Genomic DNA, 576,716 nt, shown 5'->3' on the forward strand with positions numbered 1-576,716 from the left:
CTAATCAGTATCCTAACAGCTGCATCAGCTCCTACCACTAAAAGATTTCTTTACTGAATCTTTTTTTAAAGATGTATTTATTTTTATTGGAATGACAGATTTACAGAGAGAAGGAGAAACAGAGAGAGTTTCCATCCGCTGATTCATTCCCTAAATGGTTGCAATGGCCAGAAGCCAGAAGCTCCCTCCAGGTCTCCCACATGGGTACAGGATCCCAAGGCTTTGTGTCACCCTCGACTGCTTTCCCAGGCCACAGGCAGGGAGCTGGATGGGAAGTGGAACAGCTGGGACATGAACTGGTGCCCATATGAGATCCCAGCATATGCAAAGTGAGGATTTAGCCACTGAACTTTTGCGCTGGGTCCTTTTTTTTTTACTGAATCTTGATGCTAAACCAATGCCTAGCATATAACAGTCATTCAATCTACACTTGTTGATGAATTGAATGCCTGCTAAGCACTGGGGAATGAGATGAGGAAGAAATGTTCCCTTGTCTCAAAATGCTCCGTCAATGGAAGATCTAAACCTGAGTGATTAGGAGATGTGATTCTAGGAGTCTGCTCCCCACTCCTGCATATGTGGCAGACATGCAAGTGCTGAAACACACCCCTGACCTAGTCAGTCAGATCTCTTGGGGATGAAGCCAGCAAGATGTGTATCCACAACTGCTCTGGGTAGATCTGAGAGCCGCTGACATAGAAACTATAAGGTGAGTAACCACCAAAAACTGGGAGAACCAAGGGGCCACAGGCAGGTGGCTACGGCTATGGGAACTCATGCTGGGCCAGGCTTCCTGCTGGGGGTCATCCACCGCTGCTAGGCTGGGGGAGGGGCCAGGGCTTGTGGGTAGCCAGTGTGCCAACCGGCACCTGGCTGCACCTGCTGCCACCCAGCAGTGAGCTCTGGAGTCTTGGGAGTATGGAATTACTGCCTATGGACATCCACGAATAAGACTACTGTGCATGTAGGTGAGGAATGAATCCTGAGGGACTCCCAACAACTGGGCCACTGTACTTCTAGGTAAGTGAGACTGAGATCTGGTGATTTGGAGGGGAGAGACCTGAAGATCTTTATGAGCCAGACTGATGCACCAGCCCACATGAAAGACCTGAGTAGGGCTTGTTAATGTGGAACATGGCTGACCAGCACACGCCAGCACACATGCAAGCTGTGGATGGGGGCGTGTCTGGTAGGGCTAGATCCCAGTGAATGTCGAATTCACATTAGACTGGGCCATGAGACCAACTAGCATGCAAGAGAACCAGGTCTGGGCTTGGATTCTGTGAGGGATTCATGGGTCAAACCCTAAGGAACTACAAGTTCCCTCTGATTAGCTTGAGAGTTAGGATGGTGATGGGCTGAGCTAGGCATGACCATGGAACTCACCTATGCTCACTGGTGCTGGGGCTGGGAACAAGTGGGACAGGTCCAGGCTGCAGCACCTGTATGAGCACCCTAAAATGGTGTGGGGCGGGCCAGGCCACACCAGCTCATACAAAGGCCAGGATGAATGGGGCAGGCCATGCTCGGTAAGGGCCAAGCACCCACTGTCATGTGTGAGATCTGGGTTTGGCAGTGGCCTGAATGGGGGAAGTTGGAAAACTCCCCTAGTGGATCATAGCTCCCACTAATGAACACGCAGTCCAGACCTGGATATTGGGCAGGATGTGTAGGGTAGCTCTGTCTATTGGCAAGTTTGTGAGTTGGTTTTGGAAGGAGGCAGACCAGGAGGGCCCAGCAAACTATAGCCCACTGGCAAGTGCAGAAACCAGGATGGAGTGCAGGTCATGCTGGGCTACACTGCCATACCTACTGGTTTGCATGAGCCAGGGATGAGAACAGACTGAGCAGGACCAGGTTCCAGCACCCACCAGTAAGTGAGGACTGGAGACCAGCTGGGTCAGGCCAGGCTGCAGCATCTGAAGGCAAAGGCCAGGACAGGTGAGGGACTATGCCAAGCTAGGTCAGAGCAACCACTGGTATGTATGAGATCTGTGGCTGGGATGAGGCCTGGTTGGGGAGCTAAAAGGACACCCTGGCTGGGTTGTGGTTCCCACTGGTAAGCACAGGGGCCCGAAGTAAGGGCTGTGGTCTGATCTGGACATGGCTGCAGTCTCCCTCGGCATGAGTATGGAGTGTGCCAGACTGGGCTAGACTCTAGCACCCATTGGTGCTCATGAGAACCATGGTAGGTGTAGGACAGGCTGAGCTAGGTCTCTGTCCCTGCTGAGCCATGTGTGAGCTGTGTCTGAGGACTAGGCTTGGCTGAGCTGTAGCACCCAACATAAAAACAGGAATAGGGCCAGTCAGGAAAGGCTACTGTTCCTGCTAGGACAGGAGGTGGACTTAGTGGGGTTTGCTCATGGACCCACTGGTGTGCGTGAGATCTGGCATTGGGAGAGGTTCTGATGGGGGAGCTTGGGAAACTCCTCTGTCCAGACACAGTGCTTGCAGGTGAGTGCAACAAGCATAGTAGGGAGCAGCGCAGTTCAGGCCAAGGAATGGCACCACGGGCTTACCTTTGGCTCAAGTCTGGAGCGAGCCAGGGTGGTCCAGTTCATATCACCCATTGGCAAATCCGAGAGCTAGAATGGTGTGTAAGTCACGCCAGGTTGGGCCACAATACCAGCCAGTTCACATTAGAGCCAGGACCAGGGGCTGCTGGGCTGGCTAGGCTGTAGTCTATACCAGTATGAGCTGGAACTGAGGGTGGGCCAGGCCAGGCCAGGCTACAGCACCCACTGGCAAATGCCGAGGTGAGGCGGGCCATGCCAGATGGCTGCAGCACCCAACCAGCAGGGGCCTGCAGGGTCTCTTTAGGACACAGGCTGCTCTCCGAGGTAACTCAAAACCAGGGAGAGAGGGGGTGGCAGTGTGAGGGCTGATGCTGGGGTCCCTGGGGACTGCTGATGTCGTGGTCCCCAACAGGCACGGACATCACTTGAATGTGTTTACTTGGCATTTCAGGACCACTCTGAGCACCACGGGTGCAGCATCCCTAGCCCATAACCACCAAATGCCATTTTTAAAATTATTTTATTTTTATTGGAAAGGCAGATTTACAGAAAGGAGAGACAGAAAGATTTACCATCTGCTGGTTTATTTCCCAGGCGGCTGCAATGGCCAGAAGCCAGATGCTTCCTCCAGTTCTCCCATGTGGATTGCAGGGTGAGGATTTAGCCACTAGGTTATCATGCTGGGCCCACCAAATGCCATTTGAAACATCCAGAAATTCTGCCAACACAATGTTCCTTGGGGAGTCTGGATGGTGACTGCAGGGGATGGGGGACAGTATGTCATCCTCACGGCTGCACCTCTCACTGCGACAGGTTAGCTAGGCTCAGCTGGGACACCCCAGCGACCAAGAAGCCCTCTGAGACACACTTGCTGTCAGGAACCCGCCTTCCCCCGCCCCACCATGAATTGCCCTCATTCCCATCACCCATGCCTGGTCTGAAACACAGGCCTCTTTGTGTCTTGTCCCCTCCCACGTGAACGCCCTTCAGGCCCTGAAAGTAACCATTGTGTCCCTGTGGCCCCGTGACAGCCTCCTGCCGCTCCCGGACACGCACCGGGGCTGCGCATGGGTTAGCGCCTGTGCAGCGCCTACATTTCCTCATTTAAGCTCCACACCCGGGAGCAGCGACTGTCACTCCCAGTCCCAACTTTAACTACTTCCTCCAGGCTGCACTAGTGGGGCCCACGTGGGGGTCTATTTCTTCAGATCTGGACTCAACAGCTTCCAGAGTTTTCACTGAATTGTATCCACTCCCCCCTTCAATGTCTCCTCTTCCTCCACAGCGCTCTTGTCTCCTAGGGCAGTGTGGGCAGTGGCCCAGTTTTCACCCTTTCCCATATTCACATCCTTTACCAAATAGCCTTGTCATTTCCTGCCTACAACAGGTGAAATGTTTCTACAGTTTGAGCATTTGCCGCATAGATGGAGGAACGGAAGTGGCTTTGAACCAGTTCTAACAAGTGGCCCCAAGAAGCTGCTGTGTTTCCACTTGCTTCACTCCCAAACACAGGGCAGACCAGGTCAGCTGCGCACAGACTCGGCTGAAGAAATCATTGGTTCAGTTCTTGTACCTGGGGGACATGTCATACAGTGGTTCCTGGGTCATATATGTTTCCAGCGTTCAGGAAACAGACTTGGCCCACTGTGTTCCCTACTTGAAAGCCCTGTCTTGGCCTTCTGCTGACTCCACAAACTACTGCCTGCCTCCCCAAGGGGTGTCATTCCCATCTCCTGAGCCAGGAAGATACTGCAGGAGCCCAAGCAAGAGGTGACGCTGCCCTTGGGGCAGCAAGACCACAAGAAGTCATCCTCTCCGTGCAAATCTGGAGTTTTGTTTTTGGATTCGGGCACACTTTTTTTTTTAATCGTTATTAAATCTGACTATGGCTGGATTTGGCTCAGGACTGCACCTGTAAGGCTGCTTGGCGGCTGTATTCTAGCTGCTGAAGTGCAGCTCTATGTGCCTCAGCGGTGTTAACAATGCCATCCTTCTATCCCAGATAAGCCAGGGACCCTGCAGGCACCTCACGGGACGAGCCGTTACTTGTTTTGGCCACCAGAGGGCCGCACACCCCAGAAACCGAGGCAGTCGCCGCTTGGAAATCAAGAGAAACAGGAGCTTGGCTAGATTCCAGGGTCCTGGAATTGGAGGGCGAAAGGACTGGCAGGGGAGAGTAACCACGGGGCTGGGAGGCCTTGGGGACACGGCTGAGGAGCAAAAGCGAGCCACAGGGACTGTCTTTCGCAGTGGAGTGACCCATCCACCTTAAAGTGGTCCCCTACGTGGAGCCCGGAGCCCTGTGCCCAGCGCTCAGCTGGGGGACCCAAAGGTGTGGGCTGGTCTTTGGCATCCTACAGCGATCTCTCTCAAGTCCTCCCCCAGACCCTTTCCAGCAGTGGCCTGAACTGCAGTGTCCCAGGTAACTTCCGCTCTCGATGCACTGCGTGGCCACACGGGTCACGCCAGGTCAAGCCCTTCAGACTGCAGAGGACTCAAGGTCCTCTGGATCCAAACGCTCCCTCTCGCAAACTCACCCGGCACGGGTCCGCGGGGAGGTCCTGGGCCTGTTGACCCTGCGCCTGCCTCGTGTCTGGTACTCACTCTGCCCGTGATCCGCACCACCTCCACCATGGCCCAGGAGTGTAAAGTGCTGAGCCTGGACTCCGCTCCATCTGGGGAAGACTTGGCTGAGAGGCAGCACTTAGCAGCGGGCGCAGTGCGTCCCTTAACTTTCATTTTTGTAAGATGTTCAGAGAAAAGAGGCCACTCAGCTAAGAAAGTACATGGCTCTCAGTTTCGTCCCCAAATCACTCCTGCAGGGGCCCGGAGTTGACCCCCCAACAACCAGGACTTAGGAGGCAATGGAGGGCAGCCCCCAGGCCTCTCTGATCGTCAGGGTGAGCAGGCCTTGCACCTTGCCTGTTACCAGAAATGCCGGTGGGTTCTTAGTAGAGAAATAAAAAGCCAGGAATCTGTTGCAGACAGAAAAGTTTATTTGTGAAGGGACCAGGTGAGCAGGGAAGAGGAAATCACCTCCGAAGAGAAAGCCAGGAGGTGGGGTGCCTCTCGAAAGAGGAGGGAGAGAGAGACGCCGAAGGTTGGAGGAAGGGTCTTGGGATTTTAAGCATTCCCTGACCCCTCCTTGTTGGGCGGGGAACCAACAGGGAAGATGTTCCCCATTCGTGGTCTCTTAATTAATTATGAAATGGGTGGGCAATGCTGGTGCCACCCACCTGGAGGTGTGGCCAAGACCTCAGTGGGCCTGGATGGTCACATCACCCTGATGGAGGCTTGTGTCTGGTGTAGACGCCACATGCACCTACAAGTACCCTCCAGCTGGGGGCAAGCCGAGACCCTGGCCAGCTCCACAGGCTGCACACGGCACCTTGGACTGACATCTTTGTCAATTACCCGCAGGGAAACATTGTGGGCAGCACGTGTCCTTCTGGGTGTCCACAGGGGTGAAGCATCAAGAAGCGAGGGAGGCTGGGCCCACGGCTACCTCCAGGGAGAAGGGGATTGGGGAATGGGAACTGAAGCCACCAATCAGAGGGGCATGCCGTGGACGGGACGCTCCGATTGGCCAGGCCGCCTCCAGCCTCGTGTGGGGCTGGGCGGGCGTGCGGCCGTGTGGCCTTGTGCCCATGCCGCCGTGTGGCCGTGCCGACGTGCTCCCGTGTGGCCGTGTGGCCGTGTGGCCGTGTGGCCGTGTGCCCATGCCGCCGTGTGGCCGTGCTCCCGTGTGGCCGTGCTCCCGTGTGGCCGTGTGGCCTTGTGTGGCCGCGCGGCCCGTGCAGTCCTGCTTCTGAGCCTGTGAGGTGGAAACGGAGGTAGGTGACTCCCCGGCCTCCTCAGAGCCGGCGCGGGAGGCCCCTGGGAAGCAGGTCCCAGAGTTGGCCAGAAATTTCCCTTTCTGTGAAGGCCCGCGGTGTGTGTCCCCAGTCACCGACTCCGGCCTGGGCAGTGAGGCCCCGAGCCTCCAGCCACGGGGAGGGAACGCTCTGGCCTTATCAAGGCCATTTTAAACGCCGGGGCCCAGGACGTCACACATCCCGCCGCTGGCTGCTTCGCCAGCCCCGCGCTGCCCCGGGGCAGGCCTGGCACCCGCGGTCTCCTCGCTGGGGCGGCTCAACGCCACGTGGCAGGGGCCTCGCTCCCGGGTGTACGGGCTTCTCTGAGTGGGCCGGCCGGGGTCGCAGGCCCGGGGCTCCGAGGAGCGCTTCTCAGGACGAAAACCGAGACCAGCCACACCTGAGCAGGCGGGCCGGCATCAGGGCGAGTGCAGGGTGCTGCTGAAGGAAGACTCGACTGCTTAAGGATGTTGGTTCCACACAAGAAACCTCTAGGGTGCGGGCAGAAGTGGCGTTTGAGGGCTTGTGGGCAGGGAAGGAAGGAAATAGAGCAAAGTCACGGGGTGGGCTGGGGAGGGGCAGGTTGGGTTGGGGCACCTCCAGGCAGCATGGGGCACAGGGTGCCTGGTGGAGAGATGCAGGTGCAGTTGTGTGGCAGTGTGAAGAATGAGTCACTTGGCCATTTGTGGTCCTCACACAGCACTTCCTGCCCGCAAGTAGTTGGGCATCTTGAAGAAAACAGATGCCATTGCCCAGCGTGAGCTGGGAGCCTGTATCAGGCATAGCAGCCCTCAGCGGGGTGGGAGTGCTGGGAGATTGGAGGTGAGGACTTTGGGCTTGATCTTGAGGGTCAAGGAAGGTGTTGGGAGAAGAGCCGAATGGGGACAATCAAGGCCCTGATAAAAGGTGACTCTGGACGTGGGTAGGGTGCTCATATGACAGGTGCACTGATGGGGAGAGTGGCTCCCAGAGGTGACAGGCCAAGGAAGACTCCCACTCGGCCTCCTGGGTCTCTGGTGTGACCAATGAGGGGGACAGCTGAGGCGTCGCAGTAGCGAGAGAAGGAAACCAGTCGGCTTTGGACTGGGTGTCTGTGTGAGCCTGCGGGACTTGCAGGGTGGTCTCCGGAGGGATGGGGTTGGGAGTTAGTGGCCCATATGCAGGTCTGGACATCGGGCTGTCCTGGGAGAGGCAGTCTGGTTACCCGGTGTGAGGACCAGGGGATGTGAAGGAGAGGGAAATGATAATGAGGCGGGTGTAGTGACTAGAGGCCTTCTCTGTCACCTGCAGCTTAGGTGGCCCCGAGGCCTCCAGGGGCCCAGGAAAGAGCATTGTCACTGGAAGTGGGAGGACACTGAGGGGTGCAGTGCGTTGTGGGGTACCCTGGAGGTGAGGTGGCATAGCCCATTGGTGTCGTAAATTGGAATTTCTCTCTGAAGGGTCTTTGTGTCCCAGAGAGATGTGGCGTCAGGGCCAGAGGAAGTGTGGCTGTGATGTCCCACATGCGCGGAGAGAAGGCAGAGGGTCCCCTGGGTGCATGGCTCTGAGCAGTGATGCCCGTGGGAGGCTATGCCCCATGTCCGGGGACAGAGGTCCCCCTGAGCCTTCTGCCACACTCAGTTCCCAGGTCCAGCTCCCAGGCCTTGCCCTGGACCTCTGACAGGCGCCATTCCTGTCACACCCTCCCTTACTTTCCACATGAGACACAGCAGTGCTGTCTGGAGATGTACTGGGTAGCTGTGGGGATGGGTGGGGAGGGGAGAACAGCTTGGTTCCCTGACTGTCACATGCATCAGTACGTGGGTTTAGGAATGTTCATGGCTGCTGCCTCAGCATATGGACACACCCTGCCAAAGAATGAAACCACCCACAGTGGCAGGAGAGTCAGAGAGAACTCTGGTGATGTGGTTGGAGTCCCTGAATCCTGCCATGCCTGATGCACAAGCATGCCCTTGCACGTGCACAATCACACACACCACACATAGACACATACGCACTTTCACTTAGTCTAACTTGAGCTGTGTTCCTACTACTTGTGACAAAAGGGCCTGGTTAACCCAGGCTCTTTCTAGACCGGTCATCTAGTGGTCTTGAATAAAAAGAAGAGATTAACTATGCATGGGCTGTAAAAGATGAGAGAGAGAAAAAAAAAAAAGACTGTGGCTGGACAGGGTGCCGTGGTCAGGTGTTGAGTTTTCCGACCCAGGGCTGTGGGGGTGGCGGGATGGCAGAGCAGGAAAGACGGTGCTGGAGAAAGAGCAGTGAAGCTCTTAGACTCTGTGGGCCTCTTTTAAGAAGGCGCTTGGTCCCCAAGGCCAAGACAGCTGGGCCTCTCCTGGTGCTGTCAGCCACTCAGTCCAGTAGGGAGGAGATGATGCAGGGCGCTGGCAGAGCAGGCAGTGTGCTAAGGGCACCAGTTCCCCAGCAGATACTCAGAAGCTAGAGCTGCTTTCTAAAGTGGTGAAGTAGAAGGGGTTTAGGGTTGAGGGCCTACAAGCCAATGGAAAATACACAAGGAAATCAGCTAGTGGCTGGGACGTTTCTTAGAGCCTGTCCCAGCAGCACTGCCCTGGCCACAGCACAGGTGTGCCGCGCCCTGTGATCCCTTGTCCATCACTCCTGATGGACAGTCTGCTTTTGTGCAGGCAGTTTCCTTGGGGCATCAGAGCATGGAAGCAAGGAGGAGCCAGTGTGAGTCTGAGAGATGCAGACAAGCAAGCTGTGGAGCAGGGGCTGCAAATAGAAGGCCTTGCCCTGGACCAAGCTAGAGGCTGCAGCGAGGACAGGCCCCTGATCAGTTCCCTAAGGGCCAGGAATGTAAGCCAGATCTGGGCCATGGCCCAATGACCCGGGAGGTGGCTCACAATCACAGATGCAAGGTGCAGAAGCCTCCCTGGGGGCTGGGGTTTGCCGAGTTGTCTGCACCCTGGGCACCCTCTCTGTGAGAACCCTGTGAAAGGCGTGGTTTTCCAGTAACCCTGACCGGCTCAGACTCTCCTCCTGGGGCTGGATATTCCCCAGGAGAGGAGCTTCTGACGCAGAGCCTTCCTGGGAAGAGGGCAGGCACCCTGTCCCTACAGGGACACAGGCTGTGCCGAGTAGAGCTAGGGCCAGGTTCTGAGCTCCCTAATGCTGAGGGCCTGCCAGGAACTCCTTGCCTACACCTCTGTCTTACTGGCCAGCTCCTGCTGAAGCAGGTCATGCATGGCAAGTTGACAACTAAATAAAGCCGCTGTTCAGAAATGGTCATTAGCCAAGGTGAAGGGCACGCCTGCTGCTGCCAGACGCCAGGCGGCTACAGGCGCGCCCTCCGTCTTCCTCCCACACCCTGGGCAGCACAGAGTCCCATTCATCCAGGCAGGGCAGGTCCCGGCCCCATGAATGTCACGCTCAGTGCCCTCGGCCACAGAAGGAACAACAGTGAGCAGTCAGGGCCTCGGCCTCTCGCCTGGCAGTCCTGGGATTAATTGCAGAAGCCCAGCCTGTCCTGAAAGGGCCTCCTGGGGACAGGGCTCTGGGGGCACAGCCAGCCCCTGGCCTGAGGTCCAACCAGCCTGTGTCCTAGTGGCTTTTTTTTTTTTTTTTAAAGATTTATTTATTTTTATTGCAAAGTCAGATATATATAAAGAGAGAGGGAGAGATAGAGAGATCTTCCATCCAATGATTCACTCCACAAGTGACTGCAACGGCTGCAGCTATGCCGATCTGAAGCCAGGAGCTCTTCCGGGTCTCCCATGTGGGTGCAGGGTTCCAAGGTTTTGGGCCGTCCTTTACTAATTTCCCAGATCACAAGCAGGGAGCTGGATGGGAAGTAGGGCTGCCGGGATTAGAACTGGTGTCCATATGGGATCCTGGTGCATTCAAGGTGAGGACTTTAGCTGCTAGGCCACCAGGTCAGGTCCATCTTTTTTTGTTTTAAAGCTTTGTCAACCTAGTCTTTGCGGGATAACAGGGCCATCATGTATCTGAAGGACCAGCCACTGACCCGGATGGCCAGCTCTGGGCCCAAGGGACACATGCCCAGAACGCCGTGGTCAGCATTAATGTGAGGACCCTCAGAAATTCTGTTGCCCAGCAGACACTCCTGATGAATTGAAGTGGGAAGCAGCAGGGGATCACCTCTAGGCAGCACCTCTGGCTCATGCCTCTTCAGTTGCAATCATTTGTCCCTCTGATGTCTCAGGACCAGACAGCAGGCACCAAAAACAGGTTAGCTGGGGCCTCAGCACCTGGCATTCCTTCTCTCTACCTCCTCCCCACAGGATGAACTCCAGAGACTTCCTGCTCAGACATTCAGGTGTTCATGTACCCTCCTGCCCGGAGATCAGCCACCTTAATAACTGGCATGGCCTCAACTCAGCATTCAAGGCTTCCTCCCTTCCTACCCCTTCCACATGTGCACATGTCATCTACACAGAGCACACCCTCTGGAATTTTCTAGCCATGTCATGCCACATGCCCCCGTGCCTCTCACACTGCAGTGAGATAGTCATTCTTTCTAACCCCTCCCCCCGCACACAGTACCCACTCAGCCAGGCCACATCACATCATACACTTTACCACTCTGATTCCAACACCATCCACATTGCGCTGGTCCTCTTCCACCAAAGTCCATTTCATTTACTGAACATGCGCCTCTCACAAGGAGACATTGTTCAGAAGGAAGTGGGTGCAGGTCTTTGAGGTGGGCAGGCCCAGAAAGGGGGCAGGTCAGCACTCCCAGCACTCCCCAGCAGTAACATGGCTCCTACTCATGTGACCATGAATTAAGGCTGAGGCAGAGTCCCAGGCAGCCAGGTTGTCACACACCTACCAGTGCCGGCCCTCTGTCAGCTTTTCCCTTCGGGGGCTGAGGGAGTCTGTGTGCCCTTCCTTGCCGCCCAGACCCACTGTCATTGCAGAGGATACATCCCAGCTCCCCCAACTCCACAAGTCTACTGTGCAATGTCACGCACGTTCTGTCACTCAGATCCATCCTTAACCGGAACAGGATGAGGACAGCCGATGTTGAATGAATACACGATTGGTTTTATTACATATGTGCTGGTTCCTTTTAAGTGGTAAATTTCAGTAGAACTAAAGCTAGATGGTCTTGATTTTTTGTAACCTTTCCCTAAAGGTTATATCATTCTGGTCTGTCACAATTTGTTTTCCCAAATCTTGGGATCACAGCACTTCCACACGGATGGCCCAGAGGGTGGTGACTAAATTATGCATGATGAATTAATTCACAGTACAGGGGCTGTGACTGTGTGTATGTGACACACTCTTCTCCCCAAGGAGAGGGAGGGAAGGAGGAGTTGGCCCTGGCTGGAACTGGAGTCACATTCTTTGCCAACTTCAGCAGTGCGTCCACGCCAAGCACACCGCACACCTGAGGAGTGTGACCTGCGGGATCAGCTGGCTCCATGTTAGCTGCTCAGGGAATCTGAGCTGAAACTGCCATCAACTGTGACAAAAGATGAGAAAACAGAGCAGGCGCAGAGCTGCCATCTACAAGTGCTGGCGGTGGACACATTGCTGCGTGTGGCAGAGAGCATCACAAGCGAAGGCCCTCTAATGCTGCATGCGTGCCCTTTACTCCTCAGACCCCCACTGGAGTACCTCAGCCCCTGAGTGAATCTGACCTCTCCGTCAGCATTTGCGATTGCCTTTCTTGCTGGGAGCCATGAGATGAAGTGTCTGCCCCAGGACACCTGGAGGGGCAGCGACCAGGCTTGCACCCTGGTTTCCATACTTGAGATTCTGACGTCAGACCTGGTCCCAGAACCTGCCTTGGCTGCTAACTCTTTCATCAGGACGGCCTAAAGCTTTGGGACCCTGCACCCATGTGGGAGACCTGGAAGAGGCTCCTGGCTTCGGATAGGCATAGCATCAGCTGTTGCGCTCACTTGTGGAGTGAATCATCGGACGGAAGATCTTCCTCTCTGTCTCTCTTCTCTGTATATCCACCTTTCCAATAAAAATAATAATAATAATAATAATTATAAAAACCTTCCTTCCAGAACACATGAGAAAAGATGGTGCCAGTTCGCATCAGATACACAGGGTTCTTGTAGGTAAAAAAAAAAAGAGAGAGAGACAAAAGCTTAATTGCTTCTAATGTTTACAGAGCAGCAAGGTGTGTGGATGTATTTAGAGACACCAGCCTACCTGTGTTCTCCAGCTCCTGGCGACAGTCGCAACGTTCACGTCTCACGTGATTTCCAATAAGACAGCTCACAGTGACTTTCTTTATGGGAGCAGCACAGGAAACTAGCGTGGCCAGTGACGGGAGCTCTCGGGAGAACACAGCCCCCTCAGCTGGCATGGAGTATTGCTCCCTCGGAGCCATCTCAGGAGTGAGAATCAGGAGGCTGCAGGTCAGGAATATGCGCGAGGGGCATGTGGCACCGGCTTTTCCTCCAAAAGCCGATGCCTGGCATGAGCAAAGAGAGTACTGTGACCTCAGTCGCTGCTGGCCTCCACCAGGACTGCACACTCTAGGCAGCAGCCGACATGGCGACGGGACTGTTGGCACCCTGGCCTCCCCCTGCAGGGTGAGGGTGTGAAAGGCCTAGACCTGAGCCTCTGGCAACAAACGGTTTGGAGCCAGCATGCCCCAAGCCAGGTGGGGCTTTGTGAAAGCGTGGAGCCGTGGCATCCTCGCGGGTGACATGGCGAGGACTCCTGGCTGTGCCCGGCGGGGGCGCCCAGTCAGTGGATGTGGATGGGAACATCATACTGGACCCTGAGCGCTGGCCTGAGCAGTCCTTCCCATGGCCTGGGGCTTTCCCTGTTTGGGGCAGTGGAAAGAATGCACTCCAGGTACAGCAAGGGAACCCCCAAAATGGAGAGGGTAGCTTTGTTTAGAGGTGTACTTTTGAAAAAGCCTATTAAATATGACCTTTTCAAAATTTAATTCCCTACAATATCTACAGTGATCTGTGTGCAAACACTTTTAGACTGTAAATTCTTGCCTCCCCCTCGTCCATTAGTGAGCTACAAATTTCTATCAAAACATAGCCCCAGCTACTTCAGTCATTGCACCCAAGGCTCCATTTTTGTTTGCTTTTATTTTTTGACAGGTATTGAACTAGGATATAGGGTTGCTAGGAAAAGACCTAATTTAAGCCCAGAGGAAATAAAATAAGAGTTTATTTTAATCAAAAAAGAATTAAAACAAGGCCATATTTTCCAGTGGAAAACATGTGTCCTGTGGTGGGGTGTAATGGTATTAACTGACCAATTAAATTCCTAATGGTTATTTCACCTTTCTTTTTAAACAGTTACATTTGCCTCCTTTCATCACAATCTAGGGGGCTGGGGCGATCAGGGACGTGGCCTCCGCCAGGTCACAGGATTGCTGCGGACCCTCCTGTGTGGGGTGAGGTGGGCCCTAGCCAGGGCGCAGCAGTAGCACAGGCCAGTGCCCCAGCTCAAGGGGAGACAGATGTGTCACCAGCTAATTCCTCAGATCGGGGCAGTGATCCTGGGGTACACATTTCTTATCTTTGGGCAGAGGAATTTCTGGCTGAAGAAAAAGAGCACAGAACTCAAGAATTGTAAAAAGTGATAATTCCTGTGGCCGGCCATAACTCTTGAGTTGGAAATATATTCATAAGAACTGGAGATAGCAGCTAGGACTTTCATATCTTGTAAACATAACTTTAAATTCCATTTTACACACTTGATGTCTTCTGAAAAGAAACCATGGCATTTCAAAACTTTGTTTCTTTTGGTCCAATGCCTTAAGAAATTCTACTCAGTCTTTAATAATCTCACTGGGCAAGAGAATATTTGGAACTGAGGTTGTTTAGGTTTTCCTGCCTTTTCACTTATGATTCGATGAACAATTATGGAATGACAACGTGTTAGTTGAAGAACAATACTTTCCAGTTACCTGCGAATTCTTTTCACACACTATACATTTCCCCTTCCAAGAGTGAGCTCTCTCTGTTGACCAAAGAGCCCCTGCAGCAGCCCTCTGGAGCCAGGGTGTGTGCCAGCCGGGTGATGCCTCCCTCCCCACGTGGGGCTCCTGCCTGTGGAAGCTCCCAGGGAAGGTGCCACAGAGTGCTGCCTGCTGCAGGTTGGGATGCACCTGCTTGCTGCTCTCCGTTGACACAGCTGTCGTCCTCTGTGCCCTTGTCGGGCCTCCTCGTGCTGCTCTGCTGCTCCCAGGCCAGCATGGCTGCGAGTGCAGTGCACGGCAGGTGTCAAATGAAAGGTGTGCTCAGGAGACAGAGCAGCAAGGAGTCTGAGCTAAGAGGAGGGCATTGCTGCCACAGGTAGTTAGGGAGCACTTATTTTGGTCAGACAGCATTAGGCAGGGACCAAGATGATGATGATGATGACTGACAACATTAACCCTGCCTTCTGGGGTGTTCTGTGCCTAAAGAGATCCGAGGGTGGACAGGCAGAAGGGATTTGTACCTCCCAGCCTGCCCCGTGGACTCAGGTGCCTGTGACTTGGGTGGCTGTGGTGACTGAGGGCTTAGCTCTTCAAGTTAAAATCGCTTTCATCAATGTCTAATGGCTCTGGTTTCATAGAAATAATCACAGACTTGATTAGAATGAATATATTATTCTAGATTAATGGTTTCCATTCAAATGTTTATACTCCATCTACCCTGAACAATTAATTAATTGAGAAAAACTGGCACCTCCACAGTCTTCCCCAGAATGATGTGACATGACGAAAGAAGCCCTACAGCATTGGACGAAGGAGTTGATGACTGTGGCGGTGGTGGCGGCAGCAGTGACATGACCTTCACGGGGCTGTTCTCTTCAAGTCGCGGATCTGTTTAATCAGGTAGTTCTTCTCGTCGGTGAACTGCTCGTCGTCTGTCCTCTCCTTCTGGAAGCTGCTCAGAAACTCAATGAGTTTGGGTTGGTTTTTTAATAGAATTTCCACGATAGGCTGTGTTTTGTGAGGACTGGCCACAAACACCTGAAACAAAGAAATAAACACTCAGCCAGGAACACACCCCAGGGGCCACAGGGATCCTTCCTATATTTCCTGGATCACTTGTGTTTGTGTGTGTGTTTAAGACTTATTTATTTATTTGAAAGGCAGAGCTGCAGGAAGAGGGAGATCTTCCATCTGCTTGTTTACTCTGCAATTGGCTGCCATGGCCAGAGTTCAGCCTGGAGTTTAGAATTCAATCCAGGACTCAAATGGGAGCCCATACTGGATGTGGGTGTCGCTGGTGGAAGCTGAGCGTGCAGTGTCACAGCAAGGACTGTACCCCCACCTCGCCCCCCAGCTGCTGACAGACAGAAACCTCCAGTCATCCTTCCTCACTGAAGAAGCAGCAAGTCACCTTTCTCGCCATTCTCCTTGCTGGCTTGTGTGAGCACCTAAGTTATCTCGACCATTCCACTTTTTTTAACTTAATTTTTTTCATTTATTTTCACCTTACTTGCAAGGTAGAAAAGATTATTTCCCATCTACTGGTGCACAGCCATATGTCTCCCAGCCCACAGCCTCATCCAGTCTCCCCTGGGGGTGGCAGAAATAAATTACTTGGGCCCGGCGTGGTGGCGCAGTGGTTAAGGTCCTCACCTTGCATGCCCGGGATCCCATATGGGCGCCAGTTCTATCCCGGCAGGCCCACTTCCCATCCAGCTCCCTGCCTGTGGCCCGGGAAAGCAGTCGAGGACGGCCTAAAGCTTTGGGACCCTGCACCCACGTGGGAGACCTGGAAGAGGCTCCTGGCTTCGGATTGGCATAGTATCGGCTATTGCGCTCACTTGGGGAGTGAATCATCGGACGGAAGATCTTCCTCTCTGTCTCTCTTCTCTGTATATCTGCCTTTCCAATAAAAAAATAATAAAAATAAATCTTTAAAAAAAATAAAATAAAATAAATTACTTGAGAGGGAGTTCCCAGGTACTGGTTTACTTCCCAAAAGTGGGCAACAGCCCCTGGCTAGGGTTTAAGCTGGGTCTCCTACATGGTTGTTAGGAACCCAACTGGTTAAGCCATCACCGCTGTCTCCCAGGGTCTATACCACCAGGAAGCTGAAGTCAGGAGCCAGAGCTGGGACTCAAACACAGGACCTGGGTATACTAGCCACTAGGCTACTCGCCTACCCTGTGCTCTGCTTTACACGATTGGCAGTACAGGGCTGTTCATATCAGCATCACCAGGCCAGAGGAATTTTTTTGTCACTGTGATGATCTCAGACTACTGGCTGCATGTGGCCCGCTGCTGACCAAGACGTCAGGAAGTGGTGCCTGACGTGATGTCACACTGGGACATGGACACGATCTCCTTGACACAGCACCCAGGATAGGCAGAGCCACGGAGCCGGAAGGCAGGTTTGCTGTAGCCAAAGGCCAAGGGGCAATGATGACTAGCCCAGGACTTCTTTTAGGAAAATGCTCTGGGACTAAACAGTGGTGCTGGTTGCACAACACCGTAAAGATAGCTAATGTCACGGGGTTGTGTACTTTACAGTGGCTAAAATGGTACATTTTATGTTCTTTTTACTAGAAAAAGCTGCAGTTGTTGTTTCCCAAAAACAAGATATTTCAGGGTTGTTTACGCTGTCACCCAGAATGCCTGACATTTATATACCACCTGCTAGTAGTCAGGAAATCACTTACTGGGCCCAAAATATTTGTCTCTCTGGTTACCATTTGTTTACCAGGGGGTTGCTGTGAAGTTCTCCCTAAAAACTGCCTGGCATCCTGTGGTAGCTACATAAATAACTCAAAATTATCTTCCTTAAGAAGAAAAAAGGGATGAAATATATTGGGCAAATAAAACTTCTGTTTCAAGAATGTAGCTGGACCTGCAGACAGGCCTCTCCTTGGATCAGCTCCATGGAATCCACATGCTGCAGTATAAATGTTAAGAAGATTGCTTTCAAATTAAAAGCTGGCCTTTGTGTTAATGGTTTACAGCTCCCTAGCTATGCTGCCTCTAAAGGCAGCTGCTGATTGAGTCCAGAGGGCAACCAGGATGCCAAAGAGCTTCTCCACAGCTTGGGATGAAGTAATTTTTCCTTCTGTGTTTCCCTCTCCCCCTCCCTCCTTCCCTTCTAGATTTTCTTGTTTATGTGAAAGGCAGGGTGATACAGAGAGAACAGAGGAGACAGATATCTTCCATCTGCTAGGTCACTCCCCAAACGGCCACCATGTCTGGGATTGAGCCAGTCTGGAGTCAGGAGACAGTAATTCCATCCAGGTCTCCCATTTGGGTGGCAGGGGCCCCACGTGCCTGGGCCATTGTCTGCTCTTCTCCCAGGCGCATTAGGGAGCTGGCTCAGAAAGGGAGCAGCTGGAATCAAAGGGGTGCTCTTAAAGGGGACACAAGCAGTGCAGTCTGCAGCTCAGCCCGCTGCACCACAATACCAAATCTTCTTTCTATTACATAGATTACAAATTTCTTGGTGCTTTCTCTGTTTTCTTCAGTTTTTCAATGTTATTATTAAAGCACTCTAAAGAGAAGAAAAAAAAAAACACCTCAACTCCCTTTTTAATTTTACTAGTTAATTTTTTATTTTTCTGAAAACTAAGAGGCCTCAGAGAGATCTTGCATCCACTAGTTCACTCCCCAAACACATGGCAATGGCAAAGGTTTGGCCAGGGCTCAAGTCAGGATCTAGGAACTCAACCCAGGTCTCCCACCTGGCGGCAGCGACCCAATTACCTGAGTCACAGCCCACTGCCTTCCACAGCAGCAGGAGGCTAAAGCAGGAAGCAGAGCTGGGACTCGCCCTAGGCACTGTGATGTGGGCTGTGGGCATCCTCAGCAGCAGCTTAAAAACTGCCAGGGCCCGGCGCGGTGGCGCAAGGGGTTAAGGTCCTCACCTTGCACGCCCGGGAGCCCATATGGGCGCCGGTTCTAATCCCGGCAGCCCCGCTTCCCTTCCAGCTCCCTGCCTGTGGCCTGGGAAAGCAGTCGAGGACGGCCCAAAGCTTTGGGACCCTGCACCCGCGTGGGAGACCCAGAAGAGGCTCCTGGCTTCGGATCGGCATAGTATCGGCCCGTTGTGCTCACTTGGGGAGTGAATCATCGGACGGAAGACCTTCCTCTCTGTCTCTCCTCTCTGTATATCCGCCTTTCCAATAAAAAAAATAAATAAATAAAATAAAATAAATCTTAAAAAAAAAAACCTGTGCTAAACGCCCACACAAACTTATTTTTTTAGAATGTAGTATTCCTTAGTTTACATACCATGTCTCAGCAATGTGATTGATGGATTCTCAAGCACAGTGAGACACACAAGTATCATAACAATTCAAATGCTTTTTAGCTTAATGCAGAAATTTTTTGCTCTGAATTCTAAATTTTTAAATGATTTTTTAAAAAGTTTTTATTGCAAAGTCAGATATACAGAGAGAAGAAGAGACAGAGAGGAAGATCTTCCATCTGATGATTCACTCCCCAAGTGACTGCAATAACTGGAGCCGAGCCAATTCGAAGCCAGGAGCTTCTTCCTGGTCTCCCACTAGGGTGCAGGATCCCACCACTTTGGGTCATACTTGAATGCTTTTCCAGGTCACAAGCAGGGAGCTGGATGGGCAGCGGGCCCAATGGGATTTTAACCGTAACTTATTTGGGATTCCGGCATGTTCAAGGTGAGGATTTTAGCCGTTAGGCTGCCATGCTGGGTCCTGAATTATAAATTTTAATGATGTTTATGAAAAAACTCAGCATATGTCTAGGGGTGAGGTTTTAGCACAATCATTAATATGCCAACTGTGACACTGGCATCTGGTATCACACAATCTGGCTGGATTGAGTCCTGGCTCTGCCCCTGACCTGTTGATGAGGGTGCACAGGTAGCGGGGAAGGCAGCAGATGATGGCTCATTTAGCAGGGTCCCCGTACCACCCATATTTGAGGCCCAGAGCCAGTTCTACAGTCCTGGTTGTTGTGAGCATCCAAGGAGAGAACCAGGAGATGGGAGAGCAAGCTTGCTATCTTTCTCCCTGTTTCTTCTCTGTGCCTTTCAAATACATAAATAAAAAAATTTAAAAGGCACAGTTAAAAATAAATCACTAATGTAATCCCTCCATGAAAAGGTAGTCACTGTGAATATGTGCTGTAAGTCCTTCCATAGGTTTTTTTTTTTCTGTACATACAGTTATATGTAACTACTGCACTTGTACTACAGACATAATGGTTTGTACTCTGTTCTTTTACTTAATAATGTGGTTAAATTTTTAAAAATTCATTTGAGATGCAGACAGATACAGAGAAGGAGACTGAGGAAAGGAGAGTCTGCTGGCTTACTCCCCAAATGCTGGCCCAGGCTGGCCTGCACCTGCTTCAAGGCCTGGAAACAACTAGCACCTGCTGCCTCGCAGGGTCTACTTCAGCAGGAAGTTGCAAATAGGAGCTAGAGCCAGGAATTGAATCTAGAAACTTGGATGTGGACATTTTAATCATTAAGCCAAAACCCTTCCTCTGGAATAGTGTTTTGTTTTGCTCTGTGGTCACGGGGCTGCTAGGTAGTTCATATGTATTTGCTTCTGTAAGTCCTCAGGTGGGTTCTGGATTCCCAGAGAATGATATTGTTTGCCCCACTTGCTAGGCGAGGCTTAGGGAAGTCACACTAAGACTGCTGGCTCCCATACTGTGGAGCATGTGCTGGCAGAGCTGTGTGTGGTATTCCTGGTAGGAAATGACTTGCTGCCACCAGCCCTGCCATCTCCATTTACTCATTGGTCCAACTGTTCTTTAATGCTTGCTTATCTGAACGTGAGGAAAGGCAAGAGTAGAAACAGGTATGGGTGAAGCTGTAATTCCATACTTCCCACCTTTAAAACTTGTAAGTAAACTAATGGGTCAAAAGCTTTTCTCAGCGTTTTCACATGGCCTTTCAACACTAAAACATAACAAATAGCTGCAAACTTTCTCAGGGGGAAAGACTAAACAGTTGGAGTTTCACAGGTGGTTTTTTTGGAGGAGTGTAGCCTAGCAGTGACTTACGACTCTAAGACAACGTGACTGAGACAGATTCCCTTATCACAGAGTGAATCCACACACAGTGTTCAGTCCTAGAGCTTCTAGTATCAGAGGGTTTTGCAATTGTCACCTCGGTTTTGGAATATTTTTTTTGTAACCCCAGAAAGAACCCAGTCCCCATTAGTCATTCTTGATCTTGGCTCCTGACTCCCAGCAGCCACTGACCTATCTTCTACCTCCCAAGAGGAGCCTGTTCTGAAGATTTCAGGCCCTGGATTCATTCCAAATGCAGCTGAGCGTCACTGGAGTCTTTCATTTAGTGTAACATTTTAAAGGTCCTCCTGTGCATTGGCAGGTGTCAGTACCACATCCTTTTTATGGTCAAAACTTCAATTTTTTTAAAAAAAGATTTTATCTATATCGAAAGGCAGAGTTAGACAAAGAGAGAAGTAGAGACAGTGTGTGTTTTCATTCAATCGTTCACTCCCCACATGGCTATAACTGCCAGGACTAGGACAGGCCAATGCCAGGAGCCAGAGACTTCCTCTGCGTCTCCCCACTTGGGCCCTCTTTGCTGCCCTCCTAGGCATATTAACAAGGAGCTGGATGGCAAGTAGAGCACCTAAGACTAGAACTGGCACCCATGTGGGATGCCGGTGTTGTAGTCACTGGTTTTATCAGATACACCACAGCACTGCCCTTAGCTGTGTTTTTTTTTTTTCTCCCAAAGATTTATTTTTACTTCAAAGAGTTAGAGACAAAAAGAGAAAAAGAGAGATCTTCTATTTGCTGATTCACTTCCCAAATATCCTCAAATCTTCATACCTCTCACTATTTCAACTAAACAGTATTTGCCAAACTTCTTGTCAATTTTTAAAAAAGATTTATTTATCTTTATCAGAAAGTCAGATATACAGAGAAGAGAAGAGACAGAGAGGAAGATCTTCCGGGCCCTTCTTGTCAGATTTGTTTTTTTAAAACAACCTGGTATGAAACCCAGGACCATGTTTTTGCCCAGTTTTTGAAAACTGATGTGATCATGAGTCCCTCCAGTTCAGGGTCATCACAATTAGAAAAGGAGAGCTTGCATCAATCTGAATTTCAGGTTAGCAGTGACTTTTCTGTACGTGGATGTCCCCTGCAGTGCTGTTTGTGTTCACGTGAAAGTCGCACTGAACTGGGTGCCCTGTGTGCCACCTGGCACAGAAGCTGTCGGCTCTCTTCCTGTAGCGACATCTACATTAATTCAACTACTCGGTCAATAGGTAAATATTTAATACCATATATCAGGGACCCTTCTAGATGCCAGGAACTACAACCTAGGAAAAACCCGTGACGCCGAGTTTCCTGCTGTCAGAAGTTCCCTGTAGAAGTCTAGAAGAGGCATTCCCATTTCAGCAGTTGCAGTGCCCCAAGTATCTGTGGAGATGCACAGAAGACAGATACCGGGGTCAGCTACGGAGGTTGTGAGGTCTGTGCAAGCTCAGCCTTGCACTGAGATCTCCTGGGGGCCTGTTTGTTTTCTCCACTTTGAAATGAGGACAACACACTTGTCTGATGTCACACATGTGGGAAAGAGCCAATGGAATCATGATGGAAAGCACTCTGAATTATAGTATATCAAATTACAGTATAGAATTAGAGTATATCAAAGTAAGGCTATTGGGCCTAGTGGCTAAAGCCCTCACTTTGCATGTGCTAGGATCCTTTATAGGCACCAGTTCATGTTTCAGCTAATTAATTTCCCATCCAGCTCCTTGCTTGTGGCCTGGAAAGGCAGTCTAGGACGGCCCAAAGCCTTGGGACCCGGCACCCATGTAGGAGACCTGTAAGAGACTCTTGGCTCCTGGCTTCAAATCAGCTCAGTGCCAGCCACTGTGGCCACTTGGGGAGTGAACCAGTAGATGGAAGATCTTTCTCTCTGTCTCTGCTCCTATCTGTAAGTCTGTCTTTTCAATAAAAATAAAGCTTAAAAAAAAAAAACGTAAGTTAGACTATTGTTGCAGTAGCTGCTTTGGTGACTGAGAATTTAAGTCTTGGCCATCTACAAATTCCACATAATTGTGGAAATTATGTAGGTTATACATTTATTCTAAAATTATTTGGAAAGCAACTTAAAGTCCTTTATTATTCCAGATAGTATTAACAAATATCAACTACACATCTAGTTTTCCTTGTATACCACTGAAAGGAATACTCTTAAGTAGGTAATTACATTATAATTAGCAGCTGAGACTATAAACATTGCCATAAGTAGTCTGGTGAAATGCTAAAGTTCATCAGAAACACCCACTGCAAATCCTTCAATGGATAAACAATTGATTGACTGATTTTAAAAGAAAGTATTTTCAAACATGGAAAAGACTTATGAAGCTTGAATTATGGCTTTCCTTTTTTCTACTTTGCCTCTTTACTAAAAAAGCACAAAATGCCCAAAAAAGAGATCAAATAAGGATATTAAAAAATTCAGCATTCTATGCTAGTTAAAAGTAGCCAGGTTTGAACCAGTGCTTAAGCTGCCTGTTAAGATGCCTGCATCCAGGGGCTGGCATGATGGCTCAACTGGTTAATCCCTGTCTTTTAAGCACCAGCATCCCATATGAGCACCCATTTGTGACCTGGCTGCCCCACTTCCCATCCAGTTTCCTGCTTATGGCCTTGGAAAGCAGCAGAGGAAGACCCAAAGCGTTGGGATCCAGTACCCACAAAGGAGATCTGGGAAAAGCTCCTGGCCCCTTGCTTTGGATGGGCTCAGTTCTGGCTGTTGTAGTTGTTTAGGGAGTGAACCAGCAGATGGAAGATCTTTCTGTCTGTATAAAATCTGCCTTTCCAATTAAAGAAAAAAAAAAAAAAAGATGGCCTGCATCCCATATAACAGTGCCTGGATTGCAGTTCTGGCTCTACTCCTGATTCCAGCTCACTGCTGATATAATCCCTGGGAGACAACAGCTGATGGCCCAGGTAGCTGGGGGGGCGGGGGGAGGGGTTCCTGTCACCCATGTGGGAGACCAGGATGGAGTTCCTGGATCTTGTTTTAGCCTGGGACCAGCCCTGGGCATATAGGCATTTTTGAAGAGTAAGCCAGCATGTGACATCTGTCTTTTTCTGTTTTTTTTGCTTCTTCAGTAAGTAAAATTTATGAAAATGAATTGACAAAATTAAGTTGGCAGTTGAAACATCATTACTACTTGTAAGAAAGTTGAGCTTTGGTTTTGCCCAATTTTTGGGTTCAGTTGGTCTGCAAGCCTTCATCCTTGGGTATACTATGAGCACAGCTTGTCAGCACAGTAATCCCTAAGGAAGTAAGGAATTCTTGGTGAGTTTCGTAAATTCATCTGTAACTCTGTGTTCTTTCCTCAGACTACATAGATATTATTCTCAGGACATTTATCTTGTTCTATGTATTTGTTTTCAGCTGAACTGTCAAGCTGGCTCTAGTGTTTTAGGATCATTTGAACAGAGCTTCCTATTTTCGTGGAAATGGCTGCTGCGCCAAATGCTGCAATCTGAGTGATGGAGTGGGACACTCGGGGCCGTGTCTGGCAATGCTCATGCCCAAGTTCCAACAGCTCTGAGACGAGCCAAATGACACAGGCTGCTCTTTAACCCAGTCTGGTGCCAGGGAAGGAGGAGGCATGACCTTAGTTATTGAGGAGGTTAATAGTCAAAGGGAAAGGAAACAGAGAGGAACACACAAGTGGATCCTGAATTCAGCTCTGGGAGAGCCTCGCAGACACAAGCCCCTTGAGAACTAGACTTCTGACTGCACTTAACCCTTCATTTTGCAAGTGAAAAATCTCAGCCAGAACAGACCCCCATCCTCTGGGTTGTCACCCAGGAAGTGCTCACCATGCCATCTGCTGCTGGTCAGTACTCGGGAGTAGGGGTGGCATCTCACCTGAGTCCTTGAACTTGTAAGCAAGCCAATGAAACTTAGCCACCCTTAACCTGGCAAGACCAATGCTGTGTTCCACATTTTCTGTACCTTGTGAAAGGCGCTTTGGGGAAAAAAACCCAAAATAATTGGGGCGGGCGGGGGGAAAGACTTCCAGGACTCAGCTGGTAATTTTTCTAAACAACAAAATATTATTTTTGGCAAGTAAACAATCTTCTACTTCAACAAGAGGAATAAACTTAGGGGAGGGGATAGGTCCAATTATGTACCTACAAGTAAACAAGTGGCCGACTATTTTTAAATGTACCTGCTCTGACCAATGGTTAGCCAAATTCTGATCTTCCCAGAGGACAAGAGTTGGCTATTTCTGTCTTGCTACCCACTGAATCCTGCTATAACACTGCTTTTTTGAACTAAATTATATGGAGCCTGTTCTCACCTAGGCAGCAGATTTCACATTCTGGGGCAGCTGAGTGACGGGCATGGAATCTCTACCATCCCTAGGATTGCAAGGGGCTTTGAGGACCTGCAGTTGTACATGGAGGCTTTTCTGAATGTGATAGCACTGTGTTTCACTTCAAAACATTATTTTAGGGCCCAGCGTGGAAGCGTAGTGGTTAAAGTCCTCGCCTTGAATGCACTGGGATCCCATATGGGTGCCAGTTCTAATCCCGGCAGTCTCACTTCCCATCCAGCTTCCTACTTGTGCCCTGGGAAAGCAGTCAAGGATGGCCCAAAGCCTTGGGACCCTGCACTCGTGTGGGAGACCCGGAAAAAGCTCCTGGTTCCTGGCTTCGAATTGGCTCAGTTCCAGCTGTTGCAGCCGCTTGGAGAGTGAATCATCGGATGGAAGATCTTCCTCTCTGTCTCTCCTCCTCTCTCTATATCTGCCTTTCCAATAAAAATAAAAAATCTTATATAAAAAAACCATTATTTTATTTGACAGAGAGAGCTCCCATCTTCTAGTTCACCCCAGGTGCCTGTAACAGCCAAAGCTGGGCAGGCTGAAGCCAGGAGCTAGATCAACACCCGACCCATCACCTTCTGCCTCCTAGGGTCTGTGTTCACAAGAAGCCAGACTCAGGAGCTGGAAGCTGAGATACGGGTGCGCTGACTGCCTTCTTACCCACAAGTCCAAACACCTGCCCTCAGTTTGTCTGTTTTTTCTTTAACAGCTGTAACAGCATGAGGGTTACAGGAAATAAATGGCCTATTAGGTATCATATTCCACCATTAGCTTTAACAGGATCTAACATCTTGTCATATCTGCCTGCAAACTTTTTAAATAAAATCAAACACTGCAGATACTTCTAAAGGGCATTCCACACTTATCCATGATCTCCTCCATCTTCCCTGCTGCCTGACCTCGGCAGCAGTGTGCCCTAACACTCTTGGGTGATAACCGCATGTGAATGAATCCATACTTGCTATTGTTTTTCAAGCTTTCTGATCTTAAATAAATGGCATTTTAAAAAATAAAGATTTATTTATTTTCATTGGAAAGGCAGATTTAAAAAAGGAGACATAGAAAGATCTTCCATCTTCTGGTTCATTCTCCAGATGGCCACAATGGCTGGAAATGCGCTGATTTGAAGCCAGAAGCCTCCTTCCGGCCTCCCATGTGGATATAGGGTCCCAAATTTTGGGTCTTCCTCTGTTGCTTCTCCAGGCCATATGCAGAGAGGTTAATGGGAAAAGGAGCAGCTGGGACACAAAATGGTCCTTATATAGGATGCCAGCATTTCAAAGCAGAGGATTAGCCAGTTGAGCTATTGTGTCAGACCCTAAATGGCATGTTATATATACATATATATATATATAAACATATATTTATTCCACTTAATAACATGTTTCTGAGAGGCAGGAACATCTCAAGTTAATATCCAGTAGAGTGGATTCTGTTAAGATTTTTGAATAGAATGGAATTTATAAATTGCCATGTCTCCCATTTATGGATTTAAAAATTCTAATATTTAATTACAAAGTGTATATTATATAAGTATTCTAAAATATATAATTTTATATTATAAATACATATTATAAAGACAAAAAAAATTCTGGAGCTCTCTTAACCTTTAATTCTACTGTAGGGCCTGGTGCAGTGTATTAGGCTAACTCTGTATGTTGGCATCCAATATGGATGCGGGTTCAACTCCTGGATGCACCATTTCCCAGCAAGCTCCCTGCTTGTGGCCTGGGAAATGGCAGAGTGTGGCCCAAGTTCTTGGGCCCTTGCATCCATATGGGAGGCCCAGAAGAAGTTCCTGGCTCCTGGCTTCAGATCAGCTCAGCTCTGGCTGTTGCAGCCAGTTTGGAAGATGAACCAGCATATGGAAGATCTTCCTCTCTCCTTCTCTCTGTACCTTTGCCTTTAAAAAAAAATTGAATCTTTAAAAATTCTACTCTAGATATATAAGATGATAATCCTACATATAGAAAATTCTAGATTTTATAAATAAGCATTGCAAAATTACTTACATTATCAAAAAATGGAAATAATCTAAATGACACAGGACTAGTTAAGCAAGTTCGAATAAACCCAATCATTTGATTAAAGAAAAACTATGCCTTGCAGATATTTTTCTATTAAAATAAAATGTATTATAATCAGTCTTTCTATGCTGTTAAGGAGTACATGGGTGTTTCTTCAGAGTTTCATGTATGATTCAAAGAAAGCGCTTGATAAAAGCAAAACATTCAGAGAATTCAGGGTCTAGCTCAGTTCCTGGTTATTTTACTAACTTCTGGGAAATAGGATCACTTATTTTCTAGTGGGAAAAAATATTTAGAGAAGTGGATTGGTTAGCATCTTTTTCTTTCTTTTTTTTTTTTTTTTTACAAGCGAAAGGTTATTCATTAAAATAACATGTTGTTTAAATTACCCTACTAGAAAAACTGTCTATTCACTTTTCTCTGTAGTACACAGGGAAAGGGAAAAGCAGGAGTCCGTGGTTTGGAAGTAGATGCAAACCCCATGCATTCACATTGATGTACCTAAAGAATGAGGATGCAGGTTTGGCTTTCTGACACAGCAGGTTGACCACCTATGAGGTCAACATCCCACTTGGGTGCCAGTTTGAATCCTGGCTTTTCTACTTCCTAATCAGCTCCCTTATATTGCACACAGGAAAGCAATGGAAAATGGCTCCTGCTACCCACGTGCGAGATCTGGATGGAGTCCTGGAGTTCCAGGCTGAGGCTTTGTCCTGGCTCAGCCCTGGCCATTGTAGCTGATTGGGGAGTAAAACAGCAGCTGGAGGGTCTCCCCTCTGCCCCACTGTCCTGTAGCTCTGTTGTTTTTTAAAAGTTTTCTTGGGTGACCTGAAAACTTATCCATAGTGGATGGACTCATTCTAAAAGCTTTGGATAAATAAACCTTGTTTGATTTACCAAAATGCAAAACAAACACAAAAACAGACTAAAACAAACAAACAAAAAATGCCTACCCTAATATTTTCATGGTTTAACTTTTACCTTGAAGACATGAAAGGCTTCAAACTGGATGTTGGGGCTTTTGTCCCGCAGCAGGTTCATCATGAGCTTCAGGTTCTCCGGCTTGCTGATGTACTTGGTCATGATGGTGAAGTTGTGGCGGTCCAGGATGAGCTCACCTAGCAGCTGCATGAAAAGACAAAATCAAGGCTACCACCTGACAGTCACCTTATTCAAAACATCTATCACTTTTTCTGACAAAATCCACATGTAAGAATGATGACATTAAAAAAAAAAGAGAGAGAGTGAAATGTAACTTAAAGAACAAGCATAAAAACAGGAGTTATTTCAAACTTTTCACAGTTTGCTAATGTCAGTAAAGTTCACTAACAAATAGCCAGAAATTTGTTATTCTTTTTTAAAAATATTTTTTTTATTTGAAAGGCAGATTTACAGAGAGAGAAGGAGAGATCTTCCAATCACTAGTTCACTCGCTAAGTGGCCTCAATGGCTGGACTTAAACCGATCTGAAGCCAGGAGCCTGGAGTGGATCTCCAATTATTAGAAGTTTCTACTCTTTCCCCAAAACTAAGATGACCATTCCATTTAGATCTTAACATATATTCAGTAAATCCTACAAGGAGGGGCTAAAACAACATGTGGGTGTGCTCTGTCTGTGGAGTTATGTGCTCTTTGTTACTTTTTAAGGCTCTTTTTTTTTTACAGAGTGATAGAGATCTGTTGGTTTAGGGTTGGGTCAGGCCAGTCTGGGTCTCCCAAGTGGGTGGGAGATACCCAAGCACTTGGCCATTGCCTACAGCTTTCACATGTGCATCAGCAAGGAGCTGGATTGAAATCAGCAGCCAGGACTTGAACTAGTGCTCATGTGGGATGCCTGCTTTGCAGGCAATGGTTCACTGTGCTATATACTGCAACACCCCATCTTTAACACCTTCTGTGATTAAAAAAAAAATCCTCTTGCTTTCACATTGTGGCTCAAAAACCGGTTTCTTTCTCTGAAGCCAAGGACAACTTCTGAGGCTGTGAGGGTGCACATAGGGCCCCCAGCTGTCCAGTACCAATTCCATTAATAAAATGAATAAGCATTCCTGCAGCATGCCCCCATGCATTTTTTTCCCTACTTCAGAAACACTGGTTTTCCAGACACTGGTGGTAGTTTCTAAAGCTCTAGAGGGAAGCTGAGGCACACTGTAACACATCTTCACATTTAAGACGGGCTTAGTTTCCTATTTGTTTACTGCACTCCTTCTGGGAGCCTCAGGATGGTCACACATTGAATAAGTGGTAAAAGGAACCATGGATGTGGGCAGAAAGTACATCAGATTAGGGGCCGTCATTTTGTCTATTGTTTTTTTAAAATTTCATTTTCATTTATTTGAAAGGAACAATTACAGAGAAGTGGGGTTGGCGAGACAGAGATCTTATCTGTTGATTCAATCCCAAGAAAGCTACAAAGACTAGCTGGGGTTGGGTCGGCCTGAAGCTAGAAGTGTCAGCTAGGTCCCCTACATGGGTACCCATGGAATTAAGGGAAAAGTTTGATTCCTTAGGCTAACCTTCAAAGTCCTTAGGAAGGGGAGTGATTTCCACTGCTTCCTTTCCCTGGATCCCTAGCTCAGGTGTCCTCACCCTCTTGCCTGTGGGCTTAACTCCTTTGGCTCAAGTTTAGAAGGAACGTTCTAGTCTCCTGTCTTTCTAGTCACACAGTTGCCACCCTTCCATGATGGACTCAGACACTGTGTCTGAGAGCCCCTCCCTGACTCCCCAGTGAACTCTCCTCTGCCTGTCCCTTTGCCCAGGTGCCCTCCCTTCTGTCTTGAGGTGTGTGGAGGCTGCTGGGGAATCAGTTTTCTACAAAGAGAGCACTTCACAAAAGGCAGAAAGAAGCAAAGCAAGCATGGTCTTTTATTTTTATCCAAGAAGCATATTCAGAACACAGTGCTGTAGAGATTGTGAAGATGTAAAATTCTACCCTGTTCATACAGCCAAGAGGCTACCATCCATCACACGCAGGACTCAGGGGTGAAGGGTCAGCTGGCCTGGGAAAGGGACTCACACCACCCTTTGTGTGTGTGACTTCAGAGTGCACCATCAGTACAGCTGGCAGCCGAGGCAGCCATTTATTACAGCAATTTGCCTTTACCTGAATAAAACAATCCCTGCTGCTATCTTTTTGACAAACACATAGGAAAAGCTTCAGCTAAACTCCATGGTAACAGGAGAGGACAGTGCTATCTTCTTCTTTTTGCATTTCATGATATGGATTTTGGAGTGTAGTTACACTTATTTTTACCCTCTCTCCCACCCACATGCTCCACCCTCCCTCCTTCCTTATTTCTTTATGCCTAATATTTACAGTGGCATATTTTTTATTTCACTTCACAATCACAGGCTCAACACTCCACTAGGTAAAAGACAACAGCCTGTAGTAAGAAGAAAAAAACCTATTCCTTAGGAGTATATATAAAGGCTGTGAACAATAATTAAATCCCAGAATGTCAATCATGTAGATTACATTTTTTTATACCCTGCATATTATTACAGATCAGGAGAGAAAACATAGGATATTTGTCTTTTTAAAATTGACTCCTTTCACTAAGCATAATGGTTTCTAGTTGCATCCATTTGTTTTTACAGAAGACAAGATTTCATTTTTTTTTTTTTTTACAGCTGAGTAGTATTTTGTAGTATACATAAAGCACATTTTCTTTATCCAGTCATCATTGATGGGCATCTGAGTTGATTTCTAATCATAGCTATTGTGAATCGAGCTGCTTTAACAAGGGGATACAGATAATTCTCTCATATGCTGTTTGCATTGTGTTTGGCTAAATGCCTAGGAGTGGGATGGTGGGTTTTAGTAGACCTATTCAGATATTTGAGTAATCTCCACACTGTCTTCCATTTGGCTCTACTAGTTTATATTCCCAACAACAGGAGATTAGGGTACCTTTTCCCACACATCCACACCAGCATTTATTATTTTCTGATTTCTTTATGATAGTCTTCCTAACTGGGGTGAGGTGAAACCTCATTGTGGTTTTTAGCTGCAATTTTCTGATGGCTAGTTATGCTGAGCATTTTTGTCTGTTGGCCATTTGTACCTCATCCTTTGAAAAATGTACGGCCATTTCCTAACTGGACTGGTTTGTTTTGTTCAATTTCTTGAGCTCTTTATAGATCCTGTATATTAATCCTCTGTCAGTTGCAGAGTTTACAAATATTTTCTCCCACTCTGTTGGCTGCCTCCCTCACATTGCTGAGTTTCCTTTGCAGAAGCTTACTAGCTTGATGTAATCCCATTTGTTTCTTTGCTTTAATTGCCGTGCTTGTGGAGCCTTTTCCAAGAAGCATGCCTAAGCTTGTGTCCTGCAGAGGTCCCCAATGTTTTCCTCTAGTAGTTTCATGGTATCAGGTTGAAGATTTAGATCCTTGATCCGTTATGATTTGATTTTTGTGTAAGGTAGGAGGTCTTGTCTCATACTCTGCACACTATAGGTTCACTTTTCCCAGCATCCTTTGTTGAAAGAATCCTTTTTCCCTGAATTAATTTTGGTTCATTTGTCAAAGGAATTAGCTGGCTGTAGGTGTATAGGTTCATTTTTGAGATTTTTTCCTATTCCATTGATCTTGAAGTCTGTTTTTGTACCAGTACCAGGCTGTCTTGAATATAACTGCCCTGCAGTACATCCTGAGGTCTGGTATTATGATGCCAGCTTTGTTTTTGTTGTTTCAAGATTGCTTTAGCTATTTGGGGTCTTTTGTGTTTCCATGTGAAATTTACTATCATTTTTTTTTTCTGTATCTTAAAAGAATTTTTTAGGTATTTCGATTGGGTTGGCATTGAATCTATAAATTTCTTTTGGTATTGTGGATATTTTGATTATATTAGTTCTACCACTAAATTAAAATGGAAGGTTAATCCATGTTTTGGCATCTTCTATCTTTTTCATTAGTGTTTTGTAATTTTAATTATAGAAATCCTTCGCACCTTGGTTAAAATATTCCAAGGTAAATACAATTGCAATTATTATGAATGTGACTAATTTTTCAAATTCATTCTCAGCCACAGAATTGTTTGTGTATACAAAGGCTTCTGATTTTGTGTATTGATTTTTATATCCTGCAACATTGCCAAGCTCTCTTATGAATTCCAGTGGTCTCTTAGTAGAGTCTTTTGGTTCTCCTAGAGAATCATGTCATCTGCAAACAGGATGGCGCCTGACTTCTGCTTTCCAGTTTGCATCCCTTTGACTTCTTTGTCTTGCTTAATGGCTCTGAGTATACTGAATAAGAGTTACGAGAGTGGGTATCTTTGCTTAGTTCTGGATCTCAGTGGAAATGCATCTAATGGTCTTCCACTCATTATTATGCTAGTTATTTTTTTTTCCATAAATTACCTTGAATGTGTTGAAGAATGTGCCTTTCATACCCAAGTCAAGATTTTTATAAAGAAAGGATGATTTGGGGCCCGGTGCGGTGGCGCAGTAGTTAGGTCCTCGCCTTGCACGCCCGGGATACCATATGGGCGCCGGTTCTAATTCCGGCAGCCCCGCTTCCCTTCCAGCTCCCTGCCTGTGGCCTGGGAAAGCAGTCGAGAACGGCCCAAGCTTTGGGACCCTGCACCCGCGTGGGAGACCCGGAAGAGGCTCCTGGCTTCGGATCCGGCATAGCATTGGCCATTGCGTTCACTTGGGGAGTGAATTATCGGAGGGAAGATCTTCCTCTCTGTCTCTCCTCTCTGTATATCTGCCTTTCCAATAATAAAAATAAATCTTTAAAAAAAGAAAGGATGATTTGGCATGCTATCCTGGTGTGATAGCGTAGTGCTTAAAGAAAGGATGATTGTGTATACTGACCTACCCCTGCATATCTCAGATAAATTTTATTTGGTCTTAGTGTATGATCTTTCTGATGTGTTGTTGGATTTGATTATCTAGTATTTTGTTGAAGGTCTTTGCATCTATCTTCATCAGGGATGTTGGTCTATAGTTCTCTGTTGTATTGTTTTTTAGGTTATGGAATTAAGATGATGCTGGCCTTGAAGAAGGAGTTTGCAAGTAGTTGCTTTGGATAGTTTGAGAAGAACTGGAATTAGCTCTTCTGCTTATTATTATTTTTTAAAGAGTTATTTATTTTTATTGGAAAGTCAGATTTACAGAGAGAAGGAAAGACAGACAGAAAGATCTTCTGACTGTTGGTTCACTCCCTAAGTAGCCACAATTACTGGAGCTGAGCTGATCTGAAGTCAGGAGCCAGCACTGTTCCAGGATTCCAATGCAGGTGCAGGGTCCCAGGCTTTGAGCCATCCTTGACTGCTTTCTCCGGCCACAAGCAGGGAGCTGGATGGGCAGTGGGTCCTCCAGGATAAAAACTGGTGCCCAGATGCAATCCCGGCACATGCAAGGATAGGACTTTAGCTACTAGGCTACAGTGCCGGGCCTTGGCAATTAGTTTGTATTGATATTAGGAATCTCAGAGCCTTAAGATAGTTCAGGAGATATTAAAATATGATTAACAAAAAGCAGCAGTGGCACCTATTTTCCAACCAGAAACAGCCTAGGACTTAAGACAATGGGTGACATAGGAAGTCATTTAGGATTGCAGTAGTCTGACTTCTGCATATGTAAATGTGGTTATATCAAAACCACATTGAATTTCCCCCAAAAGGAAATACCCAAATCACATCAGCAGAGCTCCCCAGAAAAGTTTTCTTACCAAAGAAAAGAGCAAACAATAACTACTTAGTGAACTTGTTTATATAGGAACCCAATTTCACAGTCATCTACCTGTTTGTATTTTCAGTAAGGTGATACGAGACTGTTTTAGAAATATCTTTGCCTATAATCTAGCATTCAAAAGAAACCAATTATTCAGAAGCCATTACAGTAGTTTCTGCATTCTGACAGATTTTATCTATCTTTTTACCTTTTTTTGTTTTAAGTTTTTTAAAGACAGAACAACTTCACTGGAGAAGGGAGCCCTTTCAGAGGCAGTGACATGATTTCAGGTTGAGTTGGGTCAAGATAGGTGAAAATGCAACGAGAGTGTGAGATAGTGGGGAAGAAATGCAGAACTAGGGCACGGAAGGAGACATTTGGATATACAAAAGTTACTCTCACCTCTGTGACTCAGTTTAAGGTCCTGAAGATTCATTCAGAAATTGTCACACACAGAAAATAGTTCTGACCATAGCTGAAAAGGGTACAAGGACATTTTCTTCCTCCCAGTCTGGCTCATATCTGATGGGTTCCCATTAGGGAGAGATTTGTATGATTCGTGAGTGCATTCCCACATGCTGGGCCTTCAGAGCATCGTCACATCTCTTCCACGGACTTTGTTCTAACATGGGCAGGCTTCGGGCTGTCCTGGTTAAAGCCCTTCATGAGGAATTCTACTCTCCTGGAGCTGTGGAGGCATTGCTGCTGCCGTATCTCAAAGCCCTTCCCAAGCTCTCCGCCTGCGGGAAAGCACATCGTGGAGGCCCTGCCTTTGCCCGCAAGTTGGCTCCAGCAGCAACCACAGACTTCTGTCCTCGACAGGTCATTTTGTGTGGGTTCTACGCCAAGGGGAAACTCCATCAGGAGTGCTGAGTGACAGGCTGAAAACTGGCCTGCTGACTAACCAGGAAAGCTGGAGCAAGCAGGCAGTAACACAGGGAAAGACAAGTCATGGCTGATTGCCAAGCTGGTTTACAAAAACTTGGCACTGCCTGATTTAAGCCTTCATCCACTGTTCAAAAACAAATGCATGAATCTATGCATGTCCCTCATCCTGACAAACAAAAATAATATAACTGTTACATTTAGCTTGTCTGTGTCCTACAAAGTGCCTAAATGGTTCATATTACTGTCTGCCCAGGAACACTCCTGTGATTATCTGATGGGATCAGAGGGCAGAGCTGCAGCTTCAGCTCAGGCCACACCCATCATGTGCTAGGCCTCCTGCCTTGGGCCCCATGGCTATCTCCAGACACCTTTGTACTAAGGGAAGACCAGCCTCAAGAGGGTAAGGGGCTGGACTCCCTGGTATCTCCATGGGCATTTTATAAGACATAAGATTTCAAATAGCAAATGTTTATTTTTATATGCACACTCCTTATTCAGAATCATTTTGATTTTTAACTGATTAGCACCACTGCTCTGGGGTAGGCTTGTGGTACAGTGGTTAAGTCCCCAGTTATAATGCCCACATCTCATTAACAGAGGGCCTGGGTTTGAGTATGGGCTCATCTACTTCTGACTCATCTTCCTGCTAATGTGTACCTGCTAGTAGGTGATGGCCCATCTACTAGTTGGACCCCTGCCACTGATGTGGGAGATCCAGATGGAGTTCAGGGCCCTTGGCTTTGGCCTTGGTCAACCCTGGCTGTGGCAGACATTTGGGAATAAACCAGCAGACAGAAGCACTCTGTCTCTCTGCCTTTCAAATACAATTAGTTTTTGAAAACACCTTTGCTTAAAAGTCAGTTTTTATTAGAGTCTTGTTGACACTCTAATTTCTATCTCATATACAGAAATGCGCATACACATTCCCCTGCTAAAATTAGTTATCGCTATCTCTTTTACATTGCTTCAGTTTTTGTTATAGTGCTTTAAAAAATCAAACAATTCTATATTTGTCTATCATCTGTTCTTTCTCAACAGAAGGAGACTTCCCGACAGCTGTTCTAGGATGTCCCCCTGTGTCTACGGTATGAGAAGGTAGGCATCTGTTGATTGAATAAACTGATTATCTTCCTACACTCAACAATTCATCCAACTGAGCTATTTAGGAATAAAGACAATTGAATTTATTCTTGATAGCACCACCATAGTTTAACCTCTGTAGATTTCTGTGTTAGTGCAGTCTCAGAATTTTTTTTTTTAAGAAAAAATCAAGCTTTGTATATTTGGCCATATAATCTTCTCATGTTGGTTTTTTTGAACTGTTTTTTTGAAAATATTTTTCTTTTAGTTCCTAAGTAATTACTTTTTATAATTCAAAATAAACATAAGTGAAGCAGGTCATATCATGGAGAAGCTACAGAACATGTAAGTAGCCTACAGACCAACACTGGTTGACTCAGAATAGGACATGGCGATGAATGCTAGTAAAATATTCTTTAGGAAAATATGTTACAAGTCTGGGAGATATAACCAATAAGACAGAACTTACTTACATTTCTAGTCTTTTTACTATTTCATAGTAAAATGTTGTTTTTCCTCCCAAACTAAAGATATAAAGAATTTATCAATTATTTGTACAACTCTAGTTTACATAGAAACATTTGAGACACAAGATCATTTCTTCCTGCCTATTCTGGTTCAAGATAAACTGAAATATAAGAGCCTCCGGATGCTTCCTTATAATCTATAATTCCTATCTTCCTTTCATTCTATGAGTAATTTCTTTCCATCCCCAGGAAATATCCTCTAAGAGAGAATTATAGTTCTACTTAAGTCAGCATAGGTGTGGTTTTCTTTTTGAGAGCAAGTATTCTAACATGCACTTATTATTTATATGGTGATTTCCAAAAGGTATCTGAAGCAGGACAGTTAAGCTATTTTTCACAGTACAATCATAACATAAAACATACTTTTCAAAAGTTATTCAAAGCAGGATACTTAAATTATTCTGTATTTACTAGTCCACTAAAAGGATATCAACTTATAGGAACTTGAACTTAAATTTTATATTACCTTTAAAGATTGTCTCTTAGTCACGTAATTCTCAGACTGAAGCAATTTCTCATAGTCTTCGAAAATCTAATGAAAAGAAAATACATGTGAGAGAGTGGAAAAGAGGCAGGTTTAGGACTGCCTGCTCCCTTCTGCACACCCGGCCTGCTGCTTTGCTCGCGCCTGTGTATTAAGGGGCTGATGAGCACCACCTAAAGGGGCACTTGGCACTTCTGCTTGGAAGATACTGTGCAGGCAGAAGCCAAGTGGACACAAGCCTCTCTTTCTTCTCTCTTCTACATATTAGTTTTAAAACTGGAAGCTGTCTCCTTAGTATTCCCTTTAGCCCTTGTAACTTTTTACCCTAATCAACAATGTAAAGATTGCCAAAATATAATTTTTTTAAAAATTCAAAAAAAAAAAAAAGAAAAGAAAAGAAAATTCCCCGTACAGGTTTACTTTGCAGGTGGACACTGCTTGTTGTCCTCCCAATAGTGTGATATTCTCAGGCAGCATGTCTGCTGTTCAATCTTTCTAATCCATGTGTTGGACATGAACCTCCATGGAATCCTACATAGGTTATTTTATATGGCAGATAAGAGGAGCTCTACAAAGACAGACTACCTTGGACCACAATCTTGGCCAATATTAAACTTAACATTAAAAAATAAATAAATAAATAAAAGTGGAAGCTGAAGTGAAAACTGGAATCATTTTGAGTTCTGTTAGTAAATCGTTTTGAATAATGAAAAATGGACTCCCCTCTCCTCTTAGCTTCTGTTCTCTGAACTGTTTGTGTATTATCCTTAAAAGAAATGTGTCACTGCACACTACACACTCACTCTAATGCAAAGACAAGGAGCTACTACAACAGACTTTGCCAAGTGCTTTTTAGTTTTCTATTTGCATTTATCATAATGGCTAATGAATCTTTCCTTAACTTACATCTAGCACACATAGTTACTGAATAAACAAACTAGCATAACAGTTCATTACTTAAATTAAAAAAAATCTGGTCACTTTCCTTTAGTATTGATGCTTCTAGAGGCCTCTGACAAGAGCAGTTATCTTCTCATGTTATATATTTGCTTCAAAGTATTCCCAATAATTGCAGATATTTGTTGATCATTTTAGGATATGATTATTACCTCGGATTCCATGATTATATTGTTTTTTAATATGCAAAGGAATATCAGTAAACAATTTATGAATAAGAGGCAAAAAGTTTTGTGATTTAGAAATATAAGGATCTATTATTGATAGGTAGGAGTTTGCAAATATATCCAGCACCTAGAAATGGTTCAGGAACATCTTAGAGGTAATCATTAGTATCAGTTGGTCTTAGGCCTATGATGTGCCCCAAGCTCTGTGAAGGCTAGCTATAGGGAAGGCATAAATTCATCACCAAAAAGTATACCTGGTAATTATATAATATTTAATTCTCTACCAATTATTCCAACCAGCAAATAGGATATTTTACTTAATTTCTTCATTACTACCATAAATACTACATACAAGAAATCCTCAAAAAGTTTAATGGAAAATATGTATTATTAAAAAAGAATGCATGAATTTCAGAAAATTTTGCACCAAAACAATTAGCTTTTTATTTCATGTTTTCCATATTCATGAAATAACTCGTTGCTTTCACTCCAAAAATCCACTAACCATAACACATAAATAAACATTTAAAATTTCAGAAGTATCAGAATCACTCAAGTAACACCCTTGGAACATTCTTCCCCACATTGGGGCCTCAAAGGCATCATCACATGACCATCGCCCATCCCAGGGTGCTGATGTAGTTTGAAATCAAGGAGCAGCCTCCTCCCTTCCCCCCACAGCAGACACAGGAGAAAAATCAGGAAAAACAAAAAACAAAAACTGAAACTCCGGTCCTACCCATCTTCCTCCATACCTCAATCCTCCCTACCCTAATTGCAGGCCCACATGGGTGTGTATCCCTCTCAACCATGTAAACTTTTTGAGAGCAGATGGCTTTGCTGTTGATAGGTGCCAGACACTATGCTGGGAATAGGGACACAGAGTAATGACATTAATGGACATGGTATAAAATACTTAGAATCCCAGCAAGAAATAACTTGGGTAGTTGCCACTGTCACAACTGAGGATGACCAATTCCCCCTCCTCAGAGTCCCACTCCGGACCTGTGCTCTGCGACAGGCGGCGGGGCTGTAGGTGGTTACAGAGCACATGAGAGGAGACTACTTCAATTGGGATGTGCTGTAAGTGTGAAATACACAGCACAGCTTGAAGATGCAGCACAAAAATGACATAAAATAACTCAGTTTGATTAAACATTAAAGGAACATTTTAATAAGCTGGGTTAAACATATATTACTGAAATTAATTTCATTTATTTTTGTATTTTCAAGTGGCTTGCATTTGTAACTTGCATTGTAACTAGATGGTGCTGGGCTATCTAGGATAGCTAAACCAACCAGAACAGAACTTGTGAGGTTTTGCTTGTGGATTTGTGCCATGTTGTATTTCATTCATGCTGCTTTTATTGCTCATGTATTTAGCAAAACTGCAGCTGCTCTTAGATGGGTCTGTTGATTCAGTATTTAGTGTTTCAGTATTCACTTAGCTTACCGAACACATAGCACCAAGTTAGGTATTACAAGTATCTACAGCAATGACAAAAACTAAGTATTTGCCATGGAGACTGCAATAAAATTTTACGTCTTGTCAAATTTCCACCACAAACCTACAAGGTAAGTAATACAGACTGAACATTCCTAATCCAAAAATCTGAAATCTGAATTGCTCTAAATGCTGATATTAAGTGCTGACATGATGTCAACAGTGGAAAATTACACACTTGATTTCATGTGATGAACTGCAATCAGAATGTAGGTACACTAAAAATCACATAAAACTACTCTCAGGCTATATATGTAAGGCATATACATGAATCTACACAGGAGATATACATGAGTTTTGTTTTAAGACTTGAGTCCTCTCCAAAGATTTCTCAGTATGTATATACAAATATTCCAAAATCCTAAAAAAATCTAAAACCAAAAACATTTCCTGTGCAAAGCATTTCAGGTAGGGGACACTTCACCGGTATTACTGTCATTGTATAGCAAGCACAGTGATTTGCCTATGATCATGGAGTTAGTGAGCACACAGAAACAAGGCTTGAAGCAAAGCAAGCAAGCAGACTTTTAATCTCTGTACTGTATCTTGAACTCCTGTGCACAGATAAGGTCCATGCCTGTGGGAGCTGAAGCGCCAGCCAGAAAGATGCAGACACACAATAATACAATGTGTTATATGAGACAGAATGAACGTGTTTACTTGGGGACAGCTTCATTAGAAGAGTGGCATTTCCACTTAATCTCAAACAGACAGGTCAGATTTACTGTTAGTAAAAGCAGCTAGAGGACGGCTAGTAAGTAGAATGAATTACCTATCATGTAAAGAGGGTGAGGAGCTCTCCCATTCGGAGTTCCCTAGGCCACGGAAGAACAATGTGAGCACTCTTAATTCAAGGTCAGAGCCAGCAGATGTTAGTTCTTTCTTAGAGCTCCAAGAGCACAACAGGAAGACATACAAATAGAACGCCTGGGACTCCTATCTCCTATTTTCCATAAAATCTTGGCTAATGATCTATTCCAGGTGAATACATAAACCACACCTATGGTTGATTTCACTTGTGGATAATACATAAGGGTGACTGCTCATAGCTCCAAGTCATGGGGGAGTAGAAGACAGAAAGAAGTAATCTTTTTTTTTTTTTAAATTGATTACATTGCATTATGTGACACTGTTTCATAGACACTGGGATTCCCCCAACCCCTTCCCGTACCCTCCCCCTGTGGTGGATTCCTCTACCTTGGTGCAGTATCACAGTTCAAATTCAGTCAAGATTCAGAAAGAAGTAATCTTAAAAATTATTTCTACTTACTGTGTCATAATTTTGTTCTAAGAAGTCTGCCACCAACACTTTGTGTCTGGTTAGTAAGTCCTAGGAAGAGAACAATCAAGTAAAACAAAGTTATACCTAATACACTTAAATGACTTATTTTTTCCCACTGAGATTTTATAAATCATTTGAAACATATTAAAGTTGCAAAATATCAATTTATACCACAAGAATATTTCTGTCCTACCTTAGTTTATGATGGTGTTTCATATTTCAAAAGTCAAAGACGTATAGAGCTAAAGCTAGTGCTTTGCATTCATGTCACTGTTAGATTTTACAATGGAAATATTAATGGCACCAAAGAGATGTCCTTACAGCATTTCTTCAAGCTACTAACTGTTGTCATTATGAGTCAGTAAAAGTTCAAATATAGTTTATAATCTTTTTCAAATGTCACTAGTGACTTTTTAGGCTTTTTAGGCTTTATTCATATATACCTATATATTTACTTACTATTTTTTTCTTGGCTTTATTTACTTTTGTATAAGAGAGAGAAAGAGGAACACAGAAAGAACCCTCTTCTAGTTCACTCCCCAAATGCTGGTGATGGCCAGGGCTGGGAGCCAGAGGACTGATCCAGGTTTCACACCTGAGAGGCAGGTTTTTCATTAGCAGGAAGCTGGCACCAGGAGCCACAGTTGGGAATTGAACCCAGGTATGGTAAGGAAGTGTAAATCCATAGGATTGTTTTCTCAACAACCCAAATGTCAATCCCTTGCCTAAAACTGTATCCCACAAATGAATCTAACATTTTCAAGGATTTTAACTTTACATCTTTTTTTTGTTTTTCCTCTCTCTTAACCTCTAAAATGGTCATCATCAGTGTAAATCAGCAGCCTTGCCCAGCTCAGGCTGCGGGCACTATGCCTATTTCTAACATGTTGGATCCCTTCAAAGTCAAAGGCAAGAATCTCCAACTTATTACAGCTATCAGCTTGCAAAAAACTCCATGGACTAGAGGGGAAATTAATAAGGGAAGGAAGGGGACTTGGGGAGGGGGAGTGGGGAGATCCCAGAGCCTATGGAATTATATCATAAAATAACAATTTTTTTTAAAAGGAAGCATAAAAAACTCATTTGAAAAATGAGGGAACATCTGACTATTCAACCACACCTAAATTACATCCTGGCTTCCCCTTAACTGTGGAAAGAAAACAAATCTGACCTAATCCCTTTTCTAAGCTTACAGGCTAAATGCCCTTCCCAGGGGCCATGCAAAATTTAATTAAAACCGTATCAAGGGTTTAAAGTTTTCCAAAAATAAACCTTTATTCTTTAATACATACTTAATTAAAACTTCCTAAAAGCATATGGAAGACAGACAACCCAGCCTCACCCAGAGAAGGAAGGAGTAGCAACGGCAAAACCTATATAGCTTTAATTGGTTTTTCATGAAGAATAAAGTATTTGAAACACTGGTGCACTACTCAAATTCAAAAACAATGGAACCAGCTCTTTTTAAAATTTTTACTTTACAGAAAGCAGGACACACACACACCACAAATCTTCCACTGGCTGGTTCACTCCCCAAATGACCGTAATGGCCAGAGCTCAGTTGATCCAAAGCCAGGAGCTTCTTCTATGTCTCCCTTTTTGGTGCAGGAGCCCAATAACTTGAGCCATTCCCCACTGGATTCCCAGGCCATAAACAGGGAGCTGGATCAGAAGTAGAGCAACTGGGACACCAACTGGCACTCACATGGGATGCTGGCACTCTAAGCAGAAATTGAGCCTATTACACCATGGTGCAGACCCACAGAACTTGTTCTTAATTCCCTATTATTTTCCATCTCACAACCTGACTAACCACTAGTGGGAATGTGGTGTCTTTCTCCCAGGGGATTGGAGCACTCAGTGGTCTTTGGCAGCTGGAGTCACAGAGTGGGAAAACCCTCCATGGGGTTCCATTCTTGGCTCCTCTGAGGTCTTGATCTGTACCAGTTCTGAGCTAGGGGCCCCTACAGGTATATTTTGGAGGTCTGTTTTGCAGTCTTCCCCATGTCCCTAGTCTTGTAGGGAGCCCCAGAGCAGGACCAAGGATTGACTCAGCTAACTCAGGGTGGAAGGAGTTGCTTTATGGGCTGCAGCACGCCCAATAAATTGCTTCCATCATGGCAGTACTCTGCCTGTCACGACTGTCACCCTTGAGGCTGCAAACTGAGCCCCATGTGTGCATCCAGGGCAACAGCTGAGCATGGTGCACATCGCTGCTGCTGGGAGAAGTCTGTGTTTCATGCTCACAGTAACTCAAAGTGTGGGAACTCAGGAGGAAGTGCTGCTAGAACCAGAGCCTTCGGAATCCAAGGAGAGGAGGAGACTGAAAGATGTTTTAAAATCAAGTAATAGGAAAATATCTTCGGCTAGAATTCTTCCAGCATAAACATGATGAACAGAGCCCCTAAATGATGTGCTGACTCACACATATATTTATGCTTGAGTCTGAGAATAAGATCTGTACGTAGATATACCCTCAAATTTCTGTTGAAACAAATGATAGGCACATAACTGGAAGACTATATCATGCATACATATACATTACAAACATAGGACACTACACAAATCTAATGGCCACATTACAGAGGACTGGCAGTGTGGCACAGTTTGCAATGCAAGCATCCCCTATGAGAGCAGCTGTGTGTGTCATACAGCTGGCAATGGGCCTGGGAAGGCAACATAAGATGGCCCAAGTTCATGGACCTGAGCCATCCATATGACTGACCTGGATGGCTGTGGCATTAGCGTGGGCACGCTCTGGCTGTCCCACATTTTGGCAGTGAACCAGTAGTACACCTCCCCTACTCTGTTTGCCTTTCAAATATTTGAGACCCCCCCCAAAAAACACGCCACATTGGCTACATATTTGTAGGTGATATACATGAATGTTGGGGTGGGAGAGGAACTGGCTAGGAGCCTATCCAAAGAGAAAAAACGAAAACAGACAAAAAATGGTCAGGTTTTGAAGAACTGAAGATTCTCAAGTATTATTTAAAATAGTATACTCTTTCACCCACCTAATCTGCTATGCCAGGGCTAAATTTTGCATGATCAAAGTACTATGGTAAAAATCAATCTGATGTTGACATTTCTAGTAGATTCTGCCTGTGACAAACTCAGGGTGAAGTGACAGTGACATTCAACTGAGGGGACAGAGGCAGTTGCCACTTACTGAGGACTTTTGTGCCAGGAAGTATGCCAAGCCCTTCGCACTCTCCCTATATGTTTATATCTACACACACACACACACACACACACACATTTATTTGTTTGTTTGTTTGTTTGTTTGAAAGGCAGAAAGAGACAGGTACAGGGAGTGACCTTGCATCTGTTGCTTTACTCCTCAAATGCCTGAAACGGTCAGAACTAGCCCAGGCTGAAACTCGCAGTGGGGAACACAAACAGGATTTCTCAGCTAGGTGGCAGAGATCCAAGTTCTTGAGCCACCACCGGTTGCCTCTTAGGCTGCAGCATTAGCAGGATATTGGAGTCAGAAGCTGAGCCAGAAGACTAGAGTGCAACACCCACCAGCAAGAATTGGGACTGGGCCTGCCGCGGTAGCCTAGTGGCTAAAAGTCCTCTCCTTAAATGTGTCAGGATGCCATATGGATGCGAGTTCTAATCCCAGCAGTCCCACTTCCCATCCAGCTATCTGCTTATGGCCTGGGAAGGCAGTCAAGGATAGCCCAGGGCCTTGGGACTCTGTACCCGCATGGGAGATCTGGAGAAGGCCCCTGGCTCCTGGCTTTAGATCGGCTCAGTTCTGGCCGTTGCAGTCACTTGGGGAGTGAATCATTGGACGGGAGATCTTCCTTTCTGTCTCTCTTACTCTATGTATATCTGACGTTGCAATAAACATAAATAAATCTTAAAAAAAATTGGGACTGGTGGTGAACCAAGATAGGTCAGAGCAACCATTGGTACATGCAAGATCTCTGGCTGGAGCAGGCCTGGTCAGGGAGCTAAAGGGATACCCTAGCTGGGCCGAGGTCCCCACTTTTGATCATGACAGCTGGAATAAGGGTAGTAAACTAGGCTAGATAAACTGTAGCAACCCTTGGCATAGGTGTGGACTGGGTCTAAGGGTGTGCCAGACTAGGTTAGACTCCAGTACCCACTGGCGCTCATGAGAGTCAGAGAGGGTGCAGCATAGACTGAATGAGGTCTCGACATCCACTGACGCCCGAGAGAACTGGGTCTGTGGGTAGAACAAGTCGGGTTGGGTTGTAGCACACACTGGTAAGAGCCCCGCCCCTTCCTCTCTGCTCCTCAAGTCTGTCTTCCTTCACAAGGCCCCCCCCCCTTTTTTTTTTAATTATTATATTATGATACAATTCAAAATGCTCTTGGATTTCCCCTATCCCTTTCCAAATCCCCTACCCCGACAGATTTCCCCTTTAGTATTGTGATGGATAGTCCTTCATGAACAGTCATAAGTCCATCATTCCACTCTTGTAGGCATGGACAATGTCAGAGAGTCCATCCCACTGTCTGTATATTCAGCAGTTGCCCTGGGAGTCTATCCTTGATCTAGATGCAGAGATGCATACTGCACTATGTCTTCATGTCTGGACATGCCAGTCTCTGTTGCACTTCTACTATACCTCCATTTTAATACAGAGCCAAAAAACAAAAATCTACAACAGGGAGAAAAATAAAATTCTACAGGGAGAAAAACAAAATTTACAGCAATATCAAGTTAAACAACATGCTACAGAATGACCAATGTGTTGCTAGTGTGATGAAAAAGGAAATCAAAAAACCTTCTTGAGGAAAATGAAGCTACTGCATGATCCATATGGCACTGAAGAGATTAATAAGAGAAAGAAGAAAAAACTTTTTGAAGAAATGACAATAAAAACAAAAATATTAATGCCTATGAGATATAGCAAAAACAGTATTGAAAGGGATATTTACAACATCAGGATCTTACAATCAAAATGTCTGAGGGGTAAAACTTCCAGCAGCCTCTTGGCTGCTGACGGGTTCCAGGCCGGGTCCGACTCCCATGCTTGGAGCCCTGAATCCAGCCACCGCGAACACGTGGTGAGCTGGCCGCTCAGTGGCAGGCTCTGGGGTTTTGGGGCTATAAATTGCTGCCTAGGTACCTCCAGGCTGAGCCCACTGTGCTTCCGGGTTACAAATCAATCCTGAACACTCCCAGTGAGAGAGTAACTTTTCCTTTGAAGGTAAGCGAGGGTATTGAGACCTGGTAGTTTGGAGGAGAGGGACCAGATGATCTTTATGAGTCAGACTGATATACCAGCCTCCTTTGAGTCCTGTGTAGAACTTATCATTGAACAATGCTGACTACCATACAAAAGCTAAGGCTTGGGGTTTGTCTAGCAGGACCATATCCTAGTACCTGACAGAATGATGGATCAGGAGATGAGTCTCATTAGGCAGGGCATGACATTAACCAGCACACGAGAGAACCATTTCTGGGGGTAGATTCTGTGGGGGATGTGTGAGCCAAACCCTGTGGAAATACTAGCCCCACTGCTGGTTAGCCTGCCATCACTCATGGGTAAAGGAACTGACAACAATCTGGGCTGGTCAAGGCAGCAGCACCCAAATGTGTATCCTAAATAGAGTGTGGGGTGGGCTGGGCTGCAAGTTCACCAGCTCATACAAGGCCAAAATGGAAAGGCAGCCTATATGGGGCACTGGCCTAACACCCACTGGCATGTATGAGAACTGGGTCTGGGAGTGGGTCAAGTGGAAGAACTTGGGAAACTCCTCTGATGTGTCATAGCTCCTGCTGGTGAACACATGGTCCAGGCCTGGGAGTCGGACAAGCTGGGCAAAGTAGTTCCAATGGCTGGCTAATGTGTGGGTTGGTAATGGAATGGGGTGGACTGGGCAGGGCTGAGTAAACCTTAGCTCACAAGCAAAAATAGAAATCAGGATGGAGCACAGGTCATGCTGAATTGAGTTCTTATAGCTACTTATGCAGATGCATAAGCCAGGGACGCTAAGCCACAGCATCTAAGGCAAAAGCCAAGACAGGTGAGGGGCTGTGCCAAGCTGAGTCAGAGCAACCACTGGCATGTGTGCAATCTATGGCTGGGAACAGGCCCAGCTGGGGAGCTAGAGGACACCCTAGCTGGGTTGGGGTTCACACCAAGGAACGTGGGGGCAGGAGTGGGGGTTGCATTATGGTCTGGATATGGCTGCAGTCTCCCTTGGCACAGTGTGGACTGGGACTGGACGCACCAAGCAGGGCTAGACTCCAGCACGATCTGGTGCTCTGGAAGACTGGGGTAGATGTAGGATGGACTAGGCTAGGTCTCTGCCCATATTGAGCCATGTCTGAGCTGTGTTTGGGTATGGATGAGCCTTGGCTGGGCTGAAATATCCAACAGTAAGAACCAGATTGGGTTGAAGGCCAGTCAGGAAAGGCCAATGTTCCTTCTAGAACAAGAGGTGGACTGAGTAGGGCTGGCTCACGGACCCAATGGTATGCACGAAATATGGCAATGGGAGAGGTTCTGATGGAGGAGCCTGGGCAACTCCTCTGGCAGGACACAGTCCTTGCAGATGAGCACAAGAAGCATGATAAGGAACAGCCCAGACCAGGCCAGGGAAAGCTACCTACTGGCATACATTTGGCACAGGTCAGGGGCCGACCAGGCTGAACCAATTCACATCATCTGCTGGCATATCCGAGCACCAGAACAGTGTGGGCCAGGCCAGGAATGGTCACAATACATACCAGTCCACATTACAGCTGGGATAGGGTACATGCTGGACTGGGCTAGACTGTAACCCTCCAGCTGGAACTGGGGGTGGGCCGGGCTGGGCCAGGCTGGAACACCCACTGACAAACACTGAAGTAAGGTGGGCCATGCCAGACTGGGCTGCAGTGCTAGTAGGAACCAGGGAGGGGGTAAAGCTGGTAGGGGGAATGTGGAGGGCTCCCCTGCTGGAACACCTCACCCATTGGAGAGCATGAATTGGGATGGGGGCAGACCAGACCAGGCAGGGCTACAACACCTGTGGGCCTCATGTGAGCCCTATCACAGAACAACAAAGCTTGGTTGACTGCCCCTACTGGTGCAAACAAAGCACAATGGGTGAAGGTTGTTTGGGCTTTGCTGCACCATCAGATAGCAGTTGCTGGCACTGGGGGCTAATCTGTCAAGTTAAACTCCAGAACCATCCAGAAAGTGCATGATTGGGAGTGAGAATGGCCTAGGAGAGAAATAGTGGGCATCTCCCTCTTGGGTTACCACTCCCACTGGAGAGCAAGAAAACCAGGACGGGGGCAGGGGTGGCTGGACAGAACAGCACCCGCCAGCATGTGTGTGAGCTGGATAGTGGAGCTGGTTGGGTTGAACTAGGCTTCAATGCCCATTGACATGTAGGAGAGCTGAATGGGATGTGGGACAGACTGGACTAGTCTGCTCTACATACTGGCAAGTACCGGAACCAGGGCCAGGGGCAGGCCTGGTGGGGGTTATTGTGGATTGCTCTGACTAGGCTGCAGCTCCAGCTGGTTTATGTGAGGGCTGAATGTGTGCTGGGCAGAATCAGGCTGGACTGTAACACCCATTGGTTTGCTGAACCGATGAAAACAGAACAGAGCTGAAAACAGAACCGACCCAGCAATTGCAACCACCAGCTGATTGGGCAACGGACTATGGCAGGCCTTATACTTGCAAGTACACTCAAGAGTCTAGTCTGGGATCAGCTCAGACAAAGTTTCTTTTGGGATCTCCCCAGTCGAACTGTCGGACTCAGAACCCTAAATATGAAGAGAAGTGTAGGTTCCATGGTCTGCCATGGAGTGCAAGTGCCAGAGCCGAGCCTCCTTAGAGGCTCAGAAGGAGCAGTGGACAGTATAACCAGGTGCACATGGAGGATATGGCAGTCCTATCGGGACCTGCAGTGGATACCTGGCACCACAGGGGGACAGAACCAATCAATCAACTACCCCAGCCATATGTTGGCAGTGGAAAATTGGGCAGAGACTCTAAGGTGGACTATGTCAGCCAGTGGATTCTGGAGAGATTTCATTGGATATGGAATGGTGAGATTGGCAGCAATTCAGAACTGTTGAACTATCAAAAGCACTTGAGCAAGACCCTCGGAACATGCCCTACATCAGGGACCTGGGATGGGTGGGAGGCTGGGTGGGGCTTCTCCCTGTATTTCCCATTTTACCCCAGATACAGGAAAAAACAATGTGGAAATAATAGTCTTACCCACTTTCCTGTAGTCCTTGAACCTTTGTGTCCTAATTAACTTTGTAAAGATTGTCAAAAATAAAAGAAAAAGATGGGAATAAAATTATTTATTAATGAGTCTCAAGGACTTACTGAGAAAGAAAAAGAATAGGAAATGCAAAAAGGTTAAGTTCACAGCAAAAATAAATGATTTGGAGCCCGGCATGGTAGCCTAGTAGCTAAAGTCCTCACTTCGCATGTACCAGGATCATATATGGGCACCAGTTCGTATCCCGGCTGCTGTACTTCCCTTTCAGTTCCCTGCGTGTGGCCCGGGAAAACAGCAGAGGACAACCCAAGACCTTGGGACCCTGCACCTGTGTGGGAGACCTGGAAGAAGCTCCTGGCTCCTGGCTTTGGATTGGCTCAGCTCCAGCCATTGTGGCCACTTGAGTGAATCAGCAGATAGAAGATCTTTCTCTTTGTGTCTCCTTCTCTGTAAATCTGACTTTCCAATAAAATGATAATAAATCTTTTTAAAAATGGATTTGAAACCAAAAAACTATAAATTGAAACAAGAAAGAGCTATTCCCTAAGAAGATGAACAAAACATCTCAGTCATATTAACAGAGTATACAAGGTAACAACCACTTAAAATTAGAGATGAAAATGACTCCAATTATCTGTTGTTTACGTAGGTCGTGACACTGCTGGCATAGGAAATGGTAGAAATTGTAATTTTTTGTTATCTAGGTATATTTAGAAGTTTCCTTGGGTCCCTATTTTAAGCTCTCCATCTTCCCTTCTCATGCTAATTTTTTCTGTCTCCCCAGAGTTTCAGCATGGGTTCTTCTACTCCCCCTTGGTATGCAAACAAAAACCTAGAGGACAGGCAGGCTGAATGGAGCCATGAATGGAGCCATGAATGGGCTAAGGCTGGCCTCTCTCTAAAGCGCATGCTCGGACCATCCTCAGTGTGTACTGTACCCCTGCCCAAGGCTTTGGGGAGTTATGGTTGTCCTACAGCAACTCTCCTCTGTAAGCTGCTGGCAATTCAGTGCTGGCTCCAAGCCTGCAGACCCTGTTTTTACTAAAAAATAAATAAATAAATAAATAAATAAATAAATAAAAATGGGCTCATCCTCCTGCTAGGCAGCTGGAACAACCAGCTGTTGCCCCTAAATTTATTATGCCCTCAGATCTGTCTTGGAATCTACCTTATGTGGATTCTCTCTGAGAGCAACTGATTTTCCCATCTCATCACATATCCAGGACTGTGTCCTGAGCAAATGCCCAGACTTGCCTCTCCTTAAACCAGGCTTATTCAAAGTGCAGTCTACAGGGCTAAGGCCCTTCACCTCCATCCCAAGCAAGAGTGTGTCCTTGTGCAGCCTGCAACAGCCCTCCTCCAAACTCCATCTTATTCCTCCCTCACTCCTTTTCCTGCTCCATGCAGACCTCTGGCCCCTTAGCGGGTCTTAGTGCGCCTGGATATTCCCACTTCCTACTCCCACATAACTAATATACTTGTTTTAAATAATGCATACATGTCTACTTAATTTTTTAGAGGACAATTTGTCAGCCCTTGAAGACCATGTGTTTTACATAGGCTAGGGTGGAGCCCATGGGGGTGACACCAGCGTGTTTAATTGGGATGGTTGGTGTCTGTCTCTTGCGGATTCACAAAATTGATTTCCAACCATCTGTCTGTGTATGGTGCAAGTCACACAGTAATACAACTTCACATACAGTTTGGGAAGAACATAGGTGTCAAAGGCGCTATTTCAGCCTCTGCCACATTTCAAGTGACAAATTTTTGGGAGGCTTTTTCCTTGGGCGCACACAGAACAGTCAGCACAGGAAACAGACTGCATGTCGCTGTGGCTCTTTGGGGCATAGCCATTGTTCCTTCTTTACTTTATTATCTTGAAATTAGGACCCCAAAGAGCAACTAGTATACCTTTTTAAAAATAGTTTTAGGGCACTTTCTCAGAAAAGGATGGGTGAATTTCCAGTCTGCAATAAACAGGTATTATTCAGTATAGCAACCACTGCATTCCCCTTTTCCACCTCTGTAAAACCTATTTACCTGTTCGTTTTGTCACTAAAATGGTAGACAGTGGAATTCATTATATGTGAACCTGTGGCAGGTTAACTGTCTACAGTGTGACAGCTCGGTCTCATAGGTTGTATTCTATTTACAGATACCTCTTAGGATCCACGTCTCATATGGCTGGTTACACTCAGGCATAAGGAATGGGATTTTTAGCTTTCTAAAATTAAATTTGCCCCTTAGGAGACCAAGTGACTTCAACTAAAAGGGGAAAGATTACCTTAAAAGTAGCAAAGGCATCAGAAGCAATATCAAATGTTGACAACTCCACGTACTTAAAGAAATCTCTGAATTGATTAGAAAAGAGGATGATTTTGGCAAGTGGTTCATGTCGAATGCATTCTCTCAGCATAATCCCACAACGTAAGGCAATCTGTGGGGCTTCATATCTATAGCACAAACAAAAGAGAAAGAGAGCTCTGTTACCTAGTAACCAAATAACATTAAAGGTAGCAAGAGGACTGCTGTTGCTGAAAACACTGATATCATCTGTCACAGCTCACTTTAACACCAGTGATTCAATACCTTCTGAATACCTGCTAGGTGTGTAGCACTATTCCAGATGCTGAGGACACAAAAATACACAGGATGAGATTGAGTCTTGATGTCAGAGTGAGAGCATGTCTGATGGAGAGAGGAAGGAGAATATAACAATGATAAGACAGTTCATTAATCGAAAAGTGTTGTGAAAACCGAAGACAGTAAAACAGATAGTATTACAGAGTGTGACTACTTAATTCCGTGCGTATATGAGAGAGAGAGACTTTAAATTGGGGAAGGGACAATGTTTCAGGCAAAGGCAGCTTAGCTTGCAGAGGCTCTGGGAAGAACAAGCTTGGTGTGTTAAAGGGGCAGGAATTAAGTCAGTGTGCTTGCAATGCACAAAGAGGCAAGCATGGAGACAAAGGCAATAGTCAGTTCAAATACAGCCTTGTAGACAAACAGAAGCAGTTTGGTTTTATTTCTATTTGAGAAAGGGAGTGCAAGAGAGAGTGTGTGTACCTAGCTGCTGACTCATTACCTACATGCCCACAACACTGGAGAGTATGCCAGTGTTGAAGTACAAGAGGATGGCAGACCCAAATAACGTGGCAGCATCACCTGCTGCCTCCCCCAGCCTGCATTAAAAGGAAGATGGTGAAGAAGAGTTGGGAATCCATCTCAGATATGGGATACAGGCATTTTAATCATTAGGCTAAATGTCCACTCAGGTTTGGTTTTTATTTTAATGCACTGTGAAGTCTTTGGAGAGTTTAAAGTAAAAAATTAACATGGAATTGATGCTCTAAAAATGGATACACTAGTAGAGGAGTAGGTTAAATGAAGAGTTTTCAACCGACTGTTAACTGTGAGTTGGCTAATAGTTGAGTAGAGAATGCTTGCAAATAGTCAGAGATGAACCTGACTGAAGCCAGAAGCTCAGAATTCTATTCATCTAGGTTTCCCATGTGGGTGGCAGGGAACCAAAGTACTTGAGCCATCATTTGCAGCCTTCCAGGGTACACAAGTAACAGGATGCTGAATGGGGAGTAGAGGAGCCAGAGCTCAAGCCTAGGCACCCTAATAGTGCAGGTCTCTCAAGTGGGCAATTAACTGCAGTTCAGATGTCTGCTCCTAGGGCTCAGCACAATGGCTCAATTGGCTAATCCTCCCTTTTCAAGTGCTTGGATCACATATGGGTACCAGTATGTGTCCTGGCTGCTCCATTTCCAATTCAGGCTCCTGGCTTCTGGCTTTGGATTGACTCAGCACTGGCCATTACAGCTACTTGGAGAGTGAACCAGCAGATGGAAGATTTTTCTGTCTCTCCTTCTCTCTATAAATCTGCCTTTCCAATTGAAAAAAAAATGCTAATAATATATCTGCCCCTAAAACCTAGCCCTATTAGTAACTTTTATTGTCAGCATATCCTTGGGCTCTGTACCCCATAGGTTCAACTAACCAGGCATTAAAAAATAACTGAAGAAAAATCCTGTATCTAGACTGAACACATGGACATTTCCCCATCATTATTCCCTAAGCAATAAACAACTGTCGGAATATATCCAACAGGATAGCTGGGACAGCGGAGGCCTGTGGAATCCTGTTAAGAAGCTCCAGGAAAGAGGAAGCGGAGGGCCTCTCACCCAGAGCGCACTCTTGACCCCAGTGAGTCCTTGGATGTGCTTTAGTGCTTCCCTGATACATGGTGAACCTCTGTGCTTAGTTAGCCAATTATCTTAGATCAAAGTAGTGCTTCTTATCAATATCTCACAGCAATGCTGCTTTGATCCAGGTGCCTTATTAGCTCTTCTGAAACTCCCTGCTTACATACATATGACACAAGTTGTGTATTAAACCTGATCATTGTAACTGATGTCTGAGCTGAACTATGAAGTGTTGCTTTGCTAAATGTATATAAACTGGAACTCTGCAAATAAACTTTGTCAGTTGCTCAAGAGAGGACCCCCACTTCTTTTCAGTTGCATCTCCTCCCCAGGAACTTGCAAGATAAACTTGTAACAGCTATCTATATAGCATTTGCATTAAATTAGGTATTGAAAGTAATCTAGAGATGATTGAAAGGGTGAGGGAAGATGTGTGTAGGTTATATGCAAACATTAGGCCATAACATAAAAGAACATCTACAGGGCCCAGGGTGGTAGCCTAGTAGCTAAGGTCCTTGCCTTGCACATGCTAGAATCCCAGATGGGCACCTGTTATAATCCCGGCTGCTCAATTTCCCATCTAGCTCCCTGCTTGTGGCCTGGGAAAGCAGTCGAGGATGGCCCAAGGTTTTGGGACCTGCATCCTGCGCGGGAAACACAGAAGAAGCTCCTAGCTCCTGGCTTCGGATTGGCTCAGCTCTAGCTATTGAGGCCACTTGGGGAGTGAACCAGCAGATGGAAGATCTTTTCTCTGTATATCTGCCTTTCCAATTAAAGAGAAAGAGAGAGAGAGAGAGAGAGAGAGAGAGAGAGAGAAAGAGAGAGAGAGACAGCAACCACAGATGTTGGTGACTGTGGGTCAGAGGGTCCTGGAACTATTCGGGACAGATACCAAGGGTCAACTGAAGTGTTAGTTTCACAGTTTGGCCCTAACCCAATTATTTAACTTCCCTTCTCATCACATTTTTCAATTCCCTGTGGTACACTATTCCCTCAACAGGAATGCCTTCTCATGTTCCCAACATTAAGACTCATCTTGTAAGCTTTAGTTCAAATGCCATCTCCTCCTTGAAGTCATTCCTAAATATCCACCATTCAGATTACCCTTTCTCCCCTTCACACTCCTACAACATCTTGGTAATTTCTCTTTAGCCCTTTTTTCATTCTGTAGTAAATTGTTACGAATTTATTTTCTCCACCTCATGACAAACAAGCTCACTGCCGAGGGTGTTGACTTTCTCCCTTGCCTTCTCTTCTACCAAAATCTCCATTAGTGACTATCTCTTATTTAATGTTACTCTTCCTTATCCCACGTGAAGCTCCAAAGAGTGCTGGACAAAACATTTCTCACCAAGTAGGCATATAGTGAACTTAATGGACCTCAAACGAGCTTACATTTCATAATACTAGAGAGTTCTAATGGCTGTCACACTTTGGAGAGTCAAGAAGCTGTATAAACTCTAGCCAGCATTTTCTCATTTTTAAATTCCATTTGCAAATTGAGACCTTCTATAAAAAAAGTTTCCATTCCAACGTTTGGGTAAAATTAATTCTCTTATTTCCTTTCATTTGGTGAGGTTTATTAGAACCATCTGTGCAATGAGATGATTTATTCTTGAGAACCAAGAGAACATTTTAAAAGATCATCCTCTGGGGTGAGACATTTGTCATTTCATGCCAAGAGTTTGTCCTCAGTAGTGGAAATGCCATTCCATGAAATGACAACATGCTGAAGTTACGAATAATGCACTGGGATATAACAAAGAATTCCTAATTTCCTTAGTACTCTTTATAAGATCTGTAATTCAAACACATCATTTCAGCATGACTGCTTTCTATAATGTTGACTTTGCGAGATGAATGCTTTTACACAAGTGCTCCTTTAGTTAAGCCTTTCTTAAGATTTAAATCTCACTAACATTGCAAGCCTTTACTTAACCTAGTGTATTTTTGAACAAGATTCCTGATGACCAAGACCATGACTAATCACCTTGTGTTTCCCACCATGACCAACCTAGGGCAGGCTAAGCTAGCCAATGCTGAATTGCTGTTTGTTACAAGTGAATCATGTCTTCCTTCCTGACGTGTAATCTGGACCATATCGTCTGGGCTATAATCAACTGTGTCAGAATGGAGAAGGCACACTCTCATAAGGAGGGCATAGTTACACATCTCTCACATTGAATGAAAACCAAAATGTAACAAAAATTGCCTCTATTAGCAGAGAGCCATTATAGAGAAAATAGCTAGAAAAAAAGATTTATGCAAGAATGTCTCAATTTAAAAATAAAGATTATATTATGTAAAGGGGAAATTACTTTTGTTATTATTCCTGGGAAGAAAACAATGACAGGCAGTTCCTGGAAAACTTTTGTAAAATGCCATTCAACACTATGTAGTCAAAACAATTTACTTTAAAATAAAAAGGTATTTATTTGAATGACAGAGTTGGAGATGGAGGGACAGACAGAAATCCTCCATCCCTTAGTTCACTCCCCAAATGGGTGCAATGCCAGGGCTGTGACATGCCGAAGCCAGGAGCCAGAAGCTCCCTCTGCTCCAAGTGCTTGGGCTGTCCACTGCTTTCCCAGCTTGCATTACCAGGGAGGTGGGTTCGAAGTGGAGCAGCAGGGTCATGAGCCAGTGCCTATATATGGTGCAACATGACAGGTGGTAGCTTTATGTGCTATGCCACAATGCCAGACCTGACAATTTACTTCTAATTTAGAAAACGTTGCTACCTTTAGAAATAATGAACAAACTGTGTTCATGGAATAGGTCTAGAAGAAATAACCCAATATCAACAAGCACCTGAAGTATCTAAATTATAGTTTCTAAGAACCATTTTTCATTCAAAAGAACCAGGTCTCTGGGAGAAATTCTAGGCCCATGTGGCACAATGTTAATTGTCAAGATTGTTACATTTTAAAACTAACAAAAAGATAAGCTTAGCCCAGAAAGATTAAAACAGAAAGACAGCCTTAAGACAGAAAGACAGCCCAGGTGTGTGTCATGAGTTGGGCATGGTCCATCGTTTTACATAGGAAAGCAGACATTCTCATACCCAGAAGGGGCCCCAGAAGGTCACTGAGTGCTAATAAGGAAAATGGGTGTAACCAAATATAGGAAGCACTGGGGCACAGTGCGTTAAGCCTTTACTTGTGACACCAGCATCCCATGCAGAGTACTGGTTGGAGTTCCAACTATGCTGCTTCCTGCTAACGTACCTGGGAACAAGCAGAAGATGGACCAAATACTGTCGCCCAAATGGAATAACCAGATGGAGTTTCTGGCTCCTGGCTTCAGCAGGGTCCAGTCTTGGCTGGTGTGGGCATATGGGAAGTAAAACAGTGGATGGAAGGTCCCCATCTCAAACCCTGTCTCTTGTGTATGGTGGGGGGTTTTGCTCTGCCTTTCAAATAAGTAAAAAAAAAAAAAATTAAAAAGAGCTATTCTCTATAAATAATCATGTCATCCTATAAAACCTAAATAATGACAAAATTTGAAAAATGGTAACCCTTTTTCTAACTACTAATGAAATGACAAATGGATGGTAAAACAAGTAAATATGATGTTGGGAAACTTAGAGCATCACCATCTGAACCCACTGCTCAATTCTAACACTATTAGAAGTATAACTCCAGTCCTGATGCAGTAACTTAGTGGCTAAAGTCCCTGCCTTGCACACACTGGGATACCACATGGATGCCAGTTCTAATCCCGGCTGTTCCGCATCCCATCCAGCTCCCTGCTTGTGGCCTGGGAAAGCAGTCAAGGATGGCCCAAAGCCTTGGGACCCTGCACTCATGTGGGAGACCCAGAGGAGGCTCCAGGCTCCTGGCGTCAGATCAGCTGAGCTCTGGCCATTGTGGCCACTTGGCGAGTGAATTGATGGATGGAAGATTTTCTTCTCTGTCTCTCTTCCTCTCTGTGCATCTGACTTTCCAATAAATCTTAAAACGAAAAAAAAAAAAGTATATCTCCCAGCCAGTGAAGTGGGTTAAGCTGTGATTTGTGATGCGGGCATCCTACTTAAGCACACATTTGAGTCCTGGCTGCTCCACTTCTAACACAGGTCCCTGCAAGGACATCTGGGAAAGCAGCACAAGAAGGCCAAAATCTTTGACCCCTGGTACCCATGTAGGAGACCTGGATAGAGTTCCAGGTTCCTGATTCCAACCTGGCCCAGGTTTGGTGATTGAAGCCTTTTAGGGACCAAACATGCAGCTGGAAGATGTCTGTCTTCCTGTCTGTCACTCTGTCTTCCAAATAAACACATTTTTTTAAAAAGTATATCTCCTATCCTCACTAAAGACTATCAGTACGGGCACCAAGGGCTATATCCCAACTGCCAAGGAGACCACGGGGAACTAGACTGCCCTTGTAGGCCAAGAACTCTAAGATCATCCGCTCCCTTTCAGATCTCCCACATGGGATGGAAGATGCCCAGATCCTTCCTCACATCTCTGGAATTGCATGTCACATTAGAGAATGGTAACAGGAAAAACTGGTGATGGCACAGCTGCTCCAGGTGGGGATATGTGCCCCCTGCCTTGTCCTCAGGAGCATGACAGTTCCATTTCCCTTCACATCTGAAGAATCCTACAGTCTTTTTAAGGATATGTCAATGGTAAAAACATGGCATTCAGAATTGGAACATAACTGAGAACTTGGCTCTGTCACATGTTAGCTATACAACCTTAACTAGTATCCTTATTCTTTCTGGGTTTCAATTTTCTTGTTTGTAAAACGGTAAGAATACTACCAGTCCTCAGAGTATTATTGCAATGATTAGGTTTAACTCAAGGCACAATACCAGGCACATGGCAAGAATTCAGGAAATGGTATGGGGGCAGGTCTTCAGCTAGCAGTTAAGACACTCTGTAGCATGCTCACTTCATACACTGAACAGCTGGATTTGACTCCCAGCTCCAGCACCTGACTCCAGCTTCCTGCAGATGTACAACCTAGGAGGCAGCAATGATGGCTCAAGTAACTGGGTTTCTGTCATTCATGTAGGAGATTTGGATTGTGTTCTGGCTGCCAGTGTTGGCCTGATCCAGCCTGGGCCAGTGTTGGCATCTGGGGGCGTGAACCAGTAGATGGGAAAAGCTCTTTCCCTCTGCCTCTTAAATAACTACATTTAATACACAAAACAGGTTATGAAGAAATAATGTAAAAGTTGTGATTAAAAAATAGAAGAGGGCTGGGTGTTTGGGGGTAACGGTTAAATACTACTTGTGGACAGTCACATTCAATATTGCAGTGCTTGGGTTCAAGTCTTGGCCTTGTTTCTGATTCTAGTTTCTTGCTTCTATATACTGTGCAAGGCAGTAGTGATGGCTCAAGTACTTGGTTCCTTGTCACCCATGTGGGAGACCCAGACTGACATTCAGGTCCCTGGCTTGAGGCAGTCATGTCTATTAGGGGCATTGGGAAATGAACTAGTACTTTGGGGATGGGTGTGAAGGAGAGGTGTTTTGTTCTCTCTCTCCTTCCCTTTCCTTCCCTTCGGCCTTTTAAACAAATAAATAATTTAAAAATTTTTTAAAATGATAAATATAATAGAGGATAAAAACCAAAGGAATAGTCCTGCATTTGTTGATAATGGTTTCTATGGAAGCGATTATGCAAAGTACTCAATTTTTTAATTACATATTTTTAAAATAGTTAAATCTTAAAATGATCATACATACTATGTTTGTATCAGAAAAAAATGGAAATATTTTAAAAATATTCACCCTCTTCATTCCCACTGAAGTTCTGACCCTAATTATCTCTTCTTTGACCCCTGCAGCCCCAGTCCCCGTCCCCCTGCAATCCACAGAATTCCTCCTGTGTCCCCAGTGACTCCCTGCTAAGGATGACCATCCAGCTGTTTGCACGGCAGGCACGGGAGGCTCCGTATAACCTGGACTCAGCCTTTGCATCCCACTCCTTCCTCTGATCACACCAGGCTCCAGTACCCCAGACTTATGGTCATTTTTCAAACACATAATTTCTTATGTACCTTCACCGTCCTGTGGGCTGAACTGGCAGTGAACCAAGTGAAGCTAGGTAGCACATGTTGAAGACGCCCTGGTGCCCCCGCCCCCGCCACATATGACTTACCTTGAGGGAGAGCCACTCCATTGGGGGTCTATTGATTACAGACATTTAACGTCTCCTACCCAACATGAAATATATATTTCCATTTCCAAAGCTGAGAGATACAATTCTCCAGCAGAAAACTTTCTTTTGTATCATAAACCAAGGTGATCGTACCACACTGTTCTACTTAGCAATAAATGATAACTACATGGTCAAATAAGCTAATTGGGATTATGGATAAACTCAGACACCATAAAAAAGAATAGTGGGAGGATATAGGGAAGGAGATGGATTAATGGTGGTAATAAGAGAAAAAAGCTAAATTATTATCTAGCCCATCTAATCAAAGACAACTTAAAATAAATCAAAAATTAGTATAAGCCCATTGTGTGTAACACAAAGGCAAATCTATGATTTTTAAACAGGCAAACAAGCAAAAACGAATGAAAGCAGTTATCTCTGAACAACAGGAGTAAGGAATGGAGAAGACAGAAAGATGATTCCAAGTTTTAAAGTGCATGTTAATGCAGAAGAGAAGAATTAGGCACAGGTAGGAGGATAGAAAGAAAGAATGGAACTGGAAACAGGAACTCAAAGCCATGCTGAGATGGTGCGGTAGAAAGGTCGGCAAGGAGCAGGAGAAGAACACCTTCCATCCCCAGATCTCCAGGCTTTAACGTCTAGAATAGCTTCAAAATGCCAAGAAATGTTTGTAACTGAGAATATAGAAAAGATAATAATCCAAGGACTCTACTAACTAGCTTGACTTCAGGTTTATTTTGGTTATCTTATGGGCTAATACACACACAGTAATATTGATCCCACCTCTATACAGAAAACATACTTTGGCAGTTCACAGGTACTTGAAGAATTCTTATTCCTAAATTTGAGTCCTCAGAACCAGAATGCAGAATACATACTTGTGTATATGTGTGTATGTCTGTGTGTGTGTTGTATGTGCATAGTGAAAGCATTCAGTCTCATACAAGCAAGAAAAGCGTAACTGGGAAGCTTGGAAGAGGGCAGATGAAGAAAAACACAAAGCAGTACCTAATCAGTAACAGGAGACAGGAAGACGGGAGGTGTGAGAAGAGAAGTAGTAAATGGAAAGGCAACGTTTAGAAACACAAAGTGCCAGGACAGGACTGCACTGTTGCCTAAGTAGCCAGAGATAATACTTCTTTGGAGGGCTGACCCTCTAGCATGGCAGACGCCTTTCCTGCAGCTCCAAAAGGGAAGCCAAATGCATGTGAGTGCACATGTGAGAGCAGCTGTAACTTTGACCCTACTCTGAAGGCAGCCAGGCACCCACCCTTTGAGGAGCGTGAACAGGATGTGAGGGTGAGCGCTAATGTACTCCACCGTAGGGCTCCGAGTGCCAATCTGTCTTCTCAGGATGTTGTTAAATATCTGGGTCACATCTTTTTTCCCCTGTGAAGTAGATAAACATTAAATTATATACTTAAATTGGGTGAATGGATATTATATGAAACATATATAAATATACAATATAGGACATATGCTATATATATATAATACACAGAAGCAAAAATAATTCTTTTATAAGTATTATGTCAGTATGAGGATACTTCAAAACCTCATGGAAAACATTTAATATGTAACAACTAAACATGAATTTCACAAATATGTTATGCCAAAATAAGTTGATCATTTAATTCCATTTCCCCATGAATTTTTTTTAATTGGACAATCAGATAAACACAGAGGAGGAGAGACAGAGAGGAAGAGCCTCCATTTGATGAGTCACTGCCCAAGTGGCCACAACAGCTGGAGCTGAGCTGATCCGGAGCCAGGAGCCCAGAGCCTCTTTTGGGTTTCCCATGCAGGTACAGGGTCCCAAGGCCCTGGGATGACCTCCACTGCCTTCTCGGGCCACAAGCAGGGAGCTGGACAGGAAGTGGGGCTGTCAGGATTAAAACTGGGGCCCACATGGGATCTTAGCATGTGCAAGGCGAGGACTTTAGCCACTAGGCTACTGTGCCGGGCTCTCCCCCACGAACTTTTGCAAGTAATCATATAATGTGCATCAGTTTACTTTTTTGGCGTGTCTCTAAGAAGCTGTAATTAGGATGCAGCTGCTTCTCACAGGATCTGCTCTGTGGAAAACGGGATCAAAAGGAAGTCTGTGTCCCATAGCAGGAGCTCATAATACAGGAGTGACTATGGGCAGAACTGAATTTTTTACATTTTGTCACTTTTTGGCTTTATTCACATAGAAATTATGATTCACATTTTAAATCTTCATTAATTAAAATAAAACAGATCAAGAAAATAAAGTTAAGAATTTAGTAAGATGTAGATTAGAATCAAATTCCTTTTTCTTGCAGCTGGTGCTGCATGTAAAGCTGTAGTATATTGACATCCCATTTAGGCACTGGTTGGAATCCTGGCTACTCAACTTCCAGTTCAACTCCCTGTAAATGTGCCTGGGGGAGTATGTGGGCCCCTGCACCCACCTGGGAGATGTGGAAGAGGCTTTGGGCTCCTGACTTTGAACCAGCCCAGGGCCAGCCACTGTGGCCATTTGGGGATGGAATTTCTCTTTTTCCCTCTTTATCTGTATTTTTAAAATAAATGACTATATAAATCCTTTAAAAGTTCCTTTTTCTTAGATCCGCTTTGTGGCAATCTTTTGCTTTATTCACCCTTCTTATGTCCTGGTGGCTTAATTAAAACAAACCAAAAAATCAGTTTCCACTGGATGGATATATTTGTTGATCCTAGGTGATCTCAACGAGCCTGGAGGAACAAATGGGAGCATTCAGTCCCACTGGCCTCAGGTAGAGGAGCTGCAGCCCCTGCAGACTTGGACAAGACTTTCACTCTCCCGCCCTACAAACGTGAGTCTAGTGGCTTCCACCAAAGCAGCTCTGGACTAGACTGCAGTGTGTTACAACAAGAAGGGCAAGTTGGACACTGTAATTTCCATCTCTATGGCCTTGGTTCTAGAATTCTTTCAACTCAACTGTGAAAGAGCTTCTTCCAGCCATTCCGTCTGCTTTGAAGCATCCTCCCAGAAGGGCAACAGGGACCCAAGTACTTAAGCCATTACCTGCTGCCTTTCAGGATATACATTAGCAGGGAGCTGAAATTGCAAGTGGAGCTGGGACTTGAACCTAGACACTCTGGTATGGGGTGCAAATGTCTCAAACAGCATCTTTACTGCTGTGCCAACAGCCCACCCCTGCATGAATTTAGTTCATGCAGATGTTGAAGTGTATACTTGTTGCATAGAAGGAATGCCATGAATATACATGTTTAAATGAAAGAAATCATTTGTATTGTTCAAAAGTTATCTGAACTCTGCAGAATAACAGTGCAACCAATACTTCTTTATAAAAGGTCATAAGACTGTTTCCATCAGCATTCCAGTGAATAGTGGAAACCAAGCCCCCTCAGAATACAACATTCATCTAGGTCACAACCAAATGTGTGCTAAGGCAGGGGAATCCCTTGTGCATAACAAAAGAATATTTTGCTCCTAGGAACTACTTCCCAAAACAGAGGAAAGGATTAGAATGGAAAGGCTTCCACTCTGGAACAGTTCCAAGATGTGAATATCTTTACAGCTATACAGTGATCTCACTAAACCTGACAGGAACGAGACTGTAGCCATTTCAAAATCCGTCTTCTCCAATCCTCAGCCTGCTAGATCCCAAGCTCTAAATCTCTAAGGGTAGCTGGGGTGGGGGTGGGGGGCAATGAGAGAGAGGGAAAGGAGTACAGTCTTTCAAACATCTTTGATAATATAAGGAAGATCCAGAAATGGCCAAAAAATACTCCAAATTAGCAAACAATTCTAATTTTATTGCATATATTAGATTACATAAAGTTCATAGAGGAGTTGATGTTGTGGTGCAGGAGATAAGCCATCATGTACAACATATGCAGCCCTGGTTTGAGTCTTAACTGCTCCGCTTCTAATTCAGCTTCCTGCGGGTATGACCTGAGTGGCAGCAGGAAAGGGTTCAAGTACAGGATGGAGTTCCTGTCTGACCACTAACTGTTGAGGCCATTTGGGCAGTGATCCAGAGAATGGAAATATCTCTCTCTCTCTCTCTCTCTCTCTCTCTCTCTCTCTCTCTCTCTCTCTCTCTCTCTCTCTGTCACTCCCACTGTGTTGTTTTGCCAGATAGATAGATAGATAGATAGATAGATAGATAGATAGATAGATAGATTTTAAAGGAGTTCATGGAGAAAGCACATCATGAAAGAGCTATGCATGAATTTCAAATTTTTTTTGCATCAGATTAAAAACTTTTTTAATCTATATTTTTTCATGAACTGTTTAAAGCTCCCTCATATAAATGTAACTTATCAAATCCCAAACATTAATAAGTATTTGCTAGCTGATAAATTAAAAAAAAATGTCAGCCCTAACTTGTGAGGCTCAATAATTAGTTGCTGAATCAATGATTGGACCAAACAAAAGTATCCACTGAAATTAGTCAATAAAAGGGAGTGAGTGCTCAGACCAGTTGTTAAGATGTTCGTATTCCACCTCAGGATACCTGGCTTTACTTCCTGGTTCCAGCTCTTGGTTGCTGTTTCCAACTAATGAAGACCCCTGGCCCGTCATTGAGTCCCTGTCCCACACATGGGAGACTTGGACTGTGTCCTGAGCTCTGACTGCTGAAGGCATTTTGGAAGTGAATCACAGCATGAGTGTTCTGTATGTCCATCTCTCTGACTTTCAAATGAAATTAAAAGAGAAAGAGAAGGAAGAAAGAGGTAGTCAGGGCAATCAGAAGAAACTGTTAGTATAGAATATTCCTCGTTAACAGCAGAAATGAGAAAAGCAAGTTAGAAAAAAGAGTGCCTCTTTAGAAAGCACCTACAATGAAATAGTAGTCACTGACTTGGGTCCAGTATATAAATAATTCTCAAAATTCAACAACTACTTATAAGGAGGCAAAAAAGACAAAAAGATACTTCATAAAAGAAGATATATTGTGACAAACACATGAAAAGCTACTCAACAACATCAGTCATTAGGGACACACAAATTCAAACCACAATGAGTTTACACAAATACTCCCTAGAATGGCTTTTTTAAAAAGTTAATATTACCCAAGCAAAATGAAAACTTGAGTTCACATGAAAACTGTACACAAATGGTTATAGCAGCTTTACCGGTAACTACTAAAAAGCTGGAACTACACCACTCTCCAGTGGGGAATGGATAAACAGTGGTCCATCTATGCAATGAACTCAACAATAAAAAGGAGTAAATGTTGATATGTGGTAACAGCATGGATGAACCTCACGGGCCTGACGTTAAGTGAAAAGAAGCCAGGCTTCAAAGGCTGCCTACTGAATGATTTTGCCCACATCTTTCCATAAAGGCAAAAATGAAGGGGTAAGAAACATCAGTGGTTGCCAGAGACAGTAAAAGGAGCTGATTGCAGAGGGGAAGGAGAGAATTGTTGCGGGTGATGGTGTTGTATAGTAAAAACAAAAAAAAAAACAAAACACAAGTGGGTGCTGCTATTTGTCAATTATGAGAACTTTAAACTGTGGGCACTGTGGTATTAACCTGCATTTTTGTTGGGCTATATGTTTGTGTAGGCAGGGACAGGGAGTGAGGCTGCTCAATTTCAGTAAGAAACCTACAGGAGCAAAATAATCAGCAGAGTTGGATGGTCACTGTATGGATTATCAAAGGTTTTTTTTTTTTGCTGATGACTTACATTCAAATTAAATTAATTCATACATATTGGAAAAGATTTAGAGGACCTAGGCAGACTGGGCAGGGCTGGGCAACAGCACCCACCAGCAAGAATTGGGACTGGGAGTAGGCCAGGCCAGACTAGATGCAACATCTGATGGCAAAGTCAAAACGGGGGATGGTCTATGCTGTGAGTAACCATTGGCATGTGCAAGATCTGTGGCTGAGAACAGGCCTGGTCAGGGAGCTAAGAGGATGCTCTGGCTAGATTGTGGTTCCCTCTGGTGAACAGAAGAACCAGAATGGGGGTGGCAAACTGTGCTGGACATGACTGCAGTGTCCCTCGGCATGGGTGTGCACTGGGTCTGGGGTGGGCAGGATGGGGCTAGACTCCAGCACTGATAGGTGCTCACAAGAGCCAGGGTGGGTATAGGATGGGCTAGATAACCACTGAATCTCACAAGAGCTGGGTCTGTGGAGTGGACCAGGTGCAGCTGGGAAACAGTAAGAGCCAGAATGAGGGTGGGCTATCTGGGCATGGTTATTGTTCCTGCCAGGACATGAGTTGGGCCAAGTCAGGCTGGGCCAAGGACCTATTGGTGCATATGAGATCTGCCACTGGGAGGTGACCTGATAAAGGAGCTTGGGGAACTCCTTGGTAATCCCTACAGGTCAGTGCAAGAACCAAGGCTGGGAACAGCTTAGACCAGGCCAGGTTACAATGTCTACCAGCATACATATGGTTCAGATCTGGGGGTGGGCCAGTTCATAACACTCACTGGCAGATCAGAACAAAACCAGGTGCAGCACAGGCCAGGTTGAACCACAACATCAGCCAGCTCACAGAAGGGCCAGGACTGGGAGCTGGCTGGGCTGGGCTAGGCTGCCACACCCACCAGCAAGAGCTGGAACTGGGGAAGGCAAGCTGGGCCAAGCTCAACTTCAGCACCAACTGGCAAATGCCGAGGTGTAGTGAGCTATGCCACACTGGGAAGCAGCACTTACCAGCACACATAAGACCTGGGGAGTGGGAGAACGAGCCCAATAGTGGGTAGCAAGGATTCCCATAATGGGTCACTGTTCCTTTTTGTGAGCGTGAGAGCTGGGACTGGGGACAGATCACGCTAGGCAGGGCTACAAAATTCATTGGCCTGCATGTGAGCTGGGATGGAGGAGAGCCAGACTGGGCTAAACAACCATATACGCTGGATAAGCTATAATAAGTGCAGACTGCTCAGAATTTGCCACAGCATCAGCTGGCAAGGGCTGGGACTGGGGGCAAGTCCTGTCAGGCCAAACTGCAGAACCACCTGGAAAGTATAAGATTCAGGGCTGAGTTATTAGGCCTTGTGGGGAAACTGTGGGCACCCCTCTGATGGCTGCAGCTCCCACTGATGAACATGAGAACAGGGGCTGATGGTGGCCTGGCTGGGCAAATGGTGACACCTGCTGACATGAGTGTGGGCTAGATATTGGGGTCAGTTGGGCTGAGGTAGGCCACAGCACCTATTGGTTTGTACGCTGAATGGAATGCAGGACATACTGGATCAGTCTGTTGCACACACTGGCATGTACAAGAACTAGGGCAGGTGCCTGCCTGGTGGGAGTGATAGGGATTGCTCTGACTAGGCTGTGTTCCCACTGGTATAAATGAGGGCTGAATGTGTGGTGGGCAGGGTTGGGCTGGGCCACAGCATCCATTGGTTTGCATAAGAGAGGTGGTGGAAAATAGAATTGACCCGGCAGTTGCAACCATCAGTATGTGTAGGCAGATGTGGGTGACAGACTGAACCAGACTCTGTACTGGCTAGCAAACACAGGAGTCAGAAACCTCAGGCGAAGTTTCTTTGGGGCTCCCTCCCTTACTTCCCCCACCTGGATCACTGGACTCAGAACCACTGGAAAATTGCAGGATTTGTGGTCTGTATGTGGAACGTATGTGTCAGAACTGGGTCTCCTTGGTTGCTGAGGGTTGTGCAATGAATGGCATGCCCAGATGCACATGAGGAATAACCAGTTCATTGAAGCCTATAGAGGACATCTAGTATCATGGAGGGTAGAAAAAATTGGACAGCTCTCCTGGCGAAGTTTTGTAAGTGAGTATCTTGGTGAAGGTAGACTCTAAGGTGGACTACGTCAGCCAGTGAACCATGGAAGTATTTACTCATCTTTGGAGCAATGAAATCAACAGCATTTCAGAACTATCAGAACATTTGAGCAGAACCCTCAGAGCATGCCCCACATTGGGGATCCTGAGATGACATCAGGTAGCCATTCCCCATCCCCCAGTACTGATGCAGCTAGGGTATTGGGTGCGGCTTCTCCCCTTATCTCTCCCCTTTCCCCAGATATAGGGAGAAAAACAAAATTGGAAACAATGGTCTCATCCCACTTCCTTGACCCTTCCCACTAATTGGTGGTCCACACAGGCATGTATCCTTCTCAACTATATAAACATCATCAAAAATAAAATTTTAAAAATTGCTAAAGGTGGGAAGTGCAGCCAGCATTTTGTATCTCAAGGCTTTATATTCTGCCTGCTTTTAGTAAAGGACTACTCAAGTTAGCTCTAGGCAACAGAAAAAGATCTTCAAGAGATATAATTTTTAAATACTTAGTACTATAAAATGGTTTATTGAGACTCAAGCTGATTCTTAATCATTAGAGATTAAGTTACCACAGTAAAAAGTTTTCTTGCCTTTGAGCTGCTTTTTTTCTTAACCCAGGCAGTCAACTTTGAATCCACCCAGGTTTTGCAAGGCACACCTGCCTTTAAAATGAATGCCTCTGCTCTTGGATGCCACAGTTTTTCATCCTTTGATTTCTTATCACATTGTGTTTCAAAACATCAAAGAGTCTGAAGCTGTTTCTTGAAGAAGTTCCAAACCACAAAAACATAGCTCTGAGTGTGATGTGAGCCCACACAATCAGAAGCCTTGCAATCTCAGCCCCAAGCCATTAAAAGAAAAAAAGAAGCCCTCGTAATCATATGCCAACATGGTTCTTTTCTGTTAGCAATTAAAAAGCTTAAAGGATTAGATTAAAATTTATGGCTAGGTAATGAGTTGTTGTTTTTTTTTAAAACAAGTTCGGAGGTCTATCTCCTAACCAGCCATTATCCACACGATAGTAGGGTCTTCCATTATTGTCACCACCTCATTGGGTCACAATTCTCTGGAATTCCTGAAGGAGAAATGGCTCTGTCACAAAGATCCCAGAGTTAGCCCCTGCTGCCCTGTCAAAATCATTGCCTTCTGTTGACTTCACCACTTCCTAGCTCCCAGTTCAAATCCCTCCTTCATGATAAATGCACATGAGGGCATTTAGCAAATTTTTGTTGCTTTACTCTGTAAAAGGAATCCAGTACAATCTTTTTCTGCTAGCGTTTTTGTTGCAAATATTATTTAGAAATTCCAACCTCAAAAAAAAAAAAAAAGAAAAAACAGAAAAGAAAACTCAACTTCTTGCAGATGTCCTCTAAACAAAGTGCACTTTTATTCTGTGAGGAATGTTTGATCCTGGTAGGTTATCTGGCAAAGCTCCAGTCCATCCCGAAAATTTTAATTTTTTTTTTTCTTGTTGCAAAAGCAAACCAGAAATGTTATAGTCAAATGACTCTTCAAGAAACAGCCTTAAGAGAAGATTGACTTGTTAAAACAACATGATCACTACTCCAAGTAATATGAATGCCTTCTGGAGAATTTACTAATTCCACAAGAAATGAGGAAAAATTCAAGCTGTCACTAGCATGCATGGATATTTTGGGCCTGAGAAAGTTTCCGCCCGATGGGTTGATCATCCAGGTCTCCAAGTCATAGAGATAACACAGCACCTTTCTGCAGGTGGGCCAAAGATGCTATAATGCTGCCTCCTTTGAAAGTGCCACATGCAGTTGGTGATTGGTGGAATGTGTAAAGAGTTGTAACTGCCACTCATCCATTCAATCAGGAGGCATTTGTCTACTATGATGAGCTGGAGGACAGGAATGATTGCATCAACAGTTACACATTCACCTGCTATTAAACCCTAGGCCTGTGTTCCCTCAGTTGAATAAACAAAGATAAGGACTGTTGTCTTATTATCACAATGATCTTCATAATGATACTTCAAGTCATCAGTAAGTGCTTTACTTTATCTAGTATAGTATTCTGGAGGGGAGACAAGTGTATAATGCATTTTATTTTGAAAAGCCAAAGTAGAATTAACTCCATTTGAAGAATTCTCAACTATACAGAAAATATAAATATTCAAAAAGATAATTCTTTGCTCTAAGGAGTAAAGAAAATAACTTTACCTGGCTGATAATATACAAGTCAATTTTTTAAAAGAACTGAGTGTGTTAATCTGGAAATAATTTATAAATACTAAAACTTACTATTTTCAGTAATTCATGTAAAAGGGATACTTGCATAAATTTCTTACTGTACATTTATCTAAGCCAATGCTAAAAAACTGTAAGATTTGCAATGTTTTCTGAGACTACCTCTTCCTGTCCCCTCACCTTTCAGAGAGGTCTTTGAGCCTGTGCAGTTCTGTAGCTATTCAAGGCTTCTCTAAGTCACTGCACCTAACATCCCATCTCCAGCTTATTCACCAAAACGTGCCCACCCTTTGGAGTCCTCCCCAGCACTCCATCCCAGCAAACCGGGCTTAATCTTAACAATTAACGCAAGTGGACACAGCAATTAATGACAACAGTAGCCTAGGGCTTGCTGTTCTCAGGGGAATGTATACAACAGTACATTCCTAGAAATGTACCAGCAATCCTAGAAGGAGAGAATCTTTTGCTTCTAGATGGTCACTGACTATAAAACTAGTAAAAATCAAGAGGTATAACAAAAACAAACCAACTTGCATTTCTCCTCAGTTCTTTAGTTTGCAAAGAGAGGAAGTGAAAATACTACTCCCTGAGTTTCACACATAGCTTGTGAGTGTATTTCATGCTCTTATTGAAAACATTTATGTACATGTTTGTATTTAGTTTAATATTTAAGACAATGCCATAAACTCATTCTCTTCCTGTTTTATAAATGAAAACACTTAAGTTTAAAGAGGTTAAGATACTGAATATGGAACAGCAGAGTTGGGACAAACTCTAAAGCAATTCTAATTCAGTGTTTTTCTCCATGCTACACCAGCTGCAAATGTTCCTTATATCTTATTTTACAATAACTGAAACGGAATAGGAAACTACATAAACACAGTAAGACTACAATTTAATTTCACAGATAGCCAGTTTAGGGAGCAGATGGGAAAGTAAGCAAATCATGTGGGAGGAAAAAGAGAAAACAGGCTGAACGTCAAAGGCGGAGAAACAAAGAGAAGATCAGACGGACAGACAGGTGCATGTGAAAGGAAGGATGAGTTGTCACCTGGACACTCCAGGCGCCTCACTGGGTCTTGAATCCTCCCAGCAGACTGGCTCTGCATTCTTCCTCCTCCATCCAATCAGACAAAACCTTCCCTATCGAAGCTGCTGAGCAGACTGTGGACTCATATTTCCACAGACTCCCCAGAGCCCTGACAGAATCTCGGCCTAATCAGTCATTACTGTTCTTGTACTTGCTCAAAAACACAGCTAAGCACAGTTCACTTAAGAAATGTGTGCACTGCTCCAGCTCTCAGTCTTAATGGACACCCAAGCACTTGTCTGACACCACCAAAAGCATCATGGCAGAAACAAGGCTGCAAATAAAACAGATCTAGGACTTCATCATCTCAGCAGCCAATGCCCAGACTGGCCCTACTGACAGTTTTCACTGAAAAAATCAGTATTTTAAGCTAAGCATGTTGTTATTTTTTTTTTAATGTTCATTAAAAAAAGTTAGGATTAAAAAAATTATTAATATTGAAAGCAGTATCTTTTCTCTAAAAAAAATTCTTTCAGCGTTACAAAGAGAAAGGAAAAATAGAGATACCTCCCAATTACTAGCTGCACTGGCCAGGCCAGAGCCAGGAGCCAGCCATTTCTTCTGAGGCTTCCATATGGGTGACGGAACCCAAATATTTGGACTATGTTCTGCTGTTTCCCCAGACACATTAGCAGGAAGTAGGTTTAGAATGGAGCCATCAGGACTTGAACCAGCACCCATATGGGATGCTGACCCTGAAAGAAATGTCTTTTAATCCTGTTTACCATAAACTTTAGAGGTATCCTTGTATAATAAATTTTAATAAGCACATACACATACTCAAGATTTATTTCTGTTTTATTTAGCTTACTATTTAAGCTACATACAATTTCTTTCCAAGTGAGAACAATATCCTATATTACTAGCATATAACAAACTTCCCAACTTGCTGGAAAAATGTAATGAAAAGGACTTGGTAGAGACGGAGTTTGAATCCTGGCTTATGTTCTTACTAACCTAATGACTTAAGGCAAATTATTTAATATACTTGAACCCTAGGCCCTTCACCTATAACATGAAACAAAAAAAAATACAGCATTAACCAAAAAAGTAGTTTTAAAAGTCAAATGAGTTTAATGGTAGCTGGAATTTAGTAAGCACTCAACAAAGTGCTTTTTCTCATTAGTCATTGACCTTGCTGCTGAGCTACATAAAACTCAACTGTGACATACATTTCTGCTTGGTTTTAGTTTTATAAAACTAAAGCTTTTCTAAAATTATATTTATTTATTTGAAAGAGTTACAGAAAGAGAAAGAGAAGTAGAGACAGATATTCCATCCTCTGATTCACTCCTCAGATGACTTCAACAGCTAGGGTTGGAACAGGTTGAAATCAAGGGCCAGGAGCTTTCTCCAGGTCTCCCACAGGGGTGGCAGAAGTCTAAACATTTGGGCCATTTTCTGCTGCTTTTCTCACACAATTAAACAGGGAGCTGGATTGGAAGTAGAACATCCCGGGAATGAGCTAGTACCCTATGAGACAGTGCCATAAAAATGAAGCAAAATTAAACAAATGAACAAACAACAAAAAACATGCTACTGAATGACCAAAAAAAAAAAAATTCTAGGCTCCTGATCTCAGCCTGTCCCATCCCAGATATTGCAGGCATTTTGGTAATTAGGTAGTGATGGAAGAGCTCTCTGTGTCTGTATCTTTCTCTGCCTTTCAAATAAAATAATTGAACAAAACTTTATAACTCCACACCCCACCCCCCAACACACAAGAAAGGATAGTCAAATATCGATAGTCACATATACCAAAACTGAAAGCACAGCTCCCATCCTGTTGCAGCTTACCTCAAAGTCTATGAGCTGCAGGTCAGCGATCAGGGTCACCAGCAGCCCACTGTGGTAGAGCTCCTGGGCTAGCTGGGCCACTGCTTCTGTGGGGGGTTCCTTGTCATTTGTGCCACACAGAATTTCCTTCATGGCTTGCAGTGACTTTGACACTTCTTCTGAAGCCTTGTATGTCAACAGACAACAAGAATAAAAACTTGGCAGGTCAAAAGCAGACAAAAAAAAAGTCCTATTTCTTGGATACTATTCATTTATACCCAAAGATCATTGCTTAGTTGTAAAAAAGCAAAAACAAAACAAAACAAAACAAAACTTGGAAGCTGCATTTTCTTATCTTGCAAACCATTACTAAAATTTATATTACAAAGACATTTAATGAATGCACTGAAATAATCTTTCTTCAGTCATAAGCTAATTTTGTTAGAAATTAAATATAAATTTTACCCTTGAAAACTGAACCGACTTCACTTTCAAGACTTATCTGAAGCTATTATGTTTCATTCATTGTGTTGAGGTTTTTCAATCAATTCCTATTCTCTTGATCTTTCAGTGAAAAAAAGTATAAGGGCGATCAGAATTCAAACTTTGTCAAGCCATTTATCCTTCAGTCATAATGTCTTTTTGCTCTCTGTGAAACTTAAAATTAGTTCATTATACTGTAGTAATACATGGCGGGCGTTCGGCCTCACAGTTACAACATCCATCTTCCACATCAGAGTACCTGGGTCCAGTGCTTGCCTGCAGTCTCCTGCTAATGCAGAGCCTGGGAGACAGCAGGTGATGGTAATTAGGCACTGTCATCCATGTGGGAGACCTCGATTGCGTTCTGGTTCTGGCTGAGGCACTGACCCACCTCTGGCTGTTGCAGGCACGTGGGGAGTGGATTGAAGCTTATTCTCAGTCTGTCTCCCTGCTTCTCAAAATAATAATAATAATAATAATAATAACGTAAAAAGAACAGCAGGCAAATCTATAGAGGTAGAAAGTAGACTGATGGACATTAGGACCTGGAGGGTGGGGGATTTAAGACAGCAGGCTATTCCACATCGCCCAACAGGTGGTAGGAACCCAGCAACTATAGCCATCACTGCTGCCTCCCTGGGTCTGCATTATAGGAAAGCTGGAATCAGGAGGGGATGTAGGTGCCTGTCAGTCAAACACTAAGCCTGTCAGTTAATCCTTAAATAACATGTGCTATCTTTCTTATGAGAATAACATGATACACTAACAGAACTTCTTAAATCTCTGAGCTCAAAGGTCTGCAGGGATTCAGGGTTGGCCAGAGTAGTGAACTGTGAGTTCCAGACAAGAGACTAGCAATAATTGGTTACATAAAACCTGAAAATGATGTAAATGTATTTTGAGAGACTCTATGTGCATATCATGTATCATAAATGGGATTCTTCATTAGGCTTTTAGGCTTGGGCCTTGGATAAAACAATAATATTACTGCTTTAACTCATACCTTTTCTGTCTTTTTGTCTTGTTTTTCCAAAATCGCCATGTTTTCTTTCAAAATTTTCACAATTTCTGCTGGATTCTTCTGTGATTTACTAAACAAAGGCATTTTTTTCACGTATAAAAATCTCTTCTTCCAATATGGAATGCTAAAAAAAAAAGGCCAATAAAAATCATGACTTTTTTCAGGCTTAAATTACATAGCATTGTATCTCATGAGCTTTCAATAACAACAATCAGATAAATTAAAAATAAAGGATGATCAAACTAAAGTGAGCTTCAAAAATTTAAATATGTAGAAGATATATATATATAAGATATGTAGAAGATATATGTATATATGTAGATATATATGTACAAGATATATATATATCTTCTACATGTTTAAATTTTTGAGGCTCACTTTAGTTTGATCATCTATATATATTTTATTTAAAGAATTATTTATTTGAAAGTCAGGGTCATACAGGGGAGGGAAAGAAAGAGAATATCCATTCACTGCATTACCCTGCTAGCTGCCTGGCCAGGACAGGGCCAGGAGCTTCCTCCAGGTCTCCTTTATGAATGGCCGATGCCCAAACACTTGGGCCAACCTTCACTGCTGTCCCTAGACCACGAGTAGGGAGCTTGATTGAAAATGGACCTCTAGGACACACACTGGCACACCCACATGGAACTCTGGCACTGCAGGTGGTAGCTTTACCTCCTACAACATAATATAGGCCCCTGCAGGAAATATTTTGAGAAAGATATTGTAAAAGTTTTATCTAAAAGTTTGACTCAAAGTCTAAAAATATTTTCTTCATTTTAAATATAAGAATTATGCAAGGTTGAGGAAAATAATACTTTGAGAGAATAAGCTATATTTAAAATTAGCTTATTATCACTGCAAAAAATGATGAAAATAATAAGAATAAAAATGTAAAACAAAAGTGGAGTTAAGATTTATATATTGGCATAAAACAATGTTGAAAACCATAACAGTACTACTCTATGGCAATCACAACATTGCAATAAGAAACTATTTAGAATCCATAATTTATTTACTTTTCAAATATTATGTTGGAGACATCCACTGGTGAAAAAGTTTCCTGTGTCTCTCTACCACTGGAAGGTGAGGGAAATGGGGAAAAACAACATCAGTTCTGGTAGAGAACATCTTTCATGGAGCAAAGGAAGCCAAAAACAGCTGACACTACCCTACTATTTTTTTTTTTACATTTTTTATATATTTATTACTCACATCAAAATTACCAAACTGATACATTAAAAAATCACTACGGGGCCCAGCGCTGTGGCCTAGCAGCTAAAACTCTTCGCGTTGAACACACTGGGATCCCATATGGGTGCCAGTTCTAATCCTGGCAGTTCCACTTCCCATCCAGCTCCCTCTTGTGGCCTGGGAAGGCAGTAGAGGACGGCCCAAAACCTTGGGATCCTGCACCCAGATGGGAGACCAGGAAGAGTTTCTGGCTTGTGGCTTTGGATCGGCAGAGCATCGGCCTTTCCACTCACTTGGGGAGTGAATCATCAGACGGAAGATCCTCCTCTCTGTCTCTCCTCCTCTCTGTATATCTGATGTTGTAATAAAAATAATTAAATCTTTAAAAAGTATATAAAAAAAGAATCACTATGAATTTTATGGGACTATATAAAAATCACCTTATAATTATTAAAATCCCTAACCCCTAAGATCAAATATTTTTTAAAACATATTTCTTACTAACAAAAATATCTGGAGCCAGAACACTGATCATAAAAGGAGTGGGAGTTTTTGCTTGATTCAGTAACATCATAGCATCCTTTCCTTTGTGTGTGTTCCTTCTTTGTTACCTCTTACTAAAAATTAAGATTACATGATTGTTTTGAATTATTTTCACTTCTTACTATATTCTTTTTTAAAATTTTACTTCTTTTTATTATTATCATTTTATGATACCATTCTATAGGTCCTAGGATTTCTCTTATCCCATCCCCAATTCCCTCCTCCCTTACTGAGTTCACCTATATCATTACTATAGTGTAGTTCTTCATACACAGTCATATGTCCATCACTGCAGGCATGAACAACGGCAGAGAGTTTAGCATCCAATTGTCAAGATATAGTAAACAATTTCATTGGGAGTCCAACTTTAGCCTGCAAGTAGAGATGCATACTGCATTGCATCCTCACATCTGGATATGACAGTCTCCATTACTCAGTTACTGTACATCCCCTTAAATGAAAAGCCACAATACAAATCAACAACAGGAAGTAAAACAGAAATGTGCAACACCATGAAGTTAAATAACATGCTACTACTAGATATGATAGTCTCCATTACACAGTTACTATATATCCCCTTAAATGAAAAGCCATACAAAAAAATCAACAACAAATAAAAAAAAAGAAATTAACAACACCATGAAGTTAAATAACTTGCTACTAGATAGGATAGTCTCCATTACACAGTTACTATACATCCCCTTAATGAATAGCCACAAAACAAAACCAACAACAAGAAGAAAAAAGAAATCAACAACACCATGAAGTTAAATAACATGCTACTGAATGACTAATGTGTCGCTGAAGAAATGAAAATCAAGAACCTTTTGAAGGAAAATGATGCTACCGTATGATCTGAGTCACTGAAGAATTTAATCAAAAGAAAGTGTTTTGAAGAGATGAAACTAACAAAAAAAATCCATGAGATACAGTTTCCTCTAATCTTATTGGTGAAATGTGTCTCCTGTAGGCAACAAATAAATGGGCTTTGTTTTTAAATCCAGTATGCTAATCCATGACATTTGATTGATGAGTTTAAACCATTTACATTCAGGGTTAATATGAATGGATGGTAATTTGTCCTGTCATTTCAGCAATGGGTTGTTCATTGATTTAGTCTTCTGTTGTCACCTTATTGGGATGTTCTTCGCATTTGCCTTTGGTTTGGGTGGTTCTATTCCTTTTCTCTGTCAAGAGAACATCTTTAAGTATCATTCATAGGGCAGGTTTGGAAGAGGCATATTCTTTTAACTTTTTTTTACTGTGGAAGAATTTTATTTCATTTTCAAAAACAAAGGAAAGTTTTGCTGGGTACGTTATCCTAGGTCGACAAGTTTTTGCTTTTAGAAAATATTTAATACTTATGTGAACAAGGAAATACAAAATGAGTAAGGCTCAAAGGGTTTAAGGTAGTAGCAGATGCAGGCACACAAAGGGTTTGTCCAAGGAAGGTTGAAACAGTAAATTAGGGCCCGGTGTGATGGCGCAGTGGGTAAGGTCCTCGCCTTGCATGACTGGGATCCCATATGGATGCCAGTTCTAATCCTGGCAGCCCCGCTTCCCATCCAGCTCCCTGCCTGTGGCCCTGGAAAGCAGCCGAGGATGGCCCAAAGCTTTGGGACCCTGCACCCGCATGGGAGACCTGGAAGAGGCTCCTGGCTTTGGATTGGCTCAGCTCCAGCAGTTGTGGCCGCCTGGGGAGTGAATCATCGGACAGAAGATCTTCCTCTCTGTTTCTCTGTTATATCCGCCTTTCCAATAAAAATAAAATAAATCTTAAAAAAAAAAAAGGAACAGTAAATTAATGGAGAAAAGATACAGTGCATAGAGTTTTGTATCTTTAGATCTTCATCAGCATTTTGGAGCATTGTAGAGAAAATAAAGAGCCATCCCATGCCAACTATTACTACAAGAATAAGAATGGAATGGGCATGAATATTAAGAAAGGAAATTAAAAATGGACCCAAACCAATAAAAAAAAGACATAATAGTTTAAGCAGAAGAAAGATCTAAAACTGGTCTTTCAAAAGGTTTTTCAAGGAGAGATTAATGATGAGACCCAAAATTCAGTGTGTTTTGTGGCTTCTTTTAAAGCAAAAATTCCTTTCTCAAAGCACATTCCTATATTGACCTTAAAAAAAAAACAAAAGGCACACAAATTGGGAGAAGACCTCCACAGTTTAGCTTGGAGAAGGAAGTCATGGCCAACTTACCACTTAAGTATAAACAGATTGGGTATTCTTATGGAAAATTTAACAATGAGATGGAATTAAGCCCACAAACAGCTCACTAAAATTAATTCCAAAATATACAAAATAGCTTTTGAAATGGGACTTTATTGCTGGCAAGGCACATAGTAAGGTGACAATCTACAGTATCATTCATTCACAGAGAAATAAAGACAAGTATTCAATTAAAGAAGCAGAAGAAAAAACTGGATCCAAAATCTCTATGAAAAAGGTGGAAATGACAATGACAGATGAAGAAATAATGGCCTTAAATTAAAATACAAAGAAAGAAACCACTGGGGGCCCGGTGGCGTGGCTTTGCGGCTGAGGTCCTGGCTTTGAGTGCGTCAGGATCCCATGTGGGCACTGGTTCTGGTCCCAGCTGCTCCAGTTCCCATCCAGCTCCCTGCTTGTGGCCTGGGAGAGCAGTTGAGGATGGCCCGAGGCTTTGGGACCCTGCACCCATGTGGGAGACCTGGAATGGTTCCCAGCTTCAGGCCGGCGCAGTACCAGCCGGTGCACTCACTTGGGAAGTGAATCACCGGGCCGAAGATCTTCCTCTCTGTCTCTCTTCCTCTCTGTATATCTGACTTTGTAATAAAAATAAAGAATAAATAAATCTTAAAAAAAAAAAAAAAGAATGAATGAATGAAACTACTGGAAGCGATTTGGTTCCCATTTCTTGTGATGGATTGGTCTACCATATATCCCCAGGCCATCCCACCAAGAATACGGATGAGGCATGACCAGGTTATTCCAGCAACTGGACCACAAATGAATTGTATAAGCTAAACAATATTTAATAATTTTTTTAAAAAATGATGAAACTGTTGCTAGAAAACTCCTGTATAATGTTGAGAGAAAAGTAAACAGCACTGTTGTTATGGGAGTATTTCAAAACATTGAGACCAAACTACTCTACAACACAATTCTCCCCCAAGGGGGTGGATTTCCAAAGGAACTGAAGTGTGTGGAAGGTGAGCAGTTAGCAGAGGCTGAATGTGTGTTGTGGGGGAGGGGACGAGAAAGATGGCCGATCAAAGCATGCAGAGTTCCAGACAGGAGTGGCTGTGAGGTCTACTGCACAATGCACTTCAAAACAATGTGTACATTTCCAATGTCTCAAAACGACAGATAAGCCATCACTCATCTTGCTTTAATCATCCTTAGCAGGAAGTGGGATTGGAACCAGGGCTTTGGCCTGGCTCAGCCCTGACTATTGTGGCCATTTGGGGAGCACATCAGCAGACAGAAGATCTCTATCTCTGTCTCTGCCCCTCCTTCTCTACAGCTCTTTCAAATAAATAAAATAAATCTTAAAGTTATTTTGGATATAAATAGTTTTTCTCATTTCAAAAATGTTGAAATAAGTTTAACAGAGAGACCAATCCTAGTCAATATAAATATGCCACAAGCACAGAAATGAATAAAACAGTAGCAAATAAAAATTATAGGAAAACAACAAAGCAGACTATTTTTAATGTGAATATAGAAGATGAGGGTGATAATATAAAAGATCACCTCATTAATATGAATAAGAAAACTATTACAGAGAGGATATATAGATGACGGAAAACAACAAAGGAGGAAATACCGCCAACAATCACGTAGGCAACATTTAACCATTCTCTTTAAGCAACAAACGTGCCAACTCAAAGTGAAAGCCACTTTCGACATTTCTATCACAGATTTCTGTTGTTTTGACAAATCTCCATTCTGTTGCTAATACACTATATCAGCTCTCTTATTTCTGACTGGAAGCAATGAAAATTGGACAGTAATTTGGTCAGATGGACCTAGAGCCTTAAAATGTTCACAAACCCGTCTTAGTATTCATTTCACTTTTGGTACATTGAAGTGATAAACTATTAAGTGTGGTACAGATTTAAAACTGTGGAAGTTCAAAAAAATTTTTTAAAGATTTATTTGTTTTTATTGCAAAGTCAAATATACAGAGAGGAGGAGAGACAGAGAGGAAGATCTTCCATCCAATGATTCACTTCCCAAGTGAGTGGAAAGGTCAGTGCTGTGCCGATCTGAAGCCAGGATCCAGGAACTTCCTCCAGGTCTCCCACACAGGTGCAGGGTCCCAAAGTTTTGGGCCGTCCTCAACTGCTTTCCCAGGCCACAACAGGGAGCTGGATGGGAAGTGGAGCTGCCAGGATTACAACCGGTGCCCATTTGGGATCCCGGTGCACTCAAGGCAAGGACTTTAGCCACTAGGCTATTGTGCCAGGCCCCAAGATTTTTTTAAATGTTAACATCTCTGAAACTTAGTATTGACTTATCGGTTGAAGGGACCTGGCACTAACTGGCAGTTTGCTTAATTTTTGTTACAAAAAATAGCTACATGCCTCACAACCAATGGCTTCTTCTTGATAAAAGCATTCTATATATTGTAAAACATAGCCAGAACTCTGTGTAGCAAATGCAAACACAAAATCTATACATAGAAAAAATTTTACAGAATGTCAACAGTGAGTGATTGCCTCTGGATAGTGAAATCAGAAAAAGGGTGTTTGATTTTCTTCTTTCTTCAAATAATTTTTTTCTAACTTTGTATACTACATCATGCAAATGCTTTGATAAGAGAAATAACTTCTCTTAAATATTACATTTAATGAATTTTTAAAATTCCATTTTTAAAAAAAGTCCAAACTGTGAACTATCGATTCATTATGTCTTTTCAAAGCATTCATTAAATATGATTTCTTTGGCTATGAATTTTCGTAAAACGTAGTACTTGGCTCAGACTTGGGAGAGCAAGCCAAAAAAGATGGCTCAACTGCTCCCAGGAAACTGAAGCCCTGAGGATTCTGTAGTCTGTTTTGGCACTGTCAGTAAAACTTCATTTTCCTCACTCATGGGTGAGCACCACTGAAGGTGGCCCAAAGTCAGTCACTCAAAGGAGTCATGTGACTACGTCCAATGACTGAAGAGGAGAGGAGTGAGGGCAGGGAGAAGGAGGAACACTGAGAGAACATTCTAGGCATGGAGTACCCTGGCTGTTATCCCACTGGAATACTTCAAGGGGAATAAATATCTGTGGGTGGCTGATGTACAGGCCTTTACATCTAACCTCCAGCTGTCTGTTCACTGACAGTTCTACTTTAAAGGTTTTGCAAGAAAATTTAAGAGTGGGAAATTTATTTCTGAAGAAAATGAAGAAAAAAGAAAAGAAAAAAAAAAGTCAAGATTTCCACAAGCAAAACTATAAACAGTACCCATGGAACAAAACTGCTAATCCACTATAAGAAAGCTCAAAAGCAAACCTCGTCTTTCATGTAAGTTTATTTTATAATCAACAGTGAGAGAGATTTATCTCCTATGTTCTCAGAGCTTTTGAATTTAAACTTAAGGCACAGCACCTCGTCTCAAACCAAAAAGTTAAACCTTACTGCCATAAATCTTAAACATGTCATAAAGGTTCATGTTTTATAATTTTGGAAATCTCTATTCATCAGCAATATATGCAATCCAAAGTGTATCTACAGCAAGTAACAGAGCATGTAGGATTCACTTAATTCAGTGAGATGAAGGTTACCCAGCCACATGCACTGTCAATGCTAATTATTTTCTTAAAAGGAGTTCATTTACATGCAAATTATAAATTTACAAAGTACACTTGACAGTTGTTTAGTATTTGATATACCCAAGAAGTCTCCCTCCTCTTCCTAAAAAACTTCTTACTTTTAGGACTGCATTCACAGAGATAATAACGTATAAAAGCACAACATTATTATAATATATCACAATACCAAGTCCACTATAAAGCATGTTACAGATGTCAAAGTATATTTCAATCAGTACTCTCTACCCTTCAAATTTTCCTTTTTAATTATGGTCCTAAATGCAACTAGAAGCCACAAAGGCTGAACTTGGCATTTTTAAACCTACAGAAATAAGTGAAAATCAACAGATGATAAAGCATGAATAATGATTCTCACCAATCCTTTTCTCAGCTAAAAATAAGTAAGAAGGGCCTTGCTTTCATAAGTTATTTCACTAATGGAGCCCTAGGGAGAGACATTTTCTAAAAATTTACAACTGACACAGAAGCCAAAATTTCTAAGAAGCTTTACCTTGCTCCCCTGAAAGCCTGGATAGATTTATATCTAGAAAAAACAAACAAAAACAACCACCTTTATAAGCCAAAGTTAGGAAGGTATGTCCCTTAATAATTATTTGTTAATTATAATCTCCTGTGAAACTGAAATAAATTGTACGATATAATTACCATACAAAGTTAGGAAGTTATAAAGTTACTGATATATTTATTGTGATAAGGACTCTACTAGATCCTGGCTGTTCTAAAATAGGCTAGTAACTTCACTCATTTGGTTCCTGGCAGTGTTTCTGTGGAGAGTTCCAGTCATTTGTGGTAGTTAAAATTTTCTACACTGATTAGCTAGTACTGGTTGTCAATTCTAACTTTATATTAGAATTTCCCAGTCTTGATTATAGCAGAGCTCTGAGGCTAGGTGAGTATCTCCCAAAAACTAGGAACTAGAATCAAAGCATCATATCTCAGTGAAATTCACAATGGTTATTTTTGACAGCAGAATTATCAAGGGAAACTCCCAATTCATTGTTTTTCTTCTTTTCTAGAAGCACACATTACATATAGCATCAAATCTTGGTTAGATACTGTCACTGGCATTACGACAAGGTTTATAGATTGCCATTAACATTGAACAGTTTCAGTAAGCCCCTGGGCCAGCTATGAAACATAAGCCCATGAAATGAAAGTGATTTAGCTGAAATTTTCTTTTATTCTATGGACATAGAGAGTTGGTTCCAAGATTTTTTAAGTTCGGAAATTTAATATAATCTTTCATCCTTCCAGAGTTGGAAGAGACTAACTAGAAAGCTTCTGCAGTATGACATATAAGTCACAAAACCAGAATGTATATCATCTCATTTAGAAGTACTAAGGATTTCAGTTTAAACTAATTATTTCCATTACCAACAGAATACTAAACATAATCATAACAGATTTGCTAGTATAATTTTAGTAGATTTGCCTTTGTTAAGGAAATAGCTAAATGTTTTCTTAAGCCACATTATGTAAATACATACGCCCATGCACAAGTACCACTGGAAAACTGTCCAAATCTTTTTAATTGACTCAGCAAATATTTACTAAGAGTTTATTGTATGTCATTTAGGATTACTCAAAGTCATTATTCTTTCTATGTAATTTGAAATTGAATAATGAGTTATAATCAATTGGAGGTTTTTTTTTCCTTCCAGTAAAAGCAATCTGAGGTAAGTGTAACCTGTATCTATTTTACTATTTATTACATGAATTTATTTATTACTAATTTTTAGATTTTATGTACTGACATCCTAGAGAAATTCTCAGAGCCAGTATAACCGCATTAACTGGGAGACATCTAATCTTAGTTTTTCAAAGAGGCTACAGGTCTTTATTTGGGTCCTGGTAAGCATATGAAACAAGAGTTAAAGTTGACACCTGACTTCAGAATGTGCCACGTACTCAAGACACCTAGCTTGTCAACCAACCCCTTTTTCACAGCTCTACCCACCCAACACCACTGCCAAATTACACTCTGTCCTGGTCTCTTCCCAGAAGAGTTAGGCCTATTCTGCCCTACTTTTGCTTGGTTCACTGTTAACAATTCAATCAAGTCTTATCAAGCCATCTAATGACAAAGGTATGCTCTAAATCCCTCTACCTTTATGGATACTGTGAGAAAAATGACTGTTTCTATCTTCTGAACCAAAGTATCAAGTTTGGTGATAATTACTATCAGCTGCCTACTATGTGCCATACTATGATAGGCTGCAGAAATGATGGATAAACCTAAGAACAACCAGTAATATCCCAGTATTGAGGAAAAGAGAAATCATGGATTCCAACTTCAGATTCGCTCTCATAAACAATGCATATAAATTTGGACGCTCATGAAAGTATGTAAAAATCATATTTATAAGCATCCTCCCTAAAAATCATTTATCTCTTTTTAAACTTTCTTTCCTCCAGCGTTAATATTTAGGATAAATAAAAATAATCTCTTAGTTAACACATATACTTTCTATCTTCTTTCATCACTAGAACTGATTTTCTACCATCTGTCTGATTTTCTATTTTATTCAGTGTGTGAATAAAATACATTCTTGGCTATAATAAAAGCCCAATAGCTTTCAAACTGCTAGGCTGTTTCCCAAGGAAGATGGGTTCCAAATCTGTAGCAACTTGTTCACAAATAAACTTCTGAAATACAAACTATTTGTAAACTGGGGATGACTTACTTATTCTTTATGTCTGTATTTACATTCCTTGGGCTTAAGACACAGTGCTGTCACTAGGGTAATACCACTGAATGACTAGTTTAAAATAAAAAAATTATTCTGAACACTGTGAAGGACTATGCAAACTGCCCATCAGTCTAACAAGGAATGACTGTGGGAAATTCTCTGAAGGAAAAGGTGGCTTGTGAAATCATCCCTGCTATGTTTACTTTTGATTTTAAGTGCAAGATATTGGTCCAGAAGAGATTTCTACAGAGCAGCTGAGTTACTTTTTACACACAGGTCAACGGGCTAAAAAAGAAAAACCACAAAACAAAACCTGCTCAACAGGCTTCTATACACAGACAGGAAATTAATTAGAGAAAGTACAGCCATTTTACATTGGATATTGGGGAACAAACCGTCTGCAATGTGTCGGCTGATATCTGCACACGGTTTCCCTTCAGCTAAGCAGTTTGCCTTGAGGAACTAACCAGAAGCAATGATTATGGAGATACATAATGTTCAAGGCTCACAGAGAATAGGTTAGAAACTTGGCTCAGAAAGGTACATCGTTATTCAGTGACTCAGTTTAGCAGTTGGCAGTTCACTCACATTTCCTTCCTCGAACAGAAGAATGATTATATGCTTGCCACCCTTGTGTTTAAAAAAAAGTATGTATAGATATATAATTAGCACATATTCCCCTATTTTGAGATTATCCAAATGAAGGTTTTATTGCAGTGTCACTAGATATTTTTTTTCCTTTCTTTGCTCTATTACTTAGATACACACACATACACACCTGATTATAATAGTTCTCCAACAAAATAAGACTGTATGACATTTTTGTAACTGTGTTATATCTCAACTTAGAAATTCATGTGCATTCATTTTATATGAAATCATAAAATTATCTGATTTTTATTTTCATTTAAAAACTTAGGAAAAAAACAGCTGTCATTTGTCCTAATAGAAGCATTTAACATTTAAAATATATACCCACCAACAATTTTTAACTAGGAGGGAATGCTAGAATTTGTAATATCAAAGATCTTAAAGGTAATTTTAAATTTATTGACAACAGGCATAAAGTGATAATTTTGAATTTTTACACAGCTTAAATAAAAACACAAAAATGGTATACTAATTTGGACACTATTTTAGTTTTGAAATTCTTTGTAAATAAAATGTCATACCCAAAATAAGATATTCCATGGACACAGTTGGTAATGGTTCAAGAGCCTTAGGCAACAGAGAAGTATTGTTTTGTAGATGTTGTTTTAAAACCTCTCCTAGTAACAGCAGTTCATCATGCACAGATAAACAACAGCGAGATTTTAAAAATGAGTTTACAAGCCCTAACCACAGGAGTAGCCCAGCTTAAAGTTTGCCCTGTTAATCCCATTTCTAGGAACTAATAGAGATAACCCTGCTGATACTCACCCAGCACTAGAGAAACACCCAGGCTTGTCTAAGCAACAAAAAGTAGATACATGGTGAGGTGCTGAAGACAGCTCTTGCTGGAGCGTAAAGCACTTTACACGGAGGATCCTTTATCTTCCATTTAACAGAGGTTGCCTCCTATTACCAAAATGTGACCGAGAAGTTTCCACAATTCCGTCTTGACTTTCTGTCCCTCTTTGAAGAGTCACAGTTACCACCGGAAAAGGTTAGCAGAAAATGATCACTTGAACACTCACATGGAACAGCTGTAAATTTCCACTCTGCTTGCTCTCAGATTCCAAGCCTTGCTTGTCTCTTAATCTGTCACAGGCAGTTCTGTTTCTGGTCAAACCAGCTTGCTTATGTGTCCTCTCCCTCTCCAACGCACTTTTAGATACACACCACACAGTCACGGCTCCTTTTTCTCCCTCTCCGATTGTGTAATGTCACAAGAATGCATGTAAAGTAATTAGGCTGAAGCAAAATTAATTCTTGGGCCAACAGAAAAAAACAAAGTCTAGGGATTAACACAGTTTTTCCTCCTCCTTACTTTTTCATAAACTTGTTCATGCCTGGGGATTTGTCAACTGATTAAACTATCCTGACCATTGTATTTAAAAAGACATGTTGATAGTAATGATAGTTATCCCCAGGGAGGATGCTATTTCCAGTCATAGCAAGAAAGAGGAGCAAATTAATGCACAATGATTATGATGCTCATCTTGAGATTTAAAATGCAAGATTTGAGAGTTTTTGTCCTTTTAAAGCACAGCCTGATGGGATTGTAATGTATTTTTAATTATATATTTTAAAACTCAAACTAACATTTATAGCTATAAAAAAGAAAGAACTGAAAAATGTTGACACCTAAAACAATAATGAGAAAGCTGGGCTCTCTGATATTGTCCATGCCTACAATGTTGGAAGCGATGAACTGTTCATGAAGGACTACCCATTTGATATTAAAAGAGAAATCAGTAGAGAAAGGGACTTGGGGAGGGAGACGGGAAACCCCGGAGCCTATGGAACTGCAGCATAAAAAATATTTCTTAAAAATATTACTTAGAACAACTTAACCATTTATGTGCAAATCAGACATAGTGCCTTTATGGAGAAATAGTGTTTCACTTCTAAGCATTACTCGACAGGATGCCTAATAGTACTCCAATGAGAATTACAAAGGCTGGAAGCTACAATAAATATTTTGAAAAATTACTATACAAATAGAGTAAAATATCTTGAAACTGTGGATCTCTGAAAGGTCCGGGAATGAGGAATAAACTGGAAGCCAGAATCAGATGATCACTTATGGCTTAGATGAACTACACGGGATTCTACAGCATTAGGAGGGCAGGTACCCACTCGTAATGCATGCTGGCCACAAAGGAATGCCACTCAAGTCTGCTTTGGAGTTCTCTTTCAGTTCTTTGGCCCAACAGTTTATAAAGTCTCCAGGTCCTATTAGCTGTTTCCAGCCAAGTCCTGGGCTCTTGTACTGATAGATCAGAAGACAGAGCTGACAGAGTTGTTACCTCACATAATAAGTAACATGGGAATATAAAAGATCTCTAAGCACACTAGTTTTCAAATGCAAAAGTAATAAGTGTTTGTTTATATACCTTAAGAAAAACAAGAAAATAATACCTTAAAATACAGTTTTCTTTAAGATTTATTTATTTAAATGTCAGAGCTACGGAGAGAAAGGGAGAGACAAGGAGAAAGAGAGATCTTCCACCTGCTGGTTCAACCTCAAGATGGCCACAAAGGCCGACAGGGCCAGGGACTCCCATGTAGGCGTAGGTATCCCAGCACTTGGGCCATCCTCTCCTGCTTTCCCAGGTCATCAGCAGGGAGCTGAATCAGAAGAGGAGCACCCAGGACAACAAGCAGCAACCACAGGGTATAGCCAGACCTGCTGGCCACAAGATTGAACCTCATAGATTTTAAAATTTGATTCATTTAAAATGTGCTTTTAAAATTTAAATATACAATATGGTAATTTGGCTTATTTGTTAACACCTCAGAAATAAGCATCAACAACAACTACAGCTCAATCTGCTAATGAGTTTTTCAATCAGCAATTTCAAAAAATTTTTGTGGAGTTTTATTTTCTATTTTGAAATGTTAAGTAGAATTTATGCCAGGTCACCAAGGAGTATTAGTGCTTTTCATCCTGGATTGCTTTCAAAAGGTTCCAGTAAAATTGAAGAATTTCAGAATCTGTTAAATTAGTTCTTAGACTAATCATAAGATTAACCATTTGTTTCTAATGTGACTTAGAATTGGGAGCCTGATTGAGCTCTCAGCTCCTGAGCTCAGCCTGGCCTGCCCTGGCTGCTATGGGCATCTGGATCATGATCCAGCTGCTGGGAGGGATCTGTCTGGACTGCCATTCGTTCTGAATATAATTTAAACATTAAATGGAGAAACTTTATATCAACCTACCTTGAATTCAAAGGCACAGAATGAACTTAAAATATGTAACTGACAATCCTGACAACATATAAGTATACATATACTTGATTCTCACTAAACACCACTTTGCAACATGCCCACCAAGAAGTCATAAAATGTGACCTTATCAAGTCATAGATCTATTTATTATCTCAAAGGGAGAAACAGTACAAACTATGTCCTGTGACCACAGCAGGAGTTATTTTTAAATGTTTTAGTAAGCAAATACTCTTTTTAAAGTGAGTTTTATTTATTTATTTACTTGGAAGGCAGAGTTAGAGAGAGAGAAAAAGAGGGAGAGAATCTTCTATATACTGATTTACTCCTCAAATGGACACAAAAGCCATGTCTGGGTAGGCAGAAGCCAGGAGCCTGTAATCCACCTGAGTATCCCATGTGGGCACAAGGACCCAAGAATTTAGGCCATCTTCTGCTGCTTTCTCAGTCAGATCAGCAAGGAATTGGACTGGAAGTGAGAACCACCAGGACTCAAACCTATACCCATATGGGATGCCAGCACTGCAGGTGGTAGCATAACGCACAATGCCACAACTATGGTCTCACAAATGTTCTTCTAAAAACTCCATTAATACTTGAAAATAAAACAATAAAGAAAAATTATTGTTCTAAAGAAATTATTTGGGCAGAGACTAATTAAAAACACATTTTAAAGTATTTGTGCTTCAGGATATGACAGAGTCTTGGGTCAAATTTGACACTCTTGTGTTTCACATAACTAAAAAACTGAGCAAAATATGTAAAACAATGGTTTTTCAGACACTGGATAGAAGGCAGTTCAGTTGGGTAATCCCTGACAGAAAGGAAACCAACAAGGAAAGCCTTAACAATTGCCCCAAGCTGCAGAGCAGGGACCAGAACTGAACCTCACACACATAGCCATCTCCCTTAGCCCAAGACTCAGAGTTCAGAAATTTAGGAGGCCTAGGGGACCTGAAGTCACAGAATGAGTACCAGCGCGCACAGAAGCAGAGGGAGAGAGCACGCCCAGGAGATAGGACAAGGGTTCCTAAGGAACCTGCAGCTGAGAGCTGACTGTCACATGTGTGCGAGGAAACCCTCCAAGATGAGCTGAAGAACAACCAGAAAGCAACAGGCAGAAAAAAACCCCAGCGATTACACAAACCAGGACAAGCAGCTCAGGTGTGACAGCAGGAATCAAGCAACTGCAAGACAGGGGAGTGGTGAGCCCTCCGCAAGACAGGGCCTTCCCAAGGGAGCACACCAGCTCTACATTTACGGCTGCACCAGCTTTCCTGTGGGATCTGAACAGTAGGCCTTCTCAGCACAGGCTTCCTGCTCACACCCAAATAACTGCATCCTGGGGTAGGGTTCAAACATATTTACAAAGATTTTAAGTAATCTAGTACACGGCAACACAAAATTCACAGTATCTGGCATTTGATCAAAAATTATGATGCATGCAAAGAAGCAGGAAAAATCAGTGTAAAGTATAAGGAAGATAAGAATGTTTAGAAGGGATATTAAAAGATCCAAAACAAATATCTAGCAATTAAAACTAGAATTTCTGAAATGAAAACTACACCAAATGAGATAAACAAGAGACTGCAATGGCAGAAGATATAATTAATAAACTGAAGAAGCAGCAATAGGAAGTGATTGAAATAAAACACAGAGTGGGGGAAAAGATAAAAAATAAAGGTGAATGCGGCTTTTGTGACCTGTGGAAAAACAACCACAGCCATGGTACTTGAAAAGGCTCACGGAGAAATGAAATTACTTTGATTTGATTTGAACGGCAGACAGAGAGATGTCCCACCCACTGGTTCACTCCCGAAAGGCCCTCCTCCTAGGCTGTGTGGTAGCAGGAAGCTGAGTCGGAAGTGGAGCTGGGACTCAAACCACATCATCCTAAATGGGTACTGATTCAACTTCCGGCGGCTGCACTTACCATCCAGCTCCCTGCTTGTGACCTAGGAAAGCAGTGGAGGGATGGGCCAAGACCTTGGCCACCTGTACCCATGGGGAAAACCTAGAGGAAGCTCCTGGTTTCTAGCTTCAGATCAGCTCAGCTTTGGCTGTTGAAGCCATTTTGGGGAGTAAACCAGTGAATGGAAGATCTTTCTCTCGCTGCATTTCAACTAAAAATAAAAGAAATGTTAACAAATAAATGAATTTATTTTGATGCAAAAATGAAATCCACACATAGTACTAATTTTCCATGAACTTGTTGAAAACTTCTTGTATGCATGGATTTCAAAATTTTTGGATCAAAATAACCTTACTTATTTCCATATTAAAAAGATTTATTGAAACACATAGTTACAGAAAGAAAGAGGCAGCGAGATCTTTCATGCACCACTTCACTTCTCAAATGGTCACAACAGCTGGGCTGAGTCGGGCAGACCAGGAGCCAAAACCATCACTTCAGCTGGCCGCAGGATCCAGGGCACCAGGAGATAGGGATTTGAGAACTTGGCCATCCTTGCTGCATTCTGAAGCACATTAGCAGGGAGCGCATTGGAAGTGGAAGCAGAGAATTAATTTGCTACACCATTGTGCCAGCCACAAGAATAAGAATTTTTAAAGGCATATTATTAAATTGATTAGTTCAGTACTGAATACCTTGGCCCCCTGCACCTGCACCCATGTGAGAGACCTTGAAGAAGCTCCTGGCTCCTGGCTCCAGATCAGATTAGCTCCAGCTATTAGGCCACCTGGGGAGTGAACCAGCAGATGGAAGATTTTTCCTTTTCTCTCTCTCTTTTTTTAAGATTTATTTATTTATTTTTTTATTGCAAAGTCAGATATTCAGAGAAGAGACAGAGAGGAAAATCTTTCGTCCAATGATTCATTCCCAAGTGACTGCAATGGTTGGTGCTGAGCTGATCCGAAGCCAGGAGCCAGGAGATTCTTCCAGGTCTCCCATTGCAGGTACAGGGTGCCAAGGCTTTGGGCCGTCCTCGACTGCTTTTCCAGGCCACAAGAGGGAGCTGGATGGGAAGTGGAGCTGCCGGGATTAGAACCTGCACCCATATGAAATCCTGATGCATTCAAGGCAAGGACTTTAGCCATTAGACCACTCCACCGGGCCCTAGAAGGTTTTTCTTTTTCTCCTTTTCCCCATAAATCTGCCTTTCCAATAAAAAGTAAATACTAAAAAAGGAAAAAGAATTATCCACATTTAATTTTAAATCTTTTCTATCTAAACATATAACTGTAATAAAAAAAATCCTAATCAAAACTCTTTGGAACATAAATGACTTTCTCAATGCAAAAAGGTAATTCAAAGGCGATGTAATCAGAAAGAATAGGATCAGAGCAGTGCTTCTCAGCTGGGAAAGGTTTGCCTCCCTATCTCCTGGGTCCTGGCAGGATGCTTGTTCATGACTGAGGGTGCTTTGGGTCGTCACACTTGATAGTCTACTATTGGAAAACAGTGGGAAAAAGTTGCAGCTTTTGCTGAACATGCAACAGTCAGAAACCCTACAGGTGGCAGAAGGGCCCAGTAGGGTTCAGTTTATGAGGCCTTAGAGAAGAGCACGAAAGAGTACCTCGAAGTCTTCTGAAGCTTACTCCCAGGCATGAACAAATTGTTGGATGGGATTACCTGCATTATAATTAAACAGTAAGGAATGTATCGCTGAATTTGCACAGTGGCACTTCTGTGTTCAATATTACCATGCCACATTCCTACCTGGTTGCTTAGCATCCATATTCTTTTTCTACTTACATATTCAACATGGTTGTGGGCCAGATGTGGTAGCCTAGTGGCTAAAGTTCTCGCCTTGCATGCGTAAGGATCCCATATGGGTGCGGGTTCATATCCTGGCTGCTCTACTTCCCATGCAGCTCCCTGCTTGTGGCCTGGGAAAACAGTCGAGGACGGCCCAAACCCTTGGGACCCTGCACCCATGTGGGAGACCTGAAAGAAGCTCCTGGCTCCTGGCTTCGGATCAGCTCAGCACCAGCCATTGCGGCCACTTGTGGAGTAACCAGTGGATGGAAGATCTTTCTGTCTCTTCTCCTCTCTGTAACTCTGACTTTCCAATTTAAAAAAAAAATAAAATCACATCTAACAGGGCACTTACTGTTGCTTAAACTAATTTACCTGTTGCATCCAGGTCCAAGATCTTTGTTAGCTATATGAGTTTTTTTTTTTTAACGATTTATTTATTTTTATTGGAAAGTCAAATATAAAGAGGAGAAACAGAAGATCTTCCATCCGACAGTTCACTCCTCAAGTGGCTGCAATGGCCAGTACAAGCTGACCCAAAGCCAGACCTCTTCCGGATTTCACATGTAGGTGCAGAATCCCAAGGCTTTGGGCCATCCTCGACTGCTTTCCCAGGTCACAAGCAGGGAGCTGGATGGGAAGCAGGGTTGCCAGGACACAAACCAGTACCCATATGGGATCCCATCATGAATAAGGTGAGGACTTTACCTACTAGGACACCACAATGGGCCCATGCTTTTTTTTTAAAAGAATTTCTTTATTTATTTCTTATTTCTTTATTTAGGCAGATTTACAAAGAGAAGGAGATATATAGAGAAAGATCTTCTGTCTGATGGTTCACTCCCCAAGTGGCTGCAACAGCTGGAGCTGAGCTGATCTGAAGCCAGGAGCCAGAAACTTCTTCCACATCTCCAATGCTGTATAGGGTCCCAAGGCTTTGGTCCATTCTTACTGCCTTCCTGGGACACAAGCAGGGACTTGGCTGCAACGTGCAGCAGCCAGAATACAAATCCTTGCATATAAGGCAAGGATTTAGATACTGAGTTATCTCACGGGGCCTTGTTAGTTATCTGCTTTTATGTCCTAATATCACATATTGGTCCTTATTGGTTCTCTTGTTCTTTGAAGTAATTTCTTAGTCTAGAATCCTACAGTTCAATTATAAATGTAACAAAACCCTACATCTCAATTCTCAGTATGACTCCCTGAACCCTGCATGCAATCAGCAAGGACATCAGCATTTACTGCTCCCACATGGAAAAGAACAGCTGAAGAATCATCCAGTGTATCATAATAATGGCTGGACTGGAAGGGAAGGGAAATGAGATCCTTGGGTACCAAACTGGTTGCCACTGTCCCTGCTCTCAAGGAGACTCTCCTCAACCAAATGGCCTCGAAAGTCAGAGGGCAGTGTGGATGCTTCCTGCCTGGAAGCCTGCCTGGTAAAACAATCCACATATGCTAGGAATGTTTCAGGGACCTCCACAAGATTCCACAATAAACAGACACAGCCTCGCTAAGACCCTGTAGGTGCTAGCCTGTCAATACTGTTTATCAACCTGCTGGCCAGTTTTCCAGGTCACCATCTTTGCAATGAGGGATGGCCAGGTTTGAAAGAGAGCTGGTTGTACATAAACACTGTTTCTACAAAGTGCAAATAATTAAATGAGGGGGCTTCTGAAAGTTCAAGAATGTACATTGTCTTTAATTCTATTTGTCCATGAACTGTTTGAAGCACTTTATTGCTTCTAAGAAAAGGAAATCAATATTAAAGATAGGTTTATTTTGGTATTAAATAGTTTTCTCAAAATACGCATTTTTTCATGAACTATGTGAAGACCCCTCATTCATGTGCATGGATTTAATTTTTCTTACATCAAAATAAACAGCTTAAGCCCATTTTCCAAGAACTTTAAAAAGCATCCTCATACTTCCAAGACTAAGAGGAATCACAGTGAAAGAAGTCTTAATACTTGTTACTAAGAAAGGATTAAATACTAGTTATTGTTGTACTCACGAAACAAAAATCCTCTAGTACACACTGGAGTTATAAGTCCTTTCAGTGGGCGGATCCATTAGAGAAGTCACAAGTAGTATATAATCAGCATCATTTACTAAATACTTAGTGCATACAAAGGGTTCTCCGAGGTTTTCCAGAGAGACATATATCAGCATACCAAGAAAACATTAATTATATGTTTGAGGAGTTTTGAATTCATACTATACCTGCAGGCTAAAGCATACCATTAGAAGAAGTGTTATTATAGATTTTATATATATATAAATACAGGACACATGTGCAGACTGCTGTTTTTAATCTGGCCTCACTATTTGCACACCATGTGCCCTAGGAGAAATCCATCAACCTCTTCAGGCTTTGGCTTCCACATAGTTCCCTCTCTCTCTTTCTTCTTCTTCTTTTTCTTAAATAAGAAAGATTTACAGAGAGGAGGAGAGACAGAGATAAAGATCTTTCATCCACTGGTTTACTCCCCAAGTGGCTGCAATGGCTAGAGATGAGCCAGTCCAAAGCTAGGAGCCAGGAGCCTCCTCCAGATCTCCCACATGGGTGCAGCATCCCAAGGCTCTGGGCCATTCTCGGCTGCATTCTCAGGCCACAGCCAGGAGCTGCATGGAAAGAGGGGTTGCCGGGAAATGAACTGGTGTCCATGCGATCCTTGGCACATGCAAGGTGAGGACTTTAGCAACTAGGCTAGTGCATCAGGTCCTTTTTTTAAAGATTTATTTTTATTTTTTATTGGAAAGGCAGATATACAGAGAAGGAGAGACAGAAAGAAAGATCTTCCATCTGCTGATTAACTCCCCAAGTGGCTATAGTGACTGGAGCTGTGCTGATCTGAAGCCAAGAGCCACAAACATTCTTTTAAAAAAAAATTTATTTGAGTTACACAGAGAAATAGGGAGAGAAAGACAGACAGACAGAGAGATATCAGTTTTTTTTTAAAGATTTATTTTATTTTTATTGGAAAGGTGGATATACAGAGAGGAGAGACAGGGAGGAGGATCTTCCCTCCAATGATTCACTCCCAAAGTGAGCGCAACGGCCGATGCAGAGCCGATCCAAAGCCAGGAGCCTCTTCCGGGTCTCCCACGTGGGTGCAGGTTCCCAAAGCCTTGGGCCGTCCTCCACTGCTTTCCCAGGCCACAAGCAGGGAGCTGGATGGGAAGCGGGGATGCCGGGATTAGAACCGGCGCCCATATGGGATCCCGGGCGTGCAAGGGGAGGACCTTAACCACTGACCCACCGCGCCGGCCCCGAGAGATCATTTTTCTATCCACTTATCCACTCCCCGCTGTTGTCCACAACAGCCAGGGATAGACCAGGTCAAAGCCAGGAGCCAGGAGCTTCTTCAGAGTCTCAAAGATTGGTGACAGTGGCATCCTCCACTGATTCCCCAGGCCTTTAGCATGCAGCTGGAGCAGGAATGAAGCAGCCAGTCTCCATAGTGATTGCTGGCCTCACAAGCAGTGGCTTTACCAACTGAGCCACTATGCCACAGCAAATATGTCATGTATCCCATATAGGAATATAGAAGCTTTCCATATATATGTATATCCACACACATAGATACACCAGTAGATGAGTAAAAAGAGAATATATATATATATATTTTCTGACTTAATTCTCAAACCAAAAAGATAAAAAGTATGCCTTATATCAAAATCTCCTAACCAAAGGTTGACATAGGGAGAAAATAAATGAAAATTTTAACTGCTTGTCTAAGCCAAAAATTATAAGCAATTGCAAATGTTCTAGAAGTGGCTAAAGGGTTTTTTAATGTTTATGGAGTTGACATTAATAGTAAAGCACCAAAGAATTTGTGCATTAATAATGCTTTATCTTACACTCCATTAGTCATGTTGTTCATTCCAATAAACAGCTATTAGAAAGAAAACTTCTTTGTTACAGAAAGCAGATTTCATAATGAACTTTAATAAATGCTGTCAAGACTTTCAGAGCTGTTGCTAGTAAACGTGGTGTTTTGGACAGATAGAATCTTACAGGCATATGGACTAACCAGCAAATAGTGCTCCTGGGGAAACAAAACAGTACCTTTTCCTCCAGACATAAGCAGCCCTGTGCCAGCCCAGCACAAGGACTGACAGGAGAGGGAAGATTAGCTGATTTCATCACCCCCTAACTCCTATAGACTGGACCATGCACATAAATATAGTGGCCCTAAACACTGAACAATGGCATGGCGTTAAAATTTCCTCAGCCCTTCAATGTATAGGATTCGTTCATCCAAACACGCAATCATCGTCTGACAACCATCTACTCTTTGAGGACAGAGGGAACAACTAGGACTTCATATTCTGAGGATATATGATATGTACCAGAGTAAGTATGTACAAGGCACAAAAGAATCCTAAAAGAAGACCAAAGGAAACAGCATAAAAATTCTGAAGAGCCAATAAATACTTCTTGAAGACTCAAGGATTTCATAAAGAAGGTGGCATCAGAGCTCAGTCGTGAGGACTGGGAAGTACCAAATGAATGACAGTAGTGAAAACAAGACCAAACAAAACAGGATCAGAGCATAGAAAGCCTTAACAGGCTAATGAATAAACTAATTTCTGGCAAAGAATTTATGGCATGATCAAAATCTCATGAATATGAAATTTGCGGTTTGTTAAGCAGAATCAATGAGTGGAGGGACAGTAGGTGATGAAAATAAAGGCAGTTGCAGTAGATGAGGAATACTAGGCAGTTGGAAGGAGAAGGCTCTGACTATCAGATTTGTCAACTGAAGACAAGTGGATGGTAAACGAGGTAACAGTCAAGATAACAGGTTCTATGGCTGTGCAAAAGGGCAGATGGATGACATTTTTAATCTAATTGAGGACCACAGGAAGAAAATTTTACAAAGTTACCAGTTGATTGGTAACAAGTCTGAGGTGACAGCAAGACTTCTGCATATCGATATTCACAGGCAGTTGAATACAGAGTACTAGATTCAACAGAAAATAGAGCTGGAGTAATTTGTGTGGACGTTGCCCTTTCCAGCAGTGGAGAATGAGAGGCCAAAAACAGGTGTGTAGTATAGGAAAAATAGCGACGGAAGAAACAGTGGTTGGGGGCAGAGAGGAGAAACAGAAAAGTGTGCTGTCTCCAATACCTAAAAGATAGACCTCAAGGAGTGTTCATGAACATTGACTAATTAATATATGAGCCTCCTGCCTAATCCTGTAATCTCATTCCTGCAGCTCAATCTTAATGCTCCCAAAGCAAATGCATTAGAGGCAAAGAGGCCTTTAGAAACCCACTCAGCATAACAGATCGGTCCAGAATTCATATTCCTTCTAGAAGACACAGGCTGAAAGACAAAAGCTAGGTTGGGACACCCAGAGCACATTGTAAAATACCGCATCTGAAGCAAGTCAAGGACTTCGTGCCTTCTGATCCAGTGGCATGGATCTGCCATATCATGCCCAGAACATTCCATGAGAGTGGACAAGGAGTGTGCAAAAAAAAATACTAGGTCTGCACAAAACTGTAAAAGGTTCAGGTTGAGGTAATGGAGCCATGAGCATATACCACCATGTGTTATCATTTCCAAATGCTGGATAAGAAATGGAAGGACAGCTACAATGACTAATCAAAGGGGATTCTGCTTGCCTTTTTTCCTTTGAATTCTTAGAAGACAAATGGGACAGATGTGATGAAGACACAAGATGAGCAAGGGCTAATTAATCAGTCAGAAAAGATTCTTAAGTCCACATGGAAGGGATAATAAATGAAAAGGTCAATTTTCTAGGGGAATAATACATATATGTTGTTTTTACAGATGAAAAGAAAGTGCAAGTTTACAGACTATCCAGGGGCTTGGCACTGTTTTGTCCAGGTATGCTGCCACCTGCTACACCAACATTTCATATGGGAGCCAGTCCAAATCCTAATTGTTCCACTTCCCATCCATCCAAGTCCCTACAAATATGCCTGGGAAAGCAGGAGGCGGCTCAAATACTTGGGTCCCTGCTACCCATGTGGGAGACAAAACCCAGATGAACGTCTAGGTTCCTGGCTTTAGTAAGATAAACCTCAGACACTGTGGCCATATGGTGAGTGAAGCAGCAGACAGAAGACCTGTGTGTATGTATGTATGTGTGTGTCTTTGCTTCTCTCAGTGTAACTCTGTCTTACAAATAAAATAAGTAAGTCATAAAAGAAAAAACCTTCCAAGTAAAGAAGAATGAAATAAGGAAGTGGATATTCACTTCCATTTTCTCAGAAACGCAGGACTCAAGGTCAACTGAAGAGAAATATGATAGGATAAGTAAATGTGTATTTAAATGAAGTGAAATTTGGTGTTATCAAACAGACAAACCAAAAAACCCTCAAACATATGAACAGAGTCAGAAGAAAAGCTGAAATGTGTATAATTCATGCACATTGAATCCTAAGCTTAGTAGTTAGAATTCCACATACATTTACCCCACATCACAGCACCAAGTGAAATATATCTTATGGTTGTCTACCAATTCCCCAATTTAAGGAATAAGAAAAAATGATGGTAAGAATTAGATCATGGACAGAGTCTGGACCACTGGCTTCAAAACTCTATCTATGAGGGCAATTACAGGATCTGTGGTCTGCCCGTGATGTGCCCATGTCAGGACTGGGTTTCCTCAGTGGTTGAAGCCTGTGCAGTGGACTGCATGCCCCCCAGCGTGGCGGACATGACACTCAGTTCACAGAGGCTTGTGGAGGACATCTAGTACCACGCAGTGCAGAACAAACTGGACAGCTTTCCCAGCAAAGCTTAGACAGCAAGTATCTGGGCAAACTGACTCTAAGGTTGACTGTCAGCCAATGGACCTTAGTAGGATTTCCTCATCCTTGGAGCAACAAAGTCAACAGCATTTCAAAACTAGGAAACCACTTTAGCAGTGTCCTCAGACTATGCTCCACATTGGGGACCTTGGGATATCAGGTGCCTGTCCCCCATCCAAGGGCAGCTGGGCTGCTGGGAGCAGCCCTCTCTCCGTTTTCCCCAGATACATGAACAGAAGGAGACTGAAAACAGTTGTCTTACCAACTTTCCTCCATTCCTCCACCCTCCCCACCCTAATTAGTGGTCCTCATGGGCATGCATTCTTAACCATGCAAACATCACCAAAACTGTATAACTACATTAAAAAAAATTAGGTAATGGAATTCTGAGATATAATCTATGGAGGAATTTCAAAAATGAGGAAAAACACAATTGAAAGATAAGCTTACTTTGGTGCAATAAAATTTTGAAATCCTTGTATTTATTTCATAACACACATTTCCACAAACATTCTAAAGACTGTTCATATACTTGGATTTCAAATATTTTGCAACAAAAAAACATTTTAATTCTATTTTCATGAAATTTTTAACCTTTCTCATGTACGTAGCAACATGCTAGAACCATGGGGGAATGGTAATGATTCTTATCTTTCCCACCATTTTTTGCTGGATCTGCTTTTTTTTTTTCCCTCTGCAGTAAGTTACTTTTATGAAAAGTTCTTGCTGAATCAGGAACACAAGATACCTTTTAGTAAAGGAACAATTCCCACCCTGTTCAAGGACTGACATACATTCTCTTTTTATAAGGTGTATCACACTCTGATTTTCCAAGCTTTTACAAACTTACACTTTTCTACAACAAACAAATGTTTTGTTGGGAAACCCTACTATAACTGCCATAACCCTTTGCAAGTACAGTTTGTGTGATGGTGCTCTGGAGCGAAGAAGGAAAACAGGATCTAAGAAGAACACAGAAAGGACAAAGAAAGACAGAGGCCGAGTGAAGGGGCAGAAAACCTTGAGTTATAAATAACCCAGCTGAAAATGTCAAGGGAAGCTGGTCTCTTAAGCAGCTCCTTCTGTGTGGTTATGAAGCCAGTTAATAATGAAAGTACTTTAGACTATATTTAATTTTCAGATTAAACAAAGCCATTTATGGCAAACAAACATGTAGCATTTGTAATAAAACATGCAGCCACTTTATTGAATGGAAAAAATTTCCATGGAATTAGTTCAGCAATTATAGTGGATTTCATGAACATTATAAAACACATTTTATCAGAACTCTGACAATTAGAAAATAGGCTCTAGAGTAGGAAAGATGATTATAATGTTTCAGTAACTATTAAATACAGAAAGATATCTTTAACAAATGCAAACAGAATGGCATCTTGTTTTACTAACTAAAAACATGATTCTAAAATATGTATTTTGAATTTTAATATCAAAATAAGTGCTCATTTTAGAAAAGCTAGCTGGGAGAACAGGCAGGCATTGAGACGACTGCAGGGCACCTGGGTTTGCCCTGCAGCACCAGTTCTTGGTCCCAGCTGCCTGCCCACGCACCCTAGGAGCCAGCACCGATTGCATACGCACTGGGTTGCTGCCACCCTCAAGGAGGAACTGGATTTGATTCCCAGCTCTGGGTATTGCTGACATTTGAAGAATGAACCAATAGATTGAATCTGTGTCAAATAAATAATGTATTTTATCAAACTGATTTCTTATGTTACACACTTCCCTCTTAGAACATTTCTTGCTTTTCTTTCTAATTGCATTCTGAGAGTTAGCAGTGGTTAACTGCAAACAGTTTAGAGCCTATTTTAGAGCATAAACACACATAGGTTTATTTGAAAACACAAAGAACAGTTATTTTTGTATGTTTGAAAGATTGATTTATCTTTATTGGAAAGAAGAGAAAAGCAGAGAAACAAACATTTTCCCTCTGCTGGCTTATGCCCCAAATGACCAAGCTGATCCAAAGCTTCCTCTGGGTCTCCCATGTGGGTGCAGGGTCTCAAGGCTTTGGGCCATCCTCAACTGCTTTCCCAGAGCTGGATGGGAAGTAGAGCAGCTGGGATACAAATTGACACCCATGGGCCCGGCGCGGTGGTGCAGTGGTTAAGGTCCTCGCCTTGCACGCCTGGGATCCCATATGGGCGCCGGTTCTAATCCTGGTGGCCCCGCTTCCCATCCAGCTCCCTGCTTGTGGCCTGGGAAAGCAGTTGGGGACGACAGCCCAAAGCTTTGGGACCCTGCACCCGCGTAGGAGACCCGGAAGAGGCTCCTGGCTTTGGATTGGCTTAGGATCGGCATAGCATCGGCCCTTGCACTCACTTGGGGAGTGAATCATCGGACGGAAGATCTTCCTCTCTGTCTCTCTTCTCTGTACATCCGCCTTTCCAATAAAAATAAAATAAATCTTTAAAAAAAAATTGACACCCATACGGGATGCTAGCACATGCAAGATGGAGGATCAGCCATTTGAGGTATCACACCAGCCCCAGAACGTTTTTAAAACAGGATGATATGGTAATTTACTTCTTTATATCAGATTCTTGTTTTCTTTATATGTATTTCATTCTTACTTTTTTTTTTAAACTGACAGGCAAAGAGACAGGATCTCCAATGTCGTTCCTTAAGATGGTGCTAGGCTAAAGCCAACACTAGGAACGGAATTCAGGTCTCTTACCTGTGTGACAGGAACCAAAAATCTCAGTGTCTGCATTAGCACTAAGCTGGAGTTAGGAGGTATTTCAATACAGGATACTGTGGCATCTTAACCATCTCAATCACTAGGCCTAATGCCTGCCGCTGCTACTTCCCTCTTTTTAAAGAGCTGCATGGCGTCCCGTAATATTGTTGTACAACAGTTTGTTTAACCATTTCTCTGTATGTAGATGTTGAAGCTATTGTTGCTATGGGTTTTCTTTTTGTCATTTTATCTACTTAATGATTTTCAAGATTCATATGGTTCCTTAAGCAGCAGAGTGACAGAGAAGGAAAGAGAAAGAGAGCTCCTTCATCTGCTGGTTAACTCCCCAAATTACTCAAACCAGTATTCCCATGTGGAATGCCAGGCGTAACAAGTGGGGGCGTAAGCCCCTGTGCCACAACCCCAGCACCCTAGCAGTAAGAAGTTATGGAGCTCTTCTGCACAGCAGGGTGACAAAAGATAAAAATAACATCCTGCATATTGCTCTTCCAAGAAAAGAAATTACAAGAATTTTGAATGGTTTTACCATGAAGAATATCTACAGTTTGTGTCAGTTAAAAATATATACAGCAGGTACTTCTTTAGTAGTGAAGAACCCTATAGAATGCCTGTATTTTGGGGTGGCTGGATTCAGGCACCCACATAGGAGACCTGGAAGCAGGTTCCAGCTCTCGGCTTCAAACCAACCCAGTTCTGGTTGTTGTAGCAATTTGGCAAGTGAACCAGTGGATGGAAGACCCCTCTGCTTCTCCTCTCTCTGTAATTTTGCCTTCTAAATAAAATAAATAGATCTTTAAAAAAAAAACAGATTTCCTGCTCTGCCTTCTGATTTCAACTACCTGCTAACACAGACCCTGGGTGTCTGGGTGCTGGCTTGAGTGGTTCAGCCCTTGCCAGGGGAGGCCCGAATCAATTTCTCACCCTGGTTCCAGCCCTGGCCTGGCTCCAGTTGTTGCAGGCACTGGGGGAGTAAGTTTGTATAAGGGAGCTCTTGCTTTCTGCACTTCTAAATACACTTTTAAAATAAGAACCTTCCACTATAGAATTTCAGAAATCGTGGAAATAGCAGAAATATAGGTCCCAAATTGAAGTGACTATGAGCTAGTAACCAGAAATAATAAGAGATTTTAACTCTACTACCTCCGGCTCTGCTCCCGTCCAGATACACAGCTCCTGTGCCAACAGAGACCCGCAGTCTCCCCAAAGCACATGCTCATTTCTGTTCATGTTTACCTACAGGATATACTGACTCTGTTTCTAGGTCCAGAACAATTTTCATTATTACAATTTAATACCTTCTTTTCAAAACCTATTTTTATACCAGATCTTGTTTCTCACATGTTAGGTGTAGGGCAGGAATCATGACTTCATCTACCCGTTCTGGGATTTCATTATCATGTATGGCTATGGTAGAGTTTTTTGTTATTGTTACTTTTTATTATTATTTTCTCCTTGCTGTGTGTTGATAACTTTACCTAACGCAGTGCTAAACACGTGCTTAAGAACTCAAAAGTATGCTATTGCAAAAACTGGAGAAAAAAAAAAAAGAAAAAAGAAGGAAAGAGGAGGGTGGGTGTGGCTTACCTTGGAAGTTGTGTATCATCTGCTAACTTGTTTCAGCGTTTTGAAACTTCACCAACCACTGATCAATACAGCCTCTGTCAAAAAGAAATATTTCACAATTAATCTTCAAAATCCTTATAGAAAATGCAACATATTTTCTTTTTTAAAGATTTACCTGTTTTTGGGCTGGTGCCTTAGCCTAACAGCTAAAGTCCGCACCTTGCATCAGGCAGTGGCATCCCATAAGGGTACCAGTTCTTATCCTGGCAGCCGCATTTCCTGTTCAACTCCCTGCTTGTGGCCTGGGAAAGCAGTAGAGGACAGTCCAAAGCCCTGGGACACTTCACCCGCGTGGGAGACCCAGAGAAGGCTCTGGGCTCCTGACTTTTGGATCGGCTGAGCTTCAGCCACTGTGGTCACTTGGAGAGTGAATCAGTGGATGGAAGATCTTCCTCTCTGTCTCTCCTCCTGTCTGTATATCTGATTTTCCAATTAAACTTAATAATAGACCTTTTAAAAATTTTTTGTTTTTATTGGAGAGGCAGTTCTAACAACAGAGGCAGATGCAGAAAGATCTTCTGTCTCCTGGTTCACTCCCTGCGTGGTTACATGTCCAGAGCAAAGCCGATTCAAAGCCAGGATCCAGGAATCTCTTCCAGGTCTCCCACTTGGGTGCAGGATCCTAAAGCTTTAGGCCATCCTCTACTGTTTTCCCAGACCACAAGCAGGGAGGTGAATGGGAAACAGAGCAGCCTGGACGCAAACCAGGTCCAATATGTGATCATAGAGCATGCAAGGCAAGGAATTAGCCACTAGGCTATTGTGCTGGGCTGAACATATTTTCTTACTGCTGTTAAGTATATACAGTCAGAATTAATTTTTCATCATAATGAAACACAGATAAATCAAAAGAGGAGAATGCAGGGAGGGCAATTGGCACAGGGGTCAAGACATGACTTGGTGTACACACAGCCCCTGTCAAGGAATCCTGATCATGCACACCCTGGGAGGCAGTGATGATGGCTGCCACCCATATGGGAGACTGAGACTATTACACACATCTGGGGAGGAAGCTCACATACAGAAGATCTCTACGTAGGTCTGTCTCTGTCTCTCCGCCTTTCACATAATTGAAAATGCAGGACAAAAACAGGACAACTCCCTTATCCCAGTTACTTTAGATGGTTGACCCTGTAAATATAGTATTTAGGAGCTGGTATTGTGTCACAGTGCGTTAAGTCACTACATCAGCATCCCACTTCCAATCCAATTTCCGCTAATGTGCCTGAGAAAGCAGAGGAGGATGTCCCAAGTGCCAGGGTCCCTGCCCACCCCCCATGGGAGACCTGGCTGCAGCCTGGCCCAGCCCCAGCTGTTGTGGCCTTTGGAGTGAAGAGTAAAGCAACAGGTGAAAGATCTCTCTGTCTCTGTCCCTGTCCGGGCTCCTTTCTGTGTATAACTCTGCCTTTCAAATGAATAGAATAAATAGATCTTTATTTTTTGGTAAGATTTATTTTATTTGTATTGGAAAGGCAGATATACAGAGAGGAGGAGAGACAGAGAGGAAGATTTCCTGTCAGTTGATTCACTCCCTAAGCAGCTGCAATCACCAAACCTGAGCTGATCCAAACCTGGAGCCTGGAGCCTCTTCCAGGTCCCCCACATTGGTGCAGGGTCCCAAGGCTTTGGGCTGTCCTCGACTGCTTTCCCAGGCCACAAGCTGGGAGCTGGATGGGAAGCGGCGCCCATATAGGATTAGGATTAGTACTGGAGCCCATACAGGATGCCAGCAGATGCAAGGTAAGGATTGCTAGGCTACCATGCCGGGCCCAAGATATTCATTTTAAAATATCAGTATTTAATAGAATGAATGATATTTTTATCAACAAGGGAAACTGTAGATATATGAAGGACTGGCTTGGAGAAGGGCCCTGAGCACCTCTGAAGGGCCCCCAGCCTCCATCTCCAACAGGGAGAATCCCACCTTACTGCAGCTAAGATATTCAAGGCCCAGGATTACAAAACAGCTATGAAAAGACCCTCCTGACTTAATGATGCTGTCTATCCATGTTTGGTAAAGTTTTAGCTCTTTGAGCATCCTACAGTTTAATGGCATCAAATGTAAAAGTTTTAATGCATCACAAAATCTTTGAAGGGTTTCTGCAATTAATAACATCATGAAAACCCATGAGCAGTAGGTACTTTTTCAGTGTACTTTCAGTTTCCACTGTTTACTAATGTCAGTCATGACAACATTCGTGAAATTCGCCTGCAACATCAATGTAACTCTACGAAGGTGTGTTTTTACCACTTCCCTGCTCCCACCTGAAGGAAGAAAATACTTACACTTCTCTCTTTTAGTTTCTTGCTCTCGGGTGAAGAACATATAAACCACTGATTCTGAGTCTCCATCTTCATTTTCTCAGCAGTGACTGTAGGTGTAAGTAGGACACTTTGCATCTGATGGTCTTTCTTCTCAATGTTTGATGAACTCCCTGTAATAATGAAGCAGAGAAAGCAAATGTTTTCATGCTCTATAGACTGGGTTTCAGTCTCAATCCTGTGCTAAGCAATTGGCTGTACTGACGCGAACTGCTGAGCCACTGTGACCCAGCGGGGAGATCACATCACGATTCTCAGCTTGTAACTGCAAGATCCAGAGGCCGCAGCACACGTAGAGACAGCATGAGCTGTCACACAGCACACGCTCCAACCCATTAGTTCTGCATGATTCTGAACTTTCATTTTACTTAATCTGTCAAAGGACTTTTTCAAACAATTTTTTAAATATTTTTTTGTTTTTATGGGAAAGTCAGATATACAGATTGGAGGAAAGACAGAGAAAGATCCTCCATCCACTGATTCACTTCTAAAGCAGCCACAATGGCCAGAGCTGCACCAAATTGAAGCCAGGAGCCATGAGCCTCTACCAGGTCTCCCACGCAGGTGCAGGGTCCCAAGGCTTTGGACTATCCTCAACTGATTTCCCAGGCCACAAGCAGGGAGCTGGATGGGAAGTGGAGCTGCTGGGATTAGAACCTGCACCCATATGGGATCCTGGCACGTGAAAGGCAAGGACGTCAGCCACTAGGCTACTCCTGGTCCCAAATGAAATTTTCTTAAGTCATAGCCTTGATACACTTCTATGGGATTTTGTCCCAACATTTTTCAACATTTCACAACAGAATTTATTCAATAATATATGTAACTTGTTTTCAAAACAGTAACAGACCAAGGATAATACTCCTAATTATATCCCAGTAAGAAGGAAAAGTCCAAAATATATATTCTAAAGTCACTAAAAATTGTCACTTTTCTATTGTGGTTATGCTATCAAAATGTTATTCGAATAGTTATAATTGTATAAATTTGTTGCAGTTCCTTTTCTGGCTTTTTTTTCTCATTACTTAATTCCCTTATTTATTTTTTGAATAGGTAAAATATACATGACCCTAATGACAAAACTAGTTAGAAAAACCTTGCTCCCAGTACAGATCACTGTAAATACCACTCTATCATGTTTCACTTTATAATATATTCTGCACATTATCTGTGTTCATATGTGAAGAATTTATGCATTCTTTTTTTCATGAACTCTGGGGAAAGATGATGAACTAGAAAGGGCCCCAAATACTTGGAGATTGTTCTACTGTTCCTATTTTCTGTAGTGCAGCCTGTCATTGTTTCCAAGCTTTGCTAATACAAAAACTGCCAGGATAACGTGATACAAATGCCAGTTTATATTTTATTTCCATGTGTCTTCAGATAACTTTTTGAAAGCTAAATGTGTGTGACAAACAGATGTATATGTAATTTTTACTCATTTCCTCAAGTTATCTGCTGTGTGCAAAGCGCAATAAAGGGCCTATTTTCCCCATAGTCTCTGTGTAACCTTTGTAATTGGGTGAGAAATTTTTTACCACAGATTTAGAATTCTTATTTCTGTTTGTATAACTCACAATGGAGTATCTCATACATCTGTACTCTGTTTTCTCTCTGTTGATTCTGTTTTCATATCTTTGGCCCATTTTTCCATTGATTTGATGGCCTTGCTTGGATTTTTAAGTTTTGTTTTCATTAGGGAGATCAGCTCTTTGAGGTGTTAATTCCAATAATTTTTCTTATTCCATTTATTTTTTGATGTTTTCCATTGCATTGTCCATTACATACCTTTCTAAATAAATACACAGACACACATAGACTAGGACTGATTAAGATATTGTTTTGTCTTTTCTGTAAGTTAGTCATAAATCCGAGGTGAAACCAAAATCCGTAGTTCCCATTTCATAGTTTAAATACATGATTCCATGGCTGTTTGGTTCTGAATGATACCTCTTCTTTCTGCCTGGAAGCACAGAGGAATTTTTCTTCATTATCTTGAAAGTCCAACAATTTTACTAGGACATGACTTGGAACTGACCACTGGGGATCAATTTTCCCAACACACAAAGAGGCTTTCAATATGTGGTTCTGAGACTTCTCATATTTTTAGAGTGTTTTTCATGGGCTCAAGTTTAAATATTAGATGTATTATATTTTCTCCTTAGAAACTGCTATCATCTACATTAATGACTTTCTACTTCCTTCTTGCAATTATCTACTTAATGTTCAGTCTCTTGGGTATCTTTGTACCTTTTTCATGTGTCCCTTATATTCAGCCAATGTCTTTGTTTTATTTTTATTTTTTAACTATTATTTATTGGAAAGGTAGATATACAGAGAAAGCTCTTCCATCTGCTAGCTCCCTCCCCAAGTGGCTGCAACAGCTGGAGCTCAGCTGATCCAAAGCCAGGAGCCTGGAGCTTCTTTCAGGTCGCCCAGGGGGTGCAGGGTCCCAAGGCTTTGGGTCATCCTCTGCTGCCTTCCCAGGCAGGGAGCTAGATGAGAAGTGAGCGGCCAGTATTATAACCAGTGCTCATATGGGATCCTGGCTCGTGCAAGGTGAGGACTTTAGCCACCAGGCCACCACATTGGGCTCCTTTGCTTTATTTTAAAAAATTATTTTTCTTTCTCTTCATTTCATTCTTTGCCTTCATCTCCTCCAGAGTTCAGCAGATTAACTAACCGCATCTGTCTCCCTTGACCTGCTTGCTTTTAGGTTCTGAATTTTGAATTAGGACATTTTCTCTCTGTTAATGCTTGTTTAAGGAAATTTAATTCAAGTATGGATGTTGTACTGTAGTTGCTTTTAGTTCTGTAATTAAAGGTTTGGTGGAGATCTTTCATAAGCTGAATGTTTTGACTCTCATTTTGTTTCTGTGCTCCAAAGTAATTTTATATGGATGTTGCCTGCCACCTGCTGTTCATTTTGGTGTGTTTGACTTTTTGGACTTTTTAGTTCATAACTACCTATTTTTAAAAAGGTTTCCCCTATCAATCTCTTCTTCTCTTCCCCTCTCACATCTCTTCTTGTTAGATTCCTAGACCCAGTGGGCATCTCTCTAAGAATTACTTTATCTGAGTTCTGCTGCCCTCTAGGATCTGTTCTTCACTACTTTAAACAAAGTCTCCAGTTATCTGCATGGGCTCCACAGCTGGCTCTGCTGCACTTCAATGCAGGATTACTTACAAACCCATGAATTCCCAGTATGCCAGGAAGGCAAAGGTGATGGTGTTTCATTTGCTCTTCTTACTAATCTGCATGGAATTTACGGATTTCCTGAAGTAAGCATAGGGACATCCTGATTTACTGTTCCCACTTCCTTCTAAAACCTGAGGTCAGCCTTTATTTTTATGAAGTAATTTTCTACATTTTCTGCAAGAAATCATAATTTAAATTCAGTATTTTCTTTTCTTGAACTTAAACCTTCTTTGTGATTTAACATATAATTTTTTTATTGAAAGCCAGATATACAAAGAGGAAGAGAGACAGAGAGGAAGATCTTTCATCTGCTGATTTACTCCCTGAACAGACATAACAGCCAGAGCTGTGCCGATCCAAAGCCAGGAGCCCAGAGCCTCTTCTGGGTCTCCCATGCGGGTACAGGGTCTCAAAGCTTTGGGCTGTCCTTTACTGCTTTCCCGGACCATAAGTAGGCAGCTGGATAGGAAGTGGGGCTGCCAGGATTAGAACCAGCACCTATATGCGATCCTGATGTTTGTAAGGCGAGGACTTTAGCCACTAGACTACCGTGCTAGACCCAAAAACACATATTTTTTGTGAATGGATTTATATTTTGATATATGTGTAAGAGCTCTATAATTCTATGACTATTTTATCTTTTATCTGTTTACTCTGACTTAATTTCAGAACATGTATTAAAATATCCTATTATTAGCTTATTTTATGCTCCTTATATATCTTGTAAATTTGTAACTTTGCTTTGGTAAAGTTTAAAAAAATTTTATAGGAATTGTAACCTCTTATTTTGCTATAAAAAGAACATGATTACATTTTCAATACATAACTTCTATACAAACAAAAACTAAAACACCACAGTAAAACACAAAAGAAAAAATTATTTTTCATTGGTAATGCATGATAAGATATTACCATACTTTGAATCAGAGAATAACTCTTAGAAATTATAACTAAGAGTAGCCTTTAGCTTATACTTTCCATCACAATGGTATGTGGTCTAAAATCTGAAATGTATTATCAACATGCAGGATAATAATTTTTTTAAAAGGTTTATTTTGTATTGGAAAATTGGATTTATAGAGAGAAGGATACCCTTCCATCCGTTGACTCACTACCCAAGTGGCCACAGCAACAGGAGCTGAGCTAATCTGAAGCCAGGACTCAGGAGCTTCTTCCAGGTCTCCCATACAGGTGCAGGGTCCCAAGGTTTTGGGCCGTCCTCGACTGCTTTCCCAGGCCACAAGTAGGGAGCTGGATGGGAAGTGGAGCAGTTGGGACATGAACCAGTGCCAATATAGATCCCAGTGCTTGTAATGTGAGGATTTAGCTATTGAGCCATTGCACTGGGCTTACAGCCATAGTTTTTGCTTGTTTGTTTGTTACAAATTTATTTATTTTTATTGGACAGGCCTGCAGCTGTGCCTTTTATATTTAGAAATCTGAAATCTTTTTTTTTGTTAAGCTGGACATATTAACCTTATTGACTGTTTCATCTTTGCACTCACAAATACTTCCAACACAAAATGTGACTAATTTTCTCACATTAATCAATTCTACAATTCTAAGAGCATCAATTAAATGTCCTACCATTTATTTATGATTTATTTACTAACTTGAGTGAACATAGACCTCACAAGACTGTCTGCAACATTTAGATATTGGTTGCAACACGCTGTAACAAATTATAACCCCGAATTTTCACCAACCCAGTACAAAGTAGAGTCCAACAACCCTTTCTGTGGTTCCAGTAATTCCCTAGAACAGCTTGCCAAACTCATGACTGCATGTTACTTACTATTATCAGTTTTAGGTAGCTATTCAGAAGACAACTTAGGATCAATCAAGGGTAATGATGCACAGAGCAAGGTTTGCAGTTGAGTCTGCGGAGCTTCCAAGTTCCCTGTAGGTGCCTTACCCTCCTGGTACTTCAATGTTCAAACCAACTGGGAAGCTCTCACCACAGTGCTGGCTCCTGTGGCTACATATAGGGATACAAATATACATGGCCATTTTTCTCTCCTCCATTTGGTGGGCTATTCCTTTGTGTGTGTGTTGTTGTTGTTGTTGGAAAGTCAGGTATACAGAGAGGAGGAGAGACAAAGATCTTCTGTCTACTGATTCACTCCCCAAGTGACCACAATGGCTGGAGCTGAGCCAATCCAAAGCCAGCAGCCAGGAGCTTCTTCTGGGTCTCCCACATAGGTGCAGGGTCCCAAGGTCCTGGGCTGTCCTCAACTGCCATCCCAGGCCACAAGCAGGGAAGGGAGCTGGATGGGAAGCAGGGATGTCGGAATTAGAACTGGCGCCCACATGGGATCCTGGCGCGTTCAAGGCAAGGACTTTAACTACTACGTTATCATGCCAGGCCCGAAATAATTTTAAGAAAGACATTTCTGAGGCTAGATAAGGAATGTATGAAGAACAAAGGGTTACTCAAGGTTGCTGTGAACAGCTGAGATGCTATATGCTCACCACCCAAGTCAGACTGACATGACATGATCATGCCTCCTGAGGCCCAGCGCAGTAGCTTACTAGCTAAATTCCTTGATTTGCATCTGCTAGGATCCCATATGGGTGTTGTCCCACTTCCTACCCAGCTCCTTGCTCGTGGCCTGGGAAAGCAGTTAAGGACGGCCCAAAACCTAGGGACTCTGTACATGTTGGGAGACCTAGAAGAGGTTACAGGCTTTCAGCTCAGCTCAGCTCCAGCTATTAGGGACACTTGGGGAATGAATCAACGGACAGAAGATCTTCCTCTCTCTGTGTCCTCCTTTCTGTATATCTAATTTTGCAATAAAAATAAATAAATCTTAAAAAAAAAATCAGTAGGTCTTAGCTTCCACTAACCTAGAGCCCATCCTTTTGGCCAAGTAATGCCTGCTGGTACATTTTATGATGAAATAATATTTCCTGTCAGAGAATACCTATACTCTAACTAGCACTGTACCACTTTGGAAAGCTTTCCAAGAATCATTAGAAGTTGCTGGGGGTATGGTGGGTATCCTAGTGACTACAGTCTTCACCTTGCATCCACGGGGTTGCCACATGGGCATTGCTTCGTGTCCCAACTGCTCCACTTCCCATCCAGCTCCCTTCTTGTGGCCTGGGAAAGCAGTTGAGGACGGCCCAAAGCCCTAGGATCCTGCACCCGCATGGGAGACCTGGAAGAGACTCCTGGCTCCTGGTTTCGGATGGGATTGGCACAGTTCAGCCCGTTGTGGCCATTTAGGGAGTGAATCATCGGACAGAAAATCTTCCTCTTTGTCTCTCCTCCTCTCTGTATATCTGACTTTCAAATTAAAAATAAATAAATCTTAAAAAAAAAAAAAAGAAAATGAATTTCTTTTTGTTTCCTCACACCGGAAAAAGAGGGCAGAAGGGGCGTTCCCATACATGAGCCTCCACAAGGAGCAACCATACTATAGTCGACAGAGTTGCACACATTTCAATAAGCTGAAACCAAAACAACAAGATTCTTCCTTTATGTCCCTGCTTTCCGTTACGTTTTTAGTGTTCAGAAAAATACCGCAGGAGCCAGCAGCACTGGGCAGGCTGGTACCCCTGCTCAGTGCAGGCTGAGCTGTTTCCTATCCAGCTGCCTGGCTATCAAGCTCCAGACAAAGCCAGAGGATCAGGTCCCTGCCACCCATGTGGGACACTGGGATGTTGTTCCTGGATTCCATCTGGCTGTGGAGGCCACGGGGAAGTGAAGGTCTCTCTAGGTCTGCCTCTCAAGAGATTAAACCTTGAAAAGCTAGGAGGAGACGGAACGCGATAAAGGAGGAGGGACGGAGAAAGGGGGTAGGAGAATAAAGCAGTAGCTGGTCGCTGGATAACAAAGAGAAGGAACAGGATCCCAAGTACGGCGGGGAGGTTCCTCTGTCAATCAGCCCATCAGCCAGCTGAGCATTGAGGGGGACCGCGGTCACTGTCTTTCCCAGACGCAAACTGCTGCAAGAGCCCTCCGGAACCCACAACTCAATGTCAAGGCATACACGCCTTCTCTAATCTCATGATCGATACAATAAATGGAGCCAGTAACCACTACCTTTCCTCGCTCTCCCTAAATCAAGAATGAGACCCGGTCCCAGGGTGTGTTCCCTTTTCGACAAAAGGGAAGTCGCCGGATTCCCTTCAGGTCCCTCCCCCGTCCCACTGCTCCCCTGGCACCCGCTCTGCAAACTCCAACCACCACCCCAGCTGTTTTCGATTCCCGAAAAGCCCACTTGTAGCCACACACAAGATGGCAGCCACAGACCTACCCTCAGGAACAGCGGAGCCACCACACCAGCGATGCCGGTCTCTAAACTGCGGATCGCCTCATTGGCCCAGCGAGAGAGCGCGAGACAAGCCGAGAGTGTAGATGGCCAATCAGGAGCCTGCGCGCCTCAGGCAGCGCCGCGAGGGTGTGAGGTCCGTGCGCGGAGCGGCTGAGGCGTGCGCCCGCCGGAAAAGCCGACCAATGGGATCCCGGCCAGGCGGCGGGGGCTTCCAGCGTTCGCCTCCTGCCATGTAGTGATCGCTTTAAGGAGCCAGGATGGTATAGAGGTCTCGCGCTCCTCACTTTCCGTGCTGGTGCCAGGCGACACAGTGGTTGGGTTAGTAAATGGTGAATGTTATACTTGCCGGCCGGAAGGCATATCTGCGGCCTCGGGCTTTGGGCGGCGTGGGGACACTAGCCGGTCCTCGTGAGGAACCCCTCCCCGGGGACAGCGGCGCCCTCACGACTGCCTAGCCACGAGTAGCCGAGCCACTGCTGTGTGGGGGTCTCAGCCGGTCCCTTCGGAGCCGCGGGAGGACGCGGGGTCGCCGCGGGGCCCTGGGCCCCTGCCACCGCCTCCTGGTGCACACAGGCGCGGTCGCGAGCTGGGGCGAGGGGGCCCCCCGAGTGCTCAGCCCTGGGCCCGCCGCCGCGCCCCCATCATTTGGTGTTGTAAAGAAAGGATTCCTGCGGTGATCCCGGAGCCGCGGGGCTTTGGAGGGTGCCGGACCTGGCCTGCCAAGTAACGTCCAGCCGCAGAAAGAGAAGGGTTAACCACTGACTTTCCACAGGTAAGGCTGCCTGACACGCGCCCCGAAAAGGTGAGGTCAGCAATCCCACATCACCGAGTTGTCTCCGTGTCACGCCTGGCGAGGGGGCGACAGCAGCCAGAGAAAGCAATGGAAGGAGTGGGCATGCAAGCACCTGGGGTGTGTGGAAATGCGGCGTGGGTGAGGCCCCGGAGGTGCGGAGCGATGGAGTGGACAGAACGTGGGCTTGGTGGCGAACGTTTCCTCTGACCTGCCCTCGCTTCGTCTCACGTGGGTGCTTGTGCGGATTCACGAAGAACGCGGCAAGTACTCAGCAGGCTTGCCAGGCACTACTCTAGAAACATGCTTTCCCGGGCAGGGGCGGTGGTAACGCTGTCTTAGCACCTCTGGGCCAATGTCTTAAATGTAGGACGTCCTTAAAAACTCAAGTTGAGCACTAAATACTGGTAGTGGAAACTTTGAAATTGATACTGTGTTTGCGGAGGTGACAGCCTGGAACTTCACCGGGTTAGGGGATGTTAAAACAAAAGGACAAGCTTGGCTTGAAGAGCAGCAGGTGGATTTAATTGTCCTCTGCCAAGTGGAAAAAAAAAATGAAAAAAGTGAGGGAAGTCTCTGTCAGTCATTCTGAAATATTAACAGCGGCTCAGCTCTCTTTAATACACTTCATTTTCCAGATTTCCTTCAGTGAACCCAGTGTGTGTGCAGGGCAGGTGAGGGCTTTTTAAGCTTTGTGGCCCGGTGAGGTAGCCGAAGGCTAAAATCCTCACCTTGCACACGTTGGGATCCCATGTGGGCATCCGGTCTAACCCCAGCCGCTTCACTTCCCATCCAGCTCCCTGCCTGTGGCCCGGGAGGGCAGTCGAGGACGGCCCAATGCTTTGGGACCCTGCACCCGCGTGGGAGACCCGGAAGAGGCTCCTGGCTTCCGATTGGCACAGCTCCGGCCATTGCAGGCACTTGGGGAGTGAATCTCTGGATGGAAGATCTTCCTCTTTGTATATCTGACTTTCCAATCTTTAAAAATCTTTAAAAAGGAAAAAAAGAATAAAGCTTTGAGGGAGCGCTTGGGTCAGAGTGTCCGTGGAAACACTGGAAGGCTTGTTGGTAATTGTTGTAAATGGCTTTTTTAAAGGAGCAATTCGTTTTTTAAAATTATACTCTTAACTTTCTAAATTAAATACTCTTTGATGGCTACCATGGTAACCGAGAAGGACGGAGTTTGCCTCCAACCAAACCCAGAACAGATGGCAGAATTCTGGCGGGCCCCTCAGGCAGTGAGACCACCTTTGCACCAATGAGGGGCACAGACCTATATCCCCCTAACTATAAGGACCGAAGCGACCTCCGTCTTGGTCTTGGCTTCCGTGTCAAGGAGAGTTTAAAAGGTCCCCTTCCCTGTTTCTTCTGCGCTCTTCTTCCTCTGCAGCCCACTCCTTCACGCCCGTGACCGTGGCTCCCTGAAATAAAGGCCACCTAAATTCTTTTCATATATTCGGCTGAGTTATCCTTTCCCTGGCGAGTGCCAAATCTAACACTGTTTTGTATCCTACTTTTACAAAGTTAGAACTCACAGATAGAACTTAATACAGTTCCCTAGTTGCACCCCGACACAACAATTTCTGTGTCCCCACAACAGCCTTTGGATCTGAGCCTTCAGGTTTTTGATATGCCTTCACAGCCTTTGTTGATGCTTATAAGGGGCTTAAAAACAAATGGGAGAACAAAATAGCATTCTGTAGCGGTGTGTCACCTGAACATATTTTCTTAAGGTATGCATGTTTTTCATAGCATCTTATTTGGTCATTCCTCTCACCTGTTACATACAATGATCGAACTCTATAATTGCAGCACAGCTTCTAGTAAATTACTTCAATTCCTAATCTTTCACAGTCCTCTCTGTTTGTCTGTTGGATGTTTTAGATGCTATGGAACTTTATCTCAAACTCTGTGTGCTGCTGCTTTGTTTATGGAAAGTGCTTTATCAAAACAAAAATTGTGCAGTAGTAAAGAGTTACACCCAACTTCTGTTATCAACATACTAATATGATATTTTGGGTGTGTTTCTGTTCTGTCAGGTGTAAAATACTTTCCTCTTTTCTTTGATTTTCATATTAGACACTTAATGTTTCTTATATTTACTATAATGTTTCTTATATTTACTGGTGTGTCTTTTCACATTCTTACATTTTAATCTTTTTTTTTTTTAACACTGTGATGCTGTTATTGATTCTAATTTAAAAATATTCTTGCTGGTCTTTGCTTAATCCAGTCTGAGAGTCTGTCCTTCAATAGGTAGAATTGGCACATCTGGCTTTACTATGATTATTAACATATTTGTCCTTACTGTTTCATTTATCATGCTTCTCTTTGTTATTTTTCTATTTCTCTTTTTAATTGAGGTTGACTCTAAATTGACTTTTTTCAGTTTTCTCTCAAGTTATCTTTACATTGTGTTTGAAAGAGTTCTTTTTTTTTTTTTTTCCTTTTTTTAATTGGAAAGGCAGATCAGGTTTACAGAAAGATCTTCTATTTACTGGTTTGCTCTCCAAATGGCCTCAACAGCTAGGGCTGAGCTGATATGCAGCCAGGAGCTAGGAGTTTCTTTGGGTTTGTCACAAGGGTGCAGGACCCCAAAGCTTTGGGCCATCCTCTACTACTCTCCCAGGCCATAAGCAGGGAGCTGGATAGGACTAGTGGAACAGCTTGGACACAAACCATTGCCCAAATGGGATCCCGGAGCTTGCAAGGCAAAGATTTAACCATTGAGCTATCATGCTGGGTACTTACCTTTACATTTTCAACATAGTTCTTAAATTTAATGAAATCTAAATTCAACCAATATTAGTGTCCCCTTTGGATGAACTTAGCATGCTTCTACTTTTACTTTGTCTCAGCTCCAAATATTGTTTTCCTGTCTTCCTCTGCTATAGGGACATAATCTGTGGTGGTAATATCTTTTTATTTTATGACTGACATCCATGTTTAGTGTACATTTGTTAATTAATGTGCTTATTTGCTGACTATTGCTTTTTGTAACTCAGTACTTCTAGATCTGGTTTTTTTTTTTTTTTTTTTTTTTTGCAACAAGTACTTCCTTATTTCTTTCAGAGTCCAAGTGTCAGCATATCTGTTAAGTCTTAGTTTTCTCAATCTCAGGACCAAAAGATATGTGGCTGAAAATAGAGCTCTGGGTTCATACTTACCTGCCTGTGATATTTGATTATGGTACTTCCATTGAGAAGTCTCATTATGCAGTTTGATGATAACATTGCTTTCAGAAAATCTAGGTTTTCTGGAAGCTTCTAAGATTTTGTCTTTATTTTTGATATTCTGAAGCTTACCATATTTGTTTGTGGTAAAAGTATTTTAGTAGTTTGTATTGCGAATTTTGTTCTGCTCGATACTCAGTGGACTTGCATGTAATTCTGAGAAATTCTCTCTTGTTGTTGCCTCATCTCTGTTCTCTTTTTTGCTCTATTTTTTTTTCGTTCTCTTTGCTTTATGCTTTTATTTGTTTCTTGTCCATATTCTCTTCCAGCTTACTACTTGGCTCTTTGTATGAATCTGCTGTTAATTATTCAATCATCTAATGAGTTTCTTTCAGTGATTTTTCTTATCATGTCATTTCATAGATGAGGATTCCTTCTTCAGCTGTTTGAGGATGTTCAATACATTATCTGTGTTAGAGTGATCTTTCGGGTGCTCTTGGGTTCTGCTGTTGAATGGATGTTCATCAGTCTAGGGGCCTGATGACGTCCTTTTTGTGGCCTTCAGGTGGCTGCAGGCTCTTGTCTGTGCAGGTTCCTGCTAGTCCCCTTTGTGTCGTAGTTGTTTTGCATGTTTCTTCTCCCCAAAGGAGCCTCACAGATTTGACCCACAGGGAGTTTGCATTTCATTTTCAGTATGGCTGAAACTTTTTTTTTAAGATCTTGTAATAAGTTTGCAAGTTTAGTGTAGCAGTGGCAGAAGAATTTCCAATGTGTTGACTAACATCTTGAGGATGAAAATTGTTGATCCATTCCACCCCTAATTATAAATCCTAAAGAAAAAGAGTTAATATATAAAGTATAGTTATTCCAGCATTGTGTCAAAAATTAATCTAGAAAATAATATAAATGTGTGGTACAGTTTATTTACATCAATTAAGAATATATTAAAATTTAACTTTATAGTAGTATTTGATGTTTTTGAATTTTTCATTAGTTATTTCTATTTTATTTGAAAGGTAGAGAGACACAAAGTCCTTCCATCTGTTGGTTCGTCTCCAAAATGCTCCAAGAACCAGGGTTGGGCTAGGAGGAAGCCAAGAGCTCAGAACGTTGTCTGGGTCTTCCACATGGGACAGGGGGTTACCTGCTGCCTCCAGCAGCGTGTATTCATAGGAAGCTGAATTGGAAGTCCTGGAGCCAAGACTTGAATCAGCCACAATAGCATAAGATACACAAGTCCCAAGCAGCAAGTTAACCACTGTGTCAAATGCTCACACTTAAATTCTTAACCAGAGTATATTATGCAGCCACTTAGTCATTAAAAAATGTTAATAGTGGAGAGAGTACAAGCAGTGTTATTAATGAAATATTATTAAAAATCATACTAAAATATTAGGTTTTTTTGAAAAACTGAGTACGTAATAGTAACCATTGCTGACATTTATTAAATAATTCATATGGGTAATGCTATTCTAAATGATTAAGTGCTATTCTCACAGCACTTAATACTTTTCATTAATATCCCCATTTAAACATTTTTAATAAGGCATGAGATGAGGGTAGTTTAATTACTAATAACGTGGTGTGTTATATAACAACTTTATGGTTAATAGCATTATAAGAGATTCTTAATTTCTTTGTAATTTTAGTATTTTTGGTTTTTTACTCATTTTTCCCAGTTAACATGTATTTTGGTAATGATTGTTTAAAAGACAAGCCATATTGAACCTAGCACAATGGCCCAACGGCTAAAATCCTCGCCTTGAACACATCAGGATCCCATATGGGCGCCAATTCTAATCCCAGCAGCCCCACTTCCCATCCAGCTTCCTGCTTGTGGCCTGGGAAAGCAGTCGAGGACGGCCCAAAGCCTTGGGACCCTGCACCTGCGCAGGAGACCTGGAAGAACCTCCAGGCTCCTGGCTTTGAACTGGTGCAGCTCTGGCCATTTTGGCTACTTGGGGAGTGAATCATGGGACAGAAGATTCTTCCTGTCTGTCTTTCCTCCTCTCTCTATATATGACTTTGTAATAAAAATAAATAAATCTCTTTTTAAAAATTAAGCCATGTTACAAGAATATCATTTTTCCTGTTTTGTCATTACAGATATACAACGTTCTTTCCTGGTTTCCTTACAGATTTTTCATTCATGTGTGGACACAAAAGATGGAGTTGGCTTTTATTTTTAAGAAGATACTGTTGGTGCTCTATTGCTATTGAAAAGATTGTCTTGTGAAGATGCACGGACTTCTCTTTCAGTTGGACTAGCAGTCATTTTGGAACATTGCTGCAGCCATAGTCTCTATTTGAAAATTCAAGTATCAAAGAATATTAGATTTAAGATGGTATAAAATCAGATCTTGTCTGAGAAGTGCAGATTTGGTGAGACCTCAGTTGCAGTCCAGCTGTATTCTCCAGCCAGAGTGATTCACTACCATTCAGTCCTTTGCTAAACCTAAACTAGAAGACTTAATAGACGGTGCTGAAAGATGGGAGAAAAAAACGGTAGGTTGAAGAACACTTCGGTAAACTTCTTTGTATTTTATGGGATCCTCCCCGCCCCCGTTCCCGAGGTTGTTGTCTGATGTTTTTCTCATGAGTTTACTGGGAGGAAGATCACAGGCAGAAGTGACATCTTCATCATGTAATGTCAAAGGTATGTGTTATCAAGACATTCCTGTGTTGGTATTGTCCTGGTATATGACTCCTTTAGGGAGAGATAGTTGATTTCTCCACTGCTTTCCGCCCCCCCCCCCCCCCCCCCGGCTCCTTCGCCCATTAGCTGTTTTTTAGAAGTCACTATGTGTGGCCCACATTAAAGCGGTGAAGATTTGGAGCAATCTTCAGTTTGGCAACTGAAGTTACTAAGCTGCCTGTCTCTTATCAGCCTGCTAGGGTTTGGGTCTTGACTTGATTTCTGATCAAGCTAATGCTCTAGGAGGCAGCAGGTCAAAGCTCAAATGCTTGATTCCCTGCCAAACATATGGAAAACAAACATTGGAGTCTGGGTTCCTGGTTTTGGCCTAATCTTGCCCCGGCTGTTGCAGATATTTGCCAAGTGAACCAACAGCTGAAGATGTGTTTGTCTCTGTCCCTTCCAGCTTTCAAAGAACAAAAAAAAAAAGGAGGTGGGGGTGGATTGTGTTTCCTCTTGAGTTGAATTTCTACATGAATTATTTGATATTCTTTTAAATGAGTTTTGGGGTTTTTTGTTTCTATGCTTGTTTTCCTTTTTTTGAGTTTTTTTTCTTTTTCTTTGTAAAGGGAGATCTATGGAGAGAAGGAGAGACAGAAAGAGGTCTTTCATCTGCTGGTTCATTCTCCAAATGGCCACAGTGGCCAGAGCTGAGCTGATCCAAAGCCAGGAACCTGCTCTGGGCCTCCCATGTGGATGGAGGAGCCAAGGACCTGAGCCATCTTCTGCTGCATTCTTAGACCACAGGCAGGGAATTGGATTGGAATTGGAGCCACCAGGACATGAACTGGCACCCAAATGTGATTCCAATGCTGTGAGGTGGAAAATAAGCTTGTTATACCACTGTGCACACTCCTGCATGAGAGATTTATTTCTTCCTCCCCTGTTTACTCAATCATTTATATTCATAAAACCTCATGGATACTTTCAACACTTTGGCTTGTAATCTACTATCTGTTCTGTTGCTAAAATTGTGCCAGGTTTGACTATTGAGAACCTTCCAGTTGGCTTTAATGCTCCTTTGACACAACCCTATCAGTGTAGGTGGTGTGTTATGTTTTTGTTTTTGTGCTTTGTTTGTTTCTTCGTTGCTTAACACTTTTTGTTTTCCCCAGATTGATGTTGTATCTTTTTTGCCCTGGTCCTAGAATCACTTCTTGTATGTGTTCTGGTTCTTTTTATTGGAGAATGATAGCGGAAACCAAGATCATAAATGTACTTAGTGTTATAGGAGTGTCTTGCTAATAGAGCCACTTAGTTGACCATACAAGGAAATACTTTTGTCTGTTAACATACGCATATGTACCCATGGCTAGAAATGCTTTTATGTATAACCATCTGTGTCTACAGTAAGCTAAATATGAATGTACATTTATTGTTTTCAACTCTAATCCATTACCATAAGATCCATTCTAGTGTCTTCCCCACTCCTAAAATCAGAAACTGGACTTCTGTTACTTTGCTTCTAGTTACTTAATTGTTTGACAGTCAAATGGTAAGTCCCACCTGGGAAAATGTCACTTAGTGTGCAGTGTACACATGCAGTTCCATTTGCTTTAGATCTTACCAGTTCTACTCATATGCAAAGTCACTTAAGTAAGCAGTTGCACATTCAGTGACGTTGTTTGTACATTGGTAATATAGTTAAATTCTCCTCAGTTCATATGCTTGCTGGGATCCCTAACCTCCTAAATGATTTTTCAAAATTGCATATAAAAAGGATTACTCTTTGTTTTTGAAAATCCTACAGGTTTTGACAAATATATTTGTCATATACTTGCCATTTCAATATGATACAGAGTAGTTTCTCTGCCATGCATTTATATAGGTCACAGTACTGATTTCATCAGACCATGTCACCAGCCAATGAGTCTGAGGCTTTTTTAGTCTTCTGGCCCCTCTATGTTCTTAAGAATATTTAACGTCTGAGTAATATCTATTGATATTTATTGTATTTGAAATTGAAACTGAAAAGTTTCACAAATATTAACTGACTTATTAGTAACATAAGACCAACATGCTAAAAATGTGAAAATTAATTTCTAAAACAAAAATTACTAGTACAAAGCATAACATTATTTTGCATTATTACAAATATCCTTGGCTTAATAGAAAAGAGATTCTCATCTCTACATTTACAAATCTGCAATGCTTGTTGCTTTCGTGAAAAGGTATAACGACTATGAAACTTAGCACAGAAATTAGAAAAGTGTCCTACTTGCATTTCAAATAGTGGTGGATATTTCTTTTTTATAACCCCAACACTCAGAAATCATCATTCCTTGAAGGTAGTTTGCAGTCTGGGTCTGAACTCTTTTATCAGTTATTTTTTAAATACATGGTTACCTTAAAATTTATTGGTCTGTTTTGCCATTTGAATGAGTAGACCTTTTTACCTACATGATTTTCCTATATCATAAAATGGCCTCTTGAAAAATATGGGTTCAGTGAATCATGGTGTTTTTCTACATCTTATTGCATTTAATCATATAATATAAAAATCATATGTTAATATTTCAGTTGATCTTGTTTAAAGCATGGTTCATTATTGATAAACCTTCAGGCTTGCTCTGGCAGATGTGGTTTCCAAAACTAATTTTCACCCTGTAGCTTGAATCTTATCATTAGCAACAAATATTGTTGGTTTTGTCCTTTAAGGCATAGATTTACTTTTTCATTTCCAAGAAACTGTTTTCTCAACAAACAAGTCTGGAAAATCAGTCTTGTCAATTGCTCCTTTAACTAAGATGATTTTCTAAGTAGTACAACAGTAATGCTTTTTCCCATGCCTTTTGCTGATGAGGCAGCTTTTTCTTTGACAGGTAGGGTCGCATAATTAAGTGGCAGTCCTGGGATTCAAACCCAAATACCTCTGAACAAAGCCTAGATTGCTGCTCAGTCTTCCTCTTCCTCTGACTCCTGAGTTACTGCTCTTTTGGGTTTCCCTTCCACCTTCTCGGTTTCTATAGTTTCTTTTCCTTTTGTTGATTGCCTATGTCTTAATATCCTTCAGAAAACTCTTCCTTCCATTCATTTGCCCTAAGGAGTCTTGTCTCTGTTGCTTCAAGAGTTATGTGCAGTTGACTCCAAATATTGTACTTAGATCTTACTCTGAAGCCTCTGCATCTAGTTACCTAATGGGCATCTTCCTACTTGAATTTCCCACCTGGGACCGACCCTGCACCTGTGTGGGAGACCTGGATTACTGATTACTCATTTCGGATTTGATCAGCTCTGGTTATTGCAGTCACTTGGGGAGTGAATCATTGGACAGAAGAGCTTGCTCTCTGTCTCTCCTCCCTCCCCCCCCTCTCTCTCTATATATATATATACTTTACAATATAAATAAATAAATCTTTAAAAAAATTTAAATAGAAATGTGAGAAAAGCAGGTATGAGAAACTGACAAAAGCCAGATCTTGCACTTGTACCACATTTAAAAGTAACAAAAATGCCCATAAGAATTGCAACGAATAAAGATCACTTGTGATGCTATTATAAATTAATGAACAGAGAGCCAGGTTTACCAAAAACACATTTTTTTTCTTAATAAAAAGTAAACCCAGAACCTCCAAGTTTGGCAAAGGAAGATAAGAGACTTGGGTCCCAAAGGAGACCTCTGGGTAGTTAGGGCTGCTGCTCCCATGCAGCCTTAGGAGAGATGTTGTTTCCCTAGTAACTTGTGACATGATCATACTGCAGAAGATGTCCACTTCTAAATGCTGCAACAGCCAGGTCTGGGCCAGGCCACAAGCAAGAGCCTGAACTTTATCTATGTGTCCCATGCGGTTGCATTGGCCCAAGAAATTGGGCTAGCTTCTGCTGCTTTCCCAGGTGTATTAACAGGGAGCTGGATTAGAAATGGAATGGCAGACTCAAATCATGATCATATGGGATGCTGTTGGCACAAGCTGTAGGTTCACCCACTGTTCCCATAGTGCAGGCCCTCTCAGTGTACCTTCTAAATTAGCAGAACTTGGGAATATACCTAAGTCATATTGTTTGTTTCTAGTCCTTTTTAAGGAACATGAACAAAATCTTTCGCCTCAAGGAAATGATAGCTCTATTGGATCTTCATTTAGAAACCAAATTGATTTTTCAGTAACACACGTTATGAATATTGCATTTTGTTTCTGTTATATGCTTAGGATATTGTTACGGTTCTAGGTGATGCAAAAGCTTTCTGGATGGAGCTGAAAGATTGTGGAAAAGTGGACTTTATATTTGAACAAGTGCAAAATGTGCTGCAGTCACTGAAACAAAAGATCAAAGATGAGTCTGCCACAAATAAAGGTTTGATGCAATATACACTTTAAATGCATTTAGTATTGAATATTTTCTACAGCCAATATGTTCTATTTCCAATATTATGGTTTGTTTGTAATATCTATTGGTTTTTTGATGTTCTATTAAGTTTTTCTTTTATCAGTCTATAAACATTTTGTAAAAGTGAGTGAATGTGATTATGAATAACAACTATTTTTTATCTTTTTTATCTTCTCCCCTTGCCCTGCTTTTAGCCTTTGTGTCATTGGGAGGAATGTTAAAATAAGAAGGGTTTTGAAAAACCATATCTGTTCAGCATATGCTATTCAGCAAATATAAGAAACTAACAAAGAAAGTTTGTTTAGAAATCATCATTAAAAATTAGTCTTCTCAAAACAAAATTTGTTTTCTATATAGGTAGTCATTTCAGCCATCAAGGTTTTTTTTTTTTTTTTCAACTCTGATTGTAAAAACATAAATGTGAAAACCTCCTTCCTTTAGTGCATCAGGATGCCTGGGAATTTGATTTACTGTATTTGCTTTTAAAGTTTGTTTCCATTTTAGTGAAAGGCAGAAAGCTAGACAGATTTTTCTGTTCTGGTTTATTCCCCAAATGCTTGCCAGGCAGAAGCTGGAAGCTGGAAACTCCATGTGGTTCTCCCACATGGCAGGCAAGGATCCAAGTTACCCTTGGTGATTAGCTTGAACCATCAGCTGTCTCTGAGGCTGTGCATTTGCAGGAGGCTGGATCAGAAGCAAAGTAGCTGAGGTTCGAGCCAGGCACTCCAATGTCGATGCAGGCTTCCCAGGTATCACCTTAATCGCTGTACCCAACAGCTGCCTTAAGATATATATCCAGATTTAAATCAAAGATTTCCCCAAATTATTCTTAATGTTATGACCTTAATCTATTATGTATTTCTTCCAAAAAACTTGTACTGTTTTTTATTTTTGTATTTTTTTGTAAATTTTTCATGAATCTGAAATGTCTAGATGTAAATCTAGTTCTATCACTTACAGCTACATCACTGGAAATAAATAGCTTGATCTCTGAGCCTTCATTTCCTTGTCTGTAATGCAGATAATGGTAGGAACTTCCCAGCTAGTTGTAACAATTAAATGTGAGAAAATATACAAATTGTTTAGTGTGATGCTCATGCTGACTGCTTTTGTTATGCTTTTTTTTCTTTCCTTGACAGAATACATCCAAGCAATGGTCCTAGTGAATGAAGCAACTCTGAGTAACAATTTGGCATTGATAAAAGGTATGTTCAATCCCAATCTAGAACATTCTCTGGTATTTTCTTACCGGGTGGCATGCCAGCTTTAATAGGTCAGATTAATTAAATTAGGAGATAATTTAAAATGAAATGTGGAATCCACACTGCTAAGCTCTATAAATGTTACTTTTCTATAGTTAAGTGGAAAGTCCTGCTCTTGCGGAAGTAATAAATGTATGATCTACCAAGTCTCCTAAGGATGGGATGAACAAATGTGTGTTTACTTCAAAACATCTTCTGATGTGAAGAAGACAAATAGAATTCTGAGTCTGAAACCTATCTTCCATGAAGAACACAACTATAGTGATGTCTCTCATTTCTACCTTTTTTAAGCCATTAATCTTCCAAATTTTAAATGAACTCAGTATAGAAGAATTAGAGATAACATACTTTAGAAAAAAAAAACCCTATTTTTTCATAGTGTTTCTGATATGAAATATGTGGACTTTCCACATCAGATAATTTTCTGGTTTTCTGTGGATACCAACTGAACATCAGTTCTGATTTAGTTCAGACCTCCCAGGCTAGGGATCATTCCCACAAGACTAACCCCCTCCCTCAGAGTACAGTCAGAAGTCCCAGGCCTTCACTTCACCAACTCGGCTGTCAACTGATGAGTCTCACAATACCCTGCTCTACTTTAATAATTTGAACAGGGGCTTGTAGCACTGAAGAAACACTTTACTTACTCTTTCAGGCCTTTTTTTTTTTTAAGGCTCATTTTAAAGAGCCAGGCGGAGGAGTTCAAGGGGTTCCTTGATGAATGAAGGAGGTTCTGCACTGAGAGTTTTGGGGGTTAGTCTCAGCATGTAGATGTGTTCACCAACCAGTAAATTCTCTGAACATCATTATTTAGGGAACACGTGGAGATCTCATTACAAGGACACTGATGATTAAACTGCTGACCATTGATGAGATTTTGAGATATGTGTCTTATTTTTTTGAAACAATGTTTTGATTTACATTATGGTCAAAGGCTTATTGTTTCACTAAATTTTAAAAATTGTCACTTGTAATAAGCTTGGCTTCCTACCCTGCTCTACTCCTTGGAATAAAAGTTCCTACCCTTTAATTGGATTTTGTGGTGTCTAATCCATCCTGAAACTGACTAGGGACCCCAGTTTCCAATTTTTTCATTAGCATACAGGAGACTTCTCACTCTGGATATTCAAAAGCTCTTAGAAGTTCTTGTGTCAGAAGGCTGGGGCTAAGACCAAATGTAATAGAAAACATCCTTGCTACCCCTTCACTCAGGAGAATATCATAGATTTAGGAAACTTGTGTTGGGAATTGGGGCAGAAACCCAATATATATTTCTTATAGTGTTACATGTGTCAAAACTAGAAAATGATAAAATGTTTTGATTGGCATCACCATTTCACAGTATAAATCTTTCAAAAATTTGCTAAGCACTAATGAAGTACTTATTAGATTATATTTAATCCTGTTGAATATTGCAACAAATTATAATTTTGTCTTGCTGTCATAATTTAGAGCCTTAAATCTTTGAAAAGACTTAAAAACTTTCTGTGAAGAAGCATTTGCTGTTCAAAGGTATTCTGACTTTTAATACCTCAAGTATACTTTAGAAGCAGATTCTAGTCTCCCTTTCACAGTATCCTTAGAATTGTAGAAGACAGAAAAGCTTTTTTCTGTCCTTTGGCTGGGGTTAGGAGCCGTGAATTAACCTGACAAAAGAAAGATTAACAACAAGAAAGATCAGTTTTGTTGCAAATATGGTTTTGTAAAACTTGGTTTTGTACCTTTGTCAAAACAATGGTTATGCTACCACAGATTTGATGATCTGTGATTACTTTAAAATTTCCTATGTATAGGTGAAATGGTCATTTTTATACAAATATCAGTTTATTAACTTAATTTTATATACATGGGAGCTACACAGCAGTTAATACCCCAAGTAGCATTGTGAAATGTGAGAACTTGTTAGCACATCTTTATAGAAGGCACAAGTCAGATGGTGGCTTCTGGAAACACTAATGACTTCTGAGAAATAAATGGACCCTGAGGAGCACAGATGGGAGATAGGACAGTTCAGTGACATGTTTTTATGCTGCCAGCTTCCTGTGCTCTCCTGTGACAGGAGTCATCCCCCTTGGTTGATGAAATTCCCTAAGGGGAGGAGAGTTACGGCAATTTGGCTCTTTTTTGGGGGAGGATTTTGTTTTAGACCAATAAAGGATGTTCAGAGAAAGTTTTTTCTTTGTTTGTTGATTCTCAAGTGTATTCAGCTCAGAATAACCCTTATACTACGGTGGCACATTCTGAACCTGAGCAGAATCAGCACACCCTTAAGGGACTGCAAGAAAGGAGGCTTTTAAATAGGAGAGTTGGTTTAAACAAAACAAATCATGCTAAAAGGTGTCTTGGAGGTTACTCCTTCTGAGACAATTTATTTCTTATTAAGAGTAAGTTGAGTTTTGAAACTTTTAAATCAGTAGTTTTGTCAATAGAAATATATAGTATTAAAAATTTTATTTTTTTATGAAGTTTATGTGAAATGTAACAGATTTATCAACATAAAAATATATACTAGTCTTACAGATATTTAAAATAGTTGGAGGATTATAAAATTGGCATTGTGGGCAAATCTGAGTATACAGATTAAAAATTTCTAATCATTAAGTTTTATGGTAGCGTTTATTCTAAAAAAAAAAAATATTGAGACTGAGTAAAACAAAAGGAATTAGTGTTGAGATTAGGAGAAGACATCTGGATTCAGCCTGGATTTCTCAAGCTGTGATTGAAGCATTAATTGCTTTTATCATCCTTGCTTATGTTTAAATGTTTGCTGTATCCCGATTCAAAAGATTGAATATTATTTTATTGAAAGGAATTATTTCCCATCATCACTTTTCTAGTGGTTACTTTTACATATGGCTATTTTTCACAAATCTTGTTTCTTTTCTAATGTTTTTAAAAAGATTTTTTGTGCTAAGAGTTAAGAGGAAGACAGAGAGAGAGCTTCTGTGCGTCTCCTGGTTCATTCCCCAGATGATCACAATGGCCAGGGCTGAGCCTGCTCCATGTGGGTAGCAGGCGCCAGACACTTGAGCTGTCTTTCACTGCTTTTCCCAGGGAGCTGGGTTGAAAATGGAACAGCCAGATATGAACTGGCTCCCACATACGATGCTGCTGTGACAGCAGCATTACTGGCTACACCACAATGCCAGCCTCACTAAATCTTATTTTTCACTACTGTGGACATTTTTTCTTTGTTTATGTTAATATAGATTTATATGATTCATTCAAACAGATTAGCTAGGAAAAAAGTATCAAAACTTAATTTTCTAAAAGTTATTGCAACGCTCTTCAGCTATCACATTTTAACCTTCCTTTAACTGGATAATTAAAGAGGAATATTTGCTTACCTGTTACTAAGAAAGCTTTGGCTTGTAACTTAAAATATAGCCTTTTATTTGGCTGATCATGTTGTTATCTTTAACAAGATAACCTAGTCTGCACTAAGGGACTTTGCTGGACTAAAGGCAGGCTCTAAAATCTTTTCTTTCGTCATCTGAGCAGGAATCATGCTAAGTTAAACAGCCTCCCTACTACCTCCTCCATGTGTGATCCATTAGTTCCTTCCCAAATGCAGCCAGAGCTTCGCTGGTCAAAAGCCAGGTGCCTGAGTCTCCCACGTGGTTGGAGGTGCCTAAGCACCTCGGCCATCCTCTGCTGCCCTCTGAGGCACATTAGGAGGGAGCTGGATAGGAAACTGAGAGGCTGGGATTCAGGCCTGTGCCCATGTGGGATGCTGGTGCCGAGGCAGCATTTCATCCACTAGGCCACATAGATGACCTCCCTCTTCCCACCCCTGTATCTGATCACCTTCAGTATGTGAGTGGATTGCTGATCATCCTCAAGGTTGTCTAATTATCCTGGCCCGTCTTCTGCAACAATCCTGTCATATCGGCTTAGCCAAAATTCCTGTTACCTGATACTGATCATTTTTATCTACTGACACCTCACCCTGTTTATTGGCTATAAATTCTCACCTGTGCATGCTTTATTCAAAATTCAGTGCAACCTCCCTACTTCACAGAAAAATCCCATTGCAGTGGTCATGAACAAACTACCTTATTGTACTTCAACAATTTAATTTTCTTTTAACAGCAATAGTATACGGCAAGATTAGAATCACAGTTTTGTTTTTTCTCAACATCCCTCAATACATTAGACAAAGTCAACACATTAAGAAAACTCAGGGATTTTGAATTTTTACTTTTTCAAAAATTATGTTTCAAAAGTAAACGGAAGCAGAAACAGATAGAGGTCTTCATCCATTAGTTCAAAGACAGAGTTCTTCGAGCATCGTTGCCTTCCAGCTTGCATATTAGGAGGAAGCTGGATCAGGAGTGCAAGAGTCCAGAGCTTGAAGCAGGCACTCTGACACAGAACGCAGGTATCCTACACAGTGATACAAATACCCACCCAAGAAAATGCATTTTTTTGTTAGATTTATTTATTATTTGAAAGGCAGAGTTACAGAGAGAGAGAGAAAGGTTTTACACCCACTGGTTTACTTCGCAGATGGCTAAAAAGCCCAGGGCTGTGCCAAGCTAAAGCCAGGAGCCAGAAACTCCACCTGGCCTCACACATGGGTGGTAGGGGTCCAAGTGGGCATCTTCTACTCCTTCCACATACACGTTAGTAGGGAGCAGGACGGGAAGTAGCACAGCCGTGAAATACCTGGCACTCAAATGGGATGGTGATATGGCAGATGGGTGGCTTAACCTTGTTGCTCACATTTTTATTCCTTTTGCGTAGGTCATACACCTGTGATTCATAATGAAAAGAAAAACGAACAGCAAACCTTTCCTTCTTCGTCCTACGGAAACTCCTTTCCAGAAGACTCTACAGTTCTGTATGTATATCAAACAATCTGATTTTAGAGTAAATAGAATATAACAGATTCTTCCTCAATGAAGTTTTTTTTTTAAGTTTTTTATTTTAAGATTTATCTATTTTATTGGAAAGTCAGGTTTACAAAGAGACAGAGAAAGATCTTTTATGTGCTGGTTCACTCCCCAAGTAGCTGCAGTGACCTGGGCTGTACTGATCCAAAGCCAGGAGCCAGGAGCTTCTTTGGGGTCTCCTGCACGGGTGCTGGGTACCAAGACTTTGACCTGTCCACAGCTGCTTTCCTAGGCCACAAGCAGGGAGCAGGAAGAAAAGTAGAGCAGCTGGGATATGAATGAGTGCCCATGTGGAATCCTGACAGGTGCAAGGCAAGGACTTTAGCCACTAGGCTACTGCACTGGACCCTCATTTTAAAAGTTGTAAATTCAGTATTTTATATAGATGAAACTTTGAGTCCCTTTACAGGTTATTGATTTGTTAATATTCCAAGGGAATCAAGCTTGCTTTTTAATTTAGTTTAAATTTCTTCCTGTATATTATTGATATACTGAAATCTACCAAGTTGTCTTGAGTTTTTTTCCAGTAACATTATTTGGAGGACTCAGTGGGTCAATACCTCAGTATTACTTCATTTTTAAAATGCTTAGCAATTTTAAAATAGTGTTACAGGGACTGTGGGTGGGGGCTAACCTGTGGTGTAGCAGCTAAGGCTGTCACCTGCGTCCCCTATGGACATTGGTTCCAGACTGGCTGTTCTACTTCCAGTCTATCTCCCTGCTAATGTGCCTGGGAAACCAGCAGAAGATAGCCCAATTGATTGGGCATGAGATCCTGCAAGAAGACCTAGATTCCTGTCTTCAGCATAGCCCATTTCTAGCCATTGTAGCCATCTGGGAATTGAACTGCAGGTTGATGATCTCTCCCTCTGTCTTATCTCTCCCTCTCTGTAACTCTACCTTTCAAATAAAAATATAAATCTTTATAAAAGCAAAGAGAATATGGGAATATTACAGGCTTAATTTTTTTCTGGCCTTCTCTTTCTCCTTTTATTAATTTGTCTGTGCAAAGGCTCACAGTATGAAAGAGAACTGTCCCAGAAACCCTTGAGACTCTGGCATTTAGACTTTTTTTCTTTTAGTATTATTATCATTTTCCATGATACAGTTTTGTAGTATACAGACTTCTCCCTCTGCTCCAACTTTCACTTTCCCTTCTCTCCACTCGTACTTCCTTTTTCTCCATTTTCTCCTCTCCCTATTTTCTCTCATGTTATTAAAATAATATAGTCCTTTAGTAGCAATTACAGGTTTTAACATTTGGCTATTTAAGAGTATCATGACATTGTAGGTTTAGGGAAAGGTAGGAAATCCAATATGATATTGTCAAGGTATATTTAACTGATTCATTGAGAGTCCTTTTTTTTTTTAAGATTTATTATTTTCATTGAAAGGTGGATTTATAGAGAAGGAGAGAGAGAAAATATCTTCCATTCACTGGTTAACTCCCCAAATGGCCACATCAGCTGGAGAAGAGCTGATCTGATGCAGGAGCTTCTTCTGGGTCTCCCAAGCGGGGGCAGGGTTCCAAGGCTTTGAGCTGTCCTCTTCTGCTTTCTCAGGCCACAAGCAGGGAGCGGGGTGGGAAGTAGAGCAGCCAGGACTAGAACGGGTGCTCATAAGGGATCCCAGTGCTTGGAGGTAGAGGATTAGCCAGTTGAACCATTGAACTGATCCTGAGAGTCCTCCTTTAATTCAGGAGCAGAGATGCATACCGTAGTGTATCTTCATTTCCTTGTATGCTAGTCTCAATTATATAGTTCATCACTGAGACTATAGATATACACTTGTTTCCCCATATAGCTGTTTGTTTTGTATTTTGCATGACGGTTGTCTTAACAGAGAGAACATATAATATTTGTCCTTTGGGACTGGCTTATTTCAGTGAGCATAATAGTCTCCAATTGGGACCATTTTGTTGCAAATAGTAGAATTTATTTTAGTGGCTGTGTAGTATTCCGTGGAGTAGATGTACCACAGTTTCTTTATCTGTTCCTGTTTTGACATGCCGTTCTGGGTTGTTTAAGTCTTTGCTATTGTAGATTGTTCTGCTGTATATATAGGGTTGCAGGTCGCTTTCTCATATGCACATTTCACTTTATTTTGATATGTTTCAAGTACTGGAATAACTGGGTCATTTGGTGGATCAATTTTCAGTTGCCTAGCACTTTCCATACTGACTTCCATAATGGCTGCGCTAGTCTACACGCCCATCTTTTCCTGTGGAAGATTCTTGTAACTCTCAGGGGGACAGAGGAAGGTTTAATACTATAAACTGCTTGAAATAAATAGTATGAGAAAAAGAAGGTTGAGCTACCTGTTGTCCGTCAACAGAGATTGACTAGAACATTGACTATTCTGGTGTTATTTCTTGGGCAAGCATCATAGGAAGAGGCTGCAGCCTTAGCTTTTGCCAGAAACCATGCCAGGGCTCAAAATGCTAAGTTTTGTAGGTCTCTTATCCATATGCAGATTCATTGTAGTCTCTTTTTTAATGAGAAAAATACAGTGTAAGTATTAAGGTTTTTTTTTTTAAGTGCATAGTCCTTTTGACCTATCACTGCTTAAAGCTGTGTATCCCAAGGTAATAATCAGGAATTTGGACGATTTATATAAAACTGCTCATCAAAGTATTAACACAATTGGAAATTAATATTTTCAACATTGAAAGATTTATTAAAAAAACTTTAGTATATCTTTTCAAGTGATTCTCAAAATTTAGACACATCAAGATCTACTTGGTTTCTAAACAACATTAAAAATAAAATTTTATTGCACACTATAATAAAAGATCCACTTGGTGAAGCTGAAAATGCAGTTGGTACAGCTGTGGAAAGCAGGCAGCATAAAGGAGTGTTGATTTTTGGCTATCCTTTACTGTTAGTTTTTGCTGTTGTTTTGTTTTGCTTTTTGTATTTTTAATCCTTACTGTATTTATTAAACATTTATTTGGAAGGCAGAGTGTAGAGGCATAGAGCTCCCATCCACTAGTTTACTCCCCAAATGGCTACAGTAGCTGGGGTTAGTCCAGCCAAGACCAGTTGCTTGGACATCCGTGTTGGTTTCCCATGTGGGTTTCAGGAACTCAAATTCTTGGCCTATAATCCACTATTTCCCAGGCACATTTGTAGTAAGTTAGAATGGAAGCAAAATAACCTTAAACAACATTTCAATATAACATGTTATTGTCTTAAGTGGCTGCTTAATCTTGTGTGTCACAACTACCCTGTAACCATTGCTGCATTTATGTAAGCAAAAAGCTTGAAATAAATATGCCGGAAATAACTCTTAGTGAGTGCATATTCTAAATGAAATCTGTATTTGCTAAATTAAATGCCTAGCTAACTATCTATGTCATGGCTTCCTAGAGTGTTCCAAGTCAAGTGTCACCTTTATATGGCTGTAGAGCATACTAAAACATTTTCCTAAGCATCTTTCTGGCGGGCCTGGTATGGTACCATAGTAGTTAGAGTCCTTTCCTTGCATGCGCCAGGATCCCATATGGGCTCCAGTTCATGTCCCAGCAGCTGCACTTCCCTTCTAGCTCCCTGCTTGTGGCCTGGAAAAGCAGTTGAGGACAGCCCAGGACCTTGGAATCCTGCACATATGTGGGAGACCCGGAGGAATCTCCTGACTCCTGGTTTCTGGTTGGCTCAGCTCTGGCTGGTAGGGAGTGAACCAGTGGATGTAATATCTTAAAAAAAAATCTGGCTGGGTTACTTTAGTGTTGCTTTAGGAAAAGACAGTAAGAATTAATAAAGTGTATAGTGTTTTTGAAAGTGGGGAATTGAGGGGCTGGCATTATAATATAGTAGGAAAAGCATCTCATAGGGGCACCAGTTTGAGCCCAGCTGTTTGACTTGCGATTCAGCTTTCTGCTAATGGCCGGGAAAGCAGCAGAAGATGGCACTAGTGCTTAGGGCCCTGTGTCCATATGGGAGGCCCAGAGGAAGCTCCTGGCTCCTGACTTTGGTCTGATGCTATCCTGGCCACTGTGGGCCTTTAGAGAGTGAACCAGTGGATGGAAGTACTATCTGTGTCTCTCTCTGTCTCCCTCTCTTCCTCTCACTCTCCAACTCTGCCTTTTAGAAAACAAACAAAAAAAAGTGGAGAATTTAATATAATCTTTGAGATACTAATAAATAATTCATTTTAATAGATCTACAGAGAACAAAGAAATTCTTCCTCTGGAAAATAAAATTGTGAACTTGAATACAAGAACACCGTCTTTGAATTTGTCTTACCAAAGTCATCATTGCTCTGGTGCCTGTCTGATGAAAATGTCAACCTTCAAGGGGGGAAACCCTCTGCAGCTCCCAATCAAATGTCACTTCCAAAGGTTCCATGCGAAGACAAACTCGCGTTCAGCAGTACTCCACGTGAGTTACAAAGCTCCTTGTGGAAGGAGTCTGCGAAACATGGAGGAAGTTTATCGTTACCTGCTTGAGACAGAGTGTAACTTTTTATTTCCAGATAACTTTTCTTTCAATACCTATGTTCAGTTGACTCGGAATTACCCAAAGCAAGAAGCAATTGTGTCTGATGTGGATATTAGCAATGGAGTGGAGTCAGTACCCATTTCTTTCTGTAACGAAATTGACAGTAGAAAGCTTCCACAGTTTAAGTACAGAAAGACTATGTGGCCACGAACTTATTATCTGAACAGCTTTTCCAACATGTTTACTGATGCATGTGACTGTTCTGAGGGCTGCATAGACATGTGAGTAGAAAAATGTGACATTTGAAAAAATCTTCTGAATATAGGGATATGTTTTAACAAGTCTTGTGTATTAGTCTGTCTGTCTGTCTGTCTAAAACCTGTACACTAAGAATCTGAAAAATGGGAACTAGGCATTTGGTACTGCTGTTAAGGCACTGCTTGGGACACCTACATTCCACATGAGAGTGACGGGGTTCAAGTTCCAGCGCCTCTTCTGAGTCTGCTTTCTAAGGTGTACCATAGAAGGTAGCAATGATGGTCCCAATCTCCCATATGAGGAACTTGAATTGAGTCTGTCCAGCTCCTAGCTTTCGACTGGCTTCAGCTGCTGAGAGCATTTAGGAAAGATAGATTGATCAGTCTCATGGATCCCTGGCTTTCAAGTAAGTGGAGATTTTAAGAAGAGTGTTGAGAATTATAGCATAATGGGTTAAGCTGCCAGTTGTTATCAAGTCCTGCTTCTTCCTCTAATCTAGCTTTCTACTGATGTACCCAAGTAGGCATCAGATGGTTCTTACCACGCACATGGGAGACCTAGCAAGAATTTCTGACTCCTGGCTTCAGGCTGGCCCAGCTATGGCTGTAGCAGGCATTTGGGAAGTGAAAAAGTGCATGGCAGATCTCTTTGTCCCTTCTATCACTCTTTATTCCAAATAAAAAATCTTTAAAAATTGTAAATGGAGGGATGTACTCTATTAATCTGAAGAGGTGTTAGAAAGTTATATGAAAATTGTTTCTCCAAAGATGAATTTCATGTGTCATCTGGTACCATAACCATAATACATTATAAGAAATATCATTAATAATGCCAGTTACTGTCAAGCATTTTACTTACATTTCCTTATTTAATCTTCAGAAAAACTCCATAGCTTGGTAATACAGATGAGTAAACAGTCTCAGATAAGGCACTTTAACGATCACCTTGAAGAAAATGATAGAGCTACTGTTTAAACCTATAGTCCTAACTGCTATTTTACTTGTGGTGTATTATTTTACAAATAACTTAAAAGTAATATTTTGGCTAATTTTTAGAAACTCAGTGGTGCTTCTAAATTGATGCTCTCTTGATCACAGTATTGACATTGTATGCAAAGATGAAAAAAATGTTCTGGTTTGACCTTGAAAAACATTTTGTGTAAAAGTATACTACATTATCTGCATGTGTTTGTAGGAATTCTGATAGAGTGCAAATTGCATTACGTGTACATTGACTTGGGGGGAGTCAAGTTGGCAGAATAGGGTAAGGACACCTTTAAACAGATGGAGAGATATTAGCCAGTGTAAAGCAGAAAGGGCACAGTCCAGGAAATAGGAAAGGACAGAACACAGCAGAAGAACACCTGGAGACTGACAGACACAGGAAAGCAGTGGACACAACCATGTGGTGTTGCAGTGACTGATACCCCAGTGGCATTCAGCAAACGGTGATCTGATTTGTATCAGCTGCCAGAACTCTACCAGCAACAAGGTGGGAAGGGACTTTCACTGGGAGCTCAGGAGGTGAACCCAGACAAAAAATGGCCCATCCTGCTGGTCTGTTTGATTTGACCAGCAGCAGAGAGAGTGGCAGATCCCAGACAGGCAGTGTGGGAAAAGGGTAGATTTTACAACCCAGTCCACCTCCTAGAACCAAATCAGGTACCATTTTGTTTAAGGGGCAAAGACTATGGGATGGGATAGGACTGCATATGCACTGAGCTGGGAATGAACTCATTTCTGGCTCAGAGAACTGCAACATGGCATCCTACAGGTTCCACCCAAGACAGGTCTGGGTAGCCCTCAGATCTGGGTAGGCCAGCAGATCAAGAACTCTAAGAGTGGCACATCAGGCACCATTTCGTACAGTGTGGCAAGGAATTTAAGACTGCAGGGACAACAGTGAGCTGCACTGAAATGTGCTGAGCTTGGCGAAAACTCACTGAGCTCAGTGCATTGGACTGGTCCCACAGGAAAATAATACCGACTTTGGCATCTGACAACTCAAAATAGGTCCGTAGGTCCGTGTGGCCCTCAGACCTAATGACCGACAGGTTCCACCAAGATCAGCACCAACAACAACCTAGCTATAGAGGACACCTGGTGTCTCCCTAATCCTAGGACCTGCTCCAACCGGAAGTGGGAGAAAGGTTGTACAGACAGTGGTGGAGATCTAACATAAGAACCCAGACCTGGAATTTGCTGGAGGGAGTGGCACAAGTGACTACAAACAAAGAGCAGTGTACCAACTGCAGTAAGCAAACTCAAACTGTAGACCTGTGGGTGACACAACTTAGAAACCTGTGCCCCAAGGAAAAGAATCTGGTAACCAGAAGTACAATGACCAAGAGCAAAAGCGGAAAAGGCACAATAAATATATCTGAAGACTCCCCTGCAAAGGATCAAAAGCCTTTGCCAACCTCATAGTTAACTGAGGAAGAAAATAGGGAATACAGAATTCAGAAAACTCATTATAAATCTTCTAATCAACAATGAGAAAGAAGCACATGAAGCAGACATGTACATTGACTTGACTACAAATGTAGCTACCTCTACTGGACTAAAGGGAAAGATGAGAAGAGGAATAATTTAAATGTAGACTCCCCCCCCCCTTATCCAAGAATGTATGTATTAAAACCTCCATTGTATGCCTGAAATAGCATATATTACCAAACCCTATATATATATATATATTCCATTTTAATAAGTCTTTTCTTATTCTGTGTTTATCTCGGTGACCTACTACAAGAGTGTAGATAACAATGTCCACCATCCTCTCAGTTGGCATGTGAAAGAATTGTAAATCTGCATCACTTTAGTTTGGCTCCATTCTTTTAGGCTCCTCATAGAACAAACTTATCGCTGTCCTAAGTCTTAATGTGAGTTTTAAGTATTTTATTTTTTAATCATTGGCTGCAACTATAACTCAGATATTTCGTCTGGGAAGTTAGCTCTCTTGGGGGATAAAAACTAGTACCTGCACCGAACTGGGAGTTTGGCTAGTAATTCACTGGACCTGGTTATCATTAGCAAACCGCATGGTCACAGCCACAGCCTGGGTAAAGCACTCAATCTAGAGGAACACTGAGGAATGACCTCTACAGAAGGGGTTTGTACTGCACACAAACGTCTACAGTACACATATCTGCTTAGCACCACCAAGGCAGCTAAAGTCCTGTCAAGTTCCAAAAGGTTCAGACACAGGAATAGAATTCGATTTAAAGGGATTTTTAAATGGGAATATTTAAAATGTCCAGAGAGATGCAATAAGGAAAAGTTACAGAGGGGGAGTGCTGTGGCATATTCAGTTAAGCTGCTGCCTGCAGTGCTACCCTCCAATATGGGTTCTGATCACATCCTGGGTCTTCTACTTCCAGTGCAGCTCCCTGCTAATGGCTGGGAAAGCAGCAGATGATGACCCAATTTTTGGCTTCTATACCCAGGGATACCTGAAAAAAGCTCCAGGCTCCTGATTTGAAGCCATTTAGAGAACATGTCAGTGGGTAGAAGACTTCTCTCTTTCTCTGCCTCTCCCCCCCTCTCTGTAACTCTGACTTTTAAAATAAAATAAATAAATAAATAAATAAAACCTTTTTTTAAAAGATTATAAAAGACAGTTGATATATATAAAAAGGAACCATTTGGTTCCTTTGAGATAAAACCATTGAGATAAAAATTAACCATTTGGCTATACAATAAAATAATCATTGAGATAAAAATTAAGCAGATGGACTGATAGACTAGCTGACAAAAGCTAGTAAATTGTAAGTCAAAAGCAATAAGATCTCTCAGAAAGCAAATGTGTCAAGACATAGGGGAAAATAGCTTCCAGATTTTTTAATAAATGGAATCTAAAATGAGAAAATATTCATACATAAAATGAGAGAAAAAATGGGAAGGATGTTTTACTAAGAAAATTACTGAGATTTTCCAGAGTGATGAGATTAAAAGAGCCAGACTCTGCACAGTATACTAGCAGGTCAAGTCCTCACCTTGTACACATTAAGATCCCGTATGGGCACCTGTTCGTGTCTTGGTGGCCCCACTTCCCATCTAGCTCCCTGCTTGTGCTCTGGGAAAGCAGTGGGGGATGGCCCGTAGCCTTGGGACCCTGCTAAGGTCCCGAGAGGCACCATCTGGCTCAAGATTGGCTCAACTCTGGCCATTGAGCTCACTTGGGGGGTGACTCATCGAACGGAAGATCTTCTCTGTCCTCCTCTCTGTAAATTTGACTTTCCAATAAAAATAAATGTTTAAAAAAAAATTAGGGCCCGGCAGCCTGGCCTAGTGGCTAAAGTCCTTACCTTAAACTTGCCCGGGATCCCAAATGGGCACTGGTTCTAATCCTGGCAGCTCAACTTCCCATCCAGCTCCCTGCTTGTGGCCTGGGAAAGCAGTTGAGGACAGCCCAAAGCTTTGGGACCCTGCACCCGTGTGGGAGACTCGGAAGAAGTTCCTGGATCCTGGCTTCGGATTGGCATAGCACCGGCCGTTGTGCTCACTTGGGGAGTGAATCATCGGACAGAAGATCTTCCTCCCTGTCTCCTCCTATCTGTATATCTGACTTTGCAATAAGAATAAGTCTTTTTAAAAAAATTAAAAGAGCCTACTGTGTAGGAAAAGAAATATCTACATGTAAATATGTTATGCATTATGCAACTTTAAAAATATTTATACACCTACACAGAGGCACCTATATATGTACCTAACCCAGGTCATGAGAATGGTGTGCTTCTTACTATGTGTCATAGTCAAAAACATGGTACTACATTAGAGAGGCTTACGATATATAAGGATAGATTTAGGATGTTTATTGCAACGATGCTTAGTATATTGAAAAATGTAGATAATGCAATTGTATGTCAGGAAGGCAGTAGTTAAACACTATAGAAAACTTGGGATTAGCCAGGCCTATAGATAGCACAGGTGGTTTCAAAACATATTAAACTGATAAAGTTGTACAATAACAAATTATAATAATTTTTTAAATTTACTTCAGAGGCAGAAAATTTCCATTAGCTCAGTCCAGCTCTCCCCATAAGTGGCAGTAGCCCAGATATTTGAACCATCACCTGTTAACCTCCAAGGAACTGCATTAGCAAGAGACAGGAGACAGGTCCCAAAGCCAGGTAAGTACCCAGGTACTCTAATGTGGGATGCATTGTCTGAACTGCGAGGCTAAATGCCTGCCCCAGCAAAAAAAAAAAAAAAAATTTTGACATTTAAGAGAATGTATTGATTGTAAATATGTGTGTGTATAAATGAATGTAAAAGGGATACCACTGAAATTCTTTTTTATTTACTTGGAAGGCAAAGTTACAAATGAGGGAAAGACAGATAGATGGGTCTTCCACCCATTGGTTCTCTTCAGAAGTCCACAAGAGCCATGGTCAGACCAGGCTGAAGCTAAGAGCCAGGAGCATCTCTGGTTCTCCCGTGTGGGACTTGGGGGCTGTCTTCTGTTGCTTCCTCAGGCACATTTTCAGGGAGTTGGGTTACAAGTGGAACAGCTGTACTTGAACTGGCATATTAAAGATTTAATTATTTCTTTGAAAGTCAGAGTTTAAAAGAGAGAGAGAAACAGAATGGTATCTTCTATCTGCTGCTTCATTCCCTAAATGGTCACCATGGCCAGGGTGTGAGTGGCAGGGAACCAGGTACCCTTATTGCTTTGCTGAAGTAGAGCATCTGGAACTCATAGGATGCTAGTGGCATAGGCCGTAGCTGAAGATGCTGCACCATAATGTCCCTTGTAATGCTTTGCTTAAAAAAAATTTTTTTAAAACATGTATAAAGTGTCCTTGCATAATATATAAGCAAAAAGCAGGACAAAATACTGAGAACTAGTTTTGGAGATGGTAATATGATATATATTATTATTCTGTACTTCTTAAACTTCGCAAATGAAATTATATGGGAATCAGCTGTGCATTTTTAATTATACATCTGTGAACCAAATGCAAATTAATGAATTTGCTCAGTTTTTTTTTCTATTGCAAGCAACAGCCACCACTGACATGTATTGTGTATTCCCCCAAAATACTGGCAATTATCATAGAGGAAAAAACCTTAAAGTTACTTGTTCTACTAGGAGACTAAACCCAAGTGTTGCAACCAGGTTATCAGTAGTCATATGGCTAATTATAGTTGGGATGTCCAGGCTCCTTATTCCCTGTGGAGTTAAAGGGGAAAGTATGTAGATTAGATTTCGTAGTTATAATATTCCTATCTGGGAGCAATGTGAGAAAAGATTTCTAGTAGTGGGAAGGCCAGCATCAGTGTCCCCATTTTATGTTGCTGGAGTGAGAGAGAACTTCAGACATCCACGCCACTGTGCTTTGTGTGATGACCACACAGTTTATCCACAGTGGGAGAGCAGAGGGAACAGAATGTTACCAAAGAAGCTTGGACTGAAAAGAAGCAAAAATCATTCTGAAAACTTACAGGAAGCTAATATAGTTAAATATTTCTTTATTTCGTGAGAAAATAAATACTTGATAATTACTAACAATCATTTGATAATTGTCTTTGAAAGTGGTCCATTCTGTTTAGGAAAGAAGTTTATTGTGTCTGTGAAGTTCAAACAACTTCTAAGTACAGTTACGTCCTCTGTTGAATCAGGTACATGTTTTTTTTTCACTTGGTTTTTTTAAATTGACTTTTCTGTCCATTGTTTTCCTTTTAGAACAAAATGTGCTTGTCTTCAGCTGACAGCAAGAAATGCTAAAATTTGTCATTTGTCAACTAATCAAATAGTGACTGGATATAAATATAAAAGACTACAGAGACAAGTACCTACTGGGTAAGATACCTTGAGGACTTGTTAGAGGGTGTTTGTATTTTTTAGAAGGATGCTTTCCTATTGTGGTCCACAGTTCTATAGATGCTGTTAAATCTTGGTTTCTATGAATAAAATCCAACTTACCAAGGAATTAGTAAAGCATGTTGTTCATGGAAGTGGGAATCGGGACCTTACGGAGTTGGTAGAGTGCACCTGAACACTCCCCTCTCCCGAGGCTGGCTCTTCCTCCATTTTAAGCCTACTTTGGACAGCAGCGGGTAAATGTGGGAACTCTGATAGGAACGCAGAAAGACTGGCACCAAGAGCTTGCCCGCTCAGTCTTGTGTCTCTCATCAGTGCATTTCAAGTAGCAAAATAAACTGCCTTTTACTTTTTTAGACTATCTGTATTTCTCTTCTGCATTTTATTGACAGCATTTATGAATGCAGCCTTCTGTGTAAGTGTAATCGACAGATGTGTCAAAACCGAGTTGTCCAGCATGGTCCTCAACTACGACTGCAGGTTTACAAAACAGAGAAGAAAGGATGGGGTGTCCGCTGCCTAGATGACATTGACAGAGGAACATTTGTTTGCATTTACTCAGGTAAAGCAGAGACTTGTTTTTGTATAATTTCTGTAGTAGGATATGTATTTCTGATATTCATTTTCCTAATCAGGGCCACTGAGATCGTATAGTTGGATGGTATGTTGGATGTACAAGTGGGAACTTAAACACTGAAGGTATGAGATGCTCAGAAAGTACCAAATGTTCCAGAAAGGAAGTGCTTAAAGATAAAACTTAGGTTATAAAATGAGGACCTGTCATACAGGAAACAATTGTCTTTTTTTGTTTTTTTCTTTCTTGTTTCTCCTTCTGTTTCCTCCCTGGCTAAGAAGCTTTGGTATAAAAGAAGAAAGCTTTCTAATTTTTATTTTCTGATTGTTACAGTAGGGGAGACAGACAGAGCTCCTATCCCGTAGTTCACTATGCAAATGCCTGTAATGTCTGGGACTGTATAGGGTCAGAGCAAGGATGTGGGAACAGTCCAGGCCTCCCTCAAGGAGGCAGAAGTTCTGTCACTCCAGCCATCACTGATGCGTCCCAGGGTCTGCACTAGCAGGAAGCTAGAGTAGGCATCAAAGATGGGACTAATGTAAGTATTACAACATGGGAAATAGGCATCTTATCCACTAGGCCAGATAGTTGCTCCGAAGAAAACATTTCTTTTTTTTTTTTTTTTAAGATTTATTTATTATTTATAGGTAGTCAGATATACAGAGAGGAGGAGAGACAGAGAGGAAGATCTTCCGTCCAATCATTCACTCCCCAAGTGAGCACAATGGCTGATGCTATGCCGATCCGAAGCCAGGATCCAGGAACTTCTTCCAGGTCTCCCACACGGGTGCAGGGTCCCAAAGCATTGGGCCGTTCTCAACTGCTTTCCCAGGCCACAAGCAGGGAGCTGGATGGGAAGTTGAGCTGCCAGGATTAGAACCAGCGCCCATATGGGATCCCGGGCAAGTTCAAGACAAGGACCTTTGCCACTAGGCCACGCCGCTAGGCCCAAGAAAACATTGCTAAACCAAGAAAACTAAACACCTAACTTGCTAAAGTAAAGATTATCCAACAAAGACTCTTTTCACTGCTTTGAGCTTTTATAGAATTTATCATTAGTTTTTCATTTTATTGACTTTTTGTTATTATTGTTATCGTTTTGTGATACTATGTTCCAGCAGCCCTGGGATTTCTCTTACCCGCTCCCCAAATTCCCTACTCCTTCATTGAGTTCCCCTATATTATTACTCTGTAATATAGTTCTTCATAAATGATCATATGTCCATCAATGTGGGCATGGACAATGACAAAGACTCCAGCATCCTATTGTCAAAATAGAGTTAACAGTTTCATTGGGAGTCCATCGATGATCTGGAAGTAGAAATGCATAGTGCATTGTAGCCTCACATCTGGATATGATAGTCTCCATTCTACAGTTACTATACATCTTGATATGATAGTCTGTATTACACAGATACTATATGCAACCTTAAATGAAAAGATACAATACTTTCAACAACCTCATCGTGTTTGGAGAGGTGTGATTGGCAGCAATTTCAAAACTGGTGAACTATTGAAGCCACTTGAGTCAGTATCTCAGAGCATGCCCCACATGCGGGACTTGGGGTGGGTGGGAAACCGGGTGGGGCTTCTCCCTCAATATCCTCCTTTACCTCAGATACAAGAAGGAAACAATATGGAAATAATAGTCTCACCCACTTTCCTGTAGCCCTTGACCCTTTTTATCCAAATTAACTATGTAAAGATTGTCCAAAATAAATTAAAAACAAAATTAATAGTGAAAAAAAAATTTTAAACAAACAAACAAAAAAAAGATACAAAATGAACAACAGAAAAAAAAAACAGAAATTCACAACACCATGAAGTTAAATAATGACATGTTACTGGATATGATAGTCTCATTAAACAGTTACTGTACATCTCATTAAATGAAAAGATATAAAATAAAATCAACAATGGGAAGAAAAGATGAAATTAAAAATGCCATGAAGTTAAATAACATGCTACTAAATGACTCATGTGTCACTGAAGAAATGAAAAAGAAAATCAAGAACCTTTTTAAGAAAATGATGCTACTATATTATTTATGAGTCATTTAAGAATTTAATCAGTAGGTGTTTCGAAGAAATGAAACTAACATTAAAAAATCATAATGCATGAGATATAGCTTCTGCTGATTTTTGTTGGTGAGATATGTCTTCTGTAGGCAACAAATAGATGGGTTTTGTTTTATTAATCCAGCCTACTAATCTATGATTGGTTGATGAGTTAATCAATTTACATTCGGGGATCATATGAATGGGTGGTAATTTGGTCCTGTAATTTTAGCAATGGGTTGTTCATTGATTTAGTCTCCTTTTGTTAATTTACTGGGATGTTCTTCACATTTGCCTTTGGTTTTGGTGGGTACTATTCCTCTTCTCTATCAAGAGAACATCTTTAAATATTCTAATTAGGGCAGGTTGGGAAGAGGCCTATTCTTTTAACTTTTCTTTAGTATAGAAGAATTTTATTTCATTTTCAAAGACGGGAAAACTTTCCTGGGTACGTTATCCCGGGCCGACAATCTTTTGCTTTCTGAATCTGGAATATGTTGGTCAGTTCTCTTCGGGTCTGGAGAGTTTCCTGTGAGAGATCTCCTGTGAGTTTAATTGGCATTCCTTTATACATCAATTGATTTTTTTTTTAATGTGCACATTTAAGGATCTTTTCCTAATGTTAGATTGAAGAGAGCTTGATTATCATGTGTCTTGACACGTATTGCTTTTTTTTTTTATTTAAAGATTTATTTTTATTATTTTTTATTGGAAAGGTGGATATACAGAGAGGAAGATCTTCCGTCCGATGATTCACTCCCCAAGTGAGCGCAACGGGCCGATACTATGCCGATCCGAAGCCAGGAGCTTCTTCCAGGTCTCCCACGCGGGTGCAGGGTCCCAAAGCTTTGGGCCGTCCCCGACTGCTCTCCCAGGCCACAGGCAGGGAGCTGGAAGGGAAGCGGGGCTGCCGGGATTAGAACCAGTGCCCATATGGGATCCCGGGCGTGCAAGGCGAGGACCTTAACCACTTGCGCCACCGCACTGGGCCCGACACGTATTGCTTTTGTTCAAGCCTGTTCAGAGTTCTGTGCCATTCCTGGATGTTGTTTCCCAAATTTTTTCTAATTAGAAATTTTCTTTTATTATTTCATTGAAGACACCTTTAATCCCAGCTTTTGTTTCTGCACCTTCTGGGACTCCCATAATTCTTATATTTGGCCTTTAAATACTGTCTTAAATCTTGAGTACGTTTTTTCACATGACCCAGTTCTGCTTTCAGCTCTTTTATTGTTTCCCCTGGGTGACAGGAAATATCTTTCAATTCTGAGATTCTTTCTTCTGCTTGCTTCATTCTATTTTGATGACTCCCCACTGTACTTTTAAGCTGCTCCACTGTATTCTTCATTTCTGATATATCAGCTTTAATTTTATTCATTTCCAGTGTGACATATTCTTCAAATTCCTTAAACTCTTGTATTACATGCTTCTTGTTGTTGATCAGAAGATTTATAACGGTGTTTTGAATTCTGTATCCCCTATTTTTCTATGTAATTTTCAGTTAACTATGAGGTTAGCAAAGGCTTTTGCTCCTTTGCAGGGGAGTCTTCAGTAATATTCATTGTGCCTTTTCCTCTTGCTCTTGGTCATTGTACTTCTGGTTACCAGATTCTTTTCCTTGGGGCACAGGTTTCTAAGCTGTGTCACCCACAGGTCTACAGTTTGAGTTTGCTTACTGCAGTTGGTACACTGCTCTTTGTTTGTAGTCACTTGTGCCACTCCCTCCAGCAAATTCCAGGTCTGGGTTCTTATGTTAGATCTCCACCACTGTCTGTACAACCTTTCTCCCACTTCCGGTTGGAGCAGGTCCTAGGATTAGGGAGACACCAGGTGTCCTCTATAGCTAGGTTGTTGTTGGTGCTGATCTTGGTGGAACCTGTCGGTCATTAGGTCTGAGAGCCACACAGACCTACGGACCTATTTTGAGTTTTCAGATGCCAAAGTCGGTATTATTTTCCTGTGGGACCAGTCCAATGCACTGAGCTCAGTGAGTTTTCGCCAAGCTCAGCACATTTCAGTGCAGCTCACTGTTGTCCCTGCAGTCTTAAATTCCTTGCCACACTGTACGAAATGGTGCCTGATGTGCCACTCTTAGAGTTCTTGATCTGCTGGCCTACCCAGATCTGAGGGCTACCCAGACCTGTCTTGGGTGGAACCTGTAGGATGCCATGTTGCAGTTCTCTGAGCCAGAAATGAGTTCATTCCCAGCTCAGTGCATATGCAGTCCTATCCCATCCCATAGTCTTTGCCCCTTAAACAAAATGGTACCTGATTTGGTTCTAGGAGGTGGACTGGGTTGTAAAATCTACCCTTTTCCCACACTGCCTGTCTGGGATCTGCCACTCTCTCTGCTGCTGGTCAAATCAAACAGACCAGCAGGATGGGCCATTTTTTGTCTGGGTTCACCTCCTGAGCTCCCAGTGAAAGTCCCTTCCCACCTTGTTGCTGGTAGAGTTCTGGCAGCTGATACAAATCAGATCACCGTTTGCTGAATGCCACTGGGGTATCAGTCACTGCAACACCACATGGTTGTGTCCACTGCTTTCCTGTGTCTGTCAGTCTCCAGGTGTTCTTCTGCTGTGTTCTGTCCTTTCCTATTTCCTGGACTGTGCCCTTTCTGCTTTACACTGGCTAATATCTCTCCATCTGTTTAAAGGTGTCCATATTATACTATGCCATCTTAGTTCTCATTTATCATTAGTTTTGTAATTAACGTCTGCATATGATTATTTAAGCAGTTCATCTTAATGATGGGACTCCACAGGTATCCATTCTGAGGAGCACAGCTTCCCAAGTAGGGTTTTATAGTTGTGTAGTTCCTGATTCTTGCCATAATCCCCTAACCAAACATGCCAATCTCTGGTAGTCTCTTTCATTTACCCCCACATGTCTGGCCAAAGGTCTTCATTCTGGGGATCAGTGTTATGGCATAGAGGATTTTGCCACCAGCTATAGCCTGGCATCCCATATGAGCAGCTAGTTCAAATCCCAGTTGCTCCGCTCTGATCCAGCTCCCTACTGATAACCTGGGAAAAGCAGTGGAAGATGGCCCAAGTACTTGGACCACACTTCCCCTGAGGGAGACCTAGATGAATCTTCTGACTTCAGGCTTTGGCCTGGTATAGCCCTGGCCAATTCAGACTTTTATGTGGTGAACCAGTAATGGAAGATGCACTTTTTTTCACTGTCTCCTCTTTGAAACTCTGCCTTTTAAATAGAATAGACTTCTTTTTTTTAAAGATTTATTTTTTATTATTTTTGTATTGGAAAGGCGGATATACAGAGAGGAGAGACAGAGAGGAAGATCTTCCGTCCGATGATTCACTCCCCCAGTGAGCGCAACGGGCCGATACTATGCCGGTCCAAAGCCAGGAGCCTCTTCCGGGTCTCCCACGCGGGTGCAGGGTCCCAAAGCTTTGGGCCGTCCTCGACTGCTTTCCCAGGCCACAGGCAGGGAGCTGGAAGGGAAGCGGGGCTGCCGGGATTAGAACCGGCGCCCATATGGGATCCCGGGCGTGCAAGGTGAGGACCTTTAACCACTTGCGCCACCGCGCCGGGCCCAGAATAGACTTCGTAAAAAGCTCCTTTTCGCTGCTCAATATTACATGGAATGTTTTAGAAATACGATGTTAGAGTCAGTATGAAAGAAATATGGTGGGCTGTGCAATTCTCATTTCAGATCTGAGGTTCCCTTCAGGGAAGTTAAGCTCAGAAAGTTCTCAGAATACATAGTAGTTACACTTGGATCTGACCACACGGCACTTAAAGACCAACATACCAACATGCTGCCTCAACATTGACTTTATCTTCATTGCTAGAAAAGTCATCAATGAAATTTTCTTTTCTTGTAGACATGGTGAGAATATCTAGTTGTTGCCCATAGTGGTAGCTTAGTGGCTCAAGTCCTCATCTTACACGCACCAGGATGCCATAGGAGTACTGGTTCTGATCCCAGCAGCCGTGCTTCCCATCCAATTCCCTGCTTGTGACCTGGGTAAAGCAGTCAAGGATGGCCCAAAGCTTTGGGACCCTGCATCCGTGTGTGAGACCCAGACGCGGCTCCTGGCTCCTGGCTTCAGATCAGCACAGCTTCAGCCAGTGTGGCCACTTAGTGAATCATCAGTTTGAAGATCTTTCTGTCTCTTTTCCTCTCTATATATCTGCCTTTCCAACAAAAATAAATAGATCTTAAAATAAAAAAAGAATATCTAGCTGTAGTTCTGAGCTCACTAAAAAACAATACATAAACTTTAAATCTTTCTCAAAGCCTTTTTAACCACACACAAAAGCTCCAATTTTGAAACTTGAATTTTTCTAATTTTCTTGAATTCTTTATGATCCTACTTTTATGTTACTGTAACTAAATGTATGGCCTTTCATTTTATATCAAAACAAATGGTTCTTTTAGATACCCTCTTTTTTTTTTTCCTGCAAATTGGAAAATACGAACCCGTTATTGGCTTTCTACTAATGTTTTCTGGAGTGAGGAACTTAGTTCATTTATTCCAGAAATGGAAGTATCCAGCAGAATGCTGTTCAGTCATGGAGCATAAGTAGAAATTTGTAGCATATTAGTTTCTATCTCACTTAAACTCCTTATTTTTTAGGAAGACTGCTAAGCAGAGCTAACCCTGAGAAGCCTAATGCGGATAATGAAAATGAGAAAGAAGAGACTGTTATGAAAAGTATGTTATCAAAAAAGAGGAAAATAGAAGTTTCCTGTTCAGATTGTGAGGTTGAAGTTATTCCAACAGAACTGGAAGCACATCATAGAAGGGAGAATTGTTCACCTAAACTCAGTAAGACTCTCAGCGAGTCTGTTCTGTAAGTAAGATCTTTGGGGCTTTCCTGGTGTTAATTACGTTATCATTGATCAAAAATGGTTCTGACTTGTTTCTCACTTGCTTGCCTGCCTCCTCTTCCCGCTTTGTCCCACGTGAATCATCATGCTTCATGGTTGTAAATGCTTGGAGCACTTTGAAGCTATGACCAATGGCTTTTCTCAGTGTTCCCTTACTACAGCGTTACCTTGTATGACTTGAATTCTTTGTAAGTTTTACTGTTTTTTAAATTTTGTCATTATCGTTTGCATAGGTTGTCTTCATTTTTGACATATATTTCTTACATTTATTTCTAAAATAATAGATATTTATCTAATATTCACAGTCAATTAAAAAATTACTAGTGATGTACAACTTTACTTTTTTTCTCTTTTTCAGGGAAACAAAATGTAACATCATTTCAAGAATCAAGTACCATTCAGTTATCAAAAGCTCTAAATCTAAGATAGCCATTTTTCAACACGATGAGGAAAAGATGGTAAAAACTGGGAAATGAAATTGGGCTTAACTGAGAACATTTACTATTATCTCACCTATCTATCTTATAATTAGTTCAACATGTTAATATTACTTAATAGTCTGTAGGATTTCTTTTATTTTTTTCTAATAGCTGAATAGTTGGTAGACCATGTTTTACTTAGAATTGTCCATGGTGCTTGGTGTGTTTCCGCTACGGATGTATAAGAACGTGGGTAATGATTTTAGCATGTGTACCTTAGCCCAAGAGCTACCCAGTTCTGAGAGTTCTTGGGAGATGCTGCAGTATTTGAGAATTAATAATGATCTGTTAGAAAAGTGATCGATTAATATAGGTGAAGGGGAAGTGAAGGGATATAGGAGAGAGTAAAAGATATAGCTTGATGAAACAATCATCCACACAGCAGTATTTCCTGTGGTTGTTTCTGAGGGTATACTTTGCAGTCGGAACTGAGTAATAAGATACTAATAGGAATGGAGAAGGATACGGAAGTTACCAGGCAGATATAATGAAAACTCACAGAAAAGGTGGTTGATGAAAAACAAAAACCTGGCTCTTGGGGTCCTGCAAATAACCTATTAATAATAGTTTCCTCTCCAGTATCACCCAATTATGAAAGTATTGGTCTATGTGATTACATAGTCTGATATTTAAGCTCTAAATCGGCTTGCTAGCTGGGCACTATCTTCTTGCATGCAGTCTTGTCTGTAAGGTTATACTATCTGTCAGAGCCATGAAGATTCAATGAGGCAAGCATTTCAAACTTTACTCTGCATAATATTTGGCAGTCAATTAAGTGCCTATTAAATAATGATCATTATTTAAGGTTTTGGTTTTTTAACAATGACCATTGATCAGTTTAGGTGTGCTAAGCATATACTCCAGATCTCCCACACTTGTGCAGGGTTCCAAGGTTTTGGGCCATCCTTCACTGCTTTCCCAGGCCACAAGCAGGGCCACTGGGATTAGAACAGGCACCTACATGGGGTCCCGGCACGTTCAAGGCAGGGACTTTATCTGCTAGGCCACAGCACTGAGCCCACATATACTCCCCTTTGCAAATTGTAATTATGGAAAAGGTTGGCATTATCTGCAGCACATGGAGACATGAAAATTCTTCAACCTTTGAAGTAGGAGCTAGACAGTGAGTAGTTTCATCATTGTACAACTTAACAGTTGAAATGTATAATCCATTATCAACACTTTCACAGTACTGAGGATGATTACATTTGAGGGATACAGGTAGATGGATTTCCATATGAATGCCCTAAGTATCTCTTTGACAGTGTCTGAAGCTGTGGCTTAATAAAGGTCCCAGAAATAGAAAACAGTCAAAATGGGTGACACATGTTAGGTTCATTTGCTTAAAACAATTCTCATGATATCAGCAGCTTTGGAGGTTTTCAAAACTAATCTAGAACATACAGCCAATGAAGATTGACGCTTGATAAAAAGATGTATAACTGTTAAATTTCCCTCACCTAACAGAAGATATCTTCCTTGTTTTTTTTAAGGGATTTATTTCCTTGGAATCTGACACCTCAGAAGGTGATGGTGAATTTAAACCAAAAGAAGAATATCTCAACTCAAGAGTCAAGAGAATGCCAAGTAGGCTTTCTTTCCCTCTGATAGCCTTCTTCTGATGTTTATCTCCCCTAATTCAATACCTGAGACTCATATTCTCCGATTCTATTACCAGTATGCTCATTGTTCATAAAATACAGCTTGTCTAGATCAGAGATTGGCCAACTATGATTTGTGGGCCAACTCTAGCCCAAGGTCAGAGCAGCACTGTTGAATAGTCATGACAGAACTACATGGCCAGCAAATCCTGGATTATTGTGTGGATTTTTTAGTGGACATTTTCTGACCTCCAGTTAGTTGCCAACAATCACTTGATACATGCCAGAAGGATGTATCTGACTTGACTTGCCCACAGGTGTTATCTGTGCTCTTGGAAGCTTTAGAAAGCAGCTACTCTACTATTTTTTGGACTTAAAGATAAATCATTCTGTCAGCATTACTGACAAAGGGCTACAGTAACTCTTCCCCCAGTACTTGCCTTTCAGAGTCCAGTCTCCATTGTAGTGAATATTACAACTGGACAAGCCTGGTTTTTAGCACTTTTGCATTTCAGGGAGATACTGCTTAGAGAAGTTACTTTTTGTGTGGCCAGCCAATGTTTTCTTTCTTTGCCTTTATCCTTCTATAATCTGCCTGATAGAGAATGGCAATTGGGTGAGAGATGGCAGCTCTAGGACAGACAAGATGTCTCAAGCAAGGGTGTTTTATGTGTTACTTTATTTTTAAAGTTTTTAAAGATGTATTTATTTTTATCGGAAAAGCAGATTTACAGAGAAAAGGAGAGAGAGAAAAATCTTCCATCTGTTGGTTCACTCTCAAATGGCTGCAACAGTATTTCATGCTGACCTTTGAGCAGTTATGTGTGTGCTAAGCATATCCAAAGCCAGGAGCAGGAGCTTCCTCCAGGTCTCCCATCTGGGTACAGAATCCCAAGGTCTTGGGCCATCTTCCCACTGCCTTCCTACACCATAAGCAGGGAGCTGGATGGGAAGTAGAGCAACTGAGATACAAAACAGCTCCCATATGTGATCCTGGCACTTACAATGGGAAGATTAGTGAGCCATTGCACTGGGCTGTTAGTATTACATATAATGTTTATGAGCCGTAATGAGTTCTGTTGCTTGTAGTTCTTTGGCCATTTTCATTGAATGCTACAGTGAATATAGTAGGTACTTTTAAAAAATCATAGTTATGGGCCCAGTGTGGTTGCCTAGCAGCTAAAGTCCTCAGCTTGAATGCACTGGGATTCCATAAGAGTGCTGCTTCTAATCCTGGCAGCCCCACTTCCCATCCAGCTCCCTACCTGTGGCCTGGGAAAGCAGTGGAGGATGGCCCAAAGCCTTGGGACCCTGCATTTACATGGGAGACCCTTAGGAGACTCCTAGTTCCTGGCTTCAGATAGGCTTAGCTCTGGCTGTTGCGGTCATTTGGGGAGTGAATCATAGGACAGAAGATCTTTCTCTTTGTCTTTTTTCCTCCTGTATCTCCGACTTTGCAATAATCATAAGGAAATCTTTTTTGAAAGATCATAGTTGTGTACTGTTATGGTTTCCAAAGCCGATAAACATAATGATTGAATGAAGAGTCTTTTAGAGAGACATAATTTCTTTCCTTTCATACTTCCTTTCTCTCTTGCTATTGCTCTTGTTCTCTTTATTTTCTTTTTTCTTTCTTCTTTTTTTTTTTTAAGATTCACTTATTTTTATTGGAAAGGCTGGAGAATAGGAAAGACAGAAAGATCTCCCGTGCATTGGTTCAGTCCCCAAGTGACTGCAAAGGCCAGAGCTGAGCAGATTCGAAGCCAGCAGCCAAGAGCTTCTTCTGAGTCTCCCACATGGGTGCAGAGTCCCAAGTCTTTGGGCCTTCTTCCACTACCTTCCAAAGCCATAATCAGGGAGCTTGATGGGAATTGGAGCAACCAGGATACTAACCAGCTCCCATATGGGATCCTGACAGATGCAAGGCAAGGATTTAGCCATTAAACTATCATGTCGTGCCTTAAAATAAATTTTTAAAAAGAGGGAAATAATGAAGTTAGAGGAAGTAACATATAGATTCAAAAAAGTATTGCTCTGCATAGAAAAAGGCAAAAAACCCCAACATTTATAGATTTATTACTTTAGTTTTCATTATTATTAGTCATACAAATCTCCAACCCCTCAGAGACTCAATGTTTTCATTTGTGAAATTAAAATGATACTGCCAAATAACATTGTGAAGATTAATAATTAAGGCAACTAAAAGCTAATTAGTACTAGCACATCTTATCACTATTGCTCAGCCAAGTATATTGTCTTATAATTCCTTCTAATATGTCTATTAGGGGAGTCAAGTTCAAGCCATGTTGAAGATTCTGAAGACAAACAACTAACTGAGTTAGATGTGATAAATATAGCTAAATGTAGAGAAGAAACTCCACCACAGGACAAATGTATCCAACCAACCACTCTGAATAACCAAAATATTAAAAAAACTCAAACACAGAAGCACCAAAAGAAAAATTGTACAGCATGTCAAAATCGGCAGGTCTTTTGTGATGATGAGTTGTCAAGTGAAACCACGAGTACTTCATCTGATTCTCCAGCAAAGTCCAAATCAGAGCATATGTTTCTATTGGATGCCACAAAGGAAGGAAACGTAGGCCGCTTCCTTAATGTAAGTATGGGGGCTAAGGTTCACATCTCTCTGCAACCTTCTATTCTATTCTTCTTAACAAAACCATGAGAAAATAGGATTAACATGCTCAGAATGTATTATTAACATACACCTGAATATGAGTTCTGGGACCCCCTCCATGTGGATAAATGTGCCTCTTAATTTCTCATTTGACTCCTGGGTAATGTGGGGTTGTAACTATCTCAGGATGTTGTGAAAATCAAAATAATTTTAAGTGCTTAAAATAGTGCCTAATAAATAGTAGGCATTTGATTTACAAAATTGCAAGGGTGCAGGCCGTTGACACAATTGTTAAGCTGCTTCTTGGCATTCCGACAACCCATGATGAAGTGGTTCAATTCATAGCACCATTTCAGTCTCAGCTTCCTGCTAATGTGCACACTGGGAAGCAACAGGTGATGGTGGCTCAGGGCCTTGCCATCCACGTGGGAGACCTAGAGGAGTTCTGGGCTACTGGTTCCTAGACCTTGTCTGTGGTAGGCATTTGGGGAATATTTGGTATCTTTTTCTCATGTGTATATGTGTATGTATCCACATTAAATTTAAGCTTCAAAGACATCTATAAAGAATAATTTCTAAAAATAGGTGTTAAAACATTTTCAAAATCACCTGGAAAAAATTGTATAAAGAAAGGAAGTATTGAAATTAAATGGTTGGCCTGGTTCGATAGCGTAGCAGCTAAAATGCTCACCTTGAATATGCTGGGATTTCATATGGGTACCGGTTCTAATCATGGCAGCACCACTTCCCATCCAACTTCCTGCTTGTGGCCTGGGAAAGCAGTCGAGAACGGCCCAAAGCCTTGGGACCCTGCACCCGTGTGGGAGACTGGGAGGAGGCTCCTGGCTTTGGATTGGCTCAGCTCAAGCTGTTGCTGCTGCTTGAGGAGTGAACCATCAGATGGAAAATCTTGCTGTCTGTATATCTGACTTTGCAATAAAAATAAATAAATCTAAAAAAAATTAAACGGTGGCAGAAATTTTCAAGTATTATGAGTCCTGGTTTTTTTTTTAAGATTTATTTATTTTTATTGAAAGACAGATTTACAGAGAGGAGAGGAGACAAAGAGGAAGGTCTTCCGTCCGATGATTCACTCCCCAAGCAGCCACAACGGATGGAGCTGAGCCGATCTGAAGCCAGGATCCTAGAACCTCTTCTAGGTCTCCCACGCGGGTGCAGAAACCTAAGCCATTGTACCATCCTCAATTGCTTTCCCAGACCACAAGCAGGGAGCTGGATGGGAAGCAGGGCTGCCCAGATTAGAATTGTCACCCATATGGGATCCTGCCACATGCAAGGCGAGAACTTTAGCAACACAATGCTGTGTTTATTTAATTGAGGAATCAGCTGATTAAACATGTCTCTAGTTCACAGGGTCAATTTTTTATCATTTTGTGAAAACCAGAGAGTTGTGAACATTCTTCAGATTATACTTTTCTTGGAAAATTTTGTTTTAAGAGTCCTGCCTGGGCCCGGTGCGATGCTGTAGTAGTTAAGGTCCTCGCTTTGCACAAGCTGGGATCCCATATGGGCATCAGTTCTAATCCTGGCTGCTCCATTTCCTATCCAGCTCCCTGCTTGTAGCCTGGGGAAGCAGCAGAGGATGGCCCAAAGCCTTAGGACCCTGCACCCGCTTCGGAGGCCCGGAAGAGGCTCCGGGCTTCAGATTGGCACAGCTCCAGCCGTTGTGGCCTCTTGGGGAGTGAATCATTGGATAGAAGTTCTTCCTCTCTGTCTCTTCTCTCTGTATATCTGCCTTTCCAATAAAAATAAAATAAATCTAAAAAAAAAAGAGTCCTGCCTTTGAAAAGTGCTCTTCTCCTATGCATCCTGCCCTACTCTGTGTGCTATAGATAATCATTTTTGTTACTTTTCTTTTGTGTCTTTCTAATTCTATAGTCTGTAGATTTAAATAAAGATAAATATCTCTTATTTTTCCACTTTTTTAATATAAAGGTATATTTTATTAACTAGCATACATTAATAGTATATCCTAGAGATCTTTCCATATTAGTACATAAATGGCTCATTTTTGTGTATGCATGTATTTTTGTTTATAACTGCACAGAACCCATTGTATGGGTACACCAAAGTTTATTTAATCATACTTCTATAAACATGTTAAAGTAACAGAACTGACATAGATATTTTATATATTAAATAGAAAGCAAAACCAATGAGATGTGTTAGAAACAGAATGGTATTCTAATGCTTAAAGCAAAAGATATAAATTTTTATGCTATAGCTAACCTTTGTGTTCAACTTTTTTTTCACAGCATAGTTGCTGCCCAAATCTCTGGGTACAGAATGTTTTTGTGGAAACACATGACAGGAATTTTCCATTGGTAGCATTCTTCACCAACAGGTATGAAGCTGATTTAACTTAGATGATTTGATTCTGGGGCCTGGCGTGATTGCCTAGTGGCTAAATCCTCGCCTTGCATCCCTCCAGGATTCCATAAGGACACTGGTTTGTATCTTGGCTGCTGTACTTCCCATTTACTCCTGCAAGCTGTTGAAGCCATTTGGGGAGTGAACCAGGGGATGGAAGATCTTTCTCTCTGAAAATCTGCCTTTCCAACTAAAAAAGCAGAAATGATTTAATTCTGAAATTATGACCTTAAAAGTAAAAATAGGTATATATTTGACCTAATAGTTAAAATGTTGATTATAGTATGCACATCCCTCAGCAGTTTAACTCTCAGCTCTGGCTTCTGAGTTCAGCTTGCAGTTAGTGCAGATTCTGAGAAGTTGTAGTGGTGACTTAAATAACAGTTTCTACCAGCTACCCAGGAGACTTCCTGGCTCCTGAAGATGAGAGGTCCGTGTCTCTCAGCATCTCAGATAAATACATTTATACACACATATATACATATATGTTTATGAGGATATAACAATGAAGTATTTGCAAGGCCCAATACCCTAGAATATTTAGTTATCCTCAAATATTATATGCCAGTAAAACTGTGTACAATAAGAATTTCAGTTCATATTATTAAAAATCTGTGGCTGCAAAATACACTGCCTCGTGCATATTGACAGTTTCCTAGAATTTTGGTAGATTTGAAATAAAATGCAAATGACTATTCTTAGCCCTTTGTAGCCTATTGTCCAATGTGTAGGACAGTTAGATTTAAATTGAGTAATAAATACACCACTTACAGGAACTTTGAAATACATATTCTGTCAGTGAAATATTCACAGAATTAAAACCTTGAGACAGTGAGTTAATAAAAGATTATTCCTAACTATTGAGCATGGGGTGGAAAGAAAAGTTCATCTTTCTGATGATAGCTAATAATAGTAACATGAAAATTGATAAAATCAAATATATTTTATTTGCTTGTTTTTTTAAGATAAATGTGATTCCTTTTTAATTTCTACTTTCTAGGCATGTGAAAGCAAGAACAGAACTAACCTGGGATTATGGTTATGAAGCTGGAACTGTGCCTGAGAAGGAGATCATCTGCCAATGTGGAGTTAACAAGTGTAGAAAAAAAATATTGTAAAGGTGTAGCTAATATCTATTCATGAAATTGCCTAGTCAGGCTAACTGAAGCCAGCCAAAAGAACTCTTCGTACCAGTGGGATTCATTTAAACTAAAGTCCACCAACATGTATCCTCTCTGATAACTCTATTCAAAGGATTCATATTGTATTTCTAATTTTATTTGTATGACTTAGAACTGCCAGGAGCAAAATAAGGACCTTTTTATATGCATAGGGTATTTCTAGTTATTTCTGCTGTTGAAATTTACATGAGTAAAATGCAAGTGTATATTTTATGATACTGCTGTATAATCTTTAATTTATTTATAAATTATGTATTAAGAAAACAAAAGGCACAGTAGAATGCAGCTTTTTCTCATTGCTTTTGTGATTCTTATCTCTTAGTTCTTGCCCCAGAGTCAAATTTTTAACATCTTCACTTACAAATGTGATGTTAAATTTTTGACACACCCATTATCATTATTATTATCAGCTACAAAGTAGTCAGAGCCTGAGTAATGTGTAAGAACTCATTTTATCCATATATTCCCACGTAATTTAACATGTGTTGGGGAAGCCACTGCTGGCTCCCTTAAACACTGTTCAGTCTACTGTTCAGCAAAGTCATTTGAAATGCATTTTCTTTTCTACAATATCCAGTCTCTGCTCCTTCTATACAAATAGCAGAAGAGGGAATAGAAATCTAGAGGAAGTAGAATATTTTGTTCTAGATATAAGAAAAGAAAACTCAGAAGCTAATAAGACTTGGCTTCTTTAGGCCGGAAGGAATTGTGTTGGGCAAAATGTCACTAAAGAAATGGAAAATCACATGACAAATGCAAGCGTCCAAATTTGAAAAACACTCTTAATGTTTCTTGAGCATGATTTGTAAATAGTTTTTCTAGAGAAACAGGGAGTCATCACTTTGCCATAGGGTACCTAGTACCATAACCCACAGCATAAACAGGGTTAGAGAGGGAGGCGACATGCAAATGAGAAAATAAAAAGTGAGACAGACACAAGACAAAGAGTATGACAGTGAGGCAGTGAGAGGAAGGAGGTCTACTCAGAAGGCTTGGTTGCTTTAACCTTTGAGCTGCAAGGGGAGTCAAATTACAGGAATTGATGGAGTACACACTCTGATAGCTGCATCCCTTACTGATGTTAACCTGCCAGTACTTGCTGGTTAGGAAGCATCAGTATGACCCAAGTAGCACGCATGAGTGTCTCATGGATATGTTACAGCACACAATTCTTTGGCCTTGGACCATTGCCCAACTGCAGACCCTCAGTTGACCTTGGTCTTGACCTTTTGCCCACTGCAAATCTGCTTCCTGCAAAGTTTGACCTGGGTCTCCCGCACCAGCAGTCTGTGACTTCAAGATTCCAGAGTTTGCCCTGTTCTTCTGTAGCAAGTCACACTTAATGCTTGCTAATTGCTTGCAGCCCTGTAACCCTGATCAGCTAGTGGAAAAGGGGATTGAGAAGCTGCAGAAGTCAAAGTCTACCCTTACAAGTACTGAACATTTAACCGCAAATAAATTCCCCCTCAGAATGATTGGAATGATAGCTTGAATGAAGTTATCAAAAGTAATTCTAGTTTTTGTACAGTTACATATTTTTGTATTTAGACTTGAGTTAGTTTCAGGTTAGTTACCTTTCCAACAAAAATCTGTTCCAAATTTGGACATAATTTTTTAAAAATAGTAAATTAGGTGAAAACCTCAAGTTGTTTTAGAGAACAAAAACGAAATTGTAGCTCTACAAACAGCGTGTAGACAGATGATGATGCTTGAAAAGTCCATCTACTCCCAGGAACGATGAAGGACCATTAGGCAGTGTGCTACGGTAAAATGAAGAAACTTGGTTTGTGCAGAGGGCTTTGTGCTGTAACAGCCAGCATCTCCTTGCGATCTGCCTTCAGAGTCGCTAACATCCAGAAGCAGGAGGTATTCTCTCAGTTTCATCCTCTTAGATATTTCCCTGGAATTCTCTAACTGCTTCAGTCTGGACTGGTTCACAACCATCATTTTCCACAAGATCAGAGTCCCTTTGCCTCATACCACACTGTTTCCAGTTAAACTCAATTCATTCCCATGGTTTATTCTCATGAGTTGGGGAAGCATGTCCTCCAGTAGCATTTACAAAGGAAAACTGAAGTAAATGTTTTTGAGATTCTGCGTGGTTTAAAATCTTTGTTTTACCCTTATATTTGATTGCTATTTTGGCAGAGTACAGAATTATGTCTTTTGAAGCATATACATTTTTTCTTTGTCCCAACCTACTGTACCTGGCTGGTAAGGGCCTGTTTTTATCCTGGTGGGATCTTTTCATCTGGAAACTTTTTCCTTCAGGGAAATATTCTTGAACTATATTTCTCAGTGATTTTCTCTCCCCGGAATTCTTGTATCCAGACCTGCAAGATTGCCCTATCTTAATTCCCAGTCTTTTCCTGCTGTTTTTTTTTTTTTTCTAAGCCGCTTCCTCCTTGAATTCAGCTGTTGGCAGTTTATTCTAGTCCCACACGTGTAGTTCCTAATAGCTGTCTGAGCTTTCTTTTACTTACCAGCATTCTGTGTTGGGTCCAGGGTTGTGGTATATTAGCTCTTTCAAATATATGCGTATCTGTGCACACGTATTCACACCCATGTGTCTTGTTTGTTTTTGCTGCATCTTGTGTATCCTGCCATGTTTCTTGGTTGGTCCTAAATGCATGTGTTTTGCCTGTCTTTCACGTAACAGCCTGTCCTCTGCGAGGGCTCTTGGCTGTGTACCTGCATGAGTGTGGAGAAAAGCTCCTGGCCAGGCTTACCGTGGACTGCTCCAGCTACCTGGCCGAGGATTCTGCCCTTGCCAGCTTCCTGTGCTTTGTTTTGTTTTGATTTTGTTGTTGTTGTTTTGGTCAAGGAGTGCTCTTCCGCCCCTCTACCCAGAGGACAGAAGCTTGGGTGCTCTTTACCCCCTCGTGCAGCCACCCCCTCTTGCTTCCCAGCCAGTTCGTATTTGTCAAGAATATCCACGTGGCCCTTTTTAGTCTTAATATTGTCTCGCGTTTCTGCTATCCACAATCTTTCTGCCTCCATTCAGAATCTCCTCAAAGTGCAAGACCTCCACAGATTCTCAGCAAACGACCAATGATAATGTGAACTTTGTTTTAACTTTAGGTCTCTCTATATTTGTTACATGCACTGAAAACCTCACCTTGTATGGTGCTCTCCGTACCCCATGGGTGCTAAATAAAGTGCTACTGGCAACTGGATTTGGGGTCGGTTTAATTAGTCGCCAAAAGTGGGTGTAGTGAACCAATGGTGAGGACAAACACGTGGAGGAGCGCTGATTTCTCCAGCTGAGCCCTGGGCGGGGCCTGGGGGAAGCGTGGGGGTGGAGATCATTAGTTTACAGAAGCTCCTGGAAGACGCATCCAGCGAGGGCGCGCCTGAGGACGGCCTCGCGCGCTGCGCCGCCTTCCCGGCTGCGAACTTGCCCGACGCGGGGCGTTGCTGCCGTTTCCTACAAGACACCGCCCGACGGCGCTAGGCGTTTCCGGGAGCGCGGCCGTCGGGCGGCAACAGCATGGACCGGGCGCCTTCGCCATGGCTCGAGGAGGGGCCCACGCGCGGCGCGTTCCCCAACTCCACGAGTGAGTACGCAGCGGGGCTCCGGGGAGTGGGGAGGCCGCGGCCCGGGTCCTGAGAGGATGGCCCGCTCGGCTCGCGGCTGCCTGGGGTCTCCGAGCTGACCCGCCTCCGGGGTCCGGACCCAACGGGGCGAACCTCGACTCTGCATTGGCGCCCCCGCCCCCCGAGGGTCCCGAGCTGCCGTGCTGCGCCCGTGGCCGGTTCAAGGCGACGCGGGGGTGGGGGGGGGTGGGATCTGGGTTCCACTTTCGTCTTCCCCTCCCGGTGCGTGCGCCTGGCTGCTTACTGCTTTGAAGCGCTCTTCTGGTGTAAAGCTCTCCCACCTGCCCGAATTCCTGCCATCCTCAAAGCCCCAGGGAAGAGCTGCACGGCAAGCAGGGCAGCCCGCCGGCCCCGAAGTCTCCGAGGTTTCGGTTGGTCCAGCCCTCCTGCGCTTGAGCTGGGCTTTGGGTTTTGGGGTTGCTGTTCCCCCGCTTTTTTCTCTCTGTGGAGCTCGCACTCGTGGCAGGCCCAGACTGGGTCCTGGGTCAGCAAAGCTGGGTTAGGCCGACCCTCTCCGCCGTGAGAATCTGTCAGATATTTCTGTAGTGGTCAGAATCACACGGGCAGCGATAAAGGGCCTCCCAGCCCTGCTCGGTGCTCAGGGGGAACTTTCTGGTAAGAGAGGGTGTCTGCTGTTAGTTTCAGAGCGCTGAAGATGAGCCAGTTGAGAGGCAGAGTAGATGAGGGTCCACGTCGCTAGGTGGACCACAAACCAAGCGGTGCAGTACTTTTTACGATTACTGCATTGCAAGCGCCACAAAGTGAGAAATCAAGGGCGATGAGGATGCGTTCTGACATTTCCCTCCGATTTCTGTGTCCGCAATAATCTCAGATAAATCTCAAAGAAAACCGGTAGTTTGCCCAGCTATGGCCACAGAGTGGACTTCTCAGCTGCCTGTCCTCCCTGTTGGCCTGAGAGCCTCCTCAGGACCTCTGGCTCCTCCCACTGTGCTTGTGAAATCATGTCTCACCATCTTCATTATTCACCCAAATCCCCCGGGTTCCTGGTTTCTATTTCCCCATGTTCTGTGCAAGGCTAAAATTAGCTTTGTTTTTTTTTTAAAAAAAAAGGAAAAAATAGTGTGATTTATTACTGACAGAATAATCCCTTTAAAAATATTTTTATTGGAAAGGCAGATATACAAAAAGGAGGAGAGACAAAGAGGAAGATCTTCTGTCCAATGATTCACTCCCCAAGTGGTTGCAACAGCTGGAGCTGAGCCAATCTGAAGCCAGGAGCCAGGAGCTTGCTCTTCCGGGTCCCTCACGCGGGTACAGGGTCCCAAGGCTTTGGCCTGTTCTCCACGGCTTTCCCAGGCCACAAGCAGGGAGCTGGAAGGGACGCAGGGTGCTGGGATTAGAACCGGCGATCGTTGGGATCCTGGCGCATTCAAGGCGAGGACTTTAACTGCTAGTCTATCGTGCTGGGCCCAAATAATCCTTTTTAAAAATATTTAATTTTTATTGCAAAGTCAGTTATACAGAGAGGAGTACAGACAGAGGAAGAGCCTCTGTCCACTGATTCACTCCCCAAGTGACCACACCGGCCAGAGCTGTGTCAATCTGAAGCCAGGAGCCCAGAGCCTCTTCTGGGTCTCCCACATGGGTGCAGGGAGCTAGCTTGATGGGAAGCTGGCCGCTGGGATAAGAACCGGTGCCCATATGCGATCCCGGCGCATGCTAGGTGAGGACTTTAACAGCTAGGCTGTCGCGCTGGGCCCCAGAATAATCTCTTGACCTCACCTGAGTTCAGCCCATATCCCATCTGATTTCACTCATGCCCATCTTAATGCATGCCACCCGTCCTTCCCTAAGGGTCTTTTCTAGTTCTTGGGGAGGAATACTCCCCCTCACCTTGTCTGACTTGTGTTTCTCTCAGCTTAGGTACTTCTCTGTCTTGTCTGCCATTCCTGGCTTCTGTTATCTCCTCTTGCTTTGTTTCTGTCTGTGACACTTGTTACTACCTGGGGTGGGTGGGGGGCACCAGCATGGTTGTCCCCTGGAAGGTGAGCTCCACGGTTCTCTTCCGCTCACCCAAAACGGCTTGCTTGGTGGTTGTAAGACCTGGTAGAGCCTTGTTAAAGGTGATTAGGCTTTAACTAATAAAGACCTGGTGAGTCCTTACCACATACTTGCTGAGGAGCATGGCTGCTCTCCTGGAGTGTGCGGGAGGATGCTGGTGTACATTTTAGAGCACTGAAGTAAGCTGCAGAGTGAGGGGGTTGTACAGAGGAAGCAGCGGTAGGGCAGGAAGTTACCGCATCAGCTGGCTGACGCTGTGGGCATCTTCCCTGTTTATGCCAGAAAGTACACATGAGTTCCCATGAAGGTGTACACACACACACACACACACACACACACACACACACACACGTACGTTTTGGTACTTCCATTGTGACATCATTACTTGCCAGGTACAAAGAGTACAGAAACCAGTACCTCCAAATTCGATGAAACTGGGTCCAGATAATCAAAAGGCAGATGGAATTGTCACTGCTCCGCCCCTCGCTCTGGGCATTCCAACACCTTGTAAATCTCACCAGTGAGTCCTTGTGCACCTCTCCCACTCACCCACCTTATTAGGGCCCACGTGGCACTCAACATCACCATGACTTCCTCCACCAAGCAGCTTCAGAAGGGACTCTGCCCACTGCCTGGGCACAAGAAGCCTGCCCTCCGTGGGGCGGTCTGAGCCCTCCCTCGTCATGCACCTATCCTGTTGTCCCTTCTAAAATAAAACCTTTTCTGCCTCCCCAGTCTCTGTACTTCCTCAAACCTTAAAATCCTAAAATGTAACAGTTACTGGTAAGCAGGGAGGCCAGACTCAGATCTCCAGGGCACAGCTGCTGTAGCACTTCCCAGAAGGGGCCAGAAAGAGGACCCAAGATGCCACCGTAAGCCTGACAGCATCCCCTTGTCTCTCATTTATGCATCTTTCAGCATGTCTGCTTTGTTCTTTCTTTCCTTAATAATGGGATAGAAGATGGCTATCTTCAGAGCCCTTTTTTTTTTAAAGCTGTCTACTTTTTACATCTTTTTAAGAAACCAGCTTATTCCAAACTAAAATCTTCATTTCTGAATTCTTTAAGTTGGTGAGGGAGACAGCTCAAACCTCTGAAACTGTCAGCTGTGGTTAGGGAAATGGAATCACCTGGTATAGACAGGCCCAGTGGGGGTTACTTGCATATCAGTGTGGTACACAGACACCCTCAGGGGGTCCTCGTCCCACTTTCCCTTCTCTGCAGCATACACATCTTTATTTATATTTATTCATTCTTACTTTTACAGATTAATTTACTTATTTGAAAGGCAGAACACAAAGGGAGACAAAGAAATCTTATGTACGCTGATTCACTTCCCAGATGACAGCAGCCAGGGCTGGGCCAGGCTGCAGCCAGGAGTTAGGCACTCCATATGGTCAGTACTTGGGTAGCAGTGGCTAAAGTACCCAGGCTGTGCCCTGCTGCCCTCCACGGTGCAGAACTCAAACCAGCACTCCACTGCAGAATGCTGCTACTGTGAGTACTGACTTAACTGTGACACAACACCAGCTCTATATTCATTCTGAAGATGTTTTCCTAACATACTATGTCTCCTCTAAATCATTCTGACCATCCCAAATTCAGATGCACTGGTACTTGTACCAAAGTTTCCAGGAATGTCATCTGAAAACAAGTCATTGTCTGCCACGCTTCTTTTGTGGTGTTTATACAGCTCAGGTAAGCAATCACTAAGCTTAGTGATGAAAGTGACTTCTCTTACATGCGATGGAAGAGATAGTAAGCTGCAATAAAAATGATAAATAAATAAAAATCCAGTGCTGTAGCCTAGCAGCTACAGTCCTCACCTTGAACTTGCTGGGATCCCATTTTGGCTCCGGTTCTTATCCTGGCAGCCCTGCTTCCCATCCAGTTCCTTGCTTGTGATCTGGGAAGCAGTGGAAGATGGCCCAAAGCCTTGAGACCCTGTACTCATATGGGATACCTGGAAAAAGCTCCTAGCTTTGGATCAGCTCAGCTGCAGCTGTTTAGGCCACTTGGGGAGTGAACCAGCAGATGGAACATCTTCCTGTATCTCCTTTCTATAAATCCTTTCCAATCAAAATAAAATTTTTTGAAATAAATAATATATTCTAAAGCATCAGAAATGTTCAAGTGTGGCATTGGTGGGAAAAGTATGAAGAGAAGCCCAAATCTCTAATAATCCTGTGAAAAGGAGACTTTAAATCTGTGGATAACCATGAATGGATATGAGTTAGATCCCCAGTCGCTGCTTTACACTATTCTTATTGCTGCATTAATTAGCACTTTTAAAAACATTGTAATATTCTAGATAAGAAATGATTATTTCAGGATATCTCTTCACCCAAGGGAAGAAACCATAAATTAAAATAGCTATAGTTTTCTCGAATGAAATTTAAACATTCTGTAACACACAGAACATCAAAAGCTAACCATGTATAGGACTAAAGGGAACTTCCAAGCAAATGGTGATTCAGTGGAAGAGTGAGCTGACATCGGGGCCAGAGGAGGAATGTAAATGCTGCCTTGTGTTAAATCCGTTAGTGTAAATCCGGATCCACTTGTGTCTTCACCTGGTGTTCTTTCCAAGGGCTCAGTCCCTGGAACTTCTGTGTCTGTATAATGTTTGTATATCCAGAAGGAGCTTTCCCCACAGTGTATTGAACTTCTTCCAGGTCTCCCACATAGATGCAGGGTCCCAAGGCTTTGGGCCGTCCTCGACTGCTTCCCCAGGCCACAAGCAGGGAGCTGGACGGGAAGTGGGGCTGCCAGGTTTAGAACCAGCGCCCATATGGGATCCCGGCGTGTTCAAGGCGAGGACTTTTAGCCATGAGGCCACCATGCTGAGCCCACAAATTTCACATTTGCAGTACAGATTTAGAAGTTTGCAGATTGTTCCTGCCTTGCTCTACCCACCAGCCCACATTCCCCACCCAGCCTCCTCTTTATTCCCCCCCCTAGTTTTTACAATAGTATACTTTCATTTTATTTTGCAATTATAGGTTTAACATTCCATTAAATAAAGATATTAACACATCCTGTAAAATATTAATGGCAAGTAAAAAAAAGAACACCAAACACCCACTATTCCTTGGTGTATGAACAAAGGCTGTTCACAATAATCAGATCCCAGACTGTCACTCTTGTACCTGTAGATTGCATTTTTATACTGTATGATTTATCAGAGTAGGGAAGACATGTTATTTTGAGACTGGCTTATTTTACTAAGCATACTGGTTTCCAATTGTGCCCATTTAGTTGCAAAAGACACAAATTTCACTCTCTTTAGGAAAAAAAAAAGACACGAGACAGATGAATAGTACCCTATAACCATTTTAAGGTATTAGTAGTTGGTTATATATAAACTAAGATTGAGATGTCAATGAACTAGTTGCAGGATGTGGTTTAAAACTTGCATTTCTAACACATTGGTCACTCAGTACCATGTCAATTGACTTCATGATGTTGTAAATTTCCATGTTTCTGCCTGTTGTTGAATTTGTGTTATTGCTTTTCATTGGAGGGGATGATATTCTGCCAGCTCTGCTTTCAGACCAAGGATGGTCTCCCCAAGAAACTGTTGAGTTTATCTGTACAATAAGGTGCTGGACTCCCTGCATAGTCCATGCCCGCAATGAAGGAATCATGACTGGTTATGAGCTGTACTACTGTAATAATATGGAGGAAATTAATATGGGGGGAGGGCTTGGGGAGATGTTGGGGGAATCCCAGAGCTATGGAACTGTGTCATAACGTGAAATTTTTTTCTAAAAATTCACTCTTTTTAGTGGCTGTGTAGTATTTCCATCCTGTATGCTCCACATTTTCCTTATCTAGTCATAAGTTATGAGCATCTGGATTGATTTCACGTCTTAGTTATTATACTATAAACTTTATGTGGATGGAGATGACTCTCATATGTTTATTTCGTTTCATTTGGATAAGTCCCAGGCTGTGGGATGAGTGGTTCCTGTAGTACATCTATTTTCAGATATCTGAGGAGTCTGCATAATGGTTTTTTCAGTCTACAGTCCCACCAACACTGGGATAGAGGACCTTTTTCTCCACACCTTCAGCAACATGTACTGTTTTATTTTCAGATGATAGGTGAGACCTTACTGTAGTTTTATTTGTGTTGTCTTGAGGGCTAGTGAAGCTGAGCATTTTTTCATATGTCTGTTGTCCACCAGAATTTCATCATGTGAGAAATGCCTGTTCCTATCCTTTTCCCTTTTTAAACTGGATTATTTGTTTGTTGTTGAGTTTCTTGAGCTCTTTAAGAGCCCAGATACAATCCTCAGTTGGTTGTGTAGTTGTGTTATCACCAGGCAGTTAACTGAATGGGAGAAGATTTGCTTTGCGTGCAGAAGCTGCTTAGCTCGATGTAATCCTATTTGTTTAGTTTTGCTTTAATTCTTGTGCTTCTGGGAATTTTCCCCGTGAGGTCTTTGCCTGTGCCTATGGTTTCCAGGGTTTCCCCCAATGTTTTCCTCTAGCCATTTGACGGCATCGAGTCATAGATTTAGATCTTTGATCCATTTCGAGTTGGTTTTTGTACCAGTTATAAGGTAGCGGTCTTATTTCATATTTCTGAATGCATATGTCTGGTTTTCTTGGCACCATTTGTTGAAGAGACCGTTCTTTTTGTCTGGATTGATAATCAGATATTTGTTGAATGTAGACATATGGGTTCATGTCTGGGATTTCTTTTCCATTGATCTTCAAATCTGTGTTTGTGCTAATACCAGGCTATTTTGATTACAACTGCCTTGTAATATGTCTTTAAGTCTGGAATTGTGATAACCTCCCTGGTTGTTTTTATTGCTTAAGCTTGCTTTAGCTCTTCAGGTCTCTTGTGTTTCCATATAAATTTTAGCATCATTTCTTTCTAGATCTGAGAAGAATGTCATAAAGTTTCGATTGGGATTGCATTAGTGGATAGGAAGCAAAGCAGGCTGGACTCAAACTGGCTCCCATATAGGCTGCCAGCAATGCCAGCCGCTGCTTGTATGATCTTATAAATAATAACTTTCTTCCGATTCTTTAGAATAACTTTCTAGATTAGTAGTTGAAATTATATTAACTCTAAATGTTACTTGTAATATTTGTGATATCACTGTGTGATCCAGCCTCCCTGTCAAAGATCACAGTATTTCTCTCCATCTGTGGAGATAGTTTCATTTAAAAAAATTGTTTATTGATAAAGTAGAGTGACAGAAACAGCAAGGAAGTGAGAGTGGAAGGTCTCCCATCAGCATGCTGATAACACTCCTAATGACTGCAGTGGCCAGGGCTGGGCCAGGGTGAAGCCAAGACCCCAGAAATCCATCTAGGTCTGTCACATGGGTGGCAGGGACCAGGGACCAGGTACCTGAACCATGAACAGACAACCACATCATGATGTTCTTCTGCCCAAAAATCTTTCCTGGCAGACTCCCACCATGTGTTTCTTGAATCCTCTGCCATCCTGCACTGTTTCTACCCCTCACCCTGGCTTCGGGCTCCCTCTCTTACTCTTGTTCTTTACCCACATGGCTGCTTCTCTTCCCCTCCCCGCCCTCCTAGTTGTACCAGCTCAAGACTCATGCCCTGGGACCCAGCACAATGGCTCGGTTGACTTAAACATCACCTTGCAAGTGCCAGGATCCCATGTGGGCGCCAGATTGTGTCCTAGCTACGCCACTTCCCATCCAGCTCCCTGCTTGTGGCTTGGGAAAGCAGTGGGGAATGGTCCACTGCCTGGGGACCCTTCAACCATGTGGAAGACTCAGAAGAAACTCCTGGCTCCTGGCTTCAGATCAGCTCAGCTTGGGCCTTTGCAACCATTTGGGGAGTAAATCAGCAGATGGAGGAGCTGTCTCTGACTCTCCTCTCTGTAAATCTGATCTGCCTTTCCAATAAAAATAAATAAATCTAAAAAAAAAAAAAACAAGGACTCGTGTCCTCAGCAACACCTCTTCCCACAACAACTCCCCTTCTTTCACATTAATTAGTAATATAATGGTTCATTTGACAATTAACATTACACATTTACTCTGCTATCTTCCTAATTGCAGGTTAGTCTTTGTTGAGGACTCCTAGTAATAAGGAAATCATTACTTTTTGCTAAGGATTTTCCCATTATTATCAATTTCCTTATTATCAGGTCCCCTACATGGTCAGTCTGCCTTTTCTCTCCTCTCTTCTCCCCTCCTCTGTTCTCCTTTATCCCCTCCTCTCCTCTCTTCTCCCCTCCCCTCCTTTCCCCTCCTCTCCTCTCTGCTCCCCTCCCGTCCCCTCCTCTCCCCTCCCGTCCCCTCCTCTCCCCTCCTGTGTTCTTCTTTCTCCTCTCTTCTCCTGTCCCCTCTCCTTTCTTCTCCCCTCCCCTCCCGGACCCTCTTCTCCTCTCTTCTCCCCTCCCCTTCCTTCCTCTCCTCTCCCGTCCTCTTCTTTCCCCTCCTCTGCTTCCCCTCTTCTCCTCTCCTCTCCCTTCCTCTCCTCTCTCCTCCCCTTCCCTCCTTTCCTCTCCTCTCCTCCTCACCTCTCCCTCCCCTCCTCTCCCCTCTTCTCCTATCTCCCATCCCCTCCTCCACTCTTCTCTCTCCAACCACTCCACTCCTCTTTCTTTGTTTTCTTTTTTATTTATTTATTTGAAAGGCAAAGCTCTAGAGATAAAAAAGCAACATCTTACATGCACTGGTTCACTTCCTAAATGGTCACAACTGCCGAGGCTGGGACAGAATGAAACCTAGAGCCATGAGCTACATTCAGGTTTCCCAAATGAGTGGTGCATTGGTCATCCTTATTCCTTTCCCAAGCGCATTAGCAAGAAGCTGGATTGGAAGTGGAGCAGCTGGGACTCGAACCAGCACCCGTATGTGATTCCGGTGCTGCAGGTGGCAGCATAATGCACTACAGCACAGTGCCAGGCCACCTCATTTATTCTGAAAGCTTTTCAGGTAACAGTTCTATTTCTCATTTTTTCATTTCCTCTACTTTGCTGTTGAGCAGTCCCTCCTGTATGTGTCTGTTGAGCACTTAAACTGTGGCATGTCCCCTTGTTGATGGTCTGTAAGCACAGAAAAACCACTGATTTCCAAGACTGAACAATTCTTACATTAATTAAATATTGATGTGTTTTGGTGATATTTGGTGAATAAAGTGCATCATCACAATTAATTTAGTAATTCCACTGGTTTCTTCATCATCATCGTCGTCATTATTATTATTATTATATTGGAAAGTCAGATATACAGAGAGGATGAGCTTCATCCTTTGATTCATCCCCCAAGTGGCTGCAATGACCAGGCTGAGGTGATCTGAAGCCAGGAGCCTCTTCCAGGTCCCACATGCAGGTGCAAAGTTCCAAGGATTTGGGCCATCCTCGACTGCTTTCCCAGGCCACAAGCAGGAAACTGGATGGGAAGCAGGGCTGCCAGGATTAGAACCGGCGCCAATATGGGATCCCAGTGCGTTCAAGGCGAGAATTTTGGCCACTAGGGTACTGTACTGGGCCCCTCTGCTTTTGAAATGTTTCTTAGGATAAGTTAAATTGCAGGGGAAGCTGAGACATAGGTCTTCGGCTTAATAGATGGACTTCAGGATAATGACCATTTGTTCCTCTTGGGGTTACAATGGACTTGTGATTTGCTATTTCTAATGGACCCTGTTATCACCAAGCTTGGCTAATAAAGATTCCTTAATAGGGCCTGGCGTGGTAGCCTAGCAGCTAAAGTCCTGGCCTTGAACGCGCCAGGATTCCATATGAGCACTCGTTTGTGTCCTGGCTGCCATGCTTCCCATTCAGCTCCCTGCTTGTGACCTAGGAAAGCAGTTGAGGACAGCCCAAAGTCTTGGGGCCCTGCACCCACGTGTGAGACCCAGGAGAGGCTCTGTGCTCCTGACTTCAGGTTGGCTCAGCTCTGGCCATTGCAGCTGCTTCGGGAGTGAATTATCGGACAGAGGATCTCCCACTCTGTCTCTCCTACTCTATATCTGCCTTTCCAATAAAAATAAGTATTTCTAAAATATTTCTTAATAAACCTTAAAAAATATTTTTTTAAAAAAATATTAAAACATGGGGCCTGGCACAATAGTTCAATTAGCTAATCCTCCCTTTACAAGCGCTGGAATCCCACAGGAGCACTGTTCATGTTCGGGTGGCCCCACTTCCATTCCAGCTCCCTACTTGTGGCCTGGGAAGGCAGTCAAGGAAGGCCCAGAGCACTGTCACCCTGCCCCTGCGTGGGAGACCCAGAAGAGCTGGCTCCTGGCTTTGGATTGATTCAGCTCTGGTCATGGTGACTGTTTGGGGAGTAAACCAGTGAAAGAAAGATCTTTCTCTGCAAATCTGACTTTCTATTAAAACTAAATAAATCTTCTGGGCCCGGCGCCATGGCGCAGTGGTTAAGGTCCTAGCCTTGCACGCCCTAGGATCCCATATGGGCGCTGGTTCTAATCCCGGCGGCCCCACTTCCCATCCAGCTCCCTGCTTGTGGCCCGGGAAAGCAGTCGAGGATGGGCCACAGCTTTGGGACCCTGCACCCGCATGGGAGACCCGGAAGAGGCTCCTGGCTTCGGATCAGCATAGCATCGGCCGTTGTGGCTCACTTGGGGAATGAATCATTGGATGGAAGATCTTCCTCTCTGTCTCTCCTCTCTGTATATCCGCCTTTCCAATAAAAATAAAATAAATTTTAAAAAAAAACTAAATCTTTTAAAAAATAAAGCTTTGAAAAATTAAAACACACGTATTAAAAATAAGAGCTGCTTTCTGTTATAGAAAACCAAAGATATAAGAGAATATTACAAAGGGCAAAGAAACAAAAATTAGGCTTATGGCTAAATTAATAGCAAATTAACCACCTGCCAATCCCGCCTCTGCCGGCGTGCAGTGGGGTGTTCCTGAGAGCTGCCTTTCCCTGCCTCCTTTAGGTTCCTTCTGTCTGCTCTCCTTTTAGAAATGATTCCCTGTCATTTCATTATCACTACTCTAGGACGATAATGAATCTAAAGCACTTTTAAGATACGTATTTCATTCTTTCAGTGCTAGAATTTTACTTTTTAGTTTCATGTGTTTTTAGCTTCTTTTCAGTTTTACAGTTGTTCAGGTATAGGGCTTCCTCTTTCCCTTCCCTCTCTTCGCTCCCCATCGCCCCCTGTGCTTGATAGTGAAACAGTCCTGCAGTTGTAGTCTGTCACCGGCACCCTGCTCCCTCTGTGCACCGGGACATTATTGGTATAAGCGGTGTCAGAGAGTCTTAGCATTTTGTTGTCTGGGTGTATTTGGAGATTTCATAGTGAGCCTCCCTTTGTGCAGAAATACAGATGCAGTCTGTCAGTTTCGTTTGATTCCTGGTACTCTGGTCTCCATGACATCCTTTGTGAGATTGCTGTTTACCATGATTTCATTTGGTTTGCAATGTGGGTAAAAGTTACCTTACATCATAGCAAGTGTATGCTATTTATCCTTTTGGAACTGGTTGATTTCGCTGAGCATAATGGTCTCCAATTGGGACCACCTGGTTACAAACAGCAGAATTTCACTTTTTTAAATAGCTGAGTAGTATTACAGAGAATACATGTACCACAGTTTTTTCAGCCAGTCCTCTTTCAATGTGTATCTAGGTTGTTTCCATATTTTTTGTAATTGTTGGGTTTGTTGCTTTGAATACAGGGATGCGGGTTGCTTCCTCATATGTATGTATCAGTTCTTTTGGAGCGGGATTGCTGGGTCATATGGTGAATGTTCAGTTGCCTGAGTATTTCCCACACTGATTCCCACAATGACTGCACCAGAACTTACTATTAACTATACCAGGGGATAAGGGTTTTGTTTCGTTTTGTTTTGCTATATGGACAGTTAGAGTACAATTTATTAAGTTCATCACTGTCTCCTGTCTATTTGTAATGATAGTTAAGCCTGCCTACTGCAAGCTTGCTATAGGCAGAGTCTTCAGAACTTTGTACTTAAATTTCTGGTTGCCTTAAAAACAAAACATTTTGCTCATTTTTTAACATTTTTAAAATAATTTTTGTTATTTTTCATCAACCAATTTTTAAAAAATTTATTTTTTTATTACAAAGTCAGATATACAGAGGAGGAGAGACAGAGAGGAAGATCTTCTGTCCGATCATTCACTCCCCAAGTGAGCCACAACGGCCTGTGCTGTGCCGATCCGAAGCCAGGAACCAGGAACTTCTTCTGGGTCTCCCACGCAGGTGCAGAGTCCCAAAGCTTTGGGCCATTCTCAACTGCTTTCCCAGGCCACAGGCAGGGAGCTGGATGGGAAGTGGAGCTGCTGGGATTAAAACCAGCGCCCATATGGGATCCCGGTGCGTGCAAGGCAAGGACTGTAGCCTCTAGGCCATGGCGCCGGGCTCTCATCAACCAATTTTTAAAAATTCAAGTTCAGTTGCCTTTCCACTTGGGTTTCCTATTTTTTCTTTTTTCCTTTCTGGGAACTGAGATGTGCCCCTCCTAGATGTGCCCCTCCTTCTGTGATGAGTGAAATTAGACTGAGGACTGCCACGATTCCATTCTAACCAGAGATATTACTTCCAGGTACCTTTCAGGTTGCAGAAAAGATGACAAAAAGGACGTGTGCGCTCTGCCCCAGTGGTGCCGATTACAGCGTCCTGTACTTCGCCCACTCGGAGAACATCGCTGCTCATGAGAACTGTCTGGTAAGTTCCCCCAGAGTGCAGCACATCAGTCCCGTAGGTTGGGACATCTTGAGCAGGTGTATGGTACTTGAGATACAAAGAACAGGAGGTTGGTTATGTATGGGCTCCAAATGAAGATTGGGAAGCTTATTTTCCTTTGACTTTTTTTTTTTTAAATACTTATTTTCATTTCAAAGTCAGATATACAGAGAAGAGGAGAGACAGAAAGGAAGATCTTCCGTCCGATGATTCACTCCCCAAGTGAGTGTGACAGCCGATGCTATGCCGATCCAAAGCCAGGAGCCAGGAACCTCCTCCAGGTCTCCCACACGGGTGCAGGGTCCCAAAGCTTTGGGCCGTCCTCGACTGCTTTCCCAGGTCACAAGCAGGGAGCTGGATGGGAAGTAGAGCAGCCGGGATTAGAACGGCATCCATATGGGATCCTGGTGTGCTGAGGGCAAGGACTTTAGCTGCTAGGCCATGGCGCCAGCCCCAAGGGAGGCTTATTTTCCAATATGGAACAGCTCCAAATCTTACCACCTTAGAGTTAATTTTACGTGTAACTGGGCAGACACAGAGAATTCTAGTAAAGAAGCATTGTTGAAGTTATTTAATAACATTTCAAATAGTTTCCACCATATGCAATTTTTGAAGATTTATTTATTTATATGAGAAGTGGAGTTAGAGACGGAGAGACAGAGATCTTTTGTCCACTGGTTTTCTTTCCAGATGGCTGCAGTAAGTAGGGCTGGGCCAGGCCAAACCAAAGAATTTCCATTCTCATGTAGATGCGGGGGCCCAAGCACTTGGGCCATTCTGCACAGTCGCAGGGAGCTGCATCAGAACCAGTGCCCACGTGAGTTGCCAGCATTGCAGGCAATGACTTAACCTCTGATCCAATTCTTATCAAACTCCACATTTGTGATAATTACCAAAGTCTTTCATTTTGAAGATTTCTAGTGGGCCCAATACAGTGGCTCAATGGCTAAGTCCTCAAGCATGTGCTGGGATCCCATGTGAGCACCGGTCCCAGCTGGTCTGCTTCCCATCCAGCTCCCTGCTTGTGGCCTAGGAAAGCGGTAGAGGACAGCCCTAAGCCTTGGGACCCTGCTCCCACGTGGGAGACCTGGAAGAGGCTCCTGGCTCCTGACTTCGGATGGGCTAAGCTTATGCCATTGCAGCCTGGGGAGTGCACCAATGGATGGAAGATATTTCTATCTCTCCTTCTCTGTATAAATCTGATCTGCCTTTCTAATAGGAATAAATTAATCTGCTAAAAAAAGATATTTATAGTATCCCATTTCATTTCAGTATCACCATTTAACTATTTCCATACAGGAAGACATTCAGATGTTTCCAGTTCAAACTATGACTAGCAAATTGTCATAAACAGTCCTGTTTAGATTTCCTCTCTGTTGTCCTGGTCTAATCTGGATAACTAAGGCAGGCTTGCTGGGCACAGAGGGGGCGTTTAAACTTCACTACATCTCCCAAATTGTCCCCCAGAGAGATCATACCAAGTCTGCTGTTGTTTCTGAGTATCTTTGTCTTCATCTTTGTAAACCATAGTAAGGGTTGAATTTTTTTTCCCTCTGGCACGGATGTGAAAGGGTGTGTCATTTTCAGTTTCATTTCCCCGAGTACTAGTGAGATTATGCAACCGTGGGTGTACTTGTGTGCCTCTTGGGTTATTCATATGATTCATAGGATTGAAATTTTTTCTTTAAGATGCTTGGTTTTCCTTTCATGTGTATATTCTTATGTAAACAGATTCTAATGCTTTCTTTTGTATGGGCTTTTAAACTTACTGGTGTTTTTTCTGTCAGTCACGCATGTGCTTGAAATGTGGCTACATTCATTATTTTCCTTTGCAGTTAGATTTTTTCCCCCATAAATACTTTTTTCTGTAATAAGTTTTTATCTGTTGCTTCTCAAACCTTAGAATTTGGTTTTCTGATTTAGTTTATTGTAACTAGAATTCTATGCTAATTTAGATTTCAATTAATCAATTTTAGTTTAAAACAAACCTAGTTTTATTTTTCTGTGCATTTTCTCTGTATTTTCATAGACTTATAATTATGTTAATGATAACTATCATTATTTAGTGTATATTATGCAAAGTAAGATTCTTGGAGTTAGCTTTAAATTTAAGGGTTTTTTTTTTTAAGATTTATTTTATTTTTATTGGAAAGTCAGATATACAGGCAGGGACAGAGACAGAAAGGAAGATCATCCATCTGCTGATTGACTACCCAAGCAACCACAACAGCTGGAGCTGCACTGATCTGAAGCCAGGAGCCTGGAGCTTTCCCAGGCCACAGACAGGGAGCTGGGCAGGAAACAGCGCCACCAGGATTAGAAACAATGCCTGTATGGGATCCCGGTGGTGCAAGACGAGGAATTTAGCTGTTAGCCTACTGTGTTGGGCCCAAATTTAAGTTTATTTTTTTCTTTTTAAAGATTTATTTATTTTTATTATAAAGGCAGATATACAGAGAGGAGGAGAATCAGAGAAAGATCTTCCGTCCAGTGAGTTACTCCTCAAGTGGCCACAATGGCCAGAGCTGAGCCAGTCCGAAGCCAGGAGACCACAGCCTCTTCCGGGACTCCCATGTGGGTGCAGGGTCCCAAGATTTTGAGCTGTCCTCAACTGCTTTCCCAGGCCACAAGGAGGGAGCTGGATGGGAATAGAGCAGCTGGGATATGAACCGCTGTTCATAGAATCTTGGTGCTTGCAAGGGGAGGAATTAGTTAATGAAGCCATTCGGCCAAGTCCATCTTAAGTGATCATTGTTTGTTCATTTCCTAAATGCCTGCAACAGCCAGTGTTGGTTCAGGCCGAAGCCAGAAGCCAGGAACGTCATCCAGGTCTCCCATGTGGGTGGCAAGAATCCAGGTACTTGAGCCATGACCTGCTGCCTCCCATGTGCATTAACAGGAAGCTAGATCAGGAGGACTCAGTCCCAGACATTCGACATGTCATGTGGTCACCCCAAGCAGCAGGTTATCCCACGGCACCACAACACCTATCCTTTTTTTTCTTTCACACTTGTTATGAGTTTTTTGTCAAATATATATATTTTGTTAATATTTTCTCAAATCCGCCTTGCCTTTTTGTTTTAATTTTTAAAATTTAATAAAATGCTTATTTTTGATGATGTTTACATACTTAAGAAGGATGCATACCCATGGAGACCACTGATTAGAGTAGGGAGGGTCGAGGCATGGGACAAAGTGGAAGAAACAGCTGTTTCTGATCTCCTTTTTTCTTCCTGTACCTGGGAAAGTGGGGAGAGAAGGAGAGCGGGCCACTCCCAGCACCCCAAACACATTAGTATCATGGATGGGGACAGCCCCCCGATGTTATCCCAGGGTCCCTAAAGTGAAGCATGTTTCAAGCGAACTGCTTAAGTGGTTTTGATAGTTCTGCGATGCTGGTAATTTTATGTTCCAAAGTTGAGAAAACCCTTCCCAGATCCATCAGTTGACATAGTCCACCTTGGTCTCCACTCGCCCAGATGCTTGCTGTCAAAGCTTGGCCAGGAGAGCTGTCCGATTTGTTCTGCTCTCCGTGGTAGTAGATGTCCTCTGCAGTCCTCAGTGAACTGGTAGTCATGTCTGCCATGTACATCTGGGCATGCCATCTGCTGCACGGGCTTCAACAACCAAGGAGACCCAGTTCTGTCACATACATTCCATGGTCAGACTACACATCTAGTGTTTTTCCCCGTGGTTGGAGTTGTGAGGGCAGTGATCCACTAACGGAGGCCCCAAAGAAACTTCACCAGAGGTGTCCCCAGGCCTGACTCCTGTGTGCCAAATAGTGTGGGGTCCAGCTTATTTCATCATCCATATCAGCCTATACACACACTAGTGCTTACAATTGCTGGGTCAGTTCTGTCCCCAACCTCATCTGATATGCAAACCAACAGATGCTGTGGCCCATGCTAACCCTGCCCACCACACACTGGGCCCTCGAACACACCAGTGGGTACTGCAGCCTGATTGGAGCGACCCCCATAATCCCCATCAGGCTTGCCCGCAGCCCTGGTTCTCATGCATGCCAGTGTGTGCAGCAGACTGGTCCAGGCTGTTCCACATCCCGTTCAGCTCTCATATATATCAGTGAGTGTTGGAGCCTAGCTCAGCTTGACCAGCCCCACTATCCAGCCCACACTCATGTCAGCAGTTACTACCATCTGTTCAGCCAGGCCACTGCAGCCCTGGTTCCCCTGCTCACAGTGGGAGCTGCAGCTCATCAGAGGAGTGCCCACAGTTTCCCTACTAGGCCACTCCCAGCCCTAGATCTTGTGCTTTCCAGGTGGTTCTACAGTCTGGCCTGACGGGACTTTGCCCCACTCCCAGCACTTGCCAGCTGATGCTGTGGCAAATTCCAAATAGCCTGCACATACTCTTGTTCATTCATGCACCAGTGCATATGATCACCTAGCCGAGCCTGGCTCTCCCCCTAACCGAGCTCACATGGATTATAAAGCCCTGCCCAGCCTGGTCTGCCTGGATCCCAGCTCGCACACTAACCAGCAGGAGCAGTGATCCAGCATGTGAGTTCTCACAGCCCCACTACCAGGCTTGATCCCCCAACATTCTCTCTTCCTGCTGAATCTTAACGTGTGCTGGTGGATGCTGCATCTCAGTCTGGCATGTCTTACCTCACCTTGGCATTTGCCAGTGAGTGCTGTAGCCTGGCTTAGCCTCATCTGCCTCAGTCCCAGCTCATCCTGGTAGGTGCTGCAGCCTGGACCAGCCTAGAATGCCCCAGTCCTAGCTTTAATGTGAATTGGCTGCTGTTATGGCCCAACTCGGCCTGTCCTGCACCCTGCTCTGGTTCTCACATCTGCCAGTGGGTATTATGAACTGGCCCAGCCCAATCTATCCCCAGACCTAACTCATGCATATGCCAGCAGGTACTGTAACCTGGCCTGGTCTGGGCTGCTCCTAGTCTTGGTTCCTGAGCTCACCTGCAGGGACTGTTCCTGATAGGGGAGTTCCCCAAGTTTCCTCTGTCAGGTCACCTTCCAGTGGCAGATGTCACACACACCAGTGGGTCCTTGGCCCAGCATGGCTTGGCCCACCTTTCCTGGCAGGAACAGTGGACTTGCCTGGGCAGCCCATACCCATTCTGGTTCGTACTGTTTAGCGCTACAGCCCATCCCTGCCTGGCCCACCCCCACACCCAGCTCTCCCATTCAGGGAGGGCAGAGACCAAGCCCAACCTGTCCTACACACACCCTGGTTCCTGTAAGCTCCAGTGGGTACTGGAGCCTAGCCCAGTCTGGCACGCCCCAGACCTAGTTATCACCCATGCCGAGGGATGCTGCAGCCATGTGCAGTTCAGTTCGCTGCCCCCATTCCAGTGTGCATGCTTACTGGTGAGAGCTGCAGCCTAGCTGAGGTGTCCCCTTAGCTCTTAACCAGGCCCATTTCTAGACGTAGATCTTGCATGTACCAGTGGCTGCCCTGACCCAGCCCAACATAACCCATCACCCAGCTTGGCCTTTGCCATCAGATGCTGTAGCCCGGTGTGGCCCACCCCCAGTCCCAGCTTTTGTTGGTGGGTGTATTAGCATAGTCCTGGACACTTTGCCCCCATGGCTAGCTTTCATGCAAATCAGTAGGTGTGATAGTTTAGCCTAACCCAGAATGACCTGCACTCCATCCTTGCTCCTGCCCATGCTAGTGTACTACAGTTTGTCCTGCTTCTGCCCTGTTGACTTTGCCCACCCCACTCCACAAGTCAACCCACACATCTTCTGACAAGTGAGGCAGCCCTGCCTGGCATGACCACAATACCCAACTGACTTACATACTCATGCAGGAGCTGCAGCCCACCAGAAGAGTTCCCTAAGTTTTCCTCAACCAGGTCTACTCCCAGACTCAGATCTCACACATGCCAGTGGGTGTTAAACTCTTACCTAGCACAATCTGCCCCAGCCCCTGAGTCAAGGCCTTTTTGTGTACTGGTATATGTTGTGGCCCAGCCTGCCCCACACCCAATTCTTGGGTACACCTGTGGGTGCTGCAGCCTGGATCAGCCCAATCTGTTGCCAACTCCAGCACCCATGAGTATTGCTGAGTTCATGATCATGCCTAGTTTGGTCCATCACCACTCCCAGCCCTCGAGCAAACCAGCTGGTGTGGCAGTCCCACAGGGGTGAGCCCATGAACCCCCACAGAATCTACTCCCAAACCCAGTTTTGTCATGAGCTGGTTAGTGTCATGCCCAGCCTTACATAGTCCACCCCCTGACACCCCGGCACTCACTGGCGGGTACTATGTTCAAGCCCTGCCAGACAGACCTCTCATCTGTGGCATTCATGTGCGCCGATAAGCAGTAGTTGATACCAACAATCCCAGCTCAAGTGTCCCATGTTGGCAGGTGTATTGGTTTAGCCCCAGAAGGTCCTCTGGTTTTTCTCTAGACCACTTGGTCTCAACTCTCTCATTTACCTGCATGTGCAATAGCCTGGTTGGTAGAAGTCCCCCAGACGTCACTCCTCACCTGCCACGTTTTTCATCAGCAGTCCTGCCTCCCACACATCCCCAGAACAGTCCATAGCAGTCCTCCCACCGCCGTGCCTGCTGGTGGGTAGGTCCCCAAGACCGGTCCTCCGATGGTGTGTCCTATGGCCTTGGGGCCCTGCGCACGTGCCTAGGGCCCAGGCATGCTTGGTTGCTGGTCCCCAGATCCTGTCTGCCACCATGCTGGTGTCTGTCCCTTCCCCCACAACTTAATAAAAATGGGCAACTATGCAGACACACTGGTATAACTAACACAAACTTTAGTGTTAACCAGGCCCAGAATGCCTTGCAGCTATTAGCTACTCTTCTCCCAGCAGTGTAACACTTGCCTAGGTACAAAGAAACCTAGACAGTTACCTATAGCTGGGGGTGGCCTTTTTATTCCTTTTTATTTTCTTAGCAATGTCTTTTTTTAAAAATACTTTTTATTGAAAAGTCTGATTTTACAGAGAGAAGGAGAGACAAAGATCTTCTGTCCACTAGTTCACTCCCAAGTGGCTACAATGGCTAGTGCTGAGCCAATCGGAAACCAGGAGCCTCTAACCTCGAGCCTCCTCTGAGTCTCCCACATGGGTGCAGAGTCCCAAGGCCTTGGGCCATCCTCTACTGCTTTCCCAGGCCACAATTAGGGAACTGGAAGGAAAGTGGAGCAGCTGGAATGTGAACTAGTACCCATGTGGGATACTGGTGCATGCGAGGTGAGGATTTTAGCCACTAGGTTATTGCACTGGGCCCAGCAATGTCTTTCAAATGGCAAAGCTATTTGGTCTTGCTGTGTCTAACTTTTGATGGTTTCTACTTTTTATAAGATACCCTTAGCTATGTTACTGTCACAGAAAATGTATGTTTTTATACCCTTGGTTTTTGGAGTATGTGTTTAATGTTCAGCTATAAAATAGGTTGGATTATTGTGTTGGTTTGTAGCACCTAGAAGTTGGAACTGATCTAAGGCCAGAGGAGTTGCGATACGCATTTCACAGCTCCTGAAGGCAAGCATGGAAGCAGATGTAAGCCACGGCAGCTGGAAAGCCATCAGGAATCCCCCGTGTGGCCCTCACTCTGCTCTTTGTCCTTCGTAGGTAGCTCAGCTTACTCTGACAGCATGGCTTCAGCTATTAACCCGAGGCTGTTCTACACTGCTAGGATTAGGGAAACCGTTTTCCAGCTTCATGTCAGGGGGCCATTTGCTGATTTGTCATTCTAACTAATCCTTTGTTCATGTTTTCTCCCTGATCTGTAGCTGTTTTCCTCGGGGCTTGTGGAATGTGAGGATCATGATCTGGGTAACCGTGATAGAAATTTTGATGTGGAATCAGTAAAGAAAGAAATCCAGAGAGGAAGGAAGTTGGTAAGTACAAGTGATTTTATTTATTCACATAAGAATGACTGTGCCTTTGGGGAGGGAGTGCATTCAAGTGAAAGTCTGAGTGATAAAGCAGGATTAGAGGAACATTATAAGTTCGGACATGTATTAGAAACTTGGATTCAACTGGGCTTTTGATGTTGTAAAGATGCTTCACCAGTAAGGTACACAGGAGCTGATAAGCTCCTGGCTGTAAGAAGAGCAAACCACAGAGGAGGGTTATTGCCCTACCTCCAGGTTGGGGGGTTCATTGTGTCAGTGAGTCCTCAGGGGTTTGGGTTCTCTGTGCTCCCGGTCCCAACGTCACCTGGTCCCCTGTGCTGACGCCATGGCTCACTGTGCATCTCAAAGATCAGGCTTTCTGGGTCACAGTGAAAAAAAATGGGAATTTTTGTTTTTATATGGTCAGATCTGTCTTTTTCATTGTGGGTTCTGCGTTTCCTGCCTTCAGGAACATCCTCGCCTCAGTGCCATCCGTTTGTGCTTTCTCCTGCATTTCTCAGGTTCTGTGGAAGTTTGTTCCCAGTGGTCCTTCCCTCTCACCCCCACAAGCGTGATTTCACTTTCAATGACTGTAGTCACTCATTGTCAGCTATGGCTTGAACACATTAAATGGAAAATTAAGAAATAAGCAGTTTTTTAAAATTGTCGTTGTATTTTACTCTTGTAGTCCTTCTATTTTATTAATGGGTATTAATATCTTACTATGTCTAGTTTATAAATAACTTTATCATAGGTATATGGGTATAGGAAAAAATAAGGGATGAATATATGTAGCGTTCTTTATTATCCAAAATTTTACACATCCATGGGGTTTCCAGAATATATTCACTGTGTACAATGGGGGGCAACTATTGTTTATAGTCAGAATTTTTTAAAGTGTTTATTTATTTTGAAAGGTAAGAGTTACAGAGATAGGGAGAGTGAGCTATTCCACGTGCTGCCTCATTCTCCAAGTAATTTTAGTTGCTGGGACAGAGAGGAGCTTCTTCTTGGTCTCCCACAAGGGTGGCAGGGACCCAAACACTCTGGTCAAGTTGAATTGCTTTTCCCAGATCATTAGCAGCGAGCTGGATTGTGCCCAGTTTTGCAGTTGGCAACGTCAGCCCCTATATTTAGAATTTTCATCTATCCAGAGTGTATTTGGGTATATATTGGAAGGTGGGGATATTTACCTTTCTCCCAACACATACAAATTAAATGATCATCATGTATACAGATTTGGAATTATATCATAACCTTATTTCTTCCTAATAGGAAATTTTTCTCAGATGTTTATATGCTTTCTCTTACTTACCTTGGAATATTATGTGATTTACCTCCTGTTTTATTGTGCTTGGATGTCATTCCATCAAAATGTGATTATCATCAGCCGTGGTCATGGCTGGAATCCCCTAACTTGGTTAGATTTCCTTGACTACACGTAACCTGCCTAGCGTACCTCTATATCATTTCATATAGAAAATAGCCAGATAGGTAGGTAGAAAAAAGGAAAAGAACAAAGAGAGGGTTGGAGGGAGGGCGGAAAGGAAGACACGAAGACATCTGTGCTAGCATTGTGCTGCCTCAGGACCAGCTGCTGCTTGAGATGCCGGCATCCCGTAGTTGACCAGGTCTAGTCCTGGATACTCTGCTTTCACTGCTTTCTCCCGATGATGCACCTGGGAGGGCAACATGACATCCCGGGTGCTGCAGTCCCTGCCGTTCATGTGAGAGAACCCAGTGCAATTCCACACTCCTGCTTTTGGTATGACCCAGACTTGGCTGCCTACACCATTTGGGGAGAGGATAAACAGATGTCAGATTTCCCTCTCATTATTCAGAAAGACAAAATATGGAGAAGATATGCTAATTTTAACCATGGAAGGACCATCTTCCCAGAGGAGAATCAGAGATTTTCAGTGGAAAACTTACAGAACAAAACAGAGACACCGTGGAACAACAAGGACAGTGTACAAACGTGCAGACACTGGCATTGTGCTGCTAGTGACTGCAGTGGCAAGGGACAGTAATGCCATCTTCCCAGAGCAAGGTGGAAGGAGGCCAGAGACCCACATGCTAGTGGTGGTTTTGTCTGAAAATGCTGCAGTCCCCACTGACCTTGAGTCTGGCCTAGAAAGGTGGTGGGAGGCAGGGCAGCTACTGTGTCGTGGAGGGAGGCCGTGTCGCCTCTCGGCCCTCCCACCACTAAAGCACAGGCAGCGTGCTGAGGCAGAGCAAGTTGACCGTTACTCAGGAAGGGGACAGCTCACAGGGCAGAAAATGGATCTGCTACACCCTGGGACTGGAAATCCTGTGACTGTGAGTTCTGCCTGGCTTGCAAAATTGAATGGAAGGGTGTGGAGTATGCCTGGCTCTGGGCACTTGCTTGATCTAACTCCAGAGATGCAAAACTCCTGTAGGGGGCTTGGCACTCACACAGCAGAGGGCATAGGTGATCGGTGAGGAATGCAGGTACCACAGCCTTGTCCCACACAGTGAATCCGTTCACCTTGACACCAGAAAGGGCTGAGGCTATGAACACATCTCAGCATGATTATCCCATCCCCTCCTGACAGCAGAGACCTGCCACACCCACCTGGGTGTCAGTAACAAATGATTGAGAAAGAACTTGTAATATCAGTACCATTCACAAAGCTCCAAATAAAAACTTAAAGACCTTCAGAACAGTGAAAATTATACAACATTAAGAAATGAAATAGATTAGCACACAAAATTGGAAAAATCTTCCATGTTCATGGATTGGAAGAATTAATATCATCAAAATGTCTATATTACCTAAGCAACTTACGTATTCAGTGCAATAACAATATAAAAAGGACATCCATGTAAGATTTAGAAAAAACTATCCATAATTTCATATGGAAACATAAGAGACCCTAAATAACTAAATTTTAAACAACAGGAACCAAGCTGGGGGCCTGACACCATAGTCTAGTGGCTAAAATCCTCGCCTTGCAACTGCCAGGATCCCATATGGATGCTGGTTCATATCCTGGCAGCCCCGCTTCCCATCCAGCTCCCTGCTTGTGGCCTGGGAAAGCAGTCAGGGATGTTCCAAAGCCTTGAAACGCTGCACCCGCGTGGGAGACCTAGAAGAGGCTCCAGGCTCCTGCCTTTAGATTGGGTGCAACTCAGGCCATTGCAGCCACTTGGGGACTGAATCAATAGAGCAAAGGTCTTCCTCTCTGTCTGTCTTCCTCTCTATATGTGACTTTCCAATGAAAGTAAATAAATCTTTTTTTAAAAAAAATGTATCTGTGAGCTACTTGAAATCTCTTTATATTAATAAACAATTAAAAATTCTCTCTCTCCATTTTGCCTTTGAAATGCATATTTTTCTAAGGAGGTTTTCCTTCCATTCTCTCCTGTTACCCTCAGCAGCAACTCTGTAGGCAGGCAGTCCTTCCCCTGGGTGAAATAAGTGACTGTTTGCTGTTAGTCAGCTCTGCTTCTCAAAAATCTTTTAAAGGAATGAAAGGAGATTTTTTTTTATATAAGTAAAATGTAAACTTTTACTCTATCTGTTGCACAAGAGTCCAGGTGAAGGCTTCTGATTACCTGGGATCTTGTTGAAGTGTCCAGATGAGTGAGCAAAAACACGTATAGCTGAGGGTGGAGTTGTGTTGCTGATGTCCAGGATGAAAACAGGGATAGGATGCTGGATTTACATTAGATCCAATGCTTATTTTAAGTTTTAACAAAAATTATGAAAACCAGGTACTTATTAATATCTGTTCTTTTGCAGAAATGTACACTTTGTCATAAGCGAGGGGCCACTGCTGGATGTGATTTAAAATCATGTAGCAAGAATTACCACTTTTTCTGTGCCAAGATGGACAACGCCTTTGCACAATATGATGGAGTTCGAGGAATTTATAAGTATGTAATAAACTCATCTTTTAAAAAGATTTATTTTTATTGCAAAGTCAGATATACAGAGAGAAGAGAGACAGAAAGATCTTGCATCCGATCATTCACTCCTCAGGTGACCACAATGGCCAGTACTGCGCCAATCCGAATCCGAAGCCAGGAGCCAGGAGCTCTTCCAGGTCTCCCATGCAGGTGCAGGGTCCCAAGCCTTTGGGCCATCCTTGACTGCTTTCCCAGGTCCTAAGCAGGAAGTTTGATGGGAAACAGGGCCGCTGGGAATAGAACTGGTGCCTATATGGGATCCCGAGACGTTCAAGGCGAGGAGGAGTTTAGCTGCTAGGCCACCGTGCCGGGCCCAATAAACTCATTTTCAAATCACATCTGGGTGACTGGGATAAGGAATGGTTAATTTAAGACAAAGGCTCTTTGAAAGCTAATTATGTAGAGAGCTTCCAGAGGACAGCATGGTTTTGGAGATGCCCACGTGGGATCCTGACTACACATCTTCTCTAAACATTAGAAAAAGGAAATCATGCCAAGTTGTGTTTTTGGCTTTGAAACTTGATCGATTTCTTCCTGGTAGGATCATTGTTTGTCACAGTGGCAGGAACAAATGCAAAGGTGAGACAGACAGGAACTTGTGTGGGTCTGTTCATTCCTGTAACGTGGGTGATGACATCCTTACTTACGTAGCCCTCATTTTATCTGTGGAATAAATATAATTTCCTACCACAAACTGATAAAAAGATGATTATCACCACCCCAATCTTGCCTAAATGTGATAAACTTTGCAGCAAACAGTAATTAATGATTAAGTACATAAATCTTAGATTGCTTGGGCCCAGCACGTAGCCTAGTGGCTAAAGTCCTCACCTTGGCATGCACCGGCATCCCAATATGGGCTCCAGTTTGTGTCTTGGCTGCTCCACTTCCCATCCAGCTGCTTTCTGTGTCCTGGGAAAGCAGTAGGAGATGGCCCAAAGCCTTAGGACTCTGCACACTCATGGGAGACCTAGAAGAAGCTCCTGGCTGCAGATGAGCTTAACTCTCTCTGGCCATTGTGGTCCCTTGGGGACTGAATTAGTGGATGGAAGATCTTTCTCTTTGTATCTCTGCCTTTCCAATAAAAAGAAATCTTAAAAAAAAAAACTTTGAATGCTTGAATTGCCTTTTAAAATTTTCCTTTGTCAGTGTATGCATTGTAAATTACGTTATACAAAGTTGAAGGAACAATCTGCCTTAGGAACACTGTGAGTCCTTCTGAAGTTTTAAGATGGATAAAACAGGAAGTAGTAGTCTGGAGTTGAAGAGACAGGCCAATGCTTCTCACTTCTTCTAAGTTTCAGTGAAATATATTTATTTGGAGCTCAATGTACTGCATGTTAGATCATTATTAGGAAAGCATTTTTGACATTTTTTTGTATAATTTATTACCTTCTTAATGGCCTTTCAAATTATATTTGTAATTTCATTTGGGAAGCAGAAATACAGAGTTGCAGTCAGAGTTCCCATCTACTGGGTCACTTCCCAGACACCTGTAGTACTCAGGGCTGGGCCAGGCACGCAGGCCAGGTCTGCTGCACAGGAGCCAGGGATCCAGCTGTTTGAGCCTTACCCGTTACTTCCCAGGTGACACTGGCTGGAAGCTTGAGTTGGGAGCAGACGCAGGACTTGAGCCCACATACTCTATTATGGAATGTGGAAGTCTCAATGACAACTTCACTATTAGGCCAAACACCCACTCCAAAATGATTGTTTAAAATTCCATGTACAGGTTAAATCTGTTTCTTCCTTAAAGGCATCGCCTCCCCCCACCACCAGTTTTATCCAAGTGTTCTAAGCATTATTTTATTAACATTTGACGGCAATAGGTCTAAGTGTCTTACAAATGTTAACTTATTTAATCTTCACACAGCCCAGTGAGGTGGAGATTATTGTTGTGTTACAGAAGAGGAAACTGAGGCGCTGAACCACAAAGTAACTTGTCCCTAAGTCATGGGTAGCTGATGAGCAGTGGGGCTGGCCCACAGGATTTCTGAGTCATGCTGACTTAGGGACAAATACCCTAAAACAAAGTGGCATGCCCATCATTTTTTTTTAAGATTAGTTTTTTATTGGAAAGGCAGATATACAAAGAGATGGAGATACAGAGAGGAAGATCTTCCCTCAGCTGGTTCACTTCCCATGTGACTGTAACAGCCAGAGCTGAGCCAGTCAGAAACCAGGAGCCTCTTCCAGGTCTCCCACGGGGTGCAGGCCACAAGCAAGGACCTGGATGGGAAGTGTAAGAGCCGGACACAAACCAGCACCCATATGGGATCCCAGCAAACACAAGGTGAGGATTTAGCCTCTAGGCCATTGAGCCAGGCCTGTATGCCTACCATTAAGAGGAGTTTGCAAAATAATTTTTGAATTTAGTTTTGAACATGCTCCATATTTTGTTGCCTGAAACATTGAGCACTGTATAAACATGTGATTTTTATACTTTGCTGCTCTCTGATTTGCTAGGATTTGCCTTCCAGGGAGTTCATGTTGCTGTGACTGGGGCAGCTGTCTGCTTGCGTGAGCCAGTACTGCTCATCAGCAGGGCTCGCAGTAACGCCTCCTCCCACGGCCCGGACCTGATGCGCTTCCCTGTGAACCTGATGTGGATCAGTCAGCAGCTTTACACAGTGTCAGCCAGGGATCACGGTTAGGACCCTTGGAAATGACTGGTCAATAGGCTAGACATTGAAAACTATAAATAACCTATGAAATTGTCTATTTTCAGAGTCTTATGCCAGCAACATGCTCCTAAAGCACAGGCTGTCACTCAAAGTGGTAAGTTTCTCAAATTTCAGTACTGAGGAAAGCTCAGTAAGTCTGATTTTCTGCAACATTTTGAGTTAAATGTATAAATACCTATAAGGTTACCAGTTTCTCCATGCAGTTCATAACTTCACTGAATCTTATTCTTGGTTAATAGATGTCTTTTTCTCAGCTGGTCTCTGGTTTCTTCCATCCTCCACATTTCAAGAGCCAAACTCAGACATTTGTAAGAAGCTGTGATTTCTGTGAGTGTTCCTGTTCTAACAGGAGTTTCAGAAGATGAAATTAATCAAGTGCTACCTATTCCCCAATGACAATGTCCCGGGCTTGCTGGTTAGCCTCTCAGTCCTGAGGCAGATTGGTCCTGGCCCCTGGCGCTGTGTGATGGGCACCCGGCCAGCACCTCCGCGGGGCTCCCACACAGCAGCGGCTCACCCACGCTGCCTCTGCGCAGCTCACGGCGCTGCGCTCTGGGCCTGTTTGGGAAAGGCAGCCCTGGAGTGGACCAAGTGCATTTTCTGGCAGTTAATCCCACCCTCATTTGTCACTCTGCTAGCATTTCAGGTCTTCAGGAAATATGACAACAGACTGTTCTCAGTGTATCTTTATTGACAAGGAAAGAGGACAATATGTGTTTGTTGTTTGGTTGAAGTGTCCTAAAATGAATCCTTTCCCCATGGGAAACTGTGGCTCCTGTTAAGTTCCTCTAAAAGCAGCCTGTGTATAATCATACCTGCTCCAGTGCTCTGCTTTTAAAACCTGCTACGTTATGGAGCTGCTTTCACATCAGCATAAATGGGATCCACCTCATGTTCTGAAGGCTGCGTGATGTCCCATTACTGTAACAGTTACTGTGGCTTGATGGACACTTAGGTTCTTTCCAGTTCTATGTGTTAAAGCTAAACCTCAGCTAACACCTCCTGTCTCTTTGTGCTTTGCTATAAACATAAGCCGAAATTCCCGCTAAGTAGAATTGTTGTTTTGGATGATAGGGACACTGGAGCCTTGGCCCCCGGAGAGGCTGCACAGTGATCGAGGCCCCTCAGAGCGTTGTGAACATTGCCTGGCACACGGCCAGCCGTCTGATGGATGAACTCCCTCTCTTTTGAATATCTTTAGAGTAGAACTGAATGCATTCCCATCCCTCTTCACCAGTGGCATTTGTTGTCACATGACCTACTTCATCATTGTGCCCTGATAATTCCCAGCTATTTGCCTACTTTTCTACTGTTTTTTTTTTTTCACCTTTCTCCTATTGACTTACAAAGATCTTTTTTCTACATTGAAAATTGACTGTTGTATGTGCTGCAAACATCTAGTGTAAGTTTACATTATCTTTGTAAGAACTTTTGGCATATAAAGGGTTTTTAATCTGTAGTTAAACGGTAATCTTACCTATTAGTTCCATTTTTCCATTTTTAGCTGCTTTTCGAAGGAAGAGAGGAAGGAAGAAACATCTCTCAGTGGATAATCATGAACTGGTAATTTAATTATTTTTTCAATATGCTTGATTAACATGTGGCTCTTGTATATTTTTATGGGGTACAGTGTAATGTTTGAACAGACATCCAGCCGGAGCTGACCCACTCGCTCCCCTCTTCCAGCTCCTCATCTTACAGCACACACATGATGGTGACACAGCTACCCCAGCAAGGAACACTACAACTTACTGATCCTACTTTTTGGTTTTTTCATTAGCCTTCTTTATTTTCACTACTTGAAAGATGTCATTTTTGACCAATTTGGTGACATTTGACTGTTAGACATGTTTCTCACTTAAGCATTATAGAACTTAATATTTGTGACTGTATCTTGGGACCTGATATGTAACCTCTCTCTGTCCCCCGCCTTTCCTCTTTCCCTGCGTATAGTAATTACGATTTGAGTTCAGATCTAAAATCAGCCTTTTTTTTTTTAAGGTTTATATATATGAGAGAACATGCAGTGTTTGACCTTCTGTGACTGGCTGATTTCACTTAATATAGTGACCTGTTCCATCCATTTTGCTGCAAATGTCAGGATTTTTTTTTTTTTAAGATTTAGTTATTTTTATTGAAAAGTCAGATACACACAAAGAAGGAGAGACAGAAAGGTCTTCCATCTGCTGGTTCACTCCCCAAGTGGCCACCGCAGCGATAGCTGAGCCATTCTGAAGCCAGGAGCTTCTTCTGGGTCTCCCATGCCGGTATAAGGTCCCAAGACTTTGGGCCATCCTCTACTGCTTTCCCAGGCCATGAGCAGGAGTTAGACAGGAAGTGGAGCAGCCAGGAAAGAAACTGGTACCCACATGGGATGCTGTCACATGCAAGAAGAGGATTTTAGCCACTAGTTTGGTGCACCAGGCCCAGGATTGCAGTCTTTTTTATGGCTGAATAATATTCCATCACAATAATACTATTTATATATAACCTATAATCTATGTATGTTTATATATACATGTATACACAATTTTCTTTCTCTATAATCAATCCATGGACACTTAAGTTGATTCCATATCTTCAGTATTGTGAATAATGCTGCACTAAATGTGGTAATACAGATATCTCCTTCATATGCTGGTATTTCTATCAGCTAAATGCCTAGAAGTGTAAGATCTATGTAATATGATAGGTATAATTTTAGTTTTTTTATGCAATTCCCATTGTATTGTCTACACTGGATGTACCAATTCTATTCCCAGAGTAGAAAGGATCTTTTTCCACATCCTCACCAATATGTGTTATTTTAATACACAGCATTCTAACTGGATTGAGATGGCTCCAGTCTTGATTTGCATGTTCCTGCTGGATAATGGCAGTATCTTGGGGGTGTATTTGTTGACCATTTCTTTGTACTGTTTTTGGGAGATACCTGTTCAGATTCTTGGCCCACTACGTAACTGGATTTTGTTGGATTTTAGTTCCATTTTTATTCTGATTAAACCTTTGTCACAGAAGTAGTTGGTAAATGGTTTCTCCTGTCAGTTGTCTCTTCGCTCTGTTGACTGCTTGTGGTGTAGAAGCATCTGAGTTTGTTCTAATCCCACTTGTCAGTATGCTGTGCTTGCTCTGTGTCCTTGTCCAAAACATCACTGCCTAAGCAGTTGTTGGAACGTTTTTGCTATGCTTTCTTCCAGTAGTTCAGTTGCTTCCAGTCTTTTAGTTACATCTTCAATGCGTTTTGTGTTGTCTTTTCTGGATAGGATTACAGGATGGGATGAGGAGTTAATGTCAGTTTTAGGCCCTTTTGTCAAGAATCAGTTGGCTGCAGATGCATGAATTTGTTTTGGGAATCTCTGTTCTGGTCCTAGTCCATTGGTCTGTTTTTATGCAAGTGCCATGCTGTTTTGAGAACTGTGGCCTGATAATAAGCCTTAAGATCTGGTGTTTTGTTCATTTGCTTGATTGGTTTGGCTATGTGGAGTCCTCTGGAATTTTCTAGGTATATGAAAAATGTTATTGGTATTTTGATAGGGATTGCATTAAATCTCTAAATCACTTTATGTTATGGATATTTTATTAACTTCCAGTTCATGAACATGGGAGATCTTTCCACTGTATATGTGTGCTCAATCTCTGGTGTTGGTGCTTTATAATTTTTTTTTAAAGATTTATTTATTCAAAAGTCAGATACACAGAGGAGAGAGGAGACAGAGAGGAAGATCTTCTGTTCAATGATTCACTCCCCAAGTGAGCCCAATGGCCAATGCTATGCTGATCCGAAGCAAGGATCCAGGAACTTCTTCCAGGTCTCCCACATGGGTGCAGGGTCCCAAAGCTTTGGGCTGTCCTCGACTGCTTTCCCAGGCCACAAGCAGAGAGCTGGATAGGAAGTGGAGCTGCCGGGATTAGAACCATATGGGATCCTGGGACATTCAAGGTGAGGATTTTAGCCGCTAGGCCATGCTGCCGGGTCCTATAAATTTTTTTTAAATTTATTTATTTTTATTGCAAACCCAGATATATAGAGAGGAGAGAGACGAGAAGATCTTTATCTGATGATTTACTCCCTAAGTGATCGCAACGACTGGTGCTGCACTGATCCAAAACCAGGAGGCAGGAGCTCTTCTGGGTCTCCTGCATGGGTGCAAGATCCCAAGGCTTTGGGCCATGCTTGACTGCTTTCCCAGGCCATAAGCAGGGAGTTGGTTGGGATTAGAACTGGCACCCATATGGGATCCCAGCACTTACAAGGCAAGGACTTTTGCTGTTAGGCCACCGCACCGGTCACATGTAATTTTTTTTTAAGATTTATTTACTTTTATTGGAAAAGCAGATCAGATTTACAGAGAGAAGGAGAAAGATCTTCCACACACTGATTCTCTCTCCAAATTGCCCCAACAGCTGTAGCTGAGATCTGAAGCGAGGAGCCAAAAGCTTCTTCCGGGTCTCCAGTGTGAGCACAGGGTCCCAAAGACTTGGGCTTTCCCAGGACACAAGCAGGGAACTGAGTGGGAAGTGGAGTTGCCGTGACATGAACCAGCACCCATATGGGATCCCAGCACTTGCAGGGTGAGGATTTGGCTGGTTGAACCATCGTGCTTTGTAATTTTAATGTAGAGGTCTCTCACATCCTCAGCTGAATTTATTCCGAGGTTTTTTTGGGTTTGGGGGAACAGAGGGGCTGGAGGTATTATGAAAGGTATGGCTCTTATAACTTCTTCCGTGGGGCCAGCATTGACATGTGAGCAGTTAGCTGCCACCTGCAGTGCTGACATCCTATAGCATGCCAGTTCATGTTCCAGCTGCTCCACTTCCAATCCAGATCCCTGTTGATGCACCAGGGTCTCTACACCCATGTGGGAGACCCAGCTGAAGCTCCTGGCTTCAGTGTGGCACAGCTCTGGTCATTCCAGCCATCTGGGAGTAAACCAGTGGATGAAGGATCTGCCTCTCTTTTCCTGTAATTCTGCCTTACAAATAACTGGTGAACAACAAAAAAATAAATAAATAACCTTTTTCATAGTTCATTATTGGTATGTAAAAATGCTGATAATGTTGGGTGTTGATTTCGTTTCCTACAACTTTACTAAATTTTATCAGTAGTAATAGTCTCTTGGTACAGTCTAGTTTTATCTGTATATAGTGTCATATCATCTGTAAAGCAAGATATATAACTTCTTCCTTTCCTATTTTCTTTCTCTTACTTAACTACCATGGCCAAATTTTCCATACCATTTAAAACTTGTTTATATAAAGGGAACAGATTTCAGGTATTCTATATACAGTTATAAAAGCATTAAGATACTTTCCAGTCTATCCTTCTTCACTCCCACCCTCTCTCCTCCTTGCTTTCTTGTTTTTCTTTTTACAATAACAAAGTTTCAACTTACTTTATAATCACAAACCTAGGCCTATAATAAAAAAAAAAAAAAATCAACAAGTATAAAACCAGTTGTTGGGCCCGGCACGGTGGCGCAGTGGTTAAGGTCCTCGCCTTGCACACCCGGGATCCCATATGGGCGCCAGTTCTAATCCCGGCAGCCCCGCTTCCCATCCAGCTCCCTGCCTGTGGCCCGGGAAAGCAGTCGAGGACAGCCCAAAGCTTTGGGACCCTGCGCCCGCGTGGGAGACCCAGAAGAGGCTCCTGGCTTCGGACCGGCATAGCATCAGCCGTTGCGCTCACTTGGGGAGTGAATCATCGGACGGAAGATCTTCCTCTCTGTCTCTCCTCTCTGTATATCTGCCTTTCCAATAAAAAAATAATAAAAATAAAAATCTTAAAAAAAAACAGTTGTTACTCAGGAGTATAGGAAAGGGTTATAAATGATAAATCTCAAAGTGTCAGTTTTATCCATCTATGTTACATTTTTTGAGATTTATTTATTTTGAAAGTCGGAGTTAGGGGTTGGGGAGAGCATTTCCATCTGCTGATTCACTCCCCAGATGTCTGTAATACTCAGCACAGGGCCCGGTCAAAGCCAGGGCTTCGACCACATATCCCACAACTGGGCCATCCATCATTGCTTTCCCAGGCCATTAACAGAGAGCTAGGGCTAAGTGGGACAACAGGAACAGAACCAGTGCCCACATTGGATGCCACATCACAGTAGTAGCCTAACTTGCTATGCAATGATGCTGGTCCCATTACATTTTTTCGTGCTCTGTACATGATAAATACACGTTTGTGTATCGTGGTTTCTTTACCCAGTCATCACTTGATGGATGTCTGGATTGATTTAATATCTTAGCTATTGTAAATTGAGTTGCTATAAACCTGATTGCATTTCCTGTGGGTAAATTCCCAGGAGTAAATTGGCTGGGTCTTATGGTAGAATTATTTTCAGATTTCTGATTCTCTCCATCCTATCTTCCATAATGTCTATACTAGTTTCCATTCCCACCAGCAGTTTATTGCACTACTTTTGTGCCGCATCCTTGCTGGCACTTCTTAATTTTGATGTTTGAATGGCAGCCATTCTAACTGGAGTAAGTGAAACCTTGTTTGTATTTCCCTGATGGCTAGTGATCCCGAGCATCTTCTCATGTTTCCATTGGCCATTTGTATTTCATCCAAAGAAAAAGGGAGGGCTGCCTGCAGTGCCAGCGTCCCATGTAAGTGTCTGTTTAAGAACTTTCGCACCACTTCTGCTCAGACTCCATGCTAATGCACCTGGGAAAGCTATGGAGGATAGATGAAGTGCTTGGGCCCCTGTGCCCACGTGAGAGATCTGTTAGAAGCCCCTGCCATTGTGGCCATTTGGGTAGTGAGCCAGCAGACTGCATGAAGCTTTCTCTTGCTCAGTCTCATCCTTCTCTTTGTGTAACATCCTTTCAAATAAATAAATAAATCTTTAAAAAATGCTTGTTCATATCCTTAGCCCATATGTTACTTGGATTGTTGCTGAGTCTCTGGAACTCCTGTATTCTGGATATTAATACTTGATCAGATGTGTAGCTTGCAAATGATTTCTCTCATTCTCTCCAGTTGTCTCTTTGTTGAGTGTTTCCTTTGCTGTACTGAAGCTACTTAGCTTGATGTAGCCCCTTTTGTCTAGTTTTGCCTTTATTGCCTATGTTTTTGGGGTATTACCTAAGAAATCTGCTTGTGTTGGTATCTTTCAGAATTTCCTCCATGTCTTCCTCTAAGATTTGGTGTTTTCAAGTCTTACGTGTAGATTGCTGATCCATTGTGAGTTGATTTTTTCCATAGGGTATATAGAAGGTTAGGGAGTGGTCTCGTTTTAGCTTTTGCACGCAGAAGTCAGTTTTCCCAACACTGGTTATTGAAGGGACTGTCCTTTCTCCAGGCAGTGATTTTAGCTCATTTGTCAGAGACATTGGTTGCAGATGTGTGGATTGGTTTCTGGGGTCTCTAATCTTTTCCACTGGTCCACATGCCTGTTCTGCCAGTGCCAGGCTGTTTTGAATGTAAATGACTTGTAATAGGTCTTGAAATCTGGCACCGTGATGCCTTCTGCTTTGTTTTTATTGCTTAAGATTGTTTTAGCTATTTGGGATCTCTTGTGTTATCTCTGAATTTTAGGGTTTTTCTTGATTTTTGGTATTTTGATTGAAATTGCATTCAATCTATATATTGCTTTGGGTAATGTGGACATTTGGTGATATTCTTCCAATCCATGAACATGGGAAAATTTTCTGTTTGTGTGTGTGTGTCTTTCCTTAATGTTTTGTCATTTGCACTGTAGAGATAGTTCCATGTCCTTGGATAAATTTTTCCAAGTTATCTAAACTGTGTAGCTATTGTAAATGTGACCTTTTTAGTGAAAATTTTACTGATATTTACAATAGATTATATTCCATAGATCCAATCCCAAGAAAAACCACTTCCCTCACTCCTGTGTTTCTCCCCCATTAATTTTTACTATGACATTATTTTAAGCAAGGGTTAAAAATGACCTTCATGTCCCAAGTTGACCATTTTCATTCCTATGCATATTTCGTATTATATCTTAATTGCCACATGTCAGAAGAAACTAGTTTTTTCACCCATACCATACTGAATACACAGAGTAGATGTCTACTCTCTCTGCTTTTATAGATCTTAAAAGAAATGTTCCCAACTTTTCTCACAGCCTATGACTGTGGGTTTGTCATTTGTAGTCCTTTTTATGTTCCTTTTATTTGGAATTTTGTTTGAAGCTTGCTTTTTATTATGAATGTTGACTTTTTAAAAATGTTTATGTGCATGCAGAGAGCGCTCCCATTCACAGGTTCCTTCCCTAAAAGCCTGAGGCAGCAGGTGGCTCTCAGCATCACTGCTGCCTCCAGGGGTTTGCTTTGGTGGGAAGCTGGACACATCTGCAGCAGGATGAAGATGGCTTTATTAGAATGAATACCTGCGCCTAGACATTGAATTTTATCATAAGCTTTCTCTCCCTCTGCTGATATGTTCATGGGATTTTCATCCTTCATCCTGATTATGTAATATTTATTTGTATGTGTTGAACATCTATTCCTTCCTGGGATAAATTACACATGGTCATTATGATTTTTTGTGCATTGTTGGATTCAATTGGTAAGGCTTTGTTGAGAATGTTGGCACTTAATGTTCATTGAGGATGTTGTTCTATAGTTTTTTGTGACTGGTTTTGGAAGGTAATGTTGAACTCCTAAGTAAAAAGTTACGTTTTTCAGTTAATAACTGACATTTTTCCTTCAAAGTTCAGTAGAATGTAGGTGTGAGACTCTCTGATCTTGGGCTTTGCTTGTTGGGATAATTCTGATTCATTTTCATGCCTCACACATCTGTGTAGGTGTTTATTTCATGTGGGTTTTCTAATTTATCGGTACATGTTTATAATCTCCCTAAAAATCCTTTTTAGTTCTATCAGTTGTAATATCTTTTCATCTTGTTTATTATGGTTGCTTTCAAAGAACTAGATATTTTTTGTTTTCTCTGAGCTCTAAGATGTTTTATTTATTTGAAAGGTGGAGTAATAGAGAAAGATTTCCCTTAGCTGGTTCATTCTGCAAATAGCCACTGTAGTTAGGGCTTAGACTGGGTCAGGCTGAACCTAGAAGCCTGGACTCCATCCAGGTTTCCCAAGTGGGTGCAAGGGCCCAAATACCTGAGCCATCTTCCTGTGCCTTCCTAGGACATGAACAGGGAGCTGGATCAGAAGTGGAGCAGCTAGGACCCCAATATGGGGTATTGCACAAGCAGCTGTGTGTCCCTTACCAGCCCCTCCTCAGCTCTGTGTCTTCTACTACTTTGGTTTGTTTTTCCAAGTCCTTGAGGATTATTACCTTTTAATTGTCTTTCAGGCTTATTTCATCTAATTGTAGCTATTCCTGCTCACTTTGTTTCCAGTAGCATAGAATGTCTCTTCTTCATCATTTGGTTTTCAGTATCTGGGTTTCTTTACCACTGAACCAAGTGTCTTCGTAGGCAGCGTATCACTGGGTGTTTTTAATTTTTATTTGTAAGGAGGAGAGCCAAATCTCCCATCCACTGGTTCACCCCCACCCCACAGCTAGAGTTGGTCCAGGCTGAAGCCAGGAGCCAGAAACGAATCCAGGTCACAGATGTGGGTGAGAACACAACACTTGTGGCCTGCCAGAGTGTACATTATTAGCAGGAAGTTGGAATAGAAGTAGAGCCAAGATTTGAAATTTAACCACTGTGCCAAATAGTCACTCCAGTGTATTTTATTGTTGTTTTTATCCATTCTGCTATTCTATTCTTTTTTTTGAAAGACACATTTATAGAGAAAAAGATCTTCTCTCTGGGGGTTCACTCCCCATGTGGTTGCAACAGCCAATGCTGAGCCCATCTGAAGCCAGGAACTTCCTCCGGGTCTCCCATGCAGATGCAGGGGCCCAAGGTTTTGGGCTGTCCTCTAATGCTTTCCTAAGCCATAAGCAGGGAACAGGATGGGAAGTGGAGTGGCTGGGCCCCGAACTGGTACCCATATGGGATTTTAGCACTTCCAGTGGGAGGATTAGCCAATTAAGACATGGCACCAGGCCCAGTCTATACGTATAGTACTTTAAGCATGTTCTAAGTAATGCCTTAGTCCCATTTTTTTTAAAGATTTATTATTTTTTATTGGAAAGGCGGATATACAGAGATTTATTTTTATTGCAAAGTCAGATATACAGAGAGGAAGATCTTCCATCCGATGAATCACTCCCCAAGTGAGCTCAATGGCCGCTGCTGATCCGATCCGAAGCCAGGAGCTTCCTCCAGGTTTCCCATTAGTCCCATTTCTTAAAATCCTATTTAAAAGGCAGAATAACAAGGAGACCAATATCTGCTACTTCACTCATGAATGGTATGACCCCAATACCTGGGGCATCTTCCACTGCCTTCCAATGTGCATTAGAAGGAAACTGGACTGGAAGCAGAAACTACAGGACTGAAAGGAGCACTCTGATGTAGGATGCCAGCATCATAAGTGACAGCCTAACTTGCTGTGCCACAATATCAGTGCCAGATTCGTTTTTAAGATTTATGGGAGGGCCCGGCGGTGCCGTGGCCTAGCAGCTAAAGTCCTCACCTTGAACGCCCCGGGATCCCATATGGATGCCGGTTCTAATCCCGGCAGCTCCACTTCCCTTCCAGCTCCCTGCCTGTGGCCTGGGAAAGCAGTTGAGGACAGCCCAAAGCTTTGGGACCCTGCACCCGCGTGGGAGACCTGGAAGAGGCTCCTGGCTTGGGATGGGCATAGCATAGGCCGTTGCGCTCACTTGGGGAGTGAATCATCGGACGGAAGATCTTCCTCCCTGTCTCTCCTCCTCTCTCGGTATCTGATTTTCCAATAAATAAATAAATCTTAAAAAAGAAAAAAGATTTATAGGACTGGCGTGAAAGCCGAGTGGCTAAAATCCTCGCTTTGCATGAGCTGGGATCCCATATGGGTACTGGTTTTAACCCTGGCTGCCCCACTTCCCATCCAGCTCCCTGCTTGTAGCCTGGGAAAGCAGTTGAGGATGGCCCAAAGCCTTGGAACCCTGCACCCTTGTGGGAGACCTGGAAGAGGCTCCTGGGTCCTGGCTTCAGATTGGCTCAGCTCCAGCTGCTGTGGCCGCTTGGGAGTGAACCAGTGGATGGAAGAACTTCCTGTCTCTCCTCCTCTCTGTATATCTGACTTACCAGTGCTGTGTACTGGTAATTGACTTCCCTTCATAGAGTCCTTCCTTAAACCATTCTAAATTTTATGAGAAATATACCTTCCCAATCATTTCAACAGATGCATCCAGCTTACAATCTTTGTATTCCTTGCTAGATGGAGCTGAAGTTGCTCCTGAGGATGCTTTTTGGGGAAGAATCCTACAGAACCATGGCAGGATTAGCAAAGAGCTTCTGGAATTTCCAGACGCAGAACTATCAGGAGGCCGCATTCCCACAGCTCCTGTAAAGCAACCTCCGGGTGCCAGGATGGTGAGAGCATGGGACCTATGGCATGCCTTAGGACTGAAGACGTGCAGTGGGTGGAGGCAGGCAGCTACACAGTCCCTGGCTCCCGGCTCAACCCCAGACCCAGTTCACAACTCATCACCTTCTAGGTTATTATACATAAAATATTTTGGGGATTTGAAATGGTTTGCATGAGTTCATTTAAGTTAATCTTTTACCTCTTGCTGTTTACAAAAAGGGATGCTTCTCAGACAACTTGGAGAATAGTCTGACAGTCACATCTATACCTGAGTTTAGAGTGGGATTTTCACTGTTGGCCTATCATTTGAGTACACATAGCAAAGACTGAGTTTGTACTGATGGCATTTATGGTTACGTAAAACCAATCAACATAAAGTAATCCTGATTTCCTTTCCTTCCAGACACGTGAAATACCAACATCCAGTAGACAGATAATGGAAGAATCCCACAGAGACACAGGTGTGCCACTGAGTAGTGTCTGACATACACAGCCTCCAGCAGTTCTAAGTTGGTGTCAGGTTTTGTTACTGTTACTGCAACTGAAATGGGGGAGAAGTTCCTTGGGAGGATTACTGTGGGGCAAGAAGGCAGTCCCCACTGGTCGGACATTAAGAGGGCACCGGATGGTGGCCCCTGTGTGGAGGCGCAGGTGTGTTCTTTCCTGATACGGCCACCCTGAGTCAGCGTACATGCTTCACCCCAAGTCAGTTGCACCTGTCAAGGGCCCCGCCTTCCAAAGCTGTGCTGGAGTTACGTTTCCACCCTTTCTATCTTTCAGCCATTAACAAAAGCCCCACTTTGACACCATAATTAGATTATTTCCACTCTCAATCCTTTAGCCATCACCGTAAGATGGACCAAAACCACTATTTAAACCACAGCAGCATTCGGTTTTGCCCTTTTAAACTGTTACTGAGTATAATCCTTATCCTACATCCTTGCTATGTCATAACAGCATGTCAAAATAACTTAGGTTGAAATGGCCTGTTGCCCTTTAGCATTCTGAAAAGATACACATCTTAGTGCAGCCAGCCCAAGCTCAGGACCCAATCTGGTACCCCCAGAATTGTGGCTTTCTCTGTAAGGAAAGACACACTGCATAACACCACAGACCTGTCAAAAAAGACAAACCGACATCTTAAACACTTAAAATTAAATTCTAGAAAATTCTTTCTAGTTTTTGTAACACTGAACTGGAAGGAAAATGCTGAAATTGCAATGAATGCTAAAGGTACATTTATGCATGACTTTACTGATGGTTCTCACCAAGCTGGTCAAGGCTCAATGAGTAACCAAGTGACTTATGATTAGCTGCCCTCAGGCCATTTCCTTCTAAAATGTTTTTTTCTTTTTCAGATGCAGTTGTAAAAGCTGATTTTCTTAAGAAATGTAAGGAAGCAGGACTTCTCAATGAGTTATTTGAAGAACTATTGGACAAACTGTATTTGGCTCAAGCAAAACTCATGGATAACAATACTTCAGAATCAGGTACTGAAATTACTCAGATCTGTGCAGAACCAAAATGAACAGAAAACACTTTCTGCCTGTGCTATTTTTGCCTTTTTCTTTTTAGGATTTTTTTTTTAATTGGAAAGGCCCTACTCTTACATAGAGAGAAAGATCTTACATCTGCTGGTTCACTCTACAAGCAGCCACAGTGGCTGCAGCTGAATATGAAGCCAGGAGTTTCTTTCAGGTCTCCCATGTGGATGCAGGGTTCCAAGGCTTTGGGCCGTCCTCGACTGCTTCCCAAGACACAAGCAGGGAGCTGGATGGAAGTGGAGCTGCCAGGAATGCAGCACGCATATGGGATCCTGGCAGATGTAAGGCGAGGATTTAACCAGTAGGCTACTGCACCAGGCCCTTGTCCTCATTCATTAATAACGGTACCTGTATGCTCCTCAGGGAACAGGGTGTGGGTAGCCCACAGGGTCTTGATGCCGAAAGCAGGCAGCAGCCAATGCCACCAGCCAACACAGTCTGAGGTGGCTATGGCACTCACCTGAACCCACCCATGCCCTCGCTGCAGGGCCCGAGAAGAGTGCTGACAATCTATTCGATTCTGTCTGTTCCCTATAGAATCTTTTTTAAAATAATGTTAACTAGGGAAAAAAGTATAGCAGACACAGCTGTAATCTGTTGATCAATGTTTGGTTTGAACTTTGATTTTTCAGTCTTCCATATTTGAAAGTCAGTGACAGAGAGACAGGCAGAGAGCAAGCATCCATCTGCTGGTTCTCTCCCCAGATGGCCAGGCTGAAGCCAGGAGCTTGACCTGGGTCTCCCCATGTGGAGACAGGGGCCCCAAACACTTGAGCCATCCATATTCTGCTGCTTTTCCCAAGCCATTAGCAGAGCGCTCAGACATGAACCAGGCACTCATACTAGATTGCATGGCAGGTGGCAGTTTTATTAAGCCACCATGCCAAACCCAAGTTTCTCTGTGTGTGCCGTCCTATGGCTACTTAGCCTTACAGTCTCTAGCATAAACAGAGGTATCATAAATGTCTCAGACAAGGGAACTTGGCAGTCCAGAGTGCAGACCACCATGTAAAATGTGTGTCTGGAAAGGAACGGTTTTCTGTAGGACAAGAAAGCTACCTAAGGACAGTAAGTGGTTCTGAAAGCTCCTACTTACCTTCTCCTGTCATCTGATACTCCAAGCGCTTCTCTAGCTGGAGTGTGCCTGTCACCGCGTGGGGCGTCCCTGCTGGAGGTTCTGGTCCCACGTTGCCACTTCTGCATGTGACACTGCAGTGCCAGGGGAGATGAGCGCCTTTCACTTTCCGTGTTGTGGGCTGTTTGTTGAAATGTCTGTCTAGACAGATTTATACTGAAAATATTTCTCTCCCTCCAGAATATGAGAACATTGGGACTTCACTCTTAGACTGTGGATTTTTTGAAGACACAATTTTAAATTTTGCAGCAGGTATGAGTTATAGAACAAGCAGCACAATTTAGAAATAGTTGTCACTCTAGGTTAAAATATTTTAGAAGAATGCTCATTACATAAAAAGCCTGTCACCAAAACGGTTATTACTCCTACATATAGACCACAGAGGAAACAAAACCTAAATACACAGGGACACCGCACCCACTGTACCCTACGGAAATAGTAGTGGGCTGGATTTATAATTGTTTTTTTAGTGCCTGTATTATTCAGATTTCCTGCATAATACAGATGCTTTGTTTCTACTTTATGACTTTTCTGACACATATAAAAGTTCCAAGCTAGGGCTATTTTGTACCCACACGGGCAGACAGGAGCTGGCGAGGCCAGGGCTGGTTGCCTCCCCGTACTCTGGGGAGATGGTGAAATCTCATTCTCCCAAAGTTCATTGGGGATGGTGGGGAGAATAACCTAGACATTTCTGTGGAGGAAGAAAACCCGGTGTTACAAGGGAGGGAGGCCACTTTTGGGTAATGTGTCAATCATCTATTGAATCCTCAATCAAGGCAAGGCAAATGGCCTCTTAGGAGCCTGATGTGACTTGTCAAGGCTGCCACCCCCAGAGGGCTGCCTGTGCCCTGGCCTTCGCTGCATGAGAGGCAACCACCCCGTTCACCAGGAGTGGCTCTCCCGGTGTCTCCCAGCACCTGCTCGCCCTTCCCTCACACGAGGGTGTGTGTCAGTAGGTTATCCCTGTCTGAGCATACACACACTGCTTCTATCACACATCCGTTTGAATTCTATGTTACATTATCCAAAAAGACATTCTAAAAAATTTGCCAAATGAATCTTTTAAGAGTCTCTTGAACATGGTTGCTAGTGAGAATTACCATGTTCTTAAAAATTAGTCTTCAATGTCTTTCTAGAAAGCTTTGCTTTTTGGAGATACTCCTCTGCTGATCACATAAAAGTTGCATCTTTAGGACATGTCACACATAGCACTAGTGGTTTTAAAGCTTCCTTGTAAGCTTTTCCCGAAAGTCACAGTCACTGAATGCTACTCACAAACCCCAACTAAAGTTAACTTCTAAGTTTCCACAAGTCTTCCGATTTCTGAATTACACCGGAAGCTATTACAAATCAGATGTACATCTGTTGAGAGACGGACCCTGTCCTTGGCACTTCAGCCACATTCTTTCCAAACTTCATCTCAGCCAATGAGACAGTGTTCAATTCTCAGAGATGCTCTAAACGTATACGGAGTCCTAAGGATTTAATGGCTGCTTTAGGTGTGATAAATGTTAGAATCTGGTGAAGCAGGAGAGGAAGTAAACGTGTAAAAGAACCATTTTGTGTTCATAAGAGATGATTTTAAGACAAGCATCCCAAGCACTATGCACTTGCAAGGAAAGTGTGGCAAAAATAGTATATTCTTTCTAATAGAACCACTGAAGATCTAAAATCACTTTTTTCTTTTCAAAGCAATAGAGAAGAAAATCGATGAATCTGAAGAAAGACAGCAGCAGCTAAAGAAGGAGATTGAACTACTCAAGGGCTTAAAACAAAGCGTGTGCTGTTCTCCAGACAATACAGACCTTATATCAAGTTCCACTTCGATGTCATCCCTGTCTTCTTGAGGACTGCCATTTCCTCAGCTAGAAGCCAGCAAGTTCAAAACCACACAGCACTGTGAAAGCCTCACATCTTTGGGACCAGTCTTTGTTTGCTGAGCCATAAACAGCAACACCTACTGCCTGCCACCTGTTCTTACAGAATTGGTATTTCATGCCCTCCTACCTCTCCAATAAAATCTTTTTCAGATTCTGCTCAAGTACTTTGGATTCCATCTCCAACCCCACTCGGTGTGTGCGCTCGGGACCCTCTGGGTGAATCCCTGCTGGTGCGCTCCTCCCCCGCCCCTCCGTGATTTAAGGTGATTTAAGTAGAAGTGCTCCTAACCCCAGGGTCCGTAGTGTAAACCTTTTGGACTTTTTCAAGACCAGTTCAAGCCTGGAATCACACTAGGCAGAACAGACATGAACATATTGCTGCTACATGCACCCATTTTCTTACCTCTGCTTTTTAAAGATGTTTCAGTTGGGCTCAGCGTGGCAGCCTAGTGGCTAAAGTCCTTACCTTGCACACACCAGGATCCCATACAGGTGCCAGTTTTAATCCCAGAGGTCCTGCTTCCCATCCAGCTCCCTGCTTGTGGCCTGGGAAAGCAGTCGAGGACTGCCCAAAGCCTTGGAACCCTGCACCGTGTGGGAGACAGCAATTGCGGCCACTTGGGGAGTGAATCAGCAGATGGAAAAATCTTCATGTCTGTATATCTGGCTTTCCAATAAAAATAAATAAATCTTTTAAACACATACACATCCATTTTCAAAATCAACACCTAAATTTGAAAAGCTAGACCCTTAGAAACATTAGTGGGAACGTAAAAGGGTGAAAAAGATGTGTTCGTATCACCCAGGCAGACCCTTAGGAACATTCCCAATTCTCATTTCCCCCCTTGGCAGTGCGCAGTAACGCGTGGGGTTCACCCGAGTCCGGTGTGGCGTCTGGCATGTAGTACGCACTCAGCATGTCTGCAAAAGGAAGGGCTTGTAACTGTTTCTATGATGAAATGCCAGAGAAAATTTACTTTTTGAAGAGGTTGATTTTGACGCTCAGTCCTGGAGGGTCAGATCAAGATGAGGCTCCAAAGTTGAAGTGTCCAGTCAGGAGTGGCCTTGCTGGTAGTCACATGACAAGAGAACACACAAGCAGCTCTTAAAGAGCCACCAGGATTTGAGATGGGGGATCCACTGGCACCCAGGGCCTCACCTTGAAACATCATAATTGGGTTGTTTTTCCTAGTTACAATAGCTATAACCTCATGAGGTCAAGTTTACTACCAATAAAGATGACTGGAGAAATAGAAAAAAAAAAAATAGCTGTAACCTCAGCTTCCTATTATGTCTTGGAACGAAGCTTATGTAGTAGTACTGAGGTGATTATTTTTACTATAAAATTAACTTTTAATAAAAATCCTCTACTATCACTTAAGGTAGATAATATGTCAGTGGGGCACACCTTAGGAGTCCTAAAAGTAAGCAAATCCCAGGCAAACTACTGTCACAGACCTGGGATTTGTGCTTTAGCTGTGTCCCTACTGGAGAGCTTTAATTACTTATCTACTCTAGCCTATTTTTGCCTAATTTAGACACTATAATATGAACACTGTGGATACACACATACACATACTCTCTCTGGCTCTCTCTCTCTCTCTCCCCCTCTCCCTTGTTGCAGACACTGGCTTAATCCTTGCCAGACTTATGGCAATTTCTAGAAGGCTTATCAGCTCCCATCTTTATGGCCGTCTCTACCTGCCACTTACCTGTTGGAGATGAGCTGAAGAACACGTTACCTGCTCTCCACTCCCATGTCTCATACGGTCTTAACTGGTCAGGTCGAGTGAAAGCTGTTCATAAGTGCCTTCGTGAGTTCATTCTTAACCATATTCTCCTTGAGGATAGGAACCATCTTCCCTTCATTTGTAATAATTACCTCCAAAGGATCCAGACAGGTCTTTCTGCTGCCTCCCAGGATGAACAGTAGCAGGAAGCTGGAGTTGTAGTACAGCTGGAACTTGAACTCGGGAATGCACTTGGGCATGAAGTGCAGGCAACCCAAGTGGCATCTCAGCCACTGCACCCAATGCCCATCCCAAACCCAGAGACTGAGAACCAACTGGTGACGTGGTCCTGATCATGCCCATTTTTAGCCAGATACCTTCCAATAATAATAGTACTGACTTTTCAGAACCCATCAAAAGAAAATAAAACTTAACTCAACCACTTTTAAACTGTACACCTTATAGCCATTGAGTAGGTTCACACTGCTGGGCAACAGTCACCACCATTCAAAAGGCCTTGCATCTTGCAAAATTGAAATTACCCATCACTCTTCCCAGCCTCTGGTCACCTCCATTTCTACTTTTTATGTCTATCAGTCATCAAGCAGCTACCTCACATAAGAGGAATCGCATGCTATTTCTCTTCATGACTGGCTTATTTCACTTCGCACAACTCATCATAGTCCATCCATGAAGTACCAAGTGTCAGCATCATCCCCTTCCTGTTACAGAGAATACTGACACTACCAACTCTAAGAAACACTCTACATGCTTGTTTTAACAGCGTATTTATTAGTATGTCATTCTTAACATTACATAAATACAGCTTACATACTAGAATATCAAACATTGTTCCAGTAAGAAGTTCAAGAGCACATCATGGGTGGTTTTGAGAAATGTAAATACTTTGGCTTCCATTATTATATCAGATGAAAAAAAGCCAATTCAAGCAATAGTTTTTATTTCCTATGATCAACAACAAAACCAAGTAGAAAAATAAAAACTTTAAAAAAAGATCCTCAAGTACTTTTGGAAGGTCTAACTCTCCTCATTTCCCTGCATGCAGGTTTCTCAGTGACCTAATGAGAAGTGGTTCTTGATCTATGTCAGAAACTTAGTAGATGCTGCATGGATCAATGAATCTGCCTCTACTACTTCAATTTGTGCTTTTTTTTTTTTTTAAAGATTTCTCAAGAGCAATAGCACACACACTGAAGTTCTCCTTTTGTTCAGATCATAAGCCTAAGGAGCAGTGATGTTGCAAATACTATCTCTAAACACTGCCAGTAATCTGGGTGATGTGCATTCAACCCAGGAAGAAAACTGCGCCCATGCTGCAGAGCTAATTCTAGCCCAGTGATTCACTAGGCGTGGGTGATGTGATCAAGAAAAAGAGGCTGGGACTTGCAGCTTCTGACTTCTGTCACCACCAATGAATTCCACACACGCATTCGAATACATGGTGGAGAATGACAGCAAGCAGCGTGGCTTCAAGCCCTTTATTAATTTGGCTCTGAGAAAGCCGGTGGGCTCCATGTTCAGAAGGGAGTCCCTGCAGGGGGAAAACGAGATCCAAGAAGGGAGCTCACACGAGGGTGGACCAGACTCAGCAGCCAGATGCTCCTGGAGCCCTCGGCCGCCGTGCTCCGTAACCAGGCCAAAAAGACAGATGTTTTTTAAATAGGATCTTGTCATGAAGATCAAAGTTTCAGCCTTTAAAGTTAAACTGTGCTAAGTATTCTACCAAACACAATTTAGAAGTAGAACAAAATGCAAAGTAGGGAAGTTTCAAATGGGCACATCTATGAGGATATTTGGTCAAGAGAAAATAAAACAAATTCCATTAAGTCCTGGAAGAAAGCTGGCTGTAAGAACCACTTCAAGTCATACATAGCTAGTGACAACCTGGCAGCCACGCGCTGTTGTGTCATATACCTCCCAGGAGTAAGCATTTATAGGGCAAAGGGTAGGGGTGGGGCGGCAGTCTACTTGAGTTTATAAAGTAACAAAACGAAACCTTATTGTTTAAGTAATGGATGAGTAGTGGAGCTTCTAATTCATTATCAGCTTTGTGACAGTTCTAAAAACTACTCCTTATGCACTTAAATCTGAAGAAGTCTTGGCTAACCTAGAAATTTATCTTTACGTAATTGTTTCAATAAGTTTAACCCATGTTAAATGTTTTGTTTTGTTTTTTTTGCTACACCTTGAGTTTAAGAAGCCATCAATACACAAGCACACAAACAGCCTCTCACACCCCACTACGGCCAGGCTACCATCAACCTAGCACCAGCCACCAGCCAGGGATTCCACACGCCCTACCCTCAGGGGCTGGCCCCCACCTGCGGTGCAGGAGGAGGGGCCTCTCCTCACAACACATCTCCAGTATCCAAGCCAGGATGCTACAGGAGCTGGAACTGCTGTCACTAAGGTCCCTTTTCAAGTTCAGAAGTTCCTCTGGCCAAAACGGAGAATGGAGACAGCAAATGGAAATCGTTTTCCCAGGGTCCCAGCCCAAATCTAAGAAAGGTTGCATTTAAAATATACACGTTTCTAACAGCTCAGGGAAGCTGGGCATCCTTCCTGTAATCCCTACAGAGGTGGGAGGAAACACGGCCTCGTGGTGTTTTTACCTGCAGCATCACATCACCCGAAGAGCACAAACCGGACACGCCTACCGCACCCCTGAGCACGCACACAAAACCCCGCAGCCTGGCGCTTCAGTTCTTAAAGGCTCCACATTTACTGGCTTTAGCAATGAACTCCTTTAGCAGGGGGCCATCCATTTGCCAAAATGCTGCAGTCTGCGTGACTTCTGTCAAATGATTGATGCAAAACTTAAAGCAGAATTCTTCTAAATCCTGGACACACAACAAAAATAAAAACAAGAAGAGGCCATTTTTTATTAGCTGTGATTGAATTAACTCCTCTCCAACCCCCTCACCCCAAATCTTGGGCCCTCCCCCAGAAATAATATTTGAGAGGCCAGTTACTTCAAACCAGGCAAACACAAGGCCACGGGTCAAGGTCAAACACTAGTCACAAACCAGCGAGTGCAGCAGCTCCCTCCACTCGTGCGCACCCGTGCTGAGGTCTTCCGTCACACGATGGAAGAGCCTGCCTAAGCTCCAAGATGTTTTTCTACAGAAAACCAAATGTCACACCAGTCCTTCTCATGTGACTCTTCATATTCAAGAAACTAGCATCAAGACACGAGCTGAGTTTAAGGAAGAGGAAAATTAAGACATAGAAAAGGGATGATCAGACAGGCGGTCAAACTAATCTGACATCAGTTCATTTTTGTCTTTAATAAAGATGACTTCATATTTAAAGCCACAGAACGCCACTTCCAACACTCTCATTTCTCAGAGTCGGGCCTGCAGAAACGTGGATGGAGCACAGGTTCCAGCCGCATGAATGGAGCTTGCCAGCCACCAACAAGCACAAGGCAAGCACAGGCACAAGGGGGACGCCACAGCAATGTGTAAACACCTTTTTCTGTCTATACAAACGTATCCTTTCATCTCCCACAAACCTAACAGTCTGTCCCCCCAAATCCTGGAGTGCATATTTGTTAAATCAACAAGGTACTGGGCATGTACTCAAAATGCCCACACACTCAAAATGTACACACACACAAAAGCACAGCCCATTAAACACCGTCAAACAGCTGAACTGGGAGCACTGGCGGCCAGGCAAGTACCACAGTGAAGGTCAACAGTCAGGCTTCTGCCAACCAGGAACTCAGTGGTGTTCCCACTGCGGGGTCCTGATGGCTCCAATCTGGGCCTGGCAATGTGGGAGTGCAAAGTAGAGGGGACAGGGCCCATACCAACAGAGACCCCCGACTCACACTCACAGTGCACAGGCCTGCCAGCAGTGATGGGCTCCTGTCCTAGGTGATGCTGCCCCCGCCCCCCATCACCTTTGAGAGAAACCATAGCCAGTCTGAGCGGGCCTGCTGCCGCCCCACTTCTGTTTTCCTGAGCCTTCCATGCACACTGAAGATGTTAGCAGCTTCTAAATTCTGTTTTTCAAGAGATTCAGTGAACTAAATGTGCAACTGAATGCTGTGTTTATGACAAGCTAAAACATAAACTCTAACAGGGGAATAAAAAAGCAACTACAGCTGGTACTAACATCTACTAGGTAAACAGCTCTCAGGACACAATGACATGTCAGAGATGTAACAATCCCATTTCAATCATTTAGTTATCACAGATCACGGTCTACACTTAGGAAGAAGTGGCCCGCCATGAGCATAGGACGTTCTTCCACCACGGATCAGGTGAGGACCTTTTAATATGAACATTTAATTATGTCATTTCCACTACAAGAGAAGAGTGAATCAAACTCACACATCAAAAAGCCTTACTACTTCATGCTACTAATTTATAATTTAGGATGTTTTTAGTGTATAGTAAGTAAATATAGAGTATTAAACTAATTTTTTAAAAAAGCTTTATCTGTTTTTATTGGAAAGTCAGATTTAGAGAGGAGAAACAGATCATCTGTCTGCTGGTTCACTCTCCAAGCAGCCTCAACAACCGCAGCTGTGCCATTCTGAACTCAGGAGCCAGGAGCTTCTTCCAGGTCTCCCACATGGGTGCAGGGTCACTTTCCCAAGCCAGAAGCAGAGAGCTGGATAGGAAGTGGACAGCCAGGACATGAACTGTTGTCCATAAGGGATCCTGGTGCATGTAAAGCAAGGACTTTAGCCACTAGAATACCGCACTGGGCCCTCAACTCACTAATTGTACAGAAGTTGCCTTAATTTTTTTTTTAAAGATTTATTTAAAGGGCATAGGGTAGAGTGGGAAAGAAAAGAGAGATTCCCTAGCCACTGGTTCACTCCCCAAATGCCCACAAAAGCCAAGGCTAGATCAGACTGATGCCAGGAGCCTGAAACAATCCAGGTCCCCTATGCGAGTGACAGGCGCCCAGTACATGAACCATCCCCCACTGCCTTCCCAGGCCACTGGCAGAGAGCGAGGTCAGGAGCAGAGCACCCTGGCTTGGGGTGCCAGTGCCTGCTCTCCACAACACTAGCTCTGAGGAGAAACTTTAAGAACTTTTAAGCTGGCAGAGATCTACAAAAGCAGTACTTCCAATTAGAATCTACTTCATAACTTAACAATAGCCCTATCCAGCTCCCTCCTCCTCCTCTCCTGTTCATCAGAATTGGTGAAAGAGCTTCTCATTCAACAAATGTTGAACAGTTTTAAGCACGAAAAGACAAACTTGGAGAATACTGAAAACAATCTCAATTTGGTTGTGTAAAGAATTAGTTGAATCCTGGTGAAGGTGGATCCGCGTAAGGGGCAGGAGCGGATGTGCCTGGGCAGATGGAACCTGGCAAGCCGACGTAAAAGAAGCAGAACATGCCAACCCAGCAGGCCAACCCGGCAGCCGGGGAGCCGAGGCGGCCAGCCCCTGCCGAGCACGTGGGACCGCTCCCCGGGACTAGCCCTCTCTAGTAGCTGAAGCATCTCCGTGACTTTTCACTCATTCTGCAGCCACCGAGAAAGTGCAACTCTGCCCAACGAAATGAAGCGATTCCTCTGACCAGTAAATAACAAAAATCTCATACAAAATAAGAGTTTCGAAGCCTGCGAATCAGGACATGTTTATGGGGTAACGCAGAGGGATCTAATACAGCCTTTCTGCAGTGGAACTACTATCCAATGGTTCTGAGGCAAAACTATCAAATCCACGCAATGCGTAAGGGAGACCAGAACATAAATCACTGCTCCGATGGATATATTCACTACCAATCTACGCACGGAAGTTATTCCAATTAGTAAACACACCTGGAAAATAGGCTAATACTCCTTTCACAAATACTCATCAGCAACAAAGTGAAACAGGGTTGTGGTTTTAGCAGTCTTATTTTTCAAAATGTGAACACAGCAATCCCCTCCCTAATTTTTATCCCATCCTAGCTCGCAAAGCTAACACAGACACCAATATTTGCAAGACTCCCTTGGCTGGAGTCAGACAGGTAGCCTGGGGTCACAGCCACCCATCAGACTCATGTCAGATGGCAGAGGTCACAACCCAGACCTAGCTCTGCCAGCCCTGCTCACAGGTAGTTACAGGTAAGACCCCCACGGTCTGTAAGTCTGCAATCCATCTGATTAAAAAGCAGAAAAAGTACTTTAGATCAAAGTGGCTTTGGGTTTTATCTTCCAGAACATATTACAACGTCCTAGCATTTGAGAAAATAAAGGGCGCTTTTCTCTTACTATATACAAAGACAAAAAGAAAAAAAATCTACCCTACTAATTACAGAAAATTTTTAATTTGGCCCGCTGGAGGGAAAAAAAAATGATTCTCTGCCCTTGGCACGAAGCCTTCTAATATTAATTACATCCAAAAGCAACTTCAGAGTCAGATTCCTGGAATCACAGGAATTGCTTCCCACCAACAGCAAAAATTGTGACATGTAAATAGCTAGGTAGGTTTGCTTGAAAAATCCTTTATCCCAGGGAAATAAACACTCAACTTTTTCTTCTAATGCTACAATATACTAAGAAAACAAAAGTGATCTGAGAGGAAATCAGTGTCAACGGAAGCGTTCCCAAGCATGCCCGGTGTGGCTCCACCCCAGAATGTGGGAGCCCGTCACCGGCGCCCCACTTGGCGTCAATGCTCTTCCTGTAGGACAGGAAGTTCAACCTTCACAGCACGGGCTCCATCACCGTCAGCACACTTCCCAACTCCTCGAAGCCCTGAGGCTATGCATCCATGCTGTTTGGAGGTGTACATGCTTGTTTCCATATTGCCTTGTCAAAATGGGGTATGGAAGATCCTCGGTCACTTTTATAGAAATGAGAAGATACACAAGCAACAGGCAGTCATTTCCTTCCTAGCATTCTGACCCACAGAATGGGGGCAGAGCCCTATGAGGGTGCTTCGAAAAATTGTTTGGAAAAGAAAATTATACTTATTAGGGGTGAAAAAAAGACCGTAAATCCATGCCTAAATGTTTCATAATATGCATTTCCCACAAACTTTATGAAGACCACTGGTATGCATAAACTTTTGTTATTTTTTTTAAATCAGGCATACAGAAGAGAGAGAGAGAGGAAGATCTTCTGTCCACTGATTCACTCCCCACGTGACCGCAACAGCTAGAGTTGAGTCAATAGAAGCCAGGATCCCAGAGCTCTTCTGGGTCTCCCACATAATGTAGGGTCCCATGGGCCATCCTCAGCTGCTTTCTCAGGCCAAAGAAGGGAGCTGGACGGGAAGTGGTGCTGCTGGGATTAGAACCGACGCCCATATGGGATCCTGGCACGTGAGGGCTTTAGCTGCTAGACTACCGCGCGAGGCTGCATGCATGAACTTTAAAGCTTCTTCACAAAAATTAACTCACTCCTCCATTCCATCTTTCCATGAACCCTTACCCCTCACTGGTCTTCTGAAAGTAGTTTTTACAATTCATTTCCAATCTGATTCCTCAGCAGTGTCTAACCAATTACCAGATACAGCATATGGGGTTTATTATCAAAAAAATATTTTTTTACTACATCCCTTCATCAAAGACATAAAAGAGTACAGTAGTCAATGAAATCGCCTGTATCAGTACCTTAAAACAGTCCCTGGAAAGAGTGTCTTTTCCTACATTCAATCTGTAACACTTGTGAGATTTAGGTGCACTAAAGTCTTAAAAACGAAACTTCCCGGTGAGGTGTTCAACTACACTCATTAGGCCACTGCACTCAGCATCGGGTGCCTCTCTGCGGTGGTTTTCAATGTGTTTATGTCAGTGAGAAAAAGAGCCAACTGACACGCCGGTATCGTCAGAGGCACCATGAGGCTTTACAGCAAACCCCAGGGTGCACCTTCGCTAAACGTAAGGAAGAGACTCCCAGCACCCAGAGCCAAGGAGTCGGCCTCCACCAGGCAGTTCTGTGTGGGGATGAGGAGGATACCGGCAACAAGGTATAACTCAGCCTGGAACTCATCAACAACAGGGCAAGGAAGCAGGGGTTGGCATCCAGAAGATTCTGGAATCAATCACTAAATGGAGAGAAAAGGCATCAGCCCAATTTAAAAACCACTGGGTGGATAGGAAATCTTCCAACAGAGACACTTATGGTGCCCCAGGAAGGGTAAGGGAGGAGACGGAGAAAAATCAATACCACTGTTTTCTATTTCTATTGCAAATGATTTACTGACCTTCCTTCCATCTGCTTATTGTGCTACAAGGTCAGCTATGCTTGACCTTGTCAAATAGGTATATTCATAACACAACCTCAAAAACAAGACACATTTTAAATATTTAAGATGTAATGGCCCACTCCAATCCCTACATGTGATTCAGGGGAGGTCTGTCCTCACGACACCTCAGAGGCCATGGCCACAGAGCTTTGCAAGTGGTCGATAAATCCTATTGCCAGGTATTCCGCCAAGTCACATGATGACAATGCAGTAAGGGGAGGCTCGCTAGGTTCACTGAACGTGCAGACCTTCGTGGAAGGAAGGAACCCTTCGTGGAAGGAAGGAACTTCGTACCAGGAACCCTCGGGGCTTGGGATGTTCTATGGATTTGTAAGCCAGCTCCTCACAGCAGCCTCTAGGCGAGTCACACTCCTCCACACACCCTGTTGGTGGCACTATCTCCACTCGGTGCAGCACCCTCACGTGCCTACTTCCGCCCAGCCCTGCGGGCACACCCAGAAGCTTACAGGCCGACTCCTTGGTTTTTAGCTCTAAGAAAATACACAGAAATGTCAAAGTTCTGATTTCCAAAAGCCCAGAGATTTCAGACTCTCTAGAGATCCATGAAGGCCAGGATTAAGAACTCAATCCAGTACAGAAATGAGACAAAAAATAGTCCACAGGAAGTTCTTACACATGTGGAACTGCAAGTTACATTAAAGTCAGGGTAGGAGTGCAGAGCACACACAGACACAAAACACACAGCATCCTGGGCTCCTACAAGGGCAGAGTCAGCGAGACAAGCAGCGTGCATCTCGAAGCAGATGCTCACGTCCAGAAAGATCAGAATGAGCTCAGTCCACTCAGGCCCGGCATTTATGGTCCAACCTGCAGTGCAGCTGCTGGCAACTCAGCGTGTACTAGTTAATAACATAAGTGGCAGAACTACTGGTTTTGAAAACACAAGCACAGGATACAGAAGCAAGGCTGGACATCACATCCTAAGGGTAGCGGGCTCACTAATTGCCTAGACAGAAGTGCAGTCACTCATGGCGCTCCCCGTCTCCTGGACGACAAGGGGACAGGATCGCGTGAGGCGTTACGGGGAGATGTGGTGTCTGGTGGCTGCTTTAGGTTACCTCCGCATCGTATCGGACCGCAGCAGAGAATAAGGAAAAGGCGTTCTCCACAGTAATCCCGCGCTTGATGATGTGCTGACAAAGCTTCTTCAGTCGGTTTTCACAGTAAGACGTCGCCAAATCCAGGAGGCCTGAAAGGAGAAAGCGGGGAAGCTTTGAGCGAGCTGAGAGCGACCTACCGTAACTTGCAGTTCAGAGAGCAGCTGCGAGGCTAAGTCAGCAGAAAGATCTCGATACTGTTGATGCAAGCATGCAAACGCCTTGACGCTCACCTTCTGCCATCTCTCCAAACACATCTCTTCTGGTAACCTCTTGATCCAGTTTCTTCTACAGTACAAAGGAAAAGGAAGTAGAGAGCCCTGCCCCCAATTCTGTTGCAAAATGTTGCATCCATTGGCTGCTTATGCTTTAATATTAACAAAATGTGGCCCAAAACTATGTCCGTTATTACTAATCGTGACAATGACACAACAGCATTTTAAAGACATCGAAAAGCCATGCACAAGCCAAGCGCTCTGAAATTTTCGACATTTCGGCACCCTAGGAACACGAGGAGCCCAGGGTGGCTGAGGTACCTATGGCGTCCTCAGGAGGCAGATCCACTGTGTCTGTGTAGAGGTACTGCAGAAAGGCACGGTACACAGGGTAAGAGAACTGGTCTATTTCTATCACTTCCTTCATGTCCTCATTCCAATAAGACTGGAACATGGATCGAAAGTGCTCACACCTGCCAATGGAAAAGCCAAAGTTATACACCAAACTGAGCAGACAGTCACGTGAGCCGCTCACTGCCGTATGGGGGCCCACGGGAGCCAGGTCACCCTGAGGGCACTGCAGCATGGGTGCCTGCACTCGTGCCTTCTTGCCCGCACGTAGTCTCTTTTCCGACAGCTCCTCTCCAACACTCCGCACAGCTCGTCCACCCCAGAGGTCATCCCACACCAGCAACAATGTCCATTCCCACTGGACTTTATGAGTAAATTTTCATTTTTTGCTCACTTGTTTTCTTTCTAGAACAGGCACAGAATGAGCTTTTTAAAATGAAATGAAATTCAGAAATGAGAGGTCACAACTTCTTTCCATAGATTAATATGTAAATATCTCCTTTGGTATGGTCTGTAATGTGATCTGTGGATTCTTGTGACCACAGGCAGTGCTGGCTGCCTGACAGCGGGCTCTGGGTGGGAAACATCCGGTCCGCAGGCCTGCAGAAGGTCCTGCCAAGGCAACTGCAGGAGGGACTTGAAAATCAGAAAGCCCAGAGCAGGCTCATTGTTCAGGTGATCATTGTGGACAGCCTGTGAATGCTAGAGATATCCAAACGACCACCAGTAACGGCTGCTCGGCCCTGCTCAGCCCGCACGCTGTTCCATCATCTGGCAACAAACCTCTTCCTGCTTTTCTGATACGTTTAAGGCAGTCACAACTCCAGTTTTATTTCTTGGTTGCCTTTTCCCTGTTCTCTCCTCAAGCCTCCTAACAGACTGATTTATAAACCCCTCGCACCAGAAGAGCCACGTGTTGGAAGAAAACCTAAGCGATCTCTCTGTGCTACATGGATGTGTACAAATCCACGTGCTGGTGTTGTGGTGTAGCAGGTATCACCTGCAATACAGGCATCCCACATGGGTGCTAACCAGTGTCCCAGCTGCTCTACTTCTAATCCAGCTCCCTGCTAATGGCTTGGGAAAAGCAGCAGATTGCCCAAGTGCCTGGCCCCATGCTGCCCATGTGGGAGCCTGGATGAACTCCTGGCATTGGTCTGGTCCAGTCCTTGCTATTGTGCCTATCTGGGGAGTGGGCCAGTGGGTGGAAGCTGTGTCTGTCCCTCTTTCTGTAACTCTTTCAAATAAATAAATACAAAAGTGGCGGGTGGAGATGGGTAATTATCTAAAAAAGGGATAGACTGGCTTCCTACGGTTTCACAAACACATTCCAGATTCATCTTCCCTGTTAACACCACAATCCAGATGTTGAGTTCTTATATGGAGAATAACATCGACTTCTTAGTTCTTATCAAATGAATTATTTTGCAAATAGAATTTTAGTCAAATTTTCAAAGATATAAATGGCCAACCAATGCTCTGAAGTTAATTCTGTCTCTGTAATAATCTCAGAGTGAACATTAAGATATTAATAAATGCACAGTTCCTCCCCACATTTACACAAAAGACTGTGTACCTATAAAAGTGTTCTTCAACTGGGCATTATGTCCTTCAGAGCCAGAAGCCCAGCAAGCTCACCATCAAAGTTTCCGACTAAGGGACGACAACTCTTTGGAGTGGTAGAGGGTCGTAAGTATTTAGTCCGGCCATTAAGATGCTGTGTCCTGTGTTAGGGTACCAGGATTTAATACCCGGCTCAGTTCCTGACCTCAGCTTCCTGCTAAGGCAGACTTGGGAGGCAGCAGGGATGACTGAAGGAACTGGGTTTTTCTTGCCTCACAGGACACCTGGGCTGAGACCCTGACCCCCGCTCTCAGCTCAGCCCAGGCATGCGAGGGGTTCAGCGCGTGAGCTCCACTGTTTGTCCATGTCTCAGATAAACAAATATAAGAATAAAGAACACACACTTGCATTCACTTAACAATCTTTCCTATATTTTTTAACCATGTAAATTTTCTAGCAAAACTAGGTATCTACAAGGTCCTCAATTTAACAAACAATGTAGACAAATATTTACAGACCTTTGTTAACACTTTTTTAAAAAGAAGCATGAGAACACATGCAAAATGCTTTTAAGTAAGAGCTATCAGCCAAAGTATTAAGTTGTGAGATTTGTACTGTCAAGGCTATTTATCACTAGTATGTATTTCACGGAATAACAAACAAGTGGAAACTGCAAACGGAAGGGAAGTTTACTGATGTCTTTGAGCTCATGCAGAAGTACCTGATTTTCAAAACAGCTTTATGGACATGAATGTATTTCCCATCAATTCGAAACTTCAGGTCGGCAGTTTCTGGACTATCAAATTCTTTCTTCAGTGACTCCGCCACGGTTAAAAAGTCTTCATGCTCTGAAGGCAACAAACACGCCATGAACATGGAGAACCAGGACAGACTCGGGTCTGAGAGGCTTAAATGAGATCATCAGCATGTTCATTTCATTTTTCTTTTTCAAGAGAGTCTATGCATTATTTGGCAAGTTAACTTCGTTACTGAAACTACCAAAAATAAAGGCCAAATACTAGTCTTACATGCTTAGCCAGGTAATAGAAGTGTGTATTAAAAAAAAAAGTCTTTTTTAAATATTATTTTTCATGATACAATTCCTTAGGCTCAGGGATTTCTCCTTCCACCCACTCCCTCCCTTCTCTGCCGCACACTGCTTCTCACTGTATCGTGACAATAGTCACAAGTCCATTATTCTGCTGTTTAAGTGTATCTTAACATTGTAGGTATGGAGAATGCTGTAAAGTCCAGCGTTCTAGTGTCAAGATATACTTAACAGTCTCATCGGGAGTCCACATTTTATCTACAAGTATAGGAAGTATACTGCAATGTATCTCCACTTCATGTATACTTGCCTCCATCACACAGACCCTCTAGTAAATATATGTATGTACATGCCTACCTATACATCTGTGATCTTGTATTTTGCATGAAGGTTGACATTATATCAGGGAGAACATATGATATTTGTCCTTTTGGTTTTCGTTTATTTCACTGGGCATTAAGTCTCTAGTTGAGACCATTTTGTTGCAAATGGTAGAATTTCATTCTTTTTAAAGACTGAGTAGTATTCCATAGAGTAGATACACCACAATTTAAAGCTTGTCTTAAGGGTTGGCTGTCACTTTAAACCTATGCTCTTGAAATCTGAGGGGTTTGTTTTCAGGACTAAGAATCAAGGAATTTTCCTTTACTGAAACACAAGCTGCTACTTTGCTCTGTTTTGGCAGTAGCTGCAAGGGTGGACATGTTCAACTGAATGAGGCTCAGCAAACAGACTTGCAACCCACATGGGAATGTTGGACAATTAGAACCATAAGCAGAGAAGCTGCTTCATGAGTATATGAAACCCAAAGATTCCTTTAGCCTTAAATATCAACATACAAAATATAACCCACTACCAGCTAGAAGGAGAGATTTACTTAGGGACAGCACTTAGCAAAGTGAACATACGCTCACATCACCTTGTAGGAAAACTGCTGTTGGGATTAAAGGCAAGAAGAACTGTGCTACACAGAGGCAAGACATTTGTACAAATTAACCATGCAACACTTTTTAGTGGAAGAAGGGGGAGAAGTGGAAGGTGCTAGCAGGGAACTCATGAAGCCCCAGAGTGTCAGGAGCCGTGTACTATAGCCACACTGAAGCCATTTTGAATATAGAACTATGGGCCAGTGGAAAATCCCCAGCTGGCTAGATGCTTGGGAAAGAAGTTATGAAACTAATCACACGCTTAGCTTCAATTGTTTGTAGCAACTGTTTTAGAATGTGATTTATGCTGTACCTGCCAACATCTTGTTATTGATTACCTATGCTATTGTTAATATGCTGGTTACTATTGTTGATATGGTGACTGCTCAAGAACAATCGGTCTGGAGACCATGGCTTGCATCCTAGTTTCTCCTTTCCTCCCTGAGCCTTAGTTACTGAAGAGTATAAAAACTCTCAATTAAAATCAATAAACTGACAGCTTGATCAGACATCCTGTCTTGCTGTCCATTCTTCGTGTCTCTTGTCCCCCAATCTCTCCTAGGTGGTTGCGACCCCCGTTGACTGTCCTGCTGGACAGGACAATTTGGCGTCCAACGTGGCTGGTGTGCAGACCACCGACAGGGAGATCGCCACGCAAAAGGAAAGGCCTCTCGAAGTGGTGTTGAATAGAACACCAGCTGAGCAGTTTCACGGTTGACCCGCCGGAAGTTGTGCTCAGGGAAATTCGTGGCTCAAATCTTACGGAGTTAAGGTAAGATGGGACAAGCATTATCACAGCAAGAACTATTCTTGCAAGGTCTTATAGACTCATTCAAGACACGAGGAATTCGGGTGAAAAAGAAAGACCTCAAAACCTTTTTGGATTTTGTTGGTCAGATTTGTCCCCGGTATCCCCAGGAAGGTTCAATTAATGAGAAAACTTGGTGTAGAGTAGGTGATTGTTTTAAAGATTATTATGAGGTTTTCGGGCCTGAAAAAATTCCTGTTACTGCCTTTAATTACTGGACTTTGATTTATGATATCTTAAAGATGAAGTCTCAGCATCCAGATTTACAGAATCCGGCTTCTGAGGGAGAATGATCTCTTCAGGAAAACTGTTCTCAGCTGTCCGCCCCACCCCCCGCCTTCCCCTGGGTCTCGACCTTCTGTCATTATAGACACTGAGGCAGAATCCAATGCCAAATCGCTTCATCAATCCGCCCCAGAAACTGTACGCTCTCAGATTGATAGCCAATCACAACGCCTCCATCCATCTCTCACAACAGTTCGCAGTTCTCCCCATGACAATCCTTTCCCCTCTGAGGAGGCTGCCTTAGAAGGTGAAGCGGCCAAAAATGAGTTTGATCCCCTCCATGACCTACCAAAATTATCTCACACCTCCCTACCAAGTGCCCCAGGAGAAAGGGAGATGCCTTTGTTCTCTCTCCCACCACCTTATAATCAACCTCTTGTCAGTTCTGAGCTACGAGAGATAGTAGATGGACTCACTGCTTTGCGCCAAATGGCTAAGCAAGAGCAGGTTGAGCTCATGAAACAGTTGCAAGTCTTAGAAAGTAGATTAACTGGTCTTAAATTTAAACCAGAAGGCAATGCCACTCCAAAAGTTTTAGCCTTTCCCTTATCTCTCCGTAGTGGCGCTAGAGTCCCTAGAGACTCTTCCCCTCCTCCCAGAGAACAAAGTCCACCTAGAAGTATAGAGGAAAAAAGTGAGGGCGGCATTAAGGATGAAATTCAGTCAGAAGGCCATGAGTCGGATACCCACCAAGACATTGAGACTGGAGATCAGCGACCCCGAGTTCCGATGCACGGGCATTTACCCCGTTCACCTTATATTTACCAACCCTTAGATGCAAAAATTTTAGAAAGGTTAAAAGCAGCAGTCACTACCTATGGCCCAGTTGCCCCCTTTACTTTAGCGCTATTAGAATCATACACTGAAGGCTGGTTAACACCAAGAGAATTTACTCACCTAGCTAAAGCCTCCCTCTCTGGAGGAGATTTTGTGTTGTGGAAATCCAAGGCAGCTGATGCAGCCCAAGAAATAGAGGCAAAAAATCGTCAACGTCCTGAATCCCGAGATTGGACAGCTAGACGAATCTTAGGGAAAGAACCTTTTAACACCTTAGAAGCACAAATGCAGTACCCTACCGGTTTGCTCTCCCAAGTCCGTCAGGTTTGCCTTACGGCTTGGAAGCGACTGCCAGATAAGGTGGGTTCATCATCTAAACTTACTATAATCATACAAGACCCAGAGGAACCCTACAGCTCCTTTATTAATCGCCTGACAGAGGCAGCAGAGCATTTATTCGGTCCACAAGAATTAGCCCATTTCTTAAACAACTTGCTTTTGAAAATGCTAATGTCACTTGCCAAGATTTATTAATGCACCATCACAGTAAAACTCTGGCGGAATACTCCGTCTCTGTTCTGGAGCTGTTACTCCTCGCCTTGCTGTAGGCACAGCTCTGCAAAGAACAGACGCTACCAACACTTGCTATTACTGCAAGCAGCCTGGCCATTTTCTAAGGGATTGTCCTCAGATAAGAGGCCCTATCAGGTCCCAAGCACCCCCTCAGACAGCCCCTCAAAAACAACCATCCACTTTATGCCCACGCTGCCGTAGAGGCCGCCATTGGGCTAGTATTTGCCGCTCCTGCACTGATATTTGTGCACGTCATCGCTTTCCCTTCCGTTCGGGAAACTTCCAACGGGGGCAGCTCCCCGCCCCCTTGCCTCGGATGAACCCCGGGGGTGTGAGGTTCATCCCATCCCAAACTGCCTCCCCACCACAGCCAGTAACTCAGACAAAAAATGCATTTCCCAATTATGGAGAGCCACAAACGAAAGCCCAGGATTGGACCTCTGTTCCTCCTCCAGTACAATATTAAAGCCAGAAGATGGTGTACAAGCTATACCCACAGGTGTTTTTGGCCCTCTTCCTCCCAATACATTTGGATTAATAGTGGGCCGATTTACATTAGCTAATAAGGGCCTTCACATAATTCCTACCCCAATTGAACCAACATTTAAATTGAAAGTTCTCGCCAGAATTTTTGAAGGTGCTTTAGCTATCACCCCATGCTTCCCGTTAGCACAGTTAATTCTTTTACCAGCTTTCCCAAAACTTTCCAATCCTTGCTATCAATCTTCTCGAAAGATTAATGAAACAGGTGTAGCTGAGGTTTTTTGGGCACATAAAATTTCTCCTCATACTCGGCCAACCCTGACTCTTAAGTTAAATGGCAAAGCTTTTACAGGCTTCCTTGACTCTGGCGCTGATGCTACAGTTATTTCTTCAAAGTTCTGGCCAAAGGCCTGGCCCTTGAAAAATTCAGTCACTCATCTTCAAGGCATAGGGCAGGCTAATAGCCCCCTAGTTAAGTTCCCAAGCCTTGACCTGGACTGACCCAGAAGGGAACACAGGTATTGTAACACCATATGTTGTTTCAGAATTGCCTGTTAATCTCTGGGGGAGAGATATCCTCTCTCAAATGAATGTTATCATGTGTAGCCCTAACGAAGCTATTACAAAACAGATGCTTAGAGAAGGTTTTCTCCCTGGTCAAGGCTTGGGTAAACAGTCTCAAGGAATCAAACAGCCCATACAGGTTACACAAAAATCTGATAAGACAGGTTTAGGCTTTTCAGCTTCACCCAATGAAAACGTACAAAATTTTCCCTAGCGACCACTGTTCGTCCTGCCCCATCCAGACATGCTGACAAGATCTCATGGAATACTAGTGTGCCTCTTTGGGTTGATCAGTGGCCGCTGAACCAAGAGAAACTTGTCGTGGCTAGGGAGCTGGTGCAGGAACAGCTCTCCGCAGGACACATTGAGCCCCCCTCTTCCCCCTGGAATACTCCCATATTTGTCATTAAGAAAAAATCCGGGAAGTGGAGATTATTACAAGATTTAAGAATGGTTAATAAAGCCATGGTGCCTATGGGAGCCTTACAACCTGGCCTCCCGGCCCCCGTAGCAATACCTAGTAATCTATTCAAGATAGTTATTGACCTTAAAAATTGTTTCTTTAGCATCCGCTTGCATCCGGATGATTGCTTACATTTTGCCTTTAGCCTCCCTCAGATAAACTTCCAGGGACCCATGGACCGCTATCAGTGGTGAGTCCTTCCTCAAGGAATGGCAAACAGCCCTACCCTAGCCCAAAAATATGTTGCTCTAACCCTTAAACCTGTAAGAAATAAGTGGCCTGAAATTTATATTCTGCATTATACGGATGATATCTTGATTGCAGCGCCCACCTAGGCAACCGCCTTTTCCTGCTTTGAACAGATGCTGCATGTTCTTCAAAGCAATGGATTACTGATAGCTCCTGAAAAAGTCCAAGTCAAAGATCCTTATAATTTTTTAGGATATCAATTAAATCAAGAAAGAGTTTATACACCCAAAATTAGTCTTGATTTGTCTACCCTAAAAACCCTCCATGATTTTCAATCTCTTTTAGGCAATTTGCAGTTCTTAAGGCCATATTTAAAGATAGCACCTGAAACTCTCGTGCCCCTTCAGGACTTATTGACTGGAAACCCTCATCCCTTTTCATCTCGTACCCTTACTTCAGCAGCGAGAGAGTCAATTAAAACAATAAGTGATGCCATTTCTTCCCAAGCTATTTTCCAGTATGACCGTCTTCTTCCCTTAAGTTTTATTGTGTGTGAGACGGCACATGCCCCTTTAGGAGTTTTCTGGCAAAAAGGAATGAACAAGTCCCCCTCAGGACATCCCCTAATGTGGGTGCCCTTACGGTCAAAACCAGCCAAGATCCTTGCCACCTACTTTTCCCTCGTAGCCGCCTTAATTTTAAAAGCAAGAAAATTAGCCATACAATATTTTGGAAAAGATCCAGATATTATAATTGTGCCTTACACCTCGGAACAAGTAGACTGGTAACTCCAAGTTAATAATGATTGGGGTGTTGGCTGTGCGTCCTTTGTTGGTGTCATAGATAATCATTACCCAAATGACCCCTTAATACAATTTATGAGAAATCATTCCTTTGTTTTCCCCAAAGTTACTTCTCATAGCCCCCTGAAAGAAGGGATTACAATTTTTACAGATGGTTCCTCAAGTGGAACGGCTGCTTACGTCGTTCAAGGCCAATCTTTTCCAATAAAATCCCCTTATATGTCTGCTCAATTAGTTGAACTGTTTGCTGTGCTTCAGGTTTTTAAAAATTTTCCAACAGCCGCTTTTAATTTGTATACAGATAGTGTTTATATAGCCCACTCCGTTCCTTTATTAGAGACAGTTCCATATATTAAGACCACCTCCACAGCTTTTCAGCTTTTTGTTCAGATACAATCCTTGATTAGAGAAAGAAGAGCCCCCTTTTTTATAGGACATTTGAGAGCCCATACAGGACTCAAGGGACCCTTGGCTGAAGGAAACGCCCAGGCCGAAGCTGCCACACGGCTAGCTTTCCTAACCCTGGATCCCTCTGTATCCGAGGCCCACCGAGCACATGCCTTACATCACTTAAACGCGCTCACACTTCGCCAGATGTTCAAGATCACCAGAGAACAGGCTAGAGAAATTGTTAAAAGTTGTAACTCCTGTGCTCAGTTTTCTCCAGTACCTCATTTAGGAGTCAACCCCCGAGGCTTAATCCCAAATGATAGATGGCAAATGGATGTCACACACTTTCCATCCTTTGGTAGACTCAAATATATCCATGCAACAGTGGATACTTATAGTGGGTTTATTTATGCCACAGCGCTAACTGGAGAGGCTTCCAAGGATGTTATTACTCACACGCTACAAAGCATGTCAGTTATGGGCAAACCTAACAGCATTAAAACTGATAATGGCCCAGGATACACAGGAGCTAAATTCTGGCAGTTTTGCTCTCAACTAAAAGTTAAACATATTACTGGCATCCCTTATAACCCACAAGGACAAGGAATTATTGAAAGGACACATCAGACCTTAAAAAATATGCTGAAGAAGTTAGAACTCTCCACGGATTTATCTATGACACCTACTCCCAGGAATAGATTGAATCATGCCCTTTTCATTATAAATTTCTTAACCCTAGATAATAATAATCAATCTGCAGCTGATCGACATTGGCATCCCACAACTCAGGATTCACATGTCTTAGCCATGTGGAAAGATCCTCTCACAGGAGCTTGGAAAGGACCAGATCCAGTGCTTATCTGGGGACGAGGCTCTGCCTGCGTGTATGACAGAGAAAATGCAGAATCACGCTGGCTGCCAGAGTGGCTTCTTAGAGCCGTTAACTCACCACTGTCCAGAAAGGAGGCCAACCCCCTCTCTGAGACATCTTCCTCTCCTTTTCCAGATGCTGCTAATTCTACAAACATGATTGACGGTGATCCTTTACAACCTCTGGGTCTTGTGGATTCTGAACCAATGGGCACCGATGACTGCTATTGGCCTCGGACCACAACCCCATAATCCACACCAACCATGGAACTACACCTGGGTCGTGCTGTCCGAGCGGCGTGATATCATTTGGTCAACATCTCGGATCACCCCTCGTGTGGCCAGAAGTCTTAACCCCGGACTTATGTAAGCTTGCTCTTAGGGCTGCCAACTCTTGGGGACTTAATACTCTCTTCGGACTTTCTGTAGCACCTGAACTGCCTGACCAATCCTATGACCCAGGATGTGCTGATACTCGACAACGAGTTCTCCTCTGAGCCACCGATTTTTATGTGTGTCCCGGAAGCCACCGTGATCGTCACCTTCTTCATAAATGCGGTGGCTCTGCTGACTATTTCTGTGCCTCTTGGGGATGTGAAACTACAGGCACTGCTTACTGGGTTCAAGACTCAGAGAATAAAGACCTGATTACAGTCAGACGCAACTTCAGCTACCCAACTACAGCAGCAGTCTATGGCCTCACTTTCCTTTCCTCCTATTATGACGACACCGCTGCATGCAGTCCCAATCATCCTGACACAAAGGGTTGGTGTACCCCTTTAGAAATCCGGTTCACCTCTAGAGGGCACACCAACCAAGAAGAGACTTGGATGAGAGGCCGTGATTGGGGACTTAGATTGTACCAGTCAGGGAAAGACACGGGCGTATTATTTCCCATCAAATTGTTAAAAGAACCTGTTAATGCTACATATCCTGCTAATATTGGACCTAATAATGTTATTGCATATAAGCCTCCTTTACCTCGACCACCTATCCGATCTCCCATTCCTTCCCAACCCCTCAATCTCTCCCATCTTCTATCAATGCTCGCTCCCCGCCTCCCTCACCATCTCCTCCTTTACACCTCAATCTCCCTGCCCTCCCTTCCTGACAATCTTATTTTGACCTTGGTTAACCAAACCGCCTTAACAGTCAATGAATCTTCACCTGAATTTATGAATGACTGTTGGCTTTGTACAAATGCCCGTCCCCCATTTTATGAAGGTATTGCCTTAATTGATGTTTTTTTACTATTCCAATTCTTCCTCCTCTTGTAGGTGGACCAGCAGCGACTGGTCTGGTATGTCTTTAACCCAGGTTGTTGGTCTAGGTCTCTGCTTGACTACCTCCCATAGATTCCCCCCATTTAGGTTCCTTCTCTTACTTGTGTAATTCTACCATTATTCCAGCAGCCCATTCTCAATACCTTCTTCCCCCTAGTGATGCTTGGTGGGCCTGCACTGGCGGCCTCACCCCTTGCCTTTCCTATCAGGTTTTTTCACTTCATAAGGAATTTTGTATTTTAGTCCAGTTAGTTCCTCATTTGTCCTATTATGCCTCTGAGGAATTCTTACAACTATGGGAGTCCAATCCCACTTCCCTCTCCCGTTCAAAACGTGAGCCTATCACCGCCCTTACCATTTCTGTTCTGCTGGGACTTGGCGCTGTCGGCGCTGGCACTGGCATTTCCTCTCTCATTCTTTCCCAGAATCGGTATGCCGAGCTGCGTTCCACCATTGATGAAGATATACAACGTTTACAACAAGGCACTGATGATTTAACTGATTCTCTCTCCTCCCTAGCTGAGGTAGTGTTACAAAATCACCGTGGCTTAGATCTATTGTTCTTGCAGCAACGAGGCCTAAGCGCTGCCCCTAAAGAGGAATGTTGCTTTTATGTAGATAATACAGGTGTTGTAAAGGAGAGCATGAAAAAGATTTGCGAAAGTCTTAAAAAACGACAACTACAAAGCGAAAAGGAGGAAAGCTGGTATAAAAATTGGTTTTCTCCATCCCCCTGGCTCACTACCTTATTACCCACTATATTGGGGCCCCTAGTTGGATTATTGCTTTTGATTTCCTTTGGTCCCTGGGCATTCACTAAACTCACTAACTTGGTAAAACAACAAATTGAAAATTTAGCTGCAAAACCCATTCAAGCATATTGCCACCGCTTAGTTCTAGAAGACAGATTGTGTTCAGAGAGCCCTGACTCGAGAAGTGAACCCCCACGTTGTAATGCACGGCTCCAGTCTTCTGATCGGTTCGCCTAAGGTAATGTGGCCGTTTACAGTAGGGGCGGTGTTTTCCTGGCAGGACTGTCATTAATGGCAGCGTTGCCAGGGAATACATGCTCCAGCTATGAAATGCTACATGGCCCTTTTCTAGGAAGTGTGTAGCACCTTTCTGATACCCCACCAACCTAAGACAGGGAGCCCTGGATGACTGGCAGGGCTGCCCAAAGACGGGTAAGAGCTGAGGGTCCCTCAGAATGAACCTAAGACAGGCAGCGCTTATCTTGCCAACAAACCTTTTTGTTTTTTCTTTTCGCTGCTTTCATTGACATATAGAAAAGAGGGGGAGATGTAAGGAGCCGTATACTATAGCCACACTGAAGCCATTTTGAATATAGAACTATGGGCCAGTGGAAAATCCCCGGCTGGCTAGATGCTTGGGAAAGAAGTTATGAAACAAATCACACGCTTAGCTTCAATTGTTTGTAGCAACTGTTTTAGAATGTGATTTATGCTGTACCTGCCGACATCCTGTTATTGATTACCTATGCTATTGTTAATATGCTGGTTACTATTGTTGATATGGTGACTGCTCAAGAACAATCGGTCTGGAGACCATGGCTTGCGTCCTAGCTTTTCCTTTCCTCCCTGAGCCTTAGTTACTGAAGAGTATAAAAACCCTCAATTAAAATCAATAAACTGACAGCTTGATCAGACATCCTGTCTTGCTGTCCATTCTTCGTGTCTCTTGTCCCCCAATCTCTCCTAGGTGGTTGCGACCCCCGTTGACTGTCCTGCTGGATGGGACACCAGAGATCCTCATGGAGGCCTGCCTGCCCACGGTAGGGAACGGCAACTTCCCGGCACTGACCCAGCCTGGACAGAAGTTATGTGGCTCACTGTAGTGAAATCCTGGCCTATCTTCGTTCATTTCATTAGCATGCCCTCCCAAGGAAGCATCATTTGACTAAGCCCATGACCTTAACCCCCAGTTAACCTTCAACCCCACACCGTACGGAACTCTTGTGCCTATGGAGGAAGGTAGAGACTTTCTCAAAAGGAGGCTTTTCCTGACCCTGTAACTCTGGATCATTGGTGAATAACAGTGAGCATGACCAAGATGGGCAAAGTGCCCAAAGGGCAGGCCTGTGACCTCTCTCCCATCTGACAAACAGTTCTTCGGTCAACTTTCCTCTCCATGCAAGCGGCTGCAAATGACCTCACCCCCTCCTCTGGCCGCTTCTGGTGACAAGCATCCCACCTCCTTTCAGAAACAGTCCTCAGAGGTGTGACTTCACCTGACTTTCTAACACAGCTGAGATTACAAGTAGAGGAAGAACACACTTTTGACTTTGAGCAGGTGCAAGGGACAGATCTAGGAGACACAGTCAATGACAAGTTTTTTCTAAAGTTTTTTTTTTTAATGTTCAAAATACTAGGACAAAGTTCTGGCAGGGAACTCTCTGCCCCTGCAAGATGCAAAAAGCTGAGGAAAACTTAACACCAGGCCCAGGTTGGTATGCAGAAGTCTGAAAATAAGAGCAGATGTGCCTTGGCTATGCATGATGTGTGTGTGTGTGTGTGTGTGTGTGTGTGTGTGTGTGTGTGTATACAGCTACACAGTCCTATGCAATGAACTGAAGTCTTCCTAACTCTGATTATTCACTGGAAAAAAAAATTGTATTACAGCTTAAAAAAAATTCCAGCAAACTGAATTTAGAGGCAATTTAACTTAACTCTCTTTGAACACACTTTGGTCTCTGTCACTATATCTGATGGTGCCCACGCACACATAAGAAGGCCACTGATGAGCAAGTCGAATGCCCTGTCAAGAACTACATCATGACCCACCTGCTCCCCCGCTTACAAACAGAATAACTTAGAAGAAACACACTGCGAAAAAACAGGAATGAACTAGAAACAGAATATTGAGGTCATCCTGTTTATGGCTACTCAGCTTCAGAACATTTAAGGCATCTTCACATTTTTAATTAATCAGGGACCCTGAAGACAATATTCACCCAACACAAATGAGTGTCTGTAACAATGAAATAGACCAAGTGCACTCTAAGGAGGTGTTAGAGCATCAGCGAGTCACAAAAGCAAATACAGTCCTGACTGCCGGCACAGCGTGCACGTGCCTCGGGGAAAGCAGCCGGCCACGAGACGGCGGCTCCTGCCGGATTCCACCCAGCCACCCTATCCAGGGCAAGAAACGCTCAGAACAGAGAGCGGGACTGCGGAACCGAGCGCAGCGGAGGATCAAAGTGATTTGGAACGTGACACAAAACAGTTGTGCAATACGGTGAATTCACTAAATTGAACATTCTAAATTTTATGTTCTATGAATTTGGGCTCAATTAAAATAAAAGCACTTAGGGAGAAAATTATCAATCTGTGGGAATATCTCATTACCTATGACTGCACCTGAGTACACACAACTGATCTGGGTTATCATATCTAAGCCAGTGGAGAGTAAGATGTTCCAGAACCCAAAGAGCCCACAGGCAGCCAGTGTGTAGGAAAGCCAGTCAGGGAACAGTAGTCTCCCTGAGCATTCTCACCCACAGAGAGCAGGCGCCAGGAGACGGCGGGCGTGGCGAAGCAGGCGAAGACGTCGTCGGTGCAGGAGAAGTGGGTGAGGTGAGGCAGGATCACCGACTGGCCCCGGCACTGGCCCCACATGTACACGTGCCCGCCCTGGGTCTTGGCGGCGGACGTGTGCGCAGAGTGGCAGGCTGCGATCTCCACTACCCTGAAATTGTAAGAATACAGGTCAGTTTTTACAATGACAGCATACAATGCAAGGTAATTAAAAAGTTCAGGCTTGCAACATCTCAAACTATCACTATCTCTCTCTCTTTCCAGGACCCAAAGACATGAGCTACCAAGGCATACTGACCAAATCACATAAGATTAAGGCACCCAGATTACCCTCACTTCCATGCCAGGTGCTATTGGGGACAACTTGGGAAAACAGAACAGAAACCAAGGTAAGGGAGGACAGTGGCAACTGACAAAACATTGACTGTTCTGGAGGCTTAAATGGCAGCAAGAAACACTAGGGCTGTCCTCATCATTCCATTTCTTCATCCAAACTCTCTCTCCTCCCCTACCAGCACTCAGAACACTGGTCTAGGGTCATGGAGCCTGAACGTTGCTCTCTGAAGGCAAGCTTACCCCAACTCCCTGCTTTCTTCACTTTGCTTCTTAGGGTCCCAAATCAGATGTCAACACTCCAGGACTTGGTAAAAAAAAACATTACTGTCTGGGCATCTCTTTCAATAATATGCATTAAGCCAGTCACAGCTACACAGAAAATGCCCTTTTCAGAGCAGATTTTAGATAATAGGTCTTTCAGCAGGCTCCAAGGCAAGTGTGTACCACACTGTGAACTTCAGCATGGTCAGAGACCCAGACTGACTTCCTACTAGGGAGGGCAGCACCAGATCTGCTGGAATTATGCCATGACATGTTTGTGCCTCCTGCCCATAGGCGGGCAATGCCCAATACTGCCCAGCTCACAGTTTCATGTTCCTTATGGTTAGTACTCAAATTCTCTGGTTCAAACAGAGCACATCAATAAAACACAATGGTCACAACACCCAGTCCCCAGTCCACAGCTCAGCCACGTTACCTTTCCTTCTCCACCATGATGTGTGCTGGGCTTAGCAGGTTATTTTTATTGCCAGTTCCCAGCTGCCCATACGTGTTAGCTCCCCAGGCATAGAGCAAGCCCTCGTCTGTTAGTGCTAGGGTATGTGCATAGCCGCAGACAATCTGCAAGTAAACACAAATGGTTACCGTTACCAAGAAGACAGGAAAGGCAGAGAGGGCAACACCTAACAGAGTACAGCCAGCTTCTGCAGGAGACTCAGTTCTCACCAGGCAGGGGCTAACACTTGCCAGAACGTTAACAACAGCATCAGGAAAGCCTACAGCTTGGAGGCCTGGATTTACTCATCAAACCTGGTGTGCAACCACCAGGGGCTACCGCCCACTTCTCTTGGGCAGTGGGGGAAGACAGGCACAGTACTAACTGTGGATGCAAAGGCACAGGCTGCTATGACGAGACTGCTGGAGGAGTTACTCTCCAGGACATCGGAGTCAACACAGGACAGACAGACGGGGCTCAGCTAGCCAAAAGGCCACCACACGTACCTGGTTCACACACACGCTGTGCAGAGCTGCCACACGCACAGGTGTCAGCTGATTGCCATTGTTGCCCAAGCCCAGCTGACCGTTGCCATTGTAGCCCCAAGCATACACCTTAGAAGAGAAAGGGAGAAAACCAAAGTTGACAACACAGCCCCTCCAAACAAACCAGACAATTCCAACACAAACACACTACTAGTACACAGGATCCTACAAACGATCTCCCAACAGGAGGTATTTTCAGCAAGGATCCCATAAATTGGGGCCACTTCCTACTCTGCAATTTAGTAGCTGGATATCCTTGGGCAAGTCATATTCACTCTGTTTTCTTACCTGAAGAAGCAAGCAGAGGTACCCCAGCAGTTATTAAGCACTTACTGTACACACCAGGACTCCATGAGAGATGCTAGGAAGAGTCTGCCCACAGTTTAACAGGGGAAAGGGACATTGGCAAATCGGCAAGTGCTGTGATGCAGATATAACCAAGGTAGCCCAGAAACAGTGAGGAAGAGGGATTTAGTTCTAGTAGCAATACTTAGATCTGAGTTGGAGGATGAGCATGGGTAATGGGCTACAGAAGATACGGAAGGTAAGGAGGGTACCTAGCACACACATCGGGAGCACAGCAAGCAAAGCGGCAAGGGCCAGGGCCAGGGGACACAGGGACAAAACATTTGGGAAGAGTGAACCCCATCTATGAATTTTACACTGAGACATTTCAAACCAGACACACATTAATTATATTCACATTTCTGAAAGGCCCTGTTGGCTGAGTTCTGAAGGACAGGGACATACACACAGACTAGAGGTGGGAAAGCCAGCGTAGGTGACAACACCTCCCATCAGCACACAGGCAAGTGTTGACGAGGTGCTAAGCTTAGGAAGACCTGTGGGTCAGGAGAGGGGATGACAGCCAAGGGGTTCCGTGGAAAGTCACAGAATGAGGTGCTGCCGGGTACTGTTCTGGACCATCCGCTCAAAGTGATAGAGCTGGTGTAGTTTTCACATGTGGAAGGTTTCTGGGAGACACAGAGGAAGTATGGACCAGGAAGAAACAAGCCAGACTACTTCAGATGAGAAATCTGAACCTGTGGAGGATCGCAAACAGCGGGGCAAAGATCTCCTAGTGAGAGATGGGAGAAAAAAGTCTAACAGGCAAGAACTTTTTGGAGAAAAATTTGGCAAGTCTTATCAACTTTAAATGGCATAGTTCTTGACCCAGAAATTCTATTTCTGGAGATTCAATCAGTAGACATATTTGCATAAGTTACAAGAATAAACAGAATAACACCAGATCAGCACAACATTGTTCACCAAAGTAAGAAAAAAAATTAAACGACTGAAACGTCCATCAGTGGGGTCCTGGATGTGGGTCAGAGGAATTAAACTAAAGAACCTTTGTGGCAACACCACATGAATTTTTAATGAATGTTTAAGAACAGATGCAGACAGAAAATGAACTGTCAAGTGGGGGAGGCGGAAGCAAGTTGCAGAACAGCAGAGAACAGTCTGATCAGCCCAGGTTTATAGAACAGTGAATGATATCCAGCCCTACAGAACTGTTCACAGGGGGAGAAAGTCCAGAAGATTCTGTATCAAACTAATAACAAGACTGGCGTAAAGGTATTCACTTTTTACTATATGCTTGTTTTTTAAGGATTTGCATAATGTAGTGGTTATTATGTTGGCTCACACACAAAAGATACCTGGTTCAAAACCAGCCCAAAACTTGCTTTTTAAAAATAAAGGAAGGGGACCAGCATTGAGACCTAACAGCACCAGCACTGACCCCAGCATCCCATTCTACTTCTGATCCAGCTCCCCGCCAATGGCCTGGAACAAGCAGTAGAATAAGGTCTAAGTGTCTGGGCCTAGGCCACTCATGTGGCAGAAAAGCCAGCTGAGGCTCACAGCTTTACCTGGCCCACCACTAACCACTGCAGCTATCTAGAGAATGAAAAAGTGGATGAAAGATCTCTTCATCCTTCTTACTCTTTCAAAATAATTAAAAAAAAATTAGAATGTGGGGCACGGCGGCATGGCCTAGTGGCTAAAGTCCTCACCTTGAATGCGCTGGGGTCCCATAAGGGCACCGGTTCTAATCCTGGCAGCTCCGCTTCCCATCCAGCTCCCTGCTTGTGGCCTGGGAAAGCAGTCGAGGACAGCCCAATGCTTTGGGACCCTGCACCCGTGTGGGATACCTGGAAGAGGCTCCTGGTTCCTGGCTTTGGATCAGCATAGCAGCGGCCGTTGGGCTCACTTGGGGAGTGAATCATTAGATGGAAGATCTTCCTCTCTGTCTCTCCTCCTCTCTGTATATATCTGACTTTCCAATAAATAAATAAATCTTTTTTAAAAAATTAGAATGCGAAAACAATAGATGAGTAATCCAAGAAATTCTGGAGTAACCCAGGATGCTATTACAGCAGATTGAACAAACAAGCTATCATGGATGAGCACTCACAGGATGTCACAGCATCCTGGTACCCCACTGCAGGATGCCAGAGCATCAGTGGCCAGAGAGATAACTTTAACTTCCTCGCACTAAGACATGCATGGGTGCTAATAAACCTATTTTAGTACAAACTGCAACTGGAAGTAATTTTAGACAAATAAACATCAGTTTAAAGGGGATCACAGTAGATGGTTAATTTAGGGTTTTGCTGTTGTTGTTCTAATGTAATTAACAATCATGACAAACGAAAAATTATTTTGCAAGTTCCTCTTATTCCCATAAACAATTATTTAAGACACAGGGTGGGGATGAAGGTGAAGGGCTGGTGTTGTGGCACAGTGGGTTAAACTGTGGCCTACAATGCCAGCATCTTACATTGGAGTGCTGGTCCTCTTCCAGGGTTGCTTCACTTCCAACCCAGATCCCAGCTGACGCACCTGGGAAGGAGTAAGGGATGGCCAAAAGTAGCTGGAGCCCCGCATCCACACAGGAGATGTGGATGGAGATTCAGTCTCCTGGCCTTGCTGCACCTCCTGGGCCAGACTTGCTGGGGAGCAAACGAGCGGATAAAGGTCTCCCCATCTCTCTAACTACTCTGCTTTCGGAAGAAATGAATCTTAGAAAAAAAAATTGACCATGACACAAGTAGTTTTACAAAGATGTCAACAGCTGACTTGAAAGAACACACAGCTTTTTCCTGGGATGAAAAAATTAATATCAAACTCTGTAATTCATTATATTAGATCCCCAATACCCGACCAGTTATCGAATGAAAGTTTAATAAGCTGCCACCTGCAATACTGGCATCTCATAAGGGTACCAGTTTGAGTCCCAGCTGTTCTTTTTTTTTTTTTTTATGCAATTCCCTGCTAGTAGACACAGGAAAGAAATAGAGACTGGCCCAAGTGCTTGGGCCTCTGCACCCACATGGTAAACCAGAGAAAATTCCTGGCTTCAGACCTGCTGGGTCCAGGCCACTGTGGCCATTTAGAGTGACCTTCTCAGAGGATGGAAGGTCTCTCCCTCTTTAACTCTGCCTTTCAAATAAATGAATCTTAAAAAAAAGAAAGCCATCCTAATGAGCAGTGACCAACTAACCACGGATGGGGTTAGCAAGGCAAAGCCCTCCTTCCACAAAGTGAGAAAGTGCATACACCCCCTCCCGTGAAAAAACTGAACTTTCACCAAAAAAAGGAGGCAGCCAGGGAGAGGGGCAATACATGGAAAGAACACTCACCTCTCCATTGTCCAGAACAGCCATGGAGGAAGTCTGACCACAGGCAATGCCGACTACCCGCTTGATGTGTAAACAGTTGGTGACTTTGCGAGGAGTTGGCTGATTGGCTGTGGACCCTGACCCCACCTGGCCACAGTTGTTGTAGCCCCAGGCAAATACCTGCACAAAAGAAGGGGGAAAGAACTGTTAGGGTGAAAATTCTATCTCTGAAACAAGCAAGCAAGCCAAAAAAAAAAACTCACTCAATAGGTACTTAACAATGCTTCTGATGGATTAACGAAGGCAATGTTAAGCAAGCATTCAGGAGACACCATCGCAGCAAGTCATACGGTCCTTTCTAAAGAAGCAGTACTTATGCACAATTTTCACGCACAAATCAAGCATAAGTAAGCTTCAACACACTGGACGTAGAAATCACAACCAAAAAATATTTCAGAGAAATGAACATCAGGTCAAAGGTAAATGGTTCTCAAAGCTGCATGTATATTCACTAACCTACTCAACCCTCACAGTAATCCTACGGGGTAGTTCATATCATCCCTTTCACATACAGAAACTGAAAGGCAGAGGTCAAGTGCTCCACAGTTAGCAAGTAGTAAACTTAAACCCATGGATCTAGCAGCATCTTTCACTGCTACACTGCAGCGTGTAGCCATGGCAACTGAGAGCCTTTCACCAAGCTCACCTGAAAATCACATTATGAAAAAACTATGCATAGATTTTTTTCATAACTTTATGTCACAAAAAAATTTTCACTCTTTTTTCCCATGACCTTTCTGAGGTACTCACTTGGAAATTTTTTATTCTGGGAACAGCAGGAAATAAAGCACGTATCACTTTATATGTAAGTGACAAAATCTTTTCAATGTTTCAGGCACAAATACACATTGTTTTTCATAGAGGTATCTCTAAGCATCTTCTGCTTGTGCCCATCTTACTCTGCAACCCCTGGGCAATGTAGAACCTTTGCCAATTTCAGTATCTTATCAATCAACCCCAGTCCTGGCAATGCTGGGGAGACATTATGTCCCCACAGAAACAACACTGGATCAGTTCTCCTCTGCTGCCTGTCAGCATCAAACAGTTCCCTCATCTGCACTTACACCTGCTTTTCTTTTGTTATCTCCCATACCCCAAGAGCAGACTTCTCACGGACGGACGGATGGATGCACACTCAACTCAGCTGAAAACTTAACCAAGAGATGAAAACTGGAAAACCAAACACTACTCCTGGTTAATCAAACTGATTTTCTTGAACAGGAGCATAACCAGCGAAGAACCAGGGTGGAGCGTTGGCAATGGAGGAAGTAGGTCTCCAACACGAGGAGGATTTGCAAGGTCCCACCCCGACCGCTGGCCTCACACTTGCCCATTCCTCATTCATCCTAAGGGTGGCCTCCATATTTCCCTTCCTCTATCAGCACAGAGGTTACATGTCTGATCCTGCACAGAGCAGAAACAAAATAAACAAATGATGTCTTAAAACAAGACAGGCCCTGGAAACCTTTACAAAATCCATAAACGAGAGGCTTCTCACAGTTACGAAAGAAATAATATTCAACAATTTCTCAGTACATTCATATGAATATTTAGTCTAATGCACAAATTTAGCACAACTATCAAAATTAGTACATGCCTTAGGCTGAAATGAAGCAACAAACCAAATTACACAAATTAGCAAATTCTAATTTCAACAGTCACTTTTCTAGCATTTCTTCTCAAATATCCCAGATTCCCTCGCAACGCTGCTGCCTTTTATTTAAAAATGGGTACTGTAGGCCCAGTGCGATGGCGTAGTGGCTAAAGTCCTCCCCGTGAATGCACCAGTACCCAATATGGGCACTGATTCATATTCTGGCTGTTCTGCTTCCCTTCCAGCATTCTTCCTGTGGCCTGGAAGAGCAGTGGAGGATGGCCCAAAGCCTTGGGACCCTGTACTCACGTCACCCATGTGGGAGACCTACAGGAGGTTCCAATCTCCTGGCTTCAGATCAGCTTAGCTCTGGCCATTGCAGCCACTCAGGGAGTACATCTGTTGATGAAAGATCTTTTTCCCTGTATCTCCTTCTCTCTGTATATCTGCCTTTCCAATAATAGAAATAAATCTTAAAAACAAAAATGGGAACTGTAGGGACCAATGTTGTGGCACAGAGTTAAGCTGCCAGCTGCAATGCCAGCAAAACCATGTGGGAACTAGTTCATATCCTGGCTGTTTTCATTTCCAACCCAGCTCCCTGCTAATGCACTTGGGAAAGCAGCCTATGATGAACCAACTCGCATCCCCTGTAGTCACATGGGAGACCTGGATAGAGTTCCAGGCTCTCCGCTTTGCCTGAGCCAGCACGAGCCTTTGTAGCCATCTGGGGAGCCAACCAGCAGAGGAACGACCTATCACTCCCTCTGTAATGCTTTCAAGCAATCTTTTAAAATTAATAACTACATAGGGACTGTACAGGGCTAGTGCTTAGCCTACAAGGTAAGTCTCAAGTTAAGAGGCCGGCATCCCATATTTGAGTGCTAGGATGGATCCCCTCTCTGGAGAACAATGCAGATGCTCAGGTAACGGGGCTAGGAGGTGCTCCTGGTTCCTGGCTTCAGCACATCTGGGGCTGGGAATATCTGGAGAGTGAATCAGTTGAAGAAAGTGCTGTCCCTTAAAGATTTAAAAAAATAAAAACAAAGGGAGACCATAGTTATACTAGCAGAGAGTGGATTCAGGGCATGAGGCCTGTGTGTGCACTAGGCCTGGCCCCACCTCATTCCACCCAGGAGATCCCAATACTTCTGGACACTCTGTTTCTTCATCTATCACTTGTCTTCCTTAGCCAATTAACCATATCACACTGAAGACTTTAAGCAGGGGTACAATACAATCTAATCACACTTTAGAAATCATCTGGGGTACGAAGAGACCTGGAAGAAGCTCCAGGCTCCTGGCTTCAGAACTGCTCAGCTCCAGCTGTTACAGCCACTTGAGTGAATCAGTGGACAGAAGATCTTCCTCTCTCTCTCTCCTTGTCTCTGTATTTCCGCCTTTCCAATAAAAATAAACCTTTCAAAAAAAAAAAAAAAGAAGAAGAAAAATCATCTCAGGGCCAAGCATGATGGCTGATGGAACAGTGGCTAAATCTCAGCCTTGCAAGTGCTGGCATCCCATATGGGTGCCAGTTCACGTCCCAGCTGCTCCACTTCCAGCTCCCTGCCTGTGGCCTGGGAAAATAGTAGAGGACGGCCCAAAGTCATGAGACCCTGTACCCATGTGGGAGACCCAGAACAAACTCCTTCCTCCTGGCTTCAGATTGACTCAGCTTTGGCCATTGTGGCCACACTGGGAGTGAAGCAGCTGATGGAATATTTCTCTCTGTATCCCCTTCTCTCTGTAAATCTGCATTTTCAGTAAAAATAAGTTTTTAACAAAAAGAGAAAGAGAGAGAGAGAGAGATAGGGAAAAGAAGGGATGGAAAAGGAAAAAATCATGAGCAAAGGGACAGCCTGGTCTTGTGGCTGTCTAATCCTCCACCTGTGGAGCAGGCAACCCACAGAGGCACCAGCTTGTGTCCTGGCTGCTCCACTTCCCATCCAGCTCCCTGCTTGTGGCCTGGGAAAGCAGTCGAGGATGGCCCAAAGCTTTGGGATCCTGCACCCACATGGGAGACCTGGAAGAGGCTCCTGGTTCCTGGCTCTACATTGTTGCAGCTCTGGCCATTGCAATGACTTGGGGAGTCAATCATCACATGGATGATCTTCCTCTCTGTCTCTCCTCCTCTCTCTATGTATCTGACTTTCTAATAAAAATAAATAAGTATCTAAGAAAATGCAATTCAGTGCCCATCAATGAAAGAATGGACAAAATGGAGACTACATGCAATTGGACAGCAATCAGCCTTAAAAAGAAAGCAGATCATGTCACACACTATAGCATGGATGGACCTTGAAGAGATCAGTCTAAGTGAAATAAGCCACTTATCAGAAGATAAACACTGTATGATTCCACTCAGCTGGTATCTAGAGTCATTAAACTCTACTACCATCAGAACAAAGTAGACTGCAGGTTGCCAGGGGCTAGTGAGAAGACAGACTGGAAAGCTGGTGCTTCATAGGTGCAGAATCTCACTTGTACAAGACGGAGTGGGTTCTGTGGATGCAATGGTTCTGGCTGTACAACAATGTTCTAATATCACTTACCCACAGATAAACCATGGATTATTTGTGTTTTACCACACTAACAATAACAAAGGGTAAAAGCATCACACTTACCTCTCCATCAGCTGCCAGAACCATTGAATGATGTGAGCCACAGGCTACTTCAACCACTTGCTTGATCAAAAGATTGGTACAGACTTGGATGGGAGCAATGCCTTGGTTGGTGGTCCCATTCCCCAGCTGGCTGTATCCATTGTGGCCCCAGGCATAAACCACTCCATCTGGACACACAAGGCACACAGAATGAGCTCCAACAAGAACTAACCTTATTTTCTTCCTAGACTTTGCATAACCTTCATTCAGCTCACAATGTCCCCTCATCTTTAAACAATAACCACTGATGGGGAATGAGGCGAGATGGAACAGAGAGCAAGATAGAGGCAAAAATTTGAGCAAAAGGACTTAGGAATAATGTAGAAGGAAGATTAGCTTTCGGTTCAAAAGTTCACAGTGGGTCAACAAGCAGACCACACAGCAAAGCACAACACTGATGTGTACCATTACTGTACCGGGCATGTCTCAGGGAACCCAAGGCACCTGTGTGAGTGAGGGTGTGTCACTCATGCAGTATAGAAGAAAGGCGTACATTGTTTGCAAGCAAAACAAAAGTTGGAGCACCTTTTAGGCAAACTAAGCAGCATAATCTGGCTGAATTCACTGTTTCCCATAAACCAACCATTTCTTCCACTATGCTTACTTATTCCAGAGTACAGCAAAGATGCTTATCCTTGCTTTACGACTTTTTTGATTTCTGGATGACTCAGTGGCCAGCATCTTCCATCAAGTGGCAGCTTCACTACCCTACTGTGGCTAGCTTTGGAAAATGTAACCAGGTCATTATAACGGATGCACAGTGAAACAGGACAGTGAAACACATAAGGTGCACGTGGCAAGGGGGGGGGTGGGCAAAGCATCCATGCTCTTATGTGGCCTGCCACCCTTGCAAGACTTCATGGACCCAGAAATCCCTCTGACCATTGTTAATCAACAGCTTTGAGGGATTCCAACAGGGGAACTTTCATGTTATGCACTTATTCCCACAGGATGCCTAGAAAAGAGCGCGAGTCTTCCTGAACCAATCTTCTCACTTTCCCCATGGGAACAAAGCATCCTGACCTGTTAGGAACAATCTAGATCTGGCAGCAAGGCCACCCCAGCACCACAGTGGACATCTGAGGGCTGTGGTCAGGCTGCTGGCTTGCTGGCGAGCGTCCCGAGCCTCAGCAGCTCTGCAGATCTGCTCCAAAAGATGACAGGCCAGGAAGACACAGGCACATCTAGGGAGCTGCTGACGGGTGTCTCGCCTGGTGCCCCACCAGAGGAAATTACACAAAGCATCACTAGGAAACTGCACGCTAGCACAGATGAGGTTAAAAGAGTACATAGATCATTATGTTAAAGTTACAGGAGGGTAAAGAGATGTTCAAACCTATGTAGATTTGTAAGCTTTTCAAACAATAGCAATAAAATGCTTCAAGTTACTTTGCGTCGTGACTCACTGGGAAGAAACAACGAAGAGGAGGAGCCTACCTTGAAGGCTCAACAGGCTAATTCCCCCCCTCAAAGTGCCAGCATTCCATATGGGCACCAGTTTGTGTCCCAGCTGTTCTACTTCCTAACTAGCTCCCTGCTTGTGGCATGGGAAAGTAGCAGAGGACGGCCCAAAGCCTTGGGGCCATGCACCCATGTGGGAGACCTGGAGGAAGAAACTCCTGGCTTCAGATTGGCTCAGCTCTGACCACTGAGGGAGTGAACCAGTAAGTGGAGAATCTTTTTCTGTCTCTTCTCTCTGTAAAATCTAACTTCCCAATAAAAATAAATTTCAAAGAAAAAATCAAGAGGAAAATCCTATTTTAAAAAAAAGACAACTAAGGGCCCGGCAGCATGGCCTAACGGCTACAGTCCTCACCTTGAATGTCGCAGGATCCCATATGGGTGCCGGTTCTAATCCTGGCAGCTCCACTTCCCATCCAGCTCCCTGCTTGTGGCCTGGGAAAGCAGTTGAGGACAGCCCAAAGCTTTGGGACCCTGCACCCGCGTGGGATACCCAGAAGAAGTTCCTGGCTCCTGGCTTTGGATCGGCGCAGTACCGGCCATTGTGCTCACTTGGGGACTGAATCATTGGACGAAGATATTCCTCCCTGTCTCTCCTCCTCTCTGTATATCTGACTTTCCAACAAAAATAAATAAATCTTAAAAAAAAAAAAAAACAACTAGCTTCAAAAATTAAGCCAGTGGGAAGTTTCTAACATTACTAATAGAATACGGACAGACAGTTCAGCCAGTCAATGGAAAGGAATGCTAACCCATGATGTAGGCCAATTGCATAGGAAAAGGAAACCTGCGACAGCTGATGGGAGAGGGACTCCCTACAAGTTTCAGGGAGATACCTGAACAGTCGGACTGAAGTCAGATTCATTCCTCTTACTGTACACTGTAAAAACTACTCACAGAGGGCCAGGCGCAGTAGCCTAGCAGCTAAAGTCCTCGCCTTGCATGCCCGGGATCCCATATGGTCACCAGTTCTAATCCCAGCAACCTGCTTCCCATCCAGCTCCCTGCTTGTGGCCTGGGAAAGCAGTCAAGGATGGCCCAAAGGCTTGGGACCCTGCACCAGCATGGGAGACCCGGAAAAGGCTCCTGACTTCAGATCAGCACTGGCCATTGTGGTCACTTGGGGAGAAAATGAGTAGGTGGAAGATCTCCCTCTCTGTGTCTCTCTTCCTCATTGATTTTCCAATAAAAATAAACAAATCTTTAAAAAAAAAACTATTCATAGAAACAAACTGAAAAAGGTATAAATATAAAGTCAGATTGGAACTATAAGACTATGTGACTTCTTTAATAATACAGGCATAGGGAAACCTTTCCCTATCTAAAAATTCAAAAGCAATAGTTAGACAAATCTAGTTACACTAAAATACACATGCATGTATTTATATACACATCTCACATGGAGGGGGGAAAAGGCCACCATGCACAAAGAAAAACTAAATACTGAGGAAAACATTTGTCATTTATAACACCAAGAGATAATCTCCCAAAAATAAGAGCAGTTCCTAAAAACAAACAAACAAAAAAACAAAAAAACCCAAGATTCTTACAGAATCATGAATTGACAGTTGGCACACAACCAGCTGTCAACTGGGGCCAGCAAGATGGTACAGCAAGTAAAGCTATGCCCATGACACCGGCATGCCATCATGGGTGCCATTTCAAACCCTGCTGCTCTACTTGCAACCCAGCTCCCTGTCAATGTGCCCAGGAAAGCAGAAGAGGGTCAAGTGCTGGGGCCCCTGCACCATGTGGAGCACCTAGAAGTTGTTCCTGGCTTCACACCCAGCCCAGCTCCAGCCACTGTGGCCATTTGGGGAGTGCACCAATGGACAGATGATTTGTCTCTTCCTGTCTACCATATAACTCTTTCAATTAAATAAATCTTTAAAAAGGAGAGGAGGAGCTTTTAGTCATATGAAAAGATGCTCAATCTCAACTTTTTTAAAATTCAGTTTTATTTTTAAAAGGAAAATTTACACAGAGGAGAGACATCACCATTCTACTGGCTCACTCCCTAAATGACCACATGAGCCAGAGCTGGGCTGACCCAAAGTCAGGAGTCAGGAGCTTCTTGCAGGTCTCCCACATGAGTACAAGGGCCCAAGAACTTGAACCATCCTCTGTTGCTTTCCGAGACCATAAGCAAGGAGCTGGATTGGAAACGGAGCAGCTGGGACTCAAACCAGGACTCATACAAGACGCTAGGACTCATACAAGATGCCAGCACTGCATGAGAGACTTAACCTAGCATACCACAGCGCTAGCCCCTCAACCTTAATGAGAAAAACACAAGTATCTTAACGTTACACAAGCCTGGGCTCCTCTCACTGAGACTGATCCAGTTACAACCAATGCTGAATGTCCACCTCATTAGTAAAACACCAATGCCCTGTTCCTCAAGCAGAACCACCAGCCACTTGGCACTGTGCTGGTTACAACGGACCTGTCCCATACAGGAAAGAGCAGCCATTGCGGAGGGCAAGGGAAGGGAGAATCTCCCAACCATTTGTTCACTCCCCATATGATCACAACACCAAGGGCTGAGCTGGGCCAGAGCCAGGATCCAGAACTCCACCCAGATCATGCACGTGGATGGCAGAGAACCAAGCTTTGAGCTACTACCTGCTGCTCCTCAGGACGCATTAACAGGGAGCTCATGGCAATATGGGACTCCAATCAGCACTCTGCAGTGAGATGCCGGTATCACAATCAACGGCTTAACCTTCTGTGCTACAACACCCACCCCCACAAACTTTAAGTGCCCTCACATAGGATACACATGAATACATGCATTATGCACATATAGCATGTTTAATGTCATAAAATGATCAAAGTTGATTTAAACACAAAGAAAAATATTCCCACAAAAAAGCTACTTAACACTTAAGATATTTTAAACTGAAAATTAACTCAAAAATATGTATTGTGTCTCCTCTCTGTAAATCTGCCTATCCAAGAAAAAATAAATCTTTAAAAAAATCATTACTTAAGGTCTCCACTGTGAAGAAAACCTGGAATTTATAGATACATTTTAGTGTTTCATTCTCTGACACACACACATTCACCTCTGTATTTTATGGCCCACAGTCAAGAAGTAGCTGAAGTAGCCATGTGATGAAAACCTTGAGTCCGCAGTCCCCAGCTGATGACAGCTGAGCCAGGAAGCAATGCAGCCTCAGTGTGAAAGAACCAGCACAACGCCAAAGGCATGACTGCACCACCCAAGCTCAACCAGTCAGGCTGCTACAAGGTAACCCCCCCTGCATCTGGCCTTCTCGGCTGAGACACAGGAGAACTTGGAATGGACTCAGACAGAAGTTGTGGCCAAGAGAAAAGCCAGATGGCCCAAGAGGCAGGTGAAGAACTTGGAATGGACTCAGATAGGAGTTGTGGCCAAGTGAAAAGCCAGACGCAGAGGTTTATGGACCAGGGTCCAGACACAGAAAGCCAGAGACACAGCAATGCTAGACAATACCCATCAGGCTGCTCTGTGAAAGCAAGTGCCAGAGCTCTCGCGCCTGAATCACAAAGGGAACAACTGGAGTTATGCACAGCCAACTTTCAAAGTGCTGGGGGCCCACAGTGCAAATCACATACCAAAGGAAACATGTCCACTTTCCCCAGCAGTGACGCCGGCAGAGAAAGGAGGACAAGAATCTCTCCATCTACATCCCCCCTTCCTTCCCAAGTGGCACCGACGTGAGGGCCAGGGCATTAACTAAGTTTTCTCAATTCAAGGCTCAGAAAGCACCAAAAGAAAGGAACACCAGTATTACCTGTATTCATAAAAGTGCCCCACAGAAACCTCCAGAGTTGCCAGACAACCACAAATCCACTGGGATACAGGGCGGGAAAAGACACTGCACCCCATCTTCCCAGTGCTGGTGTAGGACCTCGGCAGGCTGCCTACTTTGTAGGACCTCCCACGGGCTCAGCTGGATGGGTTTAGCTTCACCTGCCGTGAGTATTGCTCTTGGAAATGACCACCTGAAGTGAATTTTTCCATCTGCCCTCCTGCCCCTTCTAGCCTGGAACTGCCTGCTCCACTGGCCACGACCTGGAAGGCTGGATCTGCTTACCTTCGGTGCTGAGAAGAACGTGCGGCCCACTCCCATAACTAAGGCTTTTAATCTTCTTCCCACACAAGGCTTCCAGCTTCTTGGGTACAAGGGTACTCTGATTATCTCCAGTTCCTAGACAGTTACTGTAATTCAGTCCAAATACAAAGACCTGGAAAACAAGCAGTTTTGTCTGACTTGTTGGGCCTAAAACTCCATTAACAGATCTCTTCCCTGCTCTGAAAATAAGACTCACTTAAGGTTAAACTGATACTTTGGCAGGTAAGGGGCTGATGAAGCTGATAAAAGAGCAGCCTCTGCTCACCATTGCAGAACACTGACCTACCCAAAGAAACCTCAAACAGTACTAAGGGGCAAGATGCTGTGAACAGAGACCGAGAGAGAAGGTGTGCCACAGGCAGAGTTTTCTTAAACTTGGGATTCCCCTTTTCTCAGCCCAGCTCCAAAATAATGCCTCACCCCCACAGGCTCACCTCATCGTTGTCAGTGACGTACAAGGCTTCATTGGCAGAGGTGCCAAAGACACATGCTTTCCGGATCGAGGCGATCTCTTGAGGGGACAGCAGAGTGAAGATGGGCCACTTTCCCACATCCACCATGACTCTGGCTTCAAGCAAGTCCTACAAGTCAGCCAACATTTCTGCTGCAACAGAGAGTGCAGAGAAAACAGTTACACAGCCACAAGATTGACAATAAAGCAACTTCTTAATAAAAGCTAACAGAAAGGGCTGGCGCAACGGCTGAACTGGCTAATGCTCTGCCTGCAAGTGTCAGCATCCATATGGACACTGGTTCGTGTCGCAGATGCTATACTTCCTATCTAGCTCCTTGTTTATAGCCTGGGAAAGCAGTGGAAGATGGTCCAAAGCTTTGGGACCCCATACCCATATGGGAGACCTGGAGGTAGTTCTGGTTAATGCAGCCATTGACAGAGTGAACTAGAAGATGAAGATCTTCTCTCTCTTTCCTTTAACTCTGTAAAACTGACTTTCAAATAAAAATAAACACTTTAAGAAAGAAGCTAACCTTGGAACAAACCAACTACCTTTTGGCTAAATGGATCACGTACCTTCCCAAGCAATGGATCTAATCCTGCTTCCAGTCCTGGGCTTTGCCTGTAACAAGAGAACAAACAGCTAGAGCCAGTTTTCTGTCTTGCTCTCAGGCTAGTCAGTGCTGGTCTGCTACACCTATGCTCACATACAACACAACACAGAGAAGGGAGAGAAGGAGAGCTACCATGATACAAGCAGGGGCTCAAAGGTTTTTAGATGAAGGTCAAGGTGACAATACTTAGGCAGCCACACCCCAGCTAATGCTCAGCTAGGAATACATGTGTTTACCTCTGCTGACAGCTTTACAACACTTCCCCACACAATGAAACCTAAGCATATTATCAGGGCAAGAGGCTCTCAGTAAGTCGCAAGCATCAGAACCCACACTCTTTGCCACCACCTCGAGGACACACTCCAGTGGAAAATCACTGCCACACCAAGTCACCGGCAGTCAGCACAAGACAGGTCACAAAGAGTATGAACATCAAATTGACACCAGATTTTTCAATGGCAACAGTTTATGTAAGAAAACAACAGAACTATGTTTTTAAAATATTAAAAGAGAAAAATCACAGCTGTGTCCTTGTATCTAGCTCATCATTCAAAAACAAGGGCTTCACCTAGAAAGATATTTTATCGGACACAGAAGTCCTGATTTTTGACACAGACGCTGGAAACTGATTTTGAAACGGGCACAAGTGTGGACAGGATAGTGGAGCTGGGTGGGTTGAACTAGGCTTCAATGCTCATTGACATGTACGAGAGCTGAATGGGATGCATATTGGCAAGCACTGGAACCAGGGTAGGAGGCAGGCCTGGTGGGGGTTATTGCAGGCTGATCTGACTAGGCTGCAGCTCCCACTGGTTTATGTGAGGGCAGGTGTGTGCTGGGCAGAAATCAGGCTGGATTGCACCACCCATTGTTTCCTGTGGAAGATAAGGCTGGAAATAGAACTGACCCAGCAATTGCAACCACCAGCATATGCATAAACTGACTGGGCAACGGATTGTGCCAGACCCTGTACACAAACAAGCACATACAAGAATCTGGTCTGGGATCACATCAGACAACGTTTCTTTGGGGATCCCCCCAACTGAACTGCTGGAGTCAGCACCCCAACCATGAAGAGTAATGCAGGTTCCATGGTCTGACCATGGAGTGCATGTGTCAATGCCCAGCCTCCTCAGAGGCTCAGACAGAGCAGTGGACAGCATATCCAGGCGCACATGGAGGATATGAAAGACCACAGGAACCTGCAGAGGACACCCAGTACCACAACAGATGGAGGACAGAACAAATCAATCAACTATCCCAGCCATGTGTTGGCAGTGAAATCTGGGCAAACGGAGACTCAAAGGTAGCCTGTGTCAGCCAGTGGATTCTGGAGAGATTTCAACGTGCCTGGAATAGCAAGACTGGCAGCAATTCAGAATTGCTGAACTATCAAAACCACTTGAGCAGGATCCTCGGAGCATGCTTGTCCCACATCGGGGACCCCAGACACAGGAAGGAAAAAAGAGAATGTGGAAACAATGGTCTCAACCACTTTCCTGTAGCTCTTGACCCTTTGTGCCCAAATCAAGCATGTAAAGATTATCAAAATAAATAAGTTTCAGATAATATGAAAGGAAAAGCCAGCATTGTTGTATAGTAGGTTAAGCTACAATTCAGAATGACAGTACTCCATATGAGCACCAGTTTGAGCCCCAGATGTTCCATTTTCACTTGAGCTAAAGTGCCAGGGGGAAAGCAGTAGAAGACGGTCTAAGCATTTGAGTCCCTGCCACCCACCTGGGAGACCCAGATGGAGTTACTTGAATCCTGGCTTCAGCCTGGCTAAGCCACAGCCATTGAATCCATTTGGAAGTGATCCAGCAGATGAAAGCTCTAATTCTGCATAAAAAGCAAGTCTCCTCTTCATCTCTCTGATCTTCCCCTCAAAGGCCTTTTTTTTTTTTTAAGATTTGTTTATTTGTATTGGAAAGTTAGATTTTCAGAGCAGAGACATAAAGATCTTCCATCTACTGGTTCACTTCCCAAATGACTACAATGGCCAGAGTTGAGGTGACTCAAAGACAGGAACTTCTTCCACGTCTGACACAGGTACAGGGTGCCAAGACTTTGAGACATCCTCTGTTTTTCCCAGCTGTAAGCAGGGAGTTGGAAGGGAAGTGGAGCCGCTTATATGAGATCGTGGTGTTTGCAAGGTGAGGATTTAGCCATTGAGCCATTGCAGTGGGCCCAATGCCTTGGGAGCCTGCATCCCCGTGGGAGACCCAGAAGAAGCTACTTTGTTTGGATTAGCTCTGCTCCAGCCATTTTGGCTATTTGGGGAGTGGACCAAAGGATGGAAGACTTCTTTGTTTCTCTCCTCCTAACTCTGCCCTTCAAATAAAAATCAATCAATCTTGGGGGAAAAAAAGATAAAATCCACTCACATGGGCAGACATCATGGCACAGAGTTAATTCACTCCCTGGGTGGCTTGTTTAAGTCCCAGTTTCTCTGCATTTGATCCAGCTTCCTGCCTATCAATGCACATCTCGGAAGGCAGCAGATGATGGCCCAAGTATGGTTCTTGCCACCCAAATGGAGGCTCAGATGAGTTCCTGGCTCCTGGCTATGGCCTGACCCAGCTCCAGCTGTTCCAGGCATTCAGCAGATAATGAGCCAGCAGATGGAAGACTTCTTTGTCATTTTGTCTTTCAAATAAAAACCTTTACATGGAAGCTTTGTTCTCCTCTGTAACAATATACCATGGAAATAATTCTATAACAGCACATGTAGGCCTACTTCATTTGTTTCGGTGGTACCAGGGGATTGCATTATATCCATTTAACAACTGTTTCTTATCAAGAAATACCTAAGTCATTTCCAAGCTTTTGTTGGGACAATATTTCAATTATTGTTACATGTATTATGGTAGATGCAAGTCTTATCCTACATATAAATTCCTAAAATACATTCCTAAACATAGAACTGCTGGGTCAAAAATCTAATAGCTATCCTACCTTCAACAGCTATTTCAAACTGTCTTTCAATAAGGCAGCACCCACATATAAAACTGCCATTCCTGAACACCTGCTTGGCCACACTGAGCTGGCCCTGTGATGTAATATACTAAGCTTTGTCCTGCACCTTCAGCAACCCATCTGGGCTCCACACTGGATCCCAGCTGCTCCACTTCTGATTGGGGTCCCTGCGTTGTGGCCTTGAAAGAGCAGCAGAGGATGGCCCAAGTCCTTGGGACCCTGCATCCACATGGGAGACACGGGAAAAGCTCCTGTTCCGGATTTGCCCAGGCCCAAGCACTGCAGCCATTTGGGGAGTGATCCTTCAGCAGCAAGATTTGTCTGACTCCCCTATCTAACTCTACCTTTAAATGAAAAGAAAGTAAACCTTAAGGGGGAAAAAAAAAATCACAACTCACAGCACTGTCATAAATACATGCACACTTATCAATTCTTTCATCTCACTTCAGCATAAGGAAACGGAAAGACTGTCAGCTCAGACTGAAGTGACACCGCCAGGAAGTGAATGCAGGCAGCTGCCCAGTCCGCACTTCCACGCCTGGTCTCAGATGCTTAAGACACAACTCTACATGTACAGGAAACTTCAAAAATCTCATGGCAAATGGAATTTGGAATCCCATACCCAAATTCTTCCCTATAAACTTTCTAAAGTTTGATTTCAGAATTCTTAGGCCAAAATAAACTTCCTTTTCATTCCAATTCTGTCAACTTTTTGAAGTTCTCAAAATGAGTCCGACTTTTGTGAAAAATATCTATTTCTCCTTTGGAGATCACTGCCCTTGTTAATTTATAAATGTTCTTTGTACAGTAAGTTTAACTTAAATGCTTTCAGAAGTTTAGAAAAAAAAAAAGATGCTTCTCAAATACCCTGTTTTATGCCTCTTTAGACCACAGATAGGAAAGAAGATAACAAATGCCTGTAAGCAGGTTGAGAAACTAAAGTCTAGAAGCATATTTCCCTAGCAAATGAATCAGGGATTGGCACTCCACAGTGCTAAAGCTACCACCTGCAACATGGCATCCATCTCAGAGTACCAGTTCAAGCCCTGGCTGCTCTACTTCCGGCCCAACTTCCTGTTAATGAATGTAAGGAAGGCAGTGGAAGATGGCCCGAGTACCTGGGCCTCTGCCAAACATATGGGAAACCCAGATAGAGCTCCATGCTCCTGGCTTTAGCCTGAGCCAGTCCCAGCCATTGCAGCTACTGGAGAGTGAACCAGCACGTGAAAATCTCTCTCTCCCTCTTTATTATTCTACAACACAAAACAGATATTGCCATCCAAAACCATGTAACTTCCTGTCAGCAGTACAACTACTCTGAAATCGGTCCTTAAAGACAGAAACCCTGCCCCAAGGGTTTGGCGATATATGGTAAGATCAAGCAAACTGTTATAATGACAAGGTACAACGAATGGAGCTGACCCATGGCTAAAGCACTAGTCCTATTTTACAAACTTGTTTCTTCAAAGGCTTGTAATGTAAAAGTCAATATAAAAAAGTAAATGTATCTTGCATATCCACACACAAAGAGAAAAGCATCCTCAATAGTATTGGTATGGCAGAGGGCGGGGTCTAAAGCCTGTGCTTTAGGCCCAGGCTGGCTTTTTTTTTTAAGATTTATTTATTTTTATGGGAAAGGCAGATATACAGAGAGGAGGAGATACAGAGAGGAAGATCTTCTATCCACTTATTCACTCCTGAAGTGGCCACAGTAACCAGAGCTGAGCCAATCCAAAGCTAGGAGTTTCCCCTGGGTCTCCCACATGGGTGCAGGGTCCCAAGGCTTTGGGCTATCATCTACTGCTTTCCCAGGCAACAAGCAGGGAGCTGGATTGGAAGCGGGGCCACTGGGTTAACATCTGTGCCAATATGGGATCCCAGCTCATTCAAGATGAGGACTTTAGCCACTCCGCTATCCTGCCACCCACCCCCTCCAGGGCTGACTTTTAAAGGTTTGACTTTTTAAAGGTTTTACTTCCCCTTTTGGGCCCAAAACACCTGCTCCAGCTTTTAAAATTCATGATTTTATGTTGCAGATACAATGAGAAGTATGAGAACTTTCTGGAATGCATGCAAACAGCAGAGACAGTAATCTGAACCAAACAAGCAACTTTTCAACAATATACTCAGGAAAAGGAAATGAAAAACAGGAAGGAAGAAACTAACAACTGTCAAGAACCTGCCTCCTTGGGGTGGGTGCTGGCACTTGGTGAAGCTGCCCAGGATGCCCCCAGCCCTGCCAGCATGCCTGGGTGCCAGGCCCAGCTTGGCTCGCCTCTCTGGCTTCCTACTCATGCATACCCTGAGAGGCAGCACGTGACGGCCCAAGCCCTGGGGTCCCTGTCACCAGTGTGGAAGCTCAGACTGAGTTCCTGCATAAAACCTGGCCAGGCCCTGGCTATCATGGACACACAGAGAATTAGCAGATGAAATATCTTTTATCTACCTCTGGCTTTCAAATAAAGATGAAAATAAATTTAGGCCCAGCACGCTGGCCCGGTGGCTAAAGTCCTCACCTTGCACAAGCTGGGATCCCATATTGGCATCAGTTTTAATCCTGGCTGCTCCATTTCCTAGCCAGCTCCCTGCTTGTGGCCTGGGGAAGCAGCAGAGGATGGCCCAAAGCCTTGGGACCCTGCAACCGCATGGGAGACCTGGAAGAGGCTCCTGGCTTTGGATGGCTCAGCTCTTATTGTTGCGACAACTTGGGGAGTAAATCATCGGATGTAAGATCTCTCTCTCCTCTCCAAAATCTGCCTTTCCAATAAAAATAAAACTTTTTAAAAAAAGGAAAATAAATTTAAGAGTGAGCCTTGTTGGAGACACTGGCAAGCAGCTACATATTCATTATGTCATTCGGTCTTTATGATAATCTTACAAGGAAGAAAGGATAATCCATTCCTGGCAGACGAGGACCACGACTCTCACATGATATTCACCAAGGTCACATGGCAGTGACTGACATAGATAGAGTTCGCCCTCCCTCATGCCCCAGGGGCTGTTGGTACAGTGGCTCAACTGGCTAATCCTCTACCTACAAATGCCAGCATCTCATATGGGCACTGGTTCTAGTCTGGCTGCTCCATTCTGCATCCGGTTCTCTGCTTGTGGCCTGGGAGAACAGCAGAGGATGGCCCAGAGCCTTGGGACTCTGCACCGGTGTGGAAGACCTGGAAGAGGCTCCTGGCTCCAGATTGGCTCTGTACCGGCCATTGTGGCCATGTTGATAGTGAATCTTGTTCTCCCTGTAAAATCAGTCTTTCCAATAAAAATCTAAAAAAGAACTCATTCACATGCTTTAAGGTTTTTTTTTTTTAAGATTTAATATTTTTTATTGGAAAGTCAGATCTACAGAGACAAGGAGATACAGAGAGGAAGATCTTCCATCTGCTGATTCACTCCCCACACGGCTGAAAAGGCCCCAGCTAAACTGATCTGAAAACAGGAGCCAGGAACCTCCTCTGGGTCTCCCACACTGGTGCAGGATCCCAACGTTTTGGGCCGTTCTCCACTGCCCTCCAAGGCCACAAGCAGGAGCCAGAAGGGAAGTGGAGCAGCCAGGACACAAACCAGTGCCCATATGGGATCCCAGTGCATGCAAGGTGAGGACTTGAGCCACCAGGTTACTGTGCCAGGCCCCATCCACACTTTCTGTTCCTCTCACAGAAAACATCAGTCCTGAAACCTCACTGGATTAAACTTCCCCAGTTTATTTCCATCTGAATTATCACTAAATACTAGTGTCTGCTTTAAAATGTTTCAAATGGAAAAAACGCTCAAAAACATTTTTTTGTATATATATTATATATACACATATACTTATGGCAGGGCTTGGACGTGACCTCTGTCCTCAGAGAACTCCCATCAGTTCATGGTGCAAGCTGCCCAGGATGCCCCCAGCCCTGCCAGCATGCCTACAGAACACCAAGGCACAAACCAAGTCTCCCGTGCAGCTGCCAGCAGGAACAGGTGTTCTCAGACTTCCGAAAAGGTTTTGAGCAGTTTTATGGAGGAACTCAAAATCTAAACGTGGGAAGAGCAGCTGGCCCAGCAGTTTGGACACCCACACACCCAGTCCTGGAGGAGCCGGGCTCAGGGTCTTCCTCCCAGCTCCTAACACAGATCCTGGGCACAGCAGGTAGGACTTCAGTTCACTGCCACCCACAGTGAAGACTGGGCTTCTCTTCCTGGGCCAATGGGACCAAAGGGATATTTTTAATGAAAATGACTGTTTAATTATTCGAATTAGGTTTTACCCCTAAAGTTGTTGAAAGATATATAAGGTGGCTTAGAGTCAAACCCTGAAGTGACAAGATTTTCAGACATAAAAGCCATAAAATGAGTATTTAATGCAAATCTAAACAGAGGAAGGAAGGTAAGATGGCTTAGCCTCTGTGGGAAACAATGAGACGTTTCCTCAAAAAACTAAGTTACCAGATAGCACAGCAATTCTACCAATATATACCCTCAACCCCTCAGGCAAGCAACAGTAAACATGTATGCCAACGGTCACAGCAGCATGATTCGCAACACCCAGACTGTGGACACAACTCAAATCTCAAATGGGAGGATAAACGAGATGTGACCTACAACTGATTACTATTCAGCCTTAGGAAGGAAACTGGTTAAGTGCCAACACAGATGGATTTAAAAGGCATTACGCTAATGTGAAATAAGCTAGGCACAAAAGAAATACTGAATGATTCCACTTAGATGAAAAACCTACAATAGCCAAATTCATACAGACAGTGAGATGCTGGCTGCCAGGTGTGAAGGGGAGGTGGGGATGGCAAGGTATAGTTTAACAGGAGCACAGCTTCAACTTGCAAGGAGGAGGAGGTCCTTGGGATGAAAAGTGGTGATGGCTGCACAACAATGGGAACGAACCTACATCTCTTTGCTGGTCAAAATGCTTGGCTTTGTTCGGCATATTTTACCATGAATTTAAAAACAGCAACCAATCTTACCATGAGCTTGCAGCAAACCTCCACTAATAAAATTTACTTTAAGAATATGGCCAAGTGAAGAAAGTTTTGGTCCTTAAAAAATTGCTTTTGGAAAAACACAATGAAGCTTCCGGAACTCTGGCTTGGGCTCAACATGTTCAGATCAGGAACATTCTGAATGGAACATTTTAAAAAGAAAGGCCAGCATGGCCTCCTTGGAACTTTCCAATACATGCACCAATTCCACTGAACCAAGTGACTGTGGAGATGACAGCTCATTCCAGATAGCACTTGATTGCTCATATTAAATAGTTACTTCTAAAGTAATTCATTAAGAGTCATTTTTGCATCCTTTTGTGATTCATAAGCATGATTGTGTTTTCACACCATTGTCTGCTCTTGATTCCAGTGTCCTGCAGGTTATGACTCAAGTTGCTGTGCCCTGGCCACTCAAGTGGGAGACTGGCTCCTGGCTCAGGTGTGGCACACCCCTGCCGAGACAAGCATCTGAGGAGGGAACCAGCTGAGGTAGCTATCTGTCTCACAACTGAATTCTTACATTTGTAAGGGACACTTTTTAAAAGTAGAAAACCTATCTCGTATTCTATTGGATTTTCCTGAGTAGTTCCCTAGCCCTGCATATCAATCTCCCCACTCCCCAGGCTAGCCTTCCCTAGCTACTGGCACCATCTGTAGGAGAGCCCCAGCTTGGGGAAGTAAAGGTTACTTCATTTCACATAGAAAAAAACAAAAAGCAAATCCAGCCAGCAGGACAAACACAGACCTTCCAATTTTAGAAACCTACATTTAGAGCTGGAGGGCTAAAAGCGGTAGCAACCACGCTTTTCATTGTTCTAATAGCCATCTATTTTGCTTTATTCTTGGAACCCAATATTACAGGAGGGTGGGAAGGATTTCATTTAGCTGACTCAGCAAAAACATATCTGAACATATCTACAGAGTTTGAAAATCAACAGGAAATAGGGAAAAGTGGTCCAGGAAAACTTTTTGATTACGTAAGGGTCTCAACATCAAATAGTACTAAGAACTCAGGGTTGGCCCTCAGCCTGCGGTTCCAGGAAGGCCTTGTATGCCCAGACCCACTCTAATCAGAATGTATTTGGCCTCCAGTAAGACTTTTTACCTCCGGACTTATCCTTAGCAGGTTTTAGATTAGTAAATGGCAAACATGCCAGGACAAAGTTCACAAGCTTTTCTAACTGGCAGCACCTAAAAAGGGCCTTCTCTCCTGCTGTCATTCTTCTGTGATTCTTTAACCTAGGAGCAGATTCTCCAAGGAAACCAGGATTCTGAATGCTGAACAAGCCATCTAAAACAGCCTACACACGCTTCAGGACACAAGCTACAGTCAGGTTCCGACTGCTCGAGACAGAATGCCAAATATGTACAATAATTTTTAACTCACAAGACATATTTAACAAAAGTCAGTACAGAAACAGAGGTTTCTCTATTTTCACAAACCAGATTTAAGTGGCTAGTCTGCTGCCTTACAATGCCAGTTTATTTATAGTTGGTGTGCTATTGATAGAAAACCCTCTACTGTATGACATTATGAAAACAATAATAGCCTATGTTAATAATTCTTCCACAGTGGCTCCAGTGACCAAGTCACCAAGGACACAACAAAGCAATGCAATCATGCCTGTTACCTCCAAAAGGCTGAATTTCTCCCAGGAAGTAGAGGCCTAGAGTGCAAACACCAGTGGAGTAGTTCAGCTAAGGATGGGTTCCAATAAAGTCTACACCATGAAGCACTCATTCATCTGTTCAAAGCGGGGAGCAAAATCATGACACTACATTGAAATTCCATATGCCAGAAACCCATTGTATGAAACCTCAAAGTTCTCCTTTCTCTAGCATATGGTAAAACATTTGGCAAGGACAATCAGCCAAGCCTTCTTGTTTTTCAACCAAGGGAGGCTCCCACTGGAGCACAAAGGACTCAAAGATGTAGCCATCTTTTCCCTATTTTGGGTATACACATAAGAAAACTACAGGGCCCGGAACAGTGGCTCAGTGGCTAAATCCTTGCCTTGCACATCCCGGGACGTGGGTACCAATTCATGGCCCGGTTCCTCCACTTCCCATCCAGCTCCCTGCCTGTGGCCTGGGAAGCAGCAGAGGACAGCCCAAAGCCATAGCACCCTGCACCCATGTGAGAGACCCAGAAGAAGCTCCTGGCTCCTGGCTTCAGATCAGCTCAGCTGCGGCCACTGCAGCTACTTGGGGAGTTAATCAGTGGACAGAAGATATTTTTCTCTGTATCTCCTCTTTATGGATATGACTTTCTTAAAAAAATCTTAAAGAAAAACGAAAAGAAAACTGTAAAATAAAAAAAAAAAGTTGCAGGGTTGGGATAAAATTTTTGTTCTTCCTATGTCATCCACCTATGCCACAGTAAAATCAACTCAAAACTCTAAGAGCAGTGCAATGTTACTCTTGACAGTTTCTTCCTAATTTATGCTGGCCTTTTGAGACCAAGCAGATTTTATAGCTCAGATTTTAACACTAAATGTATTTCCTGGATCCAGATATATCCCTAAGATGACAGTCTTATTTTAAAGTAAAAACAATACGGCTTACTTTACCCACTTTAACGGCTGCAAGTAAGAGGCAACGTGCATCTCAGAGATGTGCTGAGACACTGGCCCAGCTGCTAGAACAGCAGTCACCCACTTCTATCTTCTACCACAAAATTGTAAGAATGAAAGGGAAAGAACACCCTAAATCCCTGACATATTCCCCGGGGTTTAAGACTGCAGCTGTCTCCACATCAGCCTGTCATCCTCCTAAAAGATGCAGCTGAAGCCACCTCCCCAAGTCGGGCAGCGGAATCCTCCCCCCTCATTTAAATAATAGCATCACTGCTCCAGACTTCCCCAGCACTGATTGTCACTGCCCTTCATCTCAGTTTTGTTTATTTCCCATTCATGATGGGGAAAACTGCAGCAAGGGCCTAGGACTGTCACCTCCCAATCACCAAACAGATATGCAACCTGAAGCATGGCGTTGGTACCAGCATGGGGAGGTGTCCCTTTAGCCCCATCATCCAATCGGGGTTGTTTTAATTTCATGGCACAGAAGCTTCTGGCAATTCTAAGAAGGGAATCAACTCTCTGTAAATGAAGAGGTAATTTTACTGAAGCCAGGCATACACAGGTTAGAAGAAGCAAACAACCTAAAAGGTAACAGTGTCAATGGCCAATCATCATAATAGTATCAGTGCGGTGAGAGGCTTAGTGTCCTCTCACCAATGTGTCACTTTTATGAGATACCTTCATTTTCTAAAGCAAACTAGGGTTATTTTTCTGAGTGTTCAGGTGTAGTGGATTAAGCAGCTGATTGGAACCTCCACATTTCATACCAGTGTGCCAGGGAAGTCCCAGTTACATAGCTTCTACATCAACTCCTTGCTAATGCACACTGGGAGGCAGGTAACAGCTCAAGTGCTTGAGACACTATAACCTGACCCCGGTGGAAAACCTGGATGGAATGATGGAGTATACATACATACATACACACACACACACACACCATTTTTCTGCTGTCCTCTCTTCATATCACTGAACACATTAATACTTCATTTTGTTTTCCCACAAGCTCAAGGCTGGGACAGAAGGTCAAGTTTAAACCTTTTTACCTATTCATGACCCTTTTCTACACAAGTATCCCAAACATCATCTCATTGACTCCTCTCTGGCTGTATGAAAGGTGTCAACTACACCAGCAAGGAGGTCAAACCAAAGTCAAAACTCCAGCAGGGAGCAGGCAGAGGCACACTATTCATTGAGGAATGCTTCTTGGGTGGCCTTGGGTAAGCAAACACGGACCCCCAACACTACTACCCTGGGCGCAGCACACACAGGGGAGGAGGGGCCAGTCCTCAAATAAGGAGCACCAACACTGGGAAATGTGCTTCTGCTGAGAGGAAACACCAACAATAGCAAGCAGGATCTGGGGCAAAGGTCTGCTGAGGGGGCCAAAGGAGGCCAGCATGGCTGCAGCCAACAGCTCAACCTTTATCCTAAGAGCAACCGCCATTGGGCAATCCCCAAACCTTTATCCTAAGAGCAATTGCCAATGGGCAATCCCCAAAGGGTCTCCCACAGGAAGCGATCCAGTCAGATGCATGTCTGTGAAGGGTTCCTCTCGCTGAAAGCAGGACTAGATGAGGGGGAGGAAAGAGTAACCCAGGAAAGGCAGCGAGTGCTGGCACCACTGAAAGAAGAGCAGTGGACAAGGGAGACTCGGGAGGATGGTGGTTTGCTGAATCCAAGGAGCAATGGGATATGAAAAGACACCACATGCTCACTACAACACAGGGCATGGCATAGCAGGTACCAGGGGATGAGGTGGCCTGCTCTGCACAGGAGCAGTCAGGGCCTGGAGCATGTCACATTCCAGAGATTCACACATCTGAAACTTGAGAAAGAGATCTCTTTGGAGATTTGGAAATGTGACATGAGATCACTCAGAGAAAGTGGACAAATGAAAGAGAGCAAAGCAGGGGGCAGGCGCGATGGCTCATTTGCCTAACCCTCCATTTGCAAGCACTGGGATCCCATATGGGTGCCATAAAGTGCGTTGGCTGCTCCATTTCACAACCAGTTCCCTGCTTAAGGCCTGGGAAAGCAGGGGAGGATGGCGCAAAGCCTTGGGAGACCTGGAAGAAGCTCCTGGCTCCTAGCTTTGGATCGTAGGTGGACAGATGTCTAAGAAACTCCAAGAGTAAAGCGACAGGGAACATCACATAGAAGAGACTGTGAAGAGAAAGGAAGATAATCAGGAGAGCCTGGGGCATGGTCAGGCCCAGCGGAGCAGGGCTGGAGACCAGAGGTAAGGGCTGAGCCATGTCCCCTTGGGTTCAACAGGTAGAATTCCCAGTGACCTTTGCAAGAGTCCTACAAGGTCATGGGTGGAAGAGGACGGATTGCAGCAGGCTGAAGAATGTGAAAGGTGAAGAACAGGAAACAGTCAACATGAACTGCTTGTTCAAGAAGCTAAACTAAAGGAAAAAAGAGCCAGGGTATTTATATAGAAAAAGCTCAAGTAAAGCAGCACTTTGTGGTAGCATCATCATTTCAAACACACTGGAGACCTGAGCCTGTTTATATGCCACTGGGAAGTGACAAAGTAGAAAGGCAAAGCAACAGAAGAGGATGAAGCAGCTGAGGCTCTGTAGATTTAAGTCAGGAAAGCAGAACTCGGGGATGGAGTAAGAATCAAACACAAGACAGGGACGAGGGGAGAAGACAGAAGGATAGGAACGCCACTGTGTTCTTAGAATCAGATTTCATCTGTTAAATATTGATTCAAAATATTCAACTATTTAGAAACGCTTTACAAACTGCCAAAAGAGGAAGTCCTGTCTCCACAAGGAGTGAAGGTAAGTACCAGATGACAGGGAATCTAAAGATTGCAATAGATGTGTGATGTGTATTCAGGCCCACTCTCTCGCAGCCAGGCCAGTCACATTCTGCATGCTCACCAGCAATGCCAAGGCGTCCGCTTCCTCATAACCTCACCACCCCTAGTTCTCACTGTTACGGCCATCTTAGGCAGTAGATGCCATCACCATGTAGTTCGCTTTTGGAGACATTCTGAGATCACTTGTCTTTCTTTGTGAAGAGTCAAGGCATTCATAACAAGGAGGATGGAACAGTTTAAAGGCAGGTAAAGCCTGAATCAGCACCAGTGAGGACGGGAAAGAGCCATGACCAAAAAACCCTAGCAGGATGATCAGCAGAGCTGAAGGGAAGAGGGGCCCATCAATCTCTTAAGTTGCCCATGCACTCCTGTAAGATTTTCAAGGGAAAAATTGGGCATTTTTTTGTTTTGCTTGTTTTCCTTAATGATGACCTAACCAGAATTTAAACAGAAATCCACACACTTTGAAAGACTTTCTCTTTCAAAGGCAATGGCAGACGTTCTCTTAAAGACCATCAGACATTCTCTAAAGACCATCATTGTGTTTAAACACCTTCTGTAACACACACATTAGAATTAACACTAGACTCATCCTCCGACCTGTGCATGACAAAGCCATTCACAGGTGTTCAAGGCACATCTCCCATCCCTCTTATGAAGATGTGACAACGGTCATAGCGCAAACTTCATCAACACTACACATGTGCCATCTCACTAATGGGCAGTTTCTTCAAAAATACTTTCAACAATCATATCACAAAGTGTATTTAGAAACATATCACATGACCAACCAAGGACACAAAAGAAAATTTTTTACTTAGCCAGCTATCTTGAAGAGTATGAAACAGAGCCACAGTGTGGTTTAACTAATTCCGTAAGTACATTCCTACAGAACAGGAAATGAAGGTTTCGTTAGAGACTTAGCATTAAGGCATGCTACTGCATATGCTGATCATAATTTTGTACTCAGGGTTCACGTCTTACAACAAATTTATATGTAGCCCAGAGGTATACCAAGGGTCTCGTGGGCAAGAGGTGATGATAGCATTTCTGTCCTCTACTGCAGAGTAACATAGCGGCTCAAAACTTCAAAACTGCCATTTAAAACAACAGCCATTCATTTCTCCCAGCTGGGGTTACTTGTGAGGTTGCCAGCACTCCTAGTTTCAATCAGGACTAGAGCAAGCCTCATGCACACACTGAGACAACTCAAGTGGTCTTCCTCCACACAGTGTGGCCTAATCATCTCCTTTACATCCTACTGGCTTCCAGGAGAGTGACTTTTAGTCACGACACCTCTGGAGAAGCAGGCACAGAACTAGCGCAGTATCGCCTTTACCACTGTCATTGGTCAAAGAGGTCAGGAGCCAGTCTACAGACTCCAGTGGAGCAGAAATAGACTCCATCTCTTAATAGGAGATGACAGTCAAGAACGTAGATGGGAGGAACTGTTGGCCGCCTGCTCTGGAACAACACACCACAGCCGTGAACACCACCACGGAATGTTTCCTCCACACAGCTTAACTTTTGAGATTCGAACACCTGTCTATTTCCAAAACAAGAACTTTCTTAAACTTCAAAAGCAACATCCTTTCAAAGAGCTGCCCATGTGGAATACTAATCTCAGGAAAGCCACTCCAGGTGGCAAGGACAAACACCCTCCACTTTGGGAACGGTCCATATGTAGTGGATGAAATTCATCACTTCCTGAAGTCTTTTCACCTGTTACTGCTAATGCACCTAGGGCTGAGGTAGCCACTGGCGAGTGATCCAGCAAACTGATCTCCTGGCTGTCTCTCCTCCTCTTTGTCTTTCAAATAAACACTTTTTTGAAAAAAAAATTTTAAACACTTCAAAATACATCCCCTTGCTATCCAAACTACATACAGTCACATAACACAGATTTGGATAAAGTTCTCACTTTCAAAACTCTGGCTACTGATTCATCTTAATTACATTTGGTTATCACAATATTGCAATCTGAACTCACTTCAGAATTAAGCAACCCAATATGTTTGTACAGAAAAGAAGTGCTGGGCCCGGCAGCATGGCCTAGCAGCTAAAGTCCTTGCCTTGAACGCCTCAGGATCCCATATGGGCGCCGGTTCTAATCCCGGCTGCTCCACTTCCCATCCAGCTCCCTGCTTGTGGCTTGGGAAAGCAGTCGAGGATGGCCCAATGCTTTGAGACCCTGCACCCGCGTGGGAGACCTGGAAGAAGTTCCTGGTTCCTGGCTTTGGATTGGCATAGCATCGGCCGTCGCACTCACTTGGGGAGTGAATCATCGGATGGAAGATCTTCCTCTCTCTCTTTCTCTCTGTATATCTGACTTTCCAATAAATAAATCTTTTAAAAAAAAGTTCCTATACCCCAAAATATTAACTGTCATATTCAGAAAATATAATCACAAGATACGCACAATATACATAGACATGTTCAATATTTTCATCTCTGAAAAGATAATTAAAAGTCTACATTGTGGTTAAAATGTACCTTGAAATGCTTTGTGTTCATTAAATAACTACTCAAGAAACTTTCTCTAGGAAGCTTAGTTCTGTTAAACTTAACCATCATACCCTTCCATGCTTTCCTTAACATGGATACAATGTTAACACTTTCCATTTTTTAAATCACAGAATATAAGAAAATGTGTCCTATGTTTCGTGTAGCACACAAACAGGGAAAGATCATCATCCTCATCCTCACCCCGCCACCTTTTCAACTTTCACTTTCATCCTCCCCCACAATGACTCAGATAAAGGGAGACACTGGCTCAGCCCTCCAGCTCCTGATCATTAACACGGGCCCAATTCCCGCTGCAACACACAAGGGGCTCTTACATTAGGGACAACGTGCAAGAACGCCCCTGCAAGCTACCCATTTGACAGCTTCTGTTTGCAACACCATTCATTTTCTTAAGTCCCCAGAAACCAATCATCTGGCACACACACACACAAAGAACACGCGCAGGAGGAAATCTCTGCAAAGATTAACACGCTTCCTCTTTCAGAGAAACAAACTAGAGGACCCACATGGCAGTATTAACAATAGGCTGGTAATTACCAAATGGATTAGTGGATTACAACCCATCCCACAAATTAACTGCTACATTAATTGCATCTGAACACAGTCACTCAAGCCCGACTGCATCTCGGAGGGGTGCAACTCACCCCAGTGCTCCCTTCAAATCCTGAAGTGGAAAGCCTACACACGGAACGCCTGGCTGTCGGGGCTCCGTCCGTGTTCCGCTCCTCGCAGCACTCACCTTGCACACTTGGGCGTATTTATGTCGTTAGCTCACAACACACACCCATTTCAGAACACGGTTGCTACCCTCCATCCCGTCCCCACCCCAAACAGGGCAGGGGCCAGTGTGGGTCCCGAATCCGCTTGGCTAAGAGCGTCATTCACTACAAGATCGCTTTATAAAATCGTCAGCCCCAGCTGCAAAGAGTTCTGTAGCAGGCAGCGGACTCCACCGCGTCTTCGCAAACAAAGCCCGGAGGAGAGCAGATTCAATGGGCATCTTCAGTAAAATGGAGCACATCAGGAGGCAGGACGCAGGAAAACGTCCCTTGCTTGGGTCCCCGTCATCCCCTCGGTGGCTTCCGCGGGTGGGCAAAGGCACACAGTCGGGTACGTGGCTTGTGACACACTCGACGCCAACGAGTAGATGCCAAGTCCCCTGCCAGGGCCGCGCGAAGATGGGCAGTGCCCGAGCGGACGCTCGCTCCCCCTCTCCCAGCACAACAGCGGGCAGAGCCTGCGACTCCCGTTCCGCCGGCACCACCGCGTCCGCAGCCCGCAAGGACGGGGAGCCGGGGAAACTTTTCCCTCCCCTCTCCTCACCCTGCCCTCTTCCTCCTCGGCGCCGAGGTGCCAGCGCCCCCCGCGCGCCCGGGCTGGCTGAGGGAGGCGGGCAGGGCAGGCCGGGCCGCGGGCAGGGAGAAGGGCGCGCGCGGCCTCCCGCACCCACACGCTACCTGCCAGGCCGCCGTCGCCGCCGCACCTGGAGCCCCGGGCTGCCGCGGGGATCTCTTGAGCTCCGCCGGTAGCTCGAGCCGGAGCCCGGCGGCGGAGGGGGAGGAGCCCCGGGCGGAGCGTGAGGGCGCCGGGCCCGCCGGTCACGTGACCCCGCTGCCTCACGTGACCCCGGGCGCCCGCCCGGCCCGGGCCCTGAACCCTTGCACCGTGAACCCTGCGGCCTGCCCCGAGGCCTTGCGGCGTGGCTTGGCATAGGGACAGCTACCTCGCTGTACTGGCTTTTGTCTCTCTCAGAACCAGCACTAGGTAGGGGCGGCCGCTGTCCTCCCGCGATGGATTAGCTGTGGGGGACGGCATGCTCTCCTTTTTGTCCCAGGGCACCCGGAACCAGCAACAACAACAACAAACACTTTTCTTCTACCCGCCTTCCCCCCACAACTACTTGGTAGGCGTCTGAGCTTGAGGCGCTGCCTAGGATAAATGGCTGCAAAGAGGGAAGATTTGTTTCACCTGCACACCTGCCCTGCCTCTCCTCCCCCTTCGGATTGGAAGCACCTACAGCTGATGGGGGGAAGGAGGTAGGGACGAGATGGAGCCCAGGCGTGGAAGGCAGGCAGCGGATTGGAAGCACCTACAGCTGATGGGGGGAAGCAGGTAGGGACGAGATGGAGCCCAGGCGTGGAAGGCAGGCAGCGGCATCTCCGAAGCAGACTGCCCTTACTATGAATACAAGTGGGTAAACTGAGGCACGAGATGTGCTGCTTCCTGAGGCTTCACTATCACCTCAGGTTCATAAAATAGCTTTGCAGCTCTCAGCCCGCCGCCCCCCCCCCGGGGGGGAGGGGTCTGCAGGATTCAGCCCTCACCTGCCACGCATAGATTTACACCTTTCCCACGTGAACTCCGGTGAGCAATCAGAAAACCCTTTATTCTCCAAATATCCCCCAACTGCTCCACTGGTGAAAAGAAACCTGCTTTAACTCACCTGCTCCTTCCACACTCACTCTAGGCTCAGGCTGCAGCGGATTCCTGGTTTCTGGTAACTTTCTCCAGATTCTTCCTTATTCATTAAACTTCTTTTATTTCTTTTCAGGATCACCCCACTCCCCACCCCCGTCCTTTTACCCTATTTGAAATATCCTGAATCAGGGCCCGGTGCGACGGTGCGACAGCGTAGAGGTTAAAAGCCCTCACCTTGAACACACTGGGATCCCATATGGGCGCCAGTTTTAATCCCGGCAGCCCCGCTTCCCATCCAGCTCCCTGCCTGTGGCCTGGGAAAGCAGTCGAGGACGGCCCAAAGCTTTAGGACCCTGCGTGGGAGACCCAGAAGAAGCTCCTGGATCCTGGCTTCGGATCAGCTCAGCACCAACCGTTGTGGTCACTTGGGGAGTGAATCATCGGAGGGAAGATCTTCCTAACTGTCTCTCCTCCTCTCTGTATATCTGCCTTTCCAATAAAAATGAATAAATCTTAAAAAAAAAAAAGAAGAAGAAGAAATATCCTGACTCATTACACTTTCTGTAAGGAAGGATTCTGAGGACTCTGTCACGTGAACTGGCCTCTATATCCTTTATGTAATTCCTCCATGTTGCCTCTTACTGGCTCTCTGAATCCAGACACATTCCGGGATCATAACCATCCTTGTTTGGAAGGATGGAAGGAGGCTGCTATATCCAGGCTTTCTTCCATGTCTAACCTAAACCCATTCTTCATTCTGCCATCTGGCCTTTGTCCCTCTCCTCCCTTTCATCCACCTCTGACTATGGGCCTCTCGTTTGCTCTCCTCACTGTGGATCTGAGCTGCCACATCGCCTCTTCAGACCCCGACTTGGATTGCTTGTGAAGGAAACCTCTCATAGCCTCTCAGCCATGGCTGACCCCATGTACCACTCCAAGTAGAGTAAACGCAGCCTACTAGTCGCCGCAGGAGGTGGGGGGAGTGTAACCCCTTCCGCTCAATAGGTTCTCCTCCATGCTTTGGCTCTCATAATTTTATCCTCTATGAAAATCTGAGGTTGCACTAATCCCACCACCTTGGACTCTGGGCATTCCAGCCAGGCTGCAGAGTTCAAGCCAACTTACAGAGTCGCCATTTGGCTGCCTCCTCAAAATTTCAAAATTCTCAGACCTCTAGCCATACCAACTAAGTTTCTCCTGCAATGTGGTTTGCACTAGACACAAATGAGCCAATGACTGAATCTGACCTCCAAATTCTCCGTGATCTCGATAACCTCTGTCACCGCAATGGCGAACAATCAGAGATTTCTTTGGGCAAGCCTTCTTTGTCTCCATTCTCCCTCTCAAGTTCTTCTGGCACACTCTGATCCCTCCAACCTCTTAACTCACTCTTTCCCTAGTGAGATTAACTCCATTCACCCCAGGAACAATCCACCTTTCCTCCCAACCCAGCAGCCTCAGGTTAAACTCTGTCTCTCCCCTTCCACAGCAACAGTCTCCTGTCCTCCGAAGCCACCCCCCCTACAGCTGCTGCATATCCAAGGTTATTTTCACTTTTTATTCCTTCTCTCTTTGTCAAGTCCCCCCTCCCTTTTGCCAAGAGGGGGGATTAAACAGGATCCATAGATTATCTAACCTCTTATGCCATTAGAAAATGTTTGTACATGATTAAATATAACTCTTAAAGTAGTCTCCAAAAAGGTAACATTACATCAAAATAATCTGGTATAAAAGTTAAATCTAATCCATTGTCACATTAAGATTGTAAAAGAAAGTTTATGTATGATATAATTGATTATACGCCTTAAAGTATCATTTGGAGCATTTTCTAACTATCATTGATATATGGAATTAAAATCTAACCCTCTGTTGAAACAACAAAGTTTTAAAAACACATGTTATTGTAACATCTTTTTTTTTAAAGATGTATTTATTTTTATTGCAAAGTCAGATATACAGAGAGGAGGAGAGACAGAGAGGAAGATCTTCCGTCTGATGATTCACTCCCCAAGTGAGCGCAATGACTAGTACTGCGCCAATCCGAAGCCAGGAACCAGGAACCTCTTCCGGGTATCCCACATGGGTGCAGGGTCCCAAAGCATTGGGCCGTCCTCGACTGCTTTCCCAGACCACAAACAGGGAGCTGGATGGAAAGTGAAGCTGCCGGGATTAGAACCAGCGCCCATATGGAATCCTGGGGCGTGTTCAAGGTGAGGACTTTAGCCTCTGGGCCATGCCACTTGGCCCTGTAACATCTTTTAAATGGTTTTCATCTGATTAATGACTAAATTTTCTAGTTAGCTCCAGTAAATTTTATATATGACACTGTTGAATTGCCTCAGAATATGTGATAAGCCGATGTACTATCTCCCTCTCTTTTTTTATAGGAAAATTAGCCTTCCAGTTTTTCCACCAACACTTTGACCCACGCACTCCCTCAAAGCTTTATTCTTTTTTTCTTTTTTTAAGATCTATTTTATTATTTTTATTGGAAAGGCGGATATACAGAGAGGAGAGACAGAGAGGAAGATCTTCCGTCCGATGATTCACCCCCAAGTGAGCGCAACGGCCGATGCTATGCTGATCCGAAGCCAGGAGCCTCTTCTGGGTCTCCCACGCGGGTGCAGGGTCCCAAAGCTTTGGGCCGTCCTCGACTGCTTTCCCAGGCCACAGGCAGGGAGCTGGATGGGATCCAGGGCTGCTTTGATTAGAACCGGCACCCATATGGGATCCTGGGTGTGCAAGGTGAGGACCTTAACCACTTGCGCCACCGCGCTGGGTGGGCCCAATTCTTTTTTTCTTTTTAAAGATTTTTTTTAATTGGAAAGTTCAGATATACAAAGAGGGAGTTCTTCTATCCGATGATTCACTCCCCAGGTAGCCACAATGGCCAGAGCTGTGCCAATACAAAGTCTGGAGCCTGGAGTCTCTTCTGAGTCTCTCATGTGGGTGCAGGGTCCCAAAGGTTTGGGCCATCCTTGACTGCTTTCCCAGGCCACAAGCAGGGAGCTGGATGGGAAGCAGGACCACCGCAATTAGAACCAGTGCCCAAATGGAATCCCAGCAAGTGCAAGGTAAGAGGACTTTAGCCACTAGGCTACTAAGCTGGGTCCAATGTACTATTTCTTATCTGCAAATATTTTTAAATGAAGGTAATCTTTGCGTTCTCTCCTTTCATTAGGTTCTTATTGCTTAAGATCAGCAAAGTCATGTACTTGTTTTAAAGGTGTTTCAGTAATCGTTTTGTCAATAATTAATCTGATCTGTATTGTGTCATGTAAAGAGATTCTATTTCAACCAGATATTTTAAGCCTTCTTGGCATCCTTGACAGATATTCAAAAGCCTCAAATGTTTCAAATTCTGGCACTTTGGTATCTGTAGTGAGGCCTCCTGCAAATATCAAAGGATTTACCTCTCATTTTGTAGAGACAACAAGTGATTAGGCTGTTTGGACCATATGAAAAATTTTGTCAAGGTGCAAAGCAGTGCAAAATTTTATCACATTAAAATGTCTAGTTATACAAGTCTAATGACTTATTTTGCATTGCCAGTCATAATTGTTATCTCAATTCAAAATGTTTAAAAATTACATCTCTCTGTAAAATTCTGTATGTGCTTCCTAAGACAAGCAAACAGATGCCTCGTCAATTATGAATGTTATGGTTCCAGTCATACCTGTGTGAAAACTCTTTAAAATCTGTTTACTTATATTTGTAAACCATCCAAAAAGGGGTGGCAAACTCATGTTACTACAAACAGGTAATTCTAACCAACTGATTGTAATTTTTAAAGTGTCTAAAGATCTTAAATCATTACTGCAACTAACTTATCATTCTATTCTGAACTAAGATTGCTTGACCAACACAAAAAAAATCTTCTTGGTTCACATTACTTAAATCTCAGACTGTTTTTTGAAAGCATTTTTAAGTCATTTGACATGTTCTTGCTCAAGTTCGCTGATCAACCAAGTTACTCATGTTATTCTCATTGTTTTCTGTAATGTACAATGTAAGTTCATTGTAAACCTGTACGCTTATCTCACATTTATAGCAGACATCAAACTTTATAAATGTATTCTAGAGCTTTTATTTGGTAGTTTTCACTTGCTATTGTTAGTGTAATCAATCTGGTAATCCTGACTTCTTCACTTCTCTACTTTCTCTCTAAAAGACTCTCCAGACCTTATGAAGGGATGAATAACAAGAAACCAAGAAGCCTAACTATATCATGGGCATTGCCTTACTTCACATAAAGACGGTCAGAATGTGTCTGTAACTACCAATCTCTAGCTCAGTCCATTAAAGATTTAGAGATAAAACAGAGCTTCCCGAATGGCTAACATCCCGAAGGCTGCCTCTGTGTCCACTCTAGCAGAGTCCCAGGAGGGAAGAACAGAGAGCTCGGCAGCAGGAGGCCCATTCATGCAGCTTTATACAGTGACTTGTTCTCAAGGAGACCCAGCAAGGCCAGTCCACCCTGAGGCAGGCAGCACCTGCTTGCAATGTGGGAAGCCAGGAGATTGGGCAAACAGCTGCCTATGATGCAAGCAGCTTTGAAAGAACACTGTTGGCTCTGCCAAGAGCCAGGCCACTGGAAATGGAACTGCCTTGGGGGTCAAAAAATTCCTAGGTCAGAATCATGGTAGGCCACAAGCCAGAGAGCCCTTCACTCTGCCCAGCTCCCAAAGCATCCATTGCTACGATGGCCTAGGGTCAACGACATCACAGGTAAAGCTGTGTATTTTTATCCAGAGACACTGTCTGTCCTGTACCAGCCTTGTATTCAGGCCAGCTCTCCTTTCTGTGCAGCCTGGCAACTGTGGTCAATGAGATGTCTCCTCCCTAAAGGGTTTCACACCTCCTTTCTGATGTCTCTACCCCACATGAAAAGATCAGTGGGCCTCACATATACCTCCCCAGGCCTTAATACCCACCTAATTATCAAACCCTTCCTGTTAACTTCTATTTGCATCTCAGAAAAACCTACAGATTTGGTTATAGCAGAGCTTTCCTGGGTACTCTACTAACTGTCCCCTGGGACCTCATGTATTTAACTTACTTGTTAGATATGCCTCCTCCAGAGTTAAAACTCAAGTGCCAGGGCCAAGCATGGTAGCCTAGCAGCTAAAGTCCTCGCCTTGCATGGGCTGGAATCCCATATGAGCACCGGTTCTAATCCCGGCAGCCCTGCTTCCCATCCAGCTCCCTGCTTGTGGCCTGGGAAGGCAGTGGAGGACAGCCCAAAGCCTTGGGACCCTGCATCCACATGGGAGGCCTGAAAGAGGATCCAGGCTCCTGTCTTCGGATCAGCTTTGCTCTTGCCATTGTGGCTGTTGGGGAGTGAATCAACACACAGAAGATCTTCCAAACTCCTCCTGTCTGTATATCTGACTTTCCAATAAAAATAAAAAATAAATCTTTAAAAAACACAAGTGCCCATGTGTGTAAGTTTCTACTAGCTGGCATTGAAGCCCTCATGGCCCCCTCTGTCAGAGCCCTGGCTTTACCACAGGTCCCTCCTTTGCCAAAATGGAGGGAGGAAACGAGAGAGCACAGGACTAGAAGCAGGCCAGACCATCTCCATCCCATGTTGTTCCCTCTACACCTTGTTTCTCAAGGCCTCACTAGACAATTTTTTAATTAGACAAATTTTTAAAATTTATTGCAAAGTCAGATATACAGAGAGGAAGAGAGACAGAAGATCTTTTATCCAATGATTCACTTCCCAAGTGGATGCAACAGCCGGAGCTGAGCCAATCTGAAGCCAGGAGCCAGAAGCCTCTTCCAGGTCTCCCACATGGTGCAGGGTCCCATGGGTTTGGGCCATCCTCGACTGCTTTCCCAGGACACAAACAGGGAGTTGGATGGGAAACAGAGCTGCTGGGATTAGAATCGGTGCCCATATGGGATCCCAGCACGTGCAAGGACTTTATCTGCTAGGCGAGTGCACTGGACCCTCTGCTCTCACTTTCTCCCTACACCATGCTAGCTCCCTCACTGAAATAAAGGCCGCTCGTGTGGCTTGCCTGCTATGTGGCATCTTGGGTTTGTGGAAAAAAAAACTAACACTTCCTTCCTGGGAACTGGAGCCAGACAGGAAAGAAGTGAAGCCAAATTTCGTTGAGACAATATTACAATACAGAAATTAAACTCAATTGTATTTGCTCCTGTCTCTTACCCTGTTATAATAACTTCTAAATGAAACCTGTCTTTCATCTCATTCATGGTTTGGCTTTGTTTTAACAACCCCGTACTGGCTGGATGCTTGCCTGAGAAAAGCTCTTCATGAAGGAAGGCTTTTTCCAACTCACAGTTTTAAAGGTTTGCAGTCAAAAATGAAGCTGGCAGTGGTGGACAGTGTGCCTGTGAAGGGGACATCGCATTGGCAGCCCAGGAGCAGAGAAGGTGGCTAGGCCAGCAGTAGGTGTTTATAACCATCTGAAGTCCTGCCTTCCCACATTCCATCCAGAAACCTAAGGGCCTCCCTCCAGGCCCGCCCCCTCAACCCCACTGGGGAACAGTTCTCACCCTCTCAGCACCCCTAACTTGTGACTCTGGTGATCAAACAGCTGCATCAATTAGGAGCCAGATCTTGTTCGAGCACCAGCAACCCTCAAAGTACACACTGGTCTCCTACTCCTCTTTCAAAATCCAGGTCAGACACCACCTACTCTTCCTTGTAGTCCGTCCCTGCTTCTGTCTCCTTAATTCAGCAGCTGCGAGACTGCACGTTGAAGCAGCATCACCTGCAGCTTTGTCCTTGATCCCCAGAAAAACTGCCCTGCCCAGCGATGTGCCATCCATGCTCTTCACAAAGCAACTGTCCGTTGGCTGCCTTCCCTCCTGGATTCTGAACTCTTTTAAAAACAGTTCTCTGGGTTACTATGGTCCCTAGCATGTTGTAGATCCTCAAACTCCACTGAATAAAGTAGTTTACCCAAACTAGTTCAGTGGGTTCACAAAAAGAGCCCTATTTTGTTCAAAAAACCCCAAATCAAGGTTGTTATTTTTGGGGGTGGGGGTCTATAATCTGACAAAACAACTTCTGAGAAAAATGTGTTTGAGAAAAAAGGGCTTGAGGTAAGAGTTATTAAATATTTCCTGAGCAATCACATCTTATTAAGTGTTAGATATCATCCCCAAAGCATCTTGGAGGATAAACAGATAAATGAGACACATTTTTGCTCCCTTCCACAAGTTGCTAACCATAAGTAATGGTAATCTGGTTCTTTAGTCCAGTGCAGGGAGTAATAACTGTGTTATTCCTCAGGAAAAGGAAACAGCTCGGATTGTTGGATTTGGTGATTTCATTTATCTATGGGACAAAGAAAGCGTTACTAAGTTTTACCTACTTGACAAAGTAACGTATTTATGAGTATTTGCATTTATTGCCCAGTAACTCTCCACTGGACAGACTTGGCACTTCCCCTGAAATCCACCTGGACAAATGGCCACGTGAGTTATTAACCTTGTTTTCTCCAGCTCTGAAAGCATTCTATGATTATCATCTAAATAATATCCAACTTCCTTGCTCCAAAGCAGCTTATTTTAGAACACTTTGAACTTTGCATACAGGGCAAAAGATTCCAAATTACAGGGGCCCACCTGGCGCGGTGGCGCAGTGGTTAAGGTCCTCACCTTGCACGCCTGGGATCCCATATGGATGCCATTTCTATCCCGGCAGCCCCGCTTCCCTTCCAGCTCCCTGCCTGTGGCCCGAGAAAGCAGTCAAGGACGGCCCAAGGCTTTGGGACCCTGCACCTGTGTGGGAGACCCGGAAGAGTCTCCTGGCTTTGGATGGGCATAGCATCGACCGTTGTGCTCACTTGGGGAGTGAATCATCGGACGGAAGATCTTCCTCTCTGTCTCTCCTCTCTGTATATCCGCCTTTCCAATAAAAAATAATAATAAAAATAAAAATAAATCTTTTTTTAAAAAAAAGATTCCAAATTACAAGTCGTCCATTAGGGAAGAAACTGGACTCTGCTTGCACTGTGGCCGTGAGGGGCTGCTCCTCCAGCCAGCTTGTGATCACACAGGTAAATAAATCATGTCGCGAATCAGACAGAGCCACGTAGGGTTGAAGATGAAGCAGAACCTAGGAATACCTACCATCCTTATCACTCCTAGGGACTTCAGAGTGTCGTTCCCACAGTAAACTCAAGTTAGCGTCTCCTCTCTTAACACTCTTTTTCCTGCCCTGAGCTTCTCTGCTGTGTTATTTGGGCAAAACAGAATCAACCGATTCAGCCCCAGTTCCTTCAGCTGGCTCAGCTTGGTCAAGGAACTCTTCTCAAGGAGCCTTAAGAACACCTCTGTTTTTCACGGGCCATGGGAAATGCTTCATATCAGGCAAACAGGCAGAAGTGAAAAGACTTCGGGTTACTTCCTCAACAACCAGAGGATTAGATCTGAGAAAATGAAAACGGAGGTACACAGATCTCTCCACTTTTCCACGTCTCTTCCCTTCTTCCTCTTGGGGTTAGCCAAGACCGAGAGCAGCAAGCCGGAGGGCCCCTCAGTCCCTCTTGAGGTAGATAAGTAGAGAACGTTTAGGTCCCTGTGTAAGACCACTTGCCTGTTTACATGCCACACAATCAGGAAATCTGACAGTCTCAAAATGGAAGATGACACTTAGAACTTACCAGAAGGCGACTCTACCTTGAGTTTCAATTAGCAAACAGGGTAAATAGCATCCATCACAATGGCTTCCACATCCTTCATCATGTTAAACTGCTATGGTGACAAAGTCCTGCCTTTACACTATACATCACCTAAAGCAGAAAAAAAAAAAAAGAATTGAGGAAAGAGGTAACAGGGAATGGGGCAGGGGGACAGAAATCATTGTTCTAGGTTATTTTTCCCTCACCCCAAGAACTAGATGAAGTTCCTTTGCTCATCATATAAACACATTAAATAAACAAATAGGTATCTCTTAGCCTGGCTAAATTAGACCATGCAGCTGACTCATATCATCACCTGCACCGAGGCCGATCTTGTGCTGAGCAGGTGGCATCAACAGATAAACCTACACTGCTTCCTAGCTCATGACTGGCTAGATCACTCCCATGCAGTGACCTCTATTGCATAAAAGGGTCTTGAGATGCTCTTTCTCTTGACCTTTGTCAGGCACAAGAGGTTTTCCAAAACGTATTTTATTTCTCTAATAGGCAGAGAGAGATTTCCTACCCACTGGTTTACTCCCTAAATGCTTATATTTACAATAGCCAAAGCCAGGGTCAAGCTAAGGCCTGGGATTAGAAACCCAATCCGGTGTCCCACGTGGCTGACCTGAACTACCTCAGTCACTCCTTGCTGCCTCCCAGAGAACATATTGGCAAGAAGCTGGAACTGAGAGTGCAGGTTGGACGTGAACCCAGACACACTTTTTTATGGGTAGATGTGTGTTCCAGATGGCATTCTAAGCTCTACACAAAACACTTGTCCCCAAGACCTTCGTTTTTTTTTAAAGATTAATTTTTTTTTTAAAGGCAGAATTATACAGAAAGGAAAGGCAGAGACGGAAATCTTCCATCTGCTGACTCACTCTCTAAACGATCACCTTGGCCAAAGCTAAGCTGACCCAAAGACAGCCAGGAGCCAAGAGCCGGGAGCTACTTCTGGGTTTCCCATATAGATACAGGGTCACAATGGCTTTGTGGCCATTTCTCTGCTGCCCTCCCAGGCTATAAGCAGGGAGCTGAATAGGAGATAGATTAGCCAGGATATGAACCAGTGCCTATATGGGATCCTGGAAATTGCAGGAAAATCAGCCAATTGGGCCATGGTGTTGGGCCTGAAGAAAAAAAAAAATTTTTTTTAATGAAAGTTGTAATATAATGGGCCCCACACGATCGTTCAACAGCTAAATCCTCACCTTGCAAGCACTGGGATCCCATATGGGTGCCGGTGCATGTCCCATCTTCTCCTTTCCCTTCTAGATCCCTGCTTGTGGCCTGGGAAAGCAGTCAAAGCGTTGGGACCCTGCACCTGTGTGGGAGACCCAGCAGAAGCTCCTGGCTTTGGATCGGCATAGCATCGGCTATTGCGCTCACTTGGGGAGTGAATCATCGGACGGAAGATCTTCCTCTCTGTCTCTCCTCTCTGTATATCTGCCTTTCCAATAAAAAAAAATAATAAAAATAAATCTTTAAAAAGTATATTTAAAAAAAATTGAATTACAAACTTTCAGAATGCCATAAAATAGCTATAATTGTTTACTTCCTCCTTTCCCACAATAACAGAATATGAGCCAGTTAATAGAATAACAATGACTTTATATTAGCTACATCAGAGATTAGAACCCGAGATTAAAACCAGAGTCCAGGGCCTGCTATGGTGGCCTAGTTGCTAGTCCTCGCCTTGAACATGTTGGGATCCCATATGGGTGCCGGTTCATATCCTGGAAGCCCAGCTTCCCATCCAGCTCCCTGTTTGTGGCCTTGGAAAGCAGTCGAGGATGGTCCAAACCCTTGGGATCCTGTACCTGCGTTGGAGACCTGGAAGAGCTCCTGGCTCCTGGCTTCAAATTGGCTCAACTCCAGCCATTGTGGTTACTTGGGGAGTGAATCAGTGGACAGAAGATCTTCCTCTCTTTCTCTCTTCCTCTCTGTTTATCTGACTTTGCAATAAAAATAAGTCTTAAAAAAAAAAAAAAACAGTGCCCATATGGGATCCCAGTTAGTGCAAAGCGAGGACTTTAGCCCCTAGGGTCCATGCCAGGCCCAAATAAATATTTTTAAAAATGAAATTAAAAAAAAAAAAAACCACCCAGCCCCATACATAATCAACTTGTCTTGTGCATCACCACCTGCTTTTAGATTTTCACTCCAATCTAAACCCCACAGTGTACTAGGCAAGATAGTGGCTAGAGAAAAGATCAGCAGGACAGCCGGTCATGTGTCAGCTTATGAAGACATTGGGCAGTTTAAAAACCCAACTTAGATTTTTTTTCTTGAAAAGGAGTGAGTTACATACATGGGTGTTACAGGACAAGGAGTAAGACTGCACTAGAGCTAACTAATCCTCCTTTGTCCTCCTCCTCCTCCTCTGTCTTGCTCCTCTCCGCCCTGACTCCCTTCCGGAGGCAGCAGGCTTCCCTTAGCGTGGTCTGCAGCCACCTGCTTGTTCTGTTGTTCATCTCTTAGCTACCATCCCTCTGGCTGCCTGCCCTCAGGGCAGGGCTATTCCGCCACTTGCCCAGCGTTCTCTGCAAAATCAGCAAAGCACAAGTCCCGTTATTTCCCCAGGATGTGGGCCTTAAATCTCAGCAGGGAACAGGGGAAAAGCAGGAGGAAGCCTACTGGCGGTACTGCAGCCTTTTTATTTCTCTTTTGCTTCCCCTTGAAGGAGGAATATCAGCCTTCTGTTTCTCTTTCACAAGCCCCTTGTTAGTCATCTTCAAATTTTCCTTTCCTGCTAACAGCTGTGCTCTCCCCCACTGGCTCCAGCAGTTTCTTAGGCAACTGTGGGAAGTTAACAGAAGCATCTTGGGCTCCTACCCCACCCTCTTTGCACAAGGAACGTGTGTGGGCCATTCTGCCTGCTGGCTCCTTGCCTTGGCCTTCGCCCCTGTCCCCGGGGAGGCACGGGGCTGCCTGGGGCTGCCTGGGGCTGCCTGGGGCTCTGGCTTGCCTGGCACTGTCGATGGGAGAACTCCTCACACACAGGCTTGTCCTGAAGACTTCCTGGAAGGGGCCCAGGTGGTGCTCTGCAGGTGCGAGGGATGTCAAATGTCGGCGTTCAGATTAAGTGGTGCTTTACTCAAATTTATGGATGAGTGGATACATTGGATAGGAACTAGATATTAGGCAACATTAAGAAGTTGTTGTTAGCTGTGATGTTGAGAACATCCTTACTTTTAGGAGGTAAGTACCACAGAATTCGACGAGAATGTAATGAGGTCTGCAAATTGCACATCAAACAATTAATAAAGACAGAGCAAATAGGACAAGATGTTAACTACTGGGGCTGGAATTGTGGCATAGTACATTAGGCCTCTGCCTTCAATGCTAGCATCCGATATGGGTGCCAGTTCAAGTTCAAGCTGTTCCACTTTTGATCCAGCTCCCTGCTAATGCACCTAGAAAAGCAGCTAAAGAGGACCCAAGTCAATGGGCTCCTGCACCCATGTGGAAGACCTGGAAGAAAGTCTGAGTTACTGACTTAGACCTGGGTCAGCTCTGGCTGTTGTAGTCACTTGGGGAGTGAACCAGAAGATGAAATAGTCTGATGTCTCTCTTTCTCTCTATATAAGTTTACCTTTCAAATAAATAAAACTTAAATCTGTAACACACACACATTTAAAAAGCACCTGATAGGGCCTGGTGCCATGGCCTAGCAACTAAAATTCTCTCCTTGAACACATCGGGATCCCATATGGGCGCTGGTTCTAATCCCAGCAGACCTGCTTCCCATCCAGCTTTCTGCTTGTGGCCTGGGGAAGCAGCAGAGGATGGCCCAAAGCCTTGGGACCCTGCAACTGCATGGGAGACCCAGAAGAGCTCCTGATTCCTGGCTCCTGGCTTCAGATCGGCTTAGCTCCACCTGTTGTGGTCACTTGGGGAGTGAATAATTGGACAGAAAATATTTCTGTCTCTCTTCCTCTCTGTATATCTGATTTTGCCATAAAAATAAACAAATCTTTAAAAAAAAAAAGCAACTTATAGAGCCCAGCACAATGATTCAATGGATAAATCCTCACCTTGCAAGCACCGGGATCCAATACAAGTGTGGGTTTATGTCCCAGCTACTTCTCTTCCCTTCCAGCTTGCTGCTTATGGCCTGCGAAAGCAGTCAAGGACAGCATCCGCAAGGGAGACCCAAAAGAAGCTCCTGGCTCCTGGCTTAGATCGACTCAGCTGTGGCTGTTGTGGTTATTTGGGGAGTGAACCAGTAGATGGAAGATCTTTATCTCTGCTTCTTTCCAGAAGTCTGATCTTCCTTTCCAATGAAAATAAAGAAATCTGGGGGGGGAAAAAAGCAATTGTTAAATTTAGGTATATTCCTGTACTCCTTGAACTCCAAAGTTTTCATAGTAAAATGTTGGAAGATGAGCTAAGATATGACCTTTTTACACCAAACCAAAACAACAGGACATTTTAGTGATTTATTCAAGAGGACCTTTTGAATGTGAAGCTCTGAGTATTAACAGGTGACTAAAACAGCAACAGGCTCTTTCCAATCAATAAAATCTTTAAAATAAAAAAGTAAATATCAAGTGTTCAACTATTAGCACCATCAGAAACCATTGCTGAGAAGGAAAATAGCCTTGTTCCTGGAAGACACCTCCCAGCCACTCATGGCATGCTGAGCGTATTGGAAGAGGAAGCCATTCCTTGCAACAGGAATAGGTGGGTATCCTTTTTTATGGCTTTTCCTGCCCACAAAAAGTCAGCCCCCATGACTCTCTAGAGATTTATATTACATTTGCTCTTCTAACATGGCACTGCACATATTCTCAGCTCAAGGAACCCATGTTATAGAAGCAGGATGGAGCAGCCGGCATATGACCGTGAAATGCACTGCACCTGTCAGAGGATATGCCACGCAGAAGCTATTGACCTCATGGGCAATGGAGCCAACTATTGAAAACTTGGCTCAAGTGCCAGCTTGGAAAGCATGTCCTGTGAGAATAAAGTGCTGCCCTCTAGCACCAGCCAGGGCCCCAAATCAACCACCAGTGCCCAGTGCCAATACACAGAAAACAGTTCTCATTTCAACATGGACTATAAAATGCTAACTTTGCCTCTTCTATCTCCCAATGCTAATTAACTGTCTATAAAAAAGTTTATGAGAGCTATTATTATAAAACTGCTATTATCATTATAAAACTGTTAAAGATAGATTCAAAGCAGTAGAGGAGGGTCAATTATTTAATGATTAAGATACTAATTAGGTGCCCACATCATATACCAGAGTACCAGGGTTCTATTCCTTGCTCTGTTTCTTACACCAGCTTCCTGATATTGCAAACCCCCCAAGGCAGCAGGTGATGGCTAAAATAAGAGAGATCTACCATCCACATGGGAAGCTTGGGTTGAGTTCCTGACTCCCAGCTTGGCCCAGTCTATTCTCAGGTATCATGGGCATTTGGGTTATGAACAACTTTGATAGTTTGATAGTTCTATGTGTGTGTGTGTTTACTGCTCAAACATTTTTTTTAATGTCAAGGAAATTTCATGTGCCCAGGACTTCTAAACAAGTGAGTCAATAATCAATAACTTTGTATAAAACGCTACTATCTTAAATGAGACAAAAAAAAGTGTAGTGCCTGTAGTTAGGGAATTTCCAATCTGAATAGGTCTCCCACGTGGGTGCAGAATCCTAAGGCTTTGGGCCATCCTCGACTGCTTTCCCAGGCCACAAGCAGGGAGCTGGATGGGAAGTGGAGCTGCCGGGATTAGAACTGGCAACCATATGGGATCCCGGTGCGTTCAAGGAGAGGACTTTAGCTGCTAGGCCATCGCATCGGGCTCATGTCAGCCTTTGTAAAGTTACCTTCCTAAACAATCTGGCTTCATGAGTTAAATCCAGGAATTTCTCCAAGATGGGTTTCCCTGGTCTTTATAGCCTGGGAAGGAAGTACTACAGAGTAAGCCTGCCACCGTGTGGCTGGGGCCAGAATCGAATATCTGTCAAATGGCTTCTTCCCATTTACTTTGTTTTCCTGAGTTTATTTCCTAACCAATCTAGATTGGACAATGCCTACAATGCTTATCAAGCTATGTTACACATTCTATAGGCTTACATGGTATATGATTTCAAGGTTCAGTTCTTCACCCAGGTCTGAAATTACTGCCCTGTTTCTCAACCCAATGCAGGAGGAACCAGGGTTTACAATGTGATCCATGGGCATGACTTTCTGGCTTCCTGTAAGGAAATACACTTGACAATGAGTAGTGTGCAACTTAGTCCACTCAAAAGCTAAGCAACAAGCCTGAATGAAAAGGCAGACTTCTGGGACAGCACATTGACTCAACTGGCTAATTGTCCACCTGTAAGTGCCAGGTTCCCATATTGGTGCCAGTTCATATCCTGGCTGTTCCATTTCCCATCCAGCTCCCTGCTTGTGGCCTGGAAAACCAGTGGATGATGGCCTAAAGTCTTGGGACTCTGCACTCTTGTGGGAGATCTGCAAGAAGCTCCTGGCTCCTGGCTTCAGATCAGATCAACTTTGACTGTTGTGGTCATTAAGGGAGTGAACCAGCAGATTTTTCTCCCTCTATCTCCTTCTCTCTGTAAGTCTGTATTTTCAATAAAAAAAAATATGAAAATTTTAAGGCCGCTTTCCCAGGCACACATAGTGATAACACAAAGGACAGTTCAACAATGGACAAACACCCTTGCTGAGGGAAACCAGAACTCAAGCAGACATGGCTCACCATTTCTTATAGTTTTAGCAATCTATAGGTGTATCATGTTCAAAGACCTGGCAGACATCACCCAGCCCTTTCCCCACATCAAGCAAAAAGAACGCTGGAAGTTGTTTTAGAGGCAATAGATGCAGCAGGTAGCTGGACTGCTTTTAACCCTTGTACCACTAAGGCAGCAGGGTTCATCTCTGGATCCAGCTTTTTAAAAAGATGTCTTTTTTTTTTTTTGCATTTGAAAGGCAGATATTACAGACAGAGGGAAATATAGAGAAGGTCTTCCATCCACTGATTCACTCCCCACGTGGTTAGGATGGCCAGAGCTGAGCTGAGATGAGCTGATCTGATCTCAGGAGCTAGGAGCTAGGAGCTTGTTCTAGGTCCCTCACATGGGTGCAGGGTCCCAAGGTCTTGAGTCATCCTCCACTGCTTTCCCAGGCCACACCAGGGAGCTGGATGGGAAGTGGAGCAGGATATGACCCAGAACCCATAGGGGATGCTAACAGCGCAGCGCAGCGCAGAGGATTGGTCTGCTGTGCCAATATGCTGACTCCGGATTCAGACGTTAAATATCCCTCCTTGGCTGGCATTGTGGCTTAGTGGGTGAAGCCACCACCTGTGATGCTGGCATCCCACATAGGCAGCGATTTGTGTCCCAGTTGCTCCATTTCTGATCCAGCTCTCTGCTTGTGGCCTGGGTATAGTATCAGAAGACTGAAGCACTTGGACTCCTGCCACCCAACTGGGAGCCCTGGATGACATGTCAGGCTTCTGACTTTGGCCTGGTAATTGAGGCCATCTAGGCAGTGAACCAGTGAATGGGAGACCTCTCTCTTCACATCTCTCTTTCTCTCTCTGTAATCCTAACAATCAAATAAATAGATAAAAATATAAAAGAAATAATTTAGATAAAAATCTAAAAGAAATAGGACCCCCATCAGTTCTGTTACTACTTTTCCCCCCTACCACTTCAAATTCTGAAATACCCAATTCACATAACATTCTAAAGTTAAATCACCTGATAGCACTGGGGCAAGCAAGGAATAGAGGGAAAAGTTCTTAATGTTTTCAGAAGAAGCAAAAAAAAAAATTCATAAATATAAACCCACACATTATATATAAGCTTGTTATTCCCATGTAACCGGTCTGGGAACATCCCTTGTATGCAGTAGCAGTAAATAAATAGAAAAGAAGTGCCAATGGAAACTCAAGTTTCTTTACATACTGGCTTTAGCCATCACCTTTTCCACGGTCCACTTCTTGCCGTGGGCCAAGGTAAAGAACACCATGTGGACCGTGGGTCGTAGGAGACACAAGCGCAGGACTAAGCTTCTGCAGTGTAGCACTCTTTGGGGAATGTTGAAGAGCAGTGTGTTAGAATTTCACACCCAACCAAGCTACCCATCCATTCTAAAGGTGAAATGAAAACACTCCAGAGATACAACGTTTCCCAAAAAACTCTCTTCTCACACATTGAAGAAGCTCCGAAAGATGTGTTGGCTAACATGACAAAGTGAACCACAGAAGAGAAAAATCCTGGGATCCAGCAGGAGAGGATCCGAGAAGGGGTGCGTTGTGGGAGGAGTCCAGAGTATCTCAACAGACAGAAACACATTTGATGTGAAGAGCAACCAATTTACACAAAAGTATTGTCACCTACAGAGATAAGCAGGGATGGTTATTGCTGTGCTCTCCAGTCCAGATCAGCTGAGAACCCATCCCACCAGCACACACACACCCCAAGAAGTATTCAGATTTGCCCCTTCATGACCCTGGGGCTAAGCTCTGTGGTGGGAGCACACAGCCCAGTCACCACCTAGCTCACTCTGAAGGCTTGCCAGTTCCCCAAACCATGGTGAGTCCTGCTGGAGATGCTCCTGGCCATGCCCACAGAACCTCCGCAAGGGGCCCTGGTAAAACCCCAAGGAGGCAACGGAGGCGTTGCCTCCAGGGAGCCTTCTCACGCAGCACGGTCGCTGTTTCTTAGTTACGCCTGAGCTTATTTTTCAGTCTTTCTACTGATCCCTTTCCACACTGATATTTATAAGAAACCATTGTTGACAACATGATGGACTGTTCAAGAACTCTAAATACTAGAATAGGCAAGTTCCTTCCTTTCCTTTAGCCCCAGGTTCGACATCTATAAATGTCAGTCAAAATATTTTCTCTCAGAGAGGTGAGAGAAACCAAGACATTACAGTGTAACACAGGGCACGGGTCAGGGACTTACCCAGTGACTCTTTGTTAAAGCACAAGGAGATGGTGGCTTTGGGGTGGGTACATGGGTTGGGGCTCTATATCCAAAATGTAGTAACTGCAGATCAGTAGAGCACAGGTGTGCCCATGGCTGCCAAGGGGCTTGAAGGTGTCCAGAGAAGATGGCTTTGCAGTTCTTGTAAAAGAGATGCAAACTGGGACCTGCAAGGTGGCACGACGGGCTAAGCCCCCACCTGCAGCACCACCATCCCTTATGGGTGCTAGGTTGAGCCCTGGCTGCTCCTTTTCAAATTCAGTTCGCTGCTAATGCATCTGGGAAACAAGCAGAAATGGTCCAAGTCCTTGGGCTTCTGCCACCCACATGGGAGAGCCAGAGGAAGCTCCTACCTCCTGACTTTGGACCAGTCAGTTCTGGTCATTGTAACCATTTGGGGAATGAACGAGCAGATTCAAGATCTCTGTCTCTTCTTTCTGTAACTCTGCGTTTCCAATAAAAACAAAAAGAGGAAGAAGGAGAAGGGGAAGCAGCCAGAGTAGAAGAAGAAGAGATGCCGGATGTGACCCAAAAACCCAGGAACCCTGGGTGCTCTGCAGAACCTAAAATGTGACCTGGAATCATCTATGCCTCTTTTAGGCTTTTGTATTTTAATTTGGAAAATTTCAAATGCACGCAACATGGACAGACTCATACGGTATCCCTGCATCTACCCAGCTTCAGTAATGATCTGTGCATGGCCAATTTTGTTATGTTTCTATCCCAAGCTACATTTCCATTATCAGATTACTTATGAGCCAAGCTCGCAATCATTCCATCAATAAACATTTTAGTACTGGCTCTTCCAGTATTATCTGGTAGTCATCTCAGTATTGTCACATTGTTTTTTGTTTTGTTTTGTTTTGCTTTATTGGAAAGTCAGATATACAGAGAGGAGGAGAGATAGAGAGGAAGATCTTCCATCCATTGATTCACTCCCCAAGTAGCTGCAATGGCCAGAGCTGCACTGATCCAAAGACAGGAGCCAGGAGCTTCTTCCGGGTCTCCCGTACAGATGCAGGTTTCCAAGGCTTTGGGCCATCCTCTACTGCCTTCCCAAGCCACAACCAGGGAACTGGATGAGAAATGGAGCAGTTGGGTTTAGAACCAGCGCCCATATAGGATCCTGTTGCATGCCTAAAGCAAGGATCTTAGCCTCTAGGTTACCACGCCAGACCAGTTGTCATAATTTACCAGAAGTGCCGGGGCACACTAAAATAACAGACTGATGGAATTATGACTCCTTACGAAGGACTATAATATTGTAGCAACACGGTGAAAATCTTTTGGTAGTTTGGGCAGGAATCCCAATCTATACAAATTGTAGCATAAAATTCAAAATAAAAATTTAGCAACAACAACAAACAACGTGATAGGGTCCAATGCAATAACCTAGCAGCTAAAGTCCTTGCCTTGCACATGCCAGGATCCCATTTGGGCACTGGTTCATGTACCTGCACTCATGTGGGAGACCCAGAAGTAGTTCTGGGCTCCTGGCTTTGGATCAGCTCAGCTCTGTAGTAGCCACTTGAGGAGTGAACCAGCAGAGGGAAGAGCTTTGTCTCTCCTCTCTCTGTAAATCTGACTGTCCAATAAAAATAAATAACTCTTAGAAAAAATAAGACAACAAAAGTTAAAAAAGACTCATGTGAACAAAATAGATTGCGTGGACACATTGCTAAACAAACCAGTGACACATCACAATTATGTTCTGAAAGACCGAAATCAGAACAGACTCAGAAAGATACATGTGTTGCAAGATATGAAATGATATCATAGACGACTGTTAAAATGTGTACCCAACTATTGATTCTGATCATGACGATGTAAGTATGCTTAGGACTGCTCCCTGTAGACTTTCATGTTGTGACTCTTTTAGCTTTGTTTTAAAAGCAGAGAGACACACACAGAGGTCTTCCCCTCATTAGCTTACTCTTAAATCTCACAACAGCTGGGCTGGGCCAGGCCCAAGCCAGGCTCTGGAACTAACCCATGCTTCCCACATGAGTAACAGGGACGCAAGTACTTCCAGCTGTCACCTGCTGCTTCCCAGCCTGAACAGGAAGCTACCGTGTGAAGCAGAGCCTGTACATCTTAGCTGCTGAGCCAAATGCTAGATCCCTATTTGACTTTCCTCTTTCCTTCTCATTCTCCTCATTCTTTTGTTTAAGGTTGATTTGTTTTTATTGGAAAGTCAGCTTTACAGAGAGAAAAGAGTCACTGGTTCACTCCCCAAGTGGCTGCAATGGCCAGAGCTGAGCCGATCTGAAGCCAGGAGCCAGGAGCTTCTTCCAAGTCTCCCCTGCAGATGCAGGGTCCCAATGCTTTGGGCCATCCTTGTCTTCTTTTCCAGGCCATAAGTAGAGAGCTGGACGGGAAGTGGTGCAGCTGGGATACCTTTGCTGCCCATCTGGGATCCCAGCGCATGCAAGGTGAGGGTTTTAGCCACTAGGCTACCACGCTGGGATCTCCTCCTTTTTTAATCCCAAAGGCAGAGTTATACAGAGAGAAGAAAAGAGAGCAAGAGAGAGAGATCTTTTATCCACTGGTTCACTCCTCAAATGGCTGCAACCATGTAATACCCAGAGCCAGGCCTATCCAAAACCAGGAGTCAGAGGTCAGGAACTTTTTCCAGGTCTCCCACATGGGCACAATGGCCCAAGGAATTGACCCATCTTCTGCTGCTTTTCTAAGCCATAACCAAGAGCTGGATTAGAAGAGGAACAACCGACATGAAGCAGTGCCCATATGGGATGCTGGTGCCACCAGCAGGGACTTAGCCTACTCCACAGCACCAGCCTCTCCCTTTTGACTCTTGAACAGCACAGTGTTGCTATGGCTTAGTTGTGATTGGAGTATGTCCCCAAAGGGTTCAATAGTTGAAAGACTGGTACCTTTTCTTCACAAAGCAGCCAGCTTTAGAAACACCACTATAATGGCAGAAAAACAGACTAATACAAATGCATTACTATAGTCATCATCACCTCAGTAACACTTTTTTTGCAAACAGAAGAAGAGAAGTGAACTAAACCCCTCATTTGTGGGTGCACAAGGCTAACCGTTACTCGTTCGGGAAACCCAGCTAATGCCAAGCACTGATCTGAACGTCTACCTACCAAGTGACCTTCATCCTCCTCCTCATCAAGTTGGTGGGCTTTTTTTTTTCCCCTGCCAACTAAAACTATCCCATCCAGTTCAGGAAGTGTGGGTGATTGAATAACAGCTGGTACTGACAACCTTCTTTGCATATTGAGACAACTGTGAGGGAAAAATACCAAAAATTCACTGCACCAGCTCCTGCACGGGGCGGACCTGGAGCTCAGCACCCAGACTTGGCTCAGCCTCCGTGTCATCCTCCCTGCGTATTTTTGGACAAAGTCTCAGGTCACTGTTTGTTTTCTCCCTTGGTGTCGGCCAACTTCCTGTGAATATTGCAAAACCAGAAGCCGAAGCGGCTGCAGGGCAAAGCTAACATTCTTCAGGCCATTCTCACAGTTTCTGGCAGTAAATCATCGGCTGCTGTTTCCTGCTCCTGATGTTTTCTTTATTTAGACACAGAGATGAACTGCCAAGATAATATTTCTGTTCATATGGGGAGAAACCATAAAGAGAGACAACCACAACCATCCTTCCCAGCTCTGCTCTGCTTCTTTCTCAGTTATAAAGAAACAGCACTGGAGCAGATGTTGGGTACAGTGGTTAAGATGCTTATTGTAGGGCCCTCCTCATCTTACACATACCAGGATCCATATGGGTTCCAGTTCGTGTCCCAGCTAAATTACTTGGGTTTACTGGTAGTGAATATTAGGGCGCTATTAGAGGTAAAACTGTCTATAACTCAAGTACTTGCTACCCACATGGGAGGCCTGGACTGAGTTTTTGGCTTTAGTTGTTCTCAGCTCTGGCATTTAAGGAGTAAACCAAATAATTTTTTTTTAAAAGTAAATTAAAAAAAGAAAATCATCAATAGAACAGGCAAGAGAACCAGCAGGAAAGCTCTAGAAGATGAACTGTACCATAACTGTATAGCACTCACAGACCACTTAATGTGAACACAAAATAAAATTTGTAATGTAAAATAAATACATTTTAAAGAGCCTATAATCTGCTTACAGTGGACTCTGAAACTAATTCTGTTAGATTTTGTCCTATTTTTCATATATAACAATGTTGCTAAGGTGGAGGAATCCACCATGGGGGGAGGGGTATGGGAGGGGTGGGGGGGATCCCCAGCGCCTATAAAACTGTACTACATAATATAATGTAAGCAACAATAAAAAAAAAAACATAATAAAGTATATATGATTTAAAAAAAAAATAAAAAGGCATAAATATTGAAAAAAAAAAAAAACAACAATGTTGCTCTTCCTGACTCATGAACGTGCAAATCTATTTTGAGTAAATTTTGAAGTTTTATAGGTGACCAGTATTTCTCTCAACTGTTCAATAAAAACTGCAGTAAACCTACAGAATATTTGCACTTTAGACATTACTCCAACCTTCTTGCTTCACAGATCAGAAAATTAAGGCTGGGAGGGACAAAATCATTTACCCCAGGCAATAAGGTAGGAAGTAGCCAATCTGGGGCTAGGACCAGTTCTCCTAACCCTCAATCTGCATTCTTCCCAATTCACAACTGTGCCTCACTGAGGGTTACGCAGTCCTGTCCCATCTCATTTACAAAATACCAGGCAAGAACTACTACAGTATTCCTTCTGATTGCTCAGTTTTGACTTGATGATCATGGTATGTCAACAACAAAATTATGAGCACTTGAAACATATATATGTGTGTGTCACAAACATGGTCATTGCTAACACATCAAGAAAAAAAAAAATCTTAGAAGACAGCATTAGCCCAGCTTAATAGCCTAGTGGCTAAATCCTCGCCTTACATGAGCCAGCATCTCACATGGGCACCAGCTCATGTCACAGCGGCTTCACTTCCTATCCAATTCCTGTGCTTGTGGTCTAGGAAAGCAGTAGAGGACAGCCCAAAGCCTTGGGGCCCTGCACCCACATAGAAGACCTGGAAGAAATTTCTGGCTCCTAGCTTCAGATTGCCTCAGCTCTGGCCACTTGGAGAGTGAATCAGTAGATGGAAGATCTTTCTCTCTGTCTCTCTGTAAATCTGACTTTCTGGGGCCCGGCGCAGTGGCGCAAGTGGTTAAGGTCCTCGCCTTGCACGCCCGGGATCCCATATGGGCGCCGGTTCTATCCCGGCAGCCCCGCTTCCCTTCCAGCTCCCTGCCTGTGGCCCAGGAAAGCAGTTGAGGACGGCCCAAAGCTTTGGGACCCTGTACCCGCGTGGGAGACCCGGAAGAGTCTCCTGGCTTCAGATCGGCATAGCATGGGCCGTTGTGCTCACTTGGGGAGTGAATCATTGTACAGAAGATCTTCCTCTCTGTCTCTCCTCTCTGTATATCCGCCTTTCCAATAAAAAAAATAATAATAATAAAAATAAATCTTAAAAAAATCTGACTTTCTGATAAAAAAACAAAACATTTTTTTTAAAAGATAGTATCACCTTGGGAGAAGAGAACTTTCTATCATGGAAGGTTGTGGGAGGGGAAATGTGTCAGACACCCATGCCCAACAGCATTCCCACTGTCTTCTTGCCAAGAGCAGCACAATATTCAGATAGAGGTAGAGGGCAGTGTGTCCAGTAAAGTGGTCCTAGCCCGGCTTAGCCAAGGAATTCCATCCTCCTTGGACAATGTGATATGTATGCGTAAGGGGGAAACTGGCTCTCAGGAGCTAGCCCTTTCCCTGTTAAACAAATAAACACATGGACCAAACACACAAGGAGACCACTGCCTCTCCCCTTTCCCCTGCTTGTAAACCATTAATAATTAGGGTAATACCTGTGCTGCCACCCCAAAAAGAAAGCATCAACCACCTGCTGACAAGTGAACAGAGAGAAGTGGGCTCCCTGATGAGTCCCTCCAGACTTCCCATCACATGAGAAGTTACTCAAACCCTGCTGTTCCTGCACCTGCAGCTGTGTATTCTGTAACTGCACCTCCCTGAGCCTCAGGGTGGCTGTGAAGAGGCAATGAAACAATGCAGCACCTCAAGGTGGCTGCCACCATGAGCAGACTTCAAAGAGTTCATGGGGAAATGGAATTAAATAGGCTTTTCTTCTTTGGGTGTGAAATTCAGTTCTTCATGATCCATATTTCCCAAACATTTTTTGATCACCTCTCCCGTCACAAGCATGGTAACTACTTTATCACAATCCTCAACAGTGGGAACATTGATCTATTCCACCAGTCTCGTGCATTTGGCACATTCTCTCTCCTACACTGCCACCTCTGTCTGGGGGTCAGGGCCTCGCATGAGGTCAGGGTGGTCCAGCCTAAGAGACCCAAAACCAGGGTCAGGGTTGGGTATTTTGTGCCTCTTGGGATGGCTGCATCCCATATGGGAGTGCCTGGGTTGAAGTACTGGCTCCACTTCCCAGTCTAGCTACCTGCCGATGTGCACCTTGGGAGGCCACAAGCAATGACAGAACTTGTCGGGCTCCTGCCACCCACTGGGGAGACCTGGATTGGGTTCCTGGCTCCTGACCTTCACCTGAGCCAGTCCCAGCTGCTGTGGCTACTTGGAGAGTGAACCAATGCATGGAAGATCTTTCTCTGCCTCGTCTGTTTCTGTCACACTGTCTTTCAAGTAAAATGAAAATAAATAACAAATAAACCATTGAAAGCACAATTTGTAGTGCAACACAATGAACTACGGAAAGACCTTAGCAATACTATAATAAAATGGGGAGAAATTAATACATGGGAGATGTGGAGGATACCCTATGCTTCTAAATTGGTACTGTGAAAACTGAAATCTACTCATTGTATACAAATTAGTAACTTTTAAAAAGAAATCAAAATACTTTAACAAAAAAAAAATTTCTTAGCAAGACATGAGTCTTTTCTTCTGTCTCACAAATCCTTATGCCAGTAATCCAGTCTACAGAAACGACCCAAACGAAGAGAAAAACATTATCACAAAATCTTTCACTCAGCACTATTCACAGATATGAGAAGTAGAACATACTATTTTCTACTGATGTAACATAATTATAAAGCCAACCCAGTAATTTTTACTACAGACTGTAGAAACAACTTTTATATACAGTTAAATGGAAAAAAAAACAGTACGAAAGCATATGTCCATTCTGATTCTAACCACGTGGGACACCACTATGATTAGGCTGGACTATAATTGGCAAACTGATTGTTAAGTGCAGTGGAACACAGGAAATGCAGGAGCTGTGGACTGCTGAAAAACTGACTAGAGAAAGTAGGAAAAGGGTAGGCATTTAGCACAGTGGGAAAATCACTGGACACCGGAATCCTACCTGAGAGAACCTGAGTTCAATTCCCAGCTCCTGCTGCTGACTTCAGCTTCCTGCTAAGGCAACAGAAATGGTTCAAGTGATTGGCTTCCTGCCTCTCACCTGGGTGACCTGGTCTGCATTCCTGGCTCCTGTGTCCAGCCTGGGCTTGTGGGCATTCTGGAGAGTGAATCAGCATCAGGGAGTTCTCTATGTACCTCTAGAAAGAATTAACTTAAAAAGCTGGAGAGAGGAGAAGGAAAAAGGTAAAAAAGCAAGTCATACGGCTCATGAGGGTCACTGAGGTGATTAGGGAGAGTCCAGAAGAGTCCAGGCAGCCAAACGCAGAGCCAAGCGTAGAGCTGAGAGTGAAGGTTAGAGTGAAAGGCTGTGGCTGAACTTGGACGTGACTCTGAGCTTGCACACCCGTCTTCATACATTGGATCTGAGTTACTGGATAACAGGAGTTCAGGCTGGGCTGGGTCCTCCCAGGAGCTGAAGAGCAGGGGACATCTTGGTGTCCCATTGTCCCTAGCCAGACAGCGCCCCTCCCTTCAACCACCTAGGAAAAGGAAGCAGAAAAAAAGAGAAGCAGTGGGAACATCACTTCCTTTGTGGCTGGCGCTGGGTGGAGAAAGCAGTTCTAGGGACAAGGCGAACGTCTGAGGAGGACGTCCTGCCCCCGGCTCATCAAAAGGTGCAAGGTAAAGGAGATTGCTACTCCCCGACCCTTGGGAAGAGGAATGCGTGGTGCCTGGCTCGTCCAGGGGCAGCTGCCACACATTCCTGGAGGTGAACATGGCCTTCTCATTTAAGGTGAGAACAGGTCGCCTATCTGGAAGCAGCAGAAGGAGGGCCCTGCCACCCTTGTGGGAAGCCTAGTTGAAGTTCCTGGCTCTTGGCTTCGGCCTGGCCCAGCCCTAGCTATCATAGGCATCTGGAAAGCGAACTAGCAAATGGAAGATCTCTCAGCTTTCACTTTCTCTTTCATGTGCTCGCCGCTGTTTGTAGATTTAAAAAAAAGAAAAAGAAACATTTAAAAAATTAGGGGATTGGGAGGGCTCTCTCGCCGGGGCCGCCCAAGAGTCCCTTCATCCTGGGCTCTGGAGTCACCACCTTAGGTGGCAGGAGTAAGAGGAGAGTGAGCAGGAGGTGGGAAGGCTTTCTCTGCTGCTCTCCTGGGACCCCGAAAAGGGACAGCTGGCCGGGCTTTATGGCGTGTGTCCTGAGGCACAGAGCCTGAGTGTGAGGATGCCAGGGAGGGTTTCCCAGGGCCATGCCCCCTGGGTTGGGGATGCGCTGAATGTGACCACCTGCCGTTCCTTCACTCACTGCAGGGAGGAGGAGTGGACCGGAAGCTGCCACCAGACGACAGGACGGACACAGGGGCAGCTCGGCTCCCTCAGGTTCAAGCATTGCTTAAGCTGCATCAGTGGAGCCTTACAAGGGGCTTGGAAGACATCAGCAGTGGTTTTGGATTCAAAGATGCCATGTTTGATGGTTCCAGTTGCACCTCCCCTACGATAGCACAGCAATTTGGCCACATCAGTTAAAGGCCACAGGGCTGGCCTTGCAGTATGGCCCTGAACTAAGCATCCCCTCCTCCCTCCATGGTCTCAGCATAGCTTCTGTTTCCGGGTTCAAGCTAACTGGACTGGTCAGAGGTCAGAGGCCACGGACCAGCAAGAATTCAAGCCCTGTTTCTGGGATTTCCACTGAATGTGTTCCATCTACTCTTCCTGCCTCCGGGCTGGAACTAAGGTGAGTGAGCCACAGTCTGTGTCTTCCAGGAGGTCCCATGCTCACCTTGGAAGGGTCAGCGGCCTATAACTCACCATCTCCTCCTTCCTAGCCCTTGTGCAACCTCCAGCTGTGTCTGAAACCTGACCCTGTGTAAAGACTTTCCCTGTTTTGGGGCTGAAGTTCTGCCCTGTGCCCACATGGATCTGCGCCCACAACCCCCTAAGAGAAGCTGATGCACATTCTCGGCCTTTGTCCCCTAGGGTTTAGTAGGAGCCACCATGGGCACCGCAAATTCCAAAAGTCCCAAGGCAGAACCTCAGGTGGTGATGATGGGCCTGGACTCAGCAGGCAAGACCACACTCCTGTACAAGCTGAAGGGCCACCAGCAGGTGCAGACCCTTCCCACGGTCGGTTTTAACGTGGAGCCCCTTGAAGCTCCTGGGAACCTGTCATTGACCCTCTGGGACGTTGGGGGGCAGCCTCAGCTCAGGGCCAGTTGGAAGGACTATCTGGAAGGCACAGACATCCTCGTGTATGTGCTGGACAGCACAGACAAAGCCCGTTTGCCTGAGGCTGTGACTGCCCTCCTGGAAGTCCTGGCCAGCCCCAGCATGGCCGGCGTCCCCTTGTTGGTGCTGGCCAACAAGCAGGAGGCACCCGATGCCCTCCCGCTGCTGGAGATCAGGGACAGGCTGGGCCTGGAGCGACTGCAGGAGCATCGTTGGGAGCTCCGGGCCTGCAGTGCCCTCACTGGGGAGGGGCTGTCTGAGGCCCTGAAGAGTCTGAGCCGCCTCCTGAAACCCCGCAGTCACCTGTATCACCTGTGAGGGCCGCAGGGGGCAACACCAAGCCGGAACAGCAAGCTAAACCAAGCAGACCACAGCTCGGCTCACACCAACTGGAAGAACCAGCTCAGTCATCAGTTCATCTCCATGTTCTTGGGACCTCTTCTAAGAAGGTGGTGCTTTCGTTAGAAAGTGATGGGTGCATGGTCTGTATTGTCATGCGAATGATCAAAACCCCCTACTGAGCTCTAATGAGCACTGAACAGCTCATTACCAAGTACAAGTAGAGCAGCAGGGGGTGTAGAAAAGATACCCTTATTCACACAGGAAGCGGGTTTCTACATCAGATTTGCACAGCATTTGGGCATGACTACATTGGTTCATGATGAGGGATTTTCCTCGTAGCCTCAAGACATGTGTCACTCACCCTGTGAAATGGAACAGCCAGGACCAACAACAGAGCAAGTAGGTCTGCTCCCATTGGTCCTGCCTCTAGAAGCTCAATGCGCTTGGCTCCTGGGCAAGAGGCTGGGAGCCCCTCCAAAAAGACACACTCCCTTCTTCTCTCACCAGGAGAAGCCTTTGTCACCTGCATTGGTTCTTAAGGAAGGTCAAGCCTTCCTTAACCCTTTGTCACCTGCATTGGTCTTTTTGAAAACTCTTTCATTTCCTGTTTCCTTGGTAGAGTGCATGTTTTTCCTTAAATAACAGATCAGCCCATTCATTCATGTGTTCAGCTCATCAAAAAGTAGGCAGAGCATGATTTGCGGTGGAAAGCACTGAGCCTTTAGATATGGAGCAGGTGTTGCCCATGAGGATAGTGCATGCTGCACTCCCATCACTGCCCAAGCTGATCCCAGAGTCTGCATTCCTTGAGCCATCTGGGCTCCCTTCCTCCCACATCTGTCACTTGCACTTGTTCATCTGTGGGGCATTTGCTCTTCCTGTGTGACTCCCATGGGCCCTGGGCTGGGTAGTTCTGCATCAGCGTCCACACAGAACTTCAGGATTTTCATTGCTTCTAACTGACTAATATGTTGATTTCTCCAAGGGACTGTATGGACAGTACAAATCTGGACTCCAGTTGACATGGGCCCTACAGAATCTATTTCTGACAGTGATTATAATGGTTTTCCTTATATTCCCATTCCAAGGTGGACAATTTGCTTCTTCTTACTGTCCTTGTGGACAGCACATTTTTTTTCTTCAAAAAAAAATTTAAATAATTTGAAAGGAAAAGAGATAGACACAGAGACAAAGATCTCTCCAGTGGTTCATCCCCAAAAGGGTGGGCCAGGCTACAGCCAGGTGCTTGGGACTCCCTCTGGGTCTCCCACGTGGATGACAGGGACCCAAGTACCTGAGCCATCACCCACTGCCTGCCAGAGTTGCATCAGCTAGAAGCTGCAACCAGAAGCAATGACCAGCCTCTGGATGCGGGATTCCCATGCAGCATCTTAGCTGCTGTGGCACTTGCCGCGGTGGGACTAACGTTCTCTAACGCCTTTCAAAGAAGTAGCATCTGTTTAAGGCTTTTGCTGCTATTGAAGGAGTTTCTCATCGGGCACTTTCTCCCCTGTGCCCACACAGGTGTTACGGCCTCAGCCCAGGCCCCCGAGCCCACATGGGCTTCTCTACTGATCTCCCGGGACTCAGGCTTCTGGCTTCCACCTAGCCGCTTTGACTGCGGCTTCTGTCTTCACCCATGCCACTCATGGGTTTCCCTTTTGTTCAGAGATAAGAAGCGCCACGCTGCTGAAGTTTACCCAGCATGTCCGTGACGTCACAACAGAAAAGAATCTGCTCTGTGCTTAGAGAGCCTGTGCTTGTTTTGGGTCCTGGCCAGGAGCTTGCCCATGTGCCAGCAGATGTGTGAGCTGGTTCAACCTGGGCAGCTGCATGTGGCAGAAGCTCACGTGCCAGCAGGAGACAGGTTAGAGAAGAAGCAGATCTCTGGGTAGGGAGTCTCCAGGGCCCTGAAAAAAAGCCGAGAAGAAAATCCACCAATGACAAGACCCAAGAGGCTAATAGGTTTCAAGAGCTAAACTGGGGGCTCGAAGCTGAACTTGAGGCCTGCTTTGTAATAAAAAGGACAGCACTGGGGTCCAGAGGGGGCACCTCCTGAAGTGGAGGTGGGACACTGGCCTTTGCTGCTGCTTCTTGGATCTACCAGAGCAAAGAGAGAGGAAGGATGAGCCGGAGTTCCCCATGGAAACTAAGGAGAAGTCTCTGCCCCCTCTTCTTAGAGTTTTTATTTTAAAATATTTTAAAATCAGGGGCCAGCACCCTGGCATAGTAGGTTAAACCTCTGCCTACAGTGCCAGCATTCCACAGGGTTGCAGATTTGAGTCCTGGCTGTTCCACTTCACATTCAGCTCCCTGCTGATGTGCCTGGGAAAGCAATGAAGGATGGCCTGGGGCCTTGAACTCCGAATCCAAGTGGGAAACACAGAAGCACCAGGCTCCTGGCTTCAAACTGGCCCAGCTCTGGATGTTGCGGCCTTTTGGGGATTGAATCAGTGGGTGGAGTATCCCTTTCTCTGTGTAAATCTTTTGAATAAAAATAAATCTTTAAAGATTGTAAAATCAAATATTTGGTTTTAAAACGTAGCAGTTTTTTAACCTTGTGCCACACGCACTTTTGCATGTAGGCAGTATATACACACATACGCTACTTCTCTTGAGGGCAGAGACAGCAGAATCAGAAAACGAGGGACCCGCGGCAGCCCCTGGAACGCGAGGGGGGAGAGTGTGAGCCACAAACACCAGATACCAACCAACCAGCGTGACCCCTCGAAGCATTGCCTTTAGAAAACCTGTACCTGATAGGTTCTCTCTTCTATCTCTTTGAGATGTGCATAAATATCTTTAAAGTTGAATAATAAGCCTCTTAGCAGCTTGAGGAAGCAGGCTGGGTTTTTTGTTTTTTGTTTTATTTCTCCATGGCCCAAGAGACACAGCCATGGGTGGGTGGGGGTGGAACAGGTGACAGAGTGCTTAGAAAGCCAGAACTTGCCCAGAGCTGCCTGGCTGTGCCCTGATCAACAGCCATGGGAAGTGCCTGTTTGGACAAGGCCAGTCAGCACCCCAGCTGATGGCCCTGAACACCAGGTGAACCAAGGGTGAATGTCGCATGAAGGGGCCTGACTACCGCTTGTCCTGACAGCTTATCTGGGGAAACCCACGTGTGTCTGGCTGTACCCAGGGAGAGATTTCTATACGTGCCCTCGCCCCTTCAGAGCTGTGATGCATGCCACCCCAGCTGGATGCTAATTTTAGAATAAAACTGCTTCCCTTCCCTCCTCCTGCGCGGGGAGGTTTTCAGGGTTGGCAGGAGATCTGGTTTTCACCATCTTCCCCCAGCCCTGTCCACATCTGTGGTTTAGCAAAGTGACAGGGTTCCAAGGAAAGTGTGTTCAATCTGAATGTACCCCCAGCAAACACAGACCTAGTTCTTGGAGGACACTTGCTTAGCAGTAAGCTGCACAGTTCCACCCCAACCCGGGAGGCAGGAACACCCTCACCTGCCACCATTCCTAAACTCACCCAGCGGGGGAAGATTTTGCAGTCCCTGATGGGTGACTTGGCTTAGCAAAGCAAGCAGCTCAGGAAAAACCAACTTCACAAAGGAAAAAAAGAGGAGTCTTGCATTTCCACCTCATTGTCTTGCTTTCCACTCCTCTGACTTATTAACCTCTACGAACTGTGAGGAATAAGTGACTGCACATGATAAGCATGGCGAAGTCCCTGTGGGAGAGGCAGTGCTACACACCAGGCCTCAGGCTAACACCTGATTATGCATGACCCCTCCACCCCCTGTCACTGCTCCCAACCTGGGGCATTGTGGATATTTTTGCAGGCTATGGCAAGCGTGGAGTTACAAACCTAAACAAATTAATTTCCAGAAAAGCACCTTCAATTCTTCAAAGAAAACGAGACATGATGAGTATAAAAGATCCTACCATTTTGCTGCAATTTGAATTCTATCGTTTCTTTGAATTTCACAAAACTTCAAAGTTCACATGACATTGAAGTGCTGGCTTAACCTGGAGGGAAGCTGTTTAACAATGATAAGGATGTTCTGACATTAGGAGACTGCCCCAGGAGCGAGTGGATAGGGAGGGAGAGAGGCGGCCTTGCCTCTTGCTCAAACCAATGTGCGTACACTCAGTGTTTGAGCCTGAAGTCAGCATCGATTGGAATCCCTGGGCATTTAACTCATTCTAAGCCCCAGCTGCAGAGCGGGAGCATGAACAGGAGGCATCTGACAAGGGACTCGTGAGAATGGAGTGACATCCTGTGTTCCTCCAATGAGTTCGTGTTTCAGGGGCATCCGTCATGTGTAAATCACCCAGCTATGTCCAAAAGGCACACGGATGAAGGAGACGGCAACCCGGTCCGTGTCTTCAAGTCTACCCTTCAACAAAGCACAGCTACCTAAGTCCCACTTAAGCATGTTAAAAATGCAAGCAAAACAAAGAGCTTTGGGGGCTCAGGCACTCCGTATAGGTCCCTTCCCTGACCCATGGAAGTCTCTAGAGTCGGATTTGTTCCGGTGGCCCATGTGTTGTGACCAGAGAAAAAGGTTCCAAGGACTAAAGTGTTTGGCCTACTGGTGAAGATGCTGTTTGGGAAATACACTTCTCATACTGGAGGGCTGTGGTTAAAATCCCCGTTCCTCTTCCTGACTCCAGCCTCTTGCTAACGTGCAGCTGGCGAGGCAGCAGGCGACAGTTCAAGGCCTTGAGCCCTGCTACCTACCCAGGAGACCTGGACCGAGTTCACAGCTCCCAGTTTCAGCCTGATGCAGCCCTGGTAACTGCACCTCTGGGGCATGAGCCAAGAGGTGGGAGTGCTCTGCCACTCAGCTCTCCAACAGAAAAGGGCTGGGAGTGGGTGGGAATGCAGGCCCCAAGACTCCCTCCTCCTGACACCCTGTGCTCCTGACAAACCTTTCTAGAGAGGGGCATCTCTTGTCTTTTTTTCTCTCCCTGCCTTTTGAATATTTCAAGGAACACTGCTAATGAATAGAAGATATTGTTAGTTGATATAATCAGTGTAGAAATTCCTTATTTAAGGAAGTCTTTGGGGGCTGGGGTGTAATGAGCTAAACCTCTGCCTGTGAAGCTGGTATCCTATTTGGTTAAGGTTTTGAGCCCTGGCTGCTCCACTTCCAGTCTACCTCCCTGCTTGTGGCCTGGGAAAGCAGCGGAGGACAGTTCAAGTCCTGGGACCCTGAACCCATACAGGAGACCAGGAAGAAGTTCCTGGCTTTGGCCCGGCTCAGCCCTGGTTACTGAGACCATTTGGAAGAGTAAATCAGCGGAAGGAAGATCTTTCTGTTTCTCCTTCTTTCTGTAAATTTTTGTTGCCTTTCCAAGAAAATTAAATAAATCTCTATTAAAAAAAAAAAAGCAGCAGCAGCTTGGGAAGAACCAGAAGAGGTTTGGGCACCAATGCTGTTAAAAAACAGAAAATATGGGGACTTCATAACTTTGCTTTAGACCATAATGAAGATGGACTAAGCCGAACGTGGGCTGCTTAAGCTGCCTGGAGAAGGCTGTGGCTGAGAGCTATTGCACTCACTTGGGGAGTGAATCATCGGACGGAAGATCTTCCTCTCTGTCTCTCCTCCTCTCCATATATCTGACTTTCCAATAAATAAATACATCTTTTAAAAAAAAAGTCTTTATTTGAGATGCAAACACAAGAGATAGAGTTTCTACCTATGGGTTCATTCCCTAAATGCTCACAGCAGTTAGAACTGAGCTGCGGCCAGGGCCAGGCACTGGGAACTCAGTGCAGGTCTCCATGCAGGTGGTTAGAACCCAGTTACTTAAACCAACCCTGCTACTCCACAGGTTTGCAGTAACAGGAATCTGGAGTCAGGAGCCAGATTGTATCATCAATCCCACAGGATGTGGTATCAACAGCTGGGTCCGATGCCTGTCCCTACACTTGTCTTTTTTTTTTTAGGATTTATTTATTTTTATTGGAAAGGCAGATGTACAGAGAGGAGAGATAGAGAGGAAGATCTTCCCTCCGATGATTCACTCCCCAAGTGGCCGCAATGGCTGGTGCTGTGCTGATCCGAAGGCAGGAGCTAGGAACCTCTTTCCAGGTCTCCCATGTAGGCGCAGGGTCCCAATGTTCTGGGCCATCCTTGACTGCTTTCCCAGGCCACAAGCAGGGAGCTGGATGGGAAGTGGAGCTGCTGGGATTAGAACCGGCATCCATATGGGATCCCAGCGCATTCAAGGCGAGGACCTTAACCACTAGGTTACCACGCTGGGCCATATGCTTGTCTTTTAATCTTATTTCCTTTGACATTTCCAAGTCCCCCCTACAGTACCTCTATGGTAATCTTGTCCCAAATGTGTAACTCAGTCTAATTACTTGGAAGACCTAAGACCCATCCCACCACATTTGAGGTACATCCTACACTGTGCCTCAACCACTGACTGTATTCTTAGCACCATTGAGGTCACAAAAACAAACAAACAAACAAAAACCAAGTAACTGATGAATCCTCTAGGCCAGAGGACACCAAGACTCACAACATGGGAGCCTAGAAAAAAAAAGCGAGACATTCACAGACACACTAGTGAAACCCCCAATTCTATGGTTCAGTAACGAGCAGTGCACTGTAGTTAATCTCCTAGCTTTGTTCATTCTCCTACAGATGTGTGCGATCCTACCCTGAGAAGGAAGCTGGGTGGTGGGTTTACAGAACTCCGTACTGTTTTTGCCACTTTTCTAAATGCCTAAAATTATTTCAACATAAAAGTAAAGAAAAGCTGAGGGAATTATTTTGAACCTAGAACTTGACAGCCAAACTATGAATCAGTTGTGAAGCCAGAGGAGCACTATTATTATTTTTTCAGATGTACAAGGTGCACACATCCTTTCTTTGGAAGATACTGGTATCATGCTGCCTCAAAAGAATAAACCAGAAAGACAGGGTGTTCAGGCAACATGAAATTCAACTCTAGAGAGAAGCAAAGGAATTTCCAGAATAATGGCTGCACGGAGGCCTCCAGAGCAGCCAGTACCGACAGGAATGAAGAGACCAAAGGATTTCCAGAACGATGCCACAAAGCAGCCAGCCAACCAGCTAACCAAAGCCAACAAGGGTAGTTTGTTCATTCATTTGCTATCATAGAAGTTTTGAGTTTGACAGTTTGGGGTTGAATGACTGATAAATATATGGAAAATCAAGTATCCGTTACTGGGAGAACAAAAAGTTGCAATGAAAGGCAATGTATCACAGTATCCTAAATGGCTCAGTTGTGAACATTTTTTACACAAACACCACAGTGCAAATTGTGAACACTCACTGAACCAAAACACGTGCATTGCGAAGAAGGAAGGAGAAACATTTGTGTGAGCAGAATGCAGGGGATAAGGGTTCAATTCTTGACTTCTAAGGTAAGAGACAGGAAATTGCAGTTCAATGGGCTCTCAGTCTCAAGGTGAGAAATGTCCTTCCTCTGGGAAGGTGAAGGCAGTGGAGGATTGAAGACCCACGGGAGCCCACTCCTCAGCCGTCCCAAGCAAACCAGTGGGGAATGGAAGGAAGCCCAGCTGAGTGGGATTAGGGCTGGGGAGCTGGGCCAGGCTGGGCTGACTCAGGATGCGATGAGCTCAGGCTCCCTTTCCGCAGGGGTCACTGACCAGGCGGCTGCCCTCTGGGCGAAGCACAGCCATGCATCAGCTGACAGCTATCACTAGGTGCCTGTGGCCTGGCTGCAGCCTTGTTTTCCAGGGTTCCAGGAAGCTGTGAACTTGTAAAGAGGGTTCCATGGTCCAAAGAGGCCTGGGAATGCTGAGTTCAACAGCACGGAGCAGAATGTCTCCCCACTGCAGGGCATCTCAGAGCCTTTTTGTGGCAGTGGGAAAAGTTGACTTCTAAATCTGGGCAGGTGGAGATGTGGGACAGGGGGTCTGACCATGACCAGGAGACCTGCATGGAACACAACACTGAACTTGAGAACTTGCCAAAGCCTTAGGGACCTGAGGAGCTGGAGCTAACAGGAAAAGGACCTGGCTTCTTGCACTTGACACCCCATCACCATCACCACCAAGCCCCCTGGGCCACCAATGAGGGTTCTTTAGGGCTTCAGGGCCAAAGGGAAAATGAACTGTTTGAAACAGCTTCTGCATCCATTGGAAACTAAACAGTGCTCACAAAACAGAGAGGCAGATAGAGGCACAGTTGTAAGCCACACAGGCACACAGCAGGAATAGGGACTTGGTGGATCCATGGGTTTATAGGGCCGTGCACTGTGCATAACCCAGCTCACACCACAATGACTTCCATCCACCAGCCCCATCCCTGAGGCTCATGGAAGTGTGCCAAAACAGGAGGCTTAGAAAATGGCAGGGATGGCCATGGGGTGGGGGGGAGACCACAGGCGCCCACCCAGCTGCTCTGCGAGGAATGCCTACATCTTAGCCTGTCTGCTGGCCTCCCTCTGCTGTTTGTCACTTCTCCAGATCTCCAGCTGGGGTTCCCACCCACATGCTAACGACCTCCCTTCCTGCAGCAAACTGAGGGCAGGCTGAGGGTCATCCCCAACACACATGCTTCATCACGCCACTCACGGGGAGGGAGGCACTCAGATCCAATCTCATGACACCCCAGTCACAAGGCTTGTATGTGTCCTCAGGGCCCTTTCATTCTTATCTCCTCCTCTTGGGGTGCCTCATTCAGAAGCGCCGCCTTCTGGTCAGCTGTCTACCAACTTCTGCTTCAGCCCTGAGCACCCCGGCTTGTTTTGTAGCTGGGGTGCAGAAATGGCTTCTCAAGGGAAGGTGGGGACCATCCTGGGAACTGACTCAAGGCTAAATAAACCTGTGAACTGGAAAGCAGCAGCGTATCACTGTGCATGCCGCACGTGCTAAGCACCAGGTTGCCAGGTTTGGATGGGGAGGCTGGGCATCAGGCAATTTCCCACAGCTTGGGCAGCGGTAGTTCTCATCCAGCCCTGCTCAGGGTGCCACCCACCCTACCTCTCCGAGGTGCCCTGGTATCCAGTTCTTCAACCATTGTCAAACTCACCCTGAGTTGGAGGAAGATGAGAATTCCTGTCCATGGGCTCACTGTGAGGATCAGACAATGCACTGAAGAGAGAAGCATCTTGAGGTGGCCATGGATGGCCACATGGCACACAATCCACATACGGTCCTTTCCCTGGATGCCAGGAAACCTACCATCCAAAGCGGTCACTTCTCCATCCCTTTACATGCTGACCAGAGAAGATGTGAGAAGACAGGTGCATGGTTTTAAAAATGTGCAGTCCTAGATTAGGAGCAGGAAAGCCCAGAACGGAAGTATGGGAGAAGCCTAAGACGGAGGTACAGGACAAGACCCACAGTCAGGGGACTTTGAACTCAGACTTTGAAGGAGAAAAAGCCCTCAGATCTAACTGCTGCTCCCCAGCCCCCTCAGGCCTTCCAGAAAGGCCCAGCTACTAAAAATACCCAGGCCACCTTCTGCCTTGGGGGGTAGTAAATCACTGGCCTTCCCACACCAGAGTCCAGGCCAGTCCTGGGCCAATACGGCTGGTGGCAGCACAGACTCATCCAGTTCTCATCTTCCCACCCAGGCAGCCATCAAGGCCTCATCTACTGCTCTGGAGCCCCAGGCCCAGGAGAGCAACCCAAGGAGGCAGGTGCAGTGCACAAATACAGAGTAAGGTCATCTTGTCAAAATCCACTCATCAGCTGTCCTACCACCTCAAGGCCGCTAGGTGTCACTGTTTCAGGGTATTTGTGGCTAAGTCTCAAGTCAGGGACAGACTGCAAACCACAGGTGCTCTGGGCACCTGAGCAAATGCACTTCCTGCTCCCAGTTCCTACTCATCAGACCCCAGTCCCATACCCCTAACCAACCAGTTCCACCCCCAAATGCCATCAAGAGACATCAAAGATGTGCTCACCTCCACTCTTAACACAACACCATGAGTCAGAAATGAGAAGCCAAGACAGAATTTTACTTTTTATTAAAATGCATCATCAATAAACACATGTGTAGGAGGCATGAAGCAGCATGCCATGGTGTCATGTGGCTGAGATCTGAAAAAGTGTGTATGTGGTGGGGGCGGGGGGGAGCCTGAAGGAATGTCCTCCTTTGGGTGACCTCAAACCAGAAAATGCAGGCATCCCACATCGCAATCTGCTGTTGCTTGCCCACTCAGTGCCATCAGTGACCGCGCAGTACACACACACACACACACACACACACACACACACACACTCACACACACGCCATAACTGCTCAGCTGCCCAAGCATAACCAATCCCCAGACAACCGGAAACATGCTGAGGCTATTTTTTTCAGAGAATAAAAATAACTCATAGAATTGAGAAATTTTGCTTCTTTTTAAAGGACCTACTGAGAGACAGAGTTGCAGAGAGAGAGAGAGATCTGCCGCTGCTGGCATACTCCCGGGATGGCTGGGATGGCTGGGCTGGGCCACACTGAAGCCAAGAGACTGGAATTCCATCCGGTTCTCCCACATGGGTGGCAGGAGCCCAGGGATGTGGGCCACTTTCCACTGCGCTGTCAGGAACATGAGCGGGAAGCTGGATTGGAAGTAGCACCGTTGGAAGTCCCACCAGCGCTTATTTGGGGATGCTGGTGTTATAGGCAATGGCTTAGTTAACTCACTATGCCTCAACATCTAGCTACAGGGCAAGTGCTCTAAGCCATGTATCTCAGTGTTCCTACGCATAAACTTGTCCTCTCCTATGTTCCTGCAGAGTTTAGAATCCAAAGTATGGCCTGAGTTGTTTCCTGTACAGTTAGGTAAGTGGAGGAACAAAATGTACAATGGAATGTCACCCAGGGCCACGTGAGTGAGGCAGACAAAGCCCTTCTTGACTCGGAGTCCGCTCCTGATGCCCAGGGCACCGACGGAAGTCTCCTGGAAGCTGTAGTCCTGCACCATCAGTGTATCTGACCCTTCCTTTAAGAACTGGCTGGCTGAGGTTGGAATTGTGATATGTGGGTTCTAGTCTTGGCTGCTCCTCTTCTGATCCAGCTCCCTAATGTACATGGGACAGCAACAGAAGATGGTTCAAGTCCTCGAGCCCCTGCCACACCCATGGAAGAACGGGAGGAAGCCCCTAGTTGCTGACTACAGCCTGGTCTGATCCCAGCTGTTGTGCCCATTTGGATAGTGAGCCAGCAAATGAAAGATTTCTCCTTCTTTCTGTAATTCAATCTTTCAAATGAAATAAATCTTTAAAAAAAAAAAAGATTCACTTAGACTCACTAGGGTCCCATGCTACCATGAGTGTACCTAAAAAATAAATAAATATTTTTTGGAACCAGTGCAGTAGCCTAGCAGCTAAAGTTCTTGCCCTGCATACGCCAGGATCCCATATGGGCACCAGTTCTAATCCTGGCAGGCCCACTTCCCTTTTAGTTCCCTGCCTGTGGCCTGGGAAAGCAGTCAAGGACAGCCCACAGCCTTGGGACCCTGCACCCGTGAGAGACTCGGAAAGAAGTTCCTGGCTCCTGGCTTCAGATTGGCTAAGTTCAAGCTGTTGCAGACACTTAGGAAGTGAATCAACAGATGGAAGATCTTCCTTCCTGTCTCTACTCCTCTCTGTTTATCTGATTTCTCAATAAAAAAATAAATCTTCAAAAAATAAATGAATAAATAATTTTTAAAATACGGGAAGTGGAGCAGCTGGGAAATGAACCAGTGCCCATATGGTATCTTGCAACGAAAGGACTTTACCCACTAGGCTACCATGCCAGGTCATACATCTTTTTCTAAAAAAATTAAAAAAATACAATAGTGTACCTGTCTCAAGTCTTTGCCCTATTATTCTTTTTACAAGTGATTTGCCTTTAGAGTTACACTCACATCTTCAAAATAAAGCAAACAAAGACACAGCGAGGGGTGGGATATGAAAATAATTTGGAAAAACAACAACAACGAAGGTTGCTTCTTCAAAGACCTTGCAGTTTGGTTCCCACCCAGGCTTTCTTGCAATCCATGGACGTTTTTGGGATTCCCTAGTGCTGTGCCCATGTAATTAAATATGATAGAGCTTACATAATCAAATATGAGGGTACTTCCTTGTACAGATGAGCTATGCTGATACCTGCTTCAACATCAGCCAGACAGGATGAGTTTGCAAAGGGAAGTTACAGTTAAACGGCATCAGGAAGGAATGGGCTGTTTGCAGGAGTCTTGCTCCCTCCAGCAAAGCCTTTCCTAACTCATTTCAGGTCATCTTCTATATTCATTACCCAGGCCTTCCACAGCTATGAGTGTGCTGGAAGTGCGTGCTCGCTAAGGCTAAATCTAGATTTCCAAAGGCAGACAATCCCTTAGCTCCAATCAGCGGGCAGTCCCGAGGCTTGCAGAGGGGAACACGCTGAAGCAGCAACCTCTGTCACTGATGCTAAGGCACCCTCAAGCACAAGATCAACTGCAATGTTCAAGAACCACTCTCAAAGAAAAGAGGACATACCAATGTAAAATGTATCCTAACTTCTAAAATGTCAAAATGTGTGTGTTGGGGAAGGTGGAAGGCGGCAATGGGATGGGTTAAACTGTTGTTTTTGACACAGGCATCCACATGGGGTCTCAGTTCCAATCCTGGCTGCTCTGCTTCTGGTCCAGCTTCCTGCTAAACATGCCTGGGAAGGAACCAGAAGATGGACCCAATAACTTGGTCCCTGCCACCCATGGGAGAGGCTGGGATACAATTTCTGGCTCCTGACACTGGCCTGGCCCAAAGCTGGTTATTGTGGGCATTTGGGGAATGAAGCAGTAGATAGTATACTCTTTCTCTCTGCCTTTCAAATAAAATACAATAAAATAATGTAAAAATGGATCAGGAAATTGAGTCTCACCAAAACACAGCATTCTTCAGGTTAGCTTATTCCTGGCAAACTGGTCCAGGGTTTCTATTTAACCGAGCCACTGAAGTCAAGACGTTTGGATTTGCAGTAGTATGTGCGCCAAGCTGCTGTCATTCTCTCGTGTTCACTTCTCTCCCTTTCAATCAATACTCAGTAACACACTCCAAGAGGTCACAGTTCAGGGCCGCTGGCAGGATCTGCAGCCCACAGTCTGCATCACTCTGTTTACCCTTGGATGGAGCCAGATCAGCAGAGGGCAAAGTTGTGAAACACAGAGGATACGCCCTCTCCCATCAGCCGACACTGGACACACTGAGGACGCCATTAGGAACAATCATGACTTCTTGCAGGTGTCATCATCTTCCCAAAAATGTTTTTTAAATCAACTTCTAAAAATTGAAGTCTAGCATCTATACATGAAAGCACACAATTCATGATGGTATAGGAAGTGAACTAACACAAATCCTCACTCCACCCTTACAGCAGTTAGCTGTGTCTCAGGCGCCTCCTGCAGGACTTGTTCCCATCACTGTATCCACTTCTACCCAGAAGACAATTCCTTTTTAAACTTCATACAAATGCGCTCACACAGCATGTACTCTTTCATTTGGCTTTCTTTCTGCATCGCATCGTCAGTGAAATTCACCCATGCTGTTACAGCAGCAGGTTAATTTTCACTGCTGTGAGCACTCTACTCGATGCACTAGGGTACTCATGGTAAGTGGAGTCAAAGACACCAACTTGTGCAGCAGCAGGTACAGCTGCTCTTTGCGGTGCCAGCATCCTATATGAGAGCTGGTTTCAGTCTCGTCTGCTCCACTTCCAATCCAGCTCCCTGCTAAGGTGCCTGGGAAAACACTGGAAGATGGCCCAGGTTACGTGGGTCCCACCGCCAATGTAGGAGATCCAGATGGAGTTCCAAGTTCCTGGCTTCAGCCTGGCCCAGCCCCGGCTGGTGTGGCCATTTGGAGAGTGAAACGGTAGACAGAAAATCACTTGCTCTCTGTCCTCTTCTCTCTGTAGCTCCACTTCCAGATAAATATACGTCCAAAAAATGGAGTCCAAAGTTTGTATTGCTGCCAAAAATTTGAAATCAGTGAATAGTTTTGCTGTAATATGCATTTTCCATGAAGTTTTTGAAGAACCTTCAGACAAGCCACTCATTCCTTTGGGTAGTTGGTGCTTTGGTGTACATGCTGAGCATTTCTGCATGGTGTCGACCTCAGAGTCCAATTGCTGGGTTCCGGGGTACAGGTACTCATGAGGCTAAGCTTCTAGAAGGTGGCTCTCCCAAGGGAAGCACCACCAACGAGGCCACCACGGATCGCTGTAGCCCACAGCCTACATCCCCACTTCCTCAACCACCACTGCCTCTTGGGATCCAAGAAGCTGAAGGTGTGAAAGCTAATGCCAAAGGCCTGACATTTTCAGGATCTTACTTGTCAGCACAAAGCTGGAGGAAGCAACGGTTGGAAACGACCTCTGGGTGTCACCCTTCCAGCCTTCCAGTAAAGTGAAACCAATTTGGCATGCAGGCCCAGAGCCTGTGGTAGCCTCTGCAGGGGTAAAGGGGGGACACAGGTTCATCTACCCAGGCCCAGGATCTTCTAACACCTACCAAGTATCTGCTGGACATACTGGATGAACTTCCAGGCAAGGAAGGTTTCCGTGTGCTTAGAATCAGTAAGAAAGGCAAGAGTTTAGCAAGTTAGTATGAGGACCTGCTCCCACCAGGGCCAACCACTGCAATCACCTCCCAAACTCCCATCTTCTGAAATACAGGACACTTCTTTCTTGCTCTCAGTACCAGGCCTAGAGCCATCTGCACCTGCTTCTCCATGTAGCACATTTAGGATGTGCCTTTTGCATACAGGTTGAGTATCCCTCACCTGAAACACTTGGGCCCATAGTGTACTAGAGCTCAGAGTTTAAAAAAACATTTTTCAGAATACAAAGATCCTTTAAAAGTAGATGGAAAACAGAATTAACAGATAATGAGCATTTTCCATAAACTGTATGAAGATGCCCTATGCTCAGGCACACATAATGAGATCTCTCAGAGATGAGATCCACACTCTACACATGAAACTCACTGTTTTGCATACACCCCTTACTCACGTAGCCTGAAGGTGGTCTACTAGTTTTGCTAATTCGGTCCATGAAACAAGGTATATGTACATTGAACCATCAGAGATTGGGCATGGAATTTTGCACTTGTGAAGTTACATGGTACTCAAAACACAGAACATTCTAGATGTTAGCTGAGGGATGCTCAAGCTGAATTAACTTGAAGTTAATTAACTTACTTGGTGTCATCATGTACTCTGTGTTTCTGCAGGATGTCTCAAGACTTCTTCCCTGAAAAGGGACAGAAAAAAAAAAAAAGGAAAAAAGCAAAACAAAAAAACTCTGATCATTGGTCTGGGTTGGCCCCATAAGGAGTTATTCACTCCTGGTTCCTCCACGTACAGCTTTTTGGTTGGGTTAAGAAATCAGCAAAAGTACAACTGGAAAATTGAAGCATTCTTTTCACCTCCGGTTTTATACAAATAATCAAAAAATAACTCCTGAGCAACTGGTTTAAAGGAAAAAACAGCAACATATTATCTGGAATTTAAAAAAATAGTAATTAATATAACAGTGTTCTAGGATAAACTGGTTTCATTAATGGGGAACAATCAAAACTGCCATAAAGAAAAGGAAGACTGGAATGTGTGACATCCTGGCCGAACACGAAGGTTTGATCCATTCTGGCTCACTAAGTAACAGGATGGTGTTTACGAGTTTGAAAATTCACCAAACTTTTTTTCCCCCTAGAGCAGTTCCTTGATGATGCATTCTCTTGAGTTCCGTCCATGATTGCCATAGCAACAGTCCTGGGACCAGAACCCACACGCCATTGAAGAACACCAGATAGACCCAGAAGTGGAGCCAGTGGCCAGTGTCAAGGTTGGGGCTTCCGAGTAGCCACTCTGGGCAGAAGGTCATCCAGCCACCGTAGAGCTCGCACACGCACAGAGTGATCTGCAGGAAATGCCTACGAGGGAGACAGGAGCCAAGCATGAGACCAGAGTAGTCTAAGCCGGGTCAACACAGCTGCTAACGGCGGCATCGGCACAGCCTCACGGCAGGAAAGGTCTGGGACTGGAACCCAAGAGCAGAAGCCAAGGAAATCAAGACTCATCCTTTCTGGGTTAGAGGCCATGTGACTGTTTCTGGAAGATCATTCTCAGAGTGAAGCAAAGTCTCTGGGTTTTTCTGGCCTAGTGCTACAGGCAGAATTGCTGAGGGAACCCCTGCTCTGGGAGAAAGGACACCAGACAGTGAGTTTCACCAGGGGCTACAATTTCACCTGTTATGCAGGCAATTTTTATAGCCCTTTGCCAGAAAGTAGAACGGGGGTCACTAGAGGAAAGGAAGGGGGCGGGAGAGTGACAGAAAGAGGTTGGATCAGGGGCATTAAACACAGATGCATGGGGGGAGGGGTGGCGGGGGTCAATGCTGAGCAGTGCAGCAGGATGATGATGGCTCACCACCATCACATATGTCATGGAGAACTGGGAGAGTTGGAAGGCTGTCAGCATAAAAAATAAACGTTTGAAGAGGCTGGAAGGCAAATGGCCCTGACTGGATCATTTTAATTTTATTTTAAAGATTATCTAATCATTTATTTATTTGAAAGGCAGAGTTACAGAGAAACGGGGAGACAGAGAGAGGACACACACACACACACACACACACACACAATCTTCCATCTGTTGGTTCACTCCTAAAATGGGAACAACTGCTAAGATTGGGCCAGACAGAAACCAGGAGCTTATACCTATGTGGGTACAGGGGCCCAAGCACTTGGTTCATTCTCTGCTGCTTTCCCAAGTCACCACTAGGGAGCTAGATGGTAAGTGGAGCAGCTGGGACTTGAATCAGCATTCATATGGGATGCCAGTGCCTCTTGTCACCTGGCATGATGGCTCGATTGGCTAATTCTCCACCTTCAAGTGCCAAGATCCCATGTGGGCGCTAATTTGTGTCCTGATTATTTCACTTCCTATCCAGCTCCCTAGTTATGGCCTGGGAAAGCAATAGGATGATCCAAAGCTTCGGGACTCTGCACCTGCATGGGAGACCCAGAAGAGGTCCTGGCTGCGGATTGGCTCAGATTCAGCTGTTGTGACACAACAGTGAACCAGCGGATGGAACATCTTTCTGTCTCTCCTTCTCTCTCTACAACTCTGATCAGCCTTTCCAATAAAAATAAATAAATCTTTTAAGAAAAAAGAAAAAGAACCTCTCCCTGCATGTGAAAATGAAATCAGCTATGCAGACGACGGGATGGCCAGTGTGCCCAGAATGCAGTGAGTATCTGATGCTCAGGATATGGCAGAGGTTTGAGACGGTCAGAATAGGGTGCAGAGGGAATGCAACCTTGTTATAGAGCCAAGAATACGTCAGGGTGGCAGGGTGCCAGCAGCGTCACAAAATGTGATGTGGGGAGAGTGACCCAACAGCCCGAGTCCTCTTTCCAAGTTGAGATCTTCTGGTGAGGTTTTCTCAGTACAAGAGCAGAAAGCAGAATGCAGCAGCTCTGCTTACTGCAGGTTCTTTTAAAGACCCGTCCCTGGCCAGCAGTGTCCCTAAGGAGAGTGGAGAGCAGGGCAGGTGGCAGGGGGCAGGGGGCGGGCCAAGCGAGCACTATCACAGAGCCTGGCCGACCGCGTGGTGAGCCTTCCTCGCCCCACCCCTTCCACAACCTGGAAAGACTTCTTAGTAATCTTGCACACCTCACTCAGTTACAAACAGGGAATCTGTTCTGCACACAGTGAAAGGACAGACATTCCCAGAGTGACCTGGAGACAAGGGATGGAAAAGAACGTCCTTTTGCTTCTCAAACCACTGCTTGCCACTCAGCCAACACTGCTGGCACTGCTCTGGCCTCACTTGTGATCAGAGCATGAATAGAGTCATATTTCATGTATACATTTATATAAAAGACTGGAGGAGAAGCAGAGAGGGTGGGGGGGAAAGAACTCTTATCTACTGGTTCATTCCCCAGTTCCCACAACAGCTGGGCCACTGGGGAATCCAGCAGTCAGGGCAGAAGCCAGCAGGCAGGAACTCATTCCAGGACTCCCACATAGGTGGAAATAATAATAAATAATAGGGCCTGCCACAGTAGTCTAGTGGCTAAAGTCCTCATCTTGCATCCACCAAGATCCCATGTGGGTGCCAGTTCTATTCCCAGTAGCCCTGCTTCCCATCCAGCTCCCTGCTTGTGGCCTGGGAAAGCAGCAGATGATGGCCCAAAGCTTTGGGATCTTGCACCCACGTGGGAGACCTAGAAGAAGCTCCTGGCTCCTGGCTTTGGATCAGCTCAGCTCTGGCTGTTGTGGGCGCTTGGGTATTGAATCAACAGACGGAAGACCTTTCTCTGTCTCTCCTCTATCTTACTTTCTAATAAAAACAAATCAATCTTTAAAAACAAGAATAAATAACAATAATGAAGCTTAAGTCATCACTACTGAGTTCCAAGGTCTGCATTAGCAGGAAGTTGGAATTAGGAGCTGGAGTTGAATGTCATCCCAGGTACTGAGACAGGACGCGGAGTCTCCACTGGCAATTTTACCTCTAGGCTGAATGCTCACTTTGTAATTCTCATGGGTTTCATTTAAATGGTTCATGACCATCTTGGTGGATGGCCCTGCATTATGGTACAGCGGGTTAAACTGTGGCCTGTTCTGCTGGATCCCATACCGGAGCACTGGTTTGAGAACCAACTGCTCTGCTTCCCAACTAGGTTCCTGTTTATGTGACTGGGAAAGCTGTGGATAATGACTCAAGCTCTGCATCCAGATGGGAGACCTAGTTGAAGCTCCCGGCTCCTGGCTTCAGCCTGGCCCAGCCCAGCCCAGCCCAGCCCAGCCTATTACAGCCATCTGGAGAGTGAACCCATAGACAGAACAATGCTTTTTCTCTCTCTCTCTCACTTGCTGTCTCCCCCTGCCCCATAACTCTTTCAAATCAAAATAAAATGAAATATTGCTCTGGCAGCACCATGATCTTTATTTAACATTAAGCAATTCTCATTTCTCATTTCCTTTACATTCAGCAACTGTGGGCACAGACCTACTTCAAAAACTCACTCAGACCTGGGGGAAGAGTGGCTGCGTACCTTTTTTCAGCAGAACAGGATACTTACCGATAATATTTCTCTTTGACGATCGCATAGATGAGGAACAACGCCAGAGCCCCATCCAGGACAACAGTCAGAATTTCCAAAGACACGATGGTTGGGTCCAGAGAGAGCCATCTTTGATCAGCTTTGCCATATTCTTTCCCTACAGACGAGACACATGACATTACTCAGGGTTATCACTCTTATGACAGCTAATAATCGTATCCTCCTTTAAGAAGGAGACACAATAGTTGCCAATCTCCATTTTTCACCACACCTTGGTGGAAAGTGACAGAAGCTTTGGCATGGACCCACATGTCCCACCTGACCCAAGGAATGAACGGGAACAGTACTACGGTATATCTGCAAATGAATTCATGAGATTTCCCACCAGTGTTCACATGTGCACCTGCCCGAGTCCTGCCCTTGTCATTACAACGAGCAGAGTTCTAAGTGAACTTCAGAGATCAGATTTGGCAGCCTAGGACAATGTCTCAGAACACACCTCCCTGGCAAATTGCAATATAAAGTAAGTAAAGTTGCGATTTGGGGAAAGTGTGATGAAGGACAGGCTTATTTAAAAACATGCTGATTCATAACTGAGCCCACATCCAAGTTACCTTTCATCCCTATTCAATTCCTGGCTCTGTTCTGGACTTCGGCCTCCTGCTAATGCCAAGCTGGGGCAGCAGAGGTGATTGCTCCACCAGGACTGCTGCCACCCCCATGGGAGACTCAGGATCCCAGGTCTGGACCCCGCCTCACGCCAGCCTGGCTTCTGGGGAGTGAACCAGCAGATGGGACTTGCTTGCTTGCTTGCTTGGAGTCTCACACACGTTAATAACAATGTTAAAGCAGTCATTGAAGCAGTGGGAAGGAAGTGGGGGAGGCAGAGCCTGGATCATAACATGAAGCTAAAATGGGCAGAGGGGGCATTTCTGCCTGTTGCAGGGATAGAGGGCTCAGCAACAGCTACCACACAAAGTTCCAGACTCATGATCAAGATGATTCTTATAGAAAGTTCCACAAGTCAGAAAGTCTTTGGAGAACCAGAACGACAGCCACACACTGTAAAAGCCGTTCTTTCACCCTCTGTAGGCAGCATTTTTTTTTTAAGCTTATGAAAGAAATACACATTGGTCCCAGGATCTCACACAGTGAGCAGAAAATGAGGGCGAAACACATTAGCTTCATGTGACTTTAGGAAGAAGCTCTGAGGTCAGTGTGGTCAAGAACACACAAGGTTCCACTCGATAGTCAGAGGAAGGGGTCCCTAGGCCGGCTACTTGGGGACAAAACAGCTGGGATGCAGCAGGCAGGAGAGAGGCCAGCCACGCACAGCAGGCCACTTGGGATCATCCTGCCTGGCCATAGCTATCTGCCTGGCTCCTGAAAGTAACTGGAAAAGAGCCCAACCCTGAAAGCAGATGTTTCCCCCCACATTCAAACAGACACACAATAGCAAATGCACCAGCCAGGGAACCCACAGTCCATGGGGCTATCACTCCAGTGAACACACCAGGGCTGCAGGAGCAGAGAGATAAGCAACTGTCAGACACCTCTCGGCAGTTCCTCCATGCACTCACTCATACTTGTTCAATCTTTCTGGAGCATACAGAAGGTTCTATGGGTCACACTCTGGGAAGGTCAGATCTATGCAATAAGAGATGGGAGGAGAACATGGACACACAGGGGAAGTTCTACTGGAGCCTCGTTGGGCCAATTGGTGAAGACATCTTAGAGGAAGTATTCTGGTCACTTCTAGTTTACCCTGTGGGAATTGCAGAGATGGCCATGTGTATGCTCAACACTGCACAGTTGAGATGGGCCCAGCCAGGGATTGACCCTGTACAGTGCAGGGCCACAAAGAAGTTGCGCCTGGGGACTAAGCAGCTTGCTAGGGGCTCTGGGGGGGGAGTGTGGGAGTGAGAGCAAGACAGGGATGTGGAACGCGCTTCTGTGAGTGGATGTGACCGGCTGTCAGGGAGTTGCCGCCCACTGCCCAGGGCTATGCAGGTATTGCTGGGCCCCTGGGATTGTCAGGAGGCCGTGGCTAAGAGCCACAACCCACAGAAGCAAACCAAGCAAGGGGGCCTCGACTTGGGCCACTGGAACCCCCCAGATTGTACCAGATGTCATGGCACAGAGTCTCATGTTTAAGAGGTGACGTGAAATGTGGCGAGAGACCAGGGCATTTTGGCTGGGGGGAAGTCAGTGCAAAGTCTTGGGGCTGACAGGATTGGTGTGTTGGAAATGGCAGACAGTTCAACAGAGCTGCAGAGGGCAATGCAACAGTTGGGCAACCAGGCTGTGCTGGCAAGGAAGGCAGGATGGGTGGGAAATGGGCCTGCTGTCCACGCCCCACTCCTCCACTGCTGCACCTTGGCTGTGTCTTATATATATGTATGTATTTACTTGAAAGGCAAAAGAGAGGGAGAAAGAGGGAGGTATCTTCCATCTGTTAGTTCACACTGTAAATACTTGAAATAGTCAGGGTGGAGCCCAACCAAAGCCAGAAGCCAGGAATCCTGGGCAGTTCTCCTGTGTAGAATTCAAGTACTGGTACCATCATTCACTCTCCCCTATATGGGATGTGGACATGAAGCAGAGGCTTCACCGGCTGCACCACAAGGCCAGCCCCTTGACCACATCTTTGCTTGCTGAACACCCAGGCATCCAGAGGGCAGCAGGAGGGTTACACAGCTGGCAGACGTGAGGGGTTCCATGGATTCTGTGACTGAGAAGTGGGTTCAGGCAAAGGTGTGCAGGGCAAAGGGACTAGAGGAGACAGCGCTCTGTGAGCAGCTGAGGGTCTTCATCTGCTTTCCGGCCACCATCCATCCTGGGGAAGCCAAGGGCAGGCTGGGTCTCCTGGGTGATTTGGAGACCCCTAGGTGTGAGAAGTGCTATGAACCTTACATCACATACCTGCTTTCAATATCATGAAAATATTGTTGGTCCTCCCTATTTGGGGTGCCAAAGCTGTCTGCAGAGCAAGCCAATGGCAGACAGAAAATATTCAGGTGGGGTGGTGGGGGACTGCACCTGCACAGACTTTTCCTCCTGGTCATTATCCCCCAAACACTACAGCATGAGGACCACCTACAGAGTGCTGGCATCATGCGAGGTGTCAACCAGAGTCTAGTGATGATTTAATGCCCATAGGAGGCTTCTAGGCAACCCTTTGACATATTACCCGAGGGACGGGAGCCTCCTGGAAGTGGGGATCCGTGGGGATCTAGAACAGTCTCCATGGACTGCCAGATGTGGAAAAGTGGTGAGTGCTAAGATGACCAGTAAGATAGCATCTGACGTTTACATTCCCAAGGCAGAGTCAGACCCAGACTCTCTGCTTTCTCTGATGACAGCCAGGATGGAAGCACAGGCAAAGGGGACCAGAGGGACACTTACAGAGGGTAGCGAGGACTCGGACTGGGTGCTCCCGAGTTCTTGGGTCTTCTCAGCTACCTGTGAGCAAAGCTGGACCCTGACACTTCCCAGAATGAGGTTCATCTGCACTGCACGGGGGCTCAGCCTGCCCGAGGGACCACAGGCTGGGGGCTGGAGGCTGTAAGGAACGCCCATGCTTTGCTTCAAGAAGCCCTCGTGGAGCTGACTGAAATTCCTAGCCTTTCTCAGCACCAGTGGTGGTGAACAAAAGTTGCCACACTGCTGATTCCAGAATAGGGGACAGGCTTTCAGGGTCGCGAGAGAAAGGATACACAAAGCTTTGGCCTGGAGCCCAGCGTGATAGCATAGCAGTTAAAGTCCTCACCTTGAATGCACCGGGATCCCATATGAGCACTGGTTCTAGTCCTGGCAGCCCCACTTCCCATCCAGCTCCCTGTCTGTGGCCTGCGAATGCAGTTGAGGATGGCCCAATACCTTGGGACCCTGTACCCATGTGGGAGACCCGGAAGAGGCTCCTAGCTCCTGGTTTCAGATTGGCTCAGCTCCAGCCATTGTGGCCGCTTAGGGGTGGAGGGGGGGTGAGTCACTGGACAGAGGATCTTCCTCTCTGTCTCTCCTCCTCTCTGTATATCTGCCTTTTCAATAAAAACAATTTTTTTTTTAAAAAAAGCTTCATTCTGGGCAAACCCTGAAGGCAGCTGTCTCGAGTGAGGCAGGTTTTCAACAGTGGCAAAGGACTCGGCTCCCTGGCTCAGTCAGTTGTCGGGATTGATAACAGTACTTGGGCGGCAGGCCACACTGTTGGATGCTGACTGATGGGAGCACGACAAAGATAGGGAAAACCAGGAGCTGTCTCTGTGGGGGAGGTAACAGTTCTGGAAATTACCAATAAGAGAGATAGGCACAAGGGAAGGAGGCTGACACGAAAAGTATGAAAAACTAAGCTAACCAGGTTACAGCTTCATCTGCACTCACTACAAACATTCCAAAAGAGATTGATTGATTGATTTGAAAGGCAGAAAGAGACAAGGGGGAGGGAGAGATGGAGGTGGGAGACAGCGGGCGTTTCTATCTGCTGGTTCACTCCCCAAATGTACCTAACAGTCAGGTCTGGCTCGGGCCAAAACCAGGAGCCAGGAACTCCACTCAGATCTCCCACATCATAGCAGGAATCCAAGTACTTGGGCCATCACCCACTGCCTCCCAGGCACATTAGCAGGAAGTTGGGTTGAAACTGGAGGGGGGTGACTTAATCCCCAGCACCCCCATAAGGGATGTAGGGAGCCCAAATGATGGCTTAACTTCTTATACCATTATATCTGCTCCTTTTATTCTTTTTTAAAAACATTTTTAAAAGTTATAGTTTTATTGAGATGTCATTTATGTATCAGGAAAACTCATCAGTTTAAAGGATGGGCTTTAGAATATCCAGATTTGAATCATCACTATTGTGCTCCAAAAGAAGCCTGTCCCCATCAGCAGCCACTCCCTACTCCCCCGACACCCCCACTCCAGCAGGAGGCAACCACATCTATCAGCTGCCTCCGCAGTCACATAAATGGGTACAAGCATTCACTCTTCCCGTCAAGCATCCTATTGACATTCGCGCCCGCAGTGAATCACTTGCAACACTCCAAAGGCAAACATTTTGCTTTACTTACATAAAGATGCAATCAAGCCATCAGAGTCTGCAACACTCCCCACCAAAGACAAGTAGACAAACGGACCCTCCTAGAGAGAAGGAAAGACATGCTCTAGTTTAGCATCACCACCACAGGATGGCACTGCAGACACACAGCCCTGCACAGCAGCAGCATCCCAAAGTCCGGGAATGCCACCCGCCTCATCCCACCTTGCGGGCTGTGATCCCCAGCCTGGCCACATTGACTTTGTAATGGACATGCTCAAAGTTGAGGTACATATACGTTTTTCCCTTCAATAGCTGGCGTCACAAAATCAGAGGTGCACACCTTTTCTCCCCATTGTCAGAAGTTATTAGGCACTGAGCTGATCATGACAAGCAGTTTTTTTAAAAATTATTATTATTACTAATTGTACACATTTGTGGGGCATTTGGGATATACATGTGGGGAATCTTTTCTCCCAAGGGTCATTTGGCTATTTACAACATCGTTTGTGGGACTCACAAAGTTATCAACATGAATGTTGATAGATAGATAGATAGATACATAGATAGATACATAGATACATAGATAGATACATAGATACATAGATACATAGATAGATACATAGATAGATTTTGAGTCCTGCCTTTGGCTGCCTTGGCAGGGCCAGATGATTTTGCGAGTCCTATACAGCCCAGAGGTATAATGGTCCCCATCACTGCTGGGTACATCACACGCAATGAACAAACCAGGGCAGGCAGTATTTCCCATCTCCTTCAACACTTACTTTTGTTTGTTTAATCTCTAATAATTCTGCATGTTCTCCAAAATATTTATTTCAAAGAGCATCAGACAAGGAAAGAAGACACAGCAGAGATCTTTCATCTGGTGGTGTACACCTTTGTGAGACAGTGTGATCATCCTTTCTTTTTGAAAGGAAGGAAGGGAGAAAAACAGACACATATACAGACAGAGGGTGAGTTTCCATCCAATCTTCACTCAATAGCCACAATTGCCAGAGCTGGCCAGGAAGAAGCTACAGCTGAGAACTCAATCTGGGCCTCGGCATTCATGGCAAGGGCTCAAACACTCGAAACATCACCCGCTGCCTCCCAGCAGCAGCAGGATTTGAACCCAGTTCTGGGATGCAGGAACCTTAGCCACTAAGCTAAGCGCCAGCCCCACTTCATCACCCTTGATTGTCGTTACCCTTCTGTCAAACTGCCCCCTTCCCTAGGCTTCCTCTCATTGCCACACCCAAACTTCAAGGCTTCCCACAATCCTAAAGTTCCTGTTTTCTTAGGAGGGCCACGTAAGACTTAGTGACACAGGTGCAGAGAGAACACAGTGGAAAACTACAAGGCCTGCAAGCTGGGTGTGTGCAGAGGACAAGCCCAACCTACAGAACCAAAAACACCAGCATGACCAGAATTTGAAGGCAGGAACCTGTTCAGACACCAGGGGCCCAGTGCACAGGGAGATGCTGGTGCAACTTCACTCTAAATGGTCTACCCCAGGCCCTTCCCTTGCCCCAAGTCAGAACACGCCTCGCCAGCGTTCCCCAGGCCAGCTTCTCCTACCCAATGCACACAGTTTCCCCCAGACCCCTGAGCCAGAGACCTGTTATCTCCTTTCCTGGTCAGCCACACAAAGCTGCTCTACTCCCCAGAGATCGATGCCAAATGCTAGATCACAGCGAGGACCAAGCAGAGACCCTACCTCAGTGGGTAACATTTCCTCTACTCACTCCCTAAATGGGGACCTACCTCAACAAACTGAAAATCTCAGCACACCCATCCATCAGTGCTGTGCACTGTGCGGCGTGAGGGTCCCTGGGGCGACTCCCTCCACTGCCCAGGCCCGGCTCCCAGTCTCTGTCGGCTTAACTCACACTGGCACGACAGCCACCAATCATGCTTGCATTCCAGCTCTGTAAATACTCTATCTTCCCCGCTCCAGCTGCAGGAAGATTCTAAAGCCGATACACCAATCAACAGTCTATCGTGATTATGGACGTAGCCCCTGCTCTAAGGGTTCGGTGGTTCGAGTCTTCTGTCGCTGAAAGGAGAAGGCTTCAAACAGAAGAGCTTTCCCTCCCCTCTGTCACGAATGTCTCAAAATCATGTTACATTTTAGCTTGCATCATATTTAAACCATGATGTTCTTTGTAAAGATTTATTTATTTTTATTAGGCAGATTTACGGAGATGGAGAGACAGAGGGAGAGATCTTCATCCGTCATTTCACTCCCCAAATGACTGCAACAGCCAGAGTTGAGCCAAGCTGAAGCCAAATCAGGAGCTTTCTTGAGATCTCCCATGTGAGTGCGGGGTCCCAAGCACAGGAGTCATTCCCTGCTGCTTCTCCAGGACACAAGCACAGAGCTGGATCAGAGGTGGAACAGTCAGGACTTGCCCATACAGAATGTAGGAACTGGTCCTGGCACGGTAGCCTTGTGGCTAACATCCTCGTCTTGAATGCACCAGGATCCCATGTGGGCACTGGTTCATATCCCAGCTGCTCCACTTCCCTTCCAACTTTCTGCTTGTGGCCTGGAGTCGAGGATGGCCCAAAGCCTTGGGACCCTGCACCCACATGGAGGACCCAGAAGAAGCTCCTGGCTCCTGGCTCCTAGCTCGGATCTGCTCAGCTGCGGCCGTTGCAGCCACTTGGGGAATGAACCAGTGGATGGGAGATCTTTCTCTCTGTCTCTCCTCTCTGTACATATGACTTCCCCCCAAAAAACAAATCTTTAAAAAAAAAACGCAGTCACTGTTGGCAGAGGATTAGCTGACTACAGCAACACACTAATCCCAAATCATAGTTTCCTTAACATATTTCTTATCTATCCTAGAGTTCATAATTGTCTTTTTCTGATAGAATCAGACTTATGATTATTTTTTATTTCCTTATCCATTTTAATCTCTGTTAAGCAAAGACTTTCAGTGTAAGTGCTGTGGCGTAGTGGGTTAAGCTGCCATGTATGACACTGGCATCCTATCTGGATGCAGATTCCTGTCCCAGCTGCCCCACCTCTGATCCGGCTCAATGCTAACGTGCCTGGGAAGGCAGAGGAAGATGACCCAAGTGCTTGCAACCCTGCCAACCATGTCAAAGACCCAGATGAAGCTCCTGGCTCCTGGCTTAGCCCTGGCTGTTCTGGCCATTGGAGATGAACCAGCAGATGGAAGAGCTCTATCTTTCTCTGTAATTCTTTGAAATACATGAATAAATAAACCTTAAAAAAAAGGTTTTCATGCCAAATTTTTCTTTTCTTGATACTATTTTAAGCCATTTAATTAAAAAATGTGCTTTATCTGAATATATGTAAAAATTAATATTTTTGTTTAATTCAAAGAGACCCATAGCTATATTTTTATAGAAGCAAGTATTCCAAGTATTCCCAGTCCACTGATTTTGCAATGCTTTATTTTCCCCAGCCAATTTATTTATTTATTTTTAGCACAGCATAGTGGAAACTCTACACCACTTCCTTGGCTTGGCCTGGGAACTTTCTAGACAAAGTACATCCACTGGGCTGCCCAGTAAGGGCATGGGGCAGGGCTGAATCTGACCCCTTCTAGGCCTTAGGCCATCCATCCACGAATGAAAGACTCCCTAAAATTAGACTGCAGAGCTCATCTGAAAACCAGATACGACTTCTGCTAATAACCTCTTCTTCAGGAGCAAGCAGCAAAACACGAGTTGTGACACAGGGCACTGAGGAGCTCCTGGGGACCTGCACACCACTGACACCCAGGGACCCACAAGCCTGGAACAAAGTCATCTCCTTTCACTTTCACCTGTGGAAGTCCTGCTCCTTTCTCAAACTTTCCTCCCTCTCCCTGCCCTTTTTTAAAAAGTATTTTATTACTGGAAAGTAAGAGTAACAAAGGAGGAGGGCAAGAGGAAGGGGGGGCGGGTAAGGGAAGACAGAGCAAGGAGGAAGAGAAAGAAGGGGGAGGGGAAAGCAGGAAGTGTGTCTATCCACTGATTCTCTCCCTAGAGGGCCATGATGCTGGGCTGGGTCTAGGCCAAAACCAGGAGCCTGGAATTCCTGGTTCCAAATACCTGGGCCATCTTCTGTGCTTTCCCAGACACGTCAACAGGGAGCTGGACCAAACCAGCACTCAGACATGGTATGTAGGTGTTGTTCACCTGCTGGGCCACACTGCTGGTCTCCAGGTTCTTCTAAGAACACCTCCTGAAGCTGGCGCTGGGGACCTCATAACTGCCACATTATTCCCCTATACTTCTGCCATCACTGACTGTCTGCAGGTTCGGGTCCTCTGGCTCCCCTTGCAGCATACATCTCTGGGGCCTGGAATATTATTCTCTCCTCCTTGCATCCCCAGGCTTCCAGGTGGGAGTTTATGTTCTGAGTCTGTTAACTTTTATCTGAAGACAAGAATGCATTATTTCAAAAGACATCTGCCCTGAGGAGGCTCTTAGAAGGTCCCTATGCTTCTTATCAATGCCCTGCATGTAGAGGCAGGATGTGGATATGTGTATATAATGTGAAGAGCTTATCTGAGCCTTCAAGTGCGGATAGATATGATACCTTCTCCAAAAAGATTTAACTTCTCCCACCCTGAAAACAGCCTACTTCCATAGGGCAAAGTCTGTCTGCTTCTCTATATTCCAAATGGCGGCTACAGAGTCCCTGTGAATACGAACTTACTAAATTGAACAAGAAATAAAAACAGAACAAGGGAGGAGTATACAAAGCAACAGAGTCAAAGCATCCAAACAGAAAAATAATCAATTGAAATGACAAGACAATTCACCCAGGAGGACACCCAGAAGGCAAATAAGTACACGAAAAGGTATCCGATGTCATGAAGCACCAGGCAAAGGCAAATTGAAACCACAATTATCACCAGGTTACTATCAGAGAAGCCAAAATAATACCAATACCACCAAATGTTAGGGAAGGGTTGAAGAAAACAGACCATTCACATGCTGCTGGTGGTCAAAGTGGTACAGCCACTCCAGACACTGGCATCTGGCAGTTTTCTTGTGAAGCTAAATAGACAGTCACTAGATGATCCAGAAATTGTCTACTCGGGTGTTTAATCAACAAACATTAAGACATATGCCCACATAAAAACATGCACTCAGGGCCCAGCATGATGGCTCAGTGGTTAAATCCTCAGCTTGCAAATGCTGGGATCCCATAAGGGTGCCGGTTTGTGTCCCAGCTGTTCTACTTCCCATCCAGCTCCCTGCTTGTGGCCTGGGAAAGCAGTGGAGGATGGCCCAAAACCTGGGGATCCTGCAGCCATTTGGGAGGTTGGAGGAAACTCCTGGCTCCTGGCTTTGGATTGGCTCAGCTCTGGCTATTGTGGCCATTTGGGGAGTGATACAGGGGATAGAATATCTTTCTCTTCTCTCCATAAATCTGATCTGCCTTTCCCATAAAGATAAATAAATCGTTAAACACACACACAATGAGTGACATGCTAGTGGTTAGGGGCTAAAGGTGTGTGTGGCAGGGGGGTGAGGAGAGAAGATGTACATAGTTACACAAGGAAGAGCACCAGGGATCCTTGTCGTACTCAAATCATGTGGTGTCTTAACTGAAGGAAACCTAGCCAGTTAATGAAAGCTCCTGGAAGGGGTGTGTGTGCATAGTACCAGTAAAACCAGGTATCAAAATTCAAGATCAGCGGTTGGCCTCAGGTCCATATCCCTGCCCTATGTACTGCAGTGCTGTAAAATGCTCCGTACACCATTGTCAATAAAGGATCCCCTCCCCTTGCTTAACAACAAGCTTCCTGTGGTTGCCCAAGGTATGAGCAGCACACAGCAGTCACCTGGTTGCCGAGGGTCCCTGACCTGGCTGCAGCCAACACCATAACCACTGCTGCATTCATCGACTCTGTCGGCGCCAGGAGTTTCCTGTGGTTAACGCCAAGGGACAGCTTTCACTGTTATAAATGTGGGAGACAGATGAGGGTGCCATGGAAGACTGCAGAGGTAGGCAGGTCTCAGCTGGGCCTCGTTGGGCAGGTGAGATGGAAGGGGGCAGGCACGCAGGACGGCGGAAGGCCTGGCAGGAATGCCCTCCGCCCTGCCAAGCACCGGCAGGGATATTCGACATTAACTGTGCACACCACCCTGCCATGCCACTGCTACCACATCTGCATCAGGAACATTTTTCATCTTCTCAATCTAAAATCTCATCCCCATTAACCAGTAGTTCTCTACCTCCGTCTCCCTCTGTCCCAGCCCCTGGCAACCACTATTTCATCCTCTATGAATTTCACTACTCTAGGTATCACAAGTAAGTGGAGTCATGCAGTTTTTCTCCTGTTAGGTCTGGCTCATGTCACATCACACAGTGTGCTCAGCATCCATCCCTGCTGTGGCATGTGTCAAGGTTTCTCTCCTTTTAAAGGCTGAATAAAATCCCACTGTATGTCTACATGCAGGAGTCCCTCAGTGCGTACAGGGGATTGGCTCCCACATCCTCCCATAGATATCAAAGCCTGAAGACACTCCAGTCCACACTGCATTTGCATATAGCCCATGCACATGATCCCGTATAATTGCAATTATTTCTAGGTGACTTGTCATACTAAATGCAATGTAAATAGCTGCTGAGCTATATTGTTCAATGAATCATAATAAGGGAAAAATCTGTAAATGTTTAGTACATACACTTTCCTTTGTATATTTTCAATAAGCAAAATAGAAATTGGCTGAATCCCTGGTGTTGTACTTCAGAGATACAGAGGGCCAGCTACGTCACATTTTTAGAAAGATTTATTTATTTTTATTACAAAGTCAGATATACAGAGAGGAGGAGAAACAGACAGAAATATCTTCTGTCCAATGATTCACTCCCCAAGTGAGCGCAACGGCTGATGCCATGCCGATCCTAAGCCAGGAGACTCTTCCTGGTCTCCCACGCGGGTGCAGGGTCCCAAAGCTTTGGACTGTCCTCGACTGTTTTCCCAGGCCACAGACAGGGAGCTGGATGGGAAGAGGGGCCGCCAGGATTAGAACCGTCGCCCATATGGGATCCCGGGCGTGCAAGGTGAGGACCTTAACCACTGCGCCACCGCGCCAGGCCCTGAAGGTTTTTTTTTAAATAAATTTATTTATTTGAAAGCGAGAGGAGAGAAAGAAAAAGAGAGAAAGACAGAATCTTCTACACATTGCTTCACTCCTCAATGACCAAGGCTGGGCCAGGTTGAAACCAGGAGCCTGGAACTCCATCTGGGTCTTCTACCCTTAGGATGCCATCCATTGCTTTGCCAGGCACAATAAATGCCAGGGAACCAGACAAGGAATGGAGCAGCCAGGACTCCAGGCAGTGTTCCAGGCGGAATGCTGGTGCAGCAGGACTTAACCACTGCACTGTAACACTGGGGTCTACCTTTGTGGCTTTTCTGCAGCATCTGCCAAATGGGGAAAATGGTCTCCTGTGATGGGAGTAACAGGGGCGCCACAGGCTGCAGATACAGGGCAGGAATGCTGGGGCAGAGCAGACCAGTGTTAGACGAACAGCAGAGCATGGTTTGCATGCACACTGCAGTGGCTTCTTCCTTTTCTACGTGGAGAAATGGGTCTGGTCTTTCTCCTCCCAACTCCCTATAGGACCTGATAATAAAGCCGTTCCTTCTTGAAAGACTCTCAGCGGCATGCACACGCAGGTAGACCTGTTGCCTGAGAACAAAACAGGGGCTTCAGATGACACCCCAGAAGGTTTTGTGCTTCTGAGTCTGGCCTGTTCTTATAAAGGAACTCAGCAAGACATGTGTCAGTCAACAGCAGACTCAGGCCTACGACACAGACACTGCACGCCACACTGTCCATAACTTAGTGCAGAGCCAGACAAGGGTGGTGCATAATGCAGAGGCCTGGCTTCAGGATGAGGCTCACCACGCTCCTCCTACACATTCTTCAGGGGCTTTTGAACCAAGTGTATGCTAACCGCCCAGAGACCTGAGATCAAAGCCACAGCAAATAGGGGTTACCATCTGATCTGACCAAGTGGAGCAGACAGAGGCACACACAACTTCTTCCATGAGCTCCCACTGCAAGGTAAATGAACTACATGATGTTTTTCATTTCCCTCTTGAAATAAATTACAGGCTCCATAGTGAAAAGTTCCCATTCGCTTGTAGAATCATCAGGGAAGGAGATTAGTGCTAAACATCTTCATTTGCAGTGCATAGTCAAGATTCAGCCAACTGAGACTCAAATTCAAGTCTGGTCTCAGCAAGGGTCCTGAGGTTCCCAGGATCAGCCGAGTGGGGCTTAATCAGCAGTAAAGGGCAGGATGTAGGAGGCTGCTGCAATTGGGAAGGCGGAACTTGGAAGAAGGGCAGGTAGGGTACACCCCATCAGCAAACCCTCCCAGCTTTCTTCCCCACAGATGCAGAGACTGGCATTTCAGACATCAGTGCTACTGTGCCTCCCCCGGTTACTCGAGCCTCCATAAGCCACAGGGCAAACCTGCTCCCCCTCTGCAGGCAGAAGACACTGCAACAGCACTGGAAAAGACCAGCCCTAGACAGACAGACAGACAGACAGACAGACACACTGCAAACGCGGATAGTGGACTTCAGCCTGCTGGGAGGTGGTGACATCCTACAGTTGACAAAGCATGACCTGCTGGGAGCCAATTGGAGTTTTCATGTTTGAATTTGGCAGCTCCCTACAGAGCTTTTAAACCAACACTTGCACAAAAAGGATGAAAATGAAGGAGAGTCAACAGCGATGACTGAAAAAAACAGAACTCTCATGAGTAACACTCCCTGTTTACATTGCCTGCGTCCTGTTGGTCAGTGACTGGGCAGCACAACTCCAGCCCAGGTGCCCTCCTGGCTCTGGGTTGGTGGAGACACGGGCAGACAAGAGTCCCTCTGCTGGTCCCCACATGCCCAGTGCGTGACAGTCCAGCATGCTTTTTCTGTTCTCTTCAATTTCCTTCCAGTGGTGTCATTGAAGGCTAACTTACTATATGGAAAAGGTACTGGGTGAGAAACAAGACACCCTCCTGACTCCCAATCCCAGTCATTAGAAACAAGTGATGTTATATCACATGGGCTGCTCCAAGAAACCTCCCATGCTTATGCTATTATGTAGTTAAGAGTTAAAATGCTTTCTCTTTGCTATTAGTTTTTCTATTCTAACCCAGAGGGTGATGGAGAAAATTCCCTAGTGTTAGTTTATTTGAAACATTGTAAGGCTGTGTACCAGGAAATCTGGTTTGAAAATACAGGAATATTCCTATTGGATACTCTGAAATGTGACTGAACTATATCCATGTCATCAAGGCACTAACAAAATCAGCTTCATAACTGAAATGTAACACAGTAAATTTTTAAAAAGCCAGTCTCATTGCTCACTAAGATGGTCAAGAAAATGTATCCACTTATTAATCTGAGAGGCAAAGAAAAAGAAAAGCAGAAAGGACACAGGCTTCCACGTGCTGGCTCACTCAGAACAACGAAGGGGAAGCCTGAGCTGTGATACAAGACAAACCTCCGTCTGGAATCCCATGAGGGTATGAGTTTGAATCCCTGCTGCTCCACTTCCAATCCAGCTTCCTGCTCATGCGCCTGAGAAAGCAGCAGAGGATGAGAGTCCAGGAAGAAGCTGCAGGCTTCTGGCTTCAGGCTGGCCCAGTGCTGGGTGTTGCTGTCATTTGAACAGTAAGCCAGCGGAAGGGAGATTCTCTCTCTCCTCATCTCTCGGTAACTATGCCTTTAAAATTGTAAAGTAATTAAAAAAAAATATATATATATATATAGCAGAGAGGGCTGGGCTGGACGCAGTCCCGAGGTCTCCCATACACACAGAACAAAGGTATCTAAATACTCCAAGCCGTCACTGCCACCTCCAGGGTCTGCACCTGCAGGAAACTGGACTGAGACAGGGCTGGCCCTCAATTCCTGACACCCTGATATGTGTGTGACATGGATGTCCTGGCATGGGTCCTAACAGCCTGGCCGAATCCCTGTCCCAGGGCATGTGATTTTGATAGCAGACTTGATAGATGTGAAGAAACCTACAAGCAGAACTCAGATCACAGAAAACGTTCAAGCTGTTCCAGATCCCGCTATTTATAAGTAAATGACTGGTTTATAATATAGCAGAAAAACAGCCCTTTAAGGGAATAAAAAAGAACATGAGTTGAGGCTGTTGGGATGTGCTTGTGGGATCTTTTTTCAGCATGTTTGAATGAAGATGTGGAGAATGCAGCACGGCATTCAGAATTTTGGAAATGCAGTGGGGGCAGCAGGTGCACCCTGTCTGCACTGCTCCCCACGTTCAGATTGGGTTTGCCATCTCAGCCTAATTCCGTGGCCAGCACAGTAGCAGTTCATGCCATTACTTCTGGAAGGATCAGCAGCAGCAGCCTCACATGGCTGTGGGTGACACAGCTTTGGGGACATCAGAAATGTTCACTGCCAGCCACAGTGAGATGAGATGATGACATTCGCTGGACAGGACATGCCCCAACAGACGGAGGTCACCCAACAGGCACCGTGGCCCATGCTGGCCCTTTCAGAACTAGAGGAGTCACTCACATGGGGTCTGACTGTCCCATAGCACGGCAGCTTAGCATTTAGTCAGTGGAAAACCTCTCTCAAAAGCACTCTCGAGGGGAGAGCACAGGTGTTTGGCATACAGATTAAGCCACTAGCTGGGACACCCACATTAAAGTCTCTAGGTTTAATTCCCAGTCCCAGTTCCCGAGTTGAGGTTCCTGCAAAGGAATGGCGTGGAAGCCACAGGGAGATGGAGATAACTGGATTCCAGCCACCCGTGTGGGAGACTGTGACAGTCCTCAGCTCTCAGCTTCAGCCTGGTGCCTTACCATGGTGCGCAATGAATGGATCAATGAATGGCAGGTCTTTCTCTGTCTCTCAAAAACAAAGGAAAACATAATAAAAGAAAAAATAAATAAAACAGTGCTATGGGCTATGCTAATACTTGAGATGCTGGCATCGCATGCTGGCACCTGGCAGCTCTGCTTCTGATCCAGCTCCCTGTTCACATACCTGAAAAGGCAGAAGATGGTCCAAATCCTTGGGCCCCTGCTACCCGCTGGGGAGACCTGGCTGCAATTCCTGGGTGCTGGCTTCAGTCTGGTTGAGCTCTGGCTACTGCCAGCATTTGAGGAGGGAACCAGTGGATGTGAGTTCTGACTCTCAGATAAGAAGTGGGGAGTAAGGTGAGCAGAGTCATAGAAGAGACAAAGGGAGAGCAAGTCTGCTTACTGGTCTACGCCACACACCTGCACTCCTCATCCTTGCCACTCAAACACAGTCCACAGCCACCTGCGAGCCTGCTGCCAGTGCAGAACCTTGCCCAATGCCTGGGTGAGCGTGCACATGTCGAGCTTTGAGAGGCACCGCCCTCAGTGCCGGAGCTTCAAGCAAGCTTCCTTATCCTTTGAAGAAAATACCATTTCCGTATTTGACAGATGAGGAAACAAGAAGTTTCCTTACCCCTTTTCCTTCCTCTTTACACAAAGGATTTGGGCAAGGGGCACTGCCCAAGGCTTCATAGTTGCTAAACCACAAAGCTGGTATTCAAAGGTACACCTGTTGCACACCAAAATCCATACACTTCCTTCTCCTACCCTTTCAGAATTACGGCCAGATGGCCAGACCTCATTAGGTTTTGCATAGGATTTGACTCCCAATTCATGCTGAACTTGATCTCAAAGTCATTAAGTTATCAAGAAATTAGAAACAATCCAGTTACAGCATTCAGGAGGCAGGTCCAGTGGGAGGGCTATGGGTTACCACAGGTGTACTCAGGGAAGCAGGGCACAGCCACTCTCTGGGCTTCTGGGCTTGCTGGGTGAGCCTTCCTCCCATGTGCTCCCCTCCACTATCACCCACTACCCTCCCTAGGGAGTGACTTATTCTGGAGTGTGAATCTCTAAATCCATGAGCTACCTAAACCCATCTTCCCTTTTCTCATAGTTTCTTCAGGCATTTCACTGTAGTAACCAAAAGCTGCCCAATGGAACGCTTCTGGGAGTGTCTGGTCACTGGCAGTGCATGAAAGAAGGCTACCTGTAGCAGGTGTGACAGGTGTGACCAGGTCAGTGACAAGGACAGCAGCAGAGCTGAGCAATGGCTGAAGGCTTTCGGACTGGTGCTGCCAGAGGACTTTGCTTTCCTCTGGGGCACGCAGAAGGCAAAATTAGGCTTAGTAAGTCAGTCCTAAAGAGATCATTTCAGGGCTGGGGGGATTTATTTATTTTAAAGGTAGAGTGACAGGGAGATAAACAGCAAGAGAGTGTGGCAGATCTTCCATCTGCTGGCTCACTCCACACATGGCTGCAACAGCTAAGGCTGGGCTAAGCTGAAGTTAGGAGCCTAGAACTCCATCTGGGTCTCTCACATGGGTAGAAGTGGCCTAAGAGCCCAAGCCATCTTCTGCTGCTTTTTTAGGCATATTAGCAGAGAGCTGGATTGGAAGCAGAACAGCCAGGACATGAAACAGCACTCTAATATGGGAGCTTAACGTGCTGCACCACAACCCTGACCCAGGAGACTAATTTCAAGTAAAAATAAGATTTAAAAAAAAAAGCCATCCAGACTATTTCATTTTGGAAAGGTTGTGTTCATTCAATGTTTTCTAGCAGAGGGTGGATGATCAAGAGCTGCAGGAATCCTGAAAATAGTAATAAGTGCAAGGTCAGGATGATGTGCAAGGGGCATGAGGAAGTACTGTAGGCTGTGATTGTGATGTTTGTTGCATCATTCTGTGTAATGACCATGATTCATCCAACTGTGTACAAAATGGGTATATGTTAATGTTTGGTCATGGCAACTCAATGAAACTGGTGGATGTATAGAAAAGGAAATTAGAAAAGTGGCAACTTCCTGTTCAAAGGCAGATCTATTTCTCAACAGCTTTCACTTGTAACAATGATCTGTTCAAACATGAAAGGCAGTAACTATAAAACATTTAGAAACAAACTTTAAGAGTCTATATAACAGACGCTTTAAACAAATTGGGACCCACCCTGGACTTACTGGGTAGACTGTGCATGAAAAGATACCATCTGGACCTGGCCTTATGGCATAGTGGGTTAAGTGATGCCAACATCCCGTGGAGATGCTGGCTTGTGTCTAGATAACATTTCTGACGTAGCTCCCTCTTAATACATCTGAGAAAGCAGAAGATGGCCCAAGTGTTTGGGTCCTTGCACCTGTGTAGGAAACCTGGGAGAAGTTCCTGGCTTCAGTTCCAGGCTGCACCAGTCAACTGTAACCATTTGGAAAGCAAACCAGCAGATGGAAACCTCTCTCTCCTTCTGTGTATCTCTCCTTCTCTCTCTAACTCTGCCTCTCAAGTAAACACATAAATCTTGGGAGAGAAAGATATCATTTCGTCTCAAACTCATCTATAAGTCCAAGAAAATCACAAATCAAAAATATCAAGTATTAGAACTTGGTGAATTAAACCCATGGTTCCTCTGGAAGGAAATGCAATAAATCTTGTACTGCTTGTAAAAGAACAGTGGGGAGAAATTTACTTTATCAGATATAAAGATAGCATAATACTAACAGAAAAGCAGTGTGCATAGAACTAAAACCAAATAATCCAGAAAAGAGAACTAACTTTTGGCCATTCCTGCATCAGTGCAGCCAGGGGCGGCTGGCTCAAAGGAGCCTGGGGGTGTGGGCCTGCAAGGAGCCAGGGGGATAGCATTGGCAGGGCGTGTGGGGACCTGGGAGCTCATGTCCAGGCAGGTGGAGTGAGCCTGGGGATTTCCTCAGGTTCTTGGTCCTGGGCAGGGTAGGGAAAAGGGAGTGGAGAATTCGAGGTTATCATGCTAGCCTGGTATGCTGGTGGACCAGGTTTGGGGAACTTTGAATAGGCCTGGAACTTGAGTGTGTGGAGGGGAAGGGTCCCAGGTCAGCACACATACCAGAAGCTTGGGACACTGGCAGGCAGGATGAATTCCAAGCCAGCACACCACCTCACCAGAAAACTGGGTTGCAGAAGGTTGGGCTGGGGAATCCATGTGCTCCTGGGTACAGGGACCCTGCTAGTGAGAGTCGGAACAGGAAATGGGTAATGGTTAGGCTGGACCATGACATTAGCACAAAAGAGAACCAGGTCTTGGGGAAGATTCTGTGGGGGATGTGAGGGCTCACCCCTGTGGAATTGCAATTTCTACTGGTTAGCTTAAGAGTTGGGGATAGTGATGGGCTGAGCAAGGCATGACCATAGGCTCTCCAAAACTCATGGGTACTGGGGTGGGAACAGGTGGGGGTGGTACAGGCTACAGCATCTGCAGGCACACCCAAGAATAGGATATGGGACGAAACAGGCAGCAATATCCACCAGCATACACAAAGGCCAATATGGAGAGGGCAGACTATGCCAGGTAAGGGCCTAGCACCTGCTGGCACATGTGAGATCTGGGTCTGGGAGTAGGCCTGGTGGGGAAACTTGGGAAACTCTTCTAGTGGGCTATAGCTCCCATTGGTAGCAGGTGGTTCAAGCCTAGGTATTGGTCAGGCCAGGCAAGGTGGCCCCTCCTGCAGGCAAGTGTATAGGTTGGTTCTGGAGAGGGCTGGACCAGGCAGAATCAGGGTAAGCTTAGCCCACTGGCATGTGCAGGAGCCAGGCTGGAGTGCGGGTCATGCCAGGATAGGCTAACTCACTGGTTTGCATGAGTCAGGGATGGGAGCAGACTGGGTAGGGCTAGCCTGCTGCACCCACCAGTGAAAGTTGGGCCTGGAGGTGGGCTGGGACAGCTCAGGCTGCAGCATCTGATGGCAAAGCCCAAGATGGGGGATGGGCTGTGCTGAACTGGGTTGAAGCAACCACTGGTATATACAAGGTCTGTGGCTGGGAACAGGCCTGGTTGGGGAGCTAAGGAGACACCTCAGCTGGGTTGTGGTTCCCACTGATGAGCACAAGAGCCAGAATGGAGGCAGTCATCTGGGCTGGACATGACCACAGTATTCCTCAGCACAGGTGTTGACTGGGTCTGGGGTGTACCACACTGGGCTAGACTCTAGCAGCCACTGGTGCTTGTGAGAGCCAGGGTAGTTGTAGGATGGACTGGGCTAGGTCTCTGACCCTGATGAACCATGCAACAGCTGTGTCTGGGCAAGCATCAGGTGTGGCTGACCTGTAGCAACCAACAGTAAGAACTAGAATGGGCAAGGCCATTGTTCCTGCCAGGACAGAAGGTGGGCTGTCAGGCTGGGCCAAGGACTCACTGGTGGGTACAAGATCTGTTACTGGGAGAAGACCTGATAGAATAGCTTGAGAAACTCCTCTGTCAGGACACAGTCCTAGTAGGTGAGTCCAAGGACCAAGAATGGGAGCATCCCAGACCAGACCAGGTTACAGTACCCGCCAGCAGACATGTAGCTCATGTCTGGGGCAAGCCAGGCTGGACCAGTTCATAACACCTACAAGCAGATCCAAGAACCAGGATGGGGTGCAGGACAGGCTGGTTAGGCTGCAACACCAGCTAGTTCACATTAGGGCTGGGATAGGGGTGGATGGGTTGGACTAGGCTGCTGTTCCCACCAGCATGAGCTAGAACTGGGGGGCAGGCTGGGCTGAGCCAGGGTGAAGCATATACTGGCAAACGAGGTGGGTCGTGCCAGACAGGACTGCAGCTCCCACCATCATACCTGGGACGAGCGGGGTGGGGTATGAGCCTGGGAAGAGGGTTGTAGGGGGCTCCCCTGCTAGCCACTGCTCCTACTGGTGAGCATGAGAAATGGGACTGGGGGCAGAACAGGCCAGGCAGGGCTACAACACCTGTTGACCTGAATGTGAGCTGTGTTAGGGGGAGAGCCAGGCTGGGCACTGGTGCATGCATGAGCTAGAGTAAGGGCAGGCTGGTTAGGCTTTGCCACAGCATAAGCTGGCAAGTGCTGGGACTGGGGGCAAATCTCGTCAAGTTACACTATAGAACCACCTGGAAAGTGCAAGATCAAGGACTAGGAGGGGGCCCAGTAGGGAAACTATAGGCACCTCTCTGATAAGTTGCAACTCTCACCACTGAGCTTGAGAGCCAGGGCTGGGGATGGACCTAGCTGCACAGGTGGTGTTGCACCCACCAGCAGGAATGTGGGCTGGATAGTGGGGTTGGTTGGGTTCAGCTAGGCTTCAACACCCATCGATGCATATGAGAGCTAAATGGGATGTGTACATATTGTCAAGCACAGAAACCAGGGTTGGGGGATGGTCTGGAGGGGGTTACAGGGATTGCTCCAATTAGGCTGTAGCTCCCGATGGTGTACATGAGAGCCAAGTATGTGGTGGGCAGGGTTGGGCTAGCATCCACTACTTTAAGTAAGTGATGGGGCTAAAAACAGAACTGACCCAGCAATTGCAACTACAAGTGTGTGCATAGGCCGATGTGGGTGATGAACTGAGCTGGATCCCAAATTGGCAAAAATACATAAGAGTGATGTCTGGGATCACTTCAGATGACGTTTCTTTGGGGATCCCCCCAAATAAATCTGTGGGCTCAGAAATCTAACCCTAGGGGGAATCGCAGGATCTGTGGTCTGACCGTGGAGTGCCAGTGTCAGAACTGCACCTCCTCAGCGGCTCAGAAGGAGCAGTGGACAGCATGTCCAGATGGAGGATATGGCAGTCCACTGGAGCCTACAGAGGACATCTGGCGCCAAAACAGAGAAAGGAGTGTAGAACAAATTGGTCAACTACCCCAGCCAAGCAAATATCTAGGTGAACAAACTCTAAAGTGGACTATGTCAGCAGTGGACCTTGGAAGGATTTCCTCAGCCTTGGAGTTGTGAGAGCGACAGCATTTCAAAAACTCTCAAAGCCACTTGAGCAGAACCCTTGGAGCACGCTCCATACCGGAGACCCTGAGCTGACAGAGGGTGCTTGTTCCCCATACCTGAGCAGTGAGGCAGTTGGCAGAGTGGGTGCAGCTTCTCCTCTTATCTCCTCCTTCCCCCAGATAAGGAGAAAAAGGAGAATGTGTAAACAATGATCTCACCCACCTTCCTCTAACCCTTGGCCCTTCCTACCTTAATCAACTATGGAAACATCATGAAAAAGAAAAATTTTAAGAGAGAACTAAGTTTAAAAATCCTTGCATATATTAATGCATATAGAACATTTACATACAAGCGAACTTCAAAAAGTTCATCAAAAACAGAGTTAAAAGATAAGCTTACTTGGGTATATAAATTTTTGAAAGCCATGTATACCAGGAGACTTCCAAAAGTTCCTGGAAGATGCACCTTGTAGAAAAAAAAAAAAAACTTATGCATGGGTTTTTAAAAATTGGGCCAAAATAATCTTATAATTCCATTTTTCACAAACCTTTTGAATTATCTATACATATGACAAACAGGATTTCTAGCAAGTAGATTAAGAACAGATGAAATCAACAATTGGGATTGGAATAATACTGTCTCCCCCCAAAAGTGCTTACAACTATCTTTGAAAGAAAAAAAGATTTACTTATTTTTTATTGGAAAGTCAGATACACAGAGAGGAGGAGAGACAGAGAGGACTATCTTTCATCCAATGATTCACCCCGCAAGTGGTTGCAGTGGCCAGAGCTGCACCAATCCGAAATCAGGAGCCAGGAGCCCCCTCCAGGTCTCCCACATGGGTGCAGGGTCCCAAGACTTTGGGCCATCCTCGACTGCTTTCCCAGGCCACAAGTAGGGAGCTGGATGGGCAGCCGGGCTGCTGAGATTAGAACTGGCACCAATGTGGGATCCCGGTGCGCACAAGGTGACGACTTTAGCTGCTAGCCCACCAAGCCAGACTTGTTTACAACTATTTGTTTACAACTATTTCTACCAACATGAACACTTCTTATAGATCAATAAACACAAGCTGAATAGCCTTGTGGCAAAACAAAACTAGAGGAGAAGGACCTTGGGATCCAGGCTCCAGATTCCTCTCTCAATGCCTGCACAGAAACAGCAAACAGAACTTCAAGAATGTGTAGGCTACCTCACAGGGCTATCAGCCAACATAGGAAACTCCCCCTCTTCAGGGAAGCACCTGAGCCTCTTGGGCTTTTAGGAGACCCTGAAAAAGACAGAGACCCCCAAATGACAGAAGTGCAATTTCCTAGCAGGTCAGCAGCTTGCCAAGTCAATGTATGTCAAATTTAAGGAAAAGAAAGGACCAATTTCCCACACAATTCGTCTTGTACAGCAAAACTCCTATCTCCTTATATATGCTTTTGGACTTTGAATCTGTTTTAAAATTTTCCTTAAAGAGACCAAGAGCTACCTATTCCAAGGGTGTTGATGTTGTTGAGAAGTAGCCTGGTGCTGTAAGGTTGGTTCAGGGACTCCTGGCTATAGAAGAGTGGGAAGCAGGACACTGCGACTCCTTTCTCACAGGAAGCAGCAGGCTGTATGCTCGCCTATCTAAGGGCTCCCTGTCCCAGCGAGGCAGTGGAGGGCAAGGGGAAAAGATACAGGCAGGGTGCCTGAAACATCGGACTGCACCACTGAACTGGGTCATCCGCTAACACAGCTCTGTCACAAGCCAGCTGACAGCTCCTGAAGCTTGCAAGGTTCTGCTATACCAACTACCGCATCTCCAGAGGATGCTATTTCCCCAATTCCACCTGTCAAAGGTTCACCCTGGGACTCCGAGGGTCTCAAGCCCCAACAACCTCCAGGAGGCTTGGGGCAGGAGTTGAGAGCCAAGGTCCCCTGGCTGAGCACAGAGGTGGAGTTGGTCCCTGTCATAGTGGCTGCAGACAGCGCAGACCAAGAAGATTTCAAGTGGAGGGATGTGATACAAGGCTGATACCTAGCACCGCTATGGTACAGAGAAAGTAGTCGGTGGGAACAGAAATGGGTACTCCTTTCCTGGAGGATTCAAAAACCGCCTTCAGGGGTGTCCCTCTGGCACAGCGGGTAGGCTGCCTGCATCCCACACCACAGTGCATGGGTCTTTGCCACCCACATGGAAGGTCCATAAGGACGTCCAGGCTTCTAGCCCAGACCCAGCTGTTTGTGACACTTGAGAAGTGAACTGTTTATGTTTGCTTTCACTTCTTTGCCTTTCTTTTTTTTTTGTTTAAGACTTATTTTATTTTTGAGCCTGGTGCAGTAGCCTAGTCTCTAACATCCTCGCATTGCATGAGCTCAGATCCCATATGGGCGCCAGTTTGTGTCCCAGCTGCTCCACTTCGAATCTAGTTCCCTACTTGTGGCCTGGGAAAGCAGTCGAGGATGGCCCAAAGCTTTGGGACTGTGTGTCCATGTGGGAGACCCAAAAGAGGCTCCTGGCTCCTGCCTTCGGATTGGCTCAGCTCACTTGAGGAGTGAACCAGCAGACAGAAGATCTTTCTATATCTCCTTCTCTCTGTATATCTGCCTTTCCAACAAGAATAAAAAATAAATCTTAAAAAATCTTTTTGAAAATAAGAACTCTCTCTCTCAAAAAAAAAAAAAAGCTTATTTTTATTGGAAAAGCAGATTTACAAAAAGCAGAGACAGAGAGATCTTCCATCTGCTGGGTCACTTCCCAAATGGCTACAATGGCTGCAGCTGAGCCAATCTGTAGCCAGGAGCCAGGAGCTTCTCCCAGGTCTCTCAAGAAGACTTTGGGCCATCCTCTGCTGCTTTCCCAGGCCACAAGCAGGAAGTCTGATAGGAAGTGGAGTAGCTAGGACATGAACTGGCACTTGGAAGGGCAGGATTAGCTAATTGAGCCTTCATATTGGGTCCCTTTGCCTTTCAAATGAAATAAAAATAAGTAAATAAAAGTTAAAAACAAAACATCGACTTTCTTTAGCTCCAATAATTCCTTAAAAATTTTTATTGTAAAGGCAGATATATAGGGAGGAGGAGAGACAGAGAGGAAGATCTTCTGTCCATTGATTCACTCCCCAAACAGCTGCAACGGCTGGAGCTGCGCCAGTCTGAAGCCAGGAACCAGGAGCCTCTTCCATGTCTCCCACGTGAGTGCAGGGGAAAAGGTTTTGGGCCATCCTCGATTGCTTTCCCAAGCCACAAGCAGGGAACTGGATGGGAAGTGTAGCTGCCAGGATTAGAACCGGCACCCATATGGGATCCCGGCACATGCGAGGTGAGGACTTCAGCTGCTGAGTTACTGCGCCGGGCCCAAGCTCCAATAATTCTACTGCCAGCAATAGCCTCGTGTTAAGGCACACTGAGCATTGTCCAGGGTGGCCAGCCACGAAGTGGAGTCTGCACCAAGCTCGGACTAAACAAACTGCACATGAGCTCCAGTGAGGTCCTCTGCACTTATTTAAAGTTAGCAGGCTGTTCGAGAGACAGCAACGGGAGTCATAAAGCACACGTCAATGGCAAAACAACAAAGACTATTAGGACTAGTCTCACCTAGCGGGGAAAGCTGCCGTGGGTGACACTGGCATCCGAGGGGGGTGCGGATTCAAGACCTGGCTGCTCCACTTCTCACCCCGTTTCCTGCTAGAGCCTCTGGGATGGCAGCAGAGGGCAGCCCCGGTGTTTGGGCCCTGCACTCAGGTGAGAGACCGGACGAAGCTCCTGCTCTGGCTCCTAGCTTCTACCCAGCCCAGCGCAGCGACTGCGGATCAGCAGACGGATTCACATAGAGGCAGAAGACTGTTCTCTGTCAATCACACATATCCACATCCTTTCACATAAATGAAAAAGAACGAATAGTACAACCTGGGTCTATGGTGTGACAGGTTAAGATGCAGCCTGCAGCCCCAGCATCCCGATCAGAGGGTTTATCTGAGTCTTGGCTGTTCTGCTTCAGATCCTGCTCCCTGCTAATGTGCTGGGAGGCTGTGGAAGATGGTCCAAGTCCTGGGGCTCCTGCCAGACTTGTGGGAGACCCAGCTGGAGTTCCTGAATGACTTTCAGCCTGGCCCAACCCCAACTACTGCTATCATCTGGGCAGAGAGCCAACAGATGGAAGATCTCTTGCTCTGTCACTCTGCCTGTTAAAGAAATAAAATTATTAAATATACTTTTAAAAAAGAATGACAAGGGCCCAGCAAAATAGCCTAGTGGCCAAATCCTTGCCTTGCAGCCACCAGGATCCCATAAAGATGCCAGTTTGATTTCTGGTTGCTCCACTTCCAATCCAGCTCCCTGTTTGTGCCCTGGGAAAGCAGTCGAGGATGGCCCAAAGCCCTGGGACCCTGTGCCCGCGGGGGAGACCTGGAAGAAGCTCCTGGTTCCTGGCTTTGGATTGGCTCAGCTTGAGCCGTTGCAGCCACTTGGGGAGTAAATCAACAGATGGAAGATCTTTCTCTCTGTATCTCCTCTCTGTATATCTGCCTTTCCAATGGGGGAGAAAAAAAACTAAAAAAAAAGAATGAATAATATAATTCTGGGGAAAAGTGCTATGAAAATTATGTATTTGGACATATATTTTTATATAAATCCTGGAATTGACCCTATTCCCTAAAATACTAGCAATAATTATCTCTGTATAACTTTTTCTTTTTACATACGTAAATGTAATTTGTTTTACAATGATCAAGAAAACTAATTTTTTTTCAGACAGCAAGATGTTTATTAAGGACTTTGTTTTGTTTTGTTTTCATTTTTTTTTAATTGATTACATTGCATTATGTGACACTGTCTCATAGGCTCTGGGATTCCCCCAACCCCTCCCCATACCTTCCCCCCAGGGTGGATTCCTCCACCTTGAAGAAAACAATTTAAATAACCTTTATTTTAAAAGACTCTAACATATAAATTTTAGGTCTCTGAAAAATTTGATGCTTAAATGTGACTGACAACTACCATATATTAAAAGTGTAACATACTTAGTCCTTCACTTAGTATTAATAATTACACGAACAGCTCCTAAAAACCAGGCATCATGCCAGGTACTAGGGAGAGGAAGACACATAAAAGTTATAAACTGTGTTTAGAGTCAGGAAGCAAAAACGGGGTAAAATATTGCCCGATAAAAGGAAATCAAATCTATCCAAACCCTTTGAAGTACTGACCCATTTCTTCTTCCTACAGTTCTGTGACAGTGGGTTAAGCTGCTGCTCGGAGCACTCCCATTCTATAGCAGGTGTCAGTTCTCATCGAATGCAGCTTCCTGTAATGCACCCAGCAAGGCAGCACAGGGAAGCCCCAGGACTCGGTCCCAGTCACACCTGTGGGAGACCCAGCTAGAACGCTAGCTCCTGCTTTCCCCTGGCTCATACGTGGCTGTTGTGGACATATGGGTAGAAACCCAATTTCTCTCTCTTTCTTGCTCTCTCTTTCTCTCTCACCCTGCCTGTCAAATAAAGTTTAAAGTTTGTTTATTTGAAAGGCAGAGTTACAGGGGCAGAGAGGGAGACAGAGAGAGAGCTGTTCCACCTGCTTGTTCACTCCCCAAAAGGCTGCAACAGTTGGGGCTGGTCTGGTCTGAAGACAGGAGCCAGGAACTTCCCCGGGGTCTCCTATGTAGGTGTAGGAGCCCAAGCATTTTAGGTTCATCTTCTATTAGTTTCCTAGGCACATTAGCAGGGAGCTAAATTGGAAATGGAGCATCTGGGACTCGAACTGGTACTCATAAGGTAGGCAGCTGTTGTTCCCACAATGCCATTATGCTGCTCCCCATAATTCTTTTTTTTTTTTTTAAGATTTTAAATCAGTGACAACAAGAACATTCAACTAAATGGCAGAATTTTAAAATACTAGTTATGAAAAATTACTAAATAAGAATTTAAATTGAGTCAGTAACAACATATGCAATGATACTTCAACAGGTTCACAGCATTAGGTATTGCAGTTAAGTGGCTTGGGGTGGCCCCCGGTGTGGTAGCCTAGTGGCTAAAGTTCTTTGCCCTCACATGTGCCGGGATCCAATATGGGCGCTGGTTCGTATCCCAGCTGCCACACTTCCCATCCAGCTCCCTGCTTGTGGCCTGGGAAAGCAGTTGAGGACAGCCCAAAGCCTGGGAACCCTGCAACCATGTAGGAGACTCAGAAGAAGCTCCTGGCTCCTGATTTCAGATTGTCTCAGCTCCAGCAGTTGTGGTAATCTGGCGAGTGAACCAGCAGACGGATCTTTCTCTGTCTCTCCTTCTCTCTGTAAATCTGACTTCCCAAGAGAAATAAATAAATCATTTAAAAATAAAAGTGGGTATTTGGGGTTGGGATGACTTGGCAGATGGGGGTTCTCTGTCTCTCTTGCTCTGAGCCACTTAAATAAGAAGAGTTTGTGGATAATGGGATGAAAATACAATTTTTGGTACAAAAAATTTTGAAATCCATGCACAGCTTTTTCATGATGCATGTCTCCATGAGCTTTTGAACACTCCTTATACACATGGATTTCAAAAATTTTTGGAACCAAAATAAACTCATTTCTCAATTCTACTCTCCATGGACTTTCTGAAACACTCGTGCATGCACCTACCACTTTTTGTTGTTTCAGAGTTTTAACATGCTTCTGAGTGTCCAAGTAGCCAGAGGGAAAAGGGAGAAATCATTATATGGTTGTTACTGTCGGAGAGAAATAAAAAACGCTAATTGTGTTTCAAAATAACTAAGCTCCTTTGGGAACCTGTGTGCAAGAACTGCCTCCACTGAAGTTACACAAGTCCACAGGGGACAAACTGTGTCTGCAGCAGTATGGACCCGAGACATCATTCCTGTTTGCACCTAGCAGAGCACCTGGTGCCCAGGCAGGCACTCAGGGATGTGTGGGCATGAGGACTTAATGAACAAATTGCAGCTCTGGGACAGGGCACATGGACAGCCCCACCCCACCGTCACAGCTGTAACTCACGTGTCTTGTCCATAACCCCAGAACTAACGGACTCTGCCCATCAGCACCAGGACTGCCCACCCACAGCTCTGGTGGCACATTCTTAGGATGGCTCTCTGATGGTATTTCCATTTGGCATTGAAACCGAACCTTCCTTAGCCCAAGGTGTCCCTGTTTGTCCTCTATTACAAGGGACTCACTTGAGGTCGGCGTAGCGGCCGCCTGTGGTACCAGCATCTCACATTGGTGCCTGTCCCACACCAGTCCCAGTTGTTCCATTTCCCTTCTAGTTCCCTGCTAGTGACCTGGGAAATTAGCAGAGGATGGTCTAAAACTCTTGGACCCCAGCACTCATGTAGGAGAGTAGGAAGAAGCTCCTGGCTTTGGACTGCCTCAACTCTGGCCATGGTGTCCATCTGGGAAGTGAACAAGAGGATGCAAGATCTCTGTCTCTTCTAATTTTGCCTTTCCAATTAAAATAAACAAATCATTAAAAAAGGAGCTTAAGGGAGTGATCCAGATGGCCTTATAAGGTTCCAATTACTGGACTCAAGGAATCATTTGCTTCTTCAATAGAATCTTGGGGGCCAGTGCTGTGGCATACGTGGTGTAGTTGGTTATGCACCAGCATCCCATATGGGTGTCAGTTTGAGTCCTTGCTGTTAAATTTCTGATCCAGCTCCCTACGAATTTGCCTGGGAAAGCAGCAGAAGATGGAACAAGTACTTGGGCCCCTGTACCCACACAGGAGACCTGAATGAAGCTTCTGGCTCCTGATGTCAGATCAAACCAGTTCTCCAACTGTTGCGGTCATTTGAGGAGTGAATCAGGGCATGAAACATCTATTTCTCCTCTCTAACTCTGCCTCTCAAATAAAATTAATTAATTAATTAATCAAAAGAAAAAGAAAAAAGAGAAGAAGCAAAAGAAATCTTGCTGGCCAGTGTGGTCCTCCCATGATTTGTGCAGAGAAATTGCAGGTCTGGGCAGAATGTGGCTGCCATCTTCACAGAATGCTCAAGCTGGTACCGACAGGTCATCAAAAATCCCTTTAAAAGCACAGCATCGTCGACCAAACAAAGGAAGACCATGAGATACACTGACCAACCAGGAACTTGGACATGAGCTGATCACATATCTCTCATCCGAGAATCTTCCCCCGATCACATGGGGAACCAGGGAATTAAGCAGTAACTGCCCAATTCGTTGCTCTGTGTTTTGCAACACTTATCTACCTTTTCCCATCATCACAACATCAATGGTGGGTTTTCTGCGCATTAAGCAAGCACTGTTTGGGGCTCCAAAAAATGCTTCTAACTAGTCTGGGGTGTTGCTAGGCAACAGCACCACGTCTAAGCTCGTAAAGATCAACATGCAGCTAAAACAGCAATTCACTGGGCCAGCCCAGCAGCATGGGGATGAGAGAGGGTACGTCTCCCACAGCCAAAGTGATGACATGGAAGAAGAAACCTGGAAAAAGCTCCTGGCTTCAGATCAGTTCAGCTTTGGCCATTGCAGCCATTTGGGGACTGAATCTGTCTCCCTTCCCTCTGTAAACACCTGCCTTCCAAATAAAATAAATCTTTAAAAAACAACCCAAATCTAGAGGAATCAGTACAGTGGTGCGAAGGGGTAAGCTGTTGCGTCCTACGTGCTGGCGAGTGCTCCACTGAGCCAGCTTCCGATGCACCTTCCTGGTGAATGGCCCAGGAGAGCAGAAGCAGCTCAAATAGCTGGGCCGCTGTTCCTCATGAGGGAGACCTAGAAGCAATTTCTGGCTCTTGGCTGCGGCCTGGCCTAGACCTGCCTGAGCCAGCAGATAATCAATTTCTCCTTCTCACTCGCTCAGTCTGTTGAATAAATATTTTTTCAAAAGCAATTTTTAAAAAGTTTTATTTATCTTTATTAGAAAAATTTAAAGAGAGGAGAGACTGATGGAAAGATCATCTGTCCAATGAGACACTCCCTCAAGTGGCCACAATGGCCAGAGCTGAGCCAATCCGAAGCCAGGAGCCAGGAGCTCTTCCAGGTCTCCCCCGCGGGTGCAGGGTCCCAAGGCTCTGGGCCATCCTCAACTGCTTCCCCAGGCCACAAGCAGGGAGCTGGATGGGAAATGGAGCAGCCAGGGCACAAACCGGCATACATATGGGATCCTGGCAGTTGGAAGATAAGGATTTAGCCACTATGCTAGCGCACCAGGCCCTAAAAATTAATTCTGTACTAACAGTGACTGTGTCATGTTTGCACACATTGTAGGAAAGAAGGAAAGTCACCATCCCAACACCTACTCTGGGCACAGAGTCAGCTGACAAATATCCACCCTCCTCCCCCAGGTGATCTTCAGGAACTTTGCTTTCTCTTGCTCAATACTATAAACTTTGGCATCAATTAGCCACAGGTTTGTCTAGATTAAAGCTAGGTCAAATTTGGAGAGAAAAAAAAAAGTGTCATAGTTTTTAAGGAGAAAGTGTGTGTGCGCGCGCGTACACGCCAGCCCACGTGGTAGAGGAGGGCGATTCAATAGCATTCCCTCCAGGTCCTCCTGGTAACACAGAAAGTTCACTTTTAACAGTATTTCCCTAAAGCCTGCAGTGGCCGACAAGGGCAGGCTTTGAAGTCAGATTAAAGGAACTCAGAATCACCGCCAGCTGTGCGGCATTAGAAAGCAAACTTCGCAGGTGGCCGGGCGCAGTAGCCAGAGTGAGGAGGGCTGCGGAAGACAGCACTTTCAAACAGCAGTGAGCCTGGCGCCTAGAGAGTGCCTGCTGAATGGTGATCACCACTGACACGCAGGCTGGCCTGTCTGCCTCGGTGCCGGCCTTCAGTTTGAGACAGAGGCTTTGCCCTCCCCTCCTAGCTCAACTTCAGCTTAACAGTTCCGTCCAGGTTACAAAGACCAAGTGGCCAAGGCTGAGGTCTCCGAGTGGAGAGGCGGAGTTCTGGCTTCTCAGCTTTGGGAATCAGGCATTTCAAGCAGACAAGCGACAGGAACTACAAGGAACGTGGTAGCTACCACCATGGGCATCCCATGGTCCCTCTAGGGGCACAGGTCCAGGAAGGTGGGGTAAGCAGAGTTCGGAGGCGATGGTACTTACCAGCACGAAGTGCACCAGGGCGTCGTAGCAGAGCCAAGCGAGCACCCCGCGGTCCGCCGACCCCCGCCCGCGACCCAAGCGCAGGCCCAGGGCGCAGCCCGCCACCAGCAGCAGGGCGCATAGCAGCAGCGAGGAGCTCGCCGCTGCCCCCAGTTCCCACCCGGCGTCCATGCTTCCCCAATGCAAGCAGGAGCAGCAGCTGGGCGTGGAGAGGAAGGACAGAGCAGGGCGGAGCCACCCGGGGCTGGAGGAACTCCGAGGTGGGCGGGCCGGAGCGGGGCTCCGCCTCCCGCCAGCATCCTGGCCGCGTGGTCTGTCCAGAGGCTAAAGGTTCCTGCAGCGCGGGTCCTTAAACAAATTCCCTGGACCGCCGCCACCAGACCTGTCCCTAGGATCGGCAGTAGGTCCAGGCCTTTGGATGATCAGTTCGATTTTTGAACAAGGTTTAATACCTTGAAGCTAGGAAGTGCAGACGGTGGTAACTGTGCCAATACACATGGGAGAGATTCAGGGACCTAAGGCTTGGCAGTCTTGGCAGAACAATGGGAGCAAAGCGCGTTTTTAGGCAGCAACACTTTTTAGAGCCCTGTGGTCCACTCTGACCATATTTGCATTATTTTTTAAAGATTTATTTTTCTTTATTGGAAGTCAGATTTCACAAAGGAGAGATCGCTGATTAACTCCCCAAATGACCAAAATGGCTGGAACTGAGCTGATCTGAAGCCAGAGCCAGGATCCTCCTTTTGGTCTCATTTGGGTGCAGGGTCCCAAGGCTTTCGGCTGTCTTCTGCTTTCCCAGGCTACAAGCAGGGAGCTGAATCAGAAGTGGAGCAGCAGGGACAGGAGCTCATATGGGATCCGACACTTCAAGGTGAGGATTTAGCCACTGAGCCACCATGCGAAGCTCCATATTTGCATTCCTTAAAACTCTAGGAGTGGGTGGTTAGCGTAGATGGTAAGATGCATGAGTGCCAGAGCTCTGTGCCCAAACCACTGGAAGCTCCCACTCAGGCTCTAGCTAATGCTTACCGTCTCTTATCTGCCTAATAAAATTCTTAAAATCTTTTTTTCCTTAATCCAAGTAAGAAAAGCAAGTCATTTAGCCATATGTGTTTTAATTTCTCAATAACCCTTTGAGGCCAGTGAAATATGGCTGTCACAAGAACCTGAAGCATTCCACCTATATGGCATCTATAGTAGTCCTAGAAACACAACAGTGGTGGCTACCAGAGGCTGTGGGGTAAGGGGACATTTAATGGGTATGATTCTCAGTTTCACTAACTTGTACACTTAAACAGGGTATCTGTGAGGCCATCAGTGTGCAGGTAAAGCAGCCACCTGCTCCATTTCTGCGCCAGCTCCCTGCTAATGTGCCTGGGAAAGCACTGGAGGACGACCCAAGTCCTGGGATCCCTGCCATCCATGTGGGAGACCTGGATGAAGCTCCTGGATCCTGGGTTTGGTCTGGCCCAGCCCTCGCTGTTGTGGCCATCTGGGGAATGAAGCCAGGGGGACAAAAGATCTCTCACTTGGTTTCAAAATCAATAATAAAAAAAGCTTTAACAGACACTTTATTTGAAAGGCAGTGTTAGCAGAGTCAGAGGGAGAGCAGGATTCTGGGTGGAAGGGAGAGAGGCAGACTTTCATCTGCAGGTTCACAATCCAGATGGCCGCAACAGTCAGGGCTGGGGCAAGCCAAAGCCAAGAGCCTAAAGCTCCATCCAGGTCTCCCATGAAGGGCAGGAGACCCCAGGGCCTGGGTCATCCTCTGCTGCTTTCTCCAGTACATCAGAGGGAACTAGATCAGAAGTAGAGCAGCCAGGACACAAAACCTGTATTCAAATGGAATGCCAGCACTCCAAGCAGATGCTTAACTCCTAGTGCCACACCACCAGCCAGTCCCAGACAGAAATGTTTAAAAACACGAGTTAAATAATAATAATAATAATTGCTGGCACAAGTCTTCTTGTCATTCCCTTATACAGGCTTTGTATAGCAGTTAATGGCCACCAAATTATCTTCCTTGTTTACACATGAAATGCCACTCCTGCCTTAAGCTCCACAGGCCAGGGCTTGTGACTGGCTAGTTTCCAGCTGTGTCCGTGACACACACTAATTGCCCAATACCTGCATATTGAGGCAGTATGGCCAGTCCTGCCACCTGTGTGCCGTGTTCTCGCCCATGACTTATAAAGTGGGTGATTGTTGTTCTCTTGTCTTATATATTCAGCCTAACTCATTTCTTAGCTAGACTGTCCCTGCATCATCCTTTAGCTGCTACTCTGTCCTTTCAGGACAAGTGCAACCTAAAACAAAACGTCTGATTAAATCCACTGTCATTACATTTTGTCACTGTTCCTCACACCTTTCTAGCTGCTGCCTTCACTTTCAACCTGGTTCAGTTCTAAGCTAACAGGGTTGGGGTGCCTTCCTGGCGTCCTATCTGATCTCCCAGCAACATTATCATTCCTCTGAGAGAGCACCGGGCTGGTTCTCTCCCAGCCTCACTAGCCGTGGGAGCCTTTGTCAGCTCATCCTTCACAAGGCGCTCCCCAAGCCTTCAGCCTTGTTCTCACTGCGGTAGGAGCCCTACCCCAGTCCTGTTTTCAAAATCAGATCAGTATTTCCAACTGACCTACTTGTTCTCTGGGTGCCTCAAGGCAACCCAACTGAGCTCACAACTCCCACCCCATTGGGTTATCTTCCTTCTCTCTCAAAATTCCCACTCGTAAGTCACTGCAGTCCAGAAGGAAACTTAAAAATCAGCCCCATAGCTTTCTTCTCCACAACCTCTGCATTTAAGGCTTCAGAAACTGCCATCTATTCTAGTGGCTAAGCATTTTCTGGTCCCATTCTCTTTATGAACCAAGTTCTTTGCCATCTTTTGCCTCTGGGCATCACACTCACTGAGGCGACTAGCTAAGATTTATTTACTAAGCCAAAAGGGTCATTTCCTGTCCTCATGTTACCAGCTAGCAATTCTTAAATAGATTCTGCCAACCCTCTGGCTTAACAAATTCCCATTGGTCTTAAATCACCAAAATCCTTTTATGATCTACCAGGAAGAACTATGCCCTCTGCCTCTACCTAAATCCTCTCCAGTATAATCTTCAACCATACTTGCTTTCACTTCCTTGAAGGCCCGTGGTGCTTTCCACACAGCCTTTGTGCATAAAGTTTCCTGCTGGCAGGAGGCTTTTCCACCTGACTCCTGCCTTATCACCAGTCAGCGCTGTAACTTAAGGAAAACTTGTGATGACAGAACCTTCTTCAGAGTGGCTGACCCTTGGTGAAGGCTCACTATCAGCCTAACTAGGCCAATTTCATTACAAGCTTTGTATGACTGTACACTTACTTTAAAAAGTCAATTGCTTTGAAACAGTTTACAGAGAGCGGGATAGAGAAATACAGAGATCTTCCAATCTGTTCGCTTCCTACATGCTAGCGGAAGAACTTCACCTGGGTCATCTACGTGGGTGGCAAGAGCCCAGCTGGGTTATGTTCTGCTTGCCTGAGGCTACTGGCAGGGGGACAGATATAGAGCAGCTGGAACACAAACCAATGCCCATGTGGGATGCTGATGTTGCAAGTGGTAGCTTTCCATGCTACACTCCAACTCTGGCCCCTCTTTTAACAATTGTGAGCTGTTATTCTTGTCATTTTTTTTTAAAGATTTATTTTATTTTTATTGGAAAGGCAGATATACAGAAAGGAGATACAGAGATATCTTCCATCTGCTGGTTAACTCTCCAAATGCCTGCAACGGCCAGAGCTGAGAGATCCAAAGCCAGGGGCCAGGAGCCTCCTGCGGGTCTCCCACTTGGGTGCAGGGTCCCAAGGCTTTGGACTGTAATTGACTGCTTTTCCAGGCAGCAAGTGGGAGTTGGAAGGGAAGTGGAGTAGCTGAGATTAGAACCAGCGCCCATATGGGGATCCCAGCATGTGCAAGGACAGGACTTCAGCCACTAAGCTGCTGCACCAGGCCCTCCTGTTATCTTTTTAAAAACATCCTGTGCGGATGTAGTTAAGAACCCGTATTTTCCTATTAACATACTGTTAATCAATACCATGTCAATTAATGCCATAAGGTTGTAAATGGTTGTTGATGTTATGTTGGGGCTTTTAATTGATTGGGATGATACTTTGCTGGCTTTACCTTCAGAGCAGAGATGGTCTCACTAAGAAATTGTTGAACCCACTAGGATAATAAGATGCTGGACTTTATGCTTGGTAAATATTTCCAATAAAAGAACCTCAACTGAATTTGAACTGTGGTAACGCAGCAAGGTGGAGAAACCCACCATGGGGAGAGGGCTCGGGGAGGGGTGGGGGGAATCCCAGTGCCCATAACACTGTGTCACATAATGCAATGTAATTAATAAAAAACAAAACATCCTGTGCACTGGGATACTACTCAGCACGGAATACGATGCTCAATAATTATCTGAATGCTTATCAAAATTTACTTGAAATTTTTACTCATAAGGACCAAAGACACTGAAAGGCTACATGCAGATAATAGAATTTAATCTTATGAGGAAAACTGGGTTAAATGAGTAATATGGGATCTATTAATTTTTATATTTAAGATTTTAAAAGGGTCAGAGAGGGCTGATGACAAAGAGCTGAGACTGTAAGGCTCCAAACTGAACGATGAAGGTGGAAAGCAACTGAAATCTCTCCCACGTGAACAGAACTCAGTGCCCAGCTAGGAGAATGTTTCCATTAGGTACCTGGAAACCAGGCACACCACACTCAATGGCAGGGATCCTTAGAGCGTCTGAAGCCGACAGAAGAACCAGGTCCAGCACTGACTTTATATATAAGATGGGCGAAAATACACAGGGGGCTGCCAGAAGGGATCAGGCTCTTCTGCTATCTGGAAATTTTTATAAAAATCTAGCTCCAACCAAAAATAATTTATAATGATAGCCATTGAAGAAAAGCGCTTTTTGTTCACACTGAACTTTGTAGCAACCAAAGCCAGCTGACTTTATAGTATTGCTAGCTCCCTTGCAGTGAGTACCTCATATGCTTAACTTTCCTATTCCATACATACCTCAAAAATCTGATTTTATTTCTAAAACATTATGAAAGCATATACATTTACTCACCAGCTGGTACAGCTGCAGTTCCACTGAAGCTGTCCCTTGTCTTTTATCTTATGCCTCACATAGTCAGGTATTACTTAGCACAAGGCTGTGTTTTCGCTGGGTACCACACAGCTGACTCAAAGAGGCAGATGAGGGAGGGAAAGGGGATATGGCAGCATAAATTCCCTTCATGGAACTACCTTTATAGCATATCTCAGCCATAGTCTGCCTTGTTTTAATCATTTGTAAACTTGTACATCTTCTGGTACGATCAATTCACAAAGTGATTTTCAAATTATGCTCTGATTCTGTAGTCCAGTTTTCCCCCAGAGAATGTAACAATATTTGACTAAAAATGCTTGAAAAGCACTGCTACATGAGCAGTCAATACATCTGGGCAATGTTTCAAACATCCCTGTTTTTGAGCCACCAATCAGATTTAAGTAACTAGTTACTCCATATTCCCGTTTCTATCTGAACTTGTCTGCAACAGATGGGGCTCGGTCCTACCTAGAGTTCCCACAGATGGAAGACTGAAGAAATGAGCTTAGGTTTGCCTGTGATTTTTTTTCCCCTAAACTCAGACTGGGAAAAAAAAGAAAAGCACATTTACGTTTCCCTTTTTATCTTAGGCATCTCAGGAGATTCCAGCATTGGGTCCTGCCTGGCTTGGGCACGGCAGCATGCTACCTGGATGCCAACATCCTGTCATCAACTTGCCTTTGAGTCCTAGCTCCTCTGCCTCCAGTACAGCTTCCTGCCAGTGTGCCTGGGAAGGTGGAGAATGAAGCACTTCCCTGACTCATGGGAGACTTCTGGGTGCTGCAAGGCCCAGCCTCAGCTGTTGGGGTCAATTCTGTCATTCTATGTTTGTAATACACAATCTTAAATAAACAAGACAAAAAGGAGCGGGTGAATTTAGGGTACCTCATTTGAGTGGCATTTTCCACAGAAATTCATTTAAGCTGGTGGCTCATAACCAGGGAGCGTTTTGCCCCAGGGGACACTTGGCAATGTCTGGAGACATCTGACAGTCTGACCGGAGAAGGGGATGCTGTATCGCCCCAAGTAAAGGCCCAGGGTGCTGCTCAACGTTGTGGAACACATACGCAAACTATACAAAGCAAGCAACTATCCAGCCTTGAATGTCAGTATCACAGAATTTGAGAAGCCCCAATTTAGACCAGAGTTAGCTGGGGGATTTCACAGCCAAACAAATAACCGGAAAAGGTTTCCTTAAACTCCTATCCTTAACATTCCTATCGTAAACTCCTCTGGACATTCTGTATACAATACTTTTTTGAGACTCATTCTACCATTGTTTCTTCAGCTATCTGAACAAGCACATTTATACACAGAGTTCCTTTAGAGCTTGAAACCAATGTGGTAGGCTACAAAGAACACACTTTGGATTACATGCCTTATGATCTTAGCCTAATGTACAGGAATTATATCCCTTTCCTCAAATAGACCTATCAGCCTCCCCAGTTCAACCAGGGTTAAAATTAATCATCAGTGTAAGAAAACTGAGGCTCAAGAATATCAGTTGTTTACTCTAAAAATTAATCCTCTTAAAAACGTGTTCCTTCTGAAGAAAATGGTAAGAGCAGCATGGGAGCACTATCACACTGTTACACATATCCTGACTCTTTTCAGAAGTTAGACGTGATACTGCACAAAGTCAACGTATTTCTATACTCAGAATATATATATAATATATCATAATTCTTCCTGTTTTCCTAATTAATACGATTTCATTTTTAGCCACAACTTCTAGCAGGTTAAAATGCCCAGGTTTACCACCACTGAAAATTTCCAGCTACAAGTTTTCACAGGTTAGAAAGGTCTTAAATAAGTCTTGATTTTTTAATTTCATGAAATTAAAAACCACATCAACTTCTCAATCAAATTCTTTTTTTCAGCTGCGATGTTTAACTCTTAAGATACACAGGGAGAATGAGAAGTGACAATGGAGGTAAAAATCGGAGTGACTCCATGGCCATCGAAGAAGACAAGGGACCGCAGCTCCCACAGCAGTACAGAGCAGCAAGGCAGGACCCTCCCCGGCAAAGCTTCCTGAGGGAGAATGTTCCAGAACCCAGAACCATAGGACAGTAAGTATCATGGGAGTCACAACATCTTTGTGATACTTTGTTATGGCAGCTTAAGAGATTAATATATAGATTTGGGTATGTATTTGTTACAAAATACTCTCATATCACACATCAATGTGGTCATCCAGTTTGCCATAGTGAGAAAAAGAGATTAAGATAGATACACTGAGAGAGAAATTCATGATTCACTTCCAATATACTGATATCTGAAAAGGAACCCTAAATTTAAATTGAATCATACAGAGGACAAAGCTAAACAATTAGGTTATTTTCAGAAATAAATCTTTCACATTCAATGTTTTATCATATTTGATAGCAGCTTTTTTTTTTATTGGTTACAAAACCTAAGCCCATATACAAAATTAGGAACACATTTAGATGCCTCTTTTGAAAGAACGTTTTAGTCTTTTTTTTTAACTGAGTTTAAAAAAAATAAAAACAATGCAATTTTTTAAACACTGTTTTGAAAACTTAAAAGTGCAGCAATATACTTAGATTCCTTTATCTATGAAATGGTGCAATTCCAATTCAAAACTGGTAAGGTCACAACAAATCCAATCAAGCAAATGCACACACAGGTCTGCACTACTTGACGCTAATGTTCTCTAAAAAATGTTAGTTTGCACTTAAAACACAAGAAGAAATAAGAATTATCGCAGTAGAGGTCCAATTTTCATCTGAATGTGTGCAAAATTTTAAAAGGCAACTGTCAGTTAAGAATGGATAGTTCAGAAAAAACTAAACTGAAAGGGGTACAATTCACAATATTAAGAAGATTTGGACTTGAAGGGTTTCACTGAAGTTTGTGACCTTAATTTGCTTTGATCATTGTATTCCTACTTTTAGTGAACACCACGCAGTTTCAAAAATTTAGACGAGCATGTCTGAACAGGATGCAGTTACCATATGAAGCTTTAACTCAAAATTTGGATAAAGAAAAAAAGGCACAATGAACTTCAACTCAATTTTATGTGCACAAGAGTTGAAAAATCTGAGCCACCTTAAAGAGAAATTGATTCTAAAATTTATAAAACCTATAAATAATCAGAGGCCAAACCACTATATTAAAACAGATTCTCTAGCAAGTAAAAATCTTGCAGTTTAAACATACGCTTGTATCAAATTTAGATACAAGACAAAAAACTCGCTCTTTAAAGTGGCTCCACCTTGGCAGATACATATATTTGTAATGAATGCACACTTGCTATGTGTTGTTTATCAGTGAAACACCCCAGCTGATTCACAAAGCTCTGATGGCATCTGTCTCATCTTCATCACAGTAAATACACCCCCCGTCGTAACTAAATTACATTAATTTTCTATCCTTTCACATCAATGTATTGGGAAATTATACCCAGTAAACAAGAGCAACAAAACCATTTCTATGACAGCACAAATTATTTAGTTTTAAAAATTTCAAATCCATAGTCTCTCATTAATAACTGGGTCAGACAATTTACCAAAAGCAATGACTTTACACAGCAAACCAGACTTTGCAGAATTATTTGAAGACCTCTGCAAATCAGGCTTATGTTAAGTAACTGCAATTATTCCTCTACTTAGATCCCCATCTGAATCTTTTAATATGCGAATATGCGTTTTACAGAAGGATCTGAATTCCAAATACTCAAAGAATGAAGTTTTAGGACACTTCTAAATAGTTGCTGGTTTGTTGCCAACCACATTATCAAAAGCACTGGTTACTAAGTAAAAAATATTTTAAGACTAAATTACAGTAAACATGAAAGCTCCACAGTTTAAACCCAATAAAAATCAACCATATCCAATTATCAAATCAAAACAAAAAATTAACTCCTGAAAGCTGAGAGCAAGATTTTTTTAAGCATCACCAATGGATATTTTAGACCTTTACCATTTTCTTTTTTCTTTTTGTTTTTCCTTATAATCAGGGACTCTTGCTTTCAACTTAAACAGAAGTTCAAGTCCGTAACAGGTTGTAGCTCAGGTAAAATACCATGCACAGCATTTGATTACTTCAAAACAGCAGGAACACACAGGCTGAAGTGAGTGGTCGAATAGGGCTTGCTGTTCTCAAAAATTAGGTTTAATGGCGAACACATTACCATCCATATCTAAAGTTCTTCCTCCAACCCTGGCTTCTGAGGCAGATAAACACATCAATTACTGGTAGATGAAGTACAGTTTTTTTTAATCAATAACCAAGTTTCTTGTTTTTAAGTTACTTTTTTTGTGTGTCAGTTCCACCAATGAAAATCATTTGGCTTGTACTTTAAAATCTATTCTTCCACATAAAGAATATGAAAGTATGTTTGTGGAAAACAATGATGGAGGCTCAGAACATACTGCACCTCTTTAGTCTTCTAATGTGTATTATACATCATACCAAAGTGTCTTGATCCACAGCGCACCATTTTCCAAAGGAGTATCAGTGGGTAGCTGACATGCCACCACTATGGAATATTCTAAACCAGAGACTGCAGTTGTCAGCATGTGGCACCAGGGAACAGGGAAAAATAGGGTAGTTGAGATTGTTAAGGAGAATTCTAAAACAGTTTAGGAAATCATGCATATGCATTTACAGTCCATGTGAGAGTGACTTTTGGCAACTGCAAAGTGACTGAGACATGGCTTGCTGCAGAAGCATCAAAACGAAGAGGCATGTGTGTTTTTGGAGCCTTTTGTTGCTGTTGTTCTTATTGTTTGGTAGCCATCTGGTGGTGCTTTGTATTTGATGTTGGAAAGATGCTGCACTCAGACGAACTCAAAAATTAAATTCTTTTGTTTGAAGGTTGGCTGTTGGGTCAAAATTGTAAGTACCTCCTTGTGTTGCTTCAGGAATGAGGCTAGGATCTTCATCGATCTATGAAAGAAACAAGAACAAATGCCCTTATCATGTTATGCTACTATCCATCATTGCATAATCTAAACTGATGAAAGAATCTATGAGGATGTTTTAGCCACATGAAAATGTTTGGATAAACCAGCAACAAATTTATTAAGAAACTGAAGACTTCAAAAGTGAAATTCACGTTGAAAACATTCCCTTTCTTAACATCTACTTAACCAATCTAGATAATGTACTATGTGTATAGTTAATATTTATTCCCAGATGATAAACTAACTATAAAGGCATCAAGAGCAGTTTCTTCTTCTTTTTTTTTAATTTAAAAAACATGCTTATAAAGGGAACAGATTTTATATGCAGGCTTTTAAGTGCATGACCATGCCTCATCTTCTTTCATCCCATTCCCTCATCTCCATCCTGACTTTTTTTTGGTGATATTTTCAATTTACTTAGTAATTTTCTACTAAATAAGAAATTCAACAAGTAGTAGAAAAAAACCACAAAGAACTGTTTCCATAATTTCATCTTATACTAAAATTTCAAAGTATTTAAGAAAAGTGACTAAACAACACATCTAACAGAACACAGTATAAACTTAACTCATAAATATGTACACATAAAGTATAAACTTAAGGAAACTTAAATCTCAAATAAAAGAAAAACTAGTAAATTCATATACACAGATTTAAATGTAAATTTTAATAAATACTTACATCATCACCGGAGAAATACTGATCTATGATTTCAAATGCTAATTTATATATATCTTCATTTTCATGTTGCTGCAAAACTTCAATTTTCTCCAAACCTTTTAAAAATAATCAAAATAAACAAGGAGATAATGATTAAAACTATGCACATTTTAATCACAGAAAACCTTAAGGAACTTTGGACCTCCCCACTAAAAATAAACAAAAAAATCAAATGAAAGAAAACAAAACCAATAAACAGGTAGACATCTGAGCTTCTCTGATTGGAGGAACAGCCTCCCACTGAGTCTTTCTGAGAAGCCCCGAGTACCTGGCCCCCAAGACAGGCAGGTAAAAAAGCCCAACCTCCCTTGGACAGACGAAGAAGGTATGGCACAGAGATGTCAAAAAAAAAAACTAAAACAATCCAGGGAAAAAGCCTGGTCTATTCAACAAATGCTGTTGGGATAACAGGAGACAGCCTGGGACAGCTTACAGAATTCAGAAGCAAGACCCACACCTGTCACATTACACAAAAATCAGCTCTAAATGGTTCAAGGACCTAAATCTACACCCAGAACCATCAAACTATTAAAGGAAAATATAGGAAATATTCTCCAAGAAATAGAAAGGGGGAAAGTCTTAGAAAAGACACCCAAAGCATAGGCAGTCAAAGCCAAAATGAACAAATGGGACTATACCAAACTAAAAAGCTTTTGTACAGCAAAGGGAACAATTAACAAAGTGAAGAAGCAATCAAAAGAATGGAAGAAAATTTTTGCATACTGTGCAAGTGATAGGGGACTAATATCCAGGATTTAAAAAGAGCTTCAGAAACCCAGGGACAGTTAAACACACAAACAAACCCTGTGAAAAAATGGGCAAAGAAAATGAACATTTTTCAAAAGAACAGATTTCAATGGCTAAGACATATGAAAAAATGCTCAGGCTCCCTAGACATCAGGGAGATACAAATGAAAACCACATTGAGGTACCACCTAACTCCAGTCAGATGGGCCTGCATTCAGAACTCAACTAACAACACCTGGTGGCATGGATGTGGGGAGAAAGGTACCCTCCTTCAATGTTGGTGGGAGTGCAGGCTAGTACAACCACTGTGGAAATCAGTATGGAGAGTGCTTAGAGAATTGCAAATAAACCTACCATATGACCCAGCTAACCTTCTCCTAGGAATATATCCAAAGAAACTGAAAACTGCATATGAGACGGGGATTTGTAATCCCATATTCACAGCAGGACAATCCATAACAGCAAAGACATGGAAACAATCCAGATGCCCATCTAAAGAAGAGTGGTTGAAGAAACTGTGGTACGGCTATTCCATGGAATATTACTCAGTCATCAAAAAGAATGAAATTATACCATTTGCAACCACAATGTACCAACTAGAGACCATTATGCTCAATGAAATCAGTCAATCCACAAAAGAAAAATGTTCTCTCTAATATAAGGAAACCATCATACAAATTGGAATGTATGGTGATGAGTAGTGGAGGATACCATGTTCAGGTGTGGGAGTGCAGTGCAACATGCATCCCTGCTTCTGGGTAGAAGATGGACTACCAAAGTGCTGGACATATCTACACAATGGGATGATGGACTGTCTGACATTGTCTGTACCAGCAATGTTGGGCACACTTAAATAGCAGCCTGATGGAATTGTAACTACATATGAAGGAATGTACCATTGTGACAAAGTGGAGAAAATCAGTCAGGGGCTGGAAACTGGGGGAAGGAGAATCCCAGACTATACAGAATTGTACCAGGACAGTGACAATGAGATGTGGGATTACTCCAAGTTGTGGTAACATCATCATACGTGTGTCAGATAGTAATCTGGGGCTTTCTCTTTGCTTTCTTGACACTATGACTTTCATATATAACTACCAAAAAACTAAAAAATTGGGACAAAAAAAAGAGGTAACAGTTTTAAATTTTAAAATTATTTTCAAAAAGTGAGTAAGATTCTTATGACCTAATCATCAAAAAAACCTGGGGTAATTTTTAGACCAATCATCACACAGTGGCTTCATTCATATTTCCAATACATACTCTATGCATCAGAACCACAGGCTTATGCATTTAAAACCTAGTAATATTCAGGCTCAGCACTCTAGTGGCTAGAGTCCTTGCCTTGAAAGTGCCGGGATCCAATATGGGCGCAGATTCTAATCTCGGTGCCCCCACTTCCCATCTAGCTCCCATGCTTTTAGCTTGTGAAGGTAGTTGAGAATGGCCAAAGCCTTGGGACCCTGCACCAGCACCAGAGACCCGGAAGAGGCTCTGGGCTCCTGGCTTCAGTTCAGCTCAGTTCCGGCTGTTGTGGCCACTTGGGGAGTGAATCAGCAAACTGAAAATCTTCCTCTCTGTCTCTCCTCCTTTCTGTATATCTGACTTTCCAATCAAAAAACAAACAAACACCTAGCAATATTTTTTCTTGAAATGTCTTTTTCACTAGGTTACAGAAGTAACAGGATACATTTATTTGTTTTTTTTTTTTAAGATTTATTTTTATTATTTTTTCATTGGAAAGGCGGATATACAGAGAGGAAGATCTTCCGTCCGATGATTCACTCCCCAAGTGAGCGCAACGGGCCGATACTATGCTGATCCGAAGCCAGGAGCCTCTTCCGGGTCTCCCACGCAGGTACAGGGTCCCAAAGCTTTGGGCCGTCCTCGACTGCTTTCCTGGGCCACAAGCAGGGAGCTGGAAGGGAAGCGGGGCTGCCGGGATTAGAACCGGCGCCCATATGGGATCCCGGGCGTGCAAGGCGAGGACCTTAACCACTTGCGCCACCGTGCCGGGCCCTATTTGGGGTTTTATGACACACTTTACATCCATTATCTTTGACAACTACTTTCCTTTTTTTTTTTTCGTAAAGTGCTACTATAAATAGTAAATAGTTAATAGAAGCAAAATAAAAATCAGCTTCTTAGAATTCACTGTGTATGAATTCACTGATTTTTATTTTGCTTCTATTAACTATTTACTTCTGTCACCTTGGATAAGACTTATTAACATTCCTGGAATAATTTTTCAGTTCTACAGAATGCTTTACAGATGAGTATTCTAGGATGCTAATGCTATAAAGAATATTATAAAGTCACTCAGCAATGTAAATCTCTAGGAAGGTGTATCCATAACCAATGTTTACACAAAGCATAGGCTAATTTTTAAAAAATTTTTCTTTGAATGCTAACAGTAAAGCATAGAAATTTACTTTGATCTAACAACAGTCAATGCTAACAATTTTCTTTCAGATGAGTTGACCTTAAAAGAAACTACTTTTTTTCAATCCATCCATCCTTACCTCCACATTCTTCTATTATTTCAGCTATTGTGCTTGCTTCATCACCAGCCATGATCAGAATGTTTTTGAGGCCATCCAGAACCACCTGGACAACTTGAGAGTCTTTCACAGACAGTAAATTACAGAACGGTGGTATCACATTCTGCTGTACAAGGTACTCAACCTAGACAAGAGACGAGAAGCATTTTTATTTACATAATTTTATTTTGCCAAAGAAGATCACAGCACAAAGCTTAAAATCAATTAGCAATTCCTAACTATGATAGTGGTTTACTTTGTACTGGTAATGATAGTTTTGTCAAACTCACTTGATCTTTTCTGCCACTTATTGTTAAGTTGCTAATTGCCCAAGCAGCTTCTTTCTGTGTTCCAAAGTCCCCCTGGAGGTTGAAGAAGAAATAAATTGAATTTCTTATCCAAAATCTTTGCTTGTAACAGATAAACAGACACGATGGAATTCATCATATGACTGACCTTAGCAAGCTGATGAATAATCATAGGGATTAATCCAGCATCTATTACAGCTTGAACTTGTTGCTGGTTGCCTGCTGTTATGTTGGAAAGGAACCAAACAGCTTCCTAATTGAATAAAAATACAGGGCACCTTTATTTGAGAAATTATATCTTTAATGCTCTTATATTTTTAAGATATCTTACATGCAAAGTTACAAAATCACATGAGTTACATTAAAAGGACTGCACTTAAAAAATGACTGGGTTATATACAGCCTGCTACTTAAAACAAATTTCTGTCCATAATGTTTAGGCCTCAGGAATCTGACCTCATTTCACTCAATAATATGCAAGTCTATCAGACACAAGGAACAGCTCTAGGCAATGGTAACAGAGCAACAAATAAAACAAAAATCTGTTTATGAAGCTTACATTTCTATGTATTGGCTCCATCTACAAGATTTACAGCTGAATCTCTGAATATTTTGTTAAATAATTGTTTTGTTTTAAAAACATTTAATCACAAGAAATACTAATTCAAGTGTCCCATAAAAATTAACCCACTAAGATATAATTATTTTCAGTGAAAAGCAGCAAGCATTGGCGAAGCTATGGTGATATCACATTGCTTGTGGGAAAAGTAAAATGTGCAATTTCTCTGGAAAACAGCTTAGCAGTACCTCAAAATGCTAAACACAGAATTACCACATAACCGAGCAGTTCCACTCCTGGTTATATACTTAAAGGAATCCAAAGCATGGACTCAGATTTCGATGTCAATGATCACTATAGCATTATTCATAACAGTGAAAAGGCGGGAACACAAATGTCCATGAAGAGATTAACACATTACAGGATGGTAGCTACTTAGTCATAAAAACGAACGTAGCTCTAACACAGGCTACAAAATGGCTAATGCTGAAAATATGCTATGTAAAGAAATCCATGCATAAAAAGACCTAAGTACCATAAAATTAATAATAGAGATACCTGCCATTCAAGTGGCAGATTTTCTATGAATGTTCACCCAGGGCTACCAATTTAATGTTTGTTGCTATTCCTCATTCTATTTGAATATAACCAAACGAAGGGCAGGAGCTTAGCCAGGCAGTTGCCGTTATCAGTTAAGACACCTGCATGCCCCGCCCAGCCCAGGCTTAGTCACAGCAGGCATTTGGGGAACCAAAGGATGGAAATACTCTGTCACTGAACAAATAATTCTCTTTTTCTAATTTAAGGGCAAAAACAATCTAAGAATATGTTTTATTCAGGGCTCCTCTTAAACAATTTAAACTTCAAAAAATACGATTATAAATTTGATTTGAAACAATTCTCAGTTGTAGTGGTTTTGAAGAAAATCACAAACGAGCATCAAAAGAAACAAGGGACAGTCAAAAATGAGGGAACAAAGAACAAAAAATAAAATGATGAGGCCACAATATGGCTTACCTTATTTATCTTCTCTTTTGGGTGTGATAAGAGATTTGGGAAGTGTGACAGGACATCACAGTTGAGGACAACCTGGGTTTGCTCGTCAGTGCCGGTCACAATATTGCCAACTGCTCTGAGTGCTGCTGTCTGCAGGGGGATAAAATGTTCTAAGTTTGTTTGTTTAAAAGGAAACTGAGTCAATGTTTTCAAAATTCTAAGGAAAAGTAAAAATGCAAGGAGTGAATGATTAACACCTTTTTCATTCTTAGACAAGGCATTAAGCCAACTGAACAATTCTGAGTTTTAAACAATCTCTCAAGAAAAAAATAAAAGTTTATTAAAAATTGTGTGGAAAATAATGCAAGAAAGATCAGAAAGGGGGAGATTAAAATTTAAAACTATCTAGTTTTAAAGAGCAAGTTTTATTGATACACTAAACTGACACCAGGAAGATGTGAACTAAGTGCTTGGAAAGCACTTTGGTAGAAGTAGGATGAACAACAGATGTCTGAAGAAAAGAAAGAGTGGTAGTGGGCTATCGCAATTATCAGAAGAAAAAACAGAGACACGAACCAACTAAATAACAGCTCATAAAGGTAAGGAGAGATAGATATTAAAGCTACATTCCTCGCCATCCCCTCCCCCACATGAAAAAAGGAGGAAAGAAATTGATAATGTAAAGAAAAAAAATGACAACAGAAATCGAGATTTTTAGGTTAGATCAAGCTGTCCAGCCTAAGGTACTGGAAGAACGGGTTCATGGGAAAAGATCAATTAATTCCATTTTTGGCTGGAATAACAACAGATAGCCTGAACATCAGAGGATGTCTAAACGGTCAAGTACAATTAGCTATCTGAGTCAGAAAGCCAGAAATCAACCTGGGTGAAACCAGGATTTTGAAATCAACCAAATCCTGTTAGGGAACTACTGCAGAAATCTGGAAAACAAGTGCTTATTCAAAGAATTTAAGTATGTATGGTTATATTAAGTCAACTGGTAGCAACAGAAGTAATTCTATACAACTAAAAACTATTTGAGAATACTCACTTGAACTTTTACTTCCTGGTGGCTTAGAAGGGGCACAAGAAATGGCACAACCCCAGAATCAATAACCATCTGTATCTGTTCGTTGCCTCCATCTGTCAAGTATGACAGAGCCCAAACAGTGTCTACAAGAATCTACAGGGAGAAGAGAATATCCAGGTCATGTATTTGAATGCTTAAAATATATAACACATCTCAGCAGCAGTGAAAGAAAAGGTAACCAAGTTTTGTTTTGGTACACAGACAGTTAACTACTTACATGATTCATCTACTGAACCTAACAGGTCCTTTACACCTCTCTCTCAAAGCCCATGTCAGACCATTCTTAACAAAAATGACACATGATAGTACGGAACAATTTCCAAGCCAGCTTCAGCTATGTATGTATTAGATAAGTCATTTTAAAAATAGAAGGAGGGAGGGTTGTTGTGGCACAGGGAGTTAAGTTACTGCTTGGGAAACCTGTCTCCCTAATCAGAACTCCTGATTCCACCCTGGCGACTGTTTCTATCCTAGATCCTGCCTCCCAAGTAGGAAGACCACATGGAATCATTGGTTCCTGACACCAACCTAGCCCAGCCCAGCTGCTGCCAGGAATATTAGTTGTTTTTTTTTTTTAAAGATTTTATTTAATTTTATTGGAAAGTCAGATATATAGAGAGGAGGAGAGACAGAGGGGAAGATATTCCCTCCATTGATTTACTCCCCAAGCCAGGAGTTTGGAACCTTTTCCCAGGTCTGCTTTGTGGGTGCAGGGTCCCAAGGCTGTGGGCCGTCCTCCACTGCTTTCCCAGGCCACAAGCAGGGAGCTGAATGGGAAGCAGGGCCACTGGGATTAGAACTGGCATCCATATGGGATCCTGGCGTATACAAGCTAAGGACTTCAGCTGCTAGGCCACTGTGCCAGACCCTAGGGAACATTAGTTTTAATACGAAAAACTGTAAGATTATCTCCATAGGCAACTGAAAAATGTATAACATACGGTGATAAAACATATAAAATAAGAATTTATGAATATTCAGAGTAACAGAAAAAGAATAACAAAGAAGCTAGCAAATTTGATTACACAGAAAGTTTGAACAGTAAAATGAATCAGTAAAGGCAAAAAATACATTGAGAAAGTAGTCCAGGTAATAAATCTGCAAAAATTCATGGAAAATTAATGAACTCATATTCAAATTCACTCATAGTTAGTAAAATGCAAGTTAAAACTGACATAGTTTCTTACTTATCAAAACTTTAAAATGTGCATTACACCCTACTGGCAAGTTATACAGAAATCACCATTGTGTGTTGCTACTGAAAAGGGAAAATGATAGCAATCCTGCTTCTAGGAATTTACGCTGAAGAACTGCCTGCTATAGCACAGAACAAGAACATTTACTGTTGTGTTATTTGTATGAGCAAAATTTAATCAACAGCCTTAAAGTCTACCCATAGTAGTGTGCTTGAATAAACTGTTGACAAAACAGAATCTTGTACAGAATGATACAATGCCGTGTCCTCTGATGTTTCAGGAGGTTACTCAAACTGTTCCCAATGGCCAGAGATGAGCCAATCCAAAGCTGGGAGTCAGGAGTTTCTTCCTGGTCTCCCACGTGGGTACAGTGACCCAAGTAACTGGGCCATCTTTGCTTCTTTCCCAGGTCATAAGCAGGAAGCTGGATCAGAAGTGGAGCAGCCAGGACACAAAGTGGCACCCATATGGGATGGCTGCTGCAGCAGACAGAGGATTAGTTTGCTATGCCATTGTGCTGCCCCCTCAATTAGCATAATAGCATCTGAAAGGCTTGGAGGGGAAGGTAAGTAAGAGCTAGGTCTTGGGCTCTTGACATTACCGATTCTTGCAATATCTCTTTAGTTTTAATGGTTTTGTTAAAAAAATTAATAGCATATTACAGAACCAATCTACTTTCCTCTGTTTTCCACAAAGTCTGCTCTGTTATCACTAACCCACTAAAAGTTGCTCAGTGCCTTTGATGCTTATGTTTTGAATAGTTACCGTCTTTCACCATCAGAGCTTTTTCTATTGATTTTTGTTGCCTTTTTCCTCTTGATTTCTATGAAAAACTACTTGGCTTTTGTGGCTACTGACATTCAATAAGTGTATTCTTTTCCTTGTAATTAATCATGTGCCAGTCCTGAGCTCTATCTCTTTTTCTCTATTTGTATCTGCCTTTTACTGCTAGAGAGGATTAAAACTTTTATGTCTGGGTACATCAAACATTTGAAAATGGCTTAGAGAGCTGGTCTCTAGACACACAAAACAGGAGACACGCATAAGACTTGAAAACTCTGTAAGATTGCTTCAAGTTAACAATTTTCTTGAAAACTTATATTAAGTAAACCAACATTTTTATTTCTAGCAATTAAAAATCTTATAGTAAATGAGCTGGCTTTGTGGCATAGCAAGTTAAGCTGCAATCTGTGGTGCTGGTAACCCATATGGGCACCAGTTGGGTCTTTCCTGCTCCATTTCCTATCAAGCTCCCTGCTAACGGCCTGGGAAAGCAGAAGGTGGCCCACATCTTTTGGGCCCCTGCATTCACATGGGTAACTCAGATGTGTCTGCAGACTTCAGCCACGGTAATCTGGGAGTGAACAGTGAACAAGAGATCTCTCAGCATCTCCCTTTGTGAACTCTAAATTTCTGAAAATAAGCATATGCTCAGGTAAAAGAGCTTTACTAATTGCTGTCACCTCTCAGGAAATATGCTAACAAATACGTTATACTAGGCACCATTGCTGAAAACTATGAGTCCAGTATATCCTGGATCAGATTTATAAAATGCTAACTAGCATCAAGTAATATTCAAATACTTATGAAAAACTGCCTGATGCCGCAGGTGCTACATCCCTGCCTTTTCTCCTACTCTTTTGCAATTTATGCATCCACTACATTGCTTTTATAATCTTATTTCATAGTTCTTTTTCCTTTAACACCACTGCTCAAAAGCAGGGAATGGCTTTAGCCCATGTTCTGAAATAGTCGCTGCTAAGCATCTATTCAATGTCTTTATTTTCATCAATCCTTTAAATGCAAATAAATCCCCAATCTTTAATATCTTTTTGCTTCTTGGAAAAATACATTGCCAGAAAAAAATCAGTCTCAAATAAACTCACTTTATCTTCTAACACTTAATTTTTCCCTCCCTAAACCATTCCTACTACCGGTTCTAATTCATACTTTCATCATCTTTAAACCTAATACAATGGGAAAACAGGTCTACCAACATTCAAACTTTAAACTCCCATTATCTTTTCACTAAGTTATTTGCCTGTAACAGATAACTATTTCTCTGCATAACAGGTATAGCAATCCTCTATATTGTGGAAGTTTGACAACATATGCTGAAATTATTTTAAAACACTTCCAGTCTCATCAAGAACAAAATTTGCTTTACTTACATTAATGTCCGTATGGTATATGAGTACACACAAAGCTGGCAAAATCTGAGGAAAGAAGATAAACAACAGGTAATACTAGAAATGATTATATACTTGTAAAATTAAAACTAATGTTCAGAGAAAGCAATTAAATACTCTTTGCAAGGCAAAAAAAAGCAATGTTAAACTTGTTCGAAAGTCTACTAGAAAAATGAAAATCTGATATATCAAGTTAAAAAAACAAAATCATGTTTCAAATGTCCAATTAAAGCACCCAAATAAATCTGACAAAGATTAATGTATCTTAAGGGAAAACATTTGCTTTCAGCAACCTTTTCTGTGACTTATGTTAACGGGGAAGAATGGAGATGCAAGCACATAGTTAGAGCTATTTAGGAAAAACTAGTCTTCCAATTGTTATCATTATCTTACTTACCTGCTAGGAAGTAAAAATAAAATTTTATTTAATGAGCTACTTGAGTCACATTAAGGATTTTAACTTGTTTTAGTCACGAAATTAGCAAGTACAACATAAAGCTTTGCTTGCTGAATTTAAGCCTTAAAAATCTCTTTTTAACATCTGGGAAGGAGAGAGTAGAGGGAATCACATTGCATAACTATGCATAACAACTAAAAAGAGCTGATTTTGGTAAAGGGGCTTATGCACTCACAGTCAGTGGATCTCTACACAGTCAAATGAATAAAATTTGAGTTTTTAAAAACTCAAAATAGACATTTCTATATATTATATGTTAATAGGAATGGCTTTATTTTAATTAACAGATTTAACAGAAAGTGTACCACACTTTAACAACTCTAATTTTGCCTGGAATCAACTGGGCTTAAGGCAAATTCACTTAAGAACATTTGCATATAATAAGTATATTCATTTTATATGTAGCAACCCTTTTTAATTCACCTTTTTTTTTAACAATAAGCTAACAATACAATATAGCTATAAAATTTTGGAATTTTTAAAAAAATGTTTCTATTTGGATTTATTATGAGGTTTCTTTCTTTTGAAAAGCCATTAGAAAGTAAGCATTAGGAAGATTAACATTCTTCAAGACATTCAAATTTCACAGGAGTCAGTAAATATGGCATTTTACCTGCAATGAAACCAGTATTTGTGTTACTCATTGCCTGTGCATGAATACCTATAGCATAAACATAGGGAAAATCTGGCCTTTACAATTCTTCATTTACCTCCTGAACTGTCTCCATAGGCGGTGGGGGATCCTTATTCCTGCAGAGATTGACAATGACCCATGTGACGTTCCGAAGGAAGGTGATGGGAATGGAGGGATTGATGAAGGACAGAAGAGGTTTGACAACTCCCAGTGATATGACATAATCTCTACATTGAGGACCATCACCTACAGAAATGAAAATTGTATTTAAAAAAAAATTACATTCAGGATGAAAAAGTCTGAAATGTATGCAATGGCTCATGTCGGGACATTGATGTTCTATGTTTCCTCACCATTAGTCAAAGGCACAAAGTGCTGTTGCTTTCCCAGATTTTCATTTGGGGAACACAAATTTAACCTACCAATACTGAAAGTAAATGTATATCTATTTCAGAAAAGCACCACTTTAAGAATGTATGTATGATGCAAGAAGATAATCAACTCACATTATGTTCAGAGGAAACATAGTGTGTAATGGCTATGCCAATGTAAGAAAAAAGTTCATTAAGATTCTTAGTTGGAGTCTTTTCCCATCTAAATGGACTTACCTATGATGTTTCCCAAAGCCCAGACTGCTTGTTCACAAACATTTTGATGTGGTGAATGTAGAAGTCTCAGAAAAAGAGGCACAGCATCTGCAATAAAGTAACATGAATATTTTACACTGAAATGATGCAGACAAGTTTATAAAGTCCAACCTGACACACTACGTCAGGTGTCCAATTAAACATCACTGGAAGAATAAAGGTGACAAATATCTTTACCTTAAAAATAACTAATTTCAGTATTTTTTCTCCTAGTAATATTTGAGTAACACAAAAATGATATATCCAAAGGCTACTGTTAACTAATTAATAAACAAAAAAGACATGTAACAAGGTGTAATACTTTGGTTCAATTAATTTCAATTTGTGAGATGAGTTAACCAAAGAATGAATTAATTTTATACCAGGCCTTATTATATGTTAAAATGTTTATCACTATAATCCTTATTCTTCATATAACTTACACATTGCACCTATTTTCAAGATAGGCCAGATCATATTTTCTTGATTTCAACCGAGTACTACCTGCAGGGTTTTATGCTACACCTGTATTATCTAATATTCTTATTAAAACTGTTGGCTTTGTCCTCTACTTGAAAGGCAGAGTGACGGAGACAGAGATTTCCCACCTGCTGGTTCATTCCTCCAATGTGTAGGACAGCCAGGACTGGGCCACACAAAAGCGGAACTTGGAACTCTGTTCTAGTTTCCTACCTGAGTAGCAGCAGCCCAAGCACTTGAACCACCACCTGCTGCCTCCTGATGCGCCTCATCAAGGAGCAAGGAGGAAGCTGACCATCTCAGACTAGAACCAGCACTCCAACATGGTGTTAAACCATCCAGAGGTTTAACCTACTGTGCCACAGTGCCTGTTCCTGATTTACAGATAACAACTTTGTTTAGACAAAAATACACGTAATAGAAATTATTCCAGTGTATAAAACTATTATTTTTAGTACTTACACAGAGTTGTGGAGTCATCATCACATTCTAATTTTATATTTTTATTATCCTCAAAAGCAATCCAATACCCATCACAGTAACTCTCCTATTCACTCTTCTGTTCTCCATTTCCCTAGCTTTGTGCAACTACCAATTATTTGACTATTGTCCTTAGGGATATTCTTGTTATGAACATCTCATATAAATGACACCTTAACCTCTATGTTGGATTTTGTGTGTGGCTTCTTTCACTTAGTGTAACGTTTTCCAGGTTCATTCGTCATGTAGCATGTATCAAAAATTGATTTTTTTTAATGCTAAATTGCATTTTAATGCATCCATTCTAATGCATCTTCTCAAAGTTAATAAAAATTTAGATAACTATGAACATCAATGTTTTTAATATTTATGCACAAATATTTCTGGACACGTTTTCCTGTCTCTTGGTTTCAGTTAGGAGAATGACACGTTATATAATAAGTCTACATTTTGTTTTTTGAAAAACTACTACACCATTTTACATTCCAACCAGTGACTCGCATTTATTACTTTAATTTTTGCTTATCACTTCTGTAAAAAGAGATCAACATCACTCACTCAGACAAGATAACCAAGAAATAAACAATGAAAGCAAACCACTGTCATTAAACTGTACTTACTAGTTCCTATTGAAAGTGCCACTCTAAGCCCTTCTCCCTTTTTCACAACTTACACCTAACTAGAAACTTTCTTAGACACTCCTTATTGAAATATCAGAAAAAGAGTATAAGGAGAATAATATTCTTACTATATAATTCAATGTAACTATCATATACTATTTTAAAAATCAGCTTGCTGGGCCCGGCACAGTAGCCCAGCGACTAAAAGTCCTTGCCTTAAACGTGCCAGGATCCCATATGGGTGCTGGTTCTAATCCTGCTGGCCACACTTCCCATTCAGCTCTCTGCCTAGTGGCCTAGGAAAGCAGTCAAGGACAGCCCAGGGCCTTGGGACCCTGCACTCACATGGGAGACCCAGAAAAAGCTCCTGGCTCCTGTCTTTGGATTGGCTCAGCTCTGGCCATTGTGGTCACTATTGGGTGGAAGATGTATCTCTATCTCTCCTCCTCTCTTTATATCTGACTTTGCAATAAAAAAAGAATTTCTTAAAAAAACAAAAACAAAAAACAACAGAAACTCAGCTTGCTAGCTCAATAAATACCTAAAGTTTCACACTGCAAGGAACTACAAAGTTGGTGATAACCAGAGTTTTTCAAACAGTTTGTATCAGCTTTGGTTCACACACATAACTACTAGTCTATCTTAAGGTAAATAGAAAAAAAAAATTTTTTTAATTTATCTCTTTATTTTGAAAGTCATAGTTAATGGAGAGACAGATTCTTCACCCACTGCGTCACTCTCCAGATGGCTACACTGTCCAGGGCTCAGCCAGGAGTTTCATCTGGGTCCTTATAGAACAGCCAACATCCCAGGTTCTTGGGACATCTTCCACTGCTTTTCTCAGGCCAACAGCAGGAAGCCAAACCGCAAGTGCAACAAGCAGGACACAAACTTGTGTTCATATGTGGTATGCTCATATGTGACACTGTTGCTGGTAGTCTTACCCTCTCTTCTACAATGCCAGTCACAGTAACTCTAATTAAAACCATTTAAAAATCACCATTTGAAAGATATTAATCATTGGGGAAAAAAATCTAAAACCCACTAATTTTAAAACATTACAAGGTAAAATTTGGTCTTTACTACAAAACTGTACTTCCTTACCATCATAAAAGAAAATTCCAAGAATAAACAATTTAATTTACTTACTAGACTGTACAACAGCTTGAGTCTGTGCAGAAGTTCCTGATGCTATATTAGTTAGTGCCCAAGCAGCTTCAAACTGTAATGATGGACTGCAAACAAAGCATTCAAAAAATCTTTTCAGACTCATAACTAACAAGGTCCACACATGTCAGACCTATACGGGCCATTCTTTACACAGTCCCTGCATTTCACCTGGTTATATCCATCTGCCTGCTGGGTATCTCCACCCGTGTATCTTACTGGCTCCCAAAGCCAAAGCTCCCAAATTTAATCCTACTTCTTTAAGTATACTGGTAGCAGCAATTTGTAACTAGTCATTATTTTCCTTGACTCTTCTTTCCCACAGGCACCATATCCAACAAATGAGTCACATCAATTTTACCTCCTGAATATTTCCTGTATTTATAGAATTAATTCTAGTATCACTGTGTTAGTTGAGACTCTTCTCATCTCACTTGAATGTGTATTCCTAAGAATATTCATAGATTTCAAAATGGTTTTGCACCAAAATAAACTCATACTTTCTACTTTAGTTTCTATAAAAGTCTGAAGCACTTTCACAATTTCAAGTAGAGATGGAAGACCTCAAAAAGATAGTGAAGACTAAATTAAGTGTTCAAAAACAGATTTTACAAGGCAGGCACTGACAACTACTAGGGAGACTAAAGATCATGAGTGAAATGATCACATGTATGGATGACAGGAAATAGATCAGAAGGCTTGAAGCCAAGGAGATAATGCCTAAACCCAACAGGGGTTTTATGTGTGGGTATGTGCATGCGCACTGGGGAGCAGGAATGAGGAGTGTGTTTCAAGTCCAATGTTTTAAAACTTGAAATTTATTTCACTAATTATAGGCTGCTACTGAAAAGAGTAGCAAAGAAAATAATATTAAGATCAATGGTTTGCAGAACGAATAACAAATTTAAAGGCTGATGTGTTTAAATAGGCGGGAAATACCTACCAAAAGGAACTTATTTATGTTAAAGTCAGAATAGACAGATAAAGAACATAAATTCCCTTAAGTATGCTACCCAAGAATGGAGGAGGTATAGTTAGAAGACAAAAAAGTCAAAGGTTCAGGAACAGGAAAAAAAGTATGTAAATACTAAAGAAAATAAGGCTGGTAGTATCCGAAGTTCAAAGGGATTCAAGAAACAAAGTTTCTATGGAGAAGAAGTGTAACAGACATGATGACACAAGGATCTAAAATATAATCTGTAATTGAAAAAAATGATGAGAAAATGGAATAGTAGGTAAGAAATACATGATGAATTCTGACACAAGGCAAAGGGACAAGAAAATATCAGGCAAAAGAGACAAAAAAGACAACAAGATCAAAGACGAGAGATAAAAATGTACACCATCTAGGACGGTCTGGCATGATATGGGAGGGGAAGATGGAAAATGGGTTCAGAAAGGTTAGGGCACACAATGGAAACAGCATCTATCTTAACAGACTAAAAACCCTGACTAGCAACATTTATATAGCACAACTGCTATACAGACAGTTGAAAATTTCTTGGACAACATCTAACAAAACATCCTAGTGTCATTCTAAATATCCTTAAATGCAAAAACAGCACCTGAGCATTCTGGAGATCAAACTTACATTCTCCCCAGTTAATTCAAACTGATGAGGTTTAAGAGATGATACCAATTACCTTCGATGAAATGAAAGATGAGGCCAGCGCTTCAAAAATACTGATATTAACTGATGCTTCTCCCTTCTCTTTAGCCTAAGTAAACCTTCCCCATACTTAACTTATCACAAAGCATGATATGGACATGTAATCACAGCTGCAGTTGTGCTAAAGGCTACACAAAAGATCAGTGATAGGCTGATATTCCTACAGTAAGAAAGAGCCACTTAGTTCTGGAGGCCATTTATGTTGACTCAGCCATGAGGCTAATCTATATATAGACTCATAAGTAAAGAGTGACTCAAACGCTATTTGAGATGTTATAAAACATTGCTGCTAAAAAACATAACAAATAAAGACTGTAAATATTTGATGCAATTATATTAGGCAATGAACAGAAGCTAAATACATATAAAATATATACAAATATAACAAAAACAAAAAAGAGACTTTAGGTCTGCTATGAAATTACAGCAAAATGCATGACAACTGAAAAACATATTACATAGCAATCATAAATTTTAAGTTAATAAAAAAAGGGACTGAAATTCATACTTACTTATCATCCCTTTCTAGACATTTGACTAAAATTGGTAAAATCCCAGATTTTATTAGGTCATCAATTGGCGGGTTTCTGTCACTGGATAATAGTTTTCTAGAAAAAGAATAAGAAAATAATTGCAATAATTTTCAAACTACAAAAATAACAATGTACTCTTTCTTCTTTCTAGACTCCCACAGCTAGGTCATCCAAGGCATGACATAATATTCTAGACATTGTCATATTTACCTTGCTGCCTGGACAGCACTCAACTGGACCACTGGATTATCACTCGTTGCATTCTGTAATACCAAATGTAAATTTCAGAAAATTAAAAAAAAATTTAGAAACATTTCAGAATGAGAATATTAAAGTGGTAATATACCATACCTGCAATATAGCTTCTAGTGTTACATTTTGCTTAAAAAGAAAAAAAGATAGTTCAGCAGATTTTATTAGTAAAATTACATTTACTATAGTATCTGTAAAGCTAGAGTTTATATACCTTATTTATCATGAAATTGGTCTTAAATTAAAAGCTAATATCTCCTGATTATAACAATTACTTTAAAGATATTGCAGAAACAAGATAACTTACTGATTTAAAATCAGCATCAACATCTGAATCTTCTAAACTTTCTTCTTGCGGAACATTTCTCTTTTTCAATAAATGTTCATCTCTTTTGTTCTGAAAGGCAAACAAGAGCTTCTTAAGAAACACAGATGGTTATAAATGAAAAGCCCTCTGAAAGTATTTGAATTTCAGTGTAAAAGTTATCAGAGGGTCTGGATTCCATTCTCAACACCGGTTCTGGACTCTGGCTCTGCTAGAACGTACACCATTAGAAGACAGCAGTGACGGCTCGAGGAATCAGACTTCTAGCACCCACAGAGGAGACTTGCACTGTGCCACTACCTCGGGCACCATTTCCACCTCACTTGGGTAGTGAATCAGCTGAAAGGAGCTCTCCGCCTTTCAGATCAAGTTTTAAAATAACATAATACTTTAAAAAAAAGATTTATTTGTTTTTATTGCAAAGTCAGGTATACAGAGAGGAGGAGAGAGAAAGATCTTCCGTCTGATGATTCACTCCCCAAGAGGTCACAATGGCTAGTGCTCAGCTAATCCAAAGCCAAGAGCCCAGAGCCTCTTCTGGGTCTCATGTGGGTGCAGAGTCCCAAGGCTTTGGCCCGTCCTTGACTGCTTTCCCAAGCCACCAGCAGGCTACTGGAAGTGAAGTGGGGCAGCCGGGATTAGAACCAGCACACATATGGGATCCCAGCGTTCAAGGCAAGGACTTTAACCACTACGCTATCCCACTAGACCCGATATAATACATTTTAAATAATTCCAACTTTGTTCCAACTTTAATAATTCCAACTGTGAAATAAATATTGAATCCCCATGTAAGATAACGTGAATCAAATGTCCTTAATCGAAGTAGATGATAAGGTCACCTCTGGCTTTATTAATTGGGTTTTCAACCAGCCTTTACATTACAAACACTTCATTAAGCATCAGTGTTTTGACCAACACTGTACCTCTTGATCTTCAGTGAAGACTTAACTTCAGGGATGTAGTATATACCTAAAAAATTTATTTCAACCAGTATACCAGTTGTAATGTAATTACTGCTAATGCTAGCCTGCAGCAATTTATCAAAAACCAGTTTAATGGGAAAAGCTCAACAAACAAATGGTAAGGCTTGTTTATGCTTATAGGGCGGTGAGAAGTGTGACTTTACTAACATTAAATACTGTCTGTCCACCACAATCCCAAGATTTAAACTCTTGTTATCTCTCTATTCAAATAGATCTACTAGCAAATCCATCTCAACATTTTATGTGACTTCAATTGTTTATAGTGATACCATGTGACATCACACAAAATGTATAAGTTAAGACATATTACTATTTTTTCATAAGTTTTAAAAAAATAAGTTAGATTACAAAAATCAATTTGGGACACAGCGTGATGGTTCAAGTGACTAATTCTCCAGCTGCAAGCGCTGGCATCTCATACAGGCACTGGTTCATGTCTCAGCTGCTCTACTTCCCATCTAGCTCCCTGCTGATTGGCCTGGGCAAATAGTAGAGGATGGTCCAAAGCCTTGAGAACCTGCATCCATGTGGGAAAACTACAAGAAGCTCCTGACTCCCCTGTCTATAATTCTGCCTTCACAATAAAGATAAATAAATCTTTTTAAAAAAATCAATTTGGATCTGCCACTGCTGCTTGTAATGTTGGTATACCAAATGGTGCCAATTCTGGCTGATTCATTTCCTATCTGGCTTCATGCTAATACCTGGGGAGCCAGTGGACGACAGCTCAAGTTTTTGGATCCCTGCCACGAATGTGGAAGAGCCAGTCAGTCTGAGCTTCCAGTCCCTGGCTTTTCCTGGACAGACCCAGCTCTTGTGCTTATCTGGGGAGTAAATCAGAAGATGTTAGGTTGATGATGCTATCATATCTGTCTCTCCTTCTCTGTTGCTCTTTCAAATAAGCAAATCTTAACACTGATCAAATAATTTCTAATACTCTTCTCATCTGAAAAGTTCCAAGAACACACTTCCAGCATTCAACAGAATATTCATTGATGTATTTACTGTAACAGATATTCAAGAAGCATTAATAAAGATGTTAAAATTCAGATCAAATAGAAAATTAAAACTAGAAACCTACCTACCCATTTTTCTATTCATATAGTCAGACAGATAGGAATCTTACAGGCTTATCTGCATCTCACTCTTTTTTTTTTTTTTGCTGTATATAAGCAAGCCAGTCAAAACAGGTGTGTACTAGGGTTCTTCAAAAGGTTTTTGGAAAAATGGAATTACAAAGGTTGAGATATAGGGATGTAGATGAGACAACTGCCTCGAATCTCCTTTATTCTGCTGGTATCTGGAGAAAGTTGAGAGAGAAGAGGAGAGGGCCACTCTGAGCAGCCCAACTCCATCAGTACCCAGGAATGGGGATGGTCATCCGATGTCATCCCAGGGTCCCTGATGTAGAGCATGTTCCAAGGATACTACTTAAGTGGTTTTAATAGTTCTGAAATGCTGTTGATTTTGTTTCTCCAAGGTTGAGGGAATCCTTCCAAAGTCCATTGGCTGACATAGTCCACCTTAGAGTCTCCACTCACCCAGAAACGTGTCTGGGAGAGTTGTCTAATTTGATCTGCCCTCTATGGAATTAAATGTCCTATGCAGACCTCAATGAACTGGCTATCATGTCCCCCAGGAGTATCTGGGTATCCCACCCACCACACAGGTCTCAGCAACCGTGCAGACCCAGTTCTGACACAGGCACTCCATGGTCAGACCACATATCCTGAGATTTTCACCATGGCTGGAGTTCTGAGTCCAGTGATCCAGTTTGGGGGGGTCCTCAAAAAAGCCTCACCAGAGGTGACCCCAACCTGACACCTGTGTGTGTTCGTCAGTGTGGGTTCCTGCACAGTCTATCACCCACAGCAGCCTACACACACACGCCGGCGGTTGCAGTTACCTGTTCAGTTCTGTCCATAGCCCCATCTTATAGGCAAACCAACGAATGTTGTCGTACTGCCTAATCTTTCCCCTAATCCTTGCCCTCACATACAATAACGGAAACTGCAGCCTGAGAGTCTCCAATTGCCCAGATATTTGATGTCAATGCTTTTGGCTGGATAGTTGTCCAATTTTTTCAGCCTTCTACTCTGCTCTGGTGCCAGATGTCCTCTGCAGGCCCCAATGGATTGCCGTGTATATTTGGGCATGCTGTCCACTGTTCCGTCTTAGCCACTGAGAAGGCCCAGTTCTGACAAATGCACTCCACAGTCAAACCAAAGATCCTGCAATTCTCCTCATGGTTGGAATTCTGAGTCCAACAGTTCAATTGGGGTGATTCCCAAAGAAACCTTGTTTGAGGTAACCTCAGACTCGACTCTTGTGTGTGTTTGCCAATATTAGGTCCAGTTAGTCTGTCACCCACAGCAACCTAAGCACACACTGGTAGTTGTAACTGCTAAGTCAGTTCTCTCTCCAGCCCCATCTCTTACGCAAACCAATGGATGCTGAGGCCAGCCCAACCCTGCCCACCATACTTGGTCCTCAAGTACACCAGTGGGAGATACAGCCTAGCTGGAGGGTCAAGTGTGTGGTGGGCAGAGTTAGGCTCTTATCTGGAACAGTCTGTCCTGTCTTGGCCTTTCTGTATGCTGCTGAATGTTATGGCCCAGCTTGGGTGTGCCTGTGGGTGCTACAGCCTGCACTAGCCTGATCTATTCCCAATCCCAGTACCCATGAGTGTTGGTGAGCTCCACAGACATGCCTAGCTCAGCCCTAGCACTTGAGCAAACCAGCTGGTATGGCTATCCCACATGGGTGAGTCCATGATCCCCCACAAAATCTGATCCCAGACCCAGTTCTCTCATGAGCCGGTTAGTGTTACGGCCTAGCCTAACATGGTCTATCCCCTGCCCCAATACTCACTGACGTGTAGGTACTGTGGTTGAGCCATGCCAGGCAAACCACCCCCCATCCATGGCTTTGTGTGTGACAGTAGGCAGTGGTTGATACCAACAATACCAGCTCAGGTCTCACACGTGGGCAGGTGCATTGATTTGGTCCCAAAAGGTCCTCTGGTTTTCTTCCTCCAAACCACCCAGTTTAGCTCCCTCATTTACCTCCAAGTGTAGTAGCCAGGATTGTGAAGTCCCCAGAAGTCATTCCTCACTTGTCACATTCTCCCTCAGCAGTCCTCCTTCCCACACATCTCCAGACCTACTACCTTGAGCAATCCGCAGCCTCCCATGCCTGGTACTCTGGCGGTGTGCAATGCCATCCTGGGGCCCTATCTGCCTATCCAGGGCCCATGCACACTTGTATGTGGGTCCCTAGATCCTGTCTGTTGGTGTGTTGGCATTTGCCTCCACTACATATTTTTTTTTTAAAAAAATCTGAATAGGTGACTATCCTGGACACTGATATAGTTAACACAAATTTGGCATTAGGCAGGGCTAGGATGCTGCCCTCAGAGTAACACTTGCCTAGGTACAAGACAACCTAGTCCCTTGCCTCCAACTGAGGTAAATCACACATTTTTCTTTTTCTTGACTAAAGATGCTGGCTAGAACTTCAAGCACAGCACTGAATTAGGATAGCATGTATGGAAAGCAGTAAGTTTCTTGCCATGAAGTATGATGTGTACTACAGGGTTTTAGCTGAGCTCTTACCCACGTTCCTCCTCTTCAACTTTAGAGTTTGTCAGGAACAGGTGCTGAATTTTCCCAAATGTTTTCTTTGCATCAATTCATATGCTCATATGATTCTTTTTCAGACTGTTAAAATAGAGACTCTGTTTTTCAAAGGATATTCTACTGAGAAGTCAAACAACTAACTAAAATAAGTGCCCAAACTTGACCATTTAAGAGAGGGCATTTTGGTAGCATTTTCTCTTTGTGTAAAAATCTTTACCTGCCTCACTTCTAGATCTAAAGAAAAAGTATGGCCAGACTGATAAACATCAAAGGACAACTATATTAAGTTCAGTGAGCCAATGATGACAATACCAGTAACCGGTTTCAAACCAATTATCAACTGGTTCCTCAACAAACACACAATGAAGATTATGGCACAAAAGTTAAGAATTCTGCCATTTGTCATCAAGAAACCTCAGGTAAGTTACTTAATTCCTGTAACTGCCTACAATGTGATATTAATCAGAAGTATCAATGTCTGTGAAAGTGCTGATGCAACAAAGTCTAACTTACTAGAAAAAGATGACAGCAAGCAAGTACAAGAAATTAAGAATCCATGGGTCCAGCGCAATGGCTCAATTGTCTAATCCTTCCCTTGTAAGTACTAGGATCCCAAATGGGCACTGGTTCATGTTCCAGCTGTTCCACTTCCCACCCAGTTTCCTTGCTATTGAGTCTGCTGAATTCTTTATTTATAATTAACCCCTTACTAGATATATGATTTACAAATACACACCCCCTCCACTCCATAGGTTGTTTCTTCACTCTGTTGATTTTTTTTTACCCTTTGCTATTTAGAAGCTTTTTGAGTTTTATGTAACTTGCTTGTTTGAAGGTTTGGCAGCCTATTTTTTGGGTTATATGCAGAAAACCAAGACTTAGTCAATGTTATAAAGTTTTTTTTAATTTTCTCTGCACTGTTTTACAGATTCAGTTTGTAAGTCTAACTCACTTTGAATTAACTTTTGTATACAGTATATAATAAAGAGTCTAATTTCATTCCTCCACATGTGATTAAATAAATTTCCAAATACATTACTGAAAAAGGTTGGCATTGTGGCACAATAAGTTAAGCTTCCACCTGCAGCACCAGAATCCCACATTCTGTGGTTTGAGCCCTGGCTGTTCACTTCTAGTCCACTTTCCTGCTGTAGCATCTGGGAAAGAAGCAGAATATGGCTCAGTACTTAGGTACCTGCCACCCACAGGAGATGCCTGGATGAAGATCCTGGTTCCCAGCTTTGGACCGGCCCAAGTCTGGCCAGCTAAGCCATTTAGGAACTGAACAACCAGATTGGTGATTTCTCCTTCCCCAGTAACTCTTCCTTTCAAACATATATATTTTTAAACAAAGAACATGAACAAGTGAATTATCCTTTCCCTGCTGTATGCTGTTGGTACCTTTGTCCAAAACCAATGAATTGGAAAATGAGTAAGTTTATTTCAGGATTCTGTTCTCTTCCTCTGATCTATGTGTCTGTTTTCATGTCAGTATCACAGAGTTGTTTTTCACTGCTGCTGAAATTCACTTATCTATTTGAAAGACAGAGTTTCAGAGACAGAAGGATAGATAGAAAAAGATCTTCTAGCCACTGGTTCATTCACTAAAGAGCCACATGATCCAGATCTTCCACACGGGCAGCAGGGACCCAAGCATTGCACTATCTTCTGATGCTTTCTTAGGCACAGCAGTAGGAAGCTGGATCAGATATGGAGCATGAACTGGTGCATGGTGTAGTAGGTTAAGCCTCCACCTGTGGTGCCAGCATCCCACATGAGCACCAAATTCATGTCCTAGCTGATTTACTTCCAATCCAGCTCCATAGTTACAGCCTGGTTAAATAGTAGAAGACCCAAGTCCTTGGGTTCCTGCAACACATGGGAAACCCAGAAGCTCCGGCTCCTGCTTCAGACTGGCTCAGCTCCAGGCCTGGCCTTTTGCGGTGTGAAGCAGTGGAGCAGCCAGGACTCAAAAGGCACTCCTGGAATGCTGACAATGCAAGTGGCAGCTTAACCTGATGCGCTAAAGCTGGTCCCAGTGGCATGCTATTTTAATTACACGAGTTTTGCAGCAGATTGTAAAATCAGTCATTGGGACACCTTTGGCTTTGTCCTTCTTGTTTGACTACTTTGGGTTATTTTGCGATTCTAAAAAACTTTTAAGACTTCTTCTATTTCTGTAGAAAATATCATTAGGAGTTTAAGAATAGCAATGAATCCGTAATTTTTTTTTTTTTTTTGGTATGTGAACATTATAACAATATTAACTCTTGGAGTCAACATTGTGGTGAAGCATGTTAAACAACAGCCTGTAATGCCAGTATCCCAAATGAACACTGATTCATGAACCATTGGCTCTACTTCCAACCCAGCTTCCTGCTATTACACCTGGAAAAGCAGTGGAATATGGTTCAATTACACAGGCCCCTGTCACCCAGTGTGGCTCCACGTTTCAGCTTGGCCCAACCCTGGCCAAGGTGCCATTTGGAATGTGAACTAACAGATGTCTTTCCCACCCTCTTTCTATAACTTGCCTTTCAAATAAATGAATACAAATTAAAAGTATCACTTCTAATCCATCAACTTGAGATACTGATCCACTTATTTGTATCTAAGAATTTCTTCACAAACGAACACTTAATTTTATATTTTTAGCACAAGGTTTTTAACCTGTCACAGATCACAGCTTTCTAAGTAGCACTTTCTTTTTTTCTAAAGATCTATTTATTTTTACTTAAAAGTCAGAATTTAAAAAACAGAGAGAAACGCAGAGAGGGAGGAGGGAGAGAGGAAGGGAAGGAAAGAGAGAGCGGGCTTTTCAATTCACTAATTCACTTCCCAAATGGCTGCAAAGTCCGGGGCTGTGCCAGACTTAAACCAGAAGCCAGGGGCTTCTTCCAGGTCTCCAATGTGGTACTCAGGCCAACAGGTTCAGGATATCTGCTGCTGCTTTCCCAGGTGTATGGAGCTGGATCAGAAGTGGAGCAATCGGGACTCAAATCAGCACCCACGTGAGATGCTGGTCTGCTTCACCACAACACCAGGTACTCGATTTAATTCCTGAAATCTAGCGCTTAATGGATACCAAGTACACATCCAAAATTTAACCATTTTTAGATGGATACAAGAAAGACTCTGCAGATGACTCAAGGTGTTGTGGTATGTAGGTGGTAAATATAGTTATTACCTTCAATTTGAAAATTTATAATCTAATGGTAAGCAACTTTCCAAAGTGTGAAGTAAATAGCCTAACAGTAGATAGTGTACATTAGTACAATTTCTCAAAGGAGAAACAGAATTCTAAGGGCTAGTTCTATTTTTTCAATTTCAGTAAATAACACTGTAATTTTCTCATCAATAGATCAATAGCAATATTGAAATAAAAAACAAATTGTGCCCATAAGTGGAGTTCTGGGCCCGGCACAGTAGCCTAGTGGCTAAAGTCCTTGCCTTGCACACACCAGGATCCCCCATGGGCATCAATTTGTGTCCTATGGACACCGGTTCTAATCTCAGCGGCCCTGCTTCCCGTCCAGCTCCCTGCTTGTGACCTGGAAAAGCAGTCGAGGATGGTCCAAAGCCTTGGGACCCTGCACCCACATGGGAGACCTGAAGAAGCTCCTGGCTCCTGGTTTTGGACTGGCTCATCTTTGGCCATGGTAGTCAGTTGGGGAGTGAATCAGTGGACAGAAGATCTTCCTCTGACTCTCCTCCTCTCTGTATGTTTGACTTTCCAATGAAAATTAATGAATCTTCAAAAAAAAAAAAGTGGAGGACTCCTCTCCTGTAGAGCCATTCAAATCTTTGTAGAATTACATCAAAATCAAGTAAGCTGTAAAGTAAAAAGCTTAAGCTTTGTTTCAGGAAAGGTTTACTTTTCATTGCTTACTCAGGAAATTCTAAAACATCAAGCAGGTATTGGTTCAAACTTAGTTAATTTCATTTTGCTTCCCACTACAAGGATTTTCGGCAATCTCATCATAGTAACTAGAAGAGGAATAATGCTTCCAAAGAAAGCAAGCAAGTCTTTCAGGTTATCATGATAGGCATTTTAAAAGATGTCATGCACAGACCTGGCGCAGTAACCATCTTGCACATGCCAGGATCCCGTATGGGCACTGGTTCTAATCCCAGATGCTCTACTTCCCATCCAGCTCCCTGCCTGTGCACTGGGAGAGCAGTGGAGGAAAGTCCAAAGCCTTGGGACCCTGCACCCGCTTGGAAGACTTGGAAGAGACTCCTGGCTCCTGGTTTCAGAACAGCTCAGCTCTGGCTGTTGCGGACACTTAGGCAGTGAGCCAGTAGATAGATCCTTCTCTATTTATCTCCTTCTCTCTGCAAATCTGTCTTTCCAATCAAAATAAATCAATCTTTATTAAAAAAAAAATGTCCTGCAGCAAGCTAAGCCACTGCTTGGAGAACGGGTTCAAGTCCCAGCTGTTCTTCTTCTAGTACAGCTATCTGCTAATGTGTCTAGTAAAGCAGCAGCAGATAGCTCAAGTTCTTGGGCCACTGTACCTACATGGTCCAAGTCTGAGACACTGTAGCCATCTGGGAGTGAAAACCTGATTTTAGGATTCCTTTCTCTTCTTTCTCTGTCACTCTGCCTTTCAAACAAATAAGTCATTTAAAAGGTGCTCTTTGCGATCACTTTGTATCTCCCTTGCCAGGTGAGCAAACAAAAAGTACTCTAAAAAGCAGGAATTTTTCATTTAATAAAAGCAGCACAATTACAGGAAGAACAAATCAAACATGGATTTATAAGCATTACTAAAAGGACGTTAAAGTTTAAAACAACTAGAGGTCTTTAATAATACCAGAATTAAAAGTAATATCTTAAAATTGTATTGAAAGCATAGAAAGGAAAAGTAAAAACTTACATCTGGAGCCAGATGGCACAATGCCCAAAAAAGATAACAATAGAACTATCTACCATACCAATTTACCCCTACTGCTTCATTAAGGGAAAGTATCCTTACTTGACGAATCAAACTCAAGTCTGCCATATGGTTAGAAGGAACTCAATTACTTGAGGCATCAACACTGGAGTTGGTCCAGTGACATAACAAGCTAATCTTTTGCTGGTGGCACTCACATCTTTTTTTTAAGATTTATTTTTTATTATTTTTTTATTGGAAAGGCGGATATACAGAGAGGAGAGAAAGAGAGGAAGATCTTCCATCCGATGATTCACTCCCCAAGTGAGCACAACGGCCGATGCTATGCTGGTCCGAAGCCAGGAGCCTCTTCCGGGTCTCCCATGCGGGTGCAGGGTCCCAAAGCTTTGGGCCGTCCTCTGCTGCTTTCCCGGGCCACAGGCAGGGAGCTGGAAGGGAAGCGGGGCTGCTGGGATAGAACCGGTGCCCATATGGGATCCCGGGCGTGCAAGGCAAGGACCTTAACCACTGTGCCACCGCGCCGGGCCCGGCACTCACATCTTATATTGGTTAGTGTCCCAGCTGCTCCACTTATCATCCAGCTCCCTATAAATGGCCCAATGAAGCAATGGAGGATGACCCAAAGCATTGAGCCTCTGCATTCAGGTGGGAGATCCCAAAGAAGCTCAGATAAGCTTCAGGTAAGGTGGGCTTCAGATAAGCTCAGCTCTGGCTGTTGTGGCCATTTGTGGAGTGAACTAGCACACTTGGAAGATCTCCCTTTGTCTCTCCTTCTCTCTGTAAATTCACCTTAAAAAATAAAAATTGGTATCACCACTGCCTCCTGGGGTTTGCATTAGCAGGCAGCTAGAGGCAGGAGCCTTAGCCAGCACCAAATGCAGATAACTGATATGGGACAGAGGTATCTTAACTGGCATCTCAAACGCTAAATGTTCAGATTTTAAAATGTTCTTAGCACCAAAATAACTCATTTTAATTCCAGTCCTTGTGAAGTTTTTAAAGTTCCTCATAGACTGTATCAATGAGCCTGACTTTGACGTCAGGTAAAAATTCTAAGCCTGATACATAAAGATCTACAGCAGTAAACTAATTCTAATTTATTCTTTTGGTTTCAGCTTAAATGTTATTTCCTCAAAAGAATTACCTTTGAATTTTAAATTCAAAAAATTTTAAACCTCACCTGTAACTCTTAAAGCTATCTACTTTTTCTACATACCACTATTCAGAATTTTTGAGTTATGAGTACATTATGTACACATCCATGAGGTAGTCAAACAGTGATACTTTGTTGAATAAATTAATTAATTTCTGATAAAGATCTCTTAAAGTCAGCTAAAATGATCTCTTCAAAAATACAATGGTTACTTCAGCAGGTCCACAGAAAAAAGAATTAAGAGGTAAATTTATTTTGGTGAAAAAAACGTTTTAACTCCTAGAAGCTATTTCATAATATGTATTTTCCATGAACAAGAATCCTCATTTAGCCAGCGACATGGCTACTGGGACAGACCAAGTGGTGGGACTCAGTCTCACTGCCATGAACCTGATCATTTTCACCTACTACATGAGATGGGTGGTTCTGCCACTCCTCAGCCAGCCTGTCATCAGAAGTACTTCCTGCTTCCCCCTCCCCCATTGCCATCCCGAGGTCAAGAAAGCCCAGTGAAGACAGCATGTGAGGCTGAGGCTGCTGCCCCTTCGCTGCAACTCCTCCAGGGCAGGCAAGACAGTGGGAGCCTACAGGACTCTTCTAGGCTCTGCAGTCCCTCAAGCCTGGCCACCCCAAAGGGCTCCCTATAAGACTGTACCTTGAATAACAGGACCCCCCAGGCCACACACACACTCAGTCATCTGGAAGCCAGAGGGCTGGGTGCCCAGAAACCTCCCTCCCTATCTCAGGGCATCCCTGGCTCTTCCTCCCCAGGGTTCTGCCCACTGGGTTCGCATCGCTCAGGTCACACAGGGATGTTGGACTTTGATGGCTCTGGGGCAAAAGGCCCCTGGGACAAGGGGCAGCTTTCCCAAGGGCAACACAATTCAGAGCCCCTGTGGACTTGGAGAGTCCTGGGGCCAGACAGACAAGACCCCAGGACCACCAGCAGGCTTCAGGGGGCATTAGGACATTCACACCAAAACCCAGGCCACAGAGGCCCAGCCTTGCCTTGGCTACAGGGAGACCAAAACAATAAATCCTGCTCACACGGGGGTGAGGGTGGAGGGTGGAGGAGGTCCTCATTTACATGAACTTAAAAGTTTTTGCTACAAAATAAAATGATTGATTCCACATGATCCATGAACATTTTTATGTGCCCACATAGCACTGGAATCTTGCAAGGGTGTATCTGAAAACGTACCTAGCCATTATACAACACAAGTACACATTAAATATACAACTAAGGCAGCTTTTTGGTTCAAAGGTTAGGTCACTGACTGGGATGTCCCTATCACACATGACAGTGATGCCTGGTCAAGCGGATGCTACTCTGATTCAGACCTAGATTCCTGTTAATTTGCATCCTGGGAAGGCTGCAGAAGATGGTTCTTTGGGTTCTGGCCATTCCTGTGGTCCTAGACTGAGTACCACATTCCCAGCTTTCACCTGTCCCAGCCTTGGTCACTCTTAAGAATTTATACTTTCAAAAATCAAGACTTTCCTTCTCTCTAAAACCTGAAAGTTTCAAGACGGTAATTTAGGACAGGAAAAGTGTTTTAGGAGTAAAATGAATCTAGAAAAGGCTCCAACCTAACACCAACTCTAAGATTTGAATAAGTTTCACATCTGTTTTTCATGATGTACATGTAATGAGTATATAGAAAGGATTCATTATGTGTATTTTTAAACTCTCAACTGAAGTACTTGCTTCAAATAAAATCTATTCACCTGAAAACACAATTTGGTGAAGGTAAACAAAGTACTCCAGAAATCACTGAAGAAGATACAACAAACTTTAGAAGTTGCTTTTAGTTGGTAAGATACAGAGTTCTCTTTATTTTTCCAATAATTTTCTAAATATATTTTAATAAGTATGTTTAAACTTTTACATGGGAACACAGAATTCTGTCCAACACACAACTCACAGAGAGACGTAAGTATCTAACTTCATCAGGGATGATACAAATCTCGATGACGGCAAAATATTTCAGATAGTACCTACTACCACTCTCATCAATAAATGAAAGCTGTTGCAATAAGTGTGGCTAATCCTATTAGAAACTATTGATAAATTTCGGTGTTACATGGTTTCAGGAATGAATGCTATCTGCGACAACAATTTTACAAGTTACCGCATGTTAACATCAACAATTCTTCCAAATCTTTTAAGTGGAAATCTTTCTTACCTTTCGCAATTCAACTGTCACTTCATTTCTGTGTCTTCGCATTGTCTAAAGAGAAAAACAAACACCATATTAGCATCCAAATATTGATATTATGAGTATATAAACCAAAGTCTTAGGCACTTGAGGTTTAAGTTCTTCTAGAAATAATTCAGACTTAGTTCTGATCAGTTTTACATTTCACATAATAAACTATATTTAGTCAAAAATTCAAACCTGCCTCTTACTAGGTCTCTGATGGCTAATTTTGTAGGAAGTAGAAGGTGGTCGTGCTTGGTTGCCTAGATCCATTCCTCTGTTCTAACTGCACGGCTTTCTCTAATATCAGAAGGATGAACCAACGAGATCTTTACCAATTCATATTTTTAAAAAGTGACTCCTTGTCATTTTTTAAAAAATCTTATGAAAATAAAAAAAATTTAAAAATAATATATTTCCTTTTATAAATAATAAAATAACATATGAAAAGGTATAGTATCCTTCTAGGTTTATTAAGAAGCTCTGTCAAACATGTCCACTGCAATGAATATATGTATATTACTCCACCACCAATGTACTGATATAACAAATTTTTCTTATCATACTTGCAGGAATAGTTCTTATTCCTATATTTCTAAAATAAAGGTTATGTGCTCATATTACCCCTTTAATCTACTGCCAGATTAAGCATGCTACGATTTTATTCAACAGTTCTCTTATCCCATGAATTCACATTATCAAGTTTCTAAATATACCAGACTCAGTCCTGCTCCTGACTCAAGTGACTGAGTTCTTGCTACACACATGGGAAACTTGAGTTGTGTTCCCAGCTCCTGGCTCTGGCTCTGCTCTCTCAAAGAAATCAATTTTTTAAAAAAGAAAAGTACCTAAGATTTTTTAAAAAACACCATATCACCTGGCTACCTTTAAGGTATATGCCTACAAGGAAATTACGGAGTATGTAAATAAAGCTGCTGCCTGCAACACAGCATCCTCTGAGGGGAATCAGTTCAGGTGCTAGCTGCTCCGTTTCTGACCCAACTCCCTATAATATGCTTGGGAAGTTCTTGGGTCTCTTCCTCTAAGCGGGAGACCTGGATGAACCTTCTGACTTCAGCCTGGCCCATCTGGGGAGTGAACCAACAGATGAAGAGTGATTTCTTTTCCTATTGCTGTCTAATTGTGTCAATCAAACAAATAAAAATCTATTGATCACATACATTCACACCCATAGATGTAAAAGAAAAAAAAAAGACATCAAACAAAATGCAATTTAACTGTCTGCACTTGAAATGATTGAACTGGGAACTTAATCCATGTCTCCTCCAGGTGAGGTAGAAATCCAATTACATAGAGTCATTACCACAGCATCCAGAGGTCTACATCAGAAAATGGCTGGAGTCAAGGTGAGGTACCAAATTCAGGTATCTCCTGTGGAATCCTGGCATCTTAACCACTAGCCTAAACACCCCCTCACGCCACCCTGCAACCAATTTTTAACAAGGTTCAAAAAAATAGAAGATTTCAACTCAGTTTTTAAATGGCCCTAGATCAGGTAGACATTAACAAGCATAAGTATAAATCTCGACTTAAGATTCATATCTAATTAATATTAAAATGGACAAAATTAATCACATCAAAGGGCAATAAAGTTTTTAGAACTCTGGGATCTGGGGATGGCAAAGAATTCTTAGATATGTCCTTGAAAGTTCAATCTGTAACAACAATAGTTGTGACATCAGACTTCATTAAAAGAAAAATTGCTTGCTGAAATTTTTTTTAAGATTTATTTTATTTTTATTGGAAAATCAGATATACAAAGAGGAGGAGAGACAGAGAGGAAGATCTTCTGTCTGATGATTCACTCCCCAAGGAGTCACAATGGCCAGAACTGCACTGATCCGAAGTAGGAGCCAGGAACCTCTTCTGGGTCTCCCACACAGGTGCAGGGTCCCAAGGCTTTAGGCTGTCCTCGACTGCTTTCCCAGGCCACAAGCAGGTTGCTGGATGGGAAGCAGGGCCGCCAAGATTAGCACCAGTGTCCATATGGTATCCCGGCGCAAGCAAGGCGAGTACTTTTAGCTGCTAGGCTACTGTGCTGGGCCCACTTGGTGAAATTCTATGTGAAGTAGATGAAAACAAATTGGAAGTTGGAAGAAAATTTGAAGATCATATACCCAACAAAGACCTACTTACTACCTGAAATATGTAAAGAATCCCCAAGGCTCAGAAGCTAACCAACCAACAAACTAAAACAAGAAAATCAACGACATTTCATCAACAAGGATGTATACAGATGATAAAGGAACACAGGACCAGATGCTTAACACAAACAGCCATTAAGAAAATGCAAATTAAAATCACTATGAAATCTTACTATATGCCTTACAGAAAAAACTGTGACTGCAACAAATGCTGATGAGGATACAATTTCCCAAATTGCCGATGTGACTGTAGAACAGTACAGGCATTTGAAAAGCTGGATATTGTCAAAACTAGGCAGCTAACACAGGACCCAGCAAACGCACCTGTAGACACTTATCTCATAAAAAATAAAAAGTTATATTTACCAAAAACCTGCACACCAAGAGTGAGGAATGTTTTTCTGCCAAAGACCATTTGGGTATTTACACTATTCACGGCCATATAACATTATCAGGTTAAAATGTGCCTGACAGATTGAATTTTGAGTTGTTCCCTGCAGTGCTTTGGCAGGATCAGACCAAATTAGTCCCTGGACCTTATACAGCTCACAGACTCCTGCCCTATACTAAAGGTTCTAATAGTTCTATTCCTTACAGAATCTAGAAACAACTGAAGTACCCTTCGCTGTTCGACAAACTGAGAATATCCCTGATGGAACACTATTCAGCAAAAAATAACAAGGGCAAAGAAAAAGATACAGATGTTAAGATTAAAAGACCACGGGTTAAAATCAAATCTTAAAGCCTGTACGTATCGAGTTCAAAGGAACAGAACTGTGATGGCAACTGGACGGGAATAGCTACATAGCTGTTAAAATACTGGTTATTCTCAACGCCTTCTGTGTGCACCAATTCTACCTGTTTTGCCAAAAGAGAAACCCAGATGGTTTGGCACTTAATTTGAAAGAAGTCTGGGAAGATCTTTAGTATAAGAGATTGAAACCTGAGTTGCCAGACTACCCGATCAGCTGAAAGCCCAAAGAACAAAAAAGTGACCAAAAAATAAACTCTTGAGGTCTCTGCAGGAGCAGACACCCTTCTTCCCCTGTAACTGGATGTCAGAAATGCAGATCCTCTCTCTGAACCCTGAGAATCACACCAATGCCATCTTATTGCATCCTATCATTCGCCACCTCCTTGAGCCTTCAGCTTTGGATAGAGCCATAATACAGACTACACTTCTACAGTTCTCCACACGGTGGGACTCTCAGCCTCCATAATGGGGTGAACCAATTACCCAAATCTTTTCTCATATACAATCAGTTTTCTCTCTCTCTGGAGAATGCTGACTAAAACACACCTTTATCTAGATACTAATCCAAATAAATATTTTTCTTCAAAAAGAAACCTGACACTGAACATGAGAGTTGATTTTTTCTAAAGATTTATTTATTTTTATTGAAAAGGCAGATTTATAGAGAGAAGGAGAAACACAGATGAAGATCTTCCATCCACTGGTTCACTCCCCAAGTGGCTGCAACAGCTAGAGCCTAGCTTCTCTGAAGGCAGGAACCAGGAGCTTCCTCTGGGTCTCTCATGTTGGTGCAGGGTCCCCAGTCTTTGGGCCATCCTCGACTGCTTTCCCAGGCCACAAACAGAGAACTAGATGGGAAATGGAGCAGCCAGGACACGAACCAGTATCCATATGGGATTCTGGGCTGACAAGGTGAGGATTTAGCCACTGAGCCTTTGCATAAAGTCTGAGAATTGATATGTTTAAAAATTATTATTAGGAAGGTTCAGTCTGTGATATTTGGATTATTGGTTCAGCAGGTGTCAAGAAAAACATAACTTCATAGTAATCAGAATGTTATCCAACTGTATGTTGTTTATTGTAAATACTGGTGAATAGTGGTCAATGATATATTTTTTAAAACAATTATTAGAATTAAAGTATGTTTATGTCAGGAATAATGGTACTGTGCTCTCTATATTTAAAGGAGTCCTTTTTTTAAAAAAATTAAATATACATCAATAACAAAAATATACATGCAACTTGTGGAAGACCTCATACTTTGAGGTCATCTATTCCCACTATATCCCCAACTAAAACAGAAAAAAAAATCTACTAAGCTGCTGAATTCTTGTAAATTAGCAACAAGGCAAAGCAATGAGGAAGCTTAGACCTAAGCAGGAGGTAATAGTCAACCACACACATATATATATATAAAAGTCCCTATTTCACAATGAGACAAGAAGCTAAGCCCCACACCTGGTGCAAACTAGGGAAACTAAACTTTAAGATTTATTTACACAATGGCTCAATTGGCTAACCCTCTTCCCGCAAATGGCGGCATCCCATAGCGGTGCCAGTTTATATCCTGGCTGCTCCACTTCCCATTCAGCTCCCTGCCTGTGGCCTGGGAAAGCAGTAGAGGACGACCCAAAGCCTTGGGACTCTACACCTGCACTGAAGACCTAGAGAAAGCTTCTGGCTCCTGGCTTCTGATTGGCTCCACTGCAGCCTTTTAGGGGGCGAACCAGCTGATGAAACATATTTCTGTGTCTCTCCTCTTTACAAATCTGCCTCTCCAATGAAAATAAAACATAAATAAACACATTTAAAAATCCTGAAATTAAATTACAAACTATGAAGTAATTAAGCAAGTATTTTACAAACAGAAAAACAGACCTAAAATCACCAGCAATCCATGTAGTAGACGCTTGGACATGCATATTCTAAATCAGAGAGCTGGGACTGACCTCAGCATCCTGCTAAAGCACACCATCCAGGAGCAGGCAATAGTCCCACCTAGGAGGTCTCGAGCAACAGCCTGACCCAGCCCTAGTCACACTGCAGGCATTGGGGAAGTGAACCAGCAGATAGGAGAGCTTTTAAACAATCTTCAAGAAGTTCACAGAAATAGTCACCAGCTTTGAAAAATAAAACAAAAACCAAACAAAACTTTGTAGTAGGAAGAAAATTACAGTAATATAACCAAAAATAAAGAACTCAGTAATATGTTTTATACCAGATTTGACATGGTTTCAGAGAAATCCTGTAAATTTGAAGATAGGTATCAGAAGAAATTATCAATAGTGAAGGCTCAATAATGACAGAGACAGAAGAGGGGGTAGAAAACATGAAAGAAAACATTAAGAAGTTACTAAACACAGCAAGTACCTAAGAGAGGCTTTAGGTAAAAGCAATGTTTAACTACACAATGGCTAAGAATTTTTCAGACCTGATAAAAAACCCATGAATGCAAAAAGCTTAACAAGCTTCAAGTGGGAAAACAAAAACAAATGTACACCTGGACACATCAAAATAAAAAACTGTAGTCCCCCCTCAAAAAAATTCTTAAAAATACCAGAAAAGCAGATTACCTTCAAAAAGTAACAGAGTGAAAATTGACCTCTGAATGTGTATTTTCTTATAAATGGATGTTACAAATGATTCTATTTTTAGGCCCATACTTTCATTAGCAATTTGTAAGCAATTTCTAACATTTCATTCTGTGTAAAAACACAAGATTGCCCTCTGAAGTAGTGACACTGCTAGAAAACTACAGCTCCAGAATAAAGTGCCCAATTTGTGATACCCTTCAGATTGCCACCAACCGGATATCTTTGTTTTAGGTTATTTGTCACAAATTTCTGAGAAGTAATGAAAACCTTAAGGTAAAATGTTTACCTTCAGTGTGCTGAAACAACCATTACTTTCAAGCTCAGTATTCTACAGAGACCAATTCACAGCTAGTAATGAATGGCTACAGGCTATGAGGATTGGTAGCTGCTAGTACCACGAAGAGGTAAACTAACTTTCTATATATCATAACAAAAGCACAAAATACCCAAGAAAGTAAAAGGAAAATCCACAAAATGAGAAAAAGATTTGTATATAATATCTCACAAGGGATTTGTAATTGGAATACATAATGGACACTCATTAATAAAAGACAACATAATTTTTAAACAAAGGATCTAAATAAACTAACACATGACAAGATGTTTAACTTCATTGGTTATCTTCCCAATGCATTCCACTGCATTAGTAATGCAAATCAAAACCATAATGAAAATCCTACTAGGATGGCTAAATGATGAGAAGACAAAGAGCTCCCCAAAAACCTCATCTTGCACACACCAGGATCCCATACCCCAAATCATGTCTTAGTTGCTCCTGCACTCACATGGGAAACCGGCTGTAGGTGCCCAATTCCTGGCTTAAGATCTGCTCAGCTCTGGCCGTTGTGGACTCGTGGGGAGTAGAATGGGGGACGAGAAGACCTTTCTCTCTAAATCTCTTTCTCTCTGTAATTCTGCCTCTCCAATAAAAATAATTAAATCTTAAAAAAAAAAAAAAAGAAGAAGACGGGGGCATGGAAGCCTAGTAGCTAAATTCCTTGCCTTGCATGCACTAGGATCTCATATGGGCACTGGTTTGTGTCCCAGTGGCCCCATTTCCCATCCAGCTCCCTGCTTGTGGCCTGGGAAAGCAGTTGAGAACGGCCCAAAGCCTTGAAACCCTGCACCTGCATGGGAGACCCAGAGGAGGCTCCTGGCTCCTGGCTCCTGGCTTCGGATGTCCTCTATGTATATCTGACTTTCCAATAAAAACAAACCAACCTTTAAAAAAAATGAAGATGGCTAAGTATTATGAGGACATGAGTAAACTGATACACTCACAATATTGATTAGGACTGTAGTATTGTGCAGTCACTTTGCAAAAGTATGGCAGTCCCTCAAAGCTTAAATACTAAGTAACTATTATCCAGAAAATTTACAAATAGGCATTATTAAAGAGATATGAAAACACACATATTTACACAAAAACTTAGTCATCAAACTTTACAGTAGCAAGAGTAAAAACAACTCACACATCAAATCTATACAGAAGAATATCATTCAGCAATCAAAAGAAATGACCTATAGAAACCTGAAAACACATTAAGTGAAATAGCCAGTCTTAAAAGAACACATTATGATGATTCTGTTGGTGAATGTTCAGAAACAGCAAATCTATACAAAGACTATTAGTAGTTGCTTGAATAGGACAGGAGTAGGATGAAGGAGTTTAAATAGAAGGCAACTGCTTGTTGTAATGATAAAACTACTCTAAAATTCATTGTGGTGATGGCTGTACAACTCTATGAATGTATTAAAAACCACTGAGTTGTACACCTGAGTGTATTTTACAGGTATGTGAAAATGTCACTCAAGGTTTGCTTTGGAAGAAGTATATATTAAAATACAACTCAGTCTTAGCATACAAATGAATAATGAGATTAATCCTTTTACATCTGAACAAAAAGATAAACAATATCATGTGTTACAATGTGAAAAATCTAAGATAAATTGCCCCATTTTTCTAACAGAAACAAAGCAAGCAATTTGGAAAACTGGGAAGGAGTTCATAGACTTAAGACGATTAAGAGACAGATTAATCATAATAAATGTATCTTTTAAGCTACTGATCCAAACATACTGTAATGTGTTTATACACACACACATACACACACACACACACACAATGCTACAAAAACAAGACAGGTGGGGACAGGTAAATACTCATGGAAGAGACCTCTAAATAAACCCAAACATATGGAAACCTGATGTGAAAAAGAGATGGCACTGCAAACCTCCCGAGGGGAAACAGCCCATTCAGTAAGTAGTGCTGGGACAACAAATTATTCATGAGAGAAAAACTGTGACACTGGATATCTAACTATATCATCATGCGCAAACATCAATTCCAGGTGAATTGAAAATCTTGGGAGAGCAGACCTTTATGTTTCTAAAAGAATGCTTATGATTTCTGAGTGGAGAAAAATGTAAGTAGGACATACACAATATTAAAAACAAGAGGACAATTTCATTAAAATTAAGAATGCCCATTCTGAGCCCAGTGCAGTAGCCTATTGGCTAAAGTCCTTGCCTTGGATGCGTCGGGATCCTTTATGGGCCCCAGTTCTAATCCTGATGACCCTATTCCCATCCAGTTCCTTGCTTGTGGCCTGGGAAAGCAGTCAAGGACGGCCCAAAGCCTTGGGACCCTGCACCTGCATGGGAGACCCAGAAGAAGCTCCTGGCTCCTGGCTTTGGATTGGCTCAGCTCCGGCCACTACAGTCACTTGGGGAGTGAATCATGAGATGAAAGATCTTCCTCTCTGTCCCTCCTCCTCTCTGTATATCTGATTTTGCAATAAAAATATTTAAAAATGTCTATTCTTTGATGGCTTTCACACAGAAAACAAAGACAAGCCAAACTGGAAAGATACTTGAAATAAAAATGAATATCTGAAATACAAAAAGTAGTCCTATGTGTCAGCTTAAGAAGACAACAGAAAAATATGTAGCAAGACATGAAAAAGTATTTCATAGAACATAAAAAAAATTTACATATAACATCAGCAAATATTCATGAACTATCACTTGGTACAATAATTTCTGAGAAACAATGACAGTGTGGCATATTTTTTACTAGAAGACACTAAAATTCTAACCCAGGGTAAAACCCCAGAGAAACATGCATTTATGAACAACAAAACATCTAAGCACTTTCTTGGTAACACTGGTCTGTAGTAGTGAAAGCTAAAACCAGAAATACTGAAAGCCACCCAAATGTTCATTAAAAGGACAATAAACGAATTATGGGATACAATTAAGTGTTAGCACCGAGGATGAACAAACTATAGTTAAGTGAATGAATCCAGAAAAACAACTCAAGCTGAACGACGGAAGTCTTTTTTTCTTTTTTAAAAAAAGACTATTTATTATTTTTTATAAAATAAGCAAGCAAGGAGCAAATGTTTGTCACAGTGGCTAAATCATCACAGAACGCACACATCCCATGTTAGAGATCCTGGTTCAAGTTCTAACTCTGAGCCAGCTTCCTGATAATGTACATCCTGGGAAGCAGCAGCGATGGCTCAAATGCTTGGCTTCGTGCCACCTACAAAGGAGACTTAGATGGAATTTCTGGCTCCTGGCTTCCTCTGGGCCCTTCCCTGCTACTGAGGACACGTGGGGAAGGAGCCAGCAGCTGAAAAAACTCTATTGTTTTCCCTCTTTTTCTTTCGAATAAAATGGAAGCATATTTTTAAGCAGTCAAAAAAAAAAAAAAACAATGCTATGTATTATTTATTCTAAAATACAAACATGTTGGCAACACTAGAAAATCAAAGTGATGGTTTACACAAATTTGTGACAGTGGGTTATTTCTATGAGTAAGCTAGGAATAGGATCAAAAAAAACCCAAAAAGCTTTTAGGACACTGGTGATGTTTTACAGCTCTGAAAACTAGAGATTACACTCATAAGTGTTTGTTTTATTGTATCTTCTAAACTTGTATTTGCATTTCCTATTTTTCTGTACCAAATACACAAACAAGGACACTACTGACGCATCACCATGTATTTGAGGTATCATAAGCTGTAATCCACACCTCTGGCTATCATCTCACTTGCGCCCAATAGTATCAACATACAAAACTGTAACCACACAAAACATAAATTAATGCTAATAATCCCCATCAGACTTCAATTCAGAGAGTGATGCAATAAACTGAAAATCTCAACATGACTCCAGTGTCTAATTCACGCCTGTGAGTAGTTTTCAATCTGAGAATAGCCTTGCTAGATAAAACAGGCTGTTGGGTTCCATTCCTTACTTCTTTCCCAAGCCACAAAATCTTGTATTGACAAGGTGATGTTGATGCTCCAGGTCCTGGAACCACACTTTTAAAAACCATTGCTCTGGGCTCCACACAATAGCCTAGCAGCCAAAGACCCTGCCTCGCACATGCCAGGATCTCATATGGTGTCATTCTTATTCCAGCAACCTGCTTCCCATCCAGCTCCCTGCTTGTGGCCTGGGAGAGCAGTGGTGGATGGGCCAAAGCCTTTGGACGCTGCACCAGCGCAGGAGATCCAGAGGAAGCTTCTGGCTCCAAGCTTTGGATCAACTCAGCTCTAGCCGTGTGGTTGCTTGGGGAGTGAACCAGCAGATGGAAGATCTTCCTCTCTGTGTCTCTGTATATCAGACTTTCCAATAAAAATAAAATCTTTTTTTAAAAAAAAAGTAAAAAAAAAACAAACAATAAAAACATTGTTCTAGGCTAACACTTAAAATATATAATACAACCACACCCAAATGACAAAATCCTAAGAAACAGTTTCCTCTAAGGCAATTACAAACTATGTAAATTATTCAATACACATTAAATATTTCCATATTGAACAAATTATAATAGTACTATCCCATGATGATGAAGTATTCAGCAACATCTGTCCTGGGTTCAACCTGAGTTTGAACCATGGTTTCTTTGTGTGCAACCTTTACGATAACTGAGAATCTTACTGATCTCTGTACATCATTTTCTTTATCTATAAAATACACTCTTCACTTAGCTTCTGAGAGAAGTAAATGGAAGTTATGCCTGGTTTATAACAAGGCAATGCCTGTCACACAGAAAACTCTCAGTTATAGTTATCTTCATCCACACTGCAGAACCTGTCCACACTCAGCGTCAGGGTCTATGTTTTACTTACCTCTGCTACTTCTCTCCATCCCTGGAAAAGCCTTTTATTATCTAACCAGATCACCTTGGGTCCATTCTCATTTCTATCATCATCTTTGTTGTACTCACTTACGACTCTGACAGGTGTCTCCAATTTCCTATCCAAACCAGCCCTGACAATATCTCTCATGTCTTCAATGCTTTTCAAAAGCACAGTTCAAGAAGCTGACCAGCCGCTCCATTTCTTTAAGTTTCAGTTTCACTACAACTCAGGATTCTGTTGACAATCCTTTCACCAAGAACCAGCTACATCTCCTCATTCCAACCAGGACACATTTTGGATGTTTTGCATTTCATCCAAAAACCATAAAATATTCAATATTTTATATGGAATGTAGCAGTGTTTTGTTAAATACTATTCCACAACATTCTCTATATAAGGTATCTGTTCCTAGAAACCCTCGGTTGTTTCAGTTCTCATTCTAAAATCTAGATCTCTAAGTGTTGCAAGAGAAAAAACAAAAAGCTTATTAATGTTCTTTTTTGTGCAGACATTATCATTTCTTTTTAAAAAGAAACTATTTACTTTTTGTTTTCCATTATACAGTTTTGTATATATGGGATTCCCCCTATCCATTTTTACTCCTGCCCCATTTTCCCTGTATTTTATAATAACCTAGTCTTTCAGCTGAAATCACAATTCCAACATTCTGCTGTTTACACATCAGATGTTATAATTTCTAGATCTCTAATGTCAATTAAAATTTCAATGTCTGGGGTTTAGAAATCATCCCAAGTTTTTCTGCATTTTACCTATTTTTTCAATATAGTTAAGAGTATTTTATAAAATAAGGTTTCTCCTTTCTTAGGTTTTTTTTTTTATTATTTAAAGTCCCTATTTGCCCTTATAATGAGCATTCCTGTATCATGTAGAAGAAAAAGTCTTTCTTCAGCCTGTATTTTTTTTTTTTACACAATTGAAAAATTTCTCAAAAGGTCTACAGTTTTCACTTCTTCACTCCCATTTAGTCCATTCCATTCAAAATATCACTGACACAGCTCTTTTTTCTTGACAAGATTACTATCTACTTCCTCACGGAACACAACTTTAATTTATATGGCATTTCTGAAGAGAATTCTGTTTAAACCAGGAGTGGGGAGCATCCAGCCAAGGCCATAAAATCACTTGGCCTGGCCCTACAAAAATAACTCTGAGCAGGACTCAAAATTCAGTAAACCTACACCAGGCGGACTGATTTTTTTTATTTTGGTAGTCTTTACATAGTTGATTAGGGTCCAAAGAGTCAAGGGCTACAGGAAAGTGGGTAAGAGTATTGTTTCCAAAGCCACTCTCTTCTCTCTCTCTCTTTTTTTTTTTTTTTTTGTATCTGGGATAAAGGGGTAGATAAAGGGAGAAGCCCCACCCAGCCTCCCAACCATCCCAGGGTCCCCAATGTGGGGCATGCTCCGAGGGCACTACTCAAGTGGTTTCGACAGGTCAACAGATCTGAATTGTTGCCAATCTCGCTATTCCAAGCACGGTGAAATCTCGCCAAAACCCACTGACTGACACAGTCCACCTTAGAGTCTCCATTTGCCCAGATTTTCACTGCCAACACATGGCTGGAGTAGACGATCGATATGTTCTTTTCTCAGTCCTCTGTTGTACTGGGTGTCCTCTGGCAGGTTCCTGTGGTCTGCCATATCCTCCATGTGCACCTGGATATGTTGTCACTGCTCCATCTGAGCCTCTGAGGAGCAGTTCAGTTGGAGAGATCTCAAAAGAAACATTGTCTGAGGTGGTCCCAGACCTGATTCTTGTTTGTGCATGCCTGTACAGGGTCCAGCACAGTCTGCACATACTGGTCGCTGCAACTGCTGGGTCAATTCTGTTTCCAGCCCTGCCTTCCACGAGAACCAATGGGTGTTGGGGCCCATCCTAATCCTGCCCACCACATATATGGTCATGAAACCATCGGGAACTGCAGCCTAGCTGGGGTGACTCTCAACAACCCTCACCAGGCCCACCCCCTGCCCTTGTTCCCATGCTTGCCAGTATGTGCAGCAGACTGGTCCATTCTGTCCCATATCCCATTCAGCTCTCATATATGTCAGTAGGCATTGAAGCCTAGTTCAACCCAATCAGCCCCACTATCCAGCCCCCACACATGCTGGTGGGTGCCATTCTGTCCAGTCATACCTGCCCCCGTCCTGGTTTTCTTTCTTTTTTTTTTTTTTTTAAGATTTATTTATTTTAATGGAAAGGCAGATGTACAGAGAGGAGGAGAGATAGAGAGGAATATCTTCCATCCGATGATTCACTCCCCAAGTGGCCACAACGGCTGGTGCTATGCTGATCCGAAGCCAGGAGCCAGGAGCAAATTCTTTCCAGGTCTCCCACGCGGGTGCAGGGTCCCAAGGCTGTGGGCCATCCTCGACTGCTTTCCCAGGCCACAAGCAGGGAGCTGGATGGGAAGTAGAGCTGCCAGGATTAGAACCGGCACCCTCATAGGATCCCGGCGCTTTCAAGGCGAAGACCTTAACCATTACACTATCGTGCTGGGCCCCAGTCCTGGTTTTCATGCTCTCCAGTGGGAGTGATAACCCAAGATGGAAGTGCCCACTATTTCCCCACTGGGATCATTCCCACTCCCGGATTATGCACTCTCCAGGTGGTTCTTTTGTTTAACTTGACAGAATTAGCCCCCAGTGCCAGCATCACCCAGGGCTCTGGGTGAGAAGTGGGGCTGCTGGGATTAGAGCCAGCACCCATATGGGATCTGGCATATGCAAGGCAAGGACTTTAGCCACTAGGCTACCGCGTGGGGCCCCAGGCTGATTTTTAAGTTGATAATTTTAGATGGCCTGCAAATGACGTTATGAATATCTAATGATCCTTAGTAGAAAAAAGATTCCCTAACATTCATCTATCGTCACCTCCCTGACTTCACAATTTTAAACTTGATTTTATTCCTTTTTGCTCTTCTTCCTTCACCCATTTATGTTCTTCTTCCTTAGGTTCTATCTACAGCTCATGGATCCATAGCAATTTCTCCACAAGTGCTTGGCAGGTTGTCATGTATACTTCCATGGCTTCAACTACCAATGCATACCAGAAACTCTGAAACATCCGGATGTGCTTCCTAATGAATTCTGAGTTGTGCAGTGACATAAACTTTCCAGTAAGGCTTTAAACAGGTTATACATTAACTATAATTATTAGGAAACATCTAGTTAATCTGGAATTAAATAAAAATGTTTCTATTTGGAATTTAAGATAATTTTGCTAATCTGTATATAGTCTAGGCTGTAATTTTCAAAACAACAAAGTAAAATCATTACTTCTTTTTATATTAAAGTTCTAAATTTCTTATATAATTCACTCACATGAAATGTGCAATTTGATGGTTTTGAGTTGTACAACTATCACTATTCTCAATTTTAGAATATTTTCATCATTATACAAAGAAAGCTTACAAAATGTAGCAGTCATTCCCTATTCTACCTATTACCCGACTTCAGTCTCACATGAGCAGTGATCCATTGTTTGTTGACTTGCCAATGCGGAAAGAAAATTTCAATGTTGAGCCTGAATCAGCCCATCAAATGCAGCTCCCTTTAATAATAACCACTGCTACTTCAAGTAAACACATTTTGGTATATTCTGAAGTTTAATAACCATTGAAATTTAAGCAACTTAAAACTTTAAACCCAGCACCCAGCACGGTAGTCTACTGCTTAAAGTCCTCACCTTACACACCAAGGTCCCATGTGCGTGCTGGCTCGTATCCCATCCAGCTCCCTGCTTGTGGCCTGGGAAAGCAGTCGAGGATGGCCCACAGCCTTGGGACCCCGCACCTGTGTGGGAGACCTGGAGGAGGTTCCTGGCTCCTGGCTTTGGATCAGCTTAACTCTGGCCATTGCAGCCACTTAGGGAGTGAATCATCAGATGGAAGATCTTCCTCTCTGTCTCCTCCTATCTGTATATCTGACTTTCCAATAAAACAAATCTTTAAAACAAGAAACAAACCCAGATTCTCTCCTAAAGTGTCTACTAGATCATCCCCTCCCACCCAAAATCCCCTCAAGTTCCTTAAGATACTCAAAAATGAGCACGGTTATTGCTTCATCTATTTTTTTTAATGTATTCATAACAGTACTCTTCAAAGGTGGTATATTAAACTCAGAGTTGACAACCAGTGGATATTTGATCTCTGCCTTCCCCCCCTTTTCCCTGTTGTCAATGTGCCATTCAAATAAAATTTTTTAAAAATAAAATGCTACTACACATTCAACTGACAATCCAAACACTACAAACACAAAACATTAATAAAGATGAGGAACAAATGAACTCTCATAAAGTTGGTGGAAATGTAAACTTGTATAATCATTTTAAAAACAAATTTCAAGGATTCTTATAAAGTTAAATAATAACATAAGGGAGCCATTCTAATTCAAAGTATCTATCCAATAAAAAGAAATATACACAAATACCGGTAAATGAACATTCATAGTAATTCCATTCATAAGTGCCAAAAACTGGAAACAACCCAAACAGTTGAATGTATAAACAAAATATAGTATGGGACATGAGCCAGCAAGTAGAAAGAATAAATTCCAACTATACAAAACAACAGTAATGTGATATTACACAAAAAGGTAAACACAAAGTAGTATATATTATGATCATATTTATATGAATTTCTACAATGACAGAAATCAGAAGAATATCTGCTTAGGTCTAGGGGAGGGGAGTTTACAGCAAAGGAACATGGAGGAACCTTCTGGGGAGACACAAACATTAACTAACATTATTAATTCTGCTTGTGGTACAACCAGAGGAACTGCACAAGGAAAGCAAAAAGTTACTACTTTATCTTTTCTAAAGACTCCTAAAACATCCCTAACCACTGCTAACTTTTACACACACATCATCATCTTCCGAAATCTTAAAATATTGTTTAACTGTTCATCCCCTATAGTCCTGGTAGTCCCTTTCCCTGACACAAGTTAGCTGAGACTCCAGTGTCTCCTCTTTAACACAAACAATGAAAAATAAGATTACTTCTGGCCACATGAGCCCTAGCCCCAAGAATCTACAGTTCTATTCTGAGTTCAACACTTGGCAACAGTTACAACTAGAGAGATCATAGAACAACCAGGAGTGAGTTAGAGTACCCAGGTACCTGGATTTACTCCCTGGCTGGATACTCAGAACGGAATCTCTTTTGCTTGTTCTCCTCCTGTTCCTTGGAGGAAGAGAACCCTCAAGCCCCTCAAAGCTGTGTGTCCTTACTCCCACAAGGTTTGCCCAGCCTCCCTTACTCCCTGCACTGCAGTTTCCTCAGAAATAGGCCATACTCCTCATGTTTACTAAAGGAAGAGTTATGGGAGGGGTATTTTGGTCAATATTTAATGTGACCACAAACACACCATGTCCTCACTTAATGTCATCACATTCAGAAATCTAGGAAATAAAGAATTTACAATGAAAGTGACAAATCTGGCTGGGGTCTCTAATCACTGCAAGGAGCTAATATTTAATATGTAAGAAGACTCCGCACTGGTAACTAATACGACTAATTCACAATGTACATTTATTATGAAAATATTCTAGCTACTTTGGGCAAAAACTAAACAGTACACTGAAGAACATATTAATAGAAAATACTAAGTAAACTAAAATAGTGCCTCGCAAGATCTTTTTTTATTTGTTTAAATTTTCAAAAGACTTATTTACTTGGAAGGCAGAGTGACACAGACACAGGAAGACTGACATCTTCCACATGCTGGTTCACTCCCCATACGGGCCAAGCCAAGGCCAGGGGCCTAGAACTCCACCCTGCTCTCCCACATGGGTGGCAGGGGGTTCAGGACCTGGCCATTTTCAGCTGCTTTCCCAGGCACACTGGCAGGGAAGCTGAATGAGAAGCTGAACAGGCAGGATGGCAGCTGAAACCATAATGCCACAATGCAGGCCCTCCAAACTCTATCACATCATGGCACACAGAAGAAATACATGGCATATCAACATAAAGGAACATGGCTTACATGGGCTCCAACTCCACAGATGACTATTTCTAGGACAGCATACGATGTGGCAAACATTAATGTAACAGATTTTCATGCTAATATCTTGGACTACCAAAACAAAACTAAGGGAACAAACTAGGGGGCAATTCACCTTTATAGCTGCACATTACCACAAATAAAATAGCTAAAGGGAAACATATGTTTATTTCTGCTATCCTAATCTAAGCATCTTAGCCAAGCTACTGAAAACTGAAGGTTCAGTTCAAGGCACCTTAAAATGATACCTGCATGAACTTAAATTCACATCAACCTCCTCCAATGTTCATTAAACTGACATACATTGTCTTAAAGTTACCAGTAGCCACATTATTTACCTTACCAGATTAAGTAAGGTCTCTCGAAATCAGATATCTTATTTCAACCACATTTACTTTCCTTTGCTCCATTTTACAGAAAAAGTAAAAGTCCACACAAGCAAGATTTATTCCATCTAACCCTGGGCTACACTGCATTCGGGAATAATGCTGTCCAGCACTACAGTCACCAGCCATCGCCCATGTACTTTCTCCCTCTGTGTTCTAAAACTGGATTCAATTAGTTTTCAGATCTCCCAAATACATCACTTTCCTAATTTCTTCAAAATTTGGCTACACAAAAATGATTGCTTGCATTCGCCCCACATTCACAAAATTTAGAAAGCAAAAGCAAATGTACAGTTGTGATTTTAACTTTAACGTCCAAGTACTGATTTTCACTTCACACAAACACAGCGTTCTCAACAACTCAACACGTAACTGGAAACACACAGCTGATAACCAGCCATAGCACCTGACAATAAATTGCTCAAGGAGGATGAGAAGGCACATTTCACTTCTCCTAGAAGATTTCAGCCAATGAGGATTATTCTAATTACACAGGAGGAAATAAGCATTTTTATCATTAAATAGTATGTTAACTGCAATTCTGAATGCTGAGATTGCATTTTTTAAATATTTATTTATTTTACTTGAAAAGTCAGAATTGCAGTAAGAGAGGGACAAACACAGAGACAGAAAGAACCTTCATTTGCTGGTTCACTCCCTTAAATCGCTGCACAGCTCCAGCTGGGGTCGGTTGGAAACCAGGAGCCAGGAGCTTCTTATGGATCTCCAACGTGTATGCAGGGGCCCAAGAACTTGGGCTATCCTCAGTGGCTTTCCCAAGCTATTAGAAGGGAGCTGGATCAAAAGTAAAGCACCCAAGGACATGAACGGCACCCATATGGGATGCTGGCGCTGCAGGGAGAGGATCAGGCAGCTAAGGCACTGCACCGATCCCTGATATGATACTTAGAAACATGATATATATGTTCATCATCTCTGCCCTTTATAAAAATAATTTTTAGGGCCTGGTGCAATGAATCCTCACCTTGTAAACACCATAATCCCATAAGGGTTCTTGTCCAGGCAGCGCCACATCCCATCCAGCTCTCTGTTTGTAGTCTGGGAAAGCAACCTAGAACAGGCCAAAGCCTTGGGATCCTGCACCTGTATGGGAGACTCAAAAGAGACTCTGGTTTCTGGCTTCAGATTGGCTCAGCTCTGTCTGTTGTAGCCACTTGTAAATGAACCAGCAGATAGAAAATCTTCCTGTCTCTCCTTCTCTCTGTAAAATCTGCCTTTCCAATAAAGTTAAACCTTTAAAAAATAATAACTTTTAAATATTAGAAAGCAGAAAAATTACAAGTATAAGTGAGTAAACACAACTGCTAGTAATACAGTATACAAATTGTTATACAAGCATCGTTCTCAAAAGGTTCAGTGAATGGAGCAGGTGTTTGGCACAGTACTTAAGGTGCAGTTTAGGATGTCTGTATACCTGCTTAATTTGCCTAGGAATCCAGCGGATGAAGTCAAGTACCTGGGACCCTGCCACCCACTTGAAGAGTCAGGCAGACTTCCTGCCTGGTTGTTATACTATGTACAGAAACAGAGGATGGAGAATCTCTGCTTGTGACATCCACACCACTGCCACCTGCCTCTTTCAAGAGATTCAGGAATAGGAACCTGATTAGACTAAGCCAATGTCTGTGGTGTTGGTGTACCACACAGGTGCCATATCAGTCCTGGCTGTTCTACTGCCCATCTAGCTCCCTGCTTGTGGTGCAGCAAGGCAGAAACCATGGTCCAAGCCCTTGGGCCCCCGCACTAACATGGGAGAGAAGAAAAAATCTCCTGGCTCCTAGTTCCTAGCTTCAGAATGGCACAGATCCAGCCACTGTAGCCATTGGAAGAGTAAACCAGCAGATGGAAGATTGATCTCTCTCTCTCTCTCTCTCTCTCTCTCTCTAATTCTGCCTTTCCAATAAATAAATTTTCCAAAAATTCAAAGAGGAACTTTTTTTTCTGTTAAGGACCATTTAGATACAACATCTTTTGAGAGCTATACTGAAATTAACTTTAAAAATTAGCCTGCTGGGCCTGGTGGTGTGGCCTAGAGGCTAAAGTCCTCGCCCTGAATGCACCGGGATCCCACATGGGCGCTGGTTCTGATCCTAGCAGCTCCACTTTCCATCCAGCTCCCTGCTTGTGGCCTGGGAAAGCAGTGGAGGATGGCCCAAAGCCTTGGGACCCTGCACCTGTGTGGGAGACGTGGAAGAGGTTCCTGGCTCCTGGCTTTGGATCTGCGCAGCACTGATCATTGCGCTCACTTGGGGAGTGAATCATTGGATGGAAGATCTTCCTCTCTGTCTCGCCTCCTCTCTGTATATCTGACTTTCCAATAAATAAATAAATCTTAAAAAAAAAAGAAAAATCTGTTCAAATTTACAAAATGACACTCTTCCCGGCCTTTTGCAAGATGAATACTGTGTAATACTTGGCTTTTCAGTTTGTTCTATCACACATGCATGCATCTCTATAATCTGAAGCCTGGTACTTAACCAACATCATCATCTTTTTCAAGATACACTTGCCGATTCAAGTGTTCACAGGAATATGCATGTTCTAACCAATCCCTCTATTTCATCATCTACTCCACTTTCTCTTCTTCACTCAACTATCTTAAGTAGAGAAAGATTTAACGATTTCAGCCTCTGTAAGCATCACAAACATAGCATAACCAAAAAAGCCGTGTTGGTCTCTACTGTTTGTAATTCTAGATAAGGACCAGGTTCACTAATTCCCTAACGCCCCACTCTGTCCCTCTGCAGATTCCACACTCAGTAAGAAAACTTTTTTTAAAAAATATTTTAAAAAATTAAAAGTATATATTAATTTTTTTATTCAAAAGGCAGACATAAAGAAAGAAGTAAAAACAGAGAGATCGTCCATCCACTGGTTCATTCGTTAAATGGCTGTAAGCCAATCCAAAACCAGCAACCAGGAGTTTCTTAAAGGTCTCCCATGTGGCTGCTGAGGCCCAAGAATTTGAGCCACCCTCCACTACTTTCCTAGACCAAAAGTAGGGAACTGGATCAAGGCAGAGCAGTCAGGACATCATAAGCCAGCACTCATATGGAATACCAGCATCAGAGGCAGAGAACTAGCCTGATACACCATCATGCCAGCCCCAAGAAAACTTTATTAAGTTTTCTCATAGTCAATGAGAATAGATCAGGCTACTTCAACAATTTTCTAATAACACACAGCATTCATTAGTCATTTTCATTTTTTAAATGAAAGGAAATAATTATCCAATATATTGCAATTATGAAGACAACTTTATTTCTATAAAATCCACTTACTCTAACTTCTACACTATCTCTGCAAGTTAATATTTAACTACACATGAACATCAATTTTTTAGGGCTGGGATTATTCTTTTACTTATCTTTCTAGAGAGCTAAGGGAAAAAATATCAGAAACATTCATCAGTTTCTTATGTTGGAGCTGACACACTGTTGCGAGCCTCACTGCCTGTAGCTCAGTATCCCATGTAAGCATCAATTTCGATTTTGCTCCCTGCTGAAGTGCCTGGGAAAGCACTGAGGAATGGTCCAAGTGCTTGGCCCTCTGCCACTCCTGTGGGAGAGCCATATGGCAGCAGTAGGCACCTGGCTTTGGCCTGGCTCAGTCCTGGTCCCTACATTTGGAAAATAAACCAAAGGTTGGAGAATCAACCTCTCTCTCTTTCTCTCTTGCTCTCTCTTTCTCTCTCCCTCTCTGCCCCGCCCCATGACTCTGCCTTTCAAATAAGTAAAACTAACCTTTAAAAGAAAAATGATATTTCACAGAATGTCAGGCACGAAAGTATGTAGGAGTGCAGACAGGTTTTCCTTTTCAGGAAAAAACAACTTATGTCACATGCCAACTACAAACTGACCGATAAGGTTCTTGTTCTAGAAGAATGAGTAGAAGAGCATGTGTTTCAAGAAGACCTTGAAATGTCACATCAAAATTAGGTTTTTAACTGAGTGTTTAATGACACAATAATTACTATTTCAGATCTTTTAAAGTAGAAGAACAGCATAATGAGTTTTTTTAAACAAGATAAAAAAATACTATGTCTTACTTCTTAGTATAGATACTAAAGACAGATAAGATGTAAAATTGAAAGGTTATACTTCCATAAAAGGGTATTGTAAAACTAAGGAGGGGTCAGCATTGAGGCCCAACAAGTTAAGCTGCTGTTTGCAGGGCAGGCTTCCCATATTCCATATTGCTAGTGACGGTCCCAGTCCCGGGTAGCTCTGCCTCAGATCTAGCTCCCTGCTAAAGTGCCTGGAAGGACAGCAGATATTGGCCCACACACTTGGACCACTGCCACCCACAAGGGGAACCTGAATGGAGTTCCTGAATCCCGGCTTTGGCTTAATCCGGCTCCCAGCCACTGAGGCCATTTAAGGAATGAACCAGCACTGGATGATGAATCTCTAATAAATAAATGTTCTTAAAAATGTAAATATACAAATTAAACAACACTGATTATGAATTATTGTTTCAAAATAGTACATGAGGATTTAATGCATAATTCAACTTTTATATATGTTTGGTTTCTCAGACATAGCTTTTATTTTGTTAAATCATTTTATGAAATTAGAAAACCGGGGTATAGACAGCATTCAATATTTCCCTAAAATAATTGGACTAGTATGTTTGAACATTTCTACTAGTTCTATTTTTTTTAAAAGATTTGTTTATTTATATTGGAGAGCCAGGAGCCAGAACCTTTTCCAGGTCACCCATGCAGGTGCAGGGTCCCAAGGCTTTGGGCCATCCTCAACTGCTTTCCTAGGCCACAAGCAGGGAGCTGGATGGGAAACAGGGCCGCCAGGACTAGAACCAGTGCCCATATGGGATCCTGGCACTTTCAAAGTGAGGACTTAAGCCGCTAGGCTACCACGTGGGGCCCTACTAGCTCAATTTTTTTTAAGACTCAACTATATATGACTTTTTAAATTTTGAATTTGGATTAATAATTGTAACTACAATCCAAAATGCATTTATGGTTAAACTGATAGAATTAACTGAAAACTGTTCTTAATTGTTAACAAAGTAACAATTGTACGGATGTTCCTCAATTTACCAAAGGGTTACATCCTAAGTCCACAATCTAAAAGCATCAAAAGTTGAAAATGCATCTAATACACCTCACCTATGCAACACCAGCTGGCCAGTACAGCACCCTAGAGTGTTGGTTGTTTACCACTGGTGACCATGGGCTCACTGACACTGCCCAGGATCCAGAGGATTAAGCCACATACAGCTTTCTTTGAAACATCAAAATTCAAAGTATGATTTCTATTGAATGCAGATCACTTTCAAATCATCAGAACAGTAAAAAATCCTAAACCAGTGACCATCTACTATACTCACTGGCAGCTGGGCCAGTGAGAGAGGTCTTATTTTTCATTCGTCAAAATATTCTTCCTTAAAATCACTTGACCCTCCAAACTCCAGAAGTAACCTAGTGTAAGACAACAGAGGCCACCAGCTCCATACCCTGATGTAGCCCATCTTCACCTCTGTCTGAACCCCAGGTTTGTTTGATTTCCCTGCCAGATGCTAGGTCTCTTTTGCTCCAGTTTCTTCTATTTAACCTACAACAGCAATTTCCACCTGTCTAAACAAGTAAGAACAACAAAAACCTTTCTCTCAATCCTACTTCCTCCTCAAACTTCCTTCCTATGATTAACATTATTTAAATGGAAAGTCCACTATTCCAGCTAGGTTCATGCCAAACTCACTTTTACCCCAACTTTATCTAATTTCCAGCCCCCACCACTCTACACTTTTCTATTTTCTCTTTCTTTACCTTTATTTTTTCTTTCCTTCCTTCTTTTTTTTTTTTTAAGATGTATTTATTTTGGTTTCAGCGCAATGGCTCAAGTCTTCGCTTTGCAAGCACCAGGATCCCACATGGGCACCAGTTCATATCCCAGCTGTTTTACTTCACATTCAGTTCCCTGCTTGTACCCTGGGAAAGCAGTTGAGGATGGCTCAAAGCTTTGGGATGCTGCACCCATGTGGGAGACCTAGAAGCTCCTGGCTCCTGGCTTCAGATCAGCTCAGCTCTGGACATTGTGGCCACTTGGGGAGTGAACCAGCGGATGGAAGATCTTAAAAATAATAATAATAAAAAGATGTATGTCATTTTATCTGAAAGCAGATCAGATTTACAGAGAAAAGGAGAGACAAAAAGATCTTCCATCTGCTAGTTCACTCCCCAATGGCCACAACAGCTGGAGCTGAGTGATCTGAAGCCTGGAGGCAGGAGATTCTTTCAGGTCTCCCACACGGGTACTGGGTCCCAATGCCTTGAGCCACCCTTGACTGTTTTCCCAGACCACAAACAGGAAGCTGGAAGGAAAGTGGAGCAGCTGGGACATGAACCAGCACCCGTGTGGAATGCTGATGCTTGAAGGCAGAGAAGTAGCCTGTTGAGCCACAGTGCCAGCCCCGTTTTTCCATTTCATACTAGCCCTGAACTGCCAAGCACAATGAACAACCTATTTTAGGCCCTCATCATGCCCCTCCTCTCTGCAGTATTTGATACTGCAACTAGTGCCTTTCCATCAATGAATTCTCCTAAAGTTCTGATTCACCACTTTGCAGCTAAGCTTCCTAAAGATCATTCTTCAGTTACATCTTCATCTGGTTCCCTTAAATGATATGGTCCTGCAGGATTCTTTTTTCCTAGTCTTCTTCTTATTCCTATAAGCTCTCATCTATATTATAATCTCAATCACTTGAATCATACTGTTTGAACTGTGTTCTAAATCTTCACCACTGGCCACGTCAGACTCAAAGGGCCAGTGAGGCCAGTGAGCCAAATCTAGCCAGTCATTGTTTTGTAAATAAACTTTAGGCAAACAAACGGGAGTGGCTGCATTCCAATAATGTCTGGTGTCTTCTGTGCTCAAGGCAGAGTCCAGTAGCTAGCAATAATTAAAGTCTGAAGATGGACATTCAGCTGAGTTAAAACACCTGTGTCCAACATCAGAGTACCTATGTCCAGTAATGCAACTCCAGCTCCTGGCTCCAGCTTTCTACTAATGCAGACTCTGGAAGGCAACGATAATAATGGCTCAAACAACTGAGTTCCCACCATCCCCCTCACCATCACTACCACCACAGGAGATCTGGACTGAGCTCTAAGCTTCCAGTTTCAGCCTGGACCATCCCCACTGCTGCAAGCATTTAGGAAAGGACAGAGCCGACTGGTGGCACACTGTGTGGGCATGCATACTCTCTCTCCTTATCTCTATCTTTGTCCCCCTGTCTCTCAAGTAAATAAATAAATAACAATAATGGCAGAACAGGTAGTAAGCCTAGCAGTTTAGACACCAGTGTCTTACATCAGAGTGCCTAGGTACCATTTCCAGCTCTGGCTCCAATGCAGAGCCTTGGAGGGAGCAGTGATGGCTCAGGTAACTGGTTTCCTGCCACTGACTCATGACACCTAACTGCTTTACCAGCTCCTGACTCCAGCCCCAGTCTAGACACGGTCACTGCAGGCTTCTGGGGAAGAGGTCAGCGCCCTCACTCTATTTCTTTCTGCCTGAGAATCAAGTAAAGTTTTGTTTAAAAAAAAGAAAAAGCGTAGCATTACAGCCCTTTACAGAAATTTGCCAACCTCTGTTCTTGGAAGTAAAATGTTTAAAACGTTCATATTTTTCAACTCTAATGCTGTTCATCAAGCTATCCATCTAAAATCCGTAAGATTTTCCTCATTTTTTCACTCCCCAAACTCTTTTCAACCGCCAATTCACAGCACATGGTGCAACCAAACAATTGTTCTAAGTGCACAAATCCAGTTCTCTATAATTTTCCCCAGAGGAAATTTTTCAGTCTGACCCATCTCACCTACACAACTTTCAATCACTCCACTGTAAAAACAAAAAAATAAAAATAAAATGTCAAGTCAATTTAGTGCCCCAGAACATATGTCATCACTTACTTCCAGGCCCATTCGAAATTTACAACAAATGCTAATACACCCTCTGTTTTCAAGTTAAGTATAATTATCTCCATGAAGCTTTTCCTGACTCCCACCCAGCTCAACACAGGTGATTCTTCTTTTATGCGCTCAGTACACACTTCCATCACGCCAAGCATTTGTTTTCACATTATTTTCATTCATGATTATATACTCTTTAAGCAGAGCAGAATAGTTATTAAGATCATGAGGGTTTTTTGGGCCCGGCGCGGTGGCCTAGCATCTAAAAGTCCTCGCCTTGAAAGCACCAGGATCCCACATGGGCGCCGGTTCTAATCCTGGCAGCTCTGTTTCCCCATCCAGCTCCCTGCTTGTGGCCTGGGAAAGCAGTTGAGGACGGCCCAAAGCCTTGGGACCCTGCACCCGCGTGGGAGACCAGGAAGAGTTCCTGGCTCGTGGCTTTGGATCAGTACAGCACCAGCTGATGCTGTCACTTGGGGAGTAAATCATTGGATGGAAGATCTTCCTCTCTGTCTCTCCTCCTCTCTGTATATCTGACTTTGCAATGAGAAAATAAATAAAGCTTAAAAAAAAATCATGAGGGTTTTTTGCTTTGTTTTTTTAAATCATGATTTCTAAAGTCAGAAATCTGAGACTGAATGCCAGTTTAGTTGCGTCTTAGTTATATTCATAAGTAAATTACTTTCCTTATATACAGAAATTTTGTGAGAATTAGTTAAGCTTATTATTTTAAGTAGAATATCCTGTAATATAGCTAGGTACTCAAGAAGTACTGGTTATCATTACCTTCCTTATTTTTAACCCTCATAATTCAAAACATAAATAGCTACTGAGTAATACAATTGAAGTAATCTCATTCTACATACATTGTTTTCAGCTACATTCCCAATAATTCCATCTAAGCTTTTTAAAAATATTTTATTTATTTTTATTGAAAATCACATTTACAGAGAGGAAGAGGAGACAGAAAGAAAGATCTTCCACCCACTGGTTCATTCCCCAAGTGGCCACAACGGCCGGAGCTGAGCTGACAGAGATTAAGGGATTGGTAGGCTAAAAGAATTTAAAAACAAAAACATCACACATAAAAATCAAAGGCAATATTCTGACTAACTTAAGGACCCAAGAGTATCACTTACATAAGAGCAAAACTCAGGCATGAGCATTTCACCTGGTGATGCTGTACTGGTTCAGCACCCACAGCAATATCAGAGGGCCTGCGGTTTGAGTTCTACTTCTGCTCCTGATTTCAGCTTCATGTTAACGCACAGCTGTGAGACAGCAGTGATAATGCCACTGATATGAGAATGGGATTGCGTCCCTGTCTCCTGGCTTTTAACCGTGGCCTCGCCCTGGCCACTGTGGGTGTTTAGGGAGTCGAACAGCAGATGAAAGCACAATAACGCGCACACATTCTCTCTCCCTCTCTTGCAAATTAAAAAAAAACATGGGAGCATTCAGAATCCACATGCGTAACTGTGATCCTCAAGAACCACCTACCCACACAGCATCCCATGTGGGTGCTGGTCCAAGGTCCAGGTGTTCTGCTTCTGCTCCAGCTCCCTGCTAATGTGTGTGGGAAAGCAATGGAAGACGGGCCCAAGTGCTCAGCCCTTTCCCCTCTGTGGGAGACCAACAAGTTTCTGGGTTCTGGCACTGGACCAGTTTCAGCCATTTGGGGACTGAGCCAGCTGAGAAGAAGTTCTCTGAGATTTCTGTCTCTCTAACTCTGCCTTTCAAATAATGAAATCTTAAAAACACACACTAAATTATACGCCACTTAAAGAAATGAGATGCATACTCATAATTAGAAAAACTAAAATTCTGAAATAAATTGGCCTGCAAACAAGTAAACTCCATAAGTCAGAAAACACAATCACTGAAATAATTAATTTCAAGAAAATACTAGTCATGATTAAGTTTATATTTTAACTGTTAATGCTGTCTAGCTTTTGACAGAAAAAAAAAAACCTTTTTACACCAAACCTGCAAGAAAGCATGTCTGCATTCTCCTTACCCTTCTCCTATTCCTTTACCTCCAAGAAAAAGAAAGAGACATGGAGGGCCTGGCATGACAGCATAGCAGCTAAAGTTCTCGCCCTGAATGTGCTGGGATCCCATATGGGCACTGGTGCTAATCCTGGCGGCCCGCTTCTCATCCAGCTCCCTGCTTGTGACCTGGGAGAACAGTTGAGGACGGCCCAAAGCCTTGGGACCCTGCATCTACATGGGAGACCCACAGGAGGCTCCTGGCTTTAGACTGGCTTAGCTCCAGCCGTGGCGGCCACTTAGGGAGTGAATCATTGGATGGAAGATCTTCCTCTCTGTCTCTCCTCCTCTTTGTATATCTGACTTTCCAATAAAAATAAACCAAAAAGACAGAGAGAAACATGGAAATGAGAACCTCGTACTGACAAACCCCAAAAAACTAAGAATGGGATCAGTTATAGAAAAAGAACTCCAATTCCAGTGGGTTCTGCTTGCCATGCTCCTTTTTTATTTCTTTTGTTTTTATTGATTACATTGCATTATGTGACACAGTGTTATGGGCACTGGGATTCCCCCACCCCTCCCCAAACCTCCCCCCAAGGTGGATTCCTCCACTTTGTTGCATTACCACGTTCAAATTCAGTTGAGATTCTTTCATTGCAAGCATCTACCAAGCATAAAGTCCAGCATCTTATTGTCCAGATAAGTTCAACAGTTTCTTGGGGAGATCATTTCTGGTCTGAAGGCAGAGCCCTTGCCATGCTCCTGATCCAGCTACCTGCTAACATGCCTGGGAAGAGTAACGGAAGATGGCCCAAGTGTCCCCTGCCATCCTCATGGGAGCCTAGGATAAAGCTCCTGGCCCAGCACTGATCACTGCAACCATCTGGGATATAAACAGTGCATGGAAGACCAATCTGACTTTAAAAAAATAAAGAAAATTTTTAAAGATGAGTTAGATTTTCTAGAAATACTTTTTGTAGCTCCTTTACTAGACACTAAGAGATCATGTAACTTTTTAAAACTTCAAATGTAATCCAGTTTATGCCACATTTCACCCAAATAACTGAATTCATATTACCAAATGCTGTAAGTGGTAGAATGTTTAATGTTTATTCTTTATCATATGAAACCTCTTATCCATCTTCATATTATCGGGATGCATTCTGAAGAAAACAGCATGACCAATTAATTTTTTAAATAAAAAATGTCTACTATGAAGATAACCAAGGTTTTGAATCCCACTTCCAATTTAAAAAAAATCCCAAGAGAGGTGAGAAACAGAACAAAATAAGCAATACCAGTAAATGGACAAATTTAATAACTAGGACACTGTGTTAGGCTAAGCCAGCCAGTCATACGACACTGCCAACACTTGACTCTTAGAACCTCAAAAACAGCAGAATCAGATGGTGTAACTTAACACATACAAACCAAGTTGACTTCCTCAAAAAATTAGTGCATTTTTTAAATGACAGAGGAACAATAGCCAAAAGCTGAAAGCAACTGAAATATTAATCAATGGAATTAACAAAATGAAGCTCACACATACATGGAATGTAATTCACCCACAAAAATAAAAGAAATTTAATTATATGCTTCAACATGGATGAATTCTTAAAGCATGCAAACTGAAATAAGCCTGTCTCAAAAATCTTGTGGCATAATCTCTCAATACTTCACCTATCATAATAAAGAATTTGGACTTAGCCGGTAGACTAGTGGCTAAAGTCTTCGCCTTGAACACACCAGGATCCCGTAAGGGTGCTGGTTTGAATCCTGGCGGCCCTGCTTCCCATCCAGCTCCCTGCTAGTGGCCTGGAAAAGCAGCTGACAACAGCCCAAAGCCTTGGGATCCTGCACCCATGTGGGAGACTCAGAAGAGGCTCCTAGCTCCTGGCTTTAAACCGGTTCAGCTCCAGCCATTGCGACCACTTGGGGAGTGAATCATTGAACAGAAGATCTTCCTCTCTGTCTCTTCCCTTCTCTGTATATCTGACTTTCCAATAAAAATAAATAAATCTTAAGAGCAGAATTTAGACTTAATTTTTGCAAGCAACAGGAAAAGTCATAAAAGATTGAACTTTTTTTTAAAGATTTATTTTTATTATTTTTTTTTCATTGGAAAGGCGGATATACAGAGAGGAGAGACAGAGAGGAAGATCTTCCGTCCGATGATTCTCTCCCCAAGTGAGCGCAATGGCCGATGCTATGCCGGTCCGAAGCCAGGAGCCTCTTCCGGGTCTCCCACGCGGGTGCAGAGTCCCAAAGCTTTGGGCCGTCCTCGACTGCTTTCCCAGGCCACAGGCAGGGAGCTGGAAGGGAAGTGGGGCTGCTGGGATAGAACCGGCGCCCATATGGGATCCCGGGTGTGCAAGGCAAGGACCTTAACCACTGCATCACCGCGCCGGGCCCAAGATTGAACATATTTTTAAAAATATGTACTTTAGGTTGCCCCGCTTCCCATCCAGCTCCCTGTCTGTGGCCTGGGAAAGCAGCAGAGGATGGCCTAAGGCCTTGGGACCCTGCACCTGCATGGGAGACCCATAACAGGCTCCTGGTTCAGTCCTGGCCATTGAGCCATTTCAGAAGTGAATCAGCAGATGTAGTATACCATGTAGAGCCACAGTCAGTGAGGCCAGGATCCCATATGGGTGCCAGTTCAAGTCCCAGTTGATCCATTTCAAATCCAATTCCCTGCTTATAGAAAAAACAGTAAAGAATGTACCAAATACTTGGGGCCCCGCCACCTAAGTAGGAGATGTAGATGAAGTTCCTGGCTCCTGGTCTGCCTTGGCCCAGCTCTGGCCATTGTAGCCATTTGGGGAGTAAACCAACAGATGAAAGAGCTCTCTCTCTCTGTCTCTTAACTCCGCCTTTCAAATAAATAAATCTTAAAGAAATTTACAATCGAGCTTGGTGTAGTAACCTAGCAGCTAAAGTCCTCACCTTACACATGCCAGGATTCCATATAGATGCTGGTTCTAATCCTAGCAGCCCATATAGATCCCTGCTTGTGGCATGGGAAGGCAGCTGAGGACAGCGCACGGCCTTGGGACCCTGAGCCTACAAGGGAGACCCAGAGGAAGCTCCTGGCTCCTGGCTTCAGTTCGGCCTAGCTCTAGCCATTAAGGCCACTTGGGCAGTGAATCATAAAATGAACCATCTTCTCTGTATATCTGACTTTCCAATAAAAATAAAATAAATCTTAAAAAATATATATATACAATCTAAAGAAAACTGAAAAAACATTATTGAAATACACTATCATAACTATAATAAGACCAAAGTTCTTTCAGAAGCAAAGAAAGGTACCAAACCTAGAGTTAAGTATTTGAAAGGGGAAGGAATTAGGCAACAGGAGGCAGCGAGGGCTATTCTAGTCAGCAGGACAGCCCTGAGAATAGAAACAGCACTGGCAAGGAGGGGAGGGCAGGATTCCAGATTATGTATAAGCATATAAGAAGTTCAGTGTTGCTAGGGCTTAAAAGGGGGAGGTGAGGGGGAGGGAGCAGGGTGAAGGCTGAAGCTGGAGAACTAATCAGGCACCAGGCTCTGAAAAATTTCATCAGCTAGAGGAGGAACACACTTTGGAGGCAATTTTTAGACTGCTAAGACCTAAAGTAGGTTGGAGGTAGCAGAATAGAGGCAGGGCCAAAATCAAGCGGCAGCACAGATTCGAGTGACATGACTGGCACCTGACCGAATGTGGAAGATGAGGAAGGAGTCCAAGAAGCCTCTCAAGTTTCAATCCGGGTCACAGTGAGGGTGATGATGCCATAAACAGAAAAAACAAAGGCAGAACATGACCTTAAACACATGGAATGTAAGAAGCCTAAGAGATGCTTCTGTGAATAATCTCCAGCAGGTGATTAAAACAAATCTAAGTCCCCTCACTAAAATGATGGTCAAAGCTACGGGAGCTGCTTAGACGAGTAAGGAGAGCAATCCCGAGCTGAGAATCACACACAGAATTACAAGACATGCCTACACTCAACAGGTAGGAAGAAGAGTGGGCAACGCTAACTACAAAGGAGAATTACAAGAGGTGAAAAGGACCAGGAGAGAATACATGCCCAGTTAGCGAATTCCAAGACAGGAGAACTACAGGGTGCCTGTTACATGACACAGTCTCCTGAGAAACTTCATGTTCCACCAATTTAGGAATTAAGGAATTCTTATGCACTAGGACAGCTGGGCCAATAAGTAGCTCTAAGACACAGCATATGGCTGAATGGAGTCGAGACAGAATGGTGAATGGACAACTTGCACATCCTGTGCCTGCTCTGTTCAACTTAGTTCTAAGATCTGTATTCCATAACTCTTTAGATGTTTGGAGTGTTAAACATTAATATGTCACTGAATGTATGAACCAATATGAATTAATGTCATTCCTCTACCTGCCATTCAAATACAGGCTAGCTCATGTCTCAGAAATACATTACAGAACAGATGCCCAAGGAAAGGACAACAGAAACAACACTATGAGGCCAACATCAACAGAAATGAGCACCTTAGAATGACATGGCAACTTTCGTTCTCAAAGGTAGAATTTTTATGAGTATATCATCTAGTTTTTCTTCCCAAGGGTAGAATTTTTATGAGTATATCATCTAGTTTTTCTTCCCTAGCTTTGGTTATTAAGTCAGTCAGGAAAAGCCTTGCAGAGAACTTCTGAAAAGTGCTTTCAAACTGAAAAATACAATTACAAAATTATAATACTGGTATTCCAGTGATATTGTGGGAACCTGAGCAAGCTCTACAACAGATGACAAGGATACAGCATACAGAATATCATGCAAAGACCTGATGCAACGGCTCAATTAGCTAATCCTCCTCTTACAAGTGCCAGGATCCCACCTGGGCGACGGCTGCTTGTGGCCTGGGAAAGCATCAGAGGGTAGCCCAAAGTCTTGGGACCCTGCACCAACATGGAAGACCCAGAGGAGGCTCCTGGCTCCTGATTGGCTCAGCTCCGGGTCACTCCACTTGGGGAGTGAACCAGTAAATGGAAGATCTTTGTCTCTCCTTCTCTATGCATATCTGCCTTTCCAGTAAAAATAAATGAATCTTAAAAAAAAAAAGCAGACAGTAAAGTATACTAGCTACCCAGCTAGCTCAAGTACTTCACCATCATTAGAGTAAAAAGGAAATATTCACACATACAGAAGAAGCAGGGCTTCATGTGAAATTATGTGTGACACGCTAAGGATTTCTATCTTAGAAGCAATGTGAAAGACTGTAAACAGAAAAGTAACAAAGATTTCAGATGGGGAGAGAAGACACTAAAGAAAGGGAAACTAGGTGGACTGACCCACAGTAAGGAGTGGTTAAGAGTCTCAACTAGGGGCCCGGCGTGGTGGCGCAAGTGGTTAAAGGTCCTCACCTTGCACGCCCGGGATCCCATATGGGCACCGGTTCTAATCCCGGCAGCCCTGCTTCCCTTCCAGCTCCCTGCCTGTGGCCCGGGAAAGCAGTCGAGGACGGCCCAAAGCTTTGGGACCCTGCACCCGCGTGGGAGACCCGGAAGAGGCTCCTGGCTTCAGATCAGCATAGTATCGACCGTTGCGCTCACTAGGGGAGTGAATCATCGGATGGAAGATCTTCCTCTCTGTCTCTCCTCTCTGTATATCCGCCTTTCCAATGAAAAAATAAATAAATAAAAATAAAATTTAAAAAAAAAGAGTCTCAACTAGAGGCTACAGTAGGAAAGCTGGCACAGAGCCGAAACAGGAGGCTTTTTCAGAGGCCCAACATGGTAAAAGGAGCAAACACAAGAACTCAGCACAAACTTTTACACTTGCACAATTACCCAGTAGCACTAGAAACAGGTTTCACAGAGGAAAAAATGCAAGTTTGGGAGTGGTAACTAAATATGCAAATAATAAAAAATGTCAGATTTAAGTATCAAGCCCAGGAATATAGGTTACCATTTTCTGGTTAAAAAATCAACTAGCTGGTTCCTTGCTAGTAAGAAGGAAACACTGCAAAAGTTAAAGGGGAGCGGGGCAAATAAATAAATACTATGTCAAAAACTTTTGATCAGCAAGGTTTTAAGGAACTGAAATAGAAATTTCTGTGATATAGTCAAGATTTCTTCATTCTTCCTACTGATTTTCCAACATGGTTCTGCACATTAAGTCTGAGAGGAACACAGTACCATGAGCCCAAGTTCTGGCTTCAGGAATCATCAAGTTCAACACCAGCCCGTGTTCTACCACTTACCACGCTGTGACTGAGGGCTCACTGCTTAAGAGTTGCCAGCTTCGGGTTTCTTCAACAGTAGATGGGGATAATAATAGCACTATCTGTGTCATATGACTATGCTGAGGCTAAACAAATAATGCACATACTCAGTATGGATACACTGTAGATCAAAAATGCCAGAAATTTTCAATTATTAGTTAGAGTTACTGATGAAAATGTCACATGCTTGAGAGCTACAGGGGAAAGAAAAGGAAACACTGACTTGGATGACAGTACATTAGTTTTACTGGGGTTTATTAACAACTGCCTTGTGCGCTTTTCCGTAAGTGTATTTAAAAACTTTTAAATGCTTTCCTTAAAAAAAAGCTCAATATTCAAAGTCTGGCATTGAAATGCACATTCCAAACCAAAGAAATTAGGGCTAGTAGGCAGGCACTATGAATGGCAGGCAAAGCTCCTGCCCCTGATGTGCTGCCAGCATCCCACATGCACTCCACTTCCAATCCAGCTCCCTGTTAATGGCCTGGAAAAGGCAGAAGATGTCTCAAGTGTTTGGAGCCCTGCAATTAATGTAGGACACCCAAAAGTAACTCCTGGCTTCGGCCTGGCCTAGTGCTGGCTGTTGCAATCATCTGGGTAATGAACTAGCAGATGAAAACTTTTTTTTAAAAATGTATTTGAAAGGCAGAGCTGCAGACAGGCAGAGGAGATCTTCCACCTGCTGGTTCACTCCCTAACAGCTTTAACGGCTACAGCTGGGCCAGGCTGAAGCCAGGAGTCAGGAGTTTCTTCAGATCTCCCAAGCAATTACAGGGGCCCCAACACTTGGACCATTCTCCACTGCTTTCCCAGGCAAACCAGCAGGAAGCTGGACTGCAAGTGGAGCGGCTGGGGACTCAAACCCGAGTCCTTGTAGGTTACCAGCACTGCAGGCAGCAGCTTAACCACTATACCACAATGCCCCCTACCAAGACTGTGTGCACACACTTTCTCCCCCTCTTCATTTTTCCTCCTCCCACTACAATTCAGACTTTTAAAATACATCTTTTTCAAAAACCAAAATTAAGGTTTCCTTTTCACTATGTACTTCCTAGTTTTAACTACAAAATCCATTTTCCTTTCCAAGTTCCAAATCACTATCAGTGATAACTATACCCTCACCCTACTTCTGTCTATAAACTTAAGTATAACCTTTACCTCCTTCTCTTCTGGGGCGGAGGAGGGGAAGAAACCATCGTGGAATTCTCATTCCAGGTTGAAGCTCTCTCAAGCTTTTGGAAAATTTCTTCTTGCTGACCAACTTACAGTACTATTCCTCCAGAAGCAATTCTGAGGCTTACTGACCTCACCCTTTTCCATTGCTCCAATCACGGTATACCTCCTAGCTCTGTTTTGCGATAAATTCCTTCAGAGTTCCCTATCAAGAAACACTTGCAAGCAACTATTTACTACAAGACATACTTACTCTGTGCAGACAGGCCATGTGAAAGTCTGAGCACTTCACACCCTCATCTTTTTGACCTGGGTCTCTAAGTCACTAATGTCTCCTGTGCTGCATTCAAGCTAGGTACACACTTCCCAGTAAGACTCACCAACCTTATTTATTTCTCCAAACACCTAAAATTTCTCTCCTAAAAAGCCATTCTTGACGGAATGACTATGAAATTATTTCTTCCTCAACTCACGTACTCTTTCCCCTCAGTCTATTTGGCATTAACATTATCCTCTTATTTTCTTTAGGAAACATGAATTTATTCTTGTGTCTTAACATCCAATGCATCAAATGTTGGTATGTTTTACATCTTTTTATCTGCCCTATCTGTGAAAAGACAAGAATAATACTTCTCAACGCTAACCTGCTTTTGAACAGCCTGATCATCACAACTGAGAGTTAGGGTGCAGTAAGTTTCTAATGTAACAGTTTCTAACAGACTGGGTCGGGCACTTAGTCTCAGTCATGCTTAAATCCACAATGAAGGTGCTTGATCAGATCTGACCCCAGCCTGCCCTCAGTCACATCACTCCTCCCCCCTTTCTCATGACCCCAGCAGCCTACACCCTTCTCCATGCTCTTCTATTACGGCTCCCTCCAATCTGGAATGGCCCTGCTTTTCCCTCCCCTTCAGGATCAGCTCACTCTCACTTCCAACAGCTCAGCTCCAGGTTACGGTTTTCTCAACACTTTTGCAAACACCTGTGTTGTAACACATACTGATATGCTGTATTGTAATTATCATTTCCACAGAAGTGTAAACTCCTAGAGGTACAAGCTAAATCTAAGTCCTTTTTGCATAACCCAGACCTAACACAGAAATCCCCAAAAGACAGCGAGTGACTGCTCAGTCATTGCATGACTTGCACACACCATGGAAGCACCCAGCCTCGGCTTCTGCAGTACTCCGCTCATTCAGCGTGGGAATGACAGCATGTCTAGTTCTCCCGAAGCTCCCAGGACAGTAAAGCCATTGCTACACTGAACTACTATTTATTTGTTTGCTATTCCATGCATCGATTATCTAATGTGTCCTGAGACACATAATGCTGTAACAGCATCACACAGAATGGCATTGCAGCCACGTGGTCTTTTCACGCATCTATAAGTTACTGGTTACCTTCTGCTCAGAGACCATGTTCTGTATGTACCAAGCACCTGCAGGAGTCCTCACCAGATACCACTGAGCCCCCAGAACATAACAAGCAAATAATAAGCAAAAAATCTGTATCAATACAGAGCAATGTTACTAGCGTTTCTGGACTAACAATGACTATTTTCATACTATAAGTTTTGTTTCATAATGGAATAGACTTCAAAAAACATTGATGAAAAAAGTTTAAAATTAACCCTTCTCATCAGGTAGACTGGCAAGAGGCAGTTTCAAAATTTGTTCCTATTTCTAAAGTTTCATCTTTGCCCACATAAGAAATGTAACCACGACCAGCACCTAGATACCGACTTATAATTTGTCTTCACTCCAACGGGGATTCCAAAGATATTTCCCCCAGGTTTTTTTTTTTCCAATTAGTATTTAATTTACAGCTCAGGAAAATGGCCCAGGTTTGTCTCTGTGAAACAGAAAGCTCAATGATTTATTGCCCTCTTCACCTTCTCTCTTTGAGACAGAATAAAATACACCCTTCTTAGTCACCGTGGCCTCTTAGCAAAAATTACAGAACCGCAAATCATGTCCCCCAGCAACAGAAAAGGACGCTGAGGAGGTAAAACCAGCTCCCCCTAACCAACCCAGAGGTCAGGATCCAGGGAAGTGTGTGCATTATGCTTCACGGCTTTCAGCAGCTGCAGAGAGACCTCTAGCGCTGCCTCAATACGCCGAGTTTGCAAATAGCACCTGCTAATGTCACCGTAATGAGACAATGGCAACATACCGAGTAGCAACGAACTGAGTGACCACGGCGGAGGTTTAGTTTTGCAGCCACTAGGAAATGCTACCAGCTAGAAACACGAGGTGTGCACAAGGACGCAGGACTCCACGTAGCCAAATTATTGCGGTGAAACATGTCAAAGAAATGACCCTCCCGTGCACACCCCCATCCCAAGAAAGGCTAAGAAAAACGGGTCTTAGGGGGCGGAGGTCGGGACCACCTCCTTCCGATAAGCCTCAACACAATAGACGTAAACTATTGTCCACCTTCAGCTCGCTCCAAATGCCAGCAGTAGCAGCAGTTACGAGCTGAAACATCTCAGTACGGCTGGTCCAAAGAACAGCAGTGGAATAGAAGAAAACGGTCCTGGTGCATCCTACCCTCCCCCTCTCCACCACCCTCTAACAAGTCAGTTACCCGGCTGGTCCCCACCCCCCTCTGCGGGCCGCCACCGCCCGCCTGGGCCCGGCTCGCAGGAGGTAGGCGCGGGGACCGGCTCTGCTCCATGTGCGGCAGCGCGGGAGGCACCGAGGGGGCAGCTCCGGCCGGGAGGCTTTGCAAGGGCAGCGCGGGGCGCGAGCCGCGGCCGCCCCCCCTGGGCTGTGCGGGACCGCAGCATCCCCCGTGCGCGCCCGCGCCGCCCCAGCCCGGCGGCGGACCCCGCCTCAGCTCCACCACATCCCTTCCCCGCCGACACCAGGCCGCGCCCGCGTGACGGGGCCGAGAGCCCTGGCGTTTCCACCGCCTCCCCCCCACAAGCCCCGGGTGCCCGCGCCGGCAGCTCCCAGAGGGCGGCTTGCACCCCAGCCCGCGCGTCCCGCCACCCGCTTCGCCCAGCCCCGGGCCGCGCCGACGGGGAGAACCGCGGCCAGAACTCGGAGCGACCGCAGAGCCGGCGAGAAGCAGCCCGGCGCCGGGGGCCCCCCGCCCCTCCCCGCCGCCGCCGCCGGGGCCGGCCGAGCGAGCGAGCCGGACGGGCCCAGACCGCACGAGCACACACTCACTTCCACATCGCGGCCCTTGTTCTTGAAGCTCTTGATGCGGTGGTTTTCCAAGCCGGGGTTCTCGGCCATGGCTGCGCGCGACTCCGGCGGCGGCTACTCCTGCGGCTGCGGCGGCGAGTCTCGGCGCGGGAGGGGGACTGGGCGAAGGAGGCGAGCGGGAGCGGCGAGCACGTTCCGTGACGCCTCCGAGCGCGAGGTGGCAGCAGCGCCGGGGCAGGCCGTCGGCCGGGCCGCGAGGGGCGGGAACGGCGCTGAGGAGCGGAGCGCGCCCGGGGGACGGGCGGCTGCGGACACGTGACCGCGGCGGAGCAGGGCAGCGACCGGGCTAGACGCTCGGCCGCGTCGGTTCGCCAGTGACCCCGCCCGCCCCCGCAGGGTCTCCCCTCAGGGCAGCGAGTCGCGGGCCAGAAATGGAGCCAGCTAGAGCTGCTCGGGGCGGAAGGAGGAAAACTACAGTTCCCGGCATGCCCCGCGGCGGCCGGAGGCGCTGTACACGCCCAGAGAACGAGGAGGATGCCGGGATTCCTACGCGCCCGCGCGCGGCTTTCCGCGCGGCGGCGCTCCTAGGGCTGGATTCAGGGCCCCGCCCTCAGGGCTGCCTCTGGGCGGGGAAAGGGGCGGAGCTTCCCGCGAATGGCACCTTGCGCCCAATCGGTGAGGAGGGGCGGAGCTTCCTGGAGGAAAGCCTGAAAAACCGGCAGGCGCTTGATTTGCTCTTTCCCCTCTTTCAGGAGTATCTACCCCTCCAGATAGCATCCTCCTGCGCGCTCTCTTTAGTTGCTCGGCTTCAGTGTTATAAATAGTATCTCTGTTCACCTGATACGTCCATTTTTGTATATTAGACGTGTTTATGGGTGTGTACCTCATTTCTCCCGCAGACTGCCTGGCACGTGGTAGGTACTCAGTAAATACGGTTGAACAAATTATAGCACCCTCCTTCTTCATCATTCCCCAATGCACCCATCTGCAGTCTTTGCTCAGTTCCTGTACGACGCCAACTTTTACCATCACACAGCATGATAATCTTAAGATTCTGCAGCGATCAAGCCCTGCTCCCATCCCCTCTCTCCCTAGGGTCATCGAAGGAATTTTCAAGGAAAATTCTGGGTAGATAACACCAGGACCTGCTTTCTGGAGCAAGTTGGGCTTCCTTTTTATTGTGTGACAGAATTCAGATTGGGAATCTAGTATACTGTAAACAACTATACGGTGTTACATCGCTTGCATGATTCAAATGAGCTGAGGTCAGAGATTGGTAAGAAATCTGAGAGTACTATGAAAATTTATGGAGGGGCAGGAGTTGTGGCTCAATGGGCTAAGCTTCCACCTAGGAAGCCAACAGCTCCACACCTGAGTGCCAGCTACTCTGCTTCCTGCTTTGATGGTCCGAGCGCTTGAACCCCTACCAGTCACGTGGAGTTCCTGGCTCCTGGCATAAACCTGGTCCAGCCCTGGCTTTTGCAAGTCTAGCATGTGTGCCATGATCAGATATCCTAAAAACGGTCAGTGCTTGCTGTCTCTCCCTCAGCTCCCTTTTGCCGCATCACAAGGTTAATGCACTCCCTGAAGTTTCTGGAATCATTTTTTTTCACCCATGCCACCCACAGGTCTATCTTAAATGCCTCCCAACTGCTCCCCTACCTCCTCTGTCCCTCCACAGCAATCTCACTCACTTCTCTGTATTTTCCTGACTTTGTCCCTACTCTGGATCTGTTCATCCTCTCCTCCACCATTCTCTGTCCAGTTGTTTTTCAACTCCACAGTTGAGCAGTTCAAGTCCTGCGTGACGCAGCCACAATGGCAACACTGTGCAACTCAAGTTTTGTTGCACTGAAAACTCTTGTATCCCGCAAAGTGACACTGTCTCTTTAATGGTCAGCTGGTTATGCCCACCTTCCCAGGAGGCAGCTCATGCTCAGACCCGACTTTGGTTGCGTATCAGATTAAGGGTCCATCGTCTTCCATACAAAAAGAGGTGGAAGGCTAGAAAGAACTCCCTCTCATGCAGACCAGTTTCTGGAAGACATCTTCCACCAAGAGAGGTACCATTTTTAGAGTTTGCTTTTTATTTTTTTTCCCTGCCTCACTTATAGGCAACTCTGGCCCACTCATGTTGAGTATTTCTCTGTCTGGAGTGGCCCACACAGACATGTGTGTGTTTATTCTCTCACTGTTCAATGAATTCTGTTAGTGTTTGCCCACAAACCTAACTCCCGTGTAGTGTTTCCACCTCTGCAGGAGACAAAAACCTGGATTGGTGTTGGCAACGCCTGCATTGCCACGTACCCCGAGCCCCGAGTCGAGCGGAGGGACTAGGGTTATGAGACAGACAAGACACACAAGACACACAACACACTGAGACTCATTCTTGTGAAGTGAGGCCTTTATTCAAAGTCGAACTCTCTTATATAGTTTGCTTGGCCCCTCCCAGGATCTTCCCAATGGTTAAGCAACACCTAAGCTCCCCCAAGGACATGCAAAAAGGGGAAGCAGGAAGGAGGGAAATTGCAGTCAGGACGTGCAAGAATGGGAGGCAGGAAGGAGGGAAATTGCAGTCAGGCCATGGGCTAAATGTATCAGGCCATGATTGCCCTTCCTGTTACACCTTTGAGAAACGAGCTGTGCTGTGGAGTTAACCTTTGGGAGACCCGGCCGTGCAGATTGGAAATAAATGGATTCATCCCCTACATCCCTGCAAGACCTTGACTAACCTTCGGTTCCCCCTGAGCATAGCTCCTATCTCAGCGTCCATATTCTGCTCACCTTTTTCCAGAAGGTCTCCACATTTCCAACTTTCATATCCTTGCTTCACATTGTACCTAGAAGGTCTCACATTTATCTCTCTTTCCAAAGCAATCTGTTAGATACTCAGCCCGGGCAAGTGGAAGATGGTCTTCTTCCCCATAAAGGGTTTGTCACTTGAGTTCTATCAAGTAGACACCTACTTTTTGTGTATTAGTGTTTGTAGGACACTTGCTCAGTTTGTTAATATGCAACAGTAAAAACTCTGTGCTCTGTACATATTTCTGCTCTGAAATCATTCCTGGAAAACAAGATAAAAGGAGACAGCTCAAGCACAAGGCAAAAGGGCCGGTCAATCAGTTTGCTTGTAAACATACCTACCCGTCCCTAGTCTTTGAGGAATTTATGACTGCCTAGATTGTAAAATGCCTAGAGAACACATTTTGTAATAACAAGACCATTCTGAGCATGTGTCCTCCATTTTCTTTTTTTTTTAAAGATTTATTTTTATTATTTTTTTATTGGAAAGGCGGATATACAGAGAGGAGAGACAGAGAGGAAGATCTTCTGTCCGATGATTCACTCCCCAAGTGAGCGCAACGGCCGATGCTATGCCGATCCGAAGCCAGGAGCCTCTTCCGGGTCTCCCACGCGGGTACAGGGTCCCAAAGCTTTGGGCCATCCTCAACTGCTTTCCCGGGCCACAAGCAGGGAGCTGAAAGGGAAGCGGGGATGTGGGGATAGAACCGGTGCCCATATGGGATCCCAGGCGTGCAAGGCGAGGACCTTAACCACTGTGCCACCGCGCCGGGCCCTGTCCTCCATTTTCAAGTTACTGTGTTCCTTATAATCAGCTTTGACAATAGAAATTTCCCTACCTAAATTTTAAATCCTTTTGATGTGAACATTTATCACTTCTCTGTGTTTGTGCATGTGTGTGTGTGTGTGTGTGTGATTTTTATTTGAAAAACAGCCAGATGGAAGAACTCCCACCTACTGATACACTCCCCAGTTTCCTGCAAAAGGTTGAAGCTGGGAGATGGAAACTCAGTCAAGATCTCCCGTGTGTGACATGGGTCTAATCAGACCTCCAAGGGTGTGCATTGTCAGAAAACTAGACACAGGTTCTGGGAACCCAGGGGCTCTGAGGTGGAGTGCAGACATCTTTTTTTTTTTTAAGATTTATTTTACTTTTATTGGAAAGTCAGATATACAGAGAGGAGGAGAGACAGAGAGGAAGATCTTCCTTTTGTTGATCTTCCTTCCATCGATTCATTCCCCAAACCCTTTATGGGGAAGGAAACAACAGCTGGAGCTGAGCTGATCCAAAGCCAGGAGCCAAGAGACTCTTCCAGGTCTCCCATGCAGGTGAAGGGTCCAAGGCTTTGGGCCATCCTCAACTGCCCTCCCAGGCCACAGGCAGAGAGCTGGATGGGAAGCAGAGATGCTGGGGTTAGAACCAGCACCCTTATGAGATTCCGATGTGTTCAAGACAAGAACTTTAACTGCTAGGCTACCACGCCAGACCTGATGCTCAATACCTCTTAATTGCTTAATAAAACATATTAATTATCTTTTTTAAAGATTTATTTATTGGGCTAGGCACAATGGCCTAGCGGCTAAAAGTCCTCGCCTTGAACACACCAGGATCCCATATGGGCACTAGTTCTAATCCCGGCAGCTCCACTTCCTAGCCAGCTCCCTGCTTGTGGCCTGGGAAAGCAGCAGAGGATGGCCCAAAGATCTGGGTTCCTGCACCCACGAGGGAGACCTGGAGGAAGTTCCTGGATCCTGGCTTCGGATTGGTCCAGCTCTGGCCGTTGTGTTCTCTTGGGGAGTGAATCATCAGACGGAAGATCTTTCTGTTTGTCTCCTCTCCTCTCTATATACCTGACTTTGTAATAAAAATAAATAAATCTTAAAAAAAAACACATTTATTTATTGTAAAGTCAGATCGTCAGATATACAAAGAGGAGGAGAGACAGGAAGATCTTCCGTCTGATGATTCACTCCCCAAGTGACCACAACGGCCAGTGCTGTGCCAATCTGAAGCCAGGAGTCAGGAGCTTTTTCTGTGTCTCCCACATGGGTGCAGAGTTCCAAGACCTCAGGCCATCTTTGACTGCTTTCCCAGGTCACAAGCAGGGAGCTTGATGGGAAGTGGAGCTGCCGGGATTAGAACCGACACCCATATGGGCTCCCAGCACATTCAAGGCAAGGACCTTAGTCACTACGCTGCCACACCAAGCCCAATTCTTTTTTTTTTTTTAATGTATTAATTTTTAGAAATAAAAATCAAACTTTTGAGATCAAATTAGACATCAGTACTTTCTCTATACCCCAAATACTCAATAAACCTTACTGGTTACCTAAAACTGTAAATTTAATTAGAAACTTTAAAACATCCTAGAATTCTCATTTATGTTCCTTCATTTCTGACATCAAACTTCAATAGAAGAAAAGCAACTCAGTTATTTAAAAACATAGATTGACCCAGAAGATTTCTGACTACCAAACTGCCCCCTGAGATCTAATTTAGGAACATATGGGACAAATGTTTGCATTTATACAAAAAGTCTCTGAGCTATCTCAGTGCTCAGGGAGCAAGGAGGCAAGATTCATCACCCCCCTTTAGAACGGAAATGAAACTCATGTAAGTTGCATATTTCCATAGTGCTGCCCCTTCTCCAGCCTCTTTCCAGCTCCACCCACTCTCCCCATTCCATAGAGCCCGTGTAACAGCTTCCCAAGCTGGGCCTCTTAGAGCCTTGGATCATGTGCTCAGGACGTAATCCTTTGCAGAGGAGCCTATTCCAGTTAGGGATGCTCACAGCCAGAGCCAAGATAAGCCTAGACTCACTGAACCATTGTTTGGTCAACACAAATACCAAAACAAGAACAAGCAGGGGGAGCACTGAGAAACCTGTGTGATAACAAGTTCAGATAGTGACAAACATTCCACTAATGTGGACAGTACAGTTTTTATAAGCATCTTCAAAACAATACAAGATTATGCAAAGAGCTGATTAAAAAGATAGAGGGCAATACTCTGTCCATACTACTGAAAGCCAAATTGCAAAATATGCTAGTTAAAGAAATCTTTAGTTTGTCCTCTCCACAGACTTCTAGTTGAGCTTCAAGTAGATTTTCATCCTAACCAAAAAGTACAACTAAAGGGATTGCTCCCTCTTAGAAACATCCATCCCAGGTTCTGATGGGAGCAGCTGGGCAGGTGAAAACATGAGGTCAGGTGATGGGAGAGTGCTCTCTGATCATCAGTTTGAAAAACTACGTTTTCAGTCCCTCTCTCACTGCCAAAACAAAACTCTAGATCTGGTCCGGTGCAACAGCGTAGCAGCTTTAAAGTTCTCCCATTGAAAACGCCAGAATCCCATATGGGTGCCGGTTCTAGTCCCAGAAGTCCCAACTTCCCATCCAGCTCCCTGCTTGTGACCTGGGACAGCAGTCAAGGACAGCCCAAATTTTTGGGACTCTGCACCTGCGTGGGAGACCTGGAAGAAGCTCCTGGCTCCTGGCTTCAGATGGGCTCAGCTCCAGCCTTTGTGGTCCCCAAGTGGGGATGAATCATCAGACAGAAGATCTTCCTCTCTGTATATGACTTTCCAATGAAAATAAATAAATCTTTTTTAAAAAGCCTCTAGATCAAGCCAATCTGTACCACCTAAACTGTTCTAAGAAAAAGAAAAATGAGTCTTTAGTAATTTTCTACTATGCAAATGAAAACTACCATTAATTGAGCATTTAAGTGATTCACGTGTATTAATAACTCTTAATGATTGGCAGAGAACATCACCTTCCATTTTACAGATGGATCAATTTGAAACACAGAGAGGTTTAAGTTTGTCCAAATCACACAGCTAGCATTTACTAATAACAAAAGCCAGAGCCTAAGCTTGGGTAATCTAGCCTCATTTTATACTACTGGCACCAATTCCCTCTACATACAGAGATACGACCATATGCAAATGAATTGCTTTATAATCTATAGTTGGTTATAGAAAGCAGTTAACATGGGTGCCTCAAACATTTGACTGAAATTTTTTTTTAAAAAAAGTAAATTAAAAGAGAAGCATTTGATTGAAGCCTTACTATCATCAAACTCGTTCTTGGTTTTCAAAATTCTCACTAGGGAGAAGGTGTTAGCTGTCAATCATTTTGAAGTGAAGCAGTATATCCTGATGGCCTTATTTTAGATTTAAATTAAACCACATCTGAAGTTGAAACAATTCATGAATCCTTCTTCTCTCTCTCTTTCTCTCTCTCTCTGTCTGTCTCTGTGTCATGAGTGAATAAATTTCTCTCAAAACACACACTCCACAATAAATTCGGAGGCCATTGTGTGGTATAGCTAGTTAAACTGCTGTTTTCAATGACTACATCCATATCAGACTACCAATTATAGTCCTGACTGATCCACTTCTGATCTAGTTCCTTGCTAACATTCCTGGGGTAGCAGCACAACATAGTCCAGGCGTTTGAGCTCCAGGACTCTGCAGGGGAGACCTGGATAGAGCTCTTAGCTCCTGACTTCTCCCTGGCTCAGCCCTAGCCCCTGGAGCTATTTGGAGAATGAACCAGATGAAAGATCTCTCTGTCTCTTCTCTCTCATGCTTCTCATTTCTTTTTCTTTTTCTTTTTTTTTAAAGATTTATTTATTTTTATTACAAAGTCAGATATATAGAGAGAAGAGAGATGGAAGATCTTCCACCTGGTGATTCACTCCCCAAGTGAGCGCAACGGCCGGTACTGCGCCAATCCGAAGCTGGGAATGAGAGCTCTTCCGGGTCTCCCACACGGGTGCAGGGTCCCAAAGCTTTGGGCCATCCTCCACTGCTTTCCCAGGCCACAAGCAGAGAGCTGGATGGGAAGTGGAGCTGCTGGGATTAGAATTGGCACCCATATGGGATCCTGGCGTGTTCAAGGTGAGGACTTTTAGCCACTAGGCCACACCACCGGGCCCCATGCTTCTCATTTCAAACAAATAAATAATTTAACACACACACACACAGATCAAACCCTGTCTCTATTTCAACAGAAAGGTCCATCCCACAACTTCCTCTTCTCCAGGCACTGCTATCCCAACCTACCTACCATGACTGTCGTGGGGCTGGGGCCAGCACCTCTGCCCGTGTATTCAGAATGAATCCTGGGGCTTTTGTGGCATTAACCAGAAGAGAATTGAGCTCTCTCTCTATTGACCTTGAACCTAGGAATATATGAGCCCGCTGACATTGTGTCTAAGGCTTCTGGACTCCACCACCAGGACCCAGTGTAGCAGGCAAACCAAAGGGGAAGTAGAGTCCATACAGAGAGGGCAACTGAGCCCTGGGGATAACATTTGAGTTCTGATCACATTTTAGTGCTTCAAGTCAGTAAACTCAACTTAAAAAAAAAAAAGCTAAACTCAACTTTTAAAGTTTTACCATTGGTATGAAATTCTAACATACTCTGTTCAACATTTCTCAAATTCATCTTCTTCCGTCTTATTGCCCTATTGTGTTTTGATTCAAGCTGACATCTCTTCTTTATAGGATGCTCCAGTTGTCAACTCTTGCCTTAAAAAAACTTAAATGCAGTAGCTTAAAGCAATAGTGAGTTACTATTATAATTGCCCAGATGTATTCACCAGCTTTACCGCAGCAGCAAATGCCTCCCTAAAATCCCAATGGTTTGTACCAACGCAATATTTCTCACTCGCTATTACAGGAATTGGAGGCTCTGCCTCTGTTCCATGTACTTTCACATCTGGGGGCCCACCAGGCAGGAGGATCCCCTTATGCAAGATGAGTCATCCCTGGGGAAGAAAGATAAGAGCCACAGCGCAGAAGGGCACATTTGCAACAGCCCTGTACAACCTCAGTTCCTAGGGACTGTGATATCATCTTTGATATCCGACTGATCCAAGCCAATTTCCAGCTTTGGCAGTTCCCCCATTGCTGTCAAGGAAAATTAGGATGCCACTCAAGGCCCTTCATGAAGGGTTAAGATAAGAAGAGAAGCACGTCTATGGTGTGAATGTGTGCTTCAAAAGTTCAGGTGTTGGAAAACTGAATCCCCAGGCATAGAGACTTCTAGAGGTAAGGCCTTTGGTGGGTTATTAGAATCAGATAAGATCATGAGGATAGGGTACACAGAGGGGTATTAGCAGCTTTATAAGAGAGACCCAGCTAACATACTCTGTCTGCCTCACCCTATAATGCCCTCCAGCACATTAGGTGCAGTAAGAAGGCCTTTATCAGATGCCGATCAGATGCTGGTACCGCACTCATGTGCTTCCCAGCCTCCCTTGTTAGGAGTGAAATAAACTTGCACTCTTGAGCAATGATCTTGTCTCAGATATCTTTTCGTTTTTCCTTTTTTTGAAGATTTACTCCCCAAGTGGTCACAACAGCTGGAGCTGAGCCAGGATCTTGGAGATTCTTCCAAGTCTCCCACTCAGGTGTAGAGCCCCAAAGTATTGAACCATCCCCAACTGCTTTTCTAGGCCACAAGAAAGGAGCTGAAAGGGAAGTTGGGCCACAGGGTCACAAACTGGCACCCTGGCACCTGAAAGGTAAGAACTTCAGCCACAAGGTTATCATGCTGGGCCTTCAGATATTTTATTACAGCAAATAAAGTGTATTAACACATGCCCATATGCGGAGGAAGAAGAGAAATTATATATACATATAAATATATGTATTATGAACACAGCCTGTGTGTGCCACTCCTGAGGCAACTTCACTTTCAGCTGAGCAATAGGACCAGTCCAGTCCTTTTCTTGTCAGGGACGATTCAGGCAGTCACATTCTCAAGCAAGCCTCTGTTGTTACTGCCCTGATTATAGATCTTAGTTCACTAACAGGGATCAATCTTGCAAAGTGCGCGAGAGATGATGCCACACAGAAGTTGTGTAGGGGGTTAGGAGGAGTTTTTATTGGCTAAGCATCATGAAAGCAGCTCCTGGTACACTCCAGGAGGCCACTGTGTAGGGCGGCCAGGGATTGGTTTTTTTTTTTTTTTTTTAAGATTTACTTATTTTTATTGCAGTGTGATATACAGAGAGGAGAGACAGAGAGGAAGATCTTCTGTCTGATGATTCACTCCCCAAGTGACTGCAATGGCCGGAGCTGCGCCAATCTGAAGCCAGGATCCAGGAACTTCTTCCAGGTCCCCCACACGGGTGCAGGATCCCAAGGCTTTGGGACATCCTCGACTGCTTTCCCAGGCCACAAGCAGGGAGCTGGATGGGAAGCAGGGCTGCCGGGATTAGAACTGGCACCCATATGAGATCCTGGCATATTCAAGACAAGGACTTTAAAGCTGCTAGGCCACCGTGCAGGGCCTGGCCAGAGATTTTTAAGCTCTCATCCTCCAATCAGATTGAAAGCTGTACAGCACAAAATTTCCATGCATTTAACCAAGTGATAGGAGACAGGAAGGGAGCTACTGGGGCCTGAAACTTACCTGTAATTAATTAATCTAAAGTAGTACAGTAGGAGGCAGTAGGGGCCACAGCCCCGCCCCCCCCCCCCCCCCCGAGCCATTTCTGCACTGCCAATTAACTTGAATGGCATGGGAGGCAGGAGAGGCAGGGCATGCAATGAACCTCTGAAACTGGTTTCCCTCATTCAATCCACTTGAATGACTAGGGAGTAGGTAGGAAGGTGGGGTGCAGAAATTCTATTTCCTCGATGTCCATGCTGTCAGTTTACCTGCTAAGTGGGTACTAGCTATCAACTGCCTGCACCCCAACACAAAGCCTTTGGCCCACCTATGGATTCACAGTCTCTCTATGGGTCTTCCCTGGCCCAAGTGATATGGCATTAACTAGGCAAAGTGATAGGATATTCACTAGGCAAATAGCTAAAGGTTAGATGAGCCAGAAATTATGTGTGTACATGCAAAATAGCCCTATGTCTTTAACTGTTGCCTTGATACACCCATCTTTCCAGAATGGCATCCGAGACCAGGGAACATGCTCAGACCTCACTCTAGTTGTATACCTGCTTCAGGTACCATGCCCTTCTCTTAAAGAGCACAAGTGCTGCTTGAAGTTTCTCCCTTTCCATCCCAGTCCTCTTCCACTCTCATTTAGAGGTATCATTTTTAGGGTTTTTTTTTCTCTCTAGCCCATTCCTGTTTGGTATTTCTTTGCATGGGGTTGCCCACACACATATGTGGATGGTATGAATGTGTTTGTATTCTCTTAATGTTTTAATCAGTTCTGCTTCTATTTGCACAGAATTCTAGTCTCTGCTCAGTGTCTTCCCTCTGCAGAAAGAAAAACCCTGGATGGGAAAGTAATGTAGTCATTTCCTATGTAGACCCATTTGCTAGGGTTGTTACCATCTAGTGCTTGGCTCCTGCCATCTTCATATTGCCTTGGTTACAGTCCTTTACTCCAGGCCAACTCCTGGGCCTGCCCCAAGTATCATATACCTGTGAGTGTCCAGTGCTCACCTGTTTTGCAGTTACTGATTGGGAGCTTACAGCATACTGGACAATGTAGTTAAAATAGTATTTGTGGTGTGTTCTTATTTTCCATGGACCATTCCAGGTGTTTGCAGTCACAATCCTTTATCCTTATGTAACCCAGTAGTGTGGTGTTCTCAGGGTTGCTTCTGTTTTCACCAATCACCATTCTTGAAGTAGACCTTAATCTTCCTCAGGTCCTAGAGCAATCCATAAGCACCAAAAGCATTTATGAGCCATTTGGGATTGACAGTTTCCCCACAAGGGACCAGGGCAGAGATTTATTTACCCTGTACGCCCAACTGGAGTGGCTTTTCTTGATTTTCTCTAGTGTTGTGTTACATTGGGTTTCCTGCACTCTCTGACCTCAACACTTAGTCTTCTTAATTTTATGCTGCGTGTAGAATAAAGAAGCAAGCAATTATGACATATGTAGCCAAACATAGCTTAAGCGATAAGGCTTATTTTTCTCTAGGGGCATCATTTCCAGGCTCAGATCATCAGGAGCACAGCACTGTCATCAAGTCCTGTTTGCCTTTCCTCTTTGCCATCCTAGCCTGCTCATCTTCATCATCAGTCATCTCTCATGGTTGCCATAGCTCTGAAAAACACGTTCATACCTAACTTTATCTATTTCCATTCCAGAGGCAGATATACAGAGAGAAACACCCTGCATCTGCTGATTCACTCCCCACATGGCTGCAATGGCTGGAGCTAAGCTAATCCGAAGCCAGAAACTAAGTACTTGCCTCACGTCTCCCACAGGGGTACAGAACTCCAAGACTTTTGGCCATCCTCCACTGCTTTCCCAGGCTGAAAGCAAGGAGTTGGATGGAAAGTAGAGCAATTGGGAAACTAACTAGCACCCATGAATGGGATCTCGACACATGTGAGTCAAGGATTTTAGTCACTAGGCTATCATGCTGGGCCCACCTAACTATACATCTAGTTATATCTTAAGGTAGAAATAGGAGTATTTCTCCTCACTTTTTCCTATCCACCATCAAAAGGAAAACCTTTCCCAGAAACATCCCAGACTTTGCTTTGAAGTTACCAACTGGGATTGGGTTATGTACTCACACGTTAATAATGAATGCTAATGTTCGTGTGTGTGGCCTGTAAAGTGGGAAAGCAGGTTCTGGCAGCAGGGATGAAGAGGCGAGGAGAGAATGGACATAGGGAAAGAGCCCCTACTCTCAGCTCCCTACAGCTGGTTATCCTCCTTACCTGAGTGCCATGCTAGGTAAAATGCCTCACAGTCAGTGAGCCACGATCCTGGAAATTTGCTTACCAGGCACTCAGGCATCAGTGACTGAGGAATGCTCTTGATGGTCTCCTGCCTGTCTCCAATCTTAATAAAACTCCCCACTGGGGTGAGTGTGAAAAGTAGTGATGAAGATACAGCTTGACAACTGCATCCCATATTGGAGGATCTGTGTTTGCACCCTGGCTCCACTTTCAATTCCAGCTTTCTGTTGAGGGCAACAGCTAGAAGAGTACATCCCTGTCACCCATGTAGGAGACCCAGTTAGAACTCCTGGTTCCTGGCTATGGCCTGGCCCAGTCCCAGCCATTGTGGACATTTAGGGAGTAAGCAAGTAGATAGAGAACTCTCTCTCTCTCTCTCACTCTGACTTGTAAAAAGAAAGAAAAACATTAAGCTCCTCCCTAAACAGAACTTTTGGAAATACCATTCCTGTCATCTCCACATACACAGCAGTTCTAAGAATTGCCTCACTTTGCAGCTTTGAAAACTAAGCAGCAGAGCATTGGAGTGACTCAGACTGAAACAGCTACTCAGTGATAGATTTGGTGTTTGAACCCAGGCCTCTCTGTTCCAAGGTCAGGTCCTTGATGTCCGTGAAAATGGAACAGCAGCTGAAAACAAAGAACCAAAAGAGATTGGGCTTACTACTTACCAGAGGGCAAACTGCTTTTTGGTTTCATTATCACATGGCAAATTTCTCAGAAGGCACATAGCTTCTATCGCTAGCTCTCTTGCAAAGATAACGTAGAGCAGTGTCTTCAATCCTTGACTGAAGCTTGGGGACTGTTAAAGGGGTCTGAGTCAATCAACCACAAGCTACTGGGTTCCAGACTCCCAACCCTGGAAGTGGGGACTCAGGGAGATCTTCACCAGGAGATCTGGCCTCTGTTAGGGCACTAAAGGGGTTCCAGGCCAAGGAGTGGGTTAACAGATTATTTTTGTCTTCATGTGGCAAGAGCTATTAGGGAGTGATGAGTAGAAGGCAGGGAGAACTGATGTTAGAAAACCCCACTGTGCTGAGGTCATCTCTGTGTCCCATGACAGTCATGTTCAAAACAGGGACCCTGAGTCATAAGGAGAACAGGACAGGGTTGGGAGCATTTGGGAAACATTTCCTTCTAGAATGGTGCATACTGAAAGTAATGGTCTATCCTGAATATTTGGCCCTTCGTAAATGTAAATTTCAGGGGTTTGTTGGTGTATAACTTGGTTTAGGGAACACTGCTCAAAATTTTCTTCTACAGGCAATATAGTCATTGAATTTGCATAATGATCACATTTAAACCTTCCAATAGTCCTGTGAGGTAGACAGTTTTATTTCCTCACAATTATTTTTTTGCACAGTGTATATTGATTAAATCATGGTTGTCTGTGTTTCTGTTTCCTTATTTCAGACCTTCCAGTTAGTTTCTAGTTCTTCACAAAGTATCTAATGGATTATTGTAAGCTAGAAAAAAAATATTCTGTTTTAAAAAGTTGTATTTTATTTTTATTGGAAAGGTATATTTTCAGAGGAGTTTCACTGCCCAAGTGGCTGCAACAGCTGTTTCTAAGCAGGTCCAAAGCCAGGAGCCAGGAACTTCCTCTAACTCTCCCATGTGGGTGCAGGGTCCCAAGGCTTTGGGCCATCTCTACTCCTTTTCCAGGCCACAAGCAGGGAGCTGGATGAGAAGTGGAGCAGCTGGGACATGACTCAATGCCCATATGGAATCTTGGTGCATGCACGGCGAAGATTTAGCCACTAGGCTGTAGCGTCAGGTCTCTGAAATAATTCTTTACTGAGTTTTTTGGGGATGTAGGAAACAGACCCAAAGTTTGGTGGCATAAAATGACAAAGGTTTCTTCTCCAGCACAATCACTGACAGTCAAGGGAAACACTTCTCTTTTTTTTCTAAGATTTACTTTTAATTTTTATTTGCAAGGCATAGTTACAGAGAGAAAGAGAGATCTTCCATCCACTGGTTCACTCCTCAAATGGTCACAACAACTGGAGCTGAGCTTATGTGAAGCCAGGATGTTTTTCTGTGTCTCCCACATGGGTGCAGAGTCCCAAGGCTATAGGATGTCCTCCACGTCTTTCCTAGGCCATGAACAGGGAGATGGATGGGAAGCGGAGCGGTTGGGACATGAACCAATAGCCATATGAGATGCTAGTACTGTGGACTGAGGCTTAACCTACTACGCCATGGTGCTGGCCACAATTTTTTTTTTTTTTAACTCACACACACTTTTTTTTTTAGGTGCAGAGAGGAAGGATCAGAGAGGTTGATTAACTTTACAGGGCCTCTCAGCTTCTGAGTGCCCAAACAGAAGGAATCAGATCCCACTGACATGAGGCACAGGTGCATTCCAGGTCCTCCTGGGAAGGGTAGTTGCAGGTTAGCATCCAGGCTCAAGTAGAAAACTGATGTCCTGTACTAATGAACACAGCACTCAGTTACAAACTGGCACTCTGGGCAGCTATCTGCCTGGCAATCAGCCTCCCTCTGAGAACAATGTCTTGTGGGTCCCTGGAAAGCAGACACCCAAGCGAGTGAATTTTATATCAAATCAATACTTGCTGCCTTTGCAATTGGAGTTGTCTTCACTTTAATTTCAGCTAACTATTTTCAAATTGAGTTGTAGGGAAATCTGCCTGGGACACGGTGAGGGGGGGGCGGGTGGGAACCCAGCAGGGAGGCAAAAGGAAGCCTGTGCTATCTCTGGTGGGTTATCAGGTTTCTGCAGGGGTCAGGTGGGAAGCCAATTACCTGCTGTGCCCGCTGGGTGGTCTGGATGTTAAACAAGGGCCCCTCCCATCTGGAGCCCTTTGCTGTTTTGCCTTGCTGAAAGCAGTGAAACAACAGCTGGTGAATAATCTCATTTTATATTAATAGAGCGGGCACTGACCCATCCTGTTCCCACGGCACTTGACCCTTTCCCAGGGTAAGGGGACCCAGGCCTGGCCCTCCTGCATTGCACTACCTGGGAGGCCATGCCAGAGAACAGGACAGAGCAAGCCCCTCTTCTTGCAGTCAGAGTTCAACAGACTCTTTGAAAAGAAACTGAAATTGAGCTGAAGGATCGTGGGACAGAAGATCACCGAGTCCCAAGAAAGAAGGAAGCTTCTTTCGGTAACCTCACCTCTGCCTGCCACACAGGCAACTCATCCTGTGAAAACAACATACAGCAGTCAGGGTTAGGAGATGACAAACCCACGAAGTGACGACACCAGCGGTTAATGCGGGTACCTGAGCCAGCGGCGGTTTCAGCACTATGGAGAATTGCGAAGGAAGAAGAGTCTGCGGTAATTTCAATGTGTTTCATCTTGATGAGGGGATTTCTTCAAGACACCTGACCTGAAGTAAGGATGCAAGATACAAGGACGAAGATGCATTTGTTTACATCAATGAGCTGCACAGAAATTTGAATGTTTTGATTAAGCAACTATTTCTGGAGATTTTGTCAAAACTTAAATTTTTTTTTTTTTACATTTCCTAGAGAAATGAAATACTTTCTTTAACATTATTTAACAGTTATAAAACTGCACTGGGAATTTCTGCCCCAATCCTTTCAGCATTGACTAGATAGAAGGTGCCAGAAGGGAATCCTTAGATGCTGGCTCTTCCACATGCCTCGAGGGTAGGGCAGTCTAGGGCTGGCACAGGATGGTAGGAATACTTAGAACTGCAGTTTTTGGCCTATACCCTTCGAGTCAAGGGCTCTGAGAATTTTATGTGTCAGTTTGATAAGAGCACAGGACCCAGAAGCCTGGTCAAACATTTTGAATGTTTCTGTGAGGGCAGTTTTTCGATGAAACCAAGCTTTAATAGTTGTAGTCAGTTAAGCAGATTGCCTTCCCTCAGGTGGGTGAGCCACATCCGGTCAGGAGAGGACCCAAAGAACAAAGGGTTGAAAGTTCTGGAAAAGGAGGGAATGCTTCTGACTGACAGTCTGCAGCCTGGAATCACAGCGAGGCTTCTTTCTGAGTCTCTGTCAGCCCCACTGCAGATTTTGGATGTGCAGCCTTCATAATCATATGAGCCAGTTGCTCAAAACACATCTTTTCATGAGGACGCATGGATTTCAAAGCATTTTTGAGCCAACTAACCAAACAAAAAGCAGTTATCTGAGGGATCGAGAAATCCCCCATCTGCTGCTTTATTTCTTCCAGCGGCCTTCAATGGCCAGGGCCGGGCCGGGGAGAAGCTAGGATTCCAGAACTCAACCCAAGTCTTCCAGGTGGGTGACAGGGACTCAAGTACTTGAGCTATCATCTGATGCTTCCCAGATGAATTTGCAGGGAGCTGGAGGGAGGACTCTACTCAAGTCACTCACACTTGACGCTAGGATCCCAAGCAGCAGCTTAATCTCCTGAGCCACAATGCCTTCCCCTACCTCCTTTGTTTCATTTGGAAGTTTATTAATTTCCAAATGCAGCCCATATGCTGAAATACACTAAGATGTCTCTTGTACCTCTTTTAATTTGTGAATGCCCCCATCCTTTCTGCCTTCTGTTGGCTTTGCTGGAGAAGCATGTCATGTCATTCGTCCTATTCCCCTCATTCTGAGTTTTTCCAGTTGCATCACTGTGGTGCCACGGACCACATTTCCCTCAGCCTTGAGTCTCCTGCAGCCCTGACCAGCTCAGCTCTCGTGTTTTGGACAAGCTTCCTTCGCAGGTGGTGTTGTGACCTTCCTTCTGTGTCACACTGGGAGCTCTTGATGTCTGAGTGTCTCTCCTCCTTATGATGTTAAGAGGGGGCCTGGGTCTTACCAGTTTGATTCATCCTCTCCCCACTAGTTTTAATAACATTGATGAGCATTACTCAGAACGATCACTCCTGTGAGTGCATAATTATGGTGTCCTGATTCTACCACTCCTTCATCCATTAGCTGGGATGCTTCTAAAAGAAGATTCTTCCCTCAACAACAATTTAGCTACCCTGAAATACCATTCATATAGAAAAGACAAATGCTCAATTCTTTCCCTTTTTAAACCAGTTTTTAGCAAAATGAGTTGGTTCCCTAGCAACTTGCAAAGGTGACCCATGAATTTTTTTTTTCCTGGTGTAATTATAAACTCATGGATCTGAACATATTTGATATATTTCAATCCATTGCAGATGCTCAAATTATTCCATCTTTGAAGAGGGGGCTCTTGTTGCCTTGGCTCCTAATGTAAGTCTTTTGGATAGAACCCAGTCCATTTTGAAACTGAACTTGCTTTCTAATACGGTAAAGGGGCCATTTCTTGCCCTGGCTTCCCACGGCAACAAATGGAGTTTAGAGACCCCAGTCTGGTGGTGTGGTGTCAACAGCTCCAGGGCTCATCAGGGTTTCTAGGCCGGTTCAGTGCTGTGGTCTCTGATCTCTGTTCCCAGTCTCTTCCTCCACTCTGCTCCAGGCACACTTTCTCCCCAGACTATTCCTGCCTGAGGCCACATCATGGTTCTTAACATTCTCTAGCCACTGGCTCATTTCCTTAGGTCCTTCTGCCCTCCAGCCACAAGTCTGTTGCCCTTTGAATCTCTATCAACACAGGAAATGGAAGGTCCTCCCTCTTCCAGGTGTTCTCTATCCACCATCCCTGCCTACCTTTGCTCTATAGCACTCACACTCCTATCCTTGTGAAAACAGCACTTCATATCTGTGAGTTCTCATGGCTTGAGGGGGTGGGGGGGAGGGTTGTTCTCATGGGGGGTGGGGGGCGTGCATTTGTACTGAACATCTATGGATTTTCTTTCTTGTCATTATTCTCTAAATAATACAATGATTTTCATATCAGATATCATAAATACCCCAGTGATAAAGTAATTGAAGAAGATGTGTAAGGTTTGTTTATATTCTCACAGTTGGTGATTTCTTTGTTATTATTATTATTATTTTAACTTATTTTATTTTTATTTAAAAGGCAGAGTTACAGAGAGGAGGGACAGGGAGAGATCTTCCATCTACTTCTTCACCCCCCAGATAGCTGAACACGTCCAAAGCCAGGAACCAGGAAATTCTTCCAGGTCTCTCATGTGGGTACAAGGGCCTAAAAACCTGAACCAACCTCCACTACTTTCTCAGACCATATGAAGGGAACTGGATTGGAAGTGGAGCAGCTGGGACTTGAACTGATGCCCATGTGGAGTGCCAGTGCCGCCGGAAGAAGCTTAGTCTACAATTTCACAGCACTGGCCCTATAGTTGGCCTTTTCTTTAGCACCCACAATCCTCCACGGGAATGATCATATTTTGTGTGTCATCTATTTATCCTGCTGGTATGCCATGTAAGGAGGGCAAAAGTTTTTGTCTTGTTCAAAGCTGTACCACAGGCATCTAGACTAGGATCTAGCACCAAGTAACTGCTCAATAAACATTTGTTGAAGGAATAAAGTGAGAGGGAATAAGGCTACTGTGAGTGACCTAAGTCCATCTTGTCTTTGAATTGCTCTATTCCTTTATAAACATCTGTAGTCTCCAAATACTAGAAGCAGGTGGAGAATAAGAGCTCTTGCCCCACCTCCTAAACACACACATCATCTCTCTACTGAATTGTGGAACTTAGTTCAATCACATGTTTTGTTAGTCTCATAGCTCATTGTGAGGGTTCTGGGTTTGGGGCTGAGATGGGAAATGAGATGGTCTTGGGTCGCCAAGTTTTGCTGTTATTGGAGCTGTTGTGTATTCTCTCTCTCTCTCTCTCTCTCTCTCTCTCTCTCTCTCTCTCTCTCTCTGGGTTGCAAGGGGAACAACTTTTGAAGGACAAATCAGAACTGCAGCTTTGGGAGATCAGTGACATACTGGAGCTGCTAATTGGATAATAGGAAAGGTCTCCAATTCAGAGACATCCTACCTGGATGGACACATTTGTGAACTACCAGTGTAGAGACAATCTTAAGATGTGAAATGGGATAGGAGTTGAAGGCTCAGGTTTGCTCCATGGGACAGCTAGACACTTCAAGTTCAGGAAGTTGAGGCAGCAATGGGAGGTCGCGGAAAGCATCCTGGAAGGGAGTTGAAAGCCTCGCCAAGAGTCGGGGACAGGGCATGAGCGACTGTCTTTAATGGCTGCTGTGGATTATGGCAATAGGCTCCTGGATTAAAAACAGAAACCTTTGATCTATGGGTATTAGATGAGAAGCAACCCACACACCACATCACACTCGCAAAGCCAATTCATCTTAAAGCACATCACGAGCAGTAAAGACAGAGACTCAAGACAAGGCTTGTCTGGGGTGCATCTTCTGGATGTGGGAGGATGGCAGCTTGGCCCTGCTCTGGTTGGACTGGAGAGAGGAGCAGCAGCCTGACCTCTCCCTTCTGTTGGGTAATATTCAGGTCCTCATGGGAGTTTGATAACCAGGAGCCAGACATGCCTTTCCTCCCTGGGAACCTCCTCTCTAGGATCCACTTACTTTGGAGCTAGGAGGTGGTGGTTACAGAGTTGACTGGTGGACCTGCCCCATGCGTGGTGTGGTCCCACCTGCAGTCTGCCTGCGTTTCATGTCCATGCCAGCTCCTCCTCACTTCTCCATCTCTTTGAACTGCCAGAATCTTTCCTGAGGGGCTTCTCTGTTACATGTTCATTTGATCCCACTTTTCCTCAACCCCCAACTGTCTCAGCCACTCTACTAGGGAACACTGGCATCTGCAGCACTGGCATCCCAAGTGGGCTTTGCTTTGTGTCCCAGCTGCTCCACGTTCTATCCAGCTCTCTGCCTATGTATGGCCTGGGAAAGCAACAGGGGATGGTTTAAGCCTTTGGGCTTCTGAACCTACATAGGTGACCCAGAAGAGGTTCCTGGCTTCTGGATCGTGACTTTAGATCGGCTCAGCTCTGGCCTTTGTGAATGTTTGGGAAGTGAACTGACACATAGAAGATTTCTCTCTGTCTCTTCTTTTCTCTCTGTAAATCTGCCTCTCAAATAAAAATAAATACTTTAAAGAAATTAAATATATATATATATGTGTGTGTGTGTGTGTGTGTGTAATGTTAAAAGAAAGATTAATAGCCTGGAAAAAGTGGAATGAACATTGAGGCAAGTCTCTCTGTTAGCTCTTAGGCATAAGGGCTGTAAAACTATAGGCTGCAAACCTGCAGAGATGGGGTGGAGGGCCCTGACCCTTAGCCCAATAAAGTTCCACACAAAATGCCAGCAGTATATTCTTTCACCAGAGCTGGCTCTTCAAGCTCTTGTAATTACTCAGTTGATCCTGTGTTTTCGGATTAAGACTGTTACCATTCAGCCTTTACCATATGTGTAGCACAGAGAGCAGGAACATGTTGTCTGAGGTCATGGTGGAAGTTCCTGACCTCGCACCATAGTGACCCATCCAGTGTTCTGAAGCAACAAATAAACAGGAAACCCTTACATTTACATGAACCTAACAGTACCCATCATTTACATACATTAAATTGGGAAAGAACATGTATTGTGTTACCATTTGTGTCAACAGAAAAAAAGAAAGAGCTTGAGTATACATAGAATATTTCTGAATTTGTAGCTGCTGAGGGGTTTTCAAAAAGTTGTAGCAAATATGCATTGTGAGAAAAAGCTGTACATGGATTTTTGTTTTTAAAAAGTGTACCAAAATAAATGCATCATGTAATTCCATTCTTTCTACAGGACTTCTTGAAGGTGCCTGGTAGAAGTACAGGGGAGCACCTGGTGTGTTGGTAGCATAGTGGCTAAAGTCCTCACCTTGCATGCGCTGGGATCCCATGTGGGTGCTGGCTTATATTCTGGATGCTCCATTTCCCATCCAGCTCCCTGCCTGTGGCCTGGGAAAACAGTCGAGGATGGCCCAAAGCCTTGGGACCCTGCACCCATGTGGGAGACCCAGAAGAAGTTTCTGGCTTTGGATCATCTCAGCTCCAGCTGTTGTGGTCACTTGGGGAGTGAATCAGTAGATGGAAGATCTTTTTCTCTGTCTCTCCTTCTCTCTGTATATTTGACTTTCCAATAAAAATAAATACATCTTTTAAAAAATGTATTTTTTAGTATTACTTATTTTTATTGGAAAAGCAGATTTACAGAGAGAAAAGGAGAGACAGAAAGATTTTCTACCCACTGGTTCACTCCCTAAGTGGCTACAACAGCCAGAAGTGAACCAATCTGAATCCAGGAGCCAGGAGCCTCTTCTGGATCTCCCATGTGGATGCACGGTCCCAAGGCTTTGGACTGTCCTCTACTGCTTTCCCAGGCAACAAGCAGGGAGCTAATGGGAAACAGGGCTGTCAGGACTAGAACTAGTACCGATATGGGAATCTGGCATGTGCAAGACTTTAGCCTTCTGCACTGGGCTCTAAAAACATATTTTTTAAAAAAGAAAGGAACCAGATGTGAGATACAACTCATATATGCTTTTTGGTTAGTGTTTTGGTATTTTAAACATGTACATAAATTACCTATTCAAAAAATTGATTGAAAAAAAAAACATGGAGAATGCCCACAGAAGAAAATCAATACTGTCAAATGGTTGATTGATCTTGACTTTCCAGGGAGGAATGGTAGGTAGACGGGATTTGAAGCAGGTGCTGCTTTGAGGGGGAGGGGATCCATTTATTTCCCAGGGAAGGATTGGGGTAAGGAGAGTGGAAAAGGTGTCCACAGATACCCCAAGGCACTGCACTTGCTTGGGAGAAAAAGTGAAGTGCTGAAGTTCACTGACACTTGGAAAATTACAACCAAGCTGTGATACCATTAGGACACACGCGCGAATTGCTTCTTTAGAAAGTGCCAGGCAATTGACTCTGGTTCTGGAATCTCATTACTGAGGATCTTCTCCTTTCTGGAAGAGAGACCAACTCCATGCAACTGCTTCCATATTCCTAGAAGGGGACTGGTGAAGACGGGACGATCCAGAGCTCAGCTCAGGCGAGGGTGGGACAGGAGACTACTGGGTTCTAACACCTCATCTCTCTGGGATTTACCAGCTTCTGGGAAGTGGGGAAAAGCTTACTTCATCCTCGAGGAAATGTCCTACAGCTGACCCATAACCTGTGTTAACCTGAACAGGAAGCAGCCTCCATCTAGTTGTCAAACCTTCTGATTGTTCGTTATAGAATTATTGAAACTATATCAAAACTGAGCTTGTCATTGGTTTCTAATAGACAGAGTTTGAATGAATGAACGGGGATAAAGAGAGCAGGAGGGAACTATCTCGTTAAGTCAAAGCACGTCACTGATGGCTATGGCCTGCCCTTTACTTTGTTTCTCCTTTGACACACCTCTCCTAGCAAGAGTATTTCCGGCAAGCTGGTGCATTGGGGTGGAAAAGACTTGGATTTGCATCCCAGCCTGCAGTCTCTTGGGGAAAAGCCACATCAAGGGGTGTCCTCCTTGGTAAAGATGGATGCTAATGTCTGCTTCAGCATTAGGATCAGGAGAGTATTTGTGAAATCCAATATAATTTTTTGAGCACCTGTCATAGGATGGGAAGAAGGATAAAGCAGTTTGTGTGCTAAAGGATGTGGTCATCTGCGAGGTTAGAGTCGCAGAACAATAAGGAAAGGAGGAGGAGAGGGAATCAACCCCCAGAGGATCAAGTTTGATCATTTTGCTGGCCCTAACCTAGGACAATGGCGGAGGCCCTTTCTAGGGATTCCTGAATGAGCAACTGTATAGCAGTAAAGGGAAAGTTGTTCTGATACTTGTTACAAGGGAAGGAAGACTTTCTTGTAATAGCACAGAGAGCTCAAGCTCCTCTCTGAACACAGCAAGGATGAAGAAGGGAGACTTAACAGCCAGGGGCACGGTGAGTGTCAGCAGAGGGCGGGTTACTGAGAGGAGACATCAGGGTGGAGGGAATCTTGCAAGGGATAAAGAGCTCATTCAGGAATTGTGGTGGGCAGACATCCAAGGTGAGGACATTCTTGCTAAACTGAGTCAGCAGGATCAAAACCGGGATAAGCAGGTCCAAGTAAGGGCAGGTGCCAAGGTGAAGGTCTGAGAAAGACAATGCAAAGGAGGTGACTGAAGTTCAACCAGGGCCAGCATCTTTGTCAAAGAGTGAAGCCAATTCAGTTGCAAGGGGAGTTTTTTCTTTTGGGGGGATGGTGCTCAGTGAGGAGGCAGAGTAGCTAGAGAGGAGAGGCCACTACAATAAGAGAAGCATTTGGCCTATTCCTTTGCCCTTGTGGGCTCCTGGCCTCTCTCCCCTCCCTTCCCATCAGGGTAGATGACTGGCTGCCTCCCTGCCCGTACTTCCTGTTGAAACTTTGGCTTGGGTCTTGGAAAAAGCAAAGGGAAGAAGAGAGACTTCCAAATGGGAATGAAGTGAGGGAACACATGCACAGGGGCTTTGCACACAGAAGCGCCCACTGCCTGTGGCCATCCTTCTGGTTCCCATTGCTCCCTTTTTAGTTCTCTATCTTGTGCATATACTCATCTCCCAGTATAAGAAAGCACATTTCTTCAAAACCTTAAAGAAACCAACAACACCATGTGAAAATAACATAACTACTGGTAATAAACTATTTATAGCATTTAAATTGCTCATGAGCACACACATGCTAGATCCTGAGCTCGTACTGCAAAGGTTTCTGGCGGGAAGGATGGTACCTGCACCCCCAGCTCTTGCTGGGAGAACCCATAATCGTAGGGATTCAAATATTTGAGCTATCTCCGCTGACTTGCAGAGTTTCCAGAGGCAGGGAGCAGAGACAGGAAGCGGAGTTGGGCTTTAACCTCAGGTACTCTGCAGTATGGAATACAAGAAGCTTAACTTCTAGGCTAACTGACCCCCACACCTCCTGACTGATTTTATTTAATTAAGATTTTCTTTTTTTAAAGATATATATATATATATGTAATTTTGAAATTTTGAATTATGTGTTACAAGTTTGTATAGACTCAGATTTCCCCCCGAAACTCCCACCCCCTGACAGATTTTCCCCATTTTATTACAGTGGTATAATCCTTCATAAGGAATTATAATTCCATCAGTCTCTTATTTAAGTGTACCCCGACATTGCTGGTACAAAGGTCAGACAGTCCAGCATCCCATTGTCTACACTTGTCCAACAGTTTCATTGGGAGTCCATCTTTCGTCTGGAAGCAGGGATGCATGTTGCATTATACCCCCACATCTGGATATGGTAGACCCAAGTACTTCATCATACATTTCCATAATTGAGAAGCTATGAAACAAGGTCAACCACTGATATGAATTAGAACAACAGCCTCAACAACACAACATCAAATTACAACTCCGTGAAAAAACATGCCACTGAGTAACCAACGCATGGGTGACAAAAAGGAGATACAAAAGTCTCTTGGGAAAAATGATGCCACCGTGTAATCCATGAGCAGCAATGAATTCGACAAGAGAAAAGAGAGTATTTGGAATAAATAAAACTGAAATAAAAAACATCAAAACACATGGGATCCAACCAAAACAAAACAAAACAAACAGTATGGATCAGATTATTGAGGTTTCCTTAAATAAGAGAGAACATATGGTATTTGTTTTTTTGTGTTTGACTCATTCACTGAGCATAATGGTCTCGAGCTGGGACCACCTGGTTGTTAATAGTATAATTTCATTCTTTTTAATAGCTGAATAATATTCCATGGAGTAGATGTACCACAGTTTCTTTAATCAGTCTTCTTTGGATGAGCATCTAGATTGTTTCCATGTCTTTACTATTGTAAATTGTGCTACTGCAAACATAGGATTACAGATCCCCTTCTCATATTCAGTGTCCACGTGTTTGCAAGTTTTCTTGGGAGTTTTGACTTCTTGGACTCTAACTTCATTTCATGACGGTCTGAGAAGATGTAAGGTATAACTTCGATTTTTAAAAATTGACTGAGGCTTGTTTTGTGGCCTATACTATGGTCAATTCTGGAGAAGGTTCTATGCTCTGATGAAAAAATATATAAATATTCTCTATCTGTAGGATGAAAGGTTCAATAGATATCAACTAAGTCCATTTGCTCTAGAGTTTAGGTGAGTTCTGTTTCTTTGCTGAGTTTCCTTCTTTTTGGTCTGTCCATTGATGTTAAAGGGGTATTAAGGTCACCCACTACGATTGTATTGGTGTCTATTTTTCCCTTTAAGTCCATCGTCGTCGCCTCTTCCCTGTGTCCAGGGGCTCTCCAGGTACCTCCTTGTTGACTTCCTGACCCCTGTCTTTTTCTGTAATCTGCTCTCTCTTCTTTACTCTAACAATTTTCCATCATCTCAAACATTTCTGCACCCTTTGCCGCCATCTTGATTCTCCTTAAGAGTTTCTTGATGAATGAGAATGTATGTTGATTCGTATTCTAGCACCTCTTTGCTAGCTAGAAGCAAACAGTTTCTTTCTTTTTTTTTTTTTGAAGACTTATTTATTTTAATTGGAAAGGCATATTTCCAGAGTGAAGCAGAGACAGAAAGATTTTTCATCAGCTGGTTTGCTCCCCAAGCAGCTGAAATGGCCAGAACTGAATTGATCTGAAGCCATGAGCTTCCTCCAGGTCTCTCATGTGAGTACAGGGTCCCAAAGCTTTTGACCATCCTCAACTGCTTTCCCAGGCCACAAGCAGGGAGCTGGATGGGAAGTGGAGCTACTGGGATTAGAACCGGCGCCCATATGGGATCCCTGCGTGTTCAAGGAGAGGACTTTAGCCACTAGGCCACTGTGCCTGGCCCGGTCTTTGCTTTTTAAAAGATTTATTTCCTTGTTTATTTGGAACACAGAGAAATCAACAGACAGAAGGAGAAAAAATGTTCTATCTGATGATTCACTTGTAAATGCTAGCAACAACCGTGCCTGGGCCCAGATTTCTCGTATAAACGACAGAAACCTGAGTACTTGAGCTATTATCTGCTGTTTGACAGGCACATTATCAGGAGGCTAGATTGGAAATAAAGGCTGGACTTGACCCCCAACTTGTATCCCACATGGGCACATGGTCCCAAGGCTTTGGGCCATCCTCTACTGCTTTCCCAGGCAATAAACAGGGAGCTGGATGGGAACTAGAGCAGCTGGAACATGAACCAGTGCTGCATGGGATCCTGGCACTTGTAAGCAAGGACTTTAGTCACTAGGCTATCCTGTTGGGCCCAAATTTCCCCCGCTTGACAACAGTCAGCAGCACCAAGATTTTGGTTGCCTCTGCTTTGGGCTTGTCACTGCCTTCCTGTGCTACCTCCTGCTCCCTTGCATGCTCTGGGAGCTTTTACACACTGTTGACTCTACCTGTGAAACTCCTTTTTGTTTCTTGAAGGAGTCGGCAACGTCTACAAGAATGATGTGCTAATAGGAAATCTGTGCTGCGTTGCTAGGAAAAGCGTAGAAGAGCGATGTTAACTTTCAAAGTGTTTTTTTCTTGTATAAATTTTACTTTTGATAATTTTTACATATTTGATTAGGGTGCGAAGGGTCAAGGGCTAGAGGAAAGTGAGTGAGACCACTGTTTTTACATTCTCTCTCTCTCTCTTTTTTTCATTACTGTATCTGGGGAAGGGGAGAGATAAGGAAAGAACCCACATCTAGCCTCCCAACCATCCCTGGGTCCCTGATATGGGGCATACTGATGATCCTGCTTAGTGGTTTTGATAGTTTAACAGTACTATATTGCTGCCGATCTGGTCACTCCAATCACAATGAAATCTCTCCAGAATCCACTGGCTGACATAGTTCCCCTTAGAGACTCCGCTTGCCCAGGTATTCATTGCCAATGCCTGGCTGGGGTAATTGATTTGTTCTGTCCTCTGTCCTCTATTATGGTACCAGGTGTCCTCTGCAGGCTCCAGTGTACTGCCATAGCCTCCACGTGCATCTAGACATGCTGTCCACTACTCCGTCTAAGTCCCTGAGGAGGTGCAGCTCTGACACATGCATTCCACTGTCAGGCCATGGAACCTGCAATTTTTTCCATGGTTGGAGTTCTGAGTCCAGAGGTTCAGTTGGGGGAATTCCCAAAGAAACTTTATCTGAGATGATCCCTGACCTGATTCTTGTGTGTGCTTGGTAATACAGGACTCGGCACGGTCCAATGCCCAAATCAGCCTACACACACACTGTTAGTTGCAGTTGCTGGGTCAGTTGTCTCCAGCTCTGTCTTCTACGTAAACTAATGTATGTTGCAGTCCAGTCCAATCCTACCCACTGCACAATCAGCCCTCAAGCAAACCAGTGGGAGTTGAACCCTTGTAGGAGCAACCCACAATAACCTCCACCAGGCCTGCCCCATTCCCTGGTTCCCATGCTTACCAGTATGTACAGCAGACTGGTCCAGTCTGTCCCACATCCCATTCAGCTCTCATATGTGTCAAAGGGCACATATACTTCAACCCAACCAGCCTCACTATCCAGCCCATACAACTTTCAAAGTCTTGACTAGCTTTCCATTCCCCTTTTTACTAAGTGCAGTGTTACCTCTTACTCCTTCATACTCTTGTCTCTCAAGACTCAAGGGCTGGGCTGGCACAGGAGCCTAGTAGATAAAGTCCTCACCTTGTACATGCTGGAATTCCATTTGGGTGTATGTTCATATCCCGGTGGCCCTGCTTCCCATCCAGCTTCCTGCCTGTGACCTGGGAAGGCAGTCAAGGACATCCCAATGCCTTGGCACCCTGCACCCGTGTGGGAGACCTGGAGGAAGCTCCTGGCTCCTGGCTTCCAATCGGCTCAGTTCCAGCCATTGCGGCTGCTTGGGGAGTGAACCAGCGGATGGAATATCTTCCTCTCTGTCTCTCCTCCTTTCAGTATATCTGACTTTCTAATGAAAATAAATAAATCTTAAAAAAAAAAAGAAAGACAAAAGACTCCAGGGTCTCTTCATTCTCATCTAAGCCACCTCACATGGGACCACTATCACACAGCCTATCTACTAGTGTCACCAGGTACTTGTGCCAATTTATCTATTCACCAGTACTTATTCCATAGAGATTTCTAAATGTACACTATTGTACTGGAAAACTGGTAGAAAAAAACTTGACAGCATTGTCCTCCCCTGGAAGACTAGGGTCAACAGGAGACAGGGCTTTTTGGAAGAACAAAAAGCTGAAGGTCAGGTTTTAAGCAGCAAATAGTGGACGAGCAATGACCATGGAAGGCATTCCCATAGGGACCTCATCAGGGTGCCTGGGATTACACAGACCTGCAGCTAAGCGTGCCTGGAAGGAGTGCCCCGAATGTCTCAGTTCTGAGTGTCTATTGGATGCCACTGTGGGATGGATGTCCAGGGTCAAACTCATTGTTTTGTTAATGGACATTAATATTCATTATATATTGTGTTCATTGTTCTGTGTTCATCACATTGTCCATAGTGTGTAAAGTTCATTATGTGTGATATTCATAAGTATCACATTCTTGAATTCACCCAAGTGCCTCACTTCAGCTTTTTGTCCTTATTTCCGCCACTGACCACTAAGTCAGTGGCAAATGAACAAATGTTGGCAAACGACTCAGCCTCTCTGGACCCTCGTAAGTCATGGCTATGAAATGGAGGGTCTACTCCAGACCACAGTAGTCAGCATTTTAAAATGCTTAGTACTTACCAAATACTGATCTAAGTGTTTTACATGAACTACCTCATTTGATTCCTGGGTGGTGTGGCACTCCTGTTTGTTTGCATAATGCAGATCAGGAAAATGAGATTCACACAGAGATGATAGTTGCTGAAGTTTGCTCTGTATGTGTGGCAGCAGGACAGAATACAAGCCAAGGCTATGACCTAATATTCTTGGGAGTTGCAAGTCTAAGGCAGCAGAGTAAGGACGAGAGAGGGACATGAGGCCCAGAGAGGGGTTGGGGAGCAAATGGCAAACTGACATGTCCCACAGTGGCAACCACAGTACTATAGGTCCCAAGGCACACAGGAAGTCCCATGGTAGGAGAGGCTGCTTATTGTACAGGAGAGTGTGCTGCCTTTTCTCCCCTGACTCCTGTTTTCTATCTGTTCAAGTTTATTCCATGGGAAGTCAATATCTACTTCCTCCTGTCACCTGGCCTCTTTGCACCTGGCTCCCTTGGTGCCCGACCCTGCAGTTTGCTTTTTCTGCATCTGCAGAATGGCAGGAGGATCCTTCTTCCAGGGAGGCTGCAGTTGATGTGGGCCGCACTCTGTTGCTAAGACAAAACAAGCAGTGGAAGAGGCAGATGAAGCGGATACAAGTGATGTGATGGAGCTGCGACTGAAATACTAACACCAGAGCCCTAGGACCTCACAGCCTTGCTAAGCTCTTGGAACACATACAGTTAACTTAACACCTGCTGAACTGAGCCCCATTGAAGAATGACCTTGAGGGCATCAGGATGGAATTTTACGGCCTAAGATTCCTTGTCTGGTGTCCCAAGCTGATAAGAGCATACATTGTAAATCATTTACTTCAATAAACACCTGTTGAAGGGGGTCTCTGGCCTGTTCCAACCCCCCTTAGCTCCATGGATGTGGATCTTGCACGTCCACATGGCTCCCCCCGAACAAGCAGTGTAAACAGGCTGGTGCCCATCTCCTCCCTACCTTTCTTGTGCCATGCTATCCTAGCTTCAATAAAAGCCTTTGCTGCTTTTTAAAGGTCACCTCCTCACTTTCTTAGAATCCTAAACAAAACCATAAACCTGAGATCAACCTGCTGCACAGCTCTGTGCGGCCTCAGGGTGTATGAATTTTCTGGTAAGAGTTAGATGAGGGCACTTCAAAAACTTTGTGAAAAATGAGTATTATGAAAACACTGCATGGATTTAAATACATTTTTTGCATTAAAATAAGCTTGCCTTTTACTTTCATTTTCCATCTTGTTCCCTTGGTGTTAAAGTCTTCGATGACCATATCCCTTCTGTTACCTACCTGGTAAAATTCTATTTGTTTCTCAACTCCTAGTTGGAGAACAATTTATCCGCAAGCCCATTGAGGGTTCTTCTGACTTCAACATCTTCTCTCTTTTTTTATTTAAGATTTATTTTTATTGGACAGTCAGATATACAGAGAGGAGGAGAGACAGAGAGGAAGATCTTCCCCGCAATGGTCAGTGCTGAGCCAATCTGAAGCCAGGAGGCTAGAACTTCTTCTGGGTCTCCCATGCAGGTGTAGGGTCCCAAGGCTTTGAACCATCCTCGACTGCTTTCCCAGGCCACAAGCAGGGAGCTGGATGGGAAGTGGAGCTGCCAGGAACTAGAACAGGTGCCCATATGGGATCCCGACGCATACAAGGTGAGGACTTTAACCACTAGGCTATCACGCCAGGTCCTAAACATCTTCTTTCTGTTAACTTGTCCTGTGTCCTGTGCATGCTTCCACTGGATCTTAACTATGTGTTTAATAAGGGCAGCCCATAGATGCATGCAGAGTTGAATGATACACAACTTTACACTTGTGTATAAGTTAAGTTGCAGGACAAATTTAGAATCATAGAAAAATGGCAAAGACTTTATATGTACCACACCCAGTTTTCCCATTGTGCATATGTAACATGTATTTATTCAGTACAATTAGTAAGCTGGCATTTATGCATTATTAACTAAAGCCTACATGTTTTGAGGTTCCTAAGCCATCTTAGGCTCCTCTTGGTTGGGGCAGTTTATCAGGTTTTCCTGGACGAGTGTGGGTCAGGTTTTTTTTTTAAATTATTATTATTGGAAAAGTAAACTTACACAGAGAAATATATACAGAGAAAAAGATCTTACATATGCTGGTTCACTCCCAGGTAGCTGCAATGGTTGTAGCTGAGCTGATCTGAAGCCAGGAGCTTGGAGCCTCTTCCAGGTCTCCCATGCAGGGCAGGGTCCTAAGGCCCTCTCTGGATCTGGTTCAGTGGGTTGTTTTCCACTGTTTTTCCCAAGCCACAAGCAAGGAACTGGATGGGATGTGGAGGAGATGGGATATGATAGGATCCTGGTGTATTCAAGGTAAGGATTTAGCCACTAGCCGATGGCCATTTTTGTACTTTCTTGACTGGGGTTTGGTTTGGGGAGAAAGTCCACAGACGGAACACGGCACTGTGATCTCATCACACCAACGGTGCAAATTTGTCCACACAATGCATCAGTGTTGGTGTTGACCTGCCCCAGCAGCTTGAGGTTGTGTCTGCCAGGATTCACCACTGTGAAGTGACTCCTTCTCCCCACAGTCTACACTGAGCCCTTTGGAAGGAAGTGCCTGTGTGCAACCCCACTTGAACTGTAGTGGAGCTCCACTTCACCCCCTGCAGGATATAGTCTCCATGTAGATGGTTTGGAATTCTCAGGAATTTGTCCTCTCACTTTTATTTATTTATTCGGTCATTTATTTCTATTGCTATGCACTCAGGATATTTATTTTATCATTTGGGAGAATAACTCAAGACTTCTTTATTTAGTTTGTGGTTCAAAAACTTGTAGCTTTGGCCACTTGGAGCTCTTTCAGTTGCTTCCTGTATCTCTTTGGCAACAGTAAATGGTGGGTCATCAATCACTGGTTTTTCTGTGGGTGGGGTGGCACTTTCTTAGTTCCTGACACTGCAAAGTGCTGCAGGCCCAGCTTGTGTATTCCCTGCCCCAGAGTCAGCCCTTCCTCCGAGGAGTTCTAATCTTTTACTTGAAGGACAGTATCTCACACTGAGATCTGGGTGCTCAGCAGGCTCACTCCTACTGGGTGTCATGGATTCCAGACGTTCTCAGCTGACACAGCAAGAGAATATATGACGTATCATCATTGGAACAGGCCTTTTCATCGTGTGAAGCATGCTGGGGACAATCGAGAGTTCTCTGGTCACTGAGTCTTGGCCTCCTGTTGTCTCTGTCCTCCCTCCACCTCCTGCCCCCCACACACCTGGCTTGTTCTTTTCTGTTGGACTGGACCCATTTGTCCTCCCCTCCTTGCTCTTGCTAAAGGCCCATCTGCAGGAAGCTGATACCCAAGGGCTGGCTGGCTTGGGGCTCTGTGAAGCACAGACTGGCGGGGAAAGGGCAGCACCTCCTGACGCAGGGTGGTTGCTTGCATAGCTCTGGGTCCTGCTAAGCAGGCCCCTTGGGATGCCACACAACTCGTCTTTAGGCTCTGGTGACATCACCTCTGACCTCTGTCCCTCCTGCCTATGGGAATCTGTGGTTTCTGTGTTCTCCCATCCTTATGGGCTCCCCAGCTCCTTTCATTGCAAATGTCACCATTTCTCAGAATAAATTCCTTCTGCACAAGCTATTTAGTACTATCTCCTGCAGTGGTGAGGCCCTGAGACAGAGCTTGTAGGTGGGTAGTTTATTTAGGAAGTGATTCCAGGAAAGAGAATGAGTGCTGGGTAAAAATGGGAAGGAAGAACAGGGCAGCTGAGGTTGCATCATTAAGCTTGTTGATGCTTGGGGTGCTTGGAAGGTTATGGCACCAGGGATCCTGTGTTGCTGGAGGAGAGGGGACTCCGAATGTATGATAGCCCCAGCTGTTCAGGGTCTGCAGGAGGGTACTGGAGGCTTTCATCTAGTCCCAGGGGTTCCCTTGTGTCTCCTGGCATCCCGTCACTCTCCAGCTAGAGGTGGATCAGATAGCTGAGGGAGGGCTCGAGAGGAGCATTAGGTTCACTGGTTCCCATAGCAACAGCTAAGTTTGACAAGACTGACATAAGGGCAAGTAGCATTTGGTGTAGCAGTTGGGATGCCATCTGGGACACCCACATCCCCATATCAGAGTGCCTGCGTTCGAGTCCTGGTTCTGCTTCTGATCCCAGTTTCCTGCTGGTGTGTCCCTGGGGGGTAGCAAATGTCAGCTGAAGTGGTTGGGTCCCTGTCACCCATGTGGGAGTCCTGTATTGAGTTCTGGGATGCTCTGCGCTTGACTCATTCCTGGCTATTGTGGGCATTTGGGGAGTGAATACGCAGATGGGAGTTCTTTGTCTCTCTGCTTTAACAAAAAAAAGGGAGAGGGTGGGAAGAGGATTAAAAATTTTTAAAAGATGGGCTGGGAGGAGGTGAGGCAGGCTCAGAGGTGTCTGTTACACACACATGACTTTGGGTGCCGCCCCTCCTCATGGCTGTGTTCTTGGTCTTCTTTGCCTTTCACTTTTCAACTGTTTCTGGGCAATCACACTCACCCCGGGGCTCTATGTGCTACTTACACTGATGTGGACAGATCAGAGTTTGCTTTGTACTTAAACAGTGATCTATTGGGACCACTGATTTAATTTGCTTGCAAAGATTTACTTTGCAAGAGGGGAAAAAAAAAGGTCTTGGATAGTCGCCTAACTAAATAAGAGAAAGGACAATTTACATACTGGTTAAATTATTTGCAGCTCACACAGTGATGTCAAACTCAGCAAGTATTTATGACAAGGCTGGTGAGTTATTTCAATTTTCTAGAAAAACCACAGTGGTGGTCATTTTTAAGTGAACAACACATTCTTTTCTTAAAAGCCATTTTAAGAAATGCAATTTTCTCTAACAAATGTGCATAATTTTGAGCTTACAAGTCAACAGTCCTTGAAAGAGAACTGTGGAAAATAAAACTGGCATGATGGCTCAACTGGATAATCCTCCAACTGCAAGTGCCAGTGCCCTAAGTGGGCACCAGTTTCTGTTCTGGCTGTCCCTTCCCACCCAGTTGCCTGCTTGTGGTCTGGGAAAGCAGTGGAGATGGCCTAAAGCCTTGGGATCTTGCACTTGCATGGGAGACTGGGAAGAAGCTCCTGGCTGTGGATCGGCACAGCTCCGGCCATTGCGGCCATTTGGGTAGTGAAACAGCAGACAGAAGATCTTTCTGTGTCTCTCTTTCTCTCTGTAAATCTGCCTTTCCAATAAAAATAAATAAATCTTAAAAAAAAAAAAAAGAAAAGACCAAAGCAAAACTTTGGGTGTATCAAGAAAGTTCTTACTCTTGTAAATAGTTAGAAACTACATAACATATTGTCCCACCGTGAAATGGATACAGATTGAAGTATTATGATGGATAATGTATCTTAACCTTCTCCCTTATTGCCTTGTTGAAATCGTTGCTTTTCTCCAAACAATTATGCTTACTTTTTCTCTCAGAACTTCTCAGTGTCACTGAAATGTGTGGCCTAAGACTCAACAATGGCATTAACTCAGATTAAATCAAAGTCTTTTCTTCTTCTTCATTTGAAATAGCCAAAGAGGGACTGACAGACAACAGACAGACAGAAGAGCGATCTTTCTTCTGATTTTACTCCTCACGTGCCCAGCATAGCCAGGGCTCAGCCAGGAGCCAAGAACTCCATCGGGGTCTCCCATGTGGGTGACAGGGACCCACGTACTTGAACCCCTGGTCACTGCTTCCCTGGATGTGCATCAGCAGGAAGCTGGAATCAGAAGTGGGGTGAGGACTCGAACCCAGGCACTCTGAAATGGTCTTAACTGCTGGGCCTCAATGCCTGCCTCAAATTGAAGCATTTTAAAAGAGCTGTTCTAGACGTTAAGAATTCCACATCTGGTCTCGTCTCCCAGTCCTGGCCGAAGGCTGCCGATTCTGGGGGTGTTGCAAACAAAGGACAGTGCCCGGCAGAGGCGTGTGGGCGATCTAGATGTGAGGTGCCAGTTTGGCAAGTTTGTTTTGATTTTAATTTCAAGGAATGGGCTCCAAAGCAAAGTCAGGAGTTACACAGATAAGATCAAGTTCCTGGCTTCTCTAGAAAAAAATGAGTAGCTCTTTCAACTCCAGGCTCGCAACCTCCCACGGCACTAGTAGATGCTGGGTGATGAGGGCCCTTTAGGTGAGGCATATGTCATCTTTGGACCATGTGGCTCTGTGGTGTACCAAATGACCACTTGACTCATTCCTCCTTCCTGTGCTGGGCTGTCCAGTGGCCATTGTATTTGAGAGACTAGAGGGCATGGCCAAACCCACACACACAGCCTGGCCTCCTATACTTCAGCCTGTGTTGTTTTCTGGGTTGCAAATGCTCTTCCCATCCTGGCCCCTCCACTGGCCACCCCATGTCATGTCTCTGCCAGAGGACAACACCAGGTGCTGGTTCCAATGACTGTTGGTGACATCCTGAACAATAGCGGTTTTATCCACATTGCCACAACATCAGCCCCAACGATAGAGGCTTTAAAAAAGGCAGTTTGGGGGTTGGTGCGGTGGCATAGTAGGCTAAATCTTTACTTGTAGGACTGGCATCACATATGGTCACCGGTACAAGTCCCAGATGTTTCACTTCAGATCCAGCCCCCTGATGATGGCCTGGAAAAGCAGGGGAGGTTAACCTAATCCTTGGGTCCCTGCACCCTCGAGAAAGACCAGCTTTGAACCAGTCCACTACTGGCCATTTTCACTGTTTGAGAAGTGAACCAGCATTTGGAAGATCTCTACCCACCCCCCTCCACTGTCTCTCCCCTTCTCATTCTCTCTCGCTTCCTTTCCTCCCTCCCAAAAAATCTTGGGGGAAAAAAAGCAGTTGATGGAGCTGTAACTGTAGCCTAGTGGAAACTGTGATGCAGGCATCCATCTTAGCTGCTCCATTCCAATCTGGCTCCCTGCTATAACGCACCTGGGAAAGCAGCAGGTGTTGAGTTCCTGCCACCCACCTGGGAGACCTGATGAAGCTCCCAATTCCTGGCTTTGACCATGGCCCAGCCATGATCCTTGTGGCCATCTAAGGAGTAAACCAGCAGATTCAAGGCTATTTTCACTCTCTATCTCACTTCTCTCTCTCTTGCTCTCACTCTCTGGAACTCTGACTTTTGAACAAATAAACAAATCTTTAAAAAAGAGAAAGAAATGAAACTAAAATGGCAATTGTTTATCCTTCCATGGGAACATTCTGTAGAGGGAAGTCCTTCCCAGAACCCTGGCTATGGTCTCCAGCCACGGCTGACCTAGCCATTCTGCATAGCAAGCCTAGTTCTCAGGGCCTACAAAACCAATAGGAACTAAGACATTTTAGTTCCATTTAGAATTACAACAGAAAATAATTAATCTGGTAATATAATATTTGTCACTAAACCATGACACCAATAAGATCATTTCTATTGCATTTTAGTGAAGAAAGGGTGCCCAGGACTCTCAAAAGTCATGATGAAGTCCCATATCAGTATGGGTTGTTCCTGTCACCTATAGGGCCCTCAGTGGCTTAGAAGAAGGGGGAGAGGGCCTGATACAATAGCCTAGTGGTCCTCGCCTTGCATGCGCTAGGATATCATATGGACGTCAGTTCATGTCCTGGATGCTCCACTTCCCATCCAGCTCCCTGCTCGTGGACTGGGAAAGCAGTCAAGGACGGCCCAAAGCTTTGCGACCCCGCATCCATGAGGGAGACCAACAGCAAACTCCTGACTTCTGGCTTCAGATCAGCTCAGCTCTGGCCATTGTGGCCACTTGGAGAGTAAAGCAGCAGATGAAAGATCTTTCTCTCTGTCTCTCCTCTCTGTAAATCTGACTTTCCAATAAAAATAAGTAACTCTTTAAGAAGAATAAGAATAAAGAGAAGAAGATGAGGGAAAGGGAGGAAGTGCAGGACACAGCTCCTCTCTAAGGGAAAATTAGGCGCTGCACTTAATACTCTTCCTTACAACTCGGTGTGCAAACCTGCATCCCAAGACTGCGCTGCACTCGGCCAGAGGCTGACGGTGCTGTGTCTGGAGCTGCCCTGCGCTGCCCCACAGAGAAGGACCGGTGGCTGGTGAGAGAACTGCTGCCCGGCTCTGTGTCCTTACTCACTGCTTGCCTGCGTCTGCAGGATGTGTCTGGTGTATCTTTCCTATTCTGCAATTATTCTCAGAAAGGGAACAGTACTGCTGTTCCAGGGGACTCACGACTGTGCCATGGACAGTATTTTTCTTTTTAAGATTTATTTATTTGAAAGGCAGGATTAGAGAGAGAGAGAGAAAGATGAAAATTTGCATTCACTGGCTGCACCAGACAGTTCTGGACTACGAGCTGTGGAGTTTCTTGTGGGGAAGCGAGAGATTAAGACTTTGAGAGATGGGCATTTGGTGCAGCGGTTAAGGTGTCACGTGGGAAGTCTGCATCCCAGCTCAGAGGGCCTGGGATCCATTTCTGTTGGCATGCACCCTGGGAAGAAACAAGTGCCAACCCAGGCAGCTTTATCTCTGCCATTCACACGAGCAGTGTGGGTCAAGGGTGGGCTCCTGGCTTTGTCTTAGCCCAGTTTGGGCAGTTGTGGGGATTTCAGGAGAGAAGCAGCAGAGAGATCTCTTGACCTGTCCATGTGTTTTGAATACATTGCACAATTCAAAATCATTCTAAAAGCAAAGTTGATGACACAGGCTTGTGACATGAGCCACCAGCAGGGGCAGAAAAGAAGGCTTGTGTCACAGCCTTGTGCATCGCCAGTGCAGCAGAGAGGACCAGAAACCTAGCCTGCCAGCATGTTCCTCTACTTGTTATTCTAGCAAGAAGACCGGCTGCAAAACCCACAACACACCGGGGACATCACAAGCGTACATACCCCGAATGAGCACGGCCTGTGTGGGAGTGTGCTTTCTGAACATGCTGTGGCGCCAGGTGTGCCGTGAGTGTCTCTGTTGGTTCACACCCACCCTGTTGGTAGTGAAAGGCCAGGGCCACCTGCTCACAGCCGTAGCACTGGACCCTCTGGCTTTGGAAGGTTGCCAGGATGAGTAGGTGGCAACCCAATCACGTGTGCCCTCGTGTCTGCCTCCCATTCAGCACATGTAACAGGGAGAGGGACTCAGGAGCAGAGCCAGGACTTTAACTGGGCAGTCTGATACGGGATGCAGGCATCCCACCAAGCCTGCCCCTCTTGGTTTGAGCAGGTCCTCCAAACACCTGCTCCCAAACTCAGCCAAGTGCTTCCGTGGCATGCGTATGTAATTGAACCATCCTGGTGGACAGAGGAAATGGGAGAAAGTAAAGAAAAGGAATGAACCCTCATTGCCTTCATTTGAAGGATGAGCCAGAACAGTGGAATATCACCAACAGGTGCTAAGAGAGGCAGGGTCACTCCAGGGTCCAGGAGGGCTGGGGGAGAGGAGGCTGGCAACACAGGCTGTCCCAGTGTCCCTGTCCCCCTGGTTTGGGGCTGATCATGAAAAAGTCTGCGAGTCAAGTACATCCCCCAGCCCAACCCATAGATTAGATCCTCGGGGACTTCCTGTGGCATGAAAAGTGTTTTGCTGGTTTTGCGGGTCAGGCATATCTTGATTCAGTAGCTACAGCTGTGTGACCCTTTCTTACCCATTCTTCATTAACTCATTTGGGAAGAAGAACAGGAGTAAAGTTCAGACTAAAGCATGTTGCCTAAGGGAGCGTCAGGGAGAGATCAGAACAGCGTCCCTGTGTATGGGGTGTGTATGGTCCTTGCCAAGGCTGCCGGCAGTCGCGGCGGAGCAGCGCAGTTGGAGGCAGCGCGCCCTCTAGAGGCCACCGTTGGGAGCAACGGTTGCTTTCGAGGCATCCGAAGTTAAAAATCCCTGTAGGGCTGCGCCAACTGCGCAGGGTGATCGCGGGGGCTCTCCATCCCGGCAACGGAGACCCTCACCTCCATTGTCTGCAGGCCTAGAGCAGATTTTTGTTGCTACTAGCCCGCGTCCCTGGGCTGCCAAGCTAAGCTCAAACAAGCAGAAGGGACTCAGATTCAAAGAACCATTTTTTAAAGATTCATTTATTTTCATTACAAAGTCAGATATTATACAGAGAGGAGGAGAGACAGAGAGGAAGATCTTCCATCCGATGATTCACTCCCCAAGTGACCGCTGTGGATGCTGCGGTCGCCGATGCTGCGCCGATCCCAAGCCAGGAACCAGGAACCTCTCCCAGGTCTCCCACGCGGGTGCAGGGTCCCAAAGCTTTGGGCTGCTTTCCCAGGCCACAAGCAGGGAGCTGGATGGGAAGTGGAGCTGCCAGGATTAGAACTGGCGCCCATATGGGATCCCGGTGCGTTCAAGGCGAGGACTTTAGGCCACGCCACCGGGCCCCAAAGAACCAGAGCACTGACTTGGATTCCATCTCCACGCTGGGGACTTTCATTTACATAATCTCATTTAAAAGTCTCAGGGCAGAGTCTGTGTGGTTTTTGTTAGGTTTATGGGCGATTGACAGTGGGAGAGAGAGATTTTTAGTTCTGGCGGAGTTTTATTAGCCCGGGGGAGACAGTCTGACAAACTGCTTTCAGCAGAGTGACCGCGTGAGGGAATGTACACCAGGGATTACAGTGCTGGAGTTTTACACATCTTGGTGAGGGATGGGAAAAGGCAGCAGCGTCTCAGGGCCCGGCTTGAAGCAAGGGTTACCCGTCGGGCTGGGTTGTTGACCTTTTGCACAGGAGCACGGCTAAGGTGATTCAACATTTCAGACATTCCTAGATGGAATGTCGGCAGGGTGGAGGTCACTTCTGCTCTGACCAACCTCACAGTTTCCCTGATAAGGTCCTTGAGGCAGAAATTGCTGGCATACTGTGGCAACTCGGGGTTTGCATGGCTTTGCTGGGCAGAGGAGGCCAAATCCCACCCTCAGACAATCACCTTTCTGGGAGCTGCAGTCTGAAGCCAAGGCCAGGCTGGGGATGGTTCTCGTTGCTGGGTTTTGTAGACAGCGTCTTCATGTGCACGTGGCATTTGGTGTTTGTCTATCTCCAAACTCCCCCTTTGCCTTGGACCCCAATGATGTGCCCTTAGAGTCCTTCTCCGTGAGCTCAGTTTAACCAATGACCTCTCTAAGTGCGGTCACATTCCAAGGCACTCGCAGTGTGAGTCACCACCTCTGCTTTTTTTTTTTTTTTTTTAAGATTTATTTATTTTTATTGGAAACACAGATTTACAGAGAGGAGAGACAGAGAGAAAGATCTCCCGTCTGCTGATTCACTCCCCAAGTGGCCACAACAGCCAGAACTGAGCTGATCTGAACCAGGAGCCAGGAGCTTCTCCCAGGTCTCCCACATTGGTACAGGGTCCCAAGGCTTTGGGCCATCCTTGCCTGCTTTCTCAGGCCACGAGCAGGTGACTCAGTAGGAGAAAGAGCATCCAGGATATGAACCCATGCTCATATGAGATCCCAGGCAAGCAAGATGAGGATTTAACCACCAGGAAGTAGAAAAAAAAATTTAGATTCTAAAAAAGGTCACAAAAAGAGTATAAACGTCAAATTGACACCAGATTTTTCAATGGCAACAGTTTATGTAAGAAAACAGCAGAATTATGTTTTTAAAATATTGAAGGAGGAAAATTGCAGCTCTGTCCTTGTATCTAGCTCATCATACAAAAACAAGGACATCATCTAGAAAGATATTTTGTCGGGCATAGAAGTCCTGATTTTTGACACATACGCTGGAAACTGTTTTTGAAACTGAGCCATGTGTGAGCTATGTCGGAGTGTGGACCAGCCTTGGCTGGTCTCAAACATCTAACAGTTAGAACCAGATTGGGTTGAAGGCCAGTCAGGAAAAGCCATTTTTCCTGCTAGGACAGGAGGTAGTCTGAGTAGGGCTGGCTCATGGACCCACCAATATGCGTGAGATCTGGCATTGGGTGAGGTTCTGATGGAGGAGCCTGGGCAACTCCTCTGGCAGGACACAGTCCCTGCAGGTGAGCGCAAGAAGCACAATAAGGAACAGCTCAGACCAGGCCAGGGAAAGGTACCCACTGGCATACATTTGGCACAGGTCAGGGGCAGACCAGGCTGAACCAGTTCACATCACCTGCTGATGAATCCGAGCATCAGAAAGAACAGTGTGGGTCGGGCCAGGAATGGTTGAAACACATACTAGTATACATTACAACTGGGATAGGGTACATGCTGGGCTTGGCTAGACTGTAACCCTCCAGCTGGAATTGGGGGTGGGCTGGACTGGGCCAGGCTGGAACACCCACTGACAAACACTGAAGTAAGGTGGGCCATGCCAGACTGGGCTGTAGCGCTAATAGGAACCAGGGAGGGGGTAAAGCTGGTAGCGGGAATGTGGGGGGCCCCCCTGCTGGAACACCTCACCCATTGGAGAGCATGAATTGGAATGGGGGCAGACCAGACTGGGCAGGACTACAACACCTGTGGGCCTCATGTGGACTAGATCAGGGAAAAGTCAGGCTTGGTTGACTGTCCCTACTGGCACAATCATAAAGCAGAATGGTGAGGGTTGGTTTAGCTTTGCCTCAGCATCAGATAGCAGATGCTGGCACTGGTGGCTAATTTGTCAAGTTAAACTCCAGAACCATCCAGAAAGTGCATGATCCAGGAGTTGGAATGGCCTAGGAAGGAAAATGTGGGCTCCTCCCTCTTGGGTTACCACTCCCACTGGAGAGCAAGAAAACCAGGACGGGGGCAGGGGTGACTGGACAAAACAGCACCCACCAGCATGTGTGCGGGCTGGACAGTGGAGCTGGTTGGGTTGAACTAGACTTCAATGCCCATTGACATGTAGGAGAGCTGAATGGGATGTGGGACAGACTGAACTAGTCTGCTCTACATACTGGCAAGCATGGGAACCAGGGGGCAGGCCTGGTAGGGGTTATTGTAGGTTGCTCCAACTAGGCTGCAGCTCTGGCTGCTTTATGTGAGGGCCGAGTGTGTGCTGGGCAGAATCAAGCTGGACTGCAACACCCATTGGCTCCAGTGGAAGACAGAGCTGAAAACAGAACCGACCCAGCAATTGCAACCACCAGCTGATTGGGACGATGGACTGTGCCAGGCCCTGTACTTGCAAGTACACATGAGTCTGGTCTGGGATCACCTCAGCCAAAGTTTCTTTTGGGATCTCCCCAGTCGAACTGCTGGACTCAGAACCCTAAATATGAAGAGAAGTGCAGGTTCCATGGTCTGCCATGGAGTGCAAGTGCCAGAGCAGTGCCTCCTCAGAGGCTCAGATGGAGCAGTGGAGAGCATAACCAGGTGCGCATGAAAAATATGGCAGTCTCTCGGGACCTGCAGTGGATACCTGGCACCACAACAGAGGACAGATCCAATCAATCAACTACCCCAACCAAGCGTTGGCAATGAATAACTGGGCAAATGGAGACCCTAAGGTGGACTATGTCAGCCAGTGGATTCTAGAGAGATCAGCAGCAATTCATAACTGTTAAACTATCAAAACCACTTGCGCAAGACCCTCAGAGCATGCCCCACATTGGGGACCCTCGGATGAGTGGGAGGCTGGGTGGGGCTTCTCCCTCTATTTCCCCCTTTACCCCAGATACAGGAAAAAAAAATGTGGAAATAATAGTCTTGTCCAGTTTCTTGTAGCCCTTGAAACTTTGTGCCCTAATTCACTATGTAAAGATTGTCAAAAATAAAGCAAAAAGAACCCCCCCAAAAAATAGTAATAAACACAGAAGAAGTGATCTGACTGAAGTAAAAAATAAGATGGCAGAAAGAGATCCAGATGTATATATAACTACGTTAAATATAAATATATTGGGACCCTGCACCCACATTGGGGACCCAAAAGAAGCTCCTGACTCCTGACTTTAGATCAGCTCAGCTCTGGTTGTTTTCGCCACTTGAGGAGTGAATCAGTGGATGGAAGACCTTTCTATGTGGGTGCAGGGTCCCAAGCCTTTGGGCCATCCTTTACTGCATTCCCAAGCCACAAGCAGGGAGCTGGCTGGGAAGTAGAGCAACTGGGGCACAAACCAGCACCCTTATGGGATGCTTACAAAGGCATATTTAATAGATATGAAAATAGATAAATCTTTAAAATAAATAAATCTATAAATAGAGCTAAATTAAACTTGTGACAAACCTAGAACTATCTAGATTTTGTTAAAATTCAAGTATATGCTTTTAAAAACTTTTTATTTCTTCTAAAAACATATATTTGTTTGAAAGAGAAGCAGGAAGATAGTGCGAGGGATAGATCTGTCCAAGCACTGCTTTGCTCCCCAAATGGCCGAATTCATGAAGGCTGCCAGGCTGATGGAGCCAGGACCTCCATCCAGGTCTCTCACAAGGGTGCAGGGCCATTCCCACTGCTTTCCCAGGCACATTAGCAGGGAACTGGGTGGGAAGCAGAACAGCCAGGGCTTGAGCAGGCACTCTGATAAGGAATGCCAAGTGGTGGCATCACTCTCCAGTAATTGTGAAGTACAGTTACTTTCAACAGGTAAAGAAATTGAACTGTTTTTTTGTTTGTTTTTGCATATCGAATAACCTACAGTTTTGCTACTGTGATAGTGAAAGAAAGTTTAATTTTTCACTTTTCAATTCAGGAATGTTCGGCTTCTAACACATTAACTTTAGCTTCTAGAATAGCCATTCTCATTTCCATTTTCTGTGAATGTTTAAATTTAGCTCTTAGGTTTGTTAGTAAGTTGTTCATTTTTGGAGAGAGCAGCCTGCTCTGGTTCTGTCTCTTGGCGTCTCACCCAAGATCAGAGACAGCCATACTAACGGTCCCAGATCTTCCTTCTCTTGATCATGCAAAAGCTAACATACTTTCTTGGCATTCCCGTGGACACCAGTGGAGTGCTCCAGTTGCTGATTCTCTGTCTGAATAAGCACAATTCAGTTCAAAGGTGCAAGGTGCACAGAGTCATATGTGGCTTCTCTTTTGATCAGATTTTCTTGTAATATCTGAGTTGTTGCCTTCCTCTTTATAATGCATCTGTGCCCAGTGGTTTAATCCATCTGGGTCCTATGCCTGTGGTCTCTTTGGTGTCAACTCTAGCTCCCAGAGACCCTCCTACCTTGGGGACATACTTACCCTGAGGCAGGTGCTGGGGACTCTGTACTGGCTGTGCAGGTATGCCACCAAGGCAGATGTGGCAAGAAATGTCTCCTAAATGGGACCTGAGAAAGTCTAACTTAGATAATTGGAGAATAAAACCACCCTACATAGAAATAATCCTCGATAGCTCTAAAGTAAATAAAAATCATCTTTGTTTTCTGACATCAAAATCCTGTAACCCTTTAGAAGGAGCTGGTACAACGTGAAGGAAGCCAGGAAACGCCTTCCTAGCAATTGTTCTTTTCATGTAGTTGAAGGCGCTTAGGAATGCACAGACAATGCACAGTCTGGAGTGAAGTGTAGCTAAAAGCCATGAGGCCACAACCTTCAGAATGTTAGGATTAATCAAGCATTATAGCAGAGGTAGAAGAAAAATAAAACACAAAACAAAACAAAATAAAAACCCAACAATGACAACAACGAAAACAAATGGCAAGCTCATCTTTATGCAAATGTGTGAAATTTGTTTTGGGGTTTTTTTTTGGCACCAAAATAAATGTCTTTATTTATTTGAGAGACAGAGACAGATTCCCCATCTGCCAGTTGACTTTCAAGATGTGAAACTGGAAGTCAACAATGCAATTCCCATGGGAGTGGCTGGGACTCATTTGTTGACAACTTTATCTCCTCTGTGCAGAGTCCGCATTATTCGCAGGAAGCTGGAGTCAGGAGCTGAAGCTGGGAATCGAACTCAAGCACTCTGACAGAGGACACAGGGATATTAACTGCTAAACTAAATGCCAGCTTCAAAATTGGTGTTTTCATTCCAGGTTTCTATGAACTGGTTCAAGTACTTCAGTGTTTCAGGCATTTCAAGTACTCAACATTCTGAGGGCAATAGTCAAAACCCAGTTCACTTGACTTTATCAAAGTGGTTTAACTTGTCTCGAGGTCCTTCTGGCGGGTTGCCCTGAAGCAGTGCTGACGGAATGGGGTGGGGTGGGGGGATTCTGGAAAGATCTGACAGGAAGAGATTTGCCAGTACTGCTTCGTCACAGTGTGAGCCCGAGGGACCTGACCGCAACAGTGACACATCACTGGCCTTGGATTCCAAGGCACAGTACGTGTATTTATGGTAAAGCATGGGATATGAGAAAAGAGGAGGCCTTCTATTTCTCATGTTTCTTCCCCCTTTTAAACTATAAATTAAAAGGGTAAAGATATCACTACGCCGATATTCTTCAGAAAACATTGGGTTTCTTCTCATGCTCAGAAATGTTGCTGTAAGACCAATCATTGTTACTGTTTACAGTGGACATTCCTGCCCCGAGAGTTAAGCTCTGAAGTATTTACCGTGCTTACATAAATCACATATTTTCTCTTGTGAGTACAGCCTGTTCAGGTTTGTATATGCCCCTGGGTAATTCTGCAAGAACACTTTCCACAGTTTAAAAAGTGTGACGTTGGATGCGCGTGTGGATGTTTACTCATTAAGATGCTTGTCAAACAGGTCAGGTCAAAGTATGCTTTGTTATTGAATTTGGTCTTGATCAGCAGTGGCTCCAAAAATATTGATACAAAGAAGAAAAAGCAATCAGATGAAGTTTTTCTAGAATTTGAATAGACTTAAGGCTGAGAGTGGGAAGTTTGTCATAATGATAGTGGAAGTTTCAAAAGAAGGAACAGAAATCAAAACAGCTGCAGAACCCAGAGACTCCCCTAGTTCCTGCACCTCCTAGGGCTTCAATTCACAAAACACCCCCCATGAATTCCTGTAATCTAAAGTAGATAAAATATTTACACTTTCCGTGTTGTTAGGAAGGTTGCTCAGCCATGAACAGAGCCCAAAAGATGGTGTAAAACACCACTTCATTCTCCTCATGTAATCATGCGGTTCTACCCTCCTGCCGCCACCGTTGCTGTGACAAGTCAGACAATGTCTCCTGTGCTAAAGTGCTGAAGGACACGTTAACGGGCTCTGTGCTTGCACTGCCCAGAGGCCAACTAGAAGAGTGTGCTATGAACACACCGCCTCCACAGGGGACGACAGGATCTCACTGGGCAACAGGCAGAGACAGCACTGGATGCCTTGGCATCAGAATACATCAGCTTGCCGAGATGAGATCTGTGATGGTGGTGAGAGTGAACATGGTGTTTGTAGGAATGAAACTGGTGGGCAGTCTGCCAGCGTGTGACTTGACCTGTATGAGAAGAAAACCTGTCAGGCTTACAGTTAACAATCCAGCAATGCCCACCACACTGGACAGTCCCACTCATGTGTACTTTCAAGATCAGAGTCATGATTGGCCCCTGTAGTATGCAGACGCAGGCTGTACCCCAGTGGTCATTGGTACATGACACACTCCTGGGGACAGCCTCCTTTGGCCACACTTTGGGCAGCAGAATGATGTCGGTATGACACTCTCTGTGAATGGGTTTTCCTAACACCAAAGACAGCAGCTTTAGCCGAGTTCTAAGTGCACTTCCTGTGCATGGATTGTTCTGGAACTTCAGATGGTCAATTTCCAGTAAGTTCCAGAAGTGGACAGCACCTTAGCAGACTTCTCTGCCATCCGGTTAGCCTTGGTCACAACTGCCTGGCCTGCATCTCAGACCTTGAGGAAGAGTCTCTTGTTTGGTGCTCTATCTAAACCCCAGAGCTGACAGTTGGTACCTACTATTTCTGCACACTTTAGAGGATTTTTTTTTTTTACTTTAAACAAGTCAATACTCTATTCCATCAACTCCCTGTCTTAGTGAACAATTATTTATGGCAAAAATTTTCTCTTAAAATTGCTGTATAATTTCTGCCTACTGACTGGCCCCTGTATGATACATACACACTTGAAAAAATGAATGTTGACCGACTGTGGATTACATTTTGCCACCTAAAATGGCAAGCTGAAGTCCAAACCCTGTAATCTCAGAATGTGACCTTATTTAGAGATAAGTTCTTTGTAGATGTGATCAGTTGAGGTGAGATCACCTTGGGAGTCACATTAGACAACTGGCTTATAAATAGGTTTCATCAATGCTACTGCAAATTTTGGTGTTACAGATCTTAAAGATTCTGGAAAGAATTTTTTTTCCTTTGGTTTAGAATCCTCAAAAGCTTGTATATCGGGTCCAGCACAATGGCCTAGCAGCTGAAGTCCTCGCCTTGATCGCTCTGGGATCCAATATGGGCACCAGTTCTAATCAGGGCAGTTCCACTTCCCATCCAGCTCCTTGCTTGTGGCCTGGGAAAGCAGTCGAGGACGGCCCAAAGCCTTGGGACCCTGCACCCATGTGGGAGACCCGGAAGAGCTCCTGGCTTCGGATCGGCACAGCACCAACCGTTGCAGCTTTGGGGAGTGAATCATCGGACGGAAGATCTTTCTCTCTGTGTCTCCTCCTCTCTGTATATCTGCTTTTCCATTAAAATAAATCTTTTTTTTAAAAAAGCTTGTATATCTTGGTTAACAAAGTTTTTAGTGCATGGGATAAACTTAATTTGCAATAGAAATCTGTCATATATTCTGTGCTTTTTTCCCGAAGGGGTTAATGTTGGAGTTTTCATGACATGAAATGCGTATATTATAAATCTGTACTTGCCTCAAATACTAAATGGCTTATTTTAAAATCTCCAGTTTTTGCAAATGGAGATCAATCACTTAAATGTTTTCTGTATGAGTATTACATGAAAGCCTATTAAAATATATACTTTAAGTGCTAATCTCTTGCTAATGCACCTAGGAAACAAGTAGGAGATGGCCCAAGTTTGGGACACTGACCACATGTAGATGATCTGAATGGTTCCTAAGCTTCTTTTTGAAATAAGTCACTCTTGATTATATGATTATTTGTTTTAAAGTTACAGAAATAGAGGGGGAGACACAAAGAGAAATCTTTCATTCACTGATTCACTCCCCAAATGGTTACATGGCTGGAGCTGGGCCAGATTGAAGCCAGGAGCCAAGAGTTTCTTCTGGGTCTTCCACATGGGTGCAGGGAGTCAAGCACTTGGGCCATTCTTTGCTGCTTTTCTAGTCCATTGACAGGGAGCTGAACGGAATTGGAGCAGCTGGGACAAGAAACTGGTTCTTATATGGAATGCTGGCTCCTCACGTAGAAGATTAGTTAGCTATGCCACAGTGCTGGCCCAGGCAAAATATTTGAGCAGAAACTTTACATTAAAAAACAAAACAGATGAAAGTACGTTCAAGATCATTAGTAATCAGAGAAATGCAAATTAAAATCTCACTAAGTAACAAGGTAAAGCAATTAGAATGATTGAATTTAAAAGGTTAACCATACTAAAAACTAATGAGAATATTAAGTGGTTACAACTCTCAGACACATTTTGCAATGCAAAATGGCACCGTCAAGTTAGAAAACCGCTTGGTAGCTTCTGGCAAATTTAAATATAAAAAATTCCAAGTCAATATTCAGTTCCTAAATCTTTCTGAGAGAAAAAAATTGTTTACACCCATCTTATAGTCAAATATTCATAATAGCTTTGTAGTGGTCCCAAGCTGGCAATTATTAAAATAACCATCAACAAGCAAATAGAGAAAAATTGTGTATTAACCATAACATGGAAGAACATGCAGGGGAAAACAGGAATGGATCACTGACAGACACAAACAACACGGGCACATCTCAAAATAGGAACACAGATAGAAATAAAACCAGATGAAGAAAATACACTGTGTTATTCCATTTCCATAAAATTCTAGGGAAAAATATTGATGTTAGTAGAATGGGCACTGGTGATTGCCTGGGTAGAGGTTTGAGGGAGAGTTGGCTTGCAAACAGGTCTGTGAAACCATTTTTCATGAAAGATTTATTTATTTAAAAGGCAGAGCTACAAAGAGAGAGAAAAGAGATAGATCTTCTATTCACTGGTTCATTTCCAAAATGGCTGCAATGGGTGGAGCTGGGCTCGTCCAAAGCCAGGAGCCACGAGTTTCTTCCAGGTCTCCCACTTGGATGGCAACGACCCAAGCACATAAAGGATCTCATGCTGCTTTCCCAGGCACTTTGGCAGGGAGCCACATTGGAAGTGGAACAACCAGGAATGCCAGGGCTGCAGGTAGCAGTTTTACATACTATGTTACAATTACGACCCCCCACAAAAACTTTTGAAGGTGGCTAGAAACATCTAGCACCTGTTTATGGACATGATTTCAGAGTTGTATTTGTGTCACAAAATGTATCAGCTGGTTCATGTTAAGTATGTGCATTTTAATACATAAAATCACAGGATCCTGTGTGCTTTTTTGCCTTGGCAGTTCATATCCTGTTGGCTGGTGGGTACGTGGAATTGTAAAATTATGAGTCCTTCTTGCCAAGCATGGAGTTTTCTGGCAACAGAGTTTTCTTTAAATTGTACTTGTCTGGCTTCCAGTTTTACTTTGAGGGGATTTTACTAGCTGATCATAAGAGCAACCTGACAGAATTGTGGATGTGGAATCAGGACCCAGCTTCTGAGCTTCCTCATTCCGATGCCAGCTCTGCAAGAGCAGGTTATGTCATTGTCTGTAGGTGAAGGGTATGTTCATGATCTTGAGTGTGGTGATATGGTTTCTTGATGTGCATGTTTGTTAAACTTCATCAGGTTGTACACTTAAAATATGTGCAGCTATCCCCTCTGCAGCTTTCAGACCATTACTCCTCATTCAGGTCAGTTCTTCAGGTCAGTTTTTGAATGCAGGGCCGTCAGACACTAAAGCATAAGTTCCTCTCAGATGCTGTCTTTGGGAGATGGGCCAGCAGCACAGGGGAACTGGCTTTCTACTTCTCACCCAACTGTATGTGGACAAGTTCTGGAGTCCTTTAGGCTACAATTTTCCCGTCTGTTACATGGGGCTAACACTGCTAGCTCTGTGGATACAAATGGGAAATGAATGAAAGGTGAAAAATTGCTGAGCATGCATAGTGTACGTCTGACTAAGGGCTCAGGCAGAGCAGTTGGAAAGGTCAGCATATAAAGCATGGTATCCTTCACCTTGCATATGTGCTGGGATCCCATATGGGTGCCACTTCGCATTAGCTCAGCCCTGGCCTGTGTGACCACTTGGAGAGTGAACCAGTAAATGGAAAATCTTCCTGTCCCTCCTTCTCTCAATCTGACTTTCCAATAATAATAAGTAAATCTTTTTTAAAAGTATGGATGTGATGATTATTAAGTTTTTTGACCTTGAGCAAATACTCTACTTCACTAGATTTTCTTGGAGGGGTTTCTTTATCTCTTGTCCCAATATTTTATTATGAAGCTTCTAACATATGAAGTTGAAATAATTGTACAGTAAGCACCCATGAACCAATCATCTACATTCTCTTAACATTTTACAGCAAACTGCTTTATCACACACCTATTTATTCCTTTCTCTGTTTCAGCCTGTTTGTGTTGTCCCTCACATCCCCAAATCTTTGTTATTTTTTTAAAGATTTACTTATTTTTTTTTTTTTTGGAAAGGTAGATCAGTTTTACCAGAGAGAAGGAGACACAGAGAAAGATGTTGCATCTGCTTGTTCACTACCCAAATGGCCTGAATGGCCGGAGCAGAGCCAATCTAAAGGCAGGGGCCAGGAGCTTCCGCTGGGTTTCCCACGCAGGTGCAGGGTCCCAAGGTTTTAGATTGTCTTCCACTGCATTCCCAGGCCACAAGCAAGGAGCTGGATGGGAAGTGGAGCATCCGGGACACAAATCAACACCCATAAGGGATTCCAGTGCTTGCAAAGTGAGGATGTGGCCATTGAGCCACCAAACTGGGCCTAGGATGTGGACATCTTAATCAGGATCTTCATTGAGAGGTTAAAACCCACGCTGATAAATACACTTTACTAATAAGACTTCAAAAATGTGCTGCAAGTAAATACCGAGCTCCACACTGACAGGTTTAGTGCACTGGTACCTATAGCTTCCTTTGAAATCCATCAGGACAGTAAGTTGGATTAATGAGTGGCCTGTTAGAGCTGCCATAACAAAACACCAGAGACTGGGTGGCATAAATGGCCGAAATTTATTTTTTCATGGACTGCAGGTTAAAAGCCCAAGATCAAGGTGCCAGCACAGCAGCCTCTTTCTTGCTGTGGACTCACATGACCTCTTGTTTGCAGTAGTATAAGCAAAGGGGGAGCTACCTGCCTGGTGACTCTTCTCATAAGGACACTAATCCTATCAGTTCAAGGCTCCCCTGTTCTGTGACCTCATTTCACTTGAATTACTTCCCTAGAGGCCATATCTCCTAATACAGCACATAGTGTGTTGGAATTTCAACATAAGAATTGGGGGTAGAGGTTTGTTTGCAGGGAAATCTGGTGTGATGACTCAATGGCTAAATCTTCACTTTGCAAGTACTGGAATCCTATATAAGTGTTGGTTCATGTCCTGGTTGCTCCATTTCCCAGCCAGCTCCCTGCTTGTGGCCTGTGTAAGCAGTGGAGGATGGCCTAAGCTTTGGGATCGTACACTAGTGTAGGAGACCAAGAAGAACTTCCTGGCTCCTGGCTCGAATTGGATCAGCTCAGCTCTGGCCATTGCAGTCACCTGGGGAGTGAACCAGTGGATGGAAGATATTTCTCTCTGTATCTCCTTTTATCTATAAATTTGCCTTTCCAATACAAATAAATGAATCTTTAAAAAAAGGAAGATGTCTACATTCGAATTTGAAGTACCTGGACTTGATAGCTGAACCCAGTTTCCCACAAGGCAGACCTTGGCAGGTAGCAGCATCATGGCCTAAGTAAGGTGGCTTCCTGCTGCCATTATTCTCTGCCTCTCCAATAAGTAAATAAGAACTTAGAAAAAACATAATAAAGATATTTAAAATTATTGAAATGGTTTTTACATTGTATTTAAATTTTAAGTTAACAAAAAATGTAGAATCTATTTTAAACTACAAAATTACATATATATCTAATAATAATAATATTTTGTATACTTCAATCAACATAATCTATATAGTTGCATATATGTGAATGTATGTACGTAGACAGCAAGGACATTAATTTATTAGCCTCTAAAGAGAGGTGTGAGGAACAGGTAGGCAGATAATACTTCCAACTTTTATTATTCCATAAGCAGAAAACAATGAATTTTCAAAAATGGCGGTCATTAAACATACTGTTTTCCATCTGATATTTTAGTTTTCCCGCAGTTCATATATATTAAAAGATAGGTACTCTCAAAACACAGTCAAATGCCATGGTCACATTGTAATAAAATTGCCATCAAACATTATGATTATTCAGATTCCAATACTCTCCTACATATCAACAAGGTTTTTTGTTGTTGTTCTTTTGTTTTGTTTTGCTTTGTTTTCTTTTTTTCTCCCAAAGTTTAAAAAAAAGCCAGGATCCAGGACCTATTGTGGTGGCTTAGCGGTTAAATCCTAGCCTTGCAAGTGCCAGTTCGAGTCCCGGCTGCTCCACTTCTCATCCAGCTCCCTGCTTGTGGCAGTAAAGGATGACTTTTAGGTAAAGCAGTAAAGGATAACCCAAAGCCTTGGCTCCTGGCTTTGGATCAGCTCAGCTCTGGCCATTGCGGCCATTTGCAGAGTGAACCAGTGGATGAAAGATGTTTCTCTATGTCTCTCCTCTCAGTAAAATCAGTTTTGCCTTTCCAATAAAATAAAAATCTTTTAAAAATTCAGGATTGAAATAAAGACCACACATTCTAAGTTTCTTTTTTTAATTTATTTTATTATTATTTTTATTAATTACATTGTATTATGTGACACAGTTTTATAGGTTCTGGGATTCTCCCCACCCCTGCCCCGTACCCTCCCCCCATGGTGGATTCCTCCACTTTGTTGTGTAACCACAGTTCAAGTTCAGTTGAGATTTTTCATTGCAAGCATCTACCAAGCATAGAGTCCAGCATCTTATAGTCCAGATAAGTTTAACAGCTTCTTGGGGAGACCTTCTCTGGTCCCCATTCTAAGTTTCTTAAATAGATTTTAATCTATATATCCATCTTCAACAATCTCTTTTTTTTTCTGTTTTGCAAATTGTGTTGAGGTTGGATAACATGTGTCTTGTTGGACTTGCCACATGTTGAATTTCACAAGCTGTCCCCATTGCAGTAATTAATAATTCTGTTTAATAATAATAATTCTTAATTGTTCTGTTCTCAGATTCTCTTGTATGTGAGTGATTAGGCCTGCGAGCTTGGTTAGATTCAGGTTCTGCATTTCTGGCGAGATGACCCTGTAGGTGGGGTGTTTTTATCTGACCATCTTAAATTAAATTAACTTAAACATCTTAAATTAAGAACTTCTGCAGCCAATCAATAACCTGTGTAACACAGATTTAGGTTGTTTTTGTTTTTTTTTTTCTAACTTTCAAATATTACCCAAAGTAATCAGTAGCTGAAGCATGATTCTATGGAAAGAACAGTGAGGCTGGGAATTTAGAGACTAGACTGCAATTCTGGCTTGGTTAGAAAATTTTGACTCCAATGAGCTTTTCACCCTTTCCATTATGTAACTCATTAAGTCACTCAACTGTCTAACCCATTCAATATCCGGTTTTGAAGCTTCTGTCTTCATATTGCACCGGCCCTTCTGATCTTCCAAGAGTCTAGCAACATTCACATGGTCATGTGTCTGCGACATTTACAAAAAGAAGATATTGAAATCACAACGAGCAATCAGTAACGGCTGGTTTTTCTTTTTCTTTCTTTTTTTTTTTTTTTAAACTCCTACTTCCCTTAGGCTGGGTAGTGTTGGGGGTGGTCAGAGGAAGAAGGTAATCAGAAGAAAGGAACTGGTGAGGGTTGTGTTGAATGTCTCTATGCGGATGACAGTCATTTCACATTTGATTAGGTCAAACCCGGCAGACTGCAGGTAAGGATGCTTCCCAGCCACCCCTGTGCTGGCTTATCTGATACTGTGGCTTAGAGAGGTGGGCCACTGGGTCATAGGATTCATCAGGGTGTCAGGCAGTGCCTGGGCACTGGGGGAATATTGGTATGAGAAGATAAGCCAGGCTTGAAACAGAGCCAAAGGGTGATCTAGCAAACACTCTTCTGACCACTGGAGATCTAAATCTCCCTTGAGAATTTGATGATGTTGCTGGGAAGGCACTTTTCTTCTTTTTCTTTTATTTTTAAATAGTAAATTCATTTTAAAAATGTTGTTTACATAGTTGAAAGCAATGCATACCCATGTGGTCAAGCAATTAGGGTGGAGAGGGTTGAGGAATGGGAGGAAGTGGATGAGACAATTGCCTCCAATCGCATTTTTTCTTCTAGAATCCGGGGAAAGTCGAGAGAGAAGGGGAGAGGGCCACTTCTAGCAGCCAACTCCATCAGTACCCAGGAATGGGGGAAGGCCACCTGAAGTCATCTCAGAGTCTCTGATGGAGCATGTTCCGAGGATTCTACTTAAGTGGTTTTGATAGTTTTGAAATGCTGTTGATTTCATTTCTCCAAAGTCGAGGAAGGGTCCATTGGCTGATATAGTCCACCTTCGAGTCTCCACTCACCCAGAAACTTGTCTGGGAGAACTGTCCAATTCGTTCTGCCCTCCATGGAATTAAATATCGTCTGCAGGCCTCAGTGTACTGGTTGTCATGTCTCCCATGAATATCTGGGCATGCCATCCATCACACAGGCCTCAACAACTGTGCGGATCCAGTTCTGACACATGCATTCCATAGTAAGACTATATATACTATAATTTTCACAGTGGTTGGAGTTTTGAGTCCAGTGATCCAGTTGGAGAGAAAGGTTCCCAAAGAAACCTTGCAGAGGTGACCCCAACCTGGCTCCTGTCTGTGCCAGCCAGTGTGGGGTCCAATTCAGTTCATCACCCACAGCAGCCTACACACACACACACACACACACACACACACACACACACACACACACACACACTGGTGGTTGCAGTCACCTGGTTAGTTCTGTCCCTAGCCCAGTCTCATATGCAAAACAATGGATGTTACAGCCCAGCCCAACCATGCTCCCTATGCACTCTGCCCTCACATACACCCAATGGGAACTGTAGCCTAGTTGGAGTGAACCTCCAATAACCCCCACTAGATCTGCCCCCATCCCTGTGTCCTGCGATTGCCAGTATGTGCAGCAGATTGGTCCACTCTGACTCACATCCCATTCAACTCTTGTACCCATCAGTAAGCACTGGAGCCTAGCTCAACACAGCCAACCCCACTATCTAGCCCACACTCATGCTGGCAGGTGCCACTGTCTGTCTAGCCAGGCCTGCCCCCAGCTCTGGTTCTCATGTTCACCAGTGGGAGTTGCAGCCCATCAGAGAGGTGCCCACAGTTTTCCTATGGGCCCACTCCTATTCCCAGATCTTGTACTCTCCAGGTGGTTCTACAGTCTAGTCTGACAGGACTCGCCCCCCAGTCCCAGAACTTGCCAGCTGATGCTAGGATAATGCCCAACCTGCCTGCATTTACTCTGGCTCATGCATGCACTGGTGAGTACAGTTGGTTAGCCCAGCCTGGTTCTCCTCCTAACTCATGTCACATGCAGGCCAACGAATGTTATATCCCTGCCCAGACTAGTCTTCCCCAAGGTCCAGCTCATGCTTACCAGGGGGAGCAGTGGCCCAGCAAGGGAGCCCCCTCCCACACACAGCTTGTCTTGTGTGTGATGGTGGGTGCATGTCTTGCCTCACCTCAGCATTTGCTGGTGGGTGCTGCAGCCTGACTCAGCCTGGCCTGCCCCGAGTTCTAACTCATGTTGCTGGGTACTATAGCCTAGCCCAGCCCAGCCAGCCACCATTTGTGGTTCTAATGTGAACTCGTAGGTGTTGCAACCCAATTCAGCTTGTTCTGGACCCCATCCTGATTTTCACATCTGTTGGTGGGTGCTGTGAACTGCCTGGTTTAGCTCCAGATCTAACTTACATGTATTCTGGTGGGTATTATAACCTGGCTTGGTCTGGGCTGATTCCAGCTTTGGTTCTTGGGTTCACCTGTAGGGTCTGTGTTCTGACAGAGGAGTTCCCTAATCTCTTCCATCAGGTCATCTCTTAATGGCAAATCTCACACACACTTGGTGCGTCTGTGGCCCAACCTGACTTGGCCCACCTCATGCTCTGGCAGGAACAAGCGCCTTGCTTGACTGGCCCACACCCATTCTGGCTCTTACTGTTCGATACTACAGCCCAGCCATGCCTGGTCCATGCCCAGATCCAGCTCTCACACAGTTAAGCGGAGGCAGAGATCCAGCCCAGGCTGTCCTACACCCACCCTGGCTCTCACAAGCACCAGTGAGTGCTGGAGCCTAGCTTAGTCTGGCACACCACAGTTCACACCCATACCAAAGTATACTGTAGTCATGCTCAGCCCAGTTCATTACTCCCATTCAAGCCCTTGCTCTCACCAGTGGGAATCACAACCAAGCCAGGGAATCCTGTTAGCTCCCAGCCACAGATCTTGTGTGTGCCAGTGGCTACTCTGACCCACCCTAGCATTTCCCAGCCCCTGTCTTTGCCTTTGCCATCAGATGATGCAGTGTGGCCTGTCCCAGCCTTCCAGTCCCTGTCTGAACTCTGACTGGTGGATGCTGTAGCCTGGCGCTGCCCATCTACCCTCATTCCTGGCTTTCATGCAAACTGGTAGATGTGATAGCCTAGCCCCTGCATGGCCTGTACCCCATCCTGACTCCTGTGCATGCCAGGGTGCAGGTTTGGCCCGGCCCTGCCTGGTCCACCTCCTCCAGAACTAGCCCACACACAAATGAAATTCCCTTGTCTGGTCTGACCACCTAAGCAGTCTTCCCAAGCCCAGTGTTCAGATGGGGTGGCATGCTGGCCTGGAGCTGTGCCCACCCACTGGAGACCCAAGATCATAGACAGACCCTCCGACCTGGTTCCCTGGCATGACTGCTGGCCTGGGATCTTACCTCTGCTCACTTGGGGCACAAGTGCATGCACTAGACCCCTGCTCAGGAAGGCCCCTCTTCTGGCCCTGCCTCACTTCCTGCTCTCTCCAGTTCAGCACACTGAGGGACACAGGAAGTTGGCAGTGCTGTTGGTTAGGAGAGAAGCCTGCCCATGGCAGAGCTGAGCCCTTAGGGCCTCTGATCTTGTCTTGGATGCCTTGCAAAGCACAGTTAGCAGCTGGCTAGAGGTTTCTATTCCCCACTGAGGGACCACATGAATCACAAATTGATACTTATATATATATATATATATTTTAAAATGTTTATTTTTTTTTTTTATTGGAAAGGCAGATTTACAGAAGGAAGGTGAAACAGACAGGGAAAGATCTTCCATCCACTGGTTCACTCCCCAAGTGGCTGCAATGATAGAGCTGAGTTGATCCAAAGCCAGGAGCCAGGAGCTTCCTCCAGGTCTCTTATGTGAGTACAGGGTCCCAAAGCTTTTGACCATCCTCGACTGCTTTCCCAGGCCACAAGCAGGGAGCTGGATGAGAACACAAAACTGGCACCCATACGGGATGCCAGAATTTGGAGGTGGAGCATTAGCCATTTGAGCCATTGCACTGGCCCCGTTTGGTTTTGTTTCGTTTCGTTCCAATAACCCTTATCATTAACTCACAGTGTCCTTGTTGGCTAAAGGTAGTAGATTTTTCATTCAATGACTTGATAGGTTGCAGGCTCTGTGCCTTTCTCCTTTGCTTTCCAAGGTTTAAGATTGACTCCGACTCTACATCTCCCACAGCCCCTTCCTGGTCTCCCCGCTTCCACTGTTTTCCTACTCTGAACTGTTGTGCTTTGCTTCTGGAGTCTATGCCTTCCCTCCTTTGGCTCTTGTTGCTCTGTGGCATAAAAGCTTACTTCTGTTTCCTGCTAGATAAGAGACTCTGCAGCTGGCCACGGTGTCCTTCCCAGCCTCACCTTTTGACATATGGCTCTGCTTAGTGCCTGTTTTCTGAGCAGGCCCTCTGTCTGTTTATACTGCCTTCTCAACCCGGACTGACCCCGTGTAGGTACAAGCTGTGCCTCTTTTCGCTAAAGAAAGAGTTCAGTTCCTCTCCCATCCCAAGAAAGAAAAAGGAGATTACTGTGAGTTCCCACTAAGCCTTTCTTGTCTCATCACACTGCCATGATCTTTCTCTCTTTTTAAAAGATTCATTTATTATTATTTTTTTTTAAATCAGGCTTACAGGGCCCGGCACGGTGGCGCAAGTGATTAAAGGTCCTCGCCTTGCACGCCCGGGATCCCATATGGGCGCCGGTTCTAATCCCAGCAGCCCCGCTTCCCTTCCAGCTCCCTGCCCATGGCCTGGGAAAGCAGTCGAGGACGGCCCAAAGCTTTGGGACCCTGCACCCGCGTGGGAGACCCGGAAGAGGTGCCTGGCTTCGGACCGGCATAGTATCGGCCCGTTGCGCTCACTTGGGGAGTGAATCATCGGACGGAAGATCTTCCTCTCTGTCTCTCCTCTCTGTATATTCCGCCTTTCCAATGAAAAAATAATAAAAATAAATCTTTAAAAAATCAGGCTTACAGAGAGAGGGAGAAATACAGAGAGCGATACAAAGAGAGATCTTCCACCCCCTGGTTCGCTCCCCAAAATGGCCACAACAGCCAATGTTGAGCCAGGCCGAATCCAGGAGCCTGGAGCATCTCTCGGTTCTCTCACATGAATTCAGGAGCCCAGGTGCTTGGGTCATCTTCTGATGCTTTTGCCAGGCCATTAGCAGGGAGTTGGTTCAGAGAGGAATAGCTGGAACTCAACTTAGCACCCAGATAGGATGTTGCCATCACAGCTGGAGACTTCATGCACTGTGCCACCACGCTGGTTCCTCCCATAATTTCTTTGCAAGTGTCTTTTCCTGGTGGCTCTTCAAGCTCCTCAAGAACAGTGAGCATCATGTCTTAGAGCTATCCATGCCCAGGGCCTGGCCAGTGCCTGCCCCAAAGGGAGACTGAGCAAGCCTCGTGGTCAGCCTCACCGAAACAACCACACGATACTGTTACTTTTCCTTGCCCTGGAAGAGTTCTGCACCATTGGCCTTGACTATAAAGACACTGGAGTTTCCAGCCCTCATCTCTGGGGGAATGGGATGCCCTGACGGGCTGAGCCCCAGCTCTTGAATTCTGTACACAGATGGAAAGATGACTGCTGTGATGTGGTTGTGGTTTGTCCCCTAAGGGCTCAGTGTTAGAGGCCCGGTCCTCATACAGTGGGGTTGAAGTGGTAGGAGGTTATTGGGTTCATGGCCCTCTGAAGGGACTGAGTAGTTCTCATGTGATTCTGGTGAGCTGCCATGGGAGGAAGTAGTTACGAAACGGACGAAACTGGCATCCTTCTCCTTGTGTTCTGCCTTCCTGTTTTGCCATGGAATTGCTCTGTCTAGCGCATACTTCCTCTATGATACCACCTGCCATAATGGGATGCAGCTGAGGGTCCCTTTCAAGAGCTGGTGCTGTGTTGTATGGACTCTCAGCCTTTGAAGTGGTGAGCTAAGTCAATCTGTTTTCTTGATAGACTAATCAGCGAAGCTGTTTTGTTGCAACATTGGAAAGTGGACTTGTACAGTGGTCATCTGATTTGTATCCACCAGGACTTACACTTAGTGAGGGAAATGAAAGCAGTTGTGATTTAATAATTTTCCAATTGTGAACCAAGAATTTCTGTTCCTTAATGAAAAGTTTGCATGACATACTTCCTTTTAAAAAGTCTTAATTTATTATAAAAGCAGTTAGCAAAAGAGAGAAAGAAAGAAGGAGAAATAAAGGGAGGAGAAAAAGAGGCAAGAGATGGAAGGAGAGATGGCGTGAGAGATGGGAGAAGGATGGATGGAGGAAAGGAGAGAGAAAGAGAAGTGTTCTGTTTACTAGTTCACCACCCAAATGGCTGCAAATGACTGGGAGTGAGCCAAGGCAAAGCCAGGAGCAGGAACCACACCCAGGTCTCCCATGTGAGTGGCAAGAGGCCCAAACACTTTGGCCATCTTCTGCTGCTTTCACAGGTGCATTAGTAACAAGCTGAATTAAAAGTGGAACAGCTGGGATTTAAACCAGTGCCCACAGAGGATGCCAATGTCATAAGCAGGGGCTTAACCTACTGCGCCATGCCACAGGCCCCATAGTGCGTCCCTTTAAGGCACTCTCTGGGGCTGGGTCTTCATTAAGAGCAGAAGCTGAAAAATTATTTATGGGTTCCTTGTTGGAGTTCATCTCAGCTTTTTTGTTTTTGTTTTTTTAAAGATTTCTTTATTTTTATTGGACAGGCAGACATACAGAGAAAAGGTGATACAGACAGAAAGATTTTCCATCTGCTGGTTCACACCCCAAGTGGCCACAATGGCCAAAGCTGAACCAATCCGAAGTCAGGAGCCCAGAGCCTCCTCCAGGTCTCCCACATGGGTGCAGGGTCCCAAGGCCTTGGGTTGTCCTCCACTGCTTTCCCAGGCCACAAGCAGGGAGCTGGATGGGAAGTGGGGCTGCCAGAATTAGAACTGGTGCCCATATGGGATCCTGGTGCATGTGAGGTGAGGACTTTAGCCACTAGGCTACAGCACTGGACCCTCATCTCAGCTTTAAACAATACAAATGCCAGTGTTTGAAGGGCAAGAACCATGAATCTCCTCTTAGGTCCCTGTGAGTGCTCATTTGGAGAGTGAACAAGTGGATAGCAAGAGCTTTCTCTCCTCTCTTATCCTTCCAAATAAACATTAAGAAAAAGCCTTACTAGTTTCAACTTTAGTAAGTACAAATTAATAAAACAAAAAATTTGGAACATGAGACAAAGTAGTTAATACAACTATCCCTGAGGTCTCATAGCTATGGCTCCTACTTGGTAAGGGGCCCATATGAGTTCTAAAACTGATTTTTTTAAAAAATGGGCTTATTTAAGAGACAGAGTTAGGGAGAAAAGGGGAGGGAGAGAAGGGGGGAAGAGAGGAAGAGGTGTCTTTCATTTGGTGGCTAACTCACTAAACATCTGCAATAGCCAGGCTGGACCAGCCAGGGCCGGGAGCCTGGAACCACATCTGGGTCTCCCTCCGGGGTGGCAGGAACCCAGGCACTTGGGCCATCTTGTGCTTCTTTCCCAGGGGTATTAGCAGAGAACTGAATTGGAAGTAAGCCATGGGGACTTGAACCAGTGCTTATATGGGATGCTGGCATTGCAGGCAGTAGCTGATGTGTCATCACACTAGTTCCTAAAACTGTGATTCTAATTCATGTAGAATGTTGTGAAATCTCTAGACAAATTGAATTGAAATGGGAGGTTTAACAGAGAAATGGGAAACAGAAGATCTTCATGAATTTGTCCTAACACGTGTCATGTTAAAACTTTCGCTAGGGCCTGACGCGGTAGCCTAATGGCTAAGGTTCTTGCCTTGCATGCACTGGGATCCCATATGGGCACCGGCTCAAGTCCTGGCAGCCCCAATTCCCATCTAGTCCCTGTTTGTGGCCTGGGAAGTAGTCCAGGACAGCCCAAAGCCTTGGGATCCTGCACCCATGTGGGAGACCCGGAAGAGGCTCCTGGCTTTGGATCAGCTGAGCTCTGGCCATTGCAGCCGCTTTAGGGAGTAAATCAGTGGATGGGAGGCCTTCCCCTCTGTATATCTGACTTTCCAATAAAAATCAGTAAATCTTTAAAAGAAACTTATGCTAATTATGGAATGGGGAGATGATGCTAAAATTTATTTAGGATGTGGAGCCAGCCCCAACAGGGTAAACTGGGGTTCTCACACAATGCTGAGCAGACAAGGAAGTGACTTGCAAATGAGGAACAAGAAATTTTGATTCTACATCTAGGAGTAAATAGTCAAAACTAGGGCTATTTTGTTCTTATTAAGTTCACAGCTCTGAAGATACCAGCACCGTGTGCAGCCACCCTCAGAAGGGTCTATAAAATATAATTAGGAAGGGATTTGGGGAATTAAGCAGAGAATCTTATCAAGCATTATAAGAAACAAAACATAAAAGCTGTTTTCCTAACTTAGGTAAGGAAAACTTGCTCATTGTGCTTCATGGAAAGGAGAGTTGCAGAAACCTGAGGAAGAACGTCCACAGTGGCCCTGGGCGTGGGCCCTGGGCGTGGGCCCTGGGGAGCGCAGGCCGGCGTCCCGGCAGGCCTTTCACCAGATGGAGAAAGAGAATTGCTAAATCTACAGAAGCTCCATGAGGATCAATGGACAGAGTGAATTTGAACTTGCTTACCAAATTCCTGAAACTAGTAATTCATGTGGCAACCCTTGGATCTTCAAAAAGGACTCTTGAAAAGCAAAATGCCTGATGTATTTTCACACTGTGTAAGAAGCAGATTTCTGCCTCCAGGAGGAGCAGCAAGACCTAGTTTTGAAAGTGGATTGTAAACACGGCATCTTAGAGATCCTTGGTCCAGGGCCTCACTTCACCAATGGGGAAAGTGGCTCAGGAATGGTTAGCTGTCTGGAGAGATGACACAGTGAGCAAAGTCCAGGTCATTCATCAATCATTAAGTTAATATAAGCACTTAACTCTGTCAGGCACTATGTAAAGTTCATTTTTTAATGGATTTGTGATTGCAGGATTAACAATGGTTTTCTACAGGATTTCTGATGGAAAGTTAGACATTTAGGAATATGTCCTTTGAAACATCAACAGCAGGAAAGGCAGCTTTTTCAGTCTTAAAAAGGCATCGTCAGCGCCCAGCATAATGACATTATCAGGTTAAGGCACTGCCCACAGTGCTGGCGTCTGGTACAGGCAGTTTCATGTTCTAGCTGCCCAACGTCCAGACCAGCTGCCCGCTAATGCACTGGGGGGGCAGCCCAAGGATGGCCCTGGCATTCACAAGGGAGACCAGCTGAGGCACATGGCTCCTGGTTTCTGTCTGGCCTGGCCCTGGCCATTTAGAAAGTGAACTGCAGATGCAAGATCTCCTTTGTTTTCTCTGTCTCTTAATTTATTTCTTTCCTTTTTTTTTTAAAAGTAATCATAAACACGTGATTATTCAAGAGGTGTCTTAAGGGTTTAATGCTTTAAAAAAAAAAAAACTCAAAAACTCAGGTATCTTTTATACAAGTAAGAATGAATAAAGTCCAAGATAGCTTCTTATTTGATTATAACTTAATGATTGGTACTTGTAAAGGTGCCAAAAAATGATGAAATGAATACCTGTTTCTTTGGACTATCCATGTGACAGATCTCCGTGACTACAAATAAACACCCACCCACCCCACCATGATCCTTGGATTATGTACAGGCAAGTCATGAGCAAATGTCTGGATTTGGGTCTTGTTCTTGCAATTAGTTTTGGCTACATGTATGCACTGAGACTCTTAAAATTTGCAACACTCCCTAAACTAGCAACGTTCACTATAAAATGGTCTTTATACTTGGCATCTTGAATTTTTTCTGGGAGATCCTGTTTCTCCTATTACACTTATCCTTAGAAAAGGCTAATGATGGGGCCTGTGCTGTGGCATAACAGGTTAGGCTACTACCTGCAGTGCTGGCATCTCATATGGGGGTTGTTCCAGTCCCTGCTGCTCCACTTCTGATCCAGCTCTCTGCTAATAAGCAGTGGAGGATGGCCCAAGTGCTTGAGCCTCTGCACCCATGTGGAGACCTAGATAATGCTCCTGGCTTCTTCCTGGCTCAGCCCCAGCCACTGTGGCCATCTAGGGAGTGAACCAGCATGAGGAAAATCTCTCCTCCTGGGAACTGTGTGTTACAGACTCTTCCATGGCAACTCTGGATCTGTTTGGCTCATCACACGCTCTGCTTTAAATCTGTCACCCAGGCAGGGTCTGTGCACTGGAAACTTGATTGCCAGTGGGAGAGGGTTGGGACGAGGGACCTAAAAGGCATCTTGGATCTTGAGTTTGTTACCTTCGTGAAAGGAGGAGTGACGTTACACGGGTCTGGGTTTGTCTCACCCTCTTCCCCCACTCTTTGCCTCTGGACCGTGGGATGACGCAAGGTCTTCAGATGCCAGAACCTTAACCTTAGGGGCTTCCCAGCCTCCAGACCACGTGAGAAATTGATTTCTGTACACTGTAAATCATCCATTCTGTTACTGCAGCAAAAAAAGAAGAACAAAACAAAAACAAAAAATCCGACTAGGTATTATTTCTCCCAGGCATTATTTAGGTTCAGAAATAATTTAAAGACACCATGTGTGATGGTAACAAAAGCTACATTTTAAAAGTTGGCCAGGGCCCGGTGCCGTGGCCTAGCGGCTAAAGTCCTCACCTTGAAAGTGCCAGGATCCCATATGAGTGCTGGTTCTAATCCCAGTGGCTTCACTTCCCATCCAGCTCCCTGCTTGTGGCCTGGGAAAGCAGTTGAGGATGGTCCAATGCCTTGGGACCCTGCACCCGCTTGGGATATCTGGAAGGAAGTTCCTGGCTTCTGGCTCCGGATCGGCACAGCACTGGCCGTTGCGGTCACTTGGGGAGTAAATCATCAGATGGAAGATCTTCCTCTTTATCTCTCCTCCTCTCTGTATATCTGACTTTGCAATAAAAATAAATAAATCTTTATATAAAAAAAAAAGTTGGCCACAGACTCTTACAACCATTCCAGGGACCCAAAGTTCATGACTTTACCAGGCAAAGCCAGTTTTCAGCAGTGGACTAATAGCAACGTCCATCCTCGCTGCTTTCCTACATCTTACAGTAACTGATGCTCTATGTGCCTCCGGAGCAACAGAATAAAGTGTATAAAGAAGAAAATCTGCAGTTTGGATAACAGATGCATTTCTCCTCGTCTCATTATTTTTACATTATCTAAAAGCAGTTATTGATTTAACATATTCTTGCCACATTCAAGATTTCACTCATGTTTCCAACTATCCTAGGTTGTACCTAAACTTAACATTCACAAATAAACACAAAGTGAAAGGAGATGAGGCAAAAATATCACACATTAGTCTGTTTTTATTAATGTTTTAGGAAAGTCTTAATTCAAATTATAGTTTGGTACCATTATTAATTTGCAATAGTTTATAATCCAAGTTGAAAACATATTCCAATCCTGACTGAGGAGGCATAGGCAGCTAAAAGCCAAATTCTCTTTTCCTCATTTTTAAATATGTAAACTGGTTATTCATAATGTTTTGCTTTAGATAAGTCACTGAATTAACATGAAAAATAAATGACTGATTTTCAGTCTGAGTGTAAAACGCTCTTCTGGTAGGGACAAATAGGCTTTTGCTCTTCAGGTAGGGACAAATAGACTTTTGCAATACACAGAATCAAAGCAGTGGGCAATATTAAAATAAAACAGTTAAAATTTGGGCCCGGTGTCAAGGCTTAGCGGCTAAAGTCCTCGCTTTGAAAGCGCCGGGATCCCATAGGGGCGCCGGTTCTAATCCCGGCAGTTCCACTTCCCATCTGGCTCCATGCTTGTGGCCTGGGAAAACAGTTGAGGATGGTCCAAAGCCTTGGGACCCTGCACCCATGTGGGATACCCGAAAGAGGTTCCTGGATCCTGGCTCCGGATCGGCACAGTACCGGCCATTGTGGCCATTGTGGTCACTTGGGGAGTAAATCATTGGATGGAAGATCTTCCTCTCTATCTCTCCTCTCTGTATATCTGACTTTGTAATAAAAATAAATAAATCTTAAAAAAAAATAAAATTTAAGAACACTTCTTGGGGGCTGGTGCTGTGGCCTAAGGGATTAAGTTGCCACCAGTAATGTCTGCATACTATACAGGTGCTGGTTGGAGTCCTGACTGCTCCACTTCCCATCCAGCTCCCTGTTACTGTGCCTGGGAAAGCAACAAAGGTGGGCTAAGCCTTTGGGCCACTATGCCTATGTGGGAGGCCCGGAAAAAGGGCCTGGCTTGGCCTGGCCCTGGTCATCGTGGCCATTTGGAGAATGAAATAGGAGATGGAAGTGCTAACTGTTTCAAACAAATAAATCTTTAAAAAAGAAATTTTCTGTCTTCTGTCCTGTTTACATCTGTATTTAATCACTAAATATTTAAGATATGGCTATATACTATGTTAATATCATGGTGAGAAATTTTACTTTACAAATCCTCCTGGCTCAAGCTATTTTTTAAAAATTGACTTTACTAAAAAAAAAGAAAATCAACTTTACTGTTTAGAACATTTTGGATCTGCAGAAAAATTAAAGTAGCATAGAGTTTCCCACAATCTTTCTCAGTGTCTCCTGTTATTATATTAACATCTTAAATCAGGTATGATAGACATTGTAGAATGAATGAATGAATATATTGATCCATTATTAACCAGAACACATGGCTTCTTCAGATTGCCTTCCTGGTTACCTACAGTCAGTCCTCTTTCTACTCCAGGCTCCCTCCTGGACACTGTCCTCCGGACTGCAGTGCTGTTTCTGGCTTTCCTTGGTTTTGATGACTTGGCTACTTCTGAGGAGCATGGTAAAGTACGGGGAAGGAGGCCTTTCTCATGAGACCAAAGCGACAGGCCATGGAAGAAGGGTCTGCTCAGTGTAACCTCTTTATGAGCGATTCCATCACCTCCTGGCCATGTTAGCACTGTGCCTCCTCTGCAGGATTAGCAGCAGCAAGGACAATGACATTGTTTTATAAAAATAAAGACTGCCTTAAAAAAATGACTGCGAGGTAGATAACATAAGACAGCAAATAGTAGTCATTTAATTGTCTTTCCCAAGCATGCATTTTTTTGTATAGCTATGACAGGTGAAAATGCACATGTAATAGCTAGTTGAGTTCTGTGTATCTTGAGGTAAAAATTGCTATAAATGAAATAAATGTTATCCCAGTACACTGATGTTTTTAAAGCATACGGTCATGTTTTGGTTTACAAAATAAAGAACATAGAAGCGTTGTCCAGGATCTAGCCCAGGAATCAAAAAGAGCCCATCAAGTCCCTCATTTACGGTAGCAGATCCTTCAAGAAGCGTCTTCCAAGTGGAGGTTCTTAAATCGCAGTGTGGATCACATGCTGCTGAAGGGCTTGTGCAAGACTCCCATTCTCCCCAGGGGTTCTCTGATTCCCCGGGCCTGGGGGAAAGCCTTAAGAGGGTCCCCTTCTGGCAAGTCCCCAGGTGTTGGTGAAACTGCTGGCCTGCATCACAGCATGAAAACCACTCCTTCAGAGCACAGGAAAATGACATTTATTCAGTGTCTGGGATGGTGAAGGTGTTTCACATACAATAGTTAACTCTTACAGAATCTTGGCAAGGCAATAGGATTAACCCTGTTCTGAGTGGGGGACCTGCGGCTTGGAGCGACTGAAGAGTTACCTGAGATTTCAGCAGAAAGACCACAATTCAGATCTCCTTCCAACTGTCACATCCACTTCTAGCACAACAAACTGTAGTCTTCACACTGGCCAAAGGACTGAAAAGACTGTGTCTTTGGCGTGCTCTTTGGAAGAGAAAACCTGTACTTATACCTGTGCTCAGCGATCCAGGTTAGCATCTGGGCCATGGCTCTGAGGCCAGCGAGGACCCACTTACCTCCGAATGCTAAAATCATCAAGGGGCAAGTAAATCTACTAGAGGTACACAAAACATCAAGAATGTACTTAATACATTATTGATACTCCTTAGTTAATATTATCTTATTATTCCTTGCAGAAAATATACATTTAAATAAAAGTCCTTAAAAGTGTACTCTAAGTTTAAAGCATCATAACTATTCTTGAATGTCTGCCAGTGTACATTCCATTGCTAATCGACCGCTACTCACTTTGGTATGGGAGCAACACAGCACGATGGTCTACAGAAAAATGCTCTGATGATATTAAAAGTGTATCCCCCTCTCACAAAGCCAATCAAAAGCAATGACATACACAGCAAAATAAGAAACTTAAGTCTTGGGAAAAGTTACACATTGTGCAGTGAACACAACAAAAATGAAGTTGCCAATGACACAAATTTCTGTCCGTTTTTTTATGCTTTTGTGGGAAAAGGACATTGAGACATACGTTTGTTGAACTGCGGACTTCAAATAATTAATAGAGATCTGAATTATAGAACGACAAACCCCCTCACCCAACTCTATACTTCTATCAAAACATATTTTCTGTAAGAAAGATTCCCTTTTAAATATCTATGTACATAATACCATGTAATACTGTTAATCAAACCCATGGTTATATATACTTAAATAAGAATTAAATAAACTGTCCCAAATGCTGATTTCCACATCACAAAACATAAGTATTTTAAATCACAACTTCTAGGTGGAATACTGAATACATTGGTTCTTTAGACAGTAGTAACAAGCCTATATTTAAGAATATATTTTTATCTATAGGTCAGGTAAAGCTTTATTAAATGGTAAACACTTTTAACAGTGCAGAAGACAACCTTGAAAGACCAATGCATTCAGAAGATTTGCTGTTCAAATAATATTTTTTCAAAACCAGGTGGCGGAGTATGATAAAATTCACTGAATTGGCAATCCAGAATTGCGCTGTCATCAACTAAATGATAGGAAAAAAGAAACAAGGCAAATTATTAGTCTATACCTTCTTTTAAATGAATACAAACTATGAAACAAACTATTTTCATAATATCATACTAATAATAGAAAAAAAAGGATAAATACTTTGGCTCTCCAGGTTGCCTAACATAGTCACAACAAAAGCCAAAAATCTACCTAAAACACTGCAGGGAATACACATCAGAATATTATTAATAAGTATCTCTAGGTCAGATATAATTATTTCTGCCAAGGGCCATGTGGCTATTTTTAACATCATTCATGGACCATCCAAAATTATCAACCCAAAAATTAGCCTGCTACAGATTTATTTAATTTTGAATCCTGCTTGTGGTTTCCCTGGCTAATGGCAAGAAGGTCAAGCCAAGTGATTGTCCAAGACTTTGACAGCCTGTAGGCCAGATATTCTTCATCTTTGCTTTCAATGATATGAATACAGATCATTTAGTTTACTTTGATTTTGTCCACCTACATTTTCTCAATTTTATACAACTTATGTATATGTATATACAATATATATGTATGTGTTACTTCAAAAATACAATGTGTATGTGTTGCATCAAAAATATTTTATTTTGAAAAAAACTATTGTTCCATAGGAAGTTGCAAAAACACTAGAGGGAGTCCAGGGTACTCTTCGTCTGCTTTGCCCGGGGGGGGGCGGTGCCATCACATGCAATTAAGGGTACAAGCTACCATTAAGAAACGGACAGTGGTGCACTATTGTGACCTAAACTTAAGCCCTTGTTCATGTTATTCACCAGCATTTACTGAGGGGAAACGAATGTATAAGCCCATACAAGACTTCAGCATGAATGTTCCTAGCACCTTTATTTGTAATGGCTCAAACTGGAAACAATCCTAAACACAGCAACCAATAAAAGGGTAAACAAATTGTAATATGTCCACTTGATGAACTGTATTCAGTAGGAATGAGTGAGTTACTGATGTTTGTTACAACATGGATACACCTGACATAATAACATTAAGTGTTAAGAAACCACACTAAACACATTTTGAAAAGTATGCCCTGAACAATCCTGTTTCTATAATACTCTAGACAATGCAAGCCACATAGCGGCAGAAAAGCAGATGAGTGGTTGCTTGTGGGGGCCTGGGTTAGACAGAGGCAAGCAGCAAAGATCATTAAGGGACAGAAGGAAACTCTAGAAGATGAGTTCTTTATTTTGACCATAATGATGGCAAAACAAAGCAAATATCACCATAATCCAAATAAGTAAACAATGGCACTGATGTCAAATAGTGATTATTCCATGGGGAAGGAATGCAGCTATGGCAGAGGTGGCGGTCTGGGCTATTCAACGGGTTCTGTTTCTTGACCTAAGTGATAATAATGTGGCTGTTCACTTTACAGCTACCTGTTAATGTTCAATGTGCATTAGTATTTTTACACAGGCAAAATTAGTTAAGAAGTAGACCTGAGCTCTCTGGAGTCTCCAATGATGTGTAACAAGAGTGTTCCAATGAAGTGGTGGTAATGGCAGTCAGACCGCCGTTTGTGAATGAGCAGTGACAATAAAGGCACTGGGTTGAGGCTATTTTCCAAGACACATGGCCAAACTACAGATACATTTTACTATAATTCACTTCCCATATTTTCCTACAGTAAAAGTAATACCTAATTTTTTAAAAAAGCAATGTAATGACATTTGTTAATTATGCACGTGCATAATTCAGTCATTATCTAGCTATTTTACCAGAAGTCATTTCAATAACAAGCTACATTTCCATTTTAAAAAGTAAACTAAAAAATTGCTTTTGGGCTTATCCAATATGCAATAAGATGAATTTAAAGCGAGCTTTAAAATGTAGTTTTACATGCAAAGATACAAAAAGTGAAAAAGAAAACCATGTTTAGAAAGAAGGAAGCCTAGTGAAAAACTTAAATGAAATTTAAATCATAAGTATGTTACATTTTATTTATTATTTATACTTATTGAATCCTTTTCTGAAGCCCAATCTGTCATCACTAGTAGTCATGAGAAAAGTTAAAAACTAGATTTTATGATCACAGAATTCTATGTTTTCATAAAATAACTAGGTGAGAAAATGAAAACTCACTAATGCCATAGAACAGCATTTACCATGGGCTTAAAGCTGCTAACACGAAAACTGAAGCAGAAGAGAGTGCTAAAGGCACTGAGGTTATTTATTTATAAAGTGAGAGGGACAGTATTTGTTTTAGAGATATGCATAAAATATTCAGAAACAAAGTGATACAGTGTGTGGCGATCTCCTTATAACAATCCAAGCAGGAAGGTGAACAGGAGCCTGCAGGAGATGAAACCCAATGGTTCAAGTTGTAAGTGTTCCAAGCTGAGTGCTGGGAACCTGACGGTGTACTAGCCGCTCCATAAATTCCCATCTCTAATTTCCACATCTTTGCAATTAAATCTCCTGGTCTTCAGTCTTTCCTTATAATGACTAAGAGAAGCTTTGTAACTTCAATAAAGCTTCTTGTAATTTTCTAGAATATAAAGCCACATGATAAGGGGGATGGGGCTATTGTATATTGTATAATCACTATATTTTGCAACATTTATTCAGTATGTGAGAAATAAAAGCCATTCTGAATCCTGCAAAGAAGGACTGAAACATACCACTGAGTATAAAAAGGACCTTATTAACAACTTTTCCAGACTTATGCTAGTTATAAAATTAGTACAAATGTCAAAAAAAAGTTAGCATCCAGCTAATGTAACAGAAATGTTTCAGCTTACCATAAACAACTGGATATACTGTCCCTCGTATACCTGATGCTGGACAGTGCATGTTTTTTCCATTCAAATATACATTTAACTCTACATGGTCATATGTAATACCCTATGAAGGAAAGAAAAGATGATTACATTATAAATATTCAGTAACAACCTAAAAAGTTAGAAGACATTGATTAGGAAGCATGGAATTAAAAAGTTAGCCTGGTGTTTGTACCCGAAATCTGTTTGTAACAGATTTCACTAAGGGTTTATAATTCAGTGAGTTCTATCTGAACTGCATAAAAAGATTAGTAGTGAGGAAGAAGCCAAGTAAAATCTCAAGAGTCTACATGAAAACAAAGATGGCGGTTTAAATCATAATACTATGTTTGGATAATCTTATTTTATATTTTTAATATTAAGATGTTATAGGCACTATATATCATAAACAGAGAGACCGTTAGAGCTCACACAGCACTGCTTTTCTCTATAAAAGCTGATCTTCAGAGGAGAAAATAAAGCTTTTACCACCAAAGCTTGCTACCTATCACTGTTTTCATATGGTGAAGAACATCCTTTTTTTTTTTAAACAGGAAAAAACATTTTAATAATGGAGAAAGCAGACAAACAACTTTCATCTTAACATGCCATACCACAACACAGATGCCAGAAGCAACCATAACCTTAATATCATCTGAATCAGTTAAGATGGTAATCAAAGGTTGGATGAACACCATCATAAGCTTCCCAACATGACACAACAACAACAACAACAAAAAGATGCGAGAAGAATACATAATTCACATTTCAACATGCTGGAAAAAACTAAAATTAATGAATTATCTGCAAAATAATTATATTGGATGCTTCAAAAATACCAAGGTCAGACACAAAAATAGGTAAACACAGGTGCTTAACAATATGGTCTAAAACAGAGAACTGAAACAAGCACATGGTCCTGACCCTGGGAGAAATGGCTTGCATTTTCATCTGGAGCAATTTAAAAATGTAAATGGACTATCAATGATATGAAAACATCGCATTAATATTAAACTTTCTGATCTTGATAATTACACTACAACTACACAGGAAATGTCCTTGTTTGTCTGAGGGGGAAATTGAAGAAGCAAAGGCAAAGAGGTCAATGTCCTCAGCTTGCTGTGTCCAGAGAGAGTGATGAAGGTGGAAGAGCAGAGCACAGACAACTGGTGAATCTGGGCTAACACCAAAGCGAAGTTACACTCCTTAAAGGAAGAGGTGAAGAACATCCTTATAAAACACATTGCCAACAAGAAATCAGACTTTTTTGGGTACCTCTTTGTAATTAAGGTAAATATAGTATTGATCACTGGTATGGATTTAAAAGTAGAAAAACAATAGCTCAAAGAGTTTTAAAAACACAATGGGGCCCGGCGCGGTGGCGCAAGTGGTTAAAGGTTCTCGCCTTGCACGCCCGGGATCCCATATGGGCGCCGGTTCTAATCCCGGCAGCCCTGCTTCCCTTCCAGCTCCCTGCCCGTGGCCCGGGAAGGCAGTTGAGGACCGCCCAAAGCTTTGGGACCCTGCACCCGCGTGGGAGACCCGGAAGAGGCTCCTGGCTTCGGATCGGCATAGTATCGGCCCGTTGCGCTCACTTGGGGAGTGAATCATCGGATGGAAGATCTTCCTCTCTCTCTCTCTCCTCTCTGTATATCCGCCTTTCCAATAAAAAAAAATAATAATAAAAATGAATCTTTAAAAAAAAAACACAATGAAATTTAAAAATTACTATACATTGTTACAGTAAAAGAAAAATCACAATTAGTGATGGTACTAATTAGGGTGCAGGAAAACAGTCCGTATCATGTATCAAGCACTTCATCTGTATTTCCTCACTGGAGCGTCACAGGACAGCTGTTATTATTTCCAGTTTATGGGGCAGCTAAGGCGCACAAAGGTCATGTAATTTAACTAAGGCTGCACAGCGAGAAGTGGCACAGCTGAGATTTAAACCCATGCAGTGAGGCTTCAGAAGTGCCTATGCTGCAACCCTCGCCTGAGACACTGGCATCCCATATGAGTGCCAGTTTGAGTCTGGGTTGCTCCACTTGTGGAGAACAGCCAAAGGTGACCCGAATCCGTGAGCCCCTGCTGCCTCTGTAGCAGACTGTATGGAGTTCCAGGCTTTGGCCGCCGCCTGGCCCAGCCCCAGTGGTTGTGGCCTTGTAGGGAGTGAACCAACAGATGGAAGAATTTGCTATGTTTTTTTCCCCTCTCTATATAACTCTGCCCTTAATGTAAGAAAACATATATATTTTTAAAGAATCAGGATAGACAGCAGAGATCTTCCAATAAGTGAAATCACCACTGACGATGATGTAAAGGACTTCCAGGACCTCAGTGCTTCTGAATGTGGATAAAGTCCATCAACTTCCGAGCTTTGTGGAGGTAGAAAGGTCTCCTGGCTCCTGTGGAATGCACTCCCTCCTCAGCACAGCAAAAGCCTGGGGAGGTCAGTGTGGCCAGTGCTGTAGAGTCCCCTCAAACCACAGCGCAGCCACGGTAAGACTAACCGGTTATGCATTAATATTAATCAACAGCATTGCTTATTAACATTGAGGAACATGTAGAGAGATAAAATAGTATACAGCTGGCTTTTGTTTCACTTTAGCGTATGTATTTAAGTATAACAAAGCTAAACTGATGCTTGGGATTAACTTTTTAAATGAAGACACATTTTTATTGAAAAACAAAAAAGGAAGTAATTACATACAAAATCTGACACTCTGTGTGGAACCACAGGAATTCCAGTAGTCCAGATCAGCTGACTTCCCCACCCAGGGCAGCAGGAGAGAGCCGGCTGCAAGGGAGGGGAGGGAGCCAGAACCTCCAGTTTGAGTGCAAAATCCCAACACCAAAGAGGGAAGTGAGGAAGGATGTGAGAACAAGTGCTTTCTAACCTAATCTGTCCTTTTCTAGGGTCTAGGAATCGCACGATTCTGCCATGTGACACCACAAAACACATGAGGATGGTTTTCCTGTCTTTCAACCCATTCTATTTTTCCCACACCACTGTCAACAGTGTGGCAAAACGTTTGAAACCAGGATGGTAAAGCTAATATGGTCATATTTTATTTTCTCTCAACTCCGTAGATATTTCATACATTTTCATTCTCTTATCAGAATGGACATGAAGATTCAAAGACCAGCTTATTAATGCTGACAGACTAAAAATGGCATTCTTCAACCTGCCATTTTGTAGTAACAGCCTTCGCAGTGAATGGGACCAGAGAGGAAGGCAAGAAACATACATCAACAAAGAAAACCATCTGCTACCGTTATCCTTTCTTATATTTGAAATTCATCTTTCAGTGCAAACAGGTTGACAGCACCATATTGACTTCAAAATTTTCTTTCAAAAACTATTTGAAAATGATGTTCCATTTAATGCACATCTGGCAATGATCTAGGAATACAGAAGAGAGAAAAGCAGATCTTATGCCTCAATCTTCATATCCTCTCCAGTCAATGTAGGAGGGGGCATGCTTTCAACAATTAAAAACTATTCTTCCTACTTTTTAAACTACAGAAAAGATCAACCATAATTAACAAACAGTCTTAATTTTCACACCTTTCTTGATTTTTCTTGCTAAGACATTGTGACTTTAACAGCCTCGATTTACCTTGCCTGTGTCATTTCCTAGATTTTATTTTAAGATTTACTTATTCTTATTTTGAGGGGCAGATTTATAGACAGGAGAGACACACAGAGAGATCTTCCCTCCAATGGTTCACTCCCCAGATGGCAGCAATGACTGGAGCAGAACCAGTGTGAAGAAAGGAGCCAGGAGCTTTTTCTGGGTCTCCCACATGGGTGCAGGGGACCAAGGACTTCAGCCATCCTTTGCTGCCCTCCCAGGCCATTAAAGGGAGCTGGATCAAAATGGAACAGAGAGACTAATCTGGTGCCGATATGGAAAGCCAGTGCTAGCAGGCAGATTAGCCTGCTGAACCTTTGTGCTGACACTAACTGGATCATTTTATTATGAGAAGTTCTCCCTTTCTTTTTTACAGATTCCTTCAACTTGACACCAGATCCCCAGTTCTGTGTTCAAGGGCACTGGGGCTAATGGAGACTTTGGGACCATGCTTTCAATAGCCTGATCTGTGGATAATACAATACAATAGAAAGTGTCTGGTAAAGTCAGAAAGACGTCTTTAGGTTTTGTGTGCAACAGGATGACTTTGGTAAATGTAGTAAATATATTCCACTGGGAATATGACAGAGAATTCTTAAATAACATGTACCTCTTACTATCCTCTGTTTTCCTGTTTTCTTAAAAACAAACACACATACTTTCCTACAATCAAGCTTTAGGATTTGGAATCTAGCTGTTTTAAGAATTCTATCAGTAAAGGAAGTTTAATTAGATTAATGTTTAAGACCAACACTTTGTGATAAAAACGCTGTCATTCTGTAACAGTTTTGTAACAATTCAATACAGGGATTTTTAAAAAAGTGAAAATTTTCTCTGAGAGGCCTGGCTTCACAAATCTGTACTGCTTTCTGAGACAAAAGTCAGCACAATCTTAACTTTCAAAGTCATGGTTTCTGGAACACAAGAGAAGCCAGAAATGCTCACCAGTGGCCAGCCTGCCATTACTGCTGCTGGCTGAGGGCAATTCTAAAATGAGGGCAGTTAGGCGGGGAAGCAACCTCTGCATCAGGCGCTCTCTCCAAGAAACGCACACACCTCCCCATTAGGTGCACTTGAGACTGGAGAGAAACAGGACTCATAAAGCCAAGCTTGCCCCCAGCCAGACACACATCCAGCTCCAAATCCACCAGGAGCAAGAAGCATCCACATTTTAGCACTCAAAGCTCAACAGACCTCCGCTACCAACGGCCTGAGTGCATGCCTGCAGCAGCCCAATGCTACCCACGTATGTGTCATTCTTGGGGTGGAGGTGGTAAGCTGCACCTTTGGCATGCAGTTTGTACAAGCCCAACAAATAGAAAGCTGTTGAACAAAACATTGGGTCAGGTGCTAACTGAGGTGCCACAACAGAAGGGACAAGCCAGAACACACAGCTGGGAACACACAGAAATGTCCTACGATGAGCCGGGAAAACGCCCTGCCCAGTTACCCCGGTTCATTCAGGGTGGTAGAACCTCTCCTGGATATGCTGTCTCCTTTCTGCACACGCATAAGGCCTGATTAAACTTATCTGGGTTGTTGTATGGGCCTTCTGTCAATTTCCATTGCAAGGCAAAGAATCTGGAGTCAGTATCACAGTGTGCTTTGGAATTCAAAGTCCCAACAAGAGCACATATGTTGCAAGCAATGGAGTTTAGTAAGTGATGGTTGAGATGTGGTCCACCAGGACACTCACCACCACGTCCCCCTCCTGCGGGAGGCTGTTTGCAGGTAGCCTGTTCTTTTCTTCATTGTTGTGGTACAGGGCTCCATCATTTCTCATGACCAGGCTGTGTGTATCCCGGCCCAGAGGGATCTGATTCAAGTTAACTTTCTGAGTTGCAACACCAACACCCCAGATTCCTGAAAAACATAATAGTTTAAATGCTCCCCAAAAAACAAACTGGTTTTCAAGGATCTGCCATGTTATTACTACATTGATTTCTGTTTATATACATATATATATATTTCAATCTAAAAGTAGCTTGCAAATTTTACTATATTCTTTTCACATGCAGTGCAGTTTAGAAGAAGGTTGCCATCCCGGCGTGATAGCTGTGGCTCAAGTCCTCGCCTTGAACGCACCAGGATCCCATAGGGGTGCCAGTTCTAATCCCGGCAGCCCCACTTCCCATCCAGCTCCCTGCTTGTGGCCTGGGAAAGCAGTTGGGGACGGCCCAGAGCATTGGGACCCTGTACCCCCGTGTGGGAGACCCGGAAGAAGTTCCTGGCTCTTGACTTCAGATAAGAGCAGCACCGGCCGTTGCAGTCACTTGGGGAGTGAATCATCAGATGGAGGACCTTCCTCTCTGTCTCTCCTCTCTGTACATCTGCCTTTCCAATAAAAATAAATAAATGTTTAAAAAAAGAGAGAGACGATAAGAAGGTTGTGTCATACTGGAGCTGCGTCCAAGTTAAATTCTGACTTAGCTCCATATTATCTTGGGCAAATAAGTTAATCTGTTTCCTCATCGGTGAACTGTGGATTCTATGGCACACACCTCAGGAAGTCACAAAAGGATACTAGAGACAATTCCAGTGAAGTATTTATTTGGAACAGGGTAAGCAGATAAAAACTCAAAAAAGAGGGAAGGATGAGTAAAGCACATAGCAAATATTAAAAAAAAATCTAGCTATTCCAATTATTTTTCAGAAAAGATTTTTCAGAGTCACACACAGAATTCCAATGACCTAGAGTTCGCTCTCAAGCTGCACTCTGCCAAGGGGCCAGCTGTTCTCAGTGTTTCTACAGTAAGTGACAGGTAATAGATGCCATCAGCAATACGCAAAGCAGATGAACAAGGGCGTGTCAGCTTGCTTTCTTGCCCAGCATCTTAAGTTGGTCAGTTTAAAACCATTTCCTCTGACTTTTAAAGCAAGCTTTCTATCAGTCAAATGGAACACACAGAGCACTGGATTTTTATTTCAAATTGTTTCCTTTTCTGTTTTTTTTTTTTTTTAATGAAAACTAGGAAGAATGCTAAAAGTAGAAGAAAATTTGAAGACTACTGTCAGTGTGTTATTTTTTTCTGGATTGAGATAATTAGAAAGTTGTGTGTTCAGGCTGGACCACTGTGGCCGCCAGCCGTAGGATTCAGTCTCCCAAGGGGGCACAGGGCAGTGATAGGAGGTCTAATATTGTTTCCAGAGGACAGTAATTTGCAGACAGCATCCTCCAGGACCCTTCCTCTTACAGAACTGGGCACCATCACCTCAAGCTTTCGCTGCAAGACCAATGCTGCAAACTCCAGCAATCATTTATTACAGGGATATCATCTAGGGTAGTCTTTTTTATAGGAAATCCACATAAAAGTCTTCATACGATTTAAAGTTCAAGAAAAATATCTGCTTCTCTTGAGAAACAAGTATGACAAACTTGATAAGATTATAGTAACTGGGATATGTTGCAGCTAGTGAACCAGATTAGGATGGAATGGAAAGAACAGACTCAGACTTGTTTTGCACACTTAAGAAAACCAGTATCTAAAACTCATTTAGAAAACAAACTCTAGAGATATGTTTTCTCTCATTCAAATCTCTTAAATAAGAGCGGGACTTACTCCAACCTAGTTTCCCTACTTTGTAGCCAAAGTATGCAGCATTTTTGGTAGAGGTTTTCTGGTTTGACGAAAAATACACATATACATATACACACATACCCCACATATGCAAAGTCCCATTTTAATACTACTACAACTTAAAATAATCACAAAAATGCTATACAACTCAAAAAATTTCATACAACATTTTTAAAAAGTACAGATTTCAGACTTCTAAATCTAATGATTGCTTCAGAAAACACTGCATCAGATGATCTTAGTAAGAATTCAGAGAGAAAAGATTAAAAGACTCATTTTGTGCTAAAATAGCAAGGGTCTAATATATGCCAAATACGATGGTGTATCTAGGCCCCATTAACCGTGCTGCTGCCTATTCTGAAAACACTTTTATACACAGAACATTACAAGGTAGAAAGGGCAGCTCTTAATTCTCATTTTAAAGATGAGATAACTATTTAAACAGTATCTCAAAAAAGTAAATGCAACACTTAGGTCTTGAGTATGAATTTGGTGATTTCACATTTTCACCTGAATATTTTGATATATATGTTGAAAATTACTATTGATATCTGGAACAATTAAGACTTTTAATATCAAAGTACTATAATACCAACCTGTAGACTGGATTTTGAACTCGAAGTAGCTTTTGTTTTGATGTAAAGGGGCACTGGCCAGACAGCCTCCTGTTCCACATATTCTTCTTCCATTCTTTACAATGACAACATCTGTCCCTAAACAAAAATGCAGATGCTCCGTTAGCTTTCATATCTTCATAGCAAATCATCAGTTTGTTCACTTCTAAATGTTTATCTACTAACAGGGATGTCTGTATGTATTTTGAAATACAAAAATACTGATAAATTGTTTTAACACATAATTTACCTTTTTTCTAACATTTATATTTGTAGCTACAAATCTTGTTTAGGTAATTTCAAATAGCCTATAATACCTCCAAATTATACTGAATATTTAAAACTATGCTGAAATAGGTAACACTGAAAAATGCTGATTTATGATATTAACATGTTGCTTAGGATAGCTGTTGTCAATCACATTGAAAATAAGTGAATCAGGGCCCGGCGGCGTGGCCTAGCAGCTAAAGTCCTCACCTTGAACATGCCAGGATCCCATAGGGGCGCTGGTTCTAATCCCAGCAGCTCCACTTCCCATCCAGCTCCCTGCTTGTGGCCTGGGAAAGCAGTCGAGGACGGCCCAAAGCCTTGGGACCCTGCACCCACGAAGCAGACCCAGAAGAGGCTCCTGGCTCCTGGCTCCGGATCGGCATAGCATCAGCCATTGCGTTCACTTGGGGAGTGAATCACCAGACAGAAGATCTTCCTCTCTGTCTCTCCTCCTCTCTGTATATCTGACTTTCCAATAAATAAATAAATCTTTAAAAAAAAAAAAAAGAGAGAGAGAGAGAAAATAAGTGAATCAGGGTTTAACTCCAGTAACTGTAATATACAAAACTAGTTTTAACTCAAATGATCTTCAATACCTATCATTTATAAGTCACGCCTTAGGAAAGCATGTGTACCAGAGAATATAAACAGATGAAACATAATTTCTTTTTCTTTAAAGATTTATTTTTTATATTTTTATTGGAAAGTCCAGATATACAGAGAGAGAAGGCGAGGAAAACAGAGAGAGAGGAAGATCTTTTGCCTGTTGATTGACTCCCCAAGTGGCTGCAATGGCCAGAGCCAGGCTGATCTGAAGCCAGGAGCCGGGAAACTCTTCCTGGTCTCCCATGTGAGTGCAGGTCTCAAGGCTTTGGGCCATCCTCCACTGCCTTCCCAGGCTATAAAGAGGGAGCTGGATGGGAAGTGGGGTCGCTGGCATTAGGACTGGCACCCATATAGGATCCCAGCACATGTAAGACAAGGACTTTAGCTACTAGACTACTGCACCAGGCCCAACATAATCCTAGTATGAGAATATATCCCATACCAAGGCTATGGTGAATTATTATCACTTTGCTGGGAATTATGTGTAGAAACTGAGCAGGTCTGGATTTAAAACGGTAATACGACTCCTCCAGAGGGGATTAAACAAAATCAGGGTACAGTACAGAAAGTTGAATTCATATTAAATTAAGAATTATTTGAGACCAATACAAAAAAGAAATGCAACATTGTCAGATCCTGCTACAATTCCAAACTGGCTGTTAAGACAGTTACATTCTCTCAAGGCAAAACTAAGGTCCTACTGTGTGATTATTTAAAAAACAAACAAAAAAACACTACCATTCTTTGTTTCCTAATTAAAAATGTTAAATCTTGCATTTTGGGTTTCTTTTTAAAATATTTATTTATTTTCATTAGAAAGTCAGTTATACAGAGAGGAAGACCTTCTGTCCATTGATTCACCCCGTTAGAGGCCACAATGGAAAGAGCTAAGCCGATCCGAAGCCAGAAGCCAGAAACCTCCTCTGAGTCTCCCATGCGAGTGAAGGGTCCCAAGGCTTTCGACTGTCCTTGACTGGAACTGTCCTTGGCAGGGAACTGGATGGGAAGTGGGGCTGCTGGGATTAAAACCAGTACCCACATAGGATCCTGGTGCATGCAAGCTGAGGATGTTAGCCACTAGGATACCACACTGGGCCCAAAACAAACATTTTGAACAAGAACTTTATAAATAGTTTGCATCTTGTTGCTCCACATATGTGCAGTAGGTTCGTAATGGAGAGCTTCCTCTTTGGTGGCAAGGACCATGGAGGGCCTGGCATTTAGAAGATGCTCGACAAGGAATGAACGCAGGTAGGCTGGGCCGAGCACGTGGTATGGACATTCGGCACCTGTTTTCCCTTTTCCAACACACTTCCTTCTGATACCAAAGCAGTTCTAATGATATGAGCTCAGTCTCTGGCTTCACATGGGAAGCATTGGGCCTGGTTGCCAGTCACTGCATTGCACATTTTTTGGCCATAGTGGCTGGTCAAAAATCGTTATGGGACCTAACTAACCACCATGAGAGAGTGTCTCAAGACTTCTTGTGCAGAACACAACAGGATAAACACACCCACTCCTTGCTGGGCCTGAGTGAGGACGCCTACCATCCAGGGAGCTGCTGGAGGTGACCATGGAAGCCAGTCCTTATGCAGAAACGACACAAGCAAGGGAGGCAGATGAGAAGAAACTGAGTTCTTGGCAGTGCGGGGTCATTCTGCTGCCAGTCCTGCCTTTCTACACCTTGCTTACAGGAACCCATAGACTCTGCAAACAATTCTGAGCTGTCATTTTTACTTCTTACAACAGAAAGCATCCCCAATGAAACACATTTCCAAGAATTACACAAATAAAATGGTATCCTCTTCCCTTTTACATTTTAAGGATCTATTTTTCTTGGAAACTGCAGGCACTTCCCCCTTAAGTAGCACTATTCTGTGGTCCCCATACATACTAGAACCTTCTAATAACAAGTGTGTATAGTAGATAGCATAGTCTCTTGGATGTTGCTGCAAGGTGATAATGGAAATATGAGAAGACCCTCAATCTCATAGAGTCTGCTAGCGAGCTGGAACTACAGAAATGGCATTTCTTTACTTCAATATTATTCTCTCTAAAGCATGTCTTTCTTTTAAAGTTTTATTTATTTGAAAGGCAGAGAGAGGGAGACACAGAGATCTTCCATTCACTGGTTCACTCCCCCAAATGACTGTGCTAGGCAGGGTTGGGTCAGGCCAAAGCCAGAAGCCAGGAACTCCATCAGGGACCCCCCACAGGGGTCCCAAGTCCTCAGGCCATCATCTGCTGCCTCCTCAGATGATCAGAGAGTAACTTTCTTTTCTCTTTCACTTGATTTAGGGTTCTCAAATCAAGTTTGGAGAAAGGAAGGCCTTTGGTCTAAGTCCAATGGGCAAGTGTGTAGCGGAGAAACAAGATGCTCCAACGAGCAGACTGCAGGAATTCAAGAGTCTGGTGGCAGTGACTGGAAGAGGAGGAACTGGTCCCTGTCTTCTTATCCCTGACACAATGCCTGCCACCCCACAGACACTCATGTCAGTTGAGCAAATCAGTGAAACAGAAACGTTTTCTATCTCTCAATAATGATCCAAGATTATTTATGTATTTAAGTTCTGTACTCCCTTTAGAAATTCTCAGAAAGGAAAGGACTATAAACACTCAAATGCAAGGTATTATCAATGATCCCGTTTAGTATTATGGAAATATAAAAAAATGTAATAGGCTGTTTTCTGGTTTATAAGACTGGTACTTGTCTGTTATTTGCATTGCAGCTTTAGACACTGTCTTGTGGGAACACCGATAGTACACAAGTCTGTTTAGAAGAAAAGAGACACTGCGTGAAATAATTTTGTTGGGAAACCTCTCCTTCAAGCGTGACACTCTTGGAAAGCTAGGGTTAAAGTCTAAAGAGAACTACACTAAGGCGGAGGAACCGGACGAATGGTAAAGGTGAGAAGTGACGGGGCAAACTGGAATTGAAAGAAGGGGAAAAAACAATATAGATACAGAGCAGCAAAGCTCAGCTTTCTTTTGCAACTGCCTGACCTGTTGGGAGGAGGCCAATGTGATGAAATTACAGCACCTCTGACAGTGACTAAGGCGGAGGTTTTAGCTGAAGCAGCCTGTTCTGACACGACGTCCGACGACAGACTGCTGCAACCCGCCTCGTTTGGGCTTTGGGAGGGGAAAATGGAAACCACTTCCAATAATAATAATAATAATAACAACAGTAAGAGTAATAATAAAGCTTATAAACGGGGTGGGGGGTAGGAGGCAAAGCGAAACCACCGAGCGTCAGGGCCGAATGAGCAGGACTTCCAAAGCCATCTGAGCAGGTGCAGGTCTCGGGCTGGAGCGAGGCTCCTCAGGCGGGGAACACCTCACGTCGTGGGCAGCTCCGGGGAGACAGGCTCCCGGGCAGGGCGCCGAGGTCAACACACCCACTCCCGATGACAGGCGCAGCCCCGGACGGACGGGCAGTCGGGCCCAGGCAGAGTGGCTGCGTCGCAGGGGCCCGCGAGACGCCAGGCGGCCGGAGAAGCGAGCCGGGACGGGGGGCAGCGTGGCGTGTGCTCTGGCGGACCCCGCACTGCCTCCTCGGCCCCCCGCGGGCCGTTGGGTGCGCGGAAGACCGGTCCTTACCCATGTGCTGCGTGTCCAGCTGCACGGCCGGCATCTCCTTTAGAGGGATGTGGCCTGTCCCGCCGTCTCTGCAGCAGCGCAGGCAACACCACACCGAGGAAGCCATCGCGCAGGGACCTCCGCCGCCCGTCCTGACAGCGCGGCGACACCGCACCCCCTGCGCTCGGCTCCTCCTGCCACCCAAGACCCGACGCCCCAGGTGACAGCCCGCCGCTACAGCGACACCTCAGGCCGGGAGGGCGCAGCGCAGGCGGAGGGGAGGCGGGCTGTGGGGAATCGGCGGCAGCGCCGGGTCGGGAGGTGGGCGGGGCCGGGGCGTGGCGGGGGCGTGGCTTGCGCGGAGGGCCGTGAAGGACGTGCGCCTGCGCGCCAGGTCGTTTCCGGGCTTGCACCCCGTCGCGCCCGCCCCCGAAGCCAACAGGTGAGTGTGGCTTGGCTGTAAGGTTTTGGAATGTTGTGTATTATAACCTGTGCCCTTCCCTCGCCCTGACGTTGTTTTAAGGGATGGGTTGAACTAAGCAGGTAAATCTGAGGGAGGAGGAGCTAATAAAAATGATCTCAGGTTTCCCTCCACGCTCCTAGAGCTGTGGGATCTTGGTGGCTCCCACCGCCCAAGAAGGATTTCCTTATACCTCACTCCTAGAGTAGCCTTAATGACTGTTCGTGGTTGTCTTGTGGATGTGTGTCCAGGTGCACTGAGGGCTGTTAAAAAAGAACCCCAAAAGCTGCCGAGTCCGTTGGATTCGCGGGTGGCTGTAGGTTCGGGTCCTGCGCGCTGGGCGTCTGGACATGGTCAGGGGCTGGCCTGGCTCAAACCCCTGTTCTCCAGTCAGGCCTCATCAGGTCCGGGGAAATCCGACTTAAGCTACCAAGTCCTGAGTAGTGGGTCCTACGTGTGGTTTCTTAGTGAACTTAGTGCGAATATTGTGTACAAGGGGGCTTTAATCCACAGAACGAGGGAAATTTTTTAGGTCCTTAGATTTCTTTGCTGCCTTTACAAATTATGTTTTTAATATCTTACTGAGGAAACTCACGTCTTATCTTTGAGATTTATCAATCACAGAGTTAGTGACCAACCTGAGTTTCGAGCTGATTGTGAGTTCTGGCTCTCCTGTACCCATAAAGTTCTTTATTACAAAACACTTTACACTTGAAATGTAACTTTCCTGCAAACCTTGACCATTTTTATGGGAATGTGTTTTACTCTTCTGCCATGGGGGACTTGAATGGAATAATGAAGAGGCACTTTTTTTACTGGCACTTTTTCTCAGATTTAACCCAATTCTCACAAGGTTTCAAGACTGATTTTTGTTTCCATTCTAGATGAACAAATAGGCCTAGAGCGACTAAATAACTTGTGCACAGTAAAGGACGCAAAGGGTAGCAGTCAAAACTTGCCAGTATGCCTCCTTGGCCTAGTTTACTGCAACAGAAATGTTCTGATTTTGTAGTTTTACCTCTATATTTAATATCTAAGATACATTTCCTTTTCCTGTGGAAGAGCAAGCAAGAGAACCCCCCCCCCCCCACGTCAGTTCATTCTCCAAATATTGGCAATGGCTCTGAGCTCAGTCAGGTGCCCCCTGTGGATGGCAGGCAGGCAGTGCCTGAGCCATCATTGTGGCCTCCCTGCGTTCATTAGCAGAAGGCCGACCTTGAACCTCAGCGCTCTGATTGCCACCGTCCCAGCCGCTAGGCTCAGTGTCCACTGTCTGTCGCTCTGACTTGCCACGGACAGCTCACGTTCATGAGCTCACAACTCATGGACAACCAAATTACTCGTTCCAATCTAATATTAAAAAGCAGTGTATATAGTAAATAGGTAATCAAAGTTTTAGTGACAGCTGTAGGCCATTCAGGTCGGTCACGTCTTCAGTGAAGTCAGACTACCAGACAGCAGGGAAGGATCCATTACTGTGTAGCCAGGCAGGAAGTCCCGTGCTGTTGCCTGACTTGTGGGGCCTTCGCTCAGGGCACCTTGCTTCCGCCGTGACAAGTCCAGTGTGCTCTACAGGAGGAAGCAAGCCAACCCAGTTAGCCCCTCAGGCCCACTTCCCTGGATGGCAGATGAGTGCTGTCCAGGAGATCACGGACTTTTTTGCTTTTCTTACAGCTGGGATTCTGGCATCATTTCATTATGATTTTCAAAGGAATTATTCTTTTTGAAAATCACGATGTTGGAGAGAGTTTGACAGCCTTTAAAGGTTGTTGCTTTCAATAACACAAAGAAAAGCCTGCAGGAAAGCATCTTCACAGTTAGAAGGTCATTTATCCAAGTCAAGAGCAATCGTGAAGAATGAGTGGCAGGCCAGGAGCTGAGGAGTGGGTGGGACAGTAATGTGAAGCAGGTGTTTCAGGCTGAGTGGTCCAGCATGCTCAGGAGTGACTGGCCTCTGTGCAGCCAGACATCTATGAATGAACACAGCATGGACTGGGTCACAGAAAAATAATCTCTTCCTTAAAAACTCATCCATCAGTAAGTCAAACATTGTTTTCTTGGATTAATCTAAACCACATTAGTGATCTTTAAAAATTCATAAATATTGCAGAAACCTTCAGATTTCTAATAACCAACATGTTTCTGGGGTCTTGGTCTGCTTATTATTCTATGCTGGAGTCATGGTAGCATTTATGCAGTTCTGACCACACTGCCAGGCAGAATTCTCAGAGCTTTCTTGTCCCAACTGTAGGAGGAAAAAGTCACCCTCCGCTTAGGGCTGAGGAGATGGGGCGAAGAAAAGATGAGAAATATGTCAGATGTCAAGAGAAAGAAAGCTGGAGTCGAATTGGCAGTCTGGCTCAGTTGTCTCTATTCTTAACCACTGGGTGAACTGCCTCTTTAAGTCCTTGTTTTCATTTCCTTCCATCCCCTTATCTCACAAGTTGACATTTATGGTTTCCTTGCAGTAATTGTACTCATTTTTTTTTTAAAGATTTATTTTTATTATTTTTTTATTGGAAAGGCAGATATACAGAGAGGAGAGACAGAGAGGAAGATCTTCCGTCCGATGATTCACTCCCCAAGTGAGTGCAATGGCCGATGCTATGCCAATCTGAAGCCAGGAGCCTCTTCCAGGTCTCCCACACGGGTGCAGGGTCCCAAAGCTTTGGGCTGTCCTCGACTGCTTTCCCGGGCCACAGGCAGGGAGCTGGAAGGGAAGCGGGGCTGCCGGGATTAGAACCGGCGCCCATATGGGATCCCGGGCGTGCAAGGTGAGGACCTTAACCACTTGTGCCACCGCGCCAGGCCCAATTGTACTCATTTTAAAAAAAGATTTATTTATTTTTATTGGAAAATCAGATGTACAGAGAGAAGGAAAGACAGAGAGGAAGATCTTCCGTTCGGTGATTCACTCCCCAAGTGACTGGAACAGCCAGAGCTGTGCTGATCCGAAGTCAGGAGCCAGGAACTTCTTCCAGGTCTCCCAGCGGGTACAAGGTCCTAAGGCTTTGGGCTGTCCACTGCTTTCCCAGGCCTCAAGCAGGGAGCTGGATGGGAAGTGGGGCCATCAGGTGTTAGAACCGGCGCCCATATGGGATCCCGGGTGCATTCAAGGCAAGGACTTTAGCTGCTAGGTCACTGCGCTGGGCCCAATTGTACTCATTTAATCTGGACTCACTGCATTGTAATGGGTTGCCTACATTCAACAGCTAGGAAGTCCTGAGTTTATCTGCTACAGCAGGCAGCCATTGTTGGCTTACTGCTGTGCCCCGCAGTAGTATGCCTTGCTGAGGAGCTATCTGAAAAAAAGGCTGTCTGGAACTTCAGGTTCTTTCATATGGGTAACACAGACTGGAGAGACTTGGAAAAATTCAGAGCTCTGGCCTTAGCAGGAAAAAGATAATGTAAATTCAACTAATTTGAAAAAGTTAAAAAAAAATTAAGAACAATATGTGGTATAGCAAGCTAATCCTCCACCTGTGGCTCTGGCATCCTGTAGAGGCGCTGGTTCATGTCCGATTTATTTTTATTGGAAAATCAGATTTATAGAGAGAAGAAGAGACAGAGAGAATGATCTTCTGTCTACTGGCTCATTCCCCAAGTAGTTTCTTCCGGCGCCCATATGGGATCCTGGGATCTGGGTATGCAAGTTGAGTACTTTAGGCACTAGGCTACTATGCTGGGCCCCTGCTGCTTCACTTTCAGTCCAGCTCCCTGCTTATGGCCTGGGAAAGTTGCAGAGGATGACCCAAAGCCTTGGGACCCTGCACCCACGTGGAAGACCCAGAGGAAGCTCTGGCCAATGCAGCCATTTGGAAAGTGAACTAATGGATGGGAGACCTCTGTTTTTCCTCCTCTCAATAAAATCTGCCTTTCAAAAATAAATAAATAAATAAATAAATAAATAAATATTTTGGGTCTGGCATGGTAGCTTAGTGACTCAAGTCCTCACCTTTTATGTGCTGGGATCCAATATGGGCGCCGGTTCATATCCCAACTGTTCTACTTTCTCTCTAGTTCCCTGCTTGTGGCCTGGAAAAGCAGTAGAGGACATCCCAGAGCCTTGGGACTCTGCACCCGGGTGGGAGACATGGAAGAAGCTCCTGGCTTGGGATCAGCTCAGCTCTGGCCATTGCAGCCATCTGAGGAGTAAACCAGCAGGTGAAGATCTTCCTCTCTGTCTCTCCTCTCTGTATGTCTGCCTTTCCAATAAAAATAAATGAACCTTTAATAAATTTTTTTTTTTTAGATTTTTTTTTTATTATTATTTTATTGGAAAGGCGGATATACAGAGAGGAGAGACAGAGAGGACATCTTCCGTCCGATGATTCCCTCCCCAAGTGAGCGCAATGGTCGATGCTATGCCGATCCGAAGCCAGGAGCCTCTTCCGGGTCTCCCACGCGGGTGCAGGTTCCCAAAGCTTTGGGCCGTCCTCGACTGATACACAGTGCAGATACTTAATACACTATTAAAAGAGATGTGAGACTTTGACAAAAGAAAAAAAGGTTAAGATACTGCAATTTTCAAAATTGTTCAGAATCCGTTTTACATTTTCTTAATTCATTGGTACCTGTTATATCGTGAGCGCTCAGTCAACACTTACTGAAAGAAGAAATAAATGAAACCCCAAACAAGTAAATGAAGTATATTATACTCCATTTTGTGTAAAACATAGAAAGTACCATGTAAACTAAATTCTCAGATGGAAGAATTCTCAGTTAAATGCCCTAAGGCAGGTTGTTTGGAAGAAATCTTACATATGGAAATTTAAGTAATAACAGTGCTATATAGTTCACATAGCACGGAGTGCAACCTTTTAAAGTGTACAATTCCGTGATTTTTGTTGCAATCACAGCAACTGTGTCCAACTGCTGTCCCCCTCTAGAAAATCCTGGGAAACATTAGCAGCTACTTCCTGCTTCTCCCTAGCCCAGCTCCCGGCAACTGCTAATCTACTCTGTGACTCTGGGTTTGCTTGTTCTGGATCTTTCATTTACATGAAATCGTGCAGTATGTGGTCTTTGTCACTACTGGGCTCCTTTCATGTGATGTGATTTTATTTGGTCCATTCATGATGCAGCATGGATCAGCACTGTACTTCTTTTTTCCCCCCCAAGATTCATTGACTTATCTTGCAAGGCAGAGTGAGAGAGAAATAGAAAGGTCTTCCATCTACTGACACACCGCCCAGGTGGCTGCAGTGGCCAGCACTGGGCCAGGCTGAATCCAGGAATCGAGCTTCATCTGGGTCTCCTGGTGAGATGGTCAGGCCCCAAGAGGTTGGACCGTGTTCTGTTGTGCTTCCCAGGTCATTAGTGGGGAGCTGCACTGGGAGGAGGGCAGTTGCAGCGCAAGCTGGCACCCATTTGGGATGTGATGTTACAGGTGGGACTTTATGCCCACAGTGCAAGCTCCAGCTCCAGCATTTCATTCCTTTTCATGGTAAAATAATATTCCACTATGTAGATGTACTATATTTTGTTTATCCATGTGTCAGTGGATTGGGCATTTGAATTGCTTGTAGCTATTATGAATAATGTGTCTTTGAATATCAAGTATAGATTTTGGAGTGAATATCATATTTTTAAATTTTTTTAAAGATTTATTTATTTTCATTGGAAAGGCAGATTGATGGAGAAGAGAGACAGAGGAAGGATCTTCCATGCGCTGATTCACTCCCCAGATTGGCCACTACAGCCATAGCTGTGTCAGTCCGAAGCCAGGAGCCTGAAGCCTCTTCTAGGTCTCCTTTGCAGGAGCAGAGTGCCAAAGCTTTGGACCATCTTCCACTGCATCCCCAGGCTAGAAGCAGGGACCTGGATGGGAAATGCAGCAGCTGGAATATGAACTGGCACCCATATCAGATCCCAGAGTATGCAAAATGAGGAGTTTAACCACTAGGCTACTATGCTGAATCCCTACTTATTTTTTTTAAAGATTTTTTTTTCTTAATTTGAAAGTCAGATTTACAAAGAAAGAGACAGGTCTTTCATCCACTGGTTCACTCCCCAAATGGCCACAATGGCTGGAGTCAAGTCAATCTAAAGTCAGGAGCCAGGAACCTCTTCTGGGGTCTCCATATAGGTGCAAGATCCCAAGGCTTTGGGCCATCTTCTGCTGCGTTCCCAGGCCACAAGCAGGGAGCTGGGCCAGAAGTGGAACAACTGGGTCCAGAACTAGTGCCCTCTTGGCATACCAGTACCTCAAGCTGAGCATCGTTCTGTTGGGTCACTGCCCCAGAGCCCGATTTCTTCTTTCTTGATGTAACCATTTACTGCTATGAAGTTTCCTCTTAATACTGCTCTTACTGCAATCTGTCAGTACTGGTATGCTGTGTTTTCTTTTGTCTCAAGATATTTTCTAATTTCCCCTGTGATTTCTTTTTTGGCCTACTTATTACTCAAGGTTGTTTTAATTCCCGCCTATTTGTCAGTGTTCCAGTTTTTCATTGACCATTGGTTACAGGCTTATTTCATTGTAGTTGGGGAAGTTACTTGGTATAATTTTAGTCTTCCTAGGTTTATTAAGACTTACTTCGTGGTCTGGTGTGACCTTTTCTGAAAAATCTTCTCTAAACATTTGAGAAGAATCTGTGGTTTGATACCACAGGGCAAAATCTCCTCTGTCTCGTGGATCCATTGGTGCTTAGTTTTGTGAAGTCATCCGTCTCCTGATTGACCTCTGGTAATTGAGCTGTCCATTTTAAAAAGTAAGGTATGCAGTTTATGACTGTGTTGCTCCCCGTTTTTTCCTTTCAGTTTTCGCCTCATTTTTTCTGGTGCTCTACTGTTCTGTCCGTATATGTTCCATTAGCTTTTCTAAATCATGACACAGTGGCATTCTTTGTCTCCTGTGGCTGTTTTTGACTTGAAGTCTACTATGTCTGATCTAAGTGTGGCTGTCCCTGCTCTCTTTTGATTATAATTTGCATGGAAATTTCTTCTACCCTGTCAATTTCAGGGTTAGAGTGTCTTTTAACCTTAAGCACAGTCTCTTGTAGACCGGATATTGTTGGATCCACTCAGCTACTCATTTTCTTTTGATTGAGCAGCTTAATTCATTTTCATTTGAAGTGATTCCCGCGGAACAAGTACTGAATGCAGTGATTTTACTGAATGTAATCCTTGTGTCTTGTGGTTAGTTTGTCGGTCAGTTCCGCTTGTGAACTCTCTTTGTATCTAGCTGGTTTTCTAAGTAGCGATGTGCTTTGATTCACTTCTTGTTTTCTTTTGTGACTATACTGCAGGCATTTTCCTTGTGGTTACCCATGGCATTGCATAAAACATTTTAAGCTGATAACAGCTTCAGTGATGTGCAAAAACCGTATTCCTTTACCTCCTCCCCCTTATGTTATTGATGTCACAAGTGGCATCTTTTAGTAATTTCTATTCACTAGCATAGTTTATAGCCATTTATGCTTTTATCACTTAAATTATATTACAAAAGTAAAAGGTGATTTGTGTGTTACTGGTAGAGTATCACAGGTTCTATATTTGTTTATATAATTACCTTTGCTAGAGAGATGTTCGTTTTTAAAAAAGACATTTTGTTTATTTGAAAGAGTTACTGAGGGGAGAGAGTTTTTCCATTGTTAGTTCCCTTTCCAAAAGGCCATGACAGATAGCACTGGTCCAGACTGAAACCTGGAACCAGATATGCAAAGCATGCTGGTGTCCTTAGAGGGCAGAATCAGGGGACATGGAGACCACTCCCTAGATTATTCATCTCACTCCCAGAAGATCATCGCTGGAGTCGAGTTTCATTCTTTGTCTTCCCCACCTCCCTCCCCCCTCCACCCCCCCATACAAGGGACAAGGCACCAGCTGGGCGTACTCTGATCACACTGGGCCATGTGGCTCCTGTGCTACAACAGGTCTTCATGCTGTCTTGTTCTACGCAGCCCTCAGATTCACACAGTGTGATTCCCCATAAGCATTCCAAGTCACACCAATTAGGAAGCAGTCCTTCAGGCAATGCCCACACTTCTCCAAAGCCAGAATGTTGGACGTATATTCCACTCTTCACTTCCCTGTGGGACAAACCATAAGTTGGGAACTTTGTCCTGATGCCCTGAGTTGTGCCAGTCTAGCAATCCAATGATTGAAGATTTACTTAAGTGAAATGTAAACCTACGTACAAAAACATGTGTGAATATTGATTCCAGACAATCAAGGTGTGAATGGATAAACTGTGGAAATGCATACAAAAGAAAGCAGTAGAAAGGGACAGATTATTAATTGGTATGCTATGGATTATCTTTTTTTAAAAAATGTATTTATTTTTATTGGGAAGAAAGATATACAGAGAGAAGAGGAGACAGAGAAAGATCTTCCATCTGCTGATTCACTCTCCAGATGGCCACAATAGCCAGAGCTGAGCTGATCTGAAGCCAGGAACTTCTGTGTCTCCCATGTAGGTGGAGGGTCCTGAGGCTTTGGGCCATCCTCTATTGCTTTCCCGGGCCACAAGCAGGGAGCTGGATGGGAAGTGGAGCAGCCAGGATTAGAACTGGCACACATGTGGGATCCTGGCAGATGCATGGTGAGGATTTAGCCACTAGGCTATTTTGCCAGGCCCCTATGGATCAATCTTAAATAATGCACTTTAGAACAGTGTTTATTTACTTATTTGAAAGAGTTACAGAGAGAGGGGATGAAGAGACAGAGAAAAAAAATCTGTCCATTGGTTCACTCCCCAAATTAATCTAACAGCAGAGGCTGGGCTAGACTATAGTCAGGATCTAGGATCCAGGATCTTCATCTGGGTCTCCCAGGTGGGTGCGGGCCCTAAGCACTTGGGCCATCCTCTGATGCTTTCCCAGACATATTAGCAGGGAGCTGGATCAGAGTGCAGCAGCTATAGGATGTTAGTATTACAATTGATGGCTTAATCCTTTATGCCACAATGCTGACCCCTTAAATACATTTTAACTAAGATCATTGTAAGAGTTCAGTGATGAGTATCTGGGAATTCATTGTTACTCTATTTTCTTTTTTTTTTTTAAGATTTATTTATTTTATTGGAAAGTCAGATATACAGAGAGGAGGAAAGACAGAGAGGAAGATCTTCTGTCCGGTGATTCACTCCCCAACTGAGCGCAACGGCCAGTGCTATGCCGATCCGAAGCCAGGATCCAGGAACTTCTTCCAGGTCTCCCACGTGGGTGCAGGGTCCCAAAGCTTTTGGGCCGTCCTCGACTGCTTTCCCAGGCCACAAGCAGGGAGCTGGATGGGAAGTGGGGCTGCTGGGATTAGAACTGGTGCCCATGTGGGATCCCGGCATGTTCAAGGCGAAGACTTTACCCGCTAGGCCACGCCGCCGGGCCCTCTATTTTCATTATTGAAAATTTCTATAATCAAAGTTTCATAATAGTATTTTAAAGTAGCATTTTTAATAAATATTTATTTTATTGGAAATCCAGATATACAGAGAGGAAGAGAGACAGAGAGGAAGAACTTCCATCCATTAGTTCACTTCCCAAGCGGCCGCAATGGCCGGAACTGAGCCAGTCCAAAGCCAGGAGCCCGGAGCTTCCTCTCAGTCTCCCACATGGGTATAGGAACCCAAGGTCCTGGTCCGTCCTTGACTGCTTTCCCAGCCACAAGTGTGGAGCTGGATGCAAAACAGGGCTGCTGGGATTAGAACCAGCGCCCATGTGGGATCCCAAAGTGTTCAAGGCGAGGACTTTAGCCGCTAGGGTATAAGGTAGCGTTTTAATGACATCACAATGTCAGGCTACTGCACAGACCATGACTAAAATTCCATGTTCTAAAGCCAAAAGATTCATCTGACATGTTACACATCAAAGTGTTGATTACATGAAGCTGCAATTTGGTAATGTAAACAATTTTTTAAGATCTATTTATTGTTATTGGAAAGGAAGATTTATACAGAGGAGAGAGAGAAAGCGCTTTTCTGCTGGTTCACTCCCCAATGGCTGCAGCGGCCAGAGCTGAGCTGATCTGAAGCCAGGATCTTCCAGGTCTCCTGTGTAGGTACAAGGTTCCAAGGACTTAGGCTATAGTCCACTGTTTTCTTAGGCCATAGCAGGGAGCCAGATGGGAAGAGGAGCAGCCGGGACATGAACCAGCACCAATATGGGGTGCCAGCAAGTGGAGGTGGAGGATTAGCCAGCTGACCCAATGTGCCAGCCCCAGTGTAAATAATCTTAGTATCATTTTTATTTTGAGTTACAGGGGCATGGGAGAAGGGAGAGAGAAACACGTATGCCTTTCATCCACTGATTCCTTCTCCAGATGTCTGCAGTGGCCAGTGAGTGCTGTGTCAGGCCCAGGCCAGCAGCTTCTGCAGTCTCCCACATGGTGACAGGTGCCCAGGAAGCTGTGCCATCGTCTGTACTCACTATGCCACAACCTCAGCCCCAATAATTTTATTAAGGTGTGTAATTGGCATTTTGAATGATTCTTAGCAATTTGGAGAGAAAAAGGGTTTATTAGCTTAAGTAGTTTAATTTGCCTGGATACTAGAAAAGGTAGAGAAAGCTATTGAAAGCAGTGTAGATGTCAGTAACCTGAGGAACGCTGGCTGAGTTGCGGAACAGAGGTCTGGCTGTGACCTGACACATTTCTTCCAACCTCTGTCCACGTCTGTGCCTGTGGAAGAACGAAGAGGTTTGCTAAGCAATGTGCTTACATTTCTCTTTAGTTTGAGACGTCTAAAATTTGAGAACAGCCACTGTTCAACCATTCTAGGTCTAGTTTACTTGAGATCATTTCCTTAAGACCATGTAGACAGGGGTCTAGTTATCTATACCAAGACTTCTTTTCCCTCGTTATTTTTCTTTTAAAGATTTATTTATCTTTATTGCAAAGTCAGATATATATAGAGAGGAGGAGAGATAGAGAGGAAGATCTTCTGTCCAATGATTCACTCCCTAAGTGACTGCAACAGCCAGTGCTGTGCCGATCCGAAGCCAGGAGCCAGGAGCTCTTTAGGTCTCCTACACTGGTGCAGGGTCCCAAGGCTTTGGCTGTCCCAGGCCACAAGCATAGAGCTGGATGGGAAGTGGAGCCGCCAGTATTAGAACTGGAGCTGATATGGGATCCCGGCACATTCAAGGCGAGGGCTTTAGCTAGGCCACGGAGCCAGGACCTTCCCTGGCCATTTTAAGCTGTAATAAGATTACATTGAAGTTTCAACATTTTATCATTCTTCTTTAGAAAAAAACACTGAAAAAAAAATGTGGGGAAGGAGTGGGCATTGTGCTGCCAGGGGTTAACCTGTTGCCTGGGATACCCACATCCCCTCTTAGAATGCATGCCCTGGATTCCCACCTCTTCTGACCCAACTCCCTGCTGATATGTCTGGGAGGTAGCAGATGATGGCCCAAACACCTAGTCCTGCCACCTACATGGGAAACCCAGATGGAGAGCCTTGCCTCTGGCTTTAGCACAGCCCAGCCCTTGCTGACGTGGCCATGTATAGAATGGAAAGATCCCTGTGTGTCTGTCTCTTGCTTTTTAAAAGATGCTTTACTTATTTGGGTGCAGAATGACAAAGGAAGAGAGAGATCTTCCATTTGCTGGTTCACTCCCCAGACAGCAGCAACAGCAGGGGCTGCACTAGGCCAAAGCTGGAAGCCAGGGGCTTCTTTCCAGTCTCCATCATGGGTGTAGAGGCCAAGGAACTTGGACCATCTTCTGCTGCTTTCCCAGGTGCGTTAGCACGGAGCTGAATCAAAAAAGGTGCAACCAGGACTCAGACTCATGCTCATATAGAGTGCCAGTGCTGCAGGCTGTAGCTTAACACTGCACCATAGCACGGGCCCCTACATATGTTTTTTTAAAGGAATTAAAGACATCAATTTCCACCCAAATAATTCAGTTTGTATTTCATAACTAGAACAAATATTATCTTCTATTTTGAAGTAAAATTTGTACATGTAGCAATCTGTGCGCCTTGGATCAGTTCCTGCGTGTCAAAAATGCTAATCTTCTGTCTGTCCATCCCTATTAAGACACATACAGGACTAGCGCTTGAGAAACGTCCCGTTGTTTTCCTGTGGGATCAGTGCAATGCCCTGAGCTCAGTGAGTTCGCTCCCAGCTCAGCGCATGAGCAGCTCACTGTTGTCCTTGCAGTCTTAAAGTTTTTCCATACTGTACAAAATGGCACCTGATGTGCCACTACTGGAGTTCTTGATCTGCTGGCCGTCAGGTTTGAGCGCTACTGGGACCTGTCTCGGGTGGAACCTGAAGGATGCCATGTTGTTGCAGTTCACTGAGCCAGAAATGAGTTCACTCCCAGCTCAGTGCATGCTCAATACTGCCCCATAACCTTTGCCTCCTTTTTACACAAAATGGTGCCCAGTTCAGCTTTGGGGGTGGACTGGGCTGTGAAATCTACCTTGTTCCCACAACACCCTTCTTTGACCTGCTGTTCTGTCTGCTCCTGGTCAGATCAAACAGGCTCTTACCACCTTGCTGCTGGTGGAGTGCTGGTTGCCAGTGCAGTTCAGATGCTGCTTGCTGAATGCTGCTGAGAGGTCTCGGTCGCTGCTAAATCTCACCACTGTGTCCGTCAGTCTCCAGGTGCCCCTCTGCTGTTGCTCTGTCCTCTCCTGTTTCCTGAAATGTGCCCTTTGCCTTTGCAAAGATGTTCTGAACTGCCCTTCACAGGAATCATTTTGGAGGAGGTTACTTTAACACCCTCACTGTAATTACGTCTGCCCTCAGATGGCAAAGGGGGCATTTCTGCAGGTCATGGCTGGAAGAAATCTGTTCAGAATGAAGACTGCCTTGAGTATTGTTTCTCTACTGCTTGTGTGAAAAGACTGTACGGAAAGCATATTCTTTCTCTTCAACAGTGGGCATGTTACCACAGCGTTTTCTCCACCGTGAAGAGATCATTTCTAGAGGTGACAGAGTACATTAAAAGGTACAAGGAGTTCCTTTGCTTTTGATCTGGGAATGCAGCAGAGAAAAAATAATACTTTAGGACCCTGCACCCGAGTGAAAGAACCAGAAGTTGTTTCTGGTTGCTGGATTCAGAAAGGCTTAGCTTGGGCTTTTGTGGCCATTTGGAAGTTAACCAGTGAATGAAATACTGCCCTGTCTCTCTTCTCTGTGCAAGAACCTGCTTTCAAATAAAAACAAATTTGTAAACGGAAAAAAAAAAAGGTACAAGGAGTGTCTGTGTCCAGATGCTGAGAAAATTTGAAAAGAGGAACAGAATTTTTTTTTTTTTTTATGTTTTAGAATTGGCTACTTGGTCTGGTTTGAAAAACATGAGCAGATAAAACTGTTAGGAAAAAAAAACACCCAAGCTCTGATGATAAGATAAGCTAATATCTTGCTTTAAAAAGCGTCATAGGTCTTGTGTAGTTTTAATGCACTGTTACTTACTAACAGGAAAATGTGCGGCTCTCCTCCTGGCCCTTGGCTGTCACTTCTGCCCTTCTGTTCCATGCCGACCTTGCTCTGCCGTCCCTCCTGTCTCCATCCTGCAGGGCCAGCTCATGGAGTTTGCTCCAGGAGCCCAGGTCTCCAGGCTGGCACCCACTAGGCCTGTTGTTCCTGGGCAAGTCTTCTGGTCTGTACACAGAGAAGATGCTAGAGGGTCTCCAGTCCTTCTTTCCTAACAAAAGTGTACCATGCTGTCCTGTTTGGCATGGGCAAGCTGCTGTGTATTTGTAAAGGAACGGAACCGTGTGCTTGGCTCCAGCAACACATCTCTCACTTTGCAATACCAGTGATCTGCCTTGGGTTTGCCTCATTAAGCCAGGCACAGTGTAATTAGTTCACGTAAGCAATAAACAAATCTTACTTGATTCTAATATTGCAGGCAGTACAGTGCCTGTACGCGAGTCGCCCTTGGACGGCAGGAGCACGTGGGTGGCCAGCAGAGGGCGCGCATGCACCGGTAGCTAAAACCCTCTTTCCTTCCCCGAAGCTTGTTTACTGGAGTCAGTGTTGCAGTTAAGACACCAGGCGCAGATTGCAGAAACTGCAGTTGAAAACTACACAAACGCATTAGGATACCATCAGCACAGAACAAACCCACATTACGGTTCATCCAAAAGGCACAAAACCTGCCCAGAATTAGCTTCTAAGCCTCCGCAGCCACAAAGTTAAAGAAGAAATGTCATCTGGTCAGTTTTCCGGGAAGTTCAGGAAGTTTTAATCTTTTTTTTTTTTTTTAATTGGGAAAGTTCTGTATGGCTTATTGCCAGACTAGTTCAGCCAGTGCTATCTCACATCTCAGAAGAGGCACACACGGAGATACAAAAGGCAGTATCTACAGAAGTTGAACACGTCTCTGCAAAGGTGGTGTCAGGTGTGTCCTGAAAACGGGCGTGTTGGCTGTTTGCAGGGAAACACATAGGTCCTTTTCTCTCTCTCTATCCCTGCATATATATTTAAACAGAAATATATTAAAATACATGTTTATATGTACAGTAATGCATATGCAAATGTGTCCGTTCAGGCCCGTTGAAGAAACAGCATAACCCGGTGGTTCAGTGTGTGCCTGCCGCAGCCAGAATCTGTGAGGTTGAATTTTGGTTCATTCCTTGTTAGCTGTGTGATCCTGAGAAAGTTACTTAAACTTTCTGTGCCTTCATTTCCTCTTAAATAAATGAGATTAAAACCGGGCCTGTCTTGTGGGCTCTTTTAAAGATTGAGTTAATCTATAAAGCTCCAAGGATTGTGTTTGGTTCCAGAAAGCCTTAAGCTGGACTTGCGACTGACGCAGCGCTGGCATCCACATAGGTGCTAGTTGAAGTCCTAGTGGCTCCACTTCTGAGCCAGCTCCATGCTTCATGATGGGGAAAGCAACAGTAGATGGCCAAATCCTTGGGCCCCTGCACCTGCATGGTAGACCCAGAAGAAGCTCCTGACTCCTGGCTTCTGATCAGCTCAGCTTTGGCTATTGTAGCCATTTGGGGAGTGAACCAGTGGATGCAAGATCTCTGTCTCTCTCTTCTCTCTGTAAATATTTAAAAAGAAAAAAAAAAAGAAAGTGGAGGAGGAGCTCAGAACAAGAGGCCCTGACTTGAAGGGAATGTTGGAAGGAAGTGGCGCAAGATTATACAAGTTGTAAGAATTCTCTCCAACCAGTGGGATGGGAGGAGGAAGAACACTCTTCTTTCAAGGCTGTGAATCACCTGGGGGATCTTGTTAAAAAGATGAACAGTCTGATTTCATGGGTTTCTTTTTCTCTTGTTTTCTTTCTATTTTTTAAAATTATTTTTATTGGAAAGGCAGATTTACAGAGAGAAGAAGAGACAGACAAATATTTTCCACCTGCTGGTTCACTCCTTAAGTGGCAGCAATGGCTGGAGCTGACTTGAAGTCAGAAGCCAGGAGCCTCTTCTGGGTGTCCCATGTGGGTGCAGGGCCCAAGGACTTGGGCCATCTACTGTTGCTTTCCCAAGTCATAAGCAGGGAGCTGGATGGAAAGCAATAGAACCACTGCACCAGTCCCTGATTGCATAGATTTCAAATGCCGTGTCAAATTCTGCATTTCTGATTTTGTTTTATTGGAGGGCAGAGAAACAAACAGCTAGCTTCCATCTGTTGGGTCACTTCCCAAAGGCCTGGGAGCCGGGAACTCAATCCCAGTCTCCTATGTGAGTGGCAGAAACTTAGTTAGCTTGAATGTCACACTGCCCCCAGAGCTGCATTTGCAAGAAGCTGGAGTCCGGGGCTGAGGCCCGAACGCAGGTGCTCCAGTGTGGGAGCAGGGTAGACGGGGGTGTCTTGGCCTGCTCCCGGTTTCTGCATGTCTGACAAGCTGCCCGCGGAGCTTGCTGGCCCTTGGATCTCCCTTTCAGAAGCAAGAGTATCTTCTTCTTCTTTTAAGATTTATTTTATTTCTATTAGAAAGTCAGATGTACAGACAGGAGGAGAGGGAGGAAGATTTTCTGTCAACTGACTCACTCTCTTAGTGGCTGCAACACTCAGAACTGCGCTGATCTGAAGCCAGGAACCAGGATCCTCTTCCTGGTCTTCAACGTGCATACAGGGTCCCAAGGCTTTGGGACCCTGCTTTCCTGACAAGTAGGGAACTAGATGGGAAGTGGGCCTGCCGGGATTAGAACCGGCGCCCATATGGGATCCCAGTGGATGCAAGGCAAGGACTTTAACCACCAAGCTACCATGTCGGGCCCACAAGAATATTTTCTACATCTCAGGTGGAGAAAGCTGAACGATGGAGATCATAGGTCAGACTCAAAGATGGGATGGGATGAATCTTTGAGAGGAAATCTTTTAGTTCCAGTTCAAATTCAAGGTTGCCTTTGTAAGTTCCCAGGTAGCATGAAAATCTAAGATCAGCTTTAGTAAGAGGAGGAGGCTGGAACGGGGTCCTACATTCAGTGATCCTCCTGGCAGCCTGCAGAGGGGCTGGTTTGGGGCAGGTGCTGTGGTGTAGCAGAGTTAAGCCACCACCTACAGTAGTGACATCCCATATGGGCTAGTCCCGGCTGCTCCACTTCCAACCCAGCTCCTAATCCCGAGCCTGGGAAAGCAGCAGAAGATGACCTATGTGCTTGGGCCCTGCTCCCACACGGGAGACCCGGGTAAAACTCCTGGCTCCGGCCTGGCTCTGCACTGGCTGTTGCTGTCATTTAGCCAATAAGCCAGTGGATGGAAAACATTGCTTCTCTCTCCCTTTTTCTCCCTTTCAAATAATTAGATAAATCTTTAAAAAGAGAGAAAGAAAAAGAAGAAAAAAGAAAGAACCACCCATTTCCACTTATACAGCGACCTCAGTCACCAAAAACCAGGAAAATCTGGTGAGGCAGAAGGAAGGGGGTATAAGAATGTTCCAGAAGAGCCTGAAGCAACTGCTGACTTGCTCACATGTAGCCACTACAGGGTGGGGAGGTTTTGAAAGTAGTTACCAGGTTACCCTGCTCAAACACTTGCAGACTGGATGACCTGCGGAGGGAAGCTGCTGACTGTAATGGAGGGGATGCTGTCTGTGCTGCTTAGAAAGTTCTCCAGGGGAAAATGAGGACAGACCAGTGTGGCCAAGAAGGTGGGGTTAGACTCACAAACAGGGTTGCCAGGTGTCCTGTGCTGAACCGGACAGAGTGGCATTCTAGCGGCTGGTATATTAAAATGCAGTGGACATCTGGTCTTAAAAACCATCATTATTATTTCAGATGTACTTTATCTTAGGTTTTTAATTGATTTTTTGATCAGTAGAAGTTTGTAATTTCAGCTTTTAGTTACTGTTTCTGCTAAGTGTTGACAAAACTCAAAAGAACCTTATAATTCTATTGAAATGTGAGAAACCCTTTTATTTTTTCTGTATGCAAGTACAATGTTCCAGCACTACTAAGTATTCTGCTGAACACAGTGTAAGCCTATCCCTTAGGAAGGGAGGGCGCCTGCTCCCCCAGTTTCCATGGGGCAGAGATTTTTGTAACTCTGACAATGAGGAAGAGTGCCCTGGGGCAGTAGTGAAAGCTCACGTTTAGGGAAGGCTTAGTTAGGTGGTTCCCTGTGGGAGCGCCCCAGGGTGTCTGCTTCCTTTCTCCAGCAACCTGTTTTTCTCATTATGCCCATTTTACAGAAAAGGAGACAGGCCCAGGAGGATTGAGGCCCCAAACTTGGAAACTATCTTTAGATTCCTCTTCAACCCCTCACCCAATATATAAACAAATTCTGCCAGCTGTTACTCCCAAATGTGCTTCAGAAATGTAACCTTCTCTTCATCCCAACTCGAGTCTTCATCGTCTTTCTTCTTTGGAGGTCACACTGGCCTCCAGTGGTCCCCATGGCACTTTTACCCTTCATACAGTTTTGTCTACACACAATGGCCCAAGTGACCATTTCAAACTGTTAGAACAATGCGTTGTCTAGTGGCTAGAGCACGCCTTCCCAGCATCAAATGGCCCTTCGTGATCTGACTCCTGATACAGATGCTTCACTCACCGGACAGATGTGCCGGTGCTTGCAGACAGAGGATTAACACACCCCTATGTGTGATTTTTATGTGTGTTTTTTAAAGAGAATGTATTAAGTCAAAGTTTTTGGAGTTACAAATTAAGATGATGAAACATTTGCAGAGATGGGTACTTCACAATGGTTCAGTGACTAGGTCATCACCTTGCATGTGCCGGGATCCCATAGGGGCACCAGTTCATGTCCCAGCTGCTCCACTTTCCATCCCGCTCCCTGCTGTGTCCTGGGAAAGCAGTCGAGGACGGCCCAAAGCCTTAGGACCCTGCACCCGCGTGGGAGCTCTGGAAGAAGCTCCTGGCTTCTGGCTTCAAATCGGCTCAGCTCTGGCCATTGCAGCTGCTCAGAGGGTGTAGGCCAGGGCTTTCCCTGAGGCAAAAATGGAAATATCCACAGTAGACACAGGGCTAATGTGTTCTTATCTTCATTCAAAGAAGATTTGAGGCTGAGAAGGGTGGTAAGCAAGGTAGCAAGGTTCAACGAGCATCTCTGCAGACAAAATCTGAGAGTGTCCATTCAGACTGCAGAAAACAAGGCTGTGTAGTTTAATGGAGAATACAGCTGATGGGCAGGTGGGCACCTCAGGAAAGAGCAGATCGCTGAGTGCACTGCATTCAGACTGGGCCTTACAAGAGAATCACGCCCAGTTCTTCCTGTCATTTCTCCTTCTCCTTTTCTCTGTGGACAAAGGGTTTTCTGGGTATGAAACAGGTAAAATTCGTCCCAAGATTTTATCACTCAGTAGGCTGGGTAGGCCATCTGGTGCTAGGCAGAGGCCATTCCTTTAGGTTGCCTCCCTTGGGTTAAGGCTTGGGACCACCTGTTAAGGTACTGGGGTATAAGCAGGACTTTGTAAGTTACTGGGCTGCTTCCAAAGTTTCATGGGTGGTTTGCTTTCCTTCGGTTCCCTTCACATGTGTAGACTAACCTACAACTCCCTTCCTTAACCGCACACCACATTCCCAGGACTAAGCCATGGTGAGTGAGGCCCTGAGATCTGTAGTAGACAGCTGGCGGCTACCTGCTGCTGCGTGCCGGGCATCAAGGAAGAAGAAGATGAGGCAGGACAGCTGTGCACCTTCTCTGTGTGGCAGATGGCTTTTGTGGTGTGCTGGTGAAGAAATAAGAGATACAAAGATTGGAGGGCGGACATTTGTGTCCCGTGGCAGAGTGCGTGGGTGTGAGTCCTGGCTCTGCTTCCTGAGAAGGAGAGGTGATGGCTCAGGTCCCCGCCATCCCTGTGGAGATCTGGAGTGAGTCCTGGCTCTGCTGCTGCCTGCCCTAGCTGTTGTGGGCAGTTGGGAGTGAACCAGCAGATGGGAGTGCTCTCTCTCTCTGTTTCTAGTGCTATCTGTAGTTTTCTAATAAAGTTTTTAAAAAGAGAGACATTAACAATTGAAGTTATTGTTTTCTCTTTGTCTCCCACCACATTATAATTTGGCATGGGGCTTTCCTCTGCTGGACCCAGACTTTTTGTTCTTGGAGATGACAATAGGCAGTCTGTGTTAAGATGACACCCAACCTGCAGGCAGGCGAGGCCCCCAGCATGGGAGAGGCTTCCGCTATGAGTCAGACCACAAGGTTGTGCTAATGTGTTTGTTTTTCTTTGTTATTTGCCAGGCCAGTGATACCTGAACCTGCAGGAATTTAAGGCTAACTGGCATTATTTTTAAATATCTGTTCCCCAGTCCCCACTGGGAACTTCTAAATCTGAGACCTCTGGGATTCTGTGTGTTTCAACCACTGTCCAGGGCAGTTTTCATGAGACGTTTAGAAAGGCTAAGAAGCATGCCTCTGCTTCAAAAAAGACACGTAAGCTTTCCAGTGTTGATTTACCTGTACTGTGAGTGGTAGAAATGCCTCAGATATGAAAGGAAGAGGTGAGGAGGCCTGGGCTGGGGGTGGGGAGTTGGTCCTAGGACTTCAATGAGAGCTTCTCCAGAAAAGGGTGAGTATCTAGGGCAGGGGCCAGGGTCTGTGGCCTCTGTCTGGGGCCTGTGCTCCTGAACTCCTGCAGTGTCACGCTTGGGGGACCGGTGGATGTTTATTATAAAAGGGGCAGTTCTGTGCCTCCTACGTGGCCGGTTCATTCTCCTTCCCCCACCAAGCCTCCGGAAGGGACTCTGTGTTTTCCGCCTCCGTGTCCAGTGCTCCTTCACTCCTGGGGCAGCGGAGTGAAGGAAGAGCCGTGTATGTGACTTGGGCACGCGAATGAACCAGCCCTTGGCGCCCTTTCCCCCTGGGTCTTCTGAAATGAGGTGATGCCAGAAAGGCATGAAGGAGAGTGCCTGGCATGAAGTAAACAGTTGATCACAGCCCTTTCACTTCCTCTTCCTATTTCTGGTCTCAATGTGAAGATGAACTTTCTCTCTCTCATTTCTTTAAAAACAAAAAAAAAATAAGGCATTTGTCTTCATTTTCCTTGAAAAGCAGAGAGACACCTACCTCCCACCTGCAATGTCTGGGGCTAGATCAGGCCGAAGCCAGGAGCCTGGGACTCCAGCCAGGTTTCCTGTATAAGTTCTGGGAAGAGCGATCAGGCTACCCTCCTCTGCCTTCTCAGCCACATTAACAGGGAGCTGGAGGATTGGAAGTGTTCATAGGGGATGCTGATGTCTCAGGCGGTAGCTTAACTCACTGTGCCACAAGTCTTGTCTCTGAATTATTTTTTCCTCTAAAATTATCAGGAGCCTAAATGGAAGGTTCTCTGCTTATTTCTCTCAGGGTTCAATTTGCTTTTATTTATTTATGTATTTGAGCAAATAACATTATACCTATTTATGAGGTATCATGTGCTGTTTGAACCCATTATGTAATGTTCCAGTCAGGGTAAACACGTCTCTCCTCAAGCATGCATGGTCTCTCGGTGTTGAAAACACTGAGCATGCTTCCTTCCAGTCATTTTGAAATGAACTGTATGCTTTCGTTATCTACATTCCCCTGATGCTGCAACATGGTAACTCTACTCTTCATGTCAACATTTAAGACTAAACTCAATACTTGACATTTTTTAAAAAGATTTGTTTGTTTTTATTAGAAAATCAGATGTACAGAGGAAGAGAGACAGAGAGGAAGATCTGTTCGCTGGTTCACTCCCCAAGTGGCCACAGTGGCCATAGCTGAGCCGATCCAAAGCTAGGAACCAGGAGCTTCTTCCAGGTTTCCCACGTAGGTGCAGGGTCCCAAAGCTTTGGGCCATGCTCAACTGCTTTCCTAGGTCACAAGCAGGGAACTGGATGGCAAGCGGGGCTGCCAGGATATGAATTGGCACCGATATAGGATCCTGGCACTTACAAGGTGAGGACTTTAGCCGCTAGGTTACTGGGCCCAGTACTTGACATTCTTACTCATTTGTGTTTATATCACTATTTCTAACTTCCTGTTATCCCCTGGTGCCAAAGTCACTACCTCTGTTGTGCCCAGCATGAGAGTTACTGACTGCCCAGTGCACATGTTTACAGACCAAGGTACCTGAACTGGCAAAAGGCAGTGTCATCATTTGTTCCAAAGCACTCGCAGGGACTTTGGACAGATGGCTACCCGAGGGTTTGACTGGCTTTTTCCTTTACATGCAACTTGTAGTGAGGTGTGTGAATTGAATCATGAAGCTCTTTAATAGCATCATTTTGAAAGCTATGGCAAGATGCAGAAATGATTACCTTTGAACTTTCAGTAGATATGGTATAGCACAAAATGCTGTATGTTGAAAAATCAGGGTGAACACTAAAGAAACCTGATGGCCATATGACCTCCTAACAATAACATCTCATCCTCGATTACAGCACGTGTGCGCACACACACACACACCTTAACAGCCTGCCCAGGGAGCGTTTGTGTGCCCTACTCTCTGGACTTTGGAACCAAGAAATTCACCCCCTCCCACTCAGCAGTTCTTCCTCAGGCAGGGCAGTATGGCTCTCCGCCTGACCGGGTCGGGGCCTGATTTTGCTGTGAGCAAAGAAGCTGCTAAAAAGGAGCAACTCTCTCTTGGAATGCAGGAGAGCTGGCTGCTGTTCTGACTTCTCCAGCCTATGCTCACTGAAGTCGAGCTGGTGGCTTAAAGTCATCCAAGAGGGGGCTTTACCACCCTAGAACCTGGCAGACGTCACGGACGCAGCTCCCTGCCTGCAGCCCTGTCTCCAGCAGGCTGTTCACTCTTTCTGAGCACACCCCTGGCCGAGCGCCAGAGGACACACCTGCCTGATTGTGTGCACTGGTTAGCTATGGGAGGAGAAAGTTGCGTCAGGATTCACACCTGCAGCAACAAAGATGAGGCTGCTGATGCTGAGTTTGTCATCAGCTGAGTTTGTCCAGTTACTCTGCTCCACACACATTCCCTTGAACATACTCAAACCACTCGAGCAAATGGGGACTGCTGCCTCGTTTCACAGGCAAGGAATCGGGCCAGAGAATTTCAGTATTTTGCCCAGTAAGACACTGCTGGCCAGCAGGGGATTCTGGATTCCAGTCTAGGCCAGGCTGCTGTAGAGCTTCAGCTCTGATCTCCATGACAACCCCTTTCTGGGGAAGATTAGTCAAGCTTCTTTCAGCTGACAAATGACATCAAAAATATCAGCAATGCCATGGCCAGATGCTTTTTTATTTTAAAATGTGCCCGCTTGTGTATTACTATGATTTTTGTATGTAAAGTTTTCAACTTACGGAACAATGATACTTACGTCATACATGTTTACATATGTGGTAACAGTGTAAAAACACATGGAGGTAATATAGCATATTACTATTATTTTGTATATTGAAACCATAGTAAATATTTAGTGTGTTTTTCTATAAGGCAACAAGTGAAAACTACACTTTTTTAAAAAAGGATTTATTTATTTATTTGAAAGAGTTATAGATTTTTCCCTCTGCTGGCTCTCATGTGGGTGCAGGGGACCAGATACTTGGACCATTTTCCACTGCTTTCCCAGGTCATTAGCAGGGAGCTGGGATGGAAGTGGAGCCATAGGACTTGAACTGGCGGCCACGTGGAATGTCAGCATTGTAGATCATGGTTTGACCCACAGCGCTAACTCCTATTCAAAACTTTTTTATGTTATTATTTTGCATTTTCAGTTAAAAAAAGAAAAGAGACTATATACAGAAGCTGGTGAAACCAGAATAAGATCAATTTTCTGGTTTTGGTAATTTGCTTTAGATAGGGAAGAAGAGGTCATCACTGAGAACTGAGATCCAGTGACTTTTTAGAAAATGAATTATTGGGTTATTTGAAATTACTATTCTCAAAAACTTTGAGAATCTCCATGTTCCTAGTTGTCTTCTCACTCCTGGGCCAAGTGTGTGGTGGGCAGGATTGGTTGGACTCCAATATCCATTGATTTGCGTAGAAGACAGGGCTATAGGCAGAACTAATGCAGCAATTGCAACTACCAGTGTGTGCATAGGATGATTTGGGTGACAGACTGTGCTGGGCCCTGTATTGGCAAGCACACACAAGAACCAGGTCTGGGCTGGCCTAAGATGAGGTTTTTGTGGGGATTCCCCACCAACTGAACTGCTGGACTCAGAACCCCAACCATGGAGAGAATTGCAGGTTCCATGGTCTGACCGTGGAGTGCATGTATCACAGCTGGGCCTCTTCAGTGGCTTAAATGGAGCAGTGGGCAGCATGTCCAGGTGCACATGGAGGATATGGCAGTACTCTGGAGTCTGCAGAGGATACCTGGTACCACCACATCAGAGGATGGAGGACAGAACCACAGCCAATCAGTGGCAGTGAATATTTTACAAATGGAAACTCTGAGGTGGATTGTGTCAGCCAGTAGATTTTGGGGGAGATTTCATCATGCGTGGAGTGCTGGGATCTACAGCAAGTCAGAACTGAACTATCAAAATCATTTGAGCAGGACCCTTGGAGCATGCCCCACACTGGGGACCCTGGGACAGTTGGGAGGTTGGTTGTGGCTTCTCTGCTTGTCCCCTGCCTGTTTCCCCCAGATACAGGAGGGAAAGAAGAGAATGTGGAAACAATGTTTTCACCCTTTTCCTCTGGCCCTTGAGCCTTCATACCCTAGTCATCAATGTAAAAATCATGAAAAAAATAAAATAACTTATTTATTGAAAAAGCAAAAACAGGAAAACCAAAAAACCTATATTGGAGCCTGACCTTGAAGGAGTATGACAAACGGTGTTGTAATGAGCCTTTGTTTTGATGAGACACAAAGTGTGTTGGTATGTCTGTTTCAAGTGAATGCAAATTTAGAATACCTTACCATTTCAGCTCATTTGTGGATATCTGAGATACAGCAATTTTTTTTTTTTTTTAAATAGAGAACTCTTACTTCCCTAACTTACTGATTCAGATGCTAGGAATGCAGTCATGAGAAAACGCACACATGCACATACCGTCTCAGCTCTTGTATAGAGTCATGTGAATAGACAAACATTATTCAAATTGCACAAGTAAATACATAAGAGCAAACTGCAGCATGCATGGTAGAAGAATATCACAGGATGATGAAGGCTCTCGGCCTGAAACAGGGAGAAGGCTAGCTGACTCAGGTATGCGTGGTCAGAAAGGGGCCAGTGTCGGGAACAGCTGGCAGGGCGGTGCTGGGGGCGAGGAGGACCCAGAGAGGGCAGGAGCCCCGCAGCTGGAAGCATGCCCCCTATGCCAGGCAGCAGGAAGGCCACTTCACATGCTTGCACAGGGCAAGGACTGTGGGAGAGGAAGGATAAGACACTTGCGTCCCAACAGTTGCAACACTTCATCCTTGACAGCTGCTGTAACTATGGGGGTATCAGGGTGTGGCTGCTGCTCCCCAGGGAATGCAAATACCATTAAATTTGCACAGAAAGTCCTGAGACTGTCCTAAAGCTGAGTATGTGAAGAATTCTAGAACTGAAGTGCTGGGTACGTGAGGATGACCCAGTCGAGGAGTCACAAGGTGGCCAAAGAAAAGCTGGGGTGGTGGTGTTTCCACAGCTGGGCTAAGAGGGCCTTCAGGGAGGAGGCAGTGGCATGGAGGCGAATGCTGCACAGCCAGGGAAAGAAAACTGAAAAGAACCATCATTGGATTTGGTAACAAGGAGGCCAGCAACTTTTGCAAAATGCCTAAAAATGTACTGATAGTGCATAATCCCCCTCCCCCTGCATCTCATACATCGTTTGGAAGCCTCTTCAGATCCATCCCAAGCTTGTGGAGACCTGAGTCCATGCCAGCAATGCCCGCTTGGAGATCTAAACAACAGGACTACACAGGACAAGCACATTCTGGCAAGACATACATTACCCAGTGCCTTCCATCTGAGACACCCGCTTGTGCTCACAGGAAAAATACACAAAGCGTGTCCATCTTGTGCAGTGCTGTTCAGGTATCTCTATCCTTGGAACCAAAGTTCTGTGAGATTACAAATGCCTTCACTTGTGAAGAAGACTGTATTTAAGTGCAAGAATCAGCCATGGAATACCACAGTGCTCCTAACCTGTGTCGTCATCTTTGCAAAGAATTACTCTAGGAACGTCCCATGGAGCAGGATAGAAGTTTTTCTCCAAACCAAAATAAAACAGTTGTCATATGAAATATGAAATATCTAATGATTAGCAGGTGCAACAGAATGGTTGAAAAGGAATGATATCTACAAATCAGGTTCTCTTAAACAATTGTCAATATTTATTAGTGTTTATCCAAATGAATCATCTTAAGGTCCTTAAGTATTACTCTTCATCAAAAATAAAATTCTACATTAAGTTTAGAAAAGCGCTAAATGATCATAATTGAATACAGTTATTTTTCAAATAGCAAAACAGTAATGCATTTCAGAGAAGATTTATGTAATGACTTTAAAGCTGGGTGAAACACTGTAAAACACAGCATTGTTCTATACAGCTTCTTTAACATCAGTGTAATAGAATGTTATACATGTGATTGAGGTTCATATAGACATACACACCATATACACACCTTCTGGAGGATTATGGGAGAATATATGCAACGATTCTTTGTTATACTTTGTTCACAAATTAAGAAATTAAATGGGGAACATGTTTGATGTTAAATGGTTTAATACCACTGAATTACATGTTACATTTTTATATCATAGTACATTTCAAAACTACTATTTTCAGTAAGAAACTTCAAAAGTATTAAAGGAAATATCTTCTCATTCGGCGCAGGGAGCCCATTATCAAGATAGCCCTTCCTGAGATTGTGCCTTCACTGCCCCTGCCAGAACTGTGCTCTTGCTTACCTTCCATGCCCTTCCCTTGTTTTCCCTCAAGCCCTGTGGTCTCTGAAGGTCCAGTCTACGCTTCTACCACTCGTGGGAAATCTCCCCCGAGGCTTCTGGAGCATTGCTCTGTGCTTGTCCTTATCAGTCACTTTAGCTCCGACATGAGCTGTCATGTGCCGTTTGTACCAAGTAACACAACTTGCCTCTTCAAGTCAAATGGGGAATTTCTTGATTGGTATGCTAGGTGCCTAAACTGATAAAATTCAACTGAGTCATAACCATATCCTAAAGCCACCGTATCTTGCAATTTTTCTTTCTATCCACAGAAACAACGTAACTAGGGGTGAAGTTTCCTGCTGCTTGCACCTGTCTGGTTCTTTAAAGCCAGCTGATCTTGCTGAAGTGCGTGCTGTGCTCTTCACTGTGCAGTCTGGAGTTGGCTTCAAACCAGAGACCCGTTCCCTGTGATCACAGCAGATCTTAGGTAGGTTTCTGTCTTATGAGTTTCCTATTGTGATGGAATGTTTTGAATGTTTTTTACAAACAGGGGAGGGCTTTAGAAAAGACCCAAGCTTTCTTCAAATTGAGTTTTTCTGTTTCCAAAGCACAGGGAAAGAGGTGGAGCTATGAAAGGATATATACTTTTGCAAGGCCTTGGCATGAAAAGCAGAAATGGGGATGTTAACTTCCCCTACTGCACAGGTGGTGTTAGCTCTGTTTGGACAAAATTCCAAAGCAAATGCAGCTCAAAATGAGCATGCCTTTCTTCTTCCAAATAACAGTAGCCACCATTTATTATGCATTTGTTGTATGTCAGAAAATACTGACAGAAGCTTTATATATTATCTAATTATCATCAAATGTATCCCATCATACAGAGGAGAAAACTGCAGGTTAGAGATGCTGTGTTGCTTGAACAAGTCAGTGGCAGAGCTAAACTCAGGAGGCAGAACTGGTTTCCAAGCCTGTGTCCTTTTGGGTAAACCATAACAATGTCAGTGTCTTTTCCTGGTAGGAATTCATTGAGGAATATTGGGGCTTACAGTGTGTAGCTCTGGAAGCCACAGACAAAAGCAAAATTAAAAAGTTCCAAGGAACGTGCTGAGGCTTACCAGCCCTCCTGCCCACACCACTGCCCCAGGCTTGTACATTAGTGACTCCACACTGCCGACTGTGTCAGTGTGCGTGCAACTTGACACTGGCACTTCTACTGTGGAACAGCTGACCACTTAGGGCTTGGTTGTTTGCTGTCAACGTTCTTAGCTTTGTCCAGGCCCAGGACAAAAGCCTCATCATCAAGTGAGATTTAACATAGTTAAGTCTACGGAATAAGAACCAACTGGACTAGAAATTCTACCCAGTGAAAAAATACTTTTCACAAAAAAAAAAAAAAAAAACCAGAAACCTATGCAAGACTGTAGTCTTTCAACTATGCTGAGATAAGAACTCCAAGCTGCCATGTTTTCTCACTGGGAGAAGTCAATAGAAGGAAATCCTGGTGTGGGGAGAATGCCGGCAGGATGTAGTTACATCGGCCTCTCCAGGAAGGATGGGGCTGCGCATGTGGGTTTGGAGCCAGCACCCACTGTGTTCCAGGAGCACTATGGAGGGCAGTTGCCTTCATCTGCCTAGAACCATGGAGGAAGGAGACAGCTGTCTTCCTCCCCCATTTTTCTACATTTGAGAGTTTAATGTGCTGTGTTCTTTTCTTAGTGGTTAATTTTAAAAAGCTTAGACATTGCTCTATAGATGTAACAGGTGTTTTACATTTCCTTGGGTGGAAGTTTATTAATTGTTAATGGTACCTACCACCAACTACGTGTGTTATTTAAAAGTATGTTAAGGATAATTTGTGCTTTATGAGTCAATAACCTTTTACCTTGGTGTCATTTTAATAATAGGGTCTTTAAAGTGTTTCCATAAACCAGCTTATTTGTAGTAACGTTGATTTAGTGGGAAGGTGGAGTGCAGATTTCACTGGCACCAAGTGCTGCTGTAGACAAGCTGTTCTTGCCATCTGGCACTGGGCCCAGCTGTTTTTGGTTTCTACCTGGAAGGCGACACCTCACCTGTTTCTTTACATATAGACTGAAGTTCCTAATTTCCATCCCACTGTGTTCTGGTGAAGATGGCAGCATCTATAAGGACAGCTTCACAGAAGGCAGGATCAGGTCGCTAGCGGCTGTGCAGGAGGGAGTAGCCGGGCTGGTGGGGTTTGGGTTCATCATGCGGCTCAAAGGGCTCAAGGGGACCAAGGGGGTGAACGACAGCGCTTGAGCAGGCTTTCTCTAGAATTACCTTCTCCTTGCTCCCACAGCCTGCCCCCAGCTTGGAGCAAATTCCTCCTGAGAACACAGCCATTCCAGCATCCTTCTGCGCCTGCTCTCTGTAAGTGCTCTATGCATTTCATAAGGGGTGGGCGTCAGGAAAAAGGCATTATTAGTGGTGGACCATTTAAGGTCAGTTTTACAGTTGTTCCCTCCAAAGGAAAGAAAGCAGTATTCTATTTTCCTAAAAAGGATTTTTGAATAGAAGTAAGTTGCTTGTGTCCTGCCCAATGCTCCAGAGTGGCAGGTGCAAAGCTAGGGCTGAGGAAGGACGGGGAACTTGGGTCGCGCCGCAGCTGCAATGGCAAGCTCCGCTCCCGGGCCGCTGGGGCCGCGCTTCTGCTCCTCACGGATGCGGGGGAAGTGGTGTGAAGGGTTGGGCTTTTTTTTTTGTTCCAAAAAATGCAACGAACAAAAAAAAAAGTACAACAATCCAAACCCAACCTTAGCCTTGCGTGCCTGCTGAGCGGGAAGACGTCGGCGTCCAGTGGCCGGCTCGCCAGCGCCGCTCCCGGCTGCGGGGAGGAGCGGGAGGAGCGGCCGGGCAGCCCCGGGCCCTCCCCGGCCTCCGCGGGCGGGCAGGACGGTTACCCCCGGCGGTTGGAGACACCGGAAGGACGCCCGCCCGGCCGCGGGTCCCTCGGGAAGGCTCGGCGGGAGGCGGGGCCGGTGGCCCGGAGGCGGGGCCCTGGGTGCCCGGGTGGGGCCGGCCGCCGCGAGTCCATTTTACAGCGTGCCCGACGCGTGTCGTGCGGTTCCCCCCTGTGCAGGAGGACGGGTTGCCACGCATCGCCGGAGGTCCGAGATAAGTACCCGCCACCCTCCTCTCGGAGAAGGGGGTTACCCTCAAGCCTGCTGCCAGGGCGGAGACTTGCCCAGCGGGAGCGGAGGGGCAGGGCTGCAGAGCTGCCACCCGGAGGAAGCTGTGGGTGCGGTAGCAGTACGTGGGGAGAGCGGGATGCGGTGGGCCGCACGCCCGCCCTGCCACCTGCGCATCCATATCGCCAGGAAGAGAAGGGGAGAGTGAGTGAGGTTGGGACCTCCGGCACGGCCTTGAGCCTGGGCTGGCTGCAAGGCGCCGGGGGAGGGCGCCCTAGCCGCGGAGCTCGAGTACAAAGGGCTACAGCCGTGCTGGTGGGGGTGATTCTGTGCAAATAAACGTGGCCTTTCTTTGCAAGTGGCCTCTAGTTTGTGAGTCAAAGTGCGACCTGGCAGGGTAGGGGGAACGAGAGGATAATAGGGCGGCCCCGGTTGTTTTGTCATGGGAATTAGAATCAGCTCTTGGAACACCTGCTTGCAGAGGACGGAGGTAAATTACGATAATGTTCCCTACGTTATGTCCACATTTTGTTAAGCTCTCGAAATAAAACATGTATAGAATATTTATCTTCCTAGCCATTTATTTCATTTGTTGGTTTTGTTTTCCTAAATTATCAAAACTCAGAATCCACCCCTGGTCGTTCTTCATATGGTAATTTAAGAAAATGTCTTAGGTCCAAAGGTTTATATTGCAAAGGGAGAGAGGCCTTGGCAACGTCTAGCGTCTCTCCCCGCCTGGTGAGTTGTTGAGCAGCTGGGCTGGAGGATCAGGGCCTAGGTGGTTTGTGGCTTTCGACTTACTTTGGGCATTGTTCAAGCCGAATTTCTTTATACACAGGCAATCCCTCCGGTGGAACTTGATGGAGCTGTTGATTAACTGGTCGTACCTCTTACACAACCAGTAGTTGTTTCTTTCTCAGAAACACCATTGTCTTTGGTACTGCTGACTTTACAAAGACTCCCTGGTAAGTCCTTCCTTAGCTCCTGGCTGTTCATTCTGTGAGGTCATGGTGGGTCCCTGGCCCTCCGGCTCCCACAGCCTTTGCTCAGATGCCCCAAGAAAGTAAAAATGGTAGCATTTTACAAAGCCTGTGGTTAAACTTCATTTTACAAATGAGGGTGCTGGGTAGTGTTAATATGTAAGAATTGGAAAACTCAGGCTCTGTGCCTCATGTACTTTGAGAAGTTTCCATTTGGACAACTAGGGTAGGCACACAGCCTTTTTCTTACGAAATGTTTACCTAGATGATCTTTAAGCTCAGTGTTATTATTTTATTTCTGTCTCAATTTTATTAAAGTCTAGTATCAGTGAATGTATTAACACACAGATGTTAACCCTAATGTCAACTGCTTTAACTGATAGGTTAAACTCAGGGTAGGTATGCTAACAGCTGTGTTTCTTTAGTGGTTCTGTTTTAACTAAGGTCCATAAAAGTGTTACAGTTCACTTGTAAGGACAAGAACTGAAGAGATGCAGCATTCACATAACAACCTTGGCCATTGTCCATTCAATGGTAGATGCCTTCTTAGAGGAGAGCTTGGCAACTTTTTAAAGAACCTTAGAAATGCCCTTATTTGGGGGCTGGCATGGTGGCATTTCAGACTAATCCTCTGCATACAGTACTGGCATTCCATAGGGCACCAGTTCTAGCTGTGGCTGCTCCACTTCACATCCAGCCCCTGCTTGTGGCCTAAGAGAGCAGCAGAGAATGGTCCAAAGCCTTGGTCTATTAACTTGCCTTTCCAATTAAAAAAAAAAAAAGCTTCAAAAATCTATGAACTAAGCAATATTCCTAACAAAATTGTCCAAGGAAATAATCAGAGCTGTTGACCAAAACTCTTCTGTAAGATGTTCACTAAAATATTATAACACTCCCCTCAAATAAACAAGCAATAAGAAAGCTTGTCCATGGCTAGACTGTCAAGTTAGGAAGAGTCATGATGAGGGAAAGGTATGTGATCAAATAAATTAAAAAAATTGTAGTATGCAGTTTTAAAAATATGTGTCACATAGGCATGATTAAAAGAAATATACCAAAATAATTCATAATGGTTACTCTTTGTTGATGTGATAGTGAATTTTCCCTTGTATTTTCTATAATCATAATTTTTTGAGATTTTATTTTTCATTGGAAAGGCAGAGTTAGTAGAGGAGAGACAGAAACCTACTTCTGGTTTACTTCCCAAATAGTCAAATGGCCAGATCTGGGCCAATCTGAAACCAGGAGCAAGGAGTCTTTCCTAGGTCTGACATGTGGGTGCAGATCCATCCTCTGCTGCTTTCCCAGGCCACAAACAAGGAGCTGGAACTCAAACCAAGGCCCTTATGGATGCTTGCACCATAGGCGGAACATTAGCCTGCTAGGCCACTGCATGGACCCCACATAAATCTTATAGTTTTAAGAAAATACAAAATAAGTTACATGGATAGTCTCCCCATAGTGAGGACAGTTACATAGGAACAATCCTCTAAACACACACACACCAAAATTAAGTTTCATTAAAGATTTATTTATCTTCATTGGAAAGGCAGATTTACAGAGAGAAGGAAAGACAGAGGTAGATCTTCTATCCTCTGGTTCAGTCCCCAAATGGCCTCAGTGCCAGAGCTGAGCCAATCCGAAGCCAGAAGCTTCCTGCACGGGTAAGAGTCCCAAGGCTTTGAGCTATCCTTTGCTACTTTCCCAGGCTACACGCAGGGAGCTAGGTGGCAAGCAGAGTAGCAAGGCTATGAACTGTTATTCATATGGGATGCCAAAGCTTTGAAGTGGAGGATTAGCCATTAGAATTATTGGGCTAGCCTCTTTAAGCAAAATTTTAAATGTGCATCACACATAACTGAACTTAGGATGGGGCTATGTCCCAATAAACAGATCCTAAGTTGAGGTAATCTTAGTTAAAAGCCCTTTAACACACCAGGGCTATCAAACAGCTTAGCTTAGCCTTGCCTCCCGTAAGTGAGTGCTTATCAGAGTACTTTGGTTGCCCTGCAGCAAGGCAAAATCATCTAAACATTAAGCCTGCTTATTATCTTATGTACTTATTATCAAAGTACAGCTTTGAATGTGTCATAGTGTATAGAACACAATACACTGTACATTTCAGTACTGGTTGTTAGTCAGCTGTTGCTGGTACTGTTACCCTGCACTATGCTCCTTTAGGAAAGAACAAAAAATCAAATTAAAGTTTGTACCGAATGAGCATTGCTTTTATATCAACAAGCTGAAAAATTGTTGAGTTTAATTTAAGTCTGCATTAACTATGTATGTTTTCCTCAAATCCAGATACTATTTATTCAAATTCCTTTGCCTGAATTTTGAACATCAATTGGGTACACTTAGATTTCATAGTAGTTGTACACAAATAGGATAGAAATAACAGGTCAGTCTGATACCCTAAAACTACTGACAGAGCTGCAGATGCACATGAATTGTTAATGACCAAGTGATGCAGGAGGAAAAAGGAAAGGAAGGTAACAGGTTAAATAAGGTGAAAGAGGGAAGGCCTGGGATTGGGAAAGAATGGGAAGAAATCAAGATTGTACCTGTTGGTGCAGGATGGGGAAATTAAACAATAAATGCATGAGGAAAGCGCAGAGGCCCCATAGTCATGCTGTGGAAGGACAGGGAATACTAGATTTTTGTTTATTTTTTTCCTGAGTGATCTCACCTCTGATGGTCATGACCCAATCTCTTGTTTTTTAAGAATGTCACCTTGAGTTCAACAAACCGTTAGGATCATGCAAGCCCTCCAAACTGCACTGGCTGTATATTGCCCACTTATTAGGAACCCTGCTAGAAATATTTTGGGGAAAATTTTAACTATTCCTTCTAGGATAATGTTAGAAAAGTAAGCTGTGTAATTCTTTTATATGGACTTTATGTTTGCCAAGAGTTATGCAACAATTAGACAAGCTATTTTAGGTACCAAGTGACAAACAAGTATTTGTTTTCATATATTTTTGTGGATAGATATATCTGAAATTTTATCTCTTTAATCTTTATTCTGTGTTGATCATTTAAGTCAGGGAGAGTTTGAGAGCTGCAATGAAGTATAACCCTGATGCAAAGTACTTTGTAAATAATTTTTCTTATATAACTTTCAAAACAAACAGATAAGGAGCTATAATATAGCTTTGTTAAAAGTCACAAAGAGAGCCAGACAAGCATGGCCATCTCCTTTCTGGCCTGGATTCAGAGTGTTCTGGGAATATATTTATATTATACACACACACCCTATTATATATTATATCTACTGTATCAGCTTTTCCTTAAGAAAAATAAAACAGTACCAAAGCTGAACAAGCTCCTGGTGAAGCTTATCATATTTGGCCAGTGTTGAAGTTTAACTTTTAAAAAAGTATTGATTTGAGAGATGGAGAGTATTGCTACCTCCTGGTCTACATTACCTCAAATATCTGGCCATGGCCAGTGGTTGAAGCTGGCAGCCAGGAACCCCAGCCAGGTCTCCCATGTGGGCAGCAAGAACCCTGTCAGTTGAGCAGTCATTGTTTGCCTCCCAGGATCTGATCACAGGAGCTGGGCATTGAACCTTAGCACTGCAGTGTGAGGAGCATGCCAAATGCCTCTTTGAAGTTTCACTTTTTAAACTCAATATAGCTTCCTTAAAATTGGCCTCATTCTTTTGTTTTCTCCACAACTTTTTATTATAAAGATAGTGAAACACAGAAAATTCAGGCTACTATAATAAACATTCTTACATCCTCTACTTAGACTTTCTTAGCTTCAAGAAGGACTTCATTCTAAAACAATACAGTGTACTACTCACCACTAAGGTGAGGGTACCCACAGGAAGTGATTTTTTCTAAAAGAGCTATTATAATAGTGATATTTTGGTGGTTGTATTGTAATTCTCATTTGAAGACGCTATCATTGAACTGGTAATGGCAGTAATTTTGTTTAGATACCATTTCTAGATTCCTGTATTAGCTAAAAATTAGCCCCTTTAAGAGATGTATGCTTTAATTTACATTGAAAGGGGTCAGCTGTTGATTTTTAAATTTTGTGTTAGATACATTTGAAGAAACTTCATTTATATGAAGAGTACCCTTCCTTCATGAAATTCAAAAACCTATTCTTTAAGACTGGAGGCAATAGAACCCTGCCATGGTTTCTTGGACCTAAACAATATATCTCAGTTCTCTAAAAAGTAGCTGATAGAGCCATGGCAGTAATAAAATTTGGAACCAGACTTGGAAGATCACCTGAAGTTTACTTTCATTATTTTTGGAAGACACTGCTGTGCAGCTGCAGTGATTTAGAGAACACACTAGCCTCAACTGGCAGAGGCATACCTTTCCTTGTGCCTTTCAAAATGTATTGCCCTGCAAAAGAGCAAAAGCCTCTGCCAACCTCAGAGTTAACTGAGGAAATGGAATCAAGGAAATGGGGGGATAAAGAACTTAAAAAAATGGTTATAAAGTTTCTTATCAACAACGAGAAGCACATGCAGGAATTTAAGGAATATGTCACCCAGGAAACAGCAACACTGAGACAAAATCACGCAGATTTATTAGAAATAAAGGACACAGTGAGCAAATTAAAAATTCAGTGGAAACTTAAATAATGGGATGAATGAGGCAGAAGAAAGAATCTCAGAATTGGAAGATATTTCCTGCCACGGTGGGGAAACAATCAAAAAGCTGGAAGAGGAACTAAGTCAAACTAAGAAAAATATTCAAGAAATAAGGGACAGTATTAAAAGGCCAAATATAAGATATGGGAGTTCAAGAAGGCACAGAAAGATAAGCTGGTATTTAATGAAATAATAAAGGAAAACTTCCCTAATCTGGAATAAGAATTGGGAAACAGAATACAAGAGGGCAGAGAACTCCCAACAGGGTTGACCAAAAGTGATCTTCACCATGAAACATGATAATTACGCTTTCTTCAGTTGAACATAAGGAAAAGATCCTTAAATGTGCTTGTGAAAAAAATCAGTTGACCTATAGAATAATGGCAATCAGACCCAAAGGAAACCTCTCACAGGAAATTCTACGGGCTAGAAGAGAATGGAGCAACATATTCTAGATTCAAAAAGGAAAAAATTGTCAGCCCAGAATATCGTACCCAGTAAAGCAAGAAAAGCTCAAAAAATACACCTCTTCCTGACCTGCCCTACAAATTATATTTAAAGATAGTCTCTTTGGTGTGGAGGCCTAGCGGCTGAAGTCCCTCACCTTGAACACGCCAGGATCCCATATGCGCACCAGTTCTAAAAATAAATAAATCTTAAAAAAAAGGAAAAGGATATTCAAAGGGAAAAGGAATAGCACCCACCGAAACCAAAGGCAAATGTGAAGAAAATCCCAATAAAATAACAGCAGGAGACTAAATCAATGACCCATTGCTAAATGATAGGACCAAATTACCACCCATTCATATTAACCCTGAATGTAAATGGCTTAAAATCATCAGTCATAGGTTAGAAGACTAGATCAAAAATCAAAACCCACCTATTTGTTGCTTACAAGAAATATCTCACCAACAAAGATCAGCGGAAGCAGTATCTCCTGGATTTTTATGTTTTTTTTTTTTTCATATTTTCATTTCTTCAAAACAGTTTTTCTCAAATTCTTCACTGACTCATAGGTCATACAGTAGCATCATTTTATTCAAGAAGGTTCTTGATTTTTTTTCATTTCTTCAGCAACACATTAATCATTCAGTAGCATGCTACTTAACTTCATGACATTGTAATTTCTATTTCTTCCTGTTGATTTTCGTTTTATGGCTTTTCATTTAACGGAGATGTGTATAGTAACTGTAACGGAGACTATCATATCCAGATATTAAGACACAATGCAGTATGCATCTCTACTTCCAAACCAAAGATGGACTCCCAATTAAACTGTTTAACATATCTTGACAATAGTTTGCTGAACTCTCTATCATTGTCCATGCCTGTAATGACAGACTTATGACTGGTTATAAAGAACTATACTATAGTAATAATAATATAGGGGAAATCATTGGCGGGGGCAGGAGATCTGGAGAGTAGTAAGGGAAATCCCAGAGCCTATGGAACTATATCATAAAATAATAATTTAAGCATGGAAAGAAAAAAAGTTATTGCCCACATCACAGAAATTTTGACATATTTATGATACATGACACAAAATTTTGAAATAGAATAATCTTTAGTCCTGCATGTGTATGAGGGTACTTAAAAAAGTTCATGGAAAATGGAAATAAAACATGTTTATATTGGCAAAAATGTTGAAATCAAGGATGTTTAATGATTAAAAATGTTTAATCAATGCCTAACTTAAAAGTTTATTGAGGGAAAAAAAAGTTTAGTGAGAGAGTCAAAGAGGATGAATGTTCTACCACTGTGTTGGTTCCTTGGCCTGTAAGGACCAAGGAACAGACGGGGAGCCAGGAACTCAATGTAGTTCTCCCATGACTTGGTTGGCACAGCGCCCCCTTGAGGCAGCACATGCAGGCAGTTAGGGTCAGGGGCTGGAGCTAGATAGCCCACCTAGGTACTCTACTGGGGGATGTGGTTGTCTTAATTTCTAGGCTAAATGCCTGCTTATGTTTTAAATACTATACACTTTCTAGATATAGCTCCAATTATGACTGCTGAAATCCGCTAAAAATTTACTAGTTTTCTATTATTACATGCATTAGATTTGTAATTCCTGTTTGGACTTGGTGGCAATATGACTTGTACACATTTGTATCCATGATTCAAATGAAATTCCTAGCACTGTTTGTGGTGTTAACACTTTTAAGATGTCACTTAAAATATGATATATTGTTTTTCTTCAAAATAGGAATACTGATAGCACAAAATGGTGGGATGTCAGTGATCCTAAAGTGATGGGGGGAAAGGGTGCATTGTCATGTAAAATAGAATGAAGCACTATTTATATCTTTATAGCAACTAATATGACATCCACACAATTTTTATTCTCTGTATTCCATAGATAAGAATTCCATAAGACAAAGGGATATTTGTCTTTCTGGGCCTACCTTATAGCTCCTGGAAAAACAGAATTCTCTAGAACAAAGATCTCAAATACTTGGTCTTGGGCCACTATGAATTAAACTTAAAAACTGAAACTACTAAAAGGTTTTATTTGAGTATATTGTCTAGCTATTCACTGTATGAGCAAAAGCTGAGAATTTATAAAATATGTAATTCATTCATAATTGAAAAACCCATTACATGTGAATAATTTATTTTCAAAACATAATTGTGGGAAGAGTGGCATTCCTTTCTGTATTTATAGGTATCTTTAATGAATGCTTATTTAATGGAAGACAAGTGGAATGTTTGCTTCTGCCTTGAATTTGCTGCAATACATTATTTTGGTTGAAATATATAGAGACAAGCCTGACATATATATATAAAGATACAAAGTTGGTAAGGGAAGACTGTTTGAATACCCTTTTCAGGTAATTATGGATCTTAGATACTCTTCCCAAATTCAGGTGTTAGTTTCTTTGCTGCAGTTTGGAATCTGAAATCTATATAATGAACCTATTGGTCTGTCTTCTACTTATAATTGATCTTTTATGCAATATTTTGCATTGCTGACTTCAGATAATATTAGTTCACTTTGACATTTAGATCTCCAAATAGATATTTCAGAAAATAATACTTCCCCCTGATTCCAGGATGCTGTACTGTAACTTCGTATCTCATCAGAAGGCTTTAATTAATGAATGGAAGCTGGGAAGCTGAGAAGTGGCAAATATGATTTCCAAAATTCTAATTTTCACATAAAAACCTTTCATTAGTAAGAAATAGTTACTTTTCTATGAAGTAACAAGCTCATCTTGCTTGTTTTCAAGAAAATGTCTGTCATGTAGTTAAGTCTTAATAGCCCTGGTTACATTTGTTCTTTTAAAAATGGTGTGCATGCAAAAAGCAGCTGTTCCTCCTGCAGCTCATTCTGGAAGTTCTATGTGTGTACTTCTCAATTTGTCAGTTCAAATATTAAGACAAGGTGTATGTCAGATGGAGATTTAACAGAATCAAGTACTTTTTACTGGTCCATCAAGAACATTCTCACACTGGCTCCCTTGTCCCACCAGGAATGTGTAGTGGTACCGACAGTGACGAGCAGGAACAATTCGATGTTGCTTACTGTGGCTAATTCCTGTTGAAGTGTCCAGCCTGCTACTGCTTTTGCTGCCAGTACAGTGTGGAAAGCAAGTATCTTAGTAGTATGAAAAGGAAGAGACATGCACATTTCTGGCCACCCTTTGAGGACTGACACTCTAGCTAATAGAAGATGGTGTTGGCTAGTGCCTTTGTGCTTTACAAACGACAAAGACCCAATTCCCCAGGGAAGAATTACTCTACCTCTAATTTTAATCTTTGTAATCTTGGCTTGGAAATAGAAAAATATGCCAATTACTAGTATAAGTTTGTATGAGAGTACATGCTTGGCTTTCTTTCTGTGCTGCTTTCTTTTAAAGAGCATACCATTTTATGTTTGTGGGCTCAAAGTAAAGAGCTCATTCTATTATAAACACTGAGTAGCTTTGTTTCTGACAGCTAGTAGTCAGCTCTCTGTTTTAAAACAATCAGTTGGGTCCTACTGGCTCAGCTTGCAGTTGTCCTTGTCCTAACCCTGTCTCAGCCAAAGACTGTTGTTGGAAAGCCCACACAAAGGCCTTGTGTACAGGGCGCCCCACTAATAAGGAGTGTGTTCTAGTCCCACAGATTAAATCTGCTTTGGTGTGCATTCCCTTCCCAAATTTCTCACTGATTTCTGTGTGGCTGGTTATTCCAGTGGAAGGTCATTTAAATCTGAAGATAACTTTTTCTAATTATGGAATCCTGCTGAAGGAGATGACTGGAGTAAAACTAAGTATGTCTTTCTCTACCACAGGATGTCATGGAGCTGCTTGAGGAAGACCTCACTTGCCCAATTTGTTGCAGTCTGTTTGATGATCCTCGAGTTTTGCCTTGCTCACACAACTTCTGTAAGAAATGCCTGGAAGGTCTGTTAGAGGGGAATGTGCGGAATTCGTTGTGGAGACCATCGCCTTTCAAGTGCCCTACATGCCGTAAGGAAACTTCAGCTTCTGGAGTTAACAGCCTGCAGGTTAATTATTCCCTGAAGGGTATTGTGGAAAAGTATAACAAGATCAAGATCTCTCCCAAGATGCCAGTGTGCAAAGAACACCTGGGGCAGCCCCTGAACATTTTCTGCCTGACTGACATGCAGCTCATTTGTGGGGTCTGTGCTACTCGGGGTGACCACACCAAGCACGTCTTCTGCTCTATTGAAGACGCCTATGCTCAGGAGAGGAATGCCTTCGAGTCCCTCTTCCAGAGCTTTGAGACATGGCGGCGCGGAGATGCTCTTTCTCGCTTGGACACATTGGAAACTAGCAAGAGGAAATCCCTACAGTTACTGACTAAAGATTCAGATAAAGTAAAGGAGTTTTTTGAGAAGTTACAACACACACTGGATCAAAAAAAGAATGAAATTCTATCTGACTTTGAGACCATGAAACTTGCAGTGATGCAAGCCTATGATCCAGAGATCAACAAACTCAACACCATCTTGCAGGAACAGCGAATGGCCTTTAACATTGCTGAGGCTTTCAAAGATGTATCGGAACCCATCATATTTCTGCAACAGATGCAGGAGTTCAGGGAGAAAATCAAAGTCATCAAGGAAACTCCTTTACCTCCCTCTAATTTGCCCACAAGCCCTTTAATGAAGAACTTTGATACTAGTCAGTGGGAGGACATCAAACTAGTAGACGTGGATAAACTTTCTTTGCCTCAAGACACTGGCACGTTCATTAGCAAGGTTCCCTGGCGCCTGTATCAGATGCTTGGGGTAGTCGTTTTGCTGGGCATCCTCATTTTCTTCAGTCCTAATGTATTCCTAGAATGGTCTTTGATCGATGAATTAGCTGTATGGCAAGACCATCTTTCAAACTTCACTTCTTACCTTACTATGAAAGCTAATTTTATAGAACAATCCTTTTTTTACTGGGAACAGGTGACAGATGGGTTTCTCATTGTCAGTGAAAAATTAAGGAATTTTAGTTTGGTGGTGCTGAACAACGTGGCAGATTTTGTGTGCAAATATAAACTATTATAAAATCTGTTTTACGTATGCAGTTCTTTTATTAGAATTTATTAGAATAGTAATTCAGCTTTGGTCAAAATTCTAGTCAGATATTTTCCTCAAAAAACATTTCCTTTGAAAGTGATGTTCTGGGGTGGCACTTGGCCTAGCATGTGTCCCACACTGGAGTGCCTGGTTTTACACCCGCCTCCAGTTTCCTGCTGATGTAGAGTTGGAAAGGCAGTGGTTCAAGTGGCTGGGTTCCTGCCACCCCATGCCAGATTTGGATAAGTTTGTTACTCCTGACTTGGCCTTGGGTCAGCCCCAGTTGCCGTGGCTACGAGTGTATACTTTTTTTCTCAAATAAGAATTGAAACAAAAAAATAATGTGTTTAAATTAGCTTAAGGATGAAAATAAAATTTGATAAATAGCCCTGAACCTCTTTAGAGTGCTTTTGCCCCCCAGTATTGTTTATGATTACAAATGGGAGGTGAATGAACTCTTGTATTGATAAGGAAGGTAGCAGAATACATTGATTGTTCATCAAGCATGCAATAAATACCATTTGTAAACCAAATTGTTTGCATAGTTAATATTTTTTTTTTAAAAAAAAACACGATGCAGTTGGAATGGGTTACCCTTGATTTCCATCTAACCAAAATGTAAAACTTCTGTAAACAGAAACTGGCATTTTCCTGTGACAAATTTACATTTTTCAGGAAGGTGACTATGCCCTCTTACTTGTGTAACATCTTTACTAGAGGTGATGAACTTCAGACACGGTATTATGTGGCATTAAGCACAGATTTTTTAAAATGCAGCATATGAGAAAAGAGAGAAATGGGTAAGCCATCTTTTCATTGACAGTGCAGTGCTATGTTGTTCGTAAGTATCAGAGCAACTCCACAACCAAATCAATCCACTTACAGTTTTAAGCATTTTAAAACTTGACAATCGGTTAAAAAATAAAGTACAGCTGAAAACTAAGGCTGCCTGAATCGCTCACGTGAGACACAAATGCCCTACCACAATCAGAATAAAAATACTTAGTATTTTTGCCTTACCTTCAGATGAAAACAGAGAAGTTACTTTATCTGAGAACTGCTCTCCAGCCTGTCTGAAAACCCACAAAAATGCACAGGATTTTGGAGACAGAGTGTATCTGACCCTGGTCCTTGTTTAACTTGGTGGCAGATGATGTACACAAGAAAATCATTTCCTTTCCTTGTGGCTGTAAGAAGAGGCAGCCACGGGCCCAGCGCGGTGGCGCAGTGGTTAAGGTCCTCACCTTGCACGCCCGGGATCCCATATGGGCGCCGGTTCTATCCCGGCAGCCCCGCTTCCCTTCCAGCTCCCTGCTTGTGGCCTGGGAAACCAGTCGAGGACGGCCCAAAGCTTTGGGACCCTGCACCCGCGTGGGAGACCCGGAAGAGGCTCCTGGCTTCGGATCGGCATAGTATCAGCCGTTGCTTGGGGAGTGAATCATAGGATGGAAGATCTTCCTCTCTGTCTCTCCTCTCTGTATATCCGCCTTTCCAATAAAAAAATAATAAAAATAAATCTTTTAAAAAAAGAAGAGGCAGCCACCCTATTCCTAACATAATTCATAACTTAGCCATTGAGTAACTAAGGGGTAAGAAATGAAGACGGTGTCTCCACATCTTCCCTCTGCCTTGATGGCTCCGATAGGTAAGAGGTCCAGGGAAGGGAAACGCTTTTGTACTTCGAGTAATTTTTTTTTTAATATAGAGTTAGAGCAGGTTTTCATGGAGAAGTTTTAAACGGAAGACAGGAAGGGAACTATATGACATGTTGGCAATTCACTTCTATATCTGTTGCTTTTTCATTGTGTCTTGCAAGTTCCCAAGCAACTTGAATTTGCTAACACAGCCATAGCTACATTCTGCCTTAGCGTAGTCACCCAGGTATCTAGGTGTGTGGTTTCTGTATTTCCCCTCCCTTCTATTTCTTAATCATACATAAGTCACAACATTTCCAGTTATAGGCTGGTCTACAAGTTGTTCAAGCTTACACCTGACAGTTCATAGCTACTAGTTTGGTGCTGGGGAAGAATGAGCAGTCAGGAACTGGTCACTCTGAACGTGGGAGGGAAGCTATTCACTACAAGACTTTCTACCCTAAAGCAGTTTCCTGCTTCTCGATTGGCACAGATGTTAGATGGCACAGACCAAGAATTCAAGATGGTTGGTGGCCAGATTTTTGTGGATAGAGATGGTGTTTTATTTAGCTTCATCTTGGATTTTTTGAGGACTCACCAGCTTCTGTTACCCACTGACTTTTCAGACCACTTCAGGCTTCAGAGAGAGGCCCTTTTCTATGAACTCGATTCTCTGGTTGATCTCTTAAACCAACATCTGCTGCAGACAAGACCTGCTGTCCTGGAAGTGCATTTCCTAAGCCAAAACACTCGAGCATTTTTCAGGGTGTTTGGCTCTTGCTGCAAAACCATTGAGATGCTCTGTGGGAGGATTACGGTGTATGTGGAGCAGCCCTCCGCACTCACCTGGAGTGGTAACTCCTTCCGCCGGAAGCCGACGCTCCTCCCGCTGCCTCCGCAGAGACCTTCTTACCATGACTTGGTTTTCCAGTGCGGCTCCGACAGCACTACTGAGAACCAAACTGCAGTCAGGTATTTTGTTCTTTGAGGCATCTCTCTTATATACCAGTTTCTGAAATTTCCCTTCAAAATTCAGTGTTCCTCTTTCCTGAAATTTTTTTCTTGGGAGAAAATGATTTTTTAAAATAATACTTTAGGATAATCAGTGGAGTCGGGTAGAATGACCAAATAACTGGTTTCTAAACAGGGATGCTTTTTAGAGTGGAAAGGGATATACTCAGTATATGGGACAACAAGAATAACCAAACTACACAGGGAAAAATTGGGATTATGATTACTTCTTATAGGAGGAGATAATTTTATAATTTAATCCCACTGCTGAAGAATTTGGCTTAGAAGCAAATGGTCTTATTTTTCAAGAGATTATTTCAGTGGCTTCCAGATAAGAAAGGCTGTTTTCTTCTGATTTTCTTAAATAGTTTATATTGGTTCTTTAAAGTTTTTTTTTTTAAGATATATTTTATTTTTTTATTGGAAAGGCAATATACGAAGAGAAAGGGAGACAGAAAGATCTTCCATCCTCTGGATCACTCTCCAAGGGGCCACAATGGCTGGAGCTGAGCTGAACCGAATCCAGGAGCCAGGAGCCTCCTCCAGGTCTCCCTCATGGGCGCAGGATCGCAAGGAGGCATTAGGCTGTCCTCTGCTGCTTTCCCAGGCCACAGGCAGGGAGCTGAATGGGAAGTGGAGCAGCCTGGACATAAAGTGGCGCCCATCACGGATCCCAGCAGAAGCAAGACAAGGATTTAGTCACTATGCTACCCGAAGCTGGAAGTGGTTTCTGGCTTTGGATTAGCTCAGCCCCAGTCAGCTCTGGCTCAGATCCTGCTGTTGCAGCCATTGGGGAGTGAACCAGCAATATATGGGAGAGCTTTGTCTCCCCTTCTCTCTAAATCTGATTTTCAGATAAAAATAAATAAATCTTTAAAGCAAAAAAACTACGACTTCATCTACCTTTAAACATCCTTTAAAGGCAGATACATTTCTTGACAGATTTGATGTCCTATTACATTGTTGGTACTTAACACAGCTCAAAAACATTAGAGTAGATTATAAGTTAGGCTTAGTTGTTCTTGAATTAATTCTTCACATTTTTCTCTCTGTTGTTCTTGGCTGGATCCTAAGGCTGCTTTTCACTTTGCAGTCACATTCTGTCCCCTAACCCCAAATGTTTTCATGTTCTACCATTATTTTACCAATGTCCAAGTCTTCATTGGTGGGGGGTCAGGACCCTATATGTGTAACATTAAAAAAAAATACACTCTGTGTGTGTAGTGGTGGTGGTAAAGGCAGACAGACATTTTAGGAGCAACCATCAGGAAGCACTTGATTACCAAATGGAAACCACTGAACAATAAAACTGAGAATTAATGGGCTGGTTGTGAAGAAAGTCTGAGGCTGCATTTTTATTTAAAATGAACACTGTACAATTTCTCTTTCTGTTGGTAGGACATTCAATAACCAAGAGAAATTATCTATTTGGGGTCTTCAAATTTTAAATGATTATGATTATGATTGATTTAAGTGTCCCCTTTGAAAGAGAAACCTAGAGGAAAATGATATCCTTGACTTAAAGAAGAAATAGGTAAATAAGGAGAAGATGCCTTGGGAATAATACATGTTTCTTTAAAAATTACACATGCAGAAAACTATAAATTTGACAAACAAGATTAGAAACAAAAAAGGGATATTGCTATATTTATACAATGAGAATGGCATATTTAAATTTCAAAGTAGATAATACCAAAATACCATTTTTTAAATTAATGCTGCTTATATCACCAAACAGTATTCTTTTAAGTTTCTAGAAGCTGAGAATTTTTTCCACTCCATTAATATGAGTGATTTTAAAAACATTATGCCAATTTCAAAGTAAAGACATATATATAGTCTGAATAAACTAATGACAGTGATCTCTGGTAGATGAATGAAGAATCTGCTTTCAAAGTCCCACTTGCGTATGTACATATCTGTCTAGTCAGCAAACTTGTATATTTTTTGTTCATTTCTTGGTCTGGATTTATCTTTTCAGATAAAAGGTAGAGGAGGAAGCCTGAATGGCTCCCATTAGTCTGGCATATAATCTCATTTATTCAGTATGTTCCACCAATGTGAAACACTCTAAGGTCTTGCTAACTTACTGCATTGGTCAGTTACAATTTCTTAAGTTCATAAGATTAGATTAGAAATGCTTGATTCTTTCAGAAGGCCATTGATGTGATGGAATACTGGCAAGGATGGTCACAGGATTCTTGGGTCTCTTTTGTAGCCTTTATTCTATTTAACATCTCTTTTAGAAACTGACTCAATAGAAAATTCCTTTAAAATTTTAAAAAGGAAGTTTTGGCTTTTTATTTCTTATTAGTTTCTTTTATTCCATCCTTTACTTAACTTTTTATCCCTTTAACAAATGTTTCTAGGCTACATAATGAAGATCTGAGTTTGGAACTAGATGAGATGATTTATTGATGTTAAAAATTTGCTTATCAAATAGAATAAAATCATTGAGATGCGTTTTAGTTTGATAATTCTTAGATTTCATTATTTTTTCTTTGCCTAGAAGTATGAACTCTAGGTGAATATTTTAATTGTGATCATTTAAAGGAGGTTGGGGATATGCCTAAGCATTTTATTACCTATTTTGTTAACTCTAAATAGTTCTCAGTTTCTGCCTAGAACTAAGCATCGTCTTCAAATTTCATAAACAGTTGGTGGACACAGATAAAAGCACAGTCATGGTAGAGAAGGAATTAGCAGAGCTACATCTGTGAAGATGCCTTAGGCTGATACCAGGAAAGACCCCATACAGTCAAATTGGGAAGTTCAGATATTTGGCTCTATGCAGTTACCCTGGCAGTAGATTTTTGCATTTCCACTCCAGAGGCTCTTTGACCCCAAATCTTTGACAACGTACAGTTGGAAGGTGAAAAGTGAGCAATAAAATCTTAAAATTTTTATCTGCAAAATTTTACTTAAAAGTTGATTGACTCAGAATAAATCACAAAAGAAAACTGAATGTCAATACTGACAAATTGTGTAGTTTTGCAAATTCCTGAAGGGATGGTTTATAATTTCAGTTTTTTATGTGTCCAGGTATATTTCCATAAAACCTGACAATCGGAAATTGGCTAATGGAACAAATGTCCTTGGCTTACTGATTGACACTGTATTGAAAGAAGGCTTCCACCTGGTCTGCACTAGAACAGCATCCTCTGAAGACAGAAGTGAATGCTACAGCTTTCAAAGAGTGAGAAGCCCTGAAGCATTCGCCATGAATAAAACACCAAAACCTGAGATGACCATCATGCCAGAGCAATCTCAGAAAAACACATGAAGTTACCTTTTTGTTCAAGAAAAGGAAATTGCCGTTTTCTTGCTGGGAAGATTCATGTAACTAGTCAAATCTTTACTCAGCCTTTTTGGCCTCCTATCATGCCACCTCTGGGCAAGTAGGTCCCCAACAGTGCCTAAGTGTGGTGAATGGCCTGGTCTTCTGTCAGCACCACCCACTTGGTAAAAATCACGTCCCTTCTACCTTCAAAGCCTGTTTGGCTTTCTCTGGGAATACTAACACAGCTTTCAGACTTGGGCTCGGATGTCAGACTGCTTGTTCCAAATCCCAAATAATCCACCTACTATCTGTGTTACCTGAGCATCATTTAACATCTCTGAGCTTCAGCTTCTCCATCTAACACACAGGGATAAATAAAACTGTCTCTGTCACAGGAAATGTGAGGACTAAAAAAGATAAAACACAGTGCTCTATACTTCGCTCAACAGAGGGTGGGCACTCAGTGAACAATTAAGGTTGATGTGGTAATGGCAAGGATGGATGGCTACTCGGACCTCTTCTATGTGGCCTTTTCTCCCCTCCTTTCTTTGGCATAGAAGCAAATTGCTTTATTTTTCTGCCCCTCTACACAGCATTCCACAAATATCATTCATAACACTGACAGTGGGCTTAAGTGAAAATAATTGAAGCCTTTCAAAGAATTTCTCAAGTCAGAACAAAGGATTTTAGGAGACAGACCACCAAACTTATATAAAATCTATTAGGGAAAGGATGGTTTCAGAGATCTTCTCATTTTAGTAAATATTTCATAGATGATCTCATTTGGAAAAACATCTGTGAGTATTACCTCAGTAAAACTCTGTGTTCACTCCAAAGTAAGAATGGGATACTTAGCTGGGATGCCAAGGCAATGGGACTTTTAAAACAATGGGTTGGATGCACCATAGGCAAACAAATTCTTGTGCCTGCTTTAAAAAAAGAACTCCGGGGACCCGGCTCAATGGCTAAATCCTCACCAGGCAAGTGCCAGGATCGCATATGGTCTCTAGTTCATGTCCTGTCTGCCCTGCTTCCCATCCAAATTCCTAGTAGAGGATGGCCAAAAACCTTGGGACCCTGCACCCGCATGGGAGACCCAGAGAAAGCTCCTGGTTTCTGGCTTCAGATTGGCTTAGCTCTGGCTGTTGTAGCCAATTGGGGAATAAACAACAGATGGGGGATCTTTATCTGTGTCCTCTGTAAATCTGCTTTTCCAATAAAAATAAATCTTTCTAAAAAGAATCCAACATTTTTATATGGACTTCACTTAACTTTTTGGTGGAATACATTTGCAAGTTTTACTTTAAATGATAAGGAAGTGGGGGGCAGACACAATGGTGCAGCAAGTTAAGCTGCTCCCTTTAGTGCCAGCATCCCATAGGGTGCTAGCTCAAGTCCCAGCTGTTCCAATTCCAGTCCAGCTCTCTGCTAATGTACCTGGAACAGCAGAAGATAGCCCAAATGCTTGGGCCCCTGTACCCATGTAAAAGAACTGGAATCAGCTCTGAGCTCCTGGGTTTGGCCTGGAACAGCTCTGATTTGTGACCTCTCCCTCTTAACACTCCTTCTGTAACTCTGCCTTTCAAATTAAATACAATCTGGAGAAAAAAAAAAAAAGATGGCATAAGCTTATCTTGTCCAGCCACATGGAAAACGTTTTTCTAACAAATTCTAAACATCTGTCACTAAACATCATAGTGGTATGTTAAGATTTGTCAGTCTTAATGGTATCATCAATAGTTGGGCCTACTACATTCTCCCACTTCTGTTAAGGTTTCTTTTGCTTTCTCTTGCATTTCTGTAAGTGACTGCAAGTTTTCTCTGCGTCGTCATTACAAGGAGCTCTAGTGTTGAATTTTATTTTGGCATTTAATATAAAAATCATAATTGCAAATATTTCTTGGTTCATGGTAAAATCAGAACTACTTTATGCTACTTTTAAAATATATCTAAAATCAGGAGCCAGAACTAGTATAAAATGGTCAAGGGAAAACAGTTTGAGAGATGCAGTGTTGAGGTAATTAAAAATGTTTGCATCTGATAAACCTCAGCTTTGCTCTATGAGCTTTTCTGTTGATCCCTCTTTTTTTTTTTTAAAGATTTACTTTTTTTTTTTATAAAGTCATATATTCAGAGAGGAAGAGAGACAGAGAGGAAGATCTTGTGTCTGCTGATTCACTCCCCAAGTGACCACATGGCCAGAGCTGAGCCAATCCAAAGCCAGGAGCCAGGAGCCTCTTTCCAGGTCTCCCATGCAGGTGCAGGGTCCCAAGGCATTGGGCCGTCCTCGACTGCTTTCCCAAGCCACAAGCAGGGAGCTGGATGGGAAGCAGGGCTGCCGGGATTAGAACTGGTGCCCATATGTGATCCTGGTGCGTGCAAGGCGAGGACTTTAGCCACTAAGCTATTGTGCCAAGCCCTGTTGATTCTTTATCATAAAGGATGGAAATAATCACATTACTAGAGAAGCATAGCATGAGACTGTGCTGGATATTACAAGACTTCCTAAGAACTTTTTTTAAATTTAATTTTATTTGGGATTCCTCCCAAACTCCCACCCCCCGACAGATTTTCCCCATGTTGCTACAATAGTATAGTCCTTCATAAGAAGTCATAATTCCATCAGTCTCTTATTTAAGTGTGCCAAGACATTGCTGGTACAGACAGCGTCAGACAGTTGGCATCCCATTGTCTACACATCCAACAGTTTCATTGGGAGTCCATCTTTTGGAAGTAGGAATGCATGTTGCATTGCAACCCCACATCTAGAATGGTAGACCCCAGTATTCCATCACTATACGTTTCCATAAATGAGAAGCCATGAAACAAGATCAACAACTGGTATGAATTAGAATTCCTAAGAACTTTCTAACCCTCTTTATTATGTTTTTCCTGTATGTTGGGGAACTGGATTGTAACACTAAAGTTACTAATACAGAAGCTAGTAAGAGGACATTTTCAAAAAGATTTAGAAGTTCTGTTAGCTCCATGGAGCCAAAGAACCCATGGGAATGTACATTGCCACACTGAACTTAGTAGTTTCAACCAATATCTTAACAAAGAGATGCAAACAATTCCTAGAACTACTTAGGTTTCTGAATCACCAACAACTTAGTAAAGACAGTTATCTGCTAGCTTTGCTACAGAACTACACCTCAGGAAGTATTAGCACTTCTGTTGGACCTATTGGAAATGAAATGCTGTACACAAACTTTACTTAAAAACTCATTGGGTCCAGTGTGATAGCCTAGTGGATAAATCCTCACTCTGTATCCACGGGATCCCATATGCAAGCCAGTTCATATCCCACTGCTCCACTTCCCATCCAGATCCCTGCTTGTGGCCTGGGAGAACAGTAGAGGATCACCGGATGTCTTGAGACTGCACCTACATATGATACCTGGGAGAAGCTCCTGGCTCCTGGCTTTGGATTGGCTCAGCTCTGGCCATTGCAGCCACTTGGGGAGTAAACCAGCAAATGGAATTTCTTTCTTCCTGTCTCTCCTTCTCTCTATATATATCTACCTTTCCAATAAAAAAGGGTAATATACGGCTTGAAAGAAAGCTCATCATCTAAAATGCCTTAGTATTTACTGAAACTATGAGAAATTCAACAGAAAAAAAAATCTTTTAGTAGGCTTAACCTGTACAGGGGTGAAAATGGGAAATAAACATTAAGCATAACACAGAATTTAAAACGCTGCAAAACATACAGCAAAGTAAAAATAAGACTTTGTGTCCCAAACTAAAATGCATTTAGTAAGACTTATCCAGTGGATCTGTGTTTTTAGATGAGCAGTGTTGCCTCAGGTGTCACTCCAGTTAATACCTCAGTCCAGGAATCATGAAAGCAAATGGCTTTTTACCTTATCAATTGGGTAAAATGTACCAAATACCAGCGCATTTTATTTTTTTTTTTTATCAATTTGTTAACACTTTAGGACAGTACTTGAATTTCTTTAGATTCCCAAGTAGGAACTCAGATCGTTTTATTTTACTCTTAGAAGCCCCAACTAAGTCTGGCCACGTGTATGAGATTTCATCAGTTCTTGATAGTGGTCTTCATATTCCCACACGGTCCTACGCACCTAGTAGACTCAGCTGAGCTAGACTGAAGCATCTGAGACATTATATATATGTGAATATAATTTTGGAATAGCGAAATATAAGGTAGATTCCAAGATGAATGAGGGAAAGCCTGTAAACATTCATTTAACTTACAGATGACAGAAACTATAATGATAACAAAAAATCCAGGGTACTTTCTAGTTGAAATTTACTTGGATCATGCCACACAGAAATTAGATGAAGATACAGATATACAGAAATACTCACTGAAAGTTATACAAAATTACATGTTTAAGCATACTAAACTAGCCCAGCCCAAACTAGAATATATACAATCACAAGAGTGCTTAGCAATTAGAGAATCATTGAGAATACAAGTTCCTAGTGATGACTATAGCTGATAATAAATTTTTACTTACCTCCATAATTTAGGAATCATGAAAAGTCAGGAGCCCAGAATATAAGTTAGACGTAGCTAGGATAGAAAACAGAATAATGTTTCCTGTTCACCATTAACCAATTGGAGGTTATACATTCACTGGACTTGGATTAATCAAGCGGCTCAAAGATGATGATGGTAAACAGTCCAAAAGATCTTGATACATCCAGAAGATGTATTCACCAAAATGTACAAAGGCTGTTTTGGAAATTCAGATTAACATTTTAAGTTTCTGTACCTATTAACAAAATGCAACATGGCAAAATTTAAAAATGTATCTTGATTATGGTAACTTATGATTAGGCAAACAGAAAGTTACTTTGACTTGTAAATAGAAACAAAATAGAAACAAAACAAGGTTTCACTCCTGGAAAATACAAATATTTGCATTCATCAGACTTTTTTAAAGTGTTGAAATGGTCAATTTAGAAAACTTCTACAATTTAAGCAGCACCATTATTCAAGCAGTGCTTAATTCCCCCCCCCCTTTTTTTTTTTGGCTAGTAGTTTCTTCAAACTGAAAACAATGTAAGATGCTAAAAAGAATAAGACCTTTGACAGAACCTTATATTCCTGCTAAGGCTGTTTCTCCATCAGAAACAAGTATTCAAACAAGGAATCTCAATGATCTAAACCTATTTTTGGCCAACTTCCGGAATTTCTTGTTAAATCTTTGAAATGCTACCGTTGCACTCTTGGAAAACTTTTCTTCCTGGTTTTCAAATTTCTGTTTATTATTACAGCTCTTCAGCCAGACTGCCAGGTCTTTGTGCTGTACCATTTCTTGAAACTAGAGACCAGCACACTTCCCCCAATTCAATTATTGGCCTTTCCATTTGAGAAATTAAAGGCATGTCAACTTTATAAAGTTTTGACTCAATTATTTTGACTTTAAGTTCTCAATTCAGTTCTCTCAGTTTAATACTGGGAAAGACATTCATTTTCTTAAAAGAGATGGTAAGGTTCAAGAATATTAACATTTTTAATCACTTATTCTCATAGTAAAAAGCAAGTACATGAGGAGATTTTCTTACCAGGCAAAAATAAGGATTTGACAATAAGGGGAAAAAGGGAGACTTTCAAAAACTCAATACTGGCAATATTTAAGATTATGTTTTAATCAAATAGCTTATTTACATAAATAGGTTTACAAAAAAAGCAACAACAGGATCCTTGGTTCTAAAAGAAGAAATTAAGTCAGCATGTCTACTACTATCAACTTTATATTAGTAACTCAAAATTATCTCTACGGACTGACTGATATATAATTCCTGTTCAGAACATCCAGCAACCTTTAACCAAGACATGCAAACTGAATGGCTCAGTATCACCATAAATGCAGTATTACAAAATTGGACCCAACATATTTCCCTTCCAATTTTTTTTTTTTAAGAATCACTTTTGTTCTTCCACCTTCACTCCAATGCCGCTATTCTGTTCAGGTTGTTTTTATGTATAGGCTATTACAATAGTCACAAGACTATCTCAGAAACTTCTCTATGTGGTATTGCCACATTTAACTTTCAAAAAGTCAATTTCCACTATTTTACTGCAAGAAGCTATAATGTCTCCCTTTTCCTTGCTAAGTCAAGACTTATCCTCTAATTGGTTTTCCAGGCAAAAGCCTACTAACCTCTCTAACCTAGTTATCCCAGTTTATGTAACCTTTGCCTCAAGTCTTATGGCACAAAACCCAGGTTACTTTTTGGGGAATACTGCATTCTATGTTGGCTTAAATTCTTTCTTACAAGCAAGAAAAGTTCACTATTTGACAACTCAACACACCTTAATTTATAAGCATGCAGGCCACAAATTACAATGAAGACATTTCTATTGATAGCAAAAACAACTGTCCAATATCCCTGTAAACTCCCAGCAACACTGATGGTTTTATGCCGAAGGCATCACTGCATGTTGCATTTATTTTCCTCTACAAAACTGAGCTACTGTCATGCACCCTGCTCGGGGCAGACACTGACTTTCTTCTTCCAGCCTCAGTCCCTTCTCTTATTCCCTCGAATTTAGTCAGTTCTCACCTTTTTTTTTTTGAGGGGAACAGCAATGGTGCCAAAATTGATATCTGGAAAATAAGAGATAAACTAAGTTAAGAAGCCGAAGTTGCTTTCCAATAGTAACTATTACCTAACTGCTGCATTCCTGATTTTTGGCTAAAAGGTAAATGTAACTAACAACCATCCTCAAAGCCAAACTCAAACCAACAGACTTCATAAAACATATTTCATACACCAAGGGGAAAACAGATATAAATACCTAATGTGTCCAAATTAAAAGCTCTAAGAATATATAAAAATTAATCCTTATTCATATATAAGTATGGTTTAAATCAGCTATCCTAGCAGAAAATAAAATGCTACATATTTGACCCACAATTCTGCCTTTTCCTATTTCTGAAGTCTTTTTTTGTGTGACTTGGTTTCTTATAAGTGTCCAAGATGGTGGTGGGCATGTTGGCACAGGGATTCAGACACTGCTTGGCAGGCCTGCAGCCCATATGCATGTGCCTGAGTCCGAGGGCTGGCTCTGCACTTGATCCCATACTCTGGACAGCACAAGGTGACAACTCCAACACGTGTGTGGGAAACCCAGCCTGGGATCTGGGGTCTTTGCTTTGGCCTTTCCCAACCCTTGGTATTTCACCCATTATGAACAAGCAAGCAAGAACTAAGTGTATCTATGTATTTCAAACAAATCAAAACAAAATTATTTTAAAACTGTCTGAAAAGTTTGAGAAAAGCTGTTTCATTCGATATGGTGGTTCTAGTTAAGCACAGGTTTTCAGAAACAGTTCATTGATTTCAGAGACACTGAAGAATTACAAGCAGATATTCAATAATTTTGTTTCTGTAATCATGGAAATTGGCATTAATTTTTTTTTTTGTAGCACCAGAAATATTTACTGACTGTTAAAAAATATACCTTGAGGCCTGGCATGGTAGCCTAGTGGCTAAAGTCCTCGCCTTGAATGTTCTGGGATTCCATATGGGCACCAGTTCTAATCCTGGCAGCCCTGCTTCCCACCCAGCTTCCTGCTTGTGGCCTGGGAAAGTAGACAAGGACGGCCCAAAGCCTTGGGACCCTGCACTGGTGTGGGAGACCTGGAAAAGGCTCCTGGCTTCAGATTGGCATAGCATCGGCTGTTGCGCTTGCTTGACAAGTGTATCATCAAACGGAAGATCTCTCTCTCTCTCCTCCTCCTCTCTGTATATTACCTTTCCAATAAAAATTTTAAACTTATATATATGCGTGTGTGTGTGTGTGCCTTGTATTTTGGAAGGCAGAAAGAGATATAAACAGAACACCTACCTGCTGGCTTACTCATCAAATGCCTGCAATGGCCAAGTCTGGAAATACCAATCCAGGTTTCCCATCTAAGTGGCACTTCTGTCTCCCAAAGGGTCTGTAATAGTAGGAAGCTGGAGTCAGAGGTGAGCCTGGTAATGGAACTGATATTCTGATATGAGTTGTAAGCATCTTGACTGCTGGCTCAATGATGCCTTGTAAAAAGCAAACAGCTATTACATTTTGTGGTATTTTACATATTGGTAGGTTTAGAATTACCAATTATTATTTTTAATGGCTCTCAAAAAGGAATCTCAGTTTCACAAGCCTGATTCTTTCATCCACAAGCTGCTGGCTTCAGCTGGAATAATTGTGATATTATGTTATCTTAAAACTCCAGGCATGTATAGAATGAGGGGAGACTTAAAAAGTAAAGAATGAGCCTAGAGAATCTGTATTTATCTAGCTGGCACTCAGCCTTTTCAGATTATACTGTTTAGCCCTAAGCATATGCCTGCTGATTTTCAGCAAGCATCTATTATGTTTAAGATCATGCTGGGCTTTACACACAGAGAGACTAAGAAGGCCTCTTTCTATCGTTTCAAGTTGGGTAGGAAACCCAGTGGATAGATGCAATGCTTTTGCTTGAGGATAACAGGTGGACTAGGAAAATTTCATTAAGGGGGAAGATAGCCTAAGAAGATTTAGACAGTTGAATATTAGGGAAAGGACACTTTAGGAGTAAATAAGTTGAGCTAACATTTAGCTGTATATCAGGGAAAGGTTTGAAAAGGATTCTCTTTGGATAATACATGATCATTCGCATGACTGATTTTATCTATTACCCCAAAATCCGATGGGCAATTATGCCACCTTTTTGCTCTGATTTTTCACAAGTCCATACTGATTGAAAATTTTGTCTTATTTCAAAACAGGTTCCTTTTCAATTATTTGCAAGGTTTTTCTCCCTATCAAACCATCATACCTTATTCTCGAAGGTCTTCAGACAATCTGAATACTCTTATTTTCTGTGATTAGCAATGAGTGCACCTTATGCAAATGAAGGAAAACAATTTAAATAAATTATATTCATTTCTCTACCTGTCTCTTAAAACCCAGTCTTTGCCTTCAATCTGATGTTTCTACCTTATCCTATTCCTTCCTGTTTGGGCATGTCATGGTTCATGTCATTTTTCCTACTTGAAAGTCATTCTTTGATTTCATCATAATCAGTCCTATTCATTTTTAAGCCCAACTCATTTTCTACAGAAAGGTTCATTTCCTCTGAGTGGCTATAAAACTTCCAGTTGAAAAGACAGTTTGCCTTCTGTTATACCCTATCGGTTGCTTGTATGTTAGTATAATATTCCCTTTTAGGCTAAAAACTCTCTTCTTATGGAACCATCTTTTGTGACTCTTACACTGCTTGGCATAGAATGAATATACTGTTAACAATTTTGATTATTGGGCCCAGTGCAGTAGCAGAGTAGTTAAAGTCCTCACCTGCTCCCTGCTTGTGGCCTAGGAAAGCAATGGATGGATGCCTAAAGCCTTGGGATCCTGCACCCACAAGGGAGAAATGGAAGAAGTACCTGGTTCCTGCCTTCCGAATGGCTCAGTTCTAGCCATTGTAGCCCTTACGGAGTGAACCAGAGGATAGAAGATCTTTCTGTCTCTCCTCTTTGAAAAACGACTTTTGCAACAAAAATAAGTAAATCTTATTTTACCCAAATAATGCCAACTAAAATTCTTCAGGTATTTTATTTTCTAAGGCATTTAAAAATACCATTTTCCCAGCGGCATGGCCTAGTGGCTAAGGTCCTCACCTTGAAAGCGACTGGGATCCCATATGGGCGCCGATTCTAATCCCGGCAGCCCACTTCCCATCCAGCTCCCTGCTTGTGGCCTGGGAAAGCAGTCGAGGACGGCCCAATGCTTTGGGACCCTGTATCGGTATGCGAGACCTGGAAGAAATTCTTGGTTCCTGGTTTCAGATCGGCGCAGCACTGGCAGTTGTGGTCACTTGGGGAGTGAATCATAAGACGGTACATCTGATTGCCTCAGATGTTCCTCTCTGGCTCTCCTCCACTCTGTATATCTGACTTTGCGATACAAATAAAAAATAAATCTTTAAAAAAATACTACTATAATGTTTGATTTTGATGAAGACTATCTTCTTAGCTATTGTCTTTAAAAGCTCAATCCCTTCCTCATTAAAACTGTATATGCATATGAATAAAACTTCCCTGCTTATACAGTACAGTTATGATCAAAGCCAGGAGTCTTTTTTGATAATTCATTCTCCTCAGACAGAATGAGTTTGGGCAATAGCAGAGATTTCCAAGTACATGGCCTTGCTGCACTAACAGAGTGTGACTGAAGAGGCTGGTCAGTTGAGCACATAATTTGTTTAGTATAGAATAAAATTAAATTTTGCTTAAAGAATAAAATCCTTTAAACTGAACCATTAGTTAACTTGAACTAATCACTTCCACTCTACTTTTTAAAGAAGTCAACCTTAGATTGTACTCAAATGCAGCTATAAGGCATATGAAACATTTATCACAACTCTTAAAACTTCCACACCAATTTTGTATTAAATAATACAAAACCTGATAATAAGACCCTTCCAGGTTAATGGTATTCTGTAGACTTTTTTTTATTAAAGCAGGAAAACATGCCGTAATCTTTTCTAATGATTCAAATAAGATTTAACATTGTAAGCCTCAGTGAACTATTCAGCACCCCAGATTTCTCATTACAAATAAATGCTCTGATAACACTTTTGACACTTATTATTACCTTTTTTTTTTTTTTTTTTAAACTTCCAATGCCTCTCCTACAACTTCCATTGGTGGTAGCTTTCCTTTCGGTTAACCATTATCTTGTACAGATAAGGTGTCAATATGACAAAAAAAAAAGGGGGGGGGAATATTCTTTACTACAGTGGAAAAGTTAAACATAATTTCCAACATGATATTGAATTCTCCACATAAGTCTACAAAGTTATGTGATTTTTTTCCTTTTGATTTTATAATACATCAGTGTGCTAAAATCTTGCAAAATGTATATACTGGAGGCTCACTCTGCAGGAAAATTTAGAACAGAGCCAAATTCAATCTCTTAGAATTTAAAATCCTGGAGACATGACAACCTCCTTGCTTGAAGCCCTACTAAAGTTGAGCCAATTTTTAAGTATTTTAGCATGACTGTACTCAATTTCTCTGGAACAGTTTAAGCTTTTGCTTACATTGCCATTACAAAGTTACTTAAAATTTTTTAGCATAATATTCACCTGAATTTCATTCGGACTGGTACTGTGCACATCCCATTTCAGATCATCAGTTCAAGTACTGGCTACCCACTTTTTCTTTTTTGTTAATATTTACTTTCACTTGAAAGGCAGTTAGAGATGTTCCATCTGCTGGTTCATTCCCCAAATGAATGGAAGATCTCTATCACTCTGCCTCTCAAATCAATCAGCCAATGAAGAAATCTTTGCAGAAAGAGAATATTATGCTGCACTATAACTTCTGCTTTATTTCATTGTCTCCTTAACTAGTAGGAAAGTTTCAGCTTCTTATACATGTTCAATTGATATTTTAATAAATGTACCCTGATGCCATTGAAGAGATTTTAAAACAGTGATTGCCTCAGAATCAAATGACTTGTTAGGTGAACAAATAGCTGTACACATATTAATGAGTAAGAATTAATTATGAAATGCAGCTAAAACTTAAAATGAGAACATAGCAGCAGAAAATATAGATTCTTATGTCTAGAATCATCAAACCAGTGTAATGGAGACCTTGCACTTTATTTTGGTTATTATTCTCATTTATGACATCTTTTAAGAATTTTAAGCTATCTTTAAACACACCAAATCTTATCAGTAAATTGGAATCAAATATACACTAGAAAGATTTAATTAAAACCTCATTTTACCATTTTTAATTTCTCTTAACTAGGAAATTAAATAGACTATTAAAAGTAAACATTTTGAAAAGAGAAGGCAGTAAGATTGTCAATAGTAGAATTTAGAAAGTTTCGTTAGACTTACCTTACCAGTTACACAAAACATACTTCAATCATTCAGTATGAATTAAAATAGATGCTGGATATATATTTGTGTATCAAAAAGTCTAACATCACTATTTATGCAAGGAAACTGTTAAAATATATTACATGCCATAAATTATAAAATTATTTTTTAGGAAATAAATGAAAACATCAACACATAAACTTAGCTTTTGGAATTCACAATTACTTACAAGGCTCTCCATAGCTAATTATTTTGTAGATGTGAATTCAAAATTAAGTTTTAAGTTATTTCATTGACTATTTTTAGGCCTATTTTTCAAGTCTTTGGAAAAATTCTATTGAGAAGTTAACACAAGCAAAGTATTGGCACTGTGCCAGGCACTGTAGGTGCTCTGATGTCAGATATGAATCCTATTTGAATGCTACAATATTTTAGGGTTTTTTGTTTATCTAATAAAGAAGAGGCTATTGAGTGTTATCTGGCAACAAGAAGCTAATTTTAGAAAACTACTTGAAAGCAAAAGTTCATCTTAGTAGTCAAACATGTCAGAAAAATTAAGGAATACACATTAACTTCGAAATACCCAAATATTTTACTGATACTTAGGTCATGTCTATTTTGAGAGGAATTAATCATCAAGAACACAAAGGCTCTGTGGGACAAAATCAATCCAAGAGGTTACATGTAACAAGTCAGGTTACTGAGGGCAGAGCTTAATTTGGAAACACACTTAGTGATTTAAACAAAAATTCAGGAAACAAATTAGTTTCCACACCCTGCAAATCTGAACGTCAAAAGAACAACAATCAATTTGGTAGGGCAGCAGAAAAAAAAAAAATCCAGCTAGTCAATATTTTAAAAATACTCCCAAGCCCTGAATTTTAACATTTACATAGCTGAGATTATCTTCCAGTATGCTTATAACTCTCAGAACCCATTCTGGGAACCCATCTTTGTCTACTAAAGAGACAACTTTTCATACAATTTACAACAGTTTCTCTTGTCATTGTTGCATAGGAGATAAGTTTTGTGAAATCTGTTCAACTAGCATGGCATATCAGTAAGACATAAAGAACCAAGAATGTCCTGCTAACACTGTCAGTTCTCCCCAAATCAAAACATTTAACTTGACTCAACCTAGGACAAATTATCAATGACCTGCTTTCAATTCTGCAGCTACACTTTGGTACTGAAGAATTTTAATTGGAAACTGATACATTACTGAGTGTTTGAGGTTACTGTTATTACTATGGTCCCCAGCAGGCATAAAGAAACTAGTGATTGCGACTTGCCTGAAGTCCAGTTCCTAAACTGATAATATTTTAAAGTGTCTTAAGGTTTGCAACTTGGATGTTCCATTTAGTTTGTGTGCCTTTTTGTTATCAAGGTGCATCTCCTCTACTGGACTTTGACAACGATACAGCATGTTTCAGTGAGATGACAGTAAGACATAGTGTCTTGGCATCTTAAAAACCACCACAACCAAACAGAAGCATAAACAGAACCATAAGCTGTGTAGACTTACTCAAATAGGACCATAAGTTGTGTAGACTTATCTGGATGCTTGGGCTGCGGCAGTTACCTCAAGGAAGAGCTCTGATTCACATCTACATGTGCGGACGACAAATAAGAGCAAGAACATATGCACACATCTCAGTGTTCCTTAAACATGTTCTAAATGCGTGTTTTCTTGGTAATGAACATGGACCACCACAGAATACCTGAGAACACAATTTGTGCTTGATACAGTATTTCCATATAGATACATCTTCAAAACAGTCTTGAAATACAAGTTGCAAAGGAGTCAGTTATTAAGCTCTAGTACTTCTTCCCCTTCTAGATCCAGTTCTGGAAAGCCTGTTTTCTCCACTTTTTCAAAGTGGAAACACTTAACACAGTAAGTAAAAGGTCTGGATTTATGGTGGCAGAGGGATTAAACAAGAAAATGACATGACTCAAAGCACCTCAGAAAAGGGCAATGTCAAAGTGTCCTGTCATTTTGAGAACTTTATGGCCTAATGTTCACTGCCTTGTTAGTTCTCTGAAACTGTAGAGTAAGTCCAAGAGCATCAGCTGTGCAATTAAGCCACCCAAGCTTGAATCCTGACACCCCTACCAGGTATACTACAAGCCATACTATTTCCCTACGCAATTTCCTTGCCTCTAAATGAGAATACAGATGGTTGTGAGGACTAAATAAACTTAAATTTATGCCAAACAAATGTGATACCTTATGATTTACAATAATAAAAGCATCCAAAGTTTGAATGGTTTGTATACATGTTAGAAAAACCAACAAGCTTGCTCGGTATTAAAATATTTTGATAGATTTAAGTCACTTTCAGTAAAATTACTAACTTAAAACACCAATTTGCTGGCCAATTTCTCAGAGAAGGAAATATAAAAATGCCAGAGATGATATTCATAATTACAATTCTTTCTTACACCAGGGTACACATACATGAGTTTTAAGACTACCCAGGGGGCCAGGCATGGTAGCCTAGTGGCTAAAGTCCTTGCCTTGCATGCGCTGGGATCCCATACGGGGACCAGTTCTAATCTCAGCAGCCCCAATTCCTATCTAGCTCCCTGCTAGTGGCCTGGGAAGGCTGTCGAGGTCAGCCCAAAGCCTTGGGACCTTGCACCTGTTTGGGCTCCTGGCTTTGGATTGGCACAGCTCTGGCTGCTGCAGCTGCTTTGGGAGTGAATCAATGGATGAAAGATCTTCCTCCCTGTCTCTCCTCTTCTCTGTATATCTGACTTTCCAATAAAAATAATTTTTTTAAGGAGTATCAAGCAAAGACTAAAGGGTACTTGAACTGTGAAAATAAAGAAATCTGTATTGAAAGATGTCATAATTATTTTCTCAACCAAGCCACATGATTACTGAATGGTCTCAACAAGGATTTATGTTCAAGACTAGCATACAATACAGAATATTTCCTGCAAACTTGATGCCAGAGTTGACAACTCATTGCTGATTTGAGAGTTAGACTATCTCCCTAGAAATATTCTAACAAATAAACACCTAACATACACCCTGTACGCTAAGAAATGTTGCAATTAAAGGTAAACTCTGTACTTCACTACAGAAAGAAAATCCTGTTAAGTTCTAAGTCCAAGGAACAGCTCCAGTCTTCATATTCAAGTATTCCAGAATACAGAATATCAAAGAATGTCCTGTTTCACACTGTTAACAGTTCTCACCAAGTGAAAACTATATTAAACATTTTGGTGGAATTGCTTCTTTCCCATTAAGTTTATCCAAGTCCTTCAGACTTCTTTGAAGTCCTAACAGGGAACGAAGTACTTAATAATTCAGTTTAATACTAGACTGGCAACAGTTGTCAAGGATTCCTTTTGAAAACAAATAGCAATATATAAACAGCTTTTAGAAATACTTAAAAATTTATTTTCAGTTCTATTTCATAGGTCTCAAACAAATGATACAAACTCCTGAAAACCTTTTACTTCACTTAGTGTCATTTCTACTAACAATGTTTTGAGATAAAAAGTATTCTAAAATTTAACATCCAGAAATGTCTACCATTTTCTTTATCCCCAAACTGTCCTGTTATCAAAAGGTTTTAAGCAAAGGATTAATTCAAGCTGATGTGCTTTTCTTCATCTCACGAGATGCCTTTTAAATCTCATTGACCAACACCATTTCTTTTTCATCAATTTCTAGGTCTATGAATTATTTTCATAAAGCATTCACAGAAAGTAGGCTAATTAACATTTGGCTACCTGAAAGTGAAACCTGCTTTGGCCTACGATGCAAGAATAAATCTTGGTCTGGGAAAGCAGTCAAGAACGGTCCAAAATCTTGGGACCCTGCACCTGCTTTGGAAAACCTGGGCTCCTGGCTTTTGACTGGTGCAATTCCAGCTGTTGTGGCCACTTGAGGAGTGAACCAACAGATGGAAGATCTTCCTCTGTGTATATCTGCCTTTCAAAAAAAAAAAAAAAAACAGCTTTAAAAAAACTGGAATAAAAATAAACCAAGGTACAGTTTTGCTTTTACACATTTTTTTCAAATCTACTCCCTAAAGATTTATTTCATCATTATTATAAACTCACATATACAGAGAGGAAAATCTTTAGTCTGTTGATTCATGCCCCAAGTGGCTGCAATAGCCAGAGCTGTGCTGATTCGAAGCCAGGAGCCCAGATCCTCTTCTGGATCTCCCATGCAGTATACTGTCACTTGTGATATTTTAACATCTCATATTTTTCACATTCTATCAATGTACTGCAGTTTGGTCCACCTATTATACATCAGACCCAACATAAATCACACACCAAGGCTTTCAACAAATAATGGTTTGGGGAAACAAGCGTTTATTAACGAACAGGAATACTTTAACCTGAATAAATGAACAATTTGCATGTATATTTCAAAATGCAATAAATCTTTACCTATGGACTCAATTACATTCCCAACCAAACTGTGATTACACAAAAACCAAGATCACAGGCTAAGTGCAGTAGCCTAGTAGCTAAAGTCCTTGCCTTGCTTGTGTTAGGATCCCATACAGACACGGATTTGTATCCCAGCTGCTCCACCTCTCATCCAGCTCTCTGCTTGTGGCCTGGGAAAGCAGTGGAGGACGGCCCAAAGCCTTGGGACCATATACCCATGTGAGAATCCTGGAGGAAGCTCCTGGCTCCTGATCAGCTCCAGCTGTTGAGGCCAATTGGGAAGTGAACCAGCGGATGGAAGATCTTTGTCTCTCCTCTCTGTACATCTGCTTTTCCAATAAAAATAATAAACACAAAACATCAAGACCACCTGCATTCACCACAAACAAGGACAAGTACAAAGAAGGAATTGTTATTTAATTAATATAGTAAGCATTTGAAAGCTTAAAATGATCTGAAATGCTTTTCCTGAAAGGATACCTGATAGAACCTTCTAGAATAAGTTATACTACTGATTAAAAAGCGACAGCATAATTATTACAAACCCAAAACTTTAGTTTTGGGTGTTTTAACTATATTGATTTTTCAAAGGGTGCCAACAATACTCATTAAAATGTTGACAGAAGTGATATAAGGTCTAACTTGATTTCTGTACTGTTTTGGTTCCTTCCTCCCTAAACAGAGGCAAATTTCTAGACCTCCAAATAAGTTTCTTAAGTCAACTAGTCAAAGTATTTCTCAGGTTATATACTTTCCTTTCTAGATAAACTGTAAAATAACAATATGTCAGAAAAACAGGGTAAAAAAAAATCTATTTTTGCTTAATCAAAATTCCAAATATTTACTAAGCATCTACTAATGCTGTACATTTGATAACCATTTCATTTCTATTTTGAGCACATTTCAGCAGTTATGGCCATCAGGTAAACAAGAAGCATTTTCTATACCCTTAAACTATTATATCTTGAATAATTTTAATTTTGTGCACTTACACAGTATGTTATAAAACAGATCATAAAATGAAAATACATAAAGATCAGATTCAAAGAAAACTTCTGGAGTAGATGACTGATCAACCACTGAAGACACTGCTTTGGACAGCTCAATCTTCTATCAGAGCTTGGGTTTAAGCCATGATCCACTCCAGATTTCTTTCCTGTTACTCTGCATCCTGGGAAGGAACAGGTACCAGCTCAGGAAACTGCCTGCTACCCAGATAGGAAACCTATTTTCAGTTCTTCACTTCTGGCTTCCAAATGGCTGTTTTAACTATCTGCAACATGAAACACCAGTTGGGTAGGGTTTTTCAAATGAAATAATTCTCTCACATTGGGGGGACAGCCAGGAATACACTTCCCTATTAGTTCTTTCCAAGTAGATGATTTTTTTAAAAATTTATTTTATTTGGGATTCCCCCCAAACTTCCACCTCCCAACAAAGTAGATGATGTTGCTTCTCAGCCCCAGGACAGTAACACATCAGGGTAGGTAGGATGTAAACCCATTAATTCAAATATACAACTAGTAGGGTCTGTTACTACTTACTTGCCTTTTCACTTATTTGAAATGAAATGTTTTGCCTTTTTTTGGTTTCTATGTCTGTATAAGTTCAGAAAATTTTAATTTCTTTTTAACAAAAATTCATTATTTTTAAAACTGAAAGTTCCATTGCATTATCAAGAATTTATAACATAGATCATTTTTATATTTCCTTAGTTTATTAGTGTAGTTTCAAAATTGTAACACCTATTTCTTTACCTACTTCTTTTCTTATACTTAGTTTTCAACATTTTCAGGGCTGTAAGACTGGTGAAATGACATTAAAATCAACTGATCAAGAACTCAAAATGATTCTTGAATTCCTTTTCAACACTGCTTTAAATAAGCAGAATAAACTTTCCCTGAAACTAATTTTAAAATAACCCAATGTTTAAATTATTTGCTCAATTGTCTCCATAACTATTTCTTCACTACACTTTCTCAACTATTAGTTTTAAGATAACATTTTAGATCTACATTAATAAAGGCTTAATGCTCCACTAAACAACAGCTTAACAATCAACAAGGAAATCAGCGAATGTTACAAACAATACTTGAAATAATTTATTTGCTCATATTTCATAATGGTTATAAAATCCTCAAAGCTATTGTGGTACATAATTCCTATCAATTTTTTTTGATAAAAATTTAAAACAAAGGTTGATAGAACATTGTATTTACAGCAAAACTGAAACAGACATTTAATTTTGTTTTATATTTAAGCTATCATATCTGGTATCTGTCCAGCTTGTTTCATTCAACATGTCTTCCAGGAACAACCATAATGCTGCAAAAAATAAATTTCTTCATTTCACAGCATAATATTCCATTGTGTAGACACTCTAGATTTTTAAATTCACTTGTATAATGATGGAAACCTTGGGCAATCCCGTATTTGGGCTACTGTGATAGATATTACAAACACAGTGAGAGAAAATATTTGCTAGGAATATTTCTGACAAAGGATTAATATCCAGAATATGTCAGCAACTAAAAAAAAAAAAATTCAACGACCAATCAGTTTAGGAAATGAGCAAATGATGTGAGTAGCTTAAAAAAAATCAATAGCCAACAAATATAGGAAAAAATGCTCATCTATCACTAGCCATCAGAAAAAACAAATCAAAATCACAGTGAGACATCACCTCACTCACCAATTACCCAAAAGACAGATCAACAAACGCTGGCAAAGATGGACTCTTGCATATTGTTAGTGGGCATGCAAATTAGCATAACTACTGGGGAAAGCAGTATCAAAGTTTCTTTAAAAACTAGAAATAGATTTGGTGTATGATGCAGCAATCCCATTACTGGGCATATGCCAAAGAAGGCAGGAACATATTATCACTTCTAAAGTTGCTCAACGCAGAATTCCAGTGTATAATTTTGAAGGCAGTGATTTCTTGGTGGTAAGGCTGCTTCAGTTGTTACTTTTCAAGAATTTCTCCACTTCAAAAACCAACACAAAACAACTTTCTCCATCACAAACATCTTCATTACTTATAGTCATAATCTCTTCCACAAGACTTACCTTTCAACCATTGTAAACCAATGATAAGTTCAACATAATTTTATTCATATTACTTGATACTTCACTCATTTAATCATGAACATTTAAAAAATATAATTTACCAAAGTAGCTATAAAACAATCTTCTAACCAAATTAACCAGCCTTTATTAGACACTTTAAAATTTTTTGCTAGTCTTTTAATATTATCAGTACTAGCATAAACACACAAGTTATTATCTTAATTTTTTAAGAGTCATTTTCATTGGAAAGCCAGATATACTGAGAAAAGGACAGATCTTTTGTCCACTGGTTCACTCCCCAAGTGGCTGTAACAGCTGGAGATGAGCCAATCCGAAGCCAGGAGCCTTTTTTGGGTCTCCCATGTGGGCACAGGGTCTCAAGCATTTGGGTTGTCCTCTACAGCTTTCTCAGGACATAAGCAGGGAGCTGGATGGGAAGTGGAGCAGCTGGGAAATGAACCAGCACCCATACGGGACCCTGGCACATGCAAGGCAAGGACTTTAGCTACTAGGCTGTGCTGGGCCCAACGTTTTTGGATGAATTTTGCTGCTTAAAAATGGCAGAAAATATGGCCCGGATCAATGGCTCAGTGGCTAAATCCTCACTTAGTATGCACCATGATCCCATATTGGAGCTGGTTTGTGTATGGGTTGCTCCATTTCCCATCCAGCTCCCTGCTTGTGGCCTAAGAGCAGTGGAGCATGCCACAAAAGCCTTGGGACCCTGTATCCTCATTGGAGTCCAAGAAGCAGCTTCCAGCTCCTGATAGGTTCAGCCCCAACACTTGTGGCCACTTGGGCAGTGAACCGGTGGTCCCTGCTATTCTTTGGATCCCTGCTATTCTCTGTAACATCTGTCTTTCCAACGAAAGTAAATCTTAAAAGGGGGGAGGGGGAAGGAAATGAAAGTCTCTTGCTGTGTTAAAAATCTAGCCAGTTCACTGGTGAACTAGCTGATGCAAGACCTTTCTCTCTGCCTCTCATTTTCTCTGTAAACTCTGTCTCTTCAATAGTAAATCTTAAAAGTAAATACTGAATACAAGCAAGAAATAATCAAGTACTGAATTATGCCATTACATCTAAGGATAGAGGGATAAATGATAACTGTGGCTCATTTGGGTAAATGTATACCCAGAGCAAAATCAATGTCTCTTGGAGTCATCAGCACAGACTCCAGCTAAAGTGAACAAGTTGAAAACAAATTCAGAGCTCTCAAAGCACAATTTGTAAAATCCCTGATTATATTTAATATTATTTTAAAAGTCATTTTTAACAACCAACTCATTTATTCATTTTGTTTGTACTCTAAATGATTTCATATGGAAACTGCAACCTTGAATCAGAATTGTAAATCTACCTTATCCACAAAGATGAAATAGGCTGACCTACATGAAACCGTCACAGTTATCTCACAGAAGTGTAGAAAACTGAACCTGGATTAGCTAAAAGCTTAAGTAACTGCAAAATAAATATCAGGCTCCTAAAACTCTTTGATCCTCTCAGTGACTATTTTTTGCATATGTCATCACAGAAACACACACACTACCCTACTGTTTCTTTTATATATCAAATAATTTTAACCTTAGTCTTATCTGTCTGGAAGATTCTTGTAACAGTTACATGGAGTGGTCCTTTAATTGCTTTTGCTTAAGTGTAATTTTTCAACCATACTGTTAAAAATATACTAATAATGCAGATATGAACTGATACAATTGTCATTTAAGTTAAAAATTGCAAATTCTCTTATGTGGAAATATTTAAATTGTCTGGGAGAACAAATGCCAGACTTATCTCTTCAAATTGAAATGGCATTTTAAAATAATCAGATGGAAAATTTAAACTACTACCAAAAGAGCTGGGCACTTAATCTATGTGGGTCAAGGTGCAAGTTGAGATGCCTCAATCCCATTGTGGAGTGCCTGGGTTTGATTCCCCACCTCCCTGCCAATTCAGACCACAAGAGATAGCAGTGACGGCTTAGGTTGTTGGGTTCACGTCACCTGTACATGGGAGACCTATACTGAATTCTCAATCCAGCCGAGTCTTGGCCACTGTGTACTCAACTAGTAGATGAGAGCTCTTTTCGATAAAAAAAAAAAATTACCCTATTTTATGATCATCAGGCATTAAAACTAAAGACTTGAAATCATACTATAACAACTTGTATTTCCAACTACCTGCTCCATTAAGTATAAATATTCCCAAAGATATGAAATAATAAAATGTGGAAATAAGCAAACTAAGACAATTAAAAATTCTGCCATTTTCCAAGGACATGTCTTAATCACCTATGCTAAGATAAAAGAAATTTGTAAATTGCAAAAGATATACAGAATATGTTCAGTAACAAGCCAATCAAAAGGAATACTTAATATCAAAGTAGAATAAATTTTTCTTCTGTTGGGTTAGAATTTTTCAAAATCTAACCATGTAGTAAAAGATATATATGAACAATAACACGCTTCAGGCAGTTACCAACTCTTCAAAACACTAATCACAAGAATAAAATTAATATACTTAAGATACTTAAAGAGAGCATTACTTATGAAAATGTTTGTATAAATTCCATGTATCAATAAGTAAGCCCAAGCAGAAAATTATAAATGGTGAATTTAGTTTCAGTATAATGAAGACAAAAACCAGCAAATAACTTCTCACCTTATATAGTACTTTTAATGTAAAAAGCTTAAGCCTTTATTCTGCCAACATATTTGTTTCATATATCCTTGAAAAAGAAAAAAAAACCAGAAGTACCTGGTATCTATTTTATAATCAAGAACATAAACCATGACATTTTTGATGGAGGATTTAGTTCCTTCATTAAAAAGGCTCAAACTAATGGCAACAAACACAAGTTTTACTTTGATAAAGAACAGAAAATTTTAGTGTATGGGAATGTACTAACAACGGTCTCATTTCTTCTCTTAGATATTGTGCAAGTGATATATTTAAATACTTACTAGAACCAAATATAACTTAAAAAATTAAGGGAACACTTTTCTCCCTTTTTATAACACTCAAATGAGAAATAAAATTTAGAATTAAGAATTTTCCATCAGGAAGAGACAGTAATATCCACCTGCAAAGGAAAAAAAAAAAAACCACAGTATCATTCAGACTGTCAATTAGTAATCATGGTTTATAAAACTCTAACTTTGTCAAATCCAAGTATTCTTAACCTGTGTATCTACCATTAAGGAAACATAGTGGTTATAACAAAAGGATAGATCATTTACTGAAGAAAATCTTTAATGTTAAATATGGAAGTTAGTCTTTGGCTAAGCTTTCTAATCTACTATCACATACATACCTATGCTTAAGAGATTTATATTTGAATTATAAAATCCAAAGTGAACTACTGAATGACTTAACCTGGTCTGTATTCTGCATGCTCACCTGATGTCTTCTCCATTCCAAACTCATCTCATACTTCAACTAACAGTTTGAAGATTCTCAATACCAGAATTTGGCATTAACTTAAAAGGAAAACTGAGTTTACATTCGTAAGATTACCATTAAAAGGATATAACTTATTTTACTGTTGTTTCCTTACAAGCTTCAAAATTACAAAGATGGATATATGCTACCCATACAATTAAACAGAGAAAATTACATTGTTTCTTAAATATTTCAATCTTTCTCTAATATAAGGATCACAAACAATTAAAGCTTTCATTTTGCTTTACAGATCAAATGGTCTTTCTTCACATCTAGATTTATCTTATATGAGGTCTTGCCTATTGAATCTAAGATAGGTTTCTTCCTTAACACTCAGAAGATAGGTTAAATATGATTTTCTAAACTCCAGATTCAGATATATTTAAGAACATAAATATGAAAAAAAAAAAACAGAAAACAGCTCCTGGGTTGTAGTAGAAAACATGAAACTACTTGATAAACATTTTTAACTCATTCAATAAATATTTCTAGGCAGCAGGGGATCAGAAATCATTGTTACCTTTCATTTAATGGTTAAAAGAAATAAAACAGGTTAAGAGCTTGATGAGTGATTTTCAAGAGTATCAAGGCACTATTATTTATATGTAAGAACTGTCATGTAATTCTAGACACAATGTATATTATGAATTTCAAAAAGTTTGTGGAAAATGGAATTTGAAAAAATTTTGAGGCCAAAAATTTTAAAGCCACACAGCTTTTGCACTACATGCAATTTTCATACATTTTTTTTAAAAAAACTGTGTATTGCTTCTTTGGGCAAAAAATTTGATGATAAAAAATGTAAAATTGTTTTCAAGAGCTTGTCTTACAGTTTCTTACTTTCAAATCAGAATTTTTTTTTTTAGAATTATACCAACTATTTTATTTTTTTAAATTTATTGTTAATAACATTGTATTATGTGATACAGTTTTATAGGTACTGGGATTCCTCACACCCCTCCCACAACCCTCCCTCCATGGTGGATTCCTCCACCTTGCTGTCAAATCAGAATTAAACAGAAGATCCCTTACCCCTTGAGTATAACCTTTAGGTTAGAGTTGAAACACTATTAAATTTTCTGAAATAAAAATTATGACTGTAAGAATACATTAAGAACTGATTTTATATTGTAGATCTTCTGTTTGTAACCAAAAGGTAAATATTCACTGTAAGAAATATCAGTTACGGTACACTGTGCAAACATACTCATCCTGAAGTCACTGTTATATTTAATGACTATAAACACTACATGCAAGCAACAGAAGGTAAAGAAATTATTTTCTTCCAATTATACCTAAAATATTTTACCGTATTTACAGCTATAAAGTTAATAGCTACCATCAGTTTGTCCAATGAGGAAGTTAAGTAATAGATGTAAAAAAAGTAAACAAGACCTTCAAATTTTCAACTTGCCAAAAATAAATAAATAAAATAAATAACAAAAACATGATTATATTATTATAAAGTCTGAAGGTATGGAACTCCAATCCTAATCATCCATCTGTAGCAATTTATTTAATTTTAGTTTTTCTCTTAGCCAGCTACTGAATACACTCTTCATCTTCATGGTAGTTTCTATTATAGAAGTTGTGATTAAACAGATCATAAAAACCCTTTTAAATATGAGAGGTAAAAAGCAGATGAGCAACCTCTTATCCACTGGTGTTGGTCCATTTCCCAACACCAGCAATGGCAATGATCTAGAGCCATCGCTGCTGCCTCCCAGAGAATGTGTTACTATGAAGCTGGAGCTGGAGCTCCCCATCATGGACACAGACATCTGCATAGTGTGCCATTTACATGACCCTTATATGCATTTTCAGACTCAGAATTTATTTCACATTTTGATGCATTATAAGAACTTATTTAGAAACATATGAATCAGCATTTCCTGAATTCTGCTCAAACAAAATACGTATTTATGAGATGGATAAACATACTTAATTTTAAAACAAAGGGAAAAGCAACACATGTTCTGCCTTAGGTAAAAATCAGAATCATTTACACAGAATGTTAATTAGAGTAAATTCATCTGAAGTGGTGCAAGTTCTTTCAAGTTCTTGCTGACAATAAAATAATTATTAAATTATAATTACAGGGCCTGGCATGATAGCATAATGGTTAGGGTCCTTGCCTTGCACGCCCAGGATCCAATATGGGTGCCAGCTCTAATCCCGGCAGCTCCACTTCCCATCCAGCTCCCTGCTTATGGCCTGGGAAATCAGTTGAGGATGGCCCAAGGCTCTGGGATCCTGCACCCATGTCGGAAACCTGGAAGAAGCTCCTGGCTCCTGGCTTTGGAATGGTTCAGCTCTGGCCGTTGAGGCCGCTTGCGGAGTGAATCATCAGTTAGAAGATCTTCCTCTCTGTCTTTCCTCCTCTCTGTATATCTGACTTTGCAATAAAAATAATTAAATCTTAAAAAGAATTATAATTACAGGTGATCCTCTGTATCTGTGGGTTCCTCATACAGAGATTCAACTAATTACAGACTAAAAGAATTGTCAAAAAAACTCCATTTGTACAATGCATGTAAAAAATTTTCCCCCTTATCACTTTCTAAACAACAGTTTAGCAACTATTTGCTTAGCATTCTCATTGTATTAGATACCGTAAGTAACCTATACATGATTTAAAATATATGAGAATGTATGTAGGCTGTATGCAAGCAATACACTATTTTATGTTAGAACATCACAGATAATGGCATGTGTGAGTATCCTACCAACCCCTCCAAGAGATAACAGTATTTTAGCAGACATTACATATCTGAAAAGATGGACTACCATATCTCAAATCATAGCAAAACATATAATCATCAGGAATACAGAAAAATATCACTAAAACTAAGAAAAAACCAAATAACATATATTTTAACATACAACAGTAGAGTATGGCCAACCTTACTTCAGCAGCACAGTTAATACTGGAGATAATTTTAGAACTTTAACGCCAGTATTTACGTGCTGCTAAGGCACTGCTGACAATGCTATGTATCATAAGAGCTACAAAAAAAAAAAAAAAGTTTTTTTCAGAAGATCAGATCCTTGTATTTTTGAGGCAGCACAATATGGCCTGCACCTTTTCAAAATCCACAAACCATTATGTGCTGCTACTTTACTCCAAGGTATTTTAATATTCATTAACACCTAAAGAATACAAAACATTCTTATATATTCTAATGCTGATTTAAGTTTTTAGAAGCTTCCAAGTAGAGTTAAACATCTAGAAAATCTTACATGAAAAGTTTACTATACGACCAGCACAGTGCACAGGTTACAAAAACAATGTATTTTTTTCCTGGTCCAACTTAAGGTAATACAATTACTTAACCAAACTTTTGAATGCATTCAACATATGGTGATATTTTTGCCTTCTATAAGCAAAACAAGCAAAAAAGCCAGTAAGATTTATTTACCTTGGTAAAAGCAGAATTTACATCTGTAAGTGTACTCTTTAAAAGACATCTTCATCAAATAATATGTCAAGGGAGAAACATTAAATGACAAT

The 576,716-nt window shown here is 43.6% G+C and overlaps 9 protein-coding genes and 1 long non-coding RNA gene across 31 annotated transcripts; 4 read left to right on the top strand and 6 right to left on the bottom strand.

The window, feature by feature from the left end:
* Positions 1 to 13,416: 13,416 nt before the first annotated feature.
* On the bottom strand, positions 13,417 to 111,968 carry CAB39L (calcium binding protein 39 like). 3 transcript variants are annotated; one of them, XM_040991425.1, is made up of 12 exons: positions 111,891 to 111,968; positions 104,394 to 104,542; positions 102,069 to 102,142; positions 84,801 to 84,995; positions 73,114 to 73,255; positions 71,649 to 71,813; positions 60,064 to 60,182; positions 50,735 to 50,903; positions 40,222 to 40,281; positions 36,306 to 36,371; positions 27,646 to 27,789; positions 13,417 to 15,302 (listed from the first exon to the last, which is right to left on the bottom strand). In XM_040991425.1, the coding sequence occupies exons 5-12, from the start codon at positions 73,213 to 73,215 to the stop codon at positions 15,123 to 15,125; spliced, it is 1,005 nt and encodes a 334-aa protein (XP_040847359.1). In that variant the 5' UTR covers positions 73,216 to 73,255; positions 84,801 to 84,995; positions 102,069 to 102,142; positions 104,394 to 104,542; positions 111,891 to 111,968; the 3' UTR covers positions 13,417 to 15,122. The 3 variants fall into 3 exon arrangements, with proteins under 3 accessions (XP_040847359.1, XP_040847358.1, XP_040847360.1); XM_040991424.1 differs by lacking the exon at positions 84,801 to 84,995; XM_040991426.1 differs by lacking the exons at positions 84,801 to 84,995; positions 102,069 to 102,142; positions 104,394 to 104,542; positions 111,891 to 111,968 and having other exon boundaries at positions 73,114 to 73,257.
* A 568-nt stretch (positions 111,969 to 112,536) lies between these two features.
* LOC121163705 (histone-lysine N-methyltransferase SETDB2-like) lies at positions 112,537 to 203,234 on the top strand. Of its 3 annotated transcripts, XM_040991427.1 has the most exons (23): positions 112,537 to 112,680; positions 118,010 to 118,376; positions 122,734 to 122,859; positions 124,032 to 124,097; positions 128,901 to 128,997; positions 133,209 to 133,769; positions 140,431 to 140,547; positions 140,961 to 141,130; positions 147,807 to 148,023; positions 148,419 to 148,518; positions 150,033 to 150,126; positions 152,426 to 152,757; positions 155,055 to 155,143; positions 156,170 to 156,252; positions 172,512 to 172,633; positions 180,393 to 180,500; positions 184,264 to 184,397; positions 187,159 to 187,208; positions 188,619 to 188,677; positions 198,920 to 198,977; positions 199,875 to 200,006; positions 201,376 to 201,447; positions 202,891 to 203,234. In XM_040991427.1, the coding sequence occupies exons 2-23, from the start codon at positions 118,361 to 118,363 to the stop codon at positions 203,043 to 203,045; spliced, it is 2,958 nt and encodes a 985-aa protein (XP_040847361.1). In that variant the 5' UTR covers positions 112,537 to 112,680; positions 118,010 to 118,360; the 3' UTR covers positions 203,046 to 203,234. The 3 variants fall into 3 exon arrangements, with proteins under 3 accessions (XP_040847361.1, XP_040847363.1, XP_040847362.1); XM_040991428.1 differs by lacking the exons at positions 112,537 to 112,680; positions 155,055 to 155,143; positions 156,170 to 156,252; ... (7 more) ...; positions 201,376 to 201,447; positions 202,891 to 203,234 and adding an exon at positions 157,371 to 159,534 and having other exon boundaries at positions 117,915 to 118,376; XM_040991429.1 differs by lacking the exons at positions 112,537 to 112,680; positions 150,033 to 150,126; positions 152,426 to 152,757; ... (7 more) ...; positions 201,376 to 201,447; positions 202,891 to 203,234 and having other exon boundaries at positions 117,913 to 118,376; positions 156,170 to 156,642.
* A 2,346-nt stretch (positions 203,235 to 205,580) lies between these two features.
* On the bottom strand, positions 205,581 to 272,762 carry RCBTB1 (RCC1 and BTB domain containing protein 1). Of its 14 annotated transcripts, none has more exons than XM_040991432.1 (14): positions 272,673 to 272,762; positions 272,449 to 272,577; positions 245,449 to 245,494; positions 244,853 to 245,019; positions 244,380 to 244,530; positions 238,798 to 238,964; positions 234,541 to 234,699; positions 230,855 to 230,962; positions 230,331 to 230,473; positions 229,258 to 229,448; positions 217,003 to 217,129; positions 214,689 to 214,840; positions 214,114 to 214,244; positions 205,581 to 207,669 (listed from the first exon to the last, which is right to left on the bottom strand). In XM_040991432.1, the coding sequence occupies exons 4-14, from the start codon at positions 244,976 to 244,978 to the stop codon at positions 207,529 to 207,531; spliced, it is 1,596 nt and encodes a 531-aa protein (XP_040847366.1). In that variant the 5' UTR covers positions 244,979 to 245,019; positions 245,449 to 245,494; positions 272,449 to 272,577; positions 272,673 to 272,762; the 3' UTR covers positions 205,581 to 207,528. The 14 variants fall into 14 exon arrangements, with proteins under 14 accessions (XP_040847366.1, XP_040847371.1, XP_040847367.1 ...); XM_040991437.1 differs by lacking the exon at positions 272,673 to 272,762 and adding an exon at positions 271,916 to 272,214 and having other exon boundaries at positions 244,853 to 245,022; positions 272,449 to 272,641; XM_040991433.1 differs by lacking the exon at positions 272,673 to 272,762 and adding an exon at positions 271,916 to 272,214 and having other exon boundaries at positions 272,449 to 272,640.
* A 17,343-nt stretch (positions 272,763 to 290,105) lies between these two features.
* ARL11 (ADP ribosylation factor like GTPase 11) lies at positions 290,106 to 291,886 on the top strand. The gene has a single exon (XM_040991054.1). It carries the CDS (start codon positions 290,779 to 290,781, stop codon positions 291,325 to 291,327), a length of 549 nt encoding a protein of 182 aa, XP_040846988.1. The 5' UTR covers positions 290,106 to 290,778; the 3' UTR covers positions 291,328 to 291,886.
* A 14,224-nt stretch (positions 291,887 to 306,110) lies between these two features.
* EBPL (EBP like) lies at positions 306,111 to 342,363 on the bottom strand. The gene is made up of 4 exons (XM_040991446.1): positions 342,180 to 342,363; positions 315,416 to 315,485; positions 310,368 to 310,506; positions 306,111 to 307,208 (listed from the first exon to the last, which is right to left on the bottom strand). Exons 1-4 carry the CDS (start codon positions 342,348 to 342,350, stop codon positions 306,965 to 306,967), a joined length of 624 nt encoding a protein of 207 aa, XP_040847380.1. The 5' UTR covers positions 342,351 to 342,363; the 3' UTR covers positions 306,111 to 306,964.
* A 7,326-nt stretch (positions 342,364 to 349,689) lies between these two features.
* Positions 349,690 to 420,561, bottom strand: KPNA3 (karyopherin subunit alpha 3). The gene is made up of 17 exons (XM_040991447.1): positions 420,329 to 420,561; positions 382,695 to 382,739; positions 369,816 to 369,905; positions 369,608 to 369,637; positions 369,467 to 369,519; positions 369,236 to 369,331; positions 367,037 to 367,122; positions 364,290 to 364,376; positions 363,758 to 363,927; positions 362,573 to 362,617; positions 359,167 to 359,298; positions 358,137 to 358,265; positions 356,709 to 356,813; positions 356,543 to 356,614; positions 356,235 to 356,397; positions 352,927 to 353,021; positions 349,690 to 352,228 (listed from the first exon to the last, which is right to left on the bottom strand). The coding sequence occupies exons 1-17, from the start codon at positions 420,395 to 420,397 to the stop codon at positions 352,130 to 352,132; spliced, it is 1,566 nt and encodes a 521-aa protein (XP_040847381.1). The 5' UTR covers positions 420,398 to 420,561; the 3' UTR covers positions 349,690 to 352,129.
* A 66,702-nt stretch (positions 420,562 to 487,263) lies between these two features.
* Positions 487,264 to 503,856, bottom strand: SPRYD7 (SPRY domain containing 7). 3 transcript variants are annotated; one of them, XM_040991448.1, is made up of 5 exons: positions 503,682 to 503,853; positions 499,188 to 499,304; positions 496,710 to 496,876; positions 491,358 to 491,460; positions 487,264 to 488,596 (listed from the first exon to the last, which is right to left on the bottom strand). In XM_040991448.1, the coding sequence occupies exons 1-5, from the start codon at positions 503,785 to 503,787 to the stop codon at positions 488,499 to 488,501; spliced, it is 591 nt and encodes a 196-aa protein (XP_040847382.1). In that variant the 5' UTR covers positions 503,788 to 503,853; the 3' UTR covers positions 487,264 to 488,498. The 3 variants fall into 3 exon arrangements, with proteins under 3 accessions (XP_040847382.1, XP_040847385.1, XP_040847384.1); XM_040991451.1 differs by lacking the exon at positions 499,188 to 499,304 and having other exon boundaries at positions 503,682 to 503,856; XM_040991450.1 differs by lacking the exon at positions 491,358 to 491,460 and having other exon boundaries at positions 503,682 to 503,831.
* A 26,275-nt stretch (positions 503,857 to 530,131) lies between these two features.
* On the top strand, positions 530,132 to 545,035 carry TRIM13 (tripartite motif containing 13). Of its 3 annotated transcripts, none has more exons than XM_040991452.1 (4): positions 530,132 to 530,730; positions 532,564 to 532,634; positions 533,344 to 534,357; positions 543,261 to 545,035. In XM_040991452.1, exon 4 carries the CDS (start codon positions 543,267 to 543,269, stop codon positions 544,488 to 544,490), a length of 1,224 nt encoding a protein of 407 aa, XP_040847386.1. In that variant the 5' UTR covers positions 530,132 to 530,730; positions 532,564 to 532,634; positions 533,344 to 534,357; positions 543,261 to 543,266; the 3' UTR covers positions 544,491 to 545,035. The 3 variants fall into 3 exon arrangements, with proteins under 3 accessions (XP_040847386.1, XP_040847387.1, XP_040847388.1); XM_040991453.1 differs by having other exon boundaries at positions 534,231 to 534,357; XM_040991454.1 differs by lacking the exons at positions 530,132 to 530,730; positions 532,564 to 532,634; positions 533,344 to 534,357 and adding an exon at positions 541,413 to 541,815.
* Positions 545,036 to 546,265: 1,230 nt separating this feature from the next.
* On the top strand, positions 546,266 to 547,203 carry KCNRG (potassium channel regulator). The gene has a single exon (XM_040991455.1). It carries the CDS (start codon positions 546,531 to 546,533, stop codon positions 547,122 to 547,124), a length of 594 nt encoding a protein of 197 aa, XP_040847389.1. The 5' UTR covers positions 546,266 to 546,530; the 3' UTR covers positions 547,125 to 547,203.
* An 11,129-nt stretch (positions 547,204 to 558,332) lies between these two features.
* LOC121163715 lies at positions 558,333 to 574,094 on the bottom strand. Its single transcript, XR_005884943.1, has 4 exons — positions 572,426 to 574,094; positions 563,802 to 563,997; positions 559,220 to 559,284; positions 558,333 to 558,449 (listed from the first exon to the last, which is right to left on the bottom strand). It is a non-coding gene; the product is annotated as an uncharacterized LOC121163715 (long non-coding RNA).
* Positions 574,095 to 576,716: the final 2,622 nt, after the last annotated feature.

This window comes from Ochotona curzoniae, unplaced genomic scaffold (genome assembly GCF_017591425.1).
Source record: "Ochotona curzoniae isolate NIBS_2020 unplaced genomic scaffold, NIBS_Ocur_1.0 contig_64, whole genome shotgun sequence".
Classification (NCBI taxonomy): domain Eukaryota; kingdom Metazoa; phylum Chordata; class Mammalia; order Lagomorpha; family Ochotonidae; genus Ochotona; species Ochotona curzoniae.

Excerpts from the sequence above, each read along its gene's own strand:
- TRIM13 (XM_040991452.1), top strand. The coding sequence starts at position 543,267 with ATGGAGCTGCTTGAGGAAGACCTCACTTGCCCAATTTGTTGCAGTCTG.
- KPNA3 (XM_040991447.1), bottom strand. The coding sequence starts at position 420,397 with ATGGCCGAGAACCCCGGCTTGGAAAACCACCGCATCAAGAGCTTCAAG. Across the intron at positions 363,928-364,289 it reads GGCTTTGGGAAACATCATAG|GTGATGGTCCTCAATGTAGA; the intron begins GTAAGTCCATTT and ends TCATTTCTGTAG. Across the intron at positions 353,022-356,234 it reads AATAATAGAAGAATGTGGAG|GTTTGGAGAAAATTGAAGTT; the intron begins GTAAGGATGGAT and ends TATTTTTAAAAG.
- EBPL (XM_040991446.1), bottom strand. The coding sequence starts at position 342,350 with ATGGACGCCGGGTGGGAACTGGGGGCAGCGGCGAGCTCCTCGCTGCTG. Across the intron at positions 310,507-315,415 it reads TGGCTTGATTGCATCTTTAT|GGAAAGAATATGGCAAAGCT; the intron begins GTAAGTAAAGCA and ends TCTCGTCTGTAG. Across the intron at positions 307,209-310,367 it reads GTCAAAGAGAAATATTATCG|GCATTTCCTGCAGATCACTC; the intron begins GTAAGTATCCTG and ends TCTCCCTCGTAG.
- LOC121163705 (XM_040991427.1), top strand. Across the intron at positions 148,519-150,032 it reads AACACGATGAGGAAAAGATG|GGATTTATTTCCTTGGAATC; the intron begins GTAAAAACTGGG and ends GTTTTTTTTAAG. Across the intron at positions 184,398-187,158 it reads GGAGTTCGAGGAATTTATAA|AGTCTTATGCCAGCAACATG; the intron begins GTATGTAATAAA and ends GTCTATTTTCAG.
- CAB39L (XM_040991424.1), bottom strand. The coding sequence starts at position 73,215 with ATGCCTTTGTTTAGTAAATCACAGAAGAATCCAGCAGAAATTGTGAAA. Across the intron at positions 40,282-50,734 it reads ATGCCTTTGCTACTTTTAAG|GACTTACTAACCAGACACAA; the intron begins GTAATCTTTCCC and ends TTCTCTTCCTAG. Across the intron at positions 27,790-36,305 it reads CTAAGAGACAATCTTTAAAG|CTGCTAGGTGAGCTCATCCT; the intron begins GTAATATAAAAT and ends CTTTTCATGCAG.
- ARL11 (XM_040991054.1), top strand. The coding sequence starts at position 290,779 with ATGGGCACCGCAAATTCCAAAAGTCCCAAGGCAGAACCTCAGGTGGTG.
- SPRYD7 (XM_040991448.1), bottom strand. The coding sequence starts at position 503,787 with ATGGCTTCCTCGGTGTGGTGTTGCCTGCGCTGCTGCAGAGACGGCGGG. Across the intron at positions 496,877-499,187 it reads GTTCAAAATCCAGTCTACAG|GAATCTGGGGTGTTGGTGTT; the intron begins GTTGGTATTATA and ends TATGTTTTTCAG. Across the intron at positions 488,597-491,357 it reads AGTATATCCAGTTGTTTATG|TTGATGACAGCGCAATTCTG; the intron begins GTAAGCTGAAAC and ends CCTATCATTTAG.
- RCBTB1 (XM_040991432.1), bottom strand. The coding sequence starts at position 244,978 with ATGGTGGATGTGGGAAAGTGGCCCATCTTCACTCTGCTGTCCCCTCAA. Across the intron at positions 217,130-229,257 it reads CTGGCGCCTGCTCTCTGTGG|AGCATGAAGACTTTTTAACC; the intron begins GTGAGAATGCTC and ends TGTTGCCTTCAG. Across the intron at positions 214,841-217,002 it reads AAAGCTGTTTTGAAAATCAG|GTGTGAGCACTTTCGATCCA; the intron begins GTACTTCTGCAT and ends TTCCATTGGCAG.
- KCNRG (XM_040991455.1), top strand. The coding sequence starts at position 546,531 with ATGAGCAGTCAGGAACTGGTCACTCTGAACGTGGGAGGGAAGCTATTC.